Source organism: Hypanus sabinus, chromosome 11, assembly GCF_030144855.1.
Source record: "Hypanus sabinus isolate sHypSab1 chromosome 11, sHypSab1.hap1, whole genome shotgun sequence".
Lineage (NCBI taxonomy): Eukaryota > Metazoa > Chordata > Chondrichthyes > Myliobatiformes > Dasyatidae > Hypanus > Hypanus sabinus.
In genome coordinates, this window is record NC_082716.1 from 53,529,869 (window position 1) to 54,100,230 (window position 570,362).

Here is a 570,362-nt window from a genome sequence, read left to right on the forward strand (position 1 = left end):
GCACAAAAATAAGATTAATACAAACATACAGATAATATACATCGTTAATACTAAATCTAAAGCGCGGGTATATTAATAACCAATAAGAAATAGCTCTATCGTTGTCTAGGGGCTAATGTATTGTCCGATGGAAAGATAACAGTCACTATCAGTTCGCTCAAGCTGCAGCGTTGTTGGGTTTAAAAGCAACGTGGTTTAAACTTGCCCCAGGTCTGTTATGATGCAAATCCGTTGAGTCAGGGGAGCGGGCTTCCCCGTTGTTAGCTAAAAGCTGTTTCCCGTGGTTCCAGCCACGGAATCGAACGTACATGGCCTCCTTCAGATGACTTACTGCTGTTACGTGGTCGCTTAACGTTTCTTCTGGTGCGTCTGAGGGACTGTTCCTACAGACCCTCTTTTATCCTGACTCGTAGGGTCGTAGATGTCAATCAGGTTGGGGGTGTGTACTCTCTCCCTCAACCAGCCCACTTTGCCTGAGGGTGTTCACGTAGTATAGTAGCTCAATCCACAAATTGGTCTCCAAGAGACAATGGCCATGTCCCGTAGCTTTACATCGCCGGGGAAACGAGCCAGCCTGCACCTATCTTTTCCCGTTTCCTGGGCCCCTTGACCCAACCCAACAGTGATTTTGTGATTCTCACAAAGGAGGGGGCTACAGACGTAAAAGTTCAAATAATTTATTATGGGTTTTAAGTAAAAATACATAAATGGCAGCACACCATCACATCATAACTACATGCATCACTTAAAATAAAACTGAACTAACCTTATGTCTGTGGTGGGAAAGCTGTTGGAAAAGATTCTTAGAGATAGGATCTATGGGCATTTAGAGAATCATGGTCTGATCAGGGACAGTCAGCATGGCTTTGTGAAGGGCAGATCATGTCTAAGAAGCCTGTTAGAGTCCTTTGAGGAGGTGACCAGACATATAGATGAGGGTAGTGCAGTGGATAGGATCTACATGGATTTTAGTAAGGTATTTGGTTCCACATGGTAAACTTATTCAGAAAGTCAGAAGGCATGGGATCCAGGGAAGGTGGATTCAGTATTGGCTTGCCTGCAGAAAGCAGAGGGTCGTGGTGGAGTGAGTACATTCAGATTGGAGGGTTATGACTAGTGGTGTCCCACAAGGATCGGTTCTGGGACCCCTACTTTTCATGATTTTTATTAAAGACCTGGATGTGGGGGTAGAAGGGTGGGTTGGCAAGTTTGCAGAAGACTCAAAGGTTGGTGGTGTTGTGGATAGCGTAGATTGCAGCGAGACATTGATAGGATGCAGGAGTGGGCAATGCAGTGGTGATGGAGTTCATCCCGGAGAAGGGTGAGGTGGTACACTTTGGAAGGACAAACTCCAAGGCAGAGTACAAATTAAATGGCAGGATACTTGGTAGTGTGGAGGAGTAGAGGGATCTGGGGGTACATGTCCACAGATCCCTGGAAGTTGCCTCACCGATAGATAGGGTAGGTAAGAAAGCTTATGTGGTGTTAGCTTTCATAAGTCGAAGGATAGAGTAAACCAGGATGCTGCTTGATTTACAGAGTATGTATTATGATCAGAGATTAAGGGAGCTAGGGCTTTACTCTTTGGAGAGAAGGAGAATGAGAGGAGACATGATAGAGGTATACAGATATTAAGAGGAATAGATAGAGTGGAGAGCCAGCGCCTCTTCCCCAGGGCACCACTGCTCAATACAAGAAGGCATGGCTTTACGGTAAGGGGTGGGAAGCTCAAGGGAGATATTACAGGAAGGTTTTTTACTCAGAGAGTGGCTGGTGCGTGGACTCCCCTGCACGGCTCCTACACATGGACGGCCTGGGTGACCGCACGCCATCTGGGCTCATGAATGATATGATGGTGCTCATGGACGGCCATAAGCCATGTCTTTCATTTGAATACTTGTTCCTCGAGCAAATGCCAGAGGACATTCACCTCCTGCTCGCAAGTGAGGACTTCAGCGACCCACACAGGGTCATGGCTAAAGCAGATGTCCTTTGGCAGTGCAAGCAATGTGCAGCAGCCTCCATTGGCCTAGCTACGATCGCGCGCCCCAAAGCCCAGACCCCCAACCGAAGCCATCGAGACCCACGGGGGATAAAGACAAAAGTTCGGAACAATGGTGTTTCTATCACCAAAGATGGGGCTCAGGCGTGTGCCGCTGCCGTCCACCATGTGCTTTTCCGGGAAACGTCGGGGCCAGCCGTCGCTAATGGCTACGATGGCTGGCCAACGAGACAGCCTCCTGTACCTCTGGGACCGACACTCTGGGCGGCGCTTCCTGGTAGACACCCGATCGGAAGTTAGCGTACTCCCCCCTCAAACATGGATACTCGTAACGCGGTCCCAGGCCCCGAACTCACCGCTGCAAATGGTACCAGTATTCAGACGTACGGCCTGCGAACTATCTCACTGCATTTCGGGTCCAGCCGTTTCACTTGGACTTTCACATTGGCAGCGGTGCCACAGCCACTACTAGGGGCAGATTTCCTACGAGCCAACTGTCTCCTGGTTGACCTAAAAGGCCGGCGTTTGGTCCATGACGAGACATTCCAGACTTTCCAGCTCGGAGAAGCCAAGCTACCGGCCCTCCACCTGGATTCCGTGACCCTCTCAGTTAACGAATTTGCCGGGGTGTTGGCGGAATTACCCTCCATAGTCACCCCACAGCCCTCCACAGCGTGCAGCACCACATCCCCAAGCAAGGACTGCCACTGCACGCCCGAGCTCAGAGGCTCCCACCCGACAAGCTCCACCTCGCCAAGAAGGAGTTCTGTAAGATGGAAGAGATGGGAATCGTACGCCGCTCAGACAGCCCGTGGGCATCCCCGCTGCACATGGTGCCCAAGTCCGCAGGAGGATGGAGGCCCTGCGGAGACTACAGAAGGCTCAATGACACCACAACTGCCGACAGATACCCGGTACCCCACATCCAGGACTTCACGGCGAACCTGCACGGAGTGACCATCTTCTCAAAATTCGACCTGGTCAGGGGATACCATCAGATCCCAGTGCATCCCAACGACGTGCCCAATACAGCCCTAATCACCCCGTTCGGCTTGTTCGAATTCCTGAGGATGACTTTCGATCTCAAGAATGCAGCCCAAACTTTCCAAAGGCTCATGGACTCCATGGGATGCAGCCTGGGTTTCATTTTCATTTACTTGGGCGATATCCTGGTGGCCAGCAGTTCACACCAAGAGCACATGGAACATTTGCGCCAGCTCTGCCAATGCCTGAGCGACCATGGACTGGCAATCAATCCGGTGAAGTGCCAGTTTGGGCTGATGGAGATTGACTTCTTGGGCCACAGAGTCAACCAACATGGCTCAGTTCCCCTACTGGACAAGGTCCACGCCATCCGCCAGTTCCCCAAGCCCAGCAGGGCCTGCAGGAGTTCGTAGGGATGGTCAACTTTTATCATCGGTTCACGCCGGTGGCGGCCCACATCATGAGACCCTTGTTCTGCCTGATGGCCGGCAAGGCCAAAGAGGTGGCATGGGACGCGGAGTCCACGGAGGCGTTCGAGCAGGCCGAGGAGGCGCTGGTGAAGGCGGCCCTCCTAGTGCACCTGAGAGTCAATGTACCCACGGCACTCACAGTGGACTCCTCTGACACGGCAGTAGGCAGAGTCCTGGAGCAGCTCGTCGAGGACCAGTGGCGACCACTCGCTTTCTTCAGCCGGCACCTACGGCCACCAGAGGTGAAGTACAGTGCCTTCGACAGAGAGTTGCTAGCGCTCTACCTGGCTGTCCGGCATTTCCGGTACTTCCTGGAGGAAGGGAGTTCACCGTGTATACGGACCACAAGCCCCTCACCTTCACACTGGCCAAGGGGACCCATGGTCGGCTCGGCAGCAGAGGCACCTGTCCTTTATTTCAGAATTGACCACGGACGTCCGCCACATCGCGGGGAAGAACAACGTCACCGCCGACACACCGTCTTGCCCCTGCCTCCACTCAGTAGGCATATCATCCTCAGGAATAGAGTATGCAGCACTGGCGGAAGCACAACGGTCAGACACCGAGATCCCAGCCTACCGCACCGCCACTTTGGGGCTCCAGTTGGAGAACGTCTCCATCAGCCCGGCAGCGGATCGACTCCTGTGCGACGTGTCTACCAGTAAACCCTGACCCGTGGTACCAGCGGCTTGGAAGCTCTGGGTGTTCGACACGCTGCACGACCTGGCCCACCCATCCATTCGGACGTCCATCAAGCTGGTAGTGGACAGATTCATCTGGCACGGTTTGCACAAACAGGTCGGACACTGGGCCAGGACCTGCGTACACTGCCAGACCGCCAAAGTCCAGCGACATGTGAAGGCTCCCCTCCAGCAGTTCCAGCCGATGTACAGGAGGTTCCAACACATCCACGTGGACATTGTCAGCCACCTGCCAGTCTCCCGGGGTGCCAGGTTTATCTTTACCATGGTAGACAGGTTCACCAGATAGCTGGAAGCCGTACCCCTCACAGACACGTCCACTGAGTCCTGCGCCAGGACACTCATTGCAAACTGGATCACCAGGTTCGGCCACCCAATGGACATCCCCTCCGACAGAGGGGCACAGTTCACGTCTGGTTTGTGGTCAGCACTGGCACAGCTCCTGGGCACCCAGCTGCATCACACCACAGCGTACCATCCCCAGTCCAACGGTTTGGTAGAGCGATTCCACCGGCATCTCAAGTCGGCCCTGATGACGCGCCTCAGGATTCCCCAACTGGACAGATGTGCTTCCCTGGGTCCTACTGGTCATCCGCACAGCCCCCAAGGAGGACCCGGGCACCTCCTCGGCGGAAATGGTCTAAGGTGCCCCCCTGACAGTCCCAGGTGAGTTCATACCAGAGGCTCCAGCAGTGATGCTAACGAGGCTGCGGGACAAGGTAGGGACCCTGGCACCAGTCCCAACCTCCAGGCATGGTCCCACGCCATCCTTCACCCCTAAAGACCTCCGATACTGTGAGTATGTTTTTATTCACAGGCACAGGCATGCACAGGTCACCTCTACAGCGGCCGTACGAGGGACCCTTAAAGGTGACCCTTAAATGGAATCACGTGTGTCGTGGAGGTGGGTGGCTGGGAAGAGACTTTTACAGTGAACCGCCTCAAACCGGCGCACTAGGACATTGAGCAACCAGTGAGGGACCCACACCACGCCGGTGAGGCCAGCCACCCAGGCAAGCCACACAGACTGGGGGCTCCACTCCCCCAATGGACATTTCTGAGAGGGGGGTTTGGCGGCCCGCACACGCAGGACTCGAACCGCCATCGGGAGCCGCGGGCAGACATGCAGCAGCTCGTTTGGAACTACCCGCTCGGGGCGGACCTTCCGGGGGACAGTCTCAACGTCACTTCCGCCCCACAGGTCACAGGGGCCCATGGGAGGGGCGATTGAAGCACGTGATTTTGAATCAGTAAAGGCATTCTGAGTTCAGCTCTCTCTGCCTCCATGTGTTTCTTTAGTAGCGTGTTGTGCGCGTCTACATTGGTGACCCCGAAGTTCCAGACGACATCCGGAGCCGGCGACTCAGCGACCAGCCATGAGTTCGAGCAACTCGCACAGTGTGGTCTCTCTGAAGCTCCCGACTTTCTGGGCCATTCAGCCCCATGTTTAGTTCGAGCAGGCTGAGGCCCAGTTCACTATCAGAGACATTACAGCTGACGCCATGCGGTACTATTACGTGCTCTGCACGCTCGACTCGAACTGTCATCGGGAGCAGCGGGCAGACAGGTGGTAGCGCGCTTGGAACTACCTGCTCAGGGTGGACCTTCCGGGGATAGTCTGGCGTCACTTCCTCCCCGCGGTTCACAGGGGCCCATGGGAGGGAAGATTTAAGCGCGCAATTATGAATCAGTAAAGGCATTCTGAGTTCAGCTCTCTCTGCCTCCATGTGTTTCTTTAATAACACGTTGCGTGCGACTACACCAGAATAAATCATGAATATTTAATTAATCCTTTGCTATACCGCACCCTACCCACGTGACTAGCTACCATAATAAACATAGTAACCTTGCACCACAAAATACAATGCAGATAGAAAACATATACATGGCTTCTAAATCCCAGCCCCCTAATTATTATGATATAAATAATTACAACTACACACTGCCAAACACAGAAGACATGAAATCTGAATATTCACACAAATATCCTCTTCTTTCTTCTTCTTCCAGACAAGTCATGCAACACTCATTTAGGCTAGGGGTTAGCAGCACTTAGCCCAGTGCCAAGAGATCTTTAGCAACACTCTCTGACAAGATAGAATCATGAAGCTTCTGAAGCTGCAGCTCCTCAAACCTTTGCTTCCTGCAGAATACAGATCTTGGTTATAGGCCGATTCAAATAGCTGGTCTTGGCCTTGATGTGTATCTGTTGCACAAATCCTCATCTGTCTGGAAAAGCATGAATAATTCTTCCCCTGACCCATGAATTTCGAGGCACTGTGTCATCAACTATAAGCACAATATCTCCTGAGTGGAAATTGCATCTTATACTTGGATCATTTCTGATGTTTCTGTAGCTGGGGTAAATATTCCTTGACCTACCATTTCAAAAACAAGTTTGTCATGTATTGGACCTGCTTCCATCGAGGACGAGACACCTTCCTTTTTCAACTCTTCTGGAGGTAAAGATTGTGAGGTCTTCAGAAGGAACAGACGATTGGTTACTAATACTTCCAAATCATTGGGATCGGAAGATTCTTTAGTAATCGAATGACGGTTAACAAAAGCCTCTACTTCACAAAGATCTGTGTGAAGACTCTCTTTATCAAGATTCTGCACTTCATAGTTGGTCTGTAAATTATTCCACTTTTCAATAGCTTCTCTCAACTCACGCTCAGCTTCAAAAAAGTTTGTCACATTATCAGAGCACAATTCACAAACGTGTCCTTGTCTTGCTATAAAGCATCAAAGTGCAGTAACAAAGGAATCTGTCCAAAGAAAATACCACTTCAATATGAATAGCTTGTTTTGCTAAGCAGGTAAATATAGCCCCATAGCTCTTCACTGTAGTCCTTCTGCTTTTCACATTAAAAGGTCCAAAGTAGTCAACTCCTGCACGTGTCAACGGAGGTTTGTCTGAAAAGACCCTGCCCAGAGGTGGATCTGCCATAATTACCACTGGTTATTTTCTGAATCTGGTTATGACTCCAATCATAGAAATAGTAAGATACAGGTACATTAGAATATTTAGGCTTTAATGTGTAAGCTATCCGGGAAGTTTACGATAATGTGATTATATTATAGCTTTTTCTGAAGAAATAAGTGCCTCATTTGTACTCTACTTCAAGAAGCACATTCCCAGAGAGGAGTTCAGAGGAGGGCAATAGAGATGACTGAAGTACAGTATACCGAGCTATATCAAGCAGTTCTTGAATTTGGTTTCTCCAATTGGATGTAGGACTAGACAGCTCCAGATTCAAATCTTAAAATTTATTTTGATAGCATTCTCATGAATAAATTGATTGCAGTGATGAGAATGGGTAGAGCCAGGAGTCACTTATGTGAATTGAGGAAATAGGAAATGACTATGGATACACAGAAGTTCTGTTATTTCCACAGTTCATTGATCTGTAGTGCTGATTCTAGAAATGGTAGGGAAAATTAATTCTTTGCTATCCATCAAGAGGACAATTTATACAGATAAGCAGCCTATTCACAACTCAAATCTCTGGATGTACACAGAGAATATCAAGCAGCAGCAGGCTGGTAATAGCTGGCACAGATCTCTGAAGTTTCATAGAATGATACTGCATAGAAACAAGTTCTTTAGCCCACTATTTCCATGCCAACCATTAGTTATCATCTAATTCCTTTCACCAGAACTTGGTCGGTAGGATTGTATGCCTTGGCATTTCAAATGCTCATCTAAATACTTCTAATATGTTTTGAGAGTGCCCCCTTCCACCACCCAGGCAGCGTGCTCCAGATTCCAATCACTCTCAGAGTTTTGTATCCTCTCTGAACCTCTTTTCCCTTACCCAAAACCTATTGTATATAACCTCGTTTTTTACTCTTCTGTCATGGGGAAATGTTTTCTATTACCTACCCTGTTTATGCATCTCTAATTTTATATACCCCAAATAAGTCCCCTCTCAGCTTTCTTCACTTGGAATAAAGCAAATTCATTCTATCCAGGTTATCTAGTTCATTAGTGGATAAGCACAGTTAGAAAATATTATTCTCAGTACTTTTCTCTGCAATCTTTTGCGTACATTCATGTCCTTCCTATAGTCTGGTGGCCAGAAATACACACAGTACTCTTGCTGTGGCCTTACTATGTTTTTAAAGCTATACAATTACCTCCTCTGTCTGGTTATATATACTCCATATTCCTTCCCCATGCCTTTTTCACTTCTTCAGACTGACATACTAAGGTCATTTTGTTCACCGGTGCTTTCTTCATTGCCCAGATCCTCATGTGCATCATTTTGCTCTTTCAAGATTTAATTCTTTCTGCTATTGACCAACTGATCAATAACATCTGTAACCTAGCACTATCCTCCTCATTAACTACAGCATCACCAGTTTTGTTTCTTCTACAGACTTACTTGGCCATTCATTCAAATCACAGTTGGTGTATCAAATAGTACCGTACATAGAGTCAGCCAATCTTGAGATCATCCCTTTTAATACCTATAGGTGAAGAGTATGCATAGAACCAGTGCAGGATAAAACACTTCCAACCGTGGAAGAATCTTCTGATCACTGAAAATATCTGCTACCTCCTAATTAAGGACTACGTTTAATGAATATACTGTAAATACACTAAAAATAACACACTTGATTCTCTAACCTTTTGCGAAACTAAAATTTTAAATCACTCATATTCTAAAGTAGGTTGAGAGTACTTGTGTGTTGAAGAAAACCAGGATAGTTAGTGAGAAATTATTCTGTGTAGTTCTCCTTTACAAAATTGTCCCATCTGTGTCCCTCCCCCAACCAACTGCAGAGGTAGTTCCTTACCTCTTTTTGCAAACCCGGGAACACTGTTCTGCAACCTGTCTATCATATGAATAATCCACGGATCTCTGTGGTCAGAAGGAATATCTGAGACTGAAAGTTGCTAAAAGTTGCCACTGGTGTTGAAAGATGACACTGTCACTATATTTGCCATCTTGATTTGAGATTATTCCATTGCCTGTTCCAATCCATGCATGTCACATTACTCTGGAAGTTATACAGTGCATCATTTAAAAAAGAACAGAATCCCACCACCAGAGAGCATATCCCACGATAAATTTAAATTTTACCATTTCATTTTGATTCACTGCTTCTTTGATTTGATTTTCTGCTGGAAATTTCGTGATGCATATATATTCTAGGCATCCATATGACTTCAATGGAACAAAACAGGAAACTAAATTCTTCCGCCATCAAGTTAACACATCCTGGGAGAATTCTACGTAAGACTGAAGGTGTGAATTAAGTGGAAGAAATAGATCAAGAGTTCTGGGCCTTCAGGCAAGCCCAACAAATAATTTTCTTCTTTTCCAAAATAAAATCACATGCAAAAAAAAATTGTATGTATCTCATGTATATATTCAAAATAATGGACGCCAGTCAGCATCAATTCTCAAGTGTCGTTCTGATAAATAGCAAATGGAGTTTCTGAGAAAATGTAAAAGAAAAGCAAAATGTTCTGAAAAAGTAAAAACACAGACCTGTTCAATGACAGGGAGGCCAAATATCCACTATGAGCAGCAGTAAAGCAATTTAAAATATTAAAAACACAATGATCCTTTGCATTCATTTTAGGCCAAAAGGTTGTTTGAAGAATGGAAAGCCATGAGCAATGAAAAACTACTTAATCAGATAGGTTAATTTATAATAGCATGCTAAGTGCAGTGCTAACAACAAGACAGTGTATTAAGGCTACAGGTCATGGACCCTGTACTGATAAATTGTTTTAATAGTAATTCTTCAAAATTGGCCCCAGGGTACATAAGCTAACATTATGTGTTAGTTATTAGAAGTAGGTTGTAGGACTGTCAGTTTGTCCTTGTAGTTAATTTTCCTCACAGAAATATAACTCAGAGGGAAATGTCAGTCCGAGGATAGGTAATGCAGAATGTTGGGTTAGATCGGTGTTTTCAGTTTCACTTGATTTACTTCTGTGGGGGAAAAACATATAGTTTTTGTTAAGGAGACTAAATGGGTTGGGCGTAATCCCAAAACTATCCTTCTGAAGAAAAGCAGTAAATGTATACTGATGACTGTGTTGATTTATTTTTATCATTTTTGTTTCCCTTCTTCTTCTTGAAGTTGCTCATTTTCATTGGTGTATGACTTTACAGGTGCTGGCAGCTCCCTGGTGTCTTCCCTAAGTGGTCATCTTTCATAGTTAAACCGAGTCAGTGAGGGGTGGCGGGCTGCTTTATCATAGAGAGCATCACAGCTGAGCCTGATCATGTCCTTATGTGCTGCTGATACACATATATTTTGCAGAAGAGATCAGTGCACAGAAATCCAGAGGCTAGCAGTAATGGCTAATTTGAGCAAGATCTGCTGTTACATACCTATTACGATCAAAGAATTAATTACAGCACCTTCTGATCTGTATGGCTAAGAGCTACAACATATTTTCCGAATCATTCATTGGAAAAAGTTTGTGGGCTGTCTTGTGTTAAATTATACTCATTTGACTTCAGCCATTAAATGTCCAGTGAGTGGCCTATGTACTCAGTGATGAAAGGTTTTCAACCTAAAATGCTAACTCTGCCTCATCTGCTCAGTGTTGCCCACTTTGTTTCTGTTTTTATTTCAGGTTTATAGAATCTGCAATTTTTTTGCTTGGATTTTCATTTCATACTCTTTATATTCTATGATTCATGTCAGATGATAAAATGCTTTAGGGTGATTAAATGTTGGGTAATAAAGGCATTCAAAGAAGGGCACTATGGTGGTGTAGCGGTTAGTGTGACACTATTACGGCTTGGGGCGTTCCAGAGTTCAGACTTCAATTCCGGCACTGTTCTGTAAGGAGTCTCTATACGTCCTCCCTCTGGAATGCGTAGGTTTTTGCCCTGGTCCTCCAGTTTCCTCCCACTGTCCAGAGATGTGCTGGGTGGGTTAACTGGTCCTTGTAAATTGTCCTGCAATTAGGTTAAAGCTAATTGGATTTGTTGGGGGTTGCTGGGGCATCTTGGCTCGATGGGCTAGAAGGGTTGTATCACTTAATAAATAAATAAAGGAGAAGATGAGCCAAGAGCAATAGTGAACCATGAACAAGCTCTCATATTACTAGTGTGGAGCTCAGATGAAATCTGCTGTTCCTCCTAGCCCTACAAATATATCTACCCTTTGGGACCACTTCCTCGTGTCCATTTTTAGTGGCAGCCATCTACAAGAAATGTTCCTTAATGATATTCCTTTTACATCATTGCCGCTGATTTGCAAAGATTCATGAAGATTTATAACAATTCCTAAAGAGAACCCAGGCACCCAGCAGGAAATCTGAGTTAAAAAGACAGGCTGTTCATATGCGCCAAAATGTCTGCTCTATTTCAACTCATGTGGGTAAAGCAAGTTGAAATTGCCCTGTTCATCTTCTAAAGGTCTAATAGTTAAAACACTGCAAAGCTCTGGTAAGTGGCAGAAATAAGTCCATTGCTCCAGGTGCAAATTTTAAATAAAAATGCATGCAGGTCAGATATAGGATTGCAATATTTTAGATTCAATTTTGCTGCATGCAGTTTGTGCAAAATCATAGGACTAGAAATCTCTCCATCCTTTTTGTTATATTGGCATTGTGCAAACAACTAATTCTTTTCAATTTACATTTTCAGTAAGCATCTCTTTTTATTTTCCTGCTATTGCACAGCCATATTTATTTTGCAAATAAATATTACACCTGTATAATTCATTCTGCACTAGCTGCCATCATGGCTTCAGGTTTTAAAGGCCAGGTGACTAGTGCATACAGAAGATGGAAGCTATTTCAAGTTGTTGCCCTGTATGTTTAGCTGGGCAAGGGCTAGCCAGAGTTATTGACACCAAGTGAACATTTTAATGATGAGATAGAGGGATGCATGTATGACCTGTACAGCAGGAGTGTTAGCAGGGATCCGAGCAGTATTGAAGAGGAGGTTGTCAGGACTGGGTCTGAGCTCCTGAGAACAATGCTGCAGCAAATTCAACCATTTCTCAAACCTGGCCTCTTATATGAGCCAAGTTTCCTTTCTCCTGGTGTGACCATGTAGCCTAATATTAAATAACTCAGTTACATTTATGTTTAAAAGGAGATTTTTCTTTGGATGTGAGTTTGTAAACCAGGGAACAGGCAGCAGGCAAGAAAGTAATTTTTTTAAAAATGCTGTAAGTGCCCAGCAGGTGAGCAAGAAACAGACTTAATATTTCAGATCAACAATCCTTCTGGGTTTCCCATGGAAGGGGGATTGATCCAAATCATTAATCTCCCCACAGAAGTTATCTCAACTTTTTCAGAATTGTCTGCTTTTACTTCTGATTCGAGGCATCTGTGAATTTTTTTCTCTCTTTCAAAAGCAGAGGAGAGTCAGACAAGTGGAGTAGGGTCTGATTGTGCTTTTAGTCATGAGGGAAGGGTGATGAGGAAGAAATAAAGAGGGAACAAGGAAAAGCTGCCATTGAGAGAGAGAGAAGGAAACGACAGAGAGAAGGAAGCTGAAAGAGAGAAAAGAGAAAAGAAGGCAGATTTATGTCTCCCATGCTTTATTTCTGTCTCTTTCTTTCTCTCTTCTTCTCCATCTTACTCTCTATGTCATCATTTCTCAACACACCCACCTTTTTCTGTTTTTCCTGCTGGTGCTCCTGCTGTCCAGTCCAATCCTATGCCAGCAAGATTCATATCTGAGAGTAGCACCAGCTACAATTTTCCAGAACAGCTTATTGTATCGGTGGGTCCAGACTTTGCTGCCATGGAGTTTCTCGAGAAAGCATCTGATGCCTTATATCCATTGATAGGGCCCAGTGGAGTGCGGTCAAAGGTGTGAAGCTGGTGGCAGATACAGAAGACGTCAAATATAAAAGATGGCTTCACACTCCCCTGCCCCTGAGGGAACATGTCCCGCAGTCTGAAGATCTTTATTTCAGTGCATGTCTGCAGGCATATGGTATGAGTGATCTTGCCCATGTTATATGCAAATTAATTCCCCAGATAATTTCTCTATCCATGCTCACATAGTACTCATGCACTAGGTAAGTAACCTTTGGTGATGCGCCATTAGGTAAGGACCAGTATGCAAGTTTCAAAGTGCAGTGAAATCACTTAGCAGCATTAGCTGCAAAACTGAGAGTGTACTCACTGCTTTCTAATTTAAGAAGTCAGGAGGTTAAGTACTGCTTTAAATATTTATATTCCACTCCTAAGTACTGTAAACAGAATAACTCTTTACTTGAGTATGCTGTGGGGCAATATTATTGACTACATGTTTGAGTGATGTAATCAGCAGTGAACTGTTCTTAAGAGACCCAAGTTGATGTCCCATTGTTCAGACAATAAGCCAATAATTGAACCTTGTGTATAGGGACACTGCTGTAAAGACAAAGTCTCATAAAGCATGCTCTTGAGGGACAGTGGCACACTGCAGTTCTGAAGCTTTCCCTAACCTTTACACAGAGTCACATGCAGAAATGATCGCAAACATGCTCAGGAGGAAGTGGCAGCTTGACACTTGCTCTGAGCAATCTCCATCCCATTGATGAATTTCTGTGAGTTCAGAGCTCTGTATGTCGTAAGTCCGTAAATGTTGATCAAATAAGTGCCTTATGGCATGTCAAAGTGAGATAGTGGCGGGTTTGGGATTGTAGTCAAGCTAAGTATCTGGAGACCAGAATCTTCTGATAGATGTTTGAGGCAAGGAGCTTCATAGTCTGAAATTTACTGCCTACTAGCTTGGGCTGACATTTACAGGACACTACATGACCATACATTTCTGTAGTAACTAACATTGTGGTATGGAGACAGTAGAGAGTTAGTATAACACCATTTGAAGTTTCAGAACTAGGCAAGGAGATACTTCCATACCACATTTTCAAGCCAAGTTCCTGATGATGTCATTTACTAGTGTAAATCCATATAAAGCTGATTCCCAAGTGTGTATGGCTCCATCTGCAGTTGGGAAAATTGTTGATTTAATGTGCTCAACATTCAATGTTGAGAGGTAAATATAAATGCTATATTATGTAGACCATTAATCTTTCAGACAGCCTTCCACTGTACATATATGGAGTTAATTCAGCATAGATAGTAAAATCAGTATTATGCAAACAACAACAGAGCTCTGTTTTTGGAAGGACATGTCCATGGACTTGAGAGAAATTGTATTCAGTCTTTGCACCATGTAATGTTGGAACAATATGCCCATTGGATGTACATTTCCTAGAGCTCAATAGACGGCATGAGCACAAAAATGCTTTGCTCACATAATTGTGACCACATTGAACAAATGGTTTAAAGTAGCTTGAGATGGGTCTGATTCACTAAGAGAAGGAACAGAGAGACATCTCATTTCCTCCCACTCAATCAAGAAGAAATCTTCATGATTCACTGATAAATCACAATGATGTGACAGATAGTTTGCAACTGTCATTATTTAATTTAAAAGAGGTTTCTTTTTCCCCTTAGACTTCCTGTTCAGTTCCAGAGTACTAGTGCTATGTCCCATAGGTAACTGATGAAATTGATGTCATTGTGCACAGTATAAAATGTTGCTATGGTCATAGTTTGGATAAGCAAATTTTCAATAAAAGATTCCAGTGAGAGGTATGCGGCTTTGTACTGTCTTGGTACCACCCTCCTCCGTTAGGCAGAGCTGGTCCTCACCCTCAACAGTTTCTCCTTCGCTCCTTCCGCTTTCTCCAAACTCAAGGGGTAGCCATAAGCGCCCATAAGCGCCCATATGGGCTCCTTTCATTGGCTACATGAAGCAGTCCACATTGCAAGGCTTTCCTGTCAATATTCCCCAACTCTTTCTGCACTACATTGGTGACTACATTGGTGCTGCTTCATGCACCCATGCTGAGTTTGTCGATTTCATCAACTTTGCCTCCAACTTCCACCTTGCCCTTAAGCTCATCTGGTCTATTCCTGACACCTCTCTGCCCTTTCTTGAACTCTCCAACTCCACCTCTGGAGACAAACTGTCTACTGAAATCTTTTATAAAGCTATCTATTCGCTCAGCTATCTTGACTATACCTCTTCCCTAATGTAAAAGTGCTATCCCTTTTCCTCAGTTCCTTCTTCTCTGCTGTGTCTGTTCCCTGGATGAGGCTTTACTTGCCAGGACATCAGAAATGTCCTCCTTCTTCAAAGAACAGGACTTTCTTTCCTCTACCATTGGTGTTGCCCTTACCCATGTCTCCTCTATTTACCGTGCTCACCCCATCTTCCTGCTACCTTAACGAAAGCAGCAGCCTCTCAGGGGCCAACCAAAGCTGCTTTTTTATTTGTTAAATGTGTTTTTTTACTGTAAGTCTATACTAGACAACAATAGCTATGAGTACAGCAGGTCTACTGCATTAGTGACCTGCTCATAGTTCGGAGTAGCCGGTCTAGGGTTCATTTATGCAGGCTGATGGTTTAGAGAAAGGGAGGCCAGCTGCTGGGATATGGGAGGAGAGTCGGGCTGCCGAGCTGCGATGGGAGAGTTAAGCCACTAGGCTGTGTGAGGAGAGTCAGGTCACTGAGCTGCGAGGCCACAGGAGGAGCTGACCTGTGTGTAGGCCGTGCTGCTGCCTGCACCAAAGTTAGTGCATGAAGGTGGCATGCAGAGAAGCCATCAGTGACTGCCTTGGAGCTTTCTTTTGCGATCACAAGATCCTGTTGGACATTGATTGGCACAGGACTGTTTCTCTTGTTTGGTAGAGAGACAGGAGGGGAGGTAATAGTTCCATCTCAGTTGCAGCAAGGACTAGGCCTCATGCCGAGGGCTTGTCTGCTACTTCAGCCCAGGTGAGGAGGAGACAATGGAGACAGTGTAGCATGGTGTACATGCTTGTTTGGGGGTGGCCTCTCCTATTTGTGCTGCGCTCCAGTATTGCATCAGTGGAATTACAGATTGGACACTGCCAGGAGCCATAAATTTGTTTGACTTTTCGCTTAGGGTCTTGGACTAAAAATGTGCTTTCTTGCTTGACTATTTTCTTTTATTTTCTCTCTCTCATTATTTTGAATGCACTTGTATGTTTTTTTACCTTGGTCCCAGAAGTATGCTGTCTTGTTTGCCTCATTTGAATGCTAATTAAATGTGATTTAATTTGATTTCATAGAGTCTTCACCTAACACCCCAAGGGCCCCCGCATTCATTACATCATTCTCAGCAACTTGAGCCAATTTCAATGGGATCCTATCATCAAACATGCCTTTACTTCATCCCCCTCCCCCCAATTCTCTGCTTTCCACAGAGATTGCTCCTTCTACGCCTTCCATGATTACCTTGACCATATGTCCCTACCCACTAAACTCCCTCCTGGCACATATCCCTGCAAGTGAGAAAAATGATACATTTGCCCATTCACCTCCTTCCTCTCCAACATTTAGGGCTCCAAGCAGTCCTCCTAGGTGAAGCAACTCTTCATCTGCAAATCTGATGGTGTTGTAAATTGTACCCGTCCTCCCAATGTGGCCCCATCTATATTGGGAGACCACTTTGCTCCAAAGCAGAATTTCCCAGTGGCCAACCATTTTAATTCCTATCCCCAATCCTGTTCCAACATGTCGGTCTTTGGCCTCTTCTTCTGCCACATTGAAGCCACTCTCAGGGTTGAGGAGCAACAGTTCATAATCCATCTAGGTAGCCTCCATCCTATTCGCATGAATATCAATTTCTCCTTCTGATAATTTTTTTCTCCTTTTTTTCCTTTCCCCCTCCCTCCCTTTCCTCTTTTTCTATTTCCCATTCTGGCCTCTTACCTCTTCACCTCATCTGCCTATACCTCTCTGGTGCATCTTTTTTGGTTTCTCTCACAGTTTACCCTCCTCTCCTATCAGATTCCTTCTTCTTCAACCCATTACCTTCCTACCCACCTGGCTTCACCCTTCACCTTCCAGCTTGGCCTCCTTCCCCTCATGCCCACCTTCTTATTCTGTGTTTTCCTCCTTCCTTTCCACTCCCGAGGAGGATCTTGGCCCAAAATGTCGATTGTTTATTCATTTTCATTGATGCTCCCTGGCTGGCATTGTGTATATATTATTCAAGCTAGTCACATCTCCTAGCATATAAGTTATATCCCTCTCTTATCATACATATACTTGTCCAACTACTTCTTAAGTGTATCTAATTCACCTGCCTCAACCATGTCCTCCGGCAGTTGGTTCCATAAGTTCTATCACCTGCTGTGTTAATAAAATTGCTCCTCAGGTTCTTATTAAACTTTTCACCTGTAACCTGAAAACTATGTCCTTTCGTTTTCACTTCCCAAGCATTGGAAAAAAGTCAGTTCACCCTAACTATGCCCCCCTTGATTTTATATACCCCTATGAGATCACCTCACAGACACTACAGTCCAAGGAGTAAAGGCCAGCCTGTCTATCCTTTCCCAATAACTCAGTCCATTGAGTCCTGACAATATTTATGTAATTTTTAACAACATTTTGCTATCTTTATTGAGATACAGTGTGGAATAGGCCCTTCCAGCCCTTTGAGCCGTGTCACCCAGTAACTTATGATTTAACACTTGCCTAATCACGGGCCAATTTACAATGACCAATGTATTTGCCAACCAGTATGTCTTTGCAATGTGGGAGGAGACCGGAGCACCCAGAGGAAACACATGCAGTCATGGGGAGAGTGTACAATCTTCTTACAGACAGTGGTGGGAAATGAACCCGGGTCGCCCTGGCATTGTAAAGTTCGTGCTAACCACTACACTAATGTGCTGCCCTACTTAAGCTCTTCTTTCGAATAAAATGGTGACCAAATCTGAATGCCTCACCAAGATCTTATACAATTGCAACTTGACCTACCAACTTCTATATGCAATGCCCTGACTGATAAAGGCTCACTTGCAAAAACTTTCTTCACTATCCCGTGACTCCACTTTAATGGAACAATGAACTTGGACTCCGAGGTTCCTCTGTCCCTCTGTCCTACATCAGTACCTAGGGCCCTTCCATTCAATGTAAAATTCCTACTTTGATTTGACCTTTCAAAATGTTACACTTCAAATTAACAGAATTAAATTCCTTTTGACATTCCTTATCCTACTTACCCAGCGATCAAGGTCTTGCTGCAATTCTTGATATTTGTTTTCACTGTCCGTGACTCCACCTATTTTAGTGCCATCAGCAAACCTGCTTCATCCTTCATAGATTCAGAGTCATTAACACTGATAAGTGTTGTGGAATTTGTTTTCAGCAACAGTACAGTTCAAGGCATAAAACTGCAAAGGAGAAATAATGAGGTCGTGCTCATGGGTTCATAGACTATTCAAAAATCTAATGGCAGAGGGGAAAAAGATGTTCCTAAGTTGATGAGTGTAGGTATTCAGACTCCTATGCCTCCTTCCTGATGGTAGTAATAAGAAGAGGGCATATCCTGGATGATGAGATCCAGAATGATGAATGGTGCATTCTTGAGGCCTCTTGAAGATGTCCTCCATGATAGAATTAGCTTGGTCTACAACCCTCTGCACTCCATTCAGTCCTGAGCATCAGATCCTCCTGAGTATGATGCAATCAGTCAGAACACTCTCTGCCATACATCTGCAGACATTAGCCAGAGTGGTTGGTGACACACCAAATCTCCTGAAATTCCAAATGAAAAACAACTGCTGGTGTACCTTCTTCATGATTACATCCATGTTCTTGGCCCAGGACAGATCTGCTGAGATGTTGACACCCAGGATCTTGAAGTTGCTTACTCTTTCCACCACCAACCCCTCAATAGGTTGGTGGAAAGCGGCCAGTGAGTGAGTGGGCCAGTGAAGGAGTGGAAATTTGAGGCTTTGACTCGAGAGATTCTGGCAGTTTTGACAGTTGGACTGTGCAATCAAGTCAATCAAGATTTGAATAGCTCAGCAGAAAGCCGTTGATTAGACAATCAAGATTTGAATAGCTCAGACTCAGCAGAAAGCAGCTGTTTGGGCAATCGAGGTCAGGTGACCAAGCAGTTTGAAAAGCTCAAACAAATAAATAGAGGGTTACCTCAAGCGGAGCAGCCAGTGAGTGGGCAGGCCAGTGAAGGAGTGGAGATTTGAGGCTTTAACTCGAGAGGCTTTGACGAGAAGAGGCTGAGGACGAGCTTCACTACAAGTGAGGTAAGGCCAGGTAAGTTCCTTTCAAAGGAGAAAGTTTCAAAAGTTGAGGCAAGTATTGGGTAGGTCATGGCAGCTGAGATTGGCCCCGTGGTTTGTTCATCCTGCAGTTTGTGGGAAATCACGGATACTTCCAGTGTCCCTGACGACTATGTGTGGAGGAAGTGTGTCCAACTGCAGCTTCTGGCAGACCGCATTGAGCATCTGGAGCTGCGATTGAATTCATACTGGAGCATCCGGGATGCTGAGAAAGTCGTGAATAGCACGTTCAGTGAGTTGGCCACAGCTCAGGTAAAGGCTACACAGGCAGAAAGGGAAGTGGTGGCCATTAGACAGCGTAGCAGTAGGCAGGTAGTGCAGGAGTCCCCTGAGGTCATCTCCCTCCTAAACAGATATACTGTTTTGGATACCGTTGGGGGAGATGTCTCATCAGGGGAAGGCGGCAGCAGCCAAGTTCATTGCAACATGGGTGGCTCTGTGGCACAGGAGGGAAGGAAAAGGAGTGGCAGAGTATTAGTGATAGGGGATTCAGTTGTAAGGGTGTTTCTGCCACCGCAAAAGAGACTCCAGGATGGTATGTTGCCTCCCTGGTGCAAGGGTCAAGGATGTCTCTGAGTGGCTGCAGGACATTCTGGAATAGGAAGGTGAACAGCCAGTGGTCATGGTGCACATAGGTACCAACGATATAAGTAAAAAATGAGGTGAGGTCCTACAAGGTGAATTTAGGGAGTTAGGAGATAAACTAAAAAGTAGGACCACAAAGGTAATAATCTCTGGATTACTACCAGTGCCACGTGCTAGTCAGTGTAGAAATAGGAGGATATTTCAGATGAATACGTGGCTTGAAAATTGGTGCAAGGGAGAGGGATTCAAAATTCTGGGGCATTAGAACCAGTTCTGGGGGAGGTGGGACCAGTATAAACAGGACAGTCTGCACCTGGGCTGGACTGGAACCAATGTCCTAGGGGGGAGCATTTGCTACTGCTATTCAGAAGGCTTTAAACTAATGTGGCAGGGGGATGGGAACAAGTGCAGAGAGACAGAGGGGTGGAAAATGAAGGTAGAAGCAAAAAGTAGTAAGGTGAAAAGTAAAAGTGGCAGGCAGGCAAATCCAGGGCAAAATGCAAAAAGAGACATTTTTCAACATAATTGTATAAGGGCTAAGAGTGTTGTAAAAACAAGCCTGAAGGCTTTGTGTGTCAATGCGAGGAGCATTCATAACAAGGTGGATGAATTGAATGTGCAGATAGTTATTAATGAATATGATATAGTTGGGATCATAGAGACATGGCTCCAGGGTGATCAAGGATGGGAGCTCAACATCCAGGGATAGTCAATATTCAGGAGGGATAGACAGGAAAGAAAAGGAAGTGGGTTAGCATTGCTGGTTAGAGAGGAGATTAACACAATAGAAAGGAAGGACATTAGCCTGGAGGATGTGGAATCGATATGGGTAGAGCTGCATAACTCTAAGAGGCAGAAAACGCTGGTGGGAGTTGTGTACAGGCCACCTAACAGTGGTAGTGAGGTTGGGGATGGCATTAAACAGGAAATTAGATATGTGTGCAATAAAGGAACAGTAGTTATAATGGGTGACTTCGATCTACATATAGATTGGGTGAACCAAATTGATAAGGGTGCCGAGGAAGAGGATTTCTTGGAATGTATGTGGGATAGTTTTCTGAACCAACATGCCAAGGAACCAACTAGAGAGCAGGCCATTCTAGATTGGGTATTGAGCAATGAGGAAGAGTTAGTTAACAATCTTGTCGTGCGAGGCCCCTTGGGTAAGAGTGACCATAATATGGTGGAATTCTTCATTAAGATGGAAAGTGACATAGTTAATTCAGAAACAAAGGTTCTGAACTTAAAGAAGGGTAACTTTGAAGGTATAAGATGTGAATTAACTAAGATAGACTGGCAAATGATACTTAAAGGGTTGACGGTGGATATGCAATGGCAAGTATTTAAAGATCGCATGGATAAAATACAACAATTGTTCATCCCAGTTTGGCAAAAGAATAAACCAGGGAAGGTAGTACACCTGTGGCTGACAAGAAAAATTAGGGATAGTATCAAGTCCAAAGAAGAAACATATAAATTACCAAAAAAAAAGCAGCGCACCTGAGGACTGGGAGAAATTCAGAGACCAGCAGAGGAGGACAAAGGGCTTAATTAGGAAAGGGAAAAAAGATTATGAGAGAAAGCTGGCAGGGAACATAAAAACTGACTGTAAAAACTTTTATAGATACGTGAAAAGAAAAAGATTGGTCAAGACAAATGTAAGTCCTGTACAGTCAGAAATAGGTGAATTGATCATAGGGAACAAAGACATGGCAGACCAATTGAATAACTACTTTGGTTCTGTCTTCACTAAGGAGGACATAAATAATCTTCCGGAAATAGTAAGGGGTCGAGGACCTAGTGATATGTAGGAACTGATGGAAATACATGTTAGTAGGGAAGTGGTGTTAGGTAAATTGAAGGGATTAAAGGCAGATAAATCCCCAGGGCCAGAAGGTCTACATCCCAGAGTGCTTAAGGAAGTAGCCCAAGAAATAGTGGATGCATTAGTGATAATTTTTTCAAAACTCCTTAGATTCTGGATTAGTTCCTGAGGATTGGAAGGTGGCTAATGTAACCCCACTTTTTAAAAAAGGAGGGAGAGAGAAACCAGGGAATTATAGACCGGTTAGTCTGACATCGGTGGTGGGGAAAATGCTAGAGTCGGTTACCAAAGATGTGATAACAGCACATTTGGAAGGAGGTGAAATCATCGGACAAAGTCAGCATGGATTTGTAAAAGGAAAATCATGTCTGATGAATCTTATAGAATTTTTTGAAGATGTAACTAGTAGAGCGGATAGGGGAGAGCCAGTGGATGTGGTATATTTAGATTTTCAAAAGGCTTTTGACAAGGTCCCACAAGGAGATTAGTGTGCAAACTTAAAGCACAGGGTATTGGGGGTATGGTATTGATGTGGATAGAGAATTGGTTGGCAGACAGGAAGCAAAGAGTGGGAGTAAACGGGACCTTTTCAGAATGGCAGGCAGTGACTAGTGGGGTACCGCAAGGCTCAGTGCTGGGACCCCAGTTGTTTACAATATATATTAATGATTTAGATGAGGGAATTAAATGCAGCATCTCCAAGTTTGCAGATGACATGAAGCTGGGTGGTGATGTTAGCTGTGAGGAGGATGCTAAGAGGATGCAGGGTGACTTGAATAGGTTAGGTGAGTGGGCAAATTCATGGCAGATGCAATTTAATGTGGATAAATGTGAGGTTATCCACTTTGGTTTCAAGAACAGGAAAACAGATTATTATCTGAATGGTGGCCGATTAGGAAAAGGGGAGGTGCAACGAGACCTGGGTATCATTGTACACCAGCCATTGAAGGTGAGCATGCAGATACAGCAGGCGGTGAAAAAGGCAAATGGTATGTTGGCATTCATAGCAAAAGGATTTGAGTACAGGAGCAGGAAGGTTCTACTGCAGTTGTACAAGGCCTTGGTGAGACCGCACCTAGAGTATTGTGTGCAGTTTTGGTCCCCTAATCTGAGGAAAAATATTCTTGTCATAGAGGGAATACAGAGAAGGTTCACCAGATTGATTCCTGGGATGGCAGGACTTTCATATGAAGAAAGACTGGATCGACTAGGCTTATACTCACTGGAATTTAGAAGATTGAGGGGGGATCTTATTGAAACATATAAAATTCTAAAGGGATTGGACAGGCCAGATGCAGGAAGATTGTTTCCAATGTTGGGGAAATCCAGAACGAGAGGTCACAGTTTAAGGATAAAGGGGAAGCCTTTTGGGACCGAGATCAGGAAAAACTTCTTCACACAGAGAGTGGTGAATCTGTGGAATTCTCTGCCACAGGAGACAGTTGAGGCCGGTTCATTGGCTATATTTAAGAGGAAGTTAGATCTGACCCTTGTGACTAAAGTGATTGGGGGTATGGAGAGAAAACAGGTACAGGGTTCTGAGTTGGATGATCAGCCATGATCATATTGAATGGCAGTGTTGGCTCGAAGGGCTGAATGGCCTACTCCTGCACCTATTTTCTACGTTTCTAATAGGAACTAATATGTGTTTTCCTGATTTCCTTCCCTGACATTCATAGTCGATTCCTTGGTCTTGCTGATGTTGTATGTGAAATTTTTGTGGTAATACCACTCAAACAGCTGATACTTCTCACTTCTTTACACCTCCCCATCACCACCTAAGAGTCATCCAGCAAATTTATAGATAGTGTTTGAGTTGTTCCTAGCCGCATGGTCATGAGTGTAGAGAGAGTAGAGTACTGGTCTAAGCAGACATCCCTGAGGTGAGACCATGTTGATTTACAGTGTGGAGCAGATGTTGTTACTCATCCACACTGACTGTGATTTTACAATAATGAATTCAAAAATCCAGGTGCATTGGGGGTGTGTGGGGTACAGGGGCCCATGCTTTGAAGCTTGTTGATTAGTACTGAAGGGGTTATGGTATTTAATGAAGAGCTGTAGTCAATAAACAGCAGCCTGACCTATGTTTTGATGTTGTTCTCGTGCTCCAGTGCCAAGAGAAGAGCATCTACTGTAGACCTGTTGTGGCAGCAGGCAAACTGCAATGGACCTAGTTCCTTGCTCAGGCAGGAGTTAATTCAAGCCATAACCATCTTATCAAAGCACTTCATCTTGGTAGATATGAATACTATCAGGAAATTGTTGTTGAGACAACTCATCTGCTCTTCTTGGGCACTGACTGGTATGAATCTTGATCTTTTGAAGCAGAAGGTAATGTCAGACCACAGCAGTGAGATGTTGAAAATTTCCATGAATACTCCAGCCAGTTGGCTGGCACAGGTTTTCACCACCCTGCCAAGAACACCATTGCGGCCTGACACCTTGTGAGGGTTCACCCTCTTGAAGGATGTTCTGACATCAGTCTCTGAAAAAGAGATTGCAAGCTCACCAGATGCTGTGCAATTTGCTCACGTGTGGTGTTATTCTTCCATTCAAGTCATGCATAAAAGGTGTTGAACTCATTGGGGAGAGAAGCACCACTACTATTTATGCTGTTTGATTTTGATTTATAAAAAATAATAGCATTCAATTCTGCCACAACTGTCATGTAACTAGTTGTGCTTTAATCTTTACACAGAATTGCCTTTGAAATCTCAAAATAGGTTGTATCTGGGCTTCTTGTAGGGTTTTAGATCATTGGTCTTAAATGACACAGATATAGCCCTCAGCAAACTGCAAATCTGGTTCATCCAGGACTTAAGGATTGTGAAAACTTGGAATGTTTTCAAAGGTACACACTCATCCACACAGGTCTTAAATGAAGTTGGTGATAGCCAAGGCATATTCATTTCAGATTCAAATTGAATCACTGAATATGGTCCAGTCCGCCATTTTAAAGCAAACCTGTCAACACTCAACTTCCTCCCTTGACTATATCTTTGTGGTCCTCACCACTGTTACTGCCATCCTCAGTCTTATTTTTCCCATAACATTTTGGATTCTCATCCAAATGGTTAATATAGATAACACATAATAGTGGGCCCAGCAGCAATCCCTGGAATATACCAATAGTAACAGACATATATTCTGGGGAATGTCCTAACACCATCCTACCAATTTTGTCTACAGTTTTCTAGCTCTCTGTGGATGCTATGCAATCTAACCTTCCAGAGAGCCCTACTATGCAGATAAAGTTTCAAATACCTTACCTAAGTCTATACTTGCCATCAAAAGAGAAACTCAGTCAAATTGTAAGACAGGATCTCCATGCACAAAGCTATGCTGGTTACCCCTACACAATCCTTGCCTTTACAAGTGTAAACCTATCTTATTCCTCAGAATGCCTCATAAAGGTCATGATCTCCAAGAAAATACCAAAATAACTTTGGTGGCCAAGTGGATAAATTGGGTAAATTGGAGGCATAATTTTAGCTTAAAACTAGCCTTCTGTTATAGTTTTCTGACAATACTAAGAGATACAGTATTGGGTGAGACATAGCAAGTTTAAACTGTGGTATTATTGTTTTTGTGGTGATTTGTGGCAATGGGCTGGACCTCAGCCAGTTTTTTTATTAAAGTTGAAAATAACACTCAGTCACTGCAAAGTATTAGGAGCTACATGGACTTTCACACTATCATCTTTTTTTTCCTTCAATATTAGGACAGTTGTTTCAAATACCATTGTAGCACTGAATGTTATGGGTTCTACTAGAGCATAATTGCACAAGATCTTTTCCAAATTTGGCAAAGTGCTTTGTGAAATACATCAAACAAATGCCTTTTAACTACATCTAAAATTATACAATGTTTTTTAAATTGGAATTAGAATTGGTTTATTATCGTCACATGTACCATTGTCTTGCATTTTGTTCATACAGAACAATTCATTAGACAGCACACTGAGGAAGTACAAGGTAAAAGAATAATAGAATGCACAATAAAGTGTAACAGCGACAGAGAAGCTGCAGGTAGACAATAAAGTGCACAATCATTCTGAGGTAGACTGTGAGGCTAAGAGTCCATCTTTTAATAGGGAATAATTCAATAGTCTTATAATAATGGGTAGAAACTGTCCTTGACCCAGCTGGTCTGTGATTTCAGGCTTTTGTATCTTCTACCCAATAGGAGTGGGGAAGAAAGAGAATGCTCAGGGTGGGTGGGATCTTTGATTATACCAGTTGCTTTACTGATGCAACAAGACATATGGACAGATACCATGGAGGAGAGGTTGATTTCCATGATGTCTCTGAGCAGTGTCCATAACTCTGTAGTCTCTTGCATTTCTACTTGCTACATTAGCTATCTCATGTAATGGTGATATTACAGTCAAACAATATATAATATTACTTATTAGATTCATATAGTTACAAAACAGTGTAACAAGTCCACTCAGATCATTAATTACTTATCTATATTACTTCAGTTTCCTAGATCATGGTATGTAGCCCACTAAACCATGGCAATTCAATTGCCATGACAGTATCTACCACTACCAGTTTTTCATGTTACAGGTTCAAATCACCCTCTTATATCCACTTTAAGCCTCTTAATCCTCATCTTAAACCTAAATAATTTGGTCTACGATGCATCTACTGTGGGATGTGTTGGATGTTCACTGTCCAGGGCCAGGAGGCTTGCTTTTCGGCCAAATTCAGCTTTCTAAACACATCAGCTGACACTTGTAGAGATTAAAGTGTTGTTTTGAGTGAGTTACACTTCCAACCAATATTATTTGTTAAGTTTCTTGTCATGTGGGAGCCAGGCTTCAGTTCTTAATGCAAATGGTCAGCAATAATCAGTTTGAAGATCAAAAGAAAAGCTTTGCAAACAAGCATTGTCTATAGAGCAGATTGCTGGCCCAGAGCACCTGTGTTTCTTGTTCAAGAGATGCTGTGTAAGGCAATGGGGTTATGTTAATTGGCTTGCTGATGAGATTGATAAAATACAGCACATCAATTAGCTGATGTATTAATAATTGAAAGATTTGTGTACTCAAAGAATCAGCTTCACAACATAGCATTTCAGAGAGGGGGGTGCGGAGATGACCAGATGTCTTGGTATATGTGAGAGCAAGCTAGCAAACAACATCAAGGTGGATAGAAAAAGCATTTACAAGTATATAAAATAAAACAGAAGAGAAATGAGGGTGGATATAGGACTGCAAAAAAAATGAGGCCAGAGAAATAATAACAGGGGACAAGGAGATGTCAGAAGAACCAAATGAGTATTTTGCAACAGTCTTCACAGTGGAAGACACTAACAGTGTGCCAAGTGTTGAAGGGTGTGAGGGAAGAGAAGCTGCTATTACAAGGGAGAAGGTACACAAAAGGCTGAAATACCTAAGGGTACATAAGCCATCCAGAGCAGATGAACTGCTCCCTAGGGTTCTGAATGAGGTAATGGTAGAGATTGTGAAGACATTACTAATGATCTTTCAAGAATTATTGGACTCTGGCATGGTGCCAGAGGACTAGAAAATTGCAAATATCACTCCACTCTTTAAGAAAGAAGGGAGGCAGCAGAAAGGAAATTATAGACTTGTTAGCCTGATTTCAGTAGTTGGGAAGATGTTGGATTCAATTGTTAAGGATGAGGTTATGGAGTACTTGGTGACACAAAATAAGATCGGACAAAGTCAGCACGGTATCCTTCAGCGAGAATTTTGTCTGATAAACCTGCTGGAATTCTTTGAGGAGATTACATGTAGGATAGATAAAGGGGATATAGTGGATATTGTATATTTAGATTTTCAGATGGTCTTTGACAAGGTGCCACACATGAGGATGCTTACCAAGTTACGAGTCCATGGTATTACAGGAAATTTACTAGCATGTTTAGAGCATTGGCTGATTGGTAGGTGGCAGTGAGTGGGAATAAAAGGATCATTTTCCGGTTGGCTGCCAATGACTAGTGGTGTTCCACAGGGGTCGGTGTTGCGACCACTTCTTTTTACACTGTATATCACTGATTTGGATGATGGAATAGATGACTTTGTTGCTAAGTTTGCTGATGATACAAAAATGGATGGAGGGCAGTTAATTTTGAGGAAACAGGTAGGCTGCAGAAGATCTTAGACTGATTAGGAGAATGGGCAAGAAAGTGGCAAATGAAAGACAATGTTGGAAAATACACTCTGGTGAGACAAATCAGTACACAGACTATTTTGTAACTGGAGAGAAAAACCAAAAAATTGAGAGGCAGTGGTCTTGGGAGTTTTAATGTGGAACACCCTGAAGTTTAACTTGCAAGTTGAGTCAATAGTGAGGAAGGCAAATGCCATGTTAGCATTCATTTGAAAAGGTCTAGAATATAACAGCAGGGATGTGATTCTGAGGCTTTAAAGGGCACTGGTGAAGCCTCACCTTGAGTATTGTCAACAATTTTGGGCTACTTATCTAAAAAAAAGATGTGCCCCCATTGGTGAGGGTTCTGAGGAGGTTCACAAGGATGATTCCAGGAATGAAAGAGTTATCATACGAGGAACGTTTGATGGCTCTGGGTCTGTACTTGTTGCAATTTATAAGGATGAGGGGGGGATCTCATTGAAATCTTTCAAATGTTGAAAGGCCTAGACAGAGTAGATATAGAAAGGATGTTTCCCATGTTGGGGGAGTCTAGGACATGAAGGCACAGCCTCAGGATAGAGGGTGTTCATTTAAAACAGAGGTACAGAGAAATTTCTTTAACCAGAGGGTGGTGAATCTATGGTATTTGTTTCCACAGGCTGCTGTGGAGGCCAGATCATTGGATGTATTTAATGCAAAGAGTTATGGGTTTTGTTTTGCCATGGTTTCAAAGGTTACAGGGAGAAGGCTGGGGAGTGGGCTGAAAAGGAAATAAAGAATCTGCCATGATTAAATGGTGGAACAGACTGATTGGCCAAATTGCCTAATTCTGCTCCTTTGTCTTAAGGTCTTATCGTCTTAATTGTGGGTTTTAGACTACCTGTGTGAAAGGCATTTGAAAGAATATTTCATATGCATGGACACCTAAGTGGCAACATAACACTATAAATGTAAAGAACAGTCCAGGCTTTTCGGGGATGGTCCAAGAACATCAAGAAGAATGACAGAAACATAGAATGAACTAGAATCCATTCTTCTGCCCCCACTTTCTGCAGCAGACAGTTTGTTGGTTTGCAACTTGTTGGGATTGTTCTTGTGTTTTAGAAATAATACATAGTTTGGAACTGTTTTATAAGATAGAAATCCCCCGTGAGTTTTAAATGTGTTCTAAGAATTCCAACTAAATTTAAACATACATCACTGAAAATAAATGAACTCTGCTTAAACTGCTTTGTTAACTGAAAGTGTCTTCTCCTTGGTAGGGATGAGAGGACCCACCACTCAAATAGTGGGTATCAGCAGCTAAACTCACCATGGAGGATAAACAGGAAGCAAACTAGTTTTTCAAGAGTAAATACTTACAGTATAATCTCCCTTTAATGAGAGTACTTGTAGTCAACTCTATTGGAGAGGGCTTAATATATTTGTCTGAGTTTCGAACTTTGCAGTCAGCAAACTCATTGCCATCACGGGAAAAATTCTGTCTATCCTATCTGTGCATCTCATGATTTTGCATACCTTTATAGGATTCTCTCTCAGCCTCCTCTACGCTAAAGTAAACAAATCCAACGTATGAAATCTTTCCTCATTACTGAAGCATTTCATATCGGCAACATACTGATGAATCTCCTTAGCATCCTCTCAAATGCAACATCCTATGGAGTGGCGAGTTATATTTCATTTTCTTTCTGACTTCGGAGAATTCCAGTTGATTTTTTTCCCCCCTGGAGCAAGAGTCTCTAAGCACACAAGCTGCTGCAGAGGTTTTGATAACTTAGTAAGTTGCATTATATAAACCAGGATATAAGGTGAGGGGTAAAGCCTTTCTTCACTTAGCAAGATTCATTAAGAAAACAATAAAAGTTGGAATTTTATAGAATTCAGAATTATTTCCTTGCAAAATAACTATCTTCTCACGAATGATTTGAAATTTATTGTGACTTTGGTATTAAGCTTTTCTGTGGATCAATTAGTACATTTATTTATTTAACTATTATTTCAGCGTTTATTAGTTGTCATGCCAATGCTGATGGGTGAAATTCAGTAATACCTTTAATGCTCGATGCTCCCAGTCAGTCGGACATGTTGCCTGGGCAACGGCCATGGCAACTGGATCAGAGCCTGGGGCTGGCTGCTGTCTCCCTCCCTCCCTCTCTCCCTCCCTCTCTCTTTCCCTCCCTCCCTCCCCCCTCTCTCCCCCTCCCTTTCTCTCGCTCTCTCTCTCTCTCCCACATATACACACACACGCATTTTACAGCAGTTCGTCCGTAGATGATGTGGAAGCCGCCGGAGAATAAAGAGCTCGTACTTTAGAGTCAGGCAGCGCCAGCGCAAAACTCCCTTCCCTTGGCAGAAAGCGGAGGAGACAGGAGGGGGAAAGACAGAAAATAAAAACAGTAAAGGTCTCTGAGAGATTTTCTGTGAGAAAAGGGAGGTTGGAGAAGAGAAGCAATGGACAGCCTGCAGGATGCTTCCCCGTGCTCTGCCGGCCAGTGGCTAGCGGCTCTGCTGCTGAGTCTGTGCTGTTTGTTGACCACTTGCCTCCCGGCAGCAGCTCAAAGCGTGGATTTCCCCTGGCCAGCTGAGGACAACGTCGTGGTGCGACAGGGAGACACGGCCATCCTCAGGTAGGGGTGCAACAGCAACCTGTGACAGACATCCTGTGGCGTGGTGGGGGGGGGGGGACATGATTGTTTACATTCTTGTTCCGCTTTATTTTTCTCTTATACGTAATGACGAACATCTGTGCTGTCAATGTGGTGGCTGGGCGAATGTTTCAAGTTGCTCATGGTTGACCAGTCTGGTGTATTCCCTGTTGTACAACTGTGTGTTTTAATAGTTCCCAGAGGATATAGTTGGGAGTGGGTGCAGAAAAACTGTGTGTGTCCGTACACTGCGAACGCTCTGTGCCAAGCAAAGCACTGCATTGTGCAACGATTCTACACCTCAGCCTGACGCTGCACTCCTGTTTCTGTTTCTCACTGGCAAAAATTGAATTCGTCGCAATTTATTTGTGCCCGTGGCATTCATGAGTTGTTGGGTTTTTATATTGATAAAAATTAAATGAAAAATACCGTAAATAATACTCAGAATGAAATATACTGTCACTGGAATCGTATATTGTTTAATTTGCAGCAATACTGCAACAGTATAGATGTATTAATGGTTAACCTGTAGGAGTTTGTTTTTAAATTTACCAGACTTCAATATGCCACACCTTTTTATTTACCACCTTACCTACAGCGTAAAATAAATGAAAACAGATGTTATGTTATTAAAGTGCCGTTATCCTGACGCATACACTGTCCATTATTTTACTTCCACAGCAGAGAGAAGAAAATCTTTTATTTTCTTCAGAATATGTAAGGCATTGTTGATAACTTAAGAAGTGGCGTAGCTCTGCATGCATGCGGTAGAATCAAACCATATATTAGTACCATGTCGAACAAGGCACGAGAAATTTTCTATTCAATGCGTGAAATTGCGCGAAATATATTTTATACATCTCTAAACTCATTACTGTAACTACTGTACAGATGTCTAACTGATTAGCAGAGTAAAAATCTGTAATCTAACCGTTTTTAAAATGACGAAACTTCCAAGTAATTCTTCATTTCATAATCAAATAATGAGACTAATGTTGAAAATGTTAAGTTGTCTAGGAGGTGTAATTACCAGTAGCGGAAATAAATATTTCAAGAACCGAGTGAAGATCTCAGTTACTTGAATTTTCTAATGTTCAGTGATTGAATTTTATTAACTTTTGTTTGAGTGTGAGATAGAACATACAAGAATATAATCCTCGGGGAAGAATAATTGGTGGGACCAGTTCGATGCTGGAGTAGTGCACCTCCTTTTGGCCAATCAGAGAGGTGGCACCGAGGTCTTTCTATTTCGAGATTGTCGCACCTCAAATGAACGGGGAAACAAACTATTGCTATGTAACTAAGTGAAAACGCAGGAGAGATTTCGCACTCTCTGATGTGCGCAGTTATTGAGAATTTATTGAGCATTAGTAGCTGCTGTTTAGCCATTTCTTAATTTTACTTGAAACAGTCTTTTCTGTCATTCTAAATTTTGACTGCATTCTGTATTGGTGTGTTTTTCTCTCTCAGCATTCTCGTTTAGAACGCGTTATTATTATTACATGTTCCTCTTGGTCACATCCTTATGGTGCAAACGTAATTGTACTCTGGATGGCTTTATGCAATAATATATTTATTGCTGGAGCCCACTAACTACATACTAACAAACAATACATGAAATTTAATAGTGATTTTGTTCTTGCAGTTGCATTCTGTAGTTAGCATTCAATATATGTGGATATGTTTCGGAATTTGAGTTAGCTTGTTTTGAGAACAGGGGAAATACTCAGTTATAGAACATGGAAACGAGCTTTTTTGCATTTTGCATTACGGTAATCCAACACTAATCCCTTTTTATTCTCCCCACATTCCTATCAACTCCCCCCCCCCCCACCTTTATGCTGCATTTTCGTAGAAAATTCTCAGGTGTGTTACAAGCGTAGGGAGAAAAGTGGATGACGAAATTATAAAGCGGGTATCAAGAAGGAGCAATGAAAACGTCAAAAAGCTGGGCTTTGGTACTTTAAGGTTGCGAGGAACGTGAATGGACAAGCATATGGAGGGAAATCCTGAGCCAAGATTATTACTGATTGAAGTTCATTTAACAGTGACATGATGAAGGAAGGGGGACAGAATTAAAGAAAGAGGTCTAGAATTCTGTTCATCCAATTTCCAAACAATATGAAACATTAACACAAGAGATTCTGCAGATGCTGGAAATCCAGAACAGCACACACAAAATGCTGGAGTAACTTAGCAAGTCAAACAGCATCTATGGGAATGAATAAACAGTCGACTTTGCGGGCCAAGAACCTTCTTCAGAACAATTTCTGCTTTTCTTAGTACCAGGATATACAGGAAATAACCATTTCAGTGGTTCTGGCACATTTTTGCAATGTAAAATATTCCCAAAAATTCAAAAATTGTGTAACATTTACCTTATTTGCCCAAAAAGCAACCAGCTTTTAGTAACACAAGTGAATCTGCAGATGCTGGAAATAAATAAAAACACAAAATGCTGGCAGAACTCAGCAGGCCAGACAGTATCTATGCGAGGAGTAGTGACGACGTTTCGGGCCGAAGCCCTTCATCAGGAGTAAATTCATTTCTCCCGCAAGTCTGCTATATCAGGGGCCAAAGTTGTCATTTGCTGTTTACCTGTGGGGATCAAGACCACTAACTAGTGATCTGAGGATTACTATGGGCTGCTGAAGCTGATCTCAACCAGATCTCAGTCTCCCATAAGCTAATTAAACCCCTTACTCAAGGGGAGGAAATTTCATCGACTTTCTCTGTGGATCTCTGGAGAATACTGAGTGACAAAATACAGGCAATTGCCTGTATTTTGCAGTTTCCTCAAAGTGCAGGCATTCAGAGATTGCAGACTTTTCCTTATAGACACCTCCATGTCAATTCCCTAGCAGAAGTGTTTGGCTGTAGTGCTGAAAGGGCTCCATGGTCTCCTTGAGCAAAGAACCTTTCTCCTGCAGATTCAGTTCTTCAGCCTGCCCAGCATGTTCAGACCCTATGGGATGATTTTCCCACCTCCTAGTAGCATTGCAGCAGTCATTCATCTGGAGTTGGAAGAGTGTTGCTGACATCGTAGCGTGTCAATGTAAGTGCTGGTTTTAGAGTTTGCGATGCCAACAGCTGCAAGAACTTGTAACACATCAATGTGGAACATCATGTTAAAGGCAATTATAACAGTTTCAGTGTGGTGTTACCATAAAATCTGTGATGTTGTTCTTTCATGATCCTTAGTATTGAAGATGTTGATGTTTATACTCATCTTAACTACTCTGGTTGCATCTCATAAACCTGAAACTTTAGCACAAAGAAGAACAATGGCAGCAGGCTCTCAAGAATACCACCATTTGTAGATTTCCCTCTGTTGCCAATTAAATTCAGCACACAATAAAATATGCCAGAGAATGGCTTTGTCAAATAACCATACTTGTATATTAATTGCAATGTATGCAAACAACCAAATGATTCAATACATTGTCTCACAACCTCCAAGATTAATGTTTACTGTTTACCTGTGCTGCAAATTACTGCTTGCATTTTAGTTATATTTTATTAATTTATTTATTGTATAAAAATATGGTTCATGTGCTGTTGTGTGGGTGTACCATGTTTCAGGGGAACATTGTTTCATTTGCTTGTATTATGTACAGTCAGATAACTATAAATCTGAACTTGAACAGAAAAATCTTGTTGCTTGTATTTAGATACTACCTGCTCTAGATGGCCCAGGACAGAAGGTTGGTTTGCTGGAGCAGCAGGCTATCAAGAAAGCAAATGAAATATTGGCCTTCATTGCTTATGAGGCTGAATTTAAGAACAGGGAGCTTATGCTGCAACTGTATAGTGTACTAGTGAGGCCACACCTGGAGTATTGCATGTAGTTCTGGTCTCCTTACCTGAGGAAGGGTATACTGGTTCTGGAGGTGGTGCAGAGGAGGTTCACCAAGTTAGTTCTGGAGAGGAAGGGTTAGACTATGAAGAAAGATTGAGTTGCCTGGGACTGTACTTGCTGGAATTCAGAAGAATGAGAGATCTTATAGAAACATTAAAAAATATGAAAGGGATAGATAAGATAGAGGCAGGGAAGTTGCTTCCACTGGTAAGTGAGATTAGAACTAGAGGACATTGCCTCAAGATTCAGAGGAGTAGGTTTAGGATGGAGATAAGGAGGAACTGCTTTTCCCAGAGAGTGGTGAGTCTGTGGAATTCTTTGCTCAATGAAGCAGTGGAGACTACCTCAGTAAATATATTTAAGACAAGGTTGGATAGATTTGTGCATAGTGGAATTAAGGGTATGTAGGTGGTGGAGGTAGGTGGAGATGAACCCATGGCCAGATCAGCCATGATTATATTGAATAGCAGATTAGGCTCAAAAGGCCAGATGGCCTACTCCTGCTCCCATTTCTGAAGTTCTTATGAATTATTCTCCAATATCCTGTTTCAGGGTCTTCTGCCAGTTTTACAGTGAAACACCTTTTTATTAACTTTTTGCATACTTCCTAGACATTTCTTTGGTTTTATGATCAATTGTTTCTCAAGTCTAATACTTTCCTCATACCGTATGTACTTGCTACTTTTAGTTCCTTCCTATTCCTGCTAAAACCATTAACACCTAAACGGGATTTACAGCATGGTACAGTGCAATCTGCCAAATTTGTATGAGAAATAGATGGAACAATGGAACAGATGCCTAAATGGTTTAGATAACTTGTTGATAACATTGACATTGATGAGAGCTTCAGCAATAGATTGCGGAATTTGGGAAGGAAGTGGGTGATGTTGTTAAAATTTTAGTTGGGAATATTTGTGTTAAAAGAAATATTGGATCAAAAGTTGAACTAGTAATTCAAATGTGCTGATGAAAAATAATTATTGTGTTAAAGCAGCAGTAGTTTATGTGAGCCAGCATGAAACTTCCATTTTTAGGTGACAATATGTAAAACATACTCTCCAGATGCACCACATTTAAACTTGTATGGTATAATAAGTAATTTAAGTAGCATGAAAAAATATTACTATTTAATATCTTTTTCTTCAGTTCCAGTAAATTGTTAATACTATTGTTCTCCAAGGAACTTTAGCTGAGGATTATGATCACTATTTCCTCTAAGCTGCATGGGTGCGCAGTAACTGAAATGTTCCCGCGCACATAGTCTTTGTTGTCTCACAGCTGGATTTTTATTTTATGTAATGTTAATATAATTTTGAAATCTATGCTAATATAATTGTAAAATACCCTGTAATTAATTATGTTAGAATATAATCCATAAATTTTCTAAATAATAAACAAAAGCCAACTTTTACTTTCAAATATTTTAGAGCTTCAATGTATTTAGATTACCAGTGTTTAAAGTTACAAATTGTAATAATAAACACAGAATGGAAATTGGTAGCTTATTGTTAATAACCCACCAGCTTGCTGAATGCCAATGCAGTAATAAACATATTATAAAAAAAATTTAAAGTGCTGCACAGTTTTCAGGCCATGTAAAAATTTCCTGCTTAGAGCAATGGTTAGTCTGTGCAGCTGTTTAAAAAAAAATGATCATGAGTATGAAGCCTGTTTGGATCTTTCATTTAAAAAAATTACTTAAAGATTTTAGAAGTATTCTTTTTGTTTTCTTCCCTCTCTCTTTTCCACTGCTGGAATATGGTTCTGTAGTATTTGCTATTCTTTCTGTTTCTCTTTAGATATTCACTTCCAGGAACTGGACATAGCCATATGAGAACTGAGATGATGAGATAGTTTCATTTTATTTTGGTGGGTTGGTGGTAGGATTTGAAGAGAAAGCTGCCCCAGTTTTTGTAGTTTACTTAGGCAGATTATCTGGGTGATCCACTCCATGCACAAATCTGGACTCAAGCAGGATATTGTACTGAAAACTGGAAGTAGGAGTATGGTTGCAGGTTTGAAAGTTTTGTAGTATTAGATGTAAACACCAGAAAATGCTAAGACCTGAAGAAATCAATAAAAGCAAATATAAAATTGCTAGTGTTTCATTTTTTTGACTGTGATTATCCTTAAAATACAGCAGATTTTCCCAATGTCTTATCCATACCGCATTGCTAGTCTATGATTGGTGATCTTCTCAATTTGCTGACAGGGAGGAAATATTGTGACTGCTCTTGAATCCCCTGCTGTTTATTGAATGCACAAGCGCAGTACTGCAAATTAATGAATATCTATGTAGCCCCAAGGAAGAAGTTTGTAATATATTTACTGTGGCCACTGGCTACTGCAGAGAACCAGCAACTACTTGCAGCTAAATACATTGGAGTCTTCCACAGGACAACCGTAAATTGAGGACAAACTGACTATCAGCTGCCAGTGTATATATATATATATATATATATATATATATATATATATATATATATATATATACACATACACACACACACACACATATATATATTATATGTATCACTGTGTCCTGGCAAACTCAACGACACCTGATACTTATCAGTTAACAGCTTGTTTTGTGAAAACAGCTAATTCTGTAATCTTCATGATGTTGCTATAAAGCAGCAGAGCTCAAATGTGCTGACTTTCCCAGCACAGTCTATGAAAACCTCTGTTCATTAGTTCATCTTTCTCGTTAAATCAAGCAGGATGTGTTTGCTTTCCATTTGTTCTGGGAAGATACACAGGAACTGACAAACTTGATCTCAATTGATGCCCACAGAATAACTGATTTTTGAAGACTTTTATTTGTTCAACCTCCATGAAAATATATTAGTTTTCATAATACTCCTGGAATTGATGATTGTTAAGCATTTTGTGAACCTAGTGTGAGAGTGAAGCTATTATTTCAGTCTGTTGGTCAGAATGATAATGTATTTACCCTTCTAAATGGGCAGTTATCACCAGAGTGGATGAGGTAAAACAAACATACATTTTGTTTAGTTGTACATGGCATAAATACATTATAAAAATATATTTAAAATATACTCCATCAGAAATCAAATCTCAGTATATGCTGTTTATAAAATGCAGACGGCAAATAGTCAGATTGAGTGTTGTACACAGTTCAACACAGTGGCCCAAGTTGACTCAACCTCTAACTGATCACATCAGTTTTCCTCTTTTCTCCCGTATTGTGTATATTTATTTCGACATAGAAAGAATACTTAGAGCAGGGTTTCTCAGCCAGGGTTACACGAGAGATCATCATTTTAAAAAAATAAACATTATTTTTTGAACTTCGCACAACATGCAATGCTAGTGCTCGCAGTGGTGGGCAGTGACTGAGCAGACCCATCAGCAAACTCGTTAGAGGTCTTTCAGCCCAGTATGGCAGTGTGCAGTAGGACCATATTTATTTGGTTGAGTCCATTCTCAGTTTTTGACATGAGATAAGGGAGGCCATTGATAATTGGTGAGCGCTGTATTGCACAGAGTAGAGGATGATAGGATGATGAGCATGGAGTGTGTTTTGCGAGCATTGAATAGACTGGCCCAACTTGGGCTGTGATGACAGTCTCTCCATCCTGAATTACCTTCCCCAATTTCCTCTTATACACTGCTGAATGATTTATAGGAGTGAATAAACTCTGCTGATGCAGTAAAAAATTGGAGGGAAATTTTCATTCTAAAGAAGGAATTTTTATGTGACTCAGCTGCTGGGTTTCAAATCTTACTTGAAAACCACCTGGAAGAACCGCAGAACAAAATTGAACAATATTTTTCTTCCCATTCAACACAAGCATATGACTGGGTGAGGGACCATTTCTCTGAATCTTCTGCTCAGCCTGAGAAATGACTTTGAGAGAAATGGAAAAACTTTACGAGCTGCAGTCTGATCATGCATTTAAGATGTGATTTACTGAAATGCCCCTTAACAAGTTTTGGATTTCTGTGAAAGAAGAGTATCCTGCCATTCATAGGAAAGCAATGAACATTTTGCTGCAGATTTCAACTTCTTACAAGTGTAAGCAAGATTTTTCTTGTTTAACAAATATAAGGAGCAAGAAGAGAAATCATCTCATTTCAGCTGAAGGTAAAATCCATGTGTGCATATCTCAAGTTTGACCTGGGATTGAGTATTTGTTCAGCAAAAAATAAGCTTAAGTTTCACGTGCTAGGCTTATATTTGAGTCTGATCTTGTCACTTAGTAAGAAAATGTTTTTCCAAAATCTTGTATAAAATTGTGTCTTAGGCTATATTTTTGTTCATATTCCTTTGGCTTATGGTGTTTAGTAACTTTACTATACACTGTTGTCAATAAATCTTCATGATGTAAATAGCATTAATTAAAATCAACATGCAGCCTTTATTTAAAATAAATCTACTGTGCCTACCTTTAGAAAAATTAAATCCCATTTTGGCTTAAGGCAGTAATTTAACATAAATGTATTATGTTTGCCTTTTGAGTTTTTAAAATTTATAAAAGGGAAAGAAAGAGATTAATTTCAAGAAAGGTAAGCTAAAATTCATTATCTACTCAAAAGAGCATTGACAATTATTTCTGGATTATTGTATCTACAACTTACTCTTCACACTAACAAACTGTGAGCTGGAGATATAATATTTTTTATGCAGGGGTTCCCTGAGACCTGAAAATTATTTCAAGGGTTCCTCCAGGGCAAAAAAGTTGAGAAAGGCTCATTTAGAGAAATGAAGATTACAGTCTGCAAGCAACATAAATGGTACTAACTACAGGATTTCATTATGTGCAGCATCAGCTGAGGTATTTGGTTCCAAGTCAAAATCACTAAGTTACAGGTTTGAATTTCCTTTCTAATTTAAATATGCTTCTGTGCCATTCAACTCCAGTTTGAATGGCTGACTGGAGAATTGATAGGTATACATGATGAGCTTAGATTGGACACTCGGGGAGAATGTGGAAGAGTGGCTGTGGTAGATTTAAGGAAACCTGTTTTATTAAGCAAGTGATTATAATTTTCAGTTCATTACTAATAATATGGTGGAAACAGAATCAATTTGTAATTCATAGAGAGAATTGGATAGATATTTGAGGGAAAATAATTTGTAGGGCAATGGGGAAAATGGATAAATGGGACTAACTGGATTGGTCTACAGTAAAATGGCATGGATTTGATAGCTTCGAATAGCAGCCTATGTCAATTGGATCTGAAAGAATAAGTGTATGGTGAATATGGTGTATGGTGTCTAACAAAATAATATAATTCAATGCAATGCAATTCAGTTATGTTTTCAGTATTCTTATATAAGATTACTTCTTTCTATAAAATATTTGCAAAACAATAGTAGCAAAATAATAAAATAAGCTATTCTAATGGTCATAATTATTCTATCATTCAGAATGTGGATAGAAGGACAATGGCATTTTATGGTTTCAGAGCAAGTCACATTTTAACTAATTTCAGACCAAGGACTTTAGGTGCTTATTGACTTTGCTGGCTTAATATGAATGCTGGGATTATATATTTTAATTAACGTCAATGTTAATCATGGACAAATAAAGGCAGAAGGGCAATTCATTTTAGAATTATGAAACTTTTAATAATGTTGACAGTTCTGTGGCTGCATCCAGTTTCTGTTAGTTTGCCATTTTTTGTCTGATCAGAGAATGCAGTAGTCACTTCATCCCAAGAAACGTCTTTACCTAAAATGCACATGCAGGATTTACAATACAATCATTAGATAGTGATCAACAATCGAACCTTCATTAATTTCTTTATTTTTGTTGGCACAGTTACATTATGCATAAAACTTTCATTGTAAGAACAGTCAGATTGATATAACAAGGTAGATTGAATTCCTAATCTCAGCATTTTAAATCTGCCCCCTAATGAAATCAATAATTGCTTATTTGCTAACAGTGTTGAAATTAAGTATTACTAAATCAGTCAAAGACTTCGACCTTCAAATCATCTGGACAATATTTATCCCATAATTTCTGTGGAGAATACTTATTCATTACTGGGTATATGATTTAAAGTCTCATAAAAATAAAGAAGGAACTAAACTATGTTCTCATGTTTCTTGATTAATTGTACAATTAGCAGTATTTTAGTGACAAAAAATAAGATAATAGAGGGTAATCAGAAATTATTAACTGAAAAAAATTATCAGAGGCTGCTCTTTACACTCCTGTACCTAATACAATCATCACTGAGTGTGTGTATGTGGTCCCCCACTTCTATAGACTGTCCACTACAAGGTTTGACATGTTGTACATTCAAAGATACTCTTCGGCAAAACACAGTTGTAATGCATGGTTATTTGAGTACTGTCATCTTGAACCAGTCTAGCTATTCTTCTCTGACCTCTCTCATTAACAAGGCATTTTCACCCACAGGACTGCTGCTCACGAGATGTTGTTCAGTTTTTCACAACATTCTCTGTAAATTCTAGAGACTGCTGTGCAATGAACATACCAGGAGATCAACAGTTCTGAGGTACTCACACCACCCCATCTGGCACAAACAATCATTCCATGGTCAAAGTCACTTAGATCACATTTCTTCCCATTCTGATATTTGGTCTGAACAACAACTGAACCTCTTGACCATGCCTGTATGCTTTTATGCATTGAGTTGCTGCCACATGACTGGCTGATATTTGCATTAGTAAGCAGGTGTACAGGTGTATCTAATGAAGTGGTCACTGACTGTTTATTAACCCAACACCGTCAAATGTCCAAAACAGAAAGAAAATCAGGAGTATTGGTTTGGATTGTACTTTGTGTATAGTGGATATGATAGTGGCTTTGAATCACTCGCCTTTTGAAGATGTTAAATCCCAAGTGGTTTGCTTCATTATTAACATGCTTGTACTTTTACTTGGAGATCCTAAGAATTGATATAACATTCACTGAGACAGCTAAGTGGGTTTAGTTATTTTGTCTCCCTCAAGAATATTTTTACTACTTCCCAAGATATCATCATCCTTAATTTATGCTCCCAGTAGAAGTAACTTTCTGTGAACTCTTGTAACCTCTCTGTCAGTCAAACCTTCTAAGAAAAGATTTATCTGATCTTTGGTGTTGAAAACAACATTTTTTTTGAGATTTGACTTTCAAAGCAAACCTCTTTTTTATGTTTAATCCAACAGAGGCCTGTCTGAATGATGCATTTTATGGCAAGTAGTCCCTTAAATGTTATTCCCTGAAACAAGTAAATATCAAGATCAAATATTAAACAAACTTTTAACTTACTGAGAAGACCCAAGCTGTTCTATTAATTGAATGGTAATCTGGCCTTAAAATACATAAACTGAACAAAGTTTGATTAGTTTTTCTTTAGGTCATCCCAAGTACATGCTCTTCTGCCAAAAACAAATGTGCTGGCAATCTTTACTCTTCCCTCTGAGTCCTGTTATCATGGCCTCAATCTGTAATAAAAATAATATCTTGAGAATAAATGTATTTTGACTTTGATTTTTGCCTCTCCATTTGCTATTCAAACCATTGAGTTTATCCATTGTGCTGCCTTTCATTCCAAGTACCTCATGTTCACCCAACATAGCACTCCATTTAAGCTTGACAAACCTTTCCAAAACTTCTTCAGTTGATAGTTAAGAATGAGTTTTAGACCGCAAAGAACATTTGTTTCCCCTAATTGTGCTATCGTGGAATTCCTTTGGTTCAGCAACCATGAGGTACTTCTGCAATCGGCTCCACTTCGCTGTTCCATCAGATATTGGAAAACTCAGCAGAAGATGTCCCTCTTTTTACAAGTTTATACTTGCTGATTTCAAAGCTAAACATATCAATTCAAGCTAAGCAAAAGAAATCAGGGAAGTACAATTGGAAGTTCGATATGACATTATAGTCTTACATCCATATAAATCCTTTCTCTCAGGAGAGAATTGTAGTCCAGAATCCAGGAATCTTAGTAGGCAAAGTCTGCATTCCGGTCAAAGCCCATGATGCTTAATAAAGGTCATAATTCAATAGTTAATTTAAATAAGCCAGCTGCGCATTGCTATTCCCTCTCCCCAAACGGGTTTATGGCAGAGCCTTGGTTAATCAGTCCTTTGATGTTTTTCTATGATGTAAGAATACTCCTCTCGGAGATCATGTAACTGCTTTATTGCCATTCTTCAGTCTGCTTTGCCAGTCTTCTGGTTTTCTGTTGTTTTTACAATCTTGACCCTATTAGAAGAGAAAGCCATGGGTTTGAATTGTATTTAATTAACCGCAGAACTCTAAATGAACTGCTTTTGAACTATAGTTACTATTGTAAGCAATGTTATAAAGATGGAGCTGGCACAGTTTCCTAGTTTGTGTTGGGTAGCTCACTCATTGGATGCGGCTGCAAGTCACGAGCTGCTTACAGAGACCGCTGCCCACCTTGCGACAATGCAGCTGGTTCAGCGTGCCGCGTCTTCGGCGAGTGCCTTTCTGACTGTCGATCACTGGCATATGGGGAAGCGAGGAGACCTCCGTGCACGCCGCTGACAAAATTTAATGCCCTCCTTGCCATTGACAGGAAACTCCTTGGAGGCATTTGTCGTTAGGGCCTTCATGGAGTGGGAAGAGCTTCGTAGATGCACCGTACCTAACTAACAGGAGATCACCAAGGCTTCCATCCCTATCACCTGCAAGAAAAACAACAAAAAAAACTCGTAGTCTGTTCGTTTTTAAAATGCATTAATATCCCCAAGGCAGCTCAAAAGTGTTTTTTTCGCTAAATCTCAGACCTCAGAAACCTGTCCAATCCTCCATATCTCAATCCATGGGGGAGATCCAATCATTAACTTGGGAAATGTCAGGGTCTTTCAAAGCAGAAACCGCCCGCCCATACAGACGCTGGGAGCAACACACTCATAACATCGAGGAACGCAACAAGCCAGAAACAGGCAACGTTTTGGACCGAGACCCTTCATCAGGACCGGGAAAATAAAGATGGGAGGTTAAGACTAGGTAAGGGACACAAATCGGCAAATGGAAGTCGCCGCTGAGCGTCCCTAACAATCCGGCAACAGCTAGTCCCGGGTGTGCGGGTGGAAGACTTCAGCAAAATGCTGAGAGAAACTTCAACAGATTTTTAATGGCTGAGACATGTTCTGCATAGAGGAACAATGCCTAAATGAATCATCTATAAGTTGGAAACTTGCATAAAATACATTAATAAGAGCGCAATGTTGATTTACACATACAACCATGAGCCGAAACGGGATTGCGAGATTCCTAAAGGAAGCTTTGTAGCGAGCTATAAGCAGCCGCTATGTTGTCATGCCGACCACAGGGAACCCTTGAGGGAACTCTTCTCAATGGTTTTGGCAGGACAGTTGTCTGAGGCTATCATGGAGCTGAGGGAAGGTGCGGGGTGAAGTGGATAGTGAGCACATCCCCAATCTTGATGCCTTCTCTACACTGCTTGTCAGCGGTTATAGCTTGTAGATCTGATGTGCATCATCTGCAAATTAAAATGAAAAATGCTGCAATGACAGTGCACCCACTGATCAATTGAAGTATCATTAGCCGTCTCAGCGCGCTGTACTTTTTAATTTTTTGACTGTTTTACAAGGCCGCATGTTGTATCTAAAGACTCAACTTTCTGTCAGCAAGGGGGTGTAACTGTGACATATCGGATGTGTGAAGGATGTTGGTGGAAATACTAGGTACGCTAGTGAATTGTATACAATAGGCGCGATTTCACTGGGAAATAATTACCTAACTTAGGTTAATAGTTTTCGTGCATGATTTGCGTAGGGGAAAATAGCTGGTGGTAATGGCTCCGAATTCTAGTCTCCTGTATCCAAGCGTGGAAAAAGAACAACCCGCAATACTCAAGTATATTTTCATTCAAAACTACAGTAAAAATATTGCAATCAGGCGGTAGTACAACATAAACTTGTTGTGAGCCAGAGTTTTTGACGTAATGTGTATAGTTATGCTAAAAAAAATCTAAGAAATTTGTTGATTCCCCGAGTGAACCATCCAGCAATAGTTTCTTTTTCACTGTGTTTACTATCCTAGATTACTTGAGGAATTGAAGTTCCGGTAACCTCTGCATTTTTTAAACTAACTGCGCAGTTTTGTTTGCAAATGCAGTTGTGTGCATGTTGATAAATGGACGTAAACATCTCTCAAGTCGATTTTATCGTAATTTAACTATATACATGTATTTCGCCAAATGAGACGACGTTTCTCCGGACCAGGCTGTAAAGCACGGTAGTACATACAGCACACATATAACACTAATAACTCAAAGTAAGAATTAAATCTACAAATGAGTCATACATTAATGAACAAGGTAAAGCACATGTGAAATATTGTAAGGTACAGTAAAAATTATCAGGTGACACTTCGCGTGTGATGTGGCAGGGAGTTCAGAAGCCTCACCGCCCGAGGGAAGAAGCTGTTGTTTCCCATCCCGACCATTCTTGTTTTCATGCATCGAAATCTACTGTCTGATGCTAGAATGTCAAAGAGGATGCTGGATGGAAGGTTGTGATACTTGATAATACCAAGGGCCCTGCATATGCAGAGCTGAGATGAGTGTGTCCCTCTGTTGATATTTTTTGCCTCTGAACTATTCAAATGATATGAGCATTACAGGGTACTGTATTGAATATTGTCCATGCTGGGCAAAACGTGGGAGAGCAAAGCAGGTTTCATTTTAAAACCCATCTTCGTGAATCAATTGAATGTTTAATAACATTCTGCCCGAAACATTGTCACTACCTCCTCCCATAGATGCTGTCTGGCCTGCTGAGTTCTGCCAGCATTTTGTGTTTTTTTACTAACATCTTCATATTCATTTTTATATACACAAGCACAATTGAATCCAGGATTTTATTTCATTATATCCCTAAAGTAAAATTAAATTCAAGATCTCTAACTTCCATGGAGAGATTTGAATTTTAGCCCAAGCTTCAAAACTACTGGTCCACTAGTATAATCTGCAAACTGGTACAGGATATTTCTCACTGGGTAACCCAAAATTAATGTTAAATGATCCAGTGGTCATATTAGACTTAATTTTTAAACCCTCCACCTTCTATTAATATTTACTTACCTCAAGACAAAGGGAGACCACATGCCTCATTGAGCCTATGCTGGCTGTCAAGAAGGCAATTCCAAAAGTCACATTCCCCTGTGGGTCTGCAGCTTACAGTCTTCCACATGCTTGTCAACTCCTTTCCCTTTGATTCTTATGTCACTTACCTTCAGGGTTTGTTAATCTAAAATAAGCATTGTTTATAATAAAAAGTAATTGCCAAAAATAGACTGTGCAACACCTTTTCATTCTTATATTTATTTACAATTTGTTTAGTGTTAAATTGCATTATTTAAAACCATTAGAACCTTTGCCACTCATGTGTCACTGGGGTGGTACACTACTAAAGTTACTGAGAAACTTCCTCACCCAACTCAGCCCCTTCATTTTCAGTAACAGAAGAGTATTATACTGTGATCTTTCCCCAACAAGCTTTTGCGTGTGTCCCTCAATACTGGAATATGCCAGTTGACAACATTCCTCTGGAAACATGTTAGACAATAAGATATACGAGCAGAATGAGGCTATTTGGCCCATTGAGTCTGCTCCTGCCTTCGTCCTATATTCCTTCATGCCCTGACCAAGCAAGAATCTATCAATCTCTGCCTTAAATATACTGTACATAAAGACTTGGCCTCCACAGCTGCTTGTGGCAAATGGTTCCACAGATTCACCATTCTCTGGCTAAAGAAATTCCTCCTCATCTCCATTTCCAGAAGGATGCCCCATCTGTTCTGAGACTGTGTCTTCTGGTTTTAGACTTTCCCACCATAGGAAATATCCTCTCCACATTTACTCTTTCGAGGCCTTTCACCATTTAATAGGTTTCCATGAGGTCACCCCTCATTCTTCTGAATTCTAGTGAATACAGCCCAGAACCATCAAATGCTCTTCCAGGATAAAAATTCCTGGAATCATTTTTGTGAACATCCTTTGAACCCTTTTCAGTTTCATCACATTCTTTCTAAGATAAGATGCCCAAAGCTGCTCACAATACTCCAAATGAGGCCTCCCAGTGCTTTAAAAAGTCTCAACATACTGCTGTGATGGCAGACCAGAGAGTTAATTTACTGAAGCCAATGAACCTATCAGGACACCTCTAGGATGTGGGAGGAAGCCAGATCTCCCTGGAAGAACGGAACTTCATATTCAGATTAGGGTAAAGATGGAAGTCTTCCCACCAGGGAGCCCACAATATGTTGTGTGAGTTGCAAATGATAAGTGGTGCATTGGAAAAGTGTAACATGTACAAGGCACAGATTACCAAAATTTGAACTAACTAAAATGTTTGCTATGCATCCTGCCACCAGAGCATCAAAGGGCAAATGGCGTGCTCCCCCCCCCCCCCATGTTTTGAGCTTGGTGATCTATTTAGAGCCTGAAAAATTGTTATTGCACAGATACATTTCCAGGTCAATGCCAAGTATTCCTTCATATTACAAGTAATCTTGTACTAATAATTTGAAACATCAAATGGATCAATGTCCTTGGACTCTTCCATTGAGAATGTTGTAATAAGGTTCTGGTGCATGATCATTTGGATTGGGTAGGACAGTGTGGTTCTGAAGAACTGAAAAACCATGACAGATATATTTCACTGATATGAAGAATAAAATTTATTTCTAATAGCAGCTATTGAATCTGTTTCCCTCCTGCTCTTTGATGCTCTGTATGTTTGCATGGATGTGTGTCCCAATCTTGCCTCAGTTTTTTCATTAGGGATATCCATTGGAACATCATTCTGCTGGGCATATTAAGAACAAATTTTTTTTTTAAATCTCCAATGTCTCACAGATTTTGTGTACAGTGTTTATTCAGGGCAATGCAGATAGAATAAACCTTTTATCTGTGTTCCCTTATGTGTTTTCCTTCATGAGTGTTATTATCTACATTAGACCATCGATACATTAGTGTGTGGGCATCATATTTAGTTAAGATGTCACATTAAGTCTTATCTTCCATCTTGGGTGGATAAGGCACCATGAAAAATAAAGCAGGGAAGTGCCTTTAGTACCCTGGTCAATATTCATCGTTATTTTTATTGCTGCTTGTAAGACCTTGTCTTGGAAATCTTAGGCATTGCATTTCTTATAAGGAATGAAGAGCTACAATTAAATAGCATTAAGGATGATATTTATTATTCCTGCAACTTGGGGAAATCCACAGTAGTTCAGTAGATATCTTAAAACCCTGTTTTCAGTCTAGATTAAACCATTGTCAATTGGTTAGGTAAAATTGGTTTGGTTAAAGAGAACAAATGGGCATATATATAGCAGAAATCAAAATTATAATCTGAAGTGAATGTTAAAATTGTTCAGTTTATTGAAACCATTGTGTTCATGTTAGACTTGATCAGGGTTTCATTAGGTAGGAATAGTTTGGTTTTAACAATTTTTTTTGAGTTACATCAAAAGAAGTCTGTTCAGTCTTAGATTTTATCCTTCTCCTGTGATGTTATAAGAAAATTACTCCCTGTAATCCTCTTCCTCAGCTGTAATTAAAACTGACTAAGTAGGAATCCTTCAGAGAAAGCTATGCTTATTTTGCTTTTCTTTAAGTTTCTGCCCAGTTTGACTCATACAGTATATTTTGGGTTTTAGAAAATGCCTTCCACCACTTAAGTATATACTATCACTCATATTTGATCTATACAGATATGATTAATGAATTAACTCTTATCGGGCTTGCAGCTGGGTACAAGTATCAATTATAACTGATATTCTGATGACAGACTCTGCTATCTTCATCAGGGATCTTCATCTCTGATGAAGGTGGCAGAGTTTGTCATCAAAGTGTTAGTTACAATTGATACTTGTATCCAGCTGGAAGCCCAAGAAGAGTTTATTCACCATATACGCCGGGGAAGCACTAGATCCTTTGTCAGGTATGATGAATTTTACTCTTGCATTAACAAAAATAAAAGAAGTATCGATGGATTATTACATCATTCTGCTATTCAGATTAGATTTATCAATAAAGGATAAGCACATCTTGCCCTTCCAGTTGAATTTTAAAATTGGAAAATGGTAAAGGAGCAGAATGCACTACACAGGGGTTGAATCCAGCTGAGATACATTATAAAGTAGCCTGTTCAGCTGATTTAGGATCATTTCATAGTTTGCACTAAGGTTGATAATTTCTGATGTTCGATTACAGGAGTAATGCCCCTGAATCAGAAAACACGGGCTTTATCCCTGAATCTAGCAACTTGAAACCCCTGCTACAACATGGATATCATATGAAGATATTTTTTCCGTAAACCTAAGAAGTTTAACTCTCATTATTGCTGAGACTGGATTTGATAATTTGATATCAGAGGGTTATTGACACCTATGTGATAACATTTAATCAAGAACATAATATTTTCAAGATAATGGAATAATATTTTGCACAGCAATACAAAAATGTGCCTGATGTAAATTATTCTGAGATTTGCTACTTTTACCTTCTCACTTGCTTTTTTAAATTCTCATAGGTACTAACATCACTAACAATACCCACCCATGCCATTTATAATTTGTCTAGATATCTACAGTTAGTGGGCTGTTTAATCATGAACTGTATAGCAGATGAGTTGAATTCAGTCTTCAATGTATGTCTACACTAATACGTTCTAGCCGAGGTCACTGGACAGTGATCTGAATTTAGTACCACAGATCACATTTTCATTCTTCACCCAGTCTGCAAATACTAAATTACAACACTCTGAAAAATCAGGTTACTCTTCACACAGAGCCTAATACTTTTCTAATCCAAACACTCAGTTATAGACACATGGTGCTTTCATCCGCAGCCCCTCAAGCTGTTGGAAGAATTTATCTCTTGAATATGCAAACTCTGATGTAGCTTGTTCCATTTTATGTAACTCATTGATTTTATATGATCTGCATATTTATAATTTATAGGTTTTCAATCCTCAGTGTGAATATTTATGGTAAAATATTTTGCTTTAATTATCTATATTTTCACATATTCCAAGCTATACCTTTCACTGAGAACAACAGTAACAAGAGAGAATTGGTTGGATTTAACAGGGCCATTAACTTGAATTAAGAAATTTCCTAAGCACTACTTGTGTGTCGTAGAAGGTTATTGTCTTTTACCGGAGGTTTATTGATTAGTTAGGGAAGTGGGCCAAGGACTGGTAGTGGATTTCTGTACAGTTAAGTATAAAGTGATGCAAAACCAGAGTAGAATGAAAGCCGAGCCAGTGTAGAATTTATACTATGAACAATAGTGCACTACAGAGTATAATGGAACAGAGAGACCTGGAATTTCATGCATAGCTCCTTCAAAGTGGTGTCATAAGAAGAAAGAGTGGTAAAAAAAAAACTGTTTAGTATGTTGCCCTTCATCAATCAAAGCAGGGAATATAGGAGTTACGGGGCATTATCTTGTAGTTGCTTGTGTCATTGGTAAGGTTGCACATGGAGTACTGTGTGCAGATTTGCTCACCCTATTACAGAAAAAAATGGTGTAACTTAGATTTATGAAAACGTTGCCAGGTCTAGTGGGCCTGAGTTATAGGGAGAGGTTGGCCAGGCTAGGTTTTTAGTAGGAAAATGAGGGGCAGCATTATCAAAGTATTTAAAATTATGCTAATGGCATGCTGGCTTTTATAACAAGAGGAATTGAGTATAGGAGTAAAGAGGTCCTTCTGCAGCTGTACAGGACTCTGGTGAGACCACACCTGGAGTATTGTGAGCAGATTTGGTCTCCAAATTTGAGGAAGGACATTCTTGCTATTGAGGGAGTGCAGCGTAGGTTCACAAGGTTAATTCCTGGAATGGCGGGACTGTCATATGTTGAAAGATTGGAGCGACTGGGCTTGTATACACTGGAATTTAGAAGGATGAGAGGGCATCTGATTGAAACATATAAGATTATTAAGGGATTGGACACACTGGAGGCAGGAAGCATGTTCCTGCTGATGGGTGAGTCCAGAACTAGAGGCTATAGTTTAAGAATAAGGGGTAGGCCATTTAGAACAGAGATGCGGAAAAACTTTTTCACCCAGAGAGTGGTGGATATGTGGAATGCTCTGCCCCAGAAGGCAGTAGAGGCCAAGTCTGTGGATGCATTCAAGAGAGAGTTAGATAGAGCTCTTATAGATAGCGGGGTCAAGGGATATGGGGAGAGGGCAGGAACGGGGTACTGATTGTGTATGATCAGCCATGATCACAGTGAATGGCGGTGCAGGCTAGAAGGGCCTAATGGCCTACTCCTGCACCTACTGTCTATTGTGTATTGTCCATGAGAGTCATAGATACATGTTTTCCCTAGGGAAGGGGCACAGGTTTAGGATAATATTGGAAAGATTTGAAAATGACCTGAGGAACAACTTTTTCACACACAGGTTTAGGATAATATTGGAAAGATTTGAAAGTGACCTGAGGAACAACTTTTTCACACAGAGGATGGCGATTATATGGGATGAGCTGCCAGAGCAAATGGTTGAGGCGTGTATAATAGTGTAATTTAAGAAGCAGTTGGATAAGCACATGGAGATAGTGGAGCTTGGATAAACATGGGCTGAATGCAGGAAATTAGGACTAGTTAGCTGGGCACAGTGGTCTGCAGAGACTTACTGGGTCAATGGGCTTGTATCCATGTTGCATTGGTCTATGAATTAATTGGTCTATGATTAATGATTGACATTGCTTTCTCTGAAAAGCAAATGAAAGGAATGAAAAAGTCTCACCTGAGTGCATACAAATGATCAGGAAAATCAGAAAATCATGTCAGAATATTATGGGATAGTCCAGTACAAGCTTATGAAAGTAAGTTTAATGATATACATTTATGTATCTTGATGATGATACAATATCTTGTGCATATTGTGTATTAGAAATAAGTAAAAAATAATGAGTATATTTGGGGAAGATGGTTAGCTTTTAAATCACATTCAAAGAATGATCACCTTCACTCCGTCTGGAACAAGCAGGATTTCCCAGTCGCCAACGATTTTAGTTCCACTATCCATTGCAATTCTGATATGCTGATCCCTGGTTTCCTCTAATGCCATGATGGAACTGCTCTCAAGGCTGGAGGAGTTTCCAACCTGGCAGCATGAACATTGACTTCTCAAACTTCTGGTAATTTCTCCCCCATCCCCTTTTCTCTTTTTCCATCCCCTATTCTGGATCCTGCCTTACCCATTCTCTTTTCCTCATCTGTCTATCACCTCCCTCTGATGCCCTCTTCCTTTCCTTTCTTCCATGATCAACTCTCCTCTTCTATCTGTTTCCTTCTTCTTCAGTGTTTTATCTTTTTCGCCTATCACCTCCCAGTTTCTCATTTCATCCCATCTCTCTCACCTGGCTTCTTGCTCTTTTGTACTTTTTCTCCTGACCCCCACCACCTTCTTTCCACTTCTTTTCCAGTCCCTTTGAAGGTTATTTAGTCCTCTGCATAAATGCTGCCTGACCTGCTGAGTTCCTCTTGAATTTTGAGTGTGCTACTCCGGATTTCCTGCATCTGTAGAAACTTGTGTATATGAAGGATCTTAATAATTGAAATCAGAGTGGGTGGAAAAACTCTGTGACTGCTCCTAAAATGCTAATTGCAGAAATGTAGCATCTTCTATAATGGTGGTTGTCATTTGGTGGTAAGTATCATTTGCCATCCTACTGACATGAACTTTAACTTTGTGTCATGGGTCAGTAGAAGTGCAGAGAAAATTATGTGTTTTTTGTGAAGGTATTTGCAGATTATTCTTGTTATGTATTTTTTACTACTAGATACATTTTCCACCAAACCTGCCTCCCCATATGCTTCCTTTATTGTCCTCTGTCTTTCTTCATCTATTGTTGGCATCTCTAGTCCTGAACTATTGCATTACTGCCACTACACTATCCCATCCCAAGCTGTCATAGAATTTCTGTTCAGTGGGTCAAAGTGTACTTGTCTTTCAGTTGTTCATTCCTTCCAGCTAGAGTTCAAGCTGTTGTCTTTGATGTTGTTAACAGTTAACTGTCTGCAAGCCATATTGTTCCAAACCTGCAATTTGAACATATCTTAACAAGGTAGAAATATCTTCAGCAAAAAAATACATGTTGTTGGAGTTTTTAGGTGGTGGTTTTGATGTTCTTATTATGAAAATATGTGTTTATGCTAATAATGGAATGAAGGGATGGTGCAAACCATAGAGCCTGTGCTTTGATTTAGTTGTGTTCTTTATTTTTTGGCTCAAAATACAGTCAGTTATACAGAGCCAGTGTTTTATATTATGTTTGCTCTTTATTTCTGTACATATAAAAAAAGATGTAAACCTCCTTCACCTCTGCATTTGTCTGTGTTAATCATGTCAATTAAACAAAATCTAACAGTCTTGTTCCAATTTTAAAATAAACTGTACCAATCATCAACTTATGCAAAACTCCTCAAGATGTGTCAAAATTAGAATCAGGTTTATTATCACCAGCATGTGTCGTGAAATTTGTCAACTTAGCAGCAGCATCACAATGCAATACATACTAATAAAGAAAGAAAAATAAGTAAATCAATTATAGTAAGTATATATATATATAAAATAGTTAGATTGAATATAGTGCAAAACAGAAATATATATCTCAAAACAGTGAGGTAGAGTTCATGGGTTCAACGCCCATTTAGAAATCATATGGCAGATGAGAAGAAGCTGTTCCTGAATCACTGAGTGTGTGCCTTCAGGCTTCTGTACCTCCTTCCTGATGGTAACAATGAGAAGAGGGCATGCCCTGGGTGACTTTCTGAGGCACCAATCCTTGAAGATGTCTTGGATACTATGAAGGCTTATACATAAGATGGAGCTGACTAATTTTACAACTTTCTGTTGCTTATTTTGGTCCTGTGCAATAGCCCCTAAACCCCCCAATACCAGACAGCGATGCAGCCTATCAGAATGCTCTCCACGGTGCATCTATAGAAGTTTTTGTGTTTTAGGTGACAAACCAAATCTCCTTAAACTCCTAATGAAATATAGCCGTATTGATATGTTGGGACCATGTTAGATCCTTAGAGATCTTGACACCCAGGAACTTGAGTAATATCTGAGATGCACAAATGCATTTTGAAAAATTCAACAGGAAACTATAGCCTAGGATTATCTATGCATTCCAGGATAATCCTCTGGGTTGTAAACAGTGTTTATTTTTTGCAGATTGGAGAGAAGTCTAATAGGGCTTTATCTAATTGAACCAGATTTGAATGTGAGTGGTTAAACAGTTATCCAGTTTATTTGGGTTAGTGCCTCTTGTGGTTTAAGATATAGAACAGAAATGAGGATTGCCCACAGTATGGGCTGGTGAGTCAAGTGAGTGGTTTTTTTAAAGCGAGCAAATATCAAAGAGATGAAAATGTGCTGGAGCAAAACAGTATGTCAAATGGAGAGTTAAAGGCCAAATGTAATTGAACTGGCAGAAATTTCCTTCCAGAGTTGATGCATAAAAAAAATAGAGCTAGATGGAGGAATGTGCTCGGATCTGTTTCAGTTTGCCTACTGTCATTACAGGTCAAACAACAGATGCTATTTCATTGGCACATCACTCAATCCCAGTGCATCTGGACAGCAAATATGCGTACATCAGAAAACTGTACATTGATTATAGCTCTGCGTTCAACCTCTCATCCCCTCAAAGCTAATCAATAAGCTTCAAGACCTAGGTCTAAGTGCCTTCTTGTGTAAGTGGATCTGCACTTGCAGACACAAGTCAGTTGGATTGGCAACAACATCTCCTCCATGAGTACCGGTACAGCAGAAAACTCTGTACTCAGTCCCCTTCTCTATTCACCTTATACTCATGACTGTGAAGCTAAGCACAGCTCCAATGCCATATGTAAATGTGCTGATGATTCCACTGTCATTGACTGATGAAGAAGTGGTGATAAATTAGCATATAGAAGGAGAGTGGTGCCACAACAACAACAACAACCTCGCACTCAATGTCAACTAGATTAAGGACTAGATTACTGACCTGAGGACAAAGAAACTGGAGATCCATGACCCAGTCCTTGTCAGGGGATTAGAGGTGGACAGGTTCAGCAACTTTAAGTTCCTCGGTGTTATCATTTCATAGGATCTGTTCTGGATCCAGCATGCAAGTGCGAATATGAAGCACCTCGACTTCCTTAGAAGTTTGCAATGATTCCTAAGTCATCCAGAACTTTGACAAACCTCTATAGAATCATAAAAATCTACAGCACATTACAGGCCCTTTGGCCCACGATGTTGTGCCAAACATGTAGCCTGCTCTAGAAACTGCCTAGAATTACCTACCACATAGCCCTCTATTATTCTAAGCACCATGTACCTATCTAAGAGTCGCTTAAAAAACCTTATTGTATCCACCTCACTGGCAGTGCATTCCACATACCCACTGCTCTCTGTGTAAAAAAAAACTGAACACTGACTTCCCCCTTGTAACTATTTCCAGGCACTTTAAAACTATGCCTCCTCGTGTTAGCCATTTCAGCCCTGGGGAGAAAGCCTCTGACTATATAGATGCATGATCGAGAGTATATTGACTGATTGCATCACTGCCTGGTATGGAAACACCAAAGCCATTAAACAGAAAAGCCTACAAAAAATAGTGTACTGGCCTAGTCCATCATGGGTAAAGCCCTCCCGTTACTGAGCACATCTACATGGAGCGCAGATGTAGGAAAGCAGCAACCATCCAGACCGTGCTCTATTCTTATTGCTACCATCAGGAAGAAGGTACAAGAGCCTCAGGACTCACACCACCAGGTTCAGGGATAGGTATGACCCCTCAGCCGTCAGGTTGTTGAACCAGAAGGGATAACTTCATTCACCTTCACTTGGCCCATTACTGAACTGTTTCCACAAGCTCTGCACTCACTTTCAAGGACTCTTCTTCTCATGTTCTCAATATTTATTGCTTATTTATTTAAGATGATTATTGTTTTTCCTTTCTTTTTGTATTTGCACAGTTTGCTGCATTTTGCACATTGGTTGTTTGTCTGTCCTGTTGAGTGTGGTCTTTTTTTGATTTGATTGTGTTTAAGACCATAAGATATAGGAGCAGATTTGGCCTATCAAGTCTGCTCCACCATTTCATTATGGCTGGTCCATTTTCCCTCTCAGCTCCAATCTCCCATATCCCTTCATGCCCTGACCAATCACAACTTTTCATCTTTTGCCTTAAATACACATAACAACTTAGCCTCCAATGCTGCCTGCAGCAACAGATTCCACAGATTCACCACTCTCTGGCTAAAGAAATTCCTCCTCATTTCCATTCAAAAAGGATGCCCTTCAATTCTAGGGCTGTATCCTCTGGTCTTAGACCTTCCCTCCATAGCAAACATCCATTCTATCAAGGCCTTAAATCATTTGATCGGTTTTGATTATGTTACCCCTCAATCTTCTGAATTCTAATGAATAGAGACAGAACCATCAAATGTTCTTCATGACAAGCCATTGAATCCTGCAATCAGTTTCGTGAACCCACTTTGAACTCTCTCCAGTGTCAGCACATCCTTTATAAAATAAGGGGCTTAAAAATGTTCACAATATTCCAGGTGAGGCCTTACAAGTGCTTTATAAAGTCTCAACATTACACCCTAACCCTAACCCTATTTTAGTCTTCTTAAAATGAATGCTAACATCAGATTTGCCTTCCTCACCACTGACTAACCTGCAAATTAACCTTTAGGGAATCCTATACATGAACTCCCAAGTCCCTTTGCAACACCGATTTTTGAATTTTCTGTCCATTGAGAAAATAGTCTACCAGAGTGCATGACTACACACATCCTGTCATTATATTCCATCTGCCTCTTCTTTGCCTATTCTCCTTATCAGTTTACATACTTCAGTGGCCTCTCTACTTCCTCAAAACAATCTTCCCTTCTACCTATCTTCATTTTGTCATCAAACTTTGTAACAAAGCAATCAATTCCATCATACAAGTCATTGACATATAATGTAAAAAGAAGCAGTCCCAACACAGACCCCTGTGGAACACCAGTAGTCACTAGCAGCCAACCAGAATAGACTGCCTTTATTTTCACTCTTTGCCTCCTGCCAATCAGCCACTGCTTTATCCATGCTAGAATCTTTCCCGTGATACCATGGGCTCTTAATTTGCTATGCAGTCTCATCTGTGACAGAAGAGCCTTCTGAAAATCCAAATACACATCATCTGATTCTCCTTTGTCTATACTGCTTCTTACTTCTTCAAACAATTCCAATAGATTTGTCAGATAAGATTTTCCCTTGAGGAAACTATGCTGACTGTGTCCTATTTTCTCATGTGCCTCCAAGTACCCCAAAACCACATACTTAGCACTTGACTTCAATATCTTCCCAACCACTGAGGTCAGATTATCTGGCTTATAATTTCCTTTCTTCTGCCTCTCCCTTCTTGAAGAGTGAGGTGACATTTGCAATTTTCCAGTTTTCCACAACTATTCCAGAATTTAGTGATGCTTGAAAGATCGTTACTAATGCCTCCACAATCTCTTCTGCCACCTCTTTTGGAACACTGGTGTTCCAGAACACCAACTGGTTCAAGTGACTTACCTACTTTCAGACCTTTCAGTTTTCCAAGAACCTTCTCCCTCCTAATGGCAACTTCACATGCTTCTGACCCCCGACCACTGTGGAACTTACACCATACAGCAGGTGTCTTCCATACTGAAGATTGATGCAAAATATTTAGTAAGTTTGTCCGCCATTTTCTTGGCCCCCACTACTGCCTCTCCAGCATTGCTTTCCACTTATCCGCTTGTCCAACATCCACTTGTGCCTCTCTTTTACACTTTATGAGTCTGAAGAAACTTTCGGTATCCTGTTTAATATTATTGGCTAGCTTATTTTCATATTCCATCTTTTCCTTCTTAGTGACTTTTTAGTTGCTGTCTGTTGGTTTTTAAAATCTTCCCAATCTTCAAACTTTCAACTAGTTTTTGCTGTATTATATGTCCTCTCTTTGGCTATTATTTTGGCTTTGACTTCTCTTGTTAGCCATGGTTGTATCATCTTTCCTTTTGAATACTTCTTCCTCTTTGGGATGTATATATCCTGTGCCTTCTGAATTGCCTCCAGAAATTCCAGCCATTGCTGCTTTGCCTTCATCCCTCCTAGTGTTCTATCCCAATCGATTTTGACCATCTCCTCTCTCATGGCTCTGTAATTCCCTTTACTCCACTGTAATACTGATACATCTGACTTTAGTCTCTCCTTCTCAAATTTCACGGTTATTTCAATCATACTATGATCACTTGTCCCTAAAGGTTCTTTTACCTTAAGCTCTCTAATCAATTCCTGTTTATAGGCCAACACCCAATCCAGAATAGCTGATCCCCTAGTGGGCTGAAAGGCGAACTGCTTTTAAAAAAGCCCTCTCGTAGGCACTCTAGAAATTCCCCCTCTAAATGCAACATAATTTTCCCAATCTACTTGCATATTGAAGTCCCCCATGATTATTGTAAAACTGCCCTTTTGGCATGCATTTTCTATATCCCATTGTAATTTGTAGGTCACATCCTTATTACAGTTTGGGGGTCTCCCATCAGGGTCTTTTTACCCTTGCAGCTCATTATCTCTATCCACAATGATTCATCACTTTCTGACCTTATGTCACTTCTTTCTGATGATTTGAATTCATTTTTTACCAACAGAACAATGCCACCCCCTCTGCCTTCCTACATGTCCTTTTGATACAATGCATCTCCTTGGACATAAAGCTCCCAGCTTTAATCTTCTTTCACCCATGAATCAGTGATGCCTACAACATCATACCTGCCAATCTGCAACTGTGCTGCAAGTTCACCTACCTTGTTCCATATATTGTGCGCATTCACACATAACACCTTCAGTCCTGCATTCACCCTTCTCATGCTTTTACTGTGAATACTCACAAAAAAAAACCTCAGGGTTGTATATAGTGACATATATATCATTATCATCAGGTACCATGTCCAGTTTGAGCTTTGACTGCCATGGCCCACACACTCCTGTTTCGGGTCAAGTGGATCAATTCATTGGTGTTCATTTCCAGTCCTCTGGCTGCTGTCTCCATCATCACTTGTCTTTGCCTTCCTCTTGCTTTCTTCCCTTCAATCTTTCCCATAATTACCGTGCATTCTAACTCCTCTTTCCTAATCACATGTCCAATGAAGTCTCATTGCTTTTTTTTCATCTCATACGTTATTTCTCTTTTTGTGCTTGCTCTGTTCATGACATCCTCATTAGATATTCCTTTCGTCCATGATATTCTTTGCATCCTCCTCAAAAACACATCTCTGCTGTTTGAATTCTTTTCCTCATGTTACTAGATATTGTCCAACACTCTGAGCCATATAACATAACTAGATAAACGTAACATTTCAGTGCTCTGAGGCGAGTTGTCATGCCTTGTTTAGTGTCGGTCAGTATACATGTGTATATATGTATGTGTGTGTGTATGTTCGATTGTTTCAAAATATATATTTTAGCAAAAGCCTGCTTAAAAAGAATAAATTTCCAAAGATGGTCCCCATCAGAGTGTGTTTGGTAGACACAAGTATTAATTACAATGCAAGATGGGAACTTCCCTGAGATCCGAAGAATGTTACAGCTTAGCAACTTTTAATTGTGGAAATTTCACTTTGTACCTTTGCACCAGGACCTTTCTGTTCTTTATGTTGTACTGAAAAATTATGGGTCAGATGTAGAGACCAAGGAGCAGAGACTATGGAGGGAAGTGACTTTTGCTGGAGTCATTGAAAATGATCACAGAGAGAGATTGTCATTTTTGAATTACATAAGGAATCCACTGAATTTGGCAAGTGTTTATGCATTTATTCTCTTATCAATCCATGAACAGAAGTGCACTGAATTACCAAGTAACTCTTATCAAATTTTATTCCCCTATAGTGGCACAAAGTAACTTACAAATTGAACTGCACAATATCTCACATAACATTAACTCAGTCACTTGCATAAAGTATGCCTGTGTACGATATGGAGGGATGCTGGATCACAAGGGAGTTTCATTGTAATGTTCTTAGATTATGTTACTGTGCTGACAGATAAACATCAGTGGGAGCTGACTTTAAAAAAAGCTGCATGGCTGCTTAAGGGAACAATGGATGCCACTAAATATGAAATGAATGGATAGTAAGCAAAATGGAATATGTGTTAGCATGCTGATCTTGACTACACAATGTTTATTTCTTGTGGCTACAGGGACACTCCCTGCCCTGAGTTTGGATAATATAGCTATCCATGATTCAGCACAAGCTAGCAAACTCTCTCTGTATTGGCATTGCAAGCTTTATGTTGGGAGTAGTACATGCTTCCAGTGTAGGTTTAGAATTTAATACAGATTATTCAAAAGGAACAATGAAGGGATGGAGGTTGTTTCCTTCATCGATTGTGCTATAACCTAGATATAATAATGCAGAAACATTAAGTATAGCTCACATGCATATTATGTTAAACATTCAGTTACAATTATTTATGAACATGGCATGAACAGAACCGTTTCATCTGTAAACTTAAATAGTTGCCACACTTACCATGCAGGCCTGTATTTGGCCTGGGAATGGACAAGAAGACCTAATGGTAAAGAAGACTAAAGTACCAGTTGCAAGGTTGATTAAAAACTGGATATTACTGTTTAAACATAATTTATTTGGTGCATTAGTTAGTACCATTTATTTATGAATACATTTGATTCAAGCTTGTCAACATTAAGGTACAGATATGGCTAAGGTTTACTTAAGGAAGAATATAGATTGCGCTTAATCAGTGGCAATCATGATAATTTGTATTGAAGTGTACTTTCGTATGAAAATAAGTAAATGTTCCTCTTGACTGTGACGTTACAGTAGCAGGTACTGTAATTATTTGCTAGATCCCACCTTTATGATTAACGTTAGAAATTTAAAGAGATTTTTTAAGAATACAGTAGTACCAGTGATAAGTGTATATCTTAAACTGACAATGGTTAGAGTTAATGCTACATGCAGGCTTAATTATTTAACAGTTAAATAAGCCTCTCACAAGTATGAAGGGTCTTCAGGAAATTGGAGTTAGCAGCAGTTAATATGCCATATTGAATGGATGTTACAGATAGTTTTAGCTTTCTCAAACTTTTAGGAACATTTGTGTTTAGAAAGTCAGATTCTTTGACTTGATTTAATGTTGAGCTATTGTTAAAATTTCTGTAATGCCCCTGATCTAGATTAAATGAATTATAATAGTCTATTACCGCAAACATGCAGAAAATATAGATAGGAGTAATGCTAGAGCTCATAAGTAGAAACACCTGTGGATGATATGATCTGCCTCACAAGAACTACTGTTCATTGACATCATGACTGATCTCTGCTTTATCTAATTTCCAGCTCAATCCCTAAATACCTTTATTCACAATGTCCAAAAATCTCAGAGAATATTCAGTGATTGAGCATCCACAGTCCTTAAGGCTAAAGAATTCCAAATATTGGCAACTGAGTCCAGATATTTCTCCTCATCTCAATCCTAAATGGCTAATCTCTTATCCCCTCCATAATGGTTATTAGGCTACTCAGAGTGTAGTGATATAGCAGTTTTAAATTACTGAAATAGTAGGGATAGTTTTGTCCATTGACCTAAAGCCTTTGCTAGAAGTCCTACATAACAATTAGGGATTTTAATTTCAATTAATTAAATAAATCTGGAGTTAAAGATAGCAGAATCAGTTTTGTATTGTCCAGATTATCATTAAAAACCTATTTTGCACTGTATTGTCCTTCAGGGAAGGTATCTGCTTTTTCTGACCTACAGTATATATGACTTGAGACCTGTTTAATTTGTCAATTCAGGGCAATTAGGGAAGGGTTGTGTCTGTTGGAATGACCAATGATGTCCATGTCCTGTGAAATTAATTAACTAAATAAGACATCAAAATTCTATTTTGACTTGTGAAGACATGCCATGCATGATAGAAATGTTTGGATTCTGCATCCTCTGCAGAGATCGTGGTGCAGTTAAGTTCAGGAGATTCAAGGTTGTTTACTATTCTTTCAGTATATGTGTAAACAATAACAAAATAATTGTCACTCCTGATCCAACGTAGCACAAAAAAATAAGATAAGATAAGGAATGCATTAATAATAAAAGACAATAACTCTAAATATGTAAAGTAGCTTATATGCTTTGATTGTCTGTCCATAACACGATACTAGGCAAAGATAGTCTGTATATAAGGTGACTGACAGAAAATGATAAAGTATAGGTGGTTGGTATATTGTGGGGTGGGTTAGTGAGCCAGGGTGTTGATCAGCTTTACTGCCGGGGGGAAGTAATTGTTTTTGAGTCTGGTGGTCCTGGCTTGAATGCTACGTAGTCTCCTCCCTGTTGAGAGTCCATGAGCTGGATGGATGGGATCATTCATGATGTTACTGGCACCTTTTCCAACACCTTTCTGTGTTTATGTTAAAAGAAGAGATTGCTGGAGGGGAGGTGGTGTTTAGTGATCACTGGTGGTAAGGAAAGTAATTTCTGGCCAGGTTGAGCAGACGAATAGAACGAAACATTCTGAGGACACTGGAAGTAATAGATCATGCAGTGATATTAAAACTTGCAGATTGGAAGGTGCAGGATAGATACATCCCACAGATGAAGAAGTATGACAAGGGAAGCTAAAGACAGCATAAAGGCAAAAGGGAGGTCATATAATATTGAAAAAAATAGTGGGAGTGTAGAGGATTTGGAAGCTTTTAAAAACTAACAGAAGGCAACTAAAAAAAATATAATAGAGAAAAGATGAAATATGAAGGTAAGCTAGCTAATAATATAAAAGAGTATTTAAAAAGATTTTTCAGACATATAAGGAGTAAAAGAGAGATGAGAGTGGATATTGAACCGCTGGAAAATGTTGTGGAGAGGTAGTAATGGGGGGGAGTGGGGGGAATGGCCGAGGAACTTAAAAAGTATCTGCATTTTCGTCTTCTCTGTGGAAGAGACTAGCACAGGGGTGGGCAAACTTTTTGACTTGTGGGCCACAAAGGGTTCTAAAATTTGACAGGGGGGCCGGACCAGGAGCAGATGGATGGAGTGTTTTGGTAATACACCTCATAAGAGAAAATAAAATATCATGGGATATGTAGAAAACATGTGCTTTAATTTCAATTGAAAATGAACAAATGCATTACAACAAAATATCTGTCTTTGAAGTCCCATGGTATTTAGCTATTTATTGAAATGACTTTTAAAACACTGAAAATTAAATGAATAAAATACAGTTTTTTTAATAGTAACAGTTATTATTTTAAAGCACTGAAAATTCTGTTATCCTTCAAGATATTATCATCATCACTCTCCTCCTGTGTCTTTATTTCAAAAACAGTAGGAGATGCAGGTCTACTTGTCCTGCTCCTTATTATTCAATTATCCCCTGTGCCAAAACTCAACAACGACCAGCACAACGACAGAACAGTGACAGCGCGCCAGTATGCGGAGCGCGTTATTTGATCTGGAGCGCATTTTTTATTTTGAGAACGTACGTGCACCTGCGCACTACTCATGTCCATCACTTAACAAAAATGACATGTAACATGTAAGGCTTATTGAAAAAAATATTTTCAAATGCATTTTTTACATAACACAACGAAGAAACTTATTTTTAATTTCAGTGGGAACAGTGTTGTTGGTCTCCCTTTTTAGCCAGTGCATCAAAGTCTGGATTTAGTTTTGTTATGGCGATGCTCAGGATGGATCTGAGGTGTTGGTCAGTTAACTTGGATCTGTGGCTGGCTTTGTTGATGTTCATGACGCTGAACGCCTGTTCACACAAATAGGTCGAGCTGAACAAAGAGTAAAGTGCAAATGTGGAGTAATACGCTGCACCTCAACAAAGGTCAAAGTATATAGAGTGCGTCATCTATTGGGAAAACACCAGAATTGCGGGGAAAAAACGTTAACAAGGTTTATTAATATAATTTCATCAAGTTCTGCGGGCCGGATTAAAAAGCTTAACGGGCCGCATATGGCCCGCGGGCCGTAGTTTGCCCATGCCTGGACTAGCAGAATGCCAGAAGTGCGAGAGTGGCAGGGGGCAGAAGTGAGTGATATTGTTGTTACTAAGGAGAAGGTTCTTGGGAAGCTGAAAGATCTGAAGGTAGGTAAGTTACCTAGACCAGATGGACTACACCCCAGGCTTCTTTCAAGAATCATAAGATTCTGGAACTGTTCCGGAAAACTGGACTTTTGCAAATGTCACTCCACTCTTTAAGAAGGGAGGGAGGCCAAGAAAAGGAAATTATAGGCCAGTTAGCCCAACTTCAGTGGTTGGGAGATGTTGGAGGCATTATTAAGGATGAGCTTTTGGGGTACTAGGAGGTGTATGATAAAACAGGCTGAAGTCTGAACATGGCTTCCTTAAATGGAAATCTAGCCTGAGAAATCTGTTGGAATTCTTCAAGGAAATAACAGAAGCAGGATAGACAAAGAAGAGTCAATGGATGTTGTTTAGTTGGATTTTCAGAAGTTCTTTGACAAGATGATGCACATGAGGCTGCTTAACAAGATTAGAGCCCATGGTATCACTGAACAGTATTAGAATGAATAGAAGATTGGCTGACTGGCAGGAGGTAAAGAATGAGAACAGAGGGGGCCTTTTCTGGTTGGCAGTCAGTGACTAGTGGTCTTCTGCAGGTGTGTGTGTTTGAACTGTTGCTTTTCACGTTATATGGCAATGATTTCGTGATGGAATTAATGGTGGTGTGGCCAGGTTTGCAGATGAACTGAAGATGGGTGGAAGGACAGGTAGCATTGAGGAAGCACAGAGTTTTCAGATGGATTTAGAGAGATTATGAGAATGAACAAAGAAGAGGAATATATTGTAGGGAATTACATGGTCATGCACTTTGATTGGAGAAATAAATGAATGATCTATTTTCTACATGGGGAGAAAATTCAAAACTCAGAGTTGCAAAGCAACTTGGGAATCCTCGTGCAGGATTCCCTAAAGGTTAACTTGCAGGTTGAGTTGGTGATGAAGAAGCCAAATGCAATATTAGCCTTCATTTTAAGAGAACTAGAATATAAAAGCAAGGATGTAATACTGAGGCTTTACGAGGTGTTGACCAGACTGCATTTGGAGCATTCTGAGCAGCTTTGGGCCCCTTATTTAAGAAAGCATGTGCTGATGTCAAAGTAACCGTCATTGCTGATAATAGAGTAAAAGAAATAAAATGACTAAACTAACTGGGCCCAGAACACAAAAACTCTTACGATTGAAGCACCCTCTTTTTTATTTTACTGTGCACAAGGAGAGCACCCTGTCACCCACACTATTTTGACATCAAAACAAAAAACTGCAATTTTTATACTGGCAACACACACAAAGTGCTGGAGGAACTCGGCAGCCAGTCAGCATCTATGGAAAAACGTATAGTCAGCGTTTTGGGCCGAGACACTTTGGCAGGACTGGAGAAAAAAAGGTGAGGAGTAGATTTATATCTTTCTTTCTCTAGTCCTGCTGAATGATCTTGGCCCGAAACGTCGACAGTACTTTTTTTTCCATAGATGCTGCCTAGACTGTGGAGTTTCTCCAGCATTTTGTGCATGTTACATCATCTCCAGCATCTGCAGATCTTGTTTGTATTTTTATACAAAATTGGCTTATCAGTTATGGGTATTCATTATTATAAATTGTATATGTTTGAATTCATTATTTTCAAGATCAATCACCATTCACAATAGAGCCGTTAAAGTTAATCAAAACTTCAAGTGGTTAGCCAGTGATGAAGACAATAGAGACTTAGTTATTGGGTATGTTTCACGTCATTCTGTTATCTGTCTCCAGCACCCCCTATTGTGTAATGTTAAGAAAGATATAAATTGCTATAATGTTAAATCAGATAAGATGTATAAATTGGTGTGCAATTAGAGATATATTACTTCTGTTTTCAATTAATAACACATCTGAAAGAGATAAATTAAAAAAGTATTACTGTCTCCTATACTCCCGTCTGTTAAGATCAACAGGAGGATATCTAGACCCTTTAATAAGACCTGGTGTAACATTTTCTTTAGAGATCACTTTGCAAGTGTTGGCCTTATAAACTATTCTGGACTCCATGTTGAGTCCAATGTGGGAATGCTTTCTGGCAGTGGAGGGAAAATTATTGACATCAAATTTTATATTTTTTTATGCAAGTGCTGAAGTTGCTGTGAGTTCAGTGAGGTAGTGATGGGAGAAAGCTAGCAGTAACTCCAACATCAATCTACAAAATCACAGCTGCTATCAGGGGAGGCTGAAAGCCCAGTCTGAAGTTTCAGTTGGAATCATAAGAGAGTGAGGTGAAAGGTCAGAGTAGATGTAACACAGATTTCCAGAGCTCAGGGCTAAGAAGACAGATGAAGTAAAATTAACTGTTTAAATTATGTATGCAAGGCTTGAGTTGAGTGAGCACAATTTTCTGAGAACTTTATAAATACGAGGAGGTAGGAAGCCACGAGATATCTCTCTCCCAGGCTTAGTTTTCATTTGCTAATCATTCACTCTTCGAGCAATATACTGTTACGTCCGTAGCCCCCTCCTTTGTGAGAATCGCCAGATCACTGTTGTGTTGAGTCAAAAGGGGGGCCCAAGACATGAGGGGGAGACAAGCAGGATGTCACGTTTCTCCCCCCCCATAGCGATGTAAAGCTACGGGAAATGGCCATTGTTTCTTGGAGACAGATTTGTGGATTGAGATGCTCTGCTATGTGAATGCCCTCGGGCAAAGTGGGCTGGTTGAGGGAGAGATTGCATCACCCCCAACCTGATTGACATCTATGACCCTGCGAGTCAGAATAAAAGAGAGAATAAAAAGGAACAACCCCTCAGACGCACCAGAAGAAACGTCAAGCGACCACGTAACAGCAGACGGTCATCGGAAACCAAGCCACGTGCGTTCAATTCCGTGGCTGGAATTGGTGGCTGAAACCACGGAAAACAGAAAACACGGAAACCCACTCTCCTGACTCAACGGATTGGCATAAAAGACTTGGGCAAGTTTAAACCGCAAAACTTTTAAACCCAACAACGCTGCAGCTTGAACGAACTGATAGTGACTTACCTTTCCATCGGACAATACAGTAACCCCTAGACAACGATAGAGTTATTTCTTATCAGTTATTATTATACCCGCCCTTAGATTTAGTATTGATGACATATATTATCTGTATGTTTGCATTAATCTTCTTTTTGTGCCCTTTATCAATAAATACTTTTAAAAATAGTACCATCAGACTTCAACGGACCTCTCTATCTTTGCTGGTAAGTGATCCAGTTAGGGAAATTTCGTAACAATACAAACCGCTGATGGTTCACAATCACCCTCTTTGCTCAAAGTGATAACGGCTGGTTAAATTCTGCTAGAAAATGAAAAACAAGCATTTTAGATTTTCTTCCAAACAGCCTTACACAACACTGTGTACATGAAATTGATGACCTTTAACGGATGAATGGCCTTTCAAGCTCTTGACTTTTCCTATAATTAATCAGTCTCTCAATCCCTGAGCTGGAGACAGTTAAGTTTTGGCAAAAAAAAACATGTTTGCTTTCCAGTACAGCACAAACTGCAGCGATGAGCTCAGCTGTAACAAAATGCAAGATCAATTACTGATCTCATACTTGCTGTCCAGAGGCACCTGTACATAATGGCTACTTGAGTAAGTTACTTAGAGGCAGTGGACACTTGGAAACTATAATTTATGGTTCGGTTTGGAATTAAAAGATTGTGCTAGTCTGGTAAATTTAGTCCATTGATGTCAGGAAATTGCACGATTTTAAATAAGTTTACCATCTACTGCTCAGAATAACACTTCCTTATACAAACTTTGCGTTTCAATTATATTTATAATTTTACATTAATTAGTATAAAATGGATGTAACTTGAACATTTTGTGTGGAAAGCTTTCTAAGTTTTATTGTTGTAAGCTTAAAATAGTCCAAATGTTTGTATCAATTCCTTTAATAATGAATCTTTTTAATGGTGTACCTTTGATTCTGTTTAGTAGTATTAAATTATTGAAAAGACTCGAGAGGCAATTATTAGTAAATGGAAACAGTAAAAGCAGAACAAATTGATATCTTGGAACCAGGACTTTTTGTCCTCTGGGAAACAGCCTTAGTAACAAAGCCGTCATGCGTGTCTGAGATTATCTGCTTTCTGATTTGTAGTGGGAATTTATGTTATAAGAATCTCTAATTTATAAACCTAATACATTGTTTGCAAAAGCTATGTATATTTGTTTGTGTTGCACATGACTTTCTTTTCTAGTTTTAAATTATTGAATATTTAAACTTCATTTGGAGCTTCAAATAATAACATATTATAGCCTTGTTGGCTTAATGGGAAAATAAGTATTTAGAAGGGAAAAGGCATGGGCTTTCATATGTTCTATAGTAAAAGTAATAGTAATCTTAAGTTTAAGAGTTGGGAAATTTAAGAGCTTTACGAAACGTAGGTTAGAATGCATTTGAAGTGTATTTATAAAGTTCTGGTCATCACATTACAAGAAAGAGTTTGTAATAATAAGAGAGTGCGGGAGAGATTTACCAGGCTGTTTCCTGGAGCAGAGGGCTATAGTTATATGGAGAGATAACTGCTCTCCTTACAGGGTTGTAGTTATAAAATTGCTGGCTAAAGGGCAACCTTGAAAAGATTTATAAAATAGTGGGGGGCCTCGATTAAATAGCTAGTCAGAATCGTCTTCCCAGGTTAGGGGAGCCTGGAACTAAAGAGCAAGGATTATTGGCAAGCAGGAAGAAATTTAAAGGAGTTGATTTTTCTTTTCACATAGAATGAGCTGTCAGAGGAAATGGAGGCCTACAGAGTTAGAACATTTTAAAAATGTGTTTGAACAGTACTTTGGTAGTAGAGACATAAGGAGTATGAGTACAACACAGGCACTTGGGATAGGCCTAGATAGGCTTCATGATCGGCATGGATAAGGTGGGCTAAAAGGGCCTGATTCTATCATTATATGATTCAATCAGGCATTAATGATTGGCTATCATATTACCTAATGTGGTTTAGAGCCATACACATGAAGTGTAACCAAAATTCACGCAGTGTTGAATTATTATTTCTTTCCTGATTAATAGCACAAATAGATTCAAATTCACATTCAGATTTATTTATCACCTGTACATTGAAACGTACACTGAAATGTGTCACTTGTATTAAAGGATGTGCTGGGGGCATCCACTATGCTCAACAAAACAGAACACAGAACAGAACATACCAAGCGACAAAGCATTAGTAGCAAGACAAGCCCAGTTACTCTCTCCTTTCGACCCCACCTACCCACCCATGCACATGCATCCACCCTCCCACCCATGCACATGAACAGTCCTCTGACTCCAGGACAGCCTCCAGCGGACTTGCGGATTTACAAACATTTGGTCTTCGAATTTCCCAGTGGACTCGCAGAGGTTTGCAGACTCAGGGCTCTGGCCATCGAACCTCAACTTCTAGATTTCCAGTCGGCCTTTGGACTTTGATCTGGATTTTCAATTGCCTTCCGGCTTTAATGTAAGACCTAGGACCTGGGACTTGCTAATGACAACGAATAAAGGACTTGGATGAAAGCCAGACTTTGAGCTGCGGAATCTCCGACGATGGACCCAGAACACTAGGCCTATAACTCTGGTCTTACAATTCCTTTACCTAATGGGTTACCACCTTGGTCCTCACTGGTCTAACAAACTAACAATCCAGCATTTGACACATCCATGTTGCCAACCTTCAAATGCAGAGCATAGGCTTATACCTGTCCACTAATTCCTCCACATCTCTGTCCCTAAATTCTAACCTAATCCCGAATTTCCCTCACTATCCTCAAAACTATCCCTGTTATTCTAACAAAACCGAAACATAATGAAGTCTGCGCTGCAACCTGGACAGAGTTTTCTTGCTCTTGATTGATGTCCATCAACTGTGTGTAGAAATAGCCAAATAAACTACAGGATGAAGACAGCTGAGTTTTGATGTAAATATCTCTTTATATTTGAGAAGGCAGCTGGAAACTAAATGCAGCATGAATCGCTTCATTAAAGAGAAGAAGAAACAAACCGATTAGTTTAAAAATGACCAAGAAAGAAACAGAGAAAGAAGCTTCACAAACAAAAGAAAAACTGTAGATGCTGGGATGTCCTGATGAAGAATCTCAGCCTGAATCGTCAACTGTACTCTTTTCCATAGATGCTGCCTGTCCTGCTGGGTTCCTCCAGCATTTTGTGTGTGTTGCAGAGAAAGATGCTTATTTGACAAAGCCAGTATTGATTTCATTTTTCTGGTGTTGCTTTGCGGAAGTGCTAGAAATTTTGACAGTTGAACCTCATTGTTGGAAATGATCTACTGCCATGCTGTCTGATTTTGCTGGGCTGTTTGTCAGGTCATGTATTTTTTTAAGTGGATACATTTATTTATTTACTTATTGAGATACAGCACAGAATAGGCCACTCTGGCCCTTCATGCCGTGCCACACAGCAGCCCCCAATTTAACCCTAGCGTAATCACAGGACAATTTGCAATGACCAATTAACCTACCAATCACTATGCCTGGACTGTGAGAGGAAACACATGTGGTCATGGGAAGAATGTACAAACTCCTTACAGACAGTGGGGGGAACTGAACTTGGGTTGCTGGTATTATTAAGTGTAGTGCTAACTTCTGAAGTACCTTCAGATGACAGCTATTTGGTTAACAAACAACATTATTTCAGCTATTATATCTACATCATAGTACTAAACAAGTGTTTAATATTGTGATACATCTTGTTTTTTCTCTTGGGTTATAAGCAACACAGTACATTTGTGCCAGTTCCATAACCATTTGCTCAGAATGTTTTATAGTGGATTGATTCAGTGGTTCACAATTGATTAAGTATCAATACAGTGATGAATGGTTAACTCAAAATCCAATTGTGCCGATAGTATTTTCTGTTTGCTTGCCATGAAGCCTGTCGCTTTCTTGTTGTTGGAAAATTATCAAAACCTCTTTGTTAAATGTCTGTCCTAAATATTGTCACATGAAAACATTGGAATTCCTAACACGATTGTCTCAAAGGTAAGGACAGGCTTGTAAAAATAATAGATCAAAGATTAAATAGTATATGGATCTAAAACTGGCATTGATTTTCCAGATATACCCGGTGAATTTGGCTAACCAAAAGAGAAGGATTGTCAGCTGTGTAGCAAATGGGTTTGCTAAATTTATGGTTGATGTACTCATATTTATACTTATCTAGTTAATAGGGCAATTATTAGCATAGAGTTGTTTAAACAAAATATCAAGTTTTGATATAGATTGGCTTTGGCAGTGAAACAATCATGTGATTCAGTCATTTGCACTTTGTAACCTGCCTGTCACACTGGAGCAGAAGCATACTATAAACTGCATTAGTTAGTTCGGGTGATCGAAATAAATTTGTATACATGTACTCATCAATGTTTCTGTTGTCATTTGCCTTGGCTACCTTCTATGCAGACCTTTCACTTTTCCTACTGGAAATTCCAATCAGATGTTTCATTTCTTTAAATTTTTGATATTTGATTGGTTCTTGTCACTGCATAATTCAGGCTGTGAATGTTAGCCAATGATGCATCTGTCACATTTAACACTATTTTTGACAGTAACTGAAATTTCTCTCTTCATAAATTAATTTTAAGCTAAGTAAAATGCAAATTGCATATTTCACAATTACACAAATAAATTAACTGATTTTGTACCTTCGCCTATTAAAGAATTTAATTGAAGGTCTTGGCTTTTCCAAAAGCCAGCACCTGGAGCTGGTTTCTGGTTATTCTTCCTGGCCAAGTTCTGCTGAAATATGAGACAAAGAGTTTGAGCTGCAGCAAGATTGCTATAAGGAGAGCTGTACGACATATACACATGGTTTGAAAAAAAAATCAAAATGAAAATCTGAAAAGAAAGTCAAGCCAGATTTCAATAATATGTATCTCATTTAAAAGAAAAAGAAACTAATAAGGGAAAAGTACAGGGGAGTGGGATTAATTATTATAGCTTTGCAAAACCTAGAATGACATGGATTGGACAAATGATCTCTGGCCAGAATATTATAGACAGTGGAATTAACAGTGGGTGGAAGGAGCACAGGAGGCCTATTAACTCACTGACAGTCCTGACATAAATAGGTACTTTAGCACAATCAAGGCTATCTATAGCTCAAACATCCAGGATCCCACCCCAATGACAATCAAGACTGGAGGGAAAATAATCAGGCAGATTAGAAGTGAACACCCACTGGAAGGAATACTTCAAAAACCTCTTCCACTAAGAAACTGTCCATGACATTTATCCCCAGAGCATGCTGTTTTGGTAGTCATTTCTGACTAATACTGGAATTGGAATTGGTTTATTATTGTCACATGTACTGAGATACAATGAAAACCTTGTCTTGTACTATGTTCATATCAAATCATTATAGAGTGCATTGAGGTAGAATTAAGTAAAGCAGTGACAATGCAGAATAACTGCAATAGCTACAGGGAAAGTAAATAGTAAGGTGCAAGATCATAACAAGGTAGATTGTGAGGTTAAGAGGCCATCTTATTGCTTTAGAAAACCATTTAACAGTCTTATAACAGTGGGTAGAAGCAGTTCTTGAGGATATGTGCTTTTGGGCTTTTGTATATTCAGCCCAATGGAAGAAAGAGGAGAGATGTCTGGGTGGTGGGGTAGGTCCTTAATTACACTGGCTGCTTTACTGAGGCAGTGAGAGGTATAGACAGAGTCCATGGAAGGAAGGATGATTTCTGTGACGTGCTGAGCTGTGTCCACAACTCTCTGCAGTTTCTTGCAGTCAAGTGCAGAGCAGTTGCCAGTCCAAGGCATAATGCTTTCTATGGAGCATCAATACAACTGGTTACAGCTCAATGGGACATGCTAAATTTCTACAGCTTTCTGAAGAATTAGAGGGGTCTGTGAACTTTCCTGGTGCCTTTGTGGTTGGATCAGGAAAGGCTATTGCTGATGTTAACTCTTAGGAACTTCAAGTTTTCTACACTGTTGGTGTAAGCAGGAGAATATGCACCACCCACCTTTCCTAAAGTTAATAACCAGATCTTTTTTATTGACATTGAGGTAAAGGTTGTTGTCATGGCACCTTCTTACTAAGCTCTCTTCTTGTACTGTGATTTATCATTATTTGTGATATGGGCTATCACAGTGGTGTAATCTGTAAAAGTGTAGATGAAGTAAAGCAGAACCTATCCACAGTGTCATGTCTGTACAGGGGGTGGAGTAGGGGGAATAGGAATTCAAAAAAGAATATAAAAAAAACTATAAAGCTATCAAAGTAGTGGAGCTGATTGTATCACTTTTGACATTCAAAGTTCACCAGTGAAAAACTTCTGTAACAAATCGACAACTTTACTTTTGCAAGAGACCACAGGGACACCATAGGTATGATCATCTCAAGAACAGAGGCAAATCCTATTATGATGACCAGACAGGGATCATGGTCTTCTCCATCTGTCTGCTCATACTGATTGAAGAGATGGTCTTCGAATTGCAATGTGAATTCTGTCTAACTTCATCCAGTGCAAGCCTCATCTTTACTGGGGATAAATTTAAGAAATACAAGAAGCATTGCCCACCATTATACATAGAACATAGAACAGTACAGCACATTACAGGCCCTTCGGCCCACAATGTTGTGACAACTCTCAAACCCTGCCTCCCGTATAACCCCCCACCTTAAATTCCTCCATATACCTGTCTAATAGTCTCTTAAATTTCACTAGTGTATCTGCCTCCTCCACTGACTCAGGCAGTGCATTCCACGCACCAACCACTCTCTGAGTGAAAAACCTTCCTCTAATATCCCCCTTGAACTTCCCTCCCTTTACCTTAAAGCCATGTCCTCTTGTACTGAGCTTCGGTGCCCTGGGGAAGAGGCGCTGGCTGTCCACTCTGTCTATTCCTCTTAATATCTTGTACACCTCTATCATGTCTCCTCTCATCCTCCTTCTCTCCAAAGAGTAAAGCCCTAGCTCCCTTAATCTCTGATCATAATCCATACTCTCTAAACAGGCAGCATCCTGGTAAATCTCCTCTGTACCCTTTCCAATGCTTCCACATCCTTCCTATACTGAGGCGACCAGAACGGGGCACAGTACTCCAAGTGTGGCCTAACTAGAGTTTTAGAGAGCTGCATCATTACATTGCGTCTTTTAAACTCTATCCTTCGACTTATGAAAGCTAACACCCCATAAGCTTTCTTAACTACCCTATCTACCTGTGAGGCAACTTTCAGGGATCTGTGGACATGTATCCCCAGATCTCTCTGCTCCTCCACACTACCAAGTACCCTGCCAGTATACGTGATATATCTCCACCCTTGTCTCCATCATGCAGGGGAAACCACAAGCTGTACTCTTCAAATTTGCTTGTTAGCAGAATTCAATTTCATCTTGTCTTTGCTGATGACTTCATGATGGCAGGCAGGCCACAATCCCGGCCATTAAGTAAGTTAAGAACATTGCCAAGTAAGGCTGCAAATTTGCCCTAAAGCTTTGTCAATTTTCTCAGCTAAAAGCTGCATCTTATCTTCAAAAAGCTTCTCCCTTGAGTAGAGATAATCTGTAAGGCTAACAGAAATTGTTTTCATCAAAGGGGCCTACACTCTCATGCCAAGGTCAACACCACTCTCAGAATCCTGATAAAGCTAGTACTTGTGCATGTTCAGAGGCTAAGTTCCAAGTTATTGTCAGCTTATTCACTAAGTGCGGAAGAAGGTGGGTTCTATACCAACCTTCTCCCATTCTAGAATACTGCCCTCTAATGATAAAGAGCTAAGTGATTAAAAAAATGGACCAATTCTTATGTCTAGGGAGTTATCCCTCAGCAAAAGCAAATAGTTATGATCAAACTTGGTTCAAAATTCATAGTCTAGTCGGCAGATTCTCACAAACTGAACACTGGTTCAGTCAAATATCTCCTGTCCCATCTGTGGGTCACACATTGGCCACTTCAGAACCTATAGAACAACAGTGCAATTAAGTGATCTTGTATATAGGGAGATTGCCTCAATTAAAGATGGAATCAGGATGGCACACCTCTTCATCCATGTGGAACACTGAATTAAGTGACAGCTGGTCTTTCAAGGGAAGAATGCCGTATCTTTGAGTCACATAGGTAGGAAACTGCCATTTCGGTGAGAGTATTCGGGAAGAGAGTTATTGAGGGAATTGGAAATTCCTGTTATTTAATGAAATTTAATGGCAGAATAATTATACTTAATTGCACATGGCTATAAAATAACATTGTAGACGGGTATCACCTACTGCACTTGTGTGGAAAAATAATCAAATATTATAATCGTGGAACAGAATACAAAGGACCACATTATTCATGGTCAGTCAATGGGAATAATCTCATGCTGTGTCAATAAAATGGGAAAAAACACTGAACATTTGAAATAAAGATACAGAATGTTTGAAATGCACAATGGCTTATACAGTGTATTTAAAAGTAAAACTCATTGTAACATTCTTGCTTTATCTTTAAGTGATTATTTGGAGCTGTGTAAGGTCAGACACTAGGTCCCTGAAATTACACTTGGTGCTCATTTCTTCATGCATTTTGAATTTCACTCTGAAGCTCCAAGCATAATTGGGCACTTTTCTACTTGAGCACATGCACTTACATTTTGGATATTAATATAAAAGCATGATTTGCTTTCCCAGTTCAGAATCTCTTAATCAGTATATTTGTCTAGTGCCATTTACAGACCAAAATATTTCAAGGCAATTCACAAGAGTGTCATCAAAATTTGGAACATGCCACATACACTACTGCAACCTTGTTTAATGAAGCAGTCATTCTGAAACCTCTGTCAGAAAGGCAGAGAAAGTTCAAGGAGTAGCAGAGCTTGGGTCTCAGCAGTTGAATGCAGTTTTCAGTAGCAGGATGATTAATTTCTGGGATGCAACAAATACTTGATTTAGAGGAGCCAATAGCACCATTATAAGTAACCTGCAAAAATTAGTGGTTCTTCATTTAAAATTGCTGATGACACCACTGCTGTTGGGCAAATTAAAGGTGGTGACAAATTGGCATATAAGGCAAGATTGAAAATCTGGCTGGATGGTGCCAGAACAACAGCCTCTAGCAACATGAGTAAAACCAGAGAGCTGATCATTGACTATAGGAGGAAGGGTACAGAAGGTGGAGAGATTTAGTAACTTTAACATCCTTGGTGTTATCACATCACAGGACCTGGATCCAGAACGTAAGTCCAGAAAGAAGGTGCAACAGTGCCTCTACTTTCTTAGCAGTGTACAAAGATTCAGCATGTCCTTTAAAACTTTGACAAACTTCTGCCAATGCTCTGTGGAGAGTACCCTGACTAGTTGCATCACAGCCTGGTATGGAAATACCAATGCACAATAACAAAAAAGCCCACAAAAACTTGTTGATACAGCCAATTCATCACAGGCAAAATCCTCCCTACCACTGAACACATCTACAAGCAGATCTGCCACACGAAAGCAACATCCATTATCAAGAACCTCCAGAATCCAGGCCATGCTCTCTTTTTGTTGCTATCATCAGGAAGCAGGTACAGGAGTCTTAGGTGCCATCCCACCAAAATCAAGAACAGTTATTACCTTTCATCCATCAGGCTTTTGAACCAGCAGGGATAACTTCACGCTGCCCAACTCTGAACTGATTCCATAATCTACATAGCAAACACGAGAAAATCTGCAAGTGCTAGAAATTCAAACAACAACACACACAAAATGCTGATGGAACACAGCAGGCCGGGCAGCATCTATAGGGAGAAGCACTGTCGACGTTTCGGGCCGAGACCCTTCGTCAGGACTAACCGAAAGGAAAGATAGTAAGAGATACTCACTTTCAAGGATTCTACAACTGAAGTTTTCAGTATTATTTATTTTCCTTATTTTTTTCATTTGTACAGTTTGTCTTCTTTTGCATGTTGACTATTTGACAATCTTTGTAGTTTTTCAGTGATTCTATTGTATTTCTTTGTTTTCTCGTGAATGCATGAAGGAAAATGAATCTCAAGGTAGTGTACGATTACTTATACATACTTTGAAAATAAATTTACTTTGAACTTTGAAAGCATTGTTGGGACTGTGATGAAAGGGACTGGTAATAGGCTTTGAGCAAGATCATACTGAGCTATTTGTTTTTAACTGGTTTAGTCTTGGATTGATGCACTGGATGTAAAAGTGATGGAGCCATTGGCAGAATTGGCAGAATGTAAAGACACAGTGTACTAGTTATCAATCAGCCACAAGCCTAAATCAAAAAAAACAGCAGGGAAGATTTGATCTTGGAAACAGCCTTGAGTGCCTGTAACAGGAGGGTCCCTGAGAAATGAAGCTGAAAGAGATATAAAGTCATTTATCAAAAACAGAAACCCTGAAAAAGGTAAAAATATTGGTTTTGGGGCTGATGGTTGTTACAGATGCACAAATGTTGTGCTGTGAACAAGGTTGTTCTTGCACGAGTTTGGCACGATGTCCACCATGTAAGTCTGGGCTCCTAATATCTGTTCTGCATTCAAGGATAAATACATGTATATATCGGATATAATGCAGCTCAGACCATTTGTATGTACATTACAGTTTTCAAAGTAATCAGGCCTGTAGGAGGCACGTAGATGCCTCTCACCTTGTCAGGTGTCAATGTTTAAATTACACATTGAATAACTAATGTTGAAAACTGATGCAGAACTGCATGAGGCAAAGTATAAGCAGCAACATGTATAAATATATCCACTTTTTGCCAAAATATTAATTACTGATAACTTTCTGAATTTTATCCTTGAACCACCTTGGGAAATAATTCAATACTAGAGAAGGACATGCCTGCTTTTGATCTCTCTCCAAACCATGTCCCAACTGCCTAAAAAACAACTAAACATGCTGAAACAGAGAAGGTGAAAAGGAGATATGATGGAGCTGTTCAGAATTATGAATGGTTTTGTTAGAGTAATAAGGAGAAGCTAACAGAAGGGTCAGGAACCAGAGGCACAGATCTAAACTAATTGGCAAAGCAACTGGAAGCGACAAGAGCAAGCTTTATATTATAGTGTATACTTTCCTGAGGAATACACTGCCTGAAATCTTAATGGAAGCAGATTCAATGAAAGCATTCAAAAGGGAATTTTATAAATATCTGAAGGCCAAAGATTCACCAGAGTGTAGAGAAAGAGTAGTTGAATGGGGTTAATTGGATGGTATGGCCAAAGAGCTGTCACAGGAACAAGACAACAAATATTTTTCTCCAGTGCTGCATCATTCTATAACTCTATCGATCCAGTTGCCATTTGGTAGGTGTGATGCCTACAATCAGAATGATTAAGGAGCGGAAAGAAACTTTCAAATTTTGACTTGGAGTACTGTGTACAATTTTGGTTTCCGTGTTATAGGACAGATGTGGTAAAACTGGAAAAGAGTGCAGAAAAGTTTAATGAGGATGTCAGAATTAGAGGGCCTGAGTTATGGGTACATGGAGAGTGAGGCTAAATTGCGATTAGCTGGGTGGGCACTGTGGTTGTCGTGGACTCGTTGGACCAAAGGGCTTGTATCTGTGCTATATTGCTCTATGACTCTATGACCTGCACCTGCCATCTACAATAGCTCTGGAGTTAGAGTCATTCCCAAATCTTTCTCTGGCCTGCAATATTTTTCTTTTATGTAAATAATTCAATTATCTTCTGAAAGAAGTAGTGCCATATTTTAAACCTGCCTGACCTGCTGAGTTTCTCCAGCATGTTGTGTGTGTTGCTCTGGATGTCCAGCATCTGCAGAATCTGATCAGATAACTTACAAATCCATGCAGCCTGAAACCAGGCCCTTCAGCCCTACTCATCCATACTGCGCAGTGGGTAGTCCCATCATCCCACATTTAGCCCATGGCCCTCTAACACCCTCCCATCTATGTACTTGCCAAGATGGCTTTTACATATTGCAAATGTGCCCCCATTTCAACCGTAGAGTTCAAAGTTCAATTCTGGTGCCATTCTGTAAAGATTCTCCGTGAACTCCATGGGTTTTGCCCAGGTGCTCTGCTTTCCTCCCACAGTGGGTAGGTTAATTGGTGATGTGAGTTGCCGGGGCAACGTGGCTTGAAGGGCCTACTCACTAAATAAAATTTAGAAAATAACTACAAGACATTTATCAAACACAACTTCCAAGACACAATGCCATGCTGGCTATGCCGAAACAGACCCAGTCTCTCCAAATGTTGGTAGAACCTTTCCTCTGAATCTCCTCCAGCAATTTACAAACCACTAAAGTCAAACTCACTGGTCTGTAGTTTCTTAGATTTGCTACCCTTTTTAAATAATGGTACCACGTTAGCTACTGTTCAGTCCTACAGAACCACACCTGTGGTAAAAATGAAGCAAAAATCTCTGCAAGGGCCCCTACAATCTCTTCTCTAGCTTCCCACAAGGTCTGAGAATTCACCAGATTGGTCCCTGGGGATTTATCCACCTTAATACACTATAAGGCCTCCAGTACTTACCATTTCCCTGCTAATTTATATGTGGTCCATGGCAATGCCACTGGTTTTCCCCATTTCTTTAAGTTCCTTAGCCTACTCCACAATAAAAACAGAAAAATATTTAGCAAAAATCACACCCATTTAGGGAACATTCTCTCCCTCGCCACCCTTTTACTACTAAAATACCCAAAGAATCCCCTGTGATTTTGTTTCACACTGCCTGACAGATACTTATCATATCCTATTTTTGCCCTTCTGAACTTCCCTAGTAATTTCACTCCTATACTTCTTATAGTCATCAACAAATTCACAAGTTTCCAGTTACTTATGTGCAGTGCATGCCTCTCTCTTTTACTTAACCAGAACCTCAATTTCTTTCATCAACCTGCCAACATTTCCCTTCAACCCAGCAGAAGAATGTAGGCCCTCTTGACATCACAGTTTTAAAGGCCTCCCATTCCTTTCCCTACAATCAATCTCACATGATCAACTACTGCAAGATTCTGCCTAATGGCTCAATATTTGCTGTGTCCCAGTTCAGTGCTCCTCAATCTTTGTACTGACTATCATTCTCAAACAATTACTTTCTCAAGCAATTACTCCTCTGTTTTTCGTGGATGGTTGTAAAGAAAAAGCATTTCAGGATGTATATTGTATACATTTCTCTGACATTAAATGTACCTTTGAAACCTTTGAAAAAACTCAGTATTATGGTCACTGCTCATGGACAGATATTTCTGCCACTTGCTCCACATCATTCTGCAGGAGAGGAGTCAGTGTTGTATCATCTTTAGTAGTTCCTTGTATTAAGGGTTCTGAACCTTGGATGCAAAGGCCCTTCGGTTAATGGTAGGGGTCTGTGGCATAAAAAATGCTGGGAACCCCTGAAGGAAGCTGACTCCATTCCTGTCACACTGAACACTCACTAATATGCTTACCGATGGAACCACATTGCGACAGATGCCCTAGCTCTGACACACCTAGAAAACAATGACACTTATGTCAAATGCTGTTTCCAAATTTCATTTCGGCATTCAACACTATTGTCCCACAGACCTTGGTGAACAAACTCCTACTCATTGAACTGAATACATCATTGTACAACTGAGTGTTGGACTTCCTGACTCAGATCCACAGGATGCACAACCGCTCCTCCTTCTCCATCATTCTCAACATGGCTGTGTGCTGAGCCCACTGCTGTATGCTCTGCTTGTACACTACACAGACAGACACCTGAGCAATCACATTGTCAACTTCGCCAATGACTCTTCAGTAGTGGTATTCATCAACAACAATGGTATTACGACCTGCAGCTCGAGACCTGTTACTAGGCAAGTAACCTCTTCCTCAATGTCAACAAGACAAAGGAGATAGTTTTCAACTTCAGGAGAATCACACCACTCACAGCCCTCTTCACATCGGAGGCACAGCAGTGGAAATTACGGGCAGTTTCAAACTCCTGGGAGTGCACATCACGCAGAATCGCTCATGGCTCCAGAATACATCTTACATAATCAGGAAAGGTCACCAATGCCTCTACTTTTTGAAGAGGCTGAAGAGAGCTGGACTATGCTAATCTACACTTAGATCCTTCTATAGATGCGTAGTAAAGGGCATTACAATATATTGAATCACTGCATGGCAAGGAAATTGCTCTGCTCTTTTACAGGTAGTCAAAACTGCCCAGCGCATGACTGGCACCAGCCTACACACCATCAACGACATACTGTATAAGCAGAAAGATGCCAGAAAAGGGCCAGTAACATCATGAAGGTTCCCACCCACCCTACTCATGTTCCACTCCCATCAGGGAGGAAGCTACATGGTATCCACACCAGGATCATCACACTCAAAAAGAGACACTTTCCCCAAGGAGTAAGGCTGATCAACAATTCCACCCACTAACCCACCGATCCATCTACCACCACCACTAGTTTATCATTTCCTGTCATAGTTACCTCATGTAACTTTATCTAGCATCATTTTATGGACATATAATCAGTCTGTGTGTATAAACTGTCTTTTGAATTTATATTTATTGTGCTTTTTTTTAAACTGTGCTCCTGAACTTACTGTGTTTTTTGTATGCTGCGTCAGATCCAGAGTAATAATTATTTCAGTATACTTTACATTTGTGTACTGGAAAGGACATTAAGCAATCTTGAATCTTGAATTTCTTGGACACATTTCACAAATTCCACTCCATCAAAACCTTTTACATTATTATCAGCCAGTCAATATTAAGTTAGTTAAAATCCCTCAGAGGCACAGTCCTATTATATTTACAACTAGCTGCAATCTCCCCATGTATTTGGCCCTACAATACCTACTGATGATTGGTGGTGGTTGTGGTGGGGGGAGGGGACATTTACTATAATACAATCCCATCAAATGCATTCCCTTTCTACATCTGTTCTACTGTTATTGTATCACTGGATGATTCCCTAGTATATCCTATCTAAGGAAGGGAACTCCCCCTCCTCTCCTCCCTACACATCTGCTATTGCTGCAGCATCTTATTCCTGGAGCATTGAGCTACCATTCCTGCCCTTCCTTCAGTCATATTTCTATAATAGCTGCAGACCCCAGAGCCAGCCTACTCCCGAGTCCATTTGCCTTATTTTTATCAAGCCTTTTATATTGAAATAAATCCATTTTCAACCCATGTGTTTCCTCTCATTTTACTGTGCTCCTTTTTATCCTGATGTTGGTATTTTCTCTCATTGGCTACAGTATGCTCTACTTATCAGCTGCTCTGCTGCTGGTGGCCTCATCCCCATGCGACTGATGTTTGAACACTCCTGATGAGCACTGGCATATCTCCCAGCCAGGAAATTGGTACCCCTCCAGTTCAGGAGCAACCTGTCTCTCTCTTGCACAGAAAGGTCTCACCACCTCCTCCCACCTGTATTCAAAGGGGTATACTGAGGGAATGGCCACAGGGGGACTCTGCACTATCAGATTATTTTGTTTTCCTTTACATTTGTGTACTGTAGATGTTATTAAGCAAACTTGAAGCTTGATCGATCAGTCTCTTTGTACTCTATCCTAGTGGTCACAGCCTACCACAGCCTGCTCCTTAGGTGCAACCACCTTTCTGTAGCTCTTGTCTATGATACTTCCAATATCTCAGACAAGCCTATGTATGTCCATCTCCAGCTCCAGTTCCTTAATGTAGTCAGCATCTGCATCTGGGTACACTTTCAACAGGCAAAATCATCAAAAACTGGCAACCTTCCCGATCTCCCACATCCTGAAGGAGGAGCAAACCACTGCCCTAACTGACATCCCACCAACAGAGAGTAATTCTAAGGAAAACCTCACTTGAACTTACCTGATCAAACTGCCTAACCTCTTTTTACCAAGCTATTCTGAACTGAAGCCTCAGTTATATTCAACTACAGTGCTTACTTAAAGTCAACTGCAGTACTTAAACCTCAAACCACAGCCACACCCAAAATGTCTGTTCTGCTAGAGCCTGCTTCCTTTTTATACTTGGAAAAACAACTTCAAACAAGATGCTGATTCCTCACTTCTGCTCACCCGCATGCTCCAACTACAAATACAAAGTCAACTGAAAAAAAACTTTTAAAGACTTCCTGGCTCCTCCCCTCTGATGCTGCTCCTTCTCTCCTTTAGATGACTTTGTTTCCCTCAATCAGAATGCTAGATGTTTACTGCTTGCTTTTTTTAGAAGTATTTTTTCATGTTGGCTTAGTTCTTTTTCCAGTTGCTTGAACTGTGTGTTTTTTCGTTCTTTGTCCTCCATTTCTCTCTACCTATTTGTTTATGAACGTTCATCCTCTACACAACTGCACCACTGCACCACATCTTTTGTATATATAGTATGCATCAAGAAACAGCCAGCCAGTCTGTGTTGTCTTCCTTGTCAGAGCAAGGTCAATGTTAGAAGTCCTCTCATGGATAACAAATGTGTACATATTTAAGCTGATTGGTGAAGAATCAAAGGCAACATGAAGAAAAACAAGTTAATGCAGTAAGAGGATTTGGAAAGGAGTATATGGCAGGATGGTAGATACTGACTCTGTAGTAGCTTAGAGGGGATACTTGAAGTACAAAAGCAGTTGCACTAATATGAAGGAGCTTTGGAAATGTACAACTGGAATGCTTTTGAAAAACTGGCAGAAGACAAGGTGTTTATGTTTGCATGGGGGAAGAAAGGGAGAGAGTAATAGTGATATTTAGATGATAATTCCTTTGTGTGAGAACAAAACAATAGAAGGTGCAGCTGCCAATGGTGGAATAAAGTGAAAGGAAGCAGATGGTCTATCCATAAGAGGTTAGAATCAGGAGATGAAAGGAACTCAAAAGTAAGTCTATTATTAAAGTATGATATGTCACCACATACTACCTTGAGATTCATTTTCTTGCAGACATTCAAAGTAGAACAAAGAAACACAATAGAAACAATGGAACTAGACACACAAAGATTGACAAGCAACAACTTGCAAAAGAAGACAAACTGTGCAAATAATAAATAAATAATACTGAGAACATGAGTTATAGAATTCTTGAAAGTGAGTCCATAGGTTAAGGAGAGTGAAGTTATTCTTGCTGGTTCAGCAGTCTGATGTTTGATGGGTTGTAATTGTTCCTTAGTTTGATGGTGTGGGACCTAAGGCTCCTGTACCTCCTTCTTGATGGCAGCAGTGAAAAGAGATGGTGGGGTCCTGGATGGTTGCATCACTGTTTGGTATGGAGTGGCCTCTGCACAGGATTGAAAAAAATCATCCACACTCTCTTCTCATTACTACCATCAAGGAGGAGATGTAGCAGCCTGAAGAAACACACTCAACACATCAGGAACAGCTTCTTCCCCTCTGCCATCAAATTTCTGAATGGACAATAAACAATACCTTGCTACATTTTTGCTCTCTTTCTGCCTACTTACTTAATTTAATTCATACCTGATTTAAACCTAATTCTAAGATGCGTGGGAAGGGTTTTGTCTATGATGGACTGGGCTGTATCCACCATTTTTAGAGGGATGGTTAGCAATAAATCTAGAAATAATTATTTAGATGGAGGGAGGATAAGGTGAACACAAGAATATTAGATTTTGGAAATATTTGGAGGATGATTGGATGAAGTGGCATATAAAATGAAAAAGATGGAAGAACAGCCAGAAAACTATTGAAGTAATCAAGTCTTTAGATGACAAAGATATGAATGAGCATTTCTGTGGCAGTAATGACAGAGGTGATGATCTTTAAGGTGGAACAGCTTTGACATCAGAAGTCTAACTTCCGGTCAAATTGAATGTTCAAGCCATAAAACTTCTGGATAAAGCTGAAACAGAGGCAAATCTTAAAGGAAAGAATATCAAAGTCACAGAATTTGAAACAGTGATTAAGATGAGGGCTTTGCTCCTCCATAGGAGGAAGTTAAGGTGTATCCCAGACTGAATAAGTGAAACCAGAAACCACCGTGAAACTAAAGGAACTGGAGGGATGGAGAAAATTGTTTGAAAGAGTGTATTGATCACTGGTGTCTTCCTTCCCCCATATTTGTGACATTTACAGGGAGCATTGTATACGAAGGGCCCAAAACATTATTGAAAGTCCCTACCACCCATGTCACCATTTCTTTGACCCACTACTGTCAGAAAATAGGTTCATGATCATTCAGACTAGGACTTTTCCCTCAAGATTTTTCCTTCAAGCTGTGAGTCTAATGAATACCCTGCCACCACCAAAGTCTTGTCACTAGGACAGTGAATTGTTTACTGTTTACTTATGGTTTACCTGGGCTGCACACTACATGAACTTTGAATTATATTTTATTAACTTATTTATTGTAATATTTTGTTTTATGTGATATATGTGTTCTGGGTGCACTGTGGTCTGGAAAAATGTTTCATTTGGGTGTATATACGTATAGTCAGTTGACAATCAAATTAAACTTGAACTTGATTATGGGCAAATTGTTGAATGTAAATCAATACTATCAAGAGGACAGGGCCACAAATGACACTTGGAGGAAGCTCTGAAAAAATGACTATTTTAGGGACAAAGGGCTAGTGGGTGGAAAAGAGAAGTAACATGCAGGGCTATTTTGTTGATGATTGGATATTTAAAATTGGAGAGCAGTTTTTTTTTAGAGTTAGAGAATGGAGGAGAGATGTTAGGGAGCATCGTTTAGAAGACCATGACAGGTTGAATAGAAGAGAAAACAATACTGGGGTCAAACTGTCTCTTACAAAAATCAAAATAAGTTGTCCAAACCTGAAAATCACTGGAGTTGGACTCATTCCACATCCTTTGAATCTGCATTAACTCTCTGCAATAGCACCAGAGTTAGACTCAGTTTCCATATATAAACCTGTACATTTGTACATTTCTTGGAGAAAATTGTAGTTTTAACTGAGCTCTGAGCTTTTTATACTTACATACTGAAACTGTTAGTTACATGAGAGATCAAAGAAACTATACAATTTAAAACATCTTTTTATGTAATGTGATGCAGATCTTAAAATATGTTTATCTTGGATTCAAGACCATGTAATCTCCTTAAAACCTATTAGAAGATTTATAAACCAAAGCAAATCAAATCATTAACTAAGAATAAATGAGAAAATGTTCAATCATCTTGAGCCTTCACATATCAAGGACTAATTTTGCAGTGTCAAAACCAGCTCCTGATCTGTCCAAACTCAGAGTAATTAAACAAATTCTCATTTATTAATATTTAATGATTTGATTTGATTTTGCTTTATAAATCTTCTCATGGTTCTTTTGTGTGTATCTTGTTATGATACTAGGTAGAGCTTCAAAGATCTGCATCTTTTCCTTCCCGCTCTGCGTAGAGAATACATGTCTAACTCAAGTACTCGATTTCCATGATTCTCTGGATTAATTAAAAAATGTGAACATTCTTCCAGCATAATGTAAACATCAAGCCTCTGGTTTAGCACTTATTTTCACCCAGTAGTATTTTGGTGTTCTGTTATTGTACTTTAAATTACTTTGCCTGTTATTCTTTTGTTTCTTTTCAGTATAATTCCAAATGTAATAGTTCCAAGCTTTTCTGTTCAAATTTAATGAGTTACATGTTTAGTTATATGACCCTTGATATTGAGTATTTAAATATCATTACAGCTGGAATTGATTCTGTGAATACTCAGTTCCACCTATGGAATTTGAGCAACATCAATGGACAGAGCTAGAGAGATGACAGATTTTTTAAAATGCCATAATTACAGTGGTGGTATGCTGTAGTCAGTTGTAATTCTTTTAATGCCATGCTGACTGATATCTGTTAGATGAAGACAGCGAAGTTTAAAATTTAGGACATCAGTGGACTGTGCAAGTGATGGCCATAATAGGTGGTGTGTTGGCTTACTGAATCAGGAACTGTTTTTAGTAATTACAGTCAATGTGCTATGTCTGGCAGAAAGTTTTAGAAATGTGACAAGAATTTTTCTTCAGCAATTGCCGCAGAATTAGCAGAATCAACATTGACATTGAGCTGAAAATGTATTCATCCTGTTGACTGAGAAACTTGAAGAAGAATTCACCCTTTCTTCAGTGAGGATTGCTTTTGCTAATAGATAATTGATAATAATATGAAATGCAGCAAAATTTAAGATGTTTGTGTTTTTGAAGGTAATTATCCTTGTCATAATCTCCCTTAGATTTGAGTTGTGCAAATTTAGAAAAGCAAACTTCCTTGAAATATGCATGAACTAAAACTTCCAGCAAATGGGATTAAGTCTATTAATTGGAAATTTCAAGACTGGTACAGGAGATATTAAACATATTTCTAGGGTGTAAATTATATATGGCTTACTGTTCTGCAGTCAATCAGTTTCTCATTCTGTGAGATGATATTTAAATTGTAGCTTAAAGGTTCTGTAATTACAGAGCTGTCAAAGCTAAATGCATGACACAAGGGTCAGAAAGAATTCTCATTATTTCACTATCTCTGTGATTTCAGATTGGCTTCAGTAAACCTTTTTATTTTCTTTATTGAAATTGCTTTCAATTTCTTACATAGATTTGAAAGCTGCAGCAATTGTATACTTTTCTCACTGCATATTTATAGAAACAAATCTTGATAAGAATCAATCCATTTTCAAAATTATCCACAGAAGTTTAGTTGCCTGCACACTACATAATCACACTAGTTTTTTGACATGAGCAGACATTTGTTGGAGAGGGAACAATTGATCAGATTTTTTAATCCCCATTTTCCTATAATTTCTTTTACCTAGGGTCAAAGGTGCATGAGTAATGGTAAAGTTTCATTCATTACATCTCCATTTGATTAACACTTACATGAAATCAATTAATAATTATGGATATAGTTAAACTGAACAATATTCTATCCTCTCCACTCCACGTGTAGACAGCTGAGTAATAATAGGGAAGGAGAACGCTGGCTGGACCTTCCTACCTCTATTCTACCAAATTCACCAATAATTACTCAAGAGCTATTGGCCTTCAAACTGCAGAAAAATTATTTTTGGGCCTTCCATTCCAAATTGGATCATTTCTAGAGCGAGCCAAAGAAAATCCAGTAAGTGGATCTTATTGACACAGCCAATTCTAATTACTTTAAAAGCGATGACATTGCAAGATTAATCAATTAAATTTTTACTACAGTAAGATGAGAAAATGTTTTTTTCAAAGATGTAAGTTTTTCAAATATGTCAGAATCAGGTATATTATCACTGGCATGTGTCGTGAAATGTGTTAAGTTAGCAGCAGCAGTTCAATGCAATACATAATATAGAAGAAACATAATAATAACTATAAATAAATAAGTAAATCAATTACAGTATATATATACACACACACACACACATATATTGAATAGATTAAAAATCGTGCAAAAAACAGAAGGAATCTATATTTAAAAAATGAGGCTGTGTTCAAGGGTTCAATGTCCATTTAGGAATCGATGGCAGAGGGGAAGAAGCTGTTCCTGAATCGCTGAGTGTGTTCCTTCAGGCTTCTGTACCTCCTACCTGATGGTAACAGTGAGAAAAAGCTTGCCCTGGATGCTGGAGGTCCTTAATAGAGGACACTGCCTTTATATGAATATGTCCTGGTTACTTTATAGGCTAGTACCCAAGCTTTGGTGGAGGATTTTCTTTGTACAACAACAGCAAAGGTTGGGCGACGTCTAGTTGGGAACACCAGTAGAGGTCAAATGGTCTAGTTAGATGAACACTGTGGCAACAGAAGGCAATGGCAAGCCACTGTTATAGTTTCTGCCTGATCAATCATGGAAAGAAACAAAAGAAGGAAACCAGACAACAGCATGAATGGGGTTGATTCTAATCAACAGAACAACACCTTGCTCGGTAGGGGTAGTCACGTACTACAGGTGCCACCAGACCATCATCCAGAGACAGTAAGCAATAAGGAAAGGCTAAAGGTGGCAACATGGAACATCCGTACACTTTACCAGAAAGGAAGGTTGGACAACACATTAAATGAAAGGTTGGAAGTTGATATCTTAGGCCTGTCAGAAATTAGATGGACCGACAGTGGCAAATTTACAAAGAATAGTTCTCTGATAATGTATTCTGGAGGTCGACAGCATATTATGGAGTTGGAATGATTTTAAACAAACAAGAATCAAAATGTCTTATGGGATATTGGGCGATATCCAAACGGCTGTTTTTAGTTTAATTAAGGGGCAACTCTTAACATTAGCATAATCCAGGCCTATGCACCAACAAATGATGCAGATGAAGAAGATATCAACAAGTTTTATAAGATCTCGACAGTGCTTATGTGAAATGTAAATCTCAGGATATAAAACTAGTCATGGGAGATTTTTAGAGTTAAAGTTAGAAAGGAAACAGTTGATAACATCATAGGACCTTTTGGATTAGGGGAGAAAAATGAAAATGGAGAAAGGTTTACTGATTGGTGTGTCAGAAACAACCAAGTGATCACCAATACTTGGTATAAAAACCATCCATGTAGATTGTGTACTTAGATTAGCCCTGGAGGTAGAACAAAGAATCAAATAGATTTCATTACCATCAATGAACATTTTAGAAATAATATCACAAATTCTAAAGCCTACCAAGGAGTACACTATGGTTCAGATCACCATCCAGTAGTAGATACCATTAAAACAAAACTAAAGAAACTGAAACGTGGAAAAAAAAGGGAAAGTATTTGTTGGGAGAACTTTAAAATGATAGCATTCTTAAGCAACAATTCAAAACAGCTATAGAAGAGCACCTCAACGAAAACGAAACAACACCTATTTGGGACAGATTTAAATATGCTATACAGCAATCAGCAGAGGAGATAATCCCAGTACAAGAAATCCAACACCAACAAGGGGTGGATAACCTAAGAAATTCTAGATCTGATGGAACAAAGGTTAGTGAAGAATAATGAACTGCAACACAGAGAGCTAGACAGACAGACCAGACAATTGTGCAATATTGCAAAGGAAGAATGGCTGAATCAAAAATGCAATGAAGTAGAAGGCCATACTAACAACAGCAAAGAAATGCACACGAAAATTAACAAAATTACTGGAATTAAGAAAGTCTCCTGTACAGGATGCATAAGATCAGCAGATGGATCCATACTACCAGATTCAGATAAGGTATGTGAGAGGTGGATTCAGTATATAGAACAGCTTTTTGAAGATAATAGAGGGCAACCCCCAGATATTAAACACCCTAATTCTGGCCCACCTATTACCAAAGAAGAAATAACTAAAGCAATGAAAAGCATGAAACATGGTAAAGCCACTGGACCTGATGAAATTTCAGTGGAAATGATACAAGCCGTAGAATATCTGGGCATAGGTATTCTTTTTGAACTGTTTAATGGTATATATGAGTATGGTGTATTGCCTGATGATCTCGTGAAATCAGTATTTATAACTCTACTAAAAATTCCTGGAACTATTGACTGCAAAAATTATAGAATGATCAATCTTAAGAGTCACATAATAAAGATTTTATTGAGAATTGTTCTGAGTTGAATTAAGAACAAGTTAAGGCCAGAAACTTCTAAACTGCAGTATGGGTTTATTGAGGATAGAAGAACTAGGAACACAATTTTCAAACTGTGAATGCTTTCAGAAAGGGCAATTGAATATCAAAATGATGTCTCTTTATGTTTTATTGATTTCACTAAAGCATTCGACAAAGTGCAATATGAAAAATTATTTCAAATTCTCACTAAACTAAACATAGACAGAAGGGACCAACAACTGCTTCAAAATTTATATTGGAATCAAATGGCGGTGGTAAAAATTGATGATAATATAAGCAGTTGGACTAAAATTCAAAGAGGAGTTAGACAGGGATGCGTTGCCTCACTGGAATTATTTAATTTCTATAGTGAAAAGATTTTCAGAGAAATAGAAGACCTAGATGGGATAAAAATTGGAGGTGCTAACATCAACAATATAAGATATGCAGATGATACCAATCTAAAATCAAGTGCTGCAGAAGAACTACAGATCCTGTAGTCAAAGTAGTACAAACAAGTACAGATTTTGGCCTAACTATTAACTGTAAAAAAAATGAAATGTATGGTAATATCAAAACAGCAGGATAGTCCCAACTGCCAATTACACATTGGTAACCAAGAGATTGAACAAAAGACCAGCTTTAATTACCTTGGTGGCTTTATATCAGAAGATGCTAGAAGTAAAGTAGAAATAAAAAGAAGAATTGCCATTGCCAAAACCAACTTCCAAAAAATGAAACCCATTTTTACCAACAGACGCATTTCTATGACAACAAGGCTTAGGCTACTAAAATGTTACATCTGGTCAATCTTGCTGTATGCTTCTGAAACATGGACTATAACACCAGAACTCCAAAAAAACTTAGAAGCAACAGAAATGTGGTTTCTTAGAAGAATGCTGAAAATATCATACAAAGATAGGGTAACTAATGAGACAGTACTCCCAACATGCCCATACAAAGAGATCTTTAATGAGAACATTAAATTAGAGAAAACTTAAATTCCTGGACCATGTCATCAGAAAGAGAGAAATAGAATGTTCTACATTACAAGGCTGTGTGCCTGGGAAACGCGATGGAAGAAGGCAAAGATGAAAATATATGGACACTGTGAAAAAACTAACAGATCTAAGTGTGCGAGATATCATTGACGCTGCGAGGGATTGTTTGCTGTGGAGAGCCATGATCACCCAAGCATGTAATGCGCAAAGCACATGAAGAAGAAGACCCAAGATGGAGCTGACTAAATTTACAACACACTGCAGCTTCCTTCGCTCCTGTGCAGTAGCCCCCCCCCCCCCAATACCAGACAGTGATGCAGCCTTTTGGAATGCTCTCCAAGGTACATCACTAGAAGTTTTTTGAGTATATTTGACATACCAAATCTCTTCAAACTCGAAATGTCTTCCCTTCTTTATAACTACATCAATATGTTGGGACCAGTTTAGATCCTCAGAGATCCTGACACCCAGGAACTTGAAACTGCTCACTCTCTCCACCACTGATCCCTCTAAGAGGATTGATATGTGTTCCTTCATCTTACCCTTCCTGAAGTCCACAATCAGCTCTTTCATCTTCCTTCATCTTACTATTGAGTGCCAGGTTGTTACTGCAACACCACTCCACTAGTTGGCATATCTTGCTCCTGTACGCTCTCTTGTCACTGCCTGGGTTGCTATTAACAATGGTTGTATCAACAACAAATTTATAGATGGTATTTGAGCTATGCAGAGCCACACAGTCATGGGTATAGAGTGAGTAGAGCAGTGGGCTAAGCACACAAACCCTGAGATGCACCAGTGTTGATCGTCAGCAAGGAAGAGATCTTACCACCAATCCGCACGGATTGTGGTCTTCTGGTTAGGAAGTCAAGGATCCAATTGCAGAGGGAGGTACAGAGGTCCAGGTTTTGTAACTTCTCAATCAGGATGATGGGAATGATGGTATTAAATGCTGAGCAATAGTTGATGAACAGCGTCCTGACATAAGTGTTTGTGTTGTCCAGGTGGTCTAAAGCCATGTGAAGAGCCTTTGAGATTGCGTCTACCATTGACCTATTGTGGCAATAGGCAAATTGCAATGGTTCAGGACCTTGCTGAGGCAGGAGCTCAGTCTAGTCATGACCAACCTCTCAAAGCGTTTCATCACTATAGATCAAGTCAAGTCAAGTCAAGTCAAGTCACTTTTATTGTCATTTCGACCATAACTGCTGGTACAGTACATAGTAAAAATGAGACAACGTTTTTCAGGACCATGGTGTTACATGACACAGTACAAAACTAAACTGAACTACGTAAAAAACAACACAGAGAAAAAAAAAAACACAACTACACTACAGACCTACCCAGGACTGCATAAAGTGCACAAAACAGTGCAGGCATTACAATAAATAATAAACAGGACAACAGGGTAAGGTGTCAGTCCAGGCTGTGGGTATTGAGGAGTCTGATAGCTTGGAGGAAGAAACTGTTACATAGTCTGGTCGTGAAAGCCTGAATGCTACAGTGCCCTTTCCCAGACAGCAGGAGGGAGAAGAGATTGTATGAGGGGTGCATGGGGTCCTTCATAATACTGTTTGCTTTGCGGATGCAGTGTGTAGCATAAGTGTCCATGATGGCAGGAAGAGAGGCCCTGATGATCTTCTCAGCTGACCTCACTATCCGCTGCAGGGTCTTGCGATCCAAGATGGTGCAATTTCCGAACCAGGCAGTGATGCAGCTGCTCAGGATGCTCTGAATACAGTCCCTGTAGAATGTGATGAGGATTGGTGGGGGGGGGGGGGGGGTGGGAGATGGACTTTCCTCAGCCTTTGCAGAAAGTAGAGACGCTGCTGGGCTTTCTTTGCTATAGAGCTGGTGTTGAGGGACCAGGTGAGATTCTCTGTCAGGTGAACACCAAGAAATTTGGTGCTCTTAACGATCTCTACAGAGAAGAGATCTAGTGGGGAGTGGTCGCTCTGTGCCCTCCTGAAGATGTGAGTGCTACCGGGCGATATTAAGTCAGCTCACATTATTCTTCTTAGGCACTGGTATAATTGTTGCCTTTTTGAAGCAAGTGGAAGCTTCTGCCCATAGCAGTGAGAGGTTGAAAATGTCCTTGAATACTCCGGCTAGTTGGTTTGCACAGGTTTTCAGAGCCTTACCAAGTACTGCATCAGGAACTTCCACCTTGTGAGGGTTTACCCTCTTTAAAGACAGCCTAACATCAGCCTCTGAGACCAGTGCAGCAGGGATCTTCACAGTTGTGTTTATATTCTCCCTTTCAAAGCAGGCATTGAGTTCATCTGGTAGTGAAGCATCGCTGCCATTCATGCTATTGGGTTTCGATTTGTAGGACGTTATGTCTTGCAAACCCTGCCAGAGTTGTCATACGTCCGACGTTGCCTCCAACTATGTTTGAAGTTGTCTCTTCGCCCTTGCCTGGTTTTATAGTACAGGCCTGGGTAGCCAGACTTGAATGCCACAGATCTAGCCTTCAGCAGACGACATACCTCCTGGTTCATCCATGGCTTTTGGTACAGTAAGTCTTTGTAGGCACACACTCATCCACACAGGTTTTAATGAAGTCGGTAATAACTGCAGCATACTGATCTAGGTTCGAAGATGAATCTCTGAAAACAGTCCTGTCCACCGATTCAAAGCAGTCCTGTAGGCGCTTCTGTGCTTCTCTTGTTCATATCTTCTTGGTCTTCACTATTGGTGTGGCTGTCTTCAGTCTCTGCCTGTACTCAGGGAGTAAAAGTACAGCCAGTTGATCAGACTTCCCGAAGAGAGGGCATGGAATAGCACAGTAGGCACATATATTCATATTCACCTGTAGACCACAAGATGTAGCAGAAGAATTAGGCCTTTCTGCCATTGGGTCTGCTCCACCATTCCATCATGATTGATATATTATCCCTCTCAATCCCATGCTCCTGACTTTTCCCTGTAACCTTTGATGTCCTTACTAATCAAGAACCTATCAACTTCCACTTTAAATATACCCAATACTTAGCCTCCACAGATGTGTGTGCCAGTGAATTCCACAGATTCACCACCCTCTGCCTGAAGAAATTCTTCCTTATCTCAGCTTTAAAGCAATGTCTTTGTATTTTGAGCTGTGTTCTCTGGTCCACTGGGTCTAAGTTCCTCCACTATAGCAAATGATCTCTCTGTCTGGACCTTTCAATATTCAATAGGTTTCAATGAGTCCACCCCCCTGCACCACCCCCCCCCCCCCACCCACCACCGTTCTTCTAAATACAAGCAGGTACAGGCTCAGAGCCATCAAATGCTCCTCTCGGTGCTCCAGTTTCCTCTCACATTCCAAAAATGTACAGATTAGAAGGCTAATTAAGCAGGGGTGTAATTTGGTAATGCTGGTTTGTTGGGCCAAAAGCACTTGTCACTGTACTATATCTCTGAATATATATCAAAAAACAGAATTACTGAAAGGAAATAGCTGTCTTAAAGTTGGTGGTCAGGAACTTCAGTCTTCTGTACCTCTTGCCCGATGCTTGTTCTGAGAAGAGGGCATGGCTTGGATAGTGGGGATCTTTGCTGCTGAATGTTGTTTTCTTGAGGCAGCTCCTCCTGTTAATAGTACTGATGATGTGGAGGAATGTGCTTATGATGTATTGGGCTAAATTCACTATTCTCCATAGCTTTTTATGTTTCTGCATATTCAAATTGCTGTGTTTGACTGTGAAGTTACCAGTCCGCCTACCTTTAACTGGTGCCGCTTTAGCTGCAGACAGTTCATGGAAGGATACAGGGAATCCTGGCTCCTACACACTTCTTTCCTTGGTATCATGCTGGTTCTTTTTCTGACATGGTTCACTCTCTGGTTCATGCTGGTTCACTTTCCCCAGTATCATGCTAGTTTACTATGAAGAAGCATTGGGTGCATGAGAGAGCATTAACATGAATGGCAGAATTGGAATGTGGCAGCAAGAATATTAAGTTGTACAAATAAGGCTTTCATCATTTTGATCATTCTCATTAGAGTGAAATATTGTCAAGCTACACTGACAATTGTAAGATTATGAATAGGGCTCTGACCTTAGAAGTCCAGATGATTGCAAAAGGCAAATCTGCAATATCAATCCCAGTCATTCTTCTCTCTAGGTAGTAGAAAGCCATTTCCCCATTTAGATATAAGATTTTCCTCCTCCTCCTAATTCCTGGATTAAAGCCTTTGGAGAATGAATTGAGAATCCCAGCAGTGTTTCCTGCTACGAAATGTGTAAATGCGAGCTTTTCTACAGTTTGACCTTCTCTTAGTTGCACCTAGGACAGCAGGAGCCTGGGAATACTTTTCAAAAGCAGTGTGGGAATAACTCTAACAGAGGGTCTGCAGTATTCCAAGGTTATGGCATATCACCAACTTCTTAGGAAAGTAAATTGTATAATAAAATCCCTGAACTATCAATAAATGGAAAAGAAGAATGAACATGTTCTTTGCACAGAACTATTGTGGAGACTGTAGTTGAGAATAATGCCATGAATGCCTAGATCAATGCGATATACAAGTGTCACAAAGTAAACCATGTGACAGAGATTTAGATTTTGACAGACAAATCTTTTTGTGCTAATCACAGTGAAAGACGTTTTTTTTAATGTTACATAGAAACCAGAAGTTTACTTTGATCTGAAACAATGCAAAGCAATTAATTTGGAACAGAGAAATAGAAGCAGATTGATGTAGTTAGTGAGTATATTGCATAATTTAAAAAAAACTTATACTTGTGTAAAATGTTGGTTGTTTTCATTCAAATTTCAAAGTAAATTTATTATTAAAGTACATTTTCTTGGGGGCATATACAGTAAATCCAAGAAACACAATAGAATTAAAGAAAGGCCACGCCCAACAGGTTGGACAATCAATCAATGTGCAAAAGACAACAAACTGTGCAAATACAAAAGAGAAAAAAAAGTAATAATAAATAAATGAGCAATAAATATTGAAAACATGTGAGGAAGAGTCTTTGAAAGTGAGCTCATAGCTTATGGGAACAGTTTAGTTATGGGGTGAGTGAGTTAAGTGAAGCTATCCCCTCTAGTTCAAGCACCTGATGGAATAACTGTTCCTGAACCTGATGGTGTGGGTCCTAAGGCTCCTGTACCTTCTTCCTGATGGCAGCAGTGAGAAGACAGCATGGCCTGGATGGTGGAGGCTATTGATTATGGATGCTGCTTTCCTGCAACAGCACTCCGTGTAGCTATGCGTGATGGTGGGGAGGGCTTTACCCATGATGGATTGTGCCATATCCACTACTTCTTGTAGGATTTTTCTGATCAACGGCATTGTTATTACCATACCAGACCATGATGCAATCAGTCAATATTCTCTCCATCATACATACTGTATATAGAAGTTTGTCAAAGTTTTAGCTGTCATGCTGAATCTTTGCAAACTTCTGAAGTTGAGGCACTTCCCCACTTACTTTGTAGAGGCATTTACCTTCCACTTTTAAAAGAACAGGTCATTTTCAACAGTTAGGTATCTGTATGAACTAGAATATGAGATGAACAATCAAAGCTTCAATTGAGACTTGTCATGGCAAAACTTGGTAATGCTCTGCTGTAGTAAGATTATATAATTAGATACAGAAATTCAGAATAAGCAACATATTGGTTGCTGTTGTGACCTGAGGGTAGAAGTGAAAGTGAGAAACTACACATTCAATATGGTTGATGAAGACTCTGAGAAATCACCATCAAGGCCAACAGATCTCTTGTGTTGATAAATAGCTGTAAACATCAAAGACAGAATTTGACTAGTACGTACAGTAAATAAGGACCTAAAGCTATCTGTGTTTGTGGCAAAGAGTTTGGTATTTGATATGGGTGACAATGTCTGTTACTTTGGTGAGAAAAGATTTTGACTGATTTTGATAGTCATTATAAAAATAATCACAAGTTTTTAAATGGATCCAGTCTGTACAGTGATTGGAAATCACTGAGAAGCAAATGTTGCATTTTCCAAAACTGTTGAATATTTTTACAAGACCTTTTCTGTTTTTTTATGAAAAGGGAATGAGAGTTTTATGGTACTAATTCATAGGCAATTAAAGTAGATCATTTAAATGCATGGGTTTGTGTACCATTATCAACTGTATGATATGCATGTTAAGGTCGATATGTGCATATAACAGCTGCAAAGAAAAGTTCTTTTGTTGAAGTTCCAGTTCAGTTCTCACTCAACCATACATGAACGTAGCCAAATGAAACAGTGTTTGTCTGGGGCCAAGTTGCAAAAGATATTATCAACAGCACAGAGCGCATATGGTTATGATAGCAGTAAACAACAGCCACAAAACGAAAGCCAAAGTTCCTGAATGGCAGGACCTGTATATTGATGATGCAAGGGATATTGTCCAGGTCCAGCTTTTTCCTCGACCAAGCCAACTCTGTAAGAACAGCACCAAATGAGCACCAAGGGTAGCATCAAGTAAACACTGAGGGGCAGCACTGACAGGAGGGGCCAATGCCCCAACCCAGTACATATTCCAGTGCACACATAGAGGCCTCTGACCTCTCCCACTCTGCCTCAGCATCTCCTGTCCAAGGTGGTGGCAGCAGCTGACCCTGCATTCCAAAGGAATAGTCCTCTCCACAAGCAAGGCAATGAAGCTCCCCCAATGTACCAGTGCACTGGTCTTTCAATATTCCACATTACCAATGTCCAACAGGGTCCTGCGGTCACAAGAAAAATGTCCAAGACAATCACTTGCATCTTTTTTTTGGACTGCGCACTTCTTCAGCACAACAATGGTATGTAGCAAGTCCAGGCAATGACACAACAATGGTATGTAGCAAGTCCAGGCAATGACACAACAATGGTATGTAGCAAGTCCAGGCAATGACACAACAATGGTATGTAGCAAGTCCAGGCAATGACACAACAATGCTACGTAATAGGTGCAGCTCCTGCTCCAACACTACCAAGCAAGTTACTGATGGGGTAGACCTGCATTACTTGATGTTCTTGTCTTGTGATCTTAAAGAATGGCATAAAGGATGATCATTGCACCTTTGGTTGGACCCAGAGTGTATGCATTTCTTTTGTTCACACACTTAATGAAGTGGAATGATAACAAATACATTTTCATTCCTTCGTTTCATTTGACTTCAAATAGGATAGCTGAGAAGTTAAGCTAAATAATTAAGGAAGATCTAAAGAGCAAATGTTGCAAAAATAGAGCATTTAAGTTCCTGAAACATTGCTTTCCCAATTTCTTGTTGGGATATGGAATAACTTCACATATTATAATAGGCATATACGTACAGAGCTCTTGACACAAGACTGAGAACAAATTTGGTTTCTTTACTTGAACAGAAGTTGTTGAGTGAAAAACACCACTGTTACTTTCATAAAAAAGGAATGTTGTTTCAAACAAATAAAAGTGTATTTACATTCTTGGCATACTAGAATATTGAGCCTGTACAAGTAGAAGGTGGAAAACATGGTAGAAGCTTGTTAAACTAGAAGATATTTGGTTGAAATTGATGCTGAATCCTGAGTATTTATCTGTTCAAATGACCCCTGCTAGAAATGAACCACTCAGTCCTGAAATTGTGCCTGAGATAGTTCCATTGCAGACTTCAGGAAATGAAGTTCCAAATTGAAGCAAGTCTGATAAAGAAACAGAATATCCCTTGAGTTTAATCCAGAACAGAATAGCTAAAAGTGGATTGAACACCACCACATTCATTTAATAAATCGGAAAGATCCTGGAAATCCATTAGACTGAATTTATTTTTTCTGCCTGTCAAATGTGTATGTTGTAATTTTACTTGTAATTGAATGTTACTTTTGAAAAGGAGGAGAAGATTTTAATGTGTTATTGAATGTCGAATGCTGATATTGATCCCTTGTTTTGATGTTACCGCAATGTTATGTGGTACGTCCACCCTTCAAAGTGTAATGTTTTCAAAGATATTGAGTTTACACCAGGAACGTGAAGAGTCAACATGTAAGTAGTGTGCCGTATTGTAAATAACGCTCTATATCATGTTTCAATGGATTCTAAAGACACTGTAGTCTAACTTAATTTAAAATCTCTTGGTCCCCCAATTCCCTCCTTGCTTGTGAACACTATTCAGTCCCCAACTGATTGTAAGGCCAACATCATCCCTGCCTCCCTCACCACCACCTCATGGTTCACACATCTCCAAAAGTATTAGATTTTCCAAATAAGCACAGACTGCACACTAGTCCCTCCTCTGAACACTTGAGCTACTCCTGTAATGGCCGGACCTAAATAGCTATGGATTTTTTGCATTGGAAACATTGTTTAACCATATGTGCAGCATCATCTTTTCAAACACTGAAGACAGATAGATATAGTACAAAGTTTATATTGGACAGAAATTAGGTTGGGTTTCAGGACACAAATGTTCAAAATAGTTAAGGACTAAAAAAAAGATAAAGAAAATTAAAAAGGAAAGTATTAAAATTAGTTGAAATCAATTACAAGTAAATGTATCATTTAGCTTCGGAATTTGATCTTGTTAATTAGAATGCATGGAATCAGATAGAATTGATTCATTTTCTAAGCCATCTAAATGTATTGAGTGCAGGTGGCAAAAGAAGGGTCTTCTATTTTTGCAGTTTTCTTTTAAACCCTCTATGCTCTTGAATATGTTTTACCTTGCTTCCCAGATTCTTATAGGCAAGAAGTTAGGTCTATTTCCAAGCACTTGCCAGTGTTTCTTAAAACCATCCATGAGGAGTTGCCGAGGACTCCCCTTTTTTCCTCAATTAAACATTGACAGCCTTCATTTAATGCCTCATCCCCAAAGTACAGCTTGAACCAGCAAATATTTGGATCGTAAATCAAAACCTCCATCTGTCTTGCTCCATATCCTTTATTATTATGTTTTTTGTGGATCATTGAAACTGCCTTGCTCAGAATCAGAAAGCATAGTGACCTGGAGACCTAATTGCATGGTTTTTGTCTTTTTAGCACCATGCAATTGATTTGAACTGCAAAATTGAGGATAAAATATGATTGGCATTCTCTTATGTGCAGCACATTGTAAAATAAAGCTTTCTGATCTCTGTGCCTGAATACAGAGACAGCTGGGCACATACTTGTGAAACCAATTGGCATGCAATATAGATTTATCACAGGAATAGCTTAAAACTTTGGTTGGAAGCAGAATTCTGTCTGGAGTAATCAAGAATACAAAAGGTTAGGTAGTACTGTGAATTTTCAAAACCAGTTTCAGCAGTATTTCTAAAGCTAGAAACAAAAAAAAGAAACTGTTTTCTTTTGCATTAAGAGGCACAAAATTTTTAAAAATTATAAAACTGTTTTTGTGATTCAATGCTTGTGTTCAATGAATGCAGTAAAGTAATTGATTATACCTGAGTACCAAATTTCTGCTGTAAAATTTATAAAGTGATATACCTCGTAACTATGAATTGTGGAAGTAACAATAACCAGTAAGTTTATGTTTCATACTTCTTGATGAAAAATAAACTCTGGATGACAATTGAGCACTTACTAATAATGTCAATGTTTTATCTTTATTTTACATGTAATAAGAACTGAATCTATAAGTCTATATTCTATCTCTGTGCATCTACAAAGCTCACAGATATCTATAGCCATATAACCATATAACAATTACAGCACGGAAACAGGCCATCTCGGCCCTTCTAGTCCATGCCGAACGCTTACTCTCACCTAGTCCCACCGACCTGCACTCAGCCCATAACCCTCCATTCCTTTCCTCTCCATATACCTATCCAATTTTTTTTAAATGACAAAATCGAACCTGCCTCTATCACTTCTACCAGAAGCTCGTTCCACACAGCTACCACTCTCTGAGTAAAGAAGTTCCCCCTTGTGCTACCCCTAAACTTTTGACCCTTAACTCTCAGCTCATGCCCTCTTGTTTGAATCTCCCCTACTCTCAATAGAAAAAGTCTATCCACATCAACTCTATCTATCCCGTTCATTATTTTAAATATCTCTATCAAGTCCCCCTCAACCTTCTACGCTCCAAAGAATAAAGACTTATCTTGTTCAACCTTTCTCTGTAACTTAGGTGCTGAAACCCAGGTAACATTCTAATAAATCTCCTCTGTACTCTCTCTATTTTATTGACATCTTTCCTATAATTCGGTGACCAGAACTGTACACAATACTCCAAATTTGGCCTCACCAATGTTAGGTACAGTTTTAACATTACATCCCAACTCATATACTCAATGATCTGACTGATAAAGTCTAGCATATCAAAAGCTTTCTTCACCACCCTATCCACATGAGATTCCACCTTCAGGGAACTATGCACCATTATTCCTAGATCACTCTGTTCTACAGCGTTCCTCAATGGCTAAATAAGCCAAATGCAAACTAATGATAATTTTCTTAAGGTGGCATTTAGAGATTAATAGCTACTGGATTGACAATGAAATGTTTTTAAAAATATAGGCCAGAAATCACATTTCCATGGTGCAATCGGTATGGAATTTTAAGCTAGGAACTCAGTTGTTCAATACAAGTTTGTTATAAGAACTATGCAGTAAAATATAACCTCAACCTGGAAACATGCAGGATGCATAATGTAGGTTATGATCACCCACTTCTGTGTACCTGATCCTAGGCATCATCGGTGACATGAATTCAGACACAACGCCCAATTAATTGCCCTCATGAAATTAATTCACAGGTAATTAATTAACATTCATTGTGGACTACATGCAGGAAAGACAACTTGAACTGTGGTGACATAGAAAGCACACATTTTAGCAGAACTAGGAGGAGAAGGACCAAAGGCATGTTGATGGCCAGAGTAGATCAAATGATAAATGTCAACAGGGTTGTGACCAGGAAGGCACATCCCTTAGGAGATGTGTCTTCCTGGTCACAGCATGCTCCTTTAGGAAATGTGCTCCTACTTTTTAACTGTCTAAGAAACAATCCCAGGAGAGCGAAGTTTTCAAATTGTCACGTCCTGCAGATAGTGTAGTAATCTTTCATATGAGTGGCTGCACTCATGTATGCAAGAAATCCACTGCCATCCTGAAATTTTGTGTCTCCAGGACAATCACTGCAGTGGGTCTGATATATACTACACACCAGTTTGCAACTTGAGAAGGAAACTCATCTCTCTTTGAACAAGCACATGGATTTCCCATTATTGTTGTTTCCAAAGTTTTATGAGCTGAGAGATTGCAATCATGGTGCTCTGAGTTCCTTATATCAACCTTCATAAATGTACAGATGGTGCATCACCAACAACAGAAGATCAGTTGAATGTATGCCATATATTCGGGGAGTGCTTTTGTAAGGCAGTTGCTGTGCTAGACAAGCAGATGGCATTTGGGGGTGGGTGGGAGAGAAGACTTTCTCCTCTTCTTCAGGCCAGGCTTCTTTCATGCTTGCCAGCATAATTACAACCGCAGGCACTGGGCCACTAAGGAGCTCAGTGAAGCTCGAGGTGAGATTCTGCTGGCAGAACTCACATGGGACACTCCACAGTGTTGTCTCTGTGGAGTCTCAGGTTTGATATCGTCTGCTGCATCTTTTCTGATCTGGCTGTCATCAGGCAATAGCTTTTGCTCATTGTGCAGCAGGGGAAGACAATGAGCATTTACATGTAGAAGGCCTCTCCAGATATGTTGACAGAACATCGCTTATAACCTTACCGTTCATCTAAGGAAAATGCTCTGCTGTTATCAACACCATCCTGTACTTTCATTTCTCTCCTGCAGGACACACCACTTCATAGCCGAATAACAACTAGGGAAGTCTTGACTAGTGTTACCCAGAGAGCCTGGGTAGCTGACACCTGACTGATGTAAATGGAATGAACATTCCATTACACAACATTCTCACTTGGAAATATATCTTCTCTTGTGATATCACATGCTCATTTTGTTGTATCTGAGGTGCCAGCCCGTTAGGCATCAGTAATCCCTCGTGCGTGTGCGTGGCGCCCAGTACGGGAGTGTCATGAGGTGTCTGTGTAGGGCTTGGAGTGCATGGTGTCTTGTGGGTATATATATCAGTGGGTTCGGGGTTCATAGTCACTATGGAGTGTTCAGGGTAGGGGTCTGGTGCCCCTGCGGGCTCCAGGTCGCAGATGGAGACCGTGTCCTCCCGCCCATCAGGTAAGACCACATAGGCATACTGGGGGTTCGCATGAGGTAGGTGAACCCTCTCGACCAGCGGGGAGTATTTATTGCTCCTCACATGTTTCTGGAGCAGCACTGGCCCCGGGAACATCAGCCAAGCCGGTAGGGTGGTCCCAGTGGTCGACTTCCTGGGAAAAGAAAAGAGTCACGCATGAGGGGTGGCATTGGTGGACGTGCATAACGGGGAGCGGATGGAGTGGAGTGCCTCAGGGAGGACCTCCTGCCAGCGAGCGACCAACAGTCCCTTTGACCTAAGGGCTAAGAGTGTGGCCTTTAACACCATGGCATTCTCCCTCTCCACCTGTCCATTCCCCTGGGGATTATAGCTCGTGGTCCTACTAGTTGCAATACCCTAACCAGCAGGTATTGGCGCAGCTCGTCACTCATAAATGAGGACCCTCTGTCACTGTGGATATAGCATGGGTATCCGAACAGAGTGAAGAGCTTGCACAGGGCCTTTATGACTGACGTAGCATTGGTATCGGGGCAGCAGATGGCGAAGGGGAACTGCAAGTACTCGTCGATTATGCTAAGAAAGTACACATTGTCGTCGGTGGAGGGAAGTGGGCCTTTAAAGTCAACACTCAGTCGCTCAAAGGGGCGAGTGGCCTTGATTAGTTGTGCCTTGTTGGGTCGGTAGAAGTGTGGTTTGCACTCTGCGCAGCCTTGGCAGTCCCTGGTCATCGTCCTGCTCTCCTCGAAGGAGTAAGGCAGGTTCCGGGCTTTTACGAAGTGGCAAAGCCAGGTGATCCCGGGGTGGCAAAGATCTGTGTGTAGGGCGTATAGCACAATCTGCACACTGGCACATGTTCCCCGGGATAGGGCATCAGGGGGCTCATTGAGCTTTCCAGGCCTGTACATGATGTCATAGTTGTAGGTGGAGATTTCAATTCTCCACATCAAAATTTTATCATTTTGATTTTGCCCCGCTGTTGGTTGCTAAACATGAATGTGACTGAGCGTTTGTCGGTCAGAAAGGTGAACCTTTTGCCGGCGAGATAGTGCCTCCAGAGCCTAATAGCTTCCACTATGGCCTTGGCTTCTTTCTCCACTGCGGAGTGCCGAATTTCAGTGCCTTGAAGGGTACAGGAGAAGAATGCTACCAGCCTTCCTGCCTGATTGAGGGTAGCAGCCAGTGCGAAATCGGAGGCGTCACTCTCTACTTGGAAGGGAATGGTCTCATCCACCACATGCATTGTTGCTTTGGCAATGTCCCCTTTAATGCGGCTGAAAAAATGCAGTGGACTTGACCAGGGGGCAGGCCTTGTCTGTGTAGTTAGGGACCCATTGGGCGTAACAGGAAAAGAAGCCCAGGCACCTTTTGAGGGCTCTGAGGGTGTTGGGAAGAGGGAATTCCAACAGGGGGCGTATATGGTTGGGGTCAGGGCCAATGACTCCGTTCTCCATGACATACCCAAGAGTCGGTTGGTTCCGAACACACACTTGTCCCTGTTATAGGTAACATTAAAAGCTTTGGCCACTTGGAAACATTTTTGGAGGTTGTTGTCGTGATCCTGCTGGTCGTGACCGCAGATGGTGATGTTATCCAGATTTGGGATCGTGGCCTTCAGTTAGCACTGGTCCACCATCCGGTCCATTTCCCTCTGGAAGACAGATACACCATTTGTGACAACGAAGGGGATGCACAGCAAGTGATAAAGCCTGCCGTCCGCCTCGAAGGCGGTGTAAGGGCGGTCCTCCTGGCGGATGGGGAGCTGATGGTAAGCGGATTTTAGGTCTGTGGTCGAGTACACCTTGTACTGAGCTATCTGGTTGACCATATCCGTGATGCAGTGTAGGGGGTACGCATCAAGCTGTGTGAACCTGTTGATGGTCTGGCTATAGTCCAGCTGGAGCAATTAGCTTCTCGGGCCAGGCAGCGTTTTTGGGGGTGCTTCTTGAGTCTGCAGAAGTAACACTTCTGGGACTTGTGACTGGCAGCAGCGGTGGTCGATTCGCCGGCAGGTTGTGGGGTCTGCAGCGTCCATGAGGCCGTCAGGAGATCGCGTGCCTGGGGAGCATCAGAGTTGTGCAGAGCGGCCTCCAGCGTGTCGGCCAGCTCGATCGCCGAATGTAAGGTAAGATCGGCGTGTTCCAGCAGCCGCTGGCGCACGTGCACTGACCTGATCCTTGTGACGAAGGCGTCTCCTACTGGGAGCTCCGCATGCTGTTTGACTGTCAGCCCCTGGCAATCACAGGCCCGCACAAGTGTCTGTAGGACCCGGACAAACTCAGCGCTCGACTCTCCTGCCCGCTGCTGCCGCGTCGCTAAGCGATGTCTTGCATTGACGGTACTTACCGGCCGCAGGTATTGTCTTCTGAGGGTGCTCATTGCGCCATCATAACTCGGCTGGCCTCTAATCAGACCCGTGGACTGACCCTGGAGAGGAGAACTCTGTGCTTCATGGTGGACTCGGTCACCAATCTCCTCCAGGTAGGACCGAAGCAGGCTAGCCAGAGCGTTGCCGGCCTCAGGTGTTCGGGGGTCGATGTCCAATTTGTCAGCTCTCAAAACGTGCTTCATGCTTTAATATTACTGCTAATAAAATTGATGCACTATCAATAACTCCAAAAGACTGGAAGCAGAGTAAATAAAGGCTTTTATTAGCAGTGAAACGGAGCACGCCCATGCCGGATGACTGCCCTGGACTGTGGGATGAGCAGTGACAAAATCACCTTTATCCAGGGGTCTGTGGGAGGAGCCACAGGAGCAGTCAGCAGGGGGGGTGTATCCAGACAGATATACATGGTTTACCACAGCTCTCACATGCTCATTTTGTTGTATCTGTTCCTCTGTAGTACTCTGTGAAGTTTACTGACCTCTCTGCTCAACCAACTTTGCAGCTGTGGCCTACAACCATTGAATTGAATTGACTTTATTACTTACATCCTTCATATGCAAGAGGAGTAAAAATCTTTATGTTATATCTCTGTCTAAATGTGCAATGTGCAATTTATAGTAATTTATATTAAATCGTATGTACATTGGCACCCCCTCAGCGCTGAACAGCCTCCATGGCTGTGTACTCACTTCCGGGGACTCTGTGCTTTATGTTCTGCGTGTTATTTACTTTCTTATTGTTTGCATGATTTGTTCTTTTTTCTTTTCAAATTGGGTGTTTGGCGCTCTTCATTGGGTGGGATTTTTTAATGGGTTCTATTGTGGTTTTGTTTTGTTTTGTGGCTGCCTGAAAGGAGGTGAATCTCAAGATTGTAAATATTGAGGTCTCAAGATGGCACTTATGGAGTAAACCGCTTTTGGCTTTGCTCCAAACCTTTTATGTCTTTTTAACGTACAAACACCCCTTAAGTGATCTTTTTTTACTTATTTGAAAGGGATTTAAATATATAGAATTTTTCTTTTTAACTATTCGATCTATTTTCAACTCGCTGAAATGTCTAAAGTAAAAGAATCGAAACAGATGAAAGAACCGATAACTTTAGAAACTATTGTAAAGCTTATAGAAGATAAATTTGAGGGTCTGGAGAGAAAAATTACCGAACGGCTTTTTGCGTTTGATGAGCGTTTAAAATCATTCGAAGGAGAACTTAAAACACTTCCACTGGAACTACAAAAACAACAAGCAAATATTTTGGTACTTGAAGAAGCCGCTCATAAGGAAGAACATATTATCGAAACTTTGCAACAAGAGCATTATAAACAGATGGATCATTATAAATCTAAAATTATTGATCTTGAAAATCGCTCTCGAAGACAAAATCTTCGGCTAATTGGGATTCTGGAAAAATTTGAGAGCGGTGATCTTACCGTTGTCTTTTCTAAACTTCTAATGGATGTCTTCGGTTCAGAAGTTCTGGACTCTCCTCCAATAATTGATCGTGCTCACCGTATCTCTCACTATCATTCTGATTCAGACAAACCACGGCATGTAATTCTCCGAATCCATTACCCTCATATCAAAGAGCAACTGATTCGAGCGGCTCGGAAAAAAGGTATGATTAACTTTCAAGAATTCAAATTTCGTATTTTGGAAGATTATAGCCCTGAAGTTTTAAGGGCAAGAATGGCTTTTAGACCGGTTATGTCTAAATTTCACCAGGAAGGCTACAAGCAAGCGCTGTTATTTCCAGCACATCTGAGAGTTACTTCTGAAGAAGGAACTGTTCGGCTGTTTAAATCTCCAGCGGATGCTCAAAGTTTTTTGGAACAACGACACTCTATCGGATTGACTAATGTAATAATTAGTCTATAAATTTCGATCTCTTACAGAATGATGGGTTTTTTTTAGGTATGGCTGACATGTATTTTTTATATATTGTAAAAGTTCTCTTTTTTTTGGTTTATTCTGATTTTATTATTTTTTTTATATTGTATTAATCTATTAACCTTGAAAATAACTGATTAGGGTTCCTTTTTTAAGTTTGTATAAGCTTTTTTTATATTTTTAACATTTAAATCTTAAGATTTTTTAAAAAATAATAATAAAATGGCGTTTCTTCTTCCCGACAGACTCTAGTGCTTGGAACGTCATATCCGTTTTGATGAGTTTGAAAGTTTTAAACTCTCATTTAAAATACTAATTTAGTAGTATTTATTTATGGGTTTTATCAATTTAATTTTTTAACCCTTTTGTTTTATATATATATATATAATACCAATTTTATATTTTAACTTTTGTTATATTAACCCTTTCTTATAATATGGGTTGTTTGTATTTTTTTCAATTTTTTTTGTCTGAGTTGCCGTCTTGAGACACAGGGGTAATTTTAGTATTAGATTGCCTGCTTCCCTCTTTTTGGCTTTTGTCCTGGGGTTTCGAGGGTGGAGGGAGGGGGATTTTTCTTTTTGCTTGCTTTTTGCATAGTTTTATTTCATGGGCCTATATGAAACTACAAAAATGGTTGCAGTGCCGTGACTTCCGGTTTCTCCTTGAACTCACTTCCTTCTTCCGGGTTCATTAGTTCACTTTTTTTTAAAACTTATGTGTTAACTGTAATAAATATTGTCAATATGGATAGGATTATTCATTTTGTTTCTTGGAATACTAATGGTTTAAATCATCCGATCAAACGGAAAAAAATATTCAAAGTATTCCATAGAATGAATGCTAATGTTATTTTTGTGCAAGAGGCTCATGTAAGGAAGGTGGATAGTCAACGTTTTTTTAGGTTTTGGAAGGGATAACAGTATCACGCAAATTCGCAAGCCAAAGTAAGAGGTGTTTCTATTTTTATAGACTCATCAACTTCTTTTATACATCATGAAACAATTTCAGATCCACAAGGTAGATTTTTGCTTATTACTGGTCTACTTTTTAATCAAAAAGTTGTTTTAGTTAACGTTTATGCTCCAAATACTGATTGTCCTGAATTTTTAAATGCTTATTTACATCCTTTCCTAATCTGAATCAATATAGACTGATAATGGGTGGGGATTTTAACTGTTGTTTAAACCCTGTGATGGATAGATCCAAGCCTACCCAAAGTCTTCTGAATAAATCGGCTTCTCTTATTAACTCTTTTATGATTGATTCAGCTATTTGCGAAATTTGGCGTTTTCTACACCCTAAAGACAAAGAGTTTTCATACTTTTCCCATGTTTATCATAATTACTCAAGAATTGATTACTTTTTCATTGATCACCATTTACTCACAGACGTTACTGATTGTAAATATGACTGTATTACCATATCTGATCATGCACCTCTGAAGTTATCTATTAAAATAACGGATTCATATATCAATGCTAAATTTTGGAGGTTTAATCCTATTTTATTGCAGGATTTAGACTTTGTTAACTTTATTAAACAACAAATTGATTTGTTTTTCGCAACAAATTCTACAGTAGCGATCTCTAGTGGAATTTTGTGGGATACTTTTAAAGCATATATTCGTGGACAGATTATTTCATACTCTGCTGGGGTTAGGAAACGAACTAATTCTAAAATATTAATATTAGTTGATAAAATCAAAGCAATTGATAAAATTTATTCAATGACCCCTAGTAAAGAACTTTATAAAGAAAGAGTGGAACTTCAAATGGAACATAGTTTATTATTATCCTCTTAGATTGAAAGTCAGTTAATTAAATCAAAAACTCAATTCTATATGCATGGAGATAAGTCTGGTAAATTATTGGCTAACCAATTGAAAATTGCTTCGGATAAACGACAGATTACTAGAATTCGTAAACAAGATGGTACTCTAACGATCGACCACAAAGAGATAAATAGAGCCTTTCAAGATTTTTATAACTCCTTATATCAATATGATTTCACTAAGGACTCTTCTATAATAAATGAATTTTTAAGGAAATTGAATATTCCAAAAGTAACTGTTGAGGATAATGTAATTTTAGATACATCTATTACGGAGTCTGAAATAGGCTATTTTTTTAATGAATTCTGGTAAAGCTTCTGGTCCAGATGGTTTTCCTGTAGAATTTTTTAAATCTTTTTCTTCTATACTTTCTCCTTGGCTTTGTAAAATTTTTGAAGATGTATTAAGTGTAGGTAAATTACCACAATCTTTTTATGAAGCTTCTATTTCTTTAATTCTTAAAAAAGATAAAGACCCTACTGAATGTGCACCCTATCAACCTATATCCTTATTAAATATGGATTTTAAGATTTTCAGTAAAATTTTGGCTATTAAATTAGAAAATATATTACCTCAAATTATTTCTGAAGATCAGACTGGATTTATTAAAAATCGCTATTCATCTTTTAACATTAGAAAATTAATTAATATTATTTATACTTCTTCATCTAAAATACCAGAATGTGTTATTCCTTTAGATGCTGAAAAAGCATTTGACAGAGTTGAATGGCCATATTTATTTACTACAATGCAAAATTTAATTTTAGTTCAAAATTTATATCATGGATTAAATTAATATACCATAAACCTTTAGCTTCGGTGTTTATCAATGATCAAAGATCCCCTTTTTTTCAGCTATTTCGTGGTACAAGGCAAGGTTGCCCTTTAAGTCCTTTACTATTTGACATTGCTTTAGAACCGTTGGCTATAGCTATTTGTGAATCACCTAATATTTTGGGTATTACCCGTGGGGAGAGGACGTATAAAGTATCATTGTACGCTGATGATTTGTTATTATATATATCTGACCCTGAAAAATCTATTCCTGCTATTTCGTCTTTGCTTGCTCAATTTAGTAATTTTTCTGGTTATAAATTGAATTTTAACAAGAGTGAACTATTTCCATTAAATATGCAAGTTCCAATTTATAAACATTTACCATATAAAATTGTTACAGATTATTTTACTTACCTAGGTATTAAAATTACTAAAAAACATAAAGATTTATTTAAGGTTAACTTTTTACCTTTAATTGATCAAATTAAGCAACTTGCTATTAGGTGGTCTCCATTATCTTTGTCATTGGTTGGTAGAGTTAATGCTATTAAGATGATGATACTACCTAAATTCATATATTTATTTCAAGCATTACCAATTTTTATTCCTAAAGCTTTTTTTGATACTATTGACTCTAAAATATCTTCTTACTTGTGGCAGAACAAAAATCCTAGATTGGGTAAAAAATATTTACAGAAGCCTAAGAAGAAGGGCGGCTTGGCTTTACTAAACTTAAGATTTTACTATTGGGCAGTAAATATACGGTATTTAATATTCTGGACACAAGAATGGACTATAGCTACTTGCCCACAATGGGTAAATTTGGAATGTAAATCTGTGCAAGATTTTTCACTGATTTCAATCTTAGGATCTTCACTTCCTTTTTCGTTATTCAAATTGAATAAACAGATAACTAATCCTATAGTCAGATATACATTACGAATTTGGTTTCAATTTCGTAAATTTTTTGGTTTGAATAAATTTATTTTATCATGTCCTATAATATCTAATTATTTTTTTCGGCCTTCATCTATGGATCAAGCTTTTCTTTTATGGAAAACAAAAGGTATAATATGTTTTCATGATCTGTTTCTGGATGATAACATTGTGTCCTTTGAACAGCTATCGAATAAATATAATTTACCTAAAACCCATTTTTTTTAGATATTTGCATGTTAGAAATTTTTTGTATAATGAGTTACAGTCTTTTTCGAAAGAATGTCCATTGGACATTACAGATATAATTTTAGCCCTTAATCCTTATCAAAAGGCTTTAGTAGCCATCATTTATAAGATGATCAAGAATTTATAGTTAGATGTATCAGAAAAAATTAAGAAGGAATGGCAAGAAGAGTTGCATTGTCCTATATCTACTGAGCAATGGGAAAAAATTTTATTATTGGTAAATTCGTCCTCTATTTGTGCTAAACATGCCCTAATACAATTTAAGGTTGTACATAGAGCTCATATGTCTAAGGATAAACTGGCTCGATTTTATTCTCATCTTAACTCAACCTGCGATAGATGTCATTCTGATGTTGCTTCGTTGACTCATATGTTCTAGTCTTGTCCTTGTTTACAAAATTATTGGAAAGATATTTTCAGTATTATTTCAAAAGTCAAATATTAATTTTCAACCGCATCCTCTTACTGCAATTTTCGGTTTACCAATGACGGATATTAATCGTTTATCTGCTTCATCTCAACGAATGATTGCATTTGTTACATTAATGGCTAGAAGATCTATTTTATTGAATTGGAAAGAAATTAATCCTCCAACTGTATTTCAGTGGTTTTCTCAAACTATTTCTTGTTTGAGTTTAGAAAAAATTAGAAGTGTGGTTTTTGAACCTTCAGTTAAATTTGAAGAAACTTGGAGACCTTTTATTCAACATTTTTACATGAGTTGAATTGTCTTTTCCTAAACCTTACTTATATTATCCTTAATCAATTGGATGGAGGTTCGGAGTTATTGGCACTACTATATATGTACTTAATATGATTCAATGGCCCATGTTGGTTAGTGTTTTTTTTGGGTTTTTTTTCTCTCTTTTTTTTGGGGTTTTTCTGTTTTTTTCTCTTTTTACTTCTTTGTTCATTAATGTTCTGGGTTTGAGAGGTTATATATTTTTATTATTACATATCTGAATGTCTATTTAAACTATTAATTATGTACTCTCAAACATTTTGTATTCATGTTTCATTTATGTTTGTTTAAAACTAATAAAAAGATTTAAAAAGAAAGAAAAAGAGAGATTGTAAATATTATACATTGACAATAAATGTACTTGGATCTTTGAACTCTGTCCAATTGTCTTTTAAATTTTATTATTGTACCTGCCTCAACTATTTCCTCTGGCAGCTGACTCCACATAGATACTACACTTTGTGCATAAAATAAAGTGTCCCTCAAGCTCCCCTTGGAATTATTCCTCTTAAATAATGCCCATCTCATTTAAAACTAAGCCGTCTAATTCCTTATGCCTCAATTCTATGAAAAAGACTGTGTGCATTCATTTTATCTATGCCCCTTGTGATCTGTACACCTCTATTAGATCACCTCTCAGTCTTCTACAGTCTAATGAAAAATGTCTTAGCCTGTCCAACCTCTCTCTATAACTTGGTCACTCAAGTCCTGGCAGCTTCCTCGTAAATCTTTTCTGCACTTTTTCCAGTTTAATAACACATTTTCTATAGCATGGTATCTGAACATAATATTCCAGGGCAGCCAGTGACCTGTAGAACTACACCATGACCTCCGAAATTTTATACTCAGTGTCCTGAATTACAAAGGCAGCATGCTGGAATCCGCTTTCACTACCCTGTCTATCTGTGAATCTGCTTCCGTGAAACATTTACTTGTTCTCTAAGGTCCTTCTATTTAAAACACTCTCCAGGGCCCTGCCAAATTCCAACCTGGATTTAGCTTTCCAGAGTGCAACAGCTCACACTCAGCTAAACTAAACCCATTTGCCTCTCCTCATTTCACTTACCACCAGTCATAGACCTCCATTCACCATCACCCTCTGATTCCTACCATCAAGTGAATTGCATATCAGGTTAGCCAGCTCTCACTATATTCTATGTAATCGAACCTTCCAGAGCTTGTTAACATATGGAACCTTCTCAAAAGCCTTACTGAGTACATATGAACCACATGTACTGCCCTACCTCATCAATTGTCTTGGTCATCTCATCAAAAATTCAATCAAATTCATAAGATATAATCTCCAATGCACAAAGGCATGCTGACTATCATTAATTAAGGCATCTTTCCAGATGTACATACATCTTATCCCTCAGCATCTTCTTCAGTAACTTTACACAGATGTTGGACTAACTGGCTTATAATTTCTGAGTTTTTTATTGTTGCCCTTAGGCACAATTGTTACTGCTGGTACTCATTTGTGAGTAACAATGATACAAATATTTCTGCCAGGGCTTCCACAATTTCTTCTCTATCCTCCCACATTTCTTGCATAAACTTGGTCAAGACTTGTCCTCCTTCACACTTTTAAGACATCAAGCAACTATTCTACTGTAAGGACCTCCCTATTAACTTTAATAAGTTTCCAAATTCATCCTACCTTTCTTCAAAACAAAAGTGGAATATCTATTATGGATATTGCCAATATCCTGTGGCACCACACTAAGCTGCCCCCTTTGGTCTTTGAGGTGCTCTATTACTCCCTAATTACTCTTTTCCTCTTAATACAGTCTATTTAAAAATCTTCTCTGGATTTTCCTTAATCTTCTCTACCCAAGTTATCTCATGCTTCTTATTCTTTTCCTGGATTCCTTCTTGAATACTTCTACATCCCTTGCACTTGAATCACATCCTGAGCTATCTCTTTCAGGCCTATCTGAGCCATTCTGCCACATTCTTCTCAGGCCCATCTAAGACACACCCAGAGTGCTCCCTTTAAAATCCACCTGAGCTCCATCCTCCCGGGTCCACACAGAGTTTGCCATTTCTACTCCAGTTATCCCTGCTGCCTCCACATTTTCCCCAGCACCTACTACCTCTGTGCCCTCAAAGTTCATCTTCGCTTTGCTATTTTTTTCACAGGCTGTCCATGTTTTGCTCAAACTGGTCTGTTAGCCCTTTCCTCTGTGCCTTCTCTTTTTACACTGCCAATTTCTAGTCACCCTGATTGCTATGCTTCACCCAGATGCACATTCCTTGCTCAGTTTCCCCATCACTCCAGTCATTTCTATTCCTGGTTCACTCATGGTCCACTTGGCTGTCTCCTTTTAGTAGCTGCTGCTGAGCTGCCTGATAAGTACTCTTTTGGTGGAGGAACTTGCAGCTGGCTTTGAAGGGTTACCAAGAGCAGCCATATTCCTAGATGATCCAGTCTTTGAATTGTGCATTGAGTCTTTGGTCTAGCTGGCTGACTAGTAATTAGGACAGTACTAGTGGATGGAGGTGAAGCATTACATGAGCCTGCCTTCCAGTAGTCTGCTATACCAGATGATGCTCTCTCCCAGACAGGACGTCAATAACTTATCATAAATATTGGAATCTTGAGCCAATATAGAAGAGATATGAGCTTGGTTTTTCACAGTCTGAGCTTGACAGAAAATATTATTGTTTCCACTGCAGAACTATTGTATTGGGTAGTTTTTGCTAGTGCGGCCTTGGAAACTGTGCCATTCAGTCATCAACTAAACAGAGGCTCTAACCCACCAAGTCTGTGCCAACACTACTCCCAGTTTTTTATTCTCCTCACATACTCATTTACTCCTTCCTGTTTCTACTACCCACTTGCACATTGGGGGAAATTTGCAGTGGCCAATTAACTCATAGCTTTCAAACAACATCCACAAAATGCTGGAGCTCGGTAAGTCAGGCAGTGTTTATGGAGGGAAGTGACCTGTCGTTGTTTCAGGCCAGTACTCAGAACTAGTACAGAAAGGAAGAGGGGACAGAAGCCACATCTTTTGGCATTGGAAGAAAACCACATCAACCTAGGATAGCATGCAGATTCCACAGCAATAGCACCAAAAGTCAGGACTGCTCTCTGACCCTGAGGTTTGTGGCTCTAATGGCTATGCTCCAATGAAGTTTATCATTGGGCCAACAGGCCTGTTCTATATCAGCTTCAGGATAATACTTATGTAGCCCCTTAAAAATCTATAGTGAAGTACAAATGATTCAGATTATATTACGTTTACATATTGTTAAAGATTATTGTATACTTAATGTAAAAATTGTAATGTGGTTTAATAAGTAAATATAAAATGCCTACATCAAAAGCTGCAGGACTGTCTCTGTGATTCTTTTTAAATCATAGATCTAGCATAAAAATGTCCTAACTCGTAAAGATCATGCCTGTTAATTTGACATGAAAGTGCTCTAAGTGCAGCTGATTCTTATCCATTGGTTTCTAGAAAAGATAGTTGTTGCTAAGGAACAGTTGCAACAAACATTGTCAAAAATGCTGCACTCATGAAGCAGTGTTGTATTCGTCACAAACTAAAGACCTTGCATAATGATAATCGCAAATTGTGGGTTGGACCTTATGTGGTCTTGTATTACAGTAACATTGGCTGTAATATATCAATTGTTTTACATTTAATATTTATCTCTAACTGATCTCTGCTGTATTTTGGAGAAGTTGTTTGATCATGAGGCTGAATGCTGGATATTGAGTATTGAACTATTGAAGGAGGGTAGAGTTAGCTGGATGTGAATGAGGTAAGAGAAATTAAATGGAGGCCAGCAATTTGTTATTCACTTTATAGGACTAGTGGGCCTTTTTACTAACTTCAGCTCTCTAAACATAACAGCTGACACTTCTAGAGATCAAAGTGTTATTTTAAAAGAACAGCTTTGCAAACAAGCAGCACTGACTGTAGAGCACAGATTGCTGGCCCATAGAACCTTCTCAAGAGAGGAAGGACAATGGGGGTATGTTAATTGGCTTGTATCAAATTAGACAATACTAGCTAAGTTATTTAGCTCAAGGAAGCTAATGACCAGACTGATACTATCACTAAGCACATCAAATAGCTTATCTATTAATAATTGGAAGGTTTGTGTACTCAAAGAATCAGCTTCACAGCATTAATTGTGTGTACCTGGGAGCACTATCCCCAAAAGCTTCCAGACTACCTTTGTAAAAAGGTATCATGCATGTGAAGTCTGCTAAGTTGCAGAAAAACAGTCTAACTGCAAAAGAGCAGTCGGGCTTGTTAGGAATGGTCCAAGAGTAACAAGAAGAATGACAGAAAGACAAGGTGAACTAGAATCCATTCTTCTGTCTTTGATTTCAGTGACAGATGATTCTTTCATCTGTAACTCATTGGCATGTCATTTTACCTTATAGGAATTGCACCTGGAAACCCTTTGTATTTAAGAAATTGTTTGTAATTGAAATCTTTTATAAGATGGAAACCCACTATAAAATTTAAATGTATTTTAAGAACTTTGTCTATATTTAAATGTGTATCACTAAAAATAAATTAATTGTGTTTAAATTACTTCACTAGCTGGAAATATCTTCTCCTTATTAGGGAGGGTGGGGCCCCACACTCAAATAGTGTGCGCTGGCAACTAAACAGGAGAAACAGGAAAATGATCTAGTCTTTGAAGTGTAGATAGCTGCGGTATAACTTCCCTTTAGTGAGGATACCCATAGCTTTCTGTATTGGGTAGGGATTAAGTACAGTCGGCCCTCCTTGTCCGTGAGTTCCGCATGCACAAATTCAACCAACCGCGAATCGAGAAAACCCGGAAGTGCTCTTCCAGCACTTGTTGTTCAAGCATGTATAGACTTTTTCTGCTTCTCATTATTCCCTAATCAATGCAGTATAACAACTATTTACATAGCATTTACATTGTATTAGCTGTTATAAGTAATCTAGAGATGATTTGAAGTATACGTGAGATGTGCTTAGGTTATCATGGATCGGGATCGATAAAAAAACAGAAGTTTTCTTACTAAGTAAGTCAGAACAGGTACATCCAGTATTATTTAGCGTCAATTAGTCAAACGTTTGTCTTAGTATATAGTATATATTTTACCTTTCTATGCATATCAAATACTATGTGCAAGACATATGCATTTCAATAATTAAACCACTACATTGCTCAGTAATAATTGTACCTTTCATCGGGGCAGGGCCTTTATCACTTTACCCTTTAAAATTGCTCTGATCATTGACTGACTGTAGCCTAACGCTTTTCCAATAACTGATGGTGTTTCACCTCTTTCCGATCACTTTATTATTTCCACTTTATTTTCAATCGTGATCACGATTATTTTTGTGAAACACTGTGGATTCAGAGCTCTGCCAGGTCCTAAACACAGTAGCACTGAGACAGGTTAAATAAGGTCCAGGGTTCTGCTGAATCCTAAAGTCCACCGCACTGGGACAGGTTAAATAAAAGACTTGAGCATCCACGTATTTTGGTATCTGCGAAGGCTCCCAGCAGCAATTCCTTGTGGATAAGGTGGGCTGAGTGTACTTCACTTGAGTTTGGAACTTCACTGACATCAGATCCGATACGATCACTTTGGAAGCTCCAATCTGTTCCCACTATAATACAGGTACCCTTTCTTCCTGCTCATGCCCCCCACCTTTTTCTCAGCATAGTAAGTATCAGAAAGTATTTTTGATCATTTCCCTCCCAACCATATGATGAATTTCTTATTTTTTCCCCATTGCTATCCAAAGTAAGATGAGTACCACAACAATGGTAAGTGAATGATCTTGGGGGCTTTTTAATGGGACTGTGGCTTTCTCCTAAATCTAATTTCACAAGGCGAGGAACAGGCAGCAGATTTTTTAATATGAAGATATGCTATGTTTGGTATCTTTTGACCAACGTGTTGGGCTACTGATTTATTAATACATTGCGAGTTGACCAGAACAATTGTTGCAGTTATTCAAAACTCTACCGTGCACACATGCACTATTTGTATGCAGTTTGTTATTGATCCTATTTTATGTCTCTGTTCTAATGTGAATGGCTGAAAGAAAATGAATCTCAACGTAGTATCTGGTGATATAAACATACTTTGATAATAAATTTACTTTCAACTCTAGATGGAATTTATAGCTTCATATAGCAGAATTTAAATTGTAGAATTAAATGGTAGAATTTAACCTTTCCAGATTAAAGGCTGAGCTACTGGCAACTCCTCAAAGTGTGATACCAATTAGAGGTGCACTCTGGCACACAGATGCATTTGAATGATGACTAAATTAGCAAAAACATTTGGAATTTAAATGAATTAAAATTTCGCATCATAGATACAAGTATGATTGTACAAATGTAATTGCTATGCTGATCCAGAACCTGCAGGTAATCTAGAAGTGGACATATAGGAGTAGGAGAGAAAAAACTGTTAAATAATGAAGGGGAATGTAAAAAGAAAGAAACCTTGGAGAAGGCAATTAGTTTATTGGGGATTCCCTTGTCATGAACAAAATGTAAGACCTGAGAGTAACTTGACATTGGTCCTTGGGCTTAATTTATGAAATGTAAACTGGTTACTTGGGCTTATGGTACCTCCACAGGTAAGACTTTGTTATCTGTTATTCACAGTTGCCAATATGAATGGCATTTAGACTATCAGAATGGAACAATGTCTAATAGAAACTATAGTCCCTGCAATTGTTCTTTATGTTTTTTGAATGTTAAGGAAAGTGATTATTAACAGTAAGATATTTATTAAAAATATTGTTTTCCGCGACAAATCACAGAAAAACATCAATAGTCTTGCAGAATAAGCACACAAATTACTTACTGCCTTCCTTCAAATATTGATTCACATTGAACACCAGTTGAAAGAAGCCCTGGGTGATAGATTTGAACATCCATCACTAACAGTGGCTCAGTAATGCCTGTGCTGATTGAGCTGACTAAATATTGAAAGAGACAGCTACCATTCCAGACCTGTGGCAGGTAGTGAGAGAACCAATATGAGAAAATGCCTTCCTGATCTCATCTTTACCAATCCATCCATCACTGAACGATCCCTTCAGCAATTAAAGAAGGCAGCTTATTGTGCTTTCACTGTGCTGCCTCTCGATCAACTGGAGATGGGAAATAAACACTGGCTTTGCCAGCCCTGAATGAATCAAGAAGTATTAAAATTACTTTTACTGTAATTTGAGATGGTGTCCTTTGACAGGAGGAGTTAGAAAGCTTGGACAGGGGCAATGGGTACCAATGGTAAAAATAAAAACAGAAAGCATGGGAATGGCTCTGCAAGTCAGGCAACATCTATGGAATATTTCAAGCTGAAGACTTTTTGTCAGAACAAATCATGAAAGCTGTGATTCATATTTATTAGACAATAAGTTATGTCAAAAAAGCACAGCAACTCATTAGAGGAATGAATTTTAAAATCAAAACAGTTATTTTAAATGTTGAAAGAATTAAACTAAGACTCCATTTTAAGTAATGGCCATGGCTTGATCTTCTTATTTCAAAAACATTAAGAGATACAGGAGAAAATGGCAAAATAAAAACAAGGATGATACCAGAATAGAGAACTTATTTATGATCAGGAAAGACTGAAGGAAGTTAGGTAGGGAATTTACTTCTAGAAGTTTTAAAAATTGAATTTGAAAGGGACATTGAGAAATATGGTTCCATTTGTTTCAGAGCCAGAAAGTATGATAATAATGTAAGGTAGTCACAATAAGCATAGAGAATTGGAGAAAGATACATTGTTTTAAATAAAGATATTTTGGAATAAACGTATTTATTTAGATAAACAACAGAGGGCTTCCAAGGAAAAAATAAGTTCAGTAGGGATAAAGAAGGTCATATTTGTCAGGAAATGTAGAGGAAAAATGGCACAAATGCAGGGCAGCAGAGACAACTTGAGACCGTAAGACATAGGAGTAGAATTAGGCTATTTGGCCCATCAAGTCTGCTGTACCATTCAATCATGGCTGATCTTTTTTTCCCTCCTCAGCCCCACATTCTGGCCTTCTTCCTGTAACCTTTGATGTCATGTCCAATCAAGAACCTATCAAGTTCTGCTTTAAAAACACCCAATGACCTGGCCTCCACAGCTGCCTATGGTAATAAATTCCACTAATTCTCCACCCTCTAGTTAAAGAAATTTCTCTGCATCTCTGTGTTAAATGGATGCCCCTCTAACCTGAGGCTGTGCCTTTTTGTCCCAGACGCTTCCTCCATGGGAAACATCCTGTCCACACTTACTCCATCTAGGCCCTTCAACATTCAAAACATTTCAATGAGACCTCCCTCATCTTTCTAAATTCCAGTGAGTACAGACCCAGAGCTATCAAATATTCCTCGTATAATAAGCCTTTCACTCCTGGAATCATCCTTTTGAACCTCTTCTGGACCCTCTAAATGCCAGCACATCTTTTCCGAGACGAGGATCCCAAAGCTGTCCACAATACTCAAGATGAGATCTCACCAGTGCCTTATAAAGTTTCAGTATCACATCCCTGCTTTTGTACTCTACACACCATGAAATGAATGCAAACCTTGCATTTGGCTTCCTCACAACCAATTGCCTGCATTTTAACCTTTAGGGTGCTTTGCAGAAGGACTCCCAAGTCCCTTTGTATCTCAGAATTTTGGATTATCTCCCCATTTAGAAAAGAGTCTGCATATTTATTTCAACTATCAAAGTAGTATTTTCCATGGATTTTCCAACACTGGAGCACGAAGCGCAGAATCAAATATCGCTCTGATGATTGTACGCTCTAGTATCAATTGTTTGGTGACAATAAAAGTAAAGTAACACTGTATTTCATTTGCCATTCTCTTGCCTATTCTCCTAATCTGTCTAAATCAACTGCAGCTACCTATTTCCTCAACATTACTTGCACCTCCACCAATCTTCATATCATCTGCAAACTTGGCAATGAAGCCATCTATTCCATCATCAAAATCATTGATATACAGCATAAAAAGAACGGTCCCAACACTAACCCCTGTAGAACACCACTTGTCACTGGCAGCCAACCAGAAAAGGATCATTTTATTCCTACTCACTGCCTCCTACCAATTAGTTGATGCTCGAATCATGCCAGCACCTTTCCTGTAATACCATGGGCTCTTAACTTTGCAAGCAGTGTTATGTGTGGCACCTTGTCAATGGCCTTCTGAACTTCCACAGCAACCCCTTTATCTATCCTATGTGTAATCTCCTCAAAAAACTCCAACAGGTTAGTTAGGCAAGATTTTCTTTTTAGGAAGTCATGCTGACTTTGTCCTATCTTGTCCTGTGTCACCAAGTACTCCATAACCTCATCCTTAACAGTTGACTGCAACATCTTCCAAACCACTGAGGTCAGGCTAACTGGTCTCCAATTCCCTTTCTGCTGCCTTCCTCCTTTCTTAAAGGGTGCAGGGACATATACAATTTTCCAGTCCTCTAGCAGCATGCTAGGTTCCAATGATTTTTGAAAGATTATTACAAATGCCTCCACAATCTCTACCACTACCTCTTTCAGAACCCTATGATGCTGTTCATCTGGTCCAGATGACTTATATACCATTAGGTCCTTCAGCTTTTTAAGCATTTTCTCCCTTACAATAGTAACTGCATTCACTTCTCTTTCATCACATCCTTCAACATTCGACACATTTCTAGTGTCTTCCACATTAAAGACTGATGCACAATACTCATTTAGTTCATCAGCCATCTCCTTGTTGCACGTTATTATCTCACCTGCTTCATTTTCTAGTGGTTCTACATCGACTCTCATTTCTCTTTTATTTTTAACATACTTGAAAAACAGCTTTTACTATCCACTTTGATATTATTTGCCAGCTTGCTTTCATATTTCATCTTTTCCCTTCTAATGATTCTTTTAGTTGCTTTCTGCCGGGTTTTAAAAGTTTCCCAATCCTCTGGCTTCCCACTAATTTTTGTTTTGTTGTATGCCCTCTCTTTTGCTTTTACATTAGCTTTGACTTCTCTTGTTAGCCATAGTTGTATTGTTTTGCCATTTGGGTATTTCTTCATTTTTGAAATACATCTATCCTGCACCTTTCTCATTTTTCCCAGAAACTCACAGCATTGCTGGTCTGTTATTATCCCTACCAGCATCTCCTTCCAATTCACTTTGGCCAACTCCTCTCTCATACCACTGTATTTTCTTTTACTCCACTGAAATACTGCTACTTCAGATTTCATTTTCTCCCAACCAAACTTCAAGTTGAACTAAAACATATTGTGAGCACTGTCTCCTAAGGGTTCTTTTACCTTAAGCTCCCTAATCCCCTTTGGTTCATTACATAACACACAGTCCAGTATAGCTGATCTCTTAGTAGGCTCAATGACAAACTGCTCTTAAAAGATATCTCATAGACATTCAACAAACTCACTCTCTTGAGATTTATTTCTTAATTGATTTTCCCAATTGCATGTTGAAATCTCCCATGATATCATAACATTGCCCCTTTGACTTTTCCATTTGCCTTTTCTTTTTCCATTTATAATCTGTGGTCCACATCCCAATGGAGAATGATAACTTTAATAATAAAGTGATGAGGGGTTGCAAAATAAGAGAGAACAGTTACTTAACATGATAAGACAATAAATTAACTGAAGGCTGGGAGCATCTGGTTGAGGCTGGCCAGTTTGTATGAAAGATTGCGGATAAGAGCTAGGTTTAAATAGGCTGCAGGTGATGAGCTGGAAATGAGTGGCATGTAACTTCTGTTACCTGGGTGGAGACTGGGAAGTGCCTGCTCATACAGGGCTGACAATTTTATTAATGTATTATGAAACTGCACAGATGGAAACTCGTATAGAATACAAACATTGATTGACCTATTGGTTTGAATGATTTTCTTTAAATGGAGTACAGGGCTGTGTAACTGCCATGTCATTCACATTATTTTGTTATGTAGTCAATTACCTAGCTGTTCTGTTTGTTGTTCCTCCTGCACACGTAAATTGCTGAAGTTTACTTCTGATCTTATTTTCATTTCTGCAGAAGTGATATTGGCTTTTGTTTCATTCAGAGATACAGTATAAAAGGACTGTTTGAGCAGTGGAGGATTGCTGCTATTTATCTGCGTTCATAAACATGTTGTGGGTTAACTGAGAATCTAAAAATTCAAATATAAACCTGTCATTCCTTGAATGAAAATGCCAATAGGATGTCAAAAATATAGTTCCATTTGATTTTGAGATACAGAGATGTGATTAAATTTTACCAGGTTTGAAAAAAGAGCAAATACAGAGGATTCTAGTTAATTGGGACATATTGGGACCAGTAAATTTTGGACTAATTAGCCAAAGCTTCATGGAAATAGTTACAAATGTATTAGAAAGACAAACTAGCACTTAACTGAGTAACAAGTTATGTATTTAATTGAAATGCAGAACAGATTAGATTATCAATCCTACAACAGTACTATAAACCTGCTACATTCTTTCGATTGACTATAAATGAACAAAATCAATGCATATAGTGGACTGCCTTCAAACAATGCTATCGATGATTGCATCCTCCAAATCTTCACTGTAATAGTCAAGCTGATTGTCAATGCCTTCTGATTTGTCATACTTCCTAATTTGTTGAAGTAGCTAAATCATTTCATCTTCATTCTTGGGTGTTTCTGACATTGCAAGCTTGAATGCTTGAAACCACAGTGAGCAAAACCATCCTCAATTGTCTTACTCTTTATTTCTTGCTAACCATCAGTGACAAAATCACTGCTTTTAAACATAAACACATGCAACTAACACTATTTGAAAACTGTTCATTATAATAACGGTGTAGTGTCTTAATGGCCGTACAAAGGCATGGGTCTGACACTAATTAGAAACTGTTCAGTAACAGACTCCTTCCATAATTAAGTGGCATAGTGTCTCAAATAGACAAAGGGAATCCTGGCTAATTTTATGATTAGTTTTTGTTCTTTAAGAGCTGTCCCAATTAAGTGGTTGCCCTGATTAACCGATGGCTCAGACTTCACTGTAGTTCTGAATGAATAGTCAGTGAATACGTCCCAACCCACCTCTCCCTGCTACAGTGATTGGCCTGCTGGGGAATGCACTGAGGCTGTCCATCACATAGAAGGTGATTGATCATTTTTACGTGGTGAGAGGTTATTAAGTTATATAGTATTTACCATGTCTTTTTACTGGCTAGTGTCCTGTGTAAGTGATGTCATGTGCCTTCCAGAAGATAATTAATTTTTTACAATATAAAAATTGAAAGTACTTGAAATATTTAGCTGTTCAGGTGGCACCTGTCAAAGACCCTTTCTTAGAACTAGCCCTTTAGTTTGAGGCTGCAGTGCGTAATGTTTTCATGAATGTAGAAACAAGAAGTAATTGTTAATTTCTGAGGCATCACTATTTAAATCTATAGCAGTGTTACATGATGACAAATTAACACACACATGGATATGGAGAGAACAGGATCGATGATGTTAACAAATTGAGCAATTTCCTTCTATTTCCTGGATCCTCACTGGCACTTACTGAATTTAACTACTTTTAAACTGTTCATGTTTAATCAATTGTGACTTTAATAACTCAACAGGTAATATATTTTCCATACAATATGGTGCCTGAATTGTGATCTTAAGTATGATAGCTTAGAAGGCACTTGTAGTGCACAAGTTGTAGACTGGAGGAGAAATTTAAGCTCTTATTACAGGCTTTAAGTATTTTATTGAATCAGAAAGAAGAAGAAAATGAGATGGAACACATTGTTACTGATGTTGTACAGATATTACTGTGGGCTGGTTTCTGTGCTGCACTCAACTGTGTATAACCATGGAATTGCTGTTGGGATTTGGAAAACAATTGCAAGTCTCTGGGTAATGGAGTCACATTTATTGTAACAATGGTTTAATTTGGCTTAATTTAATGAAATCAGAATCCTCAACAGTAGTTTATCAGAAATTGGCTTCTATCTATCTGTATCCTTAATTACAAGCTCACTGAATTTTTTGGAAATAGAAGATCATGTTCTGCCTGAACTATCATGAGAAATTAATGGAAACCAGGAGTATTGGTTTCCAAAATATTAGCAATGTTGTTGCTGGTCCAAGCATTCTCCACTGCCAGTTGGTGAAGTTCTACCTCCTGTGAGTATTTAGGCCCCTCTCCAAAATGCAACTTGAGAAATCAGACACATAGAATGGATTCTCATTGGTTCTTGGACTACTGAAGGCGTCTGTCTCATTATTGTCATGTTTTAAGAAGGACAAAAGGATTCTGGAACAGTGTTGCTAGTTTGCCACATATAATAAGCAATCTTCTGCCTGTGTAAACCAGTGAAATCATGTGAATATTCTCATCATGTATTATTTATACCAGCTCTGCAGGACTTCCTGTCATACAGACTGAATGGTAACTATCAGAACCTTGAAGACTTGTGGTATGGTCCTATGCAAAGCAAGTTAATTAGTCTTTTCAGACAACTCTCTGGAAATGTTCACACAATGGCTGACATCTGAGCCTCCAAAGATTAACTTTTATTGTGTCTTTATGTCTTTGCAACTGGAGTGCACATTGCAACAGTAGAAACTAAATTACTTTGCTGAACACATTGTGTGTGCAGTACCAAAAATGTTATCAGTAATAATGATAAATTGTGTTATCTGGGGAGAAACTGATAAATTATAAAAAAGGCTATTTATACTCTGTCACAGTGGATCTGCTAGTTGAGCCTCCGAATCACAGTACTGGACTCTGGTACTGATCTTGGGTGTTGTCTATGTGCACTTTGGATGTTCTCCCTGTGACCATTTGAGTTTCCTCAGTGTGGTCCTGCTTCCTCCATAGCCCAACGATGTGGGGTTGATAGGTTACTTAGTTATTGTAAATTGCTCTCGTGTGTAGGTGTTTGGTAGAATGTGGGGGAAATTGAAGAGAATGTAAGAAGAATAAAAATGGGATTACTATATAATTAGTGCAAACTGCGTTGTTGATGGACAGCATGCCCTGATGGGTCGAAGAGCCTTCTAAATGTCAAAGTCTGTATGATGCTTACTAATAGAATGCCAAGTGTAGTAAGCTGCCCACACTGACCTTTACCTACTCTCTCTCCTCTCCTTCTCTACTTCATTCTCTCTTTTTGATCATTGTGGATAGTCAGAAGCTTTTTCCCAGGGCTGAAATGGCTATCACGAGAAGGCACAGTTTTAAGGTGCTTAGTAGTAAGTACAGAGGAGATGTCAGGGGTAAGTTTTTACACAGAGAGTGGTGAGTGCATGGAATGGGCTGCCGGCAACAGTGGTGGAGGCTGAAATGGTAGGGTCTTTTAAGAGACTCCTGGATAGGTACAAGGAACTTTGAAAAATAGAGGGCTATGGGTAACCCTAGCTAATGTCTAAAGTAAGTACACGTTTGGCCCAGTGTTGTAGGCTGAAGGGCCTGTACTGTGCTGTAGTTTTTCTATGTTTCTATGTTTCTTTCTCAACATAATGTGCTTAGGTGTGCCTTGTGCGAAGGTGACAACATGTGTAATCATTGTTTCCTTGCCTTCCCTTTCATTTCTCTTTGTTCAGTATTTCTGTTTTCGTAGGAATCCATTTATTTTTGAGCAAAATATATACAGAAATTTCTAAAACTGTAGAAGAATATTTCAGTTGTCCAGCCGGTGGAATGGGTTTGCTGTATTTCAGGAATGGAATGCAATATATCTACTTGGAATAAACAATATGAATTTAGTTAATGGGACCAAAGCTCTGAGTAAAAGCATCACGTCCAAACACAGGTGTCAGTGAAAACTGAGAGTTTCAAGTACTTTAATAAAGCCAGTCTAAGATAGAAACATAACAACATTAATTAATTGTCATGATTTTGTGAAATAGTATATAATTGAGAAATGTAATTTAAAATTACATTTTATCATGAATGTTTCATTTGCTGAGAAAAATGGTAGAAATAATAGCTAATTGAAATATAATAGGACATTCAGCATTTCCAATGGAGAATTTCCATACAGAATATGTCCAAAACAATTAATAGCAGATTTATTTATTTTTACTATGGAGAATATTTCATAGCAATCGCTGTTTATATTTTATATTTTAGAAACGCTGATTATTATGAAGTAATAGATATAGGATCAGAAATAAATTTCCAAAGCTATGTTGCTATGATATTATAAAATGTGGGAAACACAGCCGAGAACAAGATTTACTGAGAGTTTAATTCAGTGGCCCACATTGCCACGATGGACCAAATAACCTCCATCCAATTTCTATGATACTATGAAATTACCCCTCTATTTCTCACTTGACTAGTAATGTATAAAAAAATCACAGTGGAGGATGGTCGGTAGTTGGATTTTGTCAAGCACAAAACCACTTTGTTGAACAGTTTCTGGAATGTAACTGTAGAGATCATTCACTCCTGACTTCAGATTGGATAACGCTTATGGAAGGGAGCCTGGATGGCTCTGCCACAATGGAAAACAGCCTCTCTGAAGCTGTAATTGTAAATAAGTTCAGCTAACACCACAGGATAAATTGGATAAAAGAATGAATGAATCCAAGTGTCTATCAGATAGCAGATAACTATATTGCAGGAGTACTTTAAGTGACATGAAGAAGAACAGTGGCAATTTTTGTCACTTTCACTTCCAGTGCTTGTTCATTGCTGCTATGGTAAGCTACCAAACTACGGAATTGTGAAAACATCCTCAGTGTGTACTAATAATGTTCTACTTCATGACAAGTACCTGATTCAGGGCATAATGAAATCTGTTCTCTTTTGGGAACAAAGTGTTTCTAAAGAATTTAAGTAAGCATGTTATGATTTGATAATGACAGGCTTCTATGAGGCATTCTTTTCCTCCCTTTCATGTAGGCACTGATTGTTGCCAGGCTACAATCTCATAGGCTTTGAGACCATATAGTGATTCAGACCAAAGATTATTCTTCACAATTAACACTAAGAGATAATACTAATTTTTATAAGACTGTGACCCCTTCACATCTGATAACTACACATGTAACTTCGAGCAAGGCTCATTGCAATTGCCAGAAGATTGGCCAATTTTCTTCCCCTGTGATGTTGGTCTCATTAGTCGGCCTTTTATTTCATTTTAATTCTTTTGTTTTTATGGAATTATTTCAGATTCAGATCAATTGTTTGAAAAGTCCAGGATCTTAAATGTTAGTGCCACAAATTTTATATGGAGGCAGAAAAGTGTGGATGGATTTTGTGGGATTCTAAACTTGCAGGAAATACCAACCTTTGCAAACCAACCCCACCCCCCCAGTGTGGAGATACATCTACTCTCTACTATATCTATCTGGACATCTGCTGGGTTTAGTATGGATTAATGAGACCCATCTGAATTTAATCTTTTAGATTATTACTGTTTACTTCAATGTGTATACATGGCTGATTAGAATGTGATCTTCTATTATGGCTGTATTAGATAAGTATTTAATCAAATATACATACTGAGATTTATATCTTTTGATCATAAAAGATACAAGTAAAGTTATGCTGAAAACCAGAAGTGCCAAATCAGATTGAATAATTGTAGATGGGTTTTTAACCATGCAATATTCAGGGTCACTTTTTATCTTAGTTTAGCATAATTATCACAAAGACCCGAATAAACCATTTGATTAATGTCAGCAAGGAGAAGATATTATTTCTGATTTGTTCTGACTTTGATCTGGATCAAGAATAGAGTTGCAAAGGAAGGCCCATGTTTTGAAGCTTGTTGATTAGTATTGAGTGGATGGGTGTTGAACACCGAGCTGTAATCAATAAACAGCCGCCTGACATAGATATTGCTGTTGTCCAGGTGGACGAAGGCCAAGTGGAGAGCCAGTGAGATCACATTCACTGTAGACTTATTGTGGCATTAGGAAAATAACAGCATTTCTTCCAGCATTTTGTGTGCTTTGCTCACAATTTGCAACATCTGCAGAATCTCTTGTGCTGATGCCATCTATTCCTTCTCCACCCATGCCTCAGTACCCCTCCAAACAAGAATTAGATGTCTACATTTGTCAATATAGCTGAAAATTATGAGTATTGTAATGCCATTCATCCTAATTTGAGGATGCTACCTGCTTTCAGCTGTGGATTCAGCAGAACTGAATTACAGTGCTGATGGTACAGAATATAGCATTAGAGATGGAGAAAGCTGTTATTAATCTGCATGTAAGCATTTGTTCTTAAGTGTCTTCAAAAGCTGATTCAATTTTAGCATAATGCTGAAACTGCAGTTGGTGTTTTGATAATATTAAAACGATTAAAGACATAGTTCAAAGGTTTTCTACAATCTGTTATACCTCCTACAACCAGTTAAAAGTCACATGTGCCTTTATTGATTATGTGCTGGAGTTGGTACAATATTGAAATGATATGAGAGCACTTCCTTGTGGTAATCTCATGTTGCTCGTCTTCGATCTGTGTACATCAGTATAGCTCTGAAACCCACTATGCTGTAGTTTGAAGTATACATTATGGTCCCGATTTGCTTGTTGTTTCAAAGTTGAAGGGGGTCCAAAAGATGTCAGGACAAGAAAATGTTCTGAATTTTAATATACTGATCATTGACTGTTGAGCTACAGCCTTCGTCCTTTGAATTACAGCCTTTCTGTTGCTCTGGGATGCAATGTGCAACAATCTATTGCAATCATTTTATGGCAAAGTAAGCCTTATTTGTGAATGTTTATCCCACGCCAATTTAAAGCTCTGTGATACATAACCATATATTTGCTTCCATTATGACTAATTTCAATTTGGCATACTGGATTGGTGCTGCTTCCAGGGATCTAGGTTCAATCCAGCTGGAAGGAGGATAGAAACCCTGTCTCCCTTGGACTTGATCATTCCCTACCAAATTTGAGTCTACAGAGTAACACTTCCCAATAAAACTCAGCACAGATCAGCAATGAAGCAATACCTCAAGTATAAAATTAACCTCCTGATGTACTCCTGGTAGGATATGTGATGCTTACTCACCAGCAGAAGACCTGTTATTTTTTCTGCCGCACATTTGATGCATTGTGTTAACTCTGTTGCTGTAAGTATAGATTTTTAAGGCGCCTTGACCAATTGGGATGGTAGACACAATCTTGCATTTAACATTTTGGATTCCTAGAGTGCCTGCTTAGGTACAGAATTATAACCTGACTTTTAGATTGCTCATTCTACACAATTGCAGAAGATATCAAATATTAAAACAATTACATATTATGCTGTAGATAATGTAATGAAAGTTTTACATATATATTCTATACATTTCAGATCATGGTCATAAAAATGTTTTGCCCTTTTTATTGAATAGCATTGTTAATATTTTATCTTTTAATTGACCATTTCCAATTGACAGAATTCAAAGAAGCTGAAAAAATTGACACCAACTACAAAGATCCGATGACAAAGAACGTAACTCCTGAAATAAAGAAAAGTTTTGAATATCTGAATAAGACTTTAGTTTATGGTGTAAATTGTGACATGTTTAATTCATAATATTTCAGTGCTATTATTTTCTGAATGACTTTTTATAATCTAAATTTTCTGTAAAATCCTAAATGCTAATTGCTTTACTTGTGTTACAATTTCCTCATGTCCTCAAGTGTGCTGTCACCACCAAATTCATTTCCCATCTTTTACTCCTTATTTGTTTTCTGCCATCAGATTTATGCCCATCCCATATATTTATAATCAAAGAAAATTTGTAACACAGATGTAAATATTATACTCAGTGTCAAAACCAGTTATAAAATTGCTGTCAGCCTATTTTGACCTTACAACTCAATGTTGTTAGTCCAGCAGAACTGTGTCATCACTAGCACTCCACATGGCTTATTACGGTTATCTCTCTTCCTCCTGCTTAATTAGGTTCGAAACTTTGGTATGATGAACAACAATTTCATTCATCAGCATTTCTTTATTAATCAATTGGCTAAAACGGCTTTTGTCTGACTACATTTATACTTATAAGTTTAGTCAGAGCATCCATAAGTGTTTTCTCTTTCTAACCTGCATGTTAACCTCTTTGTTACCTCAAAGACATATTTGTATTGCTATTCTATTTGATATCATCTGACATCATGCAAGTGCAATGTTCACTTTCAAGTGAATATCAAAGATTTCTCAACCACCAGAAATTTGGTGCCTCCCTCCATTGTCTCTAAATTGACATCTTGGTTTTTTGACATATATTACCCAGTGAACAGAAAATTCCTCCAGTTAAATATTGGGAACACCAAATCCCTTGTCATCGATCCTGACCACAAACCCTGTTTGCAAGGCACTGACTTAATCCATTTTGTTCAATATCTGCCAGTTAACAGCTCTGTGTTTGATGATTTGATATTAATACATATTAATGACATATTAATCTTTATTCTGCACATGGAAGACTTGATAGTTTTCAATGTCTGAGCAGCATCAACAACTGTGACTCGTCCAATAATAGAAGTATTATCATAAAATTTGAAGATGATATTGGAGATGTGCCTAGCCACACAATAATGTGTGTATCGAGATGAGAGTAAGGGGTCAAGCACGCAGCCTTGAGGTTCACCTGTGTTGATAATCTCAGCACATTTCCTACTTTGCTATCAAGCCTGGCAGTGAAATGCAAACATCCTGAATTGAAGGCCTGGATGAGTATTGAATCTGACCCCTCAGCTTTTTACACCAGTTGAGTTATATGGTCCCATTCATTTCAATTAGATCACTAGCCTTGACTAAAAGTGTGATTTGTTTTTTTCCTTTATTATACTGTATCTATTTTTTTATCTTTATGCTCAAATAATTTAAGGTATTTTAAATAAATTATAATTTGTTGATATTTTTGTAATTTTATTGTTAATCATTGAAATCTATTTGAACTAATTTTAAATGTCTTAGGGACACCATTCCAGGCTTGGGCTGCTGGACACGGACAATGAGTTAAGATGGTATACCCAATACTTAGAGAAAATTCATGCTCTTATCTTAAGTCTGCAGCTGGCACTGCCAATTTATACAGAAGCATTACTTAACTAAAGATTTGAGGTGTTAGAGGGAACCAGAGTATGCTGATCTGTATCCAAATTGTTCTGCATCAAGTAGAGGTGGATCTTCCTTAAAAATTATGCTTAATATATAACCCTGCTGCCCTAACCATACCACCTTAACACTGCGAGTATCTTAATCCTGCTGCCTGCTGTGGACTGTGGTCAAAGTGCATGCCCAATTCCTAACAGCTAACCTAAATGTATTGCAGATTCTAATAGTCCTGACCCCAGCACATCCATGTCTCCTCCAGCTCTATTTCTTGCCTTTTTCCAACCACTTGTCCTTTTTCTACCCAAGCTGCTTTCAACCCTCTAGCCATGTTCTTCAGCCAAACTTATTTTCTCTGTTTCCCAGTTTAAGCACCTTCCTAAGGCACTGAAGAATTTACATCTGATGTAATTTTACAGCAGAAAAGAGTTATTGAGCCTGAATTTGATGTGGGATGAAAAAGAGCCCAGGTGAGATCTTTTCGCTTCTTTCTGCTTCGCTGATGTGGCTCTGGTAGTTTGCTGGAGGGTCTGACCATGGATTCCTAGTTCCTTCAGCAAGTTGATGGTTAATGTGGCTATAAATCCTCAACAAGCAACTTCCATAGGACTAGCTTTGGTTTTCCAGCCTCATCGCTGAGCTTCAGCTGTTAGATCTGAAGCGTAGCCTCCTGCACTCATAAGCTTCAGCCTCTGAATCCTCCCACAGGTCTGTGAGTTCTATGATGTAGACAATCTGTAATGAATTGGACCAGAGAACCAAGTCTGGCCAGCATCATCACCGAAGAAGAAGTTTATGTCTTTCAGCATTCCCTTGATGATGGAGATATTTTGTGACTTGCCGGGTTTGATTTTCATTCTGGCCCACTTGATGTTTTCCTGCAGCTTTCCAAGTAGTTGCTTGGTGCATGCTGCAGTAGTGGTCAGTGTTGTTATAACTTCCATGTATGATCTAATAGGGGAAGACAACTTCTAGCACTTGATCTTTCACCATATACCATCCATTTTGAAGCCCTGTTAATGACCTCCATGGCCATTGTGAAGGCCAGAGGAAATATAGTGCAACCTGCCACAATGCCTCCTTCCAGTCTCTGCCATGTTGTCGTAAAATCTGCTGTTGTGGAGCACAATTGCCGGTCTTGAAAGTACAACTTCACCGGCGTTGTGATGGGCTCTGGTATCTGGAAGAAGTCAAATGTTTCCCAGAAGAGTGCATGGGGAATTGAGCCGAATGCATTGGCTAAGTCCAGGAAGATCACACAGAGATTTCTTTTGTCCTTCTTAGCTGCTTGGATCTGGTGCCATATCATGCTTGTATGTTCCAAACACCTGTAGAACCCTAGAATTCCTGCTTTCTGTATAACTGTATCAATGTACTTGTTTCTCTCCAGGTAGCTGGCCAGCCTCTGTGCTATTACAGTGAAGAAGATTTTCCCCTTGATGTTCAGAAGGCAGAATAGTCAAAACTGACTGATGTTTTCTACATACTTTTCTTTTGGAATCAGGACAACGCCAGACCTTTGCCACACTTTGGGTATTATTCACCTCTGAATAATTGGCAAGATGTTGGAAGGAAAGATCATATGTTCCTGCCTTTTCAAGTCATTGTGAATCTTTTCCAGGTGCTTTTCTTGTTCCAGCTTTGATGTTTTCAAAGTTCCACTTTTTTTTCCGGTGTGAAGACTCCTTTAATGAATTTAAAAGGATATTTGTAGAACTGTGTTCTTGCTTGTCCTTTCTTTCTGCACAGTTTCCTTTGATTCTTAGCTGTTCACAACTTTGTCAATCAGCTCTTGATGTCAGCTTGAAGTTTGTTGAGACCTTCCCTCTGACTATCTGGGGCTTTCTTCTGCTGTTTCCTTAGCTATCTCCATTCTCGAACCAGTTGCTTAATCTCCTGATGGCTCCTTGACTTTATTGTGGTACTGATATGTTTCCACTCTTCTTTGTACTGATTCCAACCACACTTCCCTATAGCAGTAGATGATGTCTTCCATTTGCATCCAGCTGCTTTTCTGCTGTTCCTTTTAATTGCTCCAAATTTTTCATCAAGTAGTTGTTGATGATTTCCCATTCTCTCTTATCAGCAATTTTGGGACTCTTCACAAGCTATGCCTTTTGATTTTCCTCTCTTTAAGAGGTGTTGGTGGTCGGGTGGGTCCCTCAGCTGGGAATTCTGTGCTAACTTCCTCAGTGACAGGCGTGCTGATGCTCTGCAAACTTCGGTTTGTGTCCAGTCACTGTGCTTCACTCAACTCAGTTGACTGACTTTGCCAGAAGTACTGGTCAACGTGAGGCCCCTGTCCCTGCTCCCTCAAGCACCCTTACCTCCCTTGATGGATCTTCCACCCCTTCTCTGATGTTACTTTCTCCCACCCACAAATGCACACCCGACGCTTGTGTCTCACTACTGCTGCTGGTGTTTTGGTGTTCTCGTGCAGTGCTCTCTTTACTCATGGTAGATTCCATTCCTAGGTCTGTAGCCATGTTACCAGTCATTGAGCCATGCTCGCAGGCTCCAGGAACACCTTCCTTTGTTGCTTTTTCGTAGCCGTTAACGGGAGTCTCCAACATGTTCAAACAGCATTGAGGACTGCCACCATGGGTAACAAGCCCATGACAGCCCCATTGGGGTCTCTTTCCTCCTGTCAACTGCCTTTCCATGCTGTCACAAGGTCTTTCCCTTGTCACCAGCGGCCTTTTCACAGCAGTCACTGGACAGGTCAAGTGAATCAAAATGAACAAAACACAGGATAAGATGTTAATATCCCTCAAGTAATGACGTTGGGAATAATCCTGGATTCTGAATATGAACCAATTAATTTCAGTGCCTTCTGTTGGTGAATAACAGAATTCATTACAGGAATTGTGCAATTGTTCTGTTGCCTTTGCAGGCACCCTGATTTATCTGTATATTTAGAGTATTGAGTTTGAGGATTGAGTAAGTCTTGCTACACGAAAAAGTAGAAAGGAGCTTAATTCCCTTTATACACCAGAGGACAAGCATTTCTTCTGGCATTTGACAAGTCTAGTAAGCATATGTAAACTGGGAAGTTACCACATCCAAGTGTTTCTGAGGACCAGAGGCCTCCACCTTATTGGATAAGCAGAAGGAATGTCACCATTAAATTGGAATTTATTGCTTTCTATAAGAGAACAAGAAACATTAATTCAGTTATATGTTTATTAAAAACTACTATTGGATTCTAAATCCCAGGTTGAAATTACAAATCTTCCAGAGGGTATAGACTGTACTCTATGTTCTCTTTGGAATGACAAGTGAGGTATGATAGCAGTCACTCTATGACCAGGGAGTTCAATTCAACAAATTATCTAAACCAAACAGTAGATCTTGGTGGTTTCAGTAACAGAGAAAGAATACAACCCAGATCTGTTTTGTAGTGACCAAAGCAAAATATATTACATTAAGTCTTCATAACTTGCAAATAAGGCAACGATTGTAAGTGTATCCCTAGTTGAAGATTTATTAATTTAGTGGTTGAAAATCTCTTTGAAATCATCTTTTACATTGATAGCCATATACAGTTGAGGAACAAGAAGAAGGAATAATCTTTGTTTTGGCAGTATTCAATATACCGTAAAGATTTGAGTAGAGAGAAATAAAAATTAAATTTACTGGACTGAAAGCAGTACATAATGTTTCACATGCTTACTCATAGTTAATCTCAGTTTCAAAATTTTCTTGAAGTGGAATTAGCACTAATCAACTTTGGTACTGGAGTGAAAAACATTATTACAAAATCCTCAGCAGTTTTGACAAAGCTTGACTTGAATTCCACAGAAGAGTAAACCTGAAGGAAAGCAATCATCATGTTCTCCTGGAAATATAGTCCATGAATATTAAAAGACAACAACATTAAGAAAACCATAAGGAAAGTATGACCCCCAGTGTTAAAAACATGAGATGAATGTATAGAACTATGCTCTATTGTGGACCAGATCATCAGTTTATGTCATTGAGAAAACTCTTCATAGAAGGGAAGGCAATGTTAATAATGGCACATTTAATTACAAGATTGTAAATCCATGGTTGTCTTTCTTCTCCAAATAAGAAACAAACAGCTAAAAAGTGAAAGCAAAAATTATACCACAACCTTCATTCCTATCAGATTCTAATAAGGACACAGCCATGAAGCAACAATCTCTCTTCAGCATCAAGCTCCTGATGATGACAGTTGCCAGCAGAAAAGGAATCTCATGTACTGTGCCCAAACTCTACATCGACACATTTACTATACACTGTCAGGGTAGATCTATAGAGTCTCTCAAAAGCAGAGGTGGAGGAGTATGCCTCATGATCAACTCTTCTTGGTACACAAATATATCAGTGTTGTCCCAATTCTGCTCACCAGACCTGGAATATCTGGCAGTTAAGTGCCGTTCTTTTTACGCAACATAGGAGTTCTCTGGGGTCATTTTGGTAGCAGTATACATTCTACCTCATGCCAGTGTCAAGCAGGCTTTAGATGATCTTAGCAATGGGATCTACATGTGCAAAACAGCACAGCCTAATGCCTTCACCATCATTTTGTGAGATTTTAACCAGGTCAGTCTGAAAAAATCACTAAACAATTACCATCAACAGATCACTTGCAATACCAGAGGAAACAACACACTGGACCATTGCTACACGACCATCAAGAATGCCTATCGTGTTATTCCATGCCCTCTCTTCGGGAAGTCTGATCAACTGACTGTTCTTCTACTCCCTGAATACAGGCAGAGACTGAAGACTGCAGCACTAGTAGTGAAGACAAGAAGGTTTGGACAAGGGAAGCACAGAAGTGCCTACAGGACTGCTTTGAATCAGTGGACTGGTCTGTATTCAAGGATTCATCGAACCTGGATGAGTATGCTGCAGTTGTTACTGACTTCATTAAAACTAGTAAAAATGAGTGTGTGCCTACAAAGATTTACTGTACATTCCCAAACCAAAAGCCATGGATGAACCAGGAGGTTCATCACCTCCTGAAGGCTAGATCTATGACATTCAAGTCTGGCGACCCAGGCCTGTACCAGTAAACCAGGTATGATTTGAGGAGGGCTATTTTAAGGGCGAAGAGACAATTTTGAATGAGGTTGGAGGTGATATCAGATGCATGGCAACTCTGTCAGGGTTTGCAAGACATTACTTCTTACAAAGCGAAACCCAATAGCATGAATGGCAGCTATGCTCCACTAGCAGATGAACTCAACACCTTTTATGCCTGCTTTGAAAGGGAGAACACAACTACAGGTGTGAAGATCCCTGCTGCACCTGATGACCCTGTGATCTCTGTCTCATAGGCCAATGTTAGGCTGTCTTTAAGGAGACTGAACCCTCGCAAGGCGGAAGGTCCCGATGGAATACCTGGTAAGACTCTGAAAACCTGTGCCAACCAACTATTGGGTGTATTCAAGGGCATTTTCAATCTCTAACTGCAATGGGTGGAAGTTGCTACTTGCTTCAAAAAGGCAACAATTATACTAGTGCCTAAGAAGAATAATGTGAGTTGCCTTAATGACAATCACCTGGTAGCACTCACATTGACAGTGATGAAATGCTTTGAGAGGTTGGTCATGAATAGACTGAACTCCTGCCTCAGCATGAAATTTTCCTATCACCACAATGAGTCCAATGGCAGATGCAATCTCAATGGCTCTCCACAAGGCTTTAGACTGCCTGGACAACACAAATACCTACGTCAGGACGCTGTTCATCAACTATAACTCAGCATTTAATACCATTATTCCCACAATCCTGATTGAGAAGATACAGAACCTGGGCCTCTGTACCTCTCTCTGCCAGTTGATCCTCGACTTCCTAACAGGAAGACCACAATCTGTGTAGATTGATGATAACATATCCTCCTCACTGACAATCAACTGATGCAGCTCAGGGGTGTGTGCTTAGCTCACAGCTCTACTCTCTATATACACATGACTGTGTGGCTAGGATACCACAAACACCATCTGTACATTTGCTGATGATACAACCATTGTTGGTAGAATCTCAGGTGGTGACAAGATGGTGTACAGGAGTGAGATATGCCAACCAGTGGAGTGGTGCCACAGAAACAACCTGCACTAAATGACAGTAAGATGTAAAAGCTGATTGTGGACTTCAGGAAGGGTAAGATGAAGGAACACATACCAATCCTCATAGAGAGATCAGAAATGGAGAGAGTGAGCAGCTTCAAGTTCCTAGGTGTCAAGATCTCTGAGGATCTAACCTGGTCCCAACATATCGATGCAGTTATAAAGAAGGCAAGACAGCAGCTATACTTCATTAGGAGTTTGAAGAGATGTACCATGGAGAGCATTCTGATAGGCTGCATCACTGTTTGGTACAGAGGGGCTACTGCACAGGACTGATGGAAGCTGCAGAGGGTTGTAAATCTAGTCAGCTCCATCTTGGGCACTAGCCTACAAAGTACCCAGGATATCTTCAGGGAGCGGTATCTCAGTAAGGCAGCATCTATTATTAAGGACCTCCAGCATCCAGGGTCTGCCCTTTTCTCACTGTTACTATCAGGTAGGAGTTATAGAAGCCTGAAGGAATACACTCAGCGATTCAGAACAGCTTCTTCCCTTCTGCCACTCAATTCTTAAATGGACATTGAACCCTTGAACACTACCTCATTTTTTAAAATATATAGTATTTCTGTTTTTTTGCACATTTTCAATATACGCATACTGTAATTTGTTTATTATTATTTTTACTTTTTTTCTCTTCTAAATTATGTATTGCATTGAACTGCTGCTGCTAAGTTAACAAATTTCACATCACATGCCGATGATAATAAACCTGATTCTGATTCTGATCCGGTAGTGAGGATAGGTAAAAGACTGCAGATTCTGCATTGAGCAAAATACTGATCCTCTGCTTCAAAAATATGTAAAAATTAATACAACTAGGCAACAATAGAAACCTCTTGTAAAAGAGTCACTATATGTCTACCCTTCAAATGGAATAAATTTTATAGTTTAAAGAAGGCTCTTCAAATATATATTTTAAAAACACAGAAGTGACATTAGAATACAGCAAAATGTAACTCAAAAAACTATCTGACAGCAAGGTGTTTGTATAAGATGTCAATTAAAATCGAGGGATTGTGGTTGTTACTCACCAGTAATTCAGAAATTGAGAGCATATAGATACCATGCGTTGTTTGACAAAGTGAAAGAGTAAAATATTAGGTTCCCAAGAACAGGCATCCATCAGTCAGAATGGAAAAAAAAGAAACATTGATGAAATAGTGCTCATTGCATCACTGATAATTGGAGATCTGATGGAAAATGATATTATCTCTGGATTAATAATCTAGATAGCCAGAAGAAAATTCTGGGAATCCCACCATGGCAGATAGTGAAAAATTCAGATTCCTAAGTTATTAAAAGTTTTTCAAATGTAATTAAAAAGTCTAATGGCAGCCATGAAGATCATAGTTGGTTGTGAAGTTCCAGCTGGTTGACTAATATCTTGTAGGGGTGGAAGTTTACTATCTTTACCTGGTCTGGCCTAAACGTGACTCCAGGCTCACAGCAATCTGGTTGCCTTCTGTCTTCTGAAATACATAACTATGTAATTGTAATAAACCACTAGAAAACCACAAAGGGGATGTGCCCTTGGCCAAGTTGTTTCAGTACAGCTACAACATTGGCTTCTATCTGCATAGTGGAAAATGGCCCAAGTAATATCTGTCCTGTTATCTCTATGCTGACTATCAAAGACCCCAAATGCAGTTTCAGGATAAAATAGAAATTTGTAATTCTTTTATTCTAATACTCTTAATAAACTGCTGATCATAATGTAGTTTCCTTTCTGTTAGACAGACCACATGCAGATCAAATGAGGACCTCATGAAATACCTCTTAAGCTTCTGGTCTTTCATTTTAATTCACTGTCATACTCTCCTCAGCCTCTTACATTGTCTCAGTGAAATTCTAACTAAACCTGAGAAATAACTTTTCTCCTCTCATTTAGACTATTTATAGTAAAGCCAAACCAAATCAGTATTTAAATTTAGTAAAAACATTTCCCTTTTATTTTCAGAATACAAATGCTACAATAGTTCACCTATTCTCAGTTGCATGATCATTATCCTCATCTTGTTACTTCATATCTCCTAGTTTTTGTCCTGATTTGCTTATATGTTCATCATTTTGTCATTTAACTTTTCCTGGTTTCCACTCTTCCGAAGACCATCCTTCTTCTTTCTCCTTGCTAGCCATTTCCCGGGGATTTTATAACTTTTTGGCCAAGAAACTCTACATTGTGTGCAATATTGTATACTTGCAAATATAATTTTATCCCTACTGTGAATATGGTTATGGGATCCAATAGTGAAGATTCTGCAAGAGTCATTGAGGTCAATTCTTGTTTTCTCCTCATACTCTGAGTGATAACTTCAAACTGTTTCCTTTTCCTCACCCTACTAGTGCCTTCTATTCACTGCCAATGTCTTCCTTAGCCCTTCGAGTCTCTTCCTAGCAAGCTCTGTTTTTTGTTTCACCACTTTATCTCCATCCCTCCCTAAGCTCTTCTTTGGCTTCCCTTTCGAATTTTCCTTAAGATTGTTTATCTAGCTTACAGTCCAGATTTAGATTTTGATTCATTTATTTATCACATATATGCTAAAACATACATTGAAGTGCATTATTTGCATTAACAGGCAACACAACCCAAGGATGTGCTGGAAGTAGCCCAAAGATCCATATTCTTTATTCATATCTTTACATCATAATCCAGACTCCCAAATCATTTTCTGAGTTCGTTAATCATATTTGTCCTCACAGCAGCATCCTCAAATCCACATGAATCTTCTCCCACCTCACTTTGCACTTCTCTCCAATTCCCTGACCTTCTCCCCAAACACATTCTTGCCAAGCAGAATCAACTCCATGATTTTTCCCACCACTTTTTTCACAGTCTCCTCTTAACACACAGAGTGGCACTTTGCTGAGGAAAGTTCTGTATGTGCAATCTTTAAATGGAAGGCCTGGATTTGCCAGCACTGTGTGTATGCCACTTAGGTAATGTGTGCATTGGATATGGGATTCTTATAGCAAAGTGAAAGACTGGTGCCAGCCACCCATTCCTATCACAAGGCCACACACCATTAATGCAGGAAATACAGATCAAAGAATTTTGGGCCGCTCTCAGCAACAGGACTGAATATCCCCTAATTTTATTTCAGCAAAATTAAGTTATTATGAATAGCATGTTTGCAGTAAAGCTAACAGAGTTACAGATTTCAACACCTGCTATTTATTAATATAGCAGATGTTACTGTAAACATGATATCAGATCTAATATCAGCTCCATGCACTGAATTCAGGCAATTATTCATAATTAAGTTGCAAGCATCCCCCTCCCAAAAAATTACTGATCATTTTGCTTTAATTTACTCTCAGCCATTGGACATCATGGGAGAGGGCAAAATTTATCTGTCGCTCGATTTTTCTTGAAATGATGGTGATGGCCTTGAACTGTCACTGTTATATGTGATAAATTGGCCATTTGAAATGATATGAGGCAGACCAGACATGGTAGTAAGTTTCCTTCCCTAAATGGAATAGAAAACAAGTAGGTTTTAACCACAGTCAAAGTTCAAACTAAATTTTATATCAATGTACATGCTTATAGCCAGCGGTAGTAAAGGGACAAGCTCCATTACTTATTAAATGTTCCAAATGTTGTGTGCCTCAGTAGCTTCTGACAACTAAGTCCAGCTCCTGGCCTTCACATGTGGTTTTGCTACTAAGTCAGGCTGAACCATTTCTCCTGACAGGAGAAGGGGCAAAGGCAGGTCACTAGCACCTTAAAACAAGTTACTTCACGCAGATGGGGCTCTTCAGCCGTAGTTGGCAGCTCATCTAGGCAAAGGAAAACTCTGGTCTCAAACCACCACTGCCTTGAGGGTATACCCACTCATGGGGAAGACTTCTGGATTAAACCTTGAGGGAAAAATCTGGAGCTGGGGTCCCTAAGGCAGTCCAACATTGAGTTCTCTGCTGACTGGCAACTCCTGCAATGCTGCTGGTGCCAAACTGTATCGATCTCTGCCATTCCTTTGGGTTTATCATGCATGGAGAGGGGGGAGCTTGCTATATTGGCAACAGCTTGCTCTCCATATCATATTGCCCAGGTTAGGAGGCAATATCCATGGTCAAATCTGACCAACAGAGGCCTTCACTCACTCCTCACATAATGTCACCACATACAACACTGAGATTCATTTTCTCACAGGCATACTCAATGACTCCATAATAGAATAATAACCAGAATAGAATCAATGAAAGACCACACCAACTGGGCATTTAACCAGTGTGCAAAAGACAACAAACAGTGCAAATACAAAAAGAAAGAAAGAATAATAAATATTAAGAACATGAGATGAAAATCCTTGGAAGTGAATTCATAAGTTGTGGGAACATCTCAGTGATAGAACAACTGAAGTTGAATGAAGTTATTCCCTCTGGTTCAAGAGCTTGATGGTTAGGGATGATGGTTGAACCAGGACGTGTGAGTCCTGAGGATTCTGTACTTTCTCCCTGATAGCAGCAGTGAGAAGAGAACATGACCTAGGTAGTGGGCATCTCTGCTGATGGACAACACTCCATATAGATGTGTTCAGTGGTGGGGAGGGCTTTACCCATGATGGACTGGCTGTATCCACTACTATTTATAGGATTTTCCATTCAAGTCATTGGCATTTCCAGACCAGGCTCTAATGCAACCAGTCAAAATACCTTCCACCACACAGCTATGAGAAGTTTGGCAAAGTTTTAGATATCATGCTAAATCTTCAAAAACTCCTAAGGAAGTAGAGATGCTCCAGTACTTTCTTTGTAACTGGTCATGTGCTGAACTCTGGACAGGTTCTCCAAAACAATAACACCGAGGAATTTAAAGTTGCTAGCCCTCTCCACCACTGATCCTCCGATAAGGACTGGCTTATGGAATTCCGGTTTCCTTCTCCTGAAGTCAATAATCAGCTCCTTGGTCTTGCTGACATTGAGTAAGAGGTTGCTGTTATGGCACCACTCTACCAGATTTTCATTCTCCCTCCTTTAATTCAGTCTACGGCAATGATGTCATCAGCAAATTTGAATATGACATTGGAGCTGTGCTTAGCCACACAGTCATAAGCGTAAAGCAAATAGATCAGAGGATTAGCACACACACACTTGTTGTGCACCTGCCCTGATAGTGATTGTGAAGGAAATGGTGTTGCCCACCCAAACTGACTGCAGTTGGCATTTGAGAAAACTGAGAATCCAATTGTGCAAGGAGGTATTGAGGCCCATGTCTTGAAGCTTATTGATTAGTTTTGAGGGGATGATGGTATTGAATGCTGAGCTGTAGTCAGTAAAGAGCTTCTGGATGTATGGATTTTTGCTGTCCAAATGTTCCAGGGTCGAGCGAAGAGCCAATGGGATGATGTCTAATGTAGACCTGTTGTGCCAGAAGACAAATTAGAGTGGATCTAAATTGCTTGTCAGGCTGGAGTTGATATATTTCATCAACAACCTCTCAACACTTTATCACTGTGGATGTACGTTCTACTGGATAATAGTCACTGATGTAAATTATCACATTCTTCTTAGGCACCAACATAATTGAAGGTTGCTTGAAGCAAGTGAGTACCTCAGTCTGCCCAAACAAGAGTTTAAAAATCTCAGTGAACACCCCAGCCAATTGATCAGCACAGGTCTTTAGTACTTGGCCAGGTACCCTGTCTGGGCTGGATCTTAAAAAATCATCTTGGGCTTGAGGCCCAATTACAAATTCACCACTGTGGCTTCAGATAACTACATTTAAACAGATGCAGGTTATTTGAATAATTACCCCAAAATAGTAGCTATCAACTAACCTTTAAACAGCTCTGATTTAACACTATATTGTTACTGAAAAATATAAATCTTCATTTAGAAGAACATGCTGTGTCAGTCTTTTGAAAGCTAAACATTAGATTCAAAATATTTTGAAGATTTTGAAGGGAGGTGTAGGTATAATGCTGAGCAAGTATAAGTTGAATGGGAAATAAAAGTGGTGATGTGATTAAGCATCACACAAACATGATGGAGCTGCAGTGCACCTTAACCATGTTTGCTTGAAAACAGGTGCAATGAAGGTAGGCCTGCTTTGCACTCCCGATTGAAAGGTTACTGGGTGAAACTCATAACATATGAACTGCAGGCACCCCTGCCTTGTCCCCTCTAATACTGCTTTGCATTTTCTAAGTCTAAATTGCAGTGAAGAAATCTAAAAAATTCTCTTTTGATTGGTGCAATTGGAATAACAATATGAAACAAGAAAATTGTATTACTCATAGTTGGAAATATAAACCTGCTCTGATAAAGTGGTTGGAAAATCCCCTACAAATACACAGAGAAAAATGCAAATAAAGATATTTTATTTATTGACATATAGCACAGAATAGGCCTTTCCAGCCCTTCAAAGTATGCCACCCAGCAATTAACCTTAGCCTAACCATGGGACAATTTACAATCACCAATTAACCTACCAGCCAGTATGTCTTTGGACTGTGGGAGGAAACCCGGAGTACCTAAAGGAAACCTATGTGGTCACAGGGAGAATATACAAACTCCTTACAGGCAGGCGTGGGAATTGAACCCTGGTCCCCTGTACTGTAAAGCATTGTGCTAACCATTACACTACTGTGTTATCCCAAAACACAAACTTTCCCAATACTTATCTGGAAATATTCGTTCTTAGAGTTCCAAACTGCAGAGTCTATTTCAAATAAGCAACATACCTATTAGTGTGAAGGTAATTAAACTAAACAAGTGACCTGTGTATGTATCATTTTTCAAATTTAAACATATCAGTCTTTACACTTTTCCTGATGAGAAACACTGCTTATCACCCATTTTGTAACCTTTACCTTCTTAGCAAATTTCCACTAGAATTTTGCAAAATTAGAATTTTAACAAACACAAGAAAAACTGCGTATGCTGGAATGGAGTAACACACAAACAATTATTTGGTTCTCATATTAGCAGTTTTCCAATATCCCAAAGTACAGATCCCAAAGCAAAGTACAGATCATTTTCAATAATTCATTTTTCAGCATACAATTTCAATTCTAAACTTATTCTTTCTATTTGTACAACTAAGCCACAAAAATATATATTTTTGCTACACTTTTTGCTGTTTAAGGTATCACATTAAATATCCTTTAACCTATATTAATAAATCTCACCATTTAAAGAATGTCCTGTGGTATACTCCATTTCAAAAAAAAATTCAATACATGGATGTGAGAATGTTTTGTAAATGGCTGTAAAATCCAAGCATACTTTTCCATTCTAAATATTAATATTATTAAGACTTTCATGAATCGGAAATTCTCAATGCACAAGTATTCCCCCATTCATGGTCTATAAACTAGGAAGTGGTTTTATGCATTTGAAGCATTATTGTTGATATGCACATTCCTCCACCTGCTCAGTAGGAGTGCCTTCCACTGTCTGTAAATTAATTTGACTAATATAATTTTTTCAAATGTTTTATGAGGCTTCCTTGGATTTCTAAGACTATCAGTTTTTTAAAGATTATTTTATCTGCCATTCTTTTCTGTAGATTTTACTAGCAAGAAACATTCATCAAAGCTCACAATGCTGCATTAGCTTCTATGTATGATGATGGCAGACATAAATGTTACAAAACCCATTACAGAAATTACAGAAACCCAGTATGAACCTTTTGAATAATTCTGTACACGATTATTAATGTAGAATAGGAGGTTAAACATTTCATCCATGAAACTGCATGTGGAAAGAACTTGTATATGTTCAAGTCTATAGGATAGCACAATACAATTTACATACAATCAAATACTTTTGAAATATAGTCATGTTTGCAATATAGGTGACGTGACAGTCAATTGTCACATAGTAAGGTCTTACAAATAGTGACAATGTAAATGACTAAGTTATTTGTTTCATGAATGTAAGGTTTTAATGAATATTGTTCTGCCCTAGAGTCGACTGATGCTTTGGAAACAGTTCAAAAGGATCCAACGACCTACTCGATAATTTCTTGGTTTATCATCAAAGTTATTATTATCAAAAGGCAGAATCTTTAACAATGCGGCTCTCCCTCAGAACAGTACTGAAGATTTTGCTGGAATTGTGTGTTCAAATCTCTGGAGGAGGTTTGATTACATGTCTTTCTGACTCAGGCTAGAGTGGCTCCATAGTCAGTGAGCTTTCCATTTGAATTTAATGCCTTAAACAAGCCAATTTCTAAGCTATGAAATTTAAATCGAGGGGCATCAGGATATTACATTCATGAATGCAATTCATTTGCACTTAACCAGTGAATCTGACTAGAGCAATTAAAGATTTGGTTACAGTTGGACAGATGATATACAAGAAGTCCAAAAGCATTAACGTTTATTTGTAAAGGCAGAAAGTATATTTGCAGAGAAATTCTGCAAATGCTGGCAATCCAAAGCAATACACAAAATGCTGGAGGAACACAGCAGGTCAGGCAGCATCTATGGAAATAAATAAACAGTCGACTTTTTGGGTCGAGGCCCTTCTTCAGAACTGGAAAGGAAGTGGGAAGACACCAGAATAAAAAGGTGGGAGAGGTGAAGGAGGATAGGTGAAGCCAGGTGGGCAGGAAAAGTAAAGGGCTGGAGAGAGGAGGAATCTGATAAAAGAGGTGAGTGGACCATCGGAGAAGGGGAAGGAGGAGGGGGCCCAGGAGCTGGTGAGAAGAAGTAAGAGGCCAGATTGGGGAATGGGAATAGGAAAAGAGCGGAGGGGGAGGGAATTTTTTTCACTGGACAAAGAAATCAATATTCATGCCATCAGGTAGGAGACTACCCAGATGGAACATATATCCTCCACCCTGAGGGTGACATCATGGCACAAGAAGAGACCATGGACTGACCTGTCACAATGCAAATAGGAATCACAATTAAAATGTTTGGCCACAGGGAAGTTCTGTTTTTGGCAGATGGAGCAGAAGTGATCGATGAAGCAGTGACCCAGTTTATGACAGTTCTCACTAATGTAGAGGATGTCATATCAGCAGTACCGAACCCAATAGACAACTCCAGAAGATTCACAGGCCAAGCATTCCCTCACCTGGAAAGACTGTTTGGCATGTGGATGTTCAGGAAATGGAGGAGATGTCAGTGAGGGCAGCGTCAATAGTAGGGAAAGGGAAACCCTATTCTTTAAAGAATGGGGACATATCTGATATCCTGGAAAGGAAAGCTACATTCTGGGAACAGGTGTGATGGAAACAAAGGAACTGAGAAAAAGGGAGTAGCATTTGTATAGAAGTCAGGGTGGGAAGAGGTATAGTCAAGATAACCGTGGGAATCGGTAGGTTTATAAAAGTTGCGAGTCAACAGTTTGTCTCCATCAATAGAGAAAGGGGAGCGAGGTATCAGAAATGGAACAAGTGAATTTAAGGGCAGGGTGGGAGTTGGAGGCAAAGTTGTTGAAATTGATGAGCTCAGCAGGTGTAAGAAGCAGTACCAATGCAGTGGAGGAAGGGTTGGGGGAGCATTGCTGGACAGGGCTTGGAACATGGACAGTTCTACATAGCCAATGAAAAGGCAGGCATAGCTGGGGCCCATATGAGTGCCAAGGCCACACCTTGAGTCTGGAGAAAGTGGGGGGAGTTGAAGGAAAAATTGTTGAGGGTACGGACACTCAGGTTTGTGCCCATTGCAACTATATTTACAATGGATTTACAATTGAACGCCGTCCATATTTTCAAGATATTTAGATATTTTCTATATAAAATGACCATATTTGATACAATTTGACACATTTCTAAGAAATGGACCAAAAAGAAGCTGTAATTTCTAAGGACAGAAAATAAATGTTAAAAATAAAATTAGTTGGATACCAAGAATTCATGGTGATTGAGAAATATTTCTCATTTAAACCCTAAAAGGATTAAATTCTGCAGATGCTAAATCAAAATAGAAGGTAACTGAAATGCTCAGCAAATCAGACTGCATCTCTGAGGAGAGAAACAATGATAACTTAACAGGATGATGATTTTTTTCACAGAGGTGCTAATGAAATATTATTAACCTGAATGTTAATTCTAATTTCCTTGTCACAATTGCCATTTTGACTGCAGAAAATTTCCAATGTTTTTGTTTTACCCCATGAAAACGTTGTTGATTGTCATGTTCCCTTGTGAATGAAAGCTAGGGATTAATAGTGAATCTTGGAATGCCTGTGGAATTTGTTAAAAAAGATACCTGGCTTTAAACTGTCTGTGTTTTATGAGAGGAAAAACACTTTTGCAGACTGGCCTTTAACTATCTGACTAATAAGCTAAAGCAACATGAAAAGGGTCCTCTCAAAGGGTTTCGGCCCAAAACATTGACTGTACTTTTTTCCATAGATGCTGCCGGGCCTGCTGAGTTCCTCCAGCATTTTGTGTGTGTTGCATGGAGATGAAGAATTGATTATTTTCCCAATGCAAATTTTCTAATACGACAACAAAAACTGTTCAACACCTGTAAAAGTAGTGTTGCAGCTTTCCCTAAATTTGGTATTATTAACTTCAGCTCAGTAGTGCCAATTAATGCATTACAGTGCCTGGTGGTTCTCAGCATATTGTATCTCAGTTGCAAGTTTTGCAGCACAGTCTTAAAAGGATATACTACAATGCAAGCTTTCAAGTACTATACAGGAGAATTTCGTAAAAAAGTAAGAAACATGAGTCAGACAAACAGCCCCTAGACTATTCAATAAGCTCAAGTCTTGGATCTTACTATGTTTCTGCTTTGTCTCCATACTCCTCAATTTCCTTATAGTTAAAATGTTCCAAGAGAAGTGAGAGATATTAAAACATAGTTATTCATAGGTAAAAATCTATGATTTTTCACACCCGTTGAATTGAAAATCTTATTGGAGGTAATTCTTTTGGTTTGCACTTTTATTGACATCATTTATTCAAGTTTCACACCAAAGAAAAATTGTGAGAAAGAATGAAAATCCCATTGAAGATCATGGAGTTGAATTTCCTGATGTGTGAAAACTTACAGAAATGTAAGCAATGTAAACTCTGGGTGGAGCTATTGAAAGGACTATACTATTTTTGAGTCATCTGCATAAATTTCTTGCTCAAATTCTTTTTTGAGTAGTTAAATATCTTTCTATCTAATTTTTAGCTGTGCACCCTGCAAAACATTATATTTGGTTGATTCTAAGTGATGAATGGCAGTTTTAGTTTGTCATGATGCTGCAGGCAGGAGGTTTGTATTGATTCAATAACTGGTAGTGGGCCTTCAGTGCTAAGGAGACAAACAGCATTTCCATATATTTTCTGGGACCTTGTGTTTGCAGCACCTTCAGTCGGCACTGCCACATTAATTAGGACTGACATGGCTTCAATGTGGAATTTCAAGCCTGATGTGCATTTCAGGCTATCCTTCCAAAATTTTAGCATGATTGTAAAATTAATTTTATTTGATTAGAAGGCCAAGTGGTGTTGAACTGCAAAGTCCTTATCCTTAGCAACACATCACAAAATGTTGGAGGAACGCAGAAGACCAGGCAGCACCAATGAAAAGGAGTAAACAGGGAACGTTTTGGGCCGAGACCCTTTTCCTTGATTAACTCTTATTATTTCATTTAATCATATCTATCTTATCCATTGTTTAAAAGAAAGAGGATGAGGCACTGACATTATAGGTTGTTATTATATAACTACAGTCAATTTATTTAAGCTTTTTGTTCTTCATTTATTTGCAGCCAACTAAGGAATGGTTTAAATTTAACAGGAAATAAAGTACTGGCTTAATTTCTAGTAAATGTGCAATTGCACCCGATGTTGGAAATTAATGTTGGGAAGCACAGGTTCAGAGCACAGATTTACAATAATTTTTCACTACTATTGGGGGGTGGGGGGTGGAAATCAGAGTGTACAATCGGCAGGAGGATACATCAGCTCCAAAAACCTGCCAATGCTCACTTGACCGAAACAGCTGCAAATAGATTCCATTTGATTATTTTAGTAATTTCAGAATTCATTCCTTGACAATCACTTCAAGCATTATTCCCCACTGAGGAGCACAAAGAAAAATGTTTTCTGGAAAATTCTTTGTGGATAAATCCTCATATCTTTTCTCTTCCCCCCCCCCCCACCCTCCGATGTATTGCTCTGCTGTTAACTCTATACTCTTTATCTGAATTATGTTAGACTGAGAGGTGCAGTTAGCAAAGAATCCTTGATTTAGGAGCAGTAGGGTTTACCAGAAGACAAAGCACTTATACATCCACATAAACATCAATAACTGTGATAGGCTTGAAAGTACACCCAGGACAGGGACACCTGTGTATTGATTTTTAACCAAACTAGCATATTCATACTTTTAAATGAGTGAATGTGATTCTAAATGTTTCTAAGTGCTGTATTTTCCATGTGTAAGCAGATGGAAACTAACTTATCAAGCTCCAGTCTTACTGTGGACATGACAATCTGCCTGCTATGACTGTTCCTGATGTGCATAATTACTGCAGATGCTACCGTTCTTACCAACAGGGCAGATAGCAAGAGCAGATAGCATTGCAAGTGTGTTTACAGGCATCATGCAGCATTTTAGAAACAAATCATAAAGGGGTTATACATCATCGGCATAATCTTCTGATTTTATCATAATAGAGCTGATATGAGTCATGCTGCAGTTTTCTGTTCACATATGATGCAGAACAGTAAAAGCAAATTGAAACAGAGCCATAATTTCTGGTTAAAATTACCATGATTAGTACACTGAGTTGATGGAAAGTAATGTCTTAAAAGATGTAAAATAATCAACAATACCAAATAAAGATCAATCTGCAAATTGTAATGTTACAATAGACATATGCACGTGGATCTTCAGGGAGAGAAAATAACTCTTGTTCCATTCAGCAACCATGTAATTTGACGTTTTCTTTCTTTACAGACGTTTAATATGAAATGTCTTTGGCTCACTCCATTCCATTCCTGGTTAGTGGACCACCAACCTCCGACCATTGTCCTTTTACTAACCTGTGCTCAGTAAATTTTTGTATATTCTATACTTAACCCAATTCCACAACATTTTGTTTCATTTGGAATGCATATCTTTCATGAATGTTTACTTTAGATAGTTTGGTGTGTCCTGGTTTTCATGTTGTTAACAGTTAGAGGGCAAGCCAGTCAGCAATTTGACCCTATCTGTTTTATGCATTATTTCCTAATTGACAGTGGTGTCATGATGTGTAGTTTAAGACCACAACCTCTTCTCCATTGAAATACAGCTCAAGATGTTAGAGTTTGTATATAATTTTTGTTGAGTGTTCTTTATAGGACCTCAATGGTGACAGCTGACCTTTTTCTTGATTATTGCAATCCTTCTGAAGCCATTTTCGCAAAATTCTACAAAATTGTAGGAAATTGGGATAAAAACCCAGGTACATTTGGGTCACTCTTCAGAAATTAATCAGGCAACACATAGTTTTCCAATTGTAATTTTGTTCATTTTACATATTGTAGGGTTTTATTGTTTATATTTCAATGTGTATATTTTGCTTAAATATAAGGCTATCTAGAATGCATTCTTTGCACTTCTATCATTCCATTGGCAAATCTAAAAAATATCATTTCTTGTGGACCACGTTTGTTCTCATTCTTCATGTATCTCAGTACATTCTTGTTCAATTAAAATCCATCTAGTACACTTCAAGCCATCGAGATAATCATTCCAATTATTGCTATGGAGATGACAATTTTTTTTGAAGTCTATTAACAACAATACTGTCAAATTTGAACATCATTCTGGATGAAACAAAACCTTCAGAGGTAGTCTCACTCCAAGTGCATTTATGAGATCAGGTGGCACTATAGGTAGTGCACAGTGGATCTGGTCAAAGGTGTTAAAATTGAAGAGGATTCTGATGTCTGTAAAGAGGACACAGGAGAGTAATAGTTGCCTCCTAATACTGGAGTATTAATTTCCTGTTGTAAGACTAAAGTTAAATATTGCATTTTAAAATTTTAGGAACCAGGTAAATATGTACAGATTCAAATCCAGCTGCTTTCTTTTGGCATAATTACAGCCTGAATAGTGGCCACTTGAGAACCAAAGGGAAACTTGTATTTAATTTCAGTGCCTTCAGTAAAGTAGAGATTAAAGGGAAGAAATGTTTCAGAAGTTAACACAAATTAGCAGGTTGAAGAAATGTGATAATGATCTGAGTGTGACTTTCATGCATTGATGCAAATACATCCAGGGGACCTAAGAACTCAGTGAAAATATCCATCCAAACTAAGGCTTAAACTTAATATCTAGTCCACTGAGCCCTGGGCTACTAATAAAAATTTTGAATCCAAGACAAAAACAATTTATCAAAGCATTGTTAAAGTCAAATGATGTTAATTACATCAATAAGTGACCATCTACATCTAATTATTAAATCCTGACCTTGTTTCATCAGTTTCTATTGGCATCCAAAATCCCCAGTGTTAAACATGGAAGTGGACAAATTGGAGACAACTCCGACTAATTGAATTTTCTATTCCTATCCACTTGCAGCTTCCAGTGTTAAAATTGCTTTTGTAGTTTGCATGATTAAACACATAAACAAAAGGAATTAGAGAAAAGTAGGCCACCTAGATCCTCAATCCTTCCTCACAACTCAATATGATCAAAGCTGGCTTCATCTCCTCTTCTGTGCCTGCAGTTCCCTGATCTTCTAAAAATTGGTCATCGTCTACCTTAATTAATTATAATGATCGAGCCTTCTCAATCTTCTAGGAGGAAAGAACTCCAGTAATTCACTGCCCTTACAAAAAGAAATTTCTATGTGCCTGCAGATTTAGTGACTTAATTACCTGTATTTTGTTATCATGCCCTCTCATTTGAGACTCTCCCATTAATGAAAATAAAACAGAAATGTATGTGATTGAAATCATGTGCAATGGTACTTGCCTTCTTCTTAATTATCCTTCACATCTCTTCTTGCATCTACCCAAATTTTACCAAGAATTTAAAAAAGAGGACCAGACAATTTGTGAGGAAACAAGAAACATAAGGGACAAATTCAGAATCAGAATCAGAATTAGGTTTAATGTCATTGACGTATATCGTGTGTGAAATTTGTTGTTTTATATAGAATTAAAATTAAATAAGTTGTGCAAAAAGAAAAGGGAAAAATAATGAGATAGTGTACGTGAATTCATTTCCTGTTTTGAAATCTAATGGCAGAGGGAAAGAAGCTGTTCCTAAAACATTAAATGTGTGTCTTCATGTTCCTGCACCTGCCTCTTGAGGGTAGCAGTCAGAAGAAGGCATGTCCTGGTTGATGGGGCCCTTAATGCTAGATGCTGCTTTTTTGCAGAGTCATCAACAAGAGAAATACATTATCAGTACAGGGTTTCATATTATTACTTTGGTCATTACATTAGCTGCATTTAACATCTTACATCCTGCATACATTTTTCTTCATTTTAACGAATATGGGCGTTATTGACACACCATCCCCAACTGTCTTAGAACTTGGAAAAGGAACTCCTACAGTGCTGTTTAGAAGGAATATTTCCTGCATTTTGATTGAGCAATCATCAATATCTTTCCAAGTCAGATGGTAATATCCCTACAGGCTTGCTGACATTGTTCACTTTGGACTGATGCAGCTTAGGAGTTTGAAAAGTGCTGTTTAGGGAAACTTTAAGGTTACTCACAGCCTTTTCACATGGTGAAGGAAATAATGATGAAGGTGATAGAGTGCATTTTTTCAAGAAGGCTGCATTGCCTAGGATTGTATTCTTGAAGCTGCTTTCTTCCGGGCAAATGGACGATAGTACATCACCCTTTATGTAACAGAGTTCATGAGGTGAGCTACTCACCCCAAGATAAGCAATTTCTGACTTGCTCTGAGACCCCCAGAATTTATGTGACTTCCAGTTAAGTTTATTGTTAATGCTATTTGTCCATCTTATGCTCATATGATATTGATGGTATGGTTTTCAACTACAGTAGAACTATTAAATGTCAATGAATTTTTGTTTAGACTCATAATTGTTTAAGGTAGTTTTGGCAGACACTTCTTTGTCATAAATATTACAACAGGTATATCTCCATGCCTGAATCTTGCCCAGATCTATTGTGTGCGGTAGAGACTGCTTAATTATCTCAGTAATTCCCATGAAAATAAATAATCATCAGTCATCAGCAAACATTTCCACTTCTTCCTCTTGTGGAAATAGTGCAATATTTTTCTGGGGATGAGATGATTAGTTTCAACCAATCAGAACCATCATTGTCCTAGGTGAAAAACATTGTTGATTTACCCCTCGATTCTCAGTGCCTTCAGTTTTTGCAGATACACTCACCTTACCTCTGGGTAATTTATTCCAATAATCACTTTATATTCTGCATTACATAATTTTAAGAACTGAAATATAAAGGAACAAATACCTGCTTCCATTTGAAGTAATTATAGTCTGTTGGCATTTGCAGCTGCAGATTTTAGACTGCAAATCAAATAACACTTCAAAGACAGTGACTAAAACACCTACTGATCGTCATCAATACAAAGGGTGAAAGTTACAGTGATTCAGCAGCATTTTTCATCTCCAAGCCATAATGCTATACTTTGTTTTGACTAATGCATATTTCTCCACTGCCTTCTTTATGATTATATTTAGCTGCTGGGCAATTAGGCCTGTGTTACCAGAACTCAGGAACAACCTGCAACATTTCTAGATTAATCAGTTATTAACAAAGGTGAAACAGTGACTTGTATACATTTGACCTTTGATGTAATGGTCCTCAATGTTATTTAAAATGTAGTTTTTGTGATGTTATGGAATGTTCTTCACATCTTATAAATTAAATGGAGCAGTTCGTGGAACGACTAAATGAGAAATTGTTCCAGTGAGTTATTTTTGAACAGCATAATATATGGCAGACTGTTTTATTGCAGTATGCAACATAGAATTATGAAGCTTGTATATATAATCATTCCAGGTGTTAGTTTGAAAGGTTGATTCTAATGTAATAGTAACCTTAGGAAGACATTGTTTTTGTGCAAGAGATTATCAAAACAAGTTGCATTATGTAACCCCTATTGTAAACAAAGTACCCACAGAAACATTACTAAAATAAGGAATGCTAAACCGATGAAAAAGGTAGCTTAATCACAGAAACTCCTTGGCCCATCAGCTTCTTGAATTAACAATACCCCCAGTAACATTATCCTGCTCTTTCTTTATGAAATACTTTATGTACACTGTAGACTTTTCCTTATTGCGTATCGTTGGAGCTCACAGATATAGCTATTCATCAACCATAGAACTCTTCTGAGCATTGCCGGCCCTCGGACCCTCACTCCTCAGTCCACTCCATCCGGTGGTCTTCTGACTCTCTCCATTCGCGTCCTCTCCCTCCATCACTCCACGACATAAGACAGCAAAAAAAAACAGCATCCAGACATACAAGAAAGAACATTTCCTCATTGGCAAACCCCTACATTCCAAAGCCCCGTCACCTCTAGCCATAACCCAAACATTGCTGCTACAGAGAAACCATTTCCTTCGCAGTGGAACAGTACAGTGTGTTACACTTGTAAAGCTGCAGAGAGTGTGGGGTTGGGGGAGTTTATCTCTGATGGGGTGAAACTGGGAAGACTATGGAGAAAAACAGTAAACAAGGTTATTTAGTCAATGTGAATGGGAGCAATTAAAGGGTGAGAATATAGACCAATGGTCTAAACTAGGAGTGGTGAATCTTTGAGAACATAGGCCTAAAATAGTGAAAATTTTCTAAAAATAATTCTCCAGCATACCTTGATAATTTTATCATTGACTAATGTTTTAAGGATGAGTCCTGTTGCTTAATTACTGTGTGGATGCTTATTGTTTTACTACTACTAAAAGTGTAACAGAGACAGATTGAAATAAATGGATCATTTTTGAAAACCTGTTCAAAATGTATTAATATTAATCCTTTAAAAAACATGAAAAAATAACATAATTTCTATATAGCACAGGTTGAGCACCCTTTATCCAAAATTCCAAAATCCTCTGAAATCCAAACTTTTTTTGAGTGCTGACATGACATCCAGCACAAACAGAAAATCCCACTAGGTGCTAGGAAGGTTCCCAGGTGATGCACAGATCTCTGTGCACCACAGAGAGTTCTGAGAAGTGGCCTCACATATGTAGTGAACAGAAGTTAATGAAAATTTAAAAATACTGCATAAAGTGAAAAATTAAAATCTCAAACATGCATTGAAAGAGTGGACTCATCAGCATCAGAGTAAACGTGTTGCTTAATTGTATGCTGATCAGAATCAGAATCAGAATCAGGTTTATTATCACCGGCATGCGACGTGAAATCTGTCATGAAACAAGCAAGGATAAATCACAACAAACTGAAGGTAATTGTGAATATTCAGCAGGTTGGTTGCAGAAATTTTAGAAAAGATACAGCCTTAAATTTTTTAAGTTTTTTGGTATTAAAGCATCCGCTGATCACAAAGCAACAGAAAAATTCATTGATGTTTGCCAAGATTGTCACTGATGAAAATCTAACTTGCTGAATGGCTGTATCAGTACATACTGTATGTGTGGTAAACACATGTATGACAAAGACTTACTAGTAGCACATAAATACAGAGTCAAGAATGATGACAATGCAAACAGTCGCTGACTGTCCACCTTGGTGGCCGAGTTAGTGATAACCTACTTTTCTGATGGTTCAATATACACATTATTGTTGCATGTACAAAATTATTAAAAATATATAAAACTACTTTCAGGTATATGTATAATCTGTATCTCATTATATAGATGCAAATATTCCATCATCTGAAACACTGCCAGCCCCAACAATTTTGGATATGGTGTGCATAACCTGTACTGAGATTATAACTGTCACTAAGCAAATACTGATGCATACAGCAGGTCTGCAAGGACTTCAAAACGTATCATCCAATGTCATGTGATCTCACAATCATCTAGCTGGTGCCAAGACAGCATAAGGCGTTTCATAGCTCTTGGGTTGTAAACATCACTCACTTCTTCATTTGTCTACGTATCGTTTTTATTATGGGTGTGAAGTCAGGGATGGAACTGCATGCCAGGTGCAAGCAACATTTTTGCACATGCCATCTTGGGCACACATAGCATAGGTTCGCCGTCCTTGGAGGGGAGCTCTGCTATGTGGAGCAGGAGACAGGCCCAACTGGGCATATTCTCCTTCTGCAGAGAGAAAAAACAAGCTGAGATAATAGTAAAAATGTATTTCTGATATAGACTTAGTAATCATGAGGCAGGGTGATGTGTATTCCGTAGTCTCTCTCTATTTAAACAATGATTTGCTTTCCTAGTTTTCTTATCAACGTGGATAGCCTCATATTGCCTTCTGTGGTTGTTTTCCAATTAAACATTCTAAATTCCTTTGTAGGTCCTCTGCATTCTCCTCACACTTGCCTTCCCATGTAACACGTGTTTACTGTCCTCTAACTTCCCTTATCTAAATAATTAATATAAATCGTAGATAGGCCTGTGTGGCATATCTCTGGCTGCAGCTTACAAACCTGAAAATAATTCATTTATCCTGATTCTCTGTTTTCAAATAGTTAGCACAAAACTATCCATATTATATATTGTCCTCAGTGTTTTGAACTGTGTGTGCCATGTTACCGAATTGTCTTCTGAAAATCCAAAAACACTTAAAACATATATATTTCCTTTTTGTCCAACCTATTCATTTCAACCTCCTTTTATGCATGACAAATGTGATTTCTTTTTCACAATACAATCAAGTAGGATCAATATGACCTTATTTCTTTAAATGTCCCACTACTGATTTTTAAAAATGGATTCCAGAATTTTCCCAATGATATATCTTGTTGGTAGCACTAGAGTCTCCTGCTTTCTAACACTGTTCATCTTCCAACCTTTCCTGAATCCTCCAGCCAGTTGTTGCATTACATTGCATTTGTATTTTTTTTCTCTAAAGACAGTGATGATTTCAAGTACCTCCCTTCCTTTCATCCCTGGATTTCTTACTACAGTGGAAATCACTTGAACTTATGAATCTAATGCCAAAAGGCTATTCTGAATGGAAGTCGGGAGAGAGACAAATGCAAATGAATGCAAAAGTGACACCCAGGTAATATCAGAGATCAGGATCAAAGCCAGGTTGTTGGTACTGTGAGGCAGAAGCCACTGAGCCATTGACCTCCTGTCCTTGTCCTTCTTAGTGGTAGAACTGATAAGTTTGCAAAGTGTTGCTGGGCTAACCTATGAGAGTAACTGCAATACATTTTGTAGCTGGTACACACGACAGCTACAATATGCCAGTGATGGACCAAAAGAATGTTTCAGATGTCAACCAAGAAAGCTGCTTTCTCCTCTATGAAAGCTGTATTAATTTTCTTGTGTTAACGTGATTCAGGGCAAGCAGATGATAGCAAATAAAGTGTTTCTGCTTCACTTCAGGCATGTGGAGAATACCTGTTGATTATACTTCATGCTCTGAACTCTCAACCATCTTGCTCAGAAACCAAAACATAGTGTGCTACAGCTGACATCCTAAAGTATTGTTATTTCCAATAATTCTGTACATCTTGCCCATGAATAGCTATTTTAATTCCTCCAATCAAGCATACATCCATGAGAAATAGCAATGAAACAGTGGAAGTTATATATGTCATAAATGTTATTGTGATAGTATTCTGCTATTCTCATTGCTGTGGCTTATCACAACATCAACCTCCATTGTTTAGCTGAAAGGGGTGATCATTGGTTCCATTGCTGTCTGTATGATACAGGAGTCTTTTTATTATCTGAGCTAAAAATTCTGATAGCTACTAAAGGTAAAAAAAAAGATACAATGAGTGTCCTCAAGAAGCATAGATACATATGTGTAGTGTGTAATAGCTGTTCAGTCATGGGTAGCAGATGCTTGTTTACAGGACTTTATTCAATATGGATTGTTCATTAAGGATTACAAGATCAAGAAGTACCAAATTAACAAACTTTGGAATATTCTTAATGAGTTACTGAGGAATCTCCTGTTGGTAACTTCACAGAACAGTGTAGTTTGTAATCCAAAAAGAATGAACAGAACTTTAGTGGCCCTAACTGGTACGCCATCCGGCTGCATCATGACAAGGAATAGAAAATGTTACAGAAAATGGTGGATACAACTCAGTTCATCACGGGCAGAACCATTCACAGAGTTCGGAATACTTACATGAGACACTGCCGCAGGAAGTCAGCATCCATTGTTGAAGATGCCACCATCAAGACGTGCCTATTTCTCACTACTACCATCAGGCAAGAGGTACAGAAACCTTCTGTCTCATACCACAAGATTCGGGAACAGTTATTACCTTACAACCATCAGGCTCCTGAACTGGTGCAGATGCTTCATTCACCATTGCTTGAACTGAGTCTGTGACATACAGGCTCACTTTCAAGGTGCCTTTACAGCTGATGTTCACTTATTTGCAGGGATCGTCTTATTTTGCACTTTGTTTGCCAGTCTTCATTTATGTGTAGTTTTTCATACAATTTTATTGTATTTCATTTTTTCTGCAAATTCCTGCAAAAAAATTATCCAGGCAGAAGATGTTAACATATACATGCTTTGATAATAACTTTACATTGAACTTTAAACTTTGAAATTGGCAATAGGCTAGCTGGTTATGTATTCTGTAATTTTGTGCGTTAACTTCATTGTACAAAAAGAGTTTATTTATAGTCTGTTTTCAGATTAAGGTTGCTACTCAAAATATCAACCACTTTGCACATTTATTATTGAAAACTAGCTGAAAAAGAACAGAATAATTAAATGAACATCTGTTAATAGATTTTCATTGATTTCAGCCAAAACTATATATAAGTTAGCAAGAGGAGATATTCTTCCAAAGACCCCTCAGAAGCGATGAGTACAAGAATACTCCTAAACCAGCCCTGTGATGGTATTGGGTTTGTTGACTGTGAAGTTCTAAACTCAAACAAAGACTTTAAGCCCTCTCCAATATAGATAGCTACAGGACCCTCACTAAAGGGAGGCTATTCTATAATCACCTACTCTTTAAAGAGTGGTTCGCCTATTTATCCTTCATAACGAGTTGAGTTGCAACTGCCTATTGTTTGATCAGTGGGTGCACCCTCCTTACCTCCTTACAAAGTAGTTTAAACATGACTCATTTATTCTTAGTGATACATGTTAAAATCCAGCCAAAACACTTAATACACATTTATAACTCAAATAGGATTTCAATCTTACAAAGTATTTCAAAAACACAGATGCAATTCCTAGAAGCTAAAAAGACATACCAATAACTAACGAATCATCCAACACAGAATTCAAAGGCAGAGAAATCATTCTGTCATTCTTCTTGTTGTTCTTCACCATTCATAATAACCTTGACTACTCTCTAGATTCCTACTGTTTTTTCTGTCAGGTGTGTGACTTCACACACGTATAGGATATTTTCCCAGATACCTATTTAACACAAATGATCTAAAAGCTTCTGGGGATGGAGTTGCCAGATACCCACAATTAATGCTGTGAAGCTGACTCTTTGAGCACAAAACCCTTCCAATTACTGTATTAACAGATCAGCTATTTGATGTGCTAAATGATAGTATCAATCTGGTCTGCAAGCTTTCTTGAAATAAATAAATAACTGGTTTGAAATAAACGCAATTAAATAACCCCATTGTCTTACACTGCATCTCTTGAGAAATCAGTCCAGTTGTGAACTAGCATCCTGTGTTCCATGGACAGTGTGTTTGCTTGCAAAGGTGTCCTTTTGACTTCAGACCGATAATTGATTGCCACCTACTTTATGAACTGAAGGCTGGCTCCCATTAATGACAAGAAGCTAGGCAAAGGATATTGGTTGGAAGTTTTTCTTAACTAAACACAACACTTAGGTGTCTAGAACTTTCAGCTGCTATGTTAGAAAGATTAAAGATTTTTTAATGTCATTTCCTGTACACAAGTGTAAATGAGAATGAAATAATTGTTACTCCGGATCTGATGCAGCATAAAAAACACAAAAGATAAGGAAAATAATAATTTTTAAAAATCACAATAAATATAAATCCATAAGATAACTTTTATACATAAATTGATTGTATGTCCGCAATATGATGCTAGGCTATACATAATGTGATTGACAAGAAATAACAGAGTAGTGGTGGAGTTAGTGGGTGGTCATGTTGATGAGCCTTACTGTTTGGGAAAAGTAACTGCTTTGCATCTGGTGCTCAAACTCAAAGCTGAGCTTGGCAAAAATATTCTCCTGGCCTCAGACTGTAAATATCCATTACAGATAGAGATACAAATCAAGGATACCATCACCCTATAATGAATTGTTCAGATGTATGTTAAAGCATGCCAGAAAACTTGTATAAGGGCATCTTTGGCCATGCGAGCAGAAAATAGCACAAGGCATCACGGTTATCCTCTGCAGCATTGGTAGAGCTAATACTGCTTTCATAATCCCTTATTTTTCTTCTCTAAATCTATTCTTATATGTTGTTAGAGTCTGGAAAACAATAAATAGGCATTAGAGTAGGGGTTTCTAATGAGATCCAAGGACCTCTTCGTTAATGGTGGGGGTCCATGGCATAAAAAAAGATTGGAAACTCCTGACGTAGAAGAAGACCATTAATTCAACAAATCTACTCTCTCATTCAATCAAGGCTGTTATATTATTCCTTTTTATCCTCGTTCTCCTGATGCCCTTACTAATCAAGAACAAATCAACCTTTCCTTTCTTGCCCAATGGCTTGCCCTCAAGAAGCATGTATGGCTTTGAATTCCACAGATACACCACCTATTGGCTAAAAAAATTAATCTTCAGCTCTTTTATAACTCTTCAACAACTGGAACTATCTTCTCCTCATCTTTCTAAACTCCAGTGAGTACATGCCCAGAGCTATTGAACACTCCTCAAAACCTTTTCAGTGCTGGAATCATCCTTGTAAACCATCTCCAGACTCTCTACAAGGCCAGCACATTATTCCTTATAAATAGGATCCAAAACTGCTCACAATATTCCCAAGGTGGTCTGACTAGTGTCTTATAAACCTTAGTAGTACGACCTAGCTTTTATATTCTAGTTCTCTCAAAATGAATGCTGTCATATCATTTGCCATCTTTACTACTAACTTAATCTAGAAATAAACCTTTAGGGAATTCTGCACTAGGATTCCCAAGTCCTTGTCCCCCACATTTTTCTGAATCCACTACTCATTTAGAAAATAATCTATGCCTTTATTCCTTCTACCAAAGTGCATGACCATATATTTCCCTACGCTTAGTTCCATCCTCCACTTCTTTGCCCATTCTGGCCACAAAGCCATCAATTACATCATCTAGATCATTAGCATATAAGTAATGGACCCAACATTGACTCCTGTGGAACACCACTAGTCACTGGCAACCAACCAGAAAATATTCCTTTTATTTGCACTCTTTGCCTTCAGCCAGTAGGCCAATCTTTTATCCATGCCTGTACCTTCCAGTGATACCATGGGCTCTTATCTTGTTTGGTAGCTTCATGTGCAGCACCTTGTCAAAGGCCTTCTGAAAATCCAAGTAAACAACATCCACTGACTCTCCTTTGTTACTTTCTCAAAGAATTCTAACAGATTTGTCAGGCAAAATTGAGGAAATTTTGATTTTTCAGTCTCATTCTTTGGAGTTACCTCAAAGTATTTCATTAAATTTGGCCTGGATATTCTGATCGGCAAGCTGTGTTTCACTTTTTTTATGTACTTAAAGTCAATTATTTCATTTTATACATATTGCATTGCTAATTCCCTGATAACTTACACAATTCATGAAATGGGCTCATCAAATTAAACTACAAAAATACTCTTTGTAAACTTCTAAGATATACTTTATAGTAACGTGCATTCATATTGAAGTACTTAGTTCCAGTATCAACACAACCATATTGTAAGTGCTTTTCATCACAAGATGATTATCAGGCACTGCACTACGTGTTGAACAGACGGGCCATAGTATGACAAAGGCAGAATCATGGGATTAGTAACAAGGGTTTAGTATATTCATATGAATTAAATGATGGCATTAATGCACTAAATTTGAACTTTCATTCAGTTTCTTCAGAGCAGTCAGACATGGAAAGATCTTACCATGCTTTCTGCCTAAACAGATAATAAGTTCATACTTATGAATAAAACCTGCCTCAGTCACATGAATAATTGAAATTCAGTGAGGCTATTTGCTTAGAAAGCCACGACCTATTGAAACGTTTGTATAACCGACTTTTATCTAATCACCTGAGGGTTTGTCTTAGTAATTTTGCAGGACTTATTTACTATTTGATTAAGGATAATAGGGCTTGTTTCCATTTGCTCAATTCCACCAGATCTGGTTTTGTGATCGTAATATCCTACTCAATTTGACAAACTCTCTTGAAAACTTCTTCTCAGCAAATACAAAATGAACAAAATAAATAACTTACAAAATTGAACTCTGATACAAATCAGAAAGTGTCACATTGTGAGTATATTGCTCAGACTAACTCCATCAATTCTCTCTAAAACAATCTTAAATACAGTCATAGCATCATGCAACATGGACCTTTGGCCCACCTTGACATTGCTGCTCTTGTACTATCTACACTAACTCTATTTACATGAAGCGATCCAAGGTTGGGGACTGGAATTGCAATGCGTAGGAGCCAGCTCTCTTTGACCTGAAGTGGTCCCGAAATGCTCTGCCAGATGATTATTGAGACGATTGTACTGGTCGATCAGAACCTCTACGTCCTTGGCTGGCCCTCCCAAAGAGTCCATGGCAGGATAGCATGGCCATTCCCTCCCCATTTCAACCTCTGTCCTGAGCCGAGGACCAGAATACGATTGCTTAGTCAGTCGTTGTCTCCCCTGTCGATTCTCCATCAGGCAGTTCAGCTAGCTTGATGAAACACCTTCTTTATAGTGGCTCTGAATTCCTCCGAATCCAAACAGATCTCTGACCTACATTCCCAATATGTGGGGACTCAGGCCAGTGCTCTTCCAGTCAGGAGAGATAATGAAGGCCACCTTTCCGTACTCCAAAGGGAACCAGGAAGGCTGGAGTTCAAATACTAACGAATGAGCATTAGACAAGGAAGCTGCAACAAGAACCCGGGTCATCATCTGGGGTTGGAAGATGGACTAGTTCCACAGGGCGACTGATAGCCTCATCTGAGAAACTTTGGCTTCCTTCCTGCAATGGATGGCAGACAGCGACCTGGAGGTTGTGTATCTCCAGGCTCTGTCCGGAAATTTTCTCGCTGTCAAAGCCATAGCTGACGAAAGGCTCTGATACCCCATTGTTTCCATGTTAGCTCAATTGTACTGGAACTGAGCACAAAACAACTACTAGACAATATCACTAGAAGGCTTATGACTGAGCAGCGAAACGCAATTCAGGTGTTCCTTAAATACTCAATTCTTGGCAACCAAAGCATGATTATCAAGTAGTGGGACCATCCTGAATCCTTATAGGGGCTGTCCTGCTATTCGTACTTGGAGAGTTAGAGTGTCTAAATCCCAAAAGCTGATGCAGTTGGGAGCATCTTGTAACACTTCAACCCATGTGCCACACAACAATAGCTATTTATTTACTAACTTAATTACTTGGGCTCTTAGCTCCCAGAGGAGCATAGGAAGCTGACAACCTCTTATCTCCATCGTCCTCCAAAGTCGATGGTTTGGTTGGAGTTCATCAACAATTCTCCAATCCATTGCATCCACTGCATAGGGGATTGGTCTATACAGCTTCACCACAGCCCTGTTGTCTGGTCTAACCCATTTCTACCTCTCACAATGAGGATGTATGGTTGGACATTGAGTGGCAATAGCATACATAACATATATGCATGGTCTAAGCCAACCTCATAGTAGTCTAAAGAGATAAGCAGACATTGAACTATTGACTCAAAGCAGAGAACAGGTGAGATCTGTTCGTTTGGCTGGTCAATGGAGGAGAGATATTGGCGGCGGATGGTCTGAGGGTGATATCTCATAGACACCATCATAGTCAAATAATTTGTTACTGTCTTTAGAGCATTTTTAGTGCTATGACAGGGATGGAAATAGTGGAGACTTCCAGACATAATCTTGCAAGAAGGACTGGTCAGATTGCAGCATTGACAATAGCTTAATAAAGTAAAAAAGAAATTGGAAATGGTAGGAGTTATTTGCAAGAATAAGGCTTCAGGGTGACTATTTTGAAGAGGTAAAATGGAGGGGAGAGTACCTGAAACAGGGTACCATTTACAATAACAATCATTATTGGGGCCCAAAAGCAAGTTAAGAAACATAGAAACATAGAAAACCTATAGCACAATACAGGCCCTTCGGCCCAAAGATATGCCAAACATGTCATTCCCTCAGAAGTTACGCAGGGTTACCTATTTTTCTACCCATACTCTATTTTTCTGAGCTCCATGTACCAGTCCAGGAGTCTCTTGAAAGACCCTATCGTATCTGCCTCCACCACCATTGCCGGCAGCCCATTCCATGCACTCACCACTCTATGTGTAAAAAACATCTCCTCTGTACCTATTTCTAAGCACCTCAAAACTGTGCACTCTAGTGCTAGCCATTTCAGCCCTGGGAAAAAGCCTCTGACTATCCACACGATCAATGCCTCTCATTATCTTATACACCACTATCAGGTCACCTCTCATCCTCTGTCGCTCCAAGGAAAAAAGGTCGAATTCACTCAACCTATTCTCATAAGGCAGGCTCCCCAATCCAGGCAACATCCTTGCAAATCTCCTCTGCACCCTTTCTATGGTTTCCACATCTTTCCTATTGTGAAGCAACCAGAACTGAGCACAATACTCCAAGTGGGGTCTGACCTGGGTCCTATATAGCTGCAACATTACCCCTTGGCCCTTAAACTCAATCCCACGATTGATGAAGGCCAATACACCATAGACCCTTCTTAACCACAGAGTCAACCCGCACAGTTGCTTTGAGCGTCCTATGGACTCGGACCCCAAAATCCCTCTGATCTTCCACACTGCCAAGAGTCTTAACATTAATAATATATTCTGCCAAAGTTAACCATTTCACACTTATCTGGGTTGAACTCCATCTGCCACATCTCAGCCCAGTTTTGTATCCTATCAATGTATCAATAGCTGTATATCAATATCCTATCAATAGCTGTAACCTCTGACAGCCCTCCACACTATCCACAACACCTCCAAACTTTGTGTCATCAGCAAATTTACTAACCCATCCCTCCATTTTCTCATCCAGGTCATTTATAAAAATGACGAAGAGTAGGGGTCCCAGAACAGATCCCTGGGGCACACCACTGGTCACTGACCTCCATGCAGAATATGACCTGTCTACAACCACTTTTTGCCTTCTGTGGGCAAGCCAATTCTGGATCCACAAGGCAATGTCCCCTTGTATCCCATGCCTCCTTACCATCTCAATAAGCCTTGCGTGGGGTACCTTATCAAATGCCTTGCTGAAATTTATATACACTACATCTACTGCTCTACCTTCATCAATGTGTTTAGCCACATCCTCAAAAAATTCAATCAGGCTCCTAAGGCATGAGCTGCCTTTGACAAATCCATGTCGACTATTCCTAATCATATTATGCCTCTCCAAATGTTCATAAATCCTGCCTCTCAGGATCTTCTCCATCGACTTACCAACCAAGTTGAGTGGTTGTGTACTGAGAGTTATGGTGTCAAACGACAAAGAAACAGGTAATTTGGCCCACCATATCCATACCAATCAAGAAATGCAAATTTTGCACATTTTTATCAGCATGTATTCAATAGAGACTTTCTGTTGCAAAGAATATCCAACATAAAATCTGATGTAAACCAAGTTAAAATAAAGATGAGAATGTCTACCAGACACATAAAAGGTACAGTGTTTTACTGTTTTTTTTTTCAGATTACTATAGACTTTAGTACAAAATTGACAGGACAAATAAGAAAAAATGTTGATTTTTATCATTAATACTTATGTTTACATTTATACTTAATGATGAATATTGATAGTCTTATTCAGCTAACTATAATGGCAAATGTAAGCAGTAACAATAAAAGATGAATATTTATGTTTGTTTAAAAAAGATGCAACATATGAAATGTGCCTATTTACATAAATTATTTTAATGATTTCAACTAAATTTATATTCAATTCAGTTCGATATATATAACTTGTGCTTCGATTGTATATCAAGAAGTGAAAATAGTTCATCCTTTTCAAAAAGTGTGGGTTTTGTTCTTATGGCCACATACCAAAAGTTTGTTTGCTTTAATTGCAATAAATGGCACACAATATGGGAGTGAAAATAAATAGCAAATAATAGTTTTGTTGCCAGTTTTCAGCAGTTTTCCTGTTCATTCAAATCATCTATAAATCTTGATTGCAAAATGGAAATATTCTACTTTTCATAGCAATTGTTATTTATAAAATAAAAGATATATTAGAAAAACTGTAATAGAATTTGCATATATAACATATCAAAAAGTTTGTGACATTTACCATCAGCAAGGTCATGAACAAGTCTCTTTACTCCTAATTCTACAGCTTTGAGCTTTAACCCAAAAAAATTGACACGCTTAATTTTGAATTTGATTTGAAATTGTACTATTTTTAAAGCTCTGAAGCCAATTTTAAGCTTACTTGACAATTATGTTTTCTCATAATGACAAAGAAGGAGACAAAGAGCCCATCAGGTTGATGTCAGCTTCCAGGAGATCGAGCCCATTACAGGTCATCCCCACATTACAGCAGAGTTCTGTTCCTGCAAACTGTTCAGAACACAGACAATGTGCAAGTCAGAAATATGGCTACAAACTATGTTCCCAGGTGGCAGCTCCTCAAGAGACACCTTGTTCATGTGCAGTTTATGGGTTCTGCCAAAAGCAGGTGTTTTTAAACTGGGGAGGACCAGGAAAGAGTTGATTTGCGCTAATATTTTCTCTTTATTAACGGTACTGGATGAAGTAGGAATGATGTTACTCAACATATGGACATGTAATAATTAAACACAAAAAGAGAGAAATGGTACTTTGTGATAGAAGGTAATTGAACTGAAATGATTTTACTGGGTTTTGCTGCTGCTGCAAATACATGTCCCATTTTACTTTCCTTTTACCCATAACCTTATCCATGGTATTCTACCTTGGAGCCAGCCTTATATCAGAAGAGTCCACAGAACATCCAAGATCTTGATGAAACCAATCATCCAAAGCCAATTGTAGAAAAGCCATTAAAAGTTATCATGCAAGTACAGTAAGTGATTAGGGACTCAAATGATATATTGGCCTTATCTACAAGAGTATTTGAGTACAAGAGTAAAGATGTTCCAATTTTATAGAGACATGGCAAGATTGTGTGTAGAATATTGTGTAACGATCAGGTTTAACTGTCTGGGGAAGACAGTACTTAGATCAAAAAGGAATTCATCCAAGAGGACTAAAAGTTCATCCATTTCTGGAATATATGGATAATGAAGATGCATATGTCAGCTCAGCATTCAATGCTATTATCCCCTTGAAACCCATCACTCAGCTCCAAGACCTGAGCCTCAGTGCCTCCCTGTGCAACTGGGTCCTTGATATCCTCACCAGACACCAGATTGGCAATAATGTCTCCTCCACACTCACCATCAGCACACAGCTATGTGCTTAGACCTTTGATCTACTCAATTTATGCTGATGATTGTGTGGCTAAGTACAACCCCAATGCTTATTTAAGTTGCCGACAACATGCCTGTTGTTGGCTGAATCAAAGCCTTTCCTGCCATTAAGTATATTTACAAGGAGCGTTTCCACAGGGAAGCAGCATCCATCATTGAAGATACCCACCATCCACGCTGTATCCTCTTCTCGTTGGGTGGCTGGTACAAAAGTCTCAGGTTCCAGGTTCAGGAGCAATTATTACCCACAACCATCAGGCTCCTGAACTAGCATGGATAATTGCATTCACCAACACTTCAAGTGATTCTGCAATCTACAGACTTACTTTCAAGGACTCCTTTGATTCATGTTCTCAGTATTATTTTTATTTCCACAGTCTGTCTTCTTTTGCTTATTGGTGTTTGTCAGTCTTCATGTAAACTTCCTCTTAAAATTCTTTTGCATTTCTTCTTTTCCTATAAGTATTTGCAAGAAAGACATACGCACACTTTATTTATAAATCACTGAGTTTATTGAAGACAGATCAGAATAATGTTTAATATCACTGGCATATGTCTGAATCCTCTTTGTTATGTGGTAGCAAAGCATTGCAATACATAGAAATAAAAACTGTAAATTGAAGAATCTATGTGTATCTATATATTAAAAAGTTAAATAAGCATTGCAAAAAAATTTTTTAAAGTAGTGAGGTAATGTTCATGGGTTCAATATTCATTCAGAAATCGGATGGCAGAGGGGAAGACGCTGCTCCTGAATCATTAAGTGTGTGACTTCAGGTTCCTATACATAGAACATAGAACAATACAGCACCGTACAGGCCATTCAGCCCACAATGTTGTGCCGACCCTTACACCCTGCCTCTCATATAACCTTCCACATTAAATTCCTCCATATACCTGTCTAGTAGTCTCTTAAACTTCACTAGTGTATCTGCCTCCACCACTGACTCAGGCAGTGCATTCCATGCACCAACCACTCTCTGAGTGAAAAACCTTCCTCTAATGTCCCCCTTGAACTTTCCTCCCCTTACCGTAAAGCCATGTCCTCTTGTACTGAGCAGTGGTGCCCTGGGGAAGAGGCGCTGGCTGACCACTCTATCTATTCTTCTTAATATCTTGTATACCTCTGTCATGTCCCTTCTCATCCTCCTTCTCTCGAGAGATTAAAGTCCTAGCTCCCTTAATCTCTGATCGTAATGCATACTCTCTAAACCAGGCTGCATCCTGGTAAATCTCCTCTGTACCCTTTCCAATGCTTTCACATCCTTCCTATAGTGAGGTGACCAGAAATGGACACAGTACTCCAAGTGTGGCCTAACCAGAGTTTTATAGAGCTGCATCGTTACCCCACGACTCTTAAACTCTATCCCTTGTCTTATGAAAGCTAACACTCCATAAGCTTTTTTAACTATCCTAATCTACCTGTGAGGCAACTTTCAGCAATCTCTGGACATGTACTCCCAGATCCCTCTGCTCCTCTACACTCCCAATTATCCTGCCATTTACTTTGTAGTCTGCCTGATGGTAGCAATGAGAAGGAGGCATGCTTTGGGTGATGGGGTTCCTTAATGATGGATGCTGCCTTTTGAGGAATCGATCCTTAAAAATCTCCTGGATGCTGGGGAGGCTGCTGCCCATGATGGCGCTCACTGAGTTTACAAATTTCTGCAGTTTATTTCAATGCTATGCCAGGTCCCCCACCACCCTCCCCCCATACTAGATGGTGATGCAGCCAGTTAGAATGCTCCCCATGGTATATCTGTTGATATTTGTGAGTGTCTTCTGTGATATACCAAATCTCCTCAAAGTCCTAATGAAGTATAGTTACTGTTGGTCCCAGAGTAGATCCTCAGAGATGTTGACACCCGGGAACTTGAAATTGCTCACCTTTTCCACTTCTGATCCCTTAATGAAGACTAGTGTATGTTCTCTCGCCTTACCTTTTCTGAGGTCCACAACTGATTCTTTGGTCTTACTGATGTAGAGTGCAAGGTTGTTACTGCGACACTACTCAACCAGCTGATCTAGCTTTCTTCTGTACACTTTCTCGTCACCATCTGAAATTCTGCCAAGTTGTGTCATCAGCAAATCTATCAATGGCATTTGAACTGTGCCTAGCCACACAGTCAGGGGTGTAGAGAGAATATAGCTATGGGCTAAACACACATCCTTGAGGTACAACAGTGTTGTGTCAGGTGGGGCTGGATGGACAGGATGAGGATGCCATGGCACATAAGGGTAGAGCTGGGATTCAGGTAGATAGAGTTCAGGCAGGCAGAGCGGAGCGGGCTCCCGAAGTTCAGGCAGGCGGAGCGGAGCGGGCTCCCGAAGTTCAGGCAGGCAGGTAGACAATTCCCTGGGGTTCAGGCTGGCAGGTCCTCAAGGTTTCCAGGCAGGCATTTCCTCGAGGTTCAGACAGGCAGACAGACAGGTCTAGGTGGTGATAGGCTAGCGGAGAGCCCTCCCTAGGTGGGCCACATGTATCCCGGGTAGGGGCGCCTCCCAGGCGGAAACACCAGAGGCCTGGGTACGATGTGGACCCCTAGGCGGGTGCGGGGCATTATCCCAGAGTTTGGGCAGAAGAGAAGGAGGGGGCAGAACCCCCACCAGGCCATGGCGGATTGGCCAGATCCACCTGACGGAGGCAAGGGATAGGAACAGGCAGAACCCCCGCCGAGCCACGGCGGGTTGGCCAAACGTACCCATCAGAGGCAAGGGATAGGAGCAGGCAGAACCACTCTGGGCCGCAGCAAGTCGGCTAAATGTACCCATCAGAGGCAAGGGATAGGAGCAGGCAGAACCCCTGCTGGGTTGAGGCCAGTCGGCCAGACGTGCCCGACAGGGGCAAGGGGTAGGAACGGGCATAGGTCCAGGTTGACCGACATAACAGCCATAACAACCGGAAATTCAGAAACGGCCGGCAGACAGCACGACCACGTGAAAAACAAAACTGAGCGGAGAAGCGGGACCAACGCATGGGAAGAAAGGTGAGGGAGTGGACCAACCTGGCAGTACTGGTATGGGCAGAGAAGCATGATGAAGAATAGGTCTGAGCCCGGGCGGGTTAACAGAATGAAGAGACAAGTTCGGAGCTGGCGGAGAAACAGGGAACAGAACAAAATGCCCACCCGCCTGGTCCCAGTCCCAAGGCCCCTTATAAACCCCTGCTGCTCAATGAGTTACAGGTGTGTCTCCTTGAACCAGGAGGGTCCTAACTAGATCACAGGTGACAGGAGGGACAACTGCAGGACCCGCAGTCCGGAGCCCCCGGACCGGATCAAAACCTGGGACGTGGCTCCGGACCAGACCCTGACATGTTGACTATCAGGAAGGAGGAGATGTTATTTCTGACCTGTGCAGATTGTGGTCTTCCAGTTAGGTGGTCAAGGATCCAGTTTTAGAGGGGGATACAGAGGTCCAGACTCTGGAGTTTTTTGATCAGAACAACTACAGGAATGATTGTGTTAAATGCTGAGCTGTAATCAATAAACTGCAGCCTGATGTAAGTATTAGTATTACCCAGGTGACCCAAGGCTGTGTGAAGAGCCATTGAGATTGAATCTGCTGTACACCTATTGTGGTGATAGGCAAATTGTGGTGGAGTCCAGGTCCTTGCTGAGGTAGAAATTTATTCTAACCATACCAACCTCTCAAAGCATTTCATCACCCTAGATATGAGAGCCATTGGACGATAGTTGTTAAGGCAACTCACCCTGCTTATTTTGAGTACTGACATGATTGTTGCCTTCGAAACAGGTGGAAACTTCCAACTGCAGCAATGAGAGATCAAAATTATCTTTGAACACACCCTCCAGCTGATTGGCACAGGTTTTCAGAGCCCCACGTGGTACTCCAACAGGACTTATCACCTTGCAACAGCCCACCCTCTTGAAAGATGTTCTGACATCAGCCTCTGCATCAGAGATCACAGGGTCACTGAATGCTGCAGGTATCTTCATAGTTGTATTTTATTCTTCCGATCAATACATTTTTGGATATTAAGGGAATCAAGGGATTTGGTGTTAGTACAGGAAAGTAACCCTGAGGTAAACTCTTTCTGATGCTCCTTCTGACTGGTGGAACAGGCATTAATGGGCCAAATGAACTACACCTACTTCTAACTCTTACATTGTCTTCAATTACTTCAAAGAATTTAACAAACAGTGAATCAAGAAGTGCCAGTTAGAATGTTGAAATTGGTATGATTGCAGATGCAGAAGGTTAAATAATGTGATTGAAGGAATTTTTTGATGCAAAGCAAAAGATATGGCATGAAATGTTTCAGATAAATTATATATAATATTTCATTTAATTATGATAATCTAATTAAAATAGACTCCCACCTTACAATTGTTAATTGAATTGAACTTCCACCTTACAAATGCTAATTTTCTGAACCAGGGCGAATACTTGAAATTTTTAATACTTTGGTAAAAGTATACTACAGTTGGAATAGATAGGCTGCAAACTTTTCTGTGGAGTTTAGCTCCTCTCCAGGGGCTAATTACAGAAGCTTATTGCAAGTTCTGTGAAGAGTGATCAGGTGAAAAAGTTATGCATTCTAGTGACAAAAATTTCCTGATCATGCACATTTAATTGCATTAATTTCTGTTTCATCACCACATACTGATGTTATTTTCAGACCTATCTATTTGCTTCACTACAAATTTTCTGACATATTATGGGTTTCAACTTTACAGGTTTTAATATCTATGAATCACTATACTATATACACACAATTTACAGAGTAAAAAAGAATTGAATATGATGAGAGATTAGGAAATAGGTAAAAGTGCAAATAAATACTGTAGCTTTCAAATCAAGAACAAAGAATGTGATGTGAATTAGAAAAGGCATACAGTATTTGTTTCAATTTTCAAAAGAAACAGATGACAGAGGATGTTTATTCAGTTGAACAGATCATGATAAATACTTATAATAGTTTAGTAAAGTAGCAATCCAGTTTTCCGTTCACCAAAAAGCAATGCCCTCAAGCCATTGCTGCTCTGATCAGTAAACTCTTAACCATTTCATCCATTTCTCGCCGCTTTAGTACAAAGTATAATTAAAAACCAGCCAAATTACAGAAAAATCTGTTGAGAATGTTACCATTGTTATGGATGTACATCATGTCAGGAGGATCAGCACCAATAATTTTTAAACGATTTATTCAGGTTTGTGTCAAAATTACATAGAACTGGGAAAAGACCATCCTGCCAAAGAAGATAGTGTCAAGCAAAGTTTCCCACAAAGAATATTCCTTAAATTTACCTGCCTTTTTTTATCTTTAATGTTGGCATAGTCTTTGTCACTAATACTGAATTTCCTAACTTCAGATATTCCCATAGGTAAAACAAAAGTGTGGCCGAATAATCTCGGTCTTTCAATTGCCAGAATCAATCTACTTTGATCTATTTTGGCCCATCCTTTTATAATTTAAAACACTCTGTTGTCAGAATTATAATGAAATACTCAAGGTTAGTACCTTTGTTTTTCAAAGGAAAACAAATGCCAGATATTTGAAACCCAAGCTACATAATTTCAGATGATCCACAACATTATTTCAAGCCAACTACCAAGTGATGCAGGTTCAAGCAAGGCACTGGAAATGTAGGATTGATTGTCAAGAATTTCTTCATCACACAAGGATCGATCAATATATGAAATGGATAGAACAGTGAAGACGAAATCCTGAGAAAATGCAGGATACTGTGCTATTGAGACAGTAGTCTCTTCCTGGATAAATAAGCTATGATGTTGGATCATATTGATTTGATCTTGCAATGTCAAGGGACACTGTAAGATTAAATTAACCACCTTTTACTCTTACAAAAAATACATCCATCAAGTTTATATCTCTTACCTTCAGTAAGAGAAAAATATGGTTTTAAAAGAAATAGGAAGTTGCAATGCTGACTGGGCCATTCATTAGGAGAATAGGAGGCAGCAAGGAATTACTGCAGAAATTGTTTCCTTGACTTGTACTTACTTTATGCTCTCAGATCATTTCCCACTCTAACTTAAAAGGCACTTGTGGCCAGAACCATGGGTACCACAGGGCATCACAGCAAATTATGCTAGTTTTTTTTCCCACAAGGAAATTTGAAAAGCCCTGCCAATTTCGTATTAGTAGTAAAGATAAGAAAGGCAGAATCAAGAGTGATATTATACTTGTCCCCTTGTTGTACCTTGAAAATTTTGATGCAGAAACATTTAAGACAATAATCACTTTAAAAGCAATAGGTGTGGACATTCTGATACTCCCATCAGAATAGGAAAGAATAGGAATAGGAAAGAGGTACAGGAGCCTGAAGATACACACTCAGCATTTTAGGAACAGCTTTTTCCCCTCCACTATTAGATTTCTGAACAGACAACAGAACAACCCATGAATACTACTTCACTATTTGCTCTCTTTTTACACTACTTATTTAATTTATTTTAAAATACATTTTTATTGCAACTTTTAGTATTTTTTATGTTTTGCGTTCTTCTGCTGCTACAAAACAACAAGTTTCATGGCCTACTGTATATCTGTGATAATAAACCTGATTCTGATTCTGATTTCCTTAAGTAGATCCTTAAGGGTCTGTGCTGTCAACAGATAACCCTGTGAAAGGAGGCACTGGACGGTGTAAAGAGACTGGTGTCATTTATCCTAATAATGTCACATATATTGAAATTTAGTTCTTGCAAAGAGTATGACTATTAAAAAGATTTGTCTTTCACAGAGTTATTTTGGGTACAGAGAAGGGAGCTACAAAGTATAGGGGTAAGTGAGACTGAGATAACATGTAGAGGATTAACGGCAAATTTAATTCAGCAGAAGTCAGGGAAACTTTGTAGAAACATTTGTAAAGCTTGAAATCAGAAAATAAAATCTATGGATTCTTCCTGAAATCAGTCATTTCTGGCTAAAGAATTAATTCTTTTTTGTTCTGCTTGACATGAGTCTCAGATAGCTGAGAGTATTAGGGACATGCTTCCTAAAATCTTGGAATTGTACACAAAATGCTTGAGGAACTCAGCAAGTCAGGCAACATCTATGAAAAAAAGTTAACAGATGATGTTTTGGGCTAACAACCTTCTTCAGGACTGAAATTCTTGGCCCGAAATGTCAACTGTTTACTCTTTTCCATAGATGCTGCCTGATCTGCTGAGTTACTTCATTATTTGGTGTGTGTTGCTTTAGATTTCCAGCATCTGCTGACTGCCTCATGTTTCTTATCTTGGAATCATCCCTGGTGACTGGAGAGGCGGCAGAGAATTGGACTGGCCCTTGCTGAAGAAGTGGTGAGAGCATTCCTGGTAAATAATGTTTCAGAATCAGTAGCAAAAAACCTGACACTTGGAGAGGTCTGAGATCATGAAGGAGAGCTAATACAGAGTAACTGAGGAAGAGCATCTTTTACATAATGTGAGAGGTAATGATATGGGACTCATCGCCTCGGTGAGTGTCACAAGCAGAAACAATTTGAAAGTAATGAGCACTTCAGGGAAGTAAACTTGCAGGCTGCAGGAATAGGAAAGAGAAATGGAATCAAACTAAGAAATATATACATTTCCCTTAAACTTTCTGCAAAAAAAAGATCAATGATCTATTTAGAATGCCTACTTAAAATCCTGAGATAGAACTTTGACCCAAAATGTCAATAATTCATTTCCACCCTGGAGACTATAGATGTTGGAATCTGGAGCAACAAAGAATCTGCCAAAGGAATTCAGCAGGAAGGAAAGGAATTGTTGGCATAGGAACTAAAAGCACTACACAAAAGCAGACTGGCTTTTAGCTGAATTCCAGCAATGTGATTGACTTTCAACTGAACTCATATCTGTAAGCCACTCAGTGTCAGAGTAGTTAGCAATGAACTATAAAAGTTGTCTTTGTCAGTAATATCCATATCCAATAAATGTTATAGAGTGATACAGTACATAAACAGGCCTTTCAGCCAAACTGGTCCTTGTTAACCAAGATTCCTTTCTAGTCCCAATTTCCAACACTTGGTCAATATCCATCCAAATTTTAATGTTCAAGTCATTTTCACATTTTTGTCTTGACTTATGAATTCCTTGTTTAATTGTCTATTTTTGAATCAAACTATACGTACAAGAAATACATTTTTTAGTCTTTCCTTTTTGAATTAAAATTTCTATTTCATTAGATTTCGGCAATAACATTGTTTGACCCAATTTTTCTCTTAAATAAGCCCTTAATTGGAAGTAACAAAAAAGAGTGTTGTTTGATATTTTATATTTATTCTTTAATTGATCAAAAGACATTAATATACCTCCTTCAAAACAATCTCCTATATATCTAATCCCTTTTTGAAACCAATTATATACAAGTTGATTATCCATTATAAAAGGAATAAGTCTATTTTGAATTAAAGATTTTGTTGCTAATAAAGAATTCCTTATTTCATTATTAACATTTATTTTATTCCATAAATCAATCAAATATTTTAATATAGGAGATTCTTTCTTTTCCTGTATCCATTTAGATTCCCATTTATATATAAAATCTTCTGGTGTATTTTCTCCTATTTTATCTAGTTCTATTCTAATCCATGCTGGTTTATCTTTATCAAAAAAAGATGCAGTAAATCTAAGTTGATTCACTTTATAATAATTCTTAAAATTTGGAAGTTGTAGCCCTCCGAGATCAAATTTCCATGTCAATTTTTCCCACGATATTCTTGACATCTTACCTTTCCAAAGGAACTTCCTCACATATTTGTTTAACTCTTGAAAAAATTCTGGGGTAGTTGTATTGGTAGTGATTGGAATAAGTGTTGTAATCTAGGGAATATATTCATTTTTACGGTATTTACTCTACCTATTAATGTTATTGGTAATATCATCCATTTATCAAGATCTTCTTGAATTTTTTTCAATAATGGTAAATAATTTAATTTGTATAAGTTCTTTATATCATTATCAACTCTTATACCTAAATATTTTATACCATTTATTGGCCATCTAAATTGAGTTATTAATTGACATTGACTATAATCTCCTTTAGTAAGAGGTAAAATTTCACTTTTATCCCAATTTATTTTGTAGCCTGATATTTTCCCATATTCTTCTAATCTAGAGGATAATTTACGCAATTTTTTTTTTCTTTCTGTAATTATTTGAAAACTCAATAAAAATTATTTGGAAAAAAAAGGAGATAGATCTGGACTGGCAGCAGGCCAGTCAAGCACACGCACTCTGTGTCTACAAAGCCACGCTGTTGTAGCCCATGCAGAATGTGGTCTGGCATTGTCCTGCTGAAATAAGCATGGACGTCCCGGGAAGAGACGTTGCCATGATGGCAACATATGTCTCTCTAAAATCCTAATATACACCTCAGAGTCAATGGTACCTTCACATACATGCAACTCACCCATGCCATGGGCACTGATGCACCCCCATACCATCACAGATGCTGGCTTTTGCATCTTTCACTGATAACAATCAGGATGGTCATTTTCATCTTTGACACGGAGAACTCGACGCCCGTTTTTTCCGAAAACTAGCTGAAATGTGGACTCATCTGACCACAGCACACGGTTCCACAGTCTTTCGGTCCATCTGAGATGAGCTCGGGCCCAGAGAACTCGCTGGCATTTCTGCATAGAGTTGATGCATGGCTTCCTCCTTGCGTAATACAGTTTCAAGTTGCATTTCTGGATGCAGCAACAGACTGTGTTAAGTGACAATGGTTTTCTGAAGTACTCCTGAGCCCAGGTGGCTATAATTGTCACAGTAGCGGTTTCTTGGGTTTCAGTTTCTTAGGCAGTGCCGCCTGAGGGCATGAAGATCACACGCTTTCAACAGTGGTTTCCGACCTTGCCCTTTACGCACTGAGATGTCTCTGAATTCTCTGAATCTATTCACAATATTATGTACTGTAGATGTGGAAAGACCTAAATTCTCTGCAATCTTGCATTGAGAAATGTTCCTTTTGAACTGACTAACAATTCTCTCACAAATTTTGGCACAAAGGGGTGAGCCACGACCCATCCTTGCTTGCAAAGACTGAGCCTTTGATGGACTCTACTTTTATACCCTGTCATGATACCTCCCCTGCTACCAACTAGCCTGCTTAATGTGGAGTCTTCCAAACCGGTGTTACTTGAATATTCTGTGCACTTTTCAATCTTATTTTAACTCTGTCCCAACTTTTGTTGAGTGTGTTGCAGCCATCAAATTCTAAATTTGTGTATATTTACAAAATACTATTAAGTTGGTCAGTAAAACTATTGAAAATCTTTTCTTTGTACTTTTGTCAGTTAAATAAAGGTTCACGTGAATTAACATAAAAAAAAGTCCCTCCAAATAGTTTCTCTCCATGTATTATCAAAGTAAATATACAACCCTGAGATTCATTTTCTTGCCGGAATACTCAATAAATCCATAATAGAATAATAACACCTATAATAGAATCAATGAAAGACCTCAGCCAGTAGGCAAAAGTCAACAAACTGTGCAAATACAAAAATAAAGTAATAATCATAGTAATAATAATAAATAATCACTAAGTATTGAGTATGTGAATGCCTCATCCACTTCCTCTGGCAGTTCAGTCCAGACCACTCTCTGGATGAAAAAGTTACCTCTCTGGTTCCTGTTAAATCTCTCTGGTCTCACCTTAAATCTATGCCCTCTAGTTCTTGCTTCTGCATCCCTGGAAAAAAAAGACTGTATGGATTCACTCTATGCCCTTCATAATTCTATATACCCCTACAAGATAATTCCTCATTCTTTTACACTCCAATGTAAAAGGTCATAAAACTGCTCAACCTCTCTTCATAAATTAGTACCTTGAATCCTTGCAACATGCTCGTCAATTTTGTCTGCTATCCTTTCAGCTTAATGACATCTTTTCATAGCAAGTTGTCCAAAAAATTAGCACGATACTCCAAATGTGACTTCCCCAACATTTTGTATAACTGCAACATAACATCCCAGCTTCTATGTCAACCATTCTCTCTCTTAGCTGTGAGGTCACTTTCAGGGAATCATCTACTTGGACTCCTAGATCCCTCTGTTGAAATAATTAAACAAGTTTGTGATAATTGTATTCTCGTCCTTTAAAATCTGCCATTCCTTTCATGATCTTAGACTTAATTGCTGTGCTGCATCATTTAGTGTTATGTTAACATGTACTTTTAAGCTCCTCTCCTTGTGCAAATTATCTATCTTCCCCTTCAAAAATATTATCACTATTTATTTGCCATCAAAGAGGTCTGTATCACACAAAGCTCTTTGAAGCCCAACTTGAGGAGTCAGTTCATTCTGCAGCTACACCCCACATGGAGTCCAGGAGCTGGACATCACTTTGTTGGTGTTCCTCAAGATTCTACTGTGGAGTCTTTGAGATTTTCACACAGGATCTAAGATCCTTTTGAAATCAATTGCAAGCAGAGGATCAGGAAGCAAACGGGGAGGTGTTAATTTTTAAATATATTTTAATAATAGAAGTTGTATTAAATTATTTCATGCTTTAAAATTATTTTCAGATATTTAATTATTTATTTTACTAGTAATAGTTTCCAAATGTCTCTACTATCACACATATTTTAAAGCACCAGTCCCAAATCTGCCAGCTGTCCAATAGTGTCAAGATCTTTATGCATTTCACCCGCTGAGGGTCAGTCACCATTCAAACCATTCTCATGGATTCTAATTTGCTGAGGATCAGAAAGCTACGTCTTCTGTATTTGGCCTAGGGTAAACTTGGCACAGGCAGCTTCTGGTTGTGACTTATGGGCAGTGAACCCTACAATCACAGGCTGCCCAGTTTGACACAGTCTACCCATCATTTTTCATAGCTGTATGAATTTGTAACAGCCTTCTGTTTCATTCACTGAGTCTTGTTACAAATGTACTGTTAATTTACTGCTTTATTGTTTGTCTTTTCTAATAGTAGATTTGTTACTTCATAAACTGCATTGATAAAATAACTTTCTGCCAAGGATGAAATTAAACTTTAATCTTAATTTTTTCACACTGCATCCTTTTCTACTGTTAGTGAGCATAGTTAATGAACATCAACCAAGATGAAGGTGTGATTTTCTTCATCAACTCACATAGAAATTAATTATTTGAAATAGCCTTAGAGAATCAGGCGAACTTTAAAATCTAATTTCACCCCAGTCCTCCATCGTTCCAGTAAAATTGATTATGCTAATACATGGTTGATTGAAAATATTGGTTTTAAAGTTATCAGAGATGTGTCACAAATTGTATTGAAATTATTTTAATATAGTATAATTTTATATTTAAACTCATTGTGGAGTTGCAGGAGTGGATCTTGAGCACTTTGAGATCTATAGGTATTGTTTTTAGATGATCCCAGTATTTTTTTCAGAAAATGGGCAGAGATGGTTCAGTTTCCTGAGTTTGAAGTAAACAGTTTAAAGGATTTCTGCTGTGGAAATAATCAGTTACACCCTATGTAGATCAATGGTATCTCATGGGATCTCACTGATGATTCATGGGAATATGTAAAAATAATTTATTCAGCAAATAGCCAAGTAGTTCACTCACTGTCCTTATTATTAAGTTGGGCTTGACTCAAATAGAATCATCTGGCATAGTCCTTGTCTGAAATGCCTCCACCAACAGACTAACAATCCACTGGCAGCAGATCACAACAGAACTGACGAACACTCAGGAGATTGAGATGATACTGAAAATCCAGAGCAACACACACAAAATGCATGTCAGGCAGCAGCTACGGAAATGAATAAACAGTCGACCTTTCAGGCCGAGACACTTCATTTGGTCTGGAAAGAAAGGCAGTAGATGCCAGAATGAAAAAGGTGGGGGAAGAGGAAGGAGGAGAAGCTAAAAGATGATAGGTGGTAAAGGTATAGGGTTGGAGGGAAAAGGAATCTGATAGGAGAGGAGAGTGGACTGTGGAAGAAAGGGAAGAAAGAGGGGCTCCAGGGAGGTGAAAGGCAGGTAAGTAGAAGAAGCAAGAGGCCACAATGGTGAAGAGAAGAGAAAGCAGAAAATAAAAAAGAATTACTATTAGGAGATATCAATGCTCATGACATTGGGTCAGAGGCCACCTAGACAGAATATGAGGTGTCGCTCTGAGACTGGCCTCAGTGCAGCAGAAGAGGAAGCCATGGACCTCAGAACAGGAATGGGGATAGGAATTAAAATGGTTGGCCACCAAGAAATTCCACTTTAAGTGGCCCCCCAATTTACATTGAAGAGGCCACATCATTAGCAATGGATACAATCGATGACCCCAACAAATTTGCAGGAGAAGGGTTGCTTCACCTGGAAGGACTATTTGGGGCCCTAAATGGAGGTGAGGGAGAAGGTGAACAGGCAGGTGTAGCATTTCTATCATGTACATGATATATGCCAGAAGGGAGATTAGTGGGGAGGGATGAATGGATAAGCAAATCACAGAGGGAATGATCAGTGATCCCTGCAGAAAGTGGAGAGTAGGAAGGGAAATAAAGATGCGTTTGGTGATAGGATCCCCTTGAAGGTGGCAGAAGTTGTGGAGGTGCTGGATGCAGAAGCTCATGTGGTGGTAGGTAAGGACAAGAGGAATTCCATCCCTGTTAAGGTGGTGGGAAGATACGGTTGTTCAGGACATGAAGGAGATGCAGGTGAGGGCAGCATCAATGGTGGATGAAGGGAAACCCCATTCTTTGAAGAAGGAGGATATCTCTGATGTCCTGGAAAGAAAAGTCACATCCTGGGATATGCGGCAGAGACAAAAGAACTGAGAAATTGGAATAGCATTTTTACTGGAGATAAAGTGGGAAGAGGTATAGTGAAGATAGCCATGGGTATTGGTAGGTTTATAAAAGATGATGGTAAAAGATGATAATAAAAGATGTTGATCCAGAGATGGAGACAGAGAGATCGAGAAAGGGTAGAGAGGTGTCAGAAATGGTCATCAGTGCAGAGTGGGGAGTTCTTGCCATAGAAATGGGCTTGGAGACAGAGACAACAGAAGAAGAGTCTAACATCATGCTGGGTACAGAACTCATTGAGGTGTAGGTGAAGGGGAATACAGGTAAGGCCCTTGCTGAGGACAAGACATTCCGCACTAGATCTGCCAGAGAATGAAATGTCAGAGAGGTCCATGGCAGGTGGAAGAGAAAGAGATCCTGAGCTGTGGCAGAGACTGAGATGGGGCCTGCAGGTATTTCAATATAACTGAGATAGTGGGACATAGAATTGGGACATAGAATTGACGGGAGAAACAAGTACTCAGGATCTTCGGTGGTCCAAACTGGGAGGCCTGAAAATAGAGCGGCAAGCCATGTGAAACAAGATAGCGGCAAAGACAAATGCAAATGGACAGACCACCGCTGAGTTTAGCAGGATTCCCAGGGTGACTTCAAAACATCCCAGACATGTCTCAAAATATGATTGGAATATTAGAATTTTCTGGTGAGTGGTACAAAACATTTCTTGGGCAAGTTCTTTCATCAAACCTTTAAAACACAGTGGATTTTCTGATGATTCTACCCTTTCTTTTTGTGTATTCATTCTGAATGATCTTAAAAAGTTTGCACAGACATTAAAACCACACACACTTTTTCTTTAATTTCACAGCTTGCCATACCAAAAATTAATTTCAAAGGGAAATTTTGACTTAATGATACACTGTGAGCAGCCTCTATGTACTTCTTAATAGGCAGGCAAAGCTTTATTTTAACTGTTTTGTTGAAGGGGATTTGATTCAGCCTCCTTAGCTTCTCATTTAATATATTAGTTCAGGATTGTCTGACCAATTATATACAGCTTGGGTGAAGGCAAATTACATCAATCAGTCTCATAGAAATCTACAGCACATTACAGTCCCTTCAGCCCAACATATTGTGCTAAAGATGTAACCTACTCTAGAAACTGCCTAGAAGCCCTCTTCCAGGCCAGGAATATAAATACAAAATGTATTCATTGTTTTTGATGGACCCAAAGTTGCCATTTGTGGAGTTGGAAAAAGGAAATGGATAACAATTGTGCTGATACCGCTCCTGAGGCAGGGCTGCAGGGAAACTCAGGGTTGACATCTTCAAAAGTGACCATAGGATGAATCTTGCATCTGATACTAATGAATGCCTGGAGATAGCTGCAGAAGTCAGCAGAAGAATTACCCTCTCTTAGTCCCTGGATTCAATGCTGAATTTCATAAATAATCGTAATATTATGACTGATGTGCAACATCCTGGTGCGTATACTTCTTCAACCCTTACCGCTCTACTGCAGCATGTCATGCTACTCCAGCTTAAGTTGCATGTACACACATTCATTTGTGCAGACACCATTTAAATTTGGGGTTGTCTGTATGGTTGACATTGAGCAGCAGAGCCAAATCTCCTACTGTCAATATCCTAGTTAGGGGATGGCAAGACAGCAAAGGGGGAAGGGTATGTCAATATTGACCATAAAATTAAATTAATCACTATTAAATATTTTGACTATAAGAACTATTAAATATTTTGACTATAATCACTATAAGAGTGATTTACTCTTGACTCATTGATGCATTTCCATTATCTGCAAAGCGTAACTACTAATGCAAATCTGACATTCTGACGAAGGTTCTCTGATTTGAAACAATTACTTTGTTTCTCTTCCCACAGATGGAGCCTGATTTGCTGAATATTTTCAATATTTTCAGTTTTTGTTATAATTACTAGAGTGATAGAAACTCTCATTTGCCTATATGAATGTAGTGACAACAACAATCAAGAAAATTAACATTGCTCAGGTCAAAATAATTTGAAAGTGAAAAAAATACAGTCATTGGAAATCTGAAGTAAAAATAGAAAATCTCAAAGATAAACAACATTTTATTCATCTTCTGTAGAGGAAAGAATAAATAATGTTCAAGATTTTTGACCTTTTGTGAGAGCAAGGAAGTTGAAGAGATGTCTATGCCTTCCATTTTGATATGCTGCCACTGGTTACTCTGGATAGCAAGTGGATTAAACCACCAGACAAAATTTGGTTGCAAGAAACTTTCAGTAGATTATATGGAGACATCAGATAGATGAAAAATTCCACAATCAATAAATCAAAATAAAATTTTACATTACAAAAAACATACCTCTCTATTAAGTTATGCTGTATGTAGTTGTGCCTTATTCAAAACACTACCCCATGACAAATGCCTTTCTTATAGTGATGTTGCTGGCAGAGCTTAAGTTATCCATTACTCTATGGAAATAAAAATAATTATAATTGATTGGATGTCAATGCCTCTCTTCATTAATAAATTACAAAGTTGAAAATGGTTAAATTATTATGCAGTTGAGGGCTTTGTCCTGAATTTCAAATATACAGTGCAGATACACATTTGCCGTACAATCATTTTTAAAAATTATTTCCATTGCAGAATTTGCAGCTCTCATTTATTATTAATTACAGAGAGTCTATAGGGCTTTTTTTTTTATTAAAAACCTCTTCTGAGTGTAGACATTGCTTTGGATTTTAAATAGTCAACATCTATCAGTAAATCCTTCACACAGCCCACCAATTATTTTGTTATATCGCATCTGTTCTGCATCAATATTGTTTCTTCTGTAGAGCCATTTGAAATTTAGGCCAGGTCTCCCTAAAACTGTTCATGACTAGAAGTCATTGCCTCTGGTCCTGCTGACCCTCACTCCCTCTGATGGACAGGGGGCTGATCATCTGCACCTGAAACTCAGTTATGAGACATTGCAAGGTAGCAGACCCCTGAGGCTTGGCATAACGAAGGATGGAGCTTCACCTCCTGTCCAAGTGATTCTGTAATTCCAATGTTCTCATAAATATTTGATATTCAGAGATATTTGCCTACACCATCTTGTTCTCCATTCAGCTGCAAGTGCATTATGCATCAAGATTAACAGAGAACTAACTGTTCTCATTCAAATCCAGTCGCTAATGTTTACGTAATAATGCAGTGTTCTTAACTGTCAACCCTGCCAATAACAGATTGAGCCTCCACAGTGTGTTCTGCCTCTTGTTAAGTCTACTTTTTAGTTATCTAGTCACTTTTCTTCTACAATGGATTATGCAGAGGAGTGGCTATCCTGAGACATCTCAGTTTGAATTCGAAGATACCAAGCTGTTCAACCTTGATGGGCATCAAGACTGATAAATCCTGTCCTCCCTGACAACCACATGCTGTCACTTTACAGTGCCAGCAGAATCAAGTTGCATCATGGTTGAGATTTTCCAAATTATTACACAGAGAGGTCAAATCATAATGAAATTCTGCATCTATATCTCACATCATATAATCATGCATTACATGAACACATACTTGAAGCCAAATGCCTAATGTAATTTTGATCATAATAGCAGAAAATGATGTTTTTTTTCTTAAAAGGTTTTACACATGCAATATGAGCTTAATTTATAGCTCTAAATTCACTCACAGAATCTTTTAATTTTCAAATGTCCTTACATGATCAGATTATTCTGTAAATAGGCAGTGAAATGAAATGTTCGCTGGGGTTTCACCAGTCTCTCACTGTAACTTGGCAGAATGATAGAAAGCTGAACAAACGGCTGAATATTTATTTTCTCCAAGGTTACTGCCAAAGTGTGGTAGGAGATTGGAAGAAATCTTGCAGAAATTCTACTCCTGTGTTTGTAAATGCCATTTTCAATTAGTGATGAGGAAGGGAGATTCTTTTATTCTATTTCTCTTTAATAGTGTTTTAATAGTGAAATTAGTCTGTGCTTTCAGTATATTTGTGTTGGAGCTGTAAATGGTAAGAGAGCATTCTTTAGTTTTGTATACAGATGGTGGCCTAGTTCTGACAGCAGATTATTGAGTTTCCATTCCAGGATTGAGTATAAGTTTTGGCATCGGCTGGTATTTAAACTTGAATAAGCTCAGTGGTGGATTTCACTTTCATACACACATGATATATGTGTGTACTTGCAGATCTCCTGTAACATTCCTCTTAGTCATTCAGAAGATAAAGCAGTTCTTTGCTAGGCAGTGTATTTTATCTTATCTTGGCCATTGACTTACGCTGATTGAATAAGTAGAAATGGACTTTTATTGGAAAGTATAAGAAGAATGTTAGTAGCATTTCTGAATTCATGTTTTAACATTAAATCATCAAGAATGAACTGCCAGCATTGTAACTTGCTAAAAAGGATTAGAGGTTAAAGAATTAATTCTGCAATGCTTTCACAAACCTCTAACCTGCCTTCCTCTCAAATGAGGCTGGGAACCAGGGCATAATTCTGTTGTGTTTATTCCACTAGAATGTTCATTTTTCATGAAAATTGCAAGTTAGATGCCATTGCAATATTAAATTAAGTTATACTGTATTATTTTGTCCATAATTCCTAAAAACTTCCTCCCAAAGCACTAGACATCCTGATCCACTCCTCAATACTCCTACCCACCTTGACTATGGAAAATGTTCCCTACTTCTTTCCAAACCTAAGTAAAACAACTTACAGTTTCTCACAAAGTATAGGCATCATCATATCACTGGAACCACAGAGTTCAAATAGTACAAACATAATACTAAAAACACTGTCTCATTTGCTGAATCACAATCAATCAGAGACTCGAACCCATCCTTTGCAGAGCATAAAGCTGTTCATTTGTAAGGTTTGTTGATATTTTATATTTAGTTGATGAATGGTACCAAGAGTAATGGGAATGGAAGATGTTTCAGATTAGCTGGAATAGGCTGCTGAAATAATAGTGGAAGCAGTTGCAATAATGGTGTTTAAGGGGCTTTTAGATAGACACATGAATATGTAGGAAATGGAGGCACACACTCTGTGATTCAGGAACAGCTTCTTCCCCTCTGCAATGAGATTTGTGAATGGACATTGAACCCATAAACACTACGTCCCTTCCCTGCATATTCACTATTTTTGTTTTGCACTACTTAATTAATTTTTATTATTATGTATTGCAATATACTACTGCTGTATAACAACCAATTTCCCGATGTATGCTGGTGATGTTAAACATAATTCTGATCCTGATTATGGATCATGTGCAGTAGTTGAGACTTAGTCTAATTTGGTATCATGCTCAACACAAATACCTTGGGCTAAACTGCCTGTTCCTGCACTGTGCTGTTCTATATTATATGTTCAAAAAGAAAGAATTTGAATTCACGCAGTGCCTCCACAATCAAACATAGTAACCAGGTTTTTGGAGGGCAATATTGATAATACTTTCTGAATCTGTTTTGCTGGTATTGTTTGGGAGATAAATGTAAGTCATTAGGAAATGTCCTCTGCTTTTCTGTGGACAGTGGCATGATAGATGATGCCTTGGCAGAAGATGGCAACTTTAATAATACAGCAATGCTTTTGTGCTACATTGATTATGTCTGTGGTAGGGCTTAAATCCACAGCCAGCTGTTTCACTGGAAGAGGGTACTTACTGAGTTAGGTTGAATTCCAGTGATAAAAAGTTGTGTATGGAAGGGTGTTAGGCTATAGGCATGTTGAAAAAGAACACAGCAGTCAACAAGGCCATTCAGCCCTTGGTTTGCACCATCACTTAAGTATTCTGCCAATCTAACTCTCCTGACCATCTCTAGTAATGTTCAAATCTTCTCCCTGTCAATTATTTTTCCAGTTCCCTTTTCAATGTTGCTGTTGAATTAGCTTCCACCATTCTTTCAGATCACAATTACCATAAAGAAGAAATTTCTTAATTTCACTTCCAACTCTATTGTCAGTCATCTTCTACCTGTGTCCTTTAATTACCACTTTACATTCAGTGGAAATAGTTTATTATTATATATTACATCAACATTCATGATTTTGAGTCCTCCCTTTCTAATCTTCTCTGTTGTAAGGAGGTTCCTTTTGCCATTCTTCCCATTAAAATGAATCACTCCCCTCTGGCATAATTGTAGTAAATCTTCTCGGCATCCTCCCTAAAGTGTAGTCCCAAGAATTAAAAGCAGTACTCTTGACAACTAATCAATGTGAGCATAACTAACTTACTTTATTTATAAAACCAAGCATCCCATATGCTTCTACTATAGCCTTCTTATTTCATCTTGTAGTAGAATTTCTATATCTCTCTCTTACAGGATATCCCTATAAAATTTCATTATTTCATTACTGTGCCTTTCATCATTGGTTCTACCAAAATGCACTCGCCTTATTAGATTTGCCTGTACACCTGTTCATTAATGCAGTTATCAAATCAGTCAACCATGTAGCATCAACTCAATGCATAAAAGCATGCAGTCATAGTCGAGAAGTTCAGTGTTTTTTTCAGACCATACATCTTAATGATAAAGAAATGTGATCTAAGTGACTTTGACTATGGAATGATTATTGGTGCCAGAGGGGGTGGCTTGAATATTTCAAAAACTGCTAATCTCCTGGGAATTTCACACACAACCATCTCTTGAAATTATAGAGAATGGTGCAAAAAAACCCAAAAAATATATCTAGTAAGTGGCAGTTCCATGGGTGAAAACACCTTGTTCATCAGAGAGGTCAAAGGAGAATGGCCAGACTGGTTCAAGCTGACAGGATGGTCACGTTAACTCAAATAACTTCATATTACAACAGTGGTGTATAGAAGAGCATCTTTGAATCCACATGTCCATTCTTGAAGTGGACAGTCTGCAGCAGCTAAAGACTACAAAGGAATCTAATAAAAAGGCCCACTGAGTATATATCACTTCACTGTTCTTGCATCAGCCATGTGAGTGAACCTGCATCTTTTATATTCACGAAATAAAGGAAGCATCTCCCTTGTCATCCTTACCTTTCATCTTCACATAAATATGCTGGTCCTGAACTCTCACATGTCAGATGTGGAATTACCTTCAAATAACTGTACATTCTTTGAACCAATCTACTTTCTCCAGTTCTTGCCTAATTCCATTATAATTAGCCTTCCTCCAATTTTGCACTTCCATCTAAGGATCAAACTTGTCCATAACCATCTTAAAATTTGTGGAATTGTGGTCACTGTTTACAAAATGCTCCTGAATTAAAACTTCAATCATGAAGAAAATTCATTCACCCCTACAAGACCTAGTAAAATCTTGGCCTCCCTTGGAGTATCTACATATTGTTTCAGGAAACCCTAACATATTCTGCCCCATCCTGTCACAGTCATTATTAGGGAAGTTAAAATCACCCTGTACAATTGCAGTATTTTCATATCTCTCCATGAGCTCCCTACAGATCTGCTCCTCTCAATCTTGCTACTTATTGGAAGGCCTACAGTATAAACCCATCATAATGACTGCACCTTTCTGATTCCTGAGTTCTATTGATGTGGCCTTGCTGATGAGCCCTCAAGAAGATGTGCTCTCTCGGTGCTCTTTTAATCAGTGAAGCAATTCCCCCAGCTCTTTGCACTTCCTCCCAGCCATGTCTAAATAATCTGTACCCTATAACATTGAACTGTTAGCCCTGCCCTTCCAAGTTTCTGCAGTGGCAGCAATGTAAGACAGTACTTCCAAGTACCAATCCAGGTTCTAAGTTCATTTGCCTTATCTGCTATTCTCTTTGAGTAAGAATAAAACACATTAAATCATCTGGCCCATTGTGTTTGTTATCAAAGTTAAACTCAAGATCAAGTTTATTGACATAAGCATAAGTACATGTATCCACAGGTGCAATGATAAGCTTGCAGCAGCATTACACATCCTGCAGGCACGTAGTACCAGAGAGACAACAATCATAAGGAAAACATGAGCATAAATTATACAAGAAAGACACAATTAGAATACAAAAACAAAGTACATTGTAATGCTAAGTGGTCACCAACGTTCCCCTGCTGAGGACTTCTTCAAGAGGCAGCGCTTCATCCATCATCTTTGGGAACATGCCCTCTTCATGTTACTACCATTGAGAAGGAGGTATAAGGAGGCTGAAGTCTCACACTCCATGTTTTAAGAACAGCTTTTTACCTCCTGTCATAATATTTCTGAATGGTCCATGAGTCAATGAACATTAGCTAATTATTCATCTTTTGCACTGTTCATAGATTTTTGTAATTGGTAGCTATTTTTGCATTTTTTCAGTACTGCTCTCACAAAAGAACAATTTTCATGACATCTGTCAGTGATACTATATTTGATTCTGAGGTAGTCATTAGGATTATGCAGATAGATACAAAGACCAAATGGTTGAATGGAAGTAGCTATTCTGGAACCTAGTGATGAGGGATTTAAGGCTTCTGTAGCTCTTGCCTAAAGGTAGCTGCAAAAGATGGCATGGTCTGGATGGTGAGGATCTCTGATGATGTATGTTATCTTCGGCTGTCCCCTCAATCATTCTACTTGCACATGGCAGAAGGAATGTTCGGCAATTACAAGATGTTCTGCTTTTTAATTTTCTCCCTAACTTCCTAAATGCACTATTCAAGGCATTATCTGTCTTCCTGTCTATGTTATTTCTACCAATATAGACTGTGGTCTCAAACTGCTTATCCTCCACTTTAAGAATGTTGTGCACTCACTGAGAGACATCAGTAACACTGTCTCCAGGGTAGCAAGGTACCTGGAATCTCATTTGCGGCCATAGAAATGCTCATCAGTGCTTCTTATCAGTCCGTGGTCACTGCCAGTCACCTATACCTTGAGCTTCTCTGCTGTCTCTTATCCCCTGCCCACAAATACCTCTCCATTACTGCAGTTTGCTTTCATATACATGAGTAATGCAGAATTTGATGCATAATTTCAGAGCTCTTACCTCTGAAATCATACATCAAAATATACGCATTATTGAAACTCTTAAGACCAAAACTGGACCAGATTTAAATACTCTAATTCCTGTTTGCCTTCCAGGATTGCATGAGCATTTTCTGTATTTGCTTCTAACATTTTCAATTCACAAAATATCTTGCTTCCATTAACACAGCATCAGAAAGGACTTCAAAAATGAAGTGACTTGTATTGAAAGATTTTGAAAGCCATGCCCTAAACAGGCTCATTGTTGTGATAGTAAAATATCCTGCAGATACTGGAAATCTGAAATAAAAATAGAAAATCCTGAAAGTACATAGGTGGTCAGGCATCACCTGTTGGAAAGACGGGTTTGATGTTCAAGGTCAGTGACTTCCATCAAAACTGGAAAAGTGGGAAAACAAGTAATGTATGTTTTGAATTGCAGAGAGAATGTAGGGGTGGAAAGCACAAAGGAAATGCCAGTGATAGGATGAAAATCTAAATTGTCCAGATTGCCCAGTGTTTCTCCATTTATTTAAAAGATTGATGAGTGCAGGGGAGAAATTTAACATTTCGGGATGGTATGATTTGAACACAGCAGCGACTGAAAAGCTAATGCAAAGATTCAAAAACATTCCCCCAGCAGACTTATCTTCCCCCATCTTGCCTTTCTGAAAGGACTATTTTGCTTTCCATTTTTATGGTTTTCTCATCTATTTCCACAAACCACTCCCCTTCTCACTGCACTTTACTGTGCAACTGAGGGAGTTCGTTATTTTTTTCATTTTCTTTGTGCTTTCCTACCAGGCAGACAGCCAGCCAGTCCTACCAGGTGATGCAGCAAGTCATTTGCTCTTCTGCCAAGCTACAGCATTTGGCGTTCGGATTGTGATCTCCCTGAGACTGAAGAAATCCATTATAGGTTGGATGACTGCTATGCAGGGCAACCCCATTCAGTCTGAGCATTGGACATACAACTCAGTGCAGTACAACACAGTACAAGCCCTTTGGTCCATTATCTTGTGCCAACCCTTTAACGTACTCTAAGATCAACCTAACATTTTCCTCCCATATATATCTCCATTTTTCTTTCATCCATGTGCCTTTCTAAGAAAATCTTAAATATTCCTGATGTATCTGCCTCTACCACCAGCCCTGGCAACGTTTTCCAAGTGCCCACCACTCTCTGTGTAAAAGTCTGCAAAGGTCATCCTGATCACACAGTCATGTGTTACTTCAAGATCCCATTCCCACCATGGCCTCTCAGTGGTTGGCCTCCTACACTGTTCCATCGAAGCGCAGTGCAAGCTTGGGAAACAGAACCTCATGAAATACAGTAGTCGGAAAGTTGCAACACTTAAATCCTAATATTGAATTTAACAATTTCAGATAACATTTAACCGTATAACCATATGACAATTACAGCACGGAAACTAGCCATCTCGGCCCTCCTAGTCCGTGCCGACACTTACACTCACCTAGTCCCACTGGCCTGCACTCAACCCATAACCCTCCAATCCTTTCCTATCTATATACCTATCCAATTTTACTTAAATGACAATACCAACCCTGCCTCTACCACTTTTACTAGAAGCTCATTCCACACAGCTACTATTCTTTGAGTAAAGAAATCCCCCCTTGTGTTACCCTTAAACTTTTGCCCCCTAACTCTCAAATCATGTCCTCTTGTTTGAATCTCCCCTACTCTTAATGGAAAAAGCCTATCCACGTCAATTGATCTATCCCATTCATTATTTTAAATACCTCTATCAAGTCCCCCCTCAACCTTCTAAACTCCAAAGAATAAAGACCTAACTTGTTCAACCTTACCCTGTAGCAGGTGCTGAAACCCAGGTAATATTCTAGTAAATCTCCTCTGTAGTCTCTCTATTTTGTTGATATCTTTCCTATAATTCAGTGACCAGAACCGTACATAATACTCCAAATTCAGCCTTACCAATGCCTTGTACAATTTTAACATTACATCCCAACTCCTATACTCAATGCTTTGATTTATAAAGGCCAGCATACCAAAAGCTTTCTTCACCATTCTATCCACATGAGATTCCAAACCTCGATAAAGAGGAATTTCTTCAGCCAGAGACTGGTGAGTAATCTGTGGAATTCTTTGCCCCAGGCAGCAGTGGAGGCCAAGTCTTTATGTATATTTAAGGCAAATTCTTGATTGATTAGGGCATGAAGGGATACAGGGAGAAGGCATGAGATTGAGGTTCCGTGATCCAAAATTGGATCAGCAATGATGAAATGGCGGAGCAGACTCAATAGGCCAAATGGCCTAGCTCTGCTCTTATATCTTATGGTCTTATAATCAGTCTTTGCTGTTTATATTAGAACTTGAGAGTTCCATTGTAAGAATAGCTGAGCTTTCTGCTTCACAGATTCTGGGTATCTCCAATATTCAATAGTCAGGGCATCAAAGGGTATGCAGTGAAGGCAAGGGAGTGGAGATGACTGGAAGAATTGGATCAGCCCATGATTGAATGGCAGAGCAGACTCAATGGGCTGAATGGCCTACTTCTGCTCCTATATCACATGGTCTTATGGTCTTATTCTCTTTTGTTTCGTATTTCAGCAAGTGCTTCATTCTACATCTTACAGTTCTAGTATGTTGTTTTGTTCTGAAAGCATCATACCTGGACAACCTTGTTCTCTCCCTTGTTGCAGGCATTCCCTTTGTTCCTCCTATCCTGCTCTTCTCTGCAACTTTTTCTCACTTTTCTAATTGTGATGAAGTGATATTGTCCTGAAATATTAACTCGATTTCCCTCTCTCTCTCCACAGATACTACCAGACACATTTACACATTGAGTACATCCAGCATTTTCTGTTTCTATTTATGTGCTAGTATAATCAATTATAATCAATAAACTCATTTTCTTCACAATATATAGTCTACTAAATAGAATAAGTATCATTTTAACAAATGACATTCACCAGCCATGTGCCTAGTGACCTCAGTGTACTCACTGACACAAAGCAATCTGCAAGAAGCTCTGCAGTAAATTCCATTCTAACCCTCATTTTTGAAGTGTTGCCCAGTTGTGGAATATTGTGTACTGTAAATGCAGCAATTCCATCCAAACTGCATAATCAATTCTGCTTTGAAGTGTTTCTGAACAATTTATCTTTGTTCTTTACCACTTCCATTTCATGAATTTGAATTTTCTCTTCTACAGGAAATTCAACAATCATACTCTATATTAATTTAGTTTTCTACCCTTGTATAGCTCTGCCTTTAGAATCCACCTTTTCAATAGACTGTCAGATCACATCCAGCCAATATTAACATGTCGCTAATAGATGTAAAAGAAGTCTTTCTGCAAGCTACCAGTTCATAATGAAGCTTTCTATGCAAATATTGTATCATTAATAATTAGGCAGCTAAAGATCAGAAATATGTCAAATCAAACTTGTCCTTGGAGCATTTCAAGTAATTAACTGCTCATTCACTCTTATGGTATTGTTAGAAGAATATTTTTTTAAATGATTATAGGGTCAAGTTCCACATATCAAAATTTAAAGTAAATTTATTATCAAAGTACAATTATGAAGTAGAAGTACAGTCTACTCATGGATAGTCAACATGGCTTTGTGAAGGGAAGATCGTGCCTCACGAGCCTGATTGAGTTTTTTGAAGAGGTAACAAAAGAAATTGATGAGGGTAAGGCAGTGGATGTGGTCTTCGTGGACTTTAGCAAAGCATTTGACATGAGAGACTCATCCAGAAAGTCACAAGGCATGGGATCAGTGGAACCTTGGCTGTTTGGATAAAAAATTGGCTTAAAGGAAGAAAGCAGAGGGTAGTTGTGGAAGGAAAGTATTCTGCCTGGATGTCAGTGACTAGTGGAATGCCGCAGGGATCTGTCCTGGGACCCCTGCTATTTGTGATTTTTATAAATGACCTGGATGTAGAGGCAGAAGGATGGGTGAGTAAGTTTGCGGATGACATGAAGATTGGAGAAGTTGTGGGAGGAGCTGTAAGTGGTCGAAGATTACAAGAGGATATAGACAGGCTGCAGAGTTGGGCAGAAAAATGGCAGATGGAGTTCAATCTGGACAAGGGTGAGGTGATGCATTTTGGAAGGACAAACCAGAAGACTGAGTATAGGTTTAATGGTCAGTTACTGAAGAGTGTGGATGAACAAAGGGACCTTGGGGTTCAAATACATACATCCCTCAAGGTAGCTGCACAGGTTGATAGGGTAGTTAAGAAGGCCTATGGGATGCTAGGCATCATTAACAGGGGGATTGAGTTCAAGAGTAGAGAGGTCATGTTACAACTCTACAAATCTCTGGTGAGACCGCACTTAGAGTATTGTGTTCAATTCTGGTCACCTCATTATAGGAAGGACGAGGAAGCTATGGAGAGGGTGCAGAGGAGATTTACCAGGGTCCTGACGAAGGGTCTTGGCCCAAAATGTCGACAGTGCTTCTCCCTATAAATGCTGCCTGGCCTGCTGTGTTCCACCAGCATTTTGTGTGTGCTGATTTACCAGGATGTTGCCTGGTTTGGAGAACAAGTCATATGAAGCAAAGTTTGCAGAGCTGGGACTTTTCTCTTTGGAGCGTAGAAGAATGAGAGGGGACTTGATAGAGGTCTACAAGATTATGAGAGGCATAGATAGGTTGGATAGTCAGTACCTGTTTCCCAGGGCACCAATAGCAAACACCAGAAGACATATGTACAAAATTAAAGGAGGGAAGTTTAGGGGAGACATCAGGGGTAAGCTTTTTACACAGAGGGTACTGAGTGCTGGCACTTGAAGCTTAATGATTTCCTTTGATGGAATGATAATACTGAATGCTGAGCTGTAGTCAATGAAGGATTTATGCATCTTCCAGATGTTTCAGGACTGCTTGAAGAGCCAATGAAATGATATCTGCTATTGAACTGTTATGACAATAGGTAAATTGGAGCAGATCTAAAGTGTTTCTCAGGCAGGAGCTGATATGTGTCATCACCAACCTCTCAAAGCATTTCTTCACAGTGGCTGTAAGTGCTACTGGATGACAGTCATTGAGTCAAGTTACCACATTCTTCTTAGGCACTGGTGTAATTGAAGCCTGCTTGAAGCATGTGGGCACCTCAGACTGCTAAAGTGAGAGGTTAAAGATATCAGTGAACACACCAGCCAATTGTTCAGCACTATTCTTGTCCAGGTACCCCGTTTGGGCCAGATGCTTTTCTACAGCCTCCTGTAGAATTCTCTCACATCCGCCTCAGAGACTGAAAGCACAAGGTCATCAGGGACTGTGTGAGTTTGTGAAGTTGCCTCCATATTTCCTCAGTCAAAATATGGAGGCAGAACAGATTTCTGCAAAGCTAAAGCTCATTTGGTGCAAGACTCCACTCATGCCAACCTTTCTGCTCCATCCCTCCTCCAACATTTCCCTTCTCACCCCTACCATTATCACCACCCTGCACCAAAATTGTTCCTCAACCTACCAGTTTTCAGTGCAACTCCTCCTCTTGACAGATTGACTTTGAATCCTCACAGCCCTAGGTCTCAAATTTATTGGGGACTCCAGCCCTCCATCTCCCCTCTCTCCATTTCCCCTCTCCCCTGGGATTACAAAAAACATATTTTATAACAGCAGTTGTATTGCTAATAATGGATTGTTACACCAACAGTTTAAATTTCAGTCTCATGGTTTGCTCACAGATAGGATATTCAAAATATTTAAATTATTGGTTGAATGTATACAATGGCACCAGTAACACTACACTAAACATGGTTATGTAGCAGAATTGAATTAATTTTATAGATGCAGACACTGAGTTCCTCAAACGATGCCAACAGCATGCCACAAACACAAATGTAAAAGCTTTACTAGTGCACATCATTTAGGTTTCCTTTTCCAACCATCCTTCTATCATCTCCAAATGAGTCTGCCACTGTAGTCCTAATTAGCATTAAATTATGGACAGTTTTATGCTCTAACTTCATGCCAACTGAAGAAACACATTGTTAGTGCCTGGAATATTTTGGCTAAGAACATTTCACAGATCTATTAATTCAATCTGCTTCTAACACTTGCTTAAATATTATGGTCTAGATTTTTTTTGTTGAAGTTACAATGGTGAGGTGGCACAAGTCCAACAGAATGTGGTGGAAAATTCTCTCCCAGCTGCTCTGTTGTTGCTTGTATCCCTCCTTTCAGGGAATTCAGAAGTAGATATAGAATGTTCTTATCCATATATGAGAATACACGTTTAAATACTATGCCAGTAATCACTAAGAGCCATTAATCGTTGCCCAAATACCCATGAAAATTCTGTGGAAAGCTGTCAACACGATGATTGTAAATGCTAACCACAAAAGATAATGGCATAATCTGTGAAACAGTGGTATTCATTATAAATGTCTGCAGAAAATCAGGCAAAGATATTACTGCTTGTGATCAATGCATGGTATGTACAAATGAGCAATGTGATGCTGTTGATTATGTAGTGAATTAAAATGGAACCTGGTGCATATGGATGGAATTTACAAACTGAGCAATTATGCTAATGAATTATCTAAAACAAATCAAACCACTTTCTACATACATTAAAGAAATGAGAAAACAGAAAAAGGGAACAGTTAATTTGCCAAAACACTCTAGAAAATGAAATACAAATCTAGGGCTAAGTTGTGGCATGGCTAGATAACACTTTCTTATAAAGCAGAAACATAAGCAGGCACCAATTTTGCCCTTCACATTAATAAAGTGTTGACTTTTGCTGGTAGTATCCCATTTTCAGGCCTGAGTATTCATTGCTGTTGGTCAGCCTGAGGGTATATAATTTTTAAAAACAGAGGCATTCTGTTACTTTTTAAAAATTGAAGCATTGTTATCATGCGCACTGATTCATGGTAAGTTGAATTTTAAACACTATTTATATTTCAAGCAGACTGAAGGAATGTTGTGTTGTCAAATATATTGTCACTTGGACATGGTGAAGGTGCCTCACCTTCCCTCATGTAAAAACAATCCCAATTTACTTTTTATAATGGGTGGGAGATATTTCCTGGTTTCTGTACCATCATGAAGAAATGTACTTGGACATGTTTTCTTTCTAGGATCTTGTTGTGCATAGCTATGTTACTCTAGATACTTGTAAAAGAATATAAGATTTTGAAGAAAGATAATGTTACTTAGAATCTCACGCTTTTGCCACTTTCTAGTATGATAGTAGCTGACCTTTTATCTCAGTGTCTCTTCCCTGAAGAAGTCCTCTGCTCCTTGAATTAATCTCTAAAATTCTATTGATATACATGCTGATTGAATTCCAGCAACTAATCCTTCACAACCCTCCTGGGAAGTGAATTTCAAGGATTCATTACCCTCTGCGTGAAGAAATCTCTTCTCATCTGAGTCCTGATTTTGAGTCTATGATCCCTGGCAATGATCTGCTGGTAAAGTACATTTGGATGTTCTTTAGATTGAATTATTCTAACAAGATACAAATCCTTGTTTTCTTTTATCAAATAAAATAGTCATCATTTACTGTACAACAAAGATGAAATGAATAGCTTTATGCTTTAATTGCAAATCTGTTTGAAAACCTTTTATTACATAAGCCAGGATGGTCCAACAATGAGGTAATTCTGCTACAACTGCGGGACTAGAAAATTTGTGGAGCTGCCAGGCAGGAGGTTGGAGAAAGCCATTTAAATGATGCGAGCATTTCATTGTCATACTGTTTTCACTGTTACTATAATGGAGGCAGGAATAACTGGCTGCAGAAAGTACCAGCATTTCTTGTGAGCCAAGTGCTTTTTTCCCCACATGTCATCAAGTGATAGTGCTGTTATCCCCACTTTCACTTGCCTCACACCATCCCCAATATGCAACCTGCTCTGTAATGTTTGACCCCCAACAGACACCTGCCCGGTTTGAATGTTTCCTTGCTCCCCAATCATCGTACTATTGACTGAGAACAGCTTTGTGTTGGAGTGTCAATTTTCCCATGACGGAAGCCTGCCCCAGGTTGATGACTGCTGGGATCTCTGGGAGCTTCTCAGAGGGGAGAGCTGCCACAGATTTTCCCACTTGGCAGATAGCCAGCTGATAAATTGGTTCTCCGGTGGGAAAAAGAATCAAAACGAAAGAAGTACCTATCACATTTCTCTCTGTGCACTCAATGGGTGTGATTTAAGATGAGGTTAATAATAATTGCATATCTTCATACTGACTTGAACAAATAAATAGTTTAGCTACCAATCAACTGTTTATTCTTTTTATTCCTATGCAAAGTGAGAATGGAATAACTATTATACATAATGCTGAATTTCTGCCTCAAGTATTAACTTTATGCACGGTGCAGAAAAAAAACCCAAAAATTTTAATTCAGTTGTCTTCCAAACCCATTTTTCTTTAAAGTGAAGCCTTCATGTATCATGTAGCAAAACAAATTCCAACTATTGTACATAACTCTAACAAGAAAACAGAATAACATTTCACCATTTTCTATTTGAGTAGAAAGACTTCTAGAGGAATTGGCTCTTTTCCTTTCAACCTGTTCATAACTGCAATTTTTCTAAAGCTAAGCATAAAAGGAGTCTGAAGGTAAAAGGTTTCCCAAATTAAATTAAAAAGAAAAATGTCATCATTCTTTGTAATTCCGTACTTCAAACGATGGATGTACAGTCATTAAATTTATTCAAGGCAGGTGAAGTAGATTCTTGGGGAACTCAAAATTAAGATTAAGTTGGATGAGTCATGAGCTAAGCACGGACCAGGCAGGAAGGGCCTCAAGACCCAACCCTGCTCCTATTTTACTTGTTTTACTTATTTTGATAGATGGGGAGAATGGACTGCTTTTTCTCAAAAATCTAGTGGACAAGCAGTTATTCAGATTTTTATGAATTTTGAACTTAGAACATCTACATTACCCTTTGTACAATTGCCTTCAATTGATCAAGATGGGGGAAAAGTCCACCACAGTTTCCTAGGCTGGTCCAAACTTTCATCTTCCATCTTTTCCAGGCCTACCACTCAGTGAACAATAGTGTCCAATATCTTGAGTTAAAACCCTTGTAAGTATCAAGATTTCTATATTACCTTGTATAAATGTAAATAGAGGATCCAATGGTTCTGCAAGTTATTTCAGTATCAAGTGTTATATTGGGATTCAGAATCAAAATATCACTATTTCTAGACAGCTTTCAATACGGGTTTAGGATTTAATTTCATTGTGTCATGTTTACATTGATCCAGAATCTGATAGTGTAGATAATTCCAATAATCTGTGTAAGCAGATGCAGCAGCACGTCACAGCCTGTTAAATAAATGGACTATCAGTTTTCTACTGCTCCCAGCCATGGGCTCATTTGCATTTTCACTTCAAAATAAATAAACTTGAGATAGTCTAATCCTGAAATATCCTGCTATTAAATATGATAAATGTTGTAGAATTGAAGCAGAAATCATTGAAGCCGAGGTTATGTCATCTGACTTTACTAGTGATTTGTTGTGATAAACTGAGTGACCACAGTTAATTCCCTTTGAGCTGATGGATACCCAAGATATCATTTTTGTTACTCAGGTTAAATAAAACATTTCCTCGGATATACTGCTGATTCAAGCCACAGCAAACAAGATTCATGATTAATATGATGTGACAAATCACTTTAATCAAAAGAAGTGCAAATTCATAAGATTATTTTGCATTTTGCAGAACAGTCATTGTGGAAACTGTCCAAGAAATAACAAATAGCTTATGATAAAGGATCACTTCAAATGTAGACTCATTTTGAAGTTATTAAATCAGAATAATTTCATTACTTCCTGAACAGTATTGCTATTTGTAATGCATTAGACATGCAGGCCACTTGACATTTTAATGAAACTTGTGTGTACTTTTTAATATTTCCAACTCTAATAAGCAACAGAATATCTTGAATCTGAAATGGAACAAATTCTTTCAGAAAATGTCATAGCTTTTCAATAAGTACTACTCACTTAAAACAAACATGGGAATTTGGACTTTATTAGTGAATATGAATTAATGTGGACAGTAAGTATTCATGGGATGATATTCTGACTTGCCTTCTTCATTTCTGCACACTGCCGCCTTTCCTGAAGGTACTGAATCAAGCTAGTATAATAAATCAGAGGAGACTACTGATGTTGTAGTCTAGAACAACTAAAACCAGAAAGCTTCATAAACTCAGTGGGTCAAGCAGCAGCTACAGAGGTAAAAGGTGTAAATCAGCATTTTGGTTTGAGACCCAGCATCAGGGTCTTGATCCAAAATGTCAACCTACACCTTTTGCCTCCATAAATGCTTCTCGACTATCTGTGATATTTTCCTAGTTCTGAAAATATCACATGAAAATGCCCCATGTTTATGGAGCATTCCGAAATGGAGAAAGTCACTTTCACTGTAAGGCAAAGAGCCAGCAGAGGTGTAATGGAGATGATAGCTTTGTAGCACCACTCTCGTGAAAACTGGGCTGGAAACCTGTGAAGTGCCAAAGAGCATTAATTTTGTTGGATATCATTTCAATGTGGCTCTAGTCATGATGAGAGCAGTGCTAAAGGGCCTTCATGCTGTTGAACATCTTATTGTGGTAGCTAGTACCATGGTATAGGACATGGGTTAATAGCAGGGAGCACCAAGTGCTGGTCAATCATACTCTTTTTTGTGATATCCAGAGAAGTGAGTGTATTCCTCCAGATCCCACAAAAGATTTATTAAAAATGTTTGTGTTTGATTGCCTTTGTCAATGATCAACAGATGCAGACTCCATGCTTTGACAAATCACAAAGCAACAAATAGAGATCCCAAGGGTATTTAAGTATGGTTTCAGAATGAAACTAAAGGCTGTTTGCACACCTAACAGTAGCCCCTTTCAAAATACTTATGTTATCTGCTTAAACAATTAATAAGGCTACCAAAAATGTTTTGAGGCCATTACCAACATAATAGGTAAGCTACACCGTATCTTCATCTAAGAGCCACATCTGCAGTTCATCAACAGGAAATTATGGAAATTATTTTCCTCACCAAACCAGAATAGCAAAGTCAGTCTTTTGCCACTGCAGTTGAAGGTTCACCAAGCCATCAAGAACAGAGCAGTTCAAATTTAAAATGTTCTTTTTCTTCATGGGTCAGTAAGTGTTGTTCTAAATTCATGTTTATGGCTTTGTACCCATTTCTCAATCTAAATTTGCAAGCAGTCTTATTCTTATTCTTAGTGCAGTGATCTCACCAGAAAAATGGCAGTATGTGTCATGATGAAAGCTGTTATTAATGTTTGCATCAGCTAACAAATTCAAGAGCTTGAGCTGCAGTATGAGCTGTATATCCCTACAACTGCTATTCAATGAGCAGCTTTCAGTCATATACACTACCAGCATCTTAATCTTAACCTCCGATTTTTAATAAAACAATGTTAAATTAGAAAAAACATGTCCCATTAAACATGCCTCTTTTGGGATAAACTGTATAAATATCCTTTATCCATAAATATCTTTTTTATTTGTGTGACAGTTACTACTAATTCCAGCTAACCTCTTCAACTCAGTTCCTGAGTTGAGATTCAAAAACAAGAGAAAATCTGCCGATGCTGGAAATCCAAGCAAAACACACAAAATGATGGAGGAGCTCAGCAAAACTGTAGGAACTCAGAAGTCCTGCCGAAGAGTTTCGGCCCAAAACATTGACTGTACTTCTTTTCATAGATGCTGCCTGGTCTGCTGAGTTCCTCCAGCACCTTGTGTGTGTTGACTGAGTTGAGATTCTCAAGTTTCTTCCCTTTAGTTGACAAGTTGATATGGGACAAACCTAAGACGTAATAAAAGCTATCACTTTACCTTTTGTCCATTTCCTTTTCTAAAATTTTTTCTTGCCATTCCTATTTTTATTCCTCAGTTGTTAAGTCCAATTAGTTAAGTTAACATTGGTCTTTTCATTCACTGAAGACACTGTTTCTGTACCTAACTTCTAGCAAGCTGCTCAAAGTATTTCTGAACTGAAGTTTGAAAAATAATTTCTAAAGGGGCACCTTTTAGAAATCTCTTCCAAAAAGATCTGATCCAGTATTAAATTATTGTATATTTATTTTGTTTTAAACAAAATATGATGCAAGAATTAATGTTCATTCTAAAAAATGATGAACCTAGCAATGACTGTGATAATTGTGCTACCATCTGATTTTTATTTAGGAACCTTCTTGTTTCCTTTGAAAATTACAGATAAAATGTTATGTTTTGCTGAGTTTTAATAAAATGCAATAAAGCTTATCCCTCTGCTCTGCACAGCATTAAGTGGTTACCTGTTTATTTTTGTTTGTAATAGTGACTAGGAAATCTATGCAGTACTATGTTATTTTTAAAATATGTATTCTTCATTATTCTTTCTCTTTACTCTCATTTTGTATTTTCAGCTGGCTTTTAATTTCTAAGTTGGAAGGATATAGGGTTATGTGCCAACATAAAAAATATGCTGACTCCCTTTGAACGGTCCCTGCCTTTTCAAGTGGTCATTAATCCTGTCCTCCGGATCTTTTTCAACAACTTCCCTTCCACTGATTTTAACGTCACAGGTCTGTAAGTGCCAGGCTGTTCCCTGCTACCTATCTTGAAAAAGGAAACCACATTCACTGTCCACCAGTCATCTCGTATCTTGCTTGTGAAGATAAAAAAAATCTAAATTAGAACCCCAACAATCATTTTACCTCCATAGCAGCCCAGGATAAATCTCACCCGACTCTTGGGAACTTGTCCACCTTTAAATCCACTAAGGTATCTCCTGTTTATTTATGTTGACACACTTAAATTTCACCTTCCCATCCACTAAGTTTTCCAATTACAAAGTGTGTTTTCTTTATGAATACTGATAACAAATTCTCATTTGGGACTTTGCCTACTTCTTTTGGCTCCAACCACTGATTTTACCAGTGGCAGTAATGGCTTTGATGTTCTTTAGCCCTTGATTGCCATTGATAATATACCATTGTAATTTCATTTTTAAGTGTCCTCTATAGTTTTTTATAGCCCTGTTCCCTCTCCCCCATCTTCAGTTCTCTATATCTGCCATATGCTTCCTTTATTCGTTTGATCCATCTCTTGATATCACCCAACATCCAACATTCTCTAGACTTGTTATCATTGGCTTTCAGCTTTATGGGAACATAATGGCCCCAAACTCTCACTGTTTCTCCTTTGAAGACCTTCCACTGTATGAAGGTAGACTTACCTACAGCAGATAAGTAGTTGGTCTACTCCAGAAATAGAATCAGAATCAGGTTTGTTATCACCAGCATGTGACGTGAAATGTGTTAACTTAGCAGCAGCAGTTCAACACTATACATACACTAACAGAGAGAAAAAAAGAAAACAATAATAATAATAATAATAAACAAGTAAATCAATTACAGTATACATATATTGAATAGATTTTAAAAAAACATTCAAAAACAGAAATACCATATATTAAGTGAGGTAGTGTCCAAAGGTTCAATGTCCATTTAGGAATCAAATGGCAGAGAGGAAGATGCTTTCCTGAATTGTTGAGTGTGTGCCTTCAGGCTTCTGTACCTCCTCGCTGATGGTAACAATGAGAAAAGGGCAAGCCCTGGGTGCTGGAGGTCAATATTGGACACTGCCTTTCTGAGACACTGCTCCCTGAAGATGTCCTGGGTACTTTGTAGGCTAGTACCCAAGATGGAGCTGATTAGATTTACAACCTTCTGTAGCTTCTTTCAGTCCTGTGCTGTAGCCCCTCCATACCAGACAGTGATGCAGCCTGTCAGAATGCTCTCCACAGTACAACTATAGAAGTTTTTGAGTGTATTTGTTGACATACCAAATCTCGTCAAAATCCTAATAAAGTATAAATGCTGTCTTGCCTTCTTTATAACTGCATTGATATGTTGGGCCGAGGTTAGATCCTCAAAGATCTTGACACCCAGGAGCTTCAAACTGCTCATTTTCTCCACTTCTGATCCCTCTGAGGATTGGTATGTGTTCCTTCATCTTACCCTTCCTGAAGTCCACAATCAGCTCTTTCGTCTTACTGACATTGTGCCAGGTTGTTGCTGCGGCACCACTCCACTAGTTGGCATATCTGATTCCTGTACGCCCTCTCGTCACCACCTGAGATTCTACCAACAATGGTTGTATCGTCAGCAAATTTATAGATGGTGTTTGAGCCTTGCCTAGCCAGAAATCATGTGTATTTAGAGAGTAGAGCTGTGGGTTAAGCACACACCCCTGAGGTGCACCATTGTTGATCATCAGCGAGGAGGATCTGTTATCACCAATCTGCATAGATTGTGGTCTTCCGGTTAGGATCCAATTGCAGAGGGAGGTACAGAGGCCTAGATTCTGCAACTTCTCAATCAAGATTGTGGGAATGATGGTGTTAAATGCTGAGCTATAGTCGATGAACAGCATCCTGACGTAGGTGTCTGTGTTGTCCAGGTGGTCTAAAGCCGTGTGGGGAGCCATTGAGGTTGTGTCTGCCGTTGACTTTTGCTTGATCCTATCGTATTTTAATGATATTGGTTTTCAACAAGCTTGTTCTTTCTTCATTCCCATCTTTTCCCATAGCCAGTTTTAAAACTTGCAGATTTTGATTGCCATCTCAAAAATGCATCCCAGCTGGTCCTGCACTTGACCAACTACATTCCCCTAGACAAGGCCGATCTACATACAGTGTTACAAAGTTCTCCTGGATAGAGCTCAAACCCTAGCTCCTGAGGCTGTTACACTGAGGAAATGCCAGAAAATATTTCAGTAAATTTAACTCTCCTAGTACTGTAAGTAGCATTAGCATATCTTTCTGCAGTGTGTCATTGGCTATTAGTTGGTCTGTAATAAATCCCCAGCAAAATGATGATGCCTGTTTATTCCTAATCTCTATCTTTATGTCCTCAGTTGAGGAGACTTCTAAGATATCCTCCCTCAATACAGAAGTAATGTATTTCTTGACTACCAGTGCAATGCCAGCTCTTCCTTACATCCTCCTATGCCTCGCCTGAAAGCTCTACACTTTGGTACTGAGAGGCCAGGTTGCCTGTCTTTCGCAGTGATGGCAACAATGTCATAGTGAAGCATTAAAATTAATATATAGGATTGAAACCAAAATGAAAAGGCTTTAGTTATGCAGGCAGAATATACCCTCCTGAGTCTGTCATCGAAATCTCCTTCATAGAAATTGGTTCTTCTTCCCACTACATCTTTGCTAATCATCTTGCCCATCTATTCTAATCTGAATCTTTCACTTTAGAAAGTTCTGTCTTGATAACAATAAAGAAAAGAAGGGTATAAAAATCATTCAGGTCTTCACAGCTATTAAAGGCGTTGAAAGGGATTGCAAATGTCCTCCCATTCCCTCAAAAATAGCTTAAATGCAATTGTAAAGTTAAGCAGTTTTCCATGAACTCAGTGAATATGTGCACAGAAAGTTTGCATAGATGTAATAATCAGAAGATCATTTGTTTTAAGGTACTAGTTGAGGGAACCACATTGGGTAGATTCACAAGTAGAGCTCCTCATTGAAACTGAGCCATTAGAAATTGCATTATTCATTTCTCTCTACTGGTGTTCTATGACAAGATATTTCTATTGCCAAGATGCTTAAGGACCATTATGTTCTACATATTAAATAAATCAAACAAACAGTATTTTCTTTGTGATCTTTCCTTATGGAACCTAAAAACAGTTTGTACTTAAAAACAGTTACTTATCCAACTCATTAATCACACATAATTGCTTTGTGTAAGTCCAGCCCTTGTATCCATTCCAATACAGGGAGGGAGGAAAGAATCTCAATCTCAACTCATCAATGTTATCTTTTGTATCTTCTTGTCTTCTATTTGCAGTCCAAATTAGATAGCCTGCAGGGATGAAAATGATCTATTTCTTCAGCATTTAAAACTAAAAGGTTTATCTCTTCCCTCGATGCTTGCTAACTCATTATGGTCTGTATTTCCAAGTCAGACAATGGCAAGGATGCAACAATACCTCCTATTGATCGTCTTTTACTGCCATACCTCAGATGATGAACCAGAATGCATTTGTGTTAAAGATCATTTGGTTTCATCGAAGGGGGCACATAATTACTAAGTAGGATATTCCAGAATGTATCCTTGCCATGGTTTGATATAAATCTACAAACTCTCCATGCATCTGTGTGCCTTTTGTACCACATTTCAGAGATATATGGGTTGGTAAGTAAACTGGCCACTGTCAATTGCCCTTTATTTACTCCCAGAGGAATTGTACAGGGCAACTTAGGTGGAGAAAAAAATAGGTTTTTGATGATTGGTGTAAAGTTGGTGGGTGAAAGATTGGTTTCTGTGCTGTCCAACTCTATGACACAAATAAATTCAACACAGAATCTACTTTTAAGAAGGATGGTTGTGACCTGAAAGTGAGCACCATGATTAGTATTAACTTGCCAAAGTATGGAGGCAATCAAAATTTGGGAATATATGCGTACAAATCTTTTATAGAGATGAACATAATTTTGTATTCTAAGAGAAAATGTATTATTGGAAGTAATACGGATCAATCTTAACCTTTAGATACAGTAAACATATAACTTTAATGATGGATGCTTTTCACAACAGAGAATCCTAAAAACCACGTATGCCATTTACTCCCCTCTGCAACTGAAAGATTACTTTGCCAGTGGGATTTGCAGAGCTAAATGAAACTTTCATTTGCTGGTAGACTTACCATAAATCCTCCTAAAGTGGTTAAGTCATGAACACAGGTAGAGGTGCCAACTTAGTACTATTTAATTGGAGCAAAGGTTGCACTTTTTGTTCAACTTGCTTAAAAATTTCACAGTTTTAAAAAAATAGAAAATTCTCCCACTCAGGGTAGTCAGGGTTTCTAGAGTCTCACATTAGTTGTGCTTATTACTTTTCCCAGTAACAGAAAAACTGTTGGTTTAAAATCTTGTACTGTTCCATTCTGGTGAATTTTGTCTAAGGATTTGAAAAACTGCAAAATCATAAGAGTGAATGTTTACTGCAGTACCATAAAGTTCAAAGTGGGAGTGTTTTTAATATATCGCAAATATCTGAGTTGGAGTACAGGAAGGAGATAGTTTACTAACATGGTATCAGGACAACATTTCTCTCGATGTCAGCAAAAGGATCTGGTAATAGGCTTCATGAAGGGGTGGGGGTGCAGTGCATGTGCTCCTTTTGCTGAGCTTGAGAGCTTTAGGTTCCTCAGAATGAACATCACTAATAGCTTACACGAGGAATTCTGCAAATACTGGAAATCCAAAGTAACACGCAAAAAATACTCGATGAACCCAGCAGGAAATGAATAAACAGTTGAAATTTTGGGCCAAGGCCCTTTTTCAGAAATGGAAAGGAAGGGGGAAGATGTCAGAATGAAAAGTTGGGGGGGAAGGGGAAGGAGGTTACCTAGAAGGTGATAGGTGAAGCCAGATGGGTGGGAAAGGTAAAGGGCTTCAGAAAAGGAAATCTGACAGGAGAGGAGAACGGACCATAGGATAAGGGGAAGGAGGAGGGGACCCAGGGAGAAGTGATAGGCACGTCGGAAAAGGTAAAAGGCTAGAGTGGGGAAAAGACAAAGAGGGAAGGGGGAGGGAGGAGAAATCGATATTCATGCCATCAGGTCGGAGGGCACCCAGACGAAATATAAGGTGTTGCTCCTCCACTCTGAGGGTGACCTCACAGTGGCACGAGATTGGGCCATGGACCGACAAGTCAGAACAACAATGGGAAATGGAATTAAAATGTTCAGACGGTGGGAAGTTCCACTTCTAGTGGATGGACCGCAGGTGCTTGAGGAAGTGGTGCCCCAATTTATGACAGATATGACCAGTGTAGAGGTGGCTGCATCAGGTGCATTGGACACAGTGGACGAACCTAGCAGATTTATAGGTAAAATGTTGCCTCACCTGGAAGGACTGTTTGGGGCCCTGAATGAAGGTGAGGGAGGAGGTGAATGAGCAAGAGTAGCATTTAGGCTGCTTGCAGGGATAGGTGCTGAGTGGAAGCTTAGTGGGGAGGGACAAATGTACAATGGAATTGCAGAGGGATCAGTTCTTGCAGAATGTGGAGAAGTGGGGAGGTAAAGTTATATTTAGTGGTAGGATTCCTTTGCAGATGGGGTAAGTTGTGAAGGATGATACATTGGATGTGGAAGCTCATGGGGTGGTAGGTGAGGATAAAAGGAACGGATAGACGGGGTGACCACTGACATTCTGGAAAAGGAGGAGAGGATGTGTGGGTGAAGACAGCATCAATAGCGAAGTGAGGGAAACCCTTTCCTTTGAAGAAGGAAGAGCATTTCTGGGAGCAGGTGCAGCGGAGGAAAAGGAACCGAGAAAAGGAAATAGCATTTTTATGAGAGATAGGGTGGGAAGAGGTAGAGTTAAGATTACGGTAAGAATTGGTAGGTTTATAAATCAAGCTAATTCTAGATCTACAAAGTAAGGTCTTCTTGGATACCATGCCTCCTTACTTTCTCAATAAGTCTTGCATGGGGTACCTTGTCAAATGCCTTGCTAAAATCCATATACACTATATTTATGTCTTTACCTTCATCAATGTGTTTAGTCACATCCTCAAAAAATTCAATCAGGCTCGTAAGGCATGACCTGCTTTTAACAAATCCATGCTGACTACTCCTAATCATATTATGTCTCTCCAAATGTTCATAAGTCCTGCCTCTCAGGATTTTTTCCATCAACTTACCAGCCACTGAAGTAAGACTCACTGGTCTATAATTTCTTGGGCTATCTTTACTCTCTTTCTTGAATAAGGGAACAACATCTGCAACCCTCCAATCCTCTGGAACTTCTCCCATCCCCATTGATGATGTAAAGATCATTGCCAGAGGCTCAGCAATCGCCTCCCTCACCTCCCATAGTAGCCTGCAGTACATTTCATCTGGTCCCAGAGACTTATCCAACATGATGCTTTCCAAAACCTCCAGCACATCCTTTTTCTTAATGTCTATATGCTCAAGCTTTTCAATCCACTGTAAGTTATCCCTACAACCACCAAGATCCTTTTCCATAGTGAATACTGAAGCAAAGTATTCATTAAATACCTCTTCTATCTTCTCTGGTTCTATACACACTTTTCCACTGTCACACTTGATTGGTCCTATTCTCTCACGTCTTATCCTCTTACTGTCACACTTGATTGGTCCTATTCTCTCACGTCTTATCCTCTTGTTCTTCACATGCTTGTAAAAAGCCTTGGGGTTTTCTTTAATCCTGCTTGCCAAGGCCTTCTCATGGCCCCTTCTGGCTCTCCTAATTTCATTCTTAAGCTCCTTCCTGCTAGCCTTATAATCTTCTAGATCTCTATCATTATCTAGTTTTCTGAACCTTTTGTAAGCTCTTCTTTTCTTCTTGACTAGATTTTCAACAGCCTTTGTACACCATGGTTCCTGTACCCTACCATTCTTTCCCTGTCTCATTGGAATGTACCTATGCAGAACACCACGCAAATATCCCCTGAACATTTGCCACATTTCTGCCGTACATTTCTCTGAGAATATCTGTTCCCAATTTATGCTTCCAAATTCCTGCCTGATAGCTTCATATTTCCCCTTACTTGAATTAAATGCTTTACTAACTTGTCTGTTCCTATACCTCTCCAACACTATGGTAAAGGAGATAGGATGAACTTGACCTGAACAAGAAATCAAGGCACAACCTCTTTAAAATTATCAGTAGATAGTATCAATCCAAAACCGAGCCCCCAGACCAGCCATCAATTGTGATAGGACTTGCATGGCATTACATATTACAAAATTAAGTCAGGCAGCATCACTGACAACATCTCATCCCTTCCCAATGTGCTTAATGCATTCTATCTACATTTTGAACAGAATGGAATTGTTATATCACTACCTACCCTGACACCTCAGGTACACCTGAACCTGCAGACACCATTGCAGACATAAATAAGATCAGTCTTCTGGAGAGCGAACAGATGGAAAGCATCTGACTCTGATGGTGTCCTGGGATACCATCCAGATCTGCTGGCAGGGTTTTGCAGACATTTTTAAACTCTCCCCGCTTCAATCTAAATTTCTCATACTCTAAGATGACCACTATCATCCCAGTGCCTAAGAAAAACATAGCTTAACTCAACCACCCAATAGCTCTGACATCTGGCATCATGAAGTGCTTTGAGAAGTTGGTCATTCCACTCATTAACTCCAGCTTTCCAGATAACCTTGGCCCACTGCAATTTGCCTACCACTGAAACAGCTCCACAGCAGATGCCATCTCTTTGGCCTTGTATTTGTCTCTGGAACATCTGCACAGTAAGGATACACATGTCACACTATTGTTTATTGACTCCAGCTTGACTTTCAATACTATAGTACCAAGCAAACTCATGACCAAATTCTGGATTCTAGGAGTGAATGCCTCTCTCTACAACCAAATCCTTGACTTCCTAACCAACAGATTGCAGTCATTAATGACAGGCAGCAGCACTGCCACCATAATTATTCTAAACACTCCTGCTCCACAGGATAGTGTCCTCAGCCCCTTTCTGTACACCCTGTACAATCTAGACAGAATGGCTCAAAATAATGTCTCAAATAACAATGAGTCGGAGTTAATGTCAGCAAATCAAAAGACTGGTCACTGATTTCAGGAAGGGGGACAGTGCATGTACTCCTGTCTACATTGACGGAGTTAAGGTAAAGAGTGTTGAGAGCGCCGTTACCTGGAGTGATCATCACCAACAGCCTGTCGTGGTCTAACGATGTATTCTCCACGGCCAAGAAAGCTCACCAAAGCCATTAATTCTTTAGGAGGCTGAGGAAATCTGGCATGATTCATCAGCCCTTTTAAATTATTATGAAAACTCCACAGAAAGCATCCTATCTGGAGGCATAACTGTTTAGTATGGTATCAGTCTGGTGATGACAAGAAACCGCTGAGGGTTGCTCAGCAGCTCAGCACAACCTCACAAACTACCTCATTATGAGCTTGCACCTTCTTGCTTATCTGCACTGCACTTTCTTTATAACTGTTACACTTAATCCTGTTGTTGTTTAAGCACCTTCTACCTCAATGCACTGTGTAATGATTTGATTTGTATCAGCAGTATGCAAGATAAGCTTTTCACCCTACCTTAGTACATGTGACAATAATAAACCGAGTCCAATCATGCATATTGTAATAAATACCATGCTTATAATATTACAAAACAGATATCATGAAGTAAAAATATAGGCTAATTCTCTAAAATTGCATTAAACTACCCATGATTACAAAAAAAAAAGATAATACAGAAGGTTTGTTGAGTGATTTAAATTACTTTGTGTTAATTGACAGTGGTTATACTTAAAGACCAAATAAGTTCACAATAAAAGGACGCGAGGAAGTAGACAGATATATTTGCAGGAGAAACTTTCAATTCCCTACAAAGAGCCATGTGGGCTATTATACAAAAGGGAAACTGTCAAAAAATATTATGCTTTGCAGAGTGAAGGAATATGTAAACTACATGGTGTAAACCGTGTTAAACAAAATAGTCCCACTGAATTTGGAGTTGGCTGTTTTTCAGGCATTCTTGAAGGAATTCCTTGAAAAATTAACAGAGCTATATCCAGTTTGTAATGTGTTTTTCACACTTGGAACTGAGTGGGATTCAAGGTTTTGGGGTTTTTCATTCTTTAGTGGATGTGCTTAATGCTGACAAGGCCAGGTTTTTTTGTCCATCCCTATCTGGCCTTGAAGTAATTGGTTTGCTATGGCATTTGAGAGAACATTATGAGCCAACCACATTCCAGTGGATCAAGAGTCAACCAAAGATCCACCCAGGGAAGGACAACAGGTTTTATTTTCTGAAGACCATTAATGAATTCCACCTCCCTTACCAAAAGAAACAACAATCATTTGTTAACACAAGGAAATCTGCAGATGCTGGAAATTCAAACAACACACACAAAATGCTGGTGGAACACAGCAGGCCAGGCAGCATCTATAAGGAGAAGCACTGTCGACGTTTCGGGCCGAGACCCTTTGACAGGACATTTGTTTTTTCATTTATTGAGATACAGCTCATGGTTGTAATTTTATCATAACTGCATACTTATCAACTTTTTGCAATATACAGCATGTAAGTCTCTAGTTTATATTTGTGATCATCTGTATCCAACTCACCCTGATCCTGGATTTTGTTTGTGTCATAGTTTAGATGCATCTTTCCTTTTCAGTCAGCAGCACAATACTATTCTGATATTTCTTATCAGAATCTGATTTGTAACTAAACTACCCACACACAGTGTTTTAGTAAGATTGGCATAAGATCAAGTTATCACTTTGCCTGTGTGCTATTAAAATTCAGAGTCTGTATACAAGAAGAAGCTGGTAGCATGTCAAATCGAAATTTCACAGTGACAGGTTGAGTGATATTGGTGGCTTGTTGAGTGCAGTTATAACTGCTGCCCAGAGCTAGGAGATGAAAAAATAGTTTCTTCAAGCCTTGCATTCCCATGTGTCTATGATGTAGATGTATAATGTTTACTTCTATTTTAGTTAAAATCAGTATTTATCATGTCCTTCTCTGAAATAAATAAGTCTGGATTTTGTTCAGGGTCAACCATTTCCAATGTATGAACTCTCATTCATGTCAGAAATTTTCATTTGGAACCATGTGCAGTAAATAAATAGAGACAGTGTTGAGGATGATCTTGAATTCCATTCAATGAGAATTAAATAATACTACGAGAGAAAACACGTTCATATCAAATTAGCACTAATCCGATGAATTATTTTTCATTCTAATTTAAATCAGTTCCATATTTTTAAAGTGACAGGCAGCCTGCTAGAGATCTATTGTGTCTGATGGCAGACATATGCAAGCCAGCTGTCAGTAGATGACATGGCTTTATATCAAGATTGCATCCTTACTCGGCTTTGATCCTGATTGTTGCACTTATGCACAGTTTAGAAGTTAATACTTACCATTATATACATTCTTAAAAACTATTTAATTCTAAAACTTATGAAGGAATAAGTTTGCCAATAGAAAATATATTTCCCACTAAAGCCTTGCCCTCTTTCCATCACTTTCCAGACATTCCAGACATCTCTCTCTAGCACTGCAGTATTCGCCTGAATCCAAGCCTCCTTTCTGCTGTTCACTGTTTTAAGAAATATTTCTGCCAGCTTGTTGCCCTTCTTTAACCTTTGTCTCTGTTATTACATTGGTATCGTAACACATATGATTAATTGCACACTAGCGCATAAAGTCTGTTAAATATATGTTTTGCATTTATGTACAATCAGAATCTAGTTTGAGCCTAAGCTAGGCAGCATGCTGTGTCCTTGAGCAAGGCACTTAACCACACATTGCTCTGCAACGACACTGGTACCAAGGTGTATCAACCCTTGCCCTTCCCTTGGACAACACCGGTTGTGTGGAGAGGGGAGACTTGCAGCATAGGCAACTGCTGGTCTCCCATACAACCCTTACCAGGCCTGCACCCTGGAAACTTTCCAAGATGTAAATCCATGGTCTCTCAAGACTAATGGATGCCAAAAAAAAAATGAATGTGTATATATATTTACCTATTTCCAAAAAATAGAAATTAAAAAAATGTAGTGAAGTAGTGTTCAGCGGTTCAACGTCCATTCAGAAATTGGATGGCAAAGGAGAAGAAGCTGTTCCAAAAGCATTGAGTGTGTGCCTTTGTGGTGAACTACATATACCTGTCTGGACACGCCCCCTGCTGACTGCTCTTGTGGCTCCTCCCACAGACCCCTATATAAAGGCGATTGAGGCCTGAGCCCAGCCTCTCAGTCTCCAGGATGTAGTATGGTGGTCACTCACTGCTTGTTCCTGCTTCCAGTCAATAAAAGCCGATATCTCGCCTTACGTCTCAGAGTGAGTTATTGATGGTGCATCAGCCTTCAGACTTCTGTACCTCCTTCCTGACAGTAGCAATGAGAAGAGGGTGTCCTGAGTGATGGAAGTCCATATTGATGGATGCCACCTTTTTGAGGTACCACTCCGTGAAGATATCTTAGATACTATGGAGGCTAATGCCCATGATGGAACTGACTAATTTTACAACTCACTGCAGCTTACTTCGACCCTCTGCAGTAGCACCACCCCATCATACCAGATGGTGATGCAGCCAGTTAGAATGCTCTCAATGGTACATCTGCAGAAATTTGCGAATATTTTTGGCGACATACTATATTTCCTCAAACTCCTAATGAAATATACCTGCTGCCGTGCCTTCTTTATAGCTGCATTGATAAGTTGAGTCCAGGTTAGGTCCTCAGAGATATTGACATGCTTCAACTTGAAATTGATCACTCTTTCCACTTCTAATCCCTCTATGAGGGCTGGTGTGTGTTTCCTTCTCTTACCCTTTCTGAAGTCCACAATCAGTTCTTTGGTGAGGTTATTACTCAACTAGCTGGTGTATCCTGTACACCCTCTTGCCATCACCCGAGATTCTGCCAACAATGATTCTATCATCCGCAAATTTATAGATGGCATTTGAGCTGTGCCTAGCCGCTCAGTCATGGGTATAGAGAGAGCAGAGCAGTGGGTTAAGCACACATCCCTGAGGTGTGCAGTGTTGATCATCAGTGAGGTGGAGATGTTGTTTCCGATCTACAGATTGTGGTCTTTCACCTTGGACTTCTTTGTAGTTTTTGTAAGCTGGCTCCATCTAAAAATAAACTATATCACATTTTAAAACTAGGTATTGTTCCTAAACCTTTTTTGTACTTTCCTTCCTTTCAGAGCTACCTTTTTGACATAACCCCTGTTAAAGTTTAAGCTCCTTGAACAGCATAAGCAAAGCTGCCCATGATGACATTAGTCCAATTACTGGTGAAGTGCTATCTATTCAAACCATCCAGCTCTCACTTCCCCCAGGACATAGCCCAATATCCTAGAAATCTGAAGCCTGTGCTGCACCATCTGTGCAACCTCCCATTTATCTATTTTTACCTACTTTTTACACTTGTGGCACATGGCACAAGTGGAGAGTTCCAAAGATGATCACCTTTCAGGGCCTGCTTTTTCATCTTCTTTTTCCCTAATATTAAAATCTCCCTTTGTATTTCATTGTCATTAGATAGATATGAATCATGACCTGTCCTCCAGAACTTTGTACAGCCAGTCAGTGATATCCTTGACCTGGCAGCAGGGAGACAAAAATAAAATCCTCCAGACTTAACAGGAAGCTCAGAGACCTCAGCCTGCACCCCACTTTGTGCAGCTGGATCCTAGACTTCCTATCAGAACACCAACAGGTGGCAAGGACCTTCCCTTTGCCCCCTGACCCTCAACACAGATGCTCCCCAGAGTTGTGTCCTGAGTCCCTTCCTCTTTTCCCTTTACACCCACACCTGTGCTGCCACACACAGCTCCAATCTGCTGATCAAATTTGCAGATGACATTGATCGGCCGTTTTTCTAGCGCTGACGAGACAGCCTACAGAGGAGAGCTGATCGTGGATTACAGAAGGAACAGAAACAGGTCCGCCTTGATTACATCAGTGGGACAGTTGAAAGAGTGAGTAGTTTCAAGTTCCTTGCTATACACATCACCAAAGATTGCATCTGGAATGTACACACCAGCCGTGTGGCAAAAAAAAACACAACAGCATCTCTTCCACCTCAGGTAACTGAAGAAGTTTGGCATGAGCCCCCAGATCCTCAAGACCTTCTACAGGGGCACCATTGAGAGCATCCTGACTGGCTGTATCACTGCCTCTGGTATGGGAACTGTAGCAACCTTAATCGCTGGGCACTGCAGAGAGTGGTGCAGACAGTCCAGCACATATGTGGATGTGAACTTCCTTCCATCGAGGACATTTACAGCAGCAGATGTGTAAAGAAGACCTGGAGGATCATTGGGGATACCAGTCACCCCATACTTAGCTGCTTCCATCTGGCACGCAGTAGCGCAGCATTAAAGCCAGGACCAACAACCTACAGGACAGCTTCTTTCTACAATCCATTAGACTTATAAATTCACATGTTTGTACATTGCAACAGAGTCATAACACAATGATTTTTACTTACTCTCCTTGTGGGACAGATGTAATATTTAATAAATTCAATAATTCAATTCATTAAATTTACTTCACTAATATTGCCAGAACACCTGTCTATTTTCTTCACTAATGAATCCACAATAATTACTGCTTCACTGGGCTTCCTCCTCCTAACTAGCCAAACTACCCATAGTGCCACAAAGTTGGCTGCAACTGCTCTCCCCAGGGCAAACCGCTGCTCTGGCAGAGCTCAGAACAGAATACTAGTTAGAAAACAAGATGCCCCTGGGGTCTCCTGTACTACCCACCTGTTTGTTTTTGTCTTTCTGGCTTTCATCCATTTCTTCTTTACCTATACTCTCTTGAGCTAAGGTGTGACCATTTGCTGAAAATCCTGTACGCAAATGCTCACTGATATATTGATCTGCTCTTTGTTTCACCAGGAATCTGGTCCCTGTGCTCTTCCCCCTATATTCCTTTGAATCATAGGCCTCTGTATTTTGCACTCATTTTTCTTCCGCATATAATAGCTTGGTAGTTGTTAATGGTACAATTATATTTATCAATGTTTCATATGTCCAGCCATAACACCAATTACAGTATCGTTCCCCAGCTCCTTGTGTGTATTGGTGTCCTCTTCCTTGTCTTTCCCATATAATGATGTTTATTTTGTGTCCATTTTCAGTGTAACAGCTAAGTCTGGTCATATTTCTTGAACTTTCCAATAGACTCCTTCTGCCTATTTTCTGCCATCCTTACCATATATATGGTTTTACTTAGTAAACATGCTTCCCCAGTTTCCCCGCTCTCTCCATCATTTCTCTGTGTCTTGCTCTCATACAGTACCACAGCATTCCTGTTGCCGGTGTGGGCTTCTTTGGTTTTGCTGCCAATACCGGCACTTGGACTAGACAGAGCAAACTACAGACTGAAACGATGACTGTTAACTCTTTTCCAGAGATGCTGCCTGGCCTGCTGAGTTCCTCCAGCATTTTGTATGTGTTGCTTGCATTTCCAGCATCTACAGATTTTGTCTTGTTCGTGGAACTGCAGAATATCCTTTTTAAAAGGAGCCACTCTCAAACCACTACAACAGTGTATTTAGAACATACCACATGATGCTCTCAGACTCTAAGGCCACACCTCCATTTAAACAGTAGAATAAGGGCAAAAGATTTCTCTCAAGCTTGAACAAGGATCTGGAAGTTTCATGATTACCACTTCTGATGCTGGCGTTTTTATTCTGGTTTTATTTGGTTAAATTCCCTTCTTGATTACATGATTTAAACCCTTGGTTCCAGATCTACTCCTCTGAATACGCGCTTGATCACTATTGTTTTCCATTTATGTGGTATTGCTAACAATCCTTTCAAAACATCCCAAAGCACTCTACAGGAAATCAATAATAATCACAGACTCCATTTCTTTAAAGAATGTCAGCTGAGATTGAAAGAGTACAGAGAAAATTTACAAGGATATTGCCGGGATTTGAGGACCTGAATTATAGGGTTAGTTTGGGTAGGTTTGGATTTTATTACCTAGAGCTTAGGCAAATGAAGGGAGATTTGATTGTGGTACACAGAATTATGAGGGGTAGAGGTAGGGTAAATGCAAGCAAGCTTTTCCACTGAGGTTGGCTGATGCTAGAACTAGAGGTCATTGGTTAAGAGTGAAAGGTGAAATACTTAACAGAAACCTGAGGAGAAGCTCCTTCACTCAGAGGTTGGTGCGAGTATGGTATGAGCTGCCAGCGGAAGTGGTGGATGCAGGTCCATTTGCAACATTTAGAAGTTTGGATAAGCACATGGATGGGAAGTGTATGGGAGGCGATGGTCCAGTTGGGACTAGGCAGAATAACAGTTCTGCACAGATTAGATAGGTCCAAGGACCTGTTTCTGTCCTGTAGTGCTCTCTGACTGTGGGGGGGGGGGGGTGGGGGGAAATGGCTAGGATCCTTCTCAGCTACTCTCAAAAATTTTCAAGGGATCTTCTGCATCCATTTGAGAGAGCCAGTGAACGCAGGAAAATAGGAGCAGAAATAAATCCCATCCTGCCATTCAATATGATCTTGGCTGATCTACCCCAGATCTCAACTCTTCTTCTTTGTTGTCAGCAATTCCCTATTCCCTCAATTCCCCAATCTTTCAAATATTTATCTACCTCTTTAAATGCCTCCAGTCCTCAGCCCACCAAGTTAGAGAATTCCTGAAATTGTTAGAACCATTGTGATTCCAACAGTCATTGATGATGTTAACCAGGAGTTTTGTTCGTTTGACTTCTGAAACATGCAAGTATTTCAGATGGAATCTTGACATTGAGAACAGATGATCAATTACCCACTGATTCCTTCCTTGATATGCAGGAAGAAAATCCCATACATCTCAGTTTTAAATGACTGCCCCCTTATCTTGGAACTTGACACTGGATTAATGCAACACATTTTCAGTTCTGCACCAAAGTGCCAACCTAAACTTTTGTGCTCAACTATTTGGAGTAGGGCTTATATCTAAAATAGTATGTGTCAGCCGCAGGTGACCCTGCTACGCTTCAATACGCCAGTATTGAGGAGGCTCCTTGTTAACTGTTCTATGTTGACACTAATTAGAATTACTTGTGAACATTGTCAGATGAAGAGAAATCAGGTATAGCTGTGATAAAATCACGTGAAATGTGGTATGACATACAAATGTTTAGATGAATCAGGTATTAGTGGCCTGTGGCTATAGAACACTGTACAGATTGGATACTAACTCTGCACAGTGAGTATAAATAATGGCAAGACAAAAAAGGCATAGATTGATAGTAGTGTTTCTCTTTATGTAATTACTATGATTTATCTGGAGCATTTAGTTTTCTTTGTTGACTTAAGAATTTGAGTAGAATTTGGGATGGAGTAAAGGATATTAAAATAAAGAGGAACCACAGTTCTAAAAATTGATACGAGAAAATACTAAGATCACACTGAGTAACAATTGTTAAAGAATTCAATCCACAAATGTTGCAAAGCTTCTTGAAATGAAGAGAGATCAATATAAATCTGCCTGTAGTTGCTTTGCAAAGACATAGGTGAGAAAGGTGTGCAGCACCCTGGGAATTGCAAGGCTGCAGAGATTCAGCTTTTAATAAATATCTGAGGATTAAAAATTCTGCAATAAATTGTTTAATATTGCAAAAGATGTGAAAAGGCTATTTCTGGTCAGTCTAAATGTCAAAATCAATGACACTGACTTTTCTGCAGTTCCCGTGTTACCTTAGACTGGATTATAGTGGCAGTCATTTGTATATCTGCGTAGAGAAGATAAAGAGTACCAGTTGAATGAGAATGATGGCTTGAAGAAGCAATCTGTTTCCATGACTGCTTTTCATAAAAACCCAAATTAATGTGATAAAATTCTTGTTACAATGACTGATTCCAAAACCAACACAAGGCTAGTTCTCAGAATAAGCTTCTTAGTTCTTTATTGTGTGATTCCAACAATCAGTAATGATGCCACCATACCCCATTACACAGTGTCATTAACCAGCAGCATTGTCTCTGTTCTTCTAGCTGTCATTGAACATAAACGCTTGGGAAGACATTTTAAAATAAAGGACCAGTGAGCAACTAAAAAGGGAATTAGCCTTTGGTTCCCTTCCCTGATTTGCACAATTGCTCCAATCCAGGGAAGACTTTGTTTAGCCTTTTATATGTGATCCCAGGTAATACTGTTTCCTGCAAGCAGAAGGATGCCAAAGCTATCAAGAGGTGAGTGCAAAACCAGCAAGAAACAATACATCTTAACGTTAAAAATTCAGATTAGTTTGTGGATCTGTTGTGATGTACGTGTAATCCCGAACCTCCTTCTTCTTAAGCCAGTCCCCTTTTGGATACAATTCAACCAGCAGCCAACAACCTTCCAGTTTACCCCCACATCCCGTATCAATAAAGACTTGCCTTAATTCCACACCCTAAAGTTGTCCACTTGTCATCCTAATTCAGAATCAAAATCAGGTTTAATATCACTGGCATATGTCATGAAATTTATGGTTTTGCAGCAGCAGTACTATACATTGCAATACATCGTAATAAAAGCTATAAATTACAATAAGTATATATAAAAAATAAATTAAACTTGCATCATATACAAGGTACTGGATGAGGTAACTGTGGCCTTTAGACAGGAGCAGATGTTGTCAGGTGGTGCCAAAACTTCATAGAGTGTTTCTACCGTTAACCACTACATTCTGCAGGTGGCAGGTCAGTAGATGTGGCCAAGTCACTGCCCATCTGCTCCTGACTTCCAACGCAACTCCTCTCACCTGCTCCAAATCCAGCAAGAAGCTCTTTCTGCTTCCTCCCCCATCCTACGAGCTGTTTGGTTCTTGATCTTTTTATCAAGACCCAACGCAAAGACAGCAACTTCCATGCTGATCTTGCTGGGAACCCTCTACAGCCAATTTCCAAGGGGAATAGCCACATCTGCTATCCTTTGTCCCTGCACTCCGGGACTAAGGACTGGTACTTCACTTCCTTCCTCCCATGGTACTGTGAGCTCCACCAGGATGATTTTCTTGTCTTCGGTGAACCACAGTACAATGTTTGGTTAAAGTGTAATTTGCACCTCCTCCGGGAATTGCAGCTTCCTCCCCACATTGACCCTCATCTCCCGTGATTTGGCAGTTTGTAGCAGATTGGATTTAGGCCTCTTCGATATGACTGGCGAGGCCCTCTCCTTGACAAAAGTGACTGCCCTGTTTACCTCGCTGCCAGCTATACTCTGCTTACACTTCTCCTACTTCAGTGTGTCAGTAAGGAACAGCAGGACCTTGTTGTGTTGCCACCTACACCATTCCTGTGTTCAATCTGTTCTGCATCCTGACGATATGTGTGCCAGTGAACCCTGCTGACCACAAAGCTTGCAGATAGGATCATCTCTCAGCCCCCACTTGTGCAGCTGTGAGGGTATAGGGAGAGTCAAAGGAGGAAAGAGATGTGGAAGGGCTCCAGTCTCCAAAGCTCTGCCCAACTGATTCTGCACCTGATTCAGTTTTGTCCAGGTGCCCTGAGACCCCCAACGCCACTGCCTTCAGTGCCCTGAATGCTGGGGAGGCTAGTGTCCATGATGGAGCAGTCTGTGTTAACAGCTTTCTGCAGCTTTTTCCTGTGCAGTAGCCGCTCTATACCAGAAGGTGATGCAACCAGTTAGAATGCTCTCCATGATACATCTGTAGAAATTAGCAAGTACCTTTGGTTACATACCAATTCTCCTCAGTCTCCTAATGAATATAGCTGCTGTCTTGCCTTCTTTGTAATTGCATCCACAAGGGTTCAGGATAAATGTTCGGACACCTAGGAACCTGCTCATCCTTTCCACTGCTAATCCCATGATGAAGACTCATGTGTGTTCCCTTGACTTCCCCTGCCTGAAGTTCATAATCAATTCCTTGGTCTTACTGATATTTGGGTGTAAGCTTGTTGCTATCTTGTTCCTGTACACCTCCTTGTCACCATCTGAAATTCTGCCAACAATAGTTGTGTTTTTGGTAAATTTATAAATGTAATTTTCCATACCAATTCAGCCAGGCCTTTGTGCTGCTGCTACCAATGAGTTAGCTATTTACAGAGTTGGAGTCCCTCTTGAGACCTGTCCAAACCACATTTATAATTTACATTAAACTAAATTTATTGGAAGTGCAGAATATGATTAGATTTGAAGAATATAAGATTCAATCCATGATTAGATCTCTATCTGTTCTGATGTTTCTGTCCAAGACATTGAAGTGAAATTTTCAAGGGGGTTAGGTCAAAATGAGTGATAGCCAGATTACTCTGCTAAATTGGCTCCCATTTGGCCCAGAATAATCACACCTTTTAACCTTCTGGAAATGAAGCAACATGGCAGGCATTTCCAGTATATTCTGTTTTTATGTCAGATTTCCAGAGTGCATAATTATCATTTTTGAGTTCACTTTAGCTTCTCATTCTTCTTCTGCTTATAGATTGCAGAAAGTGTCATGAGTCTGATATGGCAAAGCAAATGGCCATGCAACAAATAGGATGAGAACTTTGAGTTACTGATGATCGGATGTAGGATTCCCCTGGAATGTGCATTTCATATCTAAGCTGCATGCCCAGCAGCTCCTCAGACTCTAAAGGTCAGATCTATTGGGCATATTGTTCCTGAATGGATAAGGATGGTGAATGTAAAAGGTGGGCTCAAGTTCATGAATGACCAATCATCTAAAATAGAAATTGTAATCGAATACACCCAAAATGTCCCTTTATCTCATGTCCTTTTTCTGCTTTCATATTTCCTGAAATGACCCTTTTATATTTTAACATGCAAAATATTGTACATAAACCAATGCAAAAAATTCGCACAAAAAGGAAAAAATGCTTTTGAAGAATACATATTTTGTATCAAGATGGCTGAAATAATTTATAGCCAATTGTTATGTTCCATAACTCCAAAAACATAAAAATAATTCAAAAGGAAAAACAAGAGAGCTGAGAGATGTGAGTCTTAGTGCGTGTTTTACTTTAAGTGAGGCACATTCGTATCACGTGGTAGCATCATGTGTATGCAAATCACTTAGTTTACATATAACATATAATTAATTATTTAAATGACAAGAATGCTAAATCCAACAATATATTTAAATTATTACTCAAATACTACTGAAATATTAAATACACAATTATTTTGAGGTGATGATATGATTGCAGTGCAGTTAAACATCGTGTTAGTTTCTATTGATCAAGATTATCAACTATCAACTGAGATGAATGATCAGTTACTTGACTCTGATAGTCATTGGTCACCTTCATCAAGAAATACAATGGATATGATCTTCATCATGCAACAAATTGAAGTAAAATGTAGTCATCTTGAAAAACACTGTGGGATATTTCTCAACCTGACGAAAACACACACAATACAGGGCCAGGGCAGTGAAGACATTACCGGGATTTTGAAGAGGATTACAGTATTATTTAAAAAGGAGGCTTAGAACTTGCCTTCTTCACAAAAGTGATCAGGAAACCAGGAGCTCTTATTCTAGATACTAGCCAAAAGGAAAAAATGACATCAAATCCTCTGAAAACTTTCCACAGAATCAAGTTCTTAATGTGAGTATTATAGATGTTTTTTTTTCCCCATTCATGTTTGCTGAGAAATTCATTTCATACCATGTTAAATCAGGAAGCTGCCACAGAGCATTTATTACTGCCACTTAACCAGCCGTGCCTAGAGTCAATTACTGCAGTAAAGAAAGCAATGTTCCATGATGCATGGGCACAGCAAAATCAACTCTGAGGAACAGAGCTGAGTGCTTATGTTGGGGAATTTTATTATTTGAGCTTGTATACTTAAATTAAAAGTCATAAACTCACCAAATTCAGTGGAATATAAACTCAAATTAGCTATTTACCTTACAACAATAGCATGTGTGGGGTGGTGCACTATAGGAAAGATGAAAGAGTCCTGATTGGTATTGAATGGCATCCATTGACAGATGTTGTTTGCTGTGGAGGTTCATTTGGAAGGAAGGGAAAAGATGTAACACTGACCTTGTATACTTGGATGGAATCATTAAACTTCTACCTCCATTGTCTTCAGGTCTTCCAGTACTGATTGCTGGATTGACTTTCACAATTACTTTCTGCCACTGGTGATTAATGGTATGCTTCGAGGGTTTTGTGCTCAGCAGTGGATAGAGCACAACTCTCTTCTTTCCCACCTTGTCCAGGAGCTGCTTCAGAGAAAAGGGGTTTGACTCCTGCTTTGATCAGCCACCTGCAACTCCATCCAATCTGTGATGGCTTCAAGCACTATTTCCTGCTTTAACTCACCACTCCTGTAAAACATAAAAGCTTTGGTTTGATGCTTGCTGGCTAGTTACTGAGGAATTTCTTTCGGTGCTGTCAGCAACAGGGCAAATAAAACTGGCGGCTTGCTCTAATAATGATAACGAGGTCTCAGCATGTAATCTGCACTGTTCTTCGTTCAATCATCTACTACCTTTAATGGGTAAATGGACAAGTACCACATTTACCCTCCATTAATGAATGTAGTTTTTTTTCTTTTATGTCTATTTTGACTGATGGAACATAACTGTACAATGCACTGAAATTTGTAGAATTGTCTTATTTGAAATACAGGTAACCTTTCCAGCAAATAATACTTTATTTTGATATCAGTTCAGTGTTATTGGGAAATGAACCAAATGACATGCCAGCATTTGGACTGACAGCATGAATAAGCCCTAAAGAAATTTGTAGGTCTCACACTGTTATAATCTATATGCCTTTTAATCCTTTTAGTCATGCAAGGAAAGTGATGCAAGGAATATGTGCATAGACTAGAGAAACTAGGATTGTTCTCCCTAGGGCAGATTAGTGTGGAGATGATTTGATAGAAGAGTTCAAAATCATAAAGGACCTGGACCAAATGGATAAGGAAGAATTGTTTTCATTGGTGACATGAAAATAAGTAATTTTAAGATGTTGGCAAACAAAAACAAAGGTGAAATGAGGAAAATCCCTTTTCAGGCAGCAAGTAGTTATGATCATGAATTCACTGCCCAAGAAGTTAATAGTTGTGGATTTCAGAAAAAAATTCAATAATAAGTACTTGAAGAAAAAAGATGCAGGGACTTGATGTAAAAAAAACCTGGAGAATGCTCTTAGAGAAAGCTCTTTGAGTTGAAAGAGTACCTTCTATACCATATTGATTCTGAGCATTTTGGTAATTGTCTACCTATTGTTTTGCTAATTGACTTGCTTCGGGTTTGTGAGTTGTGAGATGGCTGACGAGGCTGCTGCGTGATTGGTGGACGTTGTCGCAGATATATCAATAGCTGCTTAAAGGGACAAATGATTAATAGTCTGGAAGGTGGTGCAATACTTCTGCTATTTTGTGTGTTCCTAGCAATGTTATCAGACATTTAGCACCTTCCTGGATGCCACCATGGCGATCAGGCCAGAAATTCATATAAGTCTACGTGCGTGCATGTTATAATTTTTTAAAGAAGTTCCTGAGAATATCCTTGAAATAATTTCTCTGTCCTCCAGGTAAAGCCTTGCCATTACAGAGCTCAGAGAAGAATGTCTGTTTTGGAAGTTCATTGCAGAGCATGTTTCCCACACATAAGAGCAGCAGGATGAGAATATGCCAACATTTGTTCACTAATACTAATGTGGGTGAATTTATGGAGATAGTGTTGGTGGTACTTCTCTACTTTCAGATGCCTGCTGTTGGTATTCATGTTTCTAAATTCTACATGTTTGGAGATGTGGATCAGTGCGGACTATGAACTTTATGTGAGGTTTGAAGTCTTGATCTTCAAGTATCCTTTTTCTCATACAGTTAGAAGTTACACAGGCATACTGAAGCAATGTGAATATTTAATCACTATCAGCTTTTGTTGATAAATGGCTCCAAAGGTTGAAAGTGAGGATGTTTCCTTGTGTCATTTTGTGGGCTTCTATTGTGTGACTGAGGTTGTGCAACAGGAACAGTTTGGTAGATGCTCTATGTTTAACATTTCATTGAACTAGTCAATAATAAAACTGGAACTCAGCCTCTGAATTAGATCATGAACAATTAGCTACTCACCTGAATGACTGAGGTCAAAGTGGCCTGGCTTGCCATGTAACGACTATTTAAGATATCAAGTGCCAACAATTTCAGGCAACTTTCCTCTGTGTGTTCAGCCAGGATCTTAAGATCTGAAGCAAGATTATTGCGAAGAATACATCTGAATTGCTTTTTGATTATTAGCCTAACTCCACTCTGATAGGACTGTCAGCTCTGTTCAGATATATATCGGAAGATGTTGTCACATAACTTCCTGATTCCAACCATCCACACTCCCACATTCGGTCACCTAACATACCCACTTTCCTTGTTGTCAACTTTGAAAAAAACGCATCTAAGAAATGAATGGAGCATTTAGTATATGATCAAATAACTCTGGACTGTTTGTCAAACCAATGTTTTTCCTTAGGTAATCAAAGACATTTACTTTGTTTTCACAATCCATATGATTTTTCTTCAAAGTTGCTCAGAGCAATGAATAGATGTTAATATTAACTTTCTGAAAACTCTGGTGTGTGTTTTGAAGTATGGCATTATAGCTCCATTGTAATTTTATGGAATAGTATTATTACAATATTCTCCTCCGACTTTCTCCAAACCTAAAGTGCAGCCCTTGGCACCTGCAGGGGCCCCATCTAGGTCTGCCTATTGTTTGCTACGGGGAACAGTCCATGATAATCTCTTTCTGCACTACATTGACAACTGCAATGATGCTGATTCATGCAACCCTCTCAGCGGTGGGAGCAGGGCACTACAAAGAGGTTTCTCGCAGGTTGGCAATGCTTGTTTAAAACGAGAGCTTCATGGTCGTTTGGCTATTGCAGAGGCTCTAGAGCACTGCCAACTAAATAAAAGTACAGGAGGGACATGCAGAGCAGCCATTGTCAGGAGCAGGCCAGTGGCAAGAGTAGAAACGTCATGCTTTGGCTCAGAAGAGGTGTTGGCTCTGGGTAAGGTTGAAGACTGTGTTAGGGAGCTGGAGCTGCAGCTGGATGACCTTCAGCTTGTACAGGAGAGTGAGCAGATAACTGATCAGAGTTACAGGGAAATAGTCACCCCGAAGTTGCAGGAGATGAGTAGCTGGGTGACCATCAGGAGAAATGGACATGTAAATAGGCAGTTAGAGCAGAGTCTATCTGTGGCTATTCCCCTCAAATTTAAGTATACTGCTTTGGATACTTTTGTGGGGGATGACCTCCCAGGGGGATGCCACAGCAACCGGGTTACAGGCACTGAGCATGGATCCATGGTGCAGAAGGGAAAGAGAGGGAAGTGAGCGATAGTGAGGGACAGGAGATTCTGTGGACATAAGCGGGACACATGGCTGGTATGTTGCCTCCCAGATGCCGGGGTCAGAGACATCTCAGATTGCGTCCACAACATTTTGGAGAGGGAGGAAGAGCAGCCAGATGCGTACAGATTGGTGCCAATGACATAGGAAAGTAAAGCAAAGAGGTCCTGAAAAGAGGTTTTAGAGAGCTAGCTAGAAAGCTGAGAAGTAGGAGCTCCTTGGTAGTGACTTCGGGATTGCTGCCTGTACCCCGTGGCAATAAGGGTAGAAAGAGGATGATTTGGCAGATAAGTGCATGGCTGAGAAGCTGGTGCAGGGGGCAGGGCTTCAGGTTCTTGGATCATTGTGATCTCTTCTAGGGAACTAATGACCTGTTCAAAAGTGACAGGTTGCACCTGAATCCAAGGGGGACCAATATTCTCGCAGGCAGTTTGTTAGAGCTGTTGGGGAGGAATTTAAACTAATTTGTCAGGGGAGTGGTTGAGTGGTTTATAGTGTTGGAAAATGCATGGTCATGCATTTCAGTTCACTTGGTCCATTTCTGACACATCTCTTCCCTTTCTCAATCTCTCTGTTTCTATCTCTGGGAACAAACTTTTATAAAACTACTGCCTCTCACAACTATCTTGACTATACTTCCTGCATTATCTGTAAAACTGCCACTCCTTTTTCTCAGTTCCTTTGTCTCAGCCACATCTATTCCCAGGAAGAAGCTTTCTTTCCCAGAACATTAGAGATGTCCTCCTTCCTCAAAGAACAGGGTTTCTCTTCCCTCAGCATTGATGCTGCCCTCACCCACATCTCCCAGCTATCTGCCCTCACCCCATCATCCCGCTACCTTAAGAGGGTTAGAGTTTCTCTTGTCCTGCCCTCTCACTCCATGAGTCTCTGCATCCAGCACATCATTCTGCACAACTTCTGCTATCTTCATTGAGATCCTACCACCAAACAGATCTTTACCTCCAATCCACCTGAGCATGGATCCATGGTGCAGAAGGGAAAGAGAGAGAAGTGAGCGATAGTGAGGGGAACAGACAGGAGATTCTGTGGACATAAGCGGGACACATGGATGGTATGTTGCCTCCCAGATGCTGGGGTCAGAGACATCTCAGATTGCGTCCACAACATTTTGGAGAGGGAGGAAGAGCACAAGGATCCACAAGGATCGCTTTCTCCATGATTCCCTCATCCATTCATCCCTCACCACTATTCTCCCTCCTGGCACTTACCCTTGTAAGCAGAAGAAGAGCTACATTTCTCCCTCAACTCCTTGAAAGGCCAAATAGACCTTCCTGGTGAGGTAACGCTTCACCTGCAAGTCTGCTGGGGTCATCTACTGTATTGAGTGTGCTCAATGCAACCTCCTTGACATCGGTGAGACCAGATGTAGATTGGGATATTGCTTTGATGAACAACTTTGCTCCATCCACAAGAAGCAGGATTTCCCAATGGCCAATTATTTTAAAGCCAATCCTCATTCCCATTCCAATATGTCTGTCCGTGGTCTCCTCTACTGCCACAATAAGGCCACTCTCTGGCTGGAGGAGTCATGTTTCATATTCCATCTGGATAGCCTCCAACCTGATGGCATGAACATCAATTTATCTAGCTTCTGGTGATTTTTCCCCTCCCCTTCCCTCTTCTTCCATTCCCCACTCTGGGTCCATTCTTGCCTCATCTTCTCACCTGCCTATCACCTCTCTCTGGTGATTCCCACTCCTCCCTTTCTCCCATTGTCCACTCTCCTCTCCCTTCACATTCCTTCTTCAGCCCTCTACCTTCTCCACCGGTCACCTCCCAGTTTCTCACTTCATTCCCCCCTCCCCCACTCACCTGGCTTCACCTATCATCATCTAGCTTGTATTCCTTCCCCTACCCCTTATTTTCACTTCTTCCCCTTTCTTTTCCAGACGTGAAGAAGGGTCTCAGCCTGAAATGTCAACTGTTTATTCCTTTCCATGGATGCTGCCTGAGCTGCTGAGTTCTTCCAGCATTTTGTATGTGTTGCTCTGGATTTCCAGCATCTGTAAAATCTCTTGTGTTTACTATAATTTATGTGGACAATTTGTACTATTGTATGGAAGACAGACAGCTATTACATTGCCTACAAAAGCCTAAATGAATATTGCAGCCGTTTTGAAATAAGGATTTAGCTGTTGATCTCCAGAGGTCTTTCTGTTAGGAAAAAACAATATCCCAGCAGGGGCCTTGGGCATATGCAAAATGAAGGATTTATTGAGCTTGTCCTTGCCCACCATCCTGCCCTCTGATTGGAGCCTTAATGTACTTGCTTTGATAGAACCAAAGGAGGCCCAATTTTGAGGCCTGAATCTTGGATTTCCATTCTTTGCTGAATTTTAAAACCACCATGCTTTGCTTAAAAAGTTTTTCAAAATTAACAAAACAGGTGTAAATGAACTTCTCCTGAGTTATGTAATATTTTGCTATTTCAAGTGTATTTGTGATTACTTTTCAGTAAAAATTTAAATTATTTTATAATAATTTTGTATTCCCTTTTCTCTGCACAACATTCAACAGATTTTTGCTTTGTCTTTCTCTGAATTCCTTAAACTTTATGAATTCTCATCATAACTTTACTATCCAAACAGTTTTAATCTGGCTTTCAAGCAAGTTGTTTTTCTAAAAATGGTTGCTATTTTGTTGTGCCTGAACTTTCAGTTTTAAGGCACAATTTCACCAAGTTCTTAGATTATTGCAGTTGGATCTCCATTTTTAATATTGAGTATATCCCAATATTTAGGTATTTTCAGCATTGGCTCTAGGAAATAAAACTTTGCCTAGCTATCGCTAGAGTTGAATCACTCATTAACAACTAACGGCCTTCCACCTTTCTCAACATCAACCAACAAGTGTCTCCTAATTTTCTGTTCATTTTCAATGTCTTTAATGAATAAAATTAACAAGTATTTCTTTCCAATGTCCTTAAGTTCACCTAGTATATCTGTGACCCCTGTTCTGCAGGCACTATTTTTTGCCAGCTTGCCCGGGTGATTCTGATTCCATGGGCACACCCTTCCACGACGCATCCTTCCACGCCCACACTACAAACAAAACCCCATTCAAATTACCACTTCATTCTTTCACTCAGTAACAGCAGTCCTCAGCAGATGGAACTGTGTTGCTTATGCTGTTTTATGTCTCTTTATGACCCAGGAGCATTGTAATGTTGGTTTTAGTATTGTGTTTTATTCAGAAATGCAGCAGCACTGTTTATCAAACTCATTACTGATGATCTTGATGTTTTTGATGACTGACAAACTGCTTTGGGATTCATCCATAATGTTATTTTAACACCATTAAAATCAGTACAACGGCTTTTATCCACTTATGTCATCATTCCCTGAAGTGTCACTCATAGTGATATTAATGTGTAGCAAAATTTATAATAACGCATTAAATAAAATAATTGAAACAGAAAATTAAAGTAAATTAAAACACAAAACTAAAAATAGCTACCGATGCCACAAATCTGAAATAAAAATAAAAAATTCTATAAATTGTTAGAGCTGAGAATCAGATTTAACATTTCAGATCAATGATCTTTCATCAGAATACTTTTATTATTATAGCAAGAAATTAATGTAATTTCATGGAACTTATAAAGAATAACCTTACTATGAGTATATTTTGTTGAGGTAAACCTTGGTGTAAGCCAATGATAACTATTTCACACTGAAGTAAATAATGAGGGAATTAAACTGAACTATATGGCAATAATGTTTGATAAAACTTGGGTTTTATTTTGAGAAATGGAAGAAAATGGAATTTATCAAGCTCATTCAAAAAAAACAAGTTTTTTAGGACAATACATGGTTAATCAAACCAGCAGTTAGGTTATTTTATATATGGTTTTGAATAAATTGTTATTAATTAGTACCAGTTACTGCACAATATCAAGGCTCAAAAGAATGGTTAACTACTCATCTCTGCCATTTATATAGAATTGGCTAACAAAAGATACAATGGGTCATATTCATCATAAATTATAAGAAATGGAATATTATAGACTTGATTCCACTAAGATGGAGGTGTGCTCAGGCAAAGCAGCTTCTATGGGGTCAACCAAAGCTGTTATTGTCATTTTTAAACTTTCTTACAATCGCATGGCATTGCTGGACTTCAGGTACTACAGGCCTATCCCATCAGCAAGCTGCTCGTTGGTGGAGGAGCTGGAGGGGGTGGATTTGGTTGCCGCCTACTACAGAAAGGCATCTGAGTTGGAGCACGAGGGCGGTGTGCAGTCTGTCAGCCAGAGATGGTTTTAGTACTGGTTTTTTGGCAGGACCGATGGCAGGACAGAGGCATCAGAGTCGGAGTCTGGAAGCAGTGTGTTGCTGCCACCCTCCAGCGTTCACTCAATGGGAGACATACTGGATCATGTTTGTCTTGATCTTCCCAACAACATTCATGGACTAAGAGACTTGGGCTACGTTACTTTTTTGTGTGACTATATGCTTATCTTGTACGTGCTGTATGTGCTGTGTATGCCAGTTGGTACTGTGTTTTACACCTTGGCCTCAGAGGATCACTGTTTCTTTTGCCTTCATTCATGGATATTCACGTATGCTTGAAACTTTCTTGTACTGTTCCTCCAGGGCCAAGGTGCAAAATGCAGTACCAATAGTCATACACAGCGCAAAGCACATATAGCACATACAAGATAGCAAGAAACATACAGTCAGTCCAAATGAAATAGCCCAGTCCTGACATGTCCTGCAGCTGGAGGTACGTGGATGTGGATGCTGTTGGCAAGAGCAATCCCTCAGGAGTACACGCGCACACACACGCACACTTTGCTTTCCACTGAGCGAACACTGGAGAGCAGCAACAACAAGATGTACCTGCCCGTGATTCAGCATGGATGCCACACTGCCTCCAGCATCTCCCACCCTGCGTGGCTGCAACAACTGACACTGTAGCATGAGGTCTAGTCCTTGCTACAACTCAGGCCAGACAGCTCGCCCACCTTCAGTCTCACCAATAACCCAATAAACCAGGCTTGCAGTATTCTACATTAACAATGTTCAACAGGATCTTGCGCTCACAAGAAAACCATCCAAGACAACCACAGGCAGTGACACGGTCCGCACCTAGTCCAACTCCTCCAGCTCCTTTGCTAAAGTGCAACAGGCTGGTGTGGTAGACCTGCAGCACTTGAAGTTCTTAGTGTACAGCAGTGTCTTATGATCATAAAAGCAGATTTTTAACAAAGACAATAACACTTTTGGTTGGGCCTCAAGAGGCTGCTGCATCCAAGTATGCTGCCATCTTACTGAAAGGACTGGTCTGAGTAGAGTGACTAAAAAAAGTAGTGACTGTTAAGAATTATGAGAGAGTGAAATATTGAGTGATATGTAAGGCTAGTGGTTCAGTTTGTGGGGAATATTATTTGAAGATGTAATCACAGACCTGAATTATATTACTGAAACCACCAATATTGTATTAACCACAATGGCCTTCTTTTCTGACTCCAAATGTTTATCTTGAGGGATGATTAGTCCCTTGTGGTTAAGGCACATTGATCCTCCTTTTGACTTCTTCTACCAAGGCCTCCAATGCAATGTTCAAAGAATTTGAAACTGCCAGTGTTCACTGTTGTGCCATTTCATTCATCAACATTGGCTTGACCAGGAGCACCACAGTGTATTATGTCACCAGGTATGTATATAATACATTTCCCTTGGTTGTAAGCTTTGTCATGATAGATAATATTGATCCCCATTCTGTTGCCCATTTGCTTGGCAGTGTCATTTATACTAGCTGCACAGAGTAACCATTCACTCTGAACAAAATGGATGCGTTGTATGCAATAGAAGTGAAAGGCCTGCATGAATTTTGAATCATCTTTCCCTTTTGCTTTTCTTGGTGCTATCCAGACGGACCCCTCTGCTACTTTTGATGCTTAGTATCTGAAATATTCAAAATATTCTTACCTTATCAAACATTCTAGACAATGTCTTATCCTTGGAGTTATTCAGTGATTTCCAGGAATTCACCAAGCCACCTTTCATTACTTCAGAAAAGAGCTTTAATTAGAGCCTGTTGAAGTTTATAACAGAGAAAGCAGGGGAGCCTAAGGTACTATGCCTTCCTGCATTTCAAAACCTTTCTTGAACAATAGCTTAATTAAAATAAGCAAGGTTAGAAAGAATCAAATTAGAACAAAGAATAAGATGAAAGCAGAAAAAGGATTCTGGAGGAAAGTTTCATGGGAATAAAAATGAATTCAAATTATAGAAATGTGTGTAAAAGACTGTGAAACAGAATATCATTAAAGAAGATAGGTGGGAATTTAAAATCCTCAAGTGGCTTCTACGCTGAACTTGGTCGAAGATGCTGAGTGTCTGCCCTAACCAGTCTTCCACAGCAGGTACTCTTTTTAAGCATCGTCTATGTCAAGTCTTGATTGCATACCTGGCACCCAACTGCACAGCTGGCATGAAATATGCTGGAGTGGAATATCTCACAGGGAACAGCATGACTTGGATTTTATTTCAAACATCTCAGCTGACTAATTTTGCCCGTCAAGTTACCTCAAATGGGAATCAGCAGTCTGGTATCTGACAGACCATCTCTGTAATGCAGGGAAAGGTACAAACTGAATACCACAGGAGAAAATGAGGCGAGAGTCAAGGTAGATACCAAACAAGGAGTAAGTCAAGAGAAATATTACACAGAGCAAGAAGGAATAATAGCAGATCTGAAAAGAAGAAAATATAAAAGCAATTTGCTACCAACAAACAGACTTCACAGTTTTATTTAGTTAACCAGGGAGAAGCTCAATATCAATGCAGGAACATAAATCTAGTCATTAACAAGTATTCCTGTATTGTGAAGTACTGATTTTGACTCACAGCAATGAGGTAATTGATAAATGTGACACAAGTACAAAATTTTGTGAAGCAGATGGGAAGGTAAATGTTAAAAGTTTCTGTGTTTTTTTTGGAGATTTCCATCATTTTGCAGTGATTTGCTCTGTCACTTCCTTAGCACAAATAGCTGAAGTCATTGCACACTATTCCACAAACATCTGTAACTTGTGGGTATTTTGCTAGCAAATTAGCTCATTTACTCAGTCCTGAGATTTATCAGGTTGACCTGGCGCTGTCTTGGAAAAGTCAGAAGATGACTGCAAGGGTAAATTTATAAATCTCAACCCTTACATTTCTCTGGTTAATGAAAGATGAGGAATAGTCCATTGGATTTTGAAAAGACATTAGAGGCTTCCTAGTGCAATTTCCCCTCTCACTCCAATGTAATGGATCTTGCTGAGATTGGCTGGCGTTCAGTTTTGTGGATTGATGCTCCAATCAGGGAAAAGTCACTTCAGTGATATTTTACTAACAATAGGAAGTTAAAATGAATTTGGCATTTTTATTCAAGGAGTAAAATTCACCATTACAAATAATGGCCTCCAATTAATTTTAATGCAGTGTTTTGTAGTGCTGTATTTGTAATGTGAAAAGTTGCGAAAGGCTGTTTAAAATGTTAAAAGTATTCCATTGTTAATTGATTTTTGTTGATTAATTAAAGGCCATTTAGATGTTTAATCAACAAATTGGTTACATTTGGTGTGTTGTGGGTTTGTGATTTCAGAGGGCATTGATCAGTCACAACATCATTGAAAAAGTTTACCCATGCAAGGCACTTCTTCATGGTTCAACTGATACGGGAGCAGGAAACTAGCAATGGAGCACATACGGTACAGTTTTGAAGCCCAGTTTGGGACTACCAATTCCAGCAAAACATGTTAAAATTTACCCCATTTGCAGTATTCTTTTGAATTTCTGGTGTATTTACGAGTGAGAAGAACGTCAGAAAGAAAGAGTAGAATGTTCTGGATTTAATGTACAAATCATGTCTGAAAGTTTAGGTGCAATAAATACACAGGAAGTAGGAATGGTAATCATTTATTTAAATAACCTTAAATGTTAATCTTTTATTTAAATTGCCCTAAATATTCTGTCTGTCTGTCTTTTCTGGTAGCTTCTCTTGACTATGATGTACACATAAAGATCAGGTGACTCTGCACACAGATTTCCTGTAATATTTTCCTGTGCAGAGGAGATTCAGGCTAATCTTAGAGCTGCTTTCCTCACATTGGATTCCGTGTGCCACGGTTCCCAAGAAGATGTTGGATTGCATAGCAGGAGAGGGGGAAAAGAGGGTGGGTGGGTGGGGAGAGAAGATATCAAATGGAGTAAGTGGGGGCAGTTAGGGCATTCTGCGTGCCACAGTTTCTGAGCAGAGGATGGATTGTGCATAATTAGGCACTTGGCAAGGGGCAATAAACAGGTTAGGTTTACGCTGAACAGTCATTGTGGGAGCAGGCTGGTGAAAGAGAAAGGAGTTCAAGCTTTAGCTTATAGAGACTTCTGTGAAGAAAGGTAAATGCTGTAGGTAGATTTTTACATTTAATTTTTCCTTCTTTCTTCCTTATTGCACAGTTACAGCAGTGGGGATGCCAGACAGAATAGCGGACTGCTCTTCTTGTGGAATGTGGGGTCAAAGAGACCTCCAGTGTCTCTGATGACTACAGCTGCAAGAAGTGCATCCAGCTGTAGCTGCTTTCAGACCATGATAAAAAAATGGAATAGGAACTCTAGATCATTTGGGAGGCTGAGGGCATTAATCAACAGGACAAAGGTAGTCACACCCAAGCTAATGTTCTGTTGTTTAAGAAGGTCTCTGAGAATTATAATCTCTAAGTTATAGGCCAGTGAGCCTAACATCAGTAGTCATTAAGTTATTGGAATGTTAGCTAAAGAACTGGATATATAAGTATTTGGATAGACGGGGCTGATTAGAGATAGTCGACATGACTTTGTGCATGGTAGGTCATGTCTAACCAGTCTTAGAGTTTCTTGAAGAAGTTACCAGGAAGATAAGTAAAGACAAGGCAGTGGATGGAGTCTACATGGGCTTTGACAAAGTTTTGCATTGGAGGCTGGTCAAGAAGGTTCAGTCGTTAGGCATTCAAGATGAGTTAATAAATTGGATTGAATATTGGCTTCAGGGGAGAAACTGGAGAATGATAGTAGATGGTTGCCTCACTGACTGGAAGCCTGTGCCTAGTAATGTGCTGCAGGGATTGGTGCTGGGTCCTGTAATTGGCTGGATTAATCAGACCCAACAGTCAAGTGTGCAGGAAATGTGGTAGTAAGCATACAAGCACAACAAAGTAACCTAATAAAAACACAAAATGCTGGCAGAACTCAGTAGGCCAGACAGCATCTGTAGGAGGAGGTAGTGACGACGTTTCAGGCCAAAACCCTTCATCAGGAGTGAAGTAACATGGGATGGTCGAGGGGGGGATAAGAAGTGGGGGGAGGGATGAAGTAGAGAGCTGGGAAGTGATAGGCTGAAGGGAAATGGGCTAGGGGGAAGATGGAGAAATATGGGAAATAAAAGAGAAGGAAAGGTAGGGCTGGGGGGAGATTATAGTGAGGGGGGGAAAAGAGAGAGAAAGAGAACCAGACTAAAATTATAGATAGGGATGGGGTAAGGTGGGGGGGCAGGGGTATCAACGGGGGTCTGTGAGTTGAATGTTCGTGCCAGCAGGTAGGAGGCTACCTAGGCGGGAGATAGGGTATTGCTCCATCGACCTGCGTGTGGCCTCATCTTGACAGTAGGGGAGGCCATAGACAGACATGTCAGAGTGGGGGTGGTCTGTGGAATTGAAGTGTGTGGCCACAGGGAGATCCCGCCACTGCTGGAGGACTGAGCATCGGTGTTCGGCGAAACGATCTCCCAGTCTGTGGCGGGTCTCCCCAATGTATAAATGGCCACATTGGGAGCATCAGATACAGTATATCACCCCAGTGGACTCGCAGGTGAAGTGGTGCCTCACCTGAAAGGACTGCCTGGGGCCTAGGATGGTGGTGAGGGAAGAAGTGTGGGGGCGGGTGTAGCACTTCTTCCATTTGCAGGGATGAGTGCCCGGAGGGAGGTCGGTGGGGTGGGATGTGGGGGATGAATGGACAAGGGAGTAGCGTAGGAAGCGATCCCTGCGGAAAGCCAAGAGTGGGGGGGGGGGGGGGAGGGGAAGATGTGGCTGGTGGTGGGATCCTGTAGGAGGTGGCGGAAGTTACGAAGGTTTATACGTTGGATCAGTAGGCTGGTAGGGTGATAGGTGAGGACCAGGGGGACTCTATCCCTGCTGGGCTGGCAGGGGCAGAGGTGCGTGAAATATGGGAGACGCGATGGAGGGCAGAGTTGATAGTGGACCAAGGGAAGCCCCTACCTTAAAAAAGGAAGACATCTCCTTTGTCCTAGAATGAAAGGCCTCATCCTGAGCAGATGCCGTGGAGGCGGAGGAATTGAGAGAAAGGGATAGCATTTTTTCAGGAGACAGGGTGGGAAGAGGAATAGTCTAGGTAGCTGACTAATAACCTAACAGCTGACAAAGTAACTTAAGCCTAATTTATTATCATAAAAATAAAAGGCACAAATAAATCACACAAAATACTATACAGCAAGTCACAAAGATTTCTGGGTTCATGAATTCTGGTCACCATTTGATTGTTGCTGTTGTCAGGATAACTCTGATTTCTTCGGGAAACCACTGCTTAGTTACAGGCACCAACTGCACACTTCGCCAGCCCTTGTGAAGTCCAAGGACAATCAGAAAGAAGCCCAATATATTCACAAGGCAGAGAGACCTCGAAACAGACAAACTCTTTGATCTTTCGTCTCAACACAGCCCGCTTTTATTTTCAAATACATCCTGTCTCCATTAGCACAGTCCTCATAAATCGATTAGACAGTTTAATAGTCTCTTTTGTTCATTAGTCCTCCAATGTCCAGACACAAAACGTTCCTTGGGCTTACAGAATATATTAATGTTTACATATAAGCAATAAACCTGAATCCAAAAAGAATCTATCCAGCCAACTATCAAACCACTTGACAGATATCCTATAGACCCCACATGATAAGAGTTCATTTGATCTGTTAGACATTCATTCAATGTTTTCAAAATCTAATACAATATGACTCAGGACCATTGTTGTTTATCACCTATGTCAGTGGTCTAGGTAATAATTTCACTAACAGGATCAGCAGATTTCTGAATGACAACAAGATATGGGTTGGAACAAGTGAGGAAGAATATCAAAGCTTGCAGCAGGATCTGGACCAGTTAGAGAAATGCGTGGAAAGATGGCAGATTGAATTTGATGCAGCCAAGTGTGAGGTGTTGCACTTTGGGAGGACGAACCAGTGTAGAACTTAACACGGTGAGTGGTAGGGCATTGAGGAGTGTGGTAGAACAGCGGGATCTGGGAATACAATCCTTAATTCTTTGAAAGTGGCATCACATGTAGACAGGATTGTAAAAAAAATGTTTTTGGCATGTTGGCCTTCATAAATCAAAGTATTGAGTATAGGAGTTGGGATGCTATGTTGAAATGATATACGATATTTGTGGGGCCTAATTTGGAGTATTGTGTGTAGCTTCAGTCACCTATGTACAGGAAAGTTGTCAATAAGATTGAAAGAGTGTAGAGAAAATTCATAAGGATGTTGTCAGGACTTAAGAGCCAGGGAAAGGTTGAACAGGTTAGTACTTTACTCCCTAGGGCATAGAAGAATGAGGGGAGATTTGATAGAGGTATACAAAATTCACTGAGTTGGTGCCTTCACACTTCTGTAACTCCTTTCTGATGGTAACAAGAAGGAGGCATGAGTTGGGTGATGGTGGACCTTCGTGATGGATGCTGCCTTTTTGAGCCACCACTCCATGAAGATGTCCTGGATACTAGGGAGGCTAGTGCCAATGACAGGGCTGACTAAGTTCACAACTCGCTGCAGCTTACTTCGATCCTGTGCGGTAGGCATCACCTCCACCACCCCCCATATCAGACAGTGATGCAGCCAGTTAAAATACTTTCCATGGCACTTATGTATAAATTTTCAAGTCTTTTCAGTGACATACCAAATCTTCTCAAACTCCTAATGAAATATAGATGTTACCATGTTTTCTTTGTAGCTGGATCCAGATTAGATCCTCAGAGATATTGACACCCAGGAACTTAAAATTGCCTACTCTTTTCACTTTGAATCCCTCTGAGGACTCGTGTGTGCTCCCTCGTCTTATCCTTTCTGAAGTTCATTTTCAGTTCTTTGATCTTACTGATGCTGAGTGCAAGGTTGTTGCTGCAACACCACTCAACCAGCTGATCTATCTCACTCCTGTACGCCTTCTCGTCACCATTGGAATTCTGGCAAAAGCAAGAGCCAGCAAAGGGAAACTGACTTAATGAAGGAGGAGGCAAAACCATGGCAGACAGACTTTTGTTTGGAAGTGTGAGATTATTGGTTTAGGACATAAATAAATTATAAAATTTTCTTATTGACATCAGCTTAAAGGCTCTCAATGAAGAAGTTGTTATCCATATACCTATGTGCTCAATAAGATGTTTTATAACTAGTCAAATTTAAATTGCATTGCATGCTTGTTCATTCAAAAAAAACCAACTTGGATTTCTTCAACACTTTTAACAAAATAAAGTAATCCAAGGTGTTTCTCAAGAGCTTAAGTGACATAAAAACAAAGATAAGAACAGGACTAAAGTGCAACCAAAGGGAGCAAAGTGTGAAATTTCATAATGAAGTAGCAGTGCATGTGGAGCCTCCAACAGTTTGCTTTGAGGCCCCAGATATGCTAACATGTAAACAGTCCACCATGGATGGGGGGATTGCAGTTCTGATGCATCAGAATCAGAATAAGGTATAGTATCACTGGCATATGTCATGAAATTTGTTGTTTTGTGACAGGAGTGCATTGCAATATATAATAAATACTATAAATTACAATAAGTATATATAAAAATTAAATAAGTAGTGGAAAAGAGATAAAAATAGTGAGGTTGTGTACATGGGCTCTTTTTCCATCCAGAAATATGATGTGGAAGAAGCTCTTCCTGAAACATAAGAGTGTGTCTCTTCCAGCTCCTGTACTACTTCCTTGATGGTCACAATGAGAAGACAGCATGTCCTGGGTGATGGGGGTCTTTGATGATGGATGCTATCTTCTTGGGGTATCAACCTTATTTGAGGTGTTCACAATGCTGGGGAGGCTAATACCCTGGGTGGAACTGGCCGGGTTTACAACTTTCTGCAGCTCTTTCAAATCCTGTGCAGTGGCCCCTCCAGATGGTGATGCTCTCCACAATACATCTATAGAAATTTAGAAAAGCCATTTATGACATATCAAGTCTCTACAAACGCTTAATAAAATATAGCCACTGTCTTGCCTTCTTTGTAATTGCATCTGTATATTGGATCCAGGGTAGATCTTCAGAGATGCTGATACCCAGGAACTCGTTCACCCTTTCCATTGCTGATCCCTCGATGATCATGTTTACGAATGGTGTGATAGATAAGTGTGACCTTGGTTCTGCCATCCACTGTCATGACAGGAATGCTTAAAGCAGTGAAGATTGGGAAGGAGCGAGTATTGGAGGCAGGAACAGAATCTGCACAAGGAGGAAACCCGTTCTGTCAGAATTTTCAAAAGCAATCTCCCATGGACATGAAGTCTTTAAATAATACATGAGCAGGCCTTCACCCTCCAGGAAAAGCCTGATTGAATTATAGAACCCACTCTGTTCATATATTACATTTCTTTAAAAATTAAAAATCATTTCTACATTGCACACCAATTGATATAATTTAGACCTACCAAGTATTAGCACTTCATGCATATGGATGGCCATGAATGAACTACCAGAAGCAACTAAGGAAGTCAGGCTTTAAAAGTTCAATTTTATTGAAAAGCATTTAAGAACATTATGCTGTGTGATAGAATTTCCAGCCTTGGGCTCTAAGCAGTCCTTTAAAGAAGCCACATCAAAAAGCTGACAGGTTTAGGGAGGATATTACACAATTTTGTATCTAGAAAGCTTAAAGTAATAGTAGAGTCAAGGAAGTCCAGAGGTTAAGAGGCTAGAACTTTGTAGAGCTGAAGTGAAATCAGAAGAACTTATTCATGGTAAGTATGTTGGTATTTTGTCAAATATAAATCAATGTATGCTAATTAAATTTTCAATACAAATATCAATAGATTCTGTAAATGCTTCTAAGTAACAGAACATCAATATTTGTGAAATTTTCTTTCATGCTACTTATGTAATCTTTTTCTACTTCACTTTCTCTATCCCTTCCTCATTTTTCCTATATTCCCCTTTATTCTGCTTTTCCTCTTCTCTCCACTGTCCATTCATCATTTTGTTCCATCATATCAGGAAATAAATCTTTTTTTTTCCTTTCAGTAGTTGAATCTGTATACATACAGTATTGCCAACATTTAGTCTAGATTCCACAAGAAATGTGGTACCATTACTGTTGGTCCAGGAGCCTGAGACCCATGCTCAGTGATTCAGGAACAGCTTCTTCCTCTCCATCAACAGATTTATGAATGGTCATGAACATTAACTCATTGTTTCTTTTTAACAATATTCATTAATTTCTGTAATTTGCAGATTTTCATGTCTTTGTGCTATACTGCTGCTGCAAAACAACAAATTTCACAATATCTGATTCTGATTCTGAAGTTTACACATTTTAGTTTTATTGAAGATTTTTTTCTCATATAAAACCACTGATGCATTTCTAAGTATGAGTGAAAATGAAGACAATATCATTTCAGATTTCATTACAATTATTTTTTTCATATATTCGTGTTTCTGTTTTTACAGTAAAGAAACTGAACCGTGTAACTAATAACCATTTTAAAGCCAATATTATACAGAGGTTTAACTTATCAATCACTTTGAGGCAGTAGGCTTGATTGTTGATTTATATTCAAGGCTGTTTTTATTTATATATTTTGATTTTCAAAGTAAGTTTAGTTGAGACTGTTCAAGCTTTACATCTTGGACATTGATATTTATGGGATTTACTCTGGTATCTTGGAAGATGCTTAACATTATTCCAGGAGCAACAGAACAGTGAACCAATTACTCTGGCCAACAAATATTTTGCTTCCTGAATACTTTTGGGTGCATCCTATGGATTTTGGGCTGCTGCTTTTGAAAGTCGCCATGAAATTCCCGTATCATGCATGATTTTTCTGAAATTGTCCATATTTGTACATTTCAATTCATAATTCAAGTCAGAATAACTGATGCCAAGATAAAGGAAGGCATTTTAGTTGGTCCACAAATCAAACAGGTCATCAAAGACAGGCAACTCGAAGAACTTCTAGTAGGATCAGAGAAAATTGCATGGACCACATTCAAAGACGTTGTTGAAAAATTTCTTGGCACCATTACTGGTAATACACGAGCCTGAAGACCCATACTCAGTGATTCAGGAACAGCTTCCTTCTCTCCATCAACAGATTTCTGACTGGTCATGAATACTGCCTCATTGTTTCTTTTTAACACTATTTATTTATTTCTGCAATTTGCAGATTTCCATGCCTTTGTACTATGCTGCTGCTGCAAAACAACAAATTACACAAATATTTGATTCTGAAGTTTACACATTTTAGTTCAGAGCACTAAGTACAGCTGGTTGGCAACATGCTTCAAGTATACAAAACCATGAAGTGCAACATGTCACCAAAGATTCATTTTCTGCATTCCCATTTAGACTTTTTCCCTGCAAATCTCAGCACTGTTAGTGATGAGCATGGTGACAAGTTTCACTAGAACATTGCAGTCATGGAGAAACAGCATCAGGGCAACTGGAATCCATCAATGCTGAACACTTAAACAAGAAGTGTCTGACACTGAGACAAAACCCTCAGACAAAACACTTTTATCTTAGTTGAACTAATTGGAAAGCATCAATACTGTTATGCAATTAAACACATTATATTCAATAAAAGTTAATTTCTTGTTTCTCCAAATTCCTATGTGATACAAGTAGTCTGAAATTATATTTGTGATTTGTGTTCGGCTTCAAGTAGTCTATCATAAACAAAAACATTCTGAGGAAGCAACAATTTCAAAAAAATGTTTTTGAGTATTATATAGTAAGAAGCAATTACAGATTTTATTTTCACCCATGTACAAAATTAAGGGAGGGCAGTTTAGGGGAGACATCAAGGGATTTTTTTTTATTTTTTTATCTATTTATTTATTTATTTATTTTACACAGAGGGTTGTGAGTGCCTGGAATGACTTGCCAGGGATGGTGGTGCAGGCTAAAACATTCGGGGTATTTAAGAGCCTCTTGGACAGGCACATGGATGAAAGAAAAATGGAGGGTTATGGGGTAGTGTGGGTTTAGTACTTTTTTTTAAAAGGACTGTATGGGTCGGCACAACATGGAGGGCTGAAGGGCCTGTACTGTGTACTGTGCTGTAGTGTTCTATGGTTCTACACCAGTGTTTCTACGCATCATGATATTTCCTATTATATTTCCTGTTATACTTCACTCTAAGTATTGGAAAATACTCAAAAGTTTACTGACCTAATTCAAAGTCATATTCTATTACAATTCACAAAAGAGTAACTTTCAAATATATGCTAATATTTCCAAAGTTGATGATTGAAATTTAAGTCTCATCTCCCTCACCAAAGTGTTTTAGGTTCCAGGCCTACACAGTAAATTAACCAGGTAAATAAAGCTCTGAACTCATTTCCACAGAAAAAAACATTCTTCCACAACTTCTAGCCTTGTAGCCCCCAACCCAAGCACAGCCTGTTTCTACCTCCTGTCTGAGATCCAGTGACAGGACTGTAGTCAGGCACATTGTATCAATCTGTGTTGCTTGATGGGTCTTATTTCTTCCTACCTTAATTCTATCCTTTCTCACCTTGGCAAGTACTTTCCACTCACATTTGTGACACCTCTCATGGCTTCCGTTACTTTGATAGTTTTTGGATCAACGGACTCGCATCTGTCATGGAGTTGCAATCCCTTTGAAGACAAACCAGTACACTTCAACCAACATACCCATTAAACAGGCCAAACTTAGATTGAAGAACTTTTTTCCACTCCATTTACTTTCTCCGGTTAAAGGTGTAGCCATGGGAATGAGCTCAGTATGTACCAGCCATTTATGTGGTATATTTGGTAGAGTCCTGGTTTCAGGGCTACTTAAAATCCCACCCTCAACGTGTCCAATGGCAAAAGCATAGTGGCTACTTCCAGCACTCATTCAAAACTCAGAAAATCTGTTACATTTGCTGCCAATTTCTGTCTTGTTCTCACTCCATATGTATCATTGCCGGCTCTCCCCTTGCTTTTCTGGAACTATGTTTTTCAGAGTATGTTGGTAACAAGCAGGCATTACAAGCCCACGGACTCACACAACTATCTTGACTGTACGTCCTCCCACCTTGCCTTCAGTAAGAAATCTGTTTCAATCTCCAGTTCCTCTAACTCTTTCATATCTTGATTGATATCAAGACTTTCCACACAAGTGCATGGAAATCTTCTCTCTTCCTCAGATGTGTGCCCTAACCACACCCTCTCTTATGAGAATAGATGCGTGGGCAGAGCTGGCAGTTCCCCAGCCGTGACTTTCCAAACCATCAGCCTCTGCATTCCATGGACCATTCATTGCAGTTTCTGCCACCTTCATAAGACATTATCCCCTTCATTTAATTTTGAACATTTTGAAGAGACTAATCCCTTGTTACTCAGTGGTCCGCTCTTTGATATCAGTCAACCATTTCTGTTGTCACAGTGTCCGCCCATGCAACTGCAGGAGTTGCAGCATCTGCTCTTTTCATTCCAAACATTCCAAATATCCAGGGGTAAAAACTGTCCCTTTGGCAGAAATAGCAAAGTACTCTTCTGATCAAATACGTTACATTTGGTGTTCATGATAAGATCTTCTCTACATTGCCGAAACCAAACACAAATCGGATGATCATGCTAGATGGGTACATGTCCAAAACGTATCCTTCCACATGACCAAATATTCCAAGTATGTACCAGATTTCTCATTCCCAATTCAGGCAAGTTCAATTAGGACAGTCTATATCTGATTGAGATTTGTTAATTACATCACATTGGTTCACATGGATTAATCACTCTTCTCTATAATTTGTTCAAGATATTTTACCTTACTTCAGTAAAATATCTTTTAAAACTTCATAATATTCAAATGTGCAAGAACTAACTGTGGATATGTATAACAATAAAATGTGCTGCTAATATTATTTATGTAAATACAGTGAAAGTTTGTTTGCACACTTGTCTCCATTATACATCTCAAGTGGGCTGTAAGAAGAGCAACACCTCATATTCCGTCTGGGTATCCTCCAAGCTGATGACATGAACATCAATTTCTCCAGCTTCTGGTAATTTCTCCCTGCTCCTTCTATCTTTATCCATTCTCAATTCCTGTTCCATTTTCACTCCTTCCCTTTCTTCCATGGTCCACTGTCCTCTTTTATTACATTCCTTCTTCAACCACTTACCTCTTCCACCTGTCATCTTCCAGCTTCTTGCTTCATCCACCCTTCCAAACCCATCTCCTTCCCCTCACTGGGTTTCAAAAATCTCTGCCAACTTGTACTATTTCACCTCTAATATTCATTGTACTTTAAACGTTTAAAGCCTTGTGGATTTGACTACTCCCAATTAAGTAGGCAATTAATTGACTACTAATTGGGAGTAGTCAAATCCACACTCCTAATTACCTAATGAATCGGAGCCTGCCCTAGCTAGGACTATTTAAAGTTTTAAAAATATGCCCTGCCGTGAAAATTGACAGATTTTGCATGTCACTGAACAGGTGGCCTACAATCCCTACTTCCAAGCTCATGACCAGAATTTCCCTTTCACCCACTCAATTTGAAAACAAAACATGGTTGCAGTCTACAAACAAGAGAAAATCTGCAGATGCTGGAAGTCCGAGCAACACATTCAAAACGCTGGAGGAATTCCGCAGACCAGGCAGCATCTATGGAAAAAAGTACAGTCAACGTTTTGAGCCGCGATACTCCCTGATCTCCTCCAGCATTTTGTGTGTGTTGCATGGTTGCAGTCTCTATACATAATGTACAGAATAATGCTCATGAACTGTCAGAATGTAACTTAAGTAACTGATTGTTGCCTGGGTTAATGCTCAGGAAGGCTAATGTAATGAGGTCCTGCTGCAAACAAGAAGTCACCTGTCAGATGTACATATTGGGAAGTGCTGTTCATTAGTAGTTTATTTGTGGGCAGTGCATTATGACTTCCCACTGTGCATGGTTCCTCAGCGGAAGCACTTGCCCATAATTAGCAGCTATTGAAATGATAATTCTAGACTGGTAGCACTGGCAACTCATGGACAGAAAGGAATCATTCAGGAGGTGCAGCTGACACAACAGATTTATTGATCAGCCTGCAATGCACCATTTTCAGAGCTTTAAAAAGTGAATGCTACGTGACTTGTTTCAGAAGTTAACATAAGTTTTCTTCACAGATATCTTGGCTGTTGCTATTGACAAAATTGGTAACAGTAGTTGCTTCTTATGTACTTGGCACAGTGAAACCTTTCTAGAGTGATTGTGAGTGCAATTAGCTAGCAGCATTCAGTGTCACTTTGCACTGGTGAATATTCTCTCATCATATCAGCTTTCTAACATTGCCATAGCAACAGCAGACAAAAATCAAAGAGATTTTCTCTACACTTACTATGTTCTGAAAATTGTTGCTTATTTGTGCATCTATTCATTTCCAAAGGAAATAAAAAGTTTGAACTCATCTCATCTCTAGTTTCTTTGATACATACAAATGTGGGTGCCAGATCTCTTCACATAATCCATCCAGGCCTTATTTATTCTTAAACCAGTATTGAGGAAAGCATCTGTAATATGAAATGAAATTGATGTACAGGGAGTGGTTAGGGAAGACATACATTTGACTTAGTGCTGTTCTCATTTTGGAGATGATAAAGAATGTCTGCTGCTAAACAGCAATCAATCTTCTTAAACACAGGAGATTCTTCCTTCAGGTGCTGGAAATCTTTAGCAGCACGCACAAAGTTTTGGAAGGACTCAACAAATTAGGCAGCATCTATGGAGAGGAGGTAACAGCCAACATTTTGAAAATGCCTGCAAGAAACTCATCTCAAGGTAGTAAGTAGTGACATGTACTGTAAATACTTTGATAATAAATTTACTTAGTCTTTTGACTTTTACTTTCATCACTACCAGAGAACTCAACGCCTTCTATGCATGCTTTGAAAGGGAGAACAGAACTACAGCTGTGAAGATCCCTGCTGCACCTGAGAACCCTGTGATCTCCATCTCAGAACCCGATGTTAGACTGTCTTTATAGAGAGTGAACCCTTGCAAGGCAGGAGGTCCTGATGCAGTACCTGGTAAGGCTCTGAAAACCTGTGCCAACCAACTAGCGGAAGTATTCAAGGACATTTTCAACCTCTCACTGCTACAGGCAGAATTTCCCACTTACTTCAAAAAGGCAACAATTATACTAGTGCCTAAGAAGAATAATGTGGGCTGCCTTAATGACTATTGCCCTGTAGCACTCACATCGCCAGTGATGAAATGCTTTGAGAGGTTGGTTATGACTAGACTGAACTCCGCCTCAGCAAGGACCTAGACCCATTGCAACTTTCCTATCGCCTCAATAGGTCAACAGCAAATGCAATCTCAGTGGCTCTTCACACGGCTTTAGACCACCTAGACAACACAAGCACATTCATCGGGATGCTGTTCATCAACTATAGCTCAGCATTTAATACCATCATTCCCACAATCCTGATTAAGAAGTTACAGAACCTGGGCTTCTGTACCTCCCTCTGCATTTGGACCCTTGACATCCTAACCAGAAGAACACAGTCTGTGCGGATTGGTGATAAAATATCCTCCTTGCTGACGATCAACACTGATACACCTCAGGGATGTGTGCTTAGCCCACTGCTCTACTCTCTATATACACATGACTGTGTGGCTAGGAATAGTTCAAATAGCATCTATAAATTTGCTGACGATACAACCGTTTTTGGTAGAATCTCAGGTGGTGACAAGAGGGTGTTGGGGAGTGAGATATGCCAACTAGTGGAGTGGTGCTGCAGCAAAAACCTGGCACTTAACGTCAGTAAGACGAGAAAGCTGGTTGTGGATTCAGGAAGGATAAGATGGAGGAGCACATACCAATCCTCATAGAGGGATCAGAAGTGGAGAGAATGAGCAGTTTCAAGTTCCTCAGTGTCAAGATCTCTGAGGATCTAACCTGGTCCCAACATATTGATGTAGTTATAAAGAAGGCAAGACAGCGGCTATACTTTATTAGGAGTTTGAAGAGATTTGTCATGCCAACTAATACACTTAAAAACTTCTATAGTTTACCATGGAGAACATTCTGACAGGCTGCATCACTGTTTAGTATGGAGGGGCTTCTGCACAGGACTGAAAGAAGCTACAGAAGGTTGTAAATCTAGTCAGCTCCATCTTGGGCACTAGCCTACAAAGTACCCAGGTCACCTTTAAGGAGCAGTGTCTCAGAAAGGCAGCGTCCATAATTAGGGACCCCCAGCACCCAGGGCATGCCCTTTTTTCACTGTTACCATCAGGTAGGAGGTACAGAAGCCTGAAAGCACACACTCAGCAATTCAGGAACAGCTTCTTCTAATCTAGTCAATATATGTAATTGTGATTCTGAACTGGAATGGACCAGGGGCAAAGGCCAGAAGAAATGCATAGGGAGAGTTCAAAGTAAATTTTTTATCAAAGTACATATATGTCACGATATACAACTCTGAGATACATTTTCTTGCAGACATAATAAATCTATACTAGAATAATAACCATAATAAGATCAATGAAAGACCATACCAACACCCAAGTGCAAAAGACAAACAAACTGTGCAAATTGAGAAACAAACAAGCAGTAAGTTTTAAGCACTCATGTTCTCAAAAGGGAGTCCATAGGTTGTGGGAACAGTTCAGAGTTAGAGCAAGTGAAGTTATTCCCTTTAGTTTGAGAATCTGATGGTTGAGGGGTAATAACTGTTCCTGAACCTGGTGTGGGAGTCCTGAGGCTGCTGTACCATCTTTCTGATGACAGCAGTAAGAAGAGGGGATAATCTTGGTGGTGGGCATCCCTGATGATGGATGCTGCTTTCCTGTGACAGTGCTCTGTGTAGATCTGCTTGATGGTGGGGAGGGCTTTACCCATGATCGACAGGGCCATATCCACTACTTGTTTTGGGATTTTCTGTACAAAGGCATTGGTGTTTCTATATCAGGTCATAATGCAACTAGTCGATATACACTCCACCACACAAGTGAAAATTTGTCAATGATTTGGATATCATGCCGAATCTTCGCAAATTCTGCAGGAAGAAGAGACACTGCCGTGCTTTCATCAGAATTGTACTTACATCCTGGGCCCAGGACAGGTTCACTGAAGTAATAACACCAAGGAATTTATTGTTGCTGACCCTCTCAACTTCTGATCCACCAATGAGGACTGGCTCATGGACCTCTGGTTTCCTCCTCCTGAAGCCAATAAATAGCTCCTTGGTCTTGCTGACAATGAGTGAGAGGTTATCATTATGACACCGTTCAGCCAGATTTTCAATTTCCCTCCTACATGCTAATTCATCACCACCTTTGAATTGGCCAACAACAGTGATGTTGTCAGCAAACTGGAATATGGCATTGAATATGTGCTTAGCCTCACAGCCATGAAGTGTAAAGCAAGTTGAGCAGGGGGCTAAACACACAGTCTTGTGGTGCAGCTGTCCTGATAGAGGTTGTGGAGAAGAAGTTGTTGCCCATCTGAACTGACTGAGGTCTGCAATTGAGGAAATTGAGGATCCAATTGTGCAAGGAGGTATTGAGGTCAAGGTGTTGGAGCTTATTGATTAGTTTTGAGGGGATAATGGTATTGAATATCGAGCTGTAGCTGATAAAGAGCATCCTGATGAATACATCTTTGCTGTCCAGATGTTCCAGGGTTGAGCGAAGAGCCAATGAGGTGGCCTCTGCAGTGAGCCTATTGTTCCAGTAGGTAAATTGGAAGGGATCTATGTCGCTTCTCAGTCAGGAGTTGATGTGTTTCATCACCAACCTTACAAAACACTTCATCTCTGTGGATAAAAATGCTACGATGGTCATTGAGGCAGGTTACCACGTTCTTCTTAGACACTAGTATAATTGAAGCCTGCTTGAAGCAGGTGGGTACCCCAGACTGTTGGTGAGAGGTTAAAGATCTCAGTGAACACTCCAGCCAGTTGATCACCACAGGTCTTTGGTACTTGGCCAAGTACTCCATCTGGTCCAATTGTTTTTTATGGGTTCAACCTCCTGAAGTCTACTCGCATGTCGACCTCAGAGACTGAAATCACAGGATCATCAGGGGCAGTGAGAATCTGTGAGAATTCCTCCATGTTTTGAGTATCAAAGAAGAAATTGTGCTCTTCTGGAAGTGAAGCCCTGTTGTCGCCTATGTCGCTTGATTTAACTTCATAAGAAGTGATAGTATTCGAGCTCTTCCACAAGTGTCAAGCATCCTTCCTTGATTCAAATTTAGTCCAAAATTGACACTTTACACATGAGATAACTTCCGTGGAGATCGTACCTGGATCTCTTTTATCTACCTTGGTTGCCAGACCTGAATGTCACTGATCTGGCCTTCAACAGATTGTGGATCTTATGGTTCATAGAAACATAGAAAACCTACAGCACAATACAGCCCTTCAGCCCTCAAAATTGTGCCAAACAGGTCCCTACCTTAGAAGTTACTAGGTTTACCCATAGCCCTCTATTTTTCTAAGCTCCATTTACCTATCTAAATGTCTCTTAAAAGACCCTGTTGTATCTGCCTCCACCACCGTTGCTGGCAGCCCATTCCATGAACTCACCACTCTCTGAGTAAAAAACTTACCCCTGACATCTCCTCTGTACCTACTCCCCAGCACATTAAACCTGTGTCCTCTTGTGGCAACCATTTCAGCCTTGTGAAAAAGCCTCTGACTATCCACATGATCAGTGCCTCTCATCATCATATACACCTCTAAGGTTCATCCAGGGCCTCTGGTTGAGGAAGACTCAGAATGATTTTGTGGCGACACACTATTCTACAACTGCTTTATTCAAGTCTGTGACAACTATGGTGTACTCATTCAGATCCACATACAAGTCCTTGATCAGGGCCCAGTTCACTGACTCAAAGCAATCAGATGACCACTCCTTTGTCCCCCTTGAGCACTTCTTTGTTGTCCTAATCTCTGGTGTCTTGCTCTTTAGTCTCTGCTTATATGCAGATAGGAGAAGAGTAACCAAATTTTCAGATTTCCTGAAATGCAGTCTGGGCATGGAACAGTAGGCATTCCTTATCTCTTGTGCTACAGGTTGTAGGCTGAGGGTAATAGGACAGGGTTTTCTTCAAAGAAGCCTCGTTGAAGTCCCCAATTATGATTTGAAATGCATCAGGATAGACTGTTTCATGTTTGGAGATAGCATCATGAAGTATCTCACGTGCTTGATTATACTCGGCCACTGGTGGTACGCAATTTGCAGTCAGGATTATGTAGGTGAACTCCACAGGTAAATATAGCGGATGGTATTTGATTGTTATGTATTCAAGATTTGTTAAGCCATTGCAAGATCTTTGTTGTAGTTATCAGTAATCTGACAGGAAAATGGAATTATGTCAAAGGGAGATTAATAAAAGAGGAACTACTTTTGTGTGCCTGGAAGCTCACTGTAAACAGATATATACTGTATTCTGCTATACGAGATGTGGGACTTCAATAGATGGTTGTGGTAATCATCTCAGCCGCAGGACATATCTGCAAGTGCTTCTCAGATTAATGATCTGGGCCCAATCATCTTCAGCTGTGTGACCAAAGACCTTCTTTCAAACATAACATCAGAAGTATGGATATTTACTGATATTTGCACAATGTTCAGCACCATTTGCACCTTCTCAGATAATGAAGCTGTCCAAATGCAGCAAGGCCAGGGCAATTTCCAGTTTTAGACCTATAGGTAACAAGTAGCTTCCCAGGCATTGATGACTTCCATCTGGAGAAAATCCTGCTCTCAATCCCTGATATTCAGAGGCACTAACATCATAGAATCTTCCACTGTCAATATGCTGGAGGGAACCATTGATCAGAAACTATACTGAAGAAATTAAACTCTCTACTTAATAGCATTATGGATTTACCCATCCTCAAAGACTGCAGTGGTTCAAGAAGGTAGCTCCTCACCACCTTCTCAGGCACAAGGGATGGATGAATCAGTCCAGATCGGAAATAATATCTCTTCCTATTCAACACTGGCACCTCCAGGATGTGTTTTTAGCCTGCTGCTCTACTATCTCTTTCCTCATGACTCTGTGGCTAAGCACAGTCAAATGCTGTCTATAAATTCACCAATGACTCAGCTGTTTTTGGCAAAATCTCAGGTGGTGGTGAGAAGGCATACAGGAGATTGGCTAGTTGAGTGGAGTCACCACAACAACCTTGCGCTCACCATTAATAAGACCCAGGAACTGATTGTGGACTTCAGGAGGTGGAAGACTGGAGAACACTTACCAGTCCTCCTGAAGGGGTAAGCAGTGGAAAATGTGAGCAGCTTTAAGTTCCTGGATGCCAACATCTCTGAAGATCTATCCTGGGCCCAACATATCAATGCAGTTACAAAGAAGGCACACAAACAGTTGTATTTCCTAAGGAATTTGATGAGATTTGGTATCTCAGTAAAGATGCTAGAAAATTTCTACAGATGTACTGTGGAGAGCATTCTGACTGGTTGTATCACCATCTGGTTTCGAGGCACCGATGCACAGGATCAGAAGAAGCTGCAGAGAGTGCAAACTTGCCTATAGGCACTACCCTCCCCATCATTGAAGACATCTTCAATAAGCAATGCCTCAAGAAGGTAAGATCTACTGTTTAAAACTCTCACCATCCAGGACAGGCTCTCTTCTCAGTACTACCATCAGGGAAGAAGTATAGAAGCCTGAAGACTGACACTTAATGTTATAGGAATAACTTCTTCCCCTCCACCATCAAATTTCTGAATGGATGGTGAACCCATGAACATTATCTCACTTTTTGGTCTTTTTTGTCATTATTTATTTTATTTATTTCATATTTCTTATTGTAACTGATAAAACATTTTATGTATTGCACTGTACTGCTGGCACAAATCAACAAATTTCATGATGTACAGATGTCAGTGACAATAAACCTGATTCTGATTCTATTTGTACCAAGCATTATTCTGAAAAATGTCTTCAGTGAGATCCATTGCCCATAATTGAACATGGTTCTCCAGTTGAGGTTTAACCAACGTTTAATAATCTTTGGCACAGCAACCTTGGTTTTGTGCCTCTATTCAACAAACCAAGAATCCCCCGAGTCATTTTCATTTAGCAGTCCACATGACTGATATGCAGCTGAAAGAGTAAATTGTTCCCAGTAATAGTGCCACAGAGGTACATGTAATCTAACAAGTATAATTACTAGGTACTTGTACAACAAGCTGCATCTCTCTGACATTGCCAGATATATCTATTAAACACATTAAACACCTCGGCATTTTGAATATCGAGAGATTAAGAGGTATTTAAGCTGAATCCTCATGATTGCATGGCAAAAGAACTTGTAGAGTCACTGAAGTATTAGAATGCAATTTTACCATCAGGTTAAGTGAGTAGTTACTTTTTATTCATTTTCCATTTATTATCATGGAAATCCTGGTGAAGCTGCACCCACAGTACTATTGGAGAAAGAGCTGCAGGATCTAGACAATGATATTGGAAAACATCTTTCCACGTCTGTGAGTTGGAGATGAAAACATAAGAGGCAATGTTCCCATAAGCCTCTTTCCTTGTCTTTGGTGGTGGAAGTCATAGTACTGTTGGCAAAGCTTTGGTGATTACCATACATTTTATTATGTTGTATAATGTGGCCATGAAGTACACGTAGTGGTGGGAATGAATGTCTCAAGCACTCCGTCGGGTTGCTGTGATTGAAGGTTCAAGATTCATTGATCATGTGTACATCAAAGCATATAGTGAAATATGCCATTGGTGTTAACAATGAGGGTAAGCTGGGGGCAGCCCATGAGTGTTGCCACCCACTCTGGTGCCAACATAGCAGGTCCACAATGTTCGGCAGAACACGCCTAGCAACTGAACCACAACACGAAAGCAAGGCTTGCTCCCCCATCCCACCCACACATATACACAGCCCTTTAACCCCAGGACAGGCATCCAGCTTCCAGTGGTCTCGGGTCCACTTCCCTGGTGACCTTGCAGGGATTCGCAGACCACCTTATACAGCTGTTTTGCTTCAAACTACTGTACTTTGAAGCAGACTTCTTGGTCAGGCTTAGTGTCGAGATTCCTTAGTATTGTTGGAGCTGCAGTAATTTGGATGAGGAGGGAGTATTCCATCCCATTCCTAACATAAAGCTGGAAAGGGTGAAAAGAAGATTTACAAAAATAGTGCTAGGACCCAAGGGCCTGAGTTACAAGGAGAAACGGGGCAAGCTAGGACTATTTTCTAATTTCCTGGAGCATAATAGACTTTTGGTGGGGGAGGGGGGTGGTCCTTCTAAATGTTTATAAGGTCAAGAGGGGCATAGATAGAGACAATGCATGCAGTCTTTATCCTAGCAAAAGGGAACCAAACATTCATTGCCGTAGATTTAAAATGAGAGGGAAATTTCTTCATGCAGATGGTGGTGCATTTGTAGAACATGCTGCCAGAGAAAGTCTTTGATGCAGTTGCAATTACAGCATTTGGATAAGCATATGGAAATTATTGGAGCTGTGGTTCCAAACCTGGTGTCCACAGACCCCTCGCTTAATGGTGAGGCTCCATGGCATAAAAAAGACTGTATTAGAGGGATATAGGACTTGCTATTATTGGTGAATTGGGCCAAAGAGCCTGTTTCCGTGCTGTATTATTCTGACTTTATTTGTTATGTTGATGCTCGAACATCTTGGAGCCATCAGAATACACACCTGCCACAAAAGACTAAGCTGGCTTGCTCTTGTTGGTATAATATCTATGCAGCTAGCTCCGTTCACTTTCTGATCAACAATAACCCAAGGACGTTGGTGGCGGAGTCTTGATTATAATGCCGTTGAATGTCAAACGTAGATGGTTAGGCAATGATGTCAGGGTGCTGCAGCAGGAACCCGATCACAGACCAAGTACTGTGCACACTGTGATATTAATTGAGTAACAAATCCGGAGGTGCAAACAAAGTCGGCATCAAAGTTCAGGCAGAGATCAAAACATCCAGAGAAATTCAAAACCAGAATCGGGAAAACTCACTGGCACAATCTGGCAACAGGTGAAAACACAGGACTAAAATACACTGAGCAATAAGCAAAGAGGCGGAGCACAATGAGACACATGAGGCAGCAATACAGGTAATAATGGGAAACAAGTGAGGCTGGAGTACTCAGTGATACAGGGGCCGGGGTAGAGTAGAGCAGGGGCAGGGACAGGAACACAGAACAGGCAATACAAAACCACAGAATGATGGCTGGGAGAAACACACAAAAAGACAGAGTTCAGCTGAAGGTACTGACAAATGACTAATCTGTTGCTGATGGACATTGCATTGCACTTAGGTAGCATTAATGCTACTTGCCACATGTCAGACTTATGAAATCACTGAAAGTCATGCAGGAGTGCTGGAAGTAAATACTCCCTTTTACTTATTGAATTTAGAATCAGGTTTGATATCTTTGGCATATGTGATGAAATTTGCAGCAGTAGTACATTGCAATACATAATAAAGAAATATAAATTACAATAAGAGTTATGTGGCCAGATGGTGGTTTAGTGACATCCACACCAGACTTCAAGGCGAGTGGCCCCAGATTCAAATCTGGTCGGGTCCTTGCACACTTTGCACCTGTGCTGGATTAAGCATCGAGCTAGCAACTGAATGCCTCATTAAAAAAAAACAGAGAAATGCTGAAGAATTGGCGAGGCTGCCACCCAGCTTGCCCCAAAGGTGTGGAGAAGATCAACAACAGAGCTCTATATAAAACATTAAATCAAATTATTAGTGCAAAGAGAGAGGAAAAAGGGAAAAATGTGTGAGGTAGTGTACATGTCCATTGTCTGTTCAGAATCCTGATGGTGGAGAGGGAGAAACTGTTCCTAAAACATTGAGTGTTTCCAGGCTCCTGAACCTCCTCCTTGATGGTAGCAATGAGAAGAGGGCGTGTCCTGGATGCAAGGGATCCTAACGATGAACGCCACCTTTTTTGAGGCATCAGCTTTAGGTGGTGTCCTCAGTGCTGGAGAGGTTAGTGTCCATAGTGGAGCTGGCTGAGTTTGCAACAGTCTGCAGCTTTTTCTGATCCTCTTGCAGTGGCCCCTCCATACCAGATGCTAATGCAACCAGTTAGAATGCTCTCCACTGTACATCTGTTGAAAAGTGCTAGAGTCTTTGGTGACAAACCAAGTCTTCTCAAACCCTTAATGAAGTATAGCTGCTGCCATGCCTTTGTTGTACTTGCATCAATATGTTGAGCATATTGTATACAATATCTGTAACCGTTGTTTATCACAGTGTTAGAGCAGCCTTCTACTCCGTAGGACAATTATATTGTGCAAATACAGGAAACCTGAGTAACACACACAAGATGCTGGAGGAACGCAGGAGGCCAGGCAGCACCTATGGAGGGAAACAAACAGTTGACATTTTAGGCTGAAACCCTTCAGCAGGACTAGGAAAACTGACCCTGATAGTAATTAATGGTTAATCTATTGCCTTGAAGTTCACTTGATTTATGCAGCATTGTAGCGTAACAGGTAGCGTGATGCTAACTGTTTCGCTGCCATCTATAAGTTTGTCTGTTCTCCCTGCAACCGTGGGGGTTTCCTCTGGAGGCTTCACTTTCCTTCCACAGTCCAAAGATGTAAGCAATAGTGAATTAATTGGTCGCATAGGTGTAACTGGACGGCACAAGCTTGTTGGGACAGAAGGGTCTGTATCTTTAAGTTAAAAAAAAATTAAAATATATGTACTGCTTGAACTATCTCCCAGAATCATAATTAGGCTCCTAACCACAGTTTTAATTAATTCAAGCAAATATCAGATTCATAGTCATTCAATTCTGACATTTAAGATCAAATGGCAATTTCTTAGTTTGTCAGCATTTGTTTATGTCATTGGGAAATTTAATCAGATTGAATTCCATTTTGATTAATTAAGGCATACTTTGCTGTAGATTAGGCCTTTGGCACAGGGGTCCAGAGACTGGAACCATGAGTGGAGGAAGTTGGGAGGAATGGCCAAGTAAGTGAAAGCTGGATCCTGAGAAATAGCTCTTTGCCCAGGGGTGCAGGCACTCTGTGAGTGAGACTGAGACAAACACACTCACTCTGAAAAGCACGGGCATGTAGAAATGAAAACTGAAACCAGGGTATTCAAAAATACAAAAACAATATATGCTAAAAATGTGAAATAAAAATCAAAGGTGATCAAAATACATACACAGCATGTCAGCGTTTTCTGTGGACAGAAAGACATTTTCATACAATATTTCACTTAACATCAGGAACACTTTACTTAATTAAAACAACATTTGGGATACTAGATTTCATATGTACTGAGTATAGGAGCCCACAAACAAGGCATTCATCCCTTTGAGTGTTTACTGACCTTTTATAGGCCATAAGTCAGCATGGGTTCCTTAAGGAAAAATCTTGCCTGACAAATTTGCTGAAATTCTTTGAGGAAATAACGAGCAGGATAGACAAAAGAGTATCAGTGGATGTTGTTTACTTGGATTTTCAGAAAACCTTTGACAAGTTACCACACAAAGCTGCTAAACAAGATAAGAGCCCATGGTATTACAAGAAAGATACTAACATAGAAAGAAGATTGCTGCCTGGCTTGCTGAATTCCTCCAGCATTTTGTGTGTGTTGCATGGATAGAAGATTGGCAGAAGGCAAAGAGTGAGAATAAAAGCAGTCTTTTCTGATTTGCTGCCAGTGACTAGTGGTGTTCCACAGGGGTTGCCATTGGGATGACTTCTTTTTATGTTATATGCCAATGATTTGGTTGATGGAACTGATGGCATTATGGCCATGTTTGCAGAGATTACAGAAATAGGTGGAGGTCCTGGTAGTGTTAAGGAAGCAGGGAGTCTGCAGAAGGATTTAGATGGATTAGGAGAAGGAGCAAAGAAGTGTCAGATTAAATAAAGTGTAGGGAAGTGCATGGTCATGGACTTTGGTAGAAGGAATAAAAGATGTAGACTGTTTTCTAAACAGAGAGAAAATTCAGAAATCGGAAGTGCAGAGGAACTTAGGAGACCTTGTGCAGAATTCCTGAAAGGTTAACTTGCAGGTTGTCATTTTAAAAGAAGGCAAATGCAATGATAGCATTCATTTCAAGAGGACTAGAATTTAATAGCAAGGATGTTATGCTAAGGCTCTACAAGACATTAGTCAGATTGCACTTGGAGAACTGTGAACAGTTTTGGACCCCTTATCGAGAATGGATGTGTTGCCATTGGAGAGGGTTTAGAGGAGGTTCATGAAAATGATCCCAGGGATGAAATGGTTGATATATGAGCATTTAATGGCTCTGGGCCTGTACTCACTGGAGTTTAGAAGATGGAGGGGGAACTTAATAAATATTGAAAGGCCTATATAGAGTGAACATGGAGAGGATATTTCCTATAGTAGGGGAGACTAAGACCAGAGGGCGTAGCCTCAGAATAAAAGGATATTCCTTTAGAACATTAGAACAGAGATAAGGGGAATTTCTTCAGCCAGAGGGCGATGAATCACTGGACTTCATTGCCACAGATATCTGTAGAGGCCAAAGCATTCAGTATATTTAAAGCAGAGGTTGATAGTTTCTTGATTAATCAAGGCATTAGTAAAGGTTACAGGTACAAAGTAGGAGAATGATGTTGAAAGGGTTAATAAATCAGCCTGATGAAATGGTGGAGCAGACTCAATGGGCCAAGTGGCCTTATTGTTCTCTTATGGATTATTGTTCTATGGTTTTTGCGATTAAATCTGATCTGTGTTTAACTCTGAAATGGTTGTGCAATGCTTGATACCCTTACATAGCGAAGTCTGTTAATTTGTGTATTTGTATTTTCAGTTGATACAGACTCAGCTCAATCGTGTGAGCACTTGCGTTCCAGCTTTCTGCCAACCCATTTGTGAAATATCCTCAAATTCATTCCTAATTGCTGAGCCGTAGTTTAAAATTGTGCACATTTCTCTCCCTCGGTTCTACCAGAAGTATTTTTTCTATATATCCTTTATTGAACCCATAACTTTATGCATGCAAGTTAGATACCCTTGATCTAGTAAACATGAAGGGATATAAAACAAATTAATGTAATCTGTTTTCATATTGTCTGACCTTAAAGTAGTAAATTATGACAGTGAATCTACATCCCATTCCTTCTCAGTCAATACTGCTTTCCCAAGGTCCAGTCCTTATTAGGCAGGTTTGGTCCTTACGGCCAAATGATACAACCCTATCCTGACTTTCAATTTCACCTCTTTACCAACAAAGGTCAATGTTTTATTCAGATTTTCTTTTACATTTTGCAACCATGCTCTAGATTTTATTCTCTTGAACTGTTTCTCTCATTCTCACTCACTCTCTTCTTCACAGCCCCTAATTTGTCTCTATTAAGTCAAAGTCAAGTTTATTCTCATATTGTGCAAGTACCTATATGCACCAGTGCAATGAAAAACTTGCTTGCAGCAGGATTACAGGCAAATAGCATTAGAGGCAAAACATTCACAAGGGAAAAATAAATTAAATGTAAGTTATAACAAAATTGCAGAATAATTAATTAGAACAAGAATGTAATTCTTTGTTGAGCAAGATGGCCAAAGTAGTGAAAGTGTTCACAATAAATTGCATCTAATTTTTTATTCCGTGAATTGATGTGTATTTCATAAATTTTAGCTGTCGTCCTTGTCTTTGCATTGTTAGTAAACGTTGCCTTACATCTTCCCAAGTTCAAATAATTTACCAATATTTTTGTTCTGCCTAGACTCATCTTTTCCAGTTATTCTCCTAACTCAGCAATATCCATTTTCCTTGAGTGCTTGTTTCTCTTTTACTACCGTACTACCCCTGCTTCTTTATTTCTCTTATATGTCTGCATCTTTGTAACAATTCTCTTGAGTTTCTGTTTGAATGCTTTCTGAAAATGTGTGTGCATTACTGATCTCCATTATCTATTCAGTTGGTCACTTCTACAAATAAAGCCCATTACATTTGTCAAGCACAATTTCCATTTTAACTAATTCGTGCTGGCTATTCTTGATTTGTCTACGCATTTTTGAATGCTCACTAATTTACCTTGAATTATGGATTCTAAAACATTTCCAATAACTGGCATTAGGCTTCTATATTAATCAAAGGACATATTTGCTAATTTCTGATCTCAGGGTACAATCTGCATATTTGAGACAGCATTTGCTATTTCCCAAAGGACAACTTTCAGTAACATCTATTATGGTAAATTGATCATGTCTGTTTTTCATAAGCAATTACATTTTCATATCTTTCCACTGTAAAGTAAGGTCACAAGAAGGTGAATGTTCAGATAACTTCCATAGACCGCAGCACAATGATGTGCCCCCTGCATTCACTGCCAAAGATGCCGTGAAGTTCAACCAAGGGTTTTAGGGCCAGGAGGGTGCAGGAGCCATTCAATGCAAGAAAACATTTTATTGTTCCAACTGGCTGGAGTGCCCAAGGATATCTCCAACGTGTCACTGCTGCAGTCAGAGGTTCCCACCTGCTTTAAAAGATGATGATGATGATGTCGACTCAGGCCTGAGAGGCCAGCATCGGGCATTTTCACGCCTTACAAGGCGCTGAACGAAAGACTGTGTGGCGCGCCACCCCTCACACAGACATTTTGCAGTATTTTTCTTTATTTTACGAGGTCAAGTTGTGAGCTCAACACTCAAACCAGCACGGATGGAAAGCGTACTTGGGAACAGCCCGACTGGATTCGAACCCAGGAACTTCCATTCCAGTATCCGGCGCTGATGTCACTGCGCCACCAGCCGACCTAAAATATGCTTCAAAAGAGCATCAATCATACCATTGCCCAAGAAGAGCAAGGTGACCTGCCTCAACCACTATTGCCCAGTAATACTCATATTTACTGTGATGAAGTGCCTCAAGGGTTTGGTCATGGTTCAAATTAACACCTGCTTAAGCAAGGATGTGGACTTGTTGCAATTTACTACCACCACAACCGGCTTACAGCAGACATAACCTCACCGACTCTTCACTTGGCCTTGAACCACCCAGTCAACAGCAATACTTAACATCAGTCCCAGCTCAGAGTTCAACATCATCAGTACTAATCAACAAGCCACAGAACCTGGTCCCCTCTACTTCCCTTAATTTCCTCATCAGGAGAACACAGTCAGAGCAAATTGATAGCAATATCTCCTCCTTGCTGACAAGCAACACAGGTACACAAGGATGCACACTTAGCCCACTGCTCTCTACTTTCTCTATACTCAAACACCAGCTAGAAATATGCTGATGACACCACTGTTGTTTGCAGAGTCTCATTTAGCAATAAGGAGATGAGTGGAGTGAGATAAAACAGCTGATTGATGACACAACAACCTTGAACTCTATAATCACCAAAAAGAAGTTGATTGTTAACTTCAGAAAGGCTAAATTGGAAAATACACCCCCTGTCCTCAATGAAGGGGTCAGCAGCTTCAATTTCCTGAGTGTCAACATCTCAGAGGTTCCATCCTGGAGTCAACATATTAGTGCAACCACAAAGGCACACCAGTAACTGTATTTTCATTAGAAGTCTAAGGAGTTTTGTAAGTAATCAAGGACTCTAGCAAATTTCTACAAATGAAATGTAGAGAGAACATTCTGACTGGTTGCATCACCATGTGGTATAGAGGCTCCAATGCATAGAATGGAAAGAGACTACAGTGAGTTGTAAAGTCAGCTAGCATCATTATGGACACAAGCCTTCCACCATCAAGGACATATTCAAAAGTCAGCGTCTCAAGAAGGTGGTATTCATCATTAAGGAGCCTCACCATTCAGGACCTGCCTTCTTTTCATTGCTACCATCAGGGAGGAAGTACAGGAACATGAAGACTCACACAATGTTATAGAAACAACTTCTTCCCCCTCTGCCATTAGATTTTTGAATGCTCCATTAACAATTCCTCACTGTTCCTCTTCTGTCCTATATATTTATTTTAGAACATAGAATAGTACAGCACATTACAGGCCCTTTGGTCCACAATGTTGTGCTGACACTCAAACCCTACCTCCCATATAACTCCCTCCCTTAAATTCCTCCATATACCTGTCTAGTAGTCTCTTAAACTTCACTAGTGTATCTGCCTCCACCACTGACTCAGGCAGTGCATTCTATGCACCAACCACTCTGAGTGAAAAACCTTCCTCTAATATCCCCCTTGAACTTCCCTCCCTTTACCTTAAAGCCATGTCCTCTTATACTGAGCAGTGGTGCCCTGGGGAAGAGGCACTGGCTGTCCACTCTGTCTATTCCTCTTAATATCTTGTACACCTCCATCATGTCTCCTCCCATCCTCCTCCTCTCCAGAGAGTAAAGCCCTAGCTCCCTTAATTTGATCATAATGCATATTCTCTAAACCAGGCAGCACCCTGGTAAATCTCCTCTGTACCCTTTCCAATGCTTCCACATCCTTCCTATACTGAGGTGATCAGAACTGGTCACAGTACTCCAAGTGTGGCCTAACTAGAGTTTTATAGAGCTGCATCATTACATCGCGTCTCTTAAACTCTATTCCTCGACTTATGAAAGCTAACACCCCATAAGCTTTCTTAACTATCCTATCTACCTGTGAGACAACTTCCAGGGATCTTAAATTTTAATTCTAACTTTAGTCATTTTTTAAAAAAAATGTCTTGTACAGTACTACTACCACAAAACAAATTTCATATGTCAATGATAAGAAGCCAGATTCTGAACTACATCTCCCCTCAAGGGATGAATTGGTGTTTGTCAATATAAAACAGCACTGTAATTAACATGATTACAGAATGTCATATGGGTTAGCAAACCTTTAGTGTTCACCACCAAAGCCTGACAAGGTAACCCCACCACTGCTCTATCTGTCCAAATCCAAAGAATATAGCTGTTGGAATGGGTCTACAGCAGTTAATAAGCAAAGCAAAGCAACAGGGATCGTGAATTGTTAATAGTGTTGGGTAATTAAATAGGTAACAGGAGGAAGAGATTCTCATCATCAGTGAGCAGGGGTGCAGCACACAAGTGCTAAAGACAAGACTGAAACAATCACAGTCAGGTCCATTCAAAAGTGTTAAGTGGATGATTCATCTCAGTTCTCAGCTTCCTCCACTAAAGCCATTACTTAACCAATTCAATCCAATCCACATCATATTAGGAAAGAGTAATGACTACAGCAAAGACCACACACCAGACAGCATCCAGCAGTTATACTAAGATCATGAGTTCAAGAACCAGCTGCATCCATAGCTATGCCATTCCAGTACAGTTAGAGCACTGGTTCTACACAATAGCTCAGATATATCTTGTACACAATAACAACTAATCAGTTAGTTAACATTCAATCAGTGTTCTGTCAGTCATCAGTGAAGGAGGGTAATAACAATACACACAAAATGCTGGAGGAACTCAGTAGGTCGGGCAGCATTTATTGGAAGGAAGGTGCTGCCAACAGTGTATTAAGCAGTGCTTGCTCTCCAATCCCCAGTCTGAGATTTACCAGGCAGCAATCTCATCTCCAGGCCTTAAAGATGGGGTCATCTTAAAATCATTTATTAACATTCTTTAATTTTAAAAGTTGAGTCCTTGTCCTATCCAAGGCAATTAGATAAAATACAATAGCCAAAATGCTAGACTTAAAGGAAGAGAAAGATTGAACAGGGCAAATAGTAATGAACAGTTAGCTTTCATCACTTTGTCAGCTTGTTAGGCACCGTTTATTGATGAGTGTTTATCATTCATTATGTGCCACATGAGACTGCTGTTAGGAAGATATGCAGTAACAAGAGTAACACTGGTCTCTCCAGAGCTAATTGATTGTTATTACTTCCTCAAAATGCTAATGATTCCAATTTCCAAATCAGGAGAATTCCTAACTGATGAGTTTGTTAACTTGCGCATCATTAGGAAAAAATGTGCTTTTAACATTTTTTTAACAGATGTAGGCTTCTTTTTATTTCAATCTAAATAAAAAATTGAGAAAAAAATGTGTGTAATAACAATTGAGAATTATTCAGAATGGAACTGAAGAACCCCTTAAATTTTAAAGAAACAGATCTCCCAGCTTCTATTATTTTTACTTCATGAGTTTGGTAGTTTAGATCATGCTTAACAGCAGTGTCTTCTTTCAAAAGAAATTGGAGATTCTGGTCCACATACACAATGTGCAGGAGGAACTCAGCAGATCAGGCAGCATGTATGAAGAGAAATGAACTGCCAGAGTTTTAGGTCAAGACCCTCCGTCAGTCCAGATGATGGTTCTTAGCCCAAAGCAACAGCTCTTTGTTTCCCTCCGTGGATGCTACCTGACCTGCTGAGTTCCTCCAGCAGTTTGTGTGTGTTGCTGAATATTTGCAGTATCTGCAGATTCTCTTGGGTTTGATTTGAAGGTTTTGTTCTGTTGCAACAGAACCAGTCACTATTAGCAAGTAGCCATAGTGGCTATTTTAACCTTCTGATCTGAGCTTAAGAGAAATTAATTTGAATCATAGTGTCATGCAGCACAGAAACAGATTCTTCAGTCCAACATGTTGATGCCAACCATGCTAATTAGCATTTGGCCTACATCCCACTAAACTAGCAATTCAAATGTCTGTTCACTTGCCTCTTACATATTATGAGAGTATCTTCCTCCAATACCATCTCAGTCAGTGCTTTCCAGATTTAACCCACCCTCCTGATAAAAACATTCTTACTTAGATTCACTCTAAGTCCACTAGATCTTCTGTACTTCTCAGCTTAAACCTATTTCCTCTGATCTTAGATTCCTCTGACCCATGGGGGAAAAAAATTAACACTCCTTCCTTTCGATACCTCTCATAACTCTGTGTACCTTTACCATGAACCACCCCCACCATTGCAAAGATAACCCACCTTTTCAATCTCTTCTCATAACTGAAACTTTCCATCAAAAGCAACATTCCAGTGAATCTCCTTTGCACTCTTTCCAGTGTTATCACATTAGTCTTATAGTTTGATGATCAGAACTACACACAATATCTTTATAATGTTGTACTGACTACCATGCTCTTAAATCTAATGTCCATGCTGATAACATGAAGCATCCTAAATACCATCTTCACCACCCCAGCTACCCTTGCTGCAACTTTCAAGGTCTTTGAATTTGAACACCTAAGGTTCACTTTTTTCTCAATGTTTCATTGAGACCTACCATTCATGTTTATTTGTGTCTTATTAGACTCCACAAAATGTATCATTTCACAACCATCAGGATTTAATTCCATCTGCTGTTGCTCTGCCCAATTTACCAGCTGTTTAATCTCATTCTGTTGCCTAAGACTACCTGCCTCATTATCAACACCACTAATTTATGTGTCATCTTGAACTTACTAATTATACTCCTACATCCACATCTAAATTATTAATGCATTTACCAAACATCAGTGATCCCAGCACCGATCCGTACATGCACCACTGCTAACAGGCTTCCAATCACAAAGGCAACCTTCTGTTTCCTATCACCAAGCCAAGTCTGGATCAAATTTTTCAACTGGCATTGGATCATATGAGATCTAACCTTTCAGACAAGCCATCCATATATGATTTTGTCAGAAACCTTACTGAAATCTTGGTTAACCATTTAACCATATGGCTGTCATCAGTATAGTGAGTTACTTCTTCAGAAAATTTCAATTAAAAAACCACATTGGATCTTAAACCTAAGTCAACCTTTGTCTTTCTAAGTGTAGATTAATCTTATCCTTCAAAATGTTTTAAAATAGTTTCCCCACCACTGTTGTTAGGCACACAGGCTTGTAATCACCTGGCTCATCCCTGCTGTCCTTCATGAATAAAGGTGGCAATTTGTCATCTTCTAATCATCTGGTACATTACCTGTGGTGGCACCTTATCTATGAACAGGGAAGGGTTAAGTGTCTTTATTGTGACCCCAACAATCTCCTTCTTTGCATCCCACAGCAACCTGGTATATCCTGTTCCTGAGGATTTATTTGACATAAGAAGGATAAGGCATTTAATATATCCTCCTTTATAATCTTAACATGTCCTAAAATTTACTGTTTCAACAGAAATCCCCAGCTAAACGTTTTGCTTCTTGATAATACAGATGAAAAGTATTAATTTAGGACCTTGCCCACATCATCTGCCTTACTCTCTGATGGGTCCAACTTTTTCTGTGATTACCTCTTGATTGTAACCTGCTTATAAAGAGGCATGGAATTTCTTTTATCTCCTTTACCAGTGATATTTTTGTGACACCTCTTTGCCCTCCTGATTTCTAAATATTACCATCTGTTGTCAATATTCCTGAAAACCCGCTCTAGTTTTTAGTTCTTTGTTCTTGCCTGTTTTGTCCTTTAGCAAATCCTCAAATGTTTCATGATATACGGACTTCCACTGACTTGCCGTCCTCACTTGTCACCTTTACAAGCTGAGCTTGAATCTGACTGCTGAAGAAGATCAACTCTCTTGGGGTTAAGGGATGTAACCTCTAATGTGTGTGTGAGAGAGAGAGGAAGGACTGGGATTTGTTCTGCTGTTGTTGTTTTGTTGCTTCTTGTGTTCTGTATTGTTCTGCTGAGCACCATGGACATTATATATTGGTGCCAGAATGTATGGCAACACTTGTGGGCTGCTGCAAGCACACTCTCGAGTGTGTTTGTTGTTAATGCAAATGACACATTTCACTGTTTCAATGTTCACATGATTTTCCAAAGCAAGAAGGCTGATCAACAACTCCACCTGCTAACTTCCCCTGAACACCCACACCGCCACTAATTTATCATTTTCTATCCTAGCCATCTTATCTACAGTCACTTGTGTGCCGAGCATCATTTTATGGACAATCAACCTATGTATATAAGCTAGTTAATGGACATTTTTATATGTATTCTATTTTATAATTTATTGCATTTTTATGTCTTTTTTGCTGTATCGGATCCAGAGCAACTACTATTTTGTTCTTCTTTAAATTTGTGTGCTGGAAATGACATTGAGCAATCTTGAATCTCAGAAGCATACATTGCTACTAAACATTCACTCATTTCACTTTTAAAAGACTGCCACTTCCCAGAAGTAGATTAACCTATGAGTAGCTGATCCCAATATACATTTGCCAAGTAGAGACTGATGATATTAAGATCAGACTTCCCCCAATTCAGACACCTAATTACCAACTACTCTTATCACTTTCTATAGCTACTTAACTTACAGAGTTAGAGTCATTATACTAAAGTGCTCACTCACTGACACTTTATCCATTGCCTGGCTTCATTCAACAGGATCAGGTCTATTAATGTCCCATTCTTAGCTGAAGCATCAAAGTAGTGGCACAGTAAGCTCTGCTAGAATGTACTTAAAAGTTTCACTTCATCTACTTATTTCAAATTTATTTGACCCCTGTTAATATTGACAAAGTTGACATTCTCTACTATAACCCCATTCCTTTTGCAGCTCTCTGTGATTTTCCTGTATATTTGCTTCTTAATCTTAATTGAGGCTCTCTACCCTCAGACCTCATTTGAAGAGCCCTCATTTTCCCTCATACCGCATGGTGCTTTCCTTCATCAATAATGCGAAGCCCACTCCACTTTTACACCCTCCCACACACCCACAGCTCCTATACCATGGTTTAGGATTGAGCTTCCTCGCCCAAAGCATAGCATGCATTAAAGCCATGATACTGGATTCCAGGAGGAGGAGGACGAGCAAGGTTAGTCTTCTGCATTCACCCAAGGTGAATCTGCAAATTGTGATTCTAGATTCTCACCAGTGAGCACCACTGCGCTTGTTCTAACACCTCATCTTTTTGAAGGTAATGACGAATTCACAAACATTAAATTAAATTTCAACTCTTTTCTTTATAGCTCAATAACATGCTTATGGAGCCACTATGCAACATTTTGATTTTGAACAAGAATTTTCAGTGATAGGTGTTTATCTCATCACTACATAAACCTTCATCTATTGGCTTCCTATGAATTTGAGATCCTTTCAAGTAGTAATCGTATTTTCAGTCATCACTGCTGTGGATAAATGTAGCGAAGGTATAAAATTTAAATTGTGGGCAGAGAATAACCTGCTCCCTACTGAGATTCCACTTAAAAAATCCTTCTTAAAGATTTCTAAATCCAGAGTAGAAATATGAATCGGCAGCATAACTATAAGATAAACAACTCACAGTTTGCATCAAGAACCTGTCTGATCACAGGAATGTAGGGAATAATCAGTTCTGCACAAGGACTGATTGAACTCTTACAAAAGCAGCAGAAATTATCTCAGGAAAGTAAGGAGAAAATCTTTTCCCCCGCATACCCAACCCACGTTGCCTGAAGTGCTTCAGTTCTAGCAGCTGGGATTTTCTACTGTTCCTTTCTGAGGGCAATGTATCATACTGAAATAAAAGTTCACAAGCCCTTTATCACCTCATTCAAGTGATCTCTTTTTATGTGTCAGTTTACTCCAGTGAGACTTGGCAAGTTACTCAACTGGGGGATGTCACATGTGCTATCTTGTCCAATATGTGATGCCTTATCCAACATGTGTCATTTCTAATAGGTAGTAATCAAGAGCAGAAACCCAACACATTCATCCAAAGGAGTCAAAGCAATTTGTCGCACTCCGGCAGCAATCATTCCATCTGAAATCTGATAAGGCTAGACCAGAGGTAAATCCTTCAATTTTTCTAGGATGCAATCATTTCATGCTAGGTCAAGTAATGTGTTTATCTAGTAGCCCTACTGGGGAGGAAACTGAAGTGTACTTCTGTAAAGCAGAAGTGGTTTTCAAATGTGGAATTTAAAAAAAAACTATAATTGTCTTCAATAATAATGAGTTGCCCAATAAAGAGGAGAAAGAATTTTGACAGAATGTGCTAAATGATAAAATATTAGTTCCCAAAAGAAAAGTATACATAAAGGAATGAAAAATAAAGAGATTATGAACGAGAGACAGCATTGATCTAATATGCATTGTAATATCCCAATTAGGAAAGCATCCATACTGTAGTGCATTTGACATTACCATGTCTACTTTAATTACTGCAGTAATTGCACTGTTAAAAAGAGATAAGTATGCATTTCATTCAGCTGCAATTTAAAAAGGTTTGGTGCAGGGTTCAAAGAATAAAAATCATTACAAATGAAGCTGCAAATACTTAATTTGCCCACTTTATGTTGAGCAATTTTACAGTATAAGAGTACAAAGAAAAATAATTCATGCACAGTTAATTTAATACTCTGAAACTCCTAATGAAACACATATTCCACCAAAATCCTGCTGACTATAAACTGAAATGAATCAATTATATTGAGTTTAATGCAGTCCACATATAATAGTAAAAAGAGAATTTGTTTTTTAGTCATCTTAGCAATGGAAGCTAATATACCTTAGTAACTTTCTTTTGCATTCTTGTAATTTATTCTCCTTTCAAAGAGAAATCTTTATCCCAGCTCTGTAGTCAAATAGCTGCCCTGAATAACTGCAGAAAGTATTGGTTTCTGCGTTTCACAGGGAAAGGAAGCACTTAAGGAGTCAATAGAAAGATTTAGAAACTGAAAAAAATAGGAACAGGAGGAGGTCATTTGGGCCTTCACCATTCCACATAATGATGGCTGATCATCCATTTCAAAACCCTGTCCCTGCTTTTCCTCCAGAGCCTTTCATCTCTTTGGCATTAAGAAACATATCTCGTTTCTTCTTGAATATATTTGATGTCTTGATGTCTGCAGCTTTATTTGATGAATTATTCCATCTCCTGGGTGAAGAAATGCCCAACATTCTGTGGCTGTGATTCCTGCTTCTAGACTCTTCAGCTATCAGGAATACCTACTCTGTGACTGGTCTGTTGTAAGTTCCCAGCTATGCCTGCCTTTTTGTCGGCTACATGGAACAGTCTAATGAAATTGCTGCCCTATTCCTGGTATGTGTAATTCTGTTTGAATTGTATGGATTTCTGTGGATCCCCCCTCACATTCAAGGGCCCATGTGTCATCTAGGCACTAAGGGTTCAGACAATGACCCTCTCACACTCCAGAGAATATAGCCTGGTCCTTCCCAATAACTCCTCACCTCTTCGCCCTGCTAGCCCAGCTACAGAAGGATATTCTTGCTCCACTACCGAAATCCTCTTGCACTGAAGACAATCATAACTGTTTGCTGCAGATGAATGCTTCTCTGTGACTGATGAAAAGAGGTATGTTTTCCTGTTTTCAGAGATAAATTGAATAAACTAATAATAATTTGCATTAAACAGCATCTGCCATGCATTTAATGAATAACTCAACTTTTCTAAATTGTATTGGAGCCTAACTGTACCCATTTCCACCCTCACCCCACTGCCCCTAGCTTGTGTAATTTGCAAACATAGAAATGTTGCTTTTAGTTACCTCAACCAAATCACTGACATACGATATATTGCAAATAGCTGGGACCTGATTTCGGATTCCTGTGGCACTTCTGATCACTGCCTGCTGCTCAAGAAAGGACTATTTATTCCTGGTTCCTTCAAGCTCCAATATTGTTCAGGGCAGTGATAATGTATCCTAAAGAGTTCACATTGCTTCAATTCTACTCATCAACAAGTATGAAAAGGCCAACTTCATCCCTCATAGTTCGTTCTCACCTCCTGGTCGTTAATGTAAATCATAAACAATTCAGGGCCAGGAGCCAATCCCTGTAGAACTCCCATTAGTTACATCCTTCCAGCTTGAAAAGAACCAATTTATTTCAAATCTGTTTTCTGTGACAGTTTTCAGTCCATGGTAACACACTTGCTCAAATACTTTGGGCTGTTAATTTATTGTCAAGTCTCTTTTGGGAAACTGTATCTACTCATTGGGAGTAGGCATTTACTGTTTCCTCCATGTTATTTGAAATTATCCATGTGTTATCTTTGGATTATTTGCTGTGTTCTCCACTGAAAAGTTCTTTAACATTTCAGCCATATCCTTGCCTGTTGTCATTAATTCACTAACTTCATTCGCTGAAGGACCAAACTTACTTACTTCTTCCTAGTTATTGTGGACACAGAAAAGGGGATGTGCACAGTCCTTTACCAGGGTTGGGATTCAAGAACTAGTTCTATGGTGAGAGGGAGAGATTTGAGAGGTAGTTGAGAAGCAACTCTTTCAACCAACGGTGTCATGGAGAATGAGCTGCCAGAGGAAGTAGTTGAGACAAGTACATTAACAACATTTAAAAGACACCTGGACAGGTACATGGATAAGAAAGGTTTAGAAGGATATAGGCCAAATGTGGACAAATGAGACTTTGGTCAGTGAAGTGCCTGTTTCCATGCTATGTGATAATTCCATAGACCTGTTTTGTTGAATTCTAATACCCTTCCAATCATCTCAAAGCTTACTGCATTTTCCACAATTCTATAAGCCCATCCTTTGATTTAATACTTCCTCTTGTCAGTCACTTTTCATTTTTTGTGCCTCCAGTTTCTTTTCAACTAAAACATTTTATTTTCCCTTGCATGTCCAAGATCATGGTTCTAATCTTATTCTCCTAAACAACCACGGTCAACTCTCTGCTCTTGTTTTTGTGGTTTCCTTTGTTCAGATCAAAGACTGTAGCTTTCCACTGAATTGGTCAACATAACAGTATGTTCATTCTTTCTCAGAGGCTCCTTGACAACAAGACCATCAATCAGCCCTTTCACATTGCACAAAATATGACCCAAAATAGCATTTCCAGGAATGTAAAAAAATGAACAGAAAATGCTGGAAACACTTAGCAGACAGGCAGCATCCATGGAAAGAGAGACAATTACATTTTCAAGTTGAAACTCCTGCTGCAGAACTTATCTCCAGTTAGTTCCCCATAGCATTTGATCCAGAAAAAAAATATCTTATATACATTCCATGAATGCGTCTCTCTCATTATTGTAACATTTGGTAATCTCAGAAAAGGCTGTTTGCAGATCAAGATCTCAGTACCAGCAGATCAATCCACAGCCGTGAGCTCTGTTTCTCTGATATGCTTGTGAATATCAGCTAAGTTCAGCAAGTGACCCAAGTGCTGGGTTAGTGCCACCAATGCAGCCTCTATGAAATCCTCCAACTCCGCTGGCTAGTATCCTCTTCCAGTCCAACATCCCCAAACATTAATACTTGACATGTCAACAATCCCCTTGTCTCTACAGGTTCTACTTGACCCACTGAGTTCTCCCAGAAGTTTGTTTTTTTGCTTCAGATTCCAGCAGGTGCCATCCCTTGTATCTCTACCCCAGGCATCAATTACCTTAAATTAGCTCCAGTTGGAGATCCCCAAAACAGACACAATTCCAATCTCGATCACAATAAGGAACAGGTTACTGAGAAAAAGATTTAAGGATGTTACCAATACCTTTGAGATGGTGCAATATCTCCACTGACTCCTGGAGCTTCAAGCCCATGCTTGTTCAAAGTGGAGACTGAGCACTGGAATTGCACTGAGAGTCCTGCAATTGAGCTTCAGTAGCAAACAGAGGCTCTGCAAATATGACAGGAGGAGTGTACCAACTCCCAAACTACTCAGTCATCCACTCTGCCAAGTGCCACCCATCTCACCAGTGACAACGTCTGCACATTGGCTTATCTCAGAACCCACTGAACAGAAAAGGAAGCAAGTTTTACTCAGTCTTAAGGGAGTGAGTAAGAACAAAAGATCTTCGCAAGTTACCTAATGAAATCCAGCAGTGATTGGATTCACTGCTTTCCTAACCTTGAACAAGTGCGCACATAATGTGAATGAACACAAGGGACTTTCAGAAAGAGCACAGGTCAACTGAAATTGCTCCCATTTATAGTGATATCAGTGATTATGGTATCAAAGTATTATTAGTGATAATAAATCTAGTTCTGATTAAACCCCACTAATGAGGAAATTCTCAGAAATCTGTATACAAGGCACATGTAAAAGTTATGCAGTCTTGGCACCAAGACAAATTGGCAAGGGTAACTTGCAACATGCAGGTAGAGTAGGGCTGCACAATAGCCTCTTTAACATGTTTAAAACCATATGCAGCTTCTCCCTAAATCACTGTGTCCTTCATGAAACCTGCTGTTCAGTCACTATTGGACTTCCCATGCATCATGGGATATGGGTATATTAATGCAGGATTGGTTCCAACCAGCCTGTCAGTGCTAAGTGCACAAATAATGGTTTTGGTTGGGTGGGCTGGTTAATGGAAAGTGGAGTACAACCTTGATCAAATGGAAAATTCCATATGAAAAATTACAGAGAAATAGAAAAAGAATAGTTGCCATGCACGAAGACAAAAGGTTAAGGGTCCCCAAAGAGATGTTGTGAAGATCTGTAGTACTGTGCAAAAGCTCTCAGCACGTATATACAGCTAGGGTGCCCAAGACCTTTGCACAGTACTGCATTTGTCAACGTGGAGTGGAGAGCAAGTTTGTAGATCTGGCAAGAGTAAAAGATGTTGGGAATGGTGAAGGTAGAGTACCGCGGGAGGGGTGTGGGACAGGTGGCAGAGAAGAAGTGCCAGGGACAAGGATTGGTGCAGGTGCAGACACACCAGGCAAGTGGTCATTTGATTCCTAATAATTGGTCTATTGATCATTACAGAATGGCTCTCTGGTGCTCCCTGCCCTCTGCTCTCCCCTTTTCCCAACCATGATTTCCTTCTCCCTGCTCCCTTTCCACTCTCAGTCCTAAATAGAAACCCTTATCAGAATCAGGTTTGTCATCATTCACATACATCATGATTTTAACTGCAGCAGTACAGTATAATACATAAAATTACTACAGTACTGTAAAGAAGTCTTCGGCACCCTATATAGATACCTAAAACAATTTCACAGTACTGTATATTTCAACTATGTACAGAATTTATCAATGAGTCAGGGACTAGTGCCTCAGGACAAGTACCACCAGGTTCAAGAACAGTTACTACCCCTTAACTACCAGCTCTCGAACAAAAGAGGATAATTACACTCATCTATTGAGATGTTCCCACAACCAATTATTTCACTTTAAGGACTCTTTATCTTGTTATTTCATGCTCTTGTTATTTATTGCTATTTATTTGTAGCTGCATTTTGAACAGTTTGTTGTCACCTACGCTCTTGCTCTTTCACTGATCCTGTTTACAGTTACAATTCTCTAGTTTTGCTGAGTATGCCCGCAGGGGAGGGAATCTCAGGGTTGTATATAGTGACATGTAGGTACTCTGGTAATAAATTTTACTTTGAACTTTGAGCATCTACAGAGGGAAAAACTGATTTTTATGTTAATGTGCAATGATCTTTCATCATAGCTGAGAAATTTTAGACTTAAAGAGGATTCTAAAGTGCAGAGAAAGTGGAAGGGGAGGAAAGAATAAAAGGCTAGATTTGTAATGGGGTGAATGGCAGGGAAGATTACATAACTGAAGGTATAATAGTGAGAGATAAAAGAAGGTAGGGACAAGAATACATAAAAAGCAAAAGAGATCAGTTTAGAGATGATGTGAGCAGGAGATACACAATCATAATATGAAATTTCAGCAGGGAAATATTGTTGATGCTGGAAATCAGAAATAACAGCAAACATTTTGTTAACGCTTTTTGCCTGAAAATGCTGAATTGAACCCAGATGCGGAAATGTACTTCATTAGAAGCTGGGTTACTCTTCCTTGAGCTTATTTTGAGCTTCAGTGAAGCTGCGTAGGAGGGAGAGGAAAGAATCCCGACTAGGAGTGGGACAGTGAATTAAAGTAATAGATGACTGGAATCAGAGTCACACTTATGAGCTCATTGGAGGTGAAGCACAATCTAATTAGTGCTAAGTTAACCAACATCAAGAAGACATCTTCAGGGCTAGGGGTTTCACAGTACAGACATTTTAAAATATAATTTCAGATTTTTTAATAAAGGGATTCTGGCCATTAATTATAAAAACAAGGATGTGATGATAAAACTATGAAAGGTACTGATTAGCCACAGCTGGAGTTTGAACACCCTGTTACAGAAAATGTATTCAAGTACTGGAATTACAGAATAAATTCATTACAAACATATAAAAGATGAAAAAAATGCTTATGAAGGCAATAAAAGCCAATAATTTGTGGTGCATTTAAATTTTGGGATGACATCATAGATTCAAACAATTAAAAGACATATTATTAGATAAATTGTGAACGTTTATTTAAATTGGTGCGTGATAATGCCAATAATTTAAATGAACAAAAACTTCTTCACACAGAGAGTGGTGAATCTGTGGAATTCTCTGCCACAGGAAACAGTTGAGGCTGGTTCATTGGCTATATTTAAGAGGAAGTTAGATATGGCCCTTGTGGCTAAAGGGATCAGGGGGTATGGAGAGAAAGCAGGTACAGGGTTCTGAGTTGGATGATCAGCCATGATCATTCTGAATGGCGGTGCAGGCTCGAAGGGCTGAATGGCCTACTCCTGCACCTATTTTCTATGTTTCTATATGATGTAAGTGTTCAGTCTCCTCTAGTTGATGGAAGGTTGATGGAAGTTTTCTCATGCCAAGTGTTTTAGAAAATGTATTATTTCATTAGAACTAACTAGCTATGTAGGGACCCCAACACCCAGGCCATTGCTGCCATCATGAAGAAGGTACGGGAGCCTCAGGTTCAGAAACAGTTATTACCCCTCAACCATCAGGTTCTTGAATCAAAGAGGATAACTACACTCAGCTTTACACATGCCATCACTGAACTGTTTCCACAACATATAGATTCACTTTCAAGTACTCTTTATCTCATGTTCTTAATAGTTATTGCTTTTATTTTTCTTTTGTTTTTGCACAGTTTATTGTCTTTTGCACAGTGGTTGTTTGTCCATCCTGTTGGGTGCAGTCTTTCACTGAGGCTTTTGTGTTTCTTGGATTTTCTGTGTATGCTCACGAGAAAACGAATCTCAGGGTTGTATATGGTGTCATATATATACTTTGATAATATATTTACTTTGAACTTTGAACCTTGAAGACAATCAACATTTAATGAAAAAGATGAACTTTCAAAAAATAAATTACAAGAAAAGTACATAAGGGAAAATTGGGACAGTATATCAGACATTTGGCTCTATGCCCTGGTTCACTGTACTGTTTCTATAATTGTATGGTGTTTCTCCTTTAATTGGGACTTGCCTGTAGTCCAAGATCAAATAACAATTCTGTAGGAATACTGCACATATTGTTTCTGCTCTTGTGAGTGTTGTCTCCAAGGTGCTTTCTTATTTTTGAAGGATTTTTGTTCTGTCTCTAGGATGTTAATGTGTGATTTTTTTTTTAGTTTTCTGTCCCATTTACTCATTGATCTCATTTATATTTAATGCATGCATTGGATAAGAACTTTCCTGCTAGCTATTGTTTGGGCATTATCAACTCCCTTAAGTTTAATGAAGCACAGTAGACATACAAAGAAATAGTTATGTTAAACTGTTGTTCATTTTGTATAGATTTTTGAATTGTTTTGCCTAGACCCATCCAAGATCCTAAAAGTAATGAATCTTCAAAAACTATTAAGCGAACTTGCATTTCTACTCATGTATAGATGTGTAATGTTTTACACAATCCTTTTTACCTCTTGCATCAAAACTTGAGCTGGCAGGCTGTATGCTGTCAGCTTAATGCATCTTTCTGGCATGGAGGACATTTTTGGACCATGTCTTTTAAAGTATTTCTACTTGAGTTTGAGGGAAAATTTTAATAGCTTCATTCAAGCGCAGAGGGTTTAATATTTTTAGTTATTTTAATCAGGAAAGTGGCTTGCAAGATCTTTAGATACCAACAATTATCTGATAAAGGTCAGCAATATTCAGATGTGGCTTAATGTTTCCTATTGAGAACTTTTTAGTGCTGTCCAGAATCATTGCACATGTGCAATATACTTTTGCTTTTATTAAATTTTAAGATTTAAGTATTGTGTCTTTATACTCAGTTTGGTACTTATTGAAATGAGTAAGTTAGTAAGTTGTAATGTCAACATCTCAGACATTGATGAACCCATTCAAATGCAGCATCTGTGATGGTCTGCCTTCTGGATCGCAGTGGAGTATTAAGCTGAGATTTGCGCTTAAGCTTTAAACTCTTGTGGTTGCAGGTCTGATGGACTTCAGTAAAACAGCAAAATATTTGGTATACAAGTAAAGTGGTCTATATTATAAAACAGAATTAACAGACTATTTCATTATCTTGTTATAATCTGCTTTCCAGATGAAAGCTATTGATTCAGTGGCAGGGCCAAATTCTGTCTCAGTTCCTCATGAGACACAACAGGGACTACATATTGTTTCGAAGTAAATTTATAATCAATGTACATATGCGATGCCTATAAAAAAGTTTTAGCACCCCATACCCCCCCCCCCCCGGAGGTTTTCATGTTTTATTGTTTTACAATATTGAATCACAGGGGATTTAATTTGGCTTTTTTGACACTGATGAACTGAAAAAATCTCTTTTGTGTCAAAGTGAAAACAGATCTTTACAAAGTGATCTAAATTAATTACAAATTTAAAACACAAAATAATTAATTGCATAAGTACTCACCCCCTTTAGGTCAGTATTTAGTAGATGCATCTTTGGCAGCAATTACAGCCTTGAGTCTGTGTGGATAGGTCTCTAACAGCTTTGCACATCGGGACAATGCAATTTTTCCGCATTCTTCTTTACAAAACTGCTCAAGCTCTGTCAGATTGCGTGGGGATTGTGAGTAAACAGCCCTTTTCAAAGCCAGCAACAAATTCTCAATTGGATTGAGGGCTGGATTCTGACTTGGCCTCTCCAGGGCATTAACCTTGTTATTTTTAAGCCATTCCTATGCAGCTTTGGCTTTAGGCTTGGGGTCATTGTCTTGCTGGAAGGGTTCTCTTGCAGATTGCATCAGGTTTTCTTCCAGGGTTTGTGGCCAAAAAGTTCAATTTTAGTTTAATCGGACCATAGAACCTTCTTCCACTGACTTAAGGGTCTCCCATATGCCTTCTGACAAACTCTATCTGAAATTTCAGGAGAGTTTTTTGCAACAGTGGCTTTCTTTTTGCCAATCTCCCATAAAGCTGCAACTGTTGAAACACCCCAGGCAACAGTTGTCGTATGCACAGTCTTCCTCATCTCAGCCACTGAAGCCTGATACTCCTCCAGAGCTGTCACAGGTCTCTTGGTGGCCTCTGTCACTAATCCTCTTCTTGCACGGTCACTCAGTTTTTGAGGATGGCCTGCTCTAGACAGACTTACAGCTGTGCCATATTCTTTCCACTTCTTGATGATTGACTTAACTCTACTCCGAGAGATATTCAGTGACCTGGAAAATCTCTTGTATCCGTCTCCTGATTCATGCTTTTCAATAACCTTTCAGCATAGTTGTTTGCATTGTTATTTTTTCTTCATGGTGTAGTTTTTGCCAGGACACTGACTCATCAGCAGTTGGGCCTTCCAGATACAGGTGTATTTTACCACAATCAATTGAAACACCTTGACTGCACGCAGGTGATCTCCATTTAACTAATTATTTGACATCTAAACCCAGTTGACTGCACCAGCGATGATTTGGTGTGTCATATTAAAGGGGGGGGGGGTGAATACATATGGAATCAATTATTTTGTATTTTATATTTGCAGTTAATTTAGATTACTTTGTAGAGATCTGTTTACACTTTGACATGAAAGAGTCTTTTTCTGGTGATCCAAGGGGGTGGGGGGGGTGGGGTTGCATACATTTTATAGGCTCTGTATGTCACCACCATTTTCTTGTGGGCATTCACAGTAAATGCGCAGAAACACAATAGAAACATTGAAAAACTGCACACACGAAATGGACGGACAACCAATCTTTGTAAAAGACAACACACAGTGCAAATGCAAAAATAAATAAACAAACAAACAAGTAAACAAACTAACAAACAAACAAATAACATCAAGAACATGAGATGAAGAGTCCTTGAAAGTGAGTCCATAGGTTGTGAGAACAGTTCAGTGTTTCGCTGAGTGAAGTTATTCCCTGTGGTTCAAGAGCCTGATGGTTGAGAAATGCGACAAAACCAACAAAGTAATCTGCTTTGGGAATATTGATAGAAGAATAGCTTTTAGTCAGGATTAGAATCATACTGCACAGAAACATGCAACCCACTGAACCCATACCAATAATTTATTGCCTACTTACACTAATCCTATACTAATATTAGTTTATTCTGATGAATTATTCCTCTTTTCCCAAAGACCTTTCAAGTTTTCTTGGTGTGGATGGATGCCATTAAGATTGTTGGCTGCTATAATTGATTGATTATCCCTCCCTATTTCTGTCCATTCTGCCATAAGAACCACTCCACTCAAAAGAGGTAGTTAGTTCCTCCATGCCTTTGAATTATTACCTCTTACTCTGCACAGTACTTGAATGTGCTTAGCCTTCTGTTCACACGCTTGAAATTCTTTGGGTCTCTCCAATCATGTTTCAAGTAAAAGGACCAAAAGAACTATGATAAAAGTCACAAATGGCATCCTGATTGTGATTAAAAAAAGATAATCTACCCCTCCTTGTAGCCTGGAGTCCCACACTTAGTTTTTTAAGAACAGCTTCTACCCCTCTGCTATCAGATTTCTGACTGATCCATGTATTCATGAACACTACCTTTTTATTCCTCTATTTGCATTATTTATAATTTACTTTTGTAAATTATAGTAAATTTTATGTCTTGAACTGCACTGCTACTGCAAATGGCAAATGAGAATAAAACCGATTCAGATTTCGTCCTGGCTTTTCCATGGTTAACTGAAGTCTACATACTGTTACTTAGCTGTTGTCTACCAGCGCCTTCTAATTGTAATGTCTCTGCTATCCCACATAATCTCAAAGCAAAACAATACTACATGCTTGTATGCTAATAACATCTGGTTTTACCTAGTATTCACCTGTCTTGTCTCCATTGGAACTTATCAAACTGCTGATATAAATAATGGAAAGGCTGAAGTCTTTGTCTAAGTTAACTCCATAATTTTCATTTCCTATTCAGCAGTTAGCTTACGTTCTTAAACTGCAACTTTTTATTCACTCCAGTTCTAAAACCAACCTTGGCTCAGCATTTCAGGGGTTGGAACCCTCATCTATGCTTTTGTTACATCAAGACTTGTCTATTTAAACACATGTCTGATCAGCCTACCTCACTCTGCACTACCTTTTACTCAATAACACATACATTGTCCATTTCTCATTCTGCCCTTTCAATCATTGCCACTATGCTTACTGACTCTCAACTAAACAACACCTTAATCTTAAAATTATCAACTACATTCTCAAATTCCTCCCATTGTTTGTAATCTCCTTCAGTCTTACAATTCTAGATTTCTGTACATTTCTAAGTTTAATCATTCACAATTGTGTCTTTAGCTGTCAAATTCTAAACCCTGGAATTTCTTTCTAAAACTTTTCTGTCTTTCTAACCATGTTTCTTCCATAAAAGCATCTCAATATCTCTAATATTTGATCATCTACCCTGACATTTCCTTGCATGCTCAGCATCAATTTTTCTTTTTTATATAATACACCTTTTAGTTTCTTTGAATTGTTTTTGCTATGTTAAAGGTGCTATATAAATTGAAGTTGTTGCAATTGAAACAGCCAATGGTGATAAGCTTAGAGTTCATTCACTAATATATGTATGCCATTTTAAGTGGAAGAATTTTACTTGTAAGATATTGGATTGATTGGGACTTTGGTGAAAGGTTAATCCTAGCCTGAAAACAATACAATTTAGCTGACAACAAAATATACTTTTGCTGATTTGAGTTATTTTAGCTTTAAAATGAAAGAAAATAACTCTACAAAGCAAGGCACACTTCTTGTAAAACTGTGAAAGGAGAAAAGTCATCTTATTCAGCCTCTTTCACAATCTTGGTTGGTAATTTAGTCATCTTACACTATCTCAATCTGAATTTAGGGATTCAATGTCCTACTTGAACTTAAGTTATGATTCCAATCATATACTCCCCCCACTATAAAGACAGTTTACATCTTCTTTCTCTCCTTCCTGGTCACTTTGCTTCAGAAGTTTACTCAGAAATTTTCTCTCATTTCCAGACCATATTAGTTTATTTCTGTCATTGATGATCTTCTAGTATACTGAAGCCTGTGTGTACTTAAGTTCCCTCATTACTTCTTTTGTTATACTGTATTCTATCCAGTTATACCTTGTTCCTTCTTCAGCAAGTGTGTCTGGTCTTCAGGCTTATAAAAACATTAAATACTCCTGCCTCTCATCTCTTTTAGGAACTTCTGCACACCAGCTTCTTTGATTGAATGCTCTATTTCCTCTCCTAACATATCCACCCAGCTTTGGTTTGGAATTCAGACTTGAGTGCCTCCATAAAGCGTTTTGGAAAATTGTACCTTCATCTCTGTTGAAGGTACAATGTAAATGTAAGTTGTTGGTGATATACAAGGATATTTGTTAGTCTCGGTATGTAGGAGTGCATTGACGCATTTCAGAGAATCCCTGCTGTTTGGATGCTGACATTGAAATACTATTTCATGATGATGTGCTTTGTTCAACATAACTCAAGTCTTGAAGTTTATTGTTAGCAAAAGGCTATTTACATCTAAAAGTACAGAGATAGTGGTATAAATTTCTTTAACTTTTCTTTAAATCTATCTACCAGATTTCCATCAAAAGTGGCTATAAATTTATATGATGTCCCAGAGAAGATCAAAATGATTTAAATGAAAATATAACATAAACTGCTACTGACTTGATAGAATGCTATTCAGATTGCAACCCATGCCTCCCGTACTGTATAATGAAAATAAAATTGGTGCTGAGTTAGGAAATATCATAGTGGGACTGGTACAGAAACAGAACTCCCTCTTGACTTGTAAGTATGAACAGCAGATGTGGAAAAAAAACTAGATAATGAGACCAACTTATCTTGATTTACTTATAAAGATCATTCACAAAATGTTCCTTAATAACATTTAACAACAAATATTCATCTTACTCTGTTGCACAGTAAAGTACATTATATTATCAGCTAATGAAGAATAATTAGGGCGTAAGAAGATCTAATATACCAACAATGAACAATGGATGACTTTAGTGGCAAGTTCCAGATTAAATACAAGAAGGGTATTCATATTGGCTGAAGTATGGGAAACTGTATCACTGTACCTAAACGTGATTAATATTACCAAGAAAATCAATAGTTTGATTAATCAAGAAAGCTGCAAAGCTCGTAACAGCAATATAACTGGAACAAGAAGCTGCATATGCCGGAAATCTGAAACAAAAACAAATTGCTGGAAATGTTCAGCATATCAAGCAGCAGCCATAAATTGCTGTTACATTAAAGGATACTGTATTAGCACCTTCAAGTTCAAGTTTATTGTCATCACATGTATACCCAGGGTATAAATGCCATGAAAAATAGCTTTTTGCAGCAGCATAGTAGAGAACAATAACAATTAGCATAAATTACCATAAACATATTGATATAAATTATACATAACTTAAACACCACAATAAAAGAAATATAATGGCATTAGTGCACGTTTTGGGACAGAAAAAATGAATGCAGTCCAAGGTAGTATTAAGGTTTTTTTATGTTGATTCAGGAACTTGATGGCTGTGGGAAAGAAGCTGTTGTTGAACCTATATGTATGAGCCTTGATTTACTTCTCATTTGATTCCCTCTTCTCATTGCTACCAAATGAAACAATGAGAAGAGGGCATGACCTGAGTGATAGATGTTACCTTCCTGAGATTTTGCCTCCTATCGATACCTCAATGGTGGGGACATGTGTGCCCATTATGGAAGTAGCTGAGTCCACCACTCCCTGTGGCATCCTGATTTCCTGTGCATTGGACCTTCCATGTCAGCTTGTGAAGCAGCCAGTCAGAATGCACCTTTAAGCAAATCAGCTTATTGTATGAATAGTGGAGCCATGAAATTAGCATAATTCCAAATAACAAAATTTTGATTCATGAAGCATGCTGATAAAGGTTTATTTGCATTGAAGAAACAGTGATGAAGTGTTTAAATATCAGGGAACACTGCAGGAAGAAGGAAACTGAATGGCACTTTCTAAATTAACTGCTTTGCTACTGTTTAAGGACTAATTCCAGAATCACAACTACTTTGTTCCTTTGCACCCACTTATTGTGTCCACTTATGGACTGAACTTTATTTCTTATTTAAGGCCTTTATTTTTGAAATTGAATAGGTCCAGGGTTTGGAGACAACAGTATGGGATAAAGGACGGCTACAAAAAAGAGATCTTGGATGTTCAGATCAGTATTTAGGTTGGTGGTTGGTAGTATATTAAAGTTTTTTATGTTGATTCAAGTTGATAGGTTGTCAGTATGTTCGCCTTGGTCATTTGGGACTAGATTGGGAGTGATCAGGGAATGCAGTTAATGGTTGAGCCAGATAAGATGCTTAGTGATCAACTATGGCATGGTTAGAGTCTGCAGATTGGTTTGTGTAAGTGGGTGGTTAAGTTGCAGGAGGAAGTCCAAAGGAGAGACTGTTCGGTGTCTATATTAGAGGGCACCTACCCTACTAGATTTCTCAACACTGCCCTGAGACCAATTGAGAATCTATTCAGAGCCAAGTTTCACAGATACTGTGGAAGTTCATGTCTCTGAAGTGGCCTGAGCATGTAAGACTGAAAACTAAAGAAAGAAATGCAGTTGTGCGTTTGTTAAGTATCCTCTGTATTAAAGCATCAGAAACACAGATGAAGCAGAGTTAAGTTTGCAGATCCTTCAATCCCAATGGCAAAAGCATATATTTTCATTGAAGTTGGATTATGTAAACATTGTCAGACCTAAAATCAGCCTGTGTATACTTCAAGAAGAAATACGCACTGTGTTCCAAAAAAGAAAATGCAGGAATTTAACAAAACAATAATGTAAGTAAATCACATTATATCCCTTCCCTTATCAATTAAAAGGACAGTTTCAATTCTCATAGCCTTTGTTTCAGAATCAGAATTCGATTTATTATCAGTGACATACCGTATGCTGTGAAATTTGTTGTTTTGTAACAGCCGTACAGTATAAGAAATAAATAACTAGCGCAATGAAAATGAATAGTGAGTCTGTGTGCATGAGTTTCATGGCCATTCAGAAATCTGATGGCAGAAAGGAAGAAGGCATGACTGAAACATTTAGTGTGAGCTTCCAGGCTCCTGTACATCCTTTCTGGTGGTAGCTACGAAAAGAGGGCATGCCCTCGGTGGTGAGGGTCCTTAGTGATGGATCCCATCTTCGTGAGGCTTAGCCTCTTGAAGATGCCCTTGATGGTGAGGGCGGTTGTGCCTGTGGTAGAACTGTTTGAATCTGTAACACTCTGCAGCATCCTCCAGTCCTGCATGTTGAGCCTCCAGACCAGTGTGTGATACAACCAGTCAAATGCTCTCCATGATACATCAATTTGCATGGTCTCTGGTGTCAGACTGAACCTCTTCAAATTCCTAATAGAGTCAAAAGTGTGCATTCTTCATGTGCCTTCCTCATTGCATTGGCCCAACAATTGACCCTCTGAATTGTTGACACCCGGGAACATGAAACTGTTCACTGTATCCTTTGAGGATTAGTATGTGTTCTCTTGGCTTCCCCTTTCTGAAGTCCACAATGGTCTTGCTGACGTTGACTGTGATGTTGCTGTGGTATCACTCAAGCAGCCCATATATCTCACACCTGTATAACTTTTTACTGCCACTAACAACAATAGTGTCATCAGATGATATTTAACCATGAGTGTAGGGAGAGTAGAGCAGTAAGCTGACCACATTTCTTTGAGATGTACTTGTGTTATTTTTATGGCATATTTTGGAATTGAGAGGCAGTTCTACTCATGGACGTGACTGCATTCCCTCAGCTCAGACTGCTGTCTTTATTGAGTATTGTGATAATCAATTTTGGACCTGCCATCTATATTATGTTATGAAGGACACTTTGTAAAATAATGTATTTTATGTGATTCTCTATGAAACAGGAGCTCCTCAATAATGCATGCCTTAGTGGTGGTCATTTCAAGTGATTGCATGTCATATGAAGTTGGTTCATTGCTCAAGTGTCTCCCCAGGCTGTAAGGATGGGAAACTAAATTTCATGTTTTTTGTTGTATTTGATTTTATGTTTTCTTTTCATTCTGCCATGCTCTCGTGTGCATTATTTAAGCAGGGTTGAAGATAGCTGTTGGTGTTCCTGTTGCTGGATGCAATGCTGTTCCTTGTTAAAAGTGATTGCCTCCATAAATTTCCTTCAACAGGAGCAACAAAGATTACTTCCTTTAACATTTACAAAATTATTTCTGCTTCCCTTCACTATTGCTCTATGGTCAGTGAGGTGTAACTTTGGGGTCTGTGAAACCTAAGCAGTTTGCAAATTTTTCTAACGTCATCAGTGTTGAAAAGCACAAAGGTGGTAATCTCTCTGAATGAAGAACTGCTAATTTCAAGAGCAATACAATATGTTTTAGTCAACAGCAATTACAAATAGGTGATTGTGATGTAGAACTGACAGCAAAATCAACACCAACAATAACCTTTGAGCAATTTGGGCAGGTTTGTCAATATAATTGTTTGTTGCTGTAAACATTTGTTAATTTTGTATTTAGCCAAACTATCTGTTCCCAATAACCATGTTTTCTCCCTGTTGTTTAGTTTTTACATTTTCCTTGACAGCCATTGTAAGCATAGTCCTTAGGATCTTCCAGTAGTAATTTTGGGATGAGAAGTTCTGAGGTTAACCATATAACCATATAACAATCACAGCACGGAAACAGGCCATCTTGGCCCTCCTAGTCCATGCCGAACCCTTAATCTCACCTAGTCCCACCTACCCGCACTCAGCCCATAACCCTCCACTCCTTTCCTGTCCATATACCTATCCAATTTTACCTTAAATGACACAACTGAACTGGCTTCTACTACTTCTACAGGAAGCTCATTCCACACAGCTATCACTCTTTGAGTAAAGAAATACCCCCTCGTGTTTCCCTTAAACTTCTGCCCCCTAACTCTCAAATCATGTCCTCTAGTTTGAATCTCCCCTACTCTCAATGGAAACAGCCTGTTCACGTCAACTCTATCTATCCCTCTCAAAATTTTAAATACCTCGATCAAATCCCCCCTCAACCTTCTACGCTCCAATGAATAGAGACCTAACTTGTTCAACCTTTCTCTGTAACTTAATTGCTGAAACCCAGGTAACATCCTAGTAAATCGTCTCTGCACTCTCTCTAATTTATTGATATCTTTCCTATAATTCGGTGACCAGAACTGCACACAATATTCCAAATTTGGCCTTACCAATGCCTTGTACAACTTTAGCATTACATCCCAACTTCTGTACTCAATGCTTTGATTTATAAAGGCCAGCGTTCCAAAAGCCCTCTTCACCACCCTATCTACATGAGACTCCACTTTCAGGGAACTATGCACAGTTATTCCTAGATCTCTCTGTTCCTCTGCATTCCTCAATGCCCTACCATTTACTCTGTATGTTCTATTTGGATTATTCCTGCCAAAATGTAGAACATCACACTTCTCAGCATTAAACTCCATCTGCCAACGTTCAGCCCATTCTTCTAACCGGCATAAATCTCCCTGTAAGCTTTGAAAATCCACCTCATTATCCACAACACCTCCTACCTTAGTATCATCAGCATACTTACTAATCCAATTTACCACCCCATCATCTAGATCATTTATGTATATTACAAACAACATTGGGCCCAAAACAGATCCCTGAGGCACCCCGCTAGTCACCGGCCTCCATCCCGATAAACAATTATCCACCACTACTCTCTGGCATCTCCCATCTAGCCACTGTTGAATCGATTTTATTACTCCAGCATTAATACCTAACGACTGAACCTTCTTAACTAACCTTCCATGTGGAACTTTGTCAAAGGCTTTGCTGAAGTCCATATAGACTACATCCACTGCCTTACCCTTATCAACATTCCTCGTAGCTTCTTCAAAAAATTCAATAAGGTTTATCAAGCATGACCTTCCATGCACAAATCCATGCTGGCTACTCCTAATCAGATCCTGTCTATCCAGATAATTATAAATACTATCTCTAAGAATACCTTCCATTAATTTACCCACCACTGATGTCAAACTGACAGGTCTATAATTGCTAGGCTTCCTTCTAGAACCCTTTTTAAACAATGGAACCACATGAGCAATACGCCAATCCTCCAGCACAATCCCCATTTCTAATGATATATTAAAGATCTCCGTCAGAGCTCCTGCTATTTCTACACAAACTTCCCTCAAGGTCCTGGGGAATATCCTGTCAGGACCCGGAGATTTATCCACTTTTAAATTTCTTAAAAGCGCCAGTACCTCCACCTCTTTAATTGTCATAGGTTCCATAACTTCCTTACTTGTTTCCCACACCTTAGACAATTCAATATCCTTCTCCTTAGTGAATACCGAAGAGAAGAAATCATTCAAAATCTCTCCCATCTCCTTCGGTTCCACACATAGCTGACCATTCTGATTCTCTAAGGGACCAGTTTTATCCCTCACTATCCTCTTGCTTTTAATATAACTGTAGAAACCTTTCGGATTTACTTTCACCTTATTTGCCAAACCAACCTCGTATCTTCTTTTAGCTTTTCTAATCTCTTTCTTAAGATTCCTTTTACATTCTTTATATTCCTCCAGCAATTCCTTTACTCCATGCTGCCTATATCTATTGTAGACATCCCTCTTTTTCTGAACCAAATTTCTAATATCCCTTGAAAACCATGGTGCTCTCAAACCTTTAACCTTTCCTTTCACCCTAATAGGAACATAAAGATTCTGTACCCTCATAATTTCACCCTTAAATGACCTCCATTTCTCTATTACATCCTTCCCATAAAACAACTTGACCCAATCCACTCTCTCTAAATCCCTTCGCATCCCCTCAAAGTTAGCCTTTCTCCAATCAAAAATCTCAACTCTAGGTCCAGTCCTGTCCTTCTCCATAATTATATTGAAGCTAATGCTATTGTGATCACTGGACCCGAAGTGCTCCCCAACACATACATCTGTCAGCTGACCTATCGCATTCCCTAACAGGAGATCCAACACTGCCCCATCTCTAGTCGGTACTTCTATGTATTGTTGCAAAAAACTATCCTGCACACATTTCACAAACTCTAAACCATCCAGCCCTTTTACAGAATGAGCTTCCCAGTCTACGTGTGGAAAATTAAAATCTCCCACAATCATCACCTTGTGTTTACTACAAATATCTGCTATCTCCTTACACATTTGCTCTTCCAACTCACGCACCCCATTAGGTGGCCTATAATACACTCCTATCAGTGTTACTGCACCTTTCCCATTCTTCAATTCCACCCAAATGGTCTCCCTAGAGGAGCTCTCTAATCTATCCTTCCAAAGCACCGCCATAAGATTTTCTTGGACAAGCAATGCAACACCTCCTCCTCTGGCCCCTCCTACTCTATCACACCTGAAGCAACTAAATCCAGGAATATTTAGTTGCCAATCACACCCTTCCTGCAACCATGTTTCACTAATAGCTACAACATCATAATTCCAGGTATCAATCCACGCTTTAAGCTCATCCACCTTTCTTACAATGCTCCTAGCATTAAAATAGATACATTTAAGATACTCTCCATCTCCTCCTCTCTTTCCATCCCTAACAATGCATTCAAATTTATTATCCTTTTCTTTCTTCTCCCCTACATCTTTGGGCTGAGCGCATCCCTTCTCCATCACCTGCCTTTCCTCCCTCACACACTGTCTATTTACTTGCTCCACTGGTGAACTAACCTCCTCTCCCATAGTCTCCTCAAATAGTCTCCCGCCCCCCCATCTTACTAGTTTAAAGTCCGCCCTGTAGCCCTAGCAAACCTCCCCGCTAGGATATTGGTTCCCCCACGATTCAAGTGTAACCCGTCCTTCTTGAACAGGTCACTCCTGCCCCAGAAGAGGTCCCAATGATCCAGAAACTTGAATCCCTGCCCCCTGCTCCAATCCCACAGCCACGCATTCATCCTCCACCTAATTCTATTCCTACTCTCACTGTCGCGTGGCACAGGCAGTAATCCCGAGATTACTACCTTTGCGGTCCTTCTTCCTAACTGCCTTCCTAACGCCCTATACTCTCATTTCAGGACCTCTTCCCCTTTCCTTCCTATGTCATTGGTACCTACATGTACCACGACCTCTGGCTCTTCACCCTCCCACTTCAGGATATCTTGGACGCGATCAGAAACGTCCCGAACCCTGGCACCAGGGAGGCAAATTACCATCCGGGACTCCTGGTCACCTCCACAGAAACGCCTGTCTGAGCCCCTGACTATTGAGTCCCCTATTACTATGGACCTCTTTCTTCTAACCCTACCCTTCTGAGCTATAGGGCCGTCCTCTGTGCTGGAGGCTCGGCCACTGTCACTCCCACCAGGTAGGCTGTCCCCCCCAACAGTACTCAAACATGAGTACTTATTGTCAAGGGGTACAACCACTGGGGTACTCTCTAGTACCTGCCTCTTCCCCTTCCTGACTGTAACCCACCTATCTGCCTCCCGTGGTCCCGGAGTGACCACCTGCCTGTAACTCCTCTCTATCACCTCCTCACTCTCCCTGACCAGGCGAAGGTCATCGAGCTGCAGCTCCAGTTCCCTAACTCGGTCCCTCAGGAGCTGCAGTTCGGCGCACCTGGCGCAGATGTGGACGTCCGGGAGGCTCGGAGACTCCAGGATCTCCCACATCCGACACTAAGAACAACAAGCTGCCCTCACACTCATACCTCCCAAATAACTGAAAATACAAGAACTAAAAGATAAGCCTACTGTGCCCTCTTCCGCCTAAGCCCTCTGAGCCCAAGCCCTACACTCTGCGCCCGGCTCACTCCGCTGCCCGCAAACGAAGCTGCCCGCTTCTTAAGGCGGCGTTCTTTATATATCTTCCCTCCTTCCCGGGCCTCCTTCACACGCCTGCACAGTCCCGCCTCTCAGAACTCCGATCTGAGAAGCAATTGGACAATTTGAAAATGGCCGCCGCCGCACTTCCTCTCAAGCCTCGCTGTCCTCTTCCAAAAGAGAACTACCTCACTCAGTATCTCCTTTATATATCTTCCCTCCTTCCCGGGCCTCCTTCACGCGCCTGCGCAGAAGGCGCATTCAGACTTTTAACATTCAGACTTGCCATGGAAGCAGGACATCATGAAGCATAATTTTCCATAAAGTATTTTTTTAGTAACTGAATTGCTGTTACATGCAGAGATAGTACATTACTTTACTTTGTGCAGCTTTGATTTTTTTTAGTGATCACGGATTAGAGATCAAATGAGTGTGCCAGCATACAAATGTATTCTTGAGATCATAAGGTTTGTTGTTGCTCTTGGTGAGTTAATTTCAATGTTTACTGCATGAGTTCTGGTGCACTAGGTTTACAGAATAACAGACTGTCACAAAGTGGTTGAGTTCTTCATGTGGTTTACATTGTTTTCCTTCTGCAGAACATTCTGCTTATAAAGGTAACTGCTGTCACAATAAAGGTACTGCTCTGGGTTCTCTTTGTCTCATTTAATACTGACAATTTTACTCTGTTGATGGTTTCAAGTTCTAAGTCCTCCCCTGGTGTTTATTTTCTTCATTGATTCTATTCCCACAATATCTTGTGCTCTTTCAACATCAACTGCTATGTCCTCTGAAAGTGACATTGATCTTTCTGAATCAAACAACTCAGATTTTCTTTAGAAGGGCTTTCTATTGAAAATGTTTTGATATATCCATCCATCAGTAATCTGCATTTTCAACTCTCACTCAAGGACAGCAAATTACTCATTTACAGGCAATAATTGATTACCTACTTATTGCCTTGGATGACAAAGCATAATTGCTTCACTTACTACGTTTCCACCCAGCCTTTGGTTGATTGAAACAAGGTGGGGTTTTTTTAAGATCCAGGCAAAGAACACATAGTCTGCTGGGCAAACACATAGTCTTGCTCTTCTTACACATCAGAGACCTGGTTGTCCAGGCCTGTCAAGGCACCATCTCAATAATATCATTCAAATTCATTGTGAGCAAACCAAACATAGCTTCTTCTCCTAGGCTAACATCCTGATCACTGAGGCGCTGGTTACTCAGTCAGCAATGTTGGACAGGCCATTTTGTTTGCATGATCAATGAAACAGAGCATTTATTCTGAGCTCTGATGTGAAATGAAATGACCAAGGCGGTAAAAAAGGATTCAAGACCCATTCTCATTGCTTCCTTGAGAAAATGTAACATCCCCAATGATTCCTGGGAACTTTGGCCATTTCAAAAATTACTCATTTGCCCAGCCCATCAAATAATCTCCTTTCCCACAGGTGGAAGAGTCGTCAGTTCCCACATTAGCCTATTAGTCACTTCAGCAGCAACAAAGTCAGTGTATAAACAAGTCATCCTTGTTGCCAATTTTAATTGCAAATGCTTGATCTTTATATAAGTGAAAAGCTATGCAGGTTCATTGCTAAGCAATGGCTGAGTTTTCTATAGCCACTTCCAAAATTATGGCTATACTCAGAACTATGAGGAAAAATACATGTCTTCTTAAGATGGAAATGCACTGATATAACATTAAAGATAATATAATTCAATTTTACAGTTAACAATATGTCTGTCCATTAATGAAGTACCCTGCAGAAAAGGTGAAAGCTTGCCATGGCTGTCCAGATTTTCACCATGTTGGATTTTATCTTGCTTCATTCGGGTGGGGACAAGGAGAACCACCCAAAGCTGGCAAGATCTTGAGTACATACAGCTGTTGGTTCTGATGAGATTATTGGACCAGACTGCTACTTTGATTCCAGCTTGTTCTCTTCCCAATTGTTAGGTACTTGGCCAAATGAACCATAAAAAGGAAGAGGCCAGGAAGATAGATATTCTTTAGTTCGTATGATCAGGACAATCACAGTAAGGTGAAAGTTTAGTGAACTCCCAATTTAAGCTAATCCAGACTCATATTGAAGCACTGAATATATTCCTACTCATCTCAATACTTATCAGCAAAAAGTTCAGACTCAGATTAAGATTCAAATTCATTATTTATTTATCATATGTACACCGAAACATACAGTGAAATGCCTCGTTTGCATTAACAGGCATCATGACTTAAGGATGTGCTGGGTGCCGCTGGCAACCACTTAAACAGAGTTAAAATCAGGACTAAAGTAATATAAATATGATTACTTGAAGCACGATATTCAGTCACCTAATTATTTTTTTAAATGGTTCATTTGAATTGAAATCACAAACATTCCATCATTGCATCCAAGTTACATGGTAGGTCTACCCTGATGTAGGATTAAATATTTATTAAGTGCTAGAAGACTGTAAGACTTGATTTTTGTTTCATTTTCATTTGGTTGTCCCAGGCTTGATTCACTGGTGAAATTGTACTTATGCTACCATCTTAACCTGCAGTCTGAATGTGTAAACTATCTGGCAGGGAGCAAGAGCTATCATTTAGTGCATAGCTATGTAAAATTGAAATAGAACAATTCCCCTGAACTATACTGTTGATAATGCTAGGAAATTAAAATGAAAAGAATCGAATTTAGCAAATAAATGCTTATCAGTAAGCTTTTGAAAGAGAGAAACAAGCACTTAATTTTGCAGCAAATTTTTGATCTCAATACTTTTTATTTGGCTACTAGGTTTTAGAAATTAAATAAAAATAAAATATATACATACACAGAGAGTTTTCGCTGTTAACAAGACCCTTAGAAACAGGTCTGTGATGTGCTTTTGGAAATGTACTTGGCCAATTATGTTTACAAGTTAAAAAACTAAAAATATTGTAGTGGAATATGCTCTTTTGCATTGTGCTTTTTACTTAACTGCAGGATCTGACATTTACACTGTTATCAATAGTGATAGGCATGATTTATGGTACTTGGATCTCTTTGATGGACTGCAGTTCTCTTTAAAAAAATCAGAAATAAATTGCATTCTATAATTGAATATGTCAAAGTACGTGTATATATAATTCACAGTCTGTATTATGACCCATGACTTATGCATAAAATTGCTTTGACCTCCAGAATTTGTTTTAAAAAAGCATGAAATTTCCAGGCTTAATGTGTTTCATTCAGTCATCAAAAAACTATTTTATAAATGACAGAGTTCACTTCAAATGAGTTAATACTTTGACAAATGTTTCAGCAATTTTAATCCATGCAGTCATCAAATTTATTTATTCTTTTGGTGCATGTTTTTCATAATTTTTCACAAAGTAAAGAAAAAGATTTGAGATTGCTTTGTAGCTAAATCATAGAGAATATGAGTAATGCTCTTGATAACTGCTTTGCTATCTTCACTATGATCATTTCTTCCATTGCCTGAATTATGATTTCAACAGTTATTGGCTGGATTTTGCACCATTGGTGAAATAAAGGAAAGCAGCCTTAAAATATCCAAGCATTACCATGATTTGTTCCTTTCCTGACAGTAATGTCAAATCTTCAGCATTCAGCAAGAATTAAGCAGCGTCAAAAAAGCAGCAGTCAAAAGCTCTAATTTTTAATTAGTTTTTTAAACATTTTACATGGAATAAAATAAAGATTTAAACATATACTCACAAGTAACCTAACTTGATCAGACTTTTGAAATAATTAACCTGAGTGAGTTAGACTGTATATAGAAAATTAAGTTTCCATTTAGATAATGTTTGGTGATAATTATTGCTTAACACACCAATTAATAACTTGGTTGTATCTCTATCTTTAACATTTGGTTCACTCTGTAATATATTCAGTGAGAACAGTGGTTGGAATGTTGAAATTCTCTTCATTTCAGTGATCTCCTCATGAAAGCCTTCAGTGATAACTACAGCAGTGACTAGTGTTAAGGAGCTGGATGTCAGTGACAACAGTTTCCACACATTTTGTGCTTTATCAAGGATTTGTAAAGTACAAAAGGCGAGACTAATTTGTGCCACAGAGATGGTGATTACTGACAGTTTTGTCATCAATACTTCTAAAAGAAGCAAACGTGCGCTATGTGCTGAAGAGCAATTTTTGAACTTTGCACCTAAGAAAAGAGAATCTTTCTTTGTTTAGTGACATTTATCAGTGAGGTGATGTGGTAGCATAGTGCTTTACAGTACCAGCGACACAGATTCAATTCCCACCACTGCCTGTAAGGATTTTTTTGATCTCCCCGTGGCCACATGGGTTTCCTCTGGGTGCTCCAGTTTCCTCCAGCCTAAAGGCGTACTGGTTGGTAGATTAATTGGTCATTGTAAATTGTCCGGTGATTCGGCTAGGATTAAATTGGGTGCTTACTGAGTGGCATAGTTCGAAGTGTCAGAGGGCCTATTCCGTGCTGTATCTCTAAATAAATCAATACATTTTTAAGAATGTTAAGCATGAACGTGATTTACTGAACATTGCAGTTAATGGCTGAAACAGTATGCACCAGGCTTTCTAAAAGCAATTCTGGCATGTGAGTGTGTCCACGAGAGATTAAAAAAAACAGTTTAGTTGGTTATCCTTTTAGCAGCAAAGCAAGTCAGATAATTTTCTGAGCACACACAAGAAGGGAATGGCAACTGTGTACCTATTTAAACATCTATACAACAAAAATTATAGGCAAAAAAGTTCTGACAAAGTTGGTAGGAATGTATTTGATGATATTTGACTTTGCCTATCTTTGTCTGTGTAAGTAGATGGAAAATTATGGCAGCACATCTTCACAGTGGTCCCAGAAGTAACTTGGTTCTTTGCGTGATTTCATGCCACAAATAATATATTTATACTTCCATCAATCACCATTTTCACAACATTCCCAATATGACCAGTTTTAAACTGTTACAAAACTGAAAATTCAGTTCATTTTGCATGGAATCAGAAAGTTGGGTTGATTTCAAGCTCCAAGCTAGTGTGAACATCCAAGCACTGAAAAATTAGGGCTGAACAGTATTTAATCCTAACACAGTAATGCAGCCTTCAAGCGCACTGGTGTGCTCTGTAAAACATTTAAAATTTCAAGAAATTTCTGGAGTTGAAATGAGACATTGACTGATCTTGTGGAGATATAAGAGGAATGCACTATCAATACCAATATATTTTGTGAGTGTTGCTTTCCTAAATGATGCTAAACATAGTTCCAATCTGACGTATCAAACCCCAATGATAGACAGAGTACTTATTTCAGTCTTCCTTCCATTATGGTGATGGACAATATCACAACTAAACATCTAGGTGTGAAGATTTCTGAACACATGCTACCCCAAAGTCCTCTTGGGTTAATAGCCAGGAATAATAGTCCCACACCCCTGGTCCAAAGCAATGACATTAGCACACATCTGAAGACTAACCTACTCAATGGTTCCACCAGACTAAGGCAGACAGTAATTGTCATTTCAATTGGATCCCCTTTCTGTAAAAGTGTTCTAAACATCTGTGGGGACCAAGGGAGTTAATTCAAGAGCTGGGGGAATGAGAACTGGCATTAGTTGACCCAAATGGGGATTCATTTTGTTGGTGGGTTGGGTTGGGGTGGGGTAGAGTGACTGTGATCTGTGCTTAGTTTGGGTTAGGAATGGGTAGATCATCTGGACTGATTAACAACTGGTATCAACCAGATGAGAGAGGGAGGGGAATGCTGAGGGACAGAAAATATTGGTGACTTGGGTCTTGGAGTCAGAGAGTTCAAGCTAATCAGTTTCCTATGTCTGTGAGTCTGAGTCTGAGAAGAGTCTGGACCAGCAAGTCCTTTTGGTTGGGAATGAGAAGGGAGGAAGTTTTGGTGCATTAGATGTGTCATCATTTGTACTAATTCTGGCAGGTTCCTGTTAGACTTTAGTAAAAGCCTACTGAAGGATAAGGCAAATCAGCACTTTGTTTAGTGCTGTTAAAGAGCTAAATGTTGGAAGTCTTCGACTGAGATTTCCACTCCTGGTTTAGGTGAACACAATATTGCCATAACTGAATTCAGAGTGATAAATTGAACTGATATTCCTACTAGTATTGCTCCTTCAACCAATATAACTAAACATAATTGTCAGAGTATTCATTCATTCATCCTTTTACTGTTGGTGGAACCTGGTGAAATTGAAATTTATGAAAATAAATTGGTTATGTAGTATTTTTGTATATACTTTGGTAAAATATGTGTTTGGAAGATCTTCTCTATTTTTTAATGAGAATGCAGATATACAAGAAATCATGTAAGGTCTGATTCACTATCCCATTGTCCCCTACAGGAAAGAACATTTACAGGGTGCACTGCATGGAAAATTGTGCATTTATTTGTCTGTTTTTTTATTTATGAAATTAGGAGTCTAGATCCCAGAACAAAAGGCAATCCATAAATTCCATTTATTCCAGACTTATCCATTATGCTCCTTATCCAACTAATCTACCCTTTGAGAAAAAAGTTTTACATCTAAGAACTAAATTGAGCAAAGCTCCTGGCCTATATTTTCTAGATTATGCATTCTTGAATGCACTGCCTTCCAAAGTAAGAATTTTCCATGGTTGCAGGAGATCATGGATTCTAATTCTAATTTTATCCTGATTCCTCATGGCGTTTTATCTCTATTGCAGTTATTCTTAAAACTCACAGTCACAATTCTATCCAGATACTGTATGAGGAACATCAAGCAACTCCTGGGCTGTATTCCTTGGAATTCAGGAGAATGAGCAGAGGATCACATAGAAGCATTCCGAATGTTAAAAGACCTGAACCGATTATATATGGAAAAGTTATGATTCCCTGGTAGGGGAGTCTAGGACAAAAGGGTGTGACTTCAGGATTGAAGGACGTCCATTTAGAATACAAATGCAGAGAAATTACTTAGATCAGAGGGTGGTAAACCTGTGGAATTTGTTGTCACGGGCAGCTGTGGAGGCCAAGTCATTGGGTGTATTTAAGGCAGAGATGAATAGGTTCTCGATTAGCCAGGGCATCAAAGGGTAGGGGAAGAAGCCAGGGAGTGGGGATGACTGGAAGAATTGGATGAGCCCATGATTGAATGGCAGAGCTGACTCAATGGGCTGAATGGCCTACTTCAGCTCCTATATCTATGGTCTTATTAACTCTTTTTTTTAATCGAAGTAATTAAGCAGTGGAATATTAATTGCTGTCTCATTAGCTGCTTCTCTGCTTTAATGATGTGGAAATAAAAATAGGATATACTGTACTACATTGTAATAGTTCTAAAGATACATTAAAATAAAGTTAAAGACATTTGGATGCAAAATTGTAAATGGTATGCTGAAGGTCCAAGTAAATCATGAGAATTTGCTCATTTCATCCCATTTCTCTGGGGAAAAATATGGCAAATTGTGTTGGCTGAGCATGTGATGCTTGCTTTGCACAATTGTTGTTGTTTCTCTCTCAAAATATAGTATCACATAGGTACAGAATTGTCTTTGTAGCACCGGCCCCAAAATTTAATTTATCCCTTGCCAATTCCAAATCAAAACCAGACAAACGGGATAAATGAATGCAGTATACACTCACTGAAGGACTTCTATGGAAAATTGAGTTTTAATAGTTTCAAGTGAATTTTCCGAACTCCTGTGCATCTAAGGTGTACTCAGTACACCAGTAACTGGTAGTGGATAGTCTTTGACACTACCTTTAAGTACAGCAGATTCTGGTTAATTGGGACTCATCGGGCCCAGTACATTTCAACCCAATTAAATGGCTGCCCCAGTTAGCCAAAGTTTCATGGAAATAGTTGAAAAGGTATAAAAATACAAACTACCGTTTAACTAAGTAACAAATTATATATTTAAATGAAATTTTAAAATTAAATATATTTAAATGAAATACAGAACAAATTAGAACATTACCAATACCCTAGAGTACTATAAAACTGATTGATTCAGCCAGTGTACAATGTTGTGTTCTTCTGATAGACTGTAAATTAACAATATCATCACAGACACCTCATGCAGAAATTGGAGTAATACACACAAAATGCTGGAGGAACTCAGCAGGCCAGGCAGCATCCATGGAAAAGAGTAAACAGGCAACACTTCAGGCTGAGACCCTTCATGGTGATGAAGGGTCATGATGAAATGTCAATGTAATCTGTTTACTCTTTTACATGGATGCTGCCTAGCCTGCTGGGTTCCTCCAGTATTTTCTATGTGTTACTTGGACTTCTAAAATCTGCAGATTTCCTCATGTTTATGCAAAAAATTGGAGTGCTTTCATACAATGCTTTAGACAATTGCATCTTTATTTTCATTATAACATTCAAGATGATTATCGATACCTTCAAGTTCTTCATGGTTCTTAACATATTGAAGTAGTGGACTCACTTCAATTTGACTCATGGTCATTTCTGGCATCTCCAAACCCAATTATTGGGGACCCAAGTCAACCCAACCACGAACTGTCCCAGCTGCTACCATCTGGGAAATGGTACCATAGCATAAAAGCCAGGATCAGCAGGCTCCAGGGCAGCTTCTTCCACCAGGCCATCAGACTGATTAATCCATGCTAATACAATTGTATTTCTATGCTATATTGACTGTCCTGTTGTACATACTATTTACTACTACTATTTATTAAAAATTACTATAAATTGCACCTTGCATACTTAGATGGAGACATAACGTAAAGATTTTTACTCCTCGTATATGAAGGATGTAAGAAATAGTCAATTCAATTCAATTCAAAACAGTTCTGAATTGTCTAACTGCTTATTTCTCAACAACTATCAATGTCAAAAATCACTGCTTTTTGAAGTAAACACACACAACTGTCACTATTTAAAAAAAAATCACTCTGTGTATGGTAACACACACAAAATGCTGGTGGAACACAGCAGGCCAGGCAGCATCAATAAGGAGAAGCACTGTCGACGTTTCGGGCCAAGACCCTTCATCAGGACTATGTATGGTGTAGTGTCTAAAGCAGGAGTGGGCAAACTTTTTGACTTGTGGGCCACAAAGGGTTCTAAAATTTGACAGGGGGGGCCAGACCAGGAGCAGATGGATGGAGTGTTTTGGTAATACACCTCATAAGAGAAAATAAAATATCATGGGATATGTAGAAAACATGTGCTTTAATTTCAATTGAAAATGAACAAATGCATTACAACAAAATATCTGTCTTTGAAGTCCCATGGTATTTAGCTATTTATTGAAATGACTTTTAAAACACTGAAAATTAAATGAATAAAATACAGCTTTTTTAATAGTAACAGTTATTATTTTAAAGCACTGAAAATTCTGTTATCCTTCAAGATATTATCATCATCACTCTCCTCCTGACTGTCTTTATTTCAAAAACGGTAGGAGATGCAGGTCTACTTGTCCTGCTCCTTCTTATTCAATTGTCCCCTGTGCCAAAACTCAACAACGACCAGCACAAAGACAGAACAGTGACAGCGCGCCTGTATGCAGAGCGAGTTATTTGATCTGGAGCGCATTTTTTATTTTGAGAACGTACGTGCACCTGCGCACTACTCATGTCCATCACTTAACAGAAATGACATGTAATATGTAAGGCTTATTGAAAAAAATATTTTCAAATGCATTTTTTACATAACACAACGAAAAAACTTATTTTTAATTTCAGTGGGAACAGTGTTGTTGGTCTCCCTTTTTAGCCAGCGCATCAAAGTCTGGATTTAGTTTTGTTGTGGCGATTCTCAGGATGGATCTGAGGTGTTGGTCAATTAACTTGGATCTGTGTCTGGCTTTGTTGATGTTCATGACACTGAACGCCTGTTCACACAAATAGGTCGAGCCGAACAAAGAGTAAAGCGCAAATGTGGAGTAATACGCTGCACCTCAACAAAGGTCAATGTATATAGAGTGTGTCATCTATTGGGAAAGCGCCAGAATTGCAGGGAAAAAACGTTAACAAGGTTTATTAATATAATTTCATCAAGTTCTGCGGGCCGGATAAAAAGCTTAACGGGCCGCATATGGCCCGCGGGCCGTAGTTTGCCCATGCCTGGTCTAAAGCAATGTCAGTGCACATGACTGATGGCAGTTAGAAACTGCATGGTAACAGTCACCTGCCCCAATTAAGCGAATAGTGTACCAAATAAATGAAAGGAATCCTGCCTATTCTCTCGATTAGATTTTGTTCTTTAAGAGTTGTTCCAAATAAATGGTTGCCCCAATTAACTGATGGCCTGATTAACTGGAATCCACTGTATTGCATAAAGGTTAAATGTGCTGTTCTGTTGAAAGAGATGAAATATCATTCTATATCTTACCAGACATTTTCTGGGATGAAGGGCTGAAGAAGTATTATTGCACAACTGAAATGTGACACTTCATGTTAATAATCATGAGATCTGTTAAAAAGGAAAACAAAATTCTCTATTTGAATTTATGGAAAATTAAATTCATTGATTTCTTTTGTTATTTATAGATGCTATCTTGAAGACGGTGCTTCAAAGGGCGCATGGTTGAACCGGTCCAGTATCATCTTTGCGGGGAACGACAAATGGTCTGTGGACCCACGTGTGTCAATCGTATCAGGCATTAAACAAGAATATAGTCTTCAGATTCAGAAGGTTGAAGTCACTGATGATGGCCCATATACCTGTTCAGTCCAGACACAATACAATCCCAAGACATTACAAATGCATTTGATAGTGCAAGGTAAGCCTTGTGAAAACATAGTGAGGGATGCAATAAAGCATTAATCCATCAGATATCAAAGAAAGAGCATGGACTTTACTAAGCCCTGTTATAGTTCAGTAACTTATTATACTGATTGTGTGTTAATGTCCTTTTTTAACTCAATTTTCTTCTCTTCTAATGCTGATGTCACATGATTTAAAAAAACACTTCCCTCTGGTACTGGAGCAAGAGCCCAATGTCTTCCTTCTTTGATATAAACACTTTAAAATACTAAGCGTTATTTGATCCTCACTCAGATCATCAGCAGTGTTCAGAGGATCACAAGCTCAAGGACATTGTTCCCTCCGGTGAAGGGCTGAGAAAGTAATGCTGCACAACTGAAATGGGAGATTCTTCATGTTAGAGCTGGTCCCTCACTGTGGCCAGCTCGAAAACTCAGATTGCTACTCCTAAGATTAACCAAATAAGTATGGTCTAATCTGAAATGAATACTGGGATAGATAAAATTCATTCTGAACAGTTCATTCGTAGCTGAGATTCACTTTAAAATAGCAAATAAAATTCTGTCAGATTATCTCTGAAGTTACAAATTTTAAAGGTGGTATAAAATATCTTTAATTTATGTAATATATTAATATATTCTTGAGTCATCCCAAATGGTTGTAAAACTAATAATTACTCTGTGACATATTAGAGTAATATGTTTGGTCACTGCCCAGGAAAGTATGGTAGAATTATGGTACTGTTGGAGTTTAAGCTCACAAAAGTGTAGATGTTCAAGTGTCTGAATCTGATACTTGATATCATTGTTACTTTGAATCCGCCAGGCAGTAGTTTTAATTTTAGCTATAATTTCTTTTGCATAGCAGTGACTATTCATACACAGTGTGAACCAAACATTGGTTTGCTTTAATGCAAGGAAACATTTCATTAGAATAGGTTTTAGTTATTGATTCTGTTATTTTTGTATTTCAATGCAATTAATACAATCATGCATATTATCCACTATACTTAATTTCCAGAAAGCAAAGGTAAATATCTTCCATGATAATATGGAAAATGCAGGGCCATGAGATCTAATTTTTTGCAATAGATATATGTCCATGGTTTTATCACTTAAAAGCTACACAGGCTTTAAAAAGAGACATTGCCTAGAAAAAGAGCCATTTGTACATTTTTTCATATATTTTAGATCAAAAGTGTTTTGCATCTGATTTGAACTAAGTCCGCCCATTCCATGTTGAGATTGCTTCCTTTCAAAAATTAGCACTTTGTTTCATTTTCCAGACACAGAATAATTTCCCTATTATACTTTGTAAATGTGATAAGACATTCAAATTCTAGGGGCTGTTTTAATTATTCCATGACAAAAATTCCATCCTATTATTGCAACGTGTGACCTTTAAAAATAACTCAAATGGAATTCAAGTCACTCCCATGTTGCATTCATAGAAAAATGTCCATGTCACAGTTTTCCATTAGACAAAATTGCATATTCTAAGCATGTGCTGGGAAATATAAATTCTGGAAAAGTGAATTTTATTCCATAGTAAACTGTGAATCCTGAAAAGGTGAATTTCTGCATCTAAAGTGGCTGTAAGGTGAGGCTCGACTGCACATTACAGAAAAGGAAATGCATGTGAATTAATTAAATAGCAAAAAAAAACACAGATGTTGAAAATCTGAAATATATACAGAAATTCTGGGAACTCACATTAAATGAAGTAAATGCCTTTGTTTCCCACTCCACAGTTGCGGCCTGGCCTGCCAAGTATTTCCATCGTTATCTATTTAGATGTGTGAATAAAACTGAGAACTGAGAGCATTGTTTTCCTCTTTTAAAAATACATCCCTTGTAATTTTTAATAAATCCCTGCTGTAAATTGCAGACCCACCAGTGAATGCCATGGCAGCTGCCTATCTACAGAATGGCTGCCATCTGTGAAATACATCCACTGGGAGCAAACCACACAAATAGTTCTTTAAAGCAAGGACGTCCAACTTTCAATATTTTTGTGTGATTTCAGATTTGGCATTAAAGTTGTAAGAAGTGCCTAATTATCAAATAAAAACTGCCTGAATTTGAATTTCTAGGTAAAAAAAAATAAGGAATTTATTTGAATATCTTGAAGCACAGGTTTGGTCACATCTGAAGTATTGAGTTACAATGTGTTAAGAATGATGTAAAGTCTGTTAAAAGAGGGTGCAGAAAGATTTCCCAGAATAGTTCTCTTTAAAGCAAATGAATTTGAGTGGTGACTTCATGTAGTTGATCAGTCAATGTACTGATTAAAATAATCCATTTTCAATCTCTGAAAGGCCAATTACAGATGCCACTGATTTAATGTGGCTGGAATAAGAACCAGAGAAACCAGGAATAAAAATTATTTTATTTATACTGCCTACACAACAGTGAAGTAGATGCAATTGAAATTTGCCAAGTATTTGAAGGAAACAGGATTGCAGTGTATGGGGTATCTAGGGAGGGGTAGCACCTCTGATCGGGGGGGGGTCCTGCCAAGCCCTTTTTCAGGGCAGCTGGTCTACCTTTGGTCCCCACCTGTGGCTCCAAGTAGTGTAACATGCACAGCGGCCACACCCTGGTAAACCGTCTCAGCAGACGGGCCAAACCAGGTGAGGGTAGCTGACGGGTCTTCAACCCCCAGTGAGGTAGAGAATCTGTCTATCCCAGTGTGTGAATTCTAGCTTTGGCAGATTGAGCGGAGGAGACCGATTAATGGTCCAGCGGTCAAAAAGGCAGGCCAGAAGGTGCTGGTGGAGCCCTAAGAGCACAACGAGGCATTTAGATGTCCTGGTCATCCACTGCAAGAGGCGGTGATCTCTTTAACCTCACCTGGCAGCAGGCAAAGGCAAACCACTGCTGTAACCTGCCACGTACAGGATTTCCCAATATGTCAGAGCGGCGTGGAGGGAAATCGTCCGCCAATTGGAAATTCCAGGTGCGACGCAACGATGATGAAGATTGCAGTAATACTAGGATGGAACCAGGGAATAGGACTAATTGTTACACTTATAAGAAATTTGTAGATGCTCGAGAGTCCAACTGCCCTCCTGAAGTAAAATGATTCTGAGAAGCTTTAAGGCAATTACAGGTCATAAAAAATAGGAAAGAAAATAATCAATATCAAAGATAGACTTCATGACTCCAAGTTTGATTTTAAAAGCATAGAGATTTTAGGAGAACACGAACTCTGATTGAAAAAAAGTTGTTCAACTTTTCAAAGGTTATCCGTTGGACTGTGGCGACCCACTTTCTGTGCAGGCGAACCGGCTCACAAGTAGCCAGCGCATGGGAGCAGACTTTGGTAATGCACCTCTGACGTCATTTCCGCCCGGAAAGGGCGGGCGCTAGGAATTAAATGCCAGTGCTGCGAAGTTTGAATAAAGTAGTCTCCAAATGACTTACCGCCTGCGTGTCATTATTTCAGCGCTGTGTGTAGCACATCACTACTTTGGTGACTCCGACAGTCCAAACAGGATTTGGACCAAAGATGACCGACTCTTCATCTGTCCACGCAGTTTCGCTAAAACTGCCAACTTTCTGGAAGCTGCAACCATGTGTGTGGTTTAACCAGGCAGAAGCCTGTGGTGAACTACATATACCTGTCTGGACACGCCCCCCCCCCCCCCCCCCCCCGCTGACTGCTCCTGTGGCTCTTCCTACAGACCCCTGTATAAAGGCAATTGGAGGCATTGCTCCTCCCAGTCTCCAGGATGTCGTATGGTGATCTTTTGCTGCTGACTGCTCTCTTCCAGTGAATAAAAGCCTCACGTCTCCGAGAGTTATTGATGGTGCATCAAAAGCCCAGTTCCAGATTCAGCAGATATCCTCTGATTCCACGTGTTACTACCACGTGGTGAGCACCCTTGACCAGGAGACGGCCGCCCAGGTTGCGGATTTCATACAGTCGCCCCCAGAAGAAGGCAAATATGAAGCATTCAAAGCGCTGCTCATTGGGATCTTTGGCCTCTCACGGCGTGAGCGAGGTGCCTGCCTGCTTCACCTGGACGGTTTGGGAGACAGACGGCCGTCAGCATTGATGAACGAGATGCTGTCCCTGGCTGACAGACACAAGCCCTGCCTCATGTTCGAGCAAGCGTTCCTAGAGCAACTGCTCAAGGACATACATCTGTTGCTGGCTGACGCAGATTTCAGCGACCCCCGGAAGGTGGCGGCCCGGGCAGATATGCTATGGAAAGCCAAGAGGGAGAGCGTGGCATCCGTCAGTCAGATTACCAGGCCACGCACCCAACAGCGGACCAGATCAGGCCCGGCAGGGGGGCTCACACCACACAGAGGCAGGAGTGAGGAGGCCAGTGAACAGTGGTGTTTCTACCACCAGCGGTGGGGCACAAAAGCCCGCCCTTGTCGCCTGCCCTACAAGGGCCAGGGCCAGCTGCCACTAATGACTATGGCGGCTGGCCACCAGGACAGCCTCTTGTACGTCTGGGACAAACAGTTGCGACACAGCTTCTTGGTCGGCACCGGAGCGGAGATCAGCGTCTTGCCCCTGACGGGTTACGACACCCGCAACAGGAAGCCAGGACCCACCCTGAGGGCCACAAATGGCAGCATGCACAGTGCAGCTGCGGTTCGGCGTCAGCTGGTTCACGTGGGACTTCACACTGGCCGCGGTGGCCCAACCACTCCTGGGGGCGGACTTCTTGCGAGCTCACAGCCTGCTGGTCGACTTGCAAGGGAAAAGACTGGTATATGCCAAGACTTTCCAGACGTTCTCCCTGGGTGAAGCCAAGTTGCTGGCCCCACACCTGGACTCCATCATGCTGTCGGACAACAAATTCACCAGAATCCTGGCAGACTTTCCATCGATTCTGGCACCGCAGTTCACGTCAGCCATGCCCAGACACGGGGTACAGCACCACATCCTGATCCAGGGACCACCCCTCCACGCCCACGCACGAAGGCTCCCCCCGGAAAAGCTCCACCTGGCAAAGGAGGAGTTCAAGAGGATGGAGGAATTTGGGATTGTACGGAGGTCCAACAGCCCATGGGCCTCCCCCCTGCACATGGTGCCCAAAATAGCCGGGGGTTGGAGACCATGCGGCGACTACTGCAGACTGAATGAGGCTACCACTCCAGACCACTACCCCGTGCTGCACATACAGGACTTTGCAGCAAACCTGCATGGGGCACGAATCTTTTCCAAAGTAGACCTCGTCCGGGGATACTATCAAATCCCGGTGCACCCTGAAGACATCCCCAAAAGAGCACTCATCACCCCGTTCGGCTTATTCAAGTTCCTCCGAATGCCGATCGGCCTGAAGAATGCCGCACAGACGTTCCAGCAGCTAACGGACGTGGTGGGACGCGACCTGGACTTTGCGTTCATTTATTTGGACGACATCCTTATAGCCAGCAGTTGTTGTCAGGAGCATCTGTCCCACCTCCGCCAGCTCTACTCCCGCCTGAGTGATTTCGGCCTCACAATCAACCCAGCCAAATGCCAGTTCGGTCTCGATACCATCGACTTCCTGGGCCGCAGGATTACCAAAGACGGCGCAACACCTCTGCCTGCCAAGGTAGATACAATCCGCCACTTTGCCCGGCCCAACACGGTCAAAGGCCTACAGGAGTTCGTTGGTATGGTGAACTTCTAACACCGTTTCCTCCCCTCAGCAGCCCTTTATAAACCCTGATGTCGGGTAAAGGCAAGGACATTACTTGGGACAAGGAGGCCGCGGCCGCGGCCGCTTTCGTTAAAGCCAAGGAAGCTTTGGCAGATGCCGCGATGCTGGTGCACCCCAGAACGGACGTTCCGACCGCCCTCACGGTGGACGCATCCGACACAGCGGTCGGTGGGGTGCTGGAGCAGCTCATTGAGGGGCGCTGGCAACCTCTGACGTTCTTCAGCAAGCACCTACGACCACCCGAACTCAAGTACAGTGCTTTCGACCAGGAGCTGTTGGCACTTTATCTGTCAATCCGGCATTTCAGGTACTTCTTAGAAGGCAGGCCATTCACTGCGTTCACGGACCACAAACCGTTGACCTTCGCATTCATGAAGGTGTCCATTCCCTGGTCATCCCGTCAGCAGCGACATCTGTCCTACATCTCCAAGTACACGACAGACATCCAGCACGTCTCGGGAAAGGACAACGTCATGGTGGACGCACTCTCCAGACCAGCTGTCCAGGCCCTGTTCCTGGGGGTGGACTATGCAGCACTGGCGGAGGCGCAGCAGGCAGACGACGAGATGCCCAGCTACAGGACCACAGTCTCGGGTTTGCAGCTGCAGGACTTTCTTGTAGGCCCAGGTGATAGGACCCTCCTGTGCGACGTGGCTACTGGCCAACCTCGCCCCATCGTCCCGGCAGCATGGAGGCGGCGAGTTTTCAACTCCCTACATGGTTTGTCGCACCCATCTATCAGGACAACCATCTGGCTGGTCTCCAGCAAGTTTGCGTGGCACGGACTTCGCAAGCAGGTCAGTGAATGGGCCAGAACGTGCACGCAGTGCCAAACAGCCAAGGTGCAGCGGCACACTAAAGCCCCGCCGCAGCAGTTGAAACCCACGCACCAGAGGTTCGACCACATTCATGTGGATATCATGGGCCCCCTACCAGTGTCCTGAGGAGTGCGGTACCTCCTAACTATGGTTCACGAGGTGGCCAGAGGCGGTCCCGCTCACCGACACATCTACCGATTCCGGCGCCCGAGCACTGATCGCAATCTGGGTAGCACGGTTCGGGGTACCGGCCCACATTACCTCCGACAGAGGTGCCCAGTTCACCTCCACCCTGTGGTCGGCTGTGGCCAGCCTGTTGGGAACGCAGCTACACCACACAACTGCCTACCACCCACAGTCAGACAGACTGGTGGAACATTTCCACCGTCACTTGAAGTCAGCTCTCATGGCCTGCCTGAGAGGGCCTAACTGGGTGGACGAGCTTCCCTGGGTCCTGCTTGGAATTCATACAGTGCCCAAAGAGGATTTGCACGCCTCGTTGGCCAAGTTGGTGTACGGCGCGCCCCTGGCCGTCCCGGGAGAGTTCATACCAGCCCCAAGGGGGCAAGAGGAAGAACCTGCAGCAGTCCTGGACAGGCTATGTGAAAGGCTCGGCAACCTGGCCCCCGTACCAACTTCACAGCACGGATGGACCCCGACCCATTTACCCAAAGATCTGCAGAACTGTAAGTTTGTGCTTTTACGAAAGGGCGGACAACGGGCACCGCTACAGCGGCCGTACGAGGGGCCATTCAAGGTGATCAACAACAACGGGTCCACATACGTTCTGGACATTGGGGGGAAAGAGGAGGTTTTCACAGTGGACCGACTCAAACCAGCCCATGTCGACTTGGCGCAGACGGTCGAGGTTCAGGCACCGCGGCACAGAGGCAGACCTCCCAAACAGAGGCTGATCCAGACTGTGGACATTGGGGGGTGTATCGCCGGTTCTGGGGGGGGGGGGGGGTTATGTGGCGACCCACTTTCTGCGCAGGCGAACTGGCTCACAAATAGCCAGCGCACGGGGGCAGACTTTGGTAATGCACCTCTGACTTCATTTCCGCCCGGAGAGAGAGGGCGCTAGGGATTAAGTGCCAGCGCCGCGAAGTTTGAATAAACTAGTCTCGAAACGATTTACCAACTGCGTGTCGTTATTTCAGCGAGTGTGCAGCACATCGCTACAGGAGCAGAGATTTTGCAATGAATCTGAGTTATAATGCACTGAGGAGGAATGATAGTTAGCCAGCTATCATTAGCACTGAATTTAAGACAAGAAATCAACCACCTGTTGCTTATATAATCACAGAAGAGCCAAAATTGTTCTTGGAGAAGATGCTCACATGGGTACATTAGAAGACTTGATTTTCCTTTTGTGTCTTCCTGTGGTGTTGGTTTGATGTTGATTTCATCCTGGAGTTTCTTTTAAAGAATGCAATCAAATGCATCTGTTGTTCTCCCTTCCTTTTCCCTGTCAGAAATGCACTCTGATTTGAATTCAGTCAGAACCACTTAAGCATGGATTATTCATTGTTATTACAGTTTTTTTTGCACCTCTGTGCTCTTCTGTTTCAAGGTTTTGCTGTGTTAGATGGCAAGCTGCAGTATTCATTTGCATAGAACACAATTACCTTTCTTCTTTATTGGTTATATCAAATATAAATACTAAATTATGTATTAATTACCTGACTATCTTTAGTTGGAGGTTTGGAAATGTGGGAAGCCCACATATATGAAAATGTTAATCACATATTGGATGGCAGTAACTTCCACTGGGATACTGTAGCTATTTCTGAACAAAACAAGAAACAAATCACAATATGCTTACGTAGAATGTAGTTTGTAATTTTGGAATAGATTTGAAATGTGTAGACCACCATTGATGCAGAGAAAATATATTCAGCCACTTGAAATTTAGTAGCCAATTTAGCTGCTGTAGTATCTTAATTGTTGGTTTACTTTTTATTTTTGTAAACCTTATGTTGGGATGGAGCATTTGGAGCACAGGGAGAGACTGGATTGGGTTACTTGCTTTTCCCTGGAGCAGAAGAAGCCGAGATGGATGATAATTGAAGCACACAAATAATGAGGGCCGTGTGCAGGGTGAAAAGTAGCAAAGCATTTTGTTCCCTCCTTCTGAAGAGATGTCCGTTATATAGGTTTAAAGCGAGGGGCAGGGGGAATCGGAAGAAGAATTTTTAACATCCTGATGGTATATGAAACCTGATATACACTAGCTGAGGACTGGTGAAGGGAGATACCTTCATGATGTTTAAGAAGTGTTTAGATGAAGATGAAATGCAATGATGTGGAAGGCTATCAACTGAATGCTGGGAAATGAGATTAGTGTAGATAGATGCCTGGTGGCTGGCATGTATGTTCTAAATAAGGAGCCCAATTTAACTCCATGGTTTGATGAGCTTAGAAGTACCTTTATCCATCGCCTTTATGTGTGCATTTTCTGTACTGTAGCTCCTGCACAGTAACAAACTCCCAACCATCCTTCTCACTCCTAGTGACCACATTCTGCATTTTCTGAACCACAATTAGAGAAGACCTCAGCAACGCTAAAGACCTACACAGACCCAGCAAAGTCGATATGTACTCTTTGCCATGGTGATGAGGGTCACTCCCACGGGTGTAATGCTGCCTCTGGGGGTGTATTTTGAACTTTTTGGCATCCCTGAAGAGTTTTTGGCCAAGTTTTAAAACATTTTATCTATTCCCTTCTCAAACACCTTCTCATTAGCATTAAGCAGCTGTGATAGTCGCTGGCTGGTTAGTGCTACCGTTTGGGCAGCAGTTGCCTGCTGATGCCATATTGAGAGCTTTGGTTGAGTCTAGTTGGATTTTTCTCAACCATTCATGTCCAACAAGTGCTGGTCCTCCACTTTTCAATACATAAAGCTGCAACGGTTGGTTTTGCCCTCCATAAGTCACATACACCTTCATTTTGCCATTTGGGGATATTTTTCAACTGCGTGGGTCTTTAGCATCACTGAGGTCTTCTCTAATAGTAGCTTGGAAAACAGCCTGTTATCGTCAGCCTCTGAAATTATAGTCAAAACTGACCCTGTATCCAGCTCCATTTTCAGTTTTACACCAGACACATCTATTGTGATCCATGTGATTTTGTGATTTGCTTCAGTAATACTATACAGTTCTATACTATACAAAGCACACCTTTGTCAGATGCTGTGTTGTCTGATGGTGTTTCTCATTCGGTTACTGTACTTTTGCATAGTTTTCTGTTTGAAACTTTTCACCTGGTGTAGTTTTTCTCTTTGGTTGTGCTTTTGTTGGCCTTGCACACCCTCCCTATGTGACCTTGTCTGAAACACTTCTTGCAAACACTTTCTTTAAAACAACAGTCATTTGCATCATAGGAGGATTTGCCATATCAATAACATTTTTTGGCTTTTGGCACTATACAGGGGCACATTGTGCATTTCACATTCTAACCTCCTTTTCTGTAATTCTTCTGAATCCTTTGCTGTATTCTCTAATGATATTGCAATGGTCTGAGTTTTTGCTCGAGTTTCTGCATTGCAACTTAAACCAAGCATCTGCTGACTCGAGTGAAGAGTGTTCACAACTGAGAGACATCTGATTTAAAATTGTGAGTGTTTTGTTGTATGTTACTCTCAAAGTATTTTCCTTAGACCAAAAGCACAATAATTCTTCAAAGCACATTTCCTCCAAGCACAAACATAATTTATCAGGGAAGAATGTGTACATTCGGATCTATTTCAAATCAGTGTATGCTCACTGCTGACAGTAGAAATCTTAAATTCAAATATTGCAATGTCGGAGAATAAGTTATTTTGAAAATTAATGTGGTAATAGGAGTACCCTATTGCATTTCACAAACTCAGTGGATCAAATGGCCTTCTTTATGTCGTAAGAACGTGTGATATGTCAGATTGTTCTGTGCCATCCACAGTGTTACTTTAAGTACAGAAAAATATCATAAAAGTTGTTATTTTATTGCCAGAAAGATGCCTTGTAGTTTTATATAGATAAGATTTTAGAAACGTGTATAGAATTATATTTGACAGATAATACGTCTTTATAAATGAGCAATAGGTTTCAATTCATTGATTAGTTTGATGAAAATAATTGGTTGCAATCTAAAGGAGTGACCAGAAATGCATCAATTTAACAGTTGATAGCCTCTCATTACACTCTGACTTGAATAAATATGAATACAGAGAGCTGCACTTTAGCAAAATTAATGAAGAATACTGATGAGAACTTGTGCATCTGTTGATTATTTGTGGCATTAATTATTATAGAGTTTTACTACTGCAATCTTGGAACTTAAAGGAGTCACTAATTATTTTGACCTTTTATTGTTTCAGCCTTAAATGCAGTATATAAAATCATTGGTAGAATTTGCCTCAGGCAATCAAAATGAATTGAGTTTAGATTGAGGTAATGCACTCTAATTTCTCTATTTCTACAATCATACCCTATCATTAGACATCCAGCATCACAGAATAGTTGGAGGGTTTGTCTTTTCGCAAAATTTAATATGAAACACTGAATTTAAATCAACATGTTTATAGAGGCCATATCATGACAGAGTTCAGAATTGTACAGTGAGTAATGAGCTTGGAGTCTGCCTCATCTGAACATCCATCCCTTCATTTAAATATTTCTGAACATTTTAAAAAATGATGAATACAGAGTTTTCTTAGAAAATTTACTGAAAAGTGTATTATCCTCTTATCATTTCTGGATGGTGCTAAGAAACCATTCCTTTCCCCCCAAAAAATATAATTAATGATATGATCATTGTATAACCCTATTTTCAATCAATTCATTCCTTTTATATACTGGGTGCGGAATACATCACTTTTTCTTTCATATGTATTCCAAGGCCAAACTGCCTGAGGGGTTTTTGCATCGATTCCAACACCACAGGGCCTTAACTTGTTGCTTTTTCCCCACAGACCTTTGCTGCAGCTGCACTGAGTTTTCAGTGTCTCCCTTAATATGTAATCTTAGACCTTGAAAGGTTGTAATCCACAACATTTTAGTTGTGCAGAGTTTCTTGCTGTTTTAGACACATCAGGCAATGTATTTGCCTTCATGATAACCTTCCAGCAGCGGTTGATGTTTGTCTCTCTGTGGTTAGACAGATTAGGAGAATGGTCAAAGAAGTGGCAGTGGGATCCAGTGTTGGGAAGTGTACAGTCATGCACTGTGGTAGAAGAAATGAAAAGGTAGACTATTTTCTAAATGGAAAGAAAATACAAAAATCTGAGGTTCAAAGGGATTTGGGAGTCCTTGTGCAGGATTCCCAAAAGGTTAATGTGGAGAGGAAGACAAATGCAAAGTTAGCATTCATTTCAAGAGGACTAGAATAAATTTTTTAATTTTTAATTTTTGAATTAAAGTTTCTATCTCATTAGGTTTCGGCAATTTATCTCTTAAAAAATTTATTTCTTGTATGTGTAGTTTGATTCAAAAACAGGTAATTAAACAAGGAATTCATAAGTCAAGACAAAAATGGGAAACTGATTTGAATATTAAAATTGAAGAAACAAGTTGGTCAAGACTATATCTTGACAGTATGACAAATACAACAAATGTCCGGTTAAGATCAGCGCAATATAATTTTTTACGTCAATTATATATTACACCACAAAAAATAAATAAATTAAACCCAAATTTATCTGATCAATATTTCTGATGTAATCAAGAAATTGGTATTTTTTTACACTCTACTTGGTCTTGTTTTAAAATTCAACCTTTTTGGACAAATTTAAGAATTTTATTGGAACACAACTTCCACATAATCCAACATTATTTTTACTAGGCAGTATTGAAGGGATAAAACCTAAATCCAAACTGAATAAATATCAGAAAGAATTCATAAAAATTGCATTGACAGTAGCCAAAAAGGCTATTGCAGTTACTTGGAAATCGGATTCATACTTAAGTACAGATCGTTGGAAGAAAGAAATTTTTAGCTGCATTCCACTTGAAAAAATTAATTATAATTTAAGAGATAAATATGAAATATTTCTGAAAATTTGGAGCCCTTATTTACAAAAGATAGGATTAAATATATAGGTGCTCTGAAGATAAAATTATTGGTTATCTGGGGAAATAAATAAATATATATACTAAAGCTATTATGAACTCCATGGAGCATGTGGGGATCTTCCAATATCCAGGCATTCTTTCTTTCCTTTTTCTTCTCTTTTTTTTCTCTTTCTTTAGGGATATGTTAGGGGGGAGGGGTTAAGGGGAGGGAGGAAGGGTTGATAATTTTTTTTATAATTTTTTTTCCTTCTGTAACCTATTTGAAAATTCAATTTAAAAAATTTTAAAAAAAGAAAAAAGAGGACTAGAATATACAGTAAAAGCAAGGATGTAATGTTGAGACTTTATTAAACACTGGTGAGGCTTCACTTGGAGTATTTTGAGCAGTTTTGGGCCCCTTATCTTTGAAAGGACGTTCTGAAATGGGAGAGGGTTAACAGGAGGTTCACAAAAATGATTTCAGGATTTCAAATGATTTCAAAAATGATTTCAAAAATGGCTTGTCATATGAAGAGCATTTGATGACTCTGGGCCTGTATTCACTAGAATTCAGAAGAATAACCTAATTGAAACATATTGAATGGTGAAAAGCCTTAACAGAGTGGATGTAGAGAGGATGATTCCAATGGTGGGAGAGTCTAAGACCAGAGGACACACCTTCTGAATAGTGAAATGTCCTTTTAGAACAGAGATGAGAAGAAATTTCTATCACCAGAGAGAGGTGAATCTGTGGAATCTGTTGCCACAGGCAGCTGTGGACACCAAGTCTATATGTATAAGAAATCCCTTTTTATCAGCTGTTTCTAGAAACACAGCTCATTAGACCCTCGCTGACAGCCGCTGAACTCAGTGGTGAGAAAACCACCTTTCCCAGACTCCATAAGTCTAGTGTCAGCATGACATGGATTCCACCAAGACCAGGGAGATGGGATGTCTCCCCCACCCAAACCCTGATCTGTGCAACTACTGTATAAATACTGCCTTCTGCAATTAGCTGTCGGCAAGATATAGCAGATCGTATACCGCATACAATTGTAAAGAAAGTATATTTACAAATATCAGCTTTATTGAACAGTTAGTAGGAAAAAAGAGAAAAAAATAAGGGCCCATTACTGTTAACCCAGCCCAAATGTGCACATAAGTTGGAGCTCACCTTGAAGTTGTTTTTATCTCATGCAACCTCGGTCTGCGTGAAAGCTCACACCACCTTCCAAATGTCGCTCGAAATCCATCTTGAACAAATGGGCTCTTCCAGGGAAGTATTGGTCTCTGCCCAGCATTCTCTAGAAACCTTTTCCAATTCCACCACCCCGACTGGATGACACTACATTCCTAAGCATGAAAATCACAACCCCTTATCTTTAGCTCAAACCAGGATAGACTTCTCTCACAGAACAGCTAAACTAAAATACCTACACAATAGCAGTAAAAACATTAACCAGGGCATTGCATATATTTAAGGTAGAGGTTGATAGATTCTTAATTGGTAAAAACATGAAGGGATACGAGGGGGAAGGCAGGAGACTGGAGCGGAAAGAAAAAATGGATCAGCTGAATGAAATGCTGCAGTAGACGATGGGCCAAATGGCCTAATTCTGCTTCTATACCTGATGGTCTTATGATCTTACATCACACTGATATCTTCTGAAAACCTACTCTCCAAGCACTTGGCATTCTACATGTGGCACTTGGCATGATATCTCCTTAATTACTTCCCTCAATTCCCTTCCTTCACTAAAAAAGCCTTGGACACCAGCCTGACAAAGTATGTCATTATACAATACATTATTAAAGGCACTGCATGCTTTATTTATAATAGTGTCTAGTGTCAGTGCCCACCCAGGACTGATTCTCTGAAATGATAACACCATGAAATTTAAAGCATGCTGACCATCTCCGCCTCTGATCAGGACAGGCACGTGGATCTCTGGTTCAACGTATTGAACCTAGCTTACCATATGTTTGTATTATGGAATCAAAATTAATATTTCCTTTTTTTCTCTATTGTACATGAAAAATTGGTGATTAAATTACCAAGGTACTTTCCAACGTATGAACTCTTGATCAAGAGACAAGTTTGAAACCTATCACAACAGCTAGGAAATGCAAATTCAAGATAATAAATAAATCTGGCATAAAAAGCTGATGTCTGTAATGTGTCCATGACCAAATAGATTGTTGTAAGCACCCATATAGATCACAGTTATAATTCTTGAGGAAAGGAAATCTGTTCTCTAAGTCAGAAATCTATTAAGCACAGGACCAATATGTTCAGGCATAGAATACTGGTTCCCGCATTCTATAAACACAAGAGGTTTTGCAGATGCTGAATTTCCAGAGCAACACACACAAAATGCTGGAGGAACTCAGTAAGTCAGACAGCATCACTGGACAGGAATAGAGTGAAGGTGATCCCAATCACGATGAAGGGTCTCAAGCTGAAACATCAACTCTTTATTCCTGTCCATAGATGCTGTTTGATCTGCTGAGTCTTTCCAGCATTTGGTGTGTGTTGCCACATTCTATGACTGAATAGTGGAAGTTCCTCTTTGTCCAGTTATGAATTTCTCTCTGTCACCCAGCATTTGTTTTTTATCTGTGCTCTTACCTACTGCATCAGTGTAGAAAAGGTAACCCCATCTCCTTAAATTTCTGTCAGCATTGGAATTTGTCCTTTTAAGAGGAAAATACAGCATTTTTAAGAGTACAAGCTTATTTGAATAATCTGTTATAAAGATAGTTGGATATTCTCTGAATCCTTGGTGGATGAGCCGAGTAATCTGTGAACAGAGAGAGGAAGACAGCAGATAGAAAGAGACAGATAGCAATATAGTTATGGCAGTGAGCAGACTTGTGTCAGGAGATGGCATGACAATAAATGAGCATAAATAAGTCTGATGAAGCAATTATCAGGCATTAGAGGAGGAAAGAATGATCTCAATGTCCTGCTGTTTGGTTCCTGTATTGTGTACAGTTTAATATTTGTTATGCAATATGATTTGTATTGTGCTAGTTGCACTGGCCACCATATTCACCGTGTTTCAAAAAGCAGGAGCGTGTTTGGTGATGCTGCATGTGCATGTAGAACTGGCATATTCAGTTATCAACCAATTGTGATTTAACAATTTCTGCCAAGCTGGACCTCAACATGGAGACTCATACAAGGTAGATGCCTCTCACCTCCATGACTTCCCTCCTCCACCACCAACACTACTAGGTGTTATCAGGTAGCATCTATTGGGAACATGATGGTGGAAAATCGGTGACTCTGCTGTGACATTGCAGTATTATCTCATTGAATACTGAATGGGCTGTTAGTTTATCCATTATTATTAGTTCCCTTACACTAAATGTGATGACTCCTTAACTCTGATTCAGCATAACTTCATTTAGACTTTGGACTTACAATTCCTTTCCTCCACTGATTTACAATGTTATTACAATGATTTTTTTTCCTAACTGGCTATAATTTACGATTCTGGACTTAATAATCTCATCATAAAATCTTAGAAATAAAGTTGTAATATATTTGGATTATTCTTTCATATACTAACATTTGGCAAGCACTAAATTAATGGCAAAAAGTATTTAAGTGATATGTTTCTTGAAGGTAGGGATCCATCAGATAATGAACTCCTCCTTTATCAGGCAGCTTCAGTTATTGAGATAGGATGTTGTCAATGAAATACGATTTGCCTCACTTATGTCTCCATCAAGATAATGAAAGACATAGGAAAGGGATCCAAGTATTAACTTTGTGCTCCCCTTAACTAGAGTACTGAATTCAGGTTTATGTATTTTGCAACAACAGGGGCAAGGCTATAACCACTGGTGTGATTAAGATTATAAAACTCATAACGGTGTGTTTAACACAAACAAAATATCAGGCAAGATGAGGTTCATTTTACTGTAAGAAAGTTTCCCAACATGAAGTGCTTTAATAGAGTTCATAACTAACCATTTGAGGGAATTAAATTTGGGAAAGCTTCAATATTTCAAAATCAAAAGTGTGATTTTTAAAATCTAAAATAATACCTATTGTCCCTGGGAATAAGTGAAGATATAGGCAAAAATCAAAACTAAAAACAACATGACCAAAGAGGAGAAGTCTTTAACTTTTGGATCTCTACTGACCTTTTTTGTGCTGAATACCTAAAAAGTATCAGATATTGTTTGCCAACAGGACATCATCACATGAGCTGTTCTTTAAAGTGGAACCCCATTCAAATAAGGCAAGGAATTCATTGTACCATTTTGTGACATGGAAGTACTTCAGCCTAGAAATTTCTGAAAAACTAATGACACATATCTGTATTTATATTACCTCATCCAGCAGAATTGATTAATGTGAATTTAATCTCTATTGTTTTTAACTCTAAGTGAAAATCCATGGAGGCACTTAAGTGTTAGCTGTACGAAAGGCTTAGTTTATTTTCCATCTTCTGTCCAAGATGTGAACCATCCTTCTCCACTCTTTCTTTTGCTATCACTTACTACTGTTACGTATCCCGTAACTGGATAACTTACCAGCAAAGACAGAGAGGTCCGTTGAAGTCTGATGTCACTATTTTCAAATGTTTTTATTTATAAAGGGACACAAAAGTAAGGTTTTGTGTAAGGTTAATACATACATTCAGATAGTGCACATCGTCAACACTCAATCTAAAGCGCGGGTATAGTAATAATCATAATTAAGAAGTGAGCTCTACTGTTGTCTAGGGGTTAATAGATTGTCCGTTGGAAATATAAAAGTCACTCAGAAGTCTGCAGTCCTCAGCCTTTTGAAAATCGCGGGGTTTCATGTGGGGCGACCGAGAGAGAGAGAGAGATTGGGGAGAAGAGAAAGAACTTGCCGAGTCTTGATGAGGCTTCCGTGAAATCGGGGGGGGGGGGGGGTTCCTCTCCCCGATGTTAGTTAAAAGCGGTTTTCTGTGATTCCAGCCACAAATTCCAATCCCGGAATCTAACACACGTGGTTTCCTTCAGAATGGCTTCCCGCTGCTGCGGGAACACTCTCTCGTGTCTTCTTGGTGCGTCTGAGGGAGCTGTCCCCCTGAGACTCTCCTTTATACTTCCTCACGGGGTGGCAGGTGTCAATCAGGTTGGGATGATGCAATCTCTCTCTCAACCAGCCCACCTTGCCCGAGGGCTTTTCACGTGGTCTCCATGAGACAATAGTCGCTGTCGTCTTATTCTGCATCCCGGGTGGGATGTGCAATTTGGCACGTTTCTCTCTCTCTCTCTCACTTCCTGGGTCTACTGACCCCCCCCCCCCCCCCACCCTTGATGGGTGCTCTTGCGATTCTCACAAAGGAGGGGGCTGGGATCATAACACTACATCTCCAGTACTCAGAAAACCAAATCAAAATTTGCTGCCACAGGAACAACTGAAGAACTCACCTGCTCAAAATTTCTTTCTAATTTTTGATTATCCATTGTATGAAGAACTACTTCCTGATAACTATACTAAATTTGTCTCCGTTAACAATGTTTACTGACATATTTACTGCCATGACATGTTCCACATGCAAACAAAATAAGACTCTGACCTACATTAGGTGAGAAATGTGAAATTGAAAAAGGGATTTCCAGAGCTTGGTTCTAGGCAATAGGAAGTTTGGTTACCAAAATTTGATTCAGAAGTTGTATCCTACTACTAATGCAGTCCAAAGTGTGTGTTTGATCTTATATTCCCGGCAACCTTAAGTGACACAAATGAGTGGAATGTTCTATGGAGCAAAGAACTTGTATTTCCTGTCCACAGTTTCCACACCCCTAATAGTTCGAGCTGCAGCTGGAAGTATTCCTCCAGCATTTTGTATGTGTTACCCTAGAACTGCAGCTCCCGAAGCAGACTTAGCTTGATCCCCAAAGCCAGCCGTAATTTGATAGATGAGGCTTCACTGCTCAAACAAATACCTCACCAGTTCAATCATACTCCAGGTCTTAGGTGTTGTCAAGCAAAAATTGAATATCCGTGAATGTCTCTCACATTTACATAAAAAATATAACAATAAATTAGGCCATTTTTTAAAGATCATGCTTTAAAATTAAAATGCTTTAAAAATTAAATAATCAAACATCTTAATTGGGTTCGTTAACTCATTTCAAAAATATTTATTATCTATAATTGGACACCCCACCAGCTGTTCTTCTTCATTGAATTGAGTCACTAAATGAATCAGCAGATATATTTCACAATGAAGAGTTTAACATTAGAGCACAATTGTCAATTCACATATGTGTACAATGGTAAATCTGCTGGCACACTGTAAATGAGGGAAAATGTAATTAATTTGGAAGTGACAGTGTTTATCAGGAAGTTATGATTACTAGTTATCCCTGTGTATGCTATTTAGCACAGTGTTTCTTTCTGATACCAGAGGTTTTAGTTTTTTCTAGTCTTTAGCAGTGCCTCTAGTACCAGAATGAATTTCTTCTATTATAATGAGGAGATGAATATAAATAACCCAGATGCAACTTATTAGCGTGCTGTAGGTCTTTGAATAATCCTAGGCAAATCAACTTTGGTAAAATAACACTGATTAACTGCAGCATGCTTCTAGTTTCAATTTGAAAGAAATTCTGTCTCTGTAGATGGCCTTGACTGGATGTGTCATCTGGACAACCTTGGCCTCCGCTGTATCACTTGTATCCCTTTGTTCTTCCCTGCCCTGCCTCTCCCAGGAATAAAAAAAACACCTGTTTTCACAGTTTCCCAGTTCTGGTGAAGGATCACTGACCTGAAACTTAAATTCTGATTCTCACTCAGGTGTTGTCTGACCTCTAGCATCTATAGTTTTATAGTGGTTTGTTTCTTAGAAGTTCACAAAGGTATTGTTACATTTTAAAGAGAAAGTTATAATAATTGCCAATAGATTTTGCAATCACTTATTATTTGTAACTAATTGTTTAACCATTTGGAAATATGACTAATGCCTTGTCTCAAGTTATGTACTTGTTGTGTATCATTGGAAGGGAAACTGACAGCTACTTTTCTCAAGTAGAACTTCAGTTATTTGTGAGCTAAATTGGTCAATACTTTATTCTTTCTGAGGTATGTGCAGCCTCTATGAACTTTTTAATTAAACTATAAAAAAGAGGAGCTTGGAAATGGTAGATAGAGAACTAATTCAGATACAGATGCATTCTAGTCTTTGCTGCCAGTCACAAATCACATCAGGAGTACCAAATCTGAAAATAATTCCTTAAAATTAATTTGTAATGGTTCTTTTTGCAGTCCAACTTTGACCACTAAACTTATGTGAGACTGCCTTCAAATGGCAACATTCAAAGCACTATTTGAATTTACTGCTTCAAATTAGAATGCAGGGCTACCTATGAGAATGTTTTTTAATTGGGTGTGAAAATTTTAGAAAAGAGACATATCAAGTAGCCAAAGCTGCACCAAGAATATCATGCCTGGCTGTCATCCCCTCTGCACCTTATCTGCAGACACATATAGATTTATTTGTTTTCCTCAAGAAAAATAATTGGTGAAGGCTGCTTTTACCCTTTGATACTATGAGAATGTTTATTTATGCAATGCAACTTGCATCTAATTTCCACAAAGTTAGCACTGTAAAGACTAGGATCTCCATGTCAATTTTGAGGTGACTGATGAAGTCAATGTAGATGACGCTGACTTTACCCAGAGATGGAACAGGAAATGCCTGAAGAGTTGAGTGGGCAGTCAGGTGTGCTCTTTCCACTGATTATGTTGGGTTTCTATGTGCTCCTGGGGCATGAACTTGGAAGTTCTCAGTTCCTTTGCCACTAAGAATAGACATGGTGCAGGGATAATGGAGGTGTTGCATTTTTCAATGAAGTTTTGAGGAGATCTTTGAATCTTTTCCCATGTCTACCTCATAATTGTTACTCACAACAGAGCACAGAACAGAGTGTCTGTTGCCGACACGCAAGCATGCAAATATCATGACCTGTCCAGAGAAGCTGGATGAGGTCATTTAGACTCAATGCTAAATATATTTGTAGAGCAGACTGACTGTAGATGGGACACATTTTCAAAGATAGCACTGGTGTTATCTCTGTCGTGCTTTGAGCTACCTTCTGCAGATAGTCCAAATTTCAGAATCATTCTGGAGGATGAAGATTACAGCTGCTATTTGTCCATGAGTTTTGCATGAAGCTTGTAGATTTGACTTTCAAACACTATATTCCTCTGATGACTTAAAGCAGTGATGAATTTTATCAATAACATCTGCCTTACCTTTGCTAAAGTGTACCTCCTAAGATAGTTCATATTGGTCTGCATATTAAAGGATCTTACTGTGAGTCTCTGTTGTCAGATGGTGGTGTTGTCCAGTGAGAGTAGGTTGGTCAACCATCTTTGTTATGCAAATATTGAATGCAAGGCACATCCTCTTGTTTGTTTCGGTGACTGAGTTGACTACACTGCTATGTGCTTTATCAGCATCTTACAGATTTCGTGCACTAAATACAAGGGTGGAATTTCATCATATGAGCTGAGGGTTTCCTAACCGGATCCTTGAGCATGAATGGAGCTGTACGGATGCTTTTAAATGTTTGTTGGTTGTTTAGACACATAGTGCTGAGAGGAATGAGCTGCTGTTCAACAGTAACAGTACAGGCCTTTCAGCAACAACTTTGTACTGTACCTTTGACCTACTCTAAGATCATTCTAACATTTTCCACCCACAAAGCGCTACATTTTTTTGTCCACGTGCTTACCTAAGAATCTTTTAATGTATCTGCCAGTCTGCCTCCACCACCAGGCCTGACAGTACTTTCCATGTACCCACCACTCTGTGTAGAAAAGCACACTTCTGACATCCCTTTATACTTCCCTCCAAACACCTCAAAATTACACCAGCTTGTATTACCCATTTCCACCCTGGGGGAAAGTCTCTGGCTATCCACTCCATCTATGCCTCTTATGGTCTAGTACACCTCTATCAAGTCACCTCCCATCCTCCTTCTCTCCAAAGAGAAGGGCCATAGCTCGCTCAACCATTCCTCAGTGGGCGTGCTTTATAATCCAGGCAGCATCCTGGTAAATCTGCTCTGTATGCTCTATAAAGCTTTCTCATCCTTCCTATAATGAGGCAACAGCACTTAACACCAAACTCCAACTGTCATCTAACCTAAGTTTTGTAGAGCTGCAAAATTACCTCATGACTCTTGAACTCATTCCCCTGATTAATGAAGACCAGCACACCATCTGCCTTCTTAACCACCCTATCAACATGCACTACAACTTCGAAGGATCTATATATGTGGGTCTCCAAGATCTCTCTGTCCCTCCACACTGTAAGTAATCCTGCCATTAACGTTGTATTCCGCCTTTAGATTTGATCTTCCAATGTGATTCACTTCACAGTTTTCCTGATTGAACTCCATCTGCCACTTCTCAGCCCAGCTCTGCATCCTATCAACACCCCATATAACCTACAACAAACTTCTACACCACTAACCTTTGTGCCATATGCAAATTTACTAACCCAGCCTTGCAAGTCATTTATAAAATTCACAAAGAGCTGGGGCCACAGGTCAGATCCTCACAGAACAGCTCTGGTCACCAACCTTTAGGCAACATTTCTACCCTCTGCCTTCTGTGGGCAAGCCACTTCTGAATCCATGAAGCCATGTTTTTCTGGATCCCATGTCTCAGACTTTCTGAATAAGCCTAGCATGGGAAACCTCATCAAGTGCCTTACTAAAATCTGTACACACCACGTCCTCTGCTTTGCCTCATCAGTTTGTTTTGTCACATCCTCAAAGAATTCAATCAGGCTGTGGAGCCACAACCTGCCCTTACAGAGCCATGTTGACTAGCCCTAATCAGAGAATGAGCCTCTAAATGCTTGTAAATCCTATCTCTAAGAATCCTCTCCAATAGTTTGCCCATCATGAAACAAAACACACTGATCTATAATTTTGTGTGTCATCATAATTCCTTTTCTTGAACAAAGGAATAACATATTCCACCCTCCAGTCTTCTGGTACGACTCCTGTGGCCTGTGAAGATGTAAAAATCTTTGCCAAATGTATAGCAGTTTCTTCCTTCAATTCCCATAGTAACCTGAAGTATATCCTGTCTAGCCCCAGGGGACTTAACTATCTTAAGGTTTTACAAAAGTTCCAGCACATCCTTTTTGTTAACACTGACATGTTCCAGCATATCAGCCTGTTTTACACTGACCTCACATTCATTAAGGTTCTTCTCACTGGTGAACACTGAAGCAAAGTATTCACTAAGGACCTTCCTTACATCGTCTGCCTTCAGACACATGTTTCTTCTTTTATCCCTGATTGATCCTACCATCACTCTACTCATCTTCCTGTTCTTCACGTACATATAGGATACCTTAGGGGTTTCCTTTATCCTACTCACCAAGGCATTCTCATGACCCCTTCTAGATCTCCTAAATCCATTATTAAGCTCCTTCCTGGCTGCGTAGTAACTCTTTAGAGCCCTGTCTGATCCTTGCTTCCAAAACCTGAAGCCAGCTTTTTCCTTCCTCTTGACTAGATGGTTCACTTCTTTTGTCAATTATGGTTCCGTCACCTTACCAACATTTCCCTGCTTCAATGCCACAAACCTATCTAGAATCCCATGTAAGTATTCCCTAAACAGCCTCTACATTTTTGTTGTGCATATTCCTGCGTAAATTTGTTCCCAGTTTATGTTCTCAAGTTCCTGCCTTATAACATCATAATTCACCTTCCCCCTCAATTGAACACTTTCCTATACCATCTGCTCCTATCCATGTCCAAAGCTATGCTAAAGATCGGGAAGTTGTGGTCATTGTTTTTCAAGTACTCACCCACCAAGAGATCTGACATCTAACCAAGTTCACTGCCTATTACCTGATCCAGTATGGGCTCTCCTCTAATCGACCTGTCTACATATTGTGTCAGGAATCCTTCCTGGACTCCTTAGAGAAATTGAAGTTATCCATGATAACAACCCTGCCATTTTTTTTTTGCATCTTTCCAAAGCCTGTCCTGATCTTTCCCTTAGTATCCTGTTGCTATAGGAAAGCAGGAGTGGGGAGGGGGTGAGTTGGGGGTGGGTGACATGATTGCCCCTTTCTGTTTCTGACAACCACCCACCCTGAGTCAGTAGATGATCCCTCCACAAATCTTCCCTTTTTGCAGCTGCGATACCAACCCTGATTAGATTAGATTAGATCCAACTTTATCGTCATGGTGCCGAGTACAGATACAAAGCCAAATGAAATGCAGTTAGCATCTAATGAGAAATGCAAAGAATCGTGTTATTTACAAAATAACTGAATAAAAAGTAAGTGCTACAGCACACAAATATAAAAGTACTGAGAGTACAATATGGGTGCAGTACTGGTTAGCGCTGTGATGTGAGGTTCAGCAGTGTCACAGCCTCAGGGAAGAAGCGCTTCCTGTGCCTGCTGGTGTGGGAGTGGAGGCTCCTGTAGCGCCTAACGGATGGGAGGAGAGTTAAAAATCCATGGTTAGAGTGAGATGCATCCTTGATAATGCTTTTCGCCCTGCCCAGGCTGTGTTTATAGATGTTCTCAATGGTGGGCAGTTTTCACCACACAGTAGTGTGCTTTGCGGTCCGATACAGGACAATTGCCACACCACACTGAGATGCATTTGGTGAGTATGCTCTTAATGGTACAGCGGTCCGTCACTACCCTGGGACAGAGGTGAGCTTTCTTGATGATCCGCAGGAAATAAAGGCGCTGTTGTGCCTTTTTGATCAGGGTGGAGGAGTTCAGGGACCAGGTGAGATCCTCAGAAATGTGGGCAGCAAGGAATTTGAAGCTTGATACACACTCCACTACAGCTCCATTAATGTAGATGGGGACGTGCATGTGGTTCCTAGCATGCCTGAAGTCCACAATGATCTCCTTGGTCTTCTGGGTGTTACGGGCCAGGTTGTTGTCAGCACATCACGCGGCCAGGTGCTGGACCTCGTCCCTGTAGGCCGTCTCATCATCCCCTCTGATCATGCCAATCACCATGGTGTCATCTGCGAACTTGATTATGGAGTTAGAACCATGTACAGGAATGTAGTCATAAGTGAAAAGGGAGTACAGAAGAGGGCTCAGCACACAGCCTTGAGGCACGCCGGTGTTCAGGGTGAGAGTGGAGGTGGAGAAGTTGTCTAACTTAACAGATTGGGGTCTGTTAGTCAGAAAGTCCAAGATCCAATTGCAGAGGGATGAGCTGATACCAAGCTGGCGAAGTTTGGCGATAAGCTTGGAGGGGGTCACAGTATTGAATGCCGAACTAAGGTCAATGAACAACATTCTGACATAAGAGTTGGGGCTGTCCAGATGGGTCAGGGAAGAGTGAAATGCCGTGGAGATGGCATCCTCTGTTGACCTGTTGGTGTAATAGGCAAATTGATGGGGGTCCAGGGTAGTGGGCAGACGGGATTTCAGATGTGATAGAACCAGTCACTCAAAGCAATTTGCAATAATGGGAGTGAATGCAACTGGGCAGAAGTCATTCAGTCATTCAGTCATTACAATGCCACTCTCCCACCTCATTTACCTCCCTCTCCATCCCTTTTGCAGCATCTATACCCCAGAACATTCAACAGCCATTCTTACCTTTGTGATAGCTCAGTCTCGGTAATAGCCTCAACATCATAGTTTCACATACTGATCCATTCACTAAGCTTATCATTGCCATTCTTGATACGTCTTGCATTAAAATAAGCACATTTCAACCCATCCAGCTGACTGCAATTATGCCTGTCTGTGCTCACAGTCTTTCTACACGGAGCATCTCCTTTACACCAACTGTTCCATCCTCTCTGTGTTTTAAACACAAAGATTCCTGTCTGGAATCTTTCTATTCCAGATATACAGTGAGAGAAAAGTGAATAATTTTATTTCATTCAAAGAAAATGATAATTTCCAAGAATATTACAAGTGTAGGAACAAATTGTTCCCAACTCTTCTGTCACTAGAAACCCTGATTTTGCAAAAGGCTGAGGATTAGTATAACTGAATCAAAGAACAATACTGAGGCTGCATGTGATACATTCTTCAAGTAATATCAATATTCTTTCCCTTGTCACCATTTATGTTCAAATTACATTAGCTACTACACCTTAAGGCCTCAACTTTGCTGATAGCATCTGACCCTGCACATCTTCAAGTGGTTAGTCCAGATAACACATAATTTTAAATGACTATTTCTCCAATTTCATTTCTGCCTGCAGCAGTGCAAATGTCCATACCTCCTTACCTTTAACATTGTTATCACTGCTATGGCCACATGATCAACCACTGGATTGGTTCCTGGTTGGCCATTCAGCTCTGGGACGTTTATACCCTGCTTCTCTGATGTTGTCATGTGTTCCTCCGCAATTGGCTGCTAAATGAAAGACTTTGCTTTTGATAAATTCATAAGCCCACATTCTCAGTAAATTGTTCTCATGTGAATTTTCAAACTGTTCTTCAATCAAGTTCTAGTTTGCTCAAACTGTAATTTTTGCTTATTTGTTTTTTTTTCTTTCAATTAACCACTTGTATTTAGATGGTCTTTCTGTCTTACAATAAACAAGTGTCTTTGCACTCCTTCATAGACAGTCCTGTGGGATTCAGGATGAATTGGCTCCACTCTGGTACTGAGGTGATTGATAAGATTATGTGTCTTCAGGCTCTTGTGCCTCCTCCTGCTGGCAGCAATAAAGAGTGTTTGTCCCGGGTGATTAATGATGGATGCTGCCTTCTTGAGACATCTTTTTTTTTTTGATGACGTTATCAATGCTGGAGAGACTAGTATCCACGATGGAGCTGGCTGAGTTTCCAATGTTCTGTAGCTTTTCCCAATCCTGTGCAATAGCGCCTCCATGCCAGAAGCTGCGCCCAGTTAGAATGTTTTCCAAGGTATATCTATAGAAATTTGCTAGAGTCATTAGTGACATACTAAATCTTCTCAAACTCCTAATGCAATACAGCTGTTGTCATGCCTCCTTTGGAACTGTGTTAATGTGTTGGGCCCAGGATAGATCTTCAGTGATATTGTCACATAGAAACTTGAAATTGCTCACCCTTACCACTGCTGATCCCTTGAAGAGGATCGGTATGTGTTCTCATGACTTTCCCTTCCTGAATTAAACATCCCATTTGCTATGCCTAAATCTGAAAGAACATTTTTCAACCCACCCTTCCCTTATAGCGGGTCAGACATCAAAGATCCTTTTACTACAAGGTTTCATCCAGATTTTGTGTGATAATTCTACACATACATCAATCCTCTTAACACCATTACAACTCAGTTGAATGACTTTCAGATCATGGATCTCCAGTGATAATTGAAAGAACTGAATTGTGGCATCAATCAGGCCCACCAATTTAATATGACCATGATTTGAACTATTAGAGGTTAGCAGAAAATTAATAAAAAAAAACATGGCCAATTAGAAATCCACATCCTTACATATTCATAGTTTATGGGTTCTTTAACATGTATTTGTATCCAGTATTTCCAGCCAATGCATACAGCATTAAATTTGTTGATAATTCTGCAACCTTCCCCTAAATGATATTTCTTGTATTTTGCAATAAGTAATCAAGCAGTGGAGGGAATTGTATCTGAGAGCATTGCCAGGATAAATGCAGCTAAATGATGCCTATCGAGAATGACAATGTGATTAGTTGTAGCAAGCAGATGTTTCAAAAAGAAAATACATTTTCTGATGACTGATGAACAATTGTACAGTCAATGTTATGCCACATAGACAGAAAAAGGGTGTTGCAGCCTGCCTTCATAAACCCTGGGCTATTAGAATTAGAGAGCAGTCCAGCCCAAAGCATTGGTGTCCTAACACAAAGTCTGATATAAGCAAGTAGCTTGCCTAATAAAGGGAAAATCTGTAAGGTCTGAGCAATTGTCCTCTCAGCAGACATTTGAAATGCTTGCCATCCATTTATGTTGTGCTGTGTGAATAATTAGATTAATTAGTGGATTTCTAATAAAAGGATAAACCACCAATAATTTGAAAAGTAAAAAAGCAACAGATATTTAAAATCTGAAATAAAAGCTGAAAATGCTAGTACTCACTGGGCTATTTGACTACTATATAAAAAATAAAAGAGTTTATATTTTTATCAGTTTCTCTCCACAGATCTTTCTGGCCTGCTGAATGTTTCTACCATTTTCTGTTTTTTAGTACTGAAAGCTCATGTTGGCTTTGGAGAAGGTTCAGAGAAAGTTCACAAGAATTATCCTGGAAATAAAAGGGTTAATGTCTGAGGAGCATTTGATGGCTCTAGGCCTGTACACTGTGGTATTTAAAAGAATGAGGGGGAACCTCATTCAAACCTATTGAATATTGAAAGGCCAACATAGAGTGAAATAGTGGGAGATTCTAGGACTAGAGGGCATAGACTCAGAATATAAGTCAAGTCAAGTCATTTTTATTGTCATTTTGACCATAACTGCTGGTATAGTACATAGTAAAAAGGAGACAACGTTTTTTCAGGACCATGGTGTTACATGACACAGTACAAAAACTATACTGAACTACGTAAAAAAAATCAAACACAGAGAAAGAAAAACAACAATAACTACACTAGACTGCAGATCTACCCAGGATTGCATAAAGTGCACAACATAGTGCAGGTATTACAATAAATAACAAACAAGACAATAGGGCAGTAAGGTGTCAGTCCAGACTCTGGGTATTGAGGAGTCTGATAGCTTGGGGGAAGATACTGTTGCATAGTCTGGTTGTGAGAGCCCAAGTGCTTCGGTGCCTTTTCCCAGAAGATAGAAAAGAAAAAAGTTTGTATGAGGGGTGTGTGAGGTCCTTCATAATGCTGTTTGCTTTGCAGATGCAGCATGTAGTGTAAATGTCCGTAATGGCAGGAAGAGAGACCCCGATGATCTCCTCAGCTGACCTCACTATCCGCTGCAGGGTCTTGCAATCTGAGATGGTGCAATTTCCAAACCAGACAGTGATGCAGCTGCTCAGGATGCTCTCAGTGCAACCCCTGTAGAATGTGATGAGGATGGGGGGTGAGAGATGGACTTTTCTCAGCCTTCGCAGAAAGTAGAGATGCTGCTGGGCTTTCTTTGCAAAGGAGCTGGTGTTGAGGGACCAGGTAAGATTCTCCGCCAGGTGAACACCAAGAAATTTGGTGCTCTTAACGATCTCTACCCTTTAGAATAGATATTAGGAGGAATATCTTTAGCTAGAAGGTGATGAATCTGTGGAATTCATTGCCACAGATGGCTGTGAAGGCCAAGTCATTGGTTATATTTAAAGCAGAGATTGATGAGTTCTTGATTCAAAAGGCCAGAAAGGGATGATAAAGTAGCTATGATGGAATGGCAGAGCAGAGTAGATGGGCTGAATGGCCTGATTGTGCCCTTGTGTCTTAAGGTTTTGCCTTCTTATAGCTTGACATTATTTAAATCTCAGAGCTCATCATAGATTGTGGCTTTGAAACACCTCTCCAGAATGTGAGAGAGAAAATGGAAAAATGATAGAACCTGGCTATAAAAATGACTTTAAGAAACCTGATTGAGTCCTGGGTTATGTAGGTTTCATGGCCAAATATTTATTTCAATGGAAGGAGTTTAATTTCAATTATTATTTAGTTCATGTAAGGACTATGTTGCTTGATTTGTGTATCTGGAACTGACCTTTCTGAACTAGTACTCACTGTTAATTCCATGAACAACAGCTTCATTTCACTCACACTGCATGATTTATTTGGTGATCTCCACTCAAACTTTTCACATATCTTGAAGTGAATATTTCTAGCCTATTGCTTATGCCATCTGTGGTGAATGAAACCAAAATGTGCTTTCAGTCTGAATGCCTAGTTTAATTCCATTCTCCAGCTCACTCTATTACTTTAATATCCCACATTCTCACCCAACTATCATTTTCTCTTTATAGATAATTGAAAGGCTTTTCTTCAACAATAGCATCCAAAGAGAATTAAACAGCTTAAGCTTCACAAAGATTTTTTTTTCCATCTTCCTCGTCATTTCCTTTTGTATTGAGCATAAATGTGCCTTTTGTTATTATCATAATATACAGCAGAAACAATCTATTACTTTTTACCTTTTACAAAAATCCATCTGTGCTCCTGGAGACTTCCATCCAGTGACTCTTAACTTTCTAATCTTTGGTACAATAAATTCTCAAATCTAGGTGAGTAATTGCAATCCTTTAGTACTGGTACTTAATCCACCTCTTTTATACCCTGGATATGCAAAGTGATACATAATAGTCTCAAGTACAACCTATATAAGTTAACATTATCTTCTGTCTTTTATATTCTTTACATATATATATTTAATAATACCAAGCATTCCATTTTCTGTCTACATTCTATTCCACTTGTGTTGCGACTTTGCTTAAACAGGCTTCCTCTATTTTTGGGAATGATTTTAAGTTATCACATTTTAAAGACTCTTTCTTTCCTCATTATTACTTCTAAAATGAGTTGAGTCACATCATTGGAATAGCTCCCTAGTACTGCCCATGGAAAATAGAGATGAGCATTTTGACAGGTGAGGAACACTGACTAGCTTGCAAATGAATTCAGGGCAGGAGACCTACTGGTAACACAATATTAAGATTACTAAGGCAGGGTCTCAATGCGAAGCACCAAATATCTTTTTGCCCTCACAAATACGATTTCACCCATTGACTTCCTCTAGCAGTTTACTTATAACTCCAGGTTATAAGTAGAAATTACTATAGTCGAAGGGTGGTAGGTCTGTGGAATTTGTTGCCATGAGCGGCTGTGAAGGCCAAGTCATTGGGTGGATTTAAGGCAGATATAGATAGGTTCTTGATTATCCGGGGCATCAAAGGGTATGGGGAGAAGGCAGGGGTGTGGGGATAACTGGAAGAATTGGATCAGCCATGATTGAATGGCGGAGCAGACTCAATGGGTTGAATGGTCTACTTCTGGTCCTATACCTTATGGTCTTATGGTTCTGCATGTGGTGTAAAAAAATCCAGTCTCTTGTGTCTTGCATGAGTAAAGCTTACTCTCAAGATGGAGTGGAAGTAATTTTACATTGTATCCTTTATAATGCCAATCTATACATAGTATGCGACAAAAAGTTATATAACTATGCTTGTCATTGCTCCACTTAGCAAAGCTCAAACGTAAGCATACCAGGACTCATTGGCACTTTAAGAAATAGCAGTATTAGACCATTAGCCCCATGTGGCTGATCTGTCACTTTTAATCCTGCTTTCTGGCAGGAACACCAGAAAGCAGGAATATTTTGATATTCTTTTAATATCAAAAATCCTGTTATATAGACCTTCCATATAATCAGCATCTGAGCCTTCATTTCTCTTGAGCAATAAATTCAAAAGCCTACCACCCTCTCAGAGAATAAATTATTTTTTTAGTTCTGTTATAAATGCCCTCCCTCTTATTTTGAAATAAACCAGTTCTAGGCACCATAGCCACCGGAGGTATCAACTTCATATCTATCCTGTCCAATTTCAGTGAGATTACCTCCCTTCCTTCGAAACTTAAGAAAATACAAACCCAGTTTATTTAAGCTTTCCTCATTGACAAAACTTGTCATTCTCGGAATCAATCTAATGAACTTAACATAATTATGACAATTCAAGATCAGAGTTGATGAAGAAGCACAACATCCTTTCAGTTCTGATTTTGACGTTGTGCTCCTGAATGTATTTCACAAATGTTAAACATATGGCTTTGTCATCCATATACAAGCTTTCATTTAATTATTGTGGCAGATCTTAGTCATGTGCTATATTAGATGTTTTTTTTCTTGACAATAAAATGTGAAATCAAAAAAAACATAGTTGCACAGTTAAATAAATCATTGTTGGAATGTGCAAAATATATTTGAGCAGCAGTCTCAAATGAAAGAATGGATTTGCCTTAATTGAACACTGTGAATAAATAAATTATATACCTAAAAATATCAGGCCTTACTGATACTTTTAAAAGCATTAGCATTCACATTTAACCTGCATATAAAGCAGTCCACAGTTTTTTTTATTTGCATACTATATGTCTTTTTACAATGAGATGTATTCTGCACTCTTCTAGTCTGTCAGTTCTATATATTTGCAACATCTGAAAAAGAATTTTATTTATTTGAACTGTTTTTGAATTACTCCACTCATTTTGTCAAAGCTTACTTTCCAAGATCAATGATCCAGATGCCATATTTTAAGTCTTTATACTGTATAGTGCAGTGCTCTAAATTCTGAATCTTCCAGTCTTCCAATCTTCCATTGAGTCATAGAAAAGTCTGTCACAGAAACAGGCCCTTCAGCCCATTTACTCCATGCTGAACCATTAAATTGCCTACTCCCATCAACCTGCACTGGGACCATAGCCCTCCATATCCCTACCATCTATGTACCTATCCAAACTTATCTTAAGTTCACATGCACCACTTGTACTGGCATCTCATTCCTTACTCTCATGCCCCTCTGAGTGAAGAAGTTTCCCTTCATGTTGCCCTAAAACTTTTCACCTTTCTCCCTTAGCTCATGACCTCTAGTCCCACCAACTTCAGTGGAAAAGCACCTGCTTGTATTTACTCTAGCTATACCACTCATATTTTTGTATACCTCTATCAAATCTTCCCTCAGTCTTCTACGTTTCAAGGGATATAAAGTGAAATGGAGAAATAACTAATTTGTCCAACATTGTGTCCATCTATAGTTTTTCCCTACTTGCATTGAACATTTATTTGCCCTTCTCCCTATGAATATTATAATGATACTGCAAAAACCTTTGATTTGCTTTACCAGTAGAAATGTTGGAGAGTGTGTCAATCTGTTTGTAGAGAACAAAGACTTGATCGAAAGAACAAAATATTCATAAATCTAATGTTTTCTTCTTCCTAAGCTATTAACTCCTGTAGCAAGTAGTAATGCCAATACCATTGGTGAAATGATAATGTTCTAATCCAACCCATTGTAAAATATGTACTGAATTCTTGCTATTTGGGTACATTGGTAAGATCTACCCTTTAAAACTCAATGGAATCTGAAACATCTGAGTACTAGATTTCATGAAGTCAAGGTTCTACATAGGTCAGAAAGCATTAAGGCCATAGGAACTGAACCAGCTTCCAAGGAAATTACTTAATTCCGGTGCAATGTCAGATATTGGGGTTGCCACTGGAAACATAGCAGTTAGCCTGACGCTATCTCAGATCAGGACGTCAACATTCAGAGTCCAGTTGTGGCGCTGTCTGTCAGCGGTTTGTATGCTCTCCCTGTGACTATGTGGGTTTCCTCTGGATGTTCTGGTTTCCTCTCACAGTCTAAAGACGTTAGTAGGTTAATTAGTGATTGTAAATTGTCTTGTAATTAGGCCAATGTTAAACAGGTGCATTGCTGGGTGGTGGGCCTCAGTGGGCCAGAAGGGCCTGTTCCACACTGTATCTCTAAATCAATAAAATAAATATAAACCACAGCAATACTACTGTCCATTGATTTCATCAGAGTATGAAATATAGTCCAATAAACCATCTGCTGGTGGAGCTCAGCAGGTTAAGCATCATCTGGGAGGTGATGAGACTTGTTGTCCTTTCAGATCAAAATCCTGCATCAGGACCAAGGTGCTTGACATGTTGAGTTACTCCAGCAGATTGTTGACCACAGTCCAACATTGTCATTTTCTCGTGTCTCTGTAAAATTTGGTGAGTTGTTTAAGTGGCATTCTATTAGAAGCAAGCAGAATCTGTAAGATTGAAATATATTGTGTACATCTGATGGGGGAGAAATTAGTAAAATTGAATGAGCCACGGCTCTTTGTCACTGTTATCACCAGCCTCAAGCATGAACCAGTTAAGCTTTGGAACTCATTTAAGAGCAGGCTACAAGCAAGGAGTCTGGTGCAGTTTCTGTATGGATGTCATCGGAAATCAGTTAGTTCCTTCACTGATTTGAAGTGTAGACCATGTAGTGTACACTTTCCTTTGAGGGATGCGGAGCTGTCTTGGGTAATTACTGGGCAGATAGTTTAATATCTACAGTCAGGAAGTTTTTGAAACCTTTAATAAAATATGAAACTACTAAGTATAGACAAGGTAATTAGAAGCTGTCACAGCATTAAGAAAATTGGTATTTGTAAACCAAAATGTTCTATGATGGATGGAAAATCACAGTTGACATGTTGCATGTGAACTTTAACAAAATCTTAAACAAGACACCACACAGGTGATTATTTAACAAGATAAAGAATTAAATAAAGTGGATAAAGAATTAAATAAAGTGGATGAAGAATTGGCTTGAAGCAGACCATAGGATTTAAGGATGGATTCTCAGTTTAAGTTATCAATACAGTCACACCAATTTATCTACTCTGATGTAAGTGATTTCACGCATCAAGTATTGAAAAAATGCCTGGTGGCACATAGCGTTGTTTTGCAATGTATTGCCTGATGCCAGATATTGGATGCTCTTTGCCTCTATGCATTCAATGTGTAAGGAGTCTACTGCTTTTATACCTGAATAGTTCAGTAACAGTAACATTTTGAATATCATAATTGCAATGGAAAGGGAATGAAGAACATTTTCTTGCTGATAAGTAGACATATCAGATTAGATGTACATGACTTGAAATTATGACTTAACATATTTTGGAAGTAAGGCTGTAACAATCTGCTTTATTATTTTCATGATAAACTGATAAATATTAGCTTGAGTTCTTCACCTAAATTTTTTTAAGAACTGTATATTTCAACTTATTTGATATGTAAGGATATGTGTGCATGTGGCTATGTGCACACTGTTACAAGAATTACCCCTTGTAATAATGATAATAATAATATTAATAATAAAGGCACAGAGGATCTGTGTTTACCAACAAGTAGTGTTTACTCTCTCAACTAAAAAGCACGTGGGCTCACAAACTAACTACCTGTGTGCACCCCAATAGAGTCCCTGACCCTCAGTGAATAGTCAATGAATAGAAAAGGTATTACCCGGGAAAGGAGTCTGTGCTGGCCAGGAGCTCCTCGTGGTCCCAATCACTGCATGAACATGTGGTCCTCCTCATCTGCGATGGTTGGTCTCTGGGTGCTGGAGAGTTATTGTTCCTGATAATTTGGAGCTCCTGGCTCTTATAGTGTTCTTCATCAATTGAACTGGTGAATCCCCATCCCATTGCTCAAGGTCACCTCTCCTCCCTAGGTCACTTTCCTACTGGTTCTTGTACAGTCTACAGCCAGTATTATCTTGTGGTTCTGCCCACCCTAGCCTTCTGAATTTATGTCTTTCAATTCTGAATGGTCCAAACCAGTTAAATGAGGCAACCCATACAGAGTCTAATGAGATTACAGATCGCTTCTTTGGTAGGTCTGTCATTTTACATAATAAGTTCCTCCTCATCTGAGAGTGGTCTCAGGTTTAGCAGGACATGACCTGAAGTTTCTTGTGTCCACACTCAATCGCTCTGATTAGATTATCCCAGAGCATGAATCAGTTCAGAGTCCACACAATGGGGAGGAGCAAAGACAATTGGTTTGTCTGCTTCTCCGTCCTTGATTTGTCAAATACACTAATCGCATACTCTAGTTTCTTCTGGCCAATGACACACAAACCTTTTCTCCCTGTGTTTCCATTGGTGCATTAATCATTAGCACATGTCATTGGACAGATGTTCAATAAATGTAAAACTCGAATCCAGGAAGGAGTTAGGACTACAAATCCTCCTGCGTTTACGAACACCTGACTCATGGGCACACTGTGCATACGAATAAACATTGGGCAGACCTGTGTGATGAATGGGCATGGATTGACTTGATGCCACGAGGCTACATGAAATTTCTGCTGGGCGGGAGCAGGGCAGTTTGCATGCCTTCTCTCCCAAAGCCACATCCTCTTTCCGAGCTACAGGAATCAGGCTGGGTGAAGCCCAGCAGAGCTGGCGGCACGGAGCGGACTCTCACTCGCTCACTAAGCTGGTGAGGCCAGCCGGCGGCTGCTCCCCCTGAGTCTGCTTGTTCTCCATTAAGCTGTTTCTGTGATCCTCTCCCACACACTGTTCTTGTTAATTGCTGACGTACTGAACAGTCTTCATGGAATGAGCCCTTTTGTAACCTGTGAACAGCCTGTATCAGAAAAGAATAAAAAAATGTGTTGATCATAAAATGAGTCAAATAAATTGAGCAGTAACATTTTAAATGTAAGTTGGAAGACAGATTTGTATTCTTTCTATTCCAGGTTTGACAGCTTCACTCTGTTTTGTTTAATTGTGCATTCTAATTAGGCTGATTATTCACTTTTATCATCTTTTTAGTAAAATATGGATAATTTTAACCTTTGCAGGGTTTCAGTGCTGTCCATTAGCTTCCTGAGCTACTACAGCAATTTTAGTCAACAGATCTCATTCACATATCTCCAGTCTTTTAGTGGGAATTAGAAAGAAAGGCATTTCTATTCTCCGTAATAAACAATAAAAAAAACAGAAAAAGCTGGAAATATTTAGCAGATCAGACAGCATCAATGGGAGGAGAAACAGAATTAACATTTCAGATGGAAGAATCTTCCTCACAACTGGAAAGTTGGGAAAACAAACCAGAATAAAACTGCTGGAAGATCTTAGCAGGAAAGGAACTAATTGAAGGTCCTTTGACTGGAATCATTAATTTTTTTTTTTGTCTTCACTCTTGCTGCAGAGTGTTTTCAGAATTTTCTGTTCTTATTTAAACTTCCAATATTTGTAGTTTTTTTAAAAATCAGTTTCCAGTAAGAAACTTAATTCTGAGTTGCAGAGATACTGTCTATCATAACCAATCAGTTATGACCTGCTCTCTGATTTGAATGCTGTCCCAATAGTGGAGAGTCACTTCAACAGAGCCTAAACATTCATGGTTGATTTGCAGACACATCCCTTTTCACAGTTAATCCTAAAAAGGATGTCCTGCCATAGTAAACCATACAAATCAATATTAATTTTGCTGACTGGGCTAAATTGTGTCACTGAACCTGAATTAAATTGCAAATTAACATTCAGCAAGTTTCACACGGGTGTCTTACCCAATTACATCTAGTTTCTGTGCTATTTTATCTGCCAGCTCTCTTAACCACCTCTGGTGGGTTGGGTTAACATTTCACAAAATGCCCATTTTGTTGTATACAAGTGAAATTATGCCATACAAGAAATCTGAAAGCAAGTAATAAGACTACATGGCATGCCAGGCAGCATCTGTAGATGGAGAAGCAGAGTTTACATTTCAGGTCTCAGAGTCATTTCAAGATTCAGAATACTATTGGAACACTGTCCTGAGACCTAATTGCTTGACCTGAAACTTTAATTTTATTTTCCTCCTATAGATATGTCCACAAGTCTTAAGTATGTCCAACAGTATCTGTTTTGTTTGCTTTGCACAGAGTTGTACTTATTGCAAATTTGGTTCCAGTAGGTTGTAATTGAATGGGTTCTTGAAAGTTATTCAATATTTACTATATCAAAATATTGATAAATGGCAATAGCAGCATAGTTCTGTACTAACTGCAATTCAGTTGGTGTCAGCAATGGGAAATAATGTCTGGTATTGTATACCAGTGACTTTATAAAAATGTATTTATATAACAGAGTAATTGACATTTGTCTCCTTCTTTGTCTTTGTAGTTCCTCCAAAGATTCTTGACATCTCTACTAACTGTGTTGTGAATGAATTCAGCAATGTCACTCTTTTCTGTGAGGCAAATGGAAAACCAGAGCCCACCATAACTTGGAAGCATATATCACCATCAGGTAAGAGAAAGTGAAGCTACATGCATCCTTGACAATATTACTCTGCTTTTGATTTAGCACATTATGCTAAATGTGATTTAGGCATAACCAGGTGATTCTGTTTTTGAGAATTCTGAAGAGTCTGGTAGAAGACAGCAAAACAAATAATGGAAGTATGAAAAGTGTCTCCTTTCTGAGATCATTCTTTCATATTTTGTTAAATATTTAGGTTAAACACAATCCACTTGTCAGAAATTAAAGTACTGACATGTTATGTCAAATTATTCTACAGATGTCTTTATTTAACCAATCAGGGTACAAGTAGCTATTTGATTGGCACCTATTCAACACCATAAACATATGCAACCTCCACCACAGTAGCTACCATTTGCAACATCTAAAAAGTGAGTAGCAGTACTCACAGTAAACTCCAACAACATCTCCCAAACCTACAACCACTTCCACTGGTAAGGACAAGAGCAGCAATGGCCACAGGCACATGCCCACATCATCAGTTGTAACTTCCCCTCCAAATAACACACCGTCTAGCTTGTAAGCATATTGCTGTTCCTTCATCGTCACTGCATCTACATCATGGAATGCTTGACCCAATATCGCTTAACAGAGTAGTTTCTCAGAAGAGCTGGACTAGTTCAACATGTCCTAAAAAATAAGTTTAAAATTTTAAATTAGTCTATTAACTGCACACTAATGTAATTTTACAAATAGTACTACAAAATCTGTAGAAACTATTTGGTGGAACTCAATCAAAAATAAATTATCTGGAAAGCTGCAATGACTTTCCGGAGCACTGATATATACAGGAAACTTGGGGTGCAAGTCCATGGGTCCTTGAAAGTGGCAAGACAAGTAGAGAGGGTGGTCACTAAGGTATGTGGCATACTTGTCTTCATTTGTCAGGGCATTGATCAGAAAAATTAGGAAGTTATGTTGAAGCTGTATAAAGCTTCAGTTAGGCTGCATTTGGAGCTTTGCAATTCTGATCTCCTCGTTAGAGGAAGGTTATTGAAATGTTGGAGAAGATGCATGAGTGCCTCACCAGGATATTGCCTAGATTAAAGCACATTAGCTATAAGGAGAGCTTGGACAAACTTGGATTGTTTTCTCTGAAGCATCAAATGTTGAGGGGTGACCCGAAAGAAGTGTATAAAATCATGAGAGGCAAAGATAGCACAGGTAGTTTGTCTCTTCTCCAGGGAGGAAACATCAAAAACCAGAGAGCAGGGATTTAAGGTGAGCAAGAGAAAGTTTAAAAGAGATTTGCAAGGCAAGGTTTTTTTTTACACAAAGAGTGCAAGGTGCCTGGAATTCTTTGCCAGGGGAAGCAGTAGAAGCAGATACAATAGCATCCTTTAAGAGGTTTTTAAATCGGCACATGAACAGGCATAGAAAAGAGGGATACTGACCATGTACATTCAGATGGTATTAGTCTGGACTGGCGTCATGACTGGATTAAACATTGTGTACTGAAGGGCCTGTTCTTATTCTGTTCTGTTTCATGTGAAAGACCCAGATATTGTCTGTGGCAGATTATTGAAACTAATTTGTGATATGTAATTTCCTGATAGCATTTACCGCTTCATCTGGCAGCTCATTCCACACACCCACCACTCTCTGTGTGAAGAAGCCCCCCCCCCATGTTCCCTTTAAACTTTGCCCCTTCACCCTTAACCCATGTCCTCTGGTTTTTTTCTCCCCTAGCCTCAGTGGAAAAAGCCTGCTTGCATTCACTCTATCTATACCCATCATAATTTTATATACCTCTATCAAGTCTCTATCAAATCTTTTAGAGCATTTTTAAACAACGGAACAATATGAGCTGTCCTCCAGTCCTCTGGCACCTCACCCATAGATACCAACAATTTAAATATATCTGCCAGGGCCCCTGTAATTTCAACACTATCTCCTTCAAGGTCCGAGGGAATACCCTATCAGGTCCTGGAGATTTATCTACAGTACTCTGATTTGCCTCAAGACAGCAAGCACCTCCTCCTCGTCAATCTGTATAGGTTCCATGAACTCACTACCTGTTTCCCTTACTTCCATAGAGTCCATGCCAGTTTCCTTAGTAAATACAGATGCAAAAAACCCATTTAAGATCTCCCCCATTTCTTTTGGTTCCAGACATAGCCAACCACTCTGATCTTAAAGAGGACCAATTTTATCCCTTACTATCCTTTTGCTCTTAATGTACCTGTAGAAGTCCTTAGGATTATCCTTGACTGCCAAAGCAACCTCGTGTCTTCTTTTAGCCCTCCTGATCTCTTTCTTAAGTATTTTTTGCACTTTTTATACTCCTCAAGCACCTTATTTGCTCCCTGTCGTGTATGATACATGTCATACATCTCTCTCTTCTTTATCAGACTTCCAATATCCCCCGAGAACCAAGGTTCCTTATTCTTATTCACTTTGCCTTTAATCCTGACAGGAACATACAAACTCTGCACTCTCAAAATTTCTCCTTTGAAGGCCTCCCACTTACCAATCACATCCTTGCCAGAGAACAGCCTGTTCCAATCCACGCTTTTTGGATCCTTTCTCATTTCTTCAAATTTGGCCTTTTTCCAGTTTAGAACCTCAACCCAAGAACCAGATCTATCTCTATCCATGGTCAATTGGAAACTAATGGTGTTATAATCACTGGAACCAAAATGTTCCCCTATATGCACTTCTGTCACCTGTCCTAACTCCTAATAGGAGATCCAATATTGCATCCTCTCTAGTTGGCACCTCTATATACTGATTTAGAAAACTTTCCTGAACACATTTTACAAACTCTAACCCATCTAGACCTTTAACGGTATGGGAGTCCCAATCAATATGTGGAAAATTAAAATCCCCTACTATCACAACTTTAAGTTTCCTGCAGTTGTCTGCTATCTCTCTGCAGATTTGCTCCTCCAATTCTCGCTGACCATTGGGTGGCCTATAATACAACAGCATTAATGTGGTCATACCTTTTCTGGTTCTCAACTCCACCCATATGGCCTCGGTAGACAAGCTCTCTAATCTGTCCTGCTGTAAATGTTAATGCTGTAGCATTTTCCCTGTCTAGCAATGCCAACCCCCTCTCCCCCCCCACCACACCCTTCATCCCTCTGCCTCTATCACGTCTGAAACATCAGGACCCTGGAACATTAAGCTGCCAGTCCTGCCCCTCCTGTAGCCAAGTTTCATTAGTGGCTATAATGTCATAATTGCATGTGTCAATCCATGCCCTCAGCTCGTCAGCCTTCTCCACAATACTCCTCGCATTGAAATAGACATACCTCAGAAGATTATTACCACCACACACAACCCTTCTTTTTGTGACTTTGCATGAACTTCTAACATCATTTATTTTCACTCCCGCTCCACTATCTGCTCTGGCACTCTGGTTCCCATCCCCCTGCAAATCTAGTTTAAATTTCCCCCCACCCCCACCACCAGCAGCACTAACAAACCTCCCTGCAAGGATATTGGTCCCCCTGTAATTCAGGTGTAACCCATCTCTCTTGTACAAGTCCCACCTGCCCCAGAAGAGGTCCCAATAATCCTGAAATCTGAAACCCTGCCCCCTATACCAGTTCCTCAGCCACGTGTTCATCCTCCAGAGCATCCTATTCTTACCCTCACTGGTATGTGACACAGGTAGCAATCCTGAGATAACTACCCTCGAGGTCCTGCTTTTTATCTTCCTACCAAGCTCACTCTTCAGGACCTCCTCACTCTTTCTTCCTACGTCATTGGTACTGAAGTGTACCATGGCATCTGGGTGCTCACACTCTCACTCCAGAATGCCATGCACACGATCAAAGACATTCCTGACCCTGGCACCCAGAACATAGGACCAGAAGAAATAGAAACAGGGTGAGATAATTCTATTTCTTGTGCTCACTCTGCCATTCAATACAATTGTGGCTGATGACATTAAGTTGAAAAACCAATCATTAAACTGGAGATATTAAGCATTAAAGCACTACACTTCTTTTAAATATATCTATTGTTTTATATAGTATAAAAATGTTATGTCCCTAAAACTGGGGTACGTTTGCTATGTAGTTAAAGAACCATATAAACAAGAATAGGTCATTTAGCTCTGAGCCTTCTCTGTTTTTCATTTAGATCATGGTTAATCTGGATCTTTGCTCCACTTACTCTGTATCACTTGAAACCCAAGCTGAACAAAATACCACCAGCCAACTTGGAAATTCTTGGAAATTCCAGTTGATGCTGCTTCAGCCGCCTTTCAGAGGCAAGAGTTTCACATCTCCAATTCCCCTTGTACAATTTCATTCCTGAATAGTTGAACTTTAACTTTAAGTTATGTCTTCTTGTTATGGAATCCATACCAGAAGAAATAGCTTTCCCAGGTTGGCCCTGTTAAATTCTTTCATAGTTTAGAATCCTGAATTACATCATCATTCGGTCTTCAAAGGACTGCAACCTGGTGCAACTTAACCCTTGAAACTACTGTGGTAATGAGATAATTGAACCCTGTATCCCTTCCGAGACCAGCTTCTTGAGACTCAGATTCAGATTTGTTTATTTATTTGATGCAGGTAGATGTGCTGGGCCAGTCTGCAAGTGTCAGCACGCATCACAGCACCAACAAGGCATGTCCACAATGTTCAGAAGAACAGCAGATGCACCAACAACAGAATGACAGCAACAACACACATCTGCAAAACAAGCCATTGCAGTCTCATCCAGTCTACAATGAATAATAGACTAGCTTGACTTCCATCACTCTTAACATCTTCCACAATTGATTTGTTGCAAAACTAGCAATAAAGATTTTAGTTTGACTATGAATTTTGATACCATTCATACTATGGTGCAAGTGCTGGGCTACACTGGAAAATGAGGACTTCTTTAAAAAAAAGGCAAATCAGTAATATTTGTACATTAAAAACAATAGAAGTACTAAGGAGGAAAAACAGCACTTTTCAAATAATCTAAAATTACATTTTTGTGTTTATTTTAGTAGTATGCAATTAACATTATATGAGGAAAATCTTTGAAATTTGGATTTATTTTGTTGTAGTGTTGTTGATCACATAAAGCCTTTTTTATGAAAAAAACCAACATTCTATTAGTTCCATTCAGTTTATAATCTCTGCTTTTACAAGTTGATTCACTTTAAGTGGTTTTGTACACATTGATGCCCCAAATCCCTTTGATCCTCCATGGTTCCTGGTGTTTTAACACTCGGGGAATAATCCATGTGCGAACCTTAGAATGTGGACAACTGTCTTCATTCTTTCTTGTAGCAAACTGCATCTGCCAAGATTCTGTCCACTGGTCAGTCTCTTCACAGACCCTTTTTAAGTTCTATAGCCTTTCCAGTGCTTACGATAATTTCTAATTTTTGTTGACAAATTGCAATTCCCTGGGGTCTGTTTAATGCAGAATTTCTACAATATTAAGCATTTTTTAACATAGAGTCACTGAATTATCTTACAGTGTCTTATAGGAAACCAGATCTGAATAGAGATTCTATTAATTCCAGGTGAGAGCATCAAAGGAAATGAAACAAGAGTGTGTAAATGGAGCTGAGGAACCTGATTTAACCAAATTCAGGCTCTAAGAACTGAATGTCCTACTCCTGTATCCATATTCCAATGATTACTGACTTAACTAACATCAGCTGAAATAGAATTGATTCCAGCATGCAAAGGACATTACATTCAGAGCTACAATCGCTCCTGCAATGATCATTATGCATGCCAGGGATGAGGATGTATACATGATATGCATAATGTGTGTACATACTGTGCCCCTTGAAAAGCGGTCAGATTTAAATTTCTTGTGCATGCCCTCGGATTTGGAGTCTAATGAGCAATTTGTTCCTTAAGGCAGGGAGAGGAAGAAACAGTCTTGATTGCTAGAAACTAGACAGCTGTGAATATTGGCAAAAACAACATCAGGTTCAGCTTTGATGCTCTTCATGATTAAAATGTCTAATACACTTACTGCAGGGCTCCTACACAAAGATTGGCTTCCGAGGTGAGGAGCCATAGGAATCTAGCCCGGCAAAGGTCAAGGTTCTCATGATAAATTGGAACAGGGTTAATATTTACAAAAAAAAACAAATTCTTCAAGTTATTTCATGAGTCTTCAGTTGTTCAGAATTTGTTGTTTTGGAATCGTAATGTTAGAGAATTTAAATTTTAGTTTTATTTATTTTATTGAGATATAGCTCAGAGTAAGCCCTTCGAGCCAATCCCCAATTTAACCCTAGCCTAATCACAGGACAATTTACAATGACAAATTAATTAAGCTGGTATGTCTTTGGGCTATGTGAGGAAACCCAGCACCCAGAGGAAACCCGTGCAGTCATGGGCAGAACGTACAAACTCCTTACAGGCAGCAGCAGAAATTGAATGCACGTCACTGGAACTGGAAAGTATTATGTTAACCACCAAACTACCATGCCACCCATTGCTGCCTATTTAAAACAGACTAACAAATCAACTAAATTAACAAAGAGAAAAAGAAGTTAGAGGAATGAAATATTCATATGTCAGCAATGTAAGTAGTGATTTCTAAATGTATAAACATAAAAATATTTTCTCAAATGATGCAAACAAAATGCTGGAGGAACTCTGTAGACCTGGCCTGCCAAGTTCCTCCAGAATATTGTGTGTGTTGCTTGGATTTCCAACATCTGCAGGTTTTCTCTTGTTTTCTCAAATGGCTGTCTGGCCTGATATGTCTATATTAGACCAGCTCCATATACAGTATACTACAATGTACTACAGTCCTTTAAACCTGCTTTTTCTGCTCTGCAATATTTTTCTCTTTAAATGCTTAGCTAGTTCCATCTTGTATGTCATGAATAAAGTTATTTTGAGCAATGCACACAAAATGCTGGAGGAACTCAGCAGGCCAGGCAACATCGATGTATAAAAAGTACAGTCAACAGTTCAGGCCGAAACCCTTCGGCAGGACTATGTGTGTTGCTTGGATGTCCAGCATCGGCAAATTTTCTCTTGTTTGATGGTTTTTTTTTTAATCTTCTCCTTGGCACGTTCTAATCCTAAATTTATTATTCCTTGTTACTGATGCACACATAATGAAAATAGTTTTTTCTATGAAGTACTTCTCTCGAAAACTTTCAAATTTTGAATGTTTCTGTAACCTATCCTATCAAGCAAAACATAATTACACAATATCTTGATTGTACAGTGTATTTGGAATGAAGTTTAATTGATTTTATAGTTTTATAGATTTACAATGGTATAAAAAATCAGACAACACAAGGCTGTTGTCCCTTTGTTTAAGGTTTGAAAATTGGCACTTCCTTGTGTTTCTAGTTTTCTTGTATTGAAGAGTGGTCAGACACCACATATTACATTGTTTTGGATGTTTGTAACATCACAAACATAGTTAATAACTATTGCATAGCGATGCATTTACTAACACCTTTTATGGCAATGCAATTAAAAATCACATTGTTTCCAAAGTTAAAGACAATAACAATTAACAATTGCGGAGCAGACTTGTTGGGCTGAATGGCCTACTTTTGCTCCTATATCTTATGGTCTAATTATTTCTGGCTCATGCTGTGTCACTTGCTAAACATGATTTAGCCTTTTACCAGTTTATATGCACTGGATAATAGTATTCCATGCACCATTCTCCTTTTGCATTGCCCAAAATCTTGGACTATGGTTTTCTGGGCTGTTAATTCTGGCATAATATGGTCTACACATTGCATTGTAAAACTGCGAGGCTTGCAATGTGTTAAAGTTCTTCCCCCACATCATTGGAATCTCTCCACCCATGCCCCTCCCCAAATTGTAACAGCAACAATCTTTCACCCACCTCTTGAATTACAATTTATGGCTCCTGACCTCATGAGAGCCACTATTTACTGCCAATTTCTGTTTCTGCTTCAATATACTGTCGACCTCACTACTCTCCTGATTGCTCAACATTCTGCCAGCTTTTCTCCTTTCCTGGTCCTACAATAGTTTTCTGGTCTTTCCTAAGATTTAGTGGTAACTTCAATCACCACTATCTTGAACTGATTCTACAATCTACAAATTCAGCATTCAAGGACTCTTTTGAACTCTTGTTCTTCAGATCTTTTTATTCGTACAGCTTGTCTTCTTTTGCACATTGGTTGTTTGTCAGTCTTTGTCTTCTTATGTATATATTTCTGAGAAATTTTATTATATTTCTTTTTTCCCTGTAAATGCCTGCAGAAAATAAGTGTCAAGGTAGCATATGGTAGCATATATCTACTTTGACCTTACATTTACTTTGTACTTAGAATCATTCTCATGACTTCCCATCCTTCAGTTGTCTGCTGGCCTCACTCACCTGTGACGTGAGGGTGGTCTGTACACCTGCTAATAATGATGCTGTACTACTGTGGATTTGTGACACATATCTGCAATGCAAATATTCAAATAAAGACAAAATGTGTGACTTTAAATTTGGAGAATTTCACCTACGTGATTTAGTACATGATCTAATGTGAAGCTGCCACTTGTTCTTGGTTCTCACTGATATGGGAAAGTGACTTGTAAAATATTGAAATCTTATGGGTTTTTTGATTGGTTACATCATTGTCAAGAATTCATGCTCCACTGATAACAATTGCTCTTCTCTCTCCCTGGACTGATGACGCTGTGGTGAGAAGCCTGGCTCCAGCTGGCAATTTTTTTTCTCTCTACCATCTGCTAGAGTTTGATGAAAGGCAATTACTGTTCCATATTTTGTATATCCCCAGATTTATATGCTTTATACTACTACTGTTAAAGCTTGTTCACACCTCCTATGGGTGTGTTATTCTCGCAGCTTCTCGACTACAGATGACCACTATGCCTTCACTGTGTTTCCTTGCCATCTTTTCTCTTCAATTAAAATGCTCTCAGCAATTCCTCAGACACTCCTCTCCAGCTTCCATTTGTATGAAGAGACAGAAGTTGAGTCCTGATGAAGAGTCACAGTCCAAATAGTCAACTGTTTATTCCTCGTCATAAATGCTGCCTGACCTGCTGAGTTCCTCCAGCATTTTGCGTGTGTTGCTCTAGATTTCCTGCAGAATCTTTTGTGGTCCATCTCTATACTTCCCTTCTCCCTTATATCTCCCTTTTGCTGATCTCCCACTTCTTTCCACAACTTTCTCCTTCTGCTGAAAGCTATTCACAAAAAAAAATACATTCCTAAACTTTAGAGTAAATCCTCAGAACTTCTTATAAAACTAATTAAACTAAGAGAAAGAGAAACTAAAGGGAGATGCAACAACTTTGTAATGGAATGCAAAAAACACAAAACAAAAATATATTGTGTCCATAACTAGGAAAACAAAATAGAACTGCACATAAAAAATAAGTAACAAAATTAGATTTAAAAAATTACCAAACATTAAAGTCACAAATTCATGATTGGAATAATCTCTTAGAAGTTCCATACCTGAGCAATAGAACAAAAGATTCATTTGAATATACAAATAGCTGCTAGTTCCATTGATGCAGAACAGAATTTAAAGTAGCAAAAGTAACGTTCTGGGTTTTATTGTTATACACTACATATTTATACAACCACAGACTATTTGCCCCATGCAAGTTATTGATGACTTTCTTGTGATGTTCTGGAGCTGTGAGCATCATTTACTTTGCTGAGCTACTGCAGGGAATAATTACTGAGTGAGAAAAATTGTTTGTGATTTGGGCATGAATTGTGTGGTCATTAGTAGCTATTGGTGTGAGCTATTTGTATCCATTCCTTAAATAAGATATCATTTTACCAAGCAAATAGTGCTTTGTTTCATGGGATTGATAGTTCAGCAGACCTCTGGTTGAGCTGTCAGTGTCAGGGCTGACAAAAAAAGTCCTTCTGTATGAGCACACTCTCCTGGGGAGCCTGAACATCCTCCAGTGAGCTGCAAAAGAGACAGGCACATTAAATATCACATGGAAAAGACATCCTGGTTTTGTTTTGTGTTTTTGCATTCTGTTCCAAGGTTATTTCATCTCCCTTGTATGTTTTTAATGTCTATTTCTGTTATTGTAATCAGTTTTATATAAAATTCTGAAGATTTACTTTGAAGTTAATTATTCTCCATCTGGTTCCTTGCTGCTAGATTGGACAAAAGATGGAGATTGCAGTTGAAGGGGCAGGGAGGTGGAGGGATAGCAGACAAATGATCAAACGGGAAAGGGGAAGGGATTGGGAGGGCAAAGACAGGAGAAGGGAGAGAGGAGAGACATATCAAAGGAAGTGGATAGGGGACTAGAGGGTGAGAATGGAGAAGACGAATTGGGAGGAGGTGGAGATTAGACTGAGATAGAGAACGCAGAGTTTCTGACTGAAGAAAGGAATTTTGAATGAGTGAGGACGGATAGACAATCAAGATCAGAGGGAGAGACATTTAGATTGGAGGAAAGAGAACTGAAAAATGCACAGCTGTCATGTCAAGCAAGTGTGACAGATGTCCGCCCTCACTGTAAGAGCAGTACTACTCCACTGATCAAAGTTCAAAGTACATTTATTATCAAAGTATGTACAGTACAGTTTACTATATACAACCTTCAGATCCCTCTTTTTACTAGCAGTCACAAAACTAAGAAACCTAATAGAACCCATTTTAAAAAGACTGTCAAACAACCAATGTGCAGAAAATAAACAAATCATGAAAAGTATGCTGTGACCCAGAACATTGGCCTGAACCATGTTATTATATTATTTATAAAGAAGGTCTTAATATGTTTGAGTAGTGGGATGTCACATCCATTGTAATTAATTGAACATGTGTTTTGCAGTTGCTCTGTGCAATAGCTAAAATATGAGTCACTAAGTAAAGTTTTTCCATGCCATGTGGCACAAAATAAATTTTCCATCCTGGCTACTTTTGTTGAACTCCTAACTTGTTTGTCCCTAATCAACATTAGAAAATATATTCATGTTCAACGTAATGTTTACACTTGCTTCTAACTTGCTATTGGAAGTGCATTTGAAGAAATATTTACTCTCACACAGAGCTTTTGCTTGCCTGTTTAGCAATTTACATGTAATATAAATTTACTTAAATTTGACTAAAAAGCTATATTGTGTTAGTTGTTTCAATTTTTAAAAATAGCATGCTTTAAGACACAGGAGAGATCTGGCGTAGTTCCAGTAATGAGTTTAATGGAAGAAATTGCATAAATAATGAGTTTAAATAAACTGTGAAATACCTGTTGCATCAAGATCTGTGTTTGTTGTTAGTTTGAATAATTAAGAGCAATTAAGGCAGGAGCCTCACTACCTGATGTAATATCACATTAAACGTTAATGAGAATAAAAAGTGCCTCGACCGAGTGCAGTGGGAGAAATTCAATATTGTTTTATGTATTTTTGAGGTGCAGAATAATGGATGTGGGGGCAGAATTCAGGATCCATCAGTGAACAATTTTCACCAAAAGTGCACAAACTGTCGAGCTGAATTTCCTTCTGGGCCCTCCATGTCAGAGACTGGAGCACAATGCATTTGCACAGTGATTGTATGTAATTATCAGTGTATAATTGCAGAAGCAAATCTCAGCATTTGTTCCATGCAATCTTTCAATTCACAGAACCTCTCAGTGATGAGTTTAATCTGTCATGCCATTGAAACACCACCTTCTTTGACAATGGAGGGGTTGATGCAATGTTTAACAAATATTTTGGAAATACAAACGTATCACATCAGCTTGCTAGATCAAGTAAAATGAAATATAAAGCATGGAAATAAAGGGAAATCTATCAAGATTGCACACATTGCACTACTTTTAATAGTGTCCAACAAAATACACCTTCTTACACAAGGGAGAAACTAAAACAAATTATTTGTGTCCCAAATTAAGAAAACACTTGAAGAGTTTTATCTGATCATTTCAAACAACATTGTGCAGGATCAGAGCTCTTTCAAGGTCAGGGGCCAAAATGCAGCTTCTGGTCATGAACAGTGTGTAATGATGACTGCAACATGCTGATTTTGTGGTCAAGGGCTAGAGGATGATAAAGTTTATTAGGGATACAATGGGAGTCAGTGCTCGGCAGAAGCATCACTTCAAATAACCCTTCAATCAGAGAAGGCATAATTGTAACCCATGATCAGATGATGGAATACTGGGAGTATTTCGCATTGCTTCTGAGCCAGCTCTTCATAAACATAGGCATTGATGATGAAATTCATCATCAGCATTAATGTCCCAGCACAGCTTTTTGTCATCTGATCCAGATCAGAATCCCAGACACAATGATCCTCATTGTTCTATATGTTTCTGAACATGGAGTACCTCCAATGGGCATCTCACTGTATGGAGAGGTACCACCAATGTTGCTTAACAAATTTTTCCAGATCCACTACCACACTTGGTGAGTCAACCTCGAGTATTCTCTCCTAAGCCAACATCCCCACTATTAAGGCACTAATTATGGTTGCTTCATTGGGCAGGCCAAATTGCTTGAATACCTGATAGCAATCTCCAGAAGCTGGTGATTTATTCCAAGCTCTACCAAGACAAGAGATTATCAGTTGGATGAAGAACTCCAACATCTCCACTGACTGCTGGGTATCCCTGGACCACAGCCATTCAAAATCGGCTTTAAAAACAGCAAATCAATTTGTTGCTTTGTGTAAATGGTGGAAGTAACACTCAGAAGCCAACCACTCGTCCACCATGTGCCAATAGTGGTACTTCTGCAGGTTCCACAAAGCACCTACCACAGTTCAAATTTCGAAAGTTCAAAGTAAATTTATTATCAGAGTACATACATGTCACCACATACAACCATGAGTTTCTTTTCCTGCGTGCGTACTTAAAGCAATGCAAGTCATATTCATTCCAGATGATCTGCTGAAGAAGAGAAAGGAATTAAAATTAGTCCTAAGGAAATAAAGCCATAAGTCTGTGTCTAATCAGTCTGTGTCCATCAGTCCATGTCTAATCAGCAATTGCTTTTGGATAACATTGTACTAATGGTCAGGGAAAAGGCACAATGAACCAGAAATTACTGAGAAACAGCAACAATTCTGTTTGTGACATGGAAATCCTGAAATTTAGATCCTTTGCACTTAATATCTGACTGTTCTGTCACATTGGACTCTTCATGGAGTCTAGGAGCAGAATATTTTCTTCTGGCAGTTTCTCAGTGGTTGACATTCTTTGCATAATCATTACATTAAGAAGAACTGGTTGAGAAGGTAAAAAGTAATTCACACCAACTTGAATTAACTTAGTTAACTTAAATATGTTGTGTTGATTTGTGATTTTCTTTGAAAGATTGTAGCTTCACTGCTTTGCAATACCATTTTATATTTTAGTAAATGTCAAAGATATTCAGAAGCATTCATTTTATTGGTAGGTTTGACACCTAGTGGATATATGTGACTTAGTGAGCAGTCAGTCCATTTTCTATGAGTGGAACTTACTATTTTTTGAGGTCATGTAGGTTCTGTGGGTCACTTTGGGGCTCTCAAATCCTTAGGTAAGTACTGACATGGCAGTTAGGAAAGCAGCTAGCACAATTGGCTATCTTCTCAGAATTTCTGGGCCATTGGAGTTGAGCTTCTGAAATAAAAACAAATATCGCTGGAAACACTCAACAAGTCAAGTAAATCTTCTCTCCTTCCCAGGGCTGACGGAAGAGTGTTTGATCTGGAAGCTCTTTCTGTTGATGCTCTCTGACCTGATAAGTGTTTACAAATTTTTATATGTTTACTTCTGATATAAGACCATAAGATATAGGAGCAGAATTAGATTATTTGACCCATTGCATCTGCCCTGCCATTTCATCATGGCTGTTTCAATTTTCCTCTCAGCCCCAATCTCCCAATATCCCTTCATGCCCTGACCAATCAAAAATCTATTAACCTCTACCTTAAATATACAACGACTTGGCCTCCATTGCTGCCTGTTGCAAAGAATTGCACAGATTCACCACCCTTTGGCTAAAGAAATTTCTCCTTATCACCATTCTAAAAGGACACCCCTCTATTCTGAGACTGTGTCTTCTGGTCTTAGACTTTTCCATCGTAGAAAATATCCCCTCCACATCCACTCTATCAATGCCTTTCACCAGTTGTTAAGTTTCAATGAGGTCAACCTTCATTTTTCTTAATTCCAGTGAGTACAGCCCCACAGCCATCAAACCCTCTTTATATGACAATTCATTCAACCTGGAATCATTTTTGTGAGCCTCTTTTTAACCGTCCCAGTTTCTGCACATCCCTTCTTAGATAAGGGACCCAAAACTGCTCACAATACTCCAAGTGAGGCCTCACCAGTGCTTTATAAAGTCTCAACAGCACATCCTTGCTTTTATATTCTAATCCTCTTGAAATGAATTTGCCTTGAAACACATTGCATTTGCCTTCCTCACCACAGACTCAATCTGCAAATTAACCTTTAGGGAATCCTGCACAGGGACTCCCAAGTCCCTTTGCGTTTCAGTTTTTTTTGTATTTTCTCTCCATTGAGAAAATAGTCAGCTCTTCAATATCTTCTACTAAAGTGCATGACCATACACTTACCAACACTGTATTCCATCTGCCATTTCCTTGCCCATTCTCCTAATCTGTCTAAGTCCTTCTGTAGCCTCTCTAATTCCTCAAAACCACCTGCCCCCTCCACTTATCTTCTTATCATCCGTAAAGTTTGCAACAAAGCCATCAATTCCATCATTCAAATCATTGACATATAATGTAAAAATAATTGGTCCCATGTAGACCCCTGTGGAACACCACTAGTCACTGGCAGCCTACCAAAAAAGGCTCCCTTTATTCCCACTCTTTGCCTCCTGCCAATCAGCCACTGCTTCATCCATGCTAGGAACTATCCTGTAATATCATGGATTCATAGCTTGTTAAGCAGCTTCATGTGTGGCACCTTGTCAAAGGCCTTCTGAAAATCCAAGTACACAACATAAGCTGATTCCATTTTGTCGACCATGTTTGTTATTTCATTAAAGAATTCCAGAAGATTTGTCAGGCAAGAGTTTCCCTTGAGGACACCATACTGGCCATGGCCTATTTTATCATGAGCCTCCAAGTACCCTGAGACTTCATCCTCAATAACCGACTCCAACATCTTCCCAAACACTGAGGTCAGACTAACTGGCCTATAGTTTCCTTTCTTCTGCCTCTCTCCCTTCTTGAAAAGTGGAGTGACATTTACAACTTTCCGGTCTTCCAGAACCATTTCAGAATGTAGTGTTTCTTGAAAGACCATTACTAATTCCTCCACCATCTCTTCAGTTACCTCTTTCAGAACCCTGGGGTGTACACCAGCTTTTCCAGGTGACTTATGTCCCTTCAGACCATTCAGTTTCCCAAGAACCTTCTTTCTTGTTGTGGTAACTGTACACACTTCATGACCCCTGACGCCTGGAACTTCTGCCATACTACTAGTGTCTTCCACAATAACGATTGATGCAAAATACTTATTTCTCTTTCTCTTATTATGCTCTTTAACTTAGCACCTAACTCCCTATGCAGAACTGCATCACTCATCCTATCCATTTCAGTGGTACGTACATAGAACACAACTTCTGGCTGCTCACCCTCCCTCTTAAAAATGCTGAGGACTCAATCCAAGATATCCTGGACCCTAGCACCCAGGAGGCAATGTATCATCCGGGAACCTCGTTCTCACCCACAGTACCTCCTGTCCATTCCTTTAACTAACGAATCCCCTATCACCACAGTGTGCTTCTCCTCCACCCTTCTCTTCTGAATCACAGTGGCAGACTCAGTGCCAGAGACCCAACCACTGTGACTTTCCCCTGTTGGGTCATCTCCCCTGACAGTATCCACTGGGGTACTCTACACTAGCTCCTTAACCCCTTTACCCTTTCTCAACTGTTACCCGGTTTTCTGTCTCCTGCACTTTTGGTGTTATACATCCTATCTATGATTCCCTCAGCCTTCCAAACGATCCAGAGTTCATCCATTTCCAGCTCCAACTCATTAACGTGGATTGTTAGAAGCTGCAGCCGGATGCACTTCTCGCAGTTGTAGTCATCAGGGGCACTGGAGGTCTCCCTGCCTTCCCACACCTTGCAAGAGAAGCATTCAACTACCTAGTCTAGCATTTGTCCTAGCTGAACAGATATAAAGAAGGGAAGGGAAAAAGAAATTTAACCTAGAGTTTTTCTTTTCTTTGTTTTCTCTGACTGAAGCCTCGGAAAGCGAACGCCTCAAGATCACCACACGATGGTCGCTGCGACAAGGTCACTGTGCTTATCCCTGCCTTCCTTTAATTTGCTCTTGCTAGTCAATCCGAAATGCCGATTGGTTGCTAGTCAAAACTCTTTTTCACTGTAGTGACCCACTGCAGTCACAGAAGCTTTCCCCATCTCCTGTAATAACTAACTTTTTAAACCTTTATGTTAATCTCCCATTGTGGTTAAAGCACGGCATAAGAAAAGCAGTCCTAAACTTTCAGGCAAAATTTGATTAATGGAAGCATCATCATCATTCACCTGTCTATGTTCCTGTTACACAACTCCTGATTCCTGATTCATCCTCCCGACTACCTCGAAGGTGAAGACAACCATGGATTTTTAAAGAGCACACCCTTTCTGTTTTATAATGGTTAAAGGAAAGCATTTTTTGATCTGCACTCTCCTTTATTTATCTATATTAGTATTCATACAGTATTGGGTGTAGACTAGAACATAGAAATTTAGAAATGTAGAAAACCTACAGCACAATACAGGCCCTTCGGCCCACAATGCTGTGCCAAACATGTACTTACTTTAGAAATTACCTAGGGTTACCCATAGCCCTCTATTTTTCTAAGCTCCATGTACCTATCCAGAAGTCTCTTAAAAGACCCTATCGTATATGATAAGTCAGAAATTATCGAAGGCTAATTGGTCTTCATCATAAGATGCCAATTACATTCCAGCAGGCAGCTTGAGCTTCAATACAGGCTGGAACTGTGGCCATTACATTGATCTTCCTGTACTAGTGACAAAGATTAAACACATTTACTCAAGCTGGTGACTGAAGTTCGATTGTATTTGTTATATTTCTGATATTAATTTAAAAAGTAACCACAAAGATGTCCCTTTACTATATTTTGCATATGGATTAAGAAACTTAAGAAGGTGATTGTATATAACTTCTGTATTTCATTTCTTTTTATGTATGTGGTGAACAAAACCAGTTAATATTAGCATTCCTGAGGCAAGTAAAGCTGTTTCCATCTCAGTGCTTTTCATTGATGTCAGATTACCTAATGTAAGAATTTCTAAAAGTGGAATAAATCCTCGTTGTTGAAGGGTCACTGAACTCTATTACAGGAATAGTTGCAGTCTGGTCAGTATGTGCAAGGTTTCAAAGATATGTACAGGAACAGTTACAGGGATCATGATTATACAGACCTGGTCTGCGACATTTAAGTACTAGTTTTTATTTTCAAAAGGTCATTTGTCTGGTTTTCCTCGATGCATGGTATGAGCAATTCTTAATGACTTTATCAAAATATATCTCACTAAGTATTCATCTCAAATTATAAATCTTGTAGCCAAGCATATTTTGATCTTTTAACATTGTTTTTACATTTCAGCAAAAGATTTTATCAGCGAAGGTGAATACCTTGAGATTTCTGGAATTACTCGGAACCAAGCTGGAGTCTATGAATGTATCGCAAACAACGATGTGTCAATTTCAGACACACGAACAGTTCGCATTACAGTGAATTGTAAGTTGCCTTTAAAAGTATACATAAAACATCAACTTTTGGATTGTAGTGTTCTTACTGAAAACAGAATATAATGGAAACTTGCCACAGATCTTGCAAAGTGAAAATAAAAAAGTTCACATTGAGGGAGAAACTGGTATTAAGTCAATCAAGTCATTAATTTCTCTAAGGTGTGAACAGCACATTTGCTATGTACTCTTCAGAAATGAATTTTCTGTGTTTAATTCTGACTTGCATCATTTTTTGAAAATGTTACTTTCTTTGCTTTCATGTTTTAATCCTTTCAACTCTGAATTAGCCCATGGCACAATTATATTAGATCCATTGTTTTTGCATCAGTGCAGTTTTGAGAGCATTGAGTATGGCAGCTTAATGTTACACTGCTCAACTCAGAAACAAATTCAAATCAATTAGTGATTCATTTCCTGTGCACAATTTAAAATTCTTTCCTCAAATCTCTCAGCTTCTCTGCCTCTCTTTCCTTTAAGATAGTCCTCAATATCTAGCATTTCATCCAAAGTCATTTGCCCTACTATCTCCTTACAGGTTCTCACAAGTTCCATTCCTGTGAATAGTTCACAACTTGGATGGTTAGGAAGTCAGAAATGCTGTCGTGGATCGAGTTCCCAGGCAGCAAAAGATGGCTGTAGCCCCATGTCTCAATGTGTGTAACTTTGTTCTCCTTATCTGTGGAAGCTTGTTTTTGATAGGAAGGGAGTTCAGGGAAGGTTCACCAGACTGATTCTGGGTATATCAGGACTGACATGTGAAGAGAGATTGGGTCAATTTAGCTTATATACATTAGAGTTTAGAAAGAAAGGGGATCACACAGACACTTAATAGTACTGAAAGATTAGATGCAGAAAAAATGTTCAGGAGTCTAGGACAATCTGCAGAAAATGGAGCATCAGCAAGATTGAGATAAGGGGACATTTCTTTTCCAAGAGTGTGCAAAGCTCATGAAATTCTGTACCACAAGAAGCAGTTGCAGTCTAATTGTTAAACTGATTTTTTTAAGAGTTAAGTATTGTTCTGAGGTCAAGAAAGATCAGTGAATATAGTAAGAAAGCTGGAACTGGGCACTGAATTTGCATGATTAACCATGATCATACTGAATTGTTGAATAGGTTTAAAAGTTGAATAGCATGCTGCTGCTCCTGCTTTCTGTTTCTATGTTTTTTGTGTTTCCATAATAATTTTCCAGTTTCTTGCTCTCGCTTGTAGCAATGGCCTAATAAATGTAAAACATTACAGCAGAGGGACAGGCCTTTCAGCCCATGATGTTCTGCTGATCTAACTAAATTAGTAATCTAATTTAATTAGTTTAAACTAATCTCAATCAAACTAATCCCTTCTGCCTACATAATGTCCATATTCTTCCATTTCCCGCAAGTTCATCTGCTTGTTTAAGAACCTCATGATTGCTTCTTTTGTATTTGCCTACACTACCACCCCTGACAGCATATTCCAGGCACCCAGCACTCTCCAAGTAAAAAAGAATGGCCCTACACGTCTCCCCTGAATTTACCCCCCTCACCTTAAAAGCATGCCCTCTGGTATTAGACATTTCAACTGTGGGAAAAAGAAATCAGCTCCCTACTCTATCTATGTCCCTCATAATCTGATAAAGCTCTATCAGATCTACCTTCAGCCTCTGCTGCTCCAGACAAAACAACCCAAGCCTGCCCAACCTCTCTTATAGCACATATCCTCTAATCTAGGCAGATTCCTGGTAAATTTCTTCTGTACCTTTCCAAAGCCTTGACATCCATCTTCCTATAATGGGGAAACCAGAAATGAAAGCAATACTCCAGCTACAGCCTAACTAGAGTTTTATAAAGCTGCAACATAACTTCCCAGCTCCAGAGCTCATTTCCTCAACTAATGTGGCAAGAATGCATTTGTCTTCTTTACTGTGCTATCAACCTTTTGTTTAGAAGCATGTGGCTCCCTCTTTCCTCTCTACAAATTTCATTCATTGATCATTTGTTTTATGCCAATTATCACACAACATCTCTAACCATATGTGCATGTACATTTGAGAGCTGAGTACTATGTGGTTTTTTTGATACAATGATATACCAACCTCTACTGTTAGATGAACATTAACCTTCAACAAAAGAGATAGGATATAGGAGCCTGCTGACAACACAATTCCAGCTGACAGTCTGTACAATAAGGAGATTGTATTGAGGCTCCGGGGAGATGTGGAGAGGCAGAGTGAATAAACAAGTCTATGGCAGATGGAATATAGTGTGGAAAAATGTGATGTAGGAGAAGTAATAAGGAAAAATACTTCCTAAATGGTGAAAGATACAAAAGTGAACCTGGTTGTTCTTCCACATGAATCACTGAAAGTGAACATAGCAAATGGTATATTGGCCTTTCTTACAAGAGTATGTGAATACAAGAATAGAGACTTCTGCTGATTATATAGAGCACTGGAGGAGCTACATGGGGACAACTATGCATAGAATTGCTCCCAAATAAGGAAGGTTACAATGTGATCTGTAATTACAGGATTACAATTGAGAATGCAGAAACACAAATTAATGATTGAAGATTCACATACTACCAGTTTGTTATACTGTATAGGTTAAGCAGGTTGAGTCTAAATCCCTTGAATACAGTGGAATAAGTGGCAATCTTATTGAAATATATAAAGAAACAATAGTAAAATAATAAAATGTTTGATTTCACATATGGAAGTAGTTATGTGTTAGCTCGAATATATTTTCAGGCAGTTGAAGATCTACATGGGCTTGTTTTTAAGGTGAACCAATGCAGTATAGATGAGACACACACAAAGTGCTGGAGGAACTCAGCAGATCAGGTGGCATCTATGGAAAGGAATAAGCAGTTGACATTTCGGGCTGAAATCCTTCATCAAGACAGATCTCAGGCAGTATACATGAGTGTGTATTTACCTTTAGGAATTGTATACCATGTGATATAGCTTTTAAAACATTTTTGCATCAGTCACTGTAGTTAGAAGAATGTTGACTATCTTGAAGAAAGGATGGATGTATTGCTGACAGCTATATCATGGCAGTTTGTGAACAGCAACACAGAGGGGAACAATGGGCTTTACACTGAGCCTAACTGAACCAGGGTAATTGGTTTAGGCAGCAAGTGAACAAGAGAGAGAAAATCAGAGTGAGCGAGATGGAGAAACCCAGTTGTCTGTAGAGTAATACAAGTTCAATCTCTTTCTTAAGTAAGGAATCATTCCATCAGGAATTGGTTTTGCATTATTTCCATTCTTAAATATTTTACTATTTTAGAACCACTTACATTTAGTGTTGTTTTACTTTACCATGGTAAGCATGATTTATGCATCTTAGAATGTTGCATCTACTGATGCTTCAGACTTTACTAGAGCTAATTCTTTGGCATTCAGAAAGCAAGGGCTCTGCAAACTACATTATCCTTCCTTGGTCATCTCCACATCTGCCTTCAGGAAAATCTGAAATAAAAATAACTTGAAAAATCAAAGAGTATGTATTATCTAAATCAAATATTATCTATGGGCATACCAAATTAATTTAAACCCTCCACAAGCAAGAGAAGATCTGCAGATGCTGGAAATCCAAGCAACACACACACAAAATGCTTGAGGGACTCAGCAGTCCAAGTAGCGTCTATGGAAATGAGTACAGTCTACGTTTCAGGCCAAGACCCTTCAACAGCACTGCTGATGCAGGATCTCGGCCCAAAATGTTGACTATACTCCTTTCATTGATGCTGCCCGGCCTGCTGAGTTCTTCCAGCATTTTGTGTGTGTTGCTTTATTTTAAACCCTTCTGCAAATGATTGCTCCCTCTCACATAGGACTGTAGTATTTGCTAGACATAAATCAGAGCACAAGATCCTTGGATGTGGCAGTGCAGTCATTTTTCCCAGATTTTGAAACAATATTTGACCACTTATACCTGACTGCACAGTGACTGACTACATGACAATTAAACTTCAGCTCACAGATCTTTGAATTAAAATATCCTTCTCAGAGTGGCCTTCATCAATAAGTTACTGTGACAATATTAGTTACTAGATGCGTCTTTTCAAGATCCTGTATTTTCTGTATAATGCTGCAATGTGTATTATTTTCAGCTTCATTCTATTCCCAGCTGTACAGACAAAAAAATTAGACGCAACAGAGAATTTACAGGAAATGAAAATTAAGAAAAACAGAAGCTGAAAAAGTGAAATTAAAACATAAAATGCTGAAAACAGTCAGCGTCCAGCTGTGTCTGTGGAAATGTTTCAGTTCCAAGACTCTTCATTGGAACAGGGGGAGAGGGGTGAATGAAGTGAAGCTTGATGCTGGATTTCAATTCCAAATATTGTCAATTACCCACAGATGCTGCTTATGCCCTGAGTTCTTCCAAATGATTGAATGTTATCGTAGGGAAAGCAGAAATTAGTATTCAGTGGTAGAGGGGTGGGAAAAGAGTTGGAATTGGTTTATTTTTCTCACATATACCAAGATACAGTGAAAAGCTTGCCTTGCATTCTGTTCCTACAGATCAAATCATTACACAGTGCACTGAGGTAGAACAAGGTAAAAAAAAATAGCAATGCAGAACAAACCATAATAGCTACAGAGAAAGTACAGTGCAAATGAACAAGGTACAGGATCTTAATGAGGTAGATTATTAGGCAGAGAGTCCATCTTATGGTTTTTGCATTAAAGAACCAGGTAGTATTCTTGTAACAGCAGGGTTGAAGCTCTCCTTGAACCTTTCAGGCTTTTGTGTCTCATGCTTAATACATGAATGTTGAAGAGAGAATATCTGGAGTGAGTGGGGAATTAAGTGTAATGGGGAAAAGGCAGGTAGGTGGACATAAATCCATGTCAGATCAACCATGGTCTTATTGAATGGCAGAGCAGGCTCAATGGACCGGACGGCCTACTCCTGCTCCAACTTCTTATGTTCTTATGTCTTTGCTTATGCGCACAAGAGATTGTGTTGATGCTGGAATTCTTGAGAAGCACATACAAAATGTTGGAAGAGGACAGATCAGGCAGGATCTATGGAGTGAAATGAACAGTCGATGTTTCGGGCAGAGACCTTTCTGGAAAGGAAAGGGGTAGAAGCCAGAATAATATGGTGGGGATGGTGATGTACAAGCTGGCAGAGGATGTGAGAGACCCGGTGAGGGGTAAGGGGAAGAGCGATGATATGAAAAGCTGGGAGGTGATTGGTGGAATAGGTAAAGGACTGAATAAGAAGGAATTTAATAGGAGATGACAATGGACCATGGAAAAAAGGGTGACGATGGGAAATCAGAGGGAGGTATTGGTAGGGCATGAGGACAGGTGAGAGGTTAATCAGAATGAGAAATAGAGAAAGAGAGAAAAGACGAGAGGCAGGAATAGAGGGCAGTGATTATTAGAAGTTCGAAAATCGATGCTTACGTTATCACATTTGAAGCCACCCAGATGGAATATGAGGTATCCTGATTCCCTTATCCACTCATCCCTCCTTACTGATCTCCCTCCTGACACTTTTTCCCACAAGTATGACAAGCACTACACCTGCCACTACACCTCTTCTCTCATCACCATTCAGGGGCCCAAACAGTCCTTCCAGGTAAGACGTTGTTTCATTTGTGAGTCTGTTGGGGTCATTTATTGCATGCAGTACTCCAAGGGCAGCTTCCTCAATGAGAACTGATGCAAATTAGTGAATCATTTTGTCAAGCAACTTTGTTTTGTACACCAGGATCTCTCTGTAGCTACCCATTTCAATTTGACTCCCCATTCCCATACTACATGTCTTTCCATGGACTTTTCTCCTGTCACGATTGAGGCCCAACTCATTTCTTGATTTCTTGTAAATGTCAGGGTCACTTGATTTTACTACTGCAGACCTAGATGTCAGTAGGGAGTGTATCTCCTGGTTCATCGATGGTTTCTGGTTTGAGAACACCTGGACTGCCCTCTTTTGGTCTTTTAGTCTTCTTATAGAGACTGTGATGGTATTGACAGGTAGAATAAAGGGAACTTTAGCTGTTCAGAAATGTAACGACGTGAGGTGGCTTGAAGCGTGGAGCATGCTAAAAATCTTTATGTAAAAACATAATCATATCAGACCAGCCTGTTAAAGTGAAACTCGGTTTTGGTGGTTGTGGGTTATGTACATTTCATCCAATTCCATTACCCAATTTAAGCTCCCTGCCCCCCACCTCCAGAATTCCCTAAAACTGCCATTGTGAGCCTGTTGGAAGCTTGAACAAGCCGCTCAGCTTGGATCCTGTGTTCCAAGGACGGAGGAATAACAGATACCTCAGGCTTGTCCAGAGCTACATCAACAGGCTCATGGTCATGTTGTGACACCAGGAGTGTGGCAGTGGAATACTCCAAGTCTTGCTGGGCTGGTTTAAGACGATCTACTGAAATACATTCAGGTTTACCCTTCTAATCTATGATAAGTGACTTTTCTCTCCATTCTAAAACATGGAACAGGTCATTGTAAGAGGGCGTAAGGGGTTGTTGGTGTATATCATGGCGGACAAAATCAAATGAGGTTGAATGTAGGTCAGCAGGAACCCAAGAGTGCTGTCTGGCACGATGGGATGCAGGACAGGTGAATAGGAATTGAATTTAATGAGGAGGGTGAAATGCTGTTGAGAGGCCGATCAGGTGGTTGTAGTGTCAGGAATGAAATCTCCCAGCACTTATAAAGGCTGCATGTAGACCAACTCTGCCCTGAACAACTGCAGGTCCTCCTTTGGAGTTGTTCTGAGCCTCAGCAGGACCCACAGGAGACCATCATGCCAACATTCATCCATCAGGGAAGGCCTCAGAGCAGCCTTTAAGGAGCAATGAAACTACTTGAATAGGCCATTGGTCTTCATGCTGTGATGTAGCCTAATGCTTAGGTTCTGGGCCATTGCAGCCTAGAGGTCTGAAATGAATTGGGGACACGCTCAGAGGAAATATCAGATGGGGTGCCAATCTGAGCAAGGTTCATCAGGTGCTGATGAATGCCCAGGCCACATCTGTGGCCGTTGTCAATACTAGAGGGGTGACCTCTGGCCACCTGGTGGTATGGTCCACCATAGTAAGGAGGTGCGTGAAACCGCGGGAGGGTGTAAGAGGACCAACAAGATCCACATTGACATGGTCAAACCACCTCTCAGTGACCTCAAAAGGTGCTAATGGCACCCGAACATGACAGTTAATTTTTGCTAACTGGCACTCCACACAGGCTGCAGTCCAATCACCCATGTCCTTTCTGAGGCCATGCCAAACAAACTTTAGTTCAACTTTCGGCCCGGATGTGAGAGGCCATGTTTGGAATTAAAACCAATCTGTCTGCAGCTTGTGGGTGTGATGGTGGGGTGAGGGTGACTGGTTGAAATATGGCAGAGGAGAGAAACCCTAGCCTCCCCAAACTTAATGTCAGCCAACTGCAGGCCCATGACTGCTGTTCAGTAAGCCATAACTGGGGCAGTAACTTGGTTGGCTGCCATTCTGGCATAGTCAACCCCTATGTGTAGAGCCTCAACAGTTGGCCATGAAAGGCAATCAGCCATAGCATTATTTTTCCCCTGAAATGTTTAATATCAGTTGTAAACATGGATATGTAGGCCAGGTGACGTTGCTGCCATGCAGACCAAGGGTCTGATATTTTGGCCACTGCATGCACGAGGAGTTTGTGGTCAACAAATGCAGTAAACTGGCGACTCTCTAGAAGAAAACCAAAATGGTAGACAGCTAGACAGAGACTGAGAAGCTTATGGTCAAACATGATGTACTTCTTTTCTAGAGGCTGAAGCTGCCAGCTCAAGAGGTTGTCACTCGCCTCCAGCCAACTGTTTGTGCACAGCACCCACAGTATAGTCAGAGGTACCTACAGTATTGGCTATGGGGTCTTTTGTGGAAGACGTGATGGCCGAGAAAGTCAATGGTTCACAACCCAAACTGGCATTTACCAGGGTTAATAATCAACCTGTTTTGGCTTACGTGCTGGAAAAGTGTGTGGAGATGAGATAAGTATTCAGATTTGGATGCACTGGCAACAAGTATGTCATTGAGGTAAAGAGAAAGAACATCTAAGTCTTTTAATATAGCATCTATCATCTATTGGGAAGTATGTGCTGCATTTTTCAGCCCAAGTGGTATGCCCACAAACTCAAAGAGGCCAAGTGGGGTTACCACAGCCATTTTGGGAATATCCTCTGAGCACAAGACACTAACTAGATCCTAACTAGCCCCTAACTAGATCGATTTTTGAAAAAATTAATTTTCTGACTAAACGTGCCAAAGAGCCTTGGATGTATGGTACTGGGTAGCAGTCAGGGGTGGTGGCCTCAATAAGGCATTGGTACTAGCCACATCGGCAGCAACCAGCATTAGACTTAGAGACCATATGGAGGGGTGAAGCCCGGGGGCTATTCGACCACTGTACAATGCCAAGTCTTTCCATACTGGCAAGTTCAGCCTTCACGGTTGCTAGCTTTTCTGGGTCCAGTCTATGCACATAAGCATGATCCGTCAGGCCAGTTGTGTGAACATGGTGATCAACCCCATATTATGTGACTGTAGTAGAGAATGTGGACTTGGTGAGGTGGTGCCTGTTCTAGACAGAGTCGTTGTGGGGAACTTACTGAGGGAGCAGGATAACGACCCTAAATCCTTGGCATCCACAAGCTGGCAGTTCTTACGATCAACTAACAGTCCTTGGGCACACAGGAAATCTACGCCAAGCAGAGGTGTGGCCTCTTTAGCTAGGACGGTCCCAAATGTAACATTGCCTACAGAAGCAGACATCTTCCATCATGACCCTGCTGCTGTTGGTGGCCTCCAGCGAGGTTTTGTCACACTTTCCCTTCTCATGAATAGGCTGTGCTGGCAGCACACTCACCTGAGCACCCGTGTCACGCAGGAAGCATCACTCTGAAAGGGTGTTCGTAATGAACAGTAGACGACCTTAACAGCTGGAGCTCATGGTGATCACAGACTTCTGATGTCCTGATGCACAGGCACTGTCAAAGCTGAAAGGCTGTCGGCACTTCCAAGCGTTCCTACCAAAGCAAGCATGGTAAAAACTCAGACCCGGCATTGTCATTTCACAACTGCAGGCGTCCGTATGCTCGAGGCCTGGCTGACTGGGTTTCTTGAGGCAGAGAAAGGAGGAGGAATTATGCACAACTGGCTAGCTAACTGTAGACTATCAACCATTTTAGCAGGCTCCTTATAGTCCTTCACGGATGCATTAGCAAGGCTATGCAAACTTGATCAGGCATTTGGTGCATGAAAAGTTCTTTAAAAATAAAACAAGGGTGGTGATTTTCAAGGAGAGACAACACATGGTGCATTAGCTCTGAAGGTTTACCAGTGCCAAGGCCGGGCATGGAGAGCAACTGTTTGGTGTGCTCTGAATCTGATAGTCCAAAAGTCTGTGAGAGGTGAGTTTTCAGTGATCTGTCTTTATCATGTTCAGGTGGGTGTTCTAGTAGGCTCACCACTCTTGTAGCATGGAGTTTCTGTGCAATGCTACCACATAGAAATATTTGGTGTTATCGATGGAGATTTCTTGCAATGTGGATTGTGCCTTAGCTTGTACAAGCCAAGCGATGGTATTTTGCTTCAAAACCTCTGGCAGTTTCAACACGACTGCATCGACTGACATGTTCAATAACTCTGGGATCATCCTAGAGTATTGGGGTCACCAATGTAGCTTTTCACAAATAAAACAAAGTAAGGTGTTTTATGTTTAGTGAAACCCATTACATATTCTATTGAACCCCAAAACATAAACGCAAAAGCCTCTGAAAACTTTTACATAAAAATGTCATCACATCAGACCAGCCTCTTAAAATGAAACCACAGCAAAATGTCAGTGGTTGTGAATAATATACATTTCTCCCAACTACAGGAAAAAGGAAATATCTTAAATAAAGTGAGACCATATGGATTAATGGTGGCAGTAACAAGTATATTAATTAATTTTCTGTCTAATCTGTTGTTAGTAGAGCGGCTGTGAGACATGCCATATTATTTTATTGCTGCTGCAACCTAAATCTTTTGGTCTTTTCTATAATATTTACTGGAGTTAGCTGCTAGTGGAGGATGCATAGTTGGTTGCTCTTTAATAGTGCCATTTCACATACGTTAAGGAGTTGTGAAAAGTCCAACCACCATTACGAATTCAATTTGTAGCAGTATGACATCTCAGGGCATAAGATAATTTCTCAGTAATTTAGCTTTGACCATCAATCATCTGCATATCTTTAGGACAGTCCATTAACTTAGAGACAAATTGACAATTATGCACCTTGTTACGTGATAAACTGTTCAAGATATTGATTGTATTGCAGAAGATAAATGCATCAAAAGAAACGCTTACATCATGGTACAGACCTAAGTGAATAATCTGATTAGTTGCAGCCCTAGCCGAATTGAAAATCCAACCTTCTTTCAGCAATTAGTTGAGTATTGCTAGGAATTGGATAATATTAGTAATTAGTAGATAACATAATCACACCCAGATCCACCTGTCTGATATTGTGTAGGCCTTAATGACATTCTGCACCATCTCATAAAGACCCTCCTATCTGAGGGTGTTGGACAAACCTTCAACCTTTTGACATTGAAGTCACACATTGAAATTTAGCTTAAAATTGCCACTTTGCTCTGAGGTTTCATGTATGTGTCTAAATTGCCACATTTTAAACTATCCGGCAAACTTCAATCAGAAAAATACTGATTATTAACCAAATCAGATCTGTATATAATGGAATCATATTATATTACCAAATGAAATGCAGCTTAACTTTTATATGCTGGAGGCACTCAGCACAAGAGAAGTATTAACCAACAGCATTTTATTTATCCACCTACCTATTCATGCAATTGCACCGGGAAATTAGAGTAAAAATAAACTGACACCTATTATCAATCAAGAGAGTCTGAATTACCATTAACACAACAACAACTGAAATGCTTTACAATAACTCATTTGTAGTTCTGCTTTCTTAATAACAGTTGTTACAAAGACCATAAGACAGGTGTGGAATTAGGCCATTCAGCCCATCAAGTTTACTCTGCTATTTAATCATAACTGATTTACTTTCCCAACCTCATCCTCCTGCCTTCTCCCTGTAAACACCAATGTCATTACTAATCAGGAACCTGTCAACCTCCACTTCAAATATACACAATAACTTGGCCTCCATAGCACCTGTAGCAGAGTTTTACAGATTCACCACCCTCTGGCAAAATAAATTCTTCCTCATCTCCTTCTAGGGCTGTTTCCTCTGGTCCTAGAATCTCCCACTATTTCAATGGTTCAATGGTTCATTTTAATATCAGAGAATGTATACAGTATGCAACCTGAAATCCTTACTCTTTGTAGATGTTAATGAAACAGAGGAAAAATCCCAAAGAATGAATGACAGAGAAACGTTAGAACCCCAAAGCCCCCCCATCCCCTCCCATGCACAAACGGTAGCAAAACCATTAAACCCCACCGTGCAAGTAATTGCAAAACCCCCCAGAGAACATAAGCTGAAACATCTTCTCCACATCCACTTCATCGAGGCCTTTCAATATTAGGAATGTTTCACTGAGATCCCCCTTCATTCTTCTGAACTCCACTAAGTACAAGTCCAGAGCCATCAAACACTTCTTGCATGTTAGCCTTTTCATTTCTAGGACCAATTTCGTAAATCTCCTTTGGACCCTCTCCAAATCCAGCACACCCTTTCTTAGGTATGAGCCCCAAAACTGACTCACAGTACGTGAAGCGCCATCTGACCAATGCCTTTTAAAGCCTCACATTTACATTCTCATGCTCATGTTCTAGTCCTGTCAAAATGAACAAACATTGTATTTGACTTTCCTGTTACCAACTCAGCCTGCAAGTTAAGCTTTGCACCTCTGATTTCTGAATTCACTCCCCACTTAGAAAATAGCCTGCACTTCTATTCCTTCTGTCTTTATTCCTTCTAACAAACTTCATGGCCAGACATTTCCCTACACTGCATTCCATCTGCCACTCCTTTGTCCATTTTCCTAATCTATCCAATTCCTTTGGCAGGCTCCCTACTTCCTCAATGTTACTTGCCCTCCAACTATTTTTGTATCATCCACAAGCTTGGCCATAAAACCATCAATTCCATCATCCAGTTCATTAACATAAAATGTGAAAAATAGAGGAGCCAACATCAACCCTTGTGGAACTCTACCAGAAAAGTCCCCCTTTATTCCCACTCGTTTCCTTCTGCCAGCTAGCCTTGCTAGTATCTTTTCTATATTACCATGGGCTCCTATCATTTAGCAGTTCATGTGCGTCACCTTGACAAAGGCCTTCTGAGAATCCAAGTGAACAACATCTAGTGATTCTCCTTTGTCTATCCTGTCTGTTATTTCCTGAAAGAATTCCAACAGATATGTCAGACTAGATTTCCCCTTAAAGAAAGTATGCTGATTTAAGCCTATTTTATTGTGTGCCTTCACGTATCTCTTAAAATAAAATTTGATTCAGCTATCCTATACCCCAATTTAGAAAGTTTTTTACTGTCTGCATTCATAAAATGCCCTGGTAGGATTTCATTGTTAATCCTGAACTGGAATAAAATGATGGTGAAATGGCATAAATTTGACAAATAAGCTTGTGTGTTTCTGGACAATTTTGCATCCCTTATAAATGCTCATTTTCATTTTCAGATCATCATCCTTTGAGAATATCATCGATTTCCAATTTTAGTCAGATGTGAAAATAACATAATTCTGCAACTTTTCACTATGTTTTTCAATGAGCTTTCCTTTCTGAATTACTGCTTGAGTCTAGTTCTGTTTACATGTAAGCAGTTAACTGTTCTTTAGCAACTTAAATTTATCCTCTTACATATCAACTTAATTTAACTCAAGCTAATAAACTCCTGAAAAATATAAATATTTGAAAGAATCTGATGTTAACTGTTTTGAATTTTTTTTCCATCTTGGTGGTCCGAAAGATAGACTTCTGAGATACTTGACTGGTGTACAGTAGGGAAAGTGCATAAACTGGAATTGTGGTGCTCGATACCAGTCCTGACCCCTTCTTTTTATATATTTAAAATTGGGCTTGGACTCTGATCCTGTAGCCACTCTCCAAACTAATGAGCTATAAACCATGAAAAATATTAGTGGGACAAAAATATGGAAATTGGCTGAATTATTGATAAATCTTGCACATAAAGCGAAGAAAATGAATTTGGAGAAAGAAAATAGAGCCAGAAACATAAAGTAGGGAGAAATTTTTTAAAAGTCAATTTGTTACTTTAAAAAAATCTTTAATAACAGTCTATTATGGTTTCAGTTGGTCTCTAGACCGAGAAAAGCTTGGCTTTCCATTAAACATAGATCAGGTAGCACTCCAGTTAGCCTCGACCCATCTATAATGTTCATGTCTTTAACTGCTGCTTTGGTGTGCTGCAGTGCAAAGGTCAGAAAGGTGCTGGAGGTCGGGTGCTGATGTTAGTATTGCCTGACTCATCTTTGAGAACAGCACCAATTTCAGATTGATTGGGTCTGGGGTTATTTAGCTCTGTGCTTTGTGCCAACCACTCCTGGCATATAAATAACACACTTGATTATTTGAGTAACTTTCTGAATATGCTTTGTTTATTATTTCTAATTTCACTATATATAGTTTTTAATTTACTGTAGTGAAATGTATTTTAAGCTACATATACAAAATGCTGGTGGAACTCAGCAACACCAGGCAGCATCTATGGAAAAGAGTACAGCTGACATTTCCATAACACCATAAGATACATGGCCTGTCAAATCTGCTCCGCCATTCAATTTTGACTGATCTGTTATTCCCCTCCTCAGCCCCATTCCCCCCACCTTCTCCCTATGACCTTTGATGCTGTGTCCAATCAAGAACCTATCAAGCTTTGCCTTAAATATTCCCAACAACCTGGCCTCCACAGCTGCCTGTTGTAATAAATTCCACAATTTCACCACCCCCTGGCTAAAGAAATTTCTTCACATCTCTGTTTTAAATGGATGCCCCTTTATCCTGAGGCTGTGTCCTCTTGTCCTAGACACCCTCACCATGGGAAACATCCTTTCCACATCTACTCTGTCAAAGGCCTTTCAACATTCAAAAGATTTCAATGAGATCCCCCCTCATCCTTCTAAATTCCAGCGAGGACAGACCCAGAACTATCAAAGGTTCCTTATATAATAACCCTTTCTTTCCCAGAATCATCTTTGTGAGCCTCCTCTGAACCCTCTCTAATGCCAGCACATCTTTTCTTAGATCAGGAGCCTAAACTATTCACAATACTCAAGGTGAGGCCTCACCAGTGCCTTATAAATCCTCTTCATATTAATGCTAACATTGTATTGCCTCCATCACCACCAATTCTACTTGCAAGTTAATCTTTAGGTTGTTCTGCACAAGGACTCCCAACTCCGTTTGTATCTCAGATTTTTGGATTTTCTCCCTGTTTAGGAAATAGCCTGAACATTTATTTCTACTATTAAAGTGCATGACCATGTACCCTTAGGCCTTTTAGTTTTTTGAGCACCTTCTCCCTTGTAATAGTAATTGCACTCACTTCTCTTCCCTCACACCCTTCAACACCTGGCACACCGCTGGTGTCTTCCACAGTGAAGTCTGATGTAAAATACTCATTTAGTTCATCTGTCATCTCCGGCCTCATTTTCTAGCGGTCCTATACCCATTCCCATCTCTCTTCTATTTTTTACATATTTGAAAAAGCTTTTGCTATCCACTTTGACATTACTTGCAAGCTTGCTTTCATATTTAATCTTTTCCCTCCTAATAATTTTTACTTGCTCTCTGTAGGGTTTTAAAAGCTCCCCAATCCTCTGTCTCACCACTAATGTTTGCTTTGTTGTATGCCCACTTTTTTGCTTTAACATTAGCTTTGACTTCACACCATTGCTGCTCTGCTGTCATCCCTGTCAGCATCTCCTTCCAATTTACTTCAGCCAGCCCCTCTTTCATACCACTGTAATTTCCTTTACTCCACTGAAATACAGACTTTACCTTCTCCCGATCAAGTTTCAAGTTGAACTCAATCATATTGTTATCACTGTCTCCTAAGGATTCTTTTACCTTAAGCTCCCTAATCACATCCAGTTCATTATGTAACACCCAATCCAGTATAGCTGGACTTCTAATAGGATCAACGACAAGCTACTCTAAAACCCATCTCGTAGGCATTCAGCAAACTTACTCTCTTGAGATCCATTTCCAACCCGATTTTCCCAGTCAACCTGCATGTTCAAATCTCCCATGACTATCATAACATTGCCCTTTTGAATTGCCTTTTCTATTTCCGGTTGGAATCTGTGGTCCACATCACAGCTACTGTTGGGAGGCCTGTATATAACTGCCGTCAACATCCTTTTACCCTCACAGCTTCTTAACTCAACCAACAAGGATTCAACATCTTCTGATTCTATGTCACATTTTTCTAATGATTTGATGCCATTCTTTATCAGCAGAGCTGCGCCAACCCCTCTGTCCCTCCGATACAACGTGAAACCTTGGACATTTAGCTCCCAACTACAACCTTCCTGCAGCCATGATTCAGGGTCATACCTGACAATCTGTAATAGTGCACAAGATCATCCACCTTACTTCTTGTACTCCATGCATTGAGATATAACACTGGGTGTTGTATTTGCTACCCTTTTTGAGTCTCCATCCCTAATACATTGGTACTCACCCTGCTGGCTGCAATTATGTCCTATCATCTGCCTGCTCTTCCTGACAGTCTGACTGCATGCTATATTTGATTTTTTACCATCCGTCCTATCCTGTGATCCTTCACTCCAGTTCCCACCCCTGTACCAAATTAGTTTAAACCCTCCCCAACAGCTCTAATAAACCTGCGCACGAGAATCTTGGTTCCCTTGGGTTCAGGTGCAGCCTTTCACTTTTTGGGCTCAGACCTTTCAGCAAGACCGGAGAAAAAAAGATGAGGAGTGGATTTAAAAGGTGGTGGGAGGGGAGGGAGAAAGACAAGGTGATAGGTGAAACTAGGAGGGGGAGAAGTGAAGTAAAGAGCTGGGGAGTTGATTGGTGAAGGAGAGACAGAGCTGGAGAAGGGGAAATCTAATAGGAGAGGACAGAAGGCCAGGGAAAAAGGAAAAGGGAGAGGAGCACCAAAGGAAGATGAGAAAGGGAAAAGGGGATAGGGAATGGTGAAGGGGGGCATTACCGGAATTTCGAGAAATTAATGTTCATGACATCAGGTTGGAGGCTACCCAGATAGATTATAAGGTGTTGTTCCTCCAACCTGAGAGTGGCCTTATCGTGGCAGTAGAGGAGGCCATGGATAGACATATTGGAATGGGAATGAGAAGTGGAATTAAAATGGTTGGCCTCCGGGAGATCTTGCTTCTTCTGGCGGAAGAAGCATAGGTGCTCAGTGAAGCGGTTTCCTAATCTACATTGGGTCTCTCTGATATACAGGAGGCCACACTGGGAGCACCAGACACAGTACATGACCCCAGCAGACTCACAGGTGAAGTGTTGCCTCACCTGGAAGGTCCGTTTGGGGCCCTGAATGGTAGTGAAGGAGGAAGTGTGGGGGCAGGTGTAGCATTTGTTCCATTTGCAAGGATAAGTGCCAGGAGGGAGATTAGTGGGAAGCGACAAATGGACAAGGGAGTCGAGTAGGAAGTGATCCCTGCAGAAAACAGAAGGTGGGGGGGGGGGGTAGGGAAAGATGTGCTTGGTGGTGGGATCCCGTTGGAAATGTGCTGGTCGTGGAGGCTGGTGGGGTGGTAGGTGAGGACAAGAGGATCTTTATCCCTGGTAAGTTGGCAGGAGGATGGGGTGAGGGCAGACTTGTGTTAAATGGAAGAAATGCGGTTGAGGGCAGCATTGATGGTGGAGGAAGGGAAGACCCTTTCTTTGAAAACGGAGAAATCTCTTTCACTCTGGAATGAAAAGCCTCATCATGAATGCAGATGTGGCGGAGACAGAGGAATTGAGAGAAGTGGATGTATTTTAAGCTAAATATTTATTTTTGCTTTTCATGATTTCTAAAACAATTTTATTTGTTAAATTATTTAATTCACTTTGATCTGTTTTTAATTGCCTTGGTATATCTGAGGCATTTAAAAACAATGAAACATGCTTTTAACTACAGTAGGCTTCCAAAGGCCATCAAGCTGTTCTAAGTTTGGGGCCAGGAGAGATCAGTTTCTCAGCTGGAGATCGCATTGATGTTTGCAAAGCTACTCTCCTTTAACGAAGTGTGGAGACATCTTGTCCAAGAACTCCTAGGGACCACGAAAGATAAATATAGCTTGCTGGGAGTTGGACACATGCTCAGGCACAACACAATCTGACACAATAGTCACCTTGAAACATACTTATGTTTTTAATTAGAACATATGAACAGTACAGCACAGAAATAGGCCCTTCAGTCCACAATGTTGTGCTGAACTGAATAACTTAGTCATCAATTGCTGAACTCTTGTGAGATCCTCTTGTCCTCACCTACCACCCCACCAGCCTCCACGTTCAGCACATTTCCAACGGGATCCCACCACCAAGCACATCTTTCCCTACCCCCCCCCCCCCACCTTCTGTTTTCTGCAGGGGTCACTTCCTACTCGACTCCCTTGTCCATTTGTCGCTTCCCACTAATCTCCCTCCTGGCACTTATCCTTGCAAACGGAACAAATGCTACACCTGCCCCCACACTTCCACCTTCACTACCATTCAGGGCCTTCTGCCTCGACAATGTTGTTATCTTTCCATGTCTTGCATATTCCTGTGCCTATCTAAAAAACCTCTTGAACACCTCATTTTTCATATGGGGTGGTCTCTAACCTAATGGCATGAACATCAATTTCTCCAACTTCCGGTAATTTCTTTGCCCTCTCACCTCCACCTCCTTCCTCCCAGTTTATTCTGCTTCTGCCCATTTCTTTGCTGAGTTGCAGAGCTACTGCCTGACTTGCTGAGATCCTCCACCATTTTCTGTTCGTTGCAGTACGCTCAAAAGATTAGATTATTAATGGTATTTTTAAGACTGTTCTATTTTATACTGAGATCTGGCCCATTCCTTTAATCAGGGCTTTACCCCTCTAAGCGTAAAAAAAAATGCTTATCTTGTTGTTATTCCCAAGATATTTCAACCCAGCCATCTGCATTCTTGAAAGTCTCCTGCATCCTCTCCAGACCAATCACATGTTGTCTATTATGTAGAGACCGGAACTGTGCAAAATATTCCAGCTGTGATCTAATGTTTGATAAATTTGGTCCAAGTTTTCGCTTCCTTGTACTCTATGCCCAAGTTAATGAAGTTGAGCATCCCATATGCCTTCTTCACCACCCTATCTACATATGTTGTCACCTTCAACTTGGACACTAAAGTCCCTCTCTTCCTCAATATTCTAGTCCTAAATTCATTGTATATTTCTCTTATTAGACTACCCACCCCACTAAATTATCACTTCACCCCTGTCAGGATTAAATTCTATCTGCCATTTCCCAACCAAACTTAGCAACTGATCAATATTATTCTCTAGCCTGACTGCCCTCCCAATAGCAACAATACCACAAATTTTTGTGTCATCTGTAAACCTACTTATTATACCTGCTGCATTCAGATATAAGTTTTTTTATGTATATTGATAAACAACAAGGGTCCAGTTCCTGATCTCTTGGCACACCCCTGGTTGCAGGCTTCTCATCACAATAGCAGCCCTGCATCAAGATGATCTGAATCGTATTACTGAGCAAGGTTTGAATCCCATTGGTATTCCACTCAATTGGAATAGAGCAATTAGAACTCTTCTATTCATAAAAGGAGGGAGACAGAAAGCAGGGCAGTTAGCATGACATGTTAGCTTACCATGTGTTGCAGGGAAATTGTTAGAAACTATTACTAAAAGTGTTAGAGCAAGGTAGTTGGAAAAATTCAAGGTGAACCAGAAAGGAAAACATGTTTTCATGAATGGGAAATTGTGCTTGACCATTTTATTAGAATTAAATTCTATTGCAGAAATGAAATGCTTACACCGCAGTAAGTAACCTATTGGTATGGATGATATTTTGGCTGGGCAACAGGAGAAAGTGCAGAAATAAATGTGTTCTCCTGAGTGTGTCAGATATTATAATTAATGTGCCGCAGAGACTGGAGCGGGGGTCCCAACATCTTACGTATATAATGTACAGTATATGTACTATATATAAATTACTTAGCTAAAGGCACCAAAGCTATAGTTGCTACAACACTATGGTGACATGAAGGTGGTTAGGAAACTAAGTTGTGAAGATGATATAAGAAAAGAATGTACTGTACATGGGCTGAACAAGGGACCAAATGGAATTTAATATGGTAAAACATGGGATTGTCCATTTTTGCAAATAAAGAAGCAGTTTTATCTCAATCATGAGAGACAGAGAGATCTGGGTATCCCACGATATGATTACTGTAACAGAAAGAAGAATCAACATAAATGTTACCGGGGAATTGAATACAGTTATATTTAAGGGTATATATCAATTATATTGAGTGTAAATGAGATGAGATTTAAACTACTGTTCATCATTAGGTTTCTTTACTTAAGGAATGATTTAAGCAATGGAAGCAATTCAGAAATAGTATATCAGATTAATGCCTACAATACATGCATCCTTTAGTGAGGTTTAGGGTGTATTCACTAAGTTTGCAAGAAAGGCAACTTGATTAAAATATAGAAGCTCCTGAGAGGTCTCAACATTGGACGTGGAGAGTTTCTTTCTTCTGAAGGGAATATATAGAATTAGTGACCACCACTTAAAAATAAAATAGGTCACCCAGCATTGTGAATCTTTAGAATGTTTCATAGGATGGTAGAAGCAGTTATCGAAGAGAAAATAAATCCACGATGAGCAAGGAGGTTAACGTTGATTGGAAGTGGGTGAAGTTATTGTTTGGCCAAGATTTATTGAATGCAGAACCACGTCCTGAAGATCTGAGCGGACTGTTGTCTGGTCCAAACTCATGTTCTTCCTATTGTTGGTAGAGGAGCCTTCAGCTGCCATCGTATGATGAAGTTCACTGAGCCCCTCACCTTGCCACTCCTCTTCCATTTACAATTCATCACAAAACCCATCCTTTCAATCTTCTTCACGTCTCTTTCCATGGTTTAACATCTGCTCTCTCCTTATCCATTTAAAAAGACCCACGGGCAATGGTTTTAGATGGAAGGTTAATGAAAAATGATGTAGTAAGATTAGTATTATTAATATTGTTAAATCTGCAATTCAAGTCACAGAGATTTTTCTTCATTAATGATGTACTATGCCTTCCTTACGTGGTACCTTTAAATAAATAAAGTGCAGTGTGGTTCAAAGTAAATTTAATTTAATTCCTACAGACAGAGATGAGTGAGTACCATGTGGAGCATGGCTATTTCAGTGCTGCTGGAACTAGAAATGTCATGCTAATGAATGCGTTTGATCAATGATATATTATGTTGAATATCAGGGCATTATACAAAGACTTACATCACAGAAATAGGACATTCAGCCCAAACAGTCCATGTTTTATTTGTGTCTAGTCCACCTTTCCTGACATAGAAATGCAGAAAACCAGGAAAAGGAATAAGCTATTTGTCCTTTCTAGCCTGCTATACCATTCAGTACAATCATGGTCAATCCTCTGTCTCAATACCATATTCCTGCTCCTTTCCCATACTGTCTCCCTGGAAATACAGTGTACCTCACCCCTTCTTATATATATTTAGTGCCTTTGCCTCTACTGATTTATGTATGGAGAGTTCCATAGTTTCACCTTGTGCTGAATAAAAACAAATCTCCATTTTTCATTCCAAAATGCCTTTTCCCTATCATGAACCCTGGTTCTAGATTCCCAGTCAGGGAAAACATCCTCACTGCATCCTATCTGCCTAGACCTGTCAGAACTTCAAATTGATCAATCCTCATTCTTCTAAGCTCTAATGAATACTGGTCTAATTGACTCAGATGACTGTTTTCCCATCCTGGGAACAGCAAACCTTCATTTCATTCCATCTGTGGCAATACTATTTTTCTAGGCAGGGAGGTCAAAGTTGGACACAACACACAAGTTGTAGTCTCTGAATAGCATAAGGTACGCTTGCACAGAGACAGTCTGTACTCAAAATTTCTTGCAGTAAATACAAACATACATACAATTTGCCTTATTAAATGCATGCTGCTCAGGAGTGCTGATTTACAGAGGGACCTTGAGGTGCAGGTTCAGGTCTCCCTGAAAAGTGCACTGTAGGTGGATCAGATAGCACATAAGCAAATCAGCATGTTTGCTTTCATAGGCATAGAGGCATTGAATATAATAGCTGGGGTGTCATGTTGCAGTTGTGCAAAACATTGGCCAGGACACACTTGGACATTTCTTTACAGTTGTGGCTGTTACACTGCAAGAATGACATGCTAGCAATAATGAGAGTGCAGATGTGATTAACTGTTATCTGGTATCTTTTATATTTGGCTCACAGGCTCAATTTGTCTAAATTACCTTAAAGCCTCCTTACATCTTCCTGAGCTCAGCCCTATCCAGTCCTGTGTTGTCAACAAACTTTAAAATGCTGTATACATTATTTTCATCAGCAAAACCATTGATACATATTATGAAATACAGGGACGCATGTTCTGATCCCTGCAGTATCTTACTGGAACACCTGCCACTCCAAAAGAAACCCACTTAAACCCACTGTCTGAATCCTGTGATCAATTTTCAATCTTTAAGTTTGTACACTGACTTATTATGTAAGACTTCTGAAAATTCAAACTCATCACGTCTGTTGGTTTTCACTTAACAGTTCTATCAGATACATCCTCAGAAAACTCAGGGGGCTTGAAAAATATAATTTCCCATTTGTAAATCTATGTTAAATCTGCCTAATTCTATAAGCACAGGGTAACTTTCCAAGCGACCAGTAAACTGCTCTGGAGTCTATCGAAGCATCTCAAAGTCCCTAATCTGCTGACCATAAAACGATGAGACGTAGGAGCAAATTAGGCCATTCAACACATTAAGTCTGTTCTGTCATTCCATCATAATTGATTTATTATCCTTCTCACACCGAGCGCTTTGCAGCAGTTTTTAAAGTTTGAACTATGTCAATCACTGAATGAGATTCATTAAGAAAGGCAAATAAAAATGAGGCAGGGGCATGCAGAGTAGCCATTGTGTGGGTGGGCCTAAGTTAGACTAGGAAGGCTTTGACTTTGGTTCATCAGGCTTGGGCGAGAAAGAGAAATGGGAAGCCAGTACAGAGTAGCCCTGTGGCCATTCTCCTCAATAATAAGTATATTATTTTGGATAATGTTACTCTACAGACAAGATGGCACAACTGTGGGTAACAAGAGAAGTCAAAACCAACATAAAAGCCAAGGAAACGGCATGTAATAGAGCAAAAATTAATGGGAAGTTAGAGAATTTGGAAGCTCCTTCACTTGTCGTCTATTAGGGTAGAGTTAGTGCAGTGAATATGGCTCCAGAGTCTGTGTTGTGTTCTCCAAAGTTAGGTGCACTGAGCTGCAGCTCCTCAGAGAACATGTTTGGGAACTAGAGCTGCGGCTTGCCTGCTCATATAAGAGACTGAGGAAGTTATAGATAGCAGCTACAGGGAGGTAATCACCCCTAGGTTGCAGAAGGCAGGTAACTGGGTGATTGTCAGGAAAAGAAAGTGAAATGGACAGCCAGTACAGAGTAGCCCTGTGGCCATTCCCCTCAATAATAAGTATACTATTTTGGATAATGTTACTAAGCAGGCAAGATGACACAACCATGGGCAACAAGAGAAGTTAAAGCCAACTTAAAAGCCAAAGATAGAGCATATAGAGCAAAAATCAATGTGGTTAGAGGATTGGAAAGCTTTTAAAAGCCAACAGAAGGCAACTAAAAAAGTCATAAGGAGATTAAAGATGGAATATGGAGGTAAGCTAGCCAATAATATTAAGGAGGATACCTAAGCTTCTTCAGATATATAAAGAGTAAAAGAGAAGTGAGAGAAGATACTGGACTGCAGGAAAATGATGCTGGAGAGGTAGTAATAGGAGATAAGGAAATGGCAGATGAACTGAATAAGCATTTTGCATCAGTCTTCACTGTGGAAGACACTGGCAGTATGCTGGAGGTTCAGGAATGTCAGGGTGTACAGTGAGTACAGTTGCTGTTACTAGGGAGAAGCTGCTTTGGAAACTGAAAGGTCTGACGGTAGATAAATCACCTAGTGTACACCCCAGGCTTCTGAAAGAGGTGGCTGAAGAGATATGGAGGCATTAGTTATGATCTTACAAGAATCACTAGATCCTGGAATGGTTCTGGAAAATTGCAAATATTATTCCAATCCTCAAGAAGGGGAGTTATAGGGCAGTTAGTCTGACCTCAATGGTTAGGAAGACGTTGGAGTTGATTGTCAGGATTTGATTTCAGGGTACTTGGAGGCACGTGATAAAATAAGCTGAAGTCAGTCTGATTTCCTTAAGGGAAAATCTCGCTTGAGAAATCTGTTGTAATTCTTTGAAGAAATAACAAGCAGAACAGACGAAGGAGAATCAGTGAGTGTGGTGTACTTGGATTTTCAGAAGGTCCTTGACGAAGTGCTACACATGAGGCTGCTTATGAAGTTACAGGAAATAACAGGAAAGAGAGTAGCATTGATGATTGGCAGGAGTGGGAATAAAGGAAGTCTTTTCTGATTGGTTACCAGCGACTAGTAGTATTCCACAGGGGTCTGTGTTAGGACCACTTCTTTTTAACATTATATACCAGTGATTTGGATGATGGAATTGATGGTTTTGTGGGTGTTTGTGGATAATGCAAAGATAGGTGGAGGTGCAGGTAGTGTTGAGGAAGCAGAAGGACTTAGACAGGTTAAGAGAATGGGTAAGGAAGTGGCATATGGAATACAGTGTTCGAAAGTATATGGTCATGCACTATGGTAGAAGAAATAAAAGTGTATACTACTTTCTAAGTGGAGAGAAAATTCAAAAATCAGAGGTGCAAAGGGACTTAGGAGTCCTCATGCAGGATTCCCTAAAGGTAATTTGTAAGTTGAGACTGTGGTGAGGAAGTCAAATGCAACGTTAGCATTTACTTTGAAAGGACTAAAGCATAGAAGCAAGGATATAATATTGAGCCTGTCTAAGGCATTGGTGAGGCCTTTCTTGGAGAATTGGCAGCAATTTTGGGCCCCTTATCTAAGAAATGTTGTGCTAACTTTGGAAAAGATTCAAAGGAGGTTCACAAAAATGATTCTGGAATTGTAAGGCTTATCATATGAGGAGTGTTTGATGGCTCTGCCCTGTTCTCACTGGAATTCTGAAGAATGAGTGGCGTTCTTATTGAAACCTATCGAATGATAAAAGAACCTCACTAGTGTTGATGTGGAGTGGAGGTTTCCTATGGTAGCAGAGTCTAATACCAGAGGGCATAGCCTCAGAATAGAGAAACGTCCATTTAGAACACAGATAAGGAGGAATTTCTTCAGCCAGAGAGTGATAAATCTGTGGAATTCATTGACCTAGACGGCTGTGGAGGGCAAGTCATTGGGTTTACTTAAGGCAGAGTTTGATAAATTCTTGATTAGTCAGGGTTACAGCGAGAAGGCAGGAGATTGGGGCTGAGAGGGAAATGGATCAGATATGATGAAATGGCAGAGCAGACTCTGGACCAAACAATCTAATTCTACTCCTGTATCTCACTTTCTTATGGTTTTGTGGATCTTATGGATACCTGAAGAACAAGGATTGTTCCAAACAGCATATCAAAAGGGCATTGAAGTTAAAATCAAGCAGTGATACTATTTTTAATTAATATGTAGTGAACCAAACCTTTCATTATTTCAAACAATGGACCATACCATCACATCATACCTTGAATACAAATTCAGTGGAAATATTCTAGACATAACTACCCTCGCAGTAACACAAAAGAACTTCTGCAGATGTTGGAAATCTTGACCAACAGATACAAAATTGCTGGAAGAACTCAACAGATTAGGCAGCGTCCATGGAGGGAAATAATCAGTCAATGTTAAACTCTGCTCCATCTGACAGAGTTGGTTCTTACCCTCAGCAATTTTCTTTCTTTTTCTACTCCTCCTGCTTTCTGCAAAATGTAGCCACGGGCACTCAGACGGGCCCCAGCTTTGCTCGTCTTTTTATCAGCGACATAGATCAGTTCATGTTGCAAAGTGCACTGGTAATGCTCCCCAACTCTTCCTTCACCATATTGACAACCACATTGATTCTGCATCCTGCACCAATGTTGAGCTTGTCAATTTCATCATTTTCTATTCTCCAGCTTCCACTTGTCCTCAGATTTACTAGATCCATTTCTGACACCTCTGTCACCTTTCTCAATTTCTCTGTCTCCATCTTGGAGACAGACTATCCATTGGCATTCTTTACAAATCCACTGACTCACAATTACTTTGAATATATCTCTTTCCACTCTGTCATTTGTAAAGATGCTATTCCCTTCTCTCAGTTCCTTCATTTCCACCGCATCAATTTTCAGGTTGAGGGCTTCTATTCTAGAACATCTAAGATATCCTCATTTTTCTAAAACTGGGGTTTTAATTCCACTACCATTGATGCTGCCCTCCTCTATTTCCTGTACATCTGTTCCCCCTCCTTTGTAACAGGGATAGAGTTCCCCTTGTCATTGCCTACCACACCACAAACCTTCATATCCAGCACACTATTCTTCATAACTTCCAGCATCTTCAACTGGATTCAATCACTCCACCCCCTCCACTTTCTGTAGGTGTCATTCTCTACATGACTCTCTTGTCCACTCATCCCTCCACAGTGGTCTACACTTATCTCTGAAGATGTGACAAGTGCTACACCTCCTCCCTCACCACAATTCAGGGCCCCAAACAGTCATTCCAGAGGAGGCGACACTTTACCTGGGAGTCTACCAGAGTTATCCACCACATCCAATGCTCCCAGAGCAGCTTCCTCTAAATCAGTGAAACTGAAAGCAGATTGGGGGACTACTTTGTTGAGTACCTTTGTTCTTTCCAACACAAAAGGCAGGATCTCACGGTGGCTACCCATTTCAGTTTAACTTCCCATTTCAATTCTGACATGCCTGTACATGGCCTCCTCTATAGCCCCAGTGAGGTCAAACGTAGGATGGAAGAGCAACATCTCATATTCCATCTGGGCAGCCTCCAAACTTAGGGTATGAACATCAATTTCTCCAACTTCTGGTAATCACTCTCCTCAATTTCTGACACACCCTCTCGTTCTCTCTTTTTCCATTCCCCATTCTGGTTACCTTCTCATTCTTTTTCATCCTCTACCCCATGACCTGCCTATCACCTGCCTCTGGTTCCCCACTACATTCCGTTTTTTCCATGGTCCACTGTCCTTGCCTTTTAGATTCCTCCTTCTTCATCAGCCTTTTGCCTCCTCCACCTATCACCTACCAGCTTCTTATATCAATACTCCTCCCCCACCTATCCATCTTCCCCCTCATCTGGTCTTGCCTATCACCTGCCAGCACCTTCACATTCTGGTTTCTGCCCTGCCCCCTTCCTTTCCAGTGTCGATGAAGGGTCTGGGCCCGAATTGTCAACTGTTTATTTCCCACCATAGATGCTGCCTGAACTGCTGACTTCCTTCAGCACGTTGTGAGTGGCACCCTTTCAGCAGAGGCATACAGTGGCTTACAAATCTTTAACTTAATTGTAAATGCTTATGCAGGCTGAGCAAGAAGATGCATAGCCCTTTCATCCTTCCTCCTTCATGTACTTCTCTAACCTCCTTTTAAATCCTTTTATACCACACTCGGTGTGCTGTATTCTTGTGTCTGTCTGAGTAAAGAATTTTTCCTTTTTGATTTATTGGTGCCTTCTCAAATATCAGATTAGCTCTTTCTCAGAAGCTAAAGCATCCTACTTTGTCTAATTCCATCAAGACCTTTGATAATTTTAAAGATGACCATTTGGCCGTCATTCACAGACTTTTCTGTTCACACTTTGCTGATGGTGTAGGCTTACAACTCAAAGTATAGTCTTTGGAAATCATTTTTAAATGTGACTGGTGTCTCTGAATCAATTTTATAACATGTTAGCAAGAAAAGAATTCCATGTATAGTGTAACTGAAGTTGAAACATTTAACATGACTCCTCTGTGCTTTAATTATATCCATCTAGGAATAAACCATAGAGCTCTACTTTGTTTTTAATTGCCCTACTAACATAGTTATAATGATTTGTGTAATTGTACTATGGGCCTCCTTTATTTTTCTACCCCATTTAGTTTCCAATTTTCAAGTAATATATGGCAACTTAATTTTTCTTAACAACATTTAATATTTCCCACTGTTCAGTGCAGACATTCATTTGCCAATTATATGGCCATATTGAAAATACATTAGCACCGTATTGTAATTTGTCATGATACTTCTCACTCTTGGCTATCACCACTGATTTTATTTCCTCTGTCAATTCAGAAATTATATTTTGTATTCCAGAGTCTAAATCTTTACTATAATTTGCAAACCTTTGTAAATGTTCACATGTATGCAAGTATTATCCAGTTTGATCTCACTACTTCTAATCTCAGCCCTTTCTGCATTCTGAATTCTGAACCTGCTTGCATGATGTACAGCACTTAATGACAGAAATCCCTTCCAACTGGATATTAGGGAATAGCAAAACCCTTGTGTTCAATTCTTGTGTTCTTGCGACAACAACGTCATCCTCTTCAATAGCACCTGTAAGAAACTTATGCAAGTTGTATGCCACAATGTTTTCATATTTCATCCCAAGATTAGCACCATAACTGAGATTGTCCTTTTCTACTACTGGCTCTGCTCTATCTTTGAAATCCTCAATTGTAGAAAATACAAATTAGTTTGGCAGAGGGAGAATATTCAATTCCATCCCTCTGACCTTACAATTCTTTTTGTGTGTTTGTTCAGACTTGAGATTTGACTGACTATTTCCATGCCTGTTTGATGATGTGAGTTTTATAACCATTCACTGGGTGAACAATACTTTCCAACACAGCTCTGTATCCTCTGCTCTTGGTCACTTGCGTATCTGCAAATGTATTTGCTCCATCATTAGAAGATATGTTTTTTGATATCATGGCTTGAAGCTATATAATTTGTTCTTTAAACCTTCCTATTTCTCTTTAACTAGTTTCTCTTTTAAAACCTGTATCATAGCCAAGCTTTCTGCCTCTCAGTCATCATAGCATCTTAAGTGGCTCAGTCAAATTTCATTGAGAGGTGATTGAATCCTCAAGTTTTAGGTCAGGACGGGGTTACAAATGGATTCTGAAATTAATTGTAAGGGGGTAGAGATGAGCTGATGATGAGTAAGAGGGCTTAGACCAAGGATTAGACGTTGTTTGTCAGGGGTTTGGAGAAGTTGCTGCACTGATTGGTAAGGGAATTGGGCAAATGATGGTTCCAGATTCCTGAATCACCTGAGTCAATAATTTGATCCAGCACAGAAATAGTCAGGAATGCTATCTGGAAAGGGGTAAAATGGAAGTAGTTTCAAATGGGGTTTGAGATGAATTTCAGACTGGGATGTCAGTAAAGGCTATGCAGTAGTTAATGTAGGCAGTGGGAATAGATATATATATATATTGTAAATTTAAGAAAAGTTACCTGCAACTTTTGATTCATGCCCCCATTGCATAATATTGGAACATGTCTGAGTAGTTATGTGAAAGCCGACATATAACCCAAAATCCAGAAATGGAATCAAGTCATCAGGTGTTGCACATTATTGTCCACCACTGCACCAGTCTGGGCTCCCTCTGTGTCTTAGTTGATCACATGCAAAGAGAATGCAAAATGAAAACCGCAGATTTGGTAGTACTTGACTCTATGATTAGTCTTCGCAAGTAAACTTTCAATTAAGTAGTACCAGAAACATGGTGGCATGTGATCTAACTTTAAAATATGTAAACACAGAAGTTACACTCTTTACTTGGACATATAACATACTGCATTCATTCACACAGACTTCTTTATTCCTTGCACTGGGTGAGATAGGTATCATAAAAAGGGAACAGAGTGGACTTGGAATGACTGGAGTGAATGGATTGAGCTGTGCTGCTGGCCACTTCATGCAGTACTCCGTCTGAGAGATGGGAGTGAGGTGAACTCTGTATTTACAACAAGAAGTTGATCTTCGACAGTTTAAAAGATCTAAGCACATATAGGGAAAGTGGTTACTCTTTAATTTTGTGTTTGGGAGCAACATCCAACTGAGGCTCAGAGGACAGGATTATTGTGCAAGTGTGAGGTTTGTTATCCACAGTGAACACTGAGCTATCATTTTCAAGCAATGGTCCCTGTGGTGTCTTTAAGCTGTTCAGGATTGCAGAATATAACCTTCAATAGTTTTGGTTCTAGGAATGTTTAATTTGCCACAGGCATTAATAAATTGTCTCAGATTTGCAGTACATGATGTGTAGTTCTGCACTTGATGCACATCAGGAATTTACTACACTACACCTGTATTTCTCAGTGCCTTTATTTAAATGGGGGGGGGGTGTTCATGTTCTAGCACATACAGTCACTCTGTAAATGTGTTATTTGGTTCATGCTCACTTCACAAACATACAGCATAACAATTTGTAATCATTTTTGAAAAGTCTAGCTGACAGGCGAAATTTCATTGTGCAGAAAACCTTTAAAATTAGGCCTGTGCAGAGGCACAATAAATCTTTACAGCTAGATTAAACTAAGCCTGTAGTTAACAGGGTTGCAAAATGTTAGAAGAAGGGAAATGCAAGGGAAGAAACCAAGAGTACCAGTTCTGAAATCTGCAGTCACACCTCCGTCTCAACAAGGATGTGAAGTGCCAGAGAAAGCAGTCAATGGAATAGAATTCCAGAGGGCAGGTAGGAATGAAAGGAATATCAGTTGCTCATCAGTGAGGCTTGGATTCTAGCCTTTCCAAGTAAGTTAGAGAGGAGTTAGTACAACTTGCCCAAACTGTTGTATCAGCGTTGTATGAATCATTAGATTAGATTGTGGAGAAAAGTACGCACTCATTATCTGTCATATTCTTACCGTGCAGCAGACGTAGTAATTTGTGATATTACTTCAATATACATGTCACATCCTTGACCTTTAAGAAAACATTGATTGACTTTTTCCTGAATTACAAAGTGCACTTTTGGATTCTAATTACCAATTAAAACCTGTTTAATTAACATATACAAAATTTCTACATTAGACAAAAAGGTCAGATAGCAATATATCCTATTTCCTTTGTCAACTTTATATATTAGCTTTATTCATATTTCCTGAACTGTTACAGTGATTGATCTATTGTTTGACTTTATCAAAAGCATGATCGTTGCTCAGTTACCAATTCAAATAACATACCAGAAGAATTTCCTTTACCAGTAATCAAAATGACAAAACAAGATGGAGAGATATTGTTGTACAGTGATGTAGTGATTTTACAAGCAAAGTAGTGATGTAATCAGAATAGGACCCCCGTAGTGTAAAAACATTTTTTTATGAAGCAGAGACTAACATTTCAATTAATTCTTTCAGACTGGTAATCAGCATCAGCAACTGCCATAGTATAAAGTGTCTGATTTTGAAACCGATAAAGTTCAAAGAAATGAATTAAAACATTTCACAGAGAAAAGTGAGAAATCTTCACTTAGTGAAATTTATTTCTGTTTTAAATAACTAGAGGTGACATGTTGAGAAGTCCCAGAATCAGCCTGAAAGCTGTCACTGAACTGCGCTGACATTCAGTGACAATTTACAAAATCTGCCAGCTTTATTGCATCGATGATGTTAATAAAGGTCACTGCTATCCTTAGAGTTTGGAACACAAACATTTCTTAAGTACTCAAGTCAAGCATTCCAGTCTAGAAATTGTGAAGGAAAATCAGCTGTTTCGAACACAAAAGTGCTAAAAATGCAGGCTCTATGATTTCCTTTTTGTAAAGTGAAATTAAAGAGTAAGTGCATTCAGGGAAAAGTAACTAATTTTATTCCTGAAAGCATCATATTGGCATAATGACTTGATACTTATGTGACGATGTTCTACTTTCACATTATAAACTATAAATTCTGATTAATTGAAAATAGCATTACATTTCACAGCTGAGAAATATCTAATAAAAGAAAATACAAGGACATTTAAATTTTTACCAGACCTCCCTGTTAAGCATTACCCCCAAAGCCTGCAGTAGGTGCATACTTCCTGACAGACAACGGAAATCCGTCTGAGGAGCAGCGGTATACACTGAATCAAAGTGAGAATTAAATTTATTATTACTGATACCTGTCATGTTTTGTGGCAGCAGTACAGTGCAATACATTACACAATTACTATAAGTTATAAGAAGAATTTTTTTTTAAGTGGTGCTAAAAGAGCACTGAAATTGAGGTAGTGTTCATTGGTTCATGAAGTAAGAACACACAGGAATCATTGTGAGGAGAATGAGCAAATTGATAGTATTTCACCATTTGGACAGAAAGCTGGTGAAGTGACTCACATAACTGGTGAAAATTATATTCCATCCTATCCCTCACTGTGATCTTTTCTGGAAATGCTCTCTCCAGTGCCAAGGATAAATGGCATTTTCTCACATAACTAGGATAGCATCAGCCTGGAAATGGATTTGGATTGTCCACCTAACAGAACTTTGCCCTCTGTGAAAGATGTCATGACAGAGTTCCAGACATGAAATCATACATTATATCCACTGTCAACAGAGCACATGGCAATTGTGAAGGAATATTCTCCATTTGCCTGGATGGGCGCTGCAACTACAATACTCAAGGAACTTGACATCATCTAGGGCACTTGATTGGCACCATAAACATCGAGAGGAATCTTTCTCACTGGAATCTGTAAATCCAATTTGAGTAAGCGACAAACTTACTCTTTGAAATGCCCATGACCTACTGAATGTCAGTTGGTGTCATATCTGACATGATACCCTGTCTCCAAGGTCCACATGAGTCTCTGCTGGGATTGCTCAGCATTCTGTTGGAAAAATGCCACTCAGATCTTTACCAGGTTTGATGTGGAATAGGATCTGAGACCCCACTAGTTTTATTGAGATGTATGATCCTCCTGATAATAAGCAGATTAACTGTATTTTTAATTGTTTTCAGTCAGTTTTATTAGTTTTCGCATTCATTGCAATTTTAATTGATTTTAAATGCCTCTGAATATCAGGCACATTTAAAAATGTGAACTTGTGACAGTTTTGACAGAGACAAAGTGCCATCCTTGCTTCTTCTCTGCTGATGCCAAACAGGAAGTGCTGGGTGCCGACCCTATGCACTGTGCCACCTAAGCCTTATACTTTGCCTACATTTGCCACCATATTCAGGGTAGAAGGCCAAGATTAGCCCTTCCCGTCTAGCCAATCAAACAAAGATAGTAACTCCAAGTGGTGGACCAGTTGTAGCAAGACCAAACCGATTCGCTCTCCACACCACCGTCTCTACAAGACATAAAAGCTGCAAAATGTATAACAACATCACATCATCAAATATCTATCATAAAGTAAGACTAAAACAGCATATGCAACTTCATCACCTTAAAATAGCTGTCCATTTGAGGCAGTGTCCTCATCTTGATATATAATCATTCCCTGAATATTGCTGATCAGAATTCTGGGACCCTTATCCAGAAGCAATGTAGAAGTACTTAACCATGCCAACTGCCATAATTCAAGAAGGCGGCTTTTTTGGCATGCCTTTGGTAGTAGGCAATAAAAGCTGACCTTTACAGTTACATCTGCAATCCAGGCATACTGAAAATTCAGAACCTGGATCCTATCATTTGAAATAATACACTAGTCAGCATTTTTTTCAAAGACTGCTGGAGACTTTCTCACTAGCTAATGAAAGGTGAAGCTGTCTCTTGCACGTCCCTGAATTGACCATGACCAGTCAGAACAATTTGTTCGTAAAATTCTGTCATGCTCAAGTGCCAACTTATGCTTCTTCTGATAAAAGGTTTTAAATATAAGTAGCACGGATGTAAAAAAGAACTTTCTTGCCATAGGTGTAACCTCATTTTACCACTGCTAAAAAGGACTGAAAGGTTACTCTTCATTTGACCCAGAATAAATGACAGCATGGTGAAGTCATGTTTAATCTATGAGAATGTTAACAAAAGCAACCATATTCATATGATCATATAATGATTAAATTTATGCACAAGAGCATTAAATTCTGCTCAATGACTTCTGTAAATGTTTATTAGTGTTATAATGAGCAATTAGGCAATATTCATGTTATTTGTGGACTCAATGCAGCTCTGAGCACAATTAGAGTTGGCACTATTCCTATTCTAGCTCTAGTATAGATTTTTCTACATTAGAGCTGGAATAGCAAAGAAAGAGACTGGAATAAAAAAAAGCATCAATGGCATGTTTGTTAAAGTTGCATATGAATAGTACATCAAAAATTATTTTTTTCATTATATTTGAAACAAATGCCATTCTTCAAATTTGAACACAATAGTGCAAAGTTCAGATGAGTAAACCTCTTGCTCTGAAATTCAAATATGTATAATTTAGTTGTGGTTATATCAATTTAATGAATCAGTGACACTCACCTTTTTCAGCAAGAATCAGATCCCATCAAAAACACATTATTCATAGAATGAAATAAACCATGTGAAAAATAAGCATGCAGGTTTTGTTGCACTGGGTAGTTTATGATAATCTATACCATTAAGAAAAAAACTGAATTGCTTTCATAATAAAATTGTAATCCTTTCCAACTAAATTATTCTGTCAAAACTCAGGAGCTAATGCATTGAAATAACATATTTTTTCTGTGAAACTGCCCTAGTGTTTCACACATCACATAAGGAGTGCTATGTGGGTCATACCCTTGGGCAGAATAAATACTGTGTTTATGGTGACCATTCTTTTAGAATCAGATATAATTATTATGTTTAAGGGGCATTAAGAAAGAATCTGATTCTAACAGAAACTTAAATAGGCAAGGCAAAGAAGGTAAGTTGAAAGTGCAAGAAAGTGGAATTAAACTAGATGGGCAAACATTTTCAACATGTTTGTGGCAGGCCAAAATGTTCACTTTTGTGCAGTACAACTCAATTACTCTTTAGGGAGAATGGTTATCCCTCTCCCCATCTTGATATATTGTATATTCTAATATGTCCCTGCTACCAGGTTACTAGCCTCATCAATTTGGCCCTTAACTATGGAAAATTCTGAGCTTTTATCAAAATGTTTCTTTACAAGAAACTGTAACAATTAGATCATAAATTAACTTACTAAAAGATCTTTAAAATGAGATCTGCTTAGAGTGGTTAATGACAGTGAAAAGTGATGTGTTATGACTGTAACCACAAGCCATATACTAAGTTAGTCTTTGCTAAATCTAAAAAGATAATCAGAACAAACCATTGCTCGGAACACAGTCGAAATGCAGAATTTATTGTTCACATGGAATGATGGAGGTAAAAAGGAAATAAAGAAAGTACAAGAAGGAAAAAAATAACATATTGATTGGTTGATAATAAGTAAGATTGAGGATGCCTTTGTGAAACATATGCAAAACTTTCAAATATGGAATATCAGAATGAAATTAGATAATACAAATATGATATAGATCTGAAATTTCACAGCTATGTGAATGTCCCAGAACAGGACCAGGATTTTTTTTTCTTTTTCCACCAATAAGCTTCACATTTTCTTGTTTAATCAGCCTCATCATAAAATCCTTATTACATTAATATCAGCAATATTACCTGTCTTTTTTTTAAAAAAAATCTGTATCCCGGTCCATTTTTTACTACGTATCTGTAGAATAGAATCTCATCTTTGATTTCCAAAATGATAATGATTGTACTCCCATCCCTCATCATTGAAGCTTTCTGTTCATTGAAGCAAATACAAGGGAAATTGTGGACTTGGGATAAATAGTATAATAGGCAGCTGAAATGAAATACCACAGCGCATTTACAAACACCAATTTCGATATACATTTAATTTTCAAACAATGCAAATGAATAGCTGTTGCTCACTCTATCTCCTCTTAATTCCAGTGTCTTTCAACAATAATGATGTGGTGTTTCATTCACTTTACCAATTCGCCTGCATTTAAAATGTTTTAGTTTTAAAAAATCTTTAAAATAAGAAGAGTGAAGTTAAAAACAAACTGTTAAATAATAAGCAACACACACAAAATGCTGCAGGAATTCAGCAGGTCAGGCAGCATCTTTGGAAAAGAGATCAGTCAATATTTCAGGCCGAGTCCCGACATCGGGACTGGACAAAAAAGATGAGAAGTCAGAGTTAGACAGTGGGAGAGGGGAATAAGAAACACAAGGTGATAGGTGAAATCAGGAGGGGGAAAAGGGTGAAGTAAAGATTGGTGAAAGTGATACAGCACTGGAGAAGGGGGAATCTGATAGGAGAGGACAGGAGGCCAAGAAAGAAAGAAAAGGGACAGAGCACCAGAGAGAGTTGTTGGGCAGGTAAGGAGATACAATGAGAAGGCAAAAAGGGAATGGGAAATGATGACGGGGGTTGTGGCATTATCGGAAGTTCAAGAAATCAATGTTCGTGCCATCAGGTTGGAGGCTACCCAAACAAAATATAAGATGTTGCTTCTCTAATCTGAGTGTGACCTCATCACGACAGTAGAGGAGCCCATGGACTGACAGGTCGGAATGGGAAAAGGAAGTAGAATTAAAATGGATGGCCTCTGGGAGATTCTGCTTTTTCTGGTGGACAGAGCGTAGGTACTCGGCGAAATGGTCTTCCAATCAAACACCTGGAAGGACTGTTTGAATAATAGTAAAGGAGGAGGTGTAGGGACTGGTGCAGTACTTGTTCCACTTGCAACCACTTGAGGAACTCCAGTTTACTTCTTGCCAGATAAAATATGAATATAATATTAGAGATAATAAAAGAAGAAATATCAGAAATGTTTAGGGCAGTCAAGCGGCTTCTGTGGAAAAAGAAACTAAGTTAACGTTTAAAATCAATGGCCCTTCATCTAATGAAGAGTTTTGATATGATAGAAGATCGTTGATCTAAAATGTTAACATAGTTTTACTTTCCACAGTTGTGCCTTTTCTGCTCAGTCATTAGGCATTTTTGTTTTTATTTCAGATTTACTGGTTCTGCAGATTAGTGCTATGTGAAGCAGAGATCTGCGTTAATATTTGGGCCACAATGGGAATGGGTAGTTTTCATTGTTTGTTCATAGGATTTGGATGCCATGATCAATATCCAAGATGGCGGCACGACGCAGCTTGCAGCGGCCACTCTGGAACTAATTATCTGTTATTTGTGAAGTGAGGTGCCATGTGCAATCATAATCGATTGAAAATGGACGTGGGAGCACGGAGAAACATTGGAAAATTCCAGGAAGACCTTCTTCGTTGCTGCTGCTGCTGTGTGGTCCGGGACTCTGCTGGGAAGAACAGGCCCCCAGTCTTCAGGGTCGCATTGCTGATGGCCGTTGGTGGGGCCATCTTAATACGGTTGGCAGAGGATGGTGCTGGGAGAAGCTGTGCCGAAGGGGATGGTCGTCGGCTCAGAGGTTCGACAGACTCAGGTCACTTTCGGTGTGTGCTGTGTCTGCGAGGCTGGGTTCGACGGAGCTTCCATTGTGTGCTGCGTCTGCGAGGCTGAGTCAGGTGGCGCCTTGGAAGTCCATAGCGGGGGTATTCCCTTCTGCCGCCGGCGTGGGATGGCGAGACTGTCGGGACCCTATGGACTTGTGGAAACTGTGGTGATTTCTTTTGAACTTACAGTCCTTTAACATCTTGAACTATTTTTACTGTGCGCATAGTCTGTTTTTTTTATCAATTATGCTATTGTTTGCACTGTTGTGACTATGCGATTTTGTGCAGGTCCTGTAGCTTTAGTTTTTGGTCTCGTTTTTGTCTGATGGATTTGGAGCTCCTTTCCAGGGAACGCGCTAGACGGTAGCGTGATATTAATATGCAGCAGCCTCTCTGGACTCTGGATTGGGGATTGCCAAACGTTATGTGGATTTTCTGGTGGAGTCTGTTTTGTCATGTGCTTTTGTGATATCATTCTGGGGGAACGTTGTCTCATTTTTTAACTGCATTGCATTTGTGGTTTCTAAATGACAATAAACTGAATCTGAATGATCAAGGTCATTATTTATTATTTTCACTGTACTGTTGACTTGATCCGCTATTCTAAGGACAGTTGAGAATCAATTGCATTGCTGTGGACATAGTCATTTAAACTAAATGAAACAAGAAGTAGATTTTCTTTACTGATTAGTGTTAGTGAATCTAACAATTTTTCTAATGACACAGTAACTCCATGCTCACTGCAGCTAATGCTGGATGCAGACAATGACTATAAAATAAATTCTCAACTGCCATTGTAGGGTTCAAATTCATGTCTCCCGATCATCAGTTTAAGCATCTGGATACCGGCCACGTAACTCTGTGCGACCATATTTAAGGGAAAAACAAATACATATTCTAGGTAGTCCAATCTCTTTTCAATATGACATTAGAGCAAATTTTTTGACAGCCATGTCCCACATAAAGAATTAGTGTGCAAAACTAAAATGCATCACTTTAGGGTTATTTACACGTAAGGATTGAAAAATGGCTGATGGTCATGAACTAGACCAGGGGTCAGCAACCTTTACCACTGAAAGAGCCACTTGGACCCGTTTCCCACAGAAAAGAAAACACTGGGAGCCGCAAAACCCGTTTGACATTTAAAATGAAATAACACTGCATACAACGTTTTGTTTTGCCTTTATGCTATGTATAAACAAACTATAATGTGTTGCATTTATGAAATTGATGAACTCCTGCAGAGAAAACGAAATTACATTTCTGCATGCAACAGAAACATTTTGAACTCCGAAAAAAAGACGTTAGGTTAAAGGTTACTTTTAAGTAAAATACTCAACGTCTATTTGAGTCCTTCTTGTATTTATGAAAAACGCCAAACTTAAATTTGCCGCCAGCAGCAAATCAAAAATAACATCAGCCAGCTGTCAGCCTGAAAAATAAAAGGACTATTTCACTGAACAATGAAAACATATGAATATACGTAAAATAATAGGCAATTAAAATATTTATCATACTTGTTCAGGTTGACTCACACCTGACAATGCAGTCGTATTCAGTGGGGATGGATCGATGCTTAGGGGAGTGACAGGGAAGGATAATGTGTTTTTTTCCTCTCTGAACTCACAGAAGCGTTTCCCAAATGATGTTTGCATTGCGATGATTGCAGAATGTAAATACTCCGAATTTATCATGTCGTGACATTGTTTGAACTCTCTCAAATTGGGGAAGTGAGACAAAGTGCCTTTCTGTAAATCTCTGGCAAGCAACGTCAACTTGCGCTCGAATGCCAAAACATCCTCCAACATGTGTAGGGCTGTACGTCCTTTCCCCTGAAGAGCTGTGTTCAGCGTGTTCAGGTGCACTGTCATGTCTACCATGAAATGTAGCTTTTCCAGCCACTCTGGCTGTTCCAGCTCAGGAAAGTTGAGCCCTTTGCTGCCCAGGAAAGTTTTCACTTCTTCCAGACACGCGACAAAGCGTTTCAGCACCTCCCCTCTGGACAGCCAGCGATAAAAACACGTAGCGGTTGCTACACGCAGTCAGTAAACTGCAGTCAAAGATAGCTTTATTCGAACTAAACAGCCTTGCTTTTAAGCCTCCCTCAACCCTCCCCCCCATGGGCGCGGATGCTGTAAAAGACACGTACTCACAAACCCCCGTAGGCTATCTCCCTTAGCCTGAACGCTGGCTAATTGTGAGCCGGTTCGGATGTGTCAGGAAATGGGTCGCCACAACATCTTATTTAGATTGTACAAGATCACCATAATCTTCAAATTTAGATTTACATTTCAAAAACTAACAAACTAACATAAAATACATTTTAATTAAATACTGACCATGTAGCGGTGTGCGACACGCAGCGCTAAAATTACGACACGGAGTCGGTAACTGCAGTCGAAGGAAAAAACCTTATTCGAAATCTTCAGCCTCACTTTTAAGCCTCCCTCAACCTGCCCCCCATGGCGCAGAGGCTCCAAAGCTCTGTGCTCGCAAACCCCCGTAGGCTATCTAATTGTGAGTCGGTTCGGATGTGCCAGGAAAAGGGTCGCCACAACCAATTATTTCCCAAAGTAACAGGGAGCCGCAGCACAGACGTAAAAGAGCCACATGTGGCTCCGGAGCCGCGGGTTGCCGACCCCCGAACTAGACACTAGCGTGATGGATATTCATTGTCCAGGGGCCAGAGCTTTTGCCAAGCTCAGCTTTCTAACACAGCAACTGACTCTTCCGGGGGGGGAGGGGTCAAAGAGTTTTTGATTTTGAGTAGGTTAAATTCTCAACTAATATTCATTGCGCAGGAATACATTGCAAGCAATAATCAGTCTGAAGTTAAAAGGACAGCTTTGCAAATAAACAGTACTGTCTATAGAGATCAGACTGCTGGCTCACAGCACTGGGCTGGTTACTCAAGAGATACAGTGTCAGACAATGTGGTCATGTTAACAAGGCCAGCATCAATCGAGACAACACTGGCAATGTTATTTAGCTCAAGTAAACTTGCAGACCGGACTAATATTGTCACTTAGCATATCAAATAGCTGATCCATCAATAGTAGGGAGATTTATGTGCTCGGAGAGTCAGCCCTCACAGCCTTAATTTTGGGTTTCTGGAGATCTCTATCCTCAGAAACTTTAAGACCATACATGTGAATTTCCTAACAAAGGTATCTGAAAGAATATCACATGTGTGTGAAGTCACCAAGTAACAAAAAAATAGTATAACTGTTAGAGAGCAGTTGAGGAATAGCAAAGGAACGATAAAAAAAAAGAATGACAAAAAGACATGGTGACCAGAATCCATTCTTTCAATTTTTATAATGGCGACCTGTTCATCTGCAATTTGTGATATAACTTTGTCACAACCAGGTCTCATACCTTTTTTTAAAAAAAGAAGAGGATCTTTTTCAGGCAGTATGTGGACTGTATTTTCTCAGTGTAATTTCATAAGTATGCAGTGTCCGAGTCACAGAGACATACAGCACAGAAATGGGACCTACAGCTCATTTAGTCAATGTCAAAACCATTTAAACTGCATATTCCCATTGATCTGCATCAGGACTATAGCCCTCCATACCCCTACTGTTCATGCACCTATCCAAAACTTATCTTAAATGTTAAAATTGAGCTTGCATGTATCAATTTTGCTGGCAACTCATTCCACACTCTCACGGTCCTCTGAATGAAGAGGTTTCCCTGCACGTTCCCCTTAAACCTCACTTTCACTCTTCACCCAGACCCTACAATACAACTTCAAAATAACAGATCATCTCCTGCACTAAGTACTTTGATTTATGAGGGCCAGTGGGTCAAAGTCTTTCTATACGACCCTATCTACCTCTGCCAGCACTTTCAATGATTTATGGACCTGTATTCCCAGATCCCTTTGTTCTACCACATTCCTTAGTGCCCTGCCATTCGTTGTGTAAGACCTACCCTGGTTGGTGCTACCGAAGTGCAAAATCTCATACTTGTCTACATTAGATTCCATTTGCCATTTTTCAGCCTATTTTTCCAGCTGATGCAGTTCCCTCCTCACAGTCCACTACACCCCAATCCTGGTGTCATCCACAACTTTGCTAATCCAGTTAACCACATTATCACCCAGATCATTGAAATAGATTACGAACAGCAAAACAATAAGCACTGATCCCTGCAGGCACAGGCCTCGGAGGGATGAAGCACTACAACCACTCTCTGGCTTCTCCCACAAAGCCAATGTCTAATCCAATTTACTACCTCAACCTAGGTGTTGAGCAACTGAACCTTTTTGGCCAGCCTCCCATGCGGCACCTCGTAAAGTGCCTGAAGATCTTTGAGTTCAGAACTTCACTGACAACAAACTGAATACAATCACACTAGAAATAAATGGGACTTTTTCACAGGCATCATTGCTTGGATGCCAATCACTCACTTGAGAATAGAACTCAAATAATTAGCAGGCACATGAAGAGACGGGGAATGAAGGAAGTATAGAACATGTGCTGTCAAATGGGACTGGTTATGGCATCAAGGCCAGCACCAATAGTGTGGACCAAGGATCTGTTCCTGTGCTGTATTTTTCAAGTGTTTATCAGAATTGAATTTCATCTGAGAAAATTGTGCTGTCAAGAAAGAATTATCAGTCTTCGAAAGTAATTCTTCGGCTGCATCACTCTCTTACTGTAGCCCACATTTAGCACTGTCTAGAAAATTGATTAATCCAGTGTTTGTTTCAGTCCACTTCTGCATTTGGCATCAGTTACCCACCCTGAACGAGGTTCAGGCTATGAAGTACATTCGCACAATATGATGACAGAACTGATTAATGACTATTAACAATCCACTTTGAAGTACTGTCGTTTTTTTTTGCTTGATTGATACTGAATTCTGATAGCACTGATATTGCAGATTGACAGAAACCCAAAAATGCTGGACACACTTAAAGTAGCAAGTTAGGGCTTGATGTCTGTAGAGTTTTAAAATAAAATAAACAAATGAGTACACGTTAATACATTGGATATAGAATGTCATTCAGATGCATTAAGCTTTTGGCTGCAAATGCTGTCAACAGTAATTTGTGAGCACATGAATCCTGGCTAAATTGCTTTCCACTAAATGTGATGTCAAGCTAGAGTCTGGTATGAATGAGGGATGGCTGAGGAAGCTGCTTTCAGACACATAACATACCAGCTGCAGGAAAATCTACTTTTCCCTGATTAAATAATGAATTGCAAAACAATGTGTTGAATTGTATGAAAAAATTTATTTCAATTGTTAGAGTGGTGAATTAGGAGAAGACTATTCATTGTATCTGTCCCCTTATTACAGTTAATGCCAGTTATTGCAGATGTAAAAACCTTTACAAATTGATGGTCAAATGGTTTTCACATCTCCTGTCTGAGAAGTTTGCCCTTTTCAGTATTTTCACTCTCCAACCCCCACCCTCCGCCCCCAGTTCAACGAAAATAGCATCGTTAACATCATTTTCCATCCTACATATCAATCAAATCTGTTGGTGGCTTTCAACTTCTGATTACAAAATCCATTATCCATGTGGGAGGAAATTATATCATTGCAACAGAGCATGCTGTCCATAATAACATAAGAAATCAGAGCAGGATTAGGACTCCTAGCATTTCAAAGCTCCTCAGTCATTCGACCAGATCACAGTGGATCTTCGACCTCAGCAACTTTCTGCCTGATCTCCATATTCCGTAGTTATCCTGGTTTCAAATATCCATCAGTCTCACCCTAGTAGATAACTCCCAATTGCTCACTTGTGCCCTTCAGATTTCTTCAAAAATGCCTCTTGAACTCCGACCACAAAACATAATTTCTCATCCTGAGACTACACCCTCTAGCTCCACACTGTCCAGCCAAGATAAGCAACCTCATGCTACTTCAGAAATTTAAATGGTTTGCAAAGATTACCTCTCATTATTTTAAAGCAATCTTATCCCAGGAACCATTTAATAATTCAAGTAATTCAAGGTAATCCAAGATTATTTATTGTTATTGAGCAGTACACAAGTGTAAAAGAGAACAAAATAATTATTACCACAACACACACAAAATGCTGGTGGAACACAGCAAGCCAGGCAGCATATATAGGGAGAAGCACTGTCGATGTTTCGGGCCGGGACCCTTCGTCAGGAGTAACTGAAAGGAAAGATGCTAAGAGATTTGAAAGTAGTGGGGGGAAGGGGGAAATGCGAAATGATAGGAGAAGACCGGAGGGGGTGGGATGAAGCTGAGAGCTGGAAAGGTGATTGGCAAAAGGGACACAGAGCTGGAGAAGGGAAAGGATCATGGGACAGGAGGCCTAGGGAGAAAGAAAGGGGGAGGGGAGCACCAGAGGGAGATGGAGAATGGGCAGAATGATGGGCAGAGAGAGGGGGAAAAAAACTAAATACATCGGGGATGGGGTAAGAAGGGGAGGAGGTGCATTAATGGAAAATAATTATTACTCCGGATCTGATACAGCACAAAGAAACACAATTAGATGAGGAACACGATAAATATAAATGTATGATAAGCTTATATATTTAGATTGATTTAATGTCCATAAAGTGATGCTAGGCACAGGAGTGTCTGTACATAAAATGATTGACAGGCAATGACAAAGTAGTGGTGCTTGGGGGTGTGGAGGGCTGGATTATTGATCAGACTTACTGCTTGGGGCAAGTAGCAGTTTGTAAACATGATGATGCTGATGTGGATGTTGTATAGCCTCCTCCCTGTTGGTAGTGGGACAAACAGTCCATGAGCAGGGTGGGAGGGATCCTTCATGATGTTACTGGCCCCTTTCTCAGCACTTTGCTGTACATACTATATGTGCATGATAGCAGGTAGGCTGTTGCTGTTGATGTGCTGAGCAGTTTTGACTGTATTGTAGAGCCTTCCTGCCTGCCATGGTGCAGCTTCCACGCTATGCAGTGATGCAGCTTGTCAGGGTGCTCTCTTCATGAGTTCAGACGTGCATAGTCCAGTTCTCTTCAGCTTCCTTTAGAAAATAAAGGCCTTGGTGAGCTTTCCTGATTATGCATGATGTGCTCTGGGACTATGAGAGGTTGTGTGAGATGTGCACGTCCAGGTATTTGAAACTGCTCACAGTTTTCACTGCTGTGCAAAGAGGGATGTGAGTGCACGAGTTTGCATGAAGTTGATAACTATCTCATTTGTCTTGATGACATCAAGGAAGAGGTTATTTGCGTAGAACCAGGCCTTGAGTTCTTCTACCTCTCTATAGGCTCTCTCATCATTGTTGGTGATGTGCTCCATCACTGTCATGTCATCGGGGAACTTGACAATATGATTGCTCGAAACAGTTGGCCTTGTAGTCATACGTGAGCAGAGTGTACAGCAATGGGCTCAGCACACAGCCTTGGGGGCACTGGTGTTGAGGACGATGGGGAGGAGGAGCATTTGTGCATCTTGAGTATCTGAGATCTGTTGGTTAGGAAGTCTAATACCCCATTGCACAGTGGTTGGTGTATTTAGACCAGAGAATAAGAGTTTGTACACCTGGATTAGTGAGACAATAGTGTTGAATGTCAAAATGAGACCCAGAAACAGCATTCTGACATATGGTGTCAGGTCCAGGTGCATGATAGATCCTGTGGCATCTATCATGGCATCTGTCATAGAGTAGATCATTCAGTAAATATATTGGTGAGTGTCCAGCATGGCAGGAACGGACCTCAGTCTCTGAGACTGTTGTAAGACCATCCGTCAGGAGGGTAAATTCACAAAAACTATCCACCACAGACCTGGTACCGCGCCAAGTACTAAAAACCTGTGCTGTCAGCAGGCTGGACTGTTCACCAATATTTTTAACCTCTCGCTTCAGCAGTCTGAGTTACCTACCTGCTTCAAGCAGGCTTCAATTATACCAGTGCCCAAGAAGAACGCAGTAACCTGCCTGAATGACATCAACCAGTCACAATTGTGTCCACTGTGATGAAGTGTATTGAGAAGTTGGTGATGAAACATATCAGCTCCTGCCTGAGAAGCGACATGGACATGCTCCAATTTGCCTACTGTCAGAACAGCTCAGCAGCAGATTCCATTTCATTGGCTCATCACTCAACTCCAAAACATCTGGATAGTGAAGGTGCATATACCAGGATGCTCCTGATTGATTACAGCTCAGCATTTAATACAATCATCCATTCAAAACTAATCAATAAGCTTCAAGACCTAGGCCTCAATACCTCCCTATACAACTGGATCCTTGACCGCAGGCAGTGCGGATTGGCAACAAAATCTATTCCTGGCTGGCAATTAATTATAAGATGTCCCTCGAACAGTGACTACTAACTGCAGATGTGGTAGTACACTGACCTTTGTTAATGTACACACAGATTCCACTTCTTTGGAGTTTCTGTCTGCATGGACCAGAGTAATCCCGTCAAGTTGAAACACCAAGTGCGGCATATTGGTACTTAGCCACATTTCGGTGAAAACCAGAATGCAGCAGTTTCACATCTCTTTCTGTGCATTTATTCTCAGTATCGGTGAGTCTTTTTATTTTCAAGCGAGTGGAAAATAATGTACTAATAGTCAGTTTAGTAAGTAATGGTCAGTTTAGCTCTCAGCCTAGCTAGTGCCCTGCCTCTCTATCACACTGCCTGCATCTGCCACTTCCTCGGCCAGCCAGGTTGCTGTCATCGGGTCTGGTGCCCACAGAATCCCTAGTCCAAAGAACACCAGTATTAACACTGTTGCAGGCGGATTAAAAGGAATTTTGTTGAAGAGTTCAGCAGCACTGAATTTGCAGAGCTTTGGTTGCCTGAATTCCCTGACTAGAAACTTTGAAACACTATCTTAGAATATAAAACTAGCATTATTATTGGGAGCCGGAGAAGCTGCTGCATTCCTGTGTGCTGCCATATTAATGATGCAATACCTGCAAGGAATTAATTCTTCATGAACTGCTGGTGCAATATCTGCAAGGGAATTAATTCTTCATGGGTTAAGAGGATCAAACTGTATTCAGTATTTAAGATGTAATCTCATTAAAGCCCTTTACCTGACACCATGACTTATTTATTCTCGTACTCCATACTTTTGAAATAAGTGTCAAAATGTCATTTCCTTCCTAATTGTTTGCTGAACCTGAATACTGATTTTAATAATTGTTCTTTATTTTATTTTCTGATTCCTGAAGTGAGTAACTCGCATTTGCCTATAATATGCACACTCTGCTTCTCTTAGGATCAAAGATGACTAAATTTTAACTCGAGTTCTATTAATTCTGAGGTGACCGATGAGGCCAATGTGGAAAATTATGTAGGATATGCTTGCTGTCCGGGTCGACAGTTTGAGTTATGGTGCTTTCCTTCTACTGCTCACAATGGGCTTCTGCATGCACCTAACCAATTGATTCAAGGTTGTCTATGCCATCCTGAATCCCTCTCCAACAGCTTGTACAGTGATTTCTGGAAATTAGTAAGAACATTACACATTTTTAAAACAGGCTTTGAGAACATCCTAGAATCTTTTACTCCTACCACCTGGCTGTTCTGATGCAGCAAAACTCAGAGCGAGGACCCATTTCAATAGTCCAACAGACAGGATATATGACAAGGGCCTCAAAGTTGTGGGTACTTCTCCAGGAGAAATTACTGATGTCAGTTGTTTATATTGCCATGGCTTTAGAGGACTTTGCAGGGATATCATTGGTGACTGGTTTATATCTGCTTAAGTTCTTGATTTTCTAACACTCTTTTTACCTCACGCAGCCAAAGGCTGTGCAGATGCACTGAAAGCAATGGTGAATTTCATCATTGATGCCTTCCTTCACTGAGGTGGCTCCTGAGACATGCAGAATGGTCATATTTTCCACGTCCCTTCATGAACAATTATTATTATTAAGGGAAGGCAGGGTTGTACAGAGGAGGCATTTTAATAGAGGATATTTCTTTTGTGGATGGTAAATGTAAGGTGAAACATACCTCTATAAGTAAATTAACAATGACTTGGAATTTGGCCTCAGAGCATGCATACAAAAGCATTGTCTGCATTCTGCAGTTCTGTGACTAAAGCTAATGTGACCTTAGATCTGGAATGAAGGGAACATGGTGAACAGTTTCTCAGTGGCCCTATGGGTTGGCTGTACTCCAATATGAAATTTGTAAATTAGTATACATATTATTGTCACATATACCAAGGTACAGTGAAAAACTTTGTTTTCCATGCTATCCATGTAGGTCATTTTCCCACATCAGTATGTTCAGGTATATTGAGTAGGGTCAGCAACTTTTAATTTCTCAGAGGACTTGTTCCGGGCCTAGCACATGTCTAATTATGAAGAAAGCATGTCAGTGCTTCTACTTCCTTAGGGTGTGCTAAGTTTTGGCATGATGTCTAAAACTTTGACAGACTTCTATAGATATTTGGTGGAGAGTATATTGACTGGCTGCATCTGAACCTGGTATGGAAATACCAATGCCCTTGAATGGAAAATCTTACAAAAAGTAGTGAATGTAGCCCAATCCGTCACAACTACACAGAGCGTTGTTGCAGGAAGGCAGCATCCATCATCATTAGCCCTTAACCATCAAGCTCTTGAACCAAAGGGGATAACTTCACTTGCCCCATCATTGAAACGTTTCCACAGAATATGAAGCCACTTTCAAGAATTTTTCATCTCATGTTCCCAATACTTCTTGCTTATTTATTTATTATTATTTTTGTCTTTTTGTATTTGTAGTTTGTTGTTTTTTTTTCACACTGGTTGAATGCCCAAGTAAGTGTGGTCTTTCATTGATTCTATTATGGTTATTATTCTATTATGGATTTATTGAGAACTTTTGAACTTTTTTACAAGGGAGAGGCATTAACAATGCAGATTGAAATCTTACAGTTACTAAAAAAGTGCAGTGTAAGCAGGCAATGAGATACAGGCCATAAAGAGGTAGAGTGTACGGTCAAGTGTCCATCTTAACATACAAGAAGGCTGTTCAATAGTCTTATAATAGCAGGTAGAAGCTGTTCTTGAGCTTTGTAGCATGTGCTTTCAGGCTTGTAAATCTTCTGCCCAATGGGAAGGGGAGAAGAGAGAATGCTTGTGACAGGTGAGGTCTTCAATCATTTATCACTTTTATTTATTTATTGAGATAAAGCATAGAATAGGCCTTTCCGGCCCTTTGAGCAGTGTGGCTGAACAATCCCCCAATTTAACCCTAGCCTAATCCTGGAACAATTTGAAATGTCCAATTAACTTGCCAACCAGTACGTCTTTGGACTGTGGGAGGAAACCTGAGCACCCGGAGGAAACCCATGCGGTCACGGGGTGAACTTATAAACTCCTTACAGGCAGCGGCAGGATTTGCACCAGTTCACTGGTACTGTAAGGCATTGAGCAAACCATAATGCTACCATTATGAACAAGTTAGGCCTTTATTCTTTGGAGCGTAGAAGGTTGAGGGGGGACTTGATAGAGGTATTTAAAATTATGAGGGGGATAGATAGAGTTGATGTGGTTAGGCTTTTTCCATTGAGAGTAGAGGGGATTCAAACAAGGGGACATGAGTTGAGAGTTGGGGGGCAAAAGTTTTGGTGTAACACGAGGGGGAATTTCTTTACTCGGTGAGTGGTAGCTGTGTGGAACGAGCTTCTAGTAGAAGTGGTAGAGGCAGGTTCGATATTGTCATTTAAAGTAAAATTGGATAGGTAAATGGACAGGAAAGGAATGGAGGGTTATGGGCTGAGTGCAGGTCGGTGGGACTAGGTGAGAGTAAGCACTTGGCACGGACTAGAATGGCCTGTTTCCGAGCTGTAATTGTTAAATGGTTATATATGCCGCCCCATGATGGGTGGTGTCTTTATTGAGGCAGCCGTAAGTGTGGACAGAATCTATGGAAGAGAGGCTAGTAAGGGTTGATAGGAATATAAAAACATAAGAATTAGGAGCAGGATTAGGCCACTCAGCTCATCAACTCTGCTCCGCCATTCTATCATGGCTGATCCTTTTTTCTCTCAACCTCAACCCCAGTTCCCAGCCTTCTCCTTGTAACCTTAGATGTCACATCCAATCAAGAACCTATCAATCTCTGTCTTAAATACACCCAGTGACATGGCCTCCAAAGCTGCATGTGGCAATAAATTCACAACTTCACCACCTTTTGGCTAAAGAAATTTCTCCACATCTCTGTTTTGAAAGGGTGCTCCTCTATCCTGTGGCTGTGCCCTCTTGTCCTAGCCTCTCTCACCACAATAAACATCCTTTCAACATCTACTCTTGTGGTGAACTATGTGCCTGTCGGGACATGCCCCTGCTGACTGCTCCTGTGGCTCCTCCCACAGGCCCCTGTATAAAGGAGATCTGCAGCCTGACGCTCGGCCTCAGTCTCCAAGACATTGTATGATAGACACTCACTCCTGGTTCCTTCTTCCAGTCAATAAAAGCCGATATCTCGCCTTACGTCTCAGTGTGAGTTATTGATGGTGCATCAACTCTGTCTAGGCCTTTCAACGTTCGAAAGGTTTCAATAAGATCCCCCCTCATCCTTCTAGATTCCAGCAAGAACAGACCCAGAGCCATCAAATATTCCTTGTATGATAACCTTTTCATTCCTGGAATCATCCTTGTGAACCTCCTCTGGACCCTCTCCAATGCCAGCACAACTTTTTAAAATGAGGGACCCAAAACTGTTCACAATACTCAAGGTAAGGCTTCACCAGTGCCTTACAAAGCCTCAGCATCTCATTCTTGCTCTTGTATTCTACACTTCTTGAGATGAATGCTAACGTGGCATTTGTCTTCCTCACCACCAACTCAACCTGCAATTTAACCTTTCGGGTGTTCTCCACAAAGACTCCCAAGTCCCTTTGCATCTCAGATTTTGGATTTTCTCCCCATTTGGAAAACAGTCCACACATAGTCCACACTACCAAAGTGCTTGACCATGCATTTTCCAACATTGTGTTTCAATTGCCACTTTCTTGCCCATTCTCCTAATCTGTCCCAATCCTTCTACATTCTACCTGTTTCCTCAACACTACCTGCCCCTCCATCAATCTTCATATCATCTGCAGACTTGGCAACAAAGCCATTTACTCCATCATCTAAATCATTCATTTATATACAGCATAAAAAGAAGCGGTCCCAACACCAACCCCTATGGAACACCAATAGTCACTGGCAGCCAACCAGAAAAGGATCCTTTCATTCCTACTCGCTGCCTCCTACCAATCAGCCAATGACCTAACCAGGTAAGTAACTTTTCTGTAACACCATGGGCTCTTAGCTTGGTAAGCAGCCTCAAGTGTGGTAACTTGTCAACGGCCTTCTGGAAGTCCAAATATACAACACCCACTGCATCCCTTTATCTATCCTACTTGTAATCTCCTCAAAGAATTCCAACAGGTTCAGCAGGCAGGATTTTCCCTGAAGGAAGCCAAGCTGACTTTGTACTATCTTGTCCTGTGTCACCAAGTACTCCATAACCTCATCCTTAACAATTGACTCTAACATCTTCCCCACCACTGAAGTTTGGCTAACTGGTCTATAATTTCCTTTCTCCTGCCTTCCTCCTTTCTTAAAGAGTGGAGTGATGTTTGCAATTTTCCAGACCTCTGGCACCATGCCAGAGTCCAATGATTTTTGAAAGATCATTACTAATGCCACCACAACCTCTAATGCTACCTCTTTTAGAACCCTGAGGTGCAGCACATCTAGTCTGGTTGACTTATGTATCTTTAGGTTTTTCAGCTTTTTGAGCACATGTTCTCTTATTATAGTAACTGCACTCAACTCTCTTCCTTCACACGCTTCAACATCAGGCATAAAGGTTGATGCAAAATACTCATTTAGTTTTCAGCCATCTCCTTGACCGCTGTTATTATTTCTCCTGCCTTGTTTTCTAGCAGTTCCATATCCATTCTCATTTCTTTGTTATTTTTATCATACATGAAAAAACTTTTACTACCCACTTAGACATTATTTGCTAGCTTGCTTTCATATTTCATCTTTTCCCTTCTAATAATTTTTTAGTTGCTCTATGTAGGTTTTTAAAAACTTCCCAGTCCTCTATCTTCCCACTAATGTTTGCTTTGTTGTATGCCCTTTCTTTTGCTTTTACAATAGCTTTGACTTCTCTTGTCAGCCATGGTTGTATTATTTTACCATTTGAGTATTTCTTCACTTCTGGAATACATATGTCCTGCACCTTCCTTATTTTTCCCAGAAACGCACATCATTGTTGTTCTGCTGACACCCCTGCCAGCAGCTCCTTCCAATTTACTTTGTCCAACTCCTCTCTCATACCACTGTAATTTCCCTTACTCCACTGAAATACTGCTACATCAGACTTTACTTTCTCCCTATCAAATTTCAAGTTGAACTCAGTCATATTGTGATCTCTGCTTCCTAAGTGTTCTTTTACCTTAAGCTCTCTAATCGCTTCTGGTTCATTACAAAACACCCAATCCAGAATAGCTGGTCCCTAGCAGGCTCAATGACAAACTGCTCTAAAAACCCATGGGTTCTTGCACTGATGTATGGCATCTTGTCAAGGGCCTTCTGAAAATCCTCAAAGAATTCCAACAGATTTGGCAGGCAAGATTTCATCTTAAGGAAACCATACTGACTTTGACCTAGTATATCAATTGCCTCCAAGTACCTCAAAACTTTGTCCTATTAATGGACTCCAACATCATTCCAACCACTGAAGTCAGGCTAACAGGCCCATAACTTCCTTTCTTCTGCCTCCTTCTGTTCTTAAAGAGTGGAGTTCCACCTGCAAATTTCCATTCCTCTGAAACCATTCCAGAATCCAGTGATTCCAGAAAGATCATTACTAATGTCTCCACAATCTCATCAATCTCATCAATGATCCTTTTCAGAACCCTGGGGCGTAGTCCATCAGGTCCAGATACCTTCTCCACGGTATAAGCAACTACACTCACTTCCACCCCCGACACTCTAGAATTTCAGGCATACTGCTCACGTCCTCCACAATAAAGACTGAGCAAAATACTTATGAAGATCCTCCTCCATTTCTTTGCCATTGTACCTCTCAAGTGGCATTTTACAGCTATGCTGGATTACTTTAGTCTCCTGAGGAAATAGAGGAGGTAATCCACTTCCTTGTCCATGATGACTATGTGACTACCAGAACAGGCTACTGGTGATGTTTGTTCCTAGGAACTTGAAGCTCTCAGCCTTCTTGACCTTGCCAGCTATCTGAAGTCTATGACCAACTCTTTAGTTTTGTTGACATTGAGGGAAAGGCTGTCATCATCTCTGGGATGTAGCGTTATGGGGAAGAAAATGGGAAAAAAAAAGTGTCAGGATAATGTTCTAGTTTGCTTAACACCAGCAGCTCTGAGGTAGGGCTCATTTAGTGGATGCCACGGTCAGGATCCTGGCTTACATGCCATCCTGCAACAAATGTTTCAGTCCCTCTGCCATTGTATCTAATCACATAAACTTTTGATATCCATCTTCTTCAAAACTTAACTTTGCCACCAGGTTTGATATTATCACGAGACTTGGTTAGCTGAAATTTGAATTGTGCACAATGGCAGTTTCAATAAAAATGCAAAGGAAAATTGCAGATAGTATGAGTTCTGTAACGTTTGCATCTTCCATGCACGTCCTCCATTTCTGCATCTAGGCAGAATCACTCAAATGTGAGCACGGCATCCAAAACATGCAAAGATGTTGTTTCCATAACTTAGTTGGCACATGTGTGGTCTGCTCTTTAGAAATGTAGCTCCTGCAAAGCCTGCCAATTCTTTTCTTGAAAGGACAGCACCAATTCATGCAGAGTACAGTCCAGAAAGGATATTCTCCTCGGGTATGTCCTCTTTAAATTTAAAACCTTGTCTTTCTGACAGTTCTCCCTTGGCCTCAAACTTCTTCCCAGTCACAACCCTTCTCTCCCAGCCTACACTGAGCCTCTAACCTACTTACAGCCAATTGTCAGTCTTAATTCTTCAATCCCCCACCCCTTCCATCACCTGCCAATTATTACTCTTTCCCTTATGAAGCTACCCAAAATCAAAGTGCAGCACACCCCACCCACCCTCCACTGCCAATTGTCCATACTATCCTCCCCACAGTTTTCTCCTTGTCAAGCTCCACATGACCAAGGCAATCTAATTTCCATTGCAGCAGCAACGTGCATGAAGAAAGGGTTTTTTATGTGTGGAAGACCAATTCTGACTTGGGCCTTGAACACTACAGAATTTTGTTTTGCTGGCTTTTCCCTGTAAAATATTATCTCATAAATACACGTTCAGAGACATTATTCATTCTCCAGGCAGTTGCAGTTTGTTCTTGTATCAAAGTCAGTAATGCAAATCATGAAAAGCCATTGTGCAGGCACTGGGCCTAGCAACCCCCGAGCAGTGAAAGCTCATAGGTCCCAACTCTGTTTTCTGCCCAAAAGTCAATACTCTATTTGCAATTATATTGTCCCCAAACATAGAACCCGCTACGTTATGTGATGCCCTTGTATATGCCACCATATCAAATGCTATTATTAATCCACTGCTTCTCTTTAGCCAGCCTACTAGTTATGTTTTCAAAACACTTTTATAAATCTGTCAACATAACTTTCTTTTCAATAAACCATGCAGTGATGCTAGAAAGTTTGTGAACCCTTTACTTCTGCATCAATATGACCCAAAATGTGATCAGATCTTCAAGTAAGTATTAAAACTAGATAAAGAGAACATAGTTAAATAAATGACACAAGAAGCATTATACTTGTTCATTTATTTATTGAGGAAAAGGTATATGAACCTTTTCTTTCAGTAACTGGCGTGACCTTCTTGTCCAGCAATAACTTCAACCAAACTGTTGATCAGTCCTGCACACCAGCTTGGAGGAATTTTTGGCAATTCCTCCTTAAAAAATTGCTTCAATTCTGGGATTTTGGTGGGCTTCCCTGCATGAACTGCTTACTTCAGGTCCTTCCACAATATTTCTATAGGATTAAGGTCAGGACTTTGACTCGGCTATTCCAAAACAAGAATTTTCTTCTTTTTAAACCATCCTGTTGTTGATTTACTCTTGTCTTTCAGATCATTGTCTTATTGGATTATCCATCTTCTATTATGCTTTTAGTGACAGACTGCTACCCTGACAATCTCCTGTAAAATGTATGGATACAATTTTGAATTCATTGTTTTCTCAATGATTGCAAGCTGCCCAGGCCATGAGGCAGCAAAGCAGCCCCAAACCATGATGCTCCTTCCATGATGCTTCACAGTAGGGATGAGGTTTTGATGTTGGTGTGCAGTGGCCCTTTTCCCTTCATACATAGTAGTGTACATTTCTACCAAAAAGTTCAACTTTTGTCTCATCTGCCACAGAACATTGTCCCTGAAGCATTGTAGAACATCTCGGTGGTCTTTTGCAAACTTGAGATATGCAGCAATGCTTTATTTATATAGAGAACAGTGGTTTCCTCTGTGGTGTCCTTCCATGAACACCATTCTTGTTCAGTGTTTTTCTTATTGCAGACACATGTACAGGGACTTTAGCAAGTCCTAGGGATTTTTGCAGGCCTTTGGCTGTTATCCTTGGGTTCTCTTTCACTTCCTTCAGATCTTTGCAAGATGCCCACTCCCAGGGAGACCAGCAAAAATACTGAGTTTCCTCCATTTGTGAACAATTCCACAAATTAGCCGATGGCCCAATTAATCTGGATCCACTGTAGTTGTCTTATTCTTGGAATTATTATGGTTCCATTCTCACCTGTAATAAATGGAAGGCTGGCATGCACGTGCATCAGGTAAACGTGGCAGAATGTGCATTACCAACCCACTCATTTGAAGCCCATATTCCTTCACGTAAGTGAATAGTTGGAGGGGCACCCAAAGGAACCAAGCCAGAAGTCCTGCAGCAAACAATGACAAATTGCTCATTTAATAGTTCTTCTCTTTCCCCCAAAAGGACTGTTGGCACTGGGTCTCTTGCTGTTCTCTCAGTCAGTTGTTATAAATGCTTGGGGAGACCAGTGATGGCTGCACTGCATTTTAATTTCTCCTGCCTGTTTCAGGAACCACATCATAGAGAAAGAGAGTCTGCTGAGATTGGTTGTTGGTCATATCAAAGATATAGGACAGGGAATTGAAGCAGTCCCCTGCATTGTTCAGCCCAGGACTGAGGCACACAGTTGCAAGAATAAAATATCTTTGTAGTTCCACAATTCATTCCATTACACAACAGCTACGGCTCATGAAGCAAGCATAGGCCTGGAAATTTGATGCCATTATAGCTATCTTTCAAATACACAACAGGCACCCAAGCAGCCACTGTATTGCACATTTGTCATGTGCAGTATCGGACTTATTGTATCTCAAATACAGGGGTCAATGGCAGTTTGAAGACCACTTTATCAAATTAGGCTGCCCCAACAGAAGTGATCTGAATGAACCTGAATTAAAGCTACACTTTAATAAACTTTGCTGAATATGAAGCCTCATATTGCTCGGGTGCTTCATGCCAAAGGTCATTGCTGGCCCCAGGTCCTTCCACTTCTCTGTTCAGTCTCTAGTTACCAATCGCTTCCACATTCTCCTAATCCCTTCTCCCTTCCGAATATTTTCCCATTCTCCAGTTTTCAACCACCCCAATGCCTTTTGCATTGTACCTCTTCCTGCAATGGACATGATCAGAAAAGGAGAATAGTAATCTTCCTTTCTTGATCACATCTGCTCCTCTGCCTAGTCTTTTTTTTTGTGAGCTATTGCCTGAAATTGCCTTTCAACAGCAACCTGCATGAGCATGCCGAGCAGGAGTCTGCAGTACAGTAGGCTCCTGTGAGTGAGTTCTGAGGCTCTGATTTTGATGAGGCTCAGAATACTTGTGCTGATGAGTGATGGCACAACACAATATTACGGTAACTGGGGGATTTTATTACTTACAAAAATTCGTAGCTGTGTTAGTGAAAGTGAAAGAAATGTTTCAGCATGGCAACTTTCTGCAATTATCCTTCAGAAAGCTCATGACATTTTCTTCAAGAACAAAATTATCTTTCATTCTTCTCACATACAAGTAAAATAATTCAGAGCTGTAACCTCCAAGCTAAGCATTAACTCTGCTGCATTGGCCCAGTGAGGTACTCCACTCTAACGTACTAATCCAGTTCAATTTTAAAATCACTGAGTTGATTACACTCAATTCAGAAAAGCTTGAATATTGTTTCCTTTGACTCGGGAACAAGTACTGTTGCCATGGTGATGAGTCCGCAAGACTACTGTTCCTCTACTTCAGAGCATGAAAGTTAGTCAAGCAATTACTGAGATCATGCTGAAGGACCAGATCATCTAGTCTAACTCTAGGAGACTGGCAGAAATGGAGGAGTTTCTTTATTATTACTATGATTTTAAATGAACTGGAGAAACAGCATTTTTAAAGTAAAAGCATCTATTAACATTATTATTTCCGATCAAGTTACAACATCGTTTCAATAGCTAAAGGATATTACAAAGTGGTCAGTCCTTTGTTCTGTAGTAAACATATATTCTGTCAAAAATAAAACAGAAAAAAAACTGGGCACATTGAGAAAGCTGGGTGTGTTCAACAAAGAGAAAAACAGAAATAATGTTTCAGGTCATTTGGAGAAACATCACAATAACTTTGCTATTGGTGTTCAAAAGGGCTTCTGAGTATCAAAAATCCAGTAATCTGATCTTGTAGTGTACGCTTAGTACTGTTGACATGTACCCTGGGGAATGCTAATGGCCCACAACCTTGTTTTAGGATGACTGTCGAGAATTTTGGAGTTCAGGTCACTGGTAAACCATTTGAATAGCTTCTTAAAATTTATTTGAGGCAAGGTGAGTGTGTACAGTAGAATCTCATTTTGTTCACGGATGTGGCAGAGTTAACCTAAACCAGCCACAAATGCAACATAATGCAGTCAATGACAACCTGAAGTCTGCTAACTTTTTTGTTCACTATGTCTATCAGGAGAGGGAGTGAAGATAATATACTTAGAGAGAGCACCAGGGTCTTCGCTAATATAGTGGAGGATGACAAACTGAGAGATTTTGTAAATACATTTACCAGCAGCCTGAAAGGCTGTAGACAAGTATATATCCATGAGTACCTTTACAGGCACTGACAGTGTCATCTTAGCCCTGCTTTGATGTTGGGGTTATAGATACGGAAGTTGGTAGATTACAATTGCATTATCTACTGTAGTGAAGACCAGATGCTTCAAGCGTTTTTTTTGCTCAAGTTAAAAGATAATAACTTCTGCCTGAACACCTTGCTGAAGCCCTTACTTTCTACCTCCTTCCCTTCTTCCCTCCTCTTCCTGCAGCTTATTTTGCTCTGCATGCACCCTGCAGGTGTGGCATTGTCAGATGATATACAGTATACCCAAGCGAGAGAACAACTGGTTTGTGAAGATCCCTTGAAGTCAACAGAAAAAACCTTCTTTAATTTCACTCATTCCAGAAGTTTGAGAATAAGGCAACTAAAGTATACACCAAAAATGTAATGTTGCAGATTCACAGAGTTAAACTGTACTCAGGCACTTAGGCCGAACTTGTCCCTTGACTACCTGAGCTCGTCCCATTTGCCTGCATTTGGTTCATATCCTTCTAAACCTATCCTATCCATGTACCTGTCCAAATGTATTTTGAATGTAATTTTACCACTTCTTCTGCTAGTTTGTTCCATGTGACAAACTTGCCTTCTCAAGTCCCCTTTAAATTGTAACAATATAGCCAGACCAAATAAACAAACATCTAATCAGTAAGTATTTAATGAACTCATTAAGTAGTATCATTGGGAGCCTTCACCTCACTTAATGTTATGTTCAGCTCTGGAGCACTGATATCCAGAACAGCAGTATTAACACTAAATCAACTGCATCTGCTGCTCAGCATACTTCCCAATACACCTTACGTGAGTATGCAGTAACTCCTTCATACCAGAAGTGTGCATGGTATTCAGCGAGCACAATATTAGAACTCTAAGAGGCATCATGATATCAAAGAATGGGCAGTATCAGACCCAATATCTCCCTCTATTGCATGGAATTTATTTGCCTGAGGTTAATGAATCAGTACTGATAAAGTGTTGCACCAGTACTGATACACTAATCTCAGATACATTTTTCAGAGCAACTTGGTATATTTCTCTTTGTACTCAAAGATGAGATCTATCAGAATCTTTTCACTATCTTGAAATATTCTGTCCTTCACAAACCTAATTGTGAGGTTGCATCTGTAATATACAATAAAGCTCTCTGTGGCAATTCAAAGAGAAAAGTCTCTGAAGGCTGCAATAGTTGCAGGCCATTCATCTTTGTCAATATAAATGCCAAAGTCCCCACAGAATTCCTGACAATGTAGATGCAAGCTTTGCCCATTTCCATCCAGTCATTTATTTCTTCTGTTGCTCTTTAATGCATCTTTTAAAATTGGAATAAAATCTTTTATTCCTCTAGATGCCTTTTTAATTCTTATCATCTCTGGACTAGCATTTTCATGATTTTTCTTAACCCCTTCTCTCCGCTGCATTTTCTACCATATTTGACATTTGCTACAAATTTAAAAGACAGTTGGGCAAGTACATGAATAGGAAAGCTTTAGAAAGATATGGACAAATGGGACTAGCTTTTGGTTGTCACTGAAGTGCCTGTTTCTGTGTTGTGTGACTTTATTACTGTATTTTAATAAAAATAACTTTAAAAAAATTTTAACTAATTTTGCTTTGCAAGACACCAATCCTAATTTGTTGAGATTTCCTTATCTAATGACCTGTAAAATTGGAAGTTCATTCCAACAGTGTTTTACTGCTGAAGTGCTTTGGATGACCAATGGAGCCATAGGTAAATTATGATCCATTTAAATATAGCTAAGCAGCTCAGCCTTTAAACCAGTAAGCTGTTGACACTGAAGTCTCACAAGAATGCACGTTACAGGCTGTGTGGAGAAACAGCCAAATTAAATGAGGCAAATATATTTGAGTATATTGTTTTGTTCCACACCATGATAACTGGAAGGCTATATAGCTTGGAGTACACTCAATATTTATGTGTATTTCTTTAAACTGGTAGTTTGTTCTCTTTAAGTGTTACAGCAATCTGTGTTCATTTAACTGAAGTTTCTTCACTATAATATGTGTTTGTTTGGAAATTAGATCTAGAGCCTGTTGAAAGCATTTGACTAACACCCATTAACAAAACAAAACAGGCAAGTTCAAGTTATCTTCATGCACCAGAATGCCTTGTTCATCTTCAAAAGAAATACTCATTTTAGATTGCCTGTGTTTAAACATTATAAGATTCAGCGATTCAAAGTACATTTATTATCAAAGGAAGTATAAATTATACACCCTTGAGATTTGCTTGCTTGCAGGTAGCCACAAAGTAAGAAACCCAAAAGAGCCCAATTAAAGAAAAAAATAAAAATAAAAGGCTAGCACCCGATGCGCAAAGAAAGGGGAAAAACATTGTAACAAGAGTATGCTGCACGCAGAAACAAAACCGAGAGTTGTATGTATAAAAAGTAACTGATATCTCTTGAAATTTATAAAACAAAATAGTTCCAAGTCATAGGAAACTTGGGATTTCTCCAAGGATTCCCTAAATCTGCTCTCAGTTGCTTTTCGGAATACTCTCCAACAATAGATTCCTCAACAAGGCAGCAAGAAGACAACATGACAGCCTTCAATGTATTTGAACCCAGAGTCACCATTGCTGACGTAAGATCAGTCTCTTTGGGGGCTGAACTGGCTCAAATGGTATCCTTAGATCATGTGCAAAGTAGCTGGCAGAAGTATCTGCAGACATGTTTCATATCTCCCTGCTTCAATCTGCGGTTCCCATCTGCTTTAAGAAGACTAGCATCATCCTGGTACCTAAGAAAAACAAAGTAATGTGCCTTAATGATTAGTGCCAGGTGGCACTGACATCCATCATCATGAAATGCTTTAGGAGGCTGGTCATGGCCCACATTAACTCCAACCTTCCAGACAACCTCGACCCACTATAGTTCAGCTAATGTTACACCAGGTTTATAGTGGATGCTATCTCCCTGGCTCTGCACTTGTCTTTGGAAGATCTGGACAGGAAAGACATTTACGTTCAGCTACTGTTTATTGCCACAGCTCCTCCTTAAATACTATAGTTTCAAGCAAGCTCATCTCCAGACTCCTAAACCTGGGACTCAATACTTCCCTTTGCAACAGGACCTTGACTTCCTGACCAACAGACTGCAATCAGTGAGGAATGGCTGCAATACCAGCACCATGATCATTCTCGACACTGGTGCCACACGAGGCTGCATCCTCGGCACCCTGCACTACTCCCTGGACACTCTTGACTGCATCAACATGCTCTGCTCTAACTCCATCTACAAGTTTACAGATGAGGCCACCACAGTGGGCCAAATGTCAAGTAATGCTGAGTCAGAGTGCAAGAAGGAGATAGAGAAACTAGTGGCTCGGCGTCATGACAACAACCTTTCCCTCTCTGTCAGAAAAACAAAAGAGCTGATCATCTATTTCAGAATGAGGGCAGTGCCTATGTTCCCTTTTACATCAAAGGAGCTGAGGTTGAGAGGATTCCTAGGAATCCTCACTGGAATTTAGAAGATTGAGGGGGGATCTTATTGAAACGTATAAAATTCTAAAGGGATTGGACAGGCTAGATGCAGGAAGATTGTTTCCGATGTTGGGGAAGTCCAAAACGAGGGGTCACAGTTTAAGGATAAAGGGGAAGCCTTTTAGGACCGAGATGAGGAAAAACTTCTGCACACAGAGAGTGGTGAATCTGTGGAATTCTCTGCCACAGGAAACAGTTGAGGCTGGTTCATTGGCCATATTTAACAGGAAGTTAGATATGGCCCTTGTGGCTAAAGGGATCAGGGGGTATGGAGAGAAAGCAGGTACAGGGTTCTCAGCCATAATCGTACTGAATGGCGATGCAGGCTCGAAAGGCTGAATAGCCTACTCCTGCACCTATTTTCTATGTTTCTATGTTTCTAGGAATCCCCAGTGGACTGTCCTGGTCCAACTACATTGATGTCACAACCGAGAAAGCTCACCAGCACCTTTACGTCCTCCGGAGGTTAAAAAGATTTAGCATGCCCTCTTTGATCTCACCGCTATGGAAAGCATGCTATCCGAATGGTAACTGCTCTGACTACATGAAAGTGCAGAAAGTTGTGCACACAACTCAGCACATCACGGAAACCCTTCCATGGTACTGTCTCAGTAAAGCAGCCAGTATGATTAAATGTACCAAACAACATGGACATTCCCTCTTCTCCTTCCCACTGGGCTGAAGATAAACCAGCTTGAGAGTTTGTAATACCAGACTCAAGGACAGCTTCTATCCCGCTGCTACAGGACAATTGAATGGTTCCCTCTTGACCTCATAATCTTCCTCAATGTGACCTTGCACCTTACTGTTACCTGCATTGCATTTCCTCTGTACTGTTACATTCCTTTCTGCACTCTGTTACCCTTTGACCTTGTACCACCTCGGTGCACCATTGTAATTAATTGATCTGTATGCAAGACAGGTTCACCACTATTCCTCAGTACATTCAACAATAATAAAGTAATCCACCAATTTATCAATACAAGAAGTTCTGAAATTCCTTTCTACTTTTAGTGGGTAATTCACTTAAACAATTTGACACAGTTTAGTCCAAGTCTCTGTGCAGTTCTTGTACTGATCATCAAGAATCCCCACCATCCAGGCCATGCTCTTTACTCACTGCTGACATCAAGCAGGAGATACAGAAGCCTTAGGAACCACACTATCAGGTTCAGGATACCCTTCAACTAGTCTTGAACTAATATGTATAACTTCATTCACCACAAAACTGAACTGATTCCACAACCTATGGACTCATTTTCAAAAACTCAATAACTAATGTTCTCAGAGTTATTTACTTACTTGTTCTTATTATTTGGGTTTTTTGTATTTGCACTATTTGTCTTTTTTTGCACATTGGTTGATTGTCAGTCTTTGTCACAACACACACAAAATGTTGGAGGAATGCAGCAGCATTTTGTGTGTGTTGCTTGAATTTCCAGCATCTGCAGATTTCCTCGTGTTTGTCAATCTTTGACTATAGTTTTTCATTGTTTCTATTGTATTTCTTTGTTCTGCTGTGAATGCCTACAAGAAAATAAATCTCAGGGTAGTATATAGTGACATATATGTACTTTGATAATGAATTTACTTTGAATTTTGAATGTTGATTTTGGTGTTGGTAATTTTGGAATTTATTTTAATTTTAATTAGAGGTTTTAAGTATATTTAATATTTTTCATACTTTTAATGTGTATTTTTACTCAATGTTTCTGACATCAAAAACAAAAATATGGAAGGAAGCCATATAACCTGAGGAAATTCTACCTTATTGGATGAACCATTAAGCAGAGGTGATCAGAGAATTTGTGAAGGTGTGGAAGATTTGGTTGTACCCAGAAGTTCCAGTCACTTTCCAGGATTTCACAAGAAATCCAACTATTTCATTCTGAACTGAGTCAGTGCTGCATCAACAGAGTTTTTTTTGTCAAATGATAATTAAACAACTCATTATCTGTATGTTGAATCAGAATCAGAGTCAGGTTTATTATCACCGGCATGTGACGAGAAATTTGTTAACATGGTCATTGTTCTAAGAACTAGTCATCACTGACATTTACCCCTCCCTCATACAATTAAAATGATTTATCTGACCATTCATCTAATTGCTGCTTGAGATCTTGCTGCATGCAATTTGACTTCTTCAATTCATGGAATACAAAGGTCACTGCACCCAAAAAATAACAGTGAAGTGCACATCATGAGGATGTAGTAAGCTGTAATCAAATGTAAGTGCCTTTTTGCTTAAGGAAGTAAGAGAGGAACAGTTATTCTGCGGGCTTGATAACACTAGATCTAGGCTACTGCCTGTTTGTAGCAGTTTGTTCCAGATGTAGAAGGCTGCCTGAGTTGACCCTGCATATTTGAGAGGCATACGTGATAGTGTAGTGATTAGAGCGACACTTTACAGCACCAGCTGTAAGATCGAGCTTTGATTCCGGACAGTGTATGTAAGGAGTTTGTACATTCTCCCTGTGACTGTGTGACTTTCCTCTGGGTATTCTGCTTTCCTCCCACATTCCAGAGACGTCCATTTAGGGTTAGTGATATGTGAGTCACACTAGGTTCGTGCCAGAGGCATGGGTCATGTGCACAATCTGCGCTGATTTGATTTGACGCAAATGTTGCATTTCACTGTATGTTTTGAAATACAATATATGTGACAAATAAAGCTAATCTTTAATCTTTGTATCTGAAACACACCTGAGGTGTATTATCTTACATTAGCTCCCAAATGCCTTGACATAAATAATCAAAAAATTAAAGATCAGTAACAAAATAAAAATCAATCTTTAAACCCTTCAAAGTTAAGTAGATTATTTTAAAATTATTTAATATAAATCAAAATAAATTAGCCACTGGTCAATACTTAGTTCTCTTTACAAGAATGGTGGTATTATTTGTTCTTTAGTCAGCAAGCTCTATCGGGGCTGGGTATGATTGGACCACAATCACCTCATGCATCAGCGTTTAACCATTGGGCCCAGTAATGGGTCCAGCTGCAGAACTGGAAGTCACCTGCGTGTATAGCATACAACAGTTGCTGAGAGACAGATTACAGATGTTCAGAAAGATTAAACTGGATATGGGACATTGAAGGAGGACTGTGAAAAGACATAGTATTTAATTTTCCTGTGTAATATTGGGAGCAATATGATGCAAAGTTCCCAAATGTTACATGAAAGCAAAGACATCTGATTTACATTTTAACTATGGTACATAACACCAGGCATGAATTATCTGTAGATCTTTGCAGATACAAAACTGATCAATTGAACTATACAATCTGCTTATGCTTTTATATGCTGTTTCTGAGCAGTATTCTAATGCTTATATTTTATTGTCTGCTCTAGACCCTCCAGCAATAAAGGAAATTAAGAGTCCTGGGATGGTCCTTGGTAAAGTTGGGCTATTGAGATGTGAGGCTTTTGCAGTTCCTGCAGCAGCTTTTGAATGGTACAAGGGAGACAAAAGGTAAATACACACATGAACAAAAATCTGAGTACTGCTTTTTATCACATTGCTTTTTCTGTTCTCACAAAATATGAAACAACATCATCAAGGGTTTGGTGATTAATTCAATCCTTCTTCAGAGTGACCACAAAGTAATGCCCAATTCTAAAAACTAAACTGATAATGAATATAAAAGATCATTTCTCAACAGCAACAAAAATATTAGCTCAAATTATAAAGACAAGAGTTACCGTTATAGGGTTGATCAGCAGGTAACTAGCCAAGTTTAGGCATATAACTTGAAGATGCCTGGAATCGGATTTTATGGTGCCAGCAAGGGCAAGTGAAGAAGGCGGGGGGGGGGGGGGTGGTGGCAGAAGCATGGGTATGATGACTTGGTAACAATTTTATCATCTTTAAAACATTGGACATAATGATTAGTCCAATACAAATGAAAATTCAGATGGAATAGGCAGGCAAACATTTTTCAAAGTCATTGAGAAAGAAGGTGGTTAGTCTGGCATGGGTCAAGTTGAAAATAAAATATGCATATGATAGTAGAAATTAACTGTATATTCAGTATTTCATTTTTCATCTTATTATAGTTTTCTCTTTTTCATCTGTTTAACCTTCATGATTTCCTTTAGCAAAATTAGTTCTTTGCATTTATTTTTCATTATTCATACCCTGCTTTCTGATAATAACTACTGTGATCCTTGGTCTGGCATGAAATGGTTGGTCTCATATTATTTGTGTTTCAAAATGACATACTGTCTGTCCAACTAATGTATCCCACAAAAGGAGTAGAATTACCTGTCCTTCTGTATCTCTGTACTCTAGCTGCCAACATTATCACACATCACATTGACATGCAGGAATAGACAACTGAAGCAATTATCTCTGTTCTCAGGATAGCGACTACAACATTAAAGGTTTGATATGATAACATTAAGGTGTTGTGGTGGCAGAGCTGATATGTAAATTGAGGCTGACTTTCATTTCCTACACAGATTGAGCAAGCGATCAATGGAATATCACTAGTCTCCCAGGGATTTTGGCAGGAGAACCAGTCGGCTTTCACAGTTGGATCTGATTTAAATATGAGTGGCAATCTACCAATCTAATTTCTGATGCCAAAATAAAACAAACTACTGGAGGAGCTCAGTTGGTCAGGCAGCATCTGTGGAGTAGAGGAATGGACAACATTTTGGGTCCAGACCTAAATCAGGACCTAAATTTAAAAGGAGAGAGTTTTTTCTTCAGCAGTTTGATCAAGGCACAACTGCTCAGGCACGCAGATGTCAGCGAGTTAGACCAGCAGGAAGAACTTCAGCAGAAGTCAGCTTTATAGAGCGTGCGACAGAGTAGAGGGAGTCAGAGTAGCAGGGCTTCAGCGATAATGGGTCAGGGTGAGGTAAGTTACTTGTGAAGAATAGGAATAGGAAGTATGTCTGCGAGGTCAGTGTTCTGTACTGGGTGTCAGATGTGGGAAGTCCAAGAGACTCCCAGCTTCCCAGGCAGCCACATCTGTGCCAGGTGCGTCAAGTTCCAACTCCTTAGGGACTATGTTAGTGAACTGGAATTGCAGCTCGATGAACTTCACCTGGTCAGGGAAAGTGAGGAGGTGACAGAGAGCAACTATAGGCAAGTAGTCACACCAGGGCTTCGGGAGACATAAGTGGGTAACAGTCAGCAGAGGGAAGGGCAAGAGTCAGATGCTAGAGAGTACCCCAATGGCTGTCCTCCTCAACAATTACTCCCGTTTGAGTGCCGGGGGGGGGGAGGGGAAGACCTACCCAGGGAAGCAAGGTGGCTGCACCTCTGGCACAGGTTCCTCTTGAGCACCCTGGCTCAAGGATAGGGAAAGGAAGAGGATGGCAGCAGTGATAGGGGACTCTATAGTTAAGAGAGCAAACAGGCAATTCTGTGGACGCAGGAAAGAAACACAGATGGTAGTTTGCCTCTCAGATGCCAGGGTCCAGGATGTTTCTGATCACATCCACCATATCCTGAAGTGGGAAGGAGAACAGCCAGAAGTCATGGTACATATTGGTACCAATGACATAGATAGGAAAAGAGAGGAGGTTCTGAAAACAGACTACAGAGAGTGAGGAAAGAAGCTGAGAAGCAGGACCTCAAAGGTAGAAATCTCGGGATTACTGCCTGTGCCATGCGACAGTGAGTATAGGAATAGAGTGAGGTGGAGGATAAATGCATGGCTGAGGAATTGCAGCAGAGGGAAGGGATTCGGATTTCTAGATCATTGGGACCTCTTTTGGGGCAGGTGTGACCTGTACAAAAAGGACGGATTGCACTTGAATCTGAGGGGGACCAATATCCTGGCGGGGAGGTTTGCTAAAACTCTCGGGGAGAGTTTCAACTAGAGTTGTTGTGGGGTGGGAACTGAACTGAAGAGACAGAGTAAGGGGCAATTGGCTCACAAATTGAAAAAGTTTTTAGGTAATGTGTGAAGGAGGATAGGCAGGAGATAGAGAAGGGATGTGCTCAGACATGGTTTGAGATGTGTCTACTTTAACGCAAGGAGTATCGTGAATAAAGCGGATGAGTTTGAAGCATGAATCAGTACTTGGAACTATGATGCTGTGGCCATTACAGAGACTTTGAAGGCTCAGGGGCAGGAATGGTTATCATAGATCCATAGAACCATAGAACCATAGAACACTACAGCACAGTACAGGCCCTTCAGCCCTCCATGTTGTGCCAACCCATATAATCCTTTAAAAAAAAGTACTAAGCCCACACTACCCCATAACATTACATTTTTCTTTCATCCATGTGCCTGTCCAAGAGGCTCATAAATACCCCTAATGTTTTAGCCTCCACCACCATCCCTGCTTAGTCATTCCAGGCACTCACAACCCTCTGTGTAAAAAACTTACCCCTGATGTCTCGCCTAAACTTCCCACCTTTAATTTTGTACATGTGCTGTCTGGTGTTTGTTATTGGTGCCCTGGGAAACAGGTACTGACTATCCACCCTATCTATGCCTCTCATAATCTTGTAGACCTCTATCAAGTCCCTTCTCATTCTTTTACGCTCCAAAGAGAAAAGTCCCAGCTCTGCTAACCTTGTTTCATATGACTTGTTCTCCAATCCAGGCAACATCTTGGTAAATCTCCTCTCCATAGCTTCCACATCCTTCCTATAATGAGGTGACCAGAATTGAACACAATACTCTAAGTGCGGTCTCACAAGAGATTTGTAGAGTTGCAACATGACCTCTCTATTCTTGAACTCAATCCCCCTGTTAATGAAGCCTAGCATCCCATAGGCCTTCTTAACTACCCTATCAACCTGTGCAGCAATCTTGAGGGATGTATGGATTTGAACCCCAAGGTCCCTTTGTTCATCCACACCCTTAAGTAACTGACCATTAATCCTGTACTCAGTCTTCTGGTTTGTTCTTCCAAAATGCATCACCTCACACTTGTCCAGATTGAACTCCATCTGCCATTTTTCTGCCCAACTCTGCAGCTGTCTATATCCTCTTGTAACCTTCAACCACCTACAGCTCCATCCACAACTCCTCCAATCTTCATGTCATCCGCAAACTGACTCACCCATCCTTCCGCCTCTACATCCAGGTCATTTATAAAAATCACAAATAACAGGGGTCCCAGGACAGATCCCTGTGGCACTCCACTAGTCACTGACCTCCAGGCAGAATACTTTCCTTCCACAACTATCCTCTGCTTTCTTCCTTTAAGCAATTTTTTATCCAAACAGCAAGGTTCCACTTATCCCATGCCTCATGACTTTCTGGATGAGTCTCTCATGAGAAACCTTGTCAAATGCTTTGCTAAAGTCCATGTAGACCACATCCACTGCCCCACCCTCATCAATTTCTTTTGTTACCTCTTCGAAAAAACTCAATCAGGCTCGTGAGGCACAATCTTCCCTTCACAAAGCCATGTTGACTATCCATGAGTAGACGGTACTTCTCCAAATGCTTGTAAATCCTATCCTTAAGAATCCTTTCCAGTAGTTTGCATGCCACCGATGTAAGACTCACCGGTCTATAGTTCCCAGGTTTCTCTCTATTACCTTTTTTAAACAAGGGAACTACATCTGCCATTCTCCAGTCCTCTGGCACTTCCCCTGCAGCCAAAGAGGATTCAAAGATCATGGCTAATGCTCCTGCGAGTTGCTTACTTACAGTGTGAGTTGCACTGCAAGTTGCTTACTTTGAGTGCCAGGCTTTAGATGTTTCAGAAAGGACAGGGAGGGAGGCAAAAGAAGTGGGGGTTTGGCAGCGTTGATCAGAGATAGTGTCACAGCCATAGAAAAGAAGGAAGACATTGAGGGATTTTCTACAGAGTCTTTGTGGAGGAAGTTAGAAACAGGAAGATGTCAATAATGCTACTGAGTGTTTTTTTATAGACCACCCAATAGTAACAGGGAGACAGATTCTGGAATGGTACAGTAATAACAGGGTTGGCATGATGGGGGATTTTAATTTCCCCGATATTGATTGGCATCTCCCTGGAATGAGGGGTTGAGATGGGGTTTGTTAGGTGTGTTCAGGAAGGTTTCCTGACACAGTATATAGATAAACCTACAAGAAGAGAGGCTATACTTGACCTGGTATTGGGAAATGAACCTGGTCTGGTGTCAGGTCTCTCAGTGGGAGAGCATTTTGGAGATAGTGATCACAATTCTATCTCCTTTACCATAGCATTGGAGATGGATAGGAACAGACGTTAGAAAATTGTTTAATTATAGTAAGGCGAAATATGAAACTATCAGGCAAGAACATGGAAGCATAAATTGGGAACAGATATTCTTAGGGAAATGTACTGCAGTAATGTGGCAAACGTTTAGGGGATATTTGCATGGCGTTCTGCACAGGTACATTCCAATTAGACAGGGAAAGGATGGTAGGGTACAGGAACTGTGGTGTACAAAGTCAGTTGAAAATCTAGTCAAGGCGAAAAGAAAAGGCGAAAAGAAAAGCTTGAAAGGTTCAAAAAACTAGGTAATGAATATTTTAAGGCTAGCAGGTTAGGAGCTTAAGAATGAAATTAGGAAAGCCAGAAGGAGCCATGAGAAGGCCTTGGTGAGCAAGATTAAGGAAAACCCCAAGGCATTCTCCAAGTATGTGAAGAGCAAGAGGATAAGACATGAAAGAATAGGACCTATCAAGTGTGACAGTGGAAAAGTTTGTTTGGAACTGGAGGAGATAACAAAGGTACTTAATGAATACTTCACTACAGTATTCACTGCAGAAAAGGACCTTGACAACTGTAGGGATGACTTACAGCGGACTGAAAAGCTTGAGCATATAGACATTAGGGAAAAGGTTGTGCTGGAGCTTTTGGAAAGCATCAAGTTGGATAAGTCACCAGGACCAGACAAGATGTACCCCAGGCTACTGTGGGAGGCAAGGGAGGAGATTGCTGAGCCTCTGGCAATGATCTACTCATCATAAATGGGGACAGGAGAGGATTGGAGGGTTGCAAGTGTTATTCCCTTATTCAAGAAAGGGAGTAGAGATAGCCCAGGAAATTATAGACCAGTCAGTCTTATTTCAGTGGTTGGTAAGTTGATGGAGAAGATCCTGAGAGGCAGGATTTATGAACATTTGAGGAGGCATAATATGATTAGGAATAGTCAACATGGGTTTGTCCAAGGCAGGTCATGCCGTACAAGCCTGACTAAATTTTCTGAGGATGTGACTGAACTCATTGATGAAGGTAGAGCTGTAAACATGGTGTATATGGATTTTAACAAGGCATTTGAAAAGGTACCCCATGCAAGGCTTATTGAGAAAGTAAGGAGGCATGGGATCCAAGAGGACCTTTCTTTGTGGATCCAGAACTGGCTTGCACACAGAAAGCAAAGAGTGGTTGTAGATGGGTCATATTTTGCATGGAGGTCGGTAACCAGTGGTGTGCCTCAGGGATCTGTTCTGGGACCCCTACTCTTTGTAGTTTTTATAAATGACCTGGATGAGGAAGTGGAGGGATGGGTTAGTAAATTTGCTGATGACATAAAGGCTTGAGGTGTTGTGAATAGTGTGGAGGGCTGTCAGAGGTTACACCAAAACATCGATAGGATGCAAAACTGGGCTGAGAAGTGGGAAATGGCGTTCAACCCAGATAAGTGTGAGGTAGTTCATTTTGGTAGGTCAAATATGATGGCAGATATATTATTTATGGTAAGACTCTTGGCAGTGTGGAGAATCAGAGGGATCATGGGGTCTGAGTCCATAGGATACTCAAAGCTGTTGCGCAGGTTGACTCTATGGTTAAGAAAGTGTGCAGTGTATTGGCCTTCATCAATCGTAGGATTGAGTTCAAGAGCCAAGAGATAATGTTACAGCTATGTAGGACCCTGGTCAGACCCCACTTGGAATACTGTGCTCAATTCTGGTCACCTCATTACAGGAAGGATGTGGAAACTATAGAAAGGGTGCAGACGAGATTTACAAGGATGTTGCCTGGATTGGCGAGCATACCTTATGAGAACAGGCTGAGTGAACTTGGAGTGATGGAGGATGAGTGGTGTCATGTTGAAGGTGTATAAGATGATGAAAGGCATTGATCATATAGATAGTCAGAGGCCTTTTCTCAGGGCTGAAATGACTAACACAAGAGGACACAGTTTTAAGGTGCTTGGAAGTAGGCACAGAGGAGATGTTAGAGGTAAGTTTTTTACACATAGAGTGGTGAGTGCATGGAATGGGCTGCAGGCGGTGGTGGTGGAGGCGGATACAATAGGGTCTTTAAAGAGACTCCTGGATAGGTACATGGAGCTTAGAAAAATAGAGGGCTATGGGTAACCCTAGGTTATTTCTAAATTAAGTGTATGTTCGGCACAGCATTATGGGCTGAAGGGCCTGTATTGTGTAGTAGGATTTTCTATATTTCTAAGATAAAATGGGCTGTCCAAGCTCTGTGGGTGGTAGGGAAGGTGGAGGTAGAGAGAAAGCCTAGAGGGTAACCCGTGATGCTGCAGATGCTGAAATCTGATTAGTAACATGTTCAGTGGAACCACGTAAGAGAAAGCTGATGGGCAGATGGAATCAGGTAGGGAGGAGAATGAATCTAGGTAACAGGGTACAGTGGAGGGTTTTAAAGGGAGGTTGGGAGAATCTGAGTGGATCAGAGAAAAGAGAAGTGAACACAGAAGTGTAGGTTACCTGAAATTGGAAAAGTAAATGTTCCTAACATTGAGATAGAATGTAGAACTGTACCTCACAGAACAGGCCCTTTGGCCCACTCAGTCCGTGCCAACCATGATACCAATCCAAACTAATCCCTTCTGTCTGTACATAGCCTACACTCCACCATCCCCTAGGTGTTCATTTGCCTGTCTAAACATCAGTCAAACATTGTTATTGTATCTGCTTCCACAACTTCCCCTGCTAGTGAATTCCAGGCACCTACCATTTGCTACGTAAGGAAAATGCCTCAAATCTCCAGTTTTCACCCAGTATATATCAGTCTATAATTTCCTGGTTTGTCTCTATTCCATTCTTAAATAGAGGAACAACTTTGGCTATTCTCCAGTCCTCTAGGACCTCACCTGTGATTAAAGAAGATACATTGATTTCTATCAAACCCCTGACAATCTCTTCCCTTTCCTCTTTCAGTAAGCTGGGATAGGTCCCATCAGGCTCAGGGGACTTATCCACCTTAATGTTTCCAAGAACCCTAATAGCTTCCCATTTTATATCAACCTTCCCTAGTGAATCAGTATACGAATCTTACTATCCTCCATGCCAAGTACTCATTTAGTACCTCATTCACTGACTTTGGTCCAGGCATAAATTCCCTCCTTTATCCTTAAGTGGTCCTGCTCTCTCCCTAGCTACCTTCTTACTTTTAATATAGGTATGAATTGGTTTAGACTTTTATTAGAAGCCAAGGGCTTTTTATGGCCCTTTGAGCTCTCCTTATTTTCAGTTTCAGTTCTCTCCTGGTCCCTTTATTCCCCTTGAAAGCCACGTCTGATCTCAGCTTTCAAAGATGGAGATGACCCAGGCAGAATATGAAATATAATTCTATTAGTTTGTTTTTGACCTCAACCTGGCAGAGGACAGACAGGGCAATCTCAGAATGGGAAGGGGGTTGACATGGCCTTTTTCCAGGAACTCAAAATGGCCACTGCAAATCGAGTGCTGCTGCTCTGCAGGATGGTCACACAGTCTGTGCATGGCCTTGCTGACTTAATGAATACCAAATGTAGTAAATGAGATTGGAAGAGATGCAGGAATTGTTCTCACCCAGAACAACTTCTCATTTGATTCATCTCACTTTAATAAATCAGGGATGGAGCCACAGTCACACACGTGTGTGCCTGGCTTTCTATTGGCTATGTGGAACTGTCCTTGTTCTAAACATTCTCTAGCACCACTCCCCAGCACTTCCTCCATTATGTCAACAACTACATTGGTGCTGCTCTGAAAATTTAATCACTTTCACTACCAACTTCCACCTTGCCCTCAAGTTCTCTTGGACTAACTCCAACACCTCTTACAATAATCTCATACTCAATATCAGCAAAACCAAAGAGATGATGATCAACTACAGGAAGAAGAAGCTGGAGGCTCATTAGGGGACAGATGTCACTAGCTTTAAATTCCTTGGTATCCACTATCAGAAAATGTGTCCTGGGACCAGCACGTAAGTGTCATCTTAGAAGTTTGAGTAGATTTGGCATGTCACTAAAAACTTTGGCAAAGCTATCTATGCACAGTAGAGGGTAGCATAAATGGTTGATCCAGGACCAGATATGGAAACCACCAATAATCAGTAATGCTACAGAAAATGGTGGATACAGCCTAGTCTGTCACAGGTGAAGCCCTCCCCAACATTGAGTACATTTGCATGGTTAGTTGCCACAGGAAAGCAGCATTGATCATCAAGGTCCCCACTCAGGAACAGTTATCACCCTACACCATAACATTCCTGACCAGCATGGGTAATTTCACTCTGAAATGATTCTATGATCTATAGACTCACTTTCAAGGACTCTTTTCTACTAATGTTTTCAGAATTACTTTTATTTGCTCAGTTTGTCTTCTTTTGCACGTTGGTGTTTGTCATTCTTTGTCATTAATATATAGTTTTTCATAAACCTATTATATTTTCATCTGTAAGTGGCTGCAGGAAAATAAATCTTATAAATAGTAACATATGTGCTTTGAAAATGACTTTAATTTGAACTGAACTCTGTCTCCTTTGTAGGAGACAAACTATCCACAGACATTCACTATAAACCTATTGATTCTCAAAGTTATCTTGGCCACGCTTCCTCCCTCCTATTCATTTGTAGGGATGCTATCCCTTTCTCTGATCTCTGCTGCATCTGTTTTCATGATGGATTTTCTATTCCAGGACATCTAATATGCCCTCGCTTTAGGAAAGGGGCCTTTTCTTCCACCATGGTTGATGAAATTTTTAATCACATAGCCCAGACTTCTAATCTCACTCCCATCACCACAACAGGAAAAGAGGCAGATTTCCTTGGTTTTCACCTTTCACCCTCCACCTTTCATCACTGCAGCCTGAAGCAACATAAACCCACCACCAGTCATATCCTCCCTTGTCTCTCTCTTTCCACTTTCCACAGGTACTGCTCTCTGTCTGCTTAACCCTCCCCACTCAGCTCCCTCTATCCCCAGCACTTTGCACTGTAACTACACGAGGTGCAACACCTGTCCCTACACCCATCGTTCAGCACCGTCCAGGGACCTAACTGGTGCTGTCAATGGTTTGGCAAAATTATTATTTCCTAAATTATTTCATGTCTGAGGATATATATGCAGGAAGATGCTAGTGAAGGATCCCACCCATCCTGCTCTCGGACTGTTAGTCCCACCACCATCAGGGAGGAGGATATGTAGTATCCACACCAGGACCGTCAGACTCAAGAAACAGTTACTGTAAAAAAATAAGCATAAACAGCCAAGCAGTAAGGCTGATTAACACCTATACCCACCAACTCACCCCTCTACACCCCAACCACCACTACTTTCGTCATTTTCTGTCAGTCACCTTATGTACAGACAGTCCTGTGCCTAACCTTGCTTGATGGACATACAATCAATCTATGCATATAAGTTGTCTTACATATTTATATTTATTGTTTTTATTATTATTTTGTTCTTTATCTTATTGTGTTTCTTTCGCATGTTGCATTGGATACAAAGTGACAATTATTTCATTCTCCTTTACACTTGTACTGGAAATGACTTTAAACAATCTTGAATCTTGACTAATACCATTGTTTCTTGAGATGGTTGCCTTGATGTTTACATTGTAGTTGAACAAATTGTTGGTATTTGTACGAAAAGCAACTAGTGGATCATAAGGTCAATTGTGATGCTGCAACAAGGCAACATTTATTGAGAAATACTTTCATCTGTTTGACAGTCTCTTTTAATTGGCATTGCACTTTCTCTCTCTAAAATTCCTGCCCTTGCTACAAAAGATTTCCAGCAATCTCTCTTTACAATGCTATCACAGTATTGCTTTTTGCTTGATTGATTAAAACAATCCACACTCTATTCACATGAGTGTATCTAAAGGATCCCATTGTAGTATTGTAGTGTTTCATTAAGTGTCCTGGCCAACATTTGTCTTTCAATTGATGCCTAAAAATAAATTATCAGGTTACTATCACAATCTGTTTCTAAAACTCCTTTTTATATTGGTTCCAGAGTTTACAACAGTAGTTACACCTCAACAGTACTTGATTCTCCTTCACATACTTTATTGACGTCATGTCCCTAAGGCCAAGCGAGATCCCATAAATTCTAGCTTTGGCCAATACAGCACTCAAGGGCATGCTTCTAGACAGGCTTCAGTGGAAAAATTACACTAACTCATTGACTCCGGATTCTTGTTTTCTATGTGCGTCATCTAGTCTCATATCCTCACTTACACTGTTTACATCCCCAGCTGAAATTTTCTCACTTGTTGCCTGGGAGGTGAAAAAGCAAGTGTGGCTGGAGTACTTTAAGAACAGTTTAAATCAGACAAATATGGAACAGTCACAAATCCCAAAAAGTATTTTGTTGATCTGTCATCATCATCATCATATAGAAAGAAATATTTTTTTTCTCATGCTTATTATTCGCCCTTTCATTCTCTTCATCTACTGTGTCCTCATTGTTGTGATGTAACTAGACAGGATAAAGAGTTCAGCTGAATTTTGGTGAGCATATCTCTTTGATTAATAAGTAGAGAAATTTGATGACTGCCTGCCTGCTGACACAGTGGCTGAATCAGACACCAGCAATGGTCATGCATTAGTTACATTACTGAACTAGTAATTCAGACAATTCAAGTGTATATCTCATCCTAGTGTGTTGAAAATTTGAATTCGTTAAAAAAAACAATTCTAAAGCATAAAAAAAGAAAATATCTATTGTAAAAGTCAACTCAATTTGTAGAAAATATATGATAAAACAAAATTGGATAGGAAATCCAGAAATAAAAACACATGGCTATGCAAAATAAATACAAATTTTCAAACTGCCTTTGAGCCCACCAATGTACGAACCATTTTTCAATAAAAGTTGTGCTTCATACTTTTGGTGAACCCACTGAGTATACTGGACTGGATTATCCTGGATCTGGCCCACTGTCCAAAATTTCCTAACCATTTACATTTCACTTTTCCCTAACAGGGAGGATTGGCCATTTCTGAGCAGGGCAAACACACTTGAAGCAGGGGTAAGGCTTGAAGCATCACATCCCGAGGTCCATCATCAGGACCAATCAAAGGCCTTTGAAAGCTTATTGATGCCAAAGACTTTTGCAATTTTTAAAAATTTCCTCTGATAAAGGTTTATAAAAACACGAAAAACCAAGAATTTAAAACAAATGATATATATTTATTTGACTATTTTAATGCCACAATAAGCGCATTAAAATAAAATCAAGTATATTACATACTTGACTCTTGAGTGCTGTGCCACCAACCCCTTTTGAATGAATGAAAGATGGAAATTGCATGTTAGTCCCTCTCCACAGTACATTAATGCTTCAGTGTTGAACTCTCTGCTGAGTCCACTGTCAAGGAGGAGGTCTGACCTAAAGCTCTTTGAAGACTTCCATCTTTCAGCAGACAGGCATAGGTGCAGAAACTATACGAACGATGAGAAGGTGATAGCAGGTTGTTCCTATATAATTCTGCAAACAAAAGGTAAGTGTTATCAGCTCATTATTGATGCTAATTATAATTGCATCATTTCACTTGTCTCGTTGTATGTGGCTTTCCCCTCACACTGTTGAAACAATTTTTGTCTGCAGAAATAATGAGTATTTAATTCCAAATACCACAATTTAAGGAAGAAAGAGTATGATTTCCATTGAATATCATTGTTTTCTAATCATCTTGTTTTTGTCAATCCATTAGGTTGGCCTCCGGCAGGCAAGGAATTCATATCAAGAACTTCAACACCAGATCTATCCTCACTGTTACTAACATTACAGAGGATCACTATGGCAACTACACATGCGTGGCTGCCAATAAGCTAGGGACAAGTAGTGCCAGTCATTTTCTACACAGTAAGTCCTGTGAAAGATTCCTGCATTCATTATATTTCAAAATGAACACTGTGATGGTAAAATGGATTTAAGAGTGCTGGATTTATAAACTTATATATTTATTGAATCATGTCATTATATTTTGCTATATCATCAGGTCCTAGTTATGTTATTCCAGTTAAGAGTTCTTAACAATTAAATTATCATGCTTCCCTTTAGGATTAATGAATAAGAATGTAATGAGTTGTAATGCTTCTTGCAGTTGAATGTTCACCAATAACATCTTCAGCACATGAGAAGTGGCTGTCTGAGCCAAGTGCTCTAAGATATCTCCTCATTTTCCTACTTCTCACCCATTCCATCATATCCTGCCATGTCAATGATTACAGAAAGGAAGCAAGTAAATCTAGGAAAATAAAATTAAAACCTCATTATCCCTGTTCCAAAGATTATGTAGCACTGGGTGTAATATGATGACAAGGATCAAGAATCAACTTTATTCATCATATACATTTACACTTACTAGGAATTTGCTGTGGTGTTGGACAGGGTGTGACATTCAACAAAAGAACTATTATAAAGAGTGAGGAATTATATAAAAAAAGTTTGAGGTTAAAGTGCACAGAATTGGGATAAAAGGTACATAATTACATTAATACCAGCATCAATTTACAATGTAATTTCCAATTTACAACTACCTCATGTAGAATTTTTTTTCAAGTTCCTAAGATAGCAGATGAAGATAACCATCTCCATAGGGATCCCACCACCAAGCTCATCTTTCCCTCCTGCCCCCCCCCCCCCCCACTTTCTGCTTCCTGCAGGGACCACTCCCTACACAACTCCCTTGTCCATCCGTCCCTTCCCACTGATCTCCCTCCTGAGACTTATCCTTGCAAGCTACACCTACCTCCTCCCTCACTACCATTCAGGGCCCCAAACAGTCCTTCCAGGTGAGGGGACACTTCACCTGTGAGTCTGTTGGGGTCATCCAAGTGTGACCGCTTGTATATCAGAAAGGCCTAACTTAGATTGGGAGAGCGCTTTTGCCAAGCACCTATGCTCTGTTTGCCAGAAAAAGCAGGATCTCCCAGTGGCCACCCATTTTAATTCCACTTCCCATTCCCATTCTGACATGTCAGTCCATGTCTTCCCCTGCTATTGCAATGAGGCTGCACTCATGTTGGAGGAGAAACACCTCATATATCCCATCTGGGTGATCTCCAGCCTGATGACATGAACGTCAATTTCTTGAACTTCCAGAAATCCCCTTCCCTTCACCATTCCCCATTCTCTTTTCCCTCTCTCACCTTATTGCCTTACCTGCCCATCACCTCCCTCTGATGCTCCTCCCCCTTTTCTTTCTTCCACAGCCTTCTGTCCTTTCCTATTAAATTCCCCCTTCTGCAACCCTGTATCGCTCTCTCACCAATCAACTTCCCAGCTCTTTACTTCACCTCTCCCCCACTCTACTTTGCTTGGGATAAAAATAACAGTTTGCTTGGTCAAAGGAATTTCTGATCTTGTTGTAGCTTCTAGTTACTTAAAGATGGGTGCAAAGTGAATGCTGGTCCCAGCATAATGCTCTGCTTATAGAATTTCACTGTTCTAAATGTGGCACCATTAAGCTTCACTGTTTCAGTAACATAATTAGTGTTAAATCTGAAAGATGGATGAAGGAAAGACAAATGCTTAATCTAATACAAAGGCTCATTTTTGGTAGAAATCAAATTCCTCCTTGATACCATGATATCCACTCTGCACGCTATATACCTCAGAGTTGTTCCATCTCTCAATTCTGTCTCAGCTCTCTACAATCTTCTGAAAAGCACTCACTGCCTGACTGCCTCCAGGTTTCATGCATCTCCATTTCATTTTAAAAATCTAATTCCAATAGAAGCTTTTCAATAGAAATGTATAACTGAGGAATTTAACCTAATAGTACTGTTTGGCACAGCCTCCAAGTTCAATAAGCAGTCCTGTTGCTCGAATATCAAGTAGTCTTTCCCTGCCTCTCAACACCCTATCTAAAATCAATTCCTTGTTTCAAAAATTATACGATTTAAGTATATAATCCAAAACATTGATGTCAGCACCTTCCATCACAGGTCACATTTCTTACAATTACATTGTTAGCATAACGTTAAATGAAGAGCAGGGTCGAAAGGTTCAGTGGTCCTGATGAAAGGCCCTGGCCCAAAACAACAATGCTGTCTGAACAGCTGAGTTCCTTCAGCATCTAGTGTGTGTTACTCTGGATTTCCTGGGAATAGCATAGGAATCTATTTTTTTATTTCCAGAAATACACCTTAAACATAATTATATCCAGTAAAACCTATTGGAGCATGTCTTTACAATCAACTGGCCTATCAGTTCAATTTATCAATGCCACTTGTGCTTCCCCCTTAAACAATGCTCAATATGAACATTTGACAGCCTGGTACACAGGGCCCATTCACTCTGTTTTCAATGGTGGCAGGACACTAGATTGTGTTTCTACACTTTAGTGTTATTGCAATGGCCACACTGAGCTTCAGTGCATCTTTCAAAACATATTCCCGTGTCTTTGAATGTGCCAGTTGGAAGCCTTACGGGTTTGGGGCAGACCAAAGTGTATCTTTTATCCAGTTGATTATCTTCCAGCAGTGGTCAATAATCACCTCAATAGGTATCATCCCAGGGAAGAGCTGTATGGATGCTAGGGATGTGTACCTCAAAATAGACCACTGCATCATTTTTCAGGCTTTCTTGGCAAATACATAGTACACGACGAGGTCACCAATCATTTCTTCCACCTCACAGCCACCTTGAGGACAGCATGAGGTGGGATTGAGACTCCAGCTAGGCATGGAGGATTTAATGAAAGGATCCCTCTCTCTGCAAGCCAAGCAAGGTCTTCATGGAGACACAAGAGACTGCAGCTGCTGAAACCCAGAGCTAAAAACAAACTGCTAGAAGAACTCAGTAGGTCAAGCAGCCTCCGTAGAGGAAGAAAGTTGTTAAATGTTTTGGATCGAGACACTGCATCAGGATTGGGAGTAAAGAGGAAATAGTAAATAGAAAGAGATAAGGGGAAGGGGTGAGGCAGGAACATGGCAAATGGTAGGTAGGTCCAGTAGTAGAGGGACTAATGGGCAGATAGACCCAGCTGAACAAGGAAAGGGTGGAGATAGCAACAGTTTCTGTGTGGTGATTAGTGGAGACAACAAGGGTTGCAGAGGAGGAGAATGAAACAAGGTTATATAGGGCTGGTGAGCATTTTGAAAAGAATGTTTTAAGTAAGAGGACCTTGGTAGATCAGAAAGAGAGAGAAAGAAACAAGTGAGGTACAGGTTATATGAAATTGTAGACTTAAACATTCTTGTCATTGAGTTTTAGACTATCCAACCAGAACAGGAGGTGCTATTCTCTAGTTTGTGTTTGACTTCACCTAGCAGTGGAGAAGGCTGAGGACACACAGGGCAGTGATAGAATGGTAAAGAAGTTAAAATGGCTTGCAGCTGGGAGTTCAAGATAGCCACTACGTACAGAGTGCAGATGCTCAACAAGTCTGTGCCTGGTCCCACTAATGAAGAGGAAACCACATTGGGAGTATCAAATGCAGTAAAGGAGATTGGAGGAGGTGTACATGAATCTGTGTCTCACCTGGAAGTGTTGTTTAGGTCTACGGATGGTGATGGGAGTGGAGATGAAAGGATAGGTGTAGAGCCTCCTATATTTATGGGGAAAACTCCAGGAAATAGGACAGAATGGGTGGCAAGGGAAGAGTGAAACAGCAAGTTGTGGAAAGAGTAGTCTCTGTGGAAAGCGGAAAGGATTGGTAAGTGTGATCATGCAGAACCCAGTGGGAATGATGAAGAGTGATGTGCTGAAATTGAGGTCTGGTAGGACAAAAGGAAAGGACCAAGGGAACTCCATCTCTGTTCTATCTGGAAAATAGTGGGGTGACATCAGAGGTGTGGGAAATAAGGAGATGTATATGAGGGCTCCATCAATTACTGTAGAAGAGATGTAATGTTTCCTGAAAAGGAGGACATTTCCGATGTTCTGGAGTGAAAAGACCATCTTGAGCACAGGTGCAGCACAAGCAGAGAAACTGAGAGAATGAGATGGCATCATTACAAGAGACGGGGTAGAAGGAGACAGCATAGACAGCTGTGGGAATCAGTGTCCCAAGTCCTCACCTTTCACGATACTAGCCTCTGAAACATCCTCCATCATTTCTATTACCTATACTTTGCTGCCTTCCACTGGAACTCCCTGGTCTGCTCATCCCTTCCCACCCAGCCCTGCCTGACCCCTAGCACTCTCTACTGATTCAGAGAACTATCCGCTTGCTGCTCCTGTTTCCATCTACCTACCACCACACATTTCATACACCAAATCTCCTTCCCCATCTGGTTCCAATTGCCCTTCATATCTCCCCTAATATTTCCCATTATTACCTTCTTACCTATATCAGTAGCCTCTGTGTTCTTGATTATCATCCTCCTTGCTGTCTCCACCTTCACCTGGCTCCATCGATTTGGCCCCCCTCAGTCCAACAATCACCTACTGGCCTCCCTCGCATCCCTTCGCCTGCTCCTCTTTATTCTGGCTACTGTCCCTTTGGATACAGGTCCCAAAATATGGACAATATCTTTCCATCTATAGATGCTGCCCAATCCACTGAGTTCCTCACCAGACTGTTGATAAATGTAACCCTGCAAATGTATTTCATCTTTCAGCAGTGTTCTAGGCTGCCTTGGATAATGAGTCTGTGGGATAAATATTCTGTCTGATGATGTCAATACAATCAGCCATTCTTTAGCCTACATTCTTATGCAGATGACGATAGTTGCCAGGCTCATCAAGTTGTTCAATATGTGGGTGGAAGTTCTGCCAATGTTACTTCCATTTGAAGTAAGCATCATTATTAATGAGGTAAACTGAACTGTATGTTTCAAAAACAACACATTTTTGGAAATTCACAGTCATGAGTCAGTATCTTTGAACAGAAAACAACTAATGTTTCAGATCAATGACGTGCTCACACCCAGTGTTACATCATCCATAAAAGACATTGAATGAACCAAGGTTAACCTTGTCATTTTGTGCAAGGATCACCTGGGCAATGCAGTTTGAAAGAAATGATGGAAGTGATTAGAGCCTCTCATTGATTTTGAGTATCTTGGACCTCTGGTAGCTGATTTACAGACAAACTCAAAAGATAAAATACTAGCAAGTCCTCCAACCTGAGACAAATTGGTCATAATTATTCCTATATTGGCCCACCATCCATCCTCTGGCCCATATTTACCTTGATTGGGTACATGGGTCCAATTCTCCTGGGCCTCACAATTCCAGAGTCAGGAGTGAAACATACACTCAGTGGTCATTTTATTACATACACCCGTATGTCTGCTTGATAATGCAAATATCTAGCTAGCCAATAGTGTGACTGTTGACTTTGACTCAATGCATTAAAGCATGCAGACATGCACAAGATGTTCAGTTGTTTTTCAGACCAAGTAGCAGAACGGGGAAGAAATTGTGATTTAAGTGACTTTGACTGTTGGTGCCAGATGGGGGTGAAGCTGGTCTCCTGGTTCATGCACAACAGTCTACGAGTTTACAGGGAATGCCGAGAGAAACAAAAAAAATCCAGTGAGCAACAGTTCTGTGGGTGAAAATGCCTTGTTAATGAGAGAGGTTAGAGGATACAGGAAACGAAAGGAACAGTAACTCGAAGAGCCACAGTGGTGTGCGGAAGAGCATCTCTGAAAACACAACGTGTTGAAATGTGAAGTGGATGGGCTATTACAGCAGAAGACAAACATAGACTCAGTGGCCACCTTATTCGGTAGAGGACCTACCTTATAACATGGCCACTGAGGTGTACAGGGTTCTCCGTGGAAGTTCCTCTCCCCAGGATGCCTGATAGCCTTTGAGAAGAGGTAAGACTGGGAATAGAGTCCCTAACCTGTCAAAACTTATGGGTTTACAAAACACATTTTAAATATTTCATATATTGAAAGGTGGTGGAACCGGGAAACAGAAATAACTCCTTGAGGAAACGGAAAAGTGGATGCATTCTGAAACTGTACACAAATGGAAAAAGCAGTTCTATCTGGGCTGCAAAGAGGTAATCAGAAAGCTTAACTAAAATATTTAGTAATTTCATAAACTAGAGCTGGGAACATCTGGATGATTAGCCCTGTGACATAACTACAACTCAACCAATCTCTCAGACACATCATGGCAATGTAAATGAACACAAAGTTTTTGTTTAGATATGACTTCAACATAATTGGGTTAAACCTTGAAAGTAAAAACAGAGGTTAGCAGCTTAAAAAAAATGAAGAGTTTCACAATATAGATTTTTAAAAATAAGGATTCTATGAAATATCTCCCCACACCTTATATTTTGCCAATTCGAGATGCACCATGTGTTCACCTGGAAACTGTCAAGCCCTGTGTATTGTGACTGTGATCGAAGTCACTGGAGAGACACTGAAACTGGTGATTTATTCATCACAACAAGCAGGACTTCTCATGGAGGCATTCAGTGGAGGCTCACAAACCCAAAGGTACATCACATTTTATACCTTTAAGATCAAAGGTAACAGTAGGTGATTCAATACAATTTCAATTGTTACACTGACATTGTTTACTTCAATACTTTGGATTGACAAATGGTTCCTTTGAGATACATAGCGCAAGCACATTATAATTGATAAGATACTTCTGAAGGCCCAAGCACTTTTGGGAGAAACTAATTAACACAAATATTCCAAAACCTTTTGACGACAGAGAGCCAGACACCCATTATTAATGTGGTCAGGGCTGTCTTTTAATATGCAGCTACCATAAATACACAAATACTATTGATTACCTATATCTGTGACCATGTTTGATATGTCAAGAGACAACATCTGTCTGGTCTGCCAGCTTGCACGCAAATCCCAATGGTGCAAATAACTTGTTTGATGCAAGTCAATTCACACAACCCCATTGCCTTAACATTTGGCTCTTGCATCTGCAATCACTGTGAAGCAGCCTGTGCTTTTAACTTCAATTTATTGCTTGCAATTTATAAAAAAAAACTGAAGGGTTAATACAAGCTTCGTAAATTTATTTACATTTACAATAAGCATGGAACCCTAGTTCTTGTTTGAATTAATATCTGCTATATTCATATAACTCCAGAATACTCCCTAACTCTATGTTCTATGATAAGTTTCTCCAAACCCAACACAGAACTTATGCTTATCACTATATTTTCTGCTTTGATACGAGCCAAAAGACATGAGAGGCAGAATTATTTGCCAAGATGCCATCAGTCATATCTGAAGGACACCAGCTTGACCAGCACCGGTCCCAGGAAGTTGACAATACAGGATCTCAGTCAGCTTTTTCTGATGTGTCAACTGGCCTCAGCCGAACTCACAGTAGTGTTAGCATTGTCAGCAATGCTTAAGGTCACTGACATAATAAGTTTGTTAGATTCCTGAGGCCTCCCAGTGTAGAATTAGAAACAGCTGTAATCCGTAGATGTTACAAATCATGTTACTGCCTATGTTAGAGAGGCTTCAGAGTGCGAAGGCAGTGTACAGTCGAACAGCAAGTGGTTATCCTGGTTGCTTTTCTTGTGATCGCAAGACCCTGTTGGACATTGTTAAAGTGGAATGCTGCTAATTTGATTCCCTGATTTGTTGGCGAATGGCAGGGGTTGAAGATGGGGGAGATGCGTGGCCTTGGCTGTGGTGAGGACTAGGTTTCCACCCATGGTTTTGCTAGTTTGCGGCCGCCTGGGAGAAGGTGTTGGAGTCAGTGTACTCCACCGTTGTTTGCTTGGCAGAAGACGAGCTGTATTGTGTTCAAATGCAGACTGCAACCTTCATGGACTTAGGGACTTACATTTTTTGTGTAACTGTATTTGACTGCTGTCCTGTATGTGTTATATGTGCCTCATGCTGTGTGTAACTGTTGGTATTTTGTTTTGCACCTTGGCCCCGGAGTAATCCTGTTTCATTTAGCTGTATTAATGGGTATTTGTGTATGGTTGCAATACAGTTAAACTTGAACTTAAATTGAACTGCAAGATTCTCTAACATGTTACTTGCAGACAGCAGAAGTAACTGTCTCAGGTAATGGACCACATATCCCATTTCTTAATGACTAAGGTCAATACAAACTTGGCCCATGATACCATCTGAACACATTTCCCAAGCTAAGGTGAGCCCTTGCAGTCAGTAAATTCCTTTACCTCAATCATTGAACTTCTTTTCTTGTGACTTACTTTGGGCTCTTTCCTCACCTGTCCTGTGTTCCTTTAAGTCTTTTTAATTATGCTGATAGTAATGGGGGTTGTTTATAAACACATGAAATATATGTTGGGTGTTTTCTTAATCTGTTATTCCAGCTCCATAGTATTGAAGTAATAACAAATATTGGGTTAAATAACAATTGATTTGGCTATCACCTGACTATCCTTCTTCCTCTAAACTCCCTCTGCCACAATCAGGCTCCCCTAGCACCCATAGTTACCCCATTGCATATATGGAGATCCTTGGTCTCCTGATCGCAGAGTCAAGGAGTAGTAAGGCCTCAGCAGTAGCAAGGCTTCACCTAATGTATAAACGCAAGAGATTCTGCAGATGCTATAAATCCAGAGGGGAATAAATAGTCAATGATTTGAGCCAAGACCCTTCATCAAGACTGGAAAGGAAGGGGAAAACGCCAGAATAAGTACATGAGGGAAGGGTAGGAGTTTGACAGATAGGTAAAACCAGGTGAGGGTGAAGGTGGGTGGGTGGGGGTGAGAGAAAATGGGAGGCAGTAGGCAGAACAGGTAAAGGATTGAAGCAGAAGGAATCTGATAGGAGAGGAGAGTGGACACAGTGGACATAGCATACATTAATCTATATGTATATAATGTCCCCACCCCAGAACACTCTGACAGTCTCTAATATGATGCAAGGCGGGGATAAGACTCATATTGCCTGAAAACATTGTCAAGGCTTTCAAAGAGATTTTAATGATTTACTCCATAGCCAGTTAACATGGCCAAATACATTGTATGTCCTAAAAGAAAAGTTAAAATGTAGAATGTTTACAACATAAATACTTTAAGCTATTAATTTGGTTATATATGTCCATTTCCATTAGTAATGAAGCCAAAATATAGTCTAGCTGAAGCCTTTTCTTTATATAAAAAAGTAAAGCATGTGAAGAAGGCGAATGCAATGCTAGCATTCATTTCTAGAGGTATAGAATACAAGAGCAGGGATGTGATGTTGAGGCTCTATGAGGCACTCATTAGACTACACTTGCAGTATTGTGTGCAGGTTTGGGCTCCTCATTTTAGAAAGGATATACTGACATTGAAGAGGGTTCAGAGAAGATTTACAAGAATGATTCCAGGAATGAAAGAGTTACTGTATGAGGAACGTCTGGCAGCTCTTGGGCTGTATTCCCTGGAGTTCAGCGGAATGAGGGGGGATCTTATGGAAACATTCCAAGTGTTAAAAGGCCTAAACAGATTAGATATAGCAAAGGTATTTCCCATGGTAGGGGAACTAGGACAAGAGGGCATGACTTCAATATTGAAGTACGTCCATTTAAAACAGATGCGGTGAACTTACTTTAGTCAGAGGATGGTAAATCTATGGAATTTGTTGCCACGAGCAGCTGTGGAGGCCAAGACATTGGGTGTATTTAAGGCAGAGATAAATAGGTTCTTGATTAGCCAGGGCATCAAAGGGTATGGGGCGAAGGCAGGGGAGTGGGGATGACTGAAAGAATTGGATCAGCACATGATTGAATGGCGAAGCAGACTCAATGGGCCGAATGGCCTTCTTCTGCTGCTATACCTTATGGTCTTATGGTCTAAATTATGAGCCCTGCATGTATAGTAAATTGTAATGAAGCAGTGTGCTGTTCTTTGAAAATATGAGTTTGTGAAGTTTTTCTGAAGATATAAATGTAATGCAAGTTCTCTTGCTTACAGTTGTTTAGCCACAAAAGGAGTTGCATGGTTGGATGTAAGTTCACTATGAGACAATAGTAAAAGTCTAATATAGTCTTCAGCAATTACTTTTGTTTTATATAGAGTGTGGAAATATTTGCGTCAGTCCAAATTTCTTCCTGTGCCCCTTACAGTACAGAAATTCAAGGCTCTAATTTATTGATATGTCATTTGAAAAGACTTTCTGTTTCCAATTATCAAAAAGTTGGGCTTTCTTTCATCTTAGTCTTTGTTTCCTTCCAGATATTGCAAATATTTGAAGCAATGACTGCTAAAGCAGCTTTTGTTCATTTATATCTTTGTTCTCTATTTTACTCTTGACGGTGCATTTGAATTAGATTTTGCGATTCAGTAAGTATATCACCGGAAGACCACAGTCTGTGTGGATTGGAAATAACATCTCCACCTCACTGGTAATCAACATTGGCACTCCTGAAGAATGTGTGCTCAAATTCCATTTATAAATTTGCCGATGACACAGCGATTGTTGGCAGAATTTCAGATTGAAATGAGAAGGCGTACAGGAGCGAGATAGATCAGCTGCTTGAGTGGTGTTGCAGCAACAACCTTGCACTCAGCATCAGTAAGACCAAAGAATTAATTGTGGACTTCAGAAAGGGTAAGACGAGGGCACAAACACAAATCCCATTGAGGGATCAGAAGAGGAAAGGGTGAACAATTTCAAGTCCCTGGGTGTCAGTATCTCTGATGATCTGCCCTGGACCCAACATATCGATACACAATAGAGGCTATATTTCAGTAGGAGTTTGAGGAAATTTGGTATGGCACAGGATTGAAATAAGCTGCAGAAAGTTGTGAACACCATCAGTTCAGATGGGCAATAGTCCCCTCAGCCTCCAGGACATCCTCAAGGATTGATGCTTCAAAAAGGCAGTATCCATCATTAAGGACCCCAGTCACCCAGGACATGCCCTCTTCTTATTGCTGCTAGCAGAAAGGAGGTACAGGAGCCTGAAGGCACACACTCAATAATCAGTTTTCTGAATGGGGGTTGAACCCATGAACACTACCAAAACTAGTTTTTTCCTCATTTTGCACTATTATTTAATTTAACCATTTTAATATACTGTATTTATGTGTGTGTTTGTGTGTATATATGCAGTAATATACAGTTCTTTTTTATTTTATGTATTGCAACATACTGCTGCTGCATAGCAACAAATTTCATGACATATGCCAGTGGTATTAAACCTGATTCCGATTCTAAACTCCAGAAGTTAGAAATTAATAGAAGTTTTAACTTTTAATACCTTTTTAGAGCATCTATTTGCTGACATTTTCACAATTCTGACAATATTATTTGTTCATTATCTCATTTTACCAGCTTCAGAGCTGTATAATAGGCTGCATCACCATTTGGATTCCACGGTATGCTTTTGATAAAAGCTCACGAAGAGGTTACTGATTAACAGAAAAATGCTTGTCAGCAGGCAAAACTTTTGCAAAATTTATGATGTGTGTTTTTGAGCAAATAATCAAGTGAGAATTTGTTCTTTTGAAGGAGGTGTTTTTATGAAGATCTAATTAGCAAATATAGTTCAGTTAAGCATTGAAGTTTCTTGTAATCTTTAATTGTGGCATGATGCAGAAAATAGTATTTTGCAGTTTTTCACAAGCTCCAGGTGAGAGGCTGCGACTTACTGGACTACCTGGGAATAGAACAAATGTTCTATTTGATGAAATATGCATAGTGTTGGTTAAGTGATAAAGTGATATCATTCTTACCCTTACCAATTTCTGGTCAAAACTGAAACCAAAGAAAAGGCATTTGAGACATTTTATAGATTGCATTTGTTTTATTATTGTTGGCTGATCTTAAGGTTATTTGTTAGTTTATAGCAAGATGAATAGAGGGCAGAAAATCCTGAAATCTGAGTCCAGGGAGTCTAATTTAAAAGCCTAGAGTTAACATATCATGCATTGCTCTCAAATATCCACTTTCATTTGAAAAAATCGAAACAAAAAGTAGATAGTTTAGGCCTGAAGGATTATGAATCTTTTCCATGTGTAGGATGATAAATCTAATCACACTTTAGACATTTGAAAGGAGGCTCATGAATAAAGAAAACCAGAGTAGTATCTGTGTGCATACCATTTATAGATTCAAGTGGAACTGGAATTGCCAGGGAGGAATAGCACTGAAATAATCTGATTACATTTCTATTTGTAGTCTTTGAATATGCAGTTTATTCCTCATTGCTGATTTACTGAAGAAAAATGAAGTTAAGGATTTTGTTTATCAGCACAAGTAAAACACTACCTAGCTTCTTAACTGAAAGCTTGGATGGTGATAAATGATCATTCCCCAGGGTACCAGTGATAAAATAATGTGAATCCATTTAGCGCAATGTTGATATTTCAGATCAAAGACATTTGTCTCCTTTGCTTCAGTTCTTCATGCTTCTATGATGGAGTGATCATCGAGGCAAGTCAGAAAGATTGCCAAGTTCAGTGGCCAGATGATGCCTACAGCTCCATAGTAACAATGAACATAACAACGATGCTTCCATTTGTACAGCACCTTTAAAGTGGCCACAACATTTCTCAGCACTTTTAGCAAATAGGAATTCCTTATTGATTAGTTTGTGGTATACGACTCTTCAGTTTGTAAGTGTGCCTCCGAGCTTCCAAGATCATACCTGATGTCTTACAAAGAACTTCTGTGGGTGTTGGAAATCTGGAACAAAAATTGCAAATGCTAAAATAAAAAGAGACAGAAAATGCTGGAGAGAGAGAGAGAAGCAGGGTTAAGGTTTCTTCAAAAGTAGATGTGAGAAAAAATGTGTGCTTTAAGTTAACGGGAAGGAAGAAAGAGGTCAAAGTGAGTGTCAGATTTCTAGCAATTGCTGTGATCTACATCTCACAACTTCAGCATGCTCAGGCTGTTATTTTCCCCTCTCACTAGCTCCCCTCTTTTATCTCCCTTTGATCACATTTCTCCAGGGAAGTCAGCAGTGATTTGCTAGATGCAGTGTGTCAGCTGGACAACACGTTGGTCCCAGACATTCCGTTTTTCTCTGCACATTTCCTCTTCAACATACAACAGGCTGTTGTCTCATTTTTTTCCAGTTCTGATGATGGCTGTTGACTTGAAATATTAGCATTGCTTTTCTTCCTTCAGATATAGTTTGACCAGCTGAGTATCAACTGCATTTTCTGTTTTTTATGTCAGTTTTACTGTTTCAGTAGGTTTCACTATTTGAATGCTGGAAACAGTCTGGCAATTGGATAAGTTCTATGAAAAGGTAAACATTGTTAACATTTCAGGACTTAACTTCAAAGCACTCATGTTCCAATGTGGAACCACAGCCTCCCTTTCAACGAGGCACATGGCAGCATTTCACTTGTCAGGGGCCTATAATTTTCAAAATGAAAACAAAAAAAAAATGATGCTGGAAATCACATATAAAAGCAGAATATGTTAGATATTCAGCAGGCAAGCCAGCATGAAGGGAGAACTTGTTGCCATTTATGTCAGTGATTCTTCAACAGAATTTTTGGATAATGATTCTGCTCCGCAATTTATACCTCTTCCAGAAGAAAAAAAAATATTTCTTGATCCATTAAATCTCACTGACTTGAATGAAACATGAATTGACCTACTGGAAATTCCACCATCCAAGATAATTTGCTATTTCCTTTAGTTTCACAGTATCCAGCTGCCCATTCCTCTAATCATGCCATGTAAGGAACCTGTTTTCACGTAAACTAGACATTGAGCAAATGCGTGCTTTAAAATAACTCAGAGCTTTGTGGTTAATTCCACAATTGGATGCAGTTTCCAACAATACTCTTAACAGTCAGCATTGTGAAACACTACTCAATACCATGTTAATCTTTTTCCAAGCTCTGGGTGCTGTAAGTAACTTAGTTGCCTTTACTTATCATTTATTCAGATAACATATTCATCATTGCCAAAGCCAACATTAATCACCCACCTGTAATTGCCATGGGTGTGGGTTTCTTAACCCACTGAAGTTGTGTCGTGAGAAGGTTCCCAAAGTTCTACAAGGGAGAAGTTTACAGGATTTTGATCCAGTAACTATATAGGGACAGTGCAGCCCAAGTTATAGACTGTTACTTTGTGGCGTTAATATGCATTGCCGGGGAGCCTGTCCTTTTCAGTTGTGGATTATACTACCATTGCCGTAGCCTAACAAAGTTGGCTCAGCGTGGAGTAAGATTATTATAGAGATTGGTACATTTGAGGAGATATTTTCTTTTCCACAAGGCTAAAGACAGAATCTTACACTTTTAATCAAAACAGACCTACATAATTTTGAGTCTCAGAACAATGGATTTGTTCAGCACTTTTATTAGTTAGAGAATAATTTCTTTTCCAGCAAAAGAGTGTACTGAAGAGTAAATGTTTTGCCATCTTGTGATTAAGAGAATGTGTTTGCATCTTTTAAAGAAAGATTAGATGCATATTTGAAGTTGAAAAAGATCCAAGATTATGGATAGAGGGAATTAGTAACGGATAATTTTCACATAGCTGGCAAAAGTTTTATAGGCTGAAATGATTACTGTTATGAACCCCATAACTGGGTCACTTACCAGCAAAGCCGTTGAAGTCTGATGATACTATTTTTAACAGTATTTATTAGTAAAAATACACAAAAATAATATCAATGCAAATATACAGATAATATACATCGTCAATACTAAACCTAGAAGTGCGGGTATAATAATAATCAATAAGAAATAAGCTCTTCGTTCAGTTCATACAGGCTGCAGCCATTGGGGACTGCTGTGTTGCAATTGTTGGAGAGAGAGAGAGATTAAGAGAGAACTTGCCGGCTTTCCTTTATGATTTCGATCCGTCAGGAGTCTCGTTGTCATGGCCGTTCAATTGTGACCTCTCCTTTAGCTAAACCGTTCTTCTGCGGTGAGGCTGCCACCCCAGGCAAGGGAGGATGCACACGAGCCCCCACCGGCTTGTGCTATAAAACGCTGTCACGGGATTTCTAGCGTTTCTCCTGGCGCGTCTAAAGGGGTTGTTCCCCAGACCCTCTTTTATCCTTACTCATGGGGTCTCAGATATCAATCAGGTTGGGATGATGCAATCCCTCAACCAGCCCACTCTGGTTGTCCCCTGAGGGGTTTCAATGAATAGTACAGTACTCAATAAACAATTCCTTCTCCAAGAGACAATGGCAGTTATCAGTCGTTCCGTTCCGCTGATGTCAGGACACATTCCAAACCCTGTGTATTCTGCGTGTCTCTCTCTCATTTCCTGGGTCCCAGACCCGAATTAATAGCGATCTTGCAATTCTCAAAAAGGAGGGGGCAACTTTGTACCCTTCGGCCCCTCAGAGTTGCTTCACCTTCATAACACCCCCTTCCTTCTAGGATTTTTGCCACAGGTAAAAATTAATTAATACAGAGTCTTACAGGATTTCAGAATCTAACACAATACAAAAGAGTTTTTTTTCACTACAGAGTAATACAGATATGCATTCAATTCAGCATCTAAACAGTTAGCGATTACATTGTCATGTCCTTTAATATCTTAATATCTTGTACATTAATAAATTCTTGTAGCATCAGACTCCAATTTAATAACCACCTATTTTTATTCCTTTTCTTCAGCAAAACAAAACTAAAGAGTTGTGATCTTTGCTTACGTGTATATTACAAAAGATCATGCAAATACTAATCTTTATTTTACTTTCAAACTTAACAGTTAATCTTCCATGGGGTTGTCTTTGTTAGTTACATGCTTTGTCAAAATCCCTTAAAACCGAATCCTGGTATTTAAAGTGGCATCCCGTCAACCCTCGCCCCTTTTCCAGTTAACTCCCACGTGGTTAGCTTATATACTAGTGTGGAATAGGCTTTTGCATGCTCCTTTCATAGGAGTTATTTTATCAACAATGTTTTCCAAACTTAGCCCATTTGCTGAATTTCCACACAATTCTTTATTTTTAAGCAAGTCGTTAGTTTTATCTGCAGGACCCTTCATTCTATTGGTTTTCAGTTTAAAATCTGCAAGCGATTCCTCTTTGTCCAAACAACATTTCAAATTCTGCCTCTTCATAGCACACTCTTGAATAACAATAGTGTGTGGGGCACCTTTACATTCCAAATCAACCTGTAATTGATTCGCAGGCACGTGTTAACAGGCCATTGTCCCTTCAGCCTGGTTCCTGCTTCTGACACCATTCCAGACTTTAAATTTCCTTAATTCAATTTAGGAACTACACTTTTCCCTTCTCCTTCAATAATAAGATTCACATCACCACCTTTTATCTCCTCACTAACTTTTAACACACCTTCGAACAAAAACAACTAGTCACTTCCCACTAGTACCAAGGTTAACCCTTTCTTCACTGAACCAAGACCATCTGACCCACAAGGACTGCATTCCTTTTTAACTGAATCAAATACCTCAGACTTTTCCTGAGTTTCATTACTAGGTTCAGTACCACGTGCATCCACATCTTGGACACACTCAAACGGGACATCTGCCTCTTCCAGGCTTTCAATACCCGTCCCCTTTTCAAATTCTAAGTTCCCCTGATCCTCCCAGTTACTCTCTGGGCAACTCCCTTCCGGAGTAAACTCAACCCTGCGGGCTGACACAACCTTATCTGCCAACCCAGCAGACTCCTTCAAGGTAATGGCATCCTTTTCATCTCAGACTGCCCTCATTTCATTATCGGGAACACATTTAAAATTTTCAACTTCTTCAAACAGTTCTGTCAAGCCAGACAGATCATCCATGTCCGACCCTGGACCTTCTAACAGCCTTATCTGTTTCTCTTTTTTACTCTGTGTCTCTATAAATTTCCTCCTCGCTAAGGGTAGGTCTACCTCCTCTCCCTTACTCTCTTTCACTTTCCTATTCTCTGTTTTACCACCCTCTAACCCCTCTTGGTGCAGGGTCGGTAAAAACATCTCAGCCAAATCGATACTGGCCTCTTTCTCAGCTGCCTTTCTTGACGTGCTGCGAGTGGTCGCGCATGCGGGATAGATCGTGGAATCTAGGGGCGGGTCCTCAACGCTTACAGGCTGGTTCGTCGGCTCCATGGCCGACCAAACTTCGCCACCAGCTAAATCATTACCCAGAAGGATGTCTACATCAGTTCTCGGAAATTCTGATCGCACCCCTATTTCAACTGGTCCAGATACCAGCTCACAATTTATAATGATCCTATGCAAAGGCACCACTTCTGTCCCTTTTCCTATACCTCTCAAAGCCACCTCCCCAATCTCGGGACCAAAATCTAGTACCTTACTGCGAATCAATGACAGCTCAGCTCCAGTGTTTCTCCGGATCCACACTGGAACTGGTGTGTCTCCCTCTTTCACAGACACGGTTCTTTCTGAAATAAATTTCTCAGGCCCCTCTCGTATTCTGTCTACCTGGGGCTTTCTCGTCAATTTACTGATTAACACAATACATCCTGTAGGGACTGCTGCTTTCCCTTTTCCTGTCTCCTTCCTCGGAGCAAAGCACTTAGATGCAATATGACCCACCTTTCCACAATTAAAACAGGTCAAGCCAGGACCCCTCCTGCTATCTTGCCTTTCCTCCTCCTTATTTTTACCGCTAGCTCCCGGCTGAATCTCTGCTTCAGCCAACGGGCTTTCTGTACCATTCCCATGGTCTTTCTGGTAACTTTTATTCGAGGAAAACTTTGTCTTGTGGGTGAGGGCATATTCATCTGCGAACCTAGCAAATTCGGATATGGACTTATTCGACTTCTCGTTCAAATACATCCGGATATCATCCGAAACACAACCTTTAAATTCCTCAATCAGAATTAACTCCCTGAGATGCCGAAAATCTTCTTCCACCATTTCTGCTGCACACCAATGATCCAAGAGCACACCCTTCTCATAGGCAAACTCTGCATACGTCTGATTCCACCCTTTCTTTAAATTTCTGAACTTTTGTCTATAGGCCTCAGGTACCAATTCATAGGCCCAAAGAATGGCCTCTTTTACTCTTTCATAATTCTCAGACTCCTTCTCCTCCATGGACAAAGCCGCATATGCCCGTTGTGCCTTCCCTTTTAACACACTTTGTAACAACGCCACCCACTGATCTCTGGGCCACTTCTGACTCACTGCCACCTTTTCAAAATGCAAGAAATAACTATTGTTATGCCTGTGCCCCAACTCTGAGGGGCCGAAGGGTACAACGTAGCCCCCTCCTTTTTGAGAATCACAAGATCGTTATTAATTCGGGTCTGGGACCCAGGAAATGAGAGAGAGACACGCAGATTCCTCAAGGTTTGGAATGTGTCCTGGGCCTCCAAGAGACAAAGCCACAGATAATGGCTATTAGCTCTTGGAGACAGAATTGTGTATTGAGTACTGTACTATTCATCGAAGCCCGCAGGCAATGAACAGAGGGGGTTGGTGGAGGGATTGCATCATCCCAACCTGATTGACATCTGAGACCCTGTGAGTCAGGATAAAAGAGGGTCTGGGGAACAGCCCCTTTAGACGCACCAGAAGAAACGCTAGGAATCCTGTAACAGCGTAATAGCGACAGCCGGTGGAAAGCCCACGTGCGTCCTTTTCCATTTGCCTCAGAATTGGTGGGCCTTACCAGGGAAGAATGGCTTTAGCTAAAGCAAAGGAGAAATCAGCCCCAAAGACTCTCAAAGGATTGACATCATAAAAGGAATGGGCAAGTTTTAAACTCTGTCTCTTGACTCCAATCAAAGGCTGCAGCCTGCAAGAACTTGAGTGACTTTTATATTTCCATCGGACAATACATTATCCCTTAGACAATGACAGAGCTATTTCTTAGTGATTATTATTATACCCGCGCTTTTAGACTTAGTAGTGACAACGTATGTTTGCATTGATATTATTTTTGTGTATTTTTATCAATAAATACTGTTAAAAATAGTTCCATCAGACTTCAACGGACCTCTCTATCTTTGCTGGTAAGTGACCCAGTTACAGGGTATGTAACACAATCAACATCCGTCTCCTCTAACGGAGGTACTAACCTAAACTCCCTACTAACATTAAATCTTTCCTCTCGGTCTGGCTCTTGAGTTCGCTCTTGCCTTAACTTCTCCAGGTCCATCTCATGTTGCCTCTGTTTCTCCTTCTCCCTTTCCTTTTCAACTCTTTCCTTCTCCTTTCCAGCCCTTTCCTTCTCTTTTTCAGCTGCTTCCAGCTGTTTTAACTTAATTTCATGCTCCGATCTGAATTTTTCCAACTCTAACTGAGCAGTCCCACTAGCTGGTACCTTTTCAGGGATATTTTCCAATACCTCAGCCGAAAACAAATTCTTCACAATATAATACTGAGTTCTGGCCCTCCGCACCTCCCACTTTTTCATTGACAATCTCACCTCTGCGAGGTTTAGTTCTTTCGCAATATTTATCAAGTCCGACTTTGTAGCAGCCTCTAGCGCCTCCAGAGTCGGGTTTTCTATAAATTCGTCTACATCCATCTTTGCTGGTTTCCCATCTGGTTACCCGCTCAACCAGATCCAAGTTTGGACTTAGAAGCCCGATTTACTGGCCCTCCAATTTGGTATCAAATCTCGAGACGAAGCCCCACATTGTTACGAACCCCGTAACTAGGTCACTTACCAGCAAAGATAGAGACATCCATTGAAGTCTGATGATACTATTTTTAACAGTATTTATTAGTAAAAATGCACAAAAATAATATCAATGCAAATATACAGATAATATACATCGTCAATACTAAACCTAAAAGTGCGGGTATAATAATAGTCAATAAGAAATAAGCTCTATCATTGTCTAGGGGATAATGTATTGTCCGATGGAAATATATAGTTCATTCAGCTCATACAGGCTGCAGCCATTGGGGACCGCTGTGTTGCAATTGTTGGAGAGAGAGAGAGAGATTAAGAGAGAACTTGCCGGCTTTCCTTTATGATTTCGATCTGTCAGGTGTCTCATTGTTGTGGCCATTCAATTGTGACATCTCCTTTAGCTAAACCATTCTTCAGTGGTGAGCCCACCACCCCAGGCACGAGCCCCCACCGGCTGTCACTATTAAACCTTGTCACGGGATTTCTAGCATTTCTCCTGGTGCGTCTAAATGGGTGTTCCCCAGACCCCTCTTTTATCCTTACTCATGGGGTCTCAGATGTCAATCATGTTGGGATGATGCAATCCCTCAACCAGCCCACTCTGGTTGTCCCCTGAGGGGTTTCAATGAATAGAACAGTACTCAGTACACAATTCCTTCTCCAAGAGACAATGGCATTTATCAGTGGTTCCGTTCCACTGATGTCAGGACACATTCCAAACCTTGTGTATTCTGGGTATCTATCTCTCATTTCCTGGGTCTCAGACCCGAAATAATAGCGATCTTGCGGTTCTCAAAAAGGAGGGGGCGACTTTGTACTTTGTACCCTCAGAGTTGTTTCACCTTTGTTACAATTACTTTCTGCCTTGCGGAAATTATTCATTGTTGACACTATCAAAATGTTGCATTTTTTACCATACTCAATTTTTCCTTTGTCATTTTATCTTTCTGTACCCCAAGTCAAGCAATATTTTTCTGAGATGACATTCTTGCCAGCTTTTTTATGTCTTCAAAATGTCCTCCATTATGAGTCATAATCCTTTAGAAAATTTCTGATTTTAGTTTTAAAATTAATATGCAGCTGGGATCTTTATCAAGCTGTTTTATTAGTGAGCACTTTAAAGTGTCAACCTGTATCTGTCCGTTGAGGCTTGAGGACAGTGCATAACTTTCCACTCTCATTCATCATTTGTGTTGAATGTTAAGGACTAGAACTGGATTTAGGTTGCTTGCTTGTCTGCACTGTTGAAAGGATTGACAACATATTCTCTCACTGTTTTCACTCTTGAGGAGAAATGTGGAAATGGACAGTCTGTTATACTGGCGTCAGTTTTCAGCAAGTAATGGAAGTACAGCTTTTGCTACACACCTGATGTATAGCTGCCCTCAGACAGTCTGAGGGCTTGTCAGCAAAAATCTCTTCTCCTTTTATGCCATCAGCTTTAATGTGGCAGCCTCAGTAGGGACTCTATGAGGTTTATGAGCAAGAAAGTGACATTTTGCAATGTTCAATCAATCAAGTACAAGATTCCTCTTTAAAACATGCAGAAAACAGTAAAAATATATAAGGAACATTTGATTCATTATACAGGAAGAAAAAATAAAATTGGTCCAGGCATATGAAATTAAGGAAAAGAAGTAGAAGAGCAAAATGGGAAATCCATAAAAATGAATATTTTTATTCCTTAAAACCTTTGATCGTGTTTGAGATATCTATGTACACCAAGCTCAAAAAAACTGAGTCTTACACTTAGTACAACTCATTATTGAGTGTTGTGGAAGTGGTAGGGAAGCTATTGCAAAATTCAGATGTTCATGGTTAATCTACACATGTAAGGGCAAGAATCGTTCATGGTTAGTCAACGCAGCTTTGGTGGCAGGAGATCCAATATGACAAATTTGATTTAGTTTTTTAAAGAAGCAGCAAAATATATTGATATGGGCAGTGCTTTTGCATCTATGGAAAGAAATGGACTATTGAGGTTTTAGGCTGTGACTCTTCATTAGGACTATCAGTTTTTCTCTATTGATGCTCACTGGCCTGCAAGGTTCCTCCACCATTTTGTCTGTGTCCCTCTCATAATCTTATTTGCTTCCATTAGATCTCCCCTCAGCCTTTGATGCTGCAGACAAAACAGCCCAACTTTTTCCTCCCATCTCTCTTGTATCTAATACTCCCTAATCCAGAAAATATCATGTGGAATTTCTCTGCACCCTCTCCAAAGCCTTCACATTCTTCCTGTACTTCAGCAGCCAGATCTGTACACAGTAGCATAGAGCTGAAACTTGGCTTCCCATTTTTTATACTCAGCATCCTGACTGATGAAAGTGAGTAGGCAGCAAGCCGCCTTTACCACCCTATCTGTATCCTGCTGAATCCTTTAACAACCTTCCTCACTATCCATAGCTCTGCAAAGTTTTGTACTAATCAGTCCATCTACATTTTCATTCAAATATTATATATCACAAACAGAGGTTCCAGCATGATCCTTATGGAACAGCACCGGTCACAGACAACCTTTGGACACCCCTCCATCACTACCCTCTGCCTTATATGGCCAAGCCAATTTTGAATGTTATCCAACTCTGACTCCAGCCTGGTCCTTGACCAACAGCACCTCCAGGCCGGGACTTTACACGCTGCTGCTGGAACCCTTTCTCCACTTTCCCCACCACCACTCTGCAATCCCGTGTCTCAGATTCCACATTCAGCTCTTCAGAATCCTTGGAGACTTCATCTTACTCCACCTCTCCTTTCCTGAAAAACCCAACCCTCCCCTCTCCTCAGAAACTACCAACCCGCTTCCCTCTCTGATCCCAGCTCTCATCCTTGCCAGGTCTTAACAATTCCCTCTGAACACTCTGTCCTCAATAAGGGCCTTGGCTTTACCCCGCTGCATCTACACCAAAGTGAGTTCCACATCCACCATGATGCTGAGTTCTTCTTTTGCTGACTCTGTCTCTGTGCCTACTTCTTTGGCAGGGACTCTCCAGCCCACACCAATGACCCCTTCTCCCATCATCAACATCCCTCCTCTTCCTTGTCACCCCGCTCTGATTTTCTGCCTGCTCTGGATCTTTTTATTGCTAACTGCCAATAAGACATCAACTATCTCGACTTTATCACTCCTCCCTCCAATTCTAACATCACTCATTCCGAATGCATTGCTCTCCACTCTCTCCACACTAATCCTAACTTCCACTCTGCCCTCAACTTTACCAGATTCATTTCCAAAACATCCCACCCCTTTCTCAATCTCTCTATCTCTGGAGACAGTTTATCTACTGATATCATTTATAAACCTACTGTTTCTCACAGCTACCTTGACTATACTTCTTCCTACCCTGGCACTTGTAAAATTGCTATCCCCTTCTCTCAGTTCCTCCATCTCCACCACATCTGCTGTCAGGATGAGGCTTTCCATTCCATTCCTGAACTAATGAGCTGTCCTCCTCCTTCAAAGAAAGGGCTTTCCTTCCTCCACCATCAACACTTCCCTCAGCCACATCTCTTCCAGTTCACACATGTCTGCCCTCACCCCCATCCTCCAGCCACCCCACCAGGGATAGGGTTCCTCTTGTCCTCACCTACCACCACAGTCACCTCCCCATCCAGCACACAATTCTCCGTAACCTCCACCATCTCCAATGGGATCTTACCACCAAGCACATCTTTCTCTCTCCCCATTTTTTGCTTTCCACAGGGAGCACCCCCTATGTGACTCCCATGTCCATTCATCCCTCCCCACTGATTTTCCTCCTGGTATTTACCCTTGTAACTGGGCCATGCCATACCTGCCCCTCCACCTCCTCCCTCTCTACCACTCAGGACCCCAAACAGTCCTTCCAGGTGAGATGACAGTTCCCTGGTGGGTCATTTAGGATCATCTCATGTATCTGGTGCTCCTGGTGTAGCCTCCTGTATATTGGTGAGACCCAACATAGATTGGGAGACAGCTTCGCTGAACACCTACGTTCTGTCTGTCAAGAAAAGCGGGATCTTCGATGGCCACCCATTTTAATTCCACTTCCTATTCCCATTCCGACATGTCAGTCCATGGCCTCCTCTACAGTCGCGATGAGGCCAAACTCAGGTTGGAGGAGCAACACCTTATATTCCATCTGTTTAGCCTCCAACCTGATGGCACGAACATTGATTTCTCAAACATCTGGTAATTGCTCCCCACTTCATAATTCCCATTCACGCTTCCATCTCTCACCTTATCTCCTTCCTGCCCATCACCTCTCTCTCTGGTTCTCTTCTCCCTTCCTTTTCTTCCATGGTCTTCTGCCCTCTCATATCAGATTCCCCTTTCTCCAGCCCTTTATCTCTTTCACCTATCAACTTCCCAGCTCTTTACTTCACTAAACACAAAGTACACTGCAGATGCTGTGGTCAAAGCAACATGTACAACAAGCTGGAAACTATGAATGCTGCCCGACCCGCTGAGTTCCTTTACTTCACTCCCTCCCCCTCTCCTGGTTTCCCCTATCACCTTCACCTTCTTGCTCTAACTTCTCAACTTTTTTTCCCCATTTCTGATGAAGGGCCTAGGCCCAAATCATCAACTGTTTACTGTTTGCCATAGGTGTTGCCTGGCCTGCTGAGTTCCTCCAGGTTTTTTGTGTGCTGTTTGAATTTTATCCACCAATTTTCCATGGATTCATGTGTATTAAGTCTTCTGAATCAGCCTACCATCAGGGATCCTGTTGAAAGCTTTACTAAACATTTATTGCCCCATCCCCACCAATCATCTTCATCACCTACTTCAGAGGGGATCTGATAGAGAAAGAAAATTACCTGGTGCAGTTGCAGCTTGGAATGCATTCCTGAGAAGATGGTGGTGAGAAATACTCCAGCACAATCTCTGAGTGAGCAATTGAATCATCAAGCATAGTAAGGTGACAGACTAAGTGCTGGAAAATGGAATCAATGTAGAAGCTTCTTGACAGGTGGAGATGCTGGGCTGAAGTGCCTGTTTCAGTGCTGTATAGCTCCATAATCTTTTTCTCAAGGAGTGAATGTTCACACTCGTAAAATAACATTCTCAGAGCCAGTGGCATATCCTTTATTACATTATTAACAATGTCTACCCTTAAAACCTCTACCGTTTCAGCGTGTCTCTCAATTAAGAATAGTGAGCAATTAGCCAATAATATTTATTTCCCTGCACCTTCTGTCACCAGAAACTGCAACAGGGGAGCCGATGGAGCAACAAATTCTTTCACATTCTTGGTCTCAAACAAACAAGTACAGACACCAAGAACTGTTGTTTAATAACGCTGTTTTGAGCTAATAGTGCTGCAACATTTGAGGCGTGCATGAATATACAAATTGGCTTATCAAATCCAGTTAGCTCATTGTTAGCATTTCACACTGATGCACATTGAGAAATATAAGGTAGTAACCTAAGAATCCATGAAATTGTACTGGTAATGTATGATTTGTCCAGGAAAAATGTGACACATGAGATAAAAATCTTGATTGTCTAATCATTTACTAGTAGGCAGACTTTTTACATAGAATTGTAGTTTCAGGCTTAATTTTTTTTTGTTTTCATATATTAATCTAATTAAGCAATTTGAACAAGACATTGCTTTAACTTCAAAAATTTAGTTATTTTTCCTTACAGTAAATATGGCTTAAAATAATAATGTGGAAAACTTATCAGTAATATACATGGAAGAATCGGTGTAAGTGACATTTGGCATATGTCGTGGTTTTAATATTGTATCATCTTATGAGGAAAGGAAAATGATATTACCATCTACTATATGAGTGGCCTGTATTAACTAAGTGGATTAGACCAAGTACAATGTAAATAATTCTGACATGTTTCTGGTTAATAGAGCACCTACAGGATATTGTAGGGAATTTATTCAATAGTTTGTCTGATACATCATGGGAAATGGACATACGAAGTTATGAATAGGGTTGCTAATTTGCATTGGTGGTCATCAGCTGTGATTTATAGCACAAAGCTACATATTCTTGTTTCTCAGGGACTTTCATCCTTTGCTATTCTAACATTACCAATTTTATTTCACCTTTGCCCAATATCACCACTGCATCATGTCATCTCTTACATTAGCACAATCCTGCTTGATATTTTCTCTGCTGTTTTTCAGTCGTGACTAATTTTGGGCTTCCATCTCCTTTGTGTAGATTCTTCTCACTTCCCTCTCCAAATGCGTGCTGTGCCCTAATCTATTTTGCTACCAGAGTGCAACATAACCTGGCTGCTTTCTTCATTGATATTCACACCATTTAATAAATGGCTCATTTTGAAGTTGTCTGTCACTGGTGCATTACAAAAATAAAATTCAGTTCTCCTTCAGTGGAGACACCAAATCACCAAAGAATATTTGTATAAATCTTTTAATGTCAAATTTAAACTGTGCAGATGTATAACAAAATATTTTGTACAAGTGATACACTGTAAATTAAGGCTTCTAACAACACCTTTTGTCTTAACAAAAGAAGAGCCATTCAATTGAACAAACCCTTTCTTGCCAATATATTCACTATCAATTCTACTTAATATATTTCTTGAGGTCAAAGTTTCTTCATCCTAAAACTGAGTTAAGATCAAAGTTTGAATTCCTGACATCTTCTATGTAGGCTTAGCAAGATGGTGTCCTTTTTGTTAGATTTTCAGATGAATAGCCTGTATGTCTGTTTCTCCAAGTTTTCTCTATGCTAAATCAACATTTAATTAGTTAATACACTAATTAAAATGATACATAAAATCCTGTGATATTGGTATTTGCGAATTTATATGCAAAGGTTAATTCTGATTTGACATCCAACACCTGTGTCATTGTTGCAGTCCGGTATCTTTAATGTTAAGTTGAGGTGTAAGGAAATAGTCAAGGAACAGATCCCAGCAATAAGTCTAATTTTTCCAATGCGGATTTTGTTGAAGTGCAATGCAATGGATATGTACTACTGAAAATTGCTGGAGGAACTCAGCAGGTTAGGCAGCATCAATGAAAAAGACTCTTCATGACCTGAAACTGTTTGCTCTTTTCCATTGATCCTGCCTGGCCTACTGAGTTCCAACAGCATTTTGTGTTTGTTGCTTGGATTTCCAGCATCTATAGATTTTCTCATGTATGTGGATGGTACAACAGCAAACTCAGGATGATGCATATTTTTTTCGGTGCTTTGGTATCATCAAGAACTGTTGGAACTGCTGTTGTAAGTTCAACAAAACATGTAGTAAATGTGCAGTACTTGAGCCTTAAAGGTATCTGTGATACTTGGGGAAAATTGATCAGACAAAGAAGATATTCAGTATTCTGCTGGGAGACTACACAACTTCATTGGACTCTACTGAAAGTTAGACAGACAGTGGGGCCTTCTGATTGTTTCTGATGTTGGACACCTCAGAACCAGCCAATGGCTTGCACTCTGTCTGTTCTAATAATATCTGTTCACTTGTTTTATCTATAAAAGCTTCCATGTCATTTAACAATTGTGTGGTAGGAAATGTATTACTTGCTCTTAGAATCTATATATATGTACAAAAAACAAACAGCAGAAGTTACAAAGTGACATTGATAGTGTCCTTAGAAAAGCTTAAGATTAATTACCAGATACATCCAAAGTCGAGCTTAATTTCAATATTAATAGTAAGCTGAAGGAGCAATTGCAGGTTGATGGCTGTCTTTGTGGTTTCAAAAGCTTTGGAAAGGTTGTTGAGGTGAACCAATTGATGGCAGTACTTTATTGTGATAGCACCACATACAAATGCTAAGATGGCATATTACAATGCAAGTTGCATAAATTGCACAGTATTTTTTTCTGAATATCATTGATATATTTCCCACCATATGTTTATACAGATAGTGCAGATAAAAAAGCCATTTGTACAAGCCACCTTTTTTCATTTTTTTGCAGGCAGTTTATTTCATGGTGTTATTGTACAATATGTGAATACTTTGAAGGACACTACTCCTTTTATGTTGCCACCCAATACTGGTGTTCGTCTGTTATCATCTGTCTGTCAGTAATTGTTTGCTGCATTATCTTTCCTAAACTGATGAAAGATATATGTCATTTCTGTTTTTCTTCCTCTCCCCTTTTTGTAGAACTAATTGAGCCAACTAGTTTTACTAGTCAACCTAGTCCTCCCCTAACCACAGGTCAGTATACCCGCATGCATTTAGACAGATTCTTTTGATACTTTTATTTTATAAACTGAGAGAAAAGTGGGAACATTAATTACATTTGTTGTATGTTACTGTTTTTGGCTTAATTTTTGAAGAGTAATATTCCATTTTCAGATTCAGTCATCTGTTGCATTTAAAAACAAGTAGGAAGGAAAATTTAATCAACAGGTTCATGAAATTCTGAAGCTTGCTTACAATCTGTTGTTTCTCTAATCATCTTCTTTGCTGCCTAATTAATTCTGACTATTATCTGCAAATTATGCACCTGCTTACCACAGTGCCTACTTCATGATCACTTCATTTGAACACTCACATTCATATTGCAGCTTGCTAGTGAATTAGAGTTTGTTATTCCAGAGTACTGACCTGCATTCCCAATTAAAAGCTCAATATGTCCAAAAGATCAAAGAGTATTTAAGTAGCATTAATATGCTTTGGGAAGTTTAAATAGTGAACAAGTGTTGTTTCCCTATTAAATATCAAGAAAACAGTGAAATTTGATTTTATGCTTCTTTAATGTAACTCCAAGGATATCACACATTAATAATTTATATAATGCACAACAAACCTCTTTTTAATGTAATAATTTTTTTAAACTAAGACTTACTGAAGCTCCACATTTATTGGATTGAAAACTGAATATGGGCTGCAAGTGCAAGTTCAGGAAATATACCCCAGAAATATCCTTTATTCTAATAACAGAATAACAGCTGGTGTAGAGTTCAAAGCACAGTTTTGTTGATTTCTACAGTTAATTTTCCTTTCCCCTTTGTTTAAAGTGCTTAGAATTTGTTTTTGCTTTATTTTAACACCATCATCTTGACTGATGTTTCACCCATCTCGCTAATTGTTAAATGATGGACTTTTACTTTATTATTAGGTACATATCCAGCAAATAGCTACTTGTGTGCTGAAGGTCATCACGCCCCATCTGTAAAACTATAATCTTGCATAAGCAACCACCTTTGAGGATGACAAAACACATTGATAGTGACCTGGAAATTATGTTTTTGTTTCACATTTCAAAATGGTTAGAAATGACACTTGACATAATGTACCTACTTCCATTTGGTTTTCTGTTGGTGAGGGTGAACAAAGAGAAATCAATGGGTCTGGGTCAGCAATTTAACATTTCTACAGAATCATGGGTTTAGTGAGTTGGACGTTATTTCTTTGTCCCAAGCATTGTATACGGAGTTCATCTGTAGCAATAAAGGCATTGCTACCTGCAACACCAGTGATTGCTTTGGTTGTGGATGTAACACTGAAACTTTAACAGCACTGTTAATAAATGTGTGTTTATTGTGTAGCCTCCTGGTAAGCCTCAGACTCGCTCAGCTGGCTTCCGTCTGGGGGAGCAGCCTTCGGCCCCACCAAACTGAGTAATCAGCGTGTGTAGATGCTGTGTGATGTCCTCACCACGCCAAATAACAGACAGTACACCATATGCGATTAAATGATTACACTTTATAAATCTTACTAGAACTGTGATTAACGGTGATATATGAAAGAAAAGGCACCAGAACTTAACAAAGTCCAACCACTTCATGCACAACCCGTTGGAGCTCTGTTAACGAAGTCTTCTTGCCACCATTCTATCCCCTCCAACTTCCTCGACCTGCCGCCTGGGACCAACAACAGTGGTCAACCAGACGTTCCACATGAATCTGTCCTTGTCTGCTCTTCTTGCTGAAAACCCTGAGCCTCGGGCCCCCACCCAGCTTACAACATTGCATCTTCTCCCTCTAACCCCCTTGTGCCGTCTCCCCAAAAGTCCGCGAAACCTCAGCTCACAGACCCACAAGACAGAATAACATCTATCCCAATTGGTTAACAAAAGAATACAATACCCATTATCATCAATTATAACCCAAGCAAGCTTCGAGAGAAAGCACTCTCTCACCAGTTAGCATAACAAAGAAGCATTTTTACTTTTAACCAACAAAGAAACCATTTTGATCAACACACACAGTAACATAAAGAAAGAAGAAATCCCCTTACAATTGTAATTTGGTGATGGATGTTTACCATGGACCAGGTGGTGTGAAGAGTCTGTTTCCATGTTAAATCTCTCTGTAACCCTATGACTCCATGCTATCTATCACTACTCAAAGACCCTAAACACTCGGTTTCATATGCTATGCTAGACCGTGCAAAGAAAATACAAGTTATGTATATCATTGACTCTGCTTCCTGAGATGATGGTTGGAGGGGAGGGAACCCCAAGGGTTAGGGCACAAGCAGTGGAGCAGAGCCTAGAGGAGTTGAAAGCAATTGTATTTCAGGACTTGAAAAAGTTGAGATGTCTATGGTTGGTATCTGTAAGTGGTGATAGCCTCAGTGAATGACTAGGGAGAGTATGGTCAAAAGAATGTTCAGTGGGAGGTGCACTAGGAGTTATGCGCCTGGTGCTGTGTTTGGATGAGGACCAGAAAATGGGGTTAAGAGGTCAAAGAGATGTGCATAAATAATTAAATTAAAATGAATTTACTTACTTTAGGTTCCCAGGAGAAAGCTGGGGGCTCCTTGAGAACTTGCATTTTATGTTTTAGCAGCGTACTTGAAAGCTATTTGTTCAAAGCGGGTCCAAATGAATCGCCAACCACTGGAAAAAGGTTCCTCAATAATGTCAGTGGAAGATCTGGAAATGTATTGTTTTTGATAAAGTGATTCACAACAAGAAGTGGCAGGTTGAATTGCCAGAGTGAAGCAATTGAATTTAGAAGTTATTTTATCTGCATCTCAGTTAAGGAGAAATCTACTACACATCTGAATTTCAAGACTTTCTTGTCCTTAAGCATCATACTTGCACAGCAAAAAGATGCACTTCACTTTAATTTATAAATACTCATCATTTTAGCATACTATGTATTGAAAAGTTAGTAGCTTGGTCAAATTAACAAAATTAAAACAAGACGTACCAGGAGTTAAACATGAGACCTACCTTAATTGATTTTGGGATAGTCATCAGGATGTTGCTTTGATGAATTTCAGAAGCACTTAGACTTTATCCTATTACGGAAAATTACATTAATTTTGTGCTATAGGGTTCCTGTTGTTTTCTTGTGTTGCTGAATGGTATAAATACTTCAAAGCAAAAAAAAACCCATTAAATTAGTTATGTCTTTCATTGCCCCTTCTTTTGATTCCAACTAAATTATGCTGTTCTTTGAGAATCTCTTATCATGGGAAACTTGAATGACCCAAATAAGTAACTTAAATTCTATCTATTCTGGATTATTTTTGACAAATGAGATATTGGGAATGCATAAATATTTAACAGCTAGTGAAATTTGACAGCCTATAATCTCAAAAAAATTTAACTGAATTCAAATGGTTGCCTTGTGACAGATGAACACCAAACTACTTATATTCCTTTCCCAATATGCATCAAAATGTCTGTGAAATCCATTTTTTTTGCATTGTTCACTTTAAAGATCTGTCCTGTTGATTTGCTCCACAAGCTTGTTAGTCTTTGTGTGAAAATCTTCTTTCTGGCTCTTCTTTCTTCTTCCTTTCTCATTTTAAGCTTCATTTATTGTCTCAGACCATCATCATTGGAGCAATTTTTCAGTTACACTTTGTTAATTGTTTCAAGAAACAACCTCAGGAAATTGTTACTAGAGTTATTATTTATTTACCTACAGACATTTATATGTTCTATTTAGTATTAATTTTATGTATTTCCATCTTTGAAAGAGTTTTTGCACTATTTTACAATTAACTGTTCAGTCGGAGTAACACATCAGAATATTTATGTGCCATTGGGAGTCTGGTAAAATACAGTGTAAACTCTAAGAAATTTTGTTTGATTCTGTCCATTGGCTCAATCTGGTATTTTGATTTACGTCACCTTGTCGAAGATGGTAGTGAATTTTGTCAATGTGGGTCAAAGACAGCTGAGGTGTCGAGTCCACCTCAGGAAACAGACTTGCCACTGACATCTTAAATAAACACACTGACCCTCATATTTACCTCAACTATACCTCCTCCCACCTTGCCTCTTGTAAGAGTGCCATTGCTTGATTCTGTCTAATACATGGCTTCCCCATTGCCATTCCTATACACATCTCCTCATTTCTGGCATGTCTGTGCTGACTGCTTGCCCCTCCCCAACCTCTCCTCTGACAAAGCAGCAATAGAGTTCCATTGGTCATCATATTTCACTGCCAGCCTAAGCATCCAACACACCTACCATATCTCTGCCATTTCTACCAGCTCCAATGTAATCACACCACCAGTCACATTTTACCCTTTCCCTCTTCCTACTTTGTACCGAGTCACTCTCTTTGTGACTCAGTGTTCCTCTCTTCTATCCCCATAACCTGGCAGTGGCTGCCACACTGTCCCTTCACTTCCACCCTTGCCACAATCCAGGGATCTGCACTGCACTTCCACGTGAGGCAGACTTTCACCTGGACCTCTTCCACCTAGTCTACAGGATTCTTTACTCTTGTATGGCCTCCTCAACGCTGATGAACCCAAGAGTTGAAAAGGCAACTGTTCTGAGGAATGACTGCACCAGCTATCTTGAGCTTCCACTTGTATGTTATTTTACCTCTCTTCCCACTCTCATGCTGACTTTCATTGCTATGGAGAGGCCAAACATAAATTGCAAGTACACCATCTCATATTCTGATAGGTTAGCTTACAACCTAATAATATGAACAAGACTATTTCTACATTCAGGTAGCCCACATAAATAACTGTTTTCTCTTTCCTCACACACTCACCCATCCACTCAGTTTTCATCTCCACTTGTAAACCTTTTCCATCCTCCTTCCTCCTTCCTCCTCCCCCACTTGATTTCATCTACCCATTATTCCCTCCTGATCCGTTTCTGTCCCACCTTCCACCAACCCAGCCCTCTTCCTCTTATATACTGTACTCAATATTTCTTCTTCTCTCTCATTCCTGATACAGTTATATGACCCAAAATGTTGTGAAAGGTCTCATGCCTAAATATCAACTGCTTATTCCTGTCCATACGTGCTGCCTGACTCCAGCATTTTGTGCGTGAGTGTGTGTGTCTGCAGAATCTCTTGTGTTTATGACTTGCACCTTTTGCCTTCAGAGATGTTTGAACTGAGTTCATCTATCATCATTCTGCCTTTTGTTAAGATACGGCAGGATATCCATTAATGTTGACTTTGGAATGATACCTTCTTTTAGTATCTCTAAATATATGAATATTAGCTAAGAGCAATACTGGGCTTGGCTGCGAGTACTGAATTTGAAAAGTCCAGCAACTTTTACTGCCTAGTACTGGTGCATGAAATAGTTATGGAGGCAGAGTGGAGTGTCTGGAGGTAATTCCACAGGACTGCCAATACCAAAGTATGATTATTTTTTTCCAGCTAGAATCCTAAAAGTCACTATTGTTCTAAAACATGAAAATCTGGCAATCCAATAGCTGCTGTGAAGAAGCAGGACCTTAATTAATTGCTTGTGATAAGAAGATGTGAGTAAGGCATGATTTCTCTTATTTTCACAGTGCCATCCAAAGAAAAACATGGAATCCCTGGTGGTGCTGAAGTTATTTTATCCTGGTGTTACCTGGTGATGGGACTATCCTTCCTGGTCAGCACATACTAGCAGAGGGGAAACTTGCCAGCCACAATGAACGTGAGTGGGAAAGCATGAAGAAGTTCAAGAATCACTTCCAAGTGCTGGGAACTGGAAACAATCTGGTACAGTTCATTCACAGAAAGTGTGAGAATCAATCAGCAGTACAAACACAGGGATGTGAAACTTTCCTAGAATTACTGATCATGTAAATGTCTAAATTATATTCTTTACAGGTCTTCATCAAGATTTAACATTGAACTCATTGTCCTCAATCAAGCTTTGTAGGCTGTGGAGTTACTTTTTGAAACATAATATTGTATTATCTTGCATAAAAGCTGAAATGCTTCACAATTCACATTAGCCGCCCCTCCTCTCTGCATTAAGGTGCTGGTTACATGCAAGAAAAATTATGGCACGCATGAGATATTATAGCCTATAATATGATTTTGTATGCATAATTTCATCATAACTCTACTGGGCATTCAATGGAAACAGGCCTTGTGTATATAATGTTCCAAAGTTTTAACAAGTTTATCCAAATATATAAATCAGGAAGAACACATTTTTGCAACAGAACAGACTGGTATAAGAGAGGAATCCATTTCAATTAATTTGTCATTTTTCTGTAAACTTAACATAATCCAGATTTCCTCTAAAATACCTTATAGTTAAAGAACACTTGAATTCAAGAAAATGAGAAAGAATAGGGATATTGCAGTTGTGCAATAGTAGTGAGCTGCTTCACAGCTCCTGTGATCTGATTTCAGTCCTGACCTCTGCACTGTTTATGCTCACTTTCTCCCGATCATTGCATGGATCTCCCTTCAGTGCTCTGGTTTCCTCCCACATCACAAAGACAAGTGGGTAGATTAGCTTGGTGCTGTAAACGGCACCTAGTGTAAGTGTAGAGGGGTAATTTTCTGGGTACATGAGGGAAAATGGATTACAGGTAAAGTTAAGTGGGAGAATGGGACTAATGGAAATCCTTGGAGAGCCAGCATAGACTTGATGGGCCGAATGGTCTTCAACATGGGAAGGAAAATGCAGGGAATATGGGAATAGATCAGTCATCTATTGTAATTTACCCCCTTCCGTTTTTCCCTTCGTATTGACATTTTTCAGTGTTCTTGTTGGGTCGAGTCCCATAATGATTTTAGAATATTTCATATTTCCCTACAACAGAGAAGGAGGTGATCTGGTCCAATAAGTCAGTGCTGGCCCTCAGAGCCATGTCATCAATCCCATTCTGCAGCGTCCCTGTAATTTATTCTCCTTCATGCACTTACACACTCATTAATTGCAGTCTAATTCTCAAACCACCTTAGCAAGGCTAGGGGGTCATTCATGGGGCAGTTAAATACCAGCTAGCATGTCTTGGAATGTGGGGCAGCATAAAAACTTGAAAATGCTAGAAATAGGAAATTGTAATACTTTTGGGTAGAAGTAGCAACAAAACGAGATCATCTCTATTTGAAAGGAGACTTGGGCCAGAATCACAACTGATCTCTATATGAGAGTGAGAACCTCGAACAGATCTAATTCTAATCTGATCCCAACCAAAATATTAGACTTCATTTATTTTCCAGCTAATGATAACCATTTACTATTTTCTTTTCATTGTAGAATAAATGAGATTTGTTTTCATTCATATTTTGCATTTAAGATTTAACTCTGTATATACTCCCGGTTTATACTGTAGATGGGCTGATCATACTGAATGAATTTGTGGCTTAAGTACCAATTGCGTGGACTGTCTCTATATCAGCATTTACATTTACAAGTTGTGATCTGTGTGAATTTGCAGCACATAAAATCAACATGTATTAGTTTGTGAAAGTTAACAAATACTACTGCCTTTTCAAAGTTTCAGCTCATTCTAGAGGTAGAAAATGTAAAAGTCAAAGTTTGCCGCTATATGTTAACAAGAATTCTACCATTCAATTATGTATTTCACCAAGTGATTACAAATCCAGTTGGAACAAAGCAAAGTCTTAAATCCAGGCTTCATGATGTCAGAGAAAAGAATCTGCAAAATTCTAAGGCTTTTATATGTTCATGACATAACTCAAAAAGTAACAGAGCCCTGAAGAGAATCTGTTTTCCAATAATGTCTTCTTCACTGAACCAGGCAATGTTTTAATTAACTGTTGCTCCATTCAGAAAAACAGCTGGAATATCAAATGTTTCCTTCATTGAAGAACAAAAATAACCAATAAAACAAATCTGAATATTTGAAAGATTGAGATGAATGTGAGTTAGAAAAGCAAAATAGTATTCAATGGGGGAACTATGATAAATATTCTTCCTTTATCATTTTAATTTATTAAAGTGGAACTAACTTTATCCACATACTTAAAGCTTATATAATTTGATTCCTTTGGCATTTGTGGTTAGCCAAATGACCATGGAGCATCATTTGTTTCCAATGACATCATAAAGAATATGTTTTCTATTGCCCAGCTGCCAACCTAAATCCTCATTTGATGATCAATTTTGCATCTTTATGAATGAGCATTTAGATAGTTTTAATTACAGTACTCATGGAAGGTGGAAGTGAAGCCAAATAGTTGTAAAACATTTATAATTGTGATAACCTCAATGGAAGAAGTGATACAGTTAGTCACCTTTTTAATCATTTTATCTTTTGCAACAAATCTTTGTTTCAAGAAGATTACATTCACTTTATTGTATTGAACAACTGTAATAATGCAGAATGATGAAACTATTTATAAAGTGCCCTATAATAAAGGTGTAGAATGGATCAAACTGATCTATTGGCTGCAGATACAAATCTCTAATCATCTGGTGTATGGTGACTATTTCAAAATTCAAAACAGTTATTCTCAGTATTGAAACCAGAATGTGTTGCATTCATTTCAGGTTGTGGAAATTATATAATATTTTCTTATTTGTTTCGGATACACATATCACAGGGAAGGGTAGAATTTTTGAACCATCCCTAATTGGCCTTAGGTGCTGGTGAGCCTGCTTTTAAAGAGTCATAGTCCTTCTGATGCAAACACTTGCACAGTGTGTTTGTGTGAGTAGTTTCATGTGTTAGACCTTGCACCAAAATGGAACAGTGCTATATCTCTGATACAGACTGGGGCATGGCCTAGAGGCAAACTGCTGGTGGTGATGTTCCCCATCATCTAATACACTTGTCCTAATTGGTAGTAGAGGTCAGCGGTTCAGAAAGTGCTATTTGCATTTTATACCCACTGTAACAATAGCAATGTCAATGATGGAAGGGACTAATATTTAGAGTAGTCAATGGGGTGTTTATCAGGTAGGCTACATTGTACTGGAATAATACAGAGCTTCTTGTGTGTTACTGGAGTTGAACTTTCCTAGAAAAAAAAGAATTTTCAATCATGCCCCTGCAACATGATTTGTAGATGCTGAGGGGAGCAGTGGATGAGTCACTGAATAAATGCTCCTTAAATTAACTGAAATATTGTTTGAAATAAAGCAAAAATAAATCAAACAGTAAAGCATTTAAAGGTTTATCGATATTGCTTAGCTACTAAAAACATTTCTGACACTAAAATTTGCTGCTGAATCAAATTACAGCCAGAGACTAAATGTCCTGAATTGTTTCCACCAAATTACACACATTTGTAACCATTAATACTGCACCTTAATGTGGAATAGCACAAAATGCTCTGCTAAGACTATCCAAAATTTAGGAACAGATATATATTATTACTACTTGTTTTCAGTTTGAGTATGATATCAATACTTTATAAATCAAAAATACTAATTCATTGATATTATAGAGACATTGGTTAGCATCTATAAAGTTTGAACCACTTGATGACTCCTTCAGACAAAGTTGTCTTTTTTTAAGTATTAAGAAAATAGCATACACAATAGTACAGCATATTACTGGCCCTTTGGCCCCTGATGCTGTGCTGACATTTTAACTGACTCCAAGATCAATCTAACCGTTCCCTCCCGCATAACCCTCCATTTTTCTTTTATTCATGTGCCTATCTAAGAGTCTCTAAAAATGTCTCTAATGCATCAGCCTCTACCACCACTCCTGGAAGCACATTCCACACTCTGTGTAAAAAAAAACTCTGTATAGTGTAGGGACTATCTAACAATGCCTTGAACTCTTCTGCCTGCCTGAGCTGCCTAATGTGATTTGTGATGTGGAAAGTAGCATTTACAACAATAAGGCAGTTTTTTACCTTTTTTAATGAAATTTCAACAGAGCTATCAAATCTCTTCCTTCACATCAAATTCTGCAGTCACAATCCATCCACTTTAATACGTGAAGTGCTTTCATAAAATATTGTTAGTGTGCTATGCATCAAAAAATTGGACAACTGGGATGTTAATATATGTAAGAAAATGGTCAGTAAAATTCTTGATTAAAGCAATGAATCTGCTTTAACAATAAATTTCATCTTTAATATTTATTGCAGCACATTTTTACCAAAAATTATGTTCAAATAGTTTTAACTTTTCGTTCAACGATAGAGTATTATAGAAGATACCGTAAAAATTACCGAGCTGCGGTCAAATCCTCAATAATAGCTGTAGATACTTGATCCATTGTGATTTGTAGTTTGATCCTCAGAGTAATGATCTTGGTCTGGGCAATAATATCTGTTATGGTTGGTTTCTAAATTTTTGAGCAAGGCAAGGGAATCAGCTGCCAAGAATCATGATTGCTTTGTCATCACAGTAGACATGTACTGATATTGGATGAAAACGAGTAAACCTTTTGGTGTCCTCTCATTGAGCCTATTAATGCTGTTTGAATCTGTGTAAAATTTGGTAACTCGTTGAGGGTCATGACAGCACTGCTGAAGTCGCAACTCATTGTGAGATACATCTTAACATGTGATAGATGAAAGACTGGCAATATTCTGTGAACAAGCAGTTTCACATTACCCCTATTTTGCCCTCACCCATTTTATTCTGTCACACAGCATCACTGTTCATCACAGTAAGTCAGTGCCTTTTGTGGAGAAGTAAGGGATGTTGGAGAAGGAGAGAATATACAGTATAGTTGTATATATTATGTCTACAGTATACTTTGATTATTTAGCTGAAAGATTCTCACTATAATGAGCACTATATTTGATTAGTTTTGGTAAAACCTTTTTTATATAACATTAACAGAATTTTTATTACAGGACTATTACTTTTAGTGTTCAGACACATTTGAATTTGTACACAAGTTCCAATAGTATGGAAGAAAATCAGGAACAGTATTTACAGAATAGAATTATTTCAGGAGTGCTATTTGGAATTTATCATTTTAACAATGGAAAAGAAATGCCATTCCCCTATCCTGTTGGTAAAAGCTCTCATGCTAGACCAATTCACTGGGCATTTGAGAGACAATAAGATTTTCTCAGCACTGTGCTAGACTGAGATGCCTGCCAGGTAAATTAATAACTTATTTACAAAATTTCCCTATCTCTTGCACTTCACCAATCTCAACCTGACCAATTTCACTACTGCCCAATTTCCAGGTCCAATTCTGTCAATCCTCTATCCCAAGACCCCACCTGAGAAACAGACCCTGACCTTCCTGAGTGGAACACTTCCCACATTCTACCATCTAAACATTGTCAGTCTCCTCCCACCCATCAAAGCATCTCACCATCAATATCATCACCATTATTCCATCAACAGTCTCCTGAGCAACCATCAACTCTCCATTGCACCCTCATCTTGGACACAGCAGAGGCTCATTTAGGCATCCAGGCACAGAGTGGGTGGCACTCCTTCAAGAGCAAGATCTTGGGTACAACTGACTCCATCAGGAGACAAAACCCTGAACAGCCATCTGCTGCAGTAGGCACCATCATACCTATCAGGGTGCACAAGTTTTCTAGGTATGATTGTCTCCGTAATTCACCGTCTTTCTAGAAATGACCCCAAGGCGAGGATCTTGTTCTGAGAAATGTGTAAGAATACCAAATACCAAATGTATGGACTCTAAAATTGCTAATGATAGGGAGGTAAGTTTGAAGGCAACAGATAACCTAAGCGAGCAAAGATTCAGGATTGTTTAATGTCATTTCCAGTACACAAATGTAAAGGAGAACAAAATAATTACTACTCCAGATGTGATGCAGTGAAAATAGACAAGATAAAGAACACAATAATAATAATAAAAAACACAATAAATATAAATACATAAGATAGCTTATATAAATGGATTAATTGTATGTCCATTAAGTGATACTAGGCACAGGAGTGTCTGTACATAAGGTGACTGACAGGAAATGATAAAGGTATTTGGGGCGTGGAGGGGTGGGTTAGTGGCTGGAGGTGTTGATCAGTAAGTAACTGTTTTTCAGTCTGGTGGCCCTGGTGTGGATAGTACATAGCCTTCTCTCAGATGGGAGTGGGACAAACAGTCCATGAGCACAATGGGAGATATCTTTCATGATGTTACAGGCCCTTTTCTGGCACCTCTCTGTGTATATGGTGGGTAGGCTGGTTCCAGTGATGCACTGGGCAGTTTTGACGACCCTTTGCAGAGATTTCCAGTCCACCACAGTGCAGTTTCCATACCTGGCAGTGATGCGCCTTGTTAGGATGCTCTCCACTGCGTATCTGTAGAATGACATAAGTACAGATGTGTATAGTCCAGCTCTCTTCAGCCTCCTCAAAGTAGAGACATTGCTGAACTTTTTTGATTGTGTAGGATGTGTTCTGGGACCATGAGAGATTCTGTGCAATGTGCATTCCCAGGACTTAGAAACGGCTTGCAGTTTCCACTGTTGTGCCGCCGATGTAAAGAAAGGTGTGAGTGGTGCGAGTTCTCCTGAATTCAATAACAACTCCGTTGTCTTGTTGGCATTGAGGAAGAGGTTATTTGCCTGGCACCAGTCCTCAAGCTCTTCCACCTCCTCTCTGCAGGCTGTCTCATCATTGTTGGTGATGAGCACCACTACTGAAGTGTCTTTGGTGAACTGGACTATGTGATTGCTCAGGTGTTTGTGTAGTCATGTGTGAGCAGAGTGTACAGCACACAGCCCTGCTGAGGATGATGGGGAGGGAGGAGCGGTGGTGCAACCTGACTATCTGAGGTCTGTTGGTTAGGAAGTCCAACACCTAGTTGCACGGTGATGCATTTAGACTGAGGTGTTTGTTTATCAAGGTTTGTGGGGCAGTAGTATTCAATACCAAAATGAAATCCAGAAAGAGCATCTTGACGTACATCAAATGGCAAAAGATCTGGCAAATTGAATGCAAAATGAAAAAGGAGATCACAGAACTTTGAAATACAGTGAAATCTGGTTGACTTATTATCTGGATCACAAAAGGCTCGCAAGCAGATACTTCAAGTAATTTGGAAAACTAACAGAATGGCATTATTAATTGCTTGGGGAATAAAATACAGAAGTTGGAAGGTTATATATTTCATTGCTGAAGCAACATCAGGAGTACAGTGCACATTTCTAGTCTCCAAATTTAAGGAATGTTATTAATGCATAGGAAGCTGTTCAAAGAGAAGCTTTGTGAAACGCAAATCAGTAATAATCAGACTATCCTTTGAGGAAAGGTTGAGCAAACCAATCTCATTATCCACTGGAGCGTAGAAGAATGAAAGAAGACTTGGTTGAAACAGATAAGATGTAAAGAGGTCTTGACAGGATGGATGTGGAAGGGATGTCTCCTCTTGTGGGAATCGCTGTTTAAAATAATAGGCTGTCCATTTAATAGAGAGCCATTTTTTTCTCATTCAGAAGGCTATGAATCATGAGATTTCTTCCTTAAAGCAGAATCTTTGAATACTTTTGACCAAAGGTAGGTAGGTTATAGATAAATAAGGGATTAGAAGATTACCATAGTTAGATGGGAACATGGAGGTGAATTTTAAATCAAATCAGACATGATGTTGTTAAATGTCAGAAGAGACTTCATGGGTCAAGTGGCTTGTTCCTATTGTTAATTCATATATGTGAATTGGAATCATTCTTTTTTCCGATAAGATACGAATTCAAGCTGTATGTAACTGGTTCTTGTTCATATTCTAAGTTCCTGTTAGGCTGCAGACAGGACACTGCCTGATTCAGTGGATTCTGCTCAATACTCAAAACAGCTGCAGCGCGTGTGGATTGTATGGAGAGTCAGAGGCGTTTTCTCAGGACTGAAATGGCTAGCACGAGAGAGCACAATTTTAAGGTGCTTGGAAGTAGGTACAGAGGGGATGCTGGGGGTAAGCTTCTTAAGCAGAGAGTGGTGAGTTCATGGAATGGGCTCCCAGTGACAGTGGTGGAGGTGGATACAATAGGGTCTTTTAAGAGACTCCTGGATAGGTACATGGAGCTTAGAAAAATAGAGGGCTATGGGTAACCCTAGGCAATTTCTAAAGTAAGTACATGTTCAGCAGGGTCTTTATTGTGCTGTAGGTTTTCTATGTTTCCACGCTTAAGAAATAGGCTTCCAAATATTGCAGAAACTTGATTGGTAGAAAGCAAATCAAAATGGAACTTGCTTTTGTTCTGTCAATCAATTCTTAAGTTCCAAAAAGAGATGACTTTAGAGATCTGATCATTTTAAAATAAATTAAGGTTACAATAAAAATATATTTTTAAAAAAGAAATGGTCCAGTGTCATTTAAAGCTTGATAGCATGACTACCTTAACAGGAGAATGTTTCTTGGGGACCACTATAAGAAACTGGGTGCAGCTGGGTTTAATCTTGACCTCAGTTATTTTCTGCATGGATTTGGTATGCTCTCCCTGTGGCAACATGGGTTTCCGCTGGTTCCTTCAGACATGTGGGTTGAAAGTTAGTTCACTACTGCAGATTGCCCCTAGTCTGTGGTTGAATGCTGGAATCAGAGGGGCATTGAAAGAATGTGAGAAGGTTAAAAAAAAGGGATGAAAGTAGGATTTGTATAATTACTTCATGTTTCTGTGACTGGCAGACATGATTAATTTGCATATTTGCATAGACATATAATTCCAAAGCCAAATTCCAAGTTGAAGTTGATGGAACTCTGTTTATAAAATAACTGAGCAAAATAATTTAGCACTTCAAAGATCATCCCAGTGTAACAGAGAGGTCCAAACAAATATTAGAAAATGTAATCATCATCTTGTTTATAATTTCTTATTCAAGTTGTGGAAATTCAGAATTAAATCAAGTTTTTTAATTTTATATCATTGTCTGCCTCAGCAAATTTTCACTTATTTATTTTCATGTGGTGTGAGAGAAAAAAAGGAAATATTAATATGATAAAACAATAGCTTATATGAGCAAAGATAGTTTCATATATGAGATAATCAGACGTTTTGAATGACAGTGCAACTTTCAGGCAATGTAACTATGTCTTGGAGTCTGGCTTGTAAAGCCGAGCTATTGTTGACCTGATGTGCTGGTGTGCATTACGACCCCACATATCCATACATCCTTCATGTCAAAATCTCTGCCACACACATATTTTGGCTGTGGAGTATGTTTTCTTTCCAGACTATCAAAATTAATTTTATCTTTGTAAATTCTACTGATGTAATAGTAATATTACTTCCTGTGTGAAGAAGCAGAGCACCACTTGGCTGTTTAGTTTTCAATGCCATTCAACAATCTTTTATTCTATTTATTTATTTTATTGAGATACATATGCGGGACAGCCCTTCCAGCCGTGTGAGCTACCCCACACCCAATAACACCCGATTCGAACCTAGCTTAATCATGGGGCAATTTACAATGACCAATTAACCTACCAACCAGTATATCTTTGGACTGTGGTCATGGGGAGAGTGTACAAACTCCTTACAGACAGTTACAGGAATTGAACCCAGATTGCTAGAACGATAAAGTGTTGTGCTAACCACTGTGCTATTCTGCTGCCCATTTGATTAATGCCAAAAGCTTTCATAAAATCTACAGTTTATAAATCTTATCTACATGGTTAAGAGAGGGAAGAAAACATACACGTAATTGGAGGTATTAGAGTGAACTGAATGCACAATGCAGACATTTAGTAGGTGATTAGACTATAAAGTTTTCTTTAACCGTTTTAGATTTCATGAGCACAATGCAAAACTTATTAGAATAATAAGTCAAGTTAAATCCATTAAAAATTAACACTCACAATCTAATTATTTTCAGGCCTTTGAGTAATAGTACTTGTTCCCTCTCTTCTATTTCCTTTCCTCTTACGTTCTGTGAGTTTTAATCAGAAAGAAAGCTTGACATCACGATAACTTTCTGATTATTTCTTCATCTCCACTCTTATTCTTTTGAACCTGGGATTTTTGCTGTCTGTAGTTGGTTTATGAATAATATATTTTTAATATTTTTTATTTTTAGGGATAATTTTGTATGACCTGTTGAGAGCCTAGGACATTATCATGAGTACTTGTAGGCTAACTATCATGTAGGTGAGTTTCACAACAGTGGAGGCTTACACACCCTTGACTCAGTCATCTGTGTCATAATCCTTGCCAAACCTACACCCTCACGCAGTCAGAATAGTAACTTCTTAAAGCTGAGATAGCACTTGATGGTTAAAACAGTTTGACAAGGCAATCGACAGCTTGTCAATTAAACAATCAGAGCAAATAACAGTGTCCGATTTTTTCCTTAACTGGCTCTCTATGACTGAACCCCCTTTCAGATCTTAAAGCAGTATGAATACACAATTATTACTGATGATTCTGCAGTAAAACTGATTATTGATAAACTAAAAACATAGCTCAGCTTTTCAGACAATATTTCAGCAGACTAAATCTCCTTGAAGTGAATGGTTGTCAGTGTCCACACAGGTATTTGTCAGTATTTGTCCTGGTTCATGCTTAACATTGGTTAAACATAAGTATGCATGACTGTTTTATCCTCTTCCAAAGTGATTTCAGCTCAACAAAGTTGCATATTGATTTATAATTTAAAACAATGTGGACATATTTAAATGGTCAGGTCTTGGAGATATTTCTTGCAACAAATGCAATTTAATCATGACTAATGTTTATAATACCATTAAGATTTAGCATCTAACTAAATGCAGAGAAACATGAAGAGTGCCCACCATTACTTACCAAACCAGATGGAAAAATAAAGCTGGTAACAATATTTTTTTACAATCATTCTAAGGCTAGGTAACTCTAATTGAAATGTGACAGCATTATTCAGTTATAATTCACTTTCTATTATTTACTGGGTCCTTTTATTATTGATTCTAAAGTAGCAATGACAAACCAATGTATCTTACAGAAATAATAATAATAATAAATAGTTTATTGATCCCAAGTGGGAAATTCTTTCATTATAGCAGCAACATTTAAAAACACACTTAGCAGTGTGAATACAAGCTTAAACTTCCCTTTACTACTAAATATCTAAATTAACAATAAAATGGTCAGGATTCATCAATGGCCATGTATTTTAAGAAGAGTTAATATGAAAGGAAGTTGTCTGCTTTAAGACTGAGTGCATCTGCTTCATTTTCTTTTGTTTTTGCTCTGAGCTATTTGCTGCTGGCCTTGAATTTCGTATGCATTGAGATGGCACATGTTCAAGATGGTGTTTTATTAAGACTGTAAATTAAAATCCTTAGTTCCCTTTATACAAATTAAATCAGATTAAGATGAACAATGAAATGGAAAAATCTATAGTTTAATTGTGAAAGTACAAAAACAATTTCATGTGCCGTAAATTAAGTTCTGAGGCTGCAATAACTCATTTTCCAAAATTTATTCTGATAACTCCTCTCTTTGCAGCTGAACTAGTAATTTTCTACACCATCACATTTGTATTTGAAATTCAAAAGTAAAATAAAACTTCATGCTTTATTTTTCTTTAAAATTCCTGTCTTTAGTTTTTACATGCAGGGCAACTACTCCACACATTTTTAGTAAGTTTGATTCTAGCTTCCAAACACAAGTCTGCAAGGTAGAATTTAGATAGCAGTTCAGTTCCTGTGCTTTGAGGATTAGTTACCCATTTTACTTAAGCATCATATCTAATTTGAAGATCAACATGGAAATTGTGACCAATATCTCTTTCTCAGGTAAGATAAGTTAATTGTTCTTTTTTAATAAGGTTCTTCTATTCATGGATTTTCTTTTACAAATCTGGTGCTCCATGTGGATTTGTTCTGGGTCCACTGCTCTTGGTGATTTTTGATAAATGACTTGGATGATAAAGTGGAGGAATGGGTTAGTAAGTTTGTAGATGACGTGAATGTTGTAGCTGTTGTCAATACTGTAGAATGTTGTGGAGTTTACAATGAGATATAGACAGGTTGCAGAGTTGGGTGGAGAAGTGACAAATGGAGTTCAATACAGTAAGTCTCGGGTTAAGGACGCCTGGCTTACGGACAACTCGTAAAGACTATTATGTTAAAAATTTGAGTTAAAACATTGTGTGGCTTCAGCGGTTCATCGGCCCAAGGAAGGAGAATGCTGTCCGCCATTTTAAGTTGGATCGCGTTGCCGTTAACACTGTGTTGAGTGTGTAACTTTGTATTTGGCTTAAACTTTTCTCTTATTTACCCTTGTAACCATGCCTTCAAAGCGTAAATCCGATGCAAGTGCTGACAATACATCAAAGAAAGGGAAAACAATCACAATTGAAAATAAAGTGGAAATAATAAAGCAATCGGAAGGAGATGAAACATCATTGGTCATTGGAAAAGCGTTAGGCTACAGTCGGTCAACAATCGGAACAATTTTAAAGGATGAAGTGAGAATAATGGAGCATGTAAAGGCCCTGCCCCAATGAAAACTACAATTATTACTAAGCAATGCAGTGGTTTAATTATTGAAATGGAAAAGCTATTGATAATTTGGTTAGACGATCAAAATCAGCGTAACATGCCTATTAGCCTTAATTTAGTAAGTGTTAACCTTTAATCATGATCTTTTCTTTTTTTCTAACTAAACTGTTTTAACAACTGTTTCTGTAATTTTTTACAGTACTGTATACCTACACACATAGACACACACAGATTCTCTCTTCAGTACAGTACTGTATGTAGTTACTTTTATTATTACTGTATTATTATGTACTGTATTATGTCTAAAATGTTTTAGTGTATTTGGAAGTATTTCTTAGGTGTTTTATATGCATAGAAAGGTAAAATATATACTAAGACAAACTTTTGACTAACTGACGCCAAATAAGAACCGTATGTACCTGTTCCGACTTACCTACAAACTTGACTTAAAGACAGACTTAATCGTTCATAACCCGGGGACTGCCTGTACAGTAAAGTGTGAAGTGATACACTTGGGAAGATCAAACTTGAAGGCAAAGTACAAGGGGATTGAGTTCAAGAGCCACAAGGTAATGTTGCAGCTCCATAAAACCCTGGTTAAACCACATTTATACTATTGTGTTCAGTTCTGGTTGACCTATTGTAGGAAGGATGTGGAAGCTTTAGAGACAGTGCAGAGGATGGTACCTGGATTAGAGAACCTGCCTTAGGAGGAAAGATTGGGTGAGCAGGGACTTTTCTCTTTAGAATGAAGGAAGATGAGAGGCAAATTTATAGAGGTATATAAAATTATGAGGAGCATTGATAGGGTGGTCAGTCTGCACCTGTTTCCCAGGGTGGCAATGGCCAATGCCAAAGGGCATTAATTTAAGGTGAGTGGAGGCAATTTAGCAGAGATGTCAGAGGTAGGTTTTTTTTTAACAGAGTGATGAGTGCCTGAAATCAACTACTGGGGCTGGTGATAGAGGCTTATACAACAGGGATATTTAAAAGACTTTTAGATAGGCACACGTCAGAATTCAGTACAAGAAATGGTGCAAGCTTAGTATTTATAAAAATGATGATTTAAGTCTCTTTTGCTATTACAGTATCTGTTTCATCCAGAAGGCTGGCTTGAAATTTCCAACAGTATCCACAGAAATTTTAACACTGCCTGATTAACTAGAAGCAGAAAGTGGCCTATATCTGCTAAAAATGTAAAATAGTTAAATAATTACACTGTGATCTCATTCATTTATACACTACATGCTTTCAGTTAATTATGGCATTTGATATTTCATTGAAAGTCCAAAATCTGAGAGTCTCCACAAATAATTATTATAATTTACCATGTACCCAAGGAATTGGATGTGATCAAAATTGTTCCAGACATAATCAGTGTTGTCACCATATCAGGCTGCTCACCCATGAACCTGCTATGTGTATGCAACATAGTGGCTGAATAGTTCCATTATGATATCTTAGGACTAAACAATTTGGCCAGAAAATAACCGAGTTGCAAACTGCAATATTTGGAGTTACACTTGGACCAGTACTCTAACACTGCAGTTCCTTTGTAAAGAGGATATACATATTCTGAAGTAAATTTATAGTTTCACAGAACCATTAGGACTAACACTATTTGATTTTAAGTGTGCACACATTTTCACACAATGAACATCTGGTATTTTTCACAGAAGAAACCCTTGGGGACTCAGTCATTGAATATATTCAAAGCTTTTAGATATTTAGTTATAAGGTCAGTTAAGAGAAATGGCATCGAGTTAGTAGATTAGGCATGAGGGGCAAAATGATCTCCGCCTGCTTCAATTTCTCATATAATTAAATGATATACACTAAAGATTGATTTTACCATTCAAGTATTGTCAAAGTAAACATTCAGCTGTGAAAGATATATCAATATTGTTGAATTTATAAATGTTATTCAGTACTGTTTTCATTTGTTTGTTTGTAATGAGCCAGTAGAGAGAGAAGAGATTGTCGGAAGCACCTAAGTGATAAAGTAAGGAGCTATACTGATTTAGAAAGTCTAGGTTTCTATACTATTGAGAATTGAAATACCACAATGCCAAGTTGTAAGATTGAATTTAATAATTTTTTGAACAAGCACCATAACATAATCATTAAAATAGCTGGATTACTCTTAAAATATTGACCCATTCACTACTGTTCTCCAGAGGTGCAAAGTTCAAATTACATTTATTATCAAAGTATGTACACAGTATACAACCTTGAAAGTTGCCACAAAACAAAGAACACCATGTAAAGAAAAAAACCCACACTAGAAGACCATCAAACATACGAAAAAAAAGAGCAAATTGTGCAAACAACAAAAAGTGACCAAATAACACAGCGAACATTAAACTTCAAACTGCAAAGTCCCCAAAAGTGAGTCCACAACCACAAGTGAAGCCAATGGCTGTGGCCAAAGCCACCAAGCCAGTCAGTTCAGCGCTGTGTCTGGTAATGGCCGTAGACCAAAGCCATAGATCCAGTTCTACGCCAAACTGCCTCAATCAAATTGTGCAAATGCTAAAGCGTATTCAGTGTTGAGACATTCAATATTAAACCACAACCAAAAGTGAGCTCACAGCCATAAGCCATCGCACTGATCAATTTTTGCCACATAGGACCCAAGACTGCTGCACCTTCTGCCAGCAGCAGGGAGTAGGGCACTGAACACCCGTTCATCTTCCACCCTCATCGACACTCCAATCGGCATGGGTTCATGGTCGCCAATTAAGAATCAATGCTGCCGCCCCCAGCAACAGCGGTGGCTGCACTACCTGCCAAATCCCCCAGGAGATCACTGAAGCACCAGATCATTCCCTCAGCCCAAAAATACATTCTTCAAGGAGAAATTACAGGCTGTAATTGATCACAGATCAGAAAAAGAAGAACAAGTATATTTAGCAGAAGAAGAGTAGCCAGTAGTTGTTTAAGCTTTCTGCCAAAAGAACATTAAACATCAAACCATAAATTCCCAAAAGCAGCTTCTCTTGCCAAAAGAAAAACTATCACCACAATACAATATGAATTAAATGTATTTCCACTCATACACGTAGACTTGATTTTAATGTATTCAGTGCAGTTTTATGGAAAGGTAAATCTATTCTTATTTGGGTCATGCTGAAATTGTGACATCAACATTATTCTCATACTGATTTTTTAAATTCTGAATTTGAAATGAAAACACTCCTGTACTGTTCCTTGAAACCCTGCAAACTGAATTTATGCAGATAACAAGTTGGAGCTGGACCAAGAGTAATTTATCAGCATGTTAAGAGTGTTAGTTAGCTACCAGAAAACAGAGAATGTGAATAAATGACACATTTTTAGGTTATTTAGATGTAAGTAAGAGTTCTTCATTGACATCATCACTAGGCTTCAACTATTTAAGTACTATTTTAATACTTAAATGAAGGAATAAAGAGTTTGGAATGAGATATGGATAGGTTAAGCCAGAGCACAAGAAAATTGCCAAATGAACTTTAATGTGGGGTAAATGAGATTTTGTAGGAAGAATAGAAAATGAGAATATGGTGACAGGCTACAGGTTGCTGTAGTACAAAGAAATCTTACATGTCTCAAACATGAAATACAAGAAATTAGCTGGGAGGTACAACAAATAATTAGGAAGTAAAATGGAAAATTGGCTTTTTTTGCAAAGGGACGGAGTATAAATTAGATTGGAAGCCATGATTGGGTTAGCCATGACCTTACTGAATAGCAGAGCAAGATTGAGAGACCAACTTCTTGTGTTCCTGTGCTTAGATACAAATGCATCCACTGTCAAAACTCATCCACGATTGATAAACTCAATATTGCTATATCTTTCTCAGTACATATAATGTTTACTCTAACAATACTTGCCGGTGAAATGATAAATTCTTGGTAACAAGGGTCACTTCGGAGTAGAAGCTTATGAGCTGAAGAAACCAATGGGCAGGTAATTTGGGCAAAATTACAAATATATCAGATCAATGACAGTTTAAACAGTCAAAGGTAAAATGTATCAAATATATGATAGCATTTCAATTTCTACCAAAATCACTTGTCAAAAATTCTTGAAACTACAGTGCAAAACAACATTTTAGGAAGTATATCCAAAGTAACGTCATCTTCCATTACTTGGAAATTTTATACTAAATTAATTACTGATGTTAACATTATCTATCTGTTCATCTGCAAGTATTGACATATAGGAACCCAATAGACTTGTAAGAGATAATATTTTTAAAATAATCTTCATCTGTTTGATTTTGAAAATAATACAAGAATCACGTGTAACCCAGAGCTATTTTCATACAATCTTTCATTAATGATAGGAAGAAAAAAATATTTAAGTGCACTTAAATTATCTAAATGGGATTAAAATGCAGACTTTAATAAACTACTGGAAGATCAGAAATTTACTTTCTTATTTGAAGTTGTGGTTTTAAAATTTTATCTGCAAATTTGGTGACCGAAGATATTACTGTCATGGTTGTGTAGATTGCTGTGGACTTGTGGCTGCACTCGACACTCGACCATGCTCACAGTAACCTTTTGTAACCATGTGACTCCCAATAACATTGAAAGGTCACTGTTGCAGCTATGCTGTGACTGGCACCAGGTTTCCTGCAGTGCAAGGTGAGGTCCTATCCACAGACTGCCCTGCTGATCTAGTGACAGTTTGCCTTTCCTTAAAGGCTACTTCATTATTTCCACATGTCCTTGTTCATCAGAAAATATTAAAAATAAATAATTCTCAACTTTTAAAATAAATAATAAAAATAAAGCTAATTAAAACTCCAATTAACTATCATAACTTAATTAAAGCATCAATATTAATCTAGCTAAAGCAAGAATATAAGTAAACACCTTAATTTTTCTTTTTAATGAGTTTCAGCAATCCATTTAACTAAAAGGGTACATGCAAGATCCTCCATTTCTGACTGGCACAAGGGTAAGGAGCAGGATATGAAATGTATCGAGCCTTTTATCTGTGGGCATTATGACATCCTTTACCTTCTATGTTGCAAAGCATAGTCTGGAACATACTGTGGTGCACAGTGCAACTCGTTGGCAGTATGATCTGGCCCATTAAAAACTGAAAATGCTGGAAATATGCAATTGGTCGGGCAACATCTGTAGTAAGAGGAACAAAGTTAGCATTTCAGGTTATAGGTGTTAAATCACATCTCACCTAATCTTAGTAAACAACTGGCATGTTTAAGGAATTTAGATGAACAGGTAAGCTGTTTGTTTTTGCTCAAAAGTAACCATTGGGTGAGAAAGCCTCCAAACTCTCCCACCTGTCAGTTGACTTAACCACTATTTCTTCCTGCAAGCCACAATGGAGCTCCCCCATATTCTGCTCTTAGTGGGTATTTTTTGGAAAACGGGCTTGTTTGAAAGTCTCATGCAGTCTGATTTTATTTTTATTTAGAGATACAGTGCTGAATAGGCCCTTCTGCCCCTTCAAGCTGCACCGCCCAGCACAACCCTAACTTAACCCTAATCTAACCATGGGACAATTTACAGTTAATATACTAACTGGTGTGTTTTTGGACTATGGGAGGAAACCGGAGGCCCTGAGGAAAAGCCATGCATTCCACAGGGAGAACATATAATCTCCTTACAGATGGCATCGGAATTGAACTCCAAACTCCAATGACCTGAGCTACCATGGCGCCCATTTAAATCAATTTATTGTTGACAACATGAATGGACCAATTTCAGGACACATGGGGGAATATTACTTTGTTCCTTAATAGCATTTGCTATGAGAGTTGAAGAAAGATCACTTAATAGTAAATTTTAGGAAGATATTTATTGTGGAAGAAGAATCTTAATTATTTTAAATTGGTTCACCAATACATTCTCTTTTGATACCAAAGAGATTAATTACAATTATAGTTTTATAATGGTTCTGATCAACACGACATTTAGCTATCCAGAACCCTCAAATAAATGACTTAATTGCTGATAAAATGACCTACTAAAATGAAATCCACAAGATTAATAGCAGCCTTTCAGATGAGCTTCCTTTCTAAATTATTTTAGAAGAGAATGATAGTTGTCATCTTTTTTCCAGTGGTTCATGCCTTATTTTTATCCTTGACATATATCCAACTGATGCTTCAACGAAATTCTCATATGGCACCTGCAAGTATTCTGCTTTCTGAAATCAATTTTATTATTTCAGACTTTTTCTGCATGCTTTCCAGCTCTTACTATCTCCTTAAGAGAGAAAAACGTTTGTTTAAGTTCCCAGAATATCCTAAATGCCTTTAGGCTTACATGTCAATTTGTAACCATAAAGTAAGCGTTCAAACCTTGGAATTTGATTGTCCAGTTATAATGCCATAAAATTAAAGAATCCTATACTGCAGGAGGGGGCTGTTTTTCTACCTAGCTGATACTGACTCCAGTCCCTTCTCTTACCTCTCAGCACTGCAGCATTTCTTCATGTATTCATCTATCTGCCTCTTTTGGCTTTTATTATTTTGTTGTCTTCTGTTTCACTCTTGCTCTCTTTGTATTTATGCCTCAGGCTGTTCCACTAAATAAAGCTTGTAATGTAGTGAAGGTTGTTAAAACCAGTATGGCCATTTGCTGTGTAATGAATGCAACACCATAGGAGATCCACTGGAGCAGTGCATGCTTATTTTGGGAGTTCCATTGCATTAATGGAGTGGCCTGAGATAGTGAGATCTCTGACTCCTCTGAAAAACAGCTAAGGACAGATTAGAATGCACTCAAGAAAACAGAAGGAGTAGGAAATTCTAGCCTGCACCGCTGTTCGATATGATCGTCACTGATATACCATATACCATAACATATTCCACATGGACCTTAATTGCCTGATTTTTTTCAAAGAGTTATCTGTCTCCTCATTAAATACTTCCAGTAATCTACCCCTACAGTGCCCAGGGGTACAGAATACCAGATATTCCCCATCGTTAGTTAGAAAATATACGGATGCACCTCAAAGGTTAATTCTCACCCTTTTTCTTGTAACTGTGCCTCCTTATTCAAGATTCAAGATTTCTCTACCAGAGGAAACATCACGTATTTCAACATCTATGAAGGGTGATTGAAAGGTTCATGGCCTAAGGTAAAAGGAGTCAATTCTAGAAAACCTAGCACATTTAGTTTTCAGTATAGTCCCACCTACATTTACACACTTAGTCCAGCGGTCGTGAAACATACGGATCTTGAACCTCCAGAAAGTGTCCACAGCAGGGGTGACTGATAAGTTTGTGGCCCAAGGTAGAAGGAGATGAGTTATACAGCTCTCTTTACATGCACATGCAGTTCAACTCTTTGAGTGATTATGCAGAAAGTTTGTTTATAACTCATCTCCTTCTACCTTGGGCCACGAACTTATCAATCACTCCTCGTATCTTCCCTGTAACTCTTCTGTATTATCTTATATATTTCAATAAGATCTCTTCATTTCTTCACAATTCCAAAATATACAGGTATAATTTTTTTTAAGTATCTTATGGAAAAGTCACCCTTTCATCCCAGGAATTAACCTTTTACTCTCTTCTGGACTGTCCCCAATGCTAATATATATTTTCTTAGATATATAGACCAGAACCTTGTACAATTGTAACAACACTCTATTTTTAACTCCATGCTCCAAGAAATAAAGATCCATTACCCATTATCTTCTTTATTTCGTTCACTGGCATGATGAATTATTGGGTTTACACCTAACTCCTTCTGAATTCTACTCAGTTACATTCTCTCTCCATTGAGGTAACAGTACTGAAGAAGGGCCTTAGCCTGAAACATCAACTGTTTATTCATTTCCATAGATGATACCTGACCTGCTGAGTTCCTCCAGCATTTTGTGTGTTGCAATAGTTTGCTTTAGTTTTGGAGTTAATATTTTTCTTGACCTCCTTTGTTAACCACTAATGGTTCTTCATTTCTCATTCCGCTTTCTAATTGGAATATTTTTTCATAGCATTCTGAAATAGTCACTTTAATACCTGCCTCTGCTCATCTACTGACCTTTCCTTTAAACAGTTTTGCCAGTTTACTGTACTACTTTTCTTCATACTTTTGTATTTACCCTTTCTAATATTGGGGACACAGATTTTGGACCCAGGGTGTTTTCCCTTAAGCTGTATCTGCATTTCTATCAGGGTAAAATGACTTTTTCAGAGCATTCTTTACTGTAAGATCTTTTATTAATCCTACATCAGCGCACATGAAACATTCTAAAGAAGCCTGTTCTTGGGTAGGTTCCATAGGGATGCTTGCAGGTTTGATTAATCCAGTCAATATGCAAATGAAAATCATCCATAATAATTGTATGGTCTGTATTGGCATAAAGTTCAGGCATTCCATTACAGCAATGTTTGTGCCATGATGTGAATTGAAGCTGTGAGCCTGTCTGACACATAACATTTAATTGCTTTGGATCCAAAAATTTTGATCACCCAACAACTGCTCCCATCCTTCAGCAGCTAAATTACAATGTAAAACTGAATAGATCATGGTGATTTTTTTTTCAAATACTAATTTAAGACACCTCAGTTGTTTTTTTTTTTGACATTTGTTAAATGTCTTTTACCTCCAGTTATTTAAAATCTTGAATCATCTCCCATTGACTGGCCACTTAAAAAATGCTTATATGCACTGCTTATATGATCATTTACAGATTAGTAATTGCATTAATGCATTACTACCGGAAAAAATAAATAAACTCGTTATTTAATCGGATCTACTCCTTCTCTTGGAACCATTTCACATCAGTTGCTAAACTGAGTAATATTATCTGCCCAAAGTGAGCATGGTGAATTTTATTCTCTGAACATAATAACACATTTGAAATTTATAGTTATATGATGTGAATCATCTACTTTTCATGGTACTGCACAGTGACACTTATGAAAAACTGAAGGTTGCTAATAAAACCAGAAAGTCTGCTGGAAAGGCACAACAGATTAATCAGCATTTGAAGAAATCCATTCATCTGACAGAGCATGATGAGGCAGGAGAAAGCTGTAACACTTGGCTGATTTACAGTTATGGCTGTATTGGACCAATAAATCTTCTCAATTGCAAATTTGTTGAATGTTTTGCTTTATCAAAGGTAATCATGTTAACGTCTTTAAAACTATTTATTGCTATGTGAGCATGTTTGCTTCACTGGTTGAACTGAGTATTTTTTGGATATTTTCATTCTATGCCAAGATTTGTAGTACTTGCCAGATAACAAAAGGCCAACATATCACTTCCAGTGTCTGGATTAAAATTCAGCCCACACAGGTGGGATGAAATTCTCTTTTGTCTTCTGGGGTCCTGTGTCTTTGAACAGTTTCAAACTAGTTCCCAGAAGGCTTGAGGCTATTGCGCAAAACCAGCACTCAGAGAGGTCACAGGATGGCTGTGAGGACTGCTGCTCTGGCCTTCAATCTCAGGCACAAGGAGAGGGTACAAAGAGAAGCTTTCCCTATGCCTAGCTGCTTAGGGACTGTTTAATGCTGATATGGGGATCCTGTGATGTAATTCCATCTCAAAAAATCATTCATCTTGGTTAACCGTGCCGGGCGATTAAAGCAAAGAACTTTTCCTCCATTGAGGAGACTTTATCAACATTTCCTTGCTTACCTGCAGTGATTAAGAATGAAAGACTTGTTATCCAAGAGGCAATTCTGGTGTCACTTCTGAAATCCAACAAACACTCTGTCCCTCCCTTCTGCTGCAACCTTTTTTTTTTGAAAAGGAATTGTGTAGCTTGTACATTTTATGCGCAGGCGATTGATTAGCTAGAGGTGGAGCATCAACATTCTGTATGTGTAATGTGAATTTGAACCATGGGCTTCTGCAAAATGGTTACACCTGCACAAGAATGCTGATGATTGTACGGCAGTTCTACTGTTTGGCATATAAGGGTATTTCACAACACTGCTATGAAATTGGAGAAACAATGTGACCTTCAACAGGAAAACAAGGTCAAATTTTCCAGATGAATGACTGCTTAAATATCCTCGTATTGTTATTAGGGAGTCCTCCACTGAAGTTGAGCTGTTTTACAGATGAACCTTACTTCACTGTGATCAAGACAAGGCCTTTTTCTTTGGGGGCTTAGTGATGGACAGTCAGCTCTGGTATCCACCAGCTTTCTATCTCCATCCCTACAATGTCCAACCATCCTACAGAGGCATGGAGTCTCTACTTCCAAATCTAGTCAGCATTGACTGGTTTGGGTATTCCTCAAGACCCAATATTCAGCCCAGCAGGAAGGCATTTTGCTTGTTGATAACTGCCAAATTAAGAGCTCCTGATGTGACAGGAATATCACACTTGTACGTTTGTGCTTTCCCCTTGATTCTCGAAGCTGCCCTCTCTTCATCATGTCCAGCTATACTGAAGTTCCAAGGATCATACCACCTCATACCTGGTAAGCTGGAAATACCACTCACCTGCAACCCCACAATTAACTGGTCTAGTTAGCATCTGCAGCACTATCTATGTCAGAGAGCTCTACAGCAGAGAAACAAGCCCTTCAGCTTGTGTAGCTCATACTGAGCTGTTATTCTGCCTAGTCCCATCAACCCATACCTAGACCACGGCCCTCCATCCTCTCCCATCTATATACTTATCCAAACCTCTCTTAAATGTTGCAATGTCTATTGGGAAGTTTAGCTCCTTGAGCTTTTCTTATTTTTTAAGGCTTTTGATGATAGCTAGACTCTGAAGTCCCTCCTACCTTTGTGTTTTACCTCAGTGTTACCTCGTATTTTCAATACCTCGTATTGTTAGAATTTCTTACTAAAGACCACTTGTTCGTAACTATCTGATTTAATTAATAAAAATTTTAACACAAATGCCAGTGTGTTACTAGTCAATAATATACTTTGCAGAATCTGTTTTCTCATGATTAATTAAGATCAGGTTATGAAGACTATTATTTTGCTGCCCTATCTTTTGGTCCACGTGCATATCTAGCAAGGTTGCATGCCAGCAACAAAGACATAAATGTGCCCCTCACAGTACAACCATTTTCTTTTATAAAAAGTGGAATCATAAATTCTATCACATTAACATTCTGCTAGACTTTTAAAATGAAATGTGAAAATTTAGGAAGTACATCATAATATGCAGTGGGTCAAAGAACACAGAAGAGTACAGCACAGGAATAGGCCCCTCAGTCCACAATATCTGTGCCAACCACAATACTAAATTAAACTACATCTCTTCTGCCTGTACATAACCTCCATTCCATGCATATACATGTATCTATCTAAAAACCTCTCTAATTAGAACTAGAATCAATTTTATAATCACTGTCTTGTACTACAATCTTTCTGTAATGGTAATACAGTGCAAAAATATCAAATTAGTACATATCATAAAACAAATAAAAATTTACAAAAGAAGAAATAATGAGGTAGGGTTCATGGATTATTCAGAAAATCTGATTGCATGTGGGACTTCAGAATCCTGTACCCCTCCCAAATGGCAGTAATAAGAAGAGGGCGTGGCCCAGATGGTGAGAGTACTTAATGATGGAGGCATCACCTCTTGATGGTGGGAAATGTTATGCTTTTAATGGATTTGATTACACTGTCTTGTGCATTGCAGCCTCCATACCAGGCTGTGATATAACCAGTTGGAATAGTCTCCACCATACATCTATAGAGATTTGCAAGAGTCTTTGTGACATACCAAATCCCCTCAAACTTCTAACAAAGTAGAGCTGCTGGTGTGCCTTCTTCCTGATTGCATCAATGCATTGGATCCAGGATAGATCTTCAGAGACATTTGACATCCTAGAAATTTAAAGCTACTCATCCTTTTCAGCACTGATACCTCAAAGTGGACCGGTGAATGCACTCCTGGCTTCCTCTTGCTGAAGGCCACTTAAGTATCTGCTTTCACCACTGCTCCAGCAGCCCATTTCAGGTAATTACCTCGGCTAGAATCATTTCATCACCTTCTGAGATGCCAATTTTCAATGCAATCATCTGAACAATGGCTACCCAAAGTAGTTTTTTCATCATTATGTATTTATTTATTGTAACATTATTGTAATACCTGTATAAACAGCAGATTATCTATAATTTTGTGTGAAGTAAAAATTATTCCAATTTAGAAACCAAGGTAAGGTGTATTTGGAAAATGAAAATGGGATTCAAGGTTATTAGACTGAGTAAGATGATGAAACTTTATCGCTCATTCATGTCAGGATTACTCATTCCATTTCAGTATTTTTGTTCTGCTAGATCTATATTTCATATATTTCTTTCATTAAGCTTTCCTTGTCCTGGTAATTGTGCATGGAGATTCTGCAAAGAGCTATCTATATTGTCTGTTCAATGGTGAACTAAGCTGATTAGTTTCAACAGCAATCTTGGCATCAATTCGGTGGGATTTCAGCACTAAGGTGTATTGTGGCAGTGTGACTTCTCCCCAAGGAGCAAAATAAAGGTGGTTGTAGTTTAGTCATTGATAGTGTTGCATAAGTTAACTTGTGTTATCAACCTCCAGCACAGTTATACTTCTCATATTTAACATGGTGTTTTGCTGTATTTTGCATATTTCATTGAATAAGTGTGTTGGACAATCCTAGATTTAAGATCAGGTTGAATTTATTTTAACACACATAATTATGTGGATAAACAACCTTGGCCCATGTTACTTACTTACCAAAACACTACCAGTACGTCAATGTTTAGAATTTTGTCCTGCTGCACTAAACAGATAGCAAGGACACCTGGCAGGCTTCTTTATGAATGCATGCATGAAACAAATTAGGCCACCAGTGTAGGTAGCCATTTTAATTAATAGCTATTTGGCTTTTGCATTCATTTGCTGCCAATGTATCAATACAGGTTGAAAAAATAAAGCTAAGCTTTCCTTGGAACAGATATTATCAGTCCTTTCCCAACTCCAGGGCCATCCAGGAAGTCAACACAAGATAATATCGATGGTTTCTGGGATATGTAGTTACTTTTTCCCTTCTCCTCCACACTGACCTCCACACTAACAATTCATTGCAACAGGATTTAAATCAAGTCATATCATAAAACTAATTGATCATTTCCTGTGTTTGAGCAGTGTTTTTGTTTCCAAATCTCTTTTCTACCCACTCAGAATTTAAAATTAGAACTGTGCTAGTGAAACATTACAACATAATTGTCCACTGCATTCTTCTAATTGAACACAAAGAAATAAGTGCTGCCCTATCACTACCTTTCCTTGAAAACATTTTGGTGATAATTGTTTATTTTAGGTCCCATTTGACACTCCTAAACACAGGGTCAAATGCTTATTTTGAAGATATTCATATCTGCAAATGCACCAAATTAGACCCAAAGTTTCAAGTAGTTTTATGAAAATTACCTCATCTGTGGGGATTTCATGGTGAATTTGTGGAAAGCCTTGCACCATTCCCACGCTCCAACTCTCCTCCTGTTAACAGGGCCATGTGCAAGCACTGGTTAGAAAAGAAATTTAATCCATACAGAAGTTGAATTGCATTACAAAAAGTACCAAGCTTTTAATTATGTCTTATTGAATAAACTTGGTCAGATTTTTCTTTTCATAAATTAACAATTCACTATCAATGAGAGTGTATGCCTTTACATATGAAATATGGTTTAAAGGATTTACATCGCCAATATATTTTCAATTATTTACAATACTTTAAATACTAAATATTTTAATGAGTAATATCATTAAAACACACATAAAGGATTGCTTTGAAATTTTATCCTGTGAAGATCTTAATGAACCAACAATATTTGACATAGACTGAGTTTAATGGTCTTTGTATAATACTATATTATGATCTAATTCTTCATTTATAACTTACCTTGTTCATTACTGCTGTTGTTCCAAGTGTAGCCGAAATAATAATAGCTCCATACAAGTCATGGGTTAAGCCAAGGGTAGTTGTAAGTGGCTCACCTTGGGAAGCATGTTGAGGCAAACAAGCAGAAAAAAAGGTAAAGACATAGCGAAGATCAAAGTCTTTAATCATGAGGCTAGTTTAAAGAAACTGGGTCTGCATTACTACAGAAAATGCAGCTTAACCCCTGACACCTGCTCCTCATTATATTGGCACATTCTATTCTTAAGAAAAACAGTTTTTAACATACTGATTTCTCCTAAATCATATTTGGATTATTTATGCTCACTTTGGCTTTTGCTATATAGTACTATGGCATTCTGATGGAAGAGGAACATTGGGAGCAGAGTGATCAGGTCAGGTGAAGTTTACAACTTGACCAAGTGCAGTTCAATAGCAATGGCCCTCCTCAACTTGTTTACAAACTCTGTTGCTCCTCTGTGGATCTCACCGTGCAACTGGGCTTGGGCTTGGGCTATCCACTCCAAGTCCTGCACTTCCCTAAGTTTGCACTGGACATTTCTGCCAACTTCATCTCAAAAAACTCCCCTATCAAAACCATGTACTAAGGGCAATTAAAGTGATAGGAATAGACATTTTTGCATGAGGGAGATCCAGGAAAACACAAGTTCAGCATTAATGAAATGTTAAGTGATAAATGCCCACTTTCACTGTACTGAAGAATCCTATGTTACAAAGGTATACAGGCACAAATTTCTATAGGATAGTGAATTTGCCTTATTAACATATTAGTGTGCATGGAGCAATAATAGAATTAGTGTAGGGAGACTATATTTCCATAAAGTCTATTTCATCATCACCATGAGGAACTTAAATAATGTGACCAGCATTTTCCAAAGAACATATTTAATTGCAAATTAAGATGGTGGATCATGAATATGACTGTCTGTTAAGGGTGGTGCATGTGCGTGTATGTGTGTCTCCATGTGCACTGTGTGCCAACTGCCTCAAGGAAGTGCAGAACAAAATGTTGGATTCAGGTGCTTTTAAGAATGGAAGAGTGTTAGTGAAGTTGCAAGCATCCCTAATCCAAGCTTAAAATATGAGTGTTTTGGAGTATTTCTTTAATAGTGGGGACACAATGAAGGGAGAGTGCAGTGACATGCAATGCACAGTAAGTGTTTTTTTATTTCTCATTAGTGAACCATCCTAACCACATTGGGCTGGGACTCCATGCTAGTGCTGTGCTCCCATCTATCTTGGTAATATTGATGTCTGTTTCATGAAGGCCAAACCCAGGAGTGTGAGGTCTTTGCCAAAGAAAGTATCTGTACTTCTTTCGCCTCCTGCTCAGAGCACAGCTAGAACACAACTGAGCAAGATTGTGTTAGGCTGGATTGGTGTTATCAAGTGCTTTAAAAGAAATGCCAGAAAATAATCCTCAAAGTCTGCTCCTGGAGTCTTGTAGATTGAAATTAATTTAGTTCACATCGACAACTACCGTAGTTTCTGCACGCAAACATGAGGAAATCTGTAGATGCTGGAAATTCAAGCGACACACGCAAAATGCTGGTGGAACACAGCAGGCCAGGCAGCTTCTATAAGGAGAAGCACAGTTGACGTTTCGGGCCAAGACCTTTAATTAGTCCTGATGAAAGGTCTCGGCCCAAAACGTCGACTGGGTTGATGGTAAGGTTTTGAGGAGTCAGACGAATGACTCATTTCAGAATACCTACCTTTAACCTACTCTATTGGTCATAATTTTTATATAGCTTTTTCAGTTGTGAATAGGGCCGTCCAAGGATATTGTTCAGGAACTAGATAATTAACTGCTCTTCTGACTTTTATTGTCTTTATATTGGGAAGGTCATTGATGAAGCAGCTGAAGATTGCTTCAAGAGCAAGCCCTGAGAGCTCCCGAAATGAAATCTCAGGTTTGACTGACCACAATACCTTCCCTTACACTGGGCATATTTCAACTCAAAATAGTTTAAATTAGATTACACCTAGAAATTTATGCACTTCTCCCTCTCAGAGAATGGTGTGAATTACTGCTCACCAACAATGAAGATTAACAATTAGGAATGATGAAGACTGTGTTAAATATCTAGTATTAAGAGATGTATAGATAGGATGAATGCTTGCAGGCTTTTTCCTCTCAGGAAAAACTAGAACTAGAGATCATAGGTTAGGTTCAGGGTGAAAGGTTACATATTTACAGAGAATCTGATGGGGAGCTTGTTCACTTAAAAAGTGGTGTGAGTGTGGAATGAGCTACCAGTGTAAGTGGTAGATGGAAGTTCAAATGTAAAATCTCAGAGAAGCTTGAATTGGTACATGGATGAGAATGGCCCATGTACAGCTAGATGGGTCTAGGCAGAAGACTAGGCTGGCATGGATCAGATAGGTTGAAGGGCCTGTTCCTGTGTTGTACTGCTCTATAACTCTATTCCCCATCACCCCCAAAAATATACACCATATTTCCATCACTACTTCTCTCCTCAAACTCTACACTAACGGTAATTCCTTGTTTGATAAAGATTGGCAACAATAATAACTAATCATATAGTTCATATGCCAGTGTAATCAAGATTTAGATGCCATATGCAATGGTATGAAAATCTATTGCTCAAATACATTAGCTTATCTTGCTTCTGAATTACTACTTGTGGAATGACCAATGTACCAAGCATGTATTCAACGAGTCAAATATGAAGATGTACTGAAGCTGGGTATGCAGCTAGGAAAATTGTGCCAGATGCAATCTAGGTTGATTTTTTTGTAAAGCTTTCCGAATGAAGAAAAGTACAGTATAATTTCAGCATTTTGATATGGCAAGCAATCAGTGTGTACGAGAGCGCGGGTGAACCACATTACATTGGTAATGAGACTGTATATGTAAAGCCTTTCACCATTGAACAAAGGTAATGGTCAAGGACAGCATCAGAAAGAAATACAAGAATGGAAATTAACCCTTAGTTTCTTTGAAAGATACTGTCACTATAATTTAATCCAATTAATAGCAACATTTGTAAAATATGTACATACTTATTCATTAAAATGTAAAACACATTGGCACTGACATGTCATAAACCTGGTATCTGGGGTATCTAATCTCAGGCTGTTTCGTATTTTAATTGACTGACATCTGTATCAAGAATTCAGCATAAGTGCTGTTCCACAGTTGCTTTACTAAAAAAAATATACATGTGACTTGTTAAGAGAAATCTGTAGACCAAACCTACCTTTGAGTTGGCTCTACATTACTTGGTCTCACAATATAGCACTTAGGATATACAATTGTCCATTGATAAGTTCAGTAGAAGAGGCCAAAGCTCCCATTTTTAATTTCCACCTTCAGATCCTGCTGTGCATACATGTGAATGTACAGCCATGTGTAATAGTCAGTCTACTATACTGGTGGGTGAAGAATTTTATTTGAACCTGGTGCTGGTGCCCAAGTATTGGAAATTGAATGACATTATGAGTTAGCTTTCAGGACAGCTCATGCCTCAAGTAGGATGCTGGAAATGCGGAAAATTGTAGAACTATAAATAGTCATTTAATGTTTCCTAAGTATGTGGCATATATCACCACTCACCACTTTGTACAATTCTGCATGAGAATCACTTTGTGCCTCTATTACATGGAGTGAGTCTCTGGCTTTACATCTCAAACTAGGATTATAACTACAGTGCACTTGGGAAATCAAGTAATAGACGACTAGCAAAAACAATGTGTGATCTTGAGATGAATAAGATCACACAGTGCAAAGCTTTGACTCACTGGTGCAGCACAACAGTGGTAAGCAAAGGTAAGATAGAGTATTTCATTAATGCAGTATTGCAGGGTATGCATCTGCAGTATAATAGATTAATGCATTGCTTCTTGTATTCTTTAGTATTGCAGTAAGTGATCAGTTTGATATCTCATTGATTTGCAGAACAAGAATATTATTTCATTGTGATTAACAAGATCAACAAATTAGATAACCACATTATAAAAATCATGGAATATTATACAAAATAAATGGTAATTGGAATTTATTTTATTACCAGTACTTCAAAAGAGCTCAGTAATGAGGATGTTGTCTTTGAAAGTCTGAAAATCATTATATAGCTGAATTATTGCATTTCGTTCCTTCAAATTTGGAAAGTAAACCTCAAGATGTGTGATATAAAATTGAAAAGAACTGATGACAACAGATTAGTTGTTTTATTGATGAAAGCAATTTAAGGTGATAAATTTTTGACATAAGAAGCCAACTATACTGTATGATTGTACAACTTTTAGTTTCACCATGTTAAAGCAGAGGGGTAAAAATACACCGTCTGAAAACACTAGGGTCAAAACTGTGATTTTGAAACTTTAACAGCATAATTTTATGATTTAGCTGGTTATTCTACTGATTGAAATTTCAGTGAGAACAATTATAATTTTTGAAGCAGAATGCTCAATAGTTATTGAGGGTTGAGGATCCTTTTTCAGGGCATGTAAATCATTGGCAAGACAAAAATCTTGATGTCATGATAAAAAAAAAGTTTGCTTTGAGGTGTATTGTGCAGTTTACTACTTACACTGCTCAACAGTTGTGTTTTATAGGAATTAAGTTTACTCTAAGCCTCAGGTGTAAGTCTGAGTTTGATTAACATGATAGCTCCAGCGCAGTTTTACTATCTAGGTGAGGGCCTCAAATTCAACTATACCTAGCTTGCCATTCACCATGAAGGTTTACAAATATCTACCCTCACAATTCCTTGCATGGTGGGTTTCTGATTTAAATCATATTTCATTGGGTGATAGCCAACAGCAGCCAGGGACTTCTTCACAGGAGGAAAGCAAGATTAATACAATTTAATTTAATAGGTCCAATTCAATAGGATGCTTGCTGTATGAAACCTGAGATAACATTGCCCCCTTAAAATGGATACTTGCCTTCTTCAGCTGGAGTACATGAGTAAAAGAGGGAGCAGCACTGATCCTAGATTAATCAGCATTTCATATCAGGGCAGGCAGTAAACAAAGGCCCAAAAGCAAATGGAGCAGCAGATCTGCTAAAAACCACAGCAAACGGGGTCCACTGTCTTAAGAAAACCAGTACACCAACACAAATACATTATATTCTGCTCTGCCTTAGAACCCACTGGTACATACTTTTGGAGTTCATTATTGCTTTAATATAATATCAGGGGAGGCTGTAAACAAAGTCCAAAGGCAAATGGACCAGCAGATCTGCTAAATCACCAGGTAAAAAACAAACGTGATCAGCTGTCTTATGAATACCAGTACACCAACACAAATACATTATATTCTGCTCTGCCTTAGATTTCATTAATACATACTTTCATTATTGCTTTAATGTAAGGTGATGTTGATAAATGTAAAATGCCCTATTGATGTACAGTTTGAATCAATTTTGACAAGTGTAGGGTTGCACTGTTTTGCTATGTTACTGCAGCAATTCTTGTTGTATAGTGAATTTTAGAATTACAGTTAAATGTTTCTGAGATTGCAGTTTATAGAACGTGTGCAGAGTAATATGCCATTGTCATTGAATAAAATGGGACACCAGTGTGAATCTGTCATAAACAGGAATGAGCTGAGAGTGCTTTAGAATCTTACAACAGTGTATTACATTTGATTGTGCACGACATTAAAAGCATGTCATAGTGTAGAAATCGAGTGGCCTCATGCATATGAGGTTACAGCACTATTGCACTGTGTAATATTCATTTTTTTCATGCTCCTATTGAATATTTTTGTATGGTCAAAACTCTTCAGATGACTGGTGCCGTGCATTCTTTGTGAAATGTACTCTTTGAAAGCTGTACTCTGTACATTATGTTGGTGAAAAGATTTTGTATATTTTATGTTAAAGAAAAATACTTAAGCAGTTTTTGTTCGCGAAAATTGCCAATTATGTTCCTGTCTTCAACAGTTTCTAATGTAATTGAAATCTGTGATATCTTTGGTTCTGCTGTATTTGTACCAATCATGTACATTAAACTTCTTTTGTCATTGTTATCAAATAATGTCAGTTTATGTGTAACATAAAATATGTATCCATTTCATTTTTTCACTGATAAGAAAGATTGGCAAAAGTGCTCTGTTTTAAAATGTCCACTTACAATACCAATGTCAAAAGACCCCAAGAAATGTCTCTGAGGAACAGGTTATAGTTCTAGAGGTGACTTAAATGTTTTGTACTAGGGGATGGAAAACCCCATTTAACAGTGCCTATAAAAAGTATTCACCCCACACCCCCGCCCGAAGTTTTCGTGTGTTATTGTTTTACAACAATGAATCACAGTGGTTTGATCAACAGAAAAGACTCTTTCGTGTCAAACTGAAAACAAATTTATACAAATTGGTTTAAATTTATTACAATTATTAAACACAAAATAATTGATTGCATAATTACTCACCCCCTTCAAGTTAGTACTTAGTAGATGCACCTTTTGCAGAAATTATAGCCTTGAGTCTGTGTGGACAGGTCTCTATCAGCTTTGCACATCTGGACACTGCAGTTCTTCCCCATTTCTCTTTACAAAACTGCTCAAGCATGATGCAACCACCAGCATGATTCACAGTAGGGATTGTCTTTTTGATGATTTGTGGTGTTGGGCTTATGCTGAATGTAGTATTTAGTCTGATGACCAAAAAGCTGAATTTTGGTTTCATCAGACCATAGAACCTCCTTCCAACTGACTTCAGTCTCCCACAAGCCAAAATTTCATGTGAATTTTTCTTCAACAATGGGTTTCTCTTTGCCACTCTCCTATAAAACTCCGACTGGTGAAGTACCAGGGCAACAGTTGAATATGTAGTCTCTTCAAACCTGGCCACTGAAGCTTGAACTTCTCCAGAGATGTCATAGGACTCTTGCTGGCCTCCCTCACTAATCCCCTTCATGCACAGTCACTCAGTTTTGAGGATGGCCTGCTCTAGGCATATTTACAGCTGTGCCATATTCTTCCCATTTCTTGATGATTGACTTAACTGTACTCTAAGGAATATTCAAATATTTGTAAATCTTCTTCTATCTATCTCCTGACTCGTGCTATTCATAGAGTTGCTTGAAATGTTCTTTTGTCTTCATGGTGTAGATTTTGCCAGGATAGTGACTCGCCAGCAGTTGAACCTTCTTCTGACTTTTAATGGTGGTTGACAGTCCAACGTAAGGTACATTACCGCCACCAACTGGACAGGAGTGTGGTGTAGAGAGTTGGGAAATAAAATCTCTACTAGATCTTTATCAAATGAAAACTAAATTACCCCAAAAAGCCCTTTAGATTTTAAATAATGTAAGACAATATTGTGAATTACAGTCACTTCCTTAACTTAATAAAGTTTTTAAATGAAAACTGTCAATCCCCAAAGCTAGTAGTGCAGCCTCCATCTGCTTTTTTTTCAACCTTGTATGCTTCACATCGTAAAAGAATGTGTTCAACAAGGTACAAGAAATAATTAAGCGTAGTAGTTCCAAGTCTAGTCTATATAATTCCTTCCATTCTTATCTTACCCCCTTCTCCCATCAATCCAGCAATTTTACATATTCTGTAAAGGTGTCTCCTCTTGTGCCCATTATCCCATAGGTCTTGATATAATCCCCCAATTCTTTACCCCACTAATACCTTAACCTCTAATTTGCTAAGTGGAAAGTCTATATTTACAGATGAACTTTTAACAGCTTTTTTGGCAAAGCTTTTTTGGTCAACCCACTCACTCATTCCCCTCAACACCTCTATGTGCAGGGACCCATAAGAAGAGAACACGTAAACCAATACTTGGACTATGAAATAGAGATTAAAGAGTTTCCAGCAGTAAATCAGACCTACTGCTAGAATGACCTGTTTTAAGACTAGTCAAAGCTCTGTCATCTGCAAAATATGATTTACCCACCCCAGTGCCCATCTCAGAGAAAGTATCATTAATCATAATATTAAACAATAAAGTGCTCCAAATACTTTCTTGTGGAGTCCCATTCTATCTCATAGAAGCCCAAATATACCTTTTCTACCCTTACCTGCATAGACTGTCCAAACCTTCCTCTCATTCCTAATTTCCATAGCTTAATCAAAAGACCCTCCCTCCATAACTAACATATGCCATTTTCCATGAGGAGGGAAGATGGCCTAAATTGCAAAAATGATTCAGAAATTTTATTATCTTAAGAGAGTTGTCAGCCATGTGTTTAAACATACAATAACATACATAATCCTTTCCTGGAGCTGTCTGACCTGTACTATTAATAGCTTTCATAAACTCACACAAGAAAAACTACATCACTAATACTATCATTGTTACAGCTCGCTTCCAACATGTCAGGGTATTCATGTAGAAACTTAGCCCTACAAAGTTTAGCCTCTTCACTTAGATTATCTTGATTATGAATTGCAGCAAGTGACCCAACCAGTAAGTCAGCCTTCTCTCTTTCAGTAACAAACATATTACGTTCTTTAATCAATTCTGAAATGTTATTAGCCTATGAATTAAACCATCCTTCCCCCCCATTTTTTTAATCATTCCCCAAACATCTCAAAGTTTAATACCCCTTCCAATACTATCACAAAATGACCTCCAGTAAAGCTTTTTCACACCATGGCCCATGCCCTTATATACTTAATAAGGTCACTCGGAGAGGGATACTTCTTTAACTTTCCTGAACACCTTATTTCTCTCTTTATTTGCCTCTGCACACTCCTCAGTCCATCATGTACACCCTTTCTCCTATTAATGCCCTTTTTAATAGGAATCACTTCCACCGCAGTTTGATGAATAATGTAACATAACCTTTCACCGCAGAAATCCTCATCATCCTCAACATTCACCCCAGACATTCATCACATAAAGCCTTAAACTTCTTCCAATTTGCTTTACCAAAATTCCACCTCCTAAAAGTGGCCTCTGGTCCCCTATATAAATCCACATCCAAGATTACAAATATAGGAAAATGATCACTTCCCAGTGTTTCATCTCCCATGACATCTCACTCACTCACTCCAGACAGAATGTTCAAAACTAAAGTTAAGTCGATAGCTGTTTCAGAACTATTATGAACATTAGATCTCGTGTCCCTCTCATCCTTAAGACATGCAACATGTGAAATATCTAAAATTTCTTCTACATTCAAACCATTACCATCATTCTGCGAACAGCCCCACAGTGAACTATGTGTGGTGAAATACATATACCTGTCTGGACACGCCCCCTGCTGACTGCTCCTGTGGCCCCTCCCACAGACCGTGGCTCCTCCCACAGACCCCGGTATAAAGGCGATTGGAGCCACAGACCCTTCCTCAGTCTCCAGGATGTTGTATGATGGTTACTTTCTGCTTGTGCTTTCTTCCAGCCAATAAAAGCCTACCTTAACCCATGTCTCAGAGTTATTGATGGTGCATCACTATGTGCATTAAAATCCCCACACCATACAATCCTTAGTGAGCTAGAACTACATACACTTTCTAGCAAGTCAATTGAGAGCTTTCCACACTGATTATAAAAAATTACCATTTTAATACCCCTACCTGTTGCTGAATCAAATACTTCTACTACAAAGACGTCACATAATTCATTTACATCCACATTTATGTTCTATCCTTTGCCTTATAGAACTTGCAACACCAACCCCCTCTACCAATTAATCTATCATGCCTAAATACAATATAATCTTTTTTTTTAATTTTGAGGATCTTTATTAAAACTGTACAATAACCTTCACACAATTTCATAAGAGTAAATCTACTTTTTCTCCCTTTTATTATTCTTTGTCCCAACAGTATAAGCAAAAAATTATTCCAGTTCTTGAATTTATCTCTATTTGACGGTTACCATGGGTTCTGATTAAAGAAATTCTGTGAAGTTTGTTGATTTTACTTTTCTACTTTCAGTGGTGAACTCCCACTTGAAGTGTTTTTCCCCCCCCCCCTTTCTCCCATGGGCCTCTCTCCTCTTTTTTTAAATATTTTTTAATTGAATTTTCAAATAGGTTACAAAAGGAAAAAAAATTATCAAGCCTTCCCCCTCCCCTTAACCCCTCTCCCTAACATATCCCTGTAGAAAGAGAAAAATAACAGAAAGAAAAAAAAGAAAGAATAATATAATAAAAATATAATCTTGTAAAGAAAATCTTAAATATGGTAACAACTAGGTTTCCTGAATATGTGTAACATCTGATGGATTTGATAAATTAGAAACAAACTTCTTAAAGTCTTGACCATTAGAAATCAGGCTTCTCGCATTCCACTGCAATATTCTTATGCCCATTATGTACCTTCACAAGGAGACTGAAATACAGATACCCCACCCACCAGAGCTTCATTTATAGCTTCCCACATAACACCTGTTATACCCAGATACTTTTCAGCAGCTTTCACAATAATTTAATTTTCTCAGTATGACTAGATATTTGAGCAGTACAATTCACCACATCTGTTATGAACATCACAAACTTCATTTGATCAACTACCAGGGTATCTTTAGTAAGGGAATATAATAAGGCATATAGCCTATAGCATATAGCCTCTGACTTCACTGTCTGTTCTCTGGCTGGTGGTATTTTATCAATGTTTGGTTTAACTTTGTGCACAGCCTCTGCACAAGACAAACCCAACTGTACTTTGACCTTTTGAGCTTCAGTTGCCTTCTAGCGCACTTCATCTATAAGCTGATCTACGTTCTCCTCCACAATTACAACAATTAAACTTCACGCATTCACAATCTTTATATTTATATTCCCCACCAAACTTACTACATTTTAATTTCTCACGACATATGGCCATAACATGCCCAAACCTCTGACATTTGTAGCATCTAAGCAGGGGTGGAATACAAGGTGAAACATTATAACTATCACACTCCAAACTAACTTTATCATGGAGCTTCACTTCATCAAAACATATCAATACAGATAAACTATCCGTTTTTTCCTCATTTCTGACTACTTGCAATCTCTTAACCTCCTTAACTTTGCCTCCTAATAAATGAGATGTAACCTCTCTATTGAAATCTCCACCAGAACACCTGTTATAACACCCCTAATAGCTCTATTGTCATTAGACAAAATAGATACTATCTTTTTGCCCAGTAAAGTCTTCAATTGTAATGCCTCCTCACACTGCTTTTTATCCTTACACACAATTAACACCTTCCCTCCTTTAAAAGTACAAGTACAATCTATATTCCCTATGGCTGCCTTTAGCTCTGTAGTTATTTTATTGATAGAGGGCAGCAGTTCTGGGTCAGATTTAAACAATACCTTGAAGTCTTCTTTCCTTTTTTTTCAAAACGTCCATCCCTTCCTCTCCATCACTTGAAATCATTCCAGTCTTATGTTTCTTTTTCCGTTTTCCAGATCTGGTTTCAACTTCCTTCCAACCTCCTCCCACCAACCCGCCCTCACCTGAACCCTCCATTTGCAGTGCCTTTTCCAGATCCTCCCCTCTACCTGAACCTACACTATTTCCCAACATCCCCAAACATTCACAGCCAGCGCCACCAACCACACTCCTCAAGCCCCGTCTCAACCCTCGCACAGCAGTTGGACCTTGCATATGCAGGTGTATTTTTATTGCAATCAATTGAAACACCTTGACTGCATATGGTGATCTCTATTTAACTAATTATGTGACTTCTAAATCCAATTGGCTGTACCAGTGAAGATTTGGAGTGTCATAATAAAGGAGTTGAATACTTATGCAATCAATTATTTTGTGTTCTATATTTATAATTAATTTAGATCACTTTTTAGACCTCTGTTTTCACTTTGACACGAAAGAGATTTTTTCTGGTGATCAGTGTCAAAACAAGCCAAATTAAATCCATTGTGATTAAATGTTGTAAAACAATAAAACATGAAAACTGCCAAGGGGGTGGGGGTGAATAAATTTTATAGACACTGTATATGTTATAGGAATTGGCTAAGTGCTGAATCAAGTACACAGGATATCCTAGGAAAATCAACATGTACAAACAAGCTGGATGAACTCAGCAGGTCGGGCAGCATCCGTTGAAACGTCAGGACGAATGGTCTCAGCCCGAAACGGTGACTGCTCATTTCAACAGATGCTGCCCGACCTGCTGAGTTCATCCAGCTTGTTTGTACGTGTTGATTTGACCACAGCATCTGCAGTGTACTTTGTGTATCCTAGGAAAATAATTTGCTGTGTCACAAGGATGAGGCATATATATAAAGAAAGTGCACTTTATCCTTGTAAATCTCTGCACTCTTACAATAGTTTCCACATCCTTCCTGTAGTGAGGTGACTAGAAATGAGCACAGTACTCCAAGTGGGGTCTGACCAGGGTCCTATATAGCTGCAACATTACCTCTCGGCTCATGAACTCAATTCCACGGTTGAGTATCTAATGTGATATTAGAGCCACTGGTACTTGGTACAATGTGAGTAACTACATTAAGAAAGAAAGAAATAACAATATAATTGATATTATGATCACGAAACATCTGAGTGGTGTATTATGGTATGTCCTTTATCACCTTCTAGCCTGACATTATCTAGGAGTTATTGAGGGTATGCAAATGAGTAACAACAATCTTCAGTGATGTTACATCCTAGATGGGAGCATAATGTGCTGCATTTATACAGGTAATTTTTCTTTCTATGGTGCAGAGAAGACCTGGAATAAACACAATGTTCTATATCAGTAAATGACATCTCCATAACCCTCTCAAATCATTCGCCGTTGCTACAATTACTGCACTGTTCTCGTTGATGGAATGATGAAACAGCTCAAGTCATAGAATGTGAGACTAATGTGAGTCAGAATTCAAAATTCATGCAAGAAAAGCAGTACCAAAGATAAAACAGGTAATCAAAATGAATGTTCAAAATCAAAACATTTATTTGGAGGTTGGGAGTTATGTTATGGTGCAAAAAGCAACAGTACATGAACGGACAGTAGTACTTTCTACATTCTGCACTCTGTTGTTGTTCTACCTCGTACTACCTCACTGCACTGTTGTAATAATTGATCTGTGTAATGGTCTGCAAGAAGGGCCAAAGAAGACAGGCACAACTAAATCAGGGAGAAAAACTTTTAAAAGGTGACAGAGAACATGAGCAGAGACTTCCTGCCGGAACGTGGAATTCCAGACAGGACCTCGGTGGGGTCAACTAAAAATATGAAATTATTTGGTGAAAGTGTATGGCAAGTTCAAGAAAGTATACATAGATAATGTGCTATTTATATAGGATGATGTATATCCACAACCTAGTGAAAACTGAGAAACAAACGGCCAGATACAAAAGTGGAAAAAAAACTCATCGAGCCCAAGGAACCACAAAGAGATGTAGAGAGCCCAAGAGCAACTCCACACACAGATTCGTTAGATGAACAGTCATTTATCTGTGCATGTTCTAGCCAAAATTGTATCTAATTAGTTCAACCAAGAAAATCCATCAGCACAATGTGAGTGAATGTAATCTCACAATGTACCACTGTGATCATGAATGGACTAACACAACTTTGTAAAAGAGGAGAAAACCAGTTCTGGGTTTGAATTTACAAAGTTAGGATCATTGCAATGCATGCCATTTATACCTTACATAAAAGAAAGAGGAATAATGAGTAGTCTAATGAAGTCACATGTCCTCAGTGATATCACAGCTAGGCTTTAAACAGTAGAGATTCTGCAGATGCTGGAGATCTTGAGCAACACACACAAAATGCTGGAGGAAATCAGCAAGAGAGGCAGCATCCATGGAGAGGAATAAACAGTCGACGTTTGGGGCCAGGACCCTTCATCAAGACTGGAAAGGAGCCAGTGTTCGAGGTATGATGTTTGCAATAGGTTAGACTTTGTTGTTTTTTCAGGTTTCTAGGGATGTTTTTGGGGACAGTGTAGGGAGATGGAGGCCAGGTTTGTGCTTAGGGACAGGGATGAGTGAAAATGAAGAGTCGGGGCAGGAGCCTGTATTCAGAGACCAGGTTAGAATGTTCTGCACTCAATGATTCCACGTCCCAGAGGTCAGGATGACAAGTGCTGTGGAGACCAATTAACTCCAGGTTGGTGAACCTTAATTTGGGCAGTGATCCCTCAGGTCACCAGGATCAGAGGTCAGTGTAAATCTGGAAATCAAGGTCCAAAGTTAGTGTTCCCAAAGGTTGGATTGATCAGGGCCTAAAGGTCAAATCTATGATTGGCAAATTCTGGAGCCAATTCCCAGAGGTCAGTGAAGTCCTGAGGGCAATGTCAATGCTTGAAGTCAAGAACTTGGCGAGTCTGGAGCTAGAAGCCCGAAGGTTGAGTCTGCAAGTTTAGACAAGGGACTAGAGGTTGTACATGCAATCACTGTGAGGCTGAGAGTCCATAGCCAAGGATTGTAGGGCTGGAGGCAGCCTGTCCTGGGATTGGAAGCCTGCCTCTGTGTGTGAGGGAGTGGGTAGGTGGGAGGTTGGAAAAGGGGCTTCTTGTGCTGCTGTTCTATTGTTATTGTTGACGTTGCGATATGCATTGTTTTGCTGAACATTGTGGACATGCTGTGTTGGTTTCAGACTCTGTAGCAACTGTCGCGGGTTGTCCCCAGCACATCATGGTGTGTTGCTTTTTAATGCAAACAATACGTTTCGATGTACACATGATAAATAAATCTGAATCTAAATCTGACGCTGCAGCAAATATTTTCCTTCTCTTTCTTCCAAATCATTCTGCTTCTGTCGATGTTTCTTCTCACAAATGATGGTGAATCCCTGGAATTCTCTGACTAGTGGTGGTGGGGGATGGATCTTTGGAAATATTTGAAGTGGAGGTGGCTGCATATTTGAAAGACTGAGGAATAGATGAGAATGAAAGAATAGCACAGAAGAGGAGTTAAAAAAGTCAGCCACAATCATAATAAATGATGGGACAGACTTGAAGGACTTGATGACTCCTGTTTCTTTGTGTCCATGTGCTTGCCAAAATTGCATCTAATTAGCTCAAACAAGAAAATCTATCAGCACAATCTGAGTGAATGAAATCTTGCAATGTACAAACTGCAAAGTAAATTTATAATCAAACTACATATACTCTATGTTTCCGTATACAACCATGAGATATGTTTTCTTATGGGCATCAGAGTAAATCCAAGCAACTCAATAGAATAATTGAAAGACCACACCCATCAGGATGGACAAACAACCAATATGCAAGAGAAAACAAACTGCAAATACAAAAGAAAATAATGAATAAATGAGCAATATTGAGAACATGAGATGAAGAGTCCTTGAAATTGAGTCCATAGATTGTGGGAGAAGTTCAGTGATTGGGCAAGTGAAGTTGAGTGAAGTTATCCCCTCTGATTCAAGAACCTGATGGTTGAGGGGTAACAACTATTCTTGAACCTGATGGTGTGGATCCTGAGGCTCCTTCACTTTCTTCCTGATGGCAGCAGTGACAAGAGAGCATGGCCTATGTGGTAGGGTTTCTTCTTGATAGATGCTGCTTTCCTGGGATAGCATGCATGTAGATGTGCTCAATGGTGGGGTGGGCTTGATGGGGTGATGGACTGGGCTGCATTCACTACTTTTTGTAAAATTTTCCATTCAACGGCATTGGTCTTTACATTCCAGGCCATTACGCAACCAATGAATATACTTTCTACCACACACCTGTAGAAGTTTGTCAAAGTTTTAGATGTCATGCCAAATCTGCACAAATTTCGAATGAAGTAGAGGCACTGCTGTGCTTTCTTCATAATTGTACTTTTGTGTGGGGCCCAGAACATATCCTCTGAAATGATAACACGAGGAACTTAAAGTTGCTGACCCTCCCCACCTCTGATCTCCAGATGAGGACTGGCTCATGGACCTCTGGTTTCCTTCTCCTTAAGTCAATAATCAGCTCTTTGGTCTTGCTGACATTGAGTAAGAGGTTGTATTGCGGCACCACTCAGTCAGATTTTCAATCTCCTTCCATATGTTAATGTTAAGCCAGCAACCCGCCAGAGAAGAACATCAAGTCCATTCTTCGCCTTGCTCAATATCCAGTAAAGTACTTTCTAGCAATGGTCTTTGGATGGGAGTCAAGAAGATGTTAGTGAATGTTTTTCCTCCTTCTCTCTAGAGCAGGATATAAAGGCCATTTTTTGCATCCTTATACTGCCGTGTTGTGGTTTAGCATGAGCTGTAGAGAGAATTTGAAGCTACCTTGGTCATTCATGCCTCTCTAAACCTTGAGTAATATAATTACCCACTCAGCCATTAGAGAAGCTTTTAAATCAATACCAATCAAACATGCATCCCAATTATGCCTTTGAAATACTTTATTACAAGAACCTCTAGAGCCTTACTGACACAGAGCACAGAACAATAATTAAACCAAAAATACATTATAAATCAGTGCTACACTAAAGAAAGATAATTACCACCGCATTATCTAATCAATGAGGTGCACATGATTTTAATGTTGTAGCCTTGATTCTGACCATATCAAGCTGAAAACACATCCTTTATCTTACAAGTTCAGACAAAGGACAATCCAGTAGCTGCTCATGGCAACTCTAACACATTTCATTTCTTCACATCAGCCTTGTGTTGACTGCACATCCTGTAATCTGATACAATGGGTATGTACCTTGTGGAAATGTTGCAATACAGCAGTTCCACATGGCGCCGTTTAAAGATGATATTTGTTCATCCTTCCTCTCCCAATGAATAATATATCACATTCTATTTCAGTGTCCAATAGATGTAAGTGAAGGGCAGGCATGTGACTTGTAAGACTCGTAGAACTTTGTAATTGTCTCATCATCAAAGAATTGGATTTGTCACCTACTACAGTGGTAGATAGTAATCCCAACCTGGAAATGACAAGACTCAACATACAGATACCTGGTACTCAGTTCTCATAACTAGAGATGGCATGTACAGTATGCTCTTTTCATTTGGAACTAAAAGGGAAAATATGTTCAATTCATTCCTCTAAGGTTAGCCACTTGCTCACTAATCTTCTGAAATTATAACCTTGTGGGGTTAACTGAGTATTATTAGCCTTTGGAGGATTTGCATACTGATTTCTTACCGAAGCTTATATTTTTTTTAAATCTCTGGCCTCGGGCTCTCTCTGGTTTCCCAATAAGTAGTCTTTCTTTAAATGAAAGCATTGAAAGTAAATGTTAGAGTTCAGTTCAGTGTTATGAGCATCAGAGTCATGTATAATCCTGTGTCTGTCCAATGTCTGCCTAATCCTTGTCAGAGCACCAACAGAACACCCTTTCACTGCTCCACAGATGGTAGAATATGTCTCAGTTTTTATGCCCGATCTGAATAATGAAACCTCTAACAAATCTCTGGACAGAAGGTAGAACTGAAAATCTTCCACTCAGATTACGTAGTTCTACAGCTAAAGTATGAATAATCACTCTTCTATTCACCTCATACCCAAAGAAAGTCTGCACCAAATACTATTTTATCTATTTGCAACATATTGACTGTACTGAAATATAAACAAGACTCGATTAATATACAGACCTTACCATATATTTTATTTTTCATGATTCTGTGATAATGTTATTTATTGCTTGAACCCAATGCATCAATTGTGAAGTATACTATTCAATGCAGACACAGTCGCAGATTTGATCCCCTGTGCCGAATTAGCTGATCTCAGCCAACTAACGGATTCTAAGGTATTTTCAATATCTCAGGACAGGTGAGTGCCATAGTGACAGTCATAGTCAAGTTTATTATTTGTATACATGCAGTTGTTGGCACAAATGCAATGAGAAACTTACTAGCAGCAACATCACAGGTACATAGTATCAGATAAATCATATTCATAAGAAAATTATAAATTAAGCACAAATTTTACTTGAAAAGAAAAAATTAGCAAAAAGAAGTCATTTTAGTGCAAAGTGATCAAAGTGGTCATAGTGTTCCTAAACCGTAGTGATTAGGGTTTTGGTGGTTCATTCAAGAACCACTGTTCTTGAACCAAGTGGTGTGGGATTTTGGGCTTCTGTAACTCCTGCCAGTTGTAGCTGCAAAAAGATGGCATAGCCCAGAGAGTGGAGATCTTTGATGATAAATGTTGCCTCCTGTCAGAAACACACTGAGTCTCAGCAATTTGCAGAACGGTAAACTTTATTTTTCGAGTCTGCAGAGTCGGACCCAACCAGCTCCTGCTAGATTGAGTGCCGAATTACACTTTGCACAGTTTTTTTATACCCTACTTGTTTACAACTTTGTGAGTTGCACCCATGTGAGGTGCAGACATTCTTCCTTAATCTCATTACAAAATTACAAATGTGACTACCCTTTGGCCCACTTATCAGCCTCAGCGCATTAACACCGTTATTGTTCAACCGTTAAGCATGTCTTCCCGTTACCCGTATCGCTTCTTTAATCAGCAAGCTATTGTTTCATCCTGATTTTGCAAATTGGTTTATACGTTGCCCTGCAAGTTGCTTTGCACGTTCTTTCTGTGTCAGCACATTCTAAATGGACTCCTTAAGTATCATTTCTCTCAATCCACCCTTTTTCTTTTTAGAATGTGCTATCAGTTGGGCTTTTGCCACGGGTTTACATAGGCTTCTTCCTCTAGCTCTATTTCCCTTTGTAGGAGTACCTGAACAGGATCAGCTGGGGCCCCTGGTTGCATGACTTGTCTTGCCACCTGAGCTATTAGCTCCCGCAAGCAGGGGATCAGACATGGTAGCAGAAGGAGGACCATCAATCCCCCTCCTATAACCCCTAAAGCGGTTCGCCACCAGCCTCCTGTCAACCATCCGTCCAGCCAGTCCCAATACCCCAGCGGCTTCCAGGTCTGTACCGGCACGTGGGCCAGTTTCCTTATTTTATCTGATATTTTTTGAACCACCTTTCCGTTGTCATCTATCTTTAAGCAGCAGTTGGTTAGATTAAACTTTCCACATACTCCTCCTTTTTGTTGTAGTCATAACATTTCTCGTTTACATGCGAGTGTGATACAAAGGACCCTGGAAAAAAACCGTCATGCCCACCCTTACCGTCGTCCTGCACTTATCACATCCCCCTTCAGCGCTTCTCAACAATAGCAGTATATACATTACAGTCCCAAAGTTCATTCTGTCCGTCTTTTGAGCTTTAGCACCATCGGGTCTTCTCCCTGGACGCAAGTCCATTCTGCACCTTCTTCGGGCTTTACGGGTCCCTTGATTCTCGCGGCGTGGGTCCACCCTTTTTCTTTTGTCCTTACTGCGGCTTCGGTGGTCAGTAGCACCTGGAATGTGCCTTCCCACTGCGGCAGTAACTTCTCTGGCTTCCAAGTCTTAATCAGGACCCAGTCACCGGGCTGAGTTCGGTGGAGTGCGAAGTCCAGAGGTGGGGTTTGTGCGAGTAACCCCTTCCTGCGCAATTCTGCAAAAGAACGAGACAGTGCCTGTAAATAGTCCCTTACAAAGACATCTCCCCCTTGCAGGGAAGGATAGCCCTCCACCTTGTTCCAATATGGAAGGCCAAACAACATTTCATAAGGGGATACTCCTATATCTTTTCGAGGAGCCGTGCGGATTCTTAGTAGGGCCAGGGGTAGACACTTGGTCCAGGGTAGCTTGGTTTCCATCATTAGTTTTGTCAATTGCGTCTTCAAAGTACTGTTCATCCTCTCAACTCTTCCTGAGCTCTGAGGGTGCCAGGGGGTGTGCAGCTTCCACTGGATTCCTAAGGCGTCACAGATTAGCTGGTGTGTTTTTGAGGCAAAGTGTGTTCCCCTATCTGAATCAATAGACCCCATTATTCCATATCTTGGGACTATATTTTCTAATAGGATCCGTGCCACTGTAGGGGCGTCCGCTTTAGTGGTTGGGAATGCTTCCACCCACCGAGTGAAGTGATCCACAATTACTAACAGGTACTTCCTTCCATCTCTGAACTTGTGGTAGTTCCGTAAAGTCTATTTGGATCCGATGGGACGGTCGGTCGGCTAGTGTTTGTCCCCCCTTATGGGTGGCACGCATCATTTTCTTGTTTACCTTTTGGCAGGTGTAACAGCCCCACACCTCCTGTTGAGCTAGTGTGAATATCCCTTTACAAACATAGTCCCTTAGGATAGTGTCGCACATAGCTTGCACTCCCCAATGGCTTTGTTGGTGTAGTTGTTGCAGTATATGACGAGTTACTTCCTTATTCAGTACTTGCCGTCCGTCGGGGGTCTTCCACTCGCCTTCTGATGTTTGTCGGGCTCCCCTGTTGATTCCATGTATAAGAACTGTGCCGGGTTACAACTATTGTTCCTTTCAAAGCTTACATCATCCCCGACCATCAGAATGGTTTCGTATTTCAGTATGCGAGAGTCCGTCAACCACCGCTGAGCTTTTTGGGCTAAGAGGGTGCTAACGGAGTGCTGGGTATACACCGTCATTCTTCCCCCAAAGGTTAATTTCCGTGCTTCTTCTACTAGTACGGCTGCTGCAGCTACGGCTTGTATGCACGTCGGCCATCCCCGGGATACCGGGTCTAACATTTTTGATAAAAAGGCCACAGGTTGCCGCTTTCCTCCTTTTTCTTGGGTTAGTACTCCTAACGCAGTTCCTTCATTGTTTGTTGCATACAGCTGAAAGGGCTTTTCCAGTGCTGGCAGTGTTAATACCGGGGCCCGAATTAGTTGCCCTTTTATTTTCCTGAACTTCTGTTCTTCTTCTTCGGTCCAGCTGATTATTCCCCGGTCTTCCTTTGCCAATTTGTCGTACATAAACTTCACCAGGGGGGTATAATTCTCTATCCAAATTCGGCAATAGCCCACTAAGCCCAGAAATTGTCTTATTTCCTTCTTTGTCCTGGGAAGCGGTATTTTAGTTATTCCCGCTATTCTTTCTGGGGTTATTTGGCGGTGCCCTTTACTGACTCTGTGTCCGAGATATGTTATTTCCTTCTCGACAAATTGCAGTTTCTTCTTGGACACCCGCAATCCTTTTTCTCCTAGGTAATTCAGGAGTCTTATAGTATCGTCTCGCACTACCTCCTCTGCTGGTCCCGATAGTAGTAGGTCATCGACATACTGTAATAGTTGGTTCTTTTCGGTACAATGGAATCCAGCCAATACTTGCTCCAGTACCTGTTCGAATAGGTTTGGGGACTCCGTGAACCCTTGGGGCAAGACGGTCCACCGGAGTTGCTTCTTCCGCCCAGTGAAGGGATTTTCCCATTCAAATGCGAACATATCTCGGCTACCTTCCTCCAACGGGCAACTCCAAAAGGCATCTTTTAGATCTATCACACTGAACCATTCATGTTCAGGAGGTATTTTGCTCATTAATGTATAGGGGTTAGGCACTACCGGGTATCGTGTTTGGACTACCGCATTTAAGCCTCTCAGATCTTGAACCATTCGATACGTGCCGTCGGGCTTTCGGACCGGTAGGATGGGGGTATTAAAGGGTGACATACATTCTTCCAAGAGTCCATCTGATACTAATGTCTCAATTACAGGTTGTAATCCCCTCCTCCCTTCCATGGCAATGGGATATTGCCGTCTTCTCTCTTCTGCTTGTTTGTCCCACTGTGGGTCGTTTACTGGAAATTTCTGGTCCCCCGGTAACTCATTCGGCTGTTCCCTTCCCCAAATTGATATTGCAGCTTGTCGTATCATTTGCCTCTCTTGTGCAGAAAATAGCGTTCCCATAATCGCATGCATTTCTTCCCAAGTGTAAACATTAGGTCCTAAGAATTGATCCAACTGTTCTGCCAGTCCCATTGGATCTTCTAATAAAGTTTTCATATCTTTCTTAAATCCTCGTACTTCGGTACTTGTCAGAGGGACGTTTACAAATCCTGTTCCTGTCCGTTCTCCTCCCATTGGAACCTCTCGAAGGGGAAACAGCTGTACCTCTTCCTTTTTTAATTCGTCTTTCTTTTTCTTATCTGCTCTTGTCACACTCCTTGTTTCGATCCTTGCTTTTGCTTTTTCCCTAACATCCCTCTCTTCCCTCTCCGGGTCTATTTCTTCTGTTTTTTCACTTTCTTCACGTCCTCCCTCTGCTCCCGCAAGGGGCGCAGAAGGCTGGACATAGGGAGGGGGTAAATGATCGAGTGGGTCCCACTTCCGCTCCCCTTTAATGCCCAATTTAAAACTCTTTGTTGTTACTCCTGGCCAGGGAGCCCAACAAAAAGCATAAGCAATTTCTTCCGGTTTTACACTTGGTTTTGAATTAACGTAAATGTTTAAGGCTTGTCGTACCCAATCCTCCTCAGACCCAAGCCACGGCCACCAGACCGCAGGTTTTTCTATCGGCTGTTTCGACCAAATTAAACAGTACTGTATCATTTTTTTTTTCTTTTGTTTCCCTTTTAGTCTTCCACATCCCCAATTCTCAAACATTCTACCGAGGGGGCTATCAGGAGGAACCCCCGGGTATGGTCCCGGTCTTCTCCGTCTCCTCTTTCTTTTTAGAGCCACCCCCTCCCATCTTATTCCGCTCTTACTTAATCAGGAGGACCCCCGGGTAGCGATCCCGGTCTTCTCCGTCCTTACTTATTCCCGCACCGTTCTACTATAATAGTAGGCACTTACCCGGTGCGTCCTGGGGACTTCCAGTACCAGGTACTGTCCCCTTCTCCCCGTTTACCGCTCTGCGCTGTCCGGATATCACTCGCTCAAGCCGCGCTGGAGCGACGAGCAAGGAGTCAGGGACCGCCAAACTCGGCGGGGTGCACCGTCTCCGATGTCCTTCCTCGTGTCCACCGCGGCAGAAGTGTGGATCCCGGACGAGCCCCCACGTTGTCAGAAACACACTGAGTCTCAGCAATTTGCAGAACGGTAAACTTTATTTTTCGAGTCTGCAGAGTCGGACCCAACCAGCTCCTGCTAGATTGAGTGCCGAATTACACTTTGCACAGTTTTTTTATACCCTACTTGTTTACAACTTTGTGAGTTGCACCCATGTGAGGTGCAGACATTCTTCCTTAATCTCATTACAAAATTACAAATGTGACTACCCTTTGGCCCACTTATCAGCCTCAGCGCATTAACACCGTTATTGTTCAACCGTTAAGCATGTCTTCCCGTTACCCGTATCGCTTCTTTAATCAGCAAGCTATTGTTTCATCCTGATTTTGCAAATTGGTTTATACGTTGCCCTGCAAGTTGCTTTGCACGTTCTTTCTGTGTCAGCACATTCTAAATGGACTCCTTAAGTATCATTTCTCTCACCTCCTATAGAGATCACCAGTGATGCAGAGGGATGTGCCCATGAGGTATTGATGTCTACTCTCTGCAACTTCTTACATTCCTCTGCATTTGGATTGTGGTACCAGACCGTGACGCAACAAGTCAGAACACATTCAACAGTACATCTGCAGAAGTTTGTTACTGTTAGTGACAAGCTGAACTTCCTTAACTTCCTAAGAAGATAAAGATTCTGACACACCTTCCTTACGATTGCTTCTATGTACTCAGCCCAGGACAAGTCACCTGATATGTTAATGACCAGGAATTTAAAGCTGCTGACTCTCTCCCCTGCCAATCCCGCAAAAGAAGACTGGTGCATTTCCACTCTCCTTCCCCTTCCTGATGTCAACAATCAGCTCTCTAATTTTTTTTTGACATTAAGCAAGAGATTGTTTCAGTATAGCTCAACGAGATGTCCTATCTCACTTAGTTCAGCTTCCTGCTTATTGCTGTAAGTGGAAGAGGTTCCAATAATCAGGATAGGTCTGATTCAACAGTGATAGCCCTTTATTCTTGAATACCTATTAAAACTCACTACTAAGCCAAAAAGAATGATATGTTGGGAACAGTACTGGAATATTATATTCATTGTAGGCCAGCACTTTGCATAGAGCAGGGAGTTCATGGGGCAGTAAGGGCTTGGGGAGCCGAAGTAATGACAGAGAGAGGTGAAGTGAGCTAATTTTTATATCACTTTTCGATGGTACAGAAGACCTCCTATAAAACAACATGGGATGACTGGTGAAGCTCGAGTTATAAACATTCACTATCAACAATATGTCAAGCAAAGTCGTGAAGGAACAAAGCTGCACGTTTTAAAGTAATTAGTCCCACATTCACAAACATGCTAGGAAAGCTGTTGTTTTACCCAGGGAGCTGCAATCTGCTTTACCATATATAAACCATTTGTCAAGGCCTGCTGCCACTCATAAAATAATTCTCCTGTGTGAAAGGACAAATGTTTGCTGCAAGCTATAAAATGCAGAGAATATAAAGAAGCTTGAATTTAGAGGTGGGAGGTCTGTCGTTATTTGATTCAAGCGTGCACTTCATGAATTAAAATCAAACTGTAAAACCAACCAAGATATATTTTGAGGAACCCCCTTCATAAATGTCAATGTTTCTGGGGAAATATGTGGTTTAATTCTTGTTTATAATGGGAAGATTGTTCGATAGAGAGGAAGATTTTCAATTGGAGCTCCCCTTTTGTCAAGTTGGAAACTCAGCAATACACAATAGAATACTTTGTCAATTTTCAATCTGTGCAGAAATGGCTATTTCTCCTGTGCAAACATCAACATCAGCAGAGTTAGTACCCACGGGATGAATTATACCAAAACCCCAAATTCTTTCCACCTGATAACTATGCATTTTGGGTTTTTTTTTGCTCATTATAAATTCCTTCACTCACCTTAACATGAGAACTGCCTGTATAATCTTATCACCTGGTAATTATTCCGAAAACGCATGTTTTGCTACAGGTTTGCAGCACCCAGCATCTCAGCCTGGGCAAAAGGAAAGCTCCAAGCGCTATTTCTCTGTTTTCAATGTCGCTATAAATTATGCAATTTAATGGGAAACCCAAATTACAATATAAAAATGGAACAATGTGTTACTTTAAAAAAGGGAACGAATTAAGCGCAGCCCTGGTCCTGGGACTCTACCCTTACTTCATCTGAAAGCTGCACTTATAAATGTGCAATGATGAAGTTGCAAATGTTGGAATGATAGCAAATCTTTATTTGCATTTAAATCTTAACTATTATCTGTCACAAAGTACCATGTCAGGAATAAAATAGAACAGTGCTAACATAATTACACCCATGTTGCACCGTTAACATCATTTTATAATTGAGAGATGCAGGAAGAAACTTTAGGCTGTTATATTATGAAAGTTATCAGTAATCTTTAAATTGGTTTTCTAGCTCTTTTTAACTGTGCTAGTTCTATTGGCAATAACGAAAAGCTTGGTGTAAGTTCAAAGTTCTGTATTGAAGTAATGGTTTTGAGGAACAAGAATGATGAAAAGAATGGAATGAAAGGGAAAGTAACAAAAGGGAAATGGAGATGCAAGAGATTGCATTTGCTGGGGCTGGAGCACAAAAAAAATTCAAGCTGCTGGAGGAAATCAGTGGGTCAGGCAACACTTATGGAGACAAAGGGATAGTCAACATTACATCTCAACTCACAATGTTGCCTACCTCTTTGGCACTGCAGTTGCTGCCTGACCTGCTGAGATCTTTTGCAAAAAGGGAATTAGGAGATTTAAAAATGATAAATAGTGTGAAAAAATGTATGAAGAAGAAAATATAAGACAGAAATATATTAAAGGTTATAAATTAAATACATTTCTTTTAATAACATGCTGAAGGTAAATTTGCATTGTGTAGCTTGAATTCAGCCCTTACATCCAGTTACTTTTTGAAAATGCCAATGACTTTATTAAAGCTGGAAGATAAAAGTGTGAGGAAGTTGTTGTGTGAATAGATGAAACACAAATCTTTAGTACCAATAAGAATTCTGACGTTTCAAATTTCAGCCACAGTACACCTGCTATGAACAGATTCAGTACTAGAAAATGTAAATGGCATGAGAAAAACATTAACTGATATAGAAAGTCTTCTTCGGTCACTAGAGCAAAAATAGCATTGTGTCATCAGCACAATGTCCTCCCCATTTCCAATTCAAACCTGCTGTATTAACATTGGATCCTAATAATTTCAAGTAAATATAATTATTGGTCCATGTCCTAAAGTCAAATTCTTTTGGTAGGATACTACTGTAAAGTTTTGTGTGAAATTCCCTTCTGTGCTACTTTGATACTATCAGGATTAACTAATATCTCTGTAATTTTATCAGGGAGTGGAATGCAAGCTACTTAATCATTTCTGAGCTTATGGACATTGTGGAATTCCTTACTAGTCAAATGGAATTTTTACTTCTGCTTTTGATGTTGACGATAATACATCAAACATTTCCTTGCTTCCAGAAGATTGAATCATAAGTATTCTAACTCTGTGAGATTTTCATTGGCCTCAACATGTAAATCTGCTTTCTTTTGTCAATGAAAAGCAAAATATCACTATTCTCTTGTCAAAACCAATTAACAGTATGGAATTAACTGAGTCACACAAACTTAACAAGATGCAAATAATGCCTAGCTCTAATTATTTTCCTTTGCCGCATATGGGAAGGGGTAAAACACAAAATTATGATGCACTCACAGAGATTAGACTAGATGTAAGCAATAAAACAAACTTCCAGAATCCCAAATTGCGCATGGCGCATAATTAAAAATTCCTACAATACCCAGGGGTTCAATTCATTACATATGCAACACATCAGTTACTAAATGCATTTCAGCAGACACAGACTCCCAACCAAAATATCACAGAAAGTGCCAGAAATACTCAGCAGGGCAGGTATTTCCATGAAGAGAGAAACTGGCTGAGTCAGAATAATGAAGATGTGTCAATTGCAGGTAGAAATATTCAGAAAATGACAGAAACACTCAGCAGTCAGGCAGCAAAGCAGAGTAAGTAACTTTATTAATGTTTCAAATCAACGACCTTTCATCAGCACTGGGAAAAGCTAGAAATCAAACGTGGAGATTCGCCACCTGAGAAGCAAGATAAAGACCCTGAACAAACAATTCAAAAACTGTTCACCTGACAATAACATAGGTGTCAAAGACCGAGCCAGCAAGCTGTTGAAACATGTACGCAAGCTCAGGAGAATGGAGCAGCTGCGATATCGAAGAATTGAGAAAGAGAGAAGGAGAGCGCAGTTTGTTTAAAAACTCATTCAGGTTCAGTAGGGTTCTTCTCAGCCAGGAAATTTCTGTGGGAATCACGCAGCGATCCCTGTAAGAATTAGGGACTAGAATTTAATTCAGAAGTTCCCCAACCAGGAATCCTATCAACTGAGCTGAACACAGTAGAGCCCATGTGGCAGGAGGTCAGGATAACTTCAAGAAAGCAACATCATCGGCCGCCCCTGGATCAAGTGCTATACCCTACAAGGTATATAGGAAATGCCCAAAACTCCCCTGGAGGTTGTGGAAGATAATACGGAAGATTTAGGCCAAAGGCTCTATCCCCCGCCTCCCCCCCCCCCCCCCCAGCTGGAAAATGGCTGGAATGCTTTGTCCAAAGGAAGAAGTTTCATCTATAATCACACAGTTTAGGACAATCTTCCTCCTTAGTGTGGAGTGCGAGAATTTCTCCTCAGAGCTTACAAGAAGGTTGACCTCTTACTTAATGGAGAACCATTATATCAACACATCCATCCAGAAAGATGCCTTGAACACTCCTCAATAATCAGACAATTAATCTGCGAGACCAGGCTAAAGAAAAGCAACCTATAGTCGTCTGGTTAGACCTAGCCAATGGCTACGAATCAATTCCACACATCCTCCTCCAGGTTGGACTGGACCATGACCACATCCTGCCAGTGATGTAACACATGATCACTAGTTACCTAGAAGAATTCAAGCTATACTTCACTTCAGCCCGCTTTACAACCAGCTGGCAAGGCCTCCAAAAAGGGATTCCAACCAGCTGTACCATCTCCCCCATCTTGTTTGTCATGGGTATGAACCTCCTCATATCAGTTGCAGCAGATGTAACCCAAGGACCTGTGTTGGAGCCTGGCATCTGACAACCTGCAACATGGGGGCTCATGGGTGACATCACAGTAACCACTGTAACCCACGTTCAAGCAAGATGGGTATTGGAAACCCTGGACAGCAAAGCTACCTGGGCTAGGATGACTTTCAAGGACGGGAATTCCAGATGCATGGTGATCATAAAGGGCAAGGTTACTAACAAGTTCAGCCTTCAGGTACAGGGAGAAGTCATTCCATCCATAAAGGACAACCTAGAAAAGTGTCTTGGAAAGTGGTTTAATACAGCAATGACAGACAGTACCAGTGTCACTGACACTGTAAAACAGACTGAAGAGTGGCTGAAGAAGATCAATTAAACCAAACTCCCTGCTAAATTTAAGACATGGCTGTACCAACATGGTCTTCTACCAAGGCTGCTCTGGCTTTTCACAGTGTATGAGTTCCTACCATAACCACTGTAGAAGACATTGAGAGGAAAGTCAACAAGCACCTGGCCGCACTGCATCTCAATAAAATAAATAAATAAATAAATAATCATCATATGCAACAGCAAAAGAAGCAACAGCTGACCTTTGCCAGGTCCAACAAAGGACATTGCTTAAAGACACCACTCTGGTTTCCAGCTCCATCTTAATCATCTGACAAGGAGTAAACATTTGGACATCTTAAAACAAAAATTGAGGCCAATAGCTGTCTTCACTTAAGTATTTCACCAAAGTACATCTGCCATGTTGGATGGAAATTTCCATGAATGACTACATGGGCAGCAGAGTTGATCAAAGTTCAGATCCTGAAACTACTGAGCAAAAGTAATCAGTGTGTACTGAGAATGAAGCGACTTGGGTAAATTACCAGCACGGTTAAATTATAAATCAGCAAACATTAGAGAAGGGTGGTTGGAATTTGAAGGGAAAATAACATTTATTTTGTGTCAAGGAATACTTGCTTTTATTATTTACTTTCAAACGGCATGATATCTTGGTATCTTAAAAGTCCCTTGTTTTTGATTGGCAATGCAGAATGTAGGAATATAATAATGTGTGTGTGTGTGTGTGTGTGTGTGTGTGTGTGTGTGTGTGTGTGTGTGTGTGTGTGTGCGTGTGTGCACAGGGACACTTGCTTCTGTTTGCAGGATCATTCATCTTATGTTATATATTCTGGAAATATCTTATTCTTTGTTTTGTGCCTCATGCAACATCTTAATATGAACTCTGTGACGTTCTACATGAATACCAGATCAGAAATATTGTGCTGTAAACAGACCTGTTAAAATATTTCCATAGCAACTAAGTATTAAAGTGGAAAGCTGTTTTTAAAAAGCTGAATCTGACATTTAGCTGAAACATTCATATTATTGCTGTAGACTGTACAACGCACCATATCACAACTCAAGTGTTGACCTCCTACAAAGAATGAAGAGTTGTTAACAAATCACAGTTTAAACCTCTCGAATTAATCAGAAGATTATAATATAAATGGATAATCCTGAAAAGAACCGTACTGGGATCAGATTAAAAAAAGGAAAACAATCATGACAGAAGATTAAATTGGTTGTAACAAAATGTCTCCATCAGTTACCATTACCTAACATGTTGCTTGAGCATTGTGACCATTAACGAAAAATGTGAGGAAAAGGAAATATTATAGATGTAGGCCATAAGAATAGAATTAGAATTGTCCACACAGATCAAAAAAATCTCAAAATATATATCTGAACTTCTGTAAATGCAAATGTCACAGAAAGGCTGTGAATGGAGAATATCACAGCATGCAAATAAATTAAAGCTGTGGGAAATCAACCGTAGTTTTCTTCAGCATTTCATTATTTTCCCCTGCAGAACTAGATATGCAGAGCCTTTAATATCTAACTCCTGACAGATGTTAGAACAGGAGTGCCACCTAGAGAATTTCCCTATTTTTAATCAAGCTATAGAGGATATAAATGTAAGCATGGATATAAAGTTTATTGTTAAGGTTTCATTCATTTCCCTTTTTGCTAGAGGTAATAATTAAATGCACGTGAGGAGCAAACATAAGAAGACGGTGGATTAAGTCCTCAAAATGAAATATTATTAATAAAACTTAAATCTGAGATTAAACTGATGTAAAAATTGGGTAAGAAGAAATGTAAGGTACTTATGGAGAATGAGATATGAGGGGTGATTGATAAGTTCGTGGACTAAGGTAGAAGGAGTCTATTTTAGAAAACCTAGCAAATTTATTTTTCAACATAGTCCCCACCTACATTTACACACTTAGTCTAGCGGTCGTGGAGCACATGGACCTCCAAAACTTGTCCACAGCAGGGGTGATTGATAAGTTTGTGGCCTAAAGTGGAAGATGAGTTATACAGCTCTCGTTACATGTACATGAAGTTCAACTCTGAGTGATTATGCAGGAAGTTTGAAATTAATAACTCATCAGTTTATAACTCATCAGGAGTGACTGATAATTTTTTGGCCTAAGGAGAAAGGAGATGAGTTATTAACTTCAAACTTTCTGCATAATCACTCAAAGAGTTGAACTGCATGTGCATGTAACGAGAGCTGTATAACTCATTTCCTTCTGCCTTAGGCCACAAACTTATCAATCACCTCTGCTGTGGACACTTTCTGGAGGTCCAAGATCCGTATGCTCCGCGACCACTGGACTAAGTGTGTAAATGTAGGAGGGGACTAATTTGAAAAATAAATGTGCTAGGTTTTCTAAAATTGACTCCTACGAAATTAGGCCACGAACTTATCAATCACCCCTCGTGTAGCACAAACCTTGATATGCCCATCGAGGGTGAAGAGACAAAGGTGAACATACAATCTCATTCCTGAACTCAAGTAAAAGAGCAGATGTGGTTTCCTTGGTTTCCATCTATGAAAGTGGTGAGGTAAGAACAAAATCAGTGACAAACCATTTACCCTCTTATAATGTGAAGGCAGGGAGATTTTAACTCCACATTCCTTGTATCTGAATTCCCAGCAAGAAATCTCTTTCATGGATCATTCTTTATGTTCTAGTAAATCAAAGTAGCGTACCCTTTGTTTCTCATTAGTAAACTACTTATAGATTATTGTAGTAGTTTCAGCCCTCAATGCAGAAGCATGTTGTACATGGTGCTAAACATGCACAGCATAGGTCTACTAATGAGAACTGTGGTCAATGAATAATGCAGGAGCTATCAATTGAAAGTTGTCTACTAGTAGTGATTACAAGTAAACTTAATAAAGCCCTTAACTTCATTTGTAGCTTCAATGGTAAATGATCAGACTACTGCCAACTGTGATTTGAGCTCCAAATATTGAGGTATTTATTACTTGAGCATACAGAATGCATCAGCCAATCTTGAGATGTTTTCACTATACATGTATGAAATAATACTTTCTAACAATAAATATAACCATCTTCTCCCATCTTTCAATGGAGCCACCACATGATTTGCATTGCCCTTATAAGTTCGCTCAGCATATGTTCAATTCTGTCTGCTAGATAGACCTTATTTGTAGATTTCCAATTTTAGGGTCGCATCAAGTGCAGGAAGACCTGGGATTCACTGAGAAATGTGTACAAGTTCCACACAGCTAAATGGATCTAGTCATATCAAATGAAAATGACAAGATATCAATGATGCTGCTTTAATGACATTATTATTTTTGTCCTTGCAACGGGTAAAGCTCATATTTGTGCTGCCAAAAGAAAGCTTTGAACTGCCATGCTAAATTGTCTGAAAAAAACAATTATCATTTATCTCTTCTTTGTAGAAATTCATCAAAAACAAGTCAGTTGCTATCTTGCCTACATAAACAAAAACAACTGTACCACCGAAACAGGATGAGGATACACTAACAAATTAAGTTTTGCAAAAATTTGATTTTGCATTACTAAGCCCGGGAATAAATCTGGCACACTTGTTTGTGGAAAGTATATTTGCCCTTACTACACTTAAAATCAGAATCAGGTTTAATGTCACTGGCATTTGCAGTGAAATATGTTTTTTTGCGGCAAGAATACATTGTAATACATAATAAAATTATGTAAAATTATGTATGAAATTTAAATTAAATAAGTAGTGCAAATGTAAACCAAGAAAATAGTGAGGTAGTGTGCATTGGTTCATTGTCCATTTAGCAACCTAATGACAGTAGGGAAGAAGCTGTTCCTAAGATATTGAGTGTGTGTCTTCAGGCTCCTGTACCTCCACCTTGATGGTAGCAATGAGAAGAGGGCATGTCCTGGGTAATGGGGGTTCTTACAGATGCGCCTTTTTTGAGACGTCAGTTTTTGAAGATTTCCTTGATGCTGGGGAGGCTAGTGACCACAATGGAGGTGGCTGAGTTTTCAACTTATTGCAGCTTTTTACCCATCCTGTGCAGTGACCCCTCTATACCAGACAGCGATGCAGCCAGCTAAAATGCTCTCCACGGTACATCTGTAGAAATTTGTGAGAGTGGCATACTGGTGACATACAAAGTCTCCTTAAACCCCATCAATTTGCATCAATATGTTGGAACCAGAACAGGTCTTCAGAAATGTTGACAACCAAGAACTCGAAACTGCTCACACTCTCCACTGCTGATTCCTTGATGAGGACTGAAATCCACAATCAATTCCATGCTCATGATATTGAGTGCAAGGGTGTTGTTTCAAAACCACTCAATCAGCTGATCTATCTCAGTCCTCTAGGCCTCCTTGTCATGTACGCATCCAATTTTGCTTCTAAATTCAATCAGAATTGGTTTTTGCTCTTAAAATAGCCTTCCATAATAGATTTAATAGATAACCATTCACAGATACTGAATATTATGTAACCCAGTAGATTGACACTAACGCCAGTTACCTTGTTACTTAATGTAAATTCTTGATCATTTACACAATAAAGAATTTATAATGTTATTTCTGAATAGAAGAACTGAATAATTCCCCATAGTATACTGGCATAATTTATAACTAGATTTTTGCAATTGTAACTTTTCTAAAATGTATTGTAAATGATCAATTATAATTTCAGAAGCTCATTCTGTAAATCCTTCCCTTGTGCTTGTTGAAGCATAAACACGTTTATCCTATAAACAGCGTGGATGGAACCTATTGCAATGCCTGTTTATTGGTTTTAATTGAATATGGAAATGTCCATGCAGTCCCTAAGCAAAATCATCTGAGACCATACAAGTAATTACTATACACAGTTGTGTTATAGTGGCAATCAACACCTTAACCGAATAACTGGAAAGATCTGAGGAATAAACTCAAGGAGAACTAAATTAAAATATCACCATTAAACCAGAGTGGGATCCCAATGCAGAATTAACCCTTTATCTGTTCGACACCATGAAGATAATGCATGCAGCCAGCAATAAATAAAACTCAGCATCTCAAAAGTAGGCTCACTTTTATAACCCAACAATAATGTTTGGTGCATAGTCATGCAGGTTGTAATACAACTGCTTCAGTGTTTCAACAATTTGGATTTAATCCTGATCTCTGCCTGTGTCTCACTTTCTACCTGTGACTATGTGGTATCCCTCCTAAAGTATATCCCAAAGACATCTGGTTAATTGGACTGTGTCTCTAGTGTACAGATGACTTGTTCATGGAATGCAAAAACCGAATGGCCTTTTTCCGTACTGCAGGTGACTCTAAAATAGCTGCAGACACTTCTAGGTACACCATTTCATCATTACAGATCTACTAACGATCTTTGCAGACTCATAGTCACATCCCTGACCAAGCCGCACATACCGTTTACACAGTTACGACTTACCTACCGACATCTTGCAGCTTACAAACACTTTCAATGGTTCAATACTAGCAGTCCTCCCAACCAATCATATTGCACAACACACAGATGTAAAAAATAATTTACATGATCAATTATCTCATTGCTGATTGCGGGACCTTATTGTATGTACCGATATGAACCAATAACTGACCTGTGTGGACAGACAGGACAGCATTATTTTACTTCCCTGGCAAAGATAATGTTCAAAGTCATTAATCCCGTCTCTATGGAATTTGTAGTGAGCAGCAACACTGAGATCATAGAATATAATGGAATGCTCATACATAATTGTCCTTCTGACATCCATCTACACCCTTACCTCACACATTATTTCAATTTATAAGCAAGAAAGTACTCTTGCACCGTATACTTTCCTTCCCCTTCACTACAAACCTAACCTTGTGTCTTCTCAGTTGAATTATCTAAAAAGTATCAGGCATCAGTAATAGAACCGGAAAAGAGAGACAATGAAGTTGCATCATTTCTTAGTCTACAATTCCTATCCATTAGCCTAGATTTGATATATTCATACTGTAAGTGTTAGCTTACAAGTCAGAAATTCTTCTGTGGGTGTAAATGTGCAGTAAAACTGCACTTCATGGGATGGCCGCATCAGCTTGGTAAAGCTGCAAAGAAGAGCTTCAGCAGTGGAATCTTGAATTCCAGATGTTGGGTTTCTACTCCACATAAAATACTTGTTAACCATTGACCTCTACCATTACTAAAGACAAAGTCTTCAGGCATATGGTAGCAAGTAGCAAATTCCTCATCAGGTCATACATCGTCCTGATTTGGAAATACATTGCCATTCCTTCACTGTCGCTGGGTGTAAATCCCAGATTTCCCTACCCACTACCATATTTGTCATGGCTTCAGGGTCCTGGGTTCAATCTAGACTTTGGCTGCAGTCCGTGGAGTTTGTACAATATCCCTGAGACCATACAAATTCTGATGGGTTCACTGCTTTCCTCCCATACCCTGAAGCTGTGCAGCAAGGGTGATTAGCTATTTAACTTATCACTTAGTGGAGGTAAGTGGTTAAAAAATCAAAAGGAAATCAATGGGTATGTGAGAAAAATAAATTGCAGGGCTACGGGGGAAGGAGGAGAATAGGACTGATGGGATTTCTCTGTTGCGAGGCAGCAGGGACCAATGGGTTGGATAGCTTCCTACTGGTATATAATAACTAACTAAGTGGCAGCACCTGTGAACAGACTGAAGCAGTTCCAAAAGGGAGGCTCAGCGCTCCTTAGGATGAGTTCAAATGTGAACTATGAACATTGTTGTCAATCTCCTACCATGACAAGTCATTTTAAAGCAGTGGTTCTTAAACTGCCACTTCAACTAGTCATCCCACTTTGCAATATGTTTGTCCATGAGCAGCAATGAATAGGCAGTTTGAAGCCACCCACCATGCACTGTTCTTGGTTTTGGCAGTGGGCACATGGGTCCAGGAAGACAACGACCCCAGTCAGAACAGTTAATTACAAATGGATAATGCTGAAAATATACAGATTAATGGAAATCAATGCTGCTCAAAGACCTTACACCAGGCATGAATTGGCCCTGCAAGAGACTTTCAACCAGGATTTCACACTCCAACAAAATCCTGTTCCACTGTTTGCTGTCCATACTGGGCATATAGATTGATCCCAAAGGAAATTGCAGTGTCATAGTAGCTTATGTGCACAGATGTACAAATATTAGAAGAGAAGGAAGAAGGAATAGAATAAAAGTTACGTTAAAAATAAGATGTACAAGATTTGCAAGTCAAAGATGACAAGATTTACAAGTTCATACCAATAAGATGGTAGTGCAAAAATTACCATAATATTATATAGTAGTGGGTGCACATTCACACCATCCAGATATTCATGTACAATTTTCCAAAATTGACATCAATAATGTGTTACAGTCAGTGCATCATTCATTTGGAAGACAACTTCATAATCAAGATGGTGGTGCTGGTCACATGTGGAATTTCTGGGCAAGGATTTATACATGGAGAGTCATAGGTGAATCACTGTCAGGTCAAGGTGCCAGTTCTCCAGGGAGGACAAAACCTCTCCCATTTCCCTCTCAGTCTCCTCACCTCCAAATAACTCCAATGCCATATTTAAATTTGCTGGTGACACTATTGTTGGCAGAATCAAAGTTGGCAACGAATCAGCATAAAGGAATGAAAATCTGACTGTGGTATCACAACGACAAACTCTCATTCAATGTCAGCAAGTCCAAGGAACTTTTTAACTTTATTAACTTCAGGAGGAGGATACCGGAACTCCATGAGCCAACTCTCATAGAGAAATCACAGATGGAGAGGGTCAGCCACTTTAAATTTGTCAGTATTATCATTTCACAGATTCTGTCCGAGGTTCATTACAAAGAAAGCATAGCACTTTCCTAGAAGCTTGCAAAGATTCAGCATGGCATCTAAAACTTTGACTAATTTCTATGGATATGTATTGGAGGATATATTGACTGGGTGCCTCACAGCCTGGTATGGAAAAAACAATGCCTTTGAATGGAAAAGCCTACAAAAAGTAATGGACATGACCCAGTGCATCACAGGTAAAGCCCTCCCCACAACTGAGCACATCTACACAGAGCCCTGTCATAGGAAAGCAACATATATCATCAAGGAACCCCACCATCCAGGCCATGGTCTCTTCTCACTGCTGCAATCAGGAGGAAGGTACAGGAACCTCAGGATCTACACTATCAGGTTTGGGAACAGTTATTACCCCTCAACCATCAGACTCTTAAACTAAAGGGGATATCTTCACTCAACTTGACTTGCCCCATCACTGAACTGTTCCCACAACCTATGGACTCATTTTCAATGATTCTTCATCTCATGTTCTCAAATTTATTGTTTATTTTTTTTTATTGTTATTGCTTTGAACTTTGATTTCAATTCAATCTCCCTTCTTCCAATGATGTGCACATTGATATATTCTATACATTTTACTGGTGCAGAGGAATCTCACTTGGCTACCATCATGATTCGACCTGGGATCACTCTGCAAAGTCATCTTCAGTCTCATTTGTTGACCATCAACAGCTTTTCAACACTGTACCTTTGAAAGGCAAGCCACATAACGAATGAATCTTTGTCAAATCTATAGGAAAGATAAAAGGACTTATATAGAATTTGACAAGGTGAAAATATAAATTTTGCATTATTTATTTTACACGGGCTCATTTATTGCCATAATGGCTACAAAACAATATTGATCAATGAGTAAACCGGGCATAGCAAGATGAGTGGTGATTCAATAATAAGGCAGGGCATAATAGTATGTTAGTAATGAGTATTAAACAACAAAGAAAACTTAGTGCACAAATACACAGATCCTGGAAAGTATCACCGGAGGTAGAAGAGATGGTGAAGAAGACTATTGTGACTATGATCAAAGTCACCGGAGAGACACAGAAACTGGTGATATAGAAATCTTTATTCATCAGAACAAGCAGGCATCATCCTGGAGACAATCTTGGTACAGGCTCACAAACTCAAAGTACATCACATTTAAGATCAATGGGTGATCCAATACAGTTTGAAGAGTACAATGACATCATTTACTTTAATATTTTGGATTGACAATCCTTCCCTTGAATTATCTCTCTACAATGAGAGACACCTCTGAGTGTTCAAATGCTTTTGATAATTACCTGCTTCCCTGAACTTATTTACACTGGTGTGAACTACTTAGCCCCATAGTTGCCTGGATTGCTGAAGGGCAATTAACACAACTCCATTGCCTTGATGTTTGACTCATGCATATGCAAACTATACATATATTTCTATATCAGTAAGCTTTTAACTTCAGTTTACTACCTGCAATTTACAATAAGAACTGAAGACTGGTTCTTGCTATGAAAAAGTATCTAGTGCTTTCCCAGCGTACATGACAAGTAATTCTTCTCGGGCTTCTAGCCGGGTATAGATATCGACTATAGCAAACATTTTGATTACCAACTCTGCCATCTTCCTCAGGGATGATGCCTGGGCACGTCTAGTCTGGTGGTATTTATACCCCCATTGTCTTCAGGATCCTGGTTATCCTTCCAGAAACCATGAAAGTATAGGGAAGACAGGCAGTAGCGACAGGCTCCTCCTCATTTTTAGGTTTTGGTATTGCTGTCAGCCTTTATAAGGGCACTATTGATTTCCTTCAGCTTGCAACCATTTTGCAGGAATGTCATGCATAATCATCTTATTTCCTCTGGGAGACTCACTGGGTCTGAAATAGTTTTCACATGATTAATCAATGTAGAAAGAACCACTCTATGTTGGGAGGCATGATGATGGCTGTTACCGTTGAGGTACTTAACAGTCTATCTGCTATGTAGGCACAACTCCCAGAATGCTCCCTATCAAGCACAAATGGCAATACTTACCTTCATTAATCAGGACATAAACTATTAGAGCCGGGGATACTTGGTACAATTTTATAAAATATTGATTGGGTCACAGCTTGAATATAGTATGCAGTTCTGGTCTCTAACACTATAGGAAGGGCAAGTAAAGGGAAAGAGGACAGAAGAAATTCATCCGGGAAATAACATTTACATTATGAGCAGATGAGATAAGCTGGGTTTGGTTTCCTTGGAGCAGTGGATACCAAGGGGGAGTCCTGATAGAAGTATTGAACACAAAACTATAAAGGGGCACAAACAGCATATTAGTGAGAATCTTTTTCCTTGTGGCATAGGTTGAAGATGAGGAGGAAGCGGTCTGAAGGTTGACTGAAAGAGAATTCTTTCACCCAGGTGGTGGTTAGAATGTGGATACACTGCCGAGGGAACAGGGGAGACAGGTACAATCAGAACACTCAAACAAAACCTGGACACATCATATAACCATATAACAATTACAGCACAGAAACAGGCCATCTCGGCCCTTCTAGTCCATGCCAAATGCTTACCCTCACCTAGTCCCACTGGCCTGCACTCAGCCCATAACCCTCCATACCTTTCTTGTCCATATACCTATCCAATTTTACTTTAAATGACAATACCGAACCTGCCTCTACCACTTCTACTGGAAGCTCGTTCCACACAGCTACCACTCTCTGAGTAAAGAAATTCCCCATCGTGTTACCCTTAAACTTGTGCCCTCTAACTCTCAACTCATGTCCTCTTTTCTGAATCTCCCTTACTCTCAATGGAAAAAGCCTATTCATGTCAACTCTATCTATCCCCCTCATAATTTTAAATACCTCTATCAAGTCCCCCCCCCAACCTTCTACGCTCCAAAGAATAAAGACCTAACTTGTTCAACCTTTCCCTGTAACTTAGGTGCTGAAACCCAGGTAGCATTCTAGTAAATCTTCTCTGTACTCTCTCTATTTTGTTGATATCTTTTCTATAATTCGGTGACCAGAACTGTACACAATACTCCAAATTCGGCCTTACCAATGCCTTGTACAATTTTAACATTACATCCCAACTCCTATACTCAATGCTCTGATTTATAAAGGCCAGCATACCAAAAGCTTTCTTCACCACCCTATACACATGAGATTTCATCAAGGCATAATAGACCAACAGCTTGAGGATAGACCAAAAGCTTGAAGACAGAGGATTGGGAAGCTTTTAAAGCCCTGCAGGGAGCAACTAAAAGAAGCATTAGGAGGGAAAAGATGAAATATGAAAGCAAGCTAGCAAACAATTGCAAAATGGACAGTAAAACCTTTTTCAAGTATGTAAAAAATAAAACAGATGAGTGTGGATATAAGACCACTAGAAAATAAAGCCAGAGAAATAATAACAGGGGACAAGGAGATGGCAGATGAACTAAATGAGTATTTTGCTTCAGTTTTCACTGTGGAAGACACTAGCAGTGTGCCAGATGTTGAAGGGTGTGAGGGAAGAAAAATGGGTGCAGTTACTATTACAAGAGAGAAGTTGCTCAAAAAGCTGAAAGGCCTAAGGGTACATAAGTCACCCAGACCAGATGAACTGCACCCCAGGGTTCTGAAAGAGGTAGTAGTAGAGATTGTAGAGGCACTAGATCATTGGGCTCTGGCATGGTGCCAGAGGACGGAAAGATTGCACATGTCACCCCACTCTTTAAGAAAGAAGGAAGACAGCAGGAAGGAAATTATAGCCTGACCTCAGTGGTTTAGAAGATGTTGGAGTCAATTGTTAAAGATGAGATTATGGAGCACTTGCTAACACAGGACAAGAGGGGACAAAGTCAGCATGGTTTCCTTAAGGGAAAATCTTGCCTGAGAACCTATTAACATTCTTTTAGGAGATTACATGTAGGATGGATAAAGGGAATGCAGTGAATATTGTATATTTGGACTTTCAGAAGGTCTTTGACAAGGTGCTATATATGAGGCTGCTTACCAAGTTAAGAGTCCATGGTATTACAGGAAAATTACTGGCATGGTTAAAGCATTGGCTGATTGGTAGGAGGCAATGAGTGGGTATAAAAGGATCCTTTTCTGGTTGGCTGCCAGGGTTCAGTGTTCTTTTTACACTGTAAAATGATTTAGATGATAGATAGATGGCTTTATTATCAAGCTTGCAGTTGATATGAAGATTGGTGGAGGGGCAGATAGTGCTGAGGAAACAGGTAGGCTTCAGAAGGACTTAGACAAATCAGGAGAATGGGCAAGGGAGTGGCAAAGGAAATACAATGTTCGAAAATGGTCATGCACTTCGGTAGGAGAAATAAACATGCAGACTATTCTCTAGACTGGAATAAAATCCAAAAATCTAAGATGCAAAGGGCCTTGGGAGTACTTGTGCAGAACAACCTTAAAGTTAATTTGCAGGTAGAGTTGGTGGTGAGGAAGGCAAATGCAATGGCAGCATTCATTTCAAGAGGTGTAGAATACAAGAGCAGGGATGTGATGCTGAGGTTTATAAGGCACTGGTGAGGCCTCACCTTGGGTATTGCGTACAGTTTTGGGCTCCTCATTCTAGAAAAGTTGTGCTGGCATTGGAGAGGGTTCAGAGGAGGTTCACAAGGATAATTCCGGGAATAAAAGGGTTATCATACGAGGAATGTTTGATAGTTCTGGGTCTGTACTCTTTGGATGGGGGTGATTGCATTGAAACATTTTGAATGTTGAAAGACCTAGACAGAGTAGGTGTGGAAAGGATGTTTCCCATGGTGGAGGAGTCTAGGACAAGAGGGCTCAGCCTCAGGATAGAGAGGCATCCATTTAAAACAGAGATGCAGAGATATTTCTTTAGCCAGAGGGTCATGCATTTGTGGAATATATTAACACAGGTAGCTGTGGAGGCCAGGTCATTGGGTGTACTTAAGGCAGAGCTTGATAGGTTCTTGATTGAAAATGGCATCAAAGGCTATGTGGAGAAGCCTGGGGAGTAGGGCTGAGGAGGGGAAAAAGGGATCAGCCATGATTGAATGGTGGAGCAGACTCGATGGGCTAAATAGCCTAATTCTGCTTCTATGTCTTATGGTTTAATGTTCTAAAAGCTAGTAAATGGGATGAGTTATAGATAAGTACTTGATTGTTGGCACAGACATACTAGACTGAAGGGGCTTTTACTATACTGTAAGACTCTATGACAAGAGGGTCCATGTCTCTGTCTATGACAGACTCTGATTGTCATTAGCAGATGGCAGACAAATATAAAATGCCTCTGAATGGGCATTGCTAGTGTATGCTGATAAAAGGATTGTGATCTTTTCTCTCAATTCCTCCTTTATACTCTTTGTACTTCTACCTTCCCTCCTTCTCTTTCAAAGCTGTATGCCAGGTAGCTGGTGACAATGAATGGGCCTTCCTGATAGCAACATTGCATAAATGCTGCAGCCTGCCACAAATCTTGCCACTCACCCCAAAATTCATAGCAAAGCTTCTTCACAAGGCACAGGCAGCAATAGAATTACATTTAACATGTTGAGGTAAGCAGTGCAGTGCAAAGACATAAAAATCAATAAATTACAAAACATAGATAAATAATGCATATAAAGGAATAATGAAATATTATTCATAAGTCCGTAGACTGTTCAGAAATCTGACGGCGGAGGATTGGAAGCTCACTGAGTGAGAATCTTCAGGCTCTTGTACCTACTCGCTGCTGTTAGTAACAAGAACGGCCCATATCTTGGATGGTGAGGATCCATAATGATGGAAGTCACATTCTTAGGGCACCTCTTGAAGATGTGGTGTACGTCTTGAGGACTGATGTATGTTCTTCAGACTACCCCTTCCTGAAGTCCCTGGGCTTACTGACATTGAGGTTGTTGCAACAGCACTCAACTAGCCTATCTGTCTCACTCCTGTAAGCTTCCTCGTGGTCATCTAGGAATCTACCAACAACAGTGGTGTCTTCAGTGAATTTGTAAATGGCATTTGAGCTGTGCTTAGCCACTGAGTCATGAATACAGAGAGAACAGTGCAGTGAGTGAAGCACACATCCTTCAGATACGCTTGTGTTGATAGTCAATGAGGAAGAGAATTACTGATCTGCACTGATTGTGGTCTCCCAATAAAGAAGTCAAGGATCCAGTTACAGCGGGAGCTACAGATGCCCAAGTACTTGAATGAAGTGACACATTTCATCATGGGAGGAGACTATACTCCTTACAAACCACACACCACACTCCACCTGGTGCTCCCTGGAAGAGGGAATAATCAGTGTTTTGCCCTTTCTACAAGGGGCAAAGAGGGGCTGTCTCTGAGACAGTGTGAATACCATGGAACGGTATGTGGCAAAATGCAATATGTTTCAGCTATCATCTTCACTAGTGCTTGAAAATCAAAAAGTGAAATAAAAACAAAAAATGCTGCCAGTTTGAAAGTACTTGCAGAAGAGAAACATTAAATTTCACTTGCATGGTGTTCCTTTCCCTGACTTGTGGAAGAAACCTATCCAGAACCCTGGCTGACAAGAGATGTGGACCATCTAGTCAAGAAGAAGAAAGCAGCATATTTACGGTTTTGAGTCAAGTTGAGTCAAGGCCTAGATTGGTCAGGGTCAACCTTGGATGTCACGGCCTACTGTCTAGATATGCAAGCCAAGGCAGTATAATACAGAGAGCAAACTGCTACCCATGTTGTAAGTTCTCCTTCTCCATGCAACTGATGAACCCAAAGGAATGGCAGAAACTGATACAGTTTGGCACCAGCAGCATAATAGAAGTTGCCAGTCAGCATTGTACTCAACGTAGGACTGCCTTAGTGTCTCCAGGTCTGGATATTTTCCCCTCAATGTTTACTACCAAAGCCTACCTCATGAGTGTGTATAGCCACATAGCAGTGGAGGTTTGAGATCAGAAATTTCCTTCTCTTAGATGAACTGCCAATCATGACTGACAAGCCCCATCTGCCCAAAGCAACTAGCTTTAAGGTGCCAATAACCCACCTTTGCCCCTTCTCCTGTCAGTATTAAGGTTTAGGAAGTAAGTATCGAACAGGGCTCTGGAGAATAAGGAAGAAGCTTAAGAAGGGACTTAGGAGAGGTAGAAGTAGACATGAGTAGTCTTGGTGATTGGGATTAAAGAAAATCCCAAGGCATATTTATGAAGATTGAGAAGATGTCTAGTATGGTAGAACAGATCAGCAATAAAAGAGAAACATCAGGCTGGAGTCAGAGGAGGTAGGGGAGATTTTTAATGAATACTTTGTGTCAGTATTCACCAGTGAAAGGGAACTTGATGAACATGAGGCCAGCACAGAATGAGCTGATATTCAACATTAAGAAAGAAGGTGTGCTGGAACTTTTGAAAATCTGAACAGGATATACACCAGGTTACTACAGGAAGTGAGGGAAGAAATTGTTGATATCCCTTTGTTGAAGACGGGTAGTACAGTTAACCCTGGGAATTATACACCACTGTGTCTTATATCAGTGGTTGGCAAACTATTGGAGAGGATTCCTAAAGACAGGATTTACAAGCATTTGGAGGAATACAATCTGATTAGGGATAGTCAACATGGCTTTGTGAGGGGCAGTTTGTGCCTGATAAGCCTGATTGAATTCTTTGAGGATGTGACATAACATTTTAACAAAGGCAGGGCAGGGGATATTGTGTATATGGATTTTAGAAAGGCATTTGACAAAGTTTTTCAAGGTAAGTTCATTCAGAAAGTCAGGACTCATGGAATCAGGAAACTTGGCTGCTTTGATTTGGAATGGGTTCACACACAGAAGACAGAGAGTGGTAGTTGATGGAATGTATTCTGCCTGGAGGTTGAAGTTCACAGCTCTCTGTCCAGGGAACCTTGCTCTTTATGGTTTTTATGGTTACAAATGATGTGGATAAGGAAGTGGAGGGGTGGTTAGTAAGCTTGCACATCACACAAAGGGTGGTGGGATCATGGATAATATAGAAAGTTGTTGTGGGTTATAACAGGACATTGATATAACAGAGTTGGGCTGAGAATAGGTAAATGGAGTTCAATCAGGAAAGGCGTGAAATTATTCACGTTGGAATGCAGAATACTAGGCTAATTCCTGGGTTCTTAATAGTGTGGAGAAACAGAGGGATCTTGGCAATCACATCCAAGGAACCCTCAAAGTTGCCACGGAAGTTGATAGGATTAAGTAGAAAGTGATTAAGGAGACAAAGGCAGTGTTGGCCTTCATTAGTCAGGGGATTTGAGTTCAAGAGCTGCAAGGTAATATCGCAGCTCTGTAAATCTCTGGTTAAACCATACTTATGGTACGGTGTTGAGTTCTGGTCACCTCGTTATAAGAAAGACATAGAAACTTTATAGAAGTTGCAGAGGAGATTTACCAGGATATTGCTTGGAATAGAGAGCATGTCTTATGAGGACAGGTTGAGCAAGCTTTTCCCATCAGAGTGAAAGAGGATGAGAGGTAACTTGATAGAGAAGAGGCATAGATGGAGTGGACAGCCAGAGACTTTTTCTGAGGTGGAAATGATTAATACAAGGGGGTATAACTTTTAAGGTATTTGGAAGAATATATGGTGTCAAAGGTAGATTTTTAATACAGAGAATTGTAGATACCTGGAACACTCTGCCAGGGCTGGTGGTTGAGGCAGATACAATAGGGACATTTAAGAGACTCTTAAATAGGCACATGGCTGAAAGAAAAATGGAGGGCTATGTAGGAGGAAAAGATTAGATTGATCTTGGAGTAGGTTTACGGGTCTGCACAACATCATGAACAAAAGGGCCTGTACTGTGCTGTACTGTTCAATGTTCTATGTTCAAATCAACGTCTCTTCACCTGTACTGGATAAATAAGAAAACATGCTTTACATTGTGACCAGCACAAAGGAGGTGTGTATAGAATAAAGGGATATTTTGGGTAGGGTGAGGCCAAGGTAGCTCGTCCAGTGTCTAATTAATGAATGAGTATAGATAGAGCGAAAATAGATAAATGAGTGATAAGAACTGTAAAATGTAGGTCAAAGCTGTTGCTAAAATGAGGAATAATGGAAATACTCAATAACCAGACAGTGTCTGTGGAAAACTGAAATATTACATTAATTAATGTATAAACCTACAGCAAAGCTATTCAGTTTTGATACAAGCAGGAAAAACGAGTTATGTGATCGAGTCCCAAAGGCTGCAGCAGGCCCAGTGGAAGATACGGTACCACTCCTCAAATGTTCATTGGGTTTTATTGGAACATGAGGTAGATCATAGGGGAAGCAGCTCAGTTTTACAGCCAAAATATGTATTAGAAACCATAACATAAAATCGAAAGCATGATAAGCCATAGAGCCCTTCAAGGTCATTCTGCCAATTAATAATATGACTTTTGTGATCTGACCCTCTATACCCAACATGTTCCTGTATCTTTAGTAAAAGTCTATCAATCTTACATTTAAAATTAACAATGAACCAAGCATGAATTGATATTTATGACAGAGTAGAGTTCCACATTTTTACCACTCTATGTTTCTTGATTTAGGAAAGGCATGACTCTAATTAATTCTATATAGGCTACAGCTGGCCTCCCCAAACTACAGAAATAATATTTTTGATCTACCCTATTGGTCCTTTATAATTACTTAAAAACATTCAAATCACTCACTTCTTAGCACTAGAATCCATAATCTCCATTCCTAATTTAATCATTGGAGTCCATGTACCTTGATAAGAAATGGATATGCTATAATAGATATATTGGTACAAAAATGAAAAGCTACAAGAGTGGAATTATCTCAGGGAAGTAGGAAAGAAATTGCTCCATGTAAATGCACTTTGCTCTCCTGTATCAAATCCCAAACTTATTGCACCATCTGCTGCTTATTCTTTTCCTTTACAGTTTCTTAAACTTGGAGCACATTCAAACCTTTCTTCTTATGATCCACATTGGAAATTCAAGCTTTTAAATTAATCACAAATAATCTATTACATTTTGTCAAGTCAATGACAACATTAATGTCTTGCACTAAGCGGCTTGTCCCTCTATTCAGGTTATTAGTTACAAATATCTTGTTTTTTCAGAAGTGAGACCTTACGAACAATATCATAAAAAACTGTGGCTTTGAAGTTCCTTGTTTCACATTCTGCTGCTGCGAGTGTGGCTACTTTATTTTGATGTGAGAAAAGCAGAATCTGGTTGTGGGCAGTCATCTAGACAAATCCTTCATCTCCATCTATCAATGCAAGAGAAGTGCTGTGAGTGAAAGGAAACACTTTCTTCCTGTTATTATACTGTGGCAATGTCAAGGCAAAAATATGTTTCCCAAATTCAATGAGCATAGAGTCATAGAAAAGTACAGCTCATCTAGTCTGTGCAAAAACCATTTAAGTTGCTTACTCCCATCAATCTGCATAGGGACCACAGACATCCATACCCCTATCCATGTACCTATCCAAACTTTGCTTAAATGTTGAAATCATGCTTGCATGCACCACATGTGCTACTAGCTTGTTCCACACTTATGACCCTCTGAACAAGTTTCCCCTCATTTTCCTCCTAAACTTTTCACCTTTCACCCTTAACCAATGACCTCTGGTTGTAGTCCCACTTAACCTCAGTGGAAACTTCTATCAAACTTCCTGTCAATCTTCTATGTTTTAAGGAATAAAGTCCTAACCTATTCAATCTTTCCTTATAACTCAGCTCCTCCAGACCCAACAACATCCTTGTCAATTTTCTCTGTACTTTCAAACTTATTTACATCTTTCTTGTAAGTAGGTGACCAAAACAGCACACAACATTTCAAATTAGGCCTCATCAACACTTGTATAACTTCAACATAACATCCCAACTCCTGTACTCAAGAAACAACACACACAAAATGCACCTGGAATGCAGCAGGCCAGGCAGCATCTATAGGAAGAAGCACAGTCGACATTTCAGGCCGAGACCCTTCGTCAGTACTCAATACTTTCATTTACTAAGGCCAATGTGCAAAAAACTTTCTTTACGAACCTATACACCTGTGACACCACTTTCAACAAATTATAGGCCTGTATTCCCAGATCCTTTTCTTCTACCACACTCCTCAGTGTCCTACAATTCACTGTCTAAGACCTACCCTAGCTGGTCCTACCAAAGTGTAACAGCTCGCATTTGTCAGCATTAAATTCTATCTAGCACTTTTCAGCCCATTTTTCCAGGGGCTCCAGATACCACTGTGAGCTCTGATAGTCTTCCTCCCTGTCCACTACACCTCAAATCTTGGTGCAAACTTGTTGATTCAGTTAACCATATTATCATCCAGATCATTGAGATAGATGACAAACAACAAGGGACCAAGCACCAATCTCTGTGGCACTTCACCTGTTACAGGCCTCCAGTCATAGAGGCAACCGGGCTCTGGCTTCTCCCACAGGTCAATGTCTAATCCAATTTAATAATGCCAAGCAACTGAACCTCCTTGACCAACCTCCCATGTGGGTCCTTGTCAAACGACTTGTGAAAGTTCATTTAGACAATATTGACTGCCTTTTCTTCATCCATTTTCCTAGTAACTTCCTCAAAAAACTCAATAAGTTTGGTTATTCATGACCAACCATGCACAAAGCTATGCAGACTATTCTTAACCCATCCATGTCTATCTAAATACTTATAAAATCTGGTCCCTTTGAATACCTTACAGTAACTCTCACAACTGATGTCAGACCCACTGGCCTATAATTTCCTGGTTTATGTTTATGTTTACAGTCTTTCATAAAAAGCAAAACAGCATTGGCTATCCTCCAATCCTCTGGTACCTCTCCTGTCACCAAGGATTATTTAAATATCTCTGCTAGGGCCTTGGCAATTTCTGCACTTATCTCCTATAGGGTCTGAGGGAACTCCTTGTCAGGTCCTGTATCCACCCTGATTTGCCTCAGGAAAGCAAACACATCCTCCTCTATAATCTGTACAAGGTCCATGAAATGCATGCCAATTTGCCTCACTTCTATAGACTCTGTCTGTCTGCTGAGTAAACACAGATGCAAAAAAGTTAAATTTAAGATCTTCCCCATCTCTTAGCTCCTCACATGGATTACCATTCTAATCTTCCAGAGGAGCAATTTTGTTCCTGACAATCCTTATGCTCTTAACATATCTGTCGAATCCCTTAGGATTCTACTTTACCTTGTCTGCTAGAGCAACCTCATGCCTTCTTTTTGCTCTCCTGATATCTTTCTTAAGTGTTCTCTTGCATTAGTTATACTCCATAAGCACCTCATGTTCCTATCTGCTTATGCCTGTTCTTCTTTCTCGTGCCAAGATTTTAATATGTTTGATGCAACAGTGATTCTGAGGAATTGGAGATACAGTATTTTATATTGGAGTTGAACTTAGTCAAAACTGTATCTTATGATTTTTTTTCCAAAGAATTCATAGGATAGGATGCAATTGGTAGGAAAGTTACAAACTAAATCAAAGAAAAGAAAACAACTTTCAAAGAGCTAACATCAAGCCAAGAAATAAAGAAATCTTCAATGAGTTTTAAATAGTGCTGGTATTGAGTGCCAGAAGTATGCAAATCAGAAGGAGAATTATTATATTGTGAAATTTGTTGCTTTGCAGCAACAATAGAGTGCAAAGACATAAAATTACTATAAGTTACTAAATTACTAAATAAACCTATATATTACAAAATTACTATAAATTACGAAATGAAGAACCAAAAGGAAGAAAAATGAGGTAGTGTTCATAGGTTCATGGACAGTTCAGAAATCTGATGGCAGAGGGAGGTAGCTGTTCCTAAATAATTGAGTATGGTGTCTTCAGGCTCCTGTACCTCCTCCCTGATAGTAGTAATGAGAAGACTGCGTGTCCCAGAAGAGTCCTTAGTGATCGATGCCATCTTCTTGAGGCACCACCTTGTGAAGATGTCTGTTATGGCAAAGAAGGTTATGCTTGCAATGGAGCTGGGTGAGTCTGCAAAACTCTGCAGCCTCTTGCAATCCTGTGCACCAGAGACTCCATACCAGGCTGTAATGCAATCAGTCAGAATGCTGTCCCCCATACATTGAGATAAACTCGCAAATGTCTTTGCTGATATGCCAAATCTCTGAAAGTCCTGATGAAACAGAGCCACTGTCCTGCTTCATGAGTGCATCAATGTGGTGGATCAGGATAGATCTTTTTAGATGTTGACACCCAGGAACTTGAAACTGCTCTACCTTTTCCACCACTGAAACCTCAATGATGACTGGTGTGTATTCTCCTGACTTCTCCTTCCTGATGTCCAAAATTAATTCCCTGTTCTTGCTGACACTGAGTGTGAGTTTGTCATTATACACAACTGGTAATCTATCTCACTTCTGTACATCTCCTTGTCACCACCTGATATTTTAATTTGAATCGTCTTTATTTCTTACATGCTTCACAGTCTTTAATGCGAACAGTGTTACTGGGGAAAAAAAACAATAAACACTAGGCCAAACAGGGCCATTAGCTAAAGCTCTCAAATGCTGAACGACTTTCACTGCAGCTGATAAGAACAACAAACAAACACCGGTAGTCTTCAATCAGTTGACTCGACAATCCAATTTCTCAGGCAAAGCAGAATGCAGAAAGCGAAGTGTAGCAATGTCCATGTCCATGTCTCGACAAATACTATGACGAAATGAATGGAGTTAAATACTATCACAATTAAATAATAATTAGCCAACACATGCATAGTCACAAGTGCAATTGCCGTATCCACTGTGCTGCTGAATCCGTGGTTGTGACAAATACACTCAAACCAGCGTTAATCAGTCTGATGGCCTGGTGGAAGAAGCTGTCCCAGAGCCTGTTGGTTCTGAATTTTATGCTGCAGTACCGTTTCCCTGATGGTAGCAGCTGGAATAAATTGTGATTGGGGTGTCTCAGGTTGCCAATCATCCTTCGGGCCCTTTTTACACACCTGGCTTTGTAAATGTCCTGAATCACAGGAAGTTCACAACTACAGATGCACCGGGCTGTCTGCACCACTCTCTGCGGAGTCCAACAATTAGGGGAGGTACAGTTCCCATACTAGGCAGCCATGCATCCAGTCAGGATGCTCTCAACTGTGCACCTGTAGGAAGTTTTTAGGATTTGGGGGCCCATACCAAACTTCCTCAACCATCTGAGGTGAAAGAGGTGCTGTTGTGCCTTTTTCACCACACAGCTGGTGTGTACAGACCACGTGAGGTCTTTAGAGATGTGGAGGCCGAGGAACTTAAGGCTGTTTACCCTCTCAACCCCTGATCCATTGAAGTCAATGGGGGTTAGCCCATCTCCATTCGTCTGTAATCCACAACCAGCTCCTTTGTTTTGCAACATTGAGGGAGAGGTTGTTTTGTTGACACCACTGTGTCTGAGAGATGACTTCTTCCCTGTAGGCCACCTTGCTATTGTTTGAGATTAGGCCAATCAATGTAGTGTCGTCGGCAAACTTAATTAGCAAATTAGAGCTGTGGGTGGTGACACAGTCATGGGTATAAAGGAGGGGACTTAGTACACAGCCCTGAAGGGCTCCTGTGATGAGAGTCAGAGGGTTGGAGGTGAGGAAGCCCACTCTAACCACCTGCCAGCGATCTGACAGGAAGTCCAGGATCCAGCTGCACAAGGCAGGGTCAAGGCTGAGGTCTCTGAGCTTCCTGTCAAGCCTGGATAAAATTATGGTGTTGAATGCTGAACTGTATTCCAAGAACAGCATTCTCACATAAGCATCCTTCTTCTCCAGATGTGTAAAGATGGTATGTAGAGCAGTGGATATTGCATCGTCTGTCAATCGGTTGTGTCATTAGGTGAATTGTAGGGGTTCCAGTTTGGGTGGTAGCAAGCTGCAGCTGTAATCGTTGACCAGCCTCTCCAAGCAGTTGCTTATTATTTTGTTAACAACAGTGGTGTCATCGGAAAATTTATAGATGGTGCTTGAGCTGTACTTACCCACACAGTCATGAGTGTAGAGATAGTAGAACAGTGGGCTAAGCATGCATCCTTGAAATGTGTTGATTATGGTATCACAATGAAGGAGTTGAGGATTCAGTTGCAGTGGGAGGTTCAGAGGCCCAGGTTTTGAAGCTTGTCAATTAGTACTGAGGGACTGAATGTGTTCACTTTCCTCTTTTCCAATAGTCATTAAGTACTAATAACTACAGACCCTCACTTCTCATTTTGATCAGCTCATCCAGGATAATGGATATGACCACAGCAATTTGCCTATCCCGAAACCAGTCTACAGCAGATGCCATCCCCTTGGCTCTACACTCATTCTGGAGCATCTGGACAGTACAAATACCCATGTCAGACTATTGTTTATTGACTGTAGTCTGGCTACAATACTATTATTCCAAGCAAACTCATCACCAAGCTCCAATCCCTGAGAGTCAATGTTGCGCTCTGCAACTGAGTCCTTGAATCTTTGACCGCAGTTCATAAAGACCAGCAGTAACACCTTCACCATGACTATTTAAACACTGTAGCTCTATAAGAAGGTGACCTCAGTCCTTTACATTACTCCCTGTATTCTCATGACTGTGGCCAGATTCTGCTCTAACTCCATCTACAAGTTTGCAAATGTAATGGGCTGTATGACAAATAATGAGTCGAAGTAGAAGAAGCAGATAGAGAGTTTAGCAACATGGTGTCATGACAACAACCTCTCCCTCAATGTCAACAAAAGAGCTGATCATTGTCTCCTGGAAGGGGCGGGGAGTGGTGCAAATGCTTCTGTCTACATCAACAGTGCTGAGATTGACAGGTTTGAGAGCTTCAAGTTCCTCACCTATCATCTGTCCTGGTCCAACCACATGGATACCAAGGGCAAGAAAGCTCACCAACACCCCTAGCATGTCTTTAATTACACATGAAATTAACATAAGACTACACAAGAATTAGAATATGATGCACCCTGCAACGTGGTTACAATCATATTATAAAATAAACAACAGTATCTACCTTAAATACAGTATTCAAATGACATGTAGCCATTTACACATCCACAGTACCAAAGAAATGAAGTATTCCACAGTGTATGATGGTGAAGGCACCACAAAGCCAACTCGAGTGCATTAGCTCAGTTTAAAACCCATTATGAGAAGATACCAGGGAAGGCATGTACACTCAGCGCAATGACAGCAGAATGAAAAGGCAATATTTCAGTGTGCTCTCCATCACAGACACTATCCTACCCAGCATCGAGGACATCTTCCAAAGGTGATGCCTCAAAAATGCAGCATCCATCATTAAGTACCCCCATCATCAGGACATCTCCTCTTCTCTTTGCTACCATCAGGAGGTGGTACAGGAACCTGAAGACACACTGTCAATGTTTTAGTAACAACTTCTTCCTCTCCACCATCAAATTTCTGAATGGATATTGAACGCAAGCACAGCACCTCAATATTTTTTTCCTTTTTTGTTCTGTTTTGTACTACTTATTAATTAAAAATGCTTAAATGTATTTCTTATTGTAACTTACAGATAATGAACCCATGAACACTACATCACCTTTTTCTCTTTTGCACTACCTATTTTATATGTCTATACTGTAGTCATTATAATTTATAGTGTTGTTTATTTTTTATTATTATGTATTGCAATGTCCTGCTGCCGCAAAACAGCATATTTCACAACATGCCAGTGATCTTAAACCTTTGATTCAGATTAAGTAAATAAATAGATAGATAGTATTGAGAACATGAGTTGTAGAGTCCTTGCAATTAAGTCCACAGGTTATGGAATCATTTCAGTATTCAGGCTGAGCCTGAACCTGCTGGTGATGAGCTCAAGGCTCCTATACCTCAATTCTAATGGCAGCAGTGAGAAGGGAGAATGGCCTGAATGGTGGGGATCCTAGATAATGATTGCTGCATTCTTGTGACAGCACTGCTTGTAAATATGCTCTATGATGGAGAGGGCTTTTCTTGTGATAACAGCATGCAGATTCATGCTCTTTTTGAAACCACAACTTGACTTTTTATCTTTTTCTCTTCCCTGTGCAGTACACTTATTTTTAGACATTTAGTCATTTTACTTTCATTTATTCAGTCCATTTATTTATGTCTGCTCAACATGCTCTTTGTATGTGTCCTACTTTGTTGCATCTTCTGTAAATTTCACCTGCGTTGATCTGGTATATGTGAGCCCATGCCACAATGGTAACACAATTTGTTTGGCCAAGCCAGGTTCTGTTTAGATGTTGCAATTTTGTTCATGTAGATTTTCATTCCTGACTGCAACTCAATTGCATCTCTGACTGCAGTTTCCATTGATACAGCTGTTTCAATGGTTCTTTTAAACATAGGTTGTGCTTCAGCCAGGAGCCTTTTTTAAGTGTCTTTTGTTTTGTAAGATTTTACAAACTAAGCAATCTCTCAGTGCATCACTAAGCCTATTACCAAACTGAAAATGCATTAAATCTTCCAATTTACAATGGCACTACTGAACGAGTGCGACATTTGACTGGTAGTTCAAAAGGGAAGGAATTCAACTGAAAACATTACCAATAACACTTTTGCCGAAGAAAATTGTGGTAAACTTTCACTGTAAGCACTGATGAAGCAAGCAGAGGCAAAGCTGATTGGAAGGATAGGCCATGTGGGTGCATCGCAAAGCTGAAGTGCAATGTGTTCAAGACGGAGTCACAGACAGAGTTGGTATCACTGTCGAGAGGAGTCGATGTCCATCCACCTAACCCAGGTGTGAGGTTGGATTACTCCAAGCTCTGAGCTGATTGGGTGAGATTGAGAATAGCTTTAGGCTGGGTGGCCCTAATGTATCACTATGCTAGCTCCAGGTTCTAGAGCAAGGCACTACCTGGTACTTGGACAATTTAAACGCTGGTACAGATAGTCTGGAAAGCCTGTGCTGGGACCAGAGGTGAGGATTGGGCTAATTTCACTTGCTCTCCAGCGATGTTCCTTCATCTGTCAGCGGTGAACTGCTCCTGCTTCTGTGCTACTGAGACCAAGGCTTGGGCCTGCTCCAGCTGCTACTGGGATCTGGTTCAGCACATTCTCACTTGCTTCTATTTGTTGTATAGTTGTGGTTTTTTTTTTCTTTCTCTTTCTCTGCACAGTGATTTTGGTCTTTCTTTTTTTAATTGGGCTCTTTGGGTTTCTTGCTTTGCAGCTGCCCGTAAGCAAACAAACCTCAAGGTGTATAATTTATACGTTCTTTGATAATAAATTGTACTTTAACTCTGACTATGCTCAGACAACTTCTTCAATTCAGCCATGTACGCTGAAATGGACACTCCTTCCTTTTGAAACCTAAAGCCTTCTACACCATTAAAGGTTTCAGTTCTAAACACACCTGCATTACTTTCAAAATATCAGCTAAGTTCATTTCAGCTGGTTTGGTTGGAGCAGTTAAACTGCGTTGCAAACTGGATGCCTTTAAATCCAATGCACTCTCATCAAAATTGGCACTTGCTCCTTGGATATTTTACTTGATTCCAAATATTGCTGAATTTACTCAGTGTACAATATCCAGTTAAATGTTGTTGAATCAAATGCATCAATCTTTCTGATGTAGCCAGCCATTTCTGAATTTTTTAAAGATTATTATCACTCAGTACTCAGCGTTTATGATCCCTTGAATTCTTCTGTTTTCCTCTTTTCTTAAAACTCAAACTTTTTCCCTTTTGCAAAGAAAATGTGCAGCTCTAAAAAAAAACGTGCTGCACTTTTTTTAAAAGCTTGATCGTCTCACTGTGCTTCAGCAGGTAGGTAGCCATCTTCAGTTCATTTAAAACGTCTTTCCTCACAAAGGACGTCAATCTACCTGGCAGGTGAGAGGTGTGGCTATGAAAACAAACTCAGTTTCTGAGGCCTTCTCAGTGGTGGTTGCAGGAGTGAAAACTAAGGACTTACTGGAGGTTGTAAGAAGTCTGTAATTTCCCCTTTATATCCTTCATATATTCGGCCAAAATGAAGTTGGAGACCTGTAAGAGAACCCAAAGGCTCATATGCATACCTTTTCTGGGATTTGTTAGTGGGGTTGGAGACATGGTTATTCATATGCGTGCTATCGATGAGAGCAAGTATTCGGAGACATTTAATTGAGCCCATCTGAGTCTTTGCTCTCATCAAGTAAATGGAGATCATTCTGTCACACACCCAACATGAGCCTTATATATAGTGGAAAGGTTTCTGAGTGTAAGAAGTTAATCCAAAGTTAATCCACTCTCCACCCCTGATCTGTTTTGTAGCCAATTTATTTATATACAGTACCTGTTAAGTTTCTGGTCCAGGATATTAATTGTAGGGGCTGAAAACCAAAAAGGCAAATGCTGAAAATATGAAATAAAAACAGGAAATGTTGAGATGCGTAGTTGTGAAAAGCAAACAAGCTAATATGTCTGTTTTCTTCCCTCACAGATGTTGCCTGACTTGCTGATTGTTTTCAGTATTTTTCTATCAATGATTGAAATTTAGTGATAGTAACATCCTTGGGGCCAAATGAGAGAAAGGGAAGTGCTTTTTTGTTGAGGATGCTCATTACCTGCCAATTCTGTGGTGTGAATGTTACATAACACCTGTCACCCTATTGTTGTACCAGCCTCACTATAAGCAGACATAGATTACTTCATTATCTGATAAGTTGCTAAAAGATCTGAATCCTGTGTAATTCTTAGCAAACATCCCATGTGAAATGATGAAACAATGGAAACTAAAATGTTTATAGATGTTTGGGCCTATAACGTACACCAAGGAAATCCCGCAGTGATGACCTGCAGCTAAATTGATTTGCTTCAAAAACTAAATCACGAAATGTAAAATATAAATTACCCCTTTACAAGATTTTCAAATTTCTGGCTAATAGTGCCTAATTTGCCCAACATCAGTAAAACATGGAGTAATTAAACTCAAACTCCACTAAACTGAAGGGGGAAAAAATCACAATGAAATACAAAACATGTGTTGGGTGCAAAAGCTGGCAAAATCATCAGATTGTCAGGGGAAATGAATTACCTTGCTAAAGTTAAAGACAATAGACAATAGGTGCAGAAGTAGACCATTCGGCCCTTTGAGCTTGCACCGCCATTTTGAGATCATGGCTGATCATCTACTATCAATACCCGGTTCCTGCCTTGTCCCCACATCCCTTGATTTCCCTATCCATAAGATACCTATCTAGCTCCTTCTTGAAAGCATCCAGAGAATTGGCCCCCACTACCTTCCGAGGCAGTGCATTCCAGACCCCCACAACTCTCTGGGAGAAGAAGTTTTTCCTAAATGACCTACCCCTTATTCTCAAACCATGCCCTCTGGTACTGGACTCTCCCAGCATCTGGAACATATTTCCTGCCTCTATCTTGTCCAATCCCTGAATAATCTTATATGTTTCAATCAGATCCCCTCTCAATCTCTTTAATTCCAGCATGTACAAGCCCAGTCTCTCTAACCTCTCTGCGTAAGACAGTCCAGACATCCCAGGAATTAACCACGTGAATCTACACTGCACTTCCTCTACAGCCAGGATGTCCTTCCTTAACCCTGGAGACCAAAACTGTACACAATACTCCAGGTGTGGTCTCACCAGGGCTCTGTACAAATGCAAGAGGATTTCCTTGCTCTTGTACTCAATTCCCTTAGTAATAAAGGCTAACATTCCATTAGCCTTCTTCACTGCCTGCTGCACTTGCTCATTCACCTTCAGTGACTGATGAACAAGGACTCCTAGATCTCTTTGTATTTCTCCCTTACCTAACTCTACACCATTCAGATAATAATCTGCCTTCCTGTTCTTACTCCCAAAGTGGATAACCTCACACTTATTCACATTAAACGTCATCTGCCAAGTATCTGCCCACTCACCCAGCCTATCCAAGTCACCCTGAATTCTCCTAACATCCTCATCACATGTCACACTGCCACCCAGCTTAGTATCATCAGCAAATTTGCTGATGTTATTCTCAATGCCTTCATCTAAATCGTTGATGTAAATTGTAAACAGCTGTGGTCCCAATACTGAGCCCTGTGGCGCCCCACTAGTCACCACCTGCCATTCCGAGAAACACCCATTCACTGCTACCCTTTGCTTTCTATCTGCCAACCAGTTTTCTATCCATGTCAATGTCTTCCCCCCGATGCCCTGAGCTTTGATTTTACCCACCAATCTCCTATGTGGGACCTTATCAAATGCCTTCTGAAAATCGAGGTACTCTACATCCATTGGATCTCCCCCATCTAACTTCCTGGTTACATCCTCGAAAAACTCCAACAGATTAGTCAAGCATGATTTACCCTTGGTAAATCCATGCTGGCTTGGCCCAATTCTATCACTGCTATCTAGATATGCCACTATTTCATCCTTAATAATGGACTCTAGCATCTTCCCCACCACTGATGACAGGCTGACAGGTCGATAGTTCTCTTTTTTCTCCTTCCCTCCTTTCTTAAAAAGTGAGATAACATTAGCCATTCTCCAATCCTCAGGAACTGATCCTGAATCTAAGGAACATTGGAAAATGATTACCAATCCCCCGCAATTTCCAGGGCCGCCTCCTTTAGTACCCTAGGATGCAGACCATCTGGACCTGGGGATTTGTCAGCCATCAATCTTCTCATCACCGTTTCCTTCCTAATGTCAATCTGTTTCATTTCCTCTGTTACCCTATGTCCTTGGCCCATCCATACATCTGGGAGATTGCTTGTGTCTTCCTTAGTGAAAACAGATCTAAAGTACTCATTAAATTCTTCTGCCATTTCTCTGTTTCCCATAACAATTTCACCCAATTCGTTCTTCAAGGGCCCAACATTGTTCTTAACTATCTTCTTTCTCTTCACATACCTAAAAAGGCTTTTGCTATCTTCCTTTATATTCCTGGCTAGCTTGCATTCGTACCTCATTTTTTCTCCCCGTATTGCCTTTTTAGTTAAGTTCTGTTGTTCCTTAAAAACTTCCCAATCATCTGTCCTCCCACTCACCTTAGCTCTGTCATAATTCCTTTTTTTTAATGTTATGCAATCACTGACTTCCTTTTTCAATCACTGTGGCCCCTTTCCCCCCTTTGAATCCTTCCTTCTCTGGGGGATGAACTGATTTTACACCTTGTGCATTATTCTCAAGAATACCTGCCATTGTTGTTCCACTGTCTTTTCTGCTAGGCTAACTGTCCAGTCAACTTTGGCCAGCTCCTCCCTCATGGCTCCATAGTTTCTCCTGTTCAACTGCAACACTGACACCTCTGAGCTGCCCTTATCCTTCTCAAATTGCAGATAAAAACATCATATTATGATCACTACCTCCTAATGGCTCCTTTACAGCAAGATCGCTTATCAAATCCTGTTCATTACATAACACTAAATCCAGAATAGTCTTGTCCCTGGGCGGCTCTCGTACAAGCTGTTCCAAGAATGCATCCCTTAGGCACTCTACAAACTCCCTATCCTGTGGTCCAGCACCAACCTGATTCTCCCAGTTCACCTGCATGTTGAAATCCCCCATAACTACTGCGACATTACCTTTGCCACATGCCAATGTTAACTCCCTATTCAACTTGCACCCAATATCCATGCTACTGTTTGGTGGCCTGTAGACAACACCCATTTGGGTCCTTTTGCCCTTACTGTTCCTCAGTTCTATCCACACAGACTCTACTTCTCCTGACCTTATGTCCCCCCTTGCAAAGGACTGAATCTCATTCCTCACCATCAGGGCCACCCCAACCCCTCTGCCCACATTTCTGTCCCTACGATAGCACGTATACCCTTGTACATTCATTTCCCAGGTCTGATCTCCCTGCAGCCATGTCTCCGTTATCCCAACAACATCATAGTTACCCATTCGCACCTGGGCTTCAAGCTCATCCGTCTTATTTCTGACACTTCATGCATTCAGGTATAGAATTTTTAGCCCATTTCTTCTCTCTCTTTTTGAGTTGTTACTCTTTTGGCGACGCTCAGTAAGTACAGCAAAAGCAAAATACTGCAGATACTCGATTGCAGAAAAAAACTGACTGAGAATACTTAGCAGATCAAACAATGCTTGTGCAGTGACCTAAATATTTATTCAAGATAATTATCTGTTATCAAATTGAAAAAGGTTGGGGGAGGGAAGGAAAGAACAAAAGGCTTGAGATTTGTCAAAGAATGAATTGCAATAGAGCTTAAAATTAACATTGACAATCAGTAGTGATCAGACAAAGAAATAAAAAATGTTTTAAGGAGATGTAAATAAGTGTAGCAAAATCTTACTTGAAATTATTGAATTCAATGCTGAGTCCATAAGTCTGTAATGTATCGAGTCAAAATACAGGCCATTATCCAAGCATTTCAGACATAGAAGTCTGAAGTTAAAGAGTTTATTACAGGATTAAAGTAAGACATTAAAGTATTAAATAACCAAAAGCTTAATGTGCTTTAAGGTTGTTATAGCCAGGGGTGGTAATGGGGACAAGCTCTCACTTCGTATTAAAGGCTCTCAATGGCGTGCGGCTCATACAGCCTCTGGCAACCAAGTCCAGCCCCTGGCCTTCACGTGTGGCTTAGCTACTAAGTCCGGCAGAACTGCTTCTACTGACAAAAGGGCAAAAGTGGGTTACTGGCATCTTAAAACCAGTCGCTTTGGGCAGATGGGAATTGTCAGTCGTGGTTGGCAGCTCAACTAGGAGAAGGAAAACTCAGATCTCAAACACCCGCTGCCTTACAGCTATACTCACTCATGGGGAAGGTTTCAGGATTAAACCCTGAAGGAAAAATCTGGAGCTGGAGTTCCTAAGGCAGTCCTACTTTGAGTTCAATGCAATACTGCTGGTACCAAACTGTATCGGTTTCTGCCGATCCTTTGGGTTCATCAGTTGCATTGAGAGGGGGAGCTTGCTACATGGGCAACAGCTCGATCTCCATATCATACTGCCCTGGCTTGCATATCTAGACAGCTAGGATGCAACATCCATGGTCAACTCTGACCAACAGAGGCCCTCACTCACTCAATGTTAAGTTTTAAAGGCTGAACAGAGCTTTGCAGCAACTTAAATTTGCTCTTTGCAGTTTGGAGGAGATTGCATTGAAATGTATAACATTTTTGAAAAGTGATGGATATCTCGAAACAAAAATGAGAGGTGAAGGGACAGGTGTTGCACCTTCTCCTATTAGTTGTATCTGCCAAGCAAAAAAGGAAATTTTGGAAGTGACTGAATATTGCAATAAAAATTTATGCAAGTGATGATCCCATAGAATGCTGAATGGGGAGCAGAGGAGAAAACACATTTGTTGAAGCATCATGCTGGAAGAAACACAAATGCTAAAGCATTATATGGTAAATGTGCAAACTTGGAAATGATCTGGGTAGAAAGTGAAGACAAGGGAAGCCTGTTATTTGTTTTAAGAGAAAGGGGAGAGATGAGAGAAATCTAGGATATGGAAAGGGTATTGCCAGTGGAGGAGTATACCCAGAAGCATGAAGACATCAGAAATATTGCTGTTGAAGGTGCCGACCTCAGAACAGGTATGAACTGTGAGAATGACTGAGAAAATGGGAGAATGGAATGGAGTCTCCACATGAAAGGAGACAGACTGAAGTTTAGATAAGGCAACTGTTGGAATACATGGGCCATTTTATATTAAGGCTTTATTTTTGGTCCCTCTCCCTAGACAGTCCCTCGGATTTGGTGACCACGAAGTTCAAAGTTCAAAGTAAATTTATCATTGAAGTACATATATGTCACCATCTCCAACCCTAAGTTTCATTTTCCTGCAGGCATACTCAATAAATCCATAAAATAATAACAATATCCGAATCAATGAAAGACAGCACCAAGCTGGGCATTCAACCAGTGTGCAAAAGACAACAAACTGTGCAAATACAAAAGTAATAAATAATATGAGAATAAATATCAAGAACATGATATGAAGGGACCCTGAAACTGAGTCCATAGGTTGTGGGAACATTTCAATGATGGGGCAAGTTAGTTGAGAGAAATTATCCCCTTTGGTTCAAGAGCCTGATGGTTGAGGGGTAAATGACTGTTCCTGTACCAGGTGCTATGAGTCCCGAGATTCCTGTACCTTCTTTCTAATAGAAGGTACTTACGTGCTGTGCCCAGGGAGGTCCTCTGAAATGATAACACTGAGGAATTTATAATTGCTGACTCTCTCTACCTTTGATCCTTGCATGAGGACTGGCTCATGGCCCTCTGGTTTCCTTCATGTGGGACCAGCAGACTTAGTAAAGTAGGGGCAAGAAATGCTGAATGGGGTAGCCCCTAGGTAGTTTGTGAGATGCTTGCTCCTTCCACTATTTGTAGTGGGTTTCTGCATGCTGCTGACAAAGGTTCTCAGTGCCACCCTAGATACTCTATTCTGATGTACAACATAGCTGATGAAGTGCTTTTCCTCAAGTTTACTTCCACCTTTTTTGGAACCGTGTAGGAGGTGCAGGGAAACAGGTCAGAGAGGGATGAACAGAATGAAGAACTAAGGTGACAGGCAACTGGAAGCTCAACATCACCCGTGCCAACTGAACGCAGATATTATTCAAATCAGTCATCTTCTCTGCATTTAGTCTCTCCGATTTAGACATGCTGCACCCTTCAATATTGATTTTATCAATTTAACTTCAAATTGTAAGATGTTTATTCATATACTTCAGTCAATGAGATATCAAAGACGTGGAGCTTGGCCATCAATGTGCACTTATGTGGAGTTCAATAACTGAAGTCAGAATCACCTTGGTTCTGATGTAGAGGTGCCATAAATTCTAGAGTTTGCCGTTTGACGTGTAAATTTGTTCCATTCCAGTAGGAAGCCTGTTTGAAATAAAGGGCAATATTACAGCAAAAAAGATTGAGAAAGATTTGGAAAAATCCTACAGCCTTACCTGACCTAACTTCCATTAGATCAGTTGTGTACTCACTAAAATCACAGCTCGCATACCATTATACGGCTGATGTAAAATGGAGTGAAGGCAAATTGGAAAATAATTGTCCACAATTCCTTTTGATAGACAGAGTTAAAAAAGGTTCAATAATTAATGTCAGGACTGCATAAAAAGAGCCACCTTTTAATCAGGATGGCAATCGAGATTTTAAAGGCAGATTCGCTGAGTTGAGGAGTGACCAATCAGGAAGAGGAATTCATTAGGAAAGGCCAATAGCTCAAGTGCAACCAGAGCAGCCATTTATTTGAGTGTATCAGTCTTCAGAGTGGCTTTAGCTCATCAGGCTTGGGGGGGGGGGGGGTAAAGTATCTTGTAGGTTACCTTCTCTCTCTCTCTGTATTCTTATTGGCTCATTCCTCATCTGTCAGGGAATAGTAGTTTAGTGAGAATGGCTCCAGGGGCAGTCTTTTGCACTCTGAGTGGGATGTGGGAAGTGTAGGAGACCTCTGCACATCTGCACCAGGTGCACCAAATTGCAGCTCCTGACAGAACATATTAAGGAACAGGAGGTGCAGCTTGATGACCTTTGACTCAAATAGAAAAATGAGGAGGCAGTAGACAGGAATTACAGCAACTACACGATGCTTTCTACAGGGATTGCTCCCTATGTGATTCCCTTGCCCATTCATCATTCCCTATTCATCTCCCACCTGGCACATATCCCTGCAAATGAATAAAATGCTACATCTACCTATTCACCTCCTCCCTTGCTTCCATTCAGACCCCTAAACACTCCTTCCACATGAGCCAACACTTCACCTGCGAACCTGGAGGGGTCATCTGTTGAATCTGGTGTTCCTGATGCATCCTCCTCTACATTACTGAGACTTGATTTAAGTTGAAGGATTGCTTTGTCAAGCACCTCTATTCCATCTACAAGTGGAATTTCCCAGTTGCCCACCATTTTAGTTCCTATCCCCATTCCTGTTCCTACATGTTAGTCCATGGCCTCCTCTTCTGCCACAATGAGGCCATTCTTGGCAGAGAAGCAACAGCTCATATTACGTCTTGGCAACCTCCAACCTGAAGGCATGAACATCGATTTCACCTTCTGGTAATTTTTTCCTCCCCCTTCCCTCTTCTATTCCCCACTCTGGCCACTTAGCTCTTCTCCTCACCTGCCTATCACCTCCCCCTGTGACCCACTTTCTTCTCATTCTCCCATGTGGTAACGACCACATTCTCCTGTCCTATCAGATTCCTTCTTCTCCAGCCCCTCATCTTTCCCACCCATGGCTTCATCTATCACCTTCTAGCTAGTCTTCCTTCCACTCCCCCAGCTTTTTTATTCTGGCATCTTCCCCCTTCCTTTCCATTCACTGCCCAAAACATGGACTGTTTATTCCTGCCCGACCTGCTAAGTTCTTCCAGCATTGTGTATGTGTTGCACTTCATTGTACTGTTTCCTGGCCAATTTTAAAGTTGAATTTATGCAAAAAAGTTTAGGCAGGGCTTTGAACTATTAAGTCAATTTGAAAAGGTGGTGCTATTTTGGATTTACATAGAAAATGCTGACTACATCAAAGCAGCGACTCTATGTCATATTCTCATTATGAACAATAAATTAGGGCGATGCAGTTGACAAGTACTGGGTGGAAGTTTGTTCGGATGCCCGATTATAGTGAATCACAGATTTCTCCAACTAAGGCTATTTTTCTTACTCACTACCACAAATTCTGAACTCTTCACACCAGTTTCCCATTCTTCTCTGTCCATATGGGAAATAAGTTGAAGTACATGAAACTTATTCATTCTAAAGCCTAAGTAGAACTTGAGATTCCAATTCAACATACTGTCTGCCACATTGATCATCTATTTCTATTTCTGAAATGCCATCTGTTGCCTCTTGAAATCCTGGTCTACCCTGCTCTTGTTATTTTAGCAATTAATTTGAGAGCAGAATTTACAGAAATAAAACACTATTGTGACCTTCACATCAGAACTAATTAAGTAAGTGTTCATACAGTTAAGGTAGGAGAAAATGACAAAGAACAACAATGAAAAAGTTTACAGTGTGTTTGAGGTGGCATTAAGTAGTATCTTAAACAGAACTACAAATTTAGTAATGATCACATTATACACTAGATCAATGTTTAGCTAAAGTCATTTGACACTTTATAAAGTTGATCGGAGGGTAGCAGAAGTCTGTAGAAAGTTTAGCTAAGGCTCCAGTCATATTTTTACCTGTAACATGATAGATAAAAAGAAACAATACATTATGTCCTAGTAGTTATCCAACTCCACCAGAATGAAAATAAACAGGTTTAGGCTGAAGTTGAAGTTCAAGTTTATTGTCATCTGACTATATACACAACCAATTAAAATGCTCCTCCAGACTACAGTGCACCCACAATACATGTATCACACACAGCACATAAAACAAAATATTACCACAAATAAGTTAATAAAATATAATTTAAAATGCATGTGAAGTACACAGCTCAGGTAAATAGCAAACAGTGAACAGCTCACTGTCCTAGTAAAGAGACCTCTGTGGTGGCAGGGTATTCATTCATTTCACAGCCTGGGAGAAAAAGCTGATACTCAGTCTGGCATATTTTTTCCTGACACTCCTGAACATCCTTCCTGATAATAGTGGGTCAAAGAGATTGTCGGATGGGTGGTAGGAGCCCATCAATGCTGCAGGGCCTTCGTATACAACACTCACAGTAAACGTCACAAATGGGGGAAGGGTCGAGGGAGGCCCCAGTGATCCTCTCAGCAGTTTTTACTACCCTCTGTAGGGTCTTGCAGTCTGATGCTTTGCAGCTTCCATACCACATGGTGATGCAGCCAGATTGGACCCTCTCGATGGTGCTCCTGCTGGAAGTTGCTAGAATGGGGATGGGGAGCCTTGCACACCTCAATCTCCACAGAAAGCATAGACACTGCTGTGTCTCCTTGACTGGTGAGGAGGTACCATGGGTCCAGGTTTGCACGCTGAGGAACTCTGCGCTCTTCACTCTCCCCACAGCAGAGCCATCATTGCGTAGTTGAGAGTGGTTGACCTGCACCTTTCAGAAGTCCACCATCATCTCTTCTGGATTGTCCTCATTGTTGCTCAAGAGGCTATTCTCACACCATTCAATCTCCTCTCTATATGCCACCTCATTATTGCTGATGAAGCCAACCACTGTTGTATCATCAGCAAGCTTAATGATGCTGTTTGAGCCGGATCTGGCAGAGCAGTTGTGAGTCAGCAGTGGGCTGAGCAGACAGCCCTGGTGGGGGGATAGAGGGTGGGGAGGGGGGCAGCAGTCCTCAGCGTGACAGAGCTTGAAATGTTGCTGCCAACTCAGACTGACTGGGGTATTTCTGTCAAGAAGGCCAAGATCCATTTACAGAAAGGAGTGTTGAGTATCAATGAAAACCATTTACTGAACCAGCCTCTGAGCTACGATCATGCTAAATGCTGAGCTGAGGTTGATGAACGACATCCTGACATATGAGGCATCTTTTTCTAGGTGGCACAGGGTGAAGTGTAGGGCTGAGGCTATTCCATCATCAGTAGACCAATTTGAGTAGGCAAACTGGAGAAGGTCCAATGTAGCTGGAAGGTAGGATTTTATACGATACATTACCAGACGCTCAAAGCACTTCAGGATTGTTGAGGTCAGTGACTGGGCAGTAATGGTTTAGGCCAGTTATCCTCACTGTCTTGGGCACCGGAATTATGGTGGTTGCCTTGAGGTCTGCAGGAACAGTGGATTGTTGCAAAGAAATATTAAAAGTGTCAGTTAGCTGGGCTGCACAATCCCTCAACACCTGACCAGGTGTGTTGTCTGGCCCCACAGCCTTCCACGAGAGGACTTACCCTTGCTAGGATTCTCCTCACCTCATCTGCAGCCAGACAGGATACCTGTTCCTCAGGGGGAGAGGGAGCTTTCCTTGACGCCACATCACTCATTGTGTCAAATCGTGCATACAGGGCATTTAGCCCATCAGGAAGGGATGTGTCACTATTATTGATGCTTCCCTTCCTAACAATAGTTGTTTCAATGTTTTCAATAAGTGAACATTTTAAATCATAAATCTGGCATTTAACAGCAAGCTAATCTCAATTATGCATAACACTAAATGTACTTTGAAAATACACATCAATACATTGGCATTTTGCACAGCACTGGATAGACAGATTTTAGCAGAACTACTAAGTGTAAATTAGAATAAGCAGCCCCATTAAATGATAGCACATATTTGATAGAGTACTCAATAAATAGCCTACTTATACAGTTATATTCAGCTCAGTACTAAATAAACAGCCTGTTCATGCATTATTATCTATTGAGTACAACACTGAATGAATGACTCCTTTATACAGTTAAGGGGTTCTGAGATGGGTATTGAATTATTGGCCCCTTTAGACAGTGGTGCTAATTGGATATACAAACTTGCCGAGAAATTAGATCACGAAACATTGTTGTTTGAAAATTGACCTACCATGGTGTGAAATCTATAAAGATAATTTTACTTTACTCTGGAAATTTGAATTAGCACTTCCCAGCCCTGGCCTTGCTTACAGCCCATGATGCTGCTGGTGTTTAGAGCATCAGTGAAGGTCCTCCATCTCTGGTGGAGTTCAGGGCTTCCTTCATCACGTCAGTAGCTTCCTCTCAGCCATGCAAGTCTCGGGTGGAGACTCAGGAATACCATCGCACTCAGATGCAGAAGGATTCTTCGCTACTGTTTCTGTAGCTGTTCATTTGACAATTCAGGGTCGTTAGCCTTGAGCAGACTCCTGAACGTGGAGGACCAGTACAGCACTCTTAGTCTGGCCTCTACCCTTTGACCCGATTGACATGGGTGATCGTACAACGATCCAAAGCACAAAGCCCAGACTCCAGCCAACATAGCTCTCTGGGTCACTGAGATATGTAATCCTCCAAACCACGACAAGATTGTGGTCCTCTTGGCCTCCAATTCAAGGCTCCATTCAAAATACCCAGACACCCAATATGTCCTCAGAAATGACTCCTTCACCAATCACTCATTCTTTTACTGATTTTTTTTATTAATCTTATGACTCTCCAGCAGCCTAGGGACCTATAATCTCCAACCTCAGCCATGATCTTATTGAATGGCAGAGCAGACTGAGCAGGCCAGATGGCCCACTCCTGCTCCTATTTCTCACGTACTTATATTCACCCCAGACACTTAGCTGATCGAGACCTCAAATTATTTTCAATTTTCTTGTATTGTGCATTTAATATCTCAGTTGTATTTGAATAATATTGTAAATATATTGTTTGATTAAGCATCCTTGTTTGTTTAAACAATTCATTATGGGTTAGATGTAAAAAATACGTGAATTGCATACGTCATGATGTAACCACGTGATACATGCATGCCTCACTTAAAGAAACCATGAACAAAGTCTCATGTCATTTTGGACTCCCATCTTTTTATTGCAATTAGATTTTGTTTTGAAGTTACAAAACATAACACCATGCTCCCTTCTTCCCACAAGGAAACTCCACCAACTTACTTGATGGGTGACTATAAACCAGATCCCAGGTTCTGATCAGGACTACAATAACCTGTTCTCTCTCCCAGCACACCCTCACTTCAGGGCATCAAATGTTTGTTCATTGAACTATGCAACATGCATTCACCAGAGCCCAAGGCCTTGCCTTAAACACTGCTGAAGTTTACAATGGGAGGTGCCTGTAGACAAGCAAATACTATGACAATCCAGAATAACATTTAGGGCACACCCTGTTTACAGCAAACTGGAAGCACTACTGAATGGTGATACTTGACAGGAGTTCTGAACAAATGATGCAGATTATGGAGTGCACTGAATAAAATCATAAATATTTTTATTTTATTTTATTTAGCAATTATTGCCCATCTCTAAGTATTCTTGGAAGGGGTTGGAGCTCTCAATAATCCTTCCTTCAAGGAAGCTCAAAATATTTTAATTTTAAACTGAGTAAAATAATATTCTTGGCTGAGGTTGGAGATTATAGGGTCCCTAGGCTGCTGGAGAGTCATAAGATTAATAAAAAAAATCAGTAAAAGAATGAGTGATTGGTGAAGGAGTCATTTCTGAGGACATATTGGGTGTCTGGGTATTTTGAATGGAGCCTTGAATTGGAGGCCAAGAGGACCAGAATCTTGTCGTGGTTTGGAGGATTACATATCTCAGTGACCCAGAGAGCTATGTTGGCTGGAGTCTGGGCTTTGTGCTTTGGATCGTTGTACGATCACCCATGTCATACCATCTTCCTTGTTCTGGTACCACTGAGTAACCTTTAGGCCATGACAAAGAGAGTTAAGAATCTTTCTCGGTGGCGTGTGACTGGAAGAAGATTTGAACAGGAGGAGAATATAGCAGTGACAGGTTTCTCTCCCTAAAGCACACTGGTGAAACAATTGGACTTTTCTACCATATTCCCTTAGCTTCATGATCATTCTAATTGATACCAACAGTTTTATAAAATAGATTCATAACCTCAAACTGCTAAGGTATGACCTGAGCTCAAAATATTTTAATTTTAAACTGAGTAAAATAATTAATAACTTGAGATTTCTCATCATATTCAAATCATTTGATATTAATTTGAGTATCAAACAGAACTGAACTATTACCCAAGATATAAACTAGAGATTCTGTTAAATAGTAAATAATACTTAATTAGGAAATAATCCCTCTCTGTAAATGAAGGAGTGAGAAGATAAACATTTGTAGTCAAGATGACAGAAAAACATGGGAAAAGTTAAAGGAATAAAATTTACTAATATAAAGACTGAAAAAATACTGACTCATGCCCCAAGTTTAACACCCTTATTCCTGTTATTTCTTGCATTGAAAAAGGCACATTTTAACTCATCCAACTGACTGCAATTATGCTCTATCCACTGCCTCTCCTTCCTCACACGTTGCATCTACCTTTACACCAAATGCTCCATCTTCTGATCTATCACTCTGGTTCCCATCTCCCTGCTAACCTGGATTAAATGCTCCGCAACAGCCCTAGCAAAGCTACCCACAAGGATATTGCTCCCTTTCTAGTTCAGGTATAACCCCTCCCCTTATATATGTCATACCGTTCTCCAGTAAAGATCCCGATGATCCACAAATCTGAAACCCTGTCCCCTCCACCGATTCCTCAGCCACACATTCATCTGCCACATCATTGTATTCTTCCCCTTGATGGCATTTGGCACCAGCAGTGATCCAGAGATTACCACTCTCGCGGGCCTGCTTTGCAGCTTCAGCTTCCTATTTAGTTCCATATATTCGTCCTTCAGGGCTTCCTCCATCTTCCTACCTATGTCATTGGTACCATTATGTACCATAACTTCTGGCTGCTCACCCTTCCCCTTAAGAATGCACTGGAGCTGATCTGAGACATCCACGATGCTGGTACCTGGGAGGCAATATGCCGTCTGGAGTTTCTTTCACGCCTGTCTGTTCCCTCACTCTTAAATCCCTTATCACCATCACATTCCTTCTCTCTCCCTTTCCCTTCTAAACCACAGAGCCAAACTCAATGCCAGAGACCTGGTCGCTGCAGCTTTCAACCAACAGTAGCCAAAGCAGTATACTTATTATTGAAGGAAAGGCCGCAGGGTACTCTACACTGTGTGCATAATCCCTTTCCCTCTCCTGACAGTCACCCAGCTACCCATCTCCTGCAGCTTTGAGTGTGATGGCCTCCCTGTAGCTCCTACCTATCAATTCTAAATTCTCCTGAACGATCTGTATGTCATTCAGTTCTAGCTCCAGTTCCCTAACACAATCTGTAACGGGCTGCACCCAGATGTAGAAATCAGAGACTGGACGCCTCCCAGATCATGCAGGAACAGCACATCAAAGCTCTAGGATCCATTTTTGCTACTCGAACAAGGCAGTGATACAGAAATAAATAGAAACTTGAGGTAAACGGAAAAGTGTATTACAGATCAAGTATATTACAGATCAAGATTGAAAGTTTTTGGGCTGACTTTGTCTATCTTGACACCCTGATGGCCATATCCCATATCAAAGGATTTGGCCATCAGGGAGTTGAGATAGACAGAATCAGCCATAATTTTATAGAATGACAGAGTAAGCTTGAGGGGCTTGTGGGCTACTGCTCCTTCTGTTTTTCATACTTCACTAAAGCAACTGCTATCTGCCGGAAGCTGGAGGAAATATGATTACAAGCATTGGCAGAGGACAGCAACTAAACATACATTATGAGTTACCCCTTTGCAGCTGTTGCTGAGAATCTTCTGCAAAAGTAGATCATCATGATGATCAATGCCACACTCTCTGCATACAAAACAATGTGACCTAACACTTTCTGTTTCACAGCATACATTCAAACTATATGCATACACCAAGTATTACCTCATGACTAAAGATATTGAACAATACTTCACTGTTTATATATCCTATTTCTTTATAAATCTGTATACTTTATTACCTTTTCAGTATGTGATCCTAAAAATAATAGTAGTAAAAAGTTTGAATTAGTCTTCTGAAAATTAGGCAATTCAGCACCAGTGTTCAAACAGATTAGCGTCTATAGCATTGGAATGAATTATTTAAGATTTCTGTAGAAAGTGTTAACCTAAACTCTAAAAGGTTAATTTGATATCTAGGTGAAACAAAATCATATGAATTTCACAACATATATCAGTGATAATAAACTTAATTCTGATTCTGGTTCTATAACCACAAGATTTTGTTGAAACAGTTAACTATGTATTGTGAAGCTATATTTGAAAAAGTGAATGACTGTTGAGGCATTTGAGTATAGTTATTTGAAGAGTTATTGTAGAGTTATTTGAAAGTTTGTTAAATTTTCTTATATTTTCTCACAACACAGAATGCTAACTGTCAGAATAATCCAACCAGATAAATTCCCTGTTTATTTCCCTGTAACCTCCCCCACATGCCCTTTAACTTTACTCCAGTAGTGTCATGAAGAGTATGGTAACAACACGCAGACAGCATTAAACCCACATCATTGGAGCTGTGAGTCATAAACTCTTCCATTGAAAACATTTTAAGATTATACTCACTCTTTAAAAAGTATTTTATTAAATGGAAATAGAGGCAAAAACAGGAAAATGTGTAATTACTAACTTACAAGGAGCACACAACCGAGAAATATCAGTCTGTTTCTCATAAAGCATTATAGCACCCTATAGATTACATAGAAAATAGAATAGTACAGTGCAGGAACAGGCTATTAACAAGTAATAATTGATTAGATATCAAATGGCCAACTAAACTTATCCCTTATGCCAACACAATGCATATCTTCCTACATTTTCCTCACATTCACGTGGCTTTCTTAAATGGCTCTTAAAAACACTTAATGTATCCGCCTCTACCACCACTCCCAGGCACCCACCACACTCTGTAAAAAAAAGTTGCCTCTCACATCTCCTTTAAAATTGCCCCCTCTCACCTTAAATACATGCCCTTTATTATTAGATATTTTAACCCTTGGGGAAAGATAATATTGTCTACTCTATCTACGCCTTTCATAATTTTATAAACTTCTATCAGATCTCCGCTCAGACTCTGCTGCTCCAGAGAAATCAACCCAAGTTTGCCCAACCTCTCGCTACAGCATATGTTCTCCTATCCAGGCAGAGTCCAGGTTAACCTCCTCTGCACCTTCTCCAAAGTCACGATAACCTTCCTGTAAGGGAAAAAGCAGAACTGTATGCATTACTCCAGATGTGGCCTAACTAGAGATTTATAAAGATGTAACATAACTTCCTGACTTTTATCACCCTATCTACCTGTGTAGCAACTTTCTGGGAGGTAAAATCATTCTGCTCATCAACACTGTTCACACTTTTGCCTTTAACAAGGCATTTTCTCTTTATTTTTGACCTACCAAGGTGCAATGTTTCACATTGGCTAGGGTTAAACTCATTCTGCTACTTCCCTGCCATATCTATGTCCCGTTGTATTCTTTGCCAGTCACCTACACAATTCACACTTCATATCATCTGCAAACTCACTAACCCAACCATCCAGGCTTTCCTCCAGGTCACTTATATACATCACAAACAGCAGAGGTCCCAGCTCCCTGCAGAACACCAATCATCACAGACCTTCAGCTTGAACATTTCCCTTTGACCACCACCCACTGACTTCTATGGCCAAGCCAAATGGCCAATTCACCATGAATCCTATGCATCTTAATCTTCTGGATGAACTTCCCATGAGGGACCTTGTAAAACATCTTACTAAAATTAGTAAGTTAGTAGGACATGACTTACCTGTGCAAAGCCACAATGGTTTTCCCATCATTTTCCAAATGCTCATGGTTAACGTGACACTGTTATAGCTCGGGGCTTCCGAGTTCGGAGTTCAGTTCTGACGTCATGTGTAAGGGTCTGTATGGGGGCTTATCCACCTTAATATTCTTTAGGAAACCTAAAACTCTCTCCTCCTTTACTTCAAAATGCCCGAGCATATTAATAATCTCAGCACAGGTCTCCATATCCTCCGTGTCCTTCTCCTTAGTAAATACTGATACAAAGTACTTATTAAGGACCTCATACTCATCCTTTGCATCCAAATAAATGTTCCTCCTTTATTTTTGAGTGCTCAAACTTTCTCCCTCGTTATCCTCTGCTCCTTATGCATGTACAGAATGCCTTGGAATTCTATTAATCTTACTTGCCAAGGACTTTTCGTAGCCCCTCTTGGCTTTCATAAATCCCTTCTTCAGTTCTTTTCTAGCCTCTTATAATCCTCAAGGGCTCTCTTTGATTCCAGCTTCCTAAGCTTTACTTACTTCTCCGTATTTTTCTTGACTAAATTCATCACCTCCCTCGATATCCAAGGTTTGCTTACCTTGCCATCCTTGTCCTTCCTTCTGACTCCCTCACTGCTCAACAACTGAAAGGTGAGTCACCTGGCCAGGCTCATTGCCCAACACCAGATCCAGTTCAGCCCCTCCTCTTGTTGCACTATCTACATATTGAAATGCTCCTGTACGAACCTAATAAGTTCTGTCCCATCTAAACAACTTGCACTAAGAAGGTCCCAGTTTTTATTAGGGAAGTTGAAGTCGGCATGACAACAACTCTATTTCTTTTACACCTTGCTTTAATCTGACTGTATGTCTGTTCCTCAATATCCAGGTAGCTATTCCCCCCAATAGTCTGGAGTGCAATCCGAACAGAGTGATTGCACCCTTACTATTTTTAAGTTCTACCCGTATAGACTCTGCAGATGAGCCTTCCATTACAGCCCCTCTGAGTGCAGCTTTGATACTGTCCCTGATTAGTAGCGCAATTCCAAACCCCCAGCTCTTTTACCCCCTCTCTATCTTTTCTAAAACATTGAAACCCTAGGACATTAAGCACCCATTCCTGTCCCTCTCACAACCAAGTCTCGGTCGTGGCCACAACATCATCTGTTATACTCTTGTTATTCCTTAACAAGGTTTTGATACTCCCTTAAGTTGTCACAATCATGGCAGGCCTGCTTATCACTCGTTCACCATACACTGTATTTTCCCTCCTCCATTACGACGTCACAGAGTCACACAGGCTTGTCAGCCCACCACAGCTTTGCTGACCATCCAGTACTTACCTAAACCAATTCCACTGACCAACACATGATCCATTTCCACTTACTTGGCAAATCATGTCTTTGCCCAGATACTTGTGAAATATTGTGACATTTTCTGCCTATACCAGCCCTTTGGGCAGTGAATTTTATGTCCCAACCATCATTTAGGGAAGATATTCACCCTCAGATCCTTCTAACCTACTGGCCCCAAGCAACGCTGAAAATGCACAACACTGAGAGGGGAGCAGTCCAGAGGGAGTATCACACTGAGAGAGGGGCAGTGCCCTGAGTCTGCAACACCATGGGAAGGGCAGTACTGAGGGAGTCATGCATTGTGGGAGAAGTACTGTAGAAGTGTAACACTACATGAGGGACAGTACTGACGGAGAACCTTTTGGTAGAAACCGTTGATTGAAGGTTCTGGTTGCCCTTGGGGTGGATATAAACCATATGACAGTGAGAGTGTGTGATGAAAAGAATTCTCCTCAGTACCTGGACAATTTATGGTCCTTTGCTTGTTTCATAACTAATGATCTGAATCCTTTTTGAAGCACCCAACTAAATCTGCTTCCAGCTCTTTTGGAGACAATAAATTCCAAATCATGACCACTCGCTGGGTAAGCAAGTTCATCCTTGTGTCACCTTCAGTTCTTTAAAAACCTTCAAAACAAAATTGATAACTATTTGAAGGAGGAATATCCATGGAGCTATGTGAAAATATGGTAACATAATAGTTTTGACAGTTTCCTCAAGCCTTCTTGTTCTCAATGTTTCTGTCATTAAAAAGAAATCTCTATTAGTCTAGATCATTCATCATTTTGAACACTTGAAAAAATCTCTCACGTTCTCTATGAACACACCAATTCCAATGAAAGATGGTTGATTACTCACTGGATGAATAACTTCATGTTGTTAATTTAGTCAAATAAGGAAAAGGAAGCATATGCGGGGTTTAGGAAACTAAAATCAGACCAGGATCCTGAGAGAATATAAAGAAAATAGGAAAGAACTCAAGCAGAGTATTGGAGAGCAAAAAGGAAGCCATGAAATGATCTTGGCAAGTAGGATTAAGAAAATCCATACCTGGAGCCAGAGGATATGGGTGAGGTACTAAATGAGAATTTCACAAAATTCACCAAGAAGGATGGAAGATAGTGAGATCAGGAAGGGTATGATGATTTCCAGGACATGTTGAGACCAAGGAGGAGGAAGAGGTGTTGGGTCTATTGAAGAGCATTAAAATGGATAAGTCCCCAGGTTATTGACAGAGGCAACCTTTGTACCTTTAAGCATTGCTGTATGTTGGAATTAAGACTGGAGTCAACTGTGGGCAACAGCCAATCAAATCCTGGGACTGGATATCCTCCAACATCCTGGGAAGCTTTATGATGCTACAACTAGGCTTCTTTCAATTGAACTGCTTGCTGCAAGCTAATTATATGCTCATTCTTGCGAAGAAAATGTTGGGGGATGTGGAAGGAAGGATTACTAATTAAACTGCACAAGGGGGTTGGGGGGAGAGTTTTTAATTGGATTAAAGATTTTTTGTTTGGTAGAAAAATTCAAGTTCGGATTAGATCAGAATTATGAAAACAGTACATAGTGGGAAATGGCACACCTCAGGGTAGTGTGATTAGCCCGTTACTTTTCATCATTATGATCAATGATGTCTGCACAAAGGTACCAGTGGATATAGGTAGGTCACTGTTTGTGGATGATGGGGCCTTGTGGAAAAGAGGCAGGAACATGGAGCATATAATCAGGAAACTACAAGGATGAAGTGGTAGAGTGGGGTTATGATTGGGGATGTAGATTTTCAGTAGAAAAAACTCAAACTGTATTTTTCACTAGGAAAAGAATTGAGGTAGGGAAGAAGTTAAGGATGTATGGGATTGAATTAGAAAGGGTTGGATCATTTAAATTTCTGGGAGTTATATTTGATTCATAATTAAGATGGGCAGACCATATCAGGAAAGTTGAGGAGAAATGTAAAAAAGTAATAAACGTGATGAGATGTTTGACTGGTAGGGAATGGGGAGCAAGTTGTTCAGCATTGAAAAGAATGTATGTGGCTTTAGTAAGATCTGTGTTGGATTATGGAAGTGTAGCATATGGATCAGCAGCTAGGTCTCTTATAAGGAAACTGGATGTGATTCAGGCTCAGGTTTTGAGTGTGCAGTAGGGCTTTTAAAACATCACTAGTATCAGCTCTGCAGGTAGAAATGGGAGTAATGCCTTTGGAATTAAGAAGGATGCAATTGATGGCAAACTACTGGGCTAATTTGCAGGGACACAATGATTCTCACCCTGCTAAAGGAGTGTTGCAGGAGTCCTGGGAAAATAGGAGGTTTCAGAGGGAAAACTTTAGTTGGGTAGGGAATGATATTGCTAGAGAATGTGGAGTGTTTGATCTAAGGATAAGTCCTTCAGTAGGTTATCTGGTTGTAGCTCCATGGAAGCTTGTATGGCCTGACATAGACTGGCATTTGTTAGAGGTAAAAAGGAAAGGCAAATATAAAACTGATTAGGTAAGTGCATTTAACTGTCATGTGATGGAAAAGTATAGTGATTATACTCAGGTCTATACAGATGGTGCTAAGGAACTTGAAACAGGAGTGACAGGGTTTGGGGTGGCTATACTGGCAAAAGCAATTGCAATCAGCAGAAGACCAACTGATAAGTTAGCAGTGTATAGAGTGGAGATGATGGCAGTGTTGGTTGTGTTGCGTTGGGTGGAAAAAGCTGGACTAGTCAAAGCATTGATATGCTCAGATTCATCTTCAGTTCTAGCAAGTTTAAAGTCTTCTCACTCAAACAGCCGGCAAGATGTACTTCATAAAGTCCTTCAGTCAGTCACAAGAGTTGCAAAACAGGGAGGTCAGGTTAAATTTCTATGGGTTCCAGCTCATGTAGGGATGAAGGGGAATGAAAGGGTGGATGAGTTGGCAAAGAGGGCATTAAAGAAAGAAAATATAGAAATGCACATTAGTATCAGTAAAGCAGAGGTTAAGTGTGTAATCTGGGGGAAAAATCAACCAAATGTGGCAAAAAAGATGTGACAGGGAGGGGAAAGGGAGGCATTTATATCAAATACACGAAAGTGTTGCAGGTACTAGGGTAGGTAGTAGATACAGAAGAGAGGAAATTGTGTGGACTAGGTTAAGGCTGGGGCATTGTGCACTAAACCAAACATTAAAATTGATGGGGAAACACCAGACAGGACTGTGTGAGGAATGTCAGGAAGAGGAGTCAGTAGAACATGTAGTTCTGAGTTGCAGAAAGTATGGGATACAGAGAGAGATAAAGAGAATTAATCTAAGGGAATTGGGGGTGCAGGAATTCACATTAAAAGGGTTGCTGGGCATGGATGAGAGAACACAGGTTAGGGTATTTTTAGCTTTCTTAAGGGGTTACAGGGGTTTTTTATAGGATATGATGGATAAACAGGAATAGGGTACTAGGATGGCCAAAGATGGGAGGATAAGGTGTAGGTTAGGGTGTGTGTGCGATTGGGTGAAGGAATGTGAGTCTATTGCATACTCCGGAGCAGAAGGTGGCGGTAATGCACCATTAAGCTGGGTGCCAACCACTGTAAAACAAGACGGAGAGAGAGAATGTTGGGGCCTTGACAAAGACCTTCGTACCTTTTTCTCACCAAAGGCAAGTTCCCAGAGGATTGGAGAGTTGTCAATGTTCCTTTAAGAAGAGCAATAGAAATAAATCTGGAAAGCCAGTAAGTTATAGGATAGTGAGCCTCACATCTGCGGTAGTAGACCATTGGAAAGGATTCTTAGGGATAGGATTTAGTCACATTAAGAAAACTATAGTCTTAGTAGGGATGGTCAACAAGAGTAGGACATTGTCTACAAGGATCTGACTGAGAAATTTGACATGGTCCCTTATGGTAATCAAGAAGGTTAAGATGCAAGGAATCCAATGACTTCAGTAGTTTAGATTCATAATTGGCTTGGCCATTAAAGACAGAGCATAGTAGTATTGAGTATATGAATCAGGAAGTCATGTTGCATCTGTATAAAACTTTGGCTCGGCTGTATTTGGAGTATCGTGTTCAGTGTAGGTCGCTTCATGCCAGGAAGAAATATGGATGCTTTGGAGAGGATGCAGAGGAGTGTGGACACTACCTAGATTGACAGTATGTCCTGTAAGAGGAGGTTGAACAGTCGATTGTTTTATCTCTGTAGCATCAGAGACAGAGGAGAAACATAAATAATAAAATTATGAGAGGCATAGGTAGGATAGATATTCATCCTCTAATCATGAGCAGGACAGACATCATGGACCGATGGGGCTGTTCATGATATGCATACTTCAATCGTATTAACATGGGCATTCAATTTCCTATTTAAATATAGCTTTGACGACGTTTTTTTACCTGCTCCTCCACAAGGCAAAAATGCTGCGTACAACACAAACTTTTTATTATTCATCCCTGTTAGATCCTGAACTAAGGAAAGAATTTAGTTCTTTATAAAATAGTCATTTA

The 570,362-nt window shown here is 39.7% G+C and overlaps 1 protein-coding gene across 1 annotated transcript; it reads left to right on the plus strand.

The window, feature by feature from the left end:
* Positions 1–30,016: 30,016 nt before the first annotated feature.
* Positions 30,017–468,797, plus strand: negr1 (neuronal growth regulator 1). The gene is made up of 7 exons (XM_059984343.1): positions 30,017–30,434; positions 301,479–301,711; positions 338,832–338,957; positions 356,489–356,623; positions 420,109–420,229; positions 432,599–432,750; positions 465,963–468,797. The coding sequence occupies exons 1-7, from the start codon at positions 30,259–30,261 to the stop codon at positions 466,061–466,063; spliced, it is 1,044 nt and encodes a 347-aa protein (XP_059840326.1). The 5' UTR covers positions 30,017–30,258; the 3' UTR covers positions 466,064–468,797.
* Positions 468,798–570,362: the final 101,565 nt, after the last annotated feature.

Coding starts and splice junctions, on each gene's coding strand:
- negr1 (XM_059984343.1), top strand. CDS start 30,259: ATGGACAGCCTGCAGGATGCTTCCCCGTGCTCTGCCGGCCAGTGGCTA. Junction 338,958..356,488: donor GAAGCATATATCACCATCAG/GTAAGAGAAAGT, acceptor TTTACATTTCAG/CAAAAGATTTTATCAGCGAA. Junction 432,751..465,962: donor TGCCAGTCATTTTCTACACA/GTAAGTCCTGTG, acceptor TTATTTTCACAG/TGCCATCCAAAGAAAAACAT.